The following is a 550,256-nucleotide window of genomic DNA, read 5'->3' on the forward strand; positions in this document are numbered from 1 at the left end:
GGGTGTCTCTATGGGTGGGACGCTGGGGGGTTAAATGTGCCCCTGGGGCTTCCCATGGTGATCTGGATTTGGGCACTGCCAATCTCCACCAGGACAACTGCCACCACCTCTCACCTCGGCCCTGCAGTGGGTTCTTCACTGAGCTCCAGTCCTCCCATATCCAGGCCCTTCTCCATTCTGCCACCAGACAGGAGTTCCCTAAAACACATGGAGTCAGGTCCCGCCCCAGCTCCTGGACAGGAGAAAGCCTGGCACTTTGGGGGAGCTGTAGAGCGGTGTGTCTAGACCTCATGCTCAGGCCCTGGCTACTCCTCACGCAAGGCTCCTCCTCTGTGAAGTGTTTCCCGATTTCACCCCTGCCTGTGGAGCAGGTGCTGTAGATCTTCTAATATTATAGCAATGCTCTCAGGGTCATGTCGTTATTTGATTACAGAACCATTTATCTGCACAAAACTGTGCGCGAGGGAACCTTCGGGGCAGGGGCTATGCCTTGTTCATTTCTGTATCCCTGGAGCACATGGTAGGATCTCTATAAACACCAGCTGAATGAACACATTGCATGCTGGCACCTTGAGCTATCACTGATGTGCATTTTAGATCAAGCAGGTCTCAGGAATAGATGCGTTTAGGGTGAGCTCTCCCTGCTCAAAGGCCTAATAGCCCAGCTAAATAGCTCTCTATTTACTACAAATTAAGAGGAGCCTCGGGCTAAAGAGATTGCTTAGGAACTGGAAGACTCTGCTTTGGGTCTGATACCACTTGTTCCATGACCACTTAATGTTTTCGAAATAATCTCATTTCAAACATTATTAATAATACTGCTTTGTATGTTAAAGGATGTCACGGTTTGCTAATGGACTTTAATTCATCCTCTACATCTCTGATGGGTAGGAAGGTCTCCCTCCCTTTTCCTGGCAGCAGGCCTGATGCGGCCAGGGTGCAGGCAGAGCTGGTGGCAAGGTGCCAGTGGAGAACTCTGGCACCCTGCTTTGTCAGCCAGCTCATTCCACTGCCAGACCCTCAGGAAAGGGCCTTGGCTCCTGGGTCCTGAAACACACAAAGATACTTAAGGATGAGGACAGAGGCCTTGGGCTGAGACACGCCAGGGGCTAGAGAGGTTACAGGTCACTTTGGAAATGCTCAGGATTTGAGGCCTGAGGTCTGAATTTAAATCCTGGTTTTCCTTGAGACTTTGAGAAAGTTATTCAATCTCTCTGAACCTTGATCCTTTCATTTGTTAATGGGTATAATACTTGTGTCTTCCTTACTGGGTTGTCTTGAGGATTCAATGGGCACAATTATGTCAGAGGGCTTAGCAGGTGGCTAAGTGCTACACACACGTGACTGGTATTACCCCTTAAGGCTGAGCCCTGGGGAACCCTCTTCGCTGCTGGGCAGAGGCTTTGGTGGAGAAGTAGAAGAGCCCAGCTCTGCTCCTAGGTCCATAACCTGGGTTCGTTTTACTTTGTGCATGGCACTCAGGCCTGCAGCCCAGATTGGTGGCTGGCCCTAAGAGTCTTTCTCTGGGGTTGAATAGGACATCCAACTTATGCCTGGCTCTGAATCTACCCTGGGGAGACCTGAGACCCTGCTGCTGTCACTGTTGCCATCCTGAGGGTGAGGGAGCTCAGAAAAGCCTAGCCAGGGCTGGTGGGAAGGAGCATTCACTCCAGGTTAGGGCCTGTGTGGCTCTGGGAGCCTTTTGTGATGTGTTAGTAGGTACTAAGTGGCTATTTGGATTAAAACAAAATAACATCTTTTTAAATCCAACAACTTGGTCAAGATTAAAAAGTATTAATTATTAGCCCCTTTTTGGCAAGGGAGTGGGGAAATGGCCACCAGTATACACTAGTAGAACCTCCCCAGAAGGTGATTTGGCAACATACACCAGTCTTAAAAATCAAGGGCTCAGCAATTCCACTTCAAGCATTTCCCCAAAGGAAATAATTATGGTTATGTGAAGAGATGTCAACTCGATGTTCACTGCAGCATTTTATATGAAGGGAAATCTGTAAGGAATCAAATTCCTTAACAACGGGGGAAGCTAAATACACTATGGCACATGTAGAATACCATGGAAAAATAATATTATCAAATATTGCTGAGCAAGCAGGCTACAAAACAGTATTAGTAAATGACACTCTTTAAATATGTTTCTGAAAGCAAAACAAATGTGTACATATAGCCTATTAAAAAGCCTGGAATAATGTATCCTAAAGTGCTAACCATTTTTTTAAGGGGTGGAATTATGGATTATTTCTCCATTGTGTTTTTCAGTGTTTTAAAGGTTTTGCCTCGAACTCATACATCATTTATACATTGTGAAGAGATCATTTTTATGACCCCCTCCCCACTCCCCCAAAACAAAAACAACAAACCAAAACCAAAGCTGGAGTGTGGGCTGGGCTGCTGGAGGCTCAGAATTCCCAGCTACACCCAAGAGAGCAGGCTACAGAACGAAAACCCAGGGAATGCCTTTTTGATCTCCGTCTTCATGTTCTCTCATTTTATCAAAGAAAACCTCAGTTGGAAGATGTGGGTGTACAGGAGATAATGTGCTTCAGAGACTTCCACTCACAGTTTAGAAATGCCTGTATTTATAGCTTGTGCAGTGACCTTTCTAGTCGACCACAATTTATGGTTTCTTAATTGGTTTTCTGGAAACAAGCAGTGGTAACTTATATACCAGGCAAGGGAGGAGCAAATCTAATCAGTTGCCAGGGTGAGGAATGGGGGGTGGGAGTTGTGGACCAGGGGAGGCTGGATGTGTTCTCTTCACAACAGCCTTCCTGACACACTGAATTACTGCGCCTTTAATTGATCTGGTGAATCACAGTGAGATGTTGGAGAAGCTGGGCTCTAAATGAATAATCTCTTGATGTTCTATATTTATTTGTCCTCCCACAGTGACGTCCATGGCCAAATTCTAAGGTTGGCCAGCTTTTCTTTGACATTTGGGACTACCTGCCAGGTAGCCAGGCAACAGAAGAGTCCAGTTTACCCAAGATAATTGAAGGGACAGAGATGAGGAGGATTAAAGTTACTTGTTAAGTCAGTGAAATAAAGTCATCACAAGGAAAGGAACTGGAAGGAATACTCCACACCCCCAGCATCTAGATTTTATACACTGCGACATGTCACAATTCTAGGCTATCTTCTACCTGAAAGAAACGAGTATGCTTTTTCTTTTCGGGGCATATAATAGGAATTCAGCAAATGTTAGTCTATTTTTCCTTCTGTGCTTCATGTGCGCAGGTTTTGTGCTTTCTCAAGATAAGCCCCTCAAGGGAAGATGCTATACTGTTTTCTCTGGGTCTGTTGTGTATGTATATAGGGCAATGCTGGACCAAGCAGGAAGGGACTATTGAAGGTTACATGGAGACATGCCTGCCATGTGCCAGGCACTGCGTTAACTGTGAATTTAGTTCACCCTCACAACAGATTCTGTAATGCAGAATTGTCTTTATTTTCAGAGGATACAACAGGTTCAGAGAGGTTAAATTAACTTGTCTAGTAAGTGACTTTTCTCCAACATCCAGTAAGTTACAGAGCTGGTATGTGGACTTACACAGCGTGGCTTTGCATCTTACACTCTTACCTCCTCCACCACTGCTCTCAAAGAGGAGGCAGGTTTGGCTCAAGGTCGGGGCATAGGCAAGTTGAGCTGTGGCCAGGTTATTCCTGGTGAAGGCAGGAGGTTCTGGAAGGCCCAAGATGATAGTGTGTGGAAAGCAGATTTGTTATCAATTACGCAACACCCTGAATTGCACCCTAGCCTTCCAGGAAGCCTCCACCTGGTCTGGTCACAACAGACCACAGCCAACCTATGCAGAAGGATCAGACTCTTGATGGCCTCAGAGGCAGCAGGAATCTCACCTGTATCTCTCTCCCTCGGGACTTCTATTCCAAATGTGCCCCTGGCCAGTGTTTGAACAAATTTCTGAGCCAGCTAGGTATAATCGGGAAAATGTTCCTTATAGCCAACTAGTGTATCCCATCAGGAAATATAATTTAATTTAGTTTTTTTTTACTAAATTATATAAACTTATAAAAATTATATAATTTATATATATAATTATGTAATATTTGGGCTCAATTATATAAAATTTGGGAAGTATAAAAAAGTGCCAAGTGTGTGGCAGTCCTACATAGTGGCTGATGGTTAATACAAACAGGATCAGATTCTGGATTTGCTACTTAATATCTATGTAGCCATGGGTCAACTTTTAAACATTTCCATACCTCACTTTTCTTATACACTAAGTAAGATTATCTTTTTCTATTCATTCTATTATTTCATCAGGATGTCATGGGGTAAGAAAAATAAAAAAAAGGTGTTGATCAGCTATTTTAAGTTAGAATACTTTTTAATGCACATTTAAAAAATAAACATTGTCAAACTGTTTTCCCAAACGGTTTTACAAAATTTCACTGCCACCTAGCAACACAGGAGTTGTACCACAATCTTATCAACATAAGGTCATTGTTAGGATGGGTCATTAAACCCAATAAACGTTAGTTATTAACAGTAATAACTCCCTTTCCAGAAGCAGCAACAGTTAAGTCTTTCCCCATGTTTCTACTCAGTCTTTTCCACATATTTTATTCTTCAGATAGTTGAGACTATGCTGTCTGTACAGTTTGGCATTCTGCATTTTGAATGAATGAATGAATGAATGAATGGCTTTTTCCTTTTTTTTTTTTTTTTAAGACGGAGTTTCACTCTTGTCGCCCAGGCTGGAATGCAATGGCACGATCTCGGCTCACTGCAACCTCTATCTCTGGGTTCAAGCAATTCTCATGCCTCAGCCTCCCAAGTAGCTGGGATTACAGGCATGCACCACCACACCGGGCTAATTTTGTATATGAATGAATGAATGGCTTTCAAACCATCCAAGTGGTTTGGGATACAAGTTGCTGGAAATGCACACAGGCTGAGGACAGAGGGACCAACTGTGACCACGGTTTGAACAAACAGCACCAGCTAGGGGTGGGAGGTCTGGATTGCAATGCTGACATTGTCTCTAAGAGTTGGATATTCTCAGACAAGATTTCTCAGCTTCTCTAGGAAACAGTTGCCTCCTCTGTAACATGAAAGCGTGGACTCAGGACATTTAATGATTGCTCTGGCTCTAATGTTCTTTATTCTCAAACCAAGAAGGTGCCTGGCAGGGTGGCTTAGAACTTTGGGTTCTAGAAAGGGAAGGAGAATGCAGCAGCTTCAGGGTGCCTGGAAAGGATGATGGGCACAAGAAACTGTCCAGAACCCTGGCCAACGGCCTCTGAGAATCCAGATTCTGCGAGCAAAGCCCACCAGGCCAGCCTTACCAGTACCAGAGGAGTCTCCATCCCGTCCTGCGTGCACAAGCTTTCCCGCCAAATGAGAAGATGCTCCTGTGCTGCCCGGACCACATCACCAGGCCTCACTGTGTCCCTGCCGACCGGCCCTTCTGGTCCCCTTCTCCCCTTCCCCGTCTCTGCCCCCACAGCCTTACATTAGTGTCCGTCTCATCCCCTCTACATTGGCTAATTCAATGAGTCCCAGGTCTGTTAAATTAAGCCCACTGCTGCCCCTGCCAGAATCCTCTAACAGCTCTAATTGGAAAAAACAGCCTCAGCCTCTGCCTATCAAAGCTGATTATATCCATGCGCACAGAGGCCTGGTCCTTGTCCGGCATGCTCACTCCACCCGGCCCGTGAGATCATTTCGCCTGTTCCCCAGGGCTGTCTGCCAGCTGCAAAGGAGTCAGCCTGGTAGAGGCGCCTTCTCCACGTCAAGGAGCAGCAGCTGGCCTCCCAAGCCGGCCCTGATAGCATAAACAAGTTTGTGCTCATCACAGGGAACTGGAAAACAACTTGTGCTCGAAGCAAGACGTCTGTTTTTTTGTTTTGTTTTGTTTTGTTTTTTTTGATACGGATTCTTGCTCTGTTGCCCAGGCTAGAGTGCAGCAGCACGATCTTGGCTCACTGTGACCTCCGCCTCCCGGGTTCAAGCGATTCTCCTGCCTCAGCCTCCCGAGTAGCTGGGATTACAGTCACCCGCCACCATGCCCGGCTAATTTTTGTATTTTTAGTAGAGACGGGGTTTCACCATGTTGGCCAGGCTGGTCTTGAACTCCTGAACTAGTGATCCTCCCGCCTGGGCCTCCCAAAGTGCTGGGATTACAGGCATGAGCCACCGCGCCTGGCCAAGACGTCATTTTTAACTAACCTGCACTTACCACCCTCATCCCTGCAATCCCAGCGGAGTCTCTCACACCGGAGGCAAGGATTTACTCCAAGTAAAGGTACACTTGCCCCAGGAAGCCATCCCAAGAGAGTATAGTCCAAGCATGTACTAATTCCCAGGTGCCTGCTCATTTGAGCCCCTTTCTCGGGGGTCAGAACAGTCAACCAACCGAGAACTCTGTGAGGATCTAATACGTGCCCCATGCTATACTGCAGCTAGATGTGGGAGAAGGGGAGATCGGAGAGAAGTGGAATCATGCCTCCACATAAACCAGTGGGTTTTAAAAATATTTTTTGAGGTAAAATTCATATAAGATTCACATTGTCACCATCTGAAAGTGTACAATTCAGTAGTTCTTAGGATAATCACCATATTGTTGAACCATCACCACTATCAGATTCCAGAATATTTTCATCACCCTAAAAAGAAACTCTGTTCCTAGTAGGTAGTCACGCCCCATGCTCCTCTCCCATCCAGGCCTGGGCAACCACGAATCTACTTTCACTCTCGGTTAAGCCCCTCATTTTAAAGCCATCGTGTATGCTTGCATTTCTCCCCTCGTCTTTACGGTTTTCATAACTGAGTACCACCAGACCTTTGCATGGAGCACATTAGATGCTTTTACTTCTGAGATCTCAAAACACTTAAACACTGCAGTTTCCTTGGTTCTTGCCACATATTATAATCAGCAAATGCCCTCTGTCCTGTCAACACCAAAATGATGAGAACACTCTGATTCTGTGATGAAAGTCTGGTAATACAGCTCTGGTCTAGCTGATGTAACTAGGTAGCATTAGAAGTTTAGCCAATGTCAAGAACCTTATTTTGTCATGAAGAATGAGACATTTTAGGCAAACATAAGAAAGCACAAAGACAGTTAATGCAAACTGTCTTGGGGCAGGTACCTGTGTAGGAATCACACAACCTTTAGCAAGTATCAAAATCACCTGGAGGACCTGTTAAAATGTGCATTGCCGGCCCCACCCAAGTTTCTGATTCAGCGGGTCTGGGGTGAGTCTTGAGAATGTGCATTTCTAACAAGTTCCCGGGTGATGCTGATGTTGCTCATCTGGGGACCACACTTCGAGAACCACTGGCATATTGACTAATGGTCACAGCAAGGAAGAACGATCACCGAGCTTATGTGTTTGGCTTTGTTTCAATTTCACTTCTTTAGGCTAACTGATAAGGTTGAAGTCTTGTCTTGATGGTCACTGGCAAATAACACTGCTTGTATTTCTACAAGTATGTTTTATGTTCAAAATTTTCCATTTCACACTTGGGAGCCAAGATCAGTAATCCTTAATGTGCTTGCAACAGGGCATAATCAAGTAATAAATAATTTCCTTTCTGAATAGAAGTGTGATTGTGGATTATTTTATCCTGTCAGTTATGGTCAATCTTTGAGATCTTTACCCATAACATAAATATACATTTGCATAGTCCTGTGCCTTTTGGCCCATTATCTAGAGGGCTCTCTCCCTTGAATATGTGTCATAGTATTCACATGAACCTGCCTGGCCACAAGTGCCCATGTCTTGTACTCCAGGGACAGAACCAAGAGTCAGACTTTGGGTCACAGCCAGGGCATTCTTCAGAGCATGCAATCTTTGTGAAAACAACCATTTATAGTTTTATAGTGTTTTCATATTGTCTAACATAAAGCTCAAAACAACCTTCTCACATAAACTGGGCTGGTATTTCAAATCTATTTAGCACATATATAAACTGTGGCTTGGTTTACTGTGGTGATTTGCCCAAGATGTTCCAGTTAGTGGTGAAGCCAGGCCTCTAACCAACATATCCTCCACTTTATCATTCACGTGGATTCCCAGAGTTAAAGCTCCACTGATCTTTATGAATGCCCTGAGAGTGCCACTTGAAAACAACATAAATCTGTTTATCTATAGTAAGATAGTAAAAAGCCCATATGAGCCGATAAACAGGAAATAGGAATGCACATTACCATTTGGTTTTTAGTCTCAAATGTCAAGAAAGCCAAGACCATGCTCCCTGGAACAACTGTCTATTCATTCAATGGAAACAGCATCTTGTCACTGCCTGAGCTCTTTCTCTGAGACCCATAAATGGGGTCCCACTGGGACTTTTAAGGCTTTTAGGAGGGAGCAGGTGTCTATGCTGGCCAAGAGTCACCCACAGTCCCAAATCCCACCAGCTCTCATTAAAGTATCAGGGGCCAGGGAGGCTCTCCAAGGCCTGCTTTAACCACAAACGGAAGGCATGATCCTGACTGCTGCAGCCTGCTTCATTCATATCCCCCTGACCCCTGGTCTAAGCCAACTCCCTCTTCAAAAAGGCTGAAATCCAACCTATTCCTTCTACTCCTGCTACCACAGACTACTGCCAGGATAAAATATTTTATTTTGATATGACTTTTGTTGATCCTTTTCTAATAATATAAATATTGGTAAAGATAAAAGTGTAAGGAAAAGAAAAACTACCCAGATTCTTAACACCCAAATTAATCACCATTAATATTTTCCATCATTTTTTGATATGAGTGTACACTGAGAGCATTTAGTTTTGTAGTAACTTTCTAAAACATAACTAGGTTTCTGTCCTGCCTAAACCTTTTGAAGGCTCCTCCAGCCTCTGAGATGACATCTAAATATTCCCTGCCTTGCTGCGTCAGCCTTCCGTCTCCTTATGAACCTCCCTCCCAAACCCTGTGAGTCTAGCTCGGAGCCTCTATTAGGTCTGTGTCTGTCTGTCTGGCTATGCTCCACAGTGTTTGAAGAAACATTGTTACTAGGTGGGTTGCACCCAGCCCCACTACAAGCCCCTTGGCACCTATTTCCTTATACTCTTCCCCCACCCCTCACGCCTTACACATATACGTTAACTGCACACCCCTGCAGGCCTTTGAGTTTGCGGCCTGAGTGTCTAGCTATACTGATCCATGTACCTTTCCCCACACCTGCCTATAAGCCTTTGCTCAAGAGATTGCCCTTGCCTGGAATGCTACTATCTTTCCCACTACTGCTTGTGAGGAAATCCAGATCCAATTCTCATTTTTTTCAGATCCCATGGTCCGTAAAACGTCTTCCTTCCCTCTGCTCCTGGGGCATGCGATGCTCTACTCCACTCCTTTGCATGAACTGCAGACTCACATAAGCACATGTTCCCTCACCCTCTGGAATTCCTAGTGGCTCGGGATCACCCCATTTGGCCTTTTATTCCATAAAATGCTGTTCACAAGTAGGTGCTTGGGGTCGGTGGAACTGAAACTGATCACAGCTGTGTAAGGCCTTGGGCTCACCCATTTTCACCTGATCAGCACCTGGGGTGCTGTCTCTTCCTTGGAGTCAGGGATATGGGGTGTGAGGAGGCTGCTCTGGCCTCCTCGTGATCTTACCTAGGCCAGCCCTGGGTTCTACGTTCAGAGTTCATGGCAGGAAGACATCTATATTCACAACTATTAAGATGGGAAAATGATTTGTTACATCTTACCCCAACCTAAAGAGGATTTTAGGTGCTTCAGAAATACAGGTGGTTCCCAACTTATAATTTTTTGACTTTATAATGGATTTGTCAAGGTATGACATGCATTTTCAACTGATGATAGGCTTATGGGAACATAACACCATCATAGTCCAGGAGCATCTGTACACTCAGTAGGATAAAAATGGAATGAAGATCGCAGGGAGGATAGCATAGCAACATGCAGCCAGTCATAAGGTTGGTCTGCAGAACTGCAGGACGTGAGCTGCAGATTTAACTCTGAGCTTCTTAGCAACCAACGTGAAAAGAGAAATACAGTCAGTTAAACCAAATCACAGTGTGGAGGAGCTTAGTTTTTCTCTCCACTAAGCCTTGAGAGGAATTTCTCCTGAGGATCCTCTTAAAGGGGAGGCTGAGAGCTATAGGGGAAAGTTGTTACTACACCATTACATATTTAAAAAGCAGCTTCTTACCGTATCTCCCAGGGGAGTCTGAGGACTAACACCCAGGTACAGCTCTTTGAAAGGAGTGTACCAGGAAGCAGCAGTGTTCAAACCTTCAGTTTTCTGGCAGGTGACCTTGATCTGGAGCTTGGGGCATCTGCAGCAGCACATCAGAACCGCTGCCCAGAGTCCAGGAGGTCTGAGTGGCTCTTCGGGTCTGTGGGGGGTGGCGCACGAAAATCTCACGGAGCTCCTGGCCTCCTTGTCTAACTCACCCACAGCATTTCTGCCTTTTTATGTTTTTACATGTTAGAATTTGGGGTCAGCTGTTTGACAAAGAGTTTTGCATCAAAAACTGAAGTTTAAAAACCTGTCTTGAGTAATATTTCTCTTCACTGAGCTTTTGACAAGCATTTGCTGACATAAATTCATGTTTAAAGTTTTTGGGCAAAAATTTAAGAAGATTTCCATTCTTAGGTGTATACCCAGAAGATAGGTACTCAAACAAATACAGGTACCTGCATGTTCAGAGCAGCACTATTCACAAGAGCAAAAAGGTGGAAACAGTGTTCATGGATGGAGGAATGGATCAAAAATTGTGAGAGGTTCATACAATGCGACGCTATTCAGTCATGAAAAGGAATGGCATTCTGATGCATGCTACAACATGGACAAACCTCCAAGACACGTTAAGTGAAAAGAGCCATTCACAAAAGTTCACATATTGCATAATTCCATTTGCATAAAATTTCCAGAATAGTCAAATGCATAGACAGGGTACAGCTTGGGGAGAACTGCTTAATAGGTAAATATAATAGGGTTTTATTTTGGAATGATGGCAATGTGACACTAAATAGAGGTAGTGGTTGTACAACACTGTGAATGTGCTGCCATTGAACTGTACACTTTGAAATGGTGCTTTTATGATATATGAATTTCACTTCAATACATTAAACAGATTTAAATTAAACAGATTAAACAGGGAAAATCATCCACATTGCCAATTAAAGACCATTTCGCAATTTGACAGTCGACCAGGCAGAGGGTAGGCCTGGCATCCTCATGGAAATGAAGGGGCTTTGTCAGGGCCGATACACACACACTTACCTCCTTATCAGGCAGGGCTGAGGGGATAAGTGGCCATAAGTGAATGCTACAGCAGTAAAGTTGTAGGTGGTTTCTCTCTCTCTCTCTTTTTTTTTTTTGAAATGGAGTCTTGCTCTTTCGTCCTGGCTGGAGTGCAGTGGTGTGATCTCGGCTCACTGCAACCTCCATCTTCCAGGTTTCAGCGATTCTCCTGCCTCAGCCTCCTGAGTAGCTGGTATTACAGGTGTGCACCACCATGCCCAGCTAATTTTTGTATTTTTAGTAGAGACGGGGTTTCCATGTTGGTCAGGTCTTGAACTCCTGGCCTCAAATGATCAGCTCACCTCGGCCACCCAACAAAGTGCCGGGATTACAGGTGTGAGCCACTGCACCTGGCCAGTAGGTGGTTTCTCTTTCATGTGATTCCTGGCCACGATTTACACTGCTCTTATCTCTTCAGCACCTGGCACAGAATAAGCTGTCCAAGAAATGCTGACTCGTTGACTAGACCAGCACCAAGTGTAGGCCTCTTATTTTGAATCTATGATGCACCTATTTCCCAAACCCTCATATGTAACAATTTCCCTAATGCCACCCAACCCCCACCCCATCTGATCAATTCATTCAGGCTTGTCTGCTGTTGAATTTATAGCAAAGAATTAATAGGAATAAATCTTTTCCGCCAACGACCCTGGGGAATATTCTGAGGGTAGTAAAATTCAGCCTCACCTCAATAGAGTTACTTCACAAGCTCACACTTATCTTTGTCCTGTTCTTTACTGCTAGAATAAAGGTCGGCCCCAGCTCTTTTCCTGAGGGTCCTCAAAGTATTCTCCGGGCATCTGTCCACACTCATAACACAACATATTCTTTTATTTTTTCATCCATCTATCCTACTGATATTTATTGAATACTGAATGTGAGTGTTGATCATATGCCAGGCACTGTGCCAGGCTATAACTGGGGCTAAAATTAGACAAAACAAGCAAGGCTCCCCTGAATAGGAATCTACAGACACTAGCCACAATTATAAGTGTGCTGGGCTTTGATAGGAGATATTGCGATTGAGGCAGGAGAATAGGGTCTGGAGGAAAGGAACCTAAGGCCATTTCACGCTGACTTCTTAGAACTAAATTGAAAGGAAAACCCTAACTTTCCATGCCTAAGTAACAAAAGGACCAGAGGCTACTCCCTTTGCAAATCCCCACCTTTTCTGCGTGGCAGATGGGAAACTGGCTGTCTGCAACCAATCAGACTGATTGTAGACTAAGTCTTCGTTTGCATAGAAGTGCAACTTTGTAACTTCACCTTAGCCTCTGATTGGTTGCTTTTTGCAACCAATTGGATGTTTGCACAGGAGTATGACCTTTGTAATTTCACTTCAGCCTCTGATTGGTTGCTTTCGGCAACCAATCAGACCGTTTGTAGGCCACGACTTCATTTACATGAGGTGAGAGCCAAGTGGCCAATGGGGAGCCTCTGCGGGTATTTGGACCCAAGAAAATTCTGCACCCAGGCCCTTGAGCTGCTGCTGGCTGCTTGGGCCAACTCCCACAATGTGGAGTGTACGTTCATTTTCAATAAATCGTTGCTTTCGTTCTTTTGTTGCTTCATTCTTTCCTTGCTTTGCTGTGCGTTTTGTCCAATTCTTTGTTCAAAACGTCAAGAACCTGGACAATTTGCAGTCAAGACCTGCTACCGGTAACACTATGGGAATGTTTTTCAGTGGAACAGACGGGCCTAGGGGCTCAGGGAAACTCTCCCTAGCTTGAGGGATTCACTCAGCCAGAACTAAAAATGAGGTCAGTGGGGACAGCATGGAGACGAGTTCGTCCAGGGTCTGCGGGTGGAAACAGGCTGTCCTGGCCGTGACTTCTGCCTGGACTGAAAGATGCTCACCCCACAGGGAACCAGGAGGATCAGTGTCGCTTCCATCAGCTCAGCCCACCAGTCAAAGCTCAGTGAATTCTCACCTGCTCTTCTGCTCTAGCTGCTTCCCTGCTGTACTCAGGCCTTACCTTCAACTCCCTCAGCACTCCTCCTCCAGTCTCCCACTCTCTGTATCACTGGGGATCATTCTCAGCTGCTAGGAGCTTGTGGATGCCTTTGAGAACCTGACGAAGGCTATGGACAGTCTTCCCGGAGAAAAAAGCACATAGGGAATTCTGCCTACGAGTTTAGAAAATTCATGAAACCCCTAAAGCTCATCCTTGGAGCCCCCCACTTCCCTGGGCATCCATGGGCTCAGGACTGGGAAGGCCGGACCTGTAACCCCAGAAGCCTCTCACACTCCATCAGGCCTGGCTGACTGCAGCACACCTCAGCTGGTAGCACCTGCCCTGCAATGTGCCTGTCCCTCCTCAGGGCAACCGAGAGTCTCAGAGAGCTGTTGTGGGAAAGCCTCAGGCAGAGTTCTGGCTGAGCAGAAGCTCCTGACAAGTGGTTTAATTCCTTCCCATGGGGGCACAGTGAGGTTCAGCAAGGCTGCCCAGGGGTGAGAGAGCAGCTGGTGCTGGCTGATGCCTTAAGGAAGAGAGCTCCAGAACATGGACAAAGATGACAGGATGGAGTACTTTAAAAACCACTTGGAAATATGCTTCAGTACTTTCTGCTCTCACTGCAGTCACTACAGCAACCTGCAGGTCTTAAAAGTCCCTCTTTGCTCACTGCCCTTTCAATTAGACAAAGTCATTTTCATTCTCTGTTCAGTGGGCAACATGCCTGCGAATACCGGTGCTTTCTCAGAACGGAGGCTTCTGAAGGTAAAAGATGTCCGTTTCATTGGCTCTCTTCAGGGCCATATAGGTGAAGAGGCAAGTGCTTCATAAATACCAGCCATAGCTTTGGGGCCTGCTCTCTAGAGGCCGATGCTTTAATGCAGACAGCACTAACCCGGCAAGGTATGGACTGCTTGGGAAGCACCTTACTGCTAGGTCATGAAGGCCTTAATTATGCTAAGAACCTTGGACTGCTTACAGCGGGGAATGGGTTAGGTTTACAGCAGAGACACTAGTTGCTTATGACACCTCCCCTTCATTATTTTTGCTTCTTCAATGTTTTATTTTGAGATAGTTGTAGATTTACATGCAGTTGTAAGAAATAATACAGATCCCATATCCTCACCCAGTTTCCCCCAATGGTAACATCTTGCAAAACTATAGTGAAATATCACACCAGGAAATTGACACTGATACAATCTAGTGACATTTGGATTTCTCCAGTTTTACATGAACATATGCATGTGTGCACGCATATGTGTGCATGTGTATATTTAGCTCTATGCAGTTCTATCATTTGTGTAGATTCGTGACCACCACCACAGTCAAGATACAAAACAGTTCTATCATAAGGATCCCTGGTGCTACCCTTTGGTAGCCACAGTCACTTCCTTCTCTCCCCACCCCCTGACAACTATCAATCTATTTTCCATTTCTATAATTTTGTTATTTCAAGAATGGTATATAAATTGGATCATACAGTGCTATATGTAAAATTTTGAAAGAACTTCAATTTTTAGCTGAGTATATTGCCACCCAGAACAAAAAACTACTTCTCAGCTTCCCTTGTATCTAGTATGGCTATGTGACCAAATTCTGACGAACTAGATTTAAGTGGAAGTGTTATTTGGGTCTCTTGGGAAGGCTGCTTAAACGGAGGGAGCTGACTCAGCTGGAAGAGTCCTCCTTTTGGCTCTTGTGCTTTTTCTCCTGGTCTGTATTAGGATATGATGGCTGGAGTTCTAGCAGCCATCTAGAGCCAAGAGGTAACTAACCTTAGTGGTAGAGCAAGCCATATTCTAGGAGTTGAAACAGAAAGCTAGGGCCCTGGGTTCCTAATGACACCATGGAGCTGTTAGATCAGCCCTGCACTGTCCATGGCCAAACTCCTTTTAAGTGAGAGAGAAGTAGATTTTTATTGTTAGCTGTTATAGCCAATTAAACCCTATCCTAACTACAACAAAGTGTCTTAGGTCTTTAAGCAGAGAAGAAACTTGCTCAGAGCAATGCTTCAGGGCAGTGGTTCTCAAACGTTAGTATGCATTGAATTACCAACAGATTGCTGGGCCCCACCTACAGAGTTTCTGAATCAGCAGATTTGGAGTGGGACCTGAGAATGTGCATTTCTGACAAGTCTCCCAGTGATGCTGATGCTGCTGGTCTACTTTAAGAACTTTAAATGGACTTGGCAGCAGAGTAGACAATGGTCTGGAGACATAAAGACTGAAAAAGATGATCTGGAGGACCGGGGAGGTAACAAAATGCCAGCACAGTAAGACCTAAACCAAGGGTGAGGGTTGGAGGAACTCAAAGGAGATGGATGTGAGAGCCTGTGGGACAGCAGGGACAGGACCTCTGGGCTGACCAGATGTGTGAGCAGAGGAAAGGAAGGTGGCAGAGGTGGCTATGGGTTTTTAAGCCTGGGGATCAGAGAATGCCAGGACTGTTAACAGAGAGTCTGGAGGAGTTGCTATTTAGAGGGCAGCAGCTTGACTTTGACCTTGATATTCAGTGAAATTGAAATGCAAAATAAGAGCAGGAGAGATGTTCAGGCTAGAGACTGTGACCTGGGAGCTGCCACCTGGAGGGGTCATTTGGAGCAGCTGAATAGATGGTGTGGCCAGAGAACAGAATCTCAAAAAGACTGACCTGCAGAGAGGTTAGGAAGATGGGGACATGCCAGCAGATGAGTCAAAGAGCAGATAATCAGAAGCCCAGGCAGGCTGAGGGGTGCCAGGGAGCCTGAGGAGAGCATCTGAGAGCAGAGGATGGCCATCGGCATCCAGGGCAGCAGAGAGGCCAAGCAGATGACTGAGGATTTGTGATTAGATGGGCATGGGGGGATTTGGCAAGACTGATGTCAGTAACAGCAGTGGAGCTGGGGGATGTGGAGCTGTGATGATGTGGAGGCGGTGAACCGTCTCTGGGGAGGAAAGGGAGCAGAGAGCCAGGATGTGAGCTATGAGGCTCATGGGGCAGGAAGGAGCTTTAGAAGAGACAGATATCCAAGCACAGGTGTAGACGGAAGCAAAGAGCCCAGGATGAGGGGACAGACCAAAGATACAAGAAAAAATGGGGCAGTGCTGGCACAAGGGCCTGAATGAGGAAAGAGAGGGTGAGGTAGACGCACAGGCCAGAGAGGCACTTCAGAGACAAAACAGGAAAAAGAGGGTAGGATGGAAACTCTGCAAAGGAGAGAACAAAAGTGACAGCAGCTCTCACAGGGCGCCTCAATGAGGCCCAGAGGTCAGACAGGTAAAGCTGATGGGCCTGGACCATCTGTGGGCGGGACAGACCCCAGTGCTGGGTGGGGCTCTGTGGGTGCAGAGCTGGTGGGGCTGCCAGTGGAGGGGATGCACAGGGGGAGCCGGCGCTCTGACTTGGAACCTCCACTGGGGGCTGAAGCTGTGGACAGCTGGGCAGCTCCCTTGACAATGGGGGAGTGTTCAGAAGGCACTGTCCTGGTCCTGCATGGGGTGGGGTGGTAGTGGCAGGGTTAGAAGATCTAACAGCAGAGTGTGCTTGAGATCATACCGGAAAAAGCAGGCCCTGTCAGCAGAGGGCAGCAGGATAGATTCTGCAGCAACTGGAAAACTTCCTTCAGTGATAATCAGACCAGGGAACATTTGTGGGATGACTTTGAAGGCACAGGGATATCTGCGGACTTGAGGATACTGTGACCTGCTTGTTGCAATACATATTTCTGTACTTTTTCCTTTCTTGCAAATCAAATATATTCAGTCAGTTCAAAAAGAAATTTACTGAACCCCTGTAATAAGGGGGCTAAGTCCTATGATGGGGGCGTTTCCAGGTGAGCACAGAGAAGGAACACCAACCTGACTGGGGGACAGGAGGTCAAGGGATGCTTCTTGGAGGAAGCGAGGTTCAGCTGAGGCCTGTGGGGTGCGCAAGTCATCCAGACCAAGGCAGGAGGGAGAGTGTTCCAGGCAGAGGGGGCAGCATGTTCAAAGGCCTGGAAATGAGAAAGAGCGTGGTGCTTTTGAGGAACTGAAAGAATTTCAGGGTGGCTGGGGCACAGGGATAGAGAAGGCTGGAGATGAAAAATGAGACTGGACAGGCAAAGAGAGGCCAGGTGCCCCCAAGACTCTGGCACTGCTAAAGTTCAGCCTTCATTCCAAGAGCAATGGGAAGGCTTTCTTGTTTTAAGTACCCAGGTAAGAGATGACAGCAGCTTGAACTAGGGTAGTGGCCATGGCCATGAATGAGCAAATATGAGGTATTTAGGAGGCAAATTCAATCACAGCATTGGTTGGATATAGAAAAAGGGAAGAATTAGGGATGAAAGAGGCCAGGTGTGGTGGCTCACACCTGTAATCCCAGCACTTTGAGAGGCCAAGGCAGGCAGATCACGAGGTCAGGAGATTGAGACAATCCTGGCTAACACGGTGAAACCCCGTGTCTACTAAAAATACAAAAAAGTAGCCAGGCATGGTGGCAGGCACCTGTAGTCCCAGCTACTCGGGAGGATGAGGCAGGAGAACGGTGTGAACCTGGGAGGCGGAGCTTGCAGTGAGCCGAGATCACGCCACTGCACTCCAGCCTGGGTGACAGAGCAAGACTCTGTCTCAAAAAAAAAAAAAAAAAAAAAAAAGAATTAGGGATGAAAGAGTAAATGAATACTTAAAACAAATGAACAAAACAACGTATTTACTTTGTGATGTGGCCAAACTGTTTATAAGTAAGAAAGCTGGTGACTGCCAACTGCCTCTGGTGGAGAAGCACCCTAGGTCCAGGTTCAGGATGGAAGGCCTGATCCCAGAGCACGGCCTGCTCCATGGACAAAGCTCAGCTCCTCATGCCACTGCCACCTCTGCCACGGGGCTACACATCTGCTGGTGCCATTCCCGCAGCCTGCAGGGATTTTTGTTTGTGTTTACATTGCCTGCCCAATGGCTGTGGTACTTTATTTTCCAGAGCTTACAATTGATAATAGTCAAAACTCCTCCTATTTCAGCAATAATCTGCTGAGTTCTTGGAGAGTGGAAGGCAGGTGTGACCTATCCAAATGTAAGATGGAAAGAGTTTTTTAAGATTCAAACATTTTTATTTTGGAAGACCTCTGTAATCCCAGAACTTTGGGAGGCCAAGGCAGGAGGACCATTTGAGCCCAGGAGTTCAAGACCAACCTGGACAGTGTAGTGAGATCCCATCTCCACAAAAAAAAAAAATTGAAAAAATTAGCCAGGCATGGTGGCATGCACCTGTGGTCTCAGCTATTCAGGAGGCTATGGTGGGAGAATCATTTAAGCCCAGGAGTTTGAGGCTGCAGTGAGTCATGATCACTCCACTGCACTCCAACCCAGGTGAGAGAGCGAGATCCTGTCTCAAAGTAAATAAGTAAATAAATAAATAAAAAATTTCAAACATATTCAAAAGTAGAGAGAATGGTATAATGAGCCCCCAGCCTAGTTTCATCCATACTTTCCAACAATGATTTTGAAGCATATCCTAGACATCATGTTTAATTTATAATCACTTCAGTATGCATCTCTAAAAGTCTTTTTAAAAAGCATATAACACAATACCATTAATGCACTGAAACAAATGAACAATAATTCCTTAGTATCTTTAAAAATCCAGTGTCCAGGCCAGGTGCAGCGGCTCATACCTGTAATCCCAGCACTTTGGGAGGCTGAGACGGGCGGATCATGAGGTCAGGAGATCGAGACCATCCTGGCCAACATGGTGAAACCCCGTCTCTACTAAAAATACAAAAATTAGCTGGGCATGGTGGCGTGCACTTGTAATCCCAGCTACTTGGGAGGCTGAGGCAGGAGAATCACTTGAACCCAGGAGGTTGAGGTTGCAGTGAGCCAAGATCATACCACTGTACTTCAGCCTGGCGACAGAGTGAGACTCCGTCTCAGAAAAAAAAAAAAAAAAAAAAAAAAAAAAAAAAAAATCCAGTGTCCATACACATAAGACACTTGACCACACCAAAGCCAAAGCTGGATGTTCTCACAGGTGTACAGTGATCAGGACTAGCCCAGCCACCATCACTTGCCCCTGCAGCCTCTAGTAATCTTGGAGAGCCTATTTTCACTAACGCCATGTTAGACCAGAGCCCCTAAATGCTGTTGCCAGAATCCAGGAGAGAATAATAAAAATCTGTACAAACAGACATCTTATTGGCTGTGTGGTCTTGAGCAATTATTGCCACACTTATTGGCTGTGTGGTCTTGGTCTTATTGACTGTGTGGTCTTTGTTTATGTGGGTGATGAGTTGCAAAATAAAGGGTTAAAAAAAACTTCTGAGGAAGTGACCCAAATGTCTATCAACAGATAAACGGTTAAAGAGATGTGGTATATCCATACAATGGAATATTATGCAGCCTTAAGTAGGAAATCCTGTCATATGCTACAGCACGGACAGACATTATGCTAAATGAAATAAGCCATTCACAAAAGAACAAATACCATATGATTCCACTCATATGACGTATCTAAAGTACTCAAAATCATACAAACAGAAAGTAGAAAATGTGGTGGCCAAGGACTGAGGGAAGGGGAGAGGGGAGATTAGTGTTTAATGGTTACAGAGTTTCAATTTTTCAAGATGAAAATTATCTAGAGATCTGTTGCCCAACTATATACTATACTTAACACTACTTAACACTTACGAATGGTTAAGAGGGGAAATTAATTGTTGTGTGCTTTTTTTAACCACAATAAATTTTTTAAAAAAACTTCTGAGGTCCCTTCTGGCTATAGGAATTAGAGGGCCATCGTAAAATTCTGGGATGCTGTTACATTGACCTGTGTTGGGAGGGCATTGGAGCACCAGGATTCTCCTTCTGTGGGGAGAGGGATGGGAGGGAAGCTGTACCTGGAGCAGCAGGCTGCAGGTAGGGGGTGCCAGGGCCTGGACAGGCTCTGTAAGGTAGGAGTGGGGGACGGGGGGTTTTTTCTCACCAAGAGAAACAAAAGAAAGTGGAAGCCTTTATCAAGGGCTGAGCTGTCCTCAGGGAACATTCCAGGGAAAAAAGGAGAAGGCTCCCAGTTGGCTGAGAGCAGCCATGCGGGGGGATCTGAAGTGACAGATACAAAGGTGTAGTATACCGGCAGCCGTGTGGGAGATTAAAAGTGCACAATTGAGAGCTGGCAGTGGAGGGGAGGGAGATGGGGAAGGCTGAGTCCCTGAACATCTTCCCAGGGCACCCGGTCTGCAGAGTGCTTTTAGCACTCATTATCATAAGGCCATTTTTCAAATTAGCACAAGCCTGGCCTAAGGGAAGCCAGGCAACAGTGAGCAGGATTGGACTCGAACATGTCCAGCCCCTTCTCTGTGACCTCTTCTGGGAAGGTTTCTCCGGAATCTGAGCATGCCAGAGAGTGGAAGGCAGATTCACTGTACTAGACGGTCATATTGTCTTGGTGCCTGATATCATCTCTGAGGGAAGACACTGGGAGAACGATGGCAGGGAGGACTCCCGTTTGTAGCTTCGAAAAAGGAGTAAAGGCCGGGGGCGGTGGTTCATGTCTGTAATCCTAGCAATTTGGGAGGCTGAGATGGGCAGATCACCTGAGGTCAGGAGCTCGAGACCAGCCTGGCCAACATGGTGAAACCCTGTCTCTACTAAAAAGATAACAATTAGCCAAGCGTGGTGGCATGCGCCTGTAATCCCAGCTACTCGGGAGGCTGAAGCAGAAGAATCGCTTGAACCCGGGAGGCAGAGGTTGCAGTGAGCCAAGATTGTGCCATTGCACTCCAGCCTGGGCGACAAGAGTAAAACTACGTCTCCAAACCAAAAAAAAAAAAAAGAAAGAAAAGTAAAAAGGAGTGAAGTGCATCTCAAATGTGAGGGGCCATTGGGTGTAAAGAGAAAGTTCTGTCTATGCTGTGGGGTGTAAGGAGAAAGTTCCCTTTGGTTCTCTGAAGTTTCACTGAAAAATCAACTCGAAAAAGGCAGATTAATTGGAGGAAAGGCATACAAATTTATTTAACATGTGTATCTGGGAGCCTTCAGAATGAAGACCCAAAGATATAAGGGGAAATTGTTCATTTTTATGCTTAGGTTCAACAAAGTATGGGCAGCTGTGTAGAAATATGATTGGACACAAAGGGTCTGATCTAATGTGAATAGACTGAGTGGGGAAACCCAGCCAGGCCTGTGGGTCTGGATTCTTCTTGGCCCCTCTGAGCATGAAGTCCTTCCTCTGGGTGTGGAGCAGGGCCCTCTCTGGAATGGGGGGTCTCATGACCTACAGTCAAACAAGGTGGGTCAGATAATTTCTTTATGGGAAAGCGGAGGGCAAGTTAGGGTAATATTTTTAGGTTTCATAGTTGGCTTTGGGGAAAAGGGGTTCTGGTTTCTATGACCTGCCTTGGGGGAGAGAGATTCTAGTTCCTATGGCTGGACTTGGGGCAAAATGGGACTGAGAGACAGGAACGCAGGGGAAAGTCAGAGAAAAACTTGTGCTTCTGAGGCCTTCATCTTGGGGTATTGTTTTCTGAGCCTGAACAAGGCTTATTTCTGGAACCCAGATTGTTTGGGACAGTTTTGTCCATTCATCCATCATGGAGCTGTAAGAGCCCTTCCAAGGTGGCTGAGAAAGTATCAGATCCCTCCTAGGCAAGGTCACTCTCTGTGAGGGGGTTTTTGGGTAGGGAGCCTGGAGGCCCAGCTTTGGGGACTTCTGTCATTTCAGGCCAGCCATTCTGAACCTCCTATAGTCACACTGACCATGTGTCATTCCCAGGCACTGGGGGGCACTACACCCTTTGTCCACCATTCAAGAGAGCAAAACCATGGATGTGAGAGAGAAAGACTATCTAAGCAATAGTCTCGAACCAGCTCTGATATTTAAAATCAGCAAAAAAAAAAAAAAATTCCCAAAGCTCAATTCCTTAACCAGTTGTTATTAACTTTACCTACAATACTCACCACAGATCTCAGCATCAGCCCCACAGACCTTTCATGCCCCGATGGCTTCACCACTCTCTAAGCTGCTCCCCTCAAACACTCTAAGCATATCTAAGCAACTCCCACCCTTGTCCCCAGCACTAATTCTATTTTAGGGTCCTCAGCTGGGCAAGAATATTACCGTCTTTTACTTAGACTCCCACAGGCTGACACATGATGTGGCCTGGCCACATGTTTGTGGCCCATGGAGTGGTCCCAAACCGGCAGTATCTTTGGGAGCTTATTAGAAATGCAAAATTGTGGGCCCCACCTCAGACCTGCTGAATCAGAGTCCACATTTAACAAAATTTAACAAGATGCCCAAGTGCTGTGTGTGCATGTTCAAGTCTGAGAGTACTGCACTTGGAGATCACATCCCACCCGCCTGCCATCCCTCAATCCTGCCAACAAGTGAAGTGGGGTGACATCCACTTTGACACAGAGCAAACCAGCCTCCACCAGCGGCAGCCATGGGGCGAGGAAGAAAGGGAAGAGGTGGACGAGGAAGGGGGTTGCTACAACGTGTGGAGTGCATTTAAATTGGGGGGCACTGAGATGAAATCTAAGGAGGCAGCCCATCAGTTCTGAGATCCCGCGATCTCTGTGATTCATCAACAAGCAGATGCTGTCAAAGTAATCATGGCTAACAATTACTGAGCTCTTCTTATAAGACAGGCACTATTTTAAGTAAAAGAGCATTTCACGTATGGATTTATATAATTCACACAGCAACCTCTTGAGGTACAGATTGTCACTATCCCCATTTTACAAATGAGGCAACTGAGGCACAGAGAGGTCAAGTGATTTGCCCCAGGTGACAGGGATGTGTTTCAGAGCTGGGACTTGTACCCTACCATGTGCCCAGAGCCCATGCTCTTAACGAACATGTGAGACCACCTCCAGAAATGCTCTCCCCCAACAGCCGTTTCTCTGAAGCAGTTACATACCTCCAGGGCGAACAACCATCCTGGTTTGCCGAGGACTGAGGTGATTCTCTGGATTTCAAACTTTTAGTCATAAAATGGGGAGAGTCCTTGACAAGTTGGTTACCCTATCAATACCTCATCTACCATGGAAGGGTAACAGAAGGAAAGTAAATTAAATTTAATAGGAAATCTTTGAGAGTACAGAATTTGAGCTGCTGGAGCACTGAATGAGAGGTTGCACAACTTGTTTCCATTTGAAGAACCCCAAAGTCTATCCACGAGACTTTGAACAACCTTCACTCCCCAATCATGGCTCAGTTTCTCTGCTCCTCAAAATGGGTATATTCTTATCTGCCTCGTCGTTCCCGCCCCTTCTGCCCAGATGTCATGAGAATAAACCAGAGCCTGTTGCTAGTGGATGCAACACCACCAACGTCCTGAGACAAAGTGGGCAGATAAAAATACTGGCTAGTGTTTCCCTTGTCAAGGTCACCCACACCCACACAGGTGTTCCCATCATCTATTTTCTGCAGTGCTGCCAGCCAGTTCTGTGACACTTGTTTCTTTTGAGCCCTGGGAAGAGTGCTTGATTGGTTCAGCTCTCTATTTCACCTGAGAGTCGTTATGATTCCCCAAATAAAATACAAAGAGCATGCACTCTCTCTCTCTGTCTCTCTTTGTGTGTGTGTAGTCTTTGAGAAATAATATTTAAAAGCAGTTCCCCATCCGAGTTGGATGGGACTGGCAAAGAAGCAGTGGAAGGAATTCAAGGGGAGGAATTCAGACTCCTCCACACACCCAGCTAAGTCCTCTAGGAGAGAAACTCTCCTCAGCCAAGGGAAGGCACTTGTCTTGTACCCATTGCAGAAGTCCAAGCATTAGGATTTCTCTGCCATTTTGGGGGGGAGGTCTGGCCTTCAGTTTCTGCATCTGTAAAATGGGACTTGCTATAACCTACCACCAGAAACCCTGTGTCTCCTCTCAGGCTGAGCTTATAGTCCTCCAAAGTCTCCTATGCCCTTTCTCGGAAATCAGCTAAATCTTCAGGTCTTTCCTGATTAACCTTATTAGACTTGTGATTAAAGAATTACACATCCTTAGAGCAGGAAAGTAGGAAAAAGCAGAGTGCATCCCAGCTGCCTTCATTTTTCAGAAGAAACTAGCCAGTCTGGTGTTTTTCAGCCCCTTTGCTCACAACAAGTTTTTTACAATTATTTCGATGGCACCGCTCTGTAATGCTACAGTCAGTGCATATTCTCTGTCCAAGGAAGCTGTTGTAGGAGACCAGAACGTGCCATGCCAAAATATGCCTCTTTGGCATAAGGATGATTTTGAGCTGATTATTTTGAGAAACAACAGATACAGGAGAAGCTCTGAAAAGAGAGTAGAAGTTACCCTTTTGTAAGGGAAATTTACATCTATAAAGGAAATCACCATTTGTAAGGGTGTCTGTAGCAGGAAGAGACGCATGGCTAAATCACGAGAAGGTCTTACTAATGGAGCAGGCTTACATCTGCATAACAGACTTTATTCTGATAATTTGCCTGGTCATCTCCCCATAACTGGCCTCCCCCACACCCTTCTTTCTTTTGCCTTTAGCTGAAGATGGTGTTTAAGCCTGAATTCTAAGCTGCCTCTTTGAGATTTACTTATTTTTTCCCTAAGTATCTCCCATGTAGAGATGAAGTATACATGTTGACAAATTTCTATTTGTTTTTCTCCCGTCGATTTGTCTTTTGTTACAGAGAGTCCCAGCTATGAACTCGGAAAAGCAGAAGGAAAATTATTTTTTCCTCCCCTACCCTGGGAACTCCTGGAAGATAAGGACCATCATCATGTCGCCTGAAGTATTTCTCTCCTAGGCCCCCACAGTGTGTGTTCACAATGGCCTCATTCCCCTTGCTGGCTAATGCAGAGCTGGAAGAAGGTATATTCAAGCCTTTTCTTGCACAGCAAGGAGGATGACTAAGGAGCTAAGAGATGTGAGCCGAAGCCTCCCTCAGTGTCTATTTGCTGACCCAATAACCCATCTTGAGCATTCCTGAAGTTGGTGAAAACCAGCTCTTCACTTGATATAATCTTGAATAAAAAAAGAAAGCATTTCCCTCAAATGTGCCCCAAGAAGCTGTGCCATCTGGGCCTCCTTCTCCTCTGTGTCCCTAGACCATGGGTGAGGCAGGCAAATTGCTAGGACAGGGAAGGACCTTGTAAGCAATCTGCAAATGAAAACGGCAGACATCTAGCCTTGTGCATAGGAGCACAACCAGGTGAACACCTTTCCTCTCCCAAACCGTGACAGGACTGACTGACCCACATACCCAGCATGATCCCAAATCTCTGCAGCCCTGGAAAAAAGACTCTCCTGATGTTTACTCCCATTACAGGCATCTACTTATAAATCTTGGGTAGGAAACAGAAAGAACCATTGAATTCTTGCCACATTCATTTGTAGCAGCTATCTATGAGATAGGTTTCTAACATGATTATCTCTCCCTGCCTTGATAGGATTATATGACCTTTTAAAATCATTCTTTCTTTTGTTCATTCATCCATCCATCCATTCAACAAGAGCATTTGGTATCTGCTTCCTGCCAAAATCAATGGGACATTTTCCAAGCTTTAAAATTCCTGGCCGTTAAGCAGCACCCTTTCAGTAGGGAAGTGGAGGAGTGGGGAGTGTTCAGTGCAGAAACGATGTTAAAACACAAGCTCTGTGATTCACCAGCAATTCCTTCTCTCTGAGTCTCCATTTCAACAGCTCTAAAATGGGAATAATTCCTCCCAGAACTGCTGTGAGGTAAAAGGGAAGAATGCGTTTAGAGCTATACTCAATAGCTGATGCAAAAAAAAGGCATTCAATCATTATTAGCTTAAAGGAAGTGACCCAAAAATCCAGTTTGCTGCTCAATACTCGATTATCCTAACACCTCACCGACCCCAGTCAACATTATCTCCCACATTCATTTTGCCTCTTAGGACAGTGTTCTTGGAGTTTCAATCCTTCGTTGAGCCGGCCCTGTCTTTATTCTGACTGATGGACTATACTATTTTGAGAATGTGATCTGTATCAAAGTCAGCTGGGAAGCTCTTGGAGCTTCTGGGAGGATGGATACATAAAGTCCAGTTAATAAATAAAGACACAGACATCAAGGCTACCGGCTGTCGTAGTAACAAGACTTTATGCTTTCCTGGCTCCTGTCATCTTCGGGACTGAAAGCACTTAATGAATTAGTCTCGCCTGCAGTCCTCCTGGAGAAAAAGACTGCTGTGTCTACAATGTGCAGTCACGGTCACCAGCCAGAGGTCAATCGCTCTTGTGAACATTGCCAACCAGATCCCTAGAGCAGCTTTGTTTGTTGTTTGCTTCTTATCATAAAAGTAATACTTGCGTATTAGAAAAATGTTAAATTACGTAAAAGATAAAAACTAAAATTTGCTATAACTCTGTCCACTTGGAGATAAGCATAGCTAACATTTTGCGATACCCTCATACACACAAAATGCACATACACTTACCAGGATTATACCATGTATGTGCTGTTTTATAATTAATATATCATGACTATTTTTTCATGTAAAATATGTTTCTACATCATTTAAATGGCTACTGGTTTGCTAAACAAATCCCCTATTATGAAACATTTCAGTTGATATGAAGTATGTTAATTGTGAGAACAATCTTGTGCTTTCTCCTTTTAGGAGTTAGGGAGCAGCATGAGTGTGGGCACATGGCGTAGAAGAGAGTGGCAGGTTTGCAAAAGTAAACGTCACTTGGTGTGCCAGGAGTGGGGTGGGAAGAAGACATTCCACAGCCAGATTGCGGGGGTCCTTGTGGGACATACAAGAAGAGATGAACCTTGAGAGGTCTTAAGCAGTTGTAGACTTTAGGAAAGTGCCCCTGGTAGCAAGGGTGGATGTATCGGAGAAGACCAGACAGTGCTGGAGGCCCCACACTTCCCCTCTGCTCCTGCCTTTGCCACTTCATCAGCTGTTCCTGGAGCCTCTGGCTGCATTTGCTGAAATGATCTGGTCCTTGTCACCTACTCCAGTCTCCTCTCTCACCTGTCTCTGGACTTGATGCTTCTGCCCTGCCATGCTGTTGGGATCCTCTGGATCTTTACTGGGTTGTGCTGGGCCTGGCATGCCCATTCTCCCCCACTTTACTTAGTTAGCTAATTAAAGAAAATCAGTTTAGGTGTCACCTTCTCAGTTTTCCTGGATCTCCCCTTCCCCTGAGTTAGATTAGCTTCCCTTCCACGACTTCAACACCTCATGCGTATAGAATCACGGCACCTCTATACTTGGTTATCATTTGTGTCTGTCTCTAATATTGATAGATTTTGGGCTCCCTGGGTCAGCCTTACACATTGGGCATACAATGGGCACTCAATAAATGCTACTGAATAAAGTAAAGGTGGTCCCAGAACTAGTACTTCCAACACCTGGGCATGACCAATATATGTGAGGCATCAGAAACAAGCAAGGCAAATTCCAAATCCATCCATAACTGTCCAACTCCTCTGGCATGCTCCAGGCTACCCTCAGACTCTCGCCTGGACCGCCATAACCATCTTCCAACTGGCTGCCACTCAGCAGACAGATGATCTTTATAAAACATGAATCTGCACCCATCATTTTCCTACTGAAAACTCTGCACGAACATTTGGATTACTCTTAGAATATCATGCTTTACAAAGACCTAAAAAATCAGGCAGGGCGTGGTGGCTCATGCCTGTAATGTCAGCACTTTGGGAGGCCAAGGCAGGTGGATCACCTGAGGTCAGGAGTTCAAGACCAGCCTGGCCAACGTGGTGAAACCCCATCTCTACTAAAAATACAAAAATTAGCTGGGTGTGGTGGCACGTGCCTGTAATTCCAGCTACTCAGGAGGCTGAGGCAGGAGAATCACTTGAACCTGGGATGCAGAGGTTGCAGTGAGACAAGATTGTGCCACCGCACTCCAGCCTGGGTGACAGAGTGAGAATCTGTCTCAAAAAAAAAAAGGGGATCTAGCTCCTGCCTACCTCCCCAGTCCCACCTTGCACCTCCCTTCCCTTTGGTCCCTATCTGCAGCCTATGAGCCCTCTTTCTGTTCTTCAAACAGCCAAAGCCCTTCCTGGTCTTGGGATGGTCTCTTGCCAGGAATGCTTGGTCCCTTGTCCCTCATGTGACTGGCTCCTTCTTGTCCCTTAGGCCTTGGATTAAGTGTCACTTCATCCACGTGACCTTGCTTCATAGTTGAACCCAAAGTCAGTCTCCCTTCATTCTCGCTCATGGTAGCCTGCTTGTTTTCTCCAGAGCATCTTTATATTGTTCAACAGTATTTTTATTTTTGTGATCATTTGTTTGATAATACTGTTTATCCTCTCAATGTGGTGGGGGTGGGGAGGTGATTTTGCCCCCATAAGGGCACAATTGGCAATGTCTGAACACATTTTTGGCTGTTAAAACTGGGAAGTAAACTATTAGTCTCTAGGGGCAGAGGCCAGGGATGCTCCTGAACATTCTACAATCCACAAGAAAACTCCTCGTGACAAAGAATTGTTGGCCCAAAATGTCAACGGTGACAAGATTGAGAAACCCTACTCTACACTATACATTCTGCAAAGGCAGGTGAACACTTGTTCACTAGTGTATCTCCAGCACCTGGCCCAACATCTGAGACACAGTAAGTGCTTAATATGCAGCTGAATGGAAAAATCGATGCATGGATGCAGGGGTGCTATTAAAACTATTTAACAACTAGTAGGGCATATCATGATCAATCAGAAATGCCAACCATAGTGCTGGAGCTGGGGTGAGGAGGCCATGCTGTGCTAGCCATTATCTCTTTGGTTGCTAGACTGTGGGGAAGTCTGGGGGTCCTAAGGAAGGGGCTGAGGCAACCCCAGGGGTGGAGGATTCAAGGAACTCCAGGAAGTAGTTATTTACCATCTGATGAGAAAGTATGTAAAAATTTTAACAATCTGCATGGCCCTACCAGTGCATACCTGCTAAAAGTCAGTCCTGGACGGAGGAACAGAGGGACAGGAACACTAATGAAGCAGCTAGGGAGTGGAGGAAGGAAATGGTCTAGAAAGGAGCTGCTTTTTGTGTCTGTGTGGACAAAGAAGCTCTGCGCCCTTCACCTCTACACAAATTTGCCAACTAAGAGAAGGTATGAAGTATGCTAGAAGTATGAGCAGACATAAAGCTGGGGCAGAGAGAAAGGTGATGGAGTGGGGTGGGGCGTTCACCCTTTTCTTCTTTCTGTTGTTTTTCTCAGCATGTTCTCTGAGCACGGCTTTGCTAATAGAGACAGAAAGAAAAAGAAAGGTACCAGAAGAGTTCTTGTCCAGCCTACTTACTTTACCCCATATGACCTTTTCAACTAACAAGGCATCAGGAATCCAATAATAATATCAACATTGATAAGTCTATATGACTTTGTGCTTAGAGATTCTCCCACAGCATGTTCCTGAACATCTCATTGGTTTTACCGCCTCCTCTGTGTGAGGAAGTCACCACCAGATTCTGCCTAGCAGCCAGCTACGCAGTTCTGTCAGCAGAATCTGGAAGCTGGAGAGGATGCTGGCTTTTAATATACCCTCGAGATATTCTCAACATGTGTAGGACTTGTTCCCATGGATTTTCTGCCACTGCCTGAACTTAACAGCTTCAGAAACATCCTTAGCATCTTCCCCCAAACAATTCCCATTTCTGTCAATGCAATCATCATTGTTCAGTTGCCTAGGCTCAAACACTTGAATCCTTTAGCTCAGAATACTTCCATTTCCCTTTGGGACTATTCTAAACCTTTGTTCTTTTCACACCTCCACCTGATCCCCATCCTCTTCACTGTTTTTTGTTTTGTTTTGTTTTGAGACAGTCTCGCTTTGTCGCTCAGGCTGGAGTGCAGTGGCGCAATCTCAGCTCACTGCAACCTCCACTTCCTGGGCTCAAGTGATTCTCCTGCCTCAGCCTCCTGAGTATCTGGGATTACAGGCATGTGCCACCACGCCTGGCTAATTTTTGTATGTTTAATAGAGATGGAGTTTCACCATGTTGGCCAGGCTGGTCTCGAACTCCTGGGCTCAAGAGATCCACCCACCTGGGCCTCCTAAAGTGCTGGGGTTACAGGCATGAGCCACTGCACCCAGACAATCCTCTTCACTCTTAGCAAACAACCTTGTCTACATCATGGAGGGCACTGATGCCATCAGGGGTAAATGATTTAAGCTTCCTACCCCCATCTCCAGCCTAATCTGAAATATCCAGGATTACCCCAACTCATTCTCTCCACTCCATGTCTAAAGGCCAAAAGATTCCTCCTGCTGCTCAATCCAGCCTCCCATTTGTAATCTAATCCTGCTTCCTCCTCCTTTCAGACCACGCTCCACTTAGTACTCCCTCTGCCTATGCTTTCCCCTTTCCCCGTCTCCACTTTACCTTTCGGTCCAAGGACATGGTCAAGCTTCTTCTACTCTTAAAAAACAACCCATTGCTTCTCCTCACATCCCACCCATAGCTACTATCCCAACTATCTCTCTTTTCCTTCCCAAGAAAGCTACTAGGAATAAAAGTCTATACGTGCTGTGTCCACACCTTCACAGCAATTATCCAGCTTTTGCTGCAGTTCTCTGTACCAATCACAGCAACATTTCTCTAATGTTTGCGTAAACTTGCTGTCTCTACTTCCTGGCAATTTGTTTATTCTGAATTCACAGAAATCTGGCCTCCAACTCCTACTCGCTATTCTGAAACTGCTTCAGAAAAAGGTCTTCAGTGACCCCCGTACTGCCCCTCCCAAACACTCTTCTGCTGACTAGACACTCCTACTGGAAACTTGTTATCCCTAACTTTTCTCCTCTTCAACCATTCATGACACTACTTCTCCTGGTTCAGGCCTTACTGCCTGTTCCCTCCCTGACTCCTGACTCCACACTTCCCCCACCATGAGCTTCCACACATTTCTGTCCCTGCCTCACCATGCCTGCCTTAGGCACTCACCTGCTTATGGATGATTCCCAAAGCTAGATCTCTGGATTCAACCTTCCTTGAATTTCAGACCTGCACTGCCAGTTGACTCCTAGACGTTGTATTCTTAGATATCCCAAAGGAACCTCCAATTCAAATGGTCTAAAACAGATCTTTGCATTTACCTGCTCTTTCCCCCAGAGTACTTTTCCTCCTGTATTTCTACTGTTTAATTAATGGCACCACCATCCATCCTGTCCTCAAGCCCCGTAACTTGTGAGTTACAAGTCCTAGACGTGTCCTCTTTCTCTCCCCTCACATCCAATCAATCTCCAGGTCCTGCACATTTTCTCTCTTAAGTGTTTCTAGAGCTTGTCTCTTCCTCTATAGACATTGTCTATATTTAGACAAAAATACCATTGTCTCCATTTGGCTCCTCATTACCTCTTGACTAGATAGTTACGATACATTTACCTTCTTTCCTGACTGTCTGTACTCAACCCTAACCCTTAAACTACACAAGGCATTACTGCCTTCTGCTGTTCCAGATGGACCAGTCTGGCTTTTCTGGTAAGACTTTGAGATCTTTGATGGCATGGATCACATCTAGTATTTTGCTGAATCCTCCAATGTGCTCAGCACAGTACTGGGCCTAGAGTAGATGCCCAAAAGGAAAATGAGGCAGCAATGAGACACATCTGCTAAGAGAAGGTTGGTGTTGAACTATCAGCACCTGGGGTAAAGGGTGTTGCTCACCTAATTCCTTTGCCACAGTGAGAGCCTATCCTCAGTGTCAGCAAGACTTCAGCAGAGAGGTGGGGAATGGTCCTCTGAGGGGCCTGGGAAAGGGACCCCACCAAAGACATTATCATGGATTGTGGGGTCACCATGAGGACTCAGCTAAGTTCAGAGACCTTGAATCCATGGGCACTCATCTGTAAGGTTGTATGTGGTCCTCAAGCAGTTCTCAGTGGCCTGGCATCTTGGAAATGGCCCTACCTGTTTTGTGGTGGTTGCTTCCCCCAGGAAATAAGAAGAAACAGTTCAAATCTTTCATGAATCAATTCTGTTTTCCCAAATTAGAGTGTTCTATTTCCATTATCTTGCAAAAATCCTCATTCCTTTGAGGCCTGTGCCATGTGATTATTCTTCACTCTAACCCCGATCCCACTGCCAACTCTTCTCCACTCACTGAGAACTTTAGCATTTGTTTCCCCTTCATCAAAAATTCTGCCATCATCCTCGAAAGTTTCAACACGCACAAAGATGGCCTCTGTGACATCCTAGCCACAACATTTAAAAATCTCTGTAATGCCAGTGGCTTTTCCTTTCATTTCACTCACCCACTACCATGGCCCCACCTTGGACCCTTATCACTGAAACTGTTTCTGGTCAACCCTCACCTGGACCACCCTCACAGTCTCCTGACCAATCATTCTGCCCCCAATCACAGTGAATCTTGGTTATAACCCCATCCTCCATCCCCATTCTACCCCACTTCTACACTCAAACTATTCTTCCACTGACCACTAGAGTGGGAGAATTCTTTAGAGTGACCTTTCTTTTTTTTTTCTTTTGAGACAGAGTCTTGCTCTGTAGCCCAGGCTAGAGTGCAGTGGCACGATCTCCACTCACTGCAACCTCCGCCTCCTGGGTTCAAGCAATTCTCGTGCCTCAGCCTCCCAAGCAGCTGGGATTACAGGTGTCTGCCACCACACCCAGCTAATTTTTGTATTTTTAGTAGAGATGGGGTTTCACCATGTTGGCCAGGCTGGTCTCAAACTCCTGGGCTCAAGTGATCTGCCCGCCTTGGCCTTCCAAAGAACTGGGATTACAGGCATGAGCCACAGCGCCCAGCCTAGAGTGATCTTTCTAACGTGTAAACCAGAAGGTGTTATGCCTCTGTTAAAAAGTCTACAGTGGTTCCACATCTACAAGGCCAAGTCAGGGTCCTTAGCCCAGCAGGCAGTACACCAGGCTACTGTTTAGCCTCTCATCGCCATAACCTGCCATTTTATGTTCTGACATCACTGAATACGGACAGCTCCCAGTTCCCCTTGCCATCTCTTGAAGCCTCTTGGCCCTCCCTCTGCCTGGAAAGGTCATTTTCCTGCTTCTCTGTAAAGATGTTCATTTCATCTTTACATCTTTCATCCAGCTCAAATACTAGCTTCTCTGAGGAGCCTTCCCTGCTTGGTCTGGGCAGTTATGTGCTTTCTCCTGCACTTCCAGCACTTTCTGATACAGCCATTGCAACATTTATCTTATCAGATTCATGAGGGCTGGAACCATTCCTCTTCATCTGTGTGTCTCAGTCCCGGGTGCAGGCCTGGTGCAAAGCTGGCTTCTGTAGACATTATGAAAGGATTGGAGGAATGAGTTCCAAAGTCTTCTGTATATAAGCAAGGTCAGAAGAGATTGAGCTCTTAAATTACTTAAACCTCTTCTCCCTTTTCCCTGGCTTAGTGCCCTGCCTGTATGATTAAATCCCCTAACAGAATCTACCCTGGCTTAGCACCACATACAAATCCTTCAGCACTGAGTCATGGAAAGGCTTCCAAGTGCTTAGAAAAAAAAAAGAGACTGGTGCTTCAGAGATGGGAAGTAAGACAAGTGATAGATACAGAGATGTCCTTCCGCTTCTGAGGTATCACCCGCCTGGGAGAATTGGTGAATATTTTATATTAACATCAATCATGTGGTCAGCACTCTGCTAGCCACCGACAGTGAAGATAAAAGTTAAAACAACAGCATACCTTTGTTAATAACCACTTTCTATGTACCATCTACAACTTTGTGGGGTAGGTATCATGGTTATTCCTATTTTTTAGGTAAGAAAATGGGCTCAATATCACACAGTTAATAAGTGCTCCAATATTATCATCTTTCTCTACTGTCCTCACCCTTTCTCTCTTCACCAAGTCTTTCTCCTAGTGCTCATCACACGCACTCTAAAATAAACTTCTTCCTCCATCCTGCCTCGCCTTCTATTTACATTTCAACTTCCTTCTTTTCATCAGATGGTAACATTCTTGCCTTCCCACCACCATATACACACCTATTGACATCTGCCCTTATCCTATCCTTCTCTCCAGTTACCCCAGGAGAGTGGTCCCTCTTTCTCCTAAGACCAGTCCCTCCACTGCAGTTTGATGCTGTCCACCCATTTTCTCAGGAAACTTACACTATGAATTAACCTTCCTTTCATCTATAATAACATTTCCATTAAACTGTGCCCTTTCCATTGGCTTTTCAAAAAATTATGGTAAGAATACTTAACATGAGACCTACCCTCTTAACAGATTTTGAAGTGCACAATACAGTATTATCCATAAACACAATGTTGTACAGCAGATCCCTCACATAACTGAAATTTTATACCCATTGATTACCAACTCCCCCTTCTCCCTAGCCCTGGGCAATCACCAGTCTACTCTCTGTTTCTGTGGTGACTATTTTAGATGCCTCATGTAAGTGGAATGATACAGTATTTGTCTTTCTGTGGCTGGCTTATTTTACTTAGTATAATGTCTTCAAGGTTCATCTGTGTTGCAAATAGCAGGAATTCCTTCTTTTTAAAGGCTGAATAATGTTCCTCTTTATGTATACACCACATTAAATCCATTATGCATGGATTTTTTTAAAATGTGGTGTATACATAGAGTGGATATGGTTGTTTCCATATCTTGGCTATTGTGGATAATGCTGCAAGAAATATGGGAGTACTAATATATTTTCAAGATTCTTATTTCAATTCTTTTGGATAAATACCCAGTTGTGAGATTGATGGATCATATGGTAGTTTTATTTTTAATTTTTTGAGAAACCTCCATATTGCTCTCCACAGTGGCTGCACCATTTTACATCGCCCCCACAAACAGTGCACAAGAGTTTCAGTTTCTCCACATCTTCACCAACTCTTATTGCTTTATACTTTGATAATTGCCATCCCAACAGGTGTAAGATAATATCTCATTGTGGTTTTGATTTACATTTCTCTGAAAATTAGTGATTTGGGGCATCTTTTCCTATGCTGTTGTCCATTTGTATATCTTCTTTGAAGAAATATCTATCAAAGTCTTTAGCCCATTTTAAGAATGGCTTATGTTTTGCTATTGAATTTTATGACTTCCTTATATATTTTGGAAATTAACCCCTGATCAGAGGTACAGTTTGCAAATATTTCCTCCCATCCCATAGGCTGCCTTTTCACTCTATTGATTTTTTTTTTTTTGGCTGTACAAAAGCTTTTATGGTTGTCGTAATCCCACATGTCCATTTTTGCTTTTGTGGCCTGTGATTTTCATATCCATGAAATCATTACCAAGACTAATGTCATGAAGCTTTCCCCTATGTTTTCTTCTGAAAGTTTTACAGTTTCAGTTCTTATGTTCAAGTTTTTAATCCATTTTGAATTGATTTTTTGTGTATGATGTAAGATTGGGGCCCAATTTTATTCTTTTGTATGGGGATATCCAGTTTTGCTAACACTATTTGTTGAAGAGACTATCCTTTCCACTTTGCGTATTCTTGGCACTCTTGTCAAACATCAGTTGACTGTATCATATGTGGATTTATTTGTGAACTCTCTATTCTGTTCCATTAATCTATATGTGTCTTTATACCAGTACCATACTGTTTTAATTACTGTAGTTTTATAATATAGTTTGAAATCAGGCAGTATGATGCCTCTAGCTTTTCCTTCTTTTTCAAGATTTTGGCTATTTGGGGTCTTTTGTGGTTCCATATGAATTTTAGGGCTTTTTATTTCTAGGAAAAATGCTATTGGGATTTTGATAGGGATTGCATTGTATCTGCCAATCACTTTGGATAGTATGGACATTATAAAAATACTAAATCTTCCAATCTATGAACACAGGATGTCTTTCCATTTGTTTATGTCTTCTTTAATTTCTTCCAGGCCTTGTTCTTGATCTTAGAGGAAAAGCTTTCAGTTTTTCATCATTGAGTATGATGTAGCTATGTTCTCTACACTGGCTTTTTTTTTCTTTTCCTTCTTTTTTGAGTCTGCTTGCTAGAGAATACACTGGCTTTTACAGGTCCTCAATTCTGTCGTTAAAACAGAACAAAATCACCCTCTTTCTCCCTGACTTTCACAGCAAACCTCTGGAAAGACTTATTTATACGTGCAGCCTCCTTTTCTCACCTTCCATTTTCTCCTCCACCAATTACATCTGGCTTTTGCCCTCCACATCACTGACCTCTTGCTTAAATCACCTACGATCTCTTTTCCTAAGGCCAATGGACCTTTTTAGGTCCTCATCCTAATTCACTCCTCAGCAGCAACTATGCTTTCTCTTTTCGTCTTCGGGAAATGCTCTGCCCTTGGCTTTCATGACATTTCTCCCTCTTGGTTTTTCTCTGATCTCTCTGGTTCATCCTTCTCTGTCTCCTTTTCAGGACCACCCTCTTCTACTTGAGGTTTAATTCCAAGCCTTCTCTTCTAAGCCAACCCTCTCTCCCTAGGCAGTCTCATCCATGCCATGGTTTCAATTACCCCTAGATGTTGATGACTAACAGAGGCATAGCTCCTACCTGGACCTCTCCTCTGAACTCCTGCCTGTATATCCACCTGTTCTCTTGACCCATCCACTCAGATGTTTCAAAGTCTCCTGGCTGAGACTCACTCACAATGTTTGCCCCAAAGCCTGGTTCTTTACCACTGTTTCCTGTTCTAGGAAATGGCATCACCATCCACTGGTACAAAGCTGGAAGTCTGGAACTCATCCTCCACGCCCTTCTCTCCCAACTCTCACATCCAAACCATCACTTCCTCTCCATTTTACCATCTCGAATTTCTCACATCTATGTCTCTCCACCACCACTACAAACTTTCCAGTCTAAACAACTGTCACTTTTTGCCTGGACTACATCAGGAGTCTGCTAACAGGTTTCCCTGGATCTTCTCATGACCACCTCAAATAAACTGTTCAATTATACAGCCAAAGTGACCTTTTTGAAATAGAAAATCTGTCATCCTACTGCTCAAGCACTTCAGTGACTACCCCCTGCTTTAGAATCAACCTCAAAATCCTTAATGTGGCTGATAAGATGAGGTATGTTTAACCCTTTCCTACCTCTTCCGCTCATGTTGTATGATTTCCCCTCTCATTCTCTGAACCCTAATTCTACTGGCCTCAAAATGCCATATTCTTTCTAGCCATGGTCTCTGCCCATTCCAGGAATATCCTCTCCCATCTCCCAAACTCACCTCACCTTAGCTCCTACTCATTCTTCAGGTTTTAGCTCAATCATCACTTCCTCAGGATGACTTCCAGCTCCTTCCTGAATGGCCCCAGGCCTTCTGATAAACACTCTTATAATACCATGCACCTCCGCTTTATAGCTTTTATCACAGTGTTACTTTATATTTGTTTTGTGACAAATTTGTTTCCCCTGAATGACTTCAAGCTTCATGAGGGTAGGGTTTTGACTGTCTCCTCCTATCCCCCTGCCTCCAACATTGTATCTCCAGTGACATTCAGTAAACACTTGCTGACATCTTGACAATGCAATCCTCACTTTTCAGCCCCAGCCCCCTCTAGCTTCTGGCCTCACTACTCTACTGATATTGTCCTTGATAAGTCATCAACAACCTTCTGACTGCCAAAACTGCGCTTCTGTGGAGCCCTGGTGTTCTACCAGCTGGATTGAGGGTTTCCTGCATTAAAACAGAATCCTGGTAGTCTTTCCCCAATTCACAGACAATAAATAAGCTGATAGAATATTCTCAATGTAAAGCTTTTGTTTCATAAAGTTTTCTTAACACTTGGCACCTGTGCTCTTCAATTTAACTCAAAATTATATTTTCAGTTATTTTTATTTATTTATTTTTGACAGAGTCTCACTCTGTTGCCCAGGCTGGAGCGCAGTGGCATGATCTCGGCTCACTGCAACCTCCACCTCCCAGGTTCAAGCGATAGCTCCTGCCTCAGCCTCCCAAGTAGCTGGGATTACAGGCACATGCCACCATGCCTGGCTAATTTTTTTGTATATTTAGTAGAGGTGGGGTTTCAGTTTCATCATGTTGGCCAGACTGGTCTCGAACTCTTGACCTCAAGCAATCCGCCTGCCTTGGCCTCCCAAAGTGCTGGGATTATAGGCGTAGACCACCGCGCCTGGCCTATTTTTAGTTATTTTAATATATGAATAATTCATGGTATTCTCCAAAGAGCCCCACAGTTTCCATGGGTTTTATGACATAAACAAGTTTTTGAGACCCACTGGCCAAATCCAGAGAAATATTTTTTAGTCCTCTGATTTGTCTTCTTGTTGGTGTCTGCTACTGCTTATCATGCTGTTTATTCATTATAGCCACCATTATTTATTGAGCACACACTAGGTTTTCCCACAGCCCCTTATCCCTGCTTTTATGATGGTTACCACCTTCTTCTGTGATCTCTTCCATGTACTGTGAGTCCCTGGAGGGTACAGAGACCATGCTTTTCCTTTTTTCTCTCTCTCCATCATCAGCCCTCCACTTGGTCCAGGCACAAAGATCATGTTTTTGGAATGCAAGAGTAGATGAATGAGAGAATAAACAAACAAATAAAATGCTGAGGCAGAACTCGAATCCTCATCACCAGCACTCTTACTCCAGTGTTCTGCTACCTTCCCACTGAAATAGTCATAGTGACACAGTAGCTGGATATTTAAATACAACAGAAATGTTGATTTCACATGCCTGTTGTCAATACCTGTTGATTTTACCACACACATGAAAAATCATAGTTGACTATTTTATGGGGATATAAACGTTTCATGTTACAAGTAATTAAAAATGACACGTATTATGTCTGTGGCAGAAGTTAGGTAAATGACGAATTACTAAGGCTTTTTAAAACACTCTGTATTCTACTGTAACCCTGTGTCATTGCCCAACCTGTTGTCTGAGTTCCACCCTTTCTCCTGAGCTTATGTATCAAAATCACTACTTTACCTTCAAGGCCCAGTTCAAAAATCACCTTCTCCAAGACGGACTTAATAATTTATCAGAGTTCCTTGGGCCAGTCTCTGCTTCACTTTAGCCCTGTGCACCTGACAGCATGTCACTTGCTCCTCTACTTAGTGTTTGCTTCTTTAGTCTGCAGAGTCCTGCTGGTGATGTGAATGTTCCTCTCCCGCACTGCCCACGGGCAACCTGAGCCTGGGGGCCATGCCTTGCTCATCCTTCTGTGTTCTCAGGGCTTTGATAACAGACATTTTCTGAATTCGATGTGGTTAAACTGGTCCTCCACTACTTGTATATTATGTAAACATCTTTATTTTTGGCCTAAGGTGATTTTTTTTAAAAAACTAATAGGGCTCCCTGACTTTACCTCTCCTTGTTGGGTTCTGGCAGCCCTACCTGAGAGCCCAACCCCGCTTCTTGCTTCCGCCACTGTGGGCAACAGCAGCACAAGAAAAAGCAGCTGCCTTGTGTGTTCCAGAATTTATTTGGGGAAAATTAGAGCTGTTTCCTTTTGAAGTGGAAACAGAGTCAGAGGTGAGCCCTGGCTAATGAGACGGAGGAGGTTTGCAATGAGAGAGGCTCTCAGGTCTCAGGCTGTTTTTTCCAAACAACAGACAGACTCCCAGCACAGACTTGGGGCTTAGTGGCCACCTTGCTGACCTTTCTCCTTGGGTGCAGACACAGGGCCTCACAAGCTCATCTTCACAGCCTTCCACACCACTGGTGTCTGGACCAAAGCAATGACAAGCTGCCCTCCTCCTAGTCCTCTTCCTCCTCCCCCTCCCCCTCCTCCCCCTTTCCCTAGGAACATCACATGCACAGTCTACTCAGCTCCAGCCCAAATGCACACACAGAAACAGAAATAAGAGAAATGGAAATCCAAACCCAGAACACTGACTGCTTTGTTTCTGAACTGTGCCTTGTACAAATCTATCCATACTGCAGAAATTTCAACTGATCCATCAAAGCATGCAATGCTCAGCCACATACTGTTATAACCCAAAACCAGGTCTGTAAGCACCCATGTGATGCAGTTGCGCCTGTGTTGCAGCTTACTGCGTAGAGAATGGAAAAGTCAGTGAAGGGAGAGCAGAAAGACATGCTGCTTGATACCAAAGAGCCTGGGCTCTCACATATACCCGAGATAAAGAGATTCAATGAAATAGTGTAGGCTTAACAGAGTGACTGAAACATAGAAAGCTCTCAATGAAGGCTTTCCACCTAATGGTGTTGGAGGACCCATCTTTTGTGGCTGGAAGCAAGTCCTTCTTCCATTGTTTCTGCTATTCAACAGCCTGTCCCATCACCCACCCCAAAAAGAAAGGCAGTACCTAATATCTCCCCCATCCCCTTTGTGTATCCATCGGCTTCCAGGCTGAGGGATCAGCAAAAATGGGTGCTTGGAAGTAGGGGGAACTGAGCCGGGCATCTGTGCTGATAAGAAATGCTCAAAGAGGCATGTAGGACACACTGATTGATGCAGTGACAACTGCGCCAATAATCTTCCTTCTTTCTCTGGGGCAATACAGCCCTAGACTCTAGGATAATGTCAAACCCTTTTTTTTTTTTTCAAGCATCTCTCTCTTCACCTTTTTGAGGTCCAAATGCAACACCAGAAATAGCCCTCCTACATATCTTTTGCCCTTTCTGATGTCCAGTCACAGTGTTCCTCTTGCTCCTTTACCCAATCCTATCCAGTCACTGACACTTTTTCCTGTACAAGGGAACATTAGGGCAATAGAGAAAGGGGTGGTTTCTATTTCTGCAGATTGTTTTCAAGGCTGGATGATCATAACTTGCCTACCCAGCTCAGAGAGCCTGCTGTCCAAAGACACCTCTCCCCAGCTTTCCAAGTACAACTCTGCATATTTCAAAGGAATACTGGATGGCCCAGATACTATGGGCACTGTGCAGTCTCACAGCCCTTTGGCTTTTAATCCAAAGGGAACCTCTCAAGCAACCAAAAGGGGGTGGGGTATGTCACCCCACACTGTTAAGCTGGAAAAGTGTTTGAGGGAACATATCAGGCACAGGACGGATAAAGAGAATTTTAAAATAGTTAACGTATTCCCATGGTTCAGAATTCAAAAGGTACAAAAGGGTTTACAGGCCACTTTTCCTGGAGGTAACAGGTATGATTAGGTTTTGTGTCTATAGTTATACACAGACAAGCAAATACCGTAAGACTCTCCTTCCTCTTGTATAACACGAGCAGCAGCATATTATAAACACTCCAGGCATGTTGTTTTTTCCACTTAGCCATATATCTTGGAAATCATTCCATATCAGTTATATAGTAAACTTACTAATTCTTTTTTCCATGAATGAATAGGACGCTATTTGACTCTCTGGAAGTACCATAAGACACTTAACAAGTCTCCCTTTGATAAGCATGTAAGTTGTTCTTTCACAGTTCGAACAGTGCTATAATGTACATATATCTTTGTGCCCATATGCAAGTTTAACAACAAATTCAATTCCTAAAAATGGAATCACTAGGTCAGATGGCATGGGCATTTATAATTTTGACAAGTGTTTCCAAAAATGCCCTCCAAAGTTGTACCAATTTACTCTCCCAGCAGCAATATATGAAAGTACCTGTTTTTCTACAACCTCATCAATGGTTTATCTCTTTGATGTTTGCTAGTTGAAAGATTTGTACTTAATAAGAAATTAGTCCTTTGTGTAGGAGTTAAACCCTTGAGTGACAGAGAGAAGGAGGTGCTGGCTGTTTACCAGGCCAGCACTTTCTGAAGTCTAGAGTCTAATGGGGTTATAAATATCTCTTGGATCTACAAGTAAGAGTCTTTATTCACGACAATTCTGGATTTCCAGCTACCACATGTGTGTCTGTTCTTAATTGGAAGAAAGTGGCCCCGAGGAAGGAGTAGTGACTTTGGAACCAAAGAGACCTGGGCTTCAAGCTCTGCTCTGCCATTAACTAGCTTTATGATCTTGGCAAATCGTTTGCCCTACTCCCAAACTCAGTTTCATCACACGAAAAATGGGGAAATAATAGTAATTTTGCAAAACCTTGTGTCTGGCACATAGCAGGTACTTAATAAATGTTAGCAACTTTCATTAATGTTAATAATCACCAGGCCAGATTCTAAACCCCAGGGCACTTTTCACAATGGACAGACCCTGGAATGGCCCTACCAGAGTCAAATGACTTTTTTGTTAAGTGGCCACCCAGAAGATTCCCAACTTCTCCTCTCATCCACCTCAGCCTTCTAAAGTTTGCAGATCAGGAAAATCCCAGCGTGGGCCTCTGGGTGAGGACTGGACTGTGCTGGGGCCAGGCTCCCCTGTTACCAGCTGATGTTTGCACTCAGGCTGAAGCACTCCCTGAACTAAGCCGGGGTCATTTCCAGTTACAGACGGCAAGCTAGAGAAAAAACAGAGATTCTTGGGCCAAACAGGGGGACCTGCTCTCATCTGCACGAGCCCATCTCACCTTGCCTTTCCAGAACAGTATGCCTGATGAGGTCACTGAATGCAGATCTCTAGCCCTGGCAGGGCCGCTGCCGACCTGCCTGATGCCCCAGCAGGACCCTCCGAGAGCCACACATTACTTCCCCTCTGGACGCCAGCATGACCCTGTGTGTACCTGCTGGTTTAGATGCTCTTAGGCATGGGAACTGAAACCTCCCTAGAGAAGGCTAAGAAAATCTGTTTTCAGAGCATGTACCTTTACTGTTCCTTCCCCGGGGTCCACCTCTTTCAGGGTCTGAACGTCTGTTACATGCAAGTATTTCATTAGGGCAGAAGGAAAGCTGCCTTTCCCCTCAGGACACAGACTCCAGCGAATCTTAGGCAAAGCGAACATGCGGGATTGAAGTCCGCAGTTATTGTTTGTCTCCCACACGACATAAAACATGTGTCTGGCTCAGCTGCTAGAGGACCAAGCAGGACACAGACGCAACTGCGCAGACGTCGGCCCTGCCAGCCACGCTGCGGCCCCCTCGGAATCTCAGGATGGGGCCCCCTGGGCGCCCTGGGGGAGGGCCCAGGTGGGCGAAATGACAGGAGAAAGTGCCTGCGGGCCTCCGCCTGCAGGTTGGATGACTGCGTCCCCGTCACGTCAAACTTGCCAGGACTAGCAAACTTCCAGGGCCCCACAGTTCCACTCAGAGGAAAGGAACCCCCAGTGTGACAGGAAAACACGGCTGGTGTGTGTCGGCCAAAGGGCGCTGACCGAGGGAACAGATCTGCACCCCTGCCTTCCCTCGCGGCCTTCGGAGCCGCAGAGAACCAGGATGCCACCCACCCAGGGCCCTGGCGCGCGGCTCTCGGCCTCTACCCGCCCCACCCAGGCCAGGCCGGGCGGCGGGGTCCCAGCAGCCCAATGCGGGCCTCGTCCCCACACTGCCTTCTGCTTGCCCGCTCTGCTCTCTGCTTGGCGAGGCCCTCCTCTGGGCCGCGGGGCGGAGGCTTCCGTGTGGCCGGCGCCTTGAGCGCGCAGGGCCCTCTGGAATCGGAGTGCGGTCGCCCGCTCTGGGGCCTCGGGAGCAAGGACACCGTGGCCCCACGGGCACGTCCGGCTTCTCCGTCCTACCCCCGCTGTCCTGGCCCCAGACTCGCTGGCCGAGACGCCGGCTCCCACAGGCCCTGCCGCCTGCATGCCCACGCCGCGCCGCGAAGGCACTTCGCCCTCTTTATTTTGTAAAACTTCGGAAAAATCACCAGCAAACCGAGCCCCGGTCTCAAGGTTGCCCACAGTTGCCGGCACGAATCCGGACTCACTGACCGACGGCGGCGCATTGGCCCAGCAGACCCCGCCGGTCGGCCCCCACCCTACCCGGGTCCCCTGCCCCGGCCTCATGCTCCCCGGGTGGCGGCGGGCGCGACGCGCAGCAGCAGCAGCGGCGTTCGCGTGAGGTCCGGCCCGGCTGAAAGCGCAGAGAAGCGGGTCGCTGCAGACACGCTGAGTAGAGCGCCTTCGGCACGGCCCGGGGGCAGGGACCCGGCAAGTCCGGCCCCGAGGCGCGAGCACCGCCACCCGCGGTCTGGCCACGAGGCCGGAGATGCCCCCGAGTCGCCGCGCCCCTCGGAGCGAGAGGCCCCTGGCGCGGAGAGGGAGAGCCAGGGCGCAGACCCAGACCCAGTGGGGAACTGCTACGCTGAAGGCGGCGCGGTGGGCAGAGGGAGGCAGCCGGGGCGCGCTTACCCGGGTGTTGAGGCGCCCTCGAAAGTACGCGGTGGCCAGACACATCCCCGCGCGGAGCCCGAGCCCCGCGGCTCCTCAGCCCGCCCGCGCTCCGCCCCGCCCCTCCGCTCGCTTCCCTGCACGATGAGGCCCCGACCCGTTACCGCGGCTGAGCAGCTCCGCTCGGGCAGCGACTCCCGCGTTCGGCTCCCACGGGGTCGCAGCGCGTCCTTCCGGGAGCCCGCGGCTGGGGCGGCACACGTGAGGCTCCGCGGCCTCCCCGGCGCTCCGAGGACTGCCCTGCTCCGGGCGTGGAGCCTCATCGCCCCTCCAGGTGGCCAGGGCTGGGGGCAGGTACCGCGCGACCTGATTGGCGCTGGCCGGAGTCCGGGGAGAATCCCCCGCCAGAGAGGCTGATGCACGCGGGCCAAGTGAAGCCACGCAGTGAAACAGCGCAACGGGCGCCTTCCAAACACCCCTGCTTAGCTCCGCTGCCTTTTTGCCTAAGAAATGTAAACTCGGGAGGCGGGCGCCCTGGGAACTCCTCAGTACAGGGGACTTTGCGCCCTACAGATCGGGTCCAGGACGGAAAATTCGGAGAGCATGAGAATCTTAGGGACCAGGGTGTGTCGCTATCCACTGGAAAGAGACTGCCTCGAGAGCCTCCCGAAGGGCTCCTCTGTGTTCCTATTTCCGGCCCGCACTGTGCCCTGGAAATCCAGGGACACCTGGATGTCCCCGCCGCTGAGGGGTACCCGGGCCTCGTGGCAGGGCGGGATCAGATCAGTCAGGGTGTGATTAGAGCTGTGACGGTGAAGTCTGGCAGGAAGAGGCAGGAAGAGAGAGAAGCAATGCCTCGACACGAGGAGAAACCTGAATGGTGCGCTAGATTTCTTGTCTGAAATCACCTTCTTTTAATGTCTTAAAACTCTACGAGTTGCTTATGTGCTGTAGCCCAGCCAATAAGTTCTGACATCAGTAATTCAGAGGGTCTGCTGAGAGAACATGACGGCCTGAGAGGGGATAAGCTGTCACTTCTCCGCACTTCCGAAGCATCTCTATATGGAACGTTTACCTGTTCCGGTCTGATCATCTTTCTCTTGATCCTGCTTTCCGATCTTGATTGGACTGAAGACAGCGAGGACAGAGAGGTGGGGTCAACCCGGTTAATGCTCGAGGAGGGAGCGTTCCCACTACATCAACAGTTTTCCTCTCTTCTTAGGCAGGTTAGTTCGGGGGATTCAAGGCAAAGGTGATCAGGGAATCAATTTGAAAAACAAAAACAGAAAACTCCAAAACATTTAAAAACTGTGGACCCTCAGCCTAGGTCCAACTTCTAAAGAAGGGCAGTAAGAAATTTAGCACCTGGAGCAACCTTATTATTCCTAATACACTATTAAAAAACAAAAATCCCAAGGCAAGCCACCACCTCATCATGCCAGCAAGTCTACTGTTGTTGCAGCACACTCCACTTCTTACTCTAACTCTACTCACAGGTTTTACATTTTGAGCTCAGATTTTCATGTGCCGTCTTTTCTTAGCACAGTTAAGGCTCGTGCCTACATTCTTCCTCATCTCAAAGGCAAAACAATGAAATATGAAGAGGACGTGTGATTTTGTTATAAACTGTAACACAGAAAAGTGAAAACAATGTACCTTCATAGCCTAATGAATCATAAACCAAACACCACCCAGGTCATTGCTACCACCCCAGAAGTTCCCCTGCTCCACCAATTCCCTTCCACAAGTCCTTCCCTTCCCCCTAAAGCAACTATCCTGACTTTATGGTAATTACTTCCTTATGTATCTTTATAGTTTCTACCAATTTGTAATGTATCCCTAACCACTACAGTTTAGTTTTGCTTGGTTTTGAACTTTCTATAAATTGAATAATATTGCATGCATATTTTTGTGTGTGTCTGGCCTCTTCTTCCATTTGGTTGTAAGAGTCATCTACTTTTGTGGCATGTAGTTGTAGTTCATTCATTTTCATTGCTATGTAATATTCCCTTGTATGGACATATCACAATTTCTTTGTCCATTCTGGTACTTTAGGCATTTGGGTTTTTCCCATTGGGGCTATTACAAATGCTATTGCTAATGACATTTTTGTGTATATCTCCTGGTATGCAAGTGCAATCTTTAGGATGTATACCTTGGGGTGAAATTACTGGACTATAGGGTATGCATATATTTAGTTTTATTAGATCATGCCAAATTGTTTTCCAAAGTGGCCACAAAATTTAGACTCCCATCAGAGATGTACGGTAATTGCCATTGCTCCGCATCCTTGCCAAAATATAATATTATTAGACTTCTTATTTTTTGCCAGTCTGGCGGAGATGTAATGGTGTCTCACTGTGATCTTCGTTTCATATCCCTAATTACCAATGAAATTGGGCACTTCTACATATGTTTATAGGCTACTTGAGTTTTCTGTTTTCTGAGTGCCTGTTCAAATGTTTGCCCGTTTTTTTGAGCTGACTTTTTCTTATTGATTCATAAAAGCTGTTTATAAAGTCTAGCTGCTACCATGCCTTGGTCAGTTAGAGACTGCAAGTATCTTCTACTCATTTAATGGTATCTTTTGATCAAGAGTCGCTTTTTAAATTAGAACTTTCATTTTGAGATAATTGTAGATTTGCAGGCAATTGTAAGAAATAATACAGAGAGATTGCAAGTACCCTTCACCCAGTTTCCCTCATTGGTAATATCTTGCAAAAACTATAGTAAAATATCATAATTAGGATATTGACATTGACACAGTCAAGATACACAACATTTCCACCACCGCAAGATCCCTCATATTGCCCTTTCGTAGCCACACCTGTTTCCCCTGTGCATCCTTCCCCATCTCTAATCTCTTGAAACCACTTACCTGTTTCCCATTTCCAAAATGTAAAATGGTACATTTTGTGATTTCAAGAATGTTATTTAAATGAAATCATTTGTATCCTTTTGTATCAATATATGTAACCTTTTGAATTTTTTCCCATGCAGCAACCTGAGTTGCAGGTTGTTGTATCAGTATTTTGTTCCTTTTTCTTAGTAGTATTTCATGGTATGCATGTACCACCAGCTTGTTTAACCATTCACTTAATGAAGGACATTTAGGGTTTTTTCCCCAGTTTTAGGGGTATTACAAATTAAGTTGGCTGAGGTGGGAGGATTGCTTGAGCCCAGTAGTTCCAGACTGGCTAGGCAACATAGTGAGACCCTGTCTCTACATAAAAAAATGAAAAATTAGCTGGGTGTGGCTGCACACACCTGAAGTCCCAGCTACACAAGAGGCTAAAGGGGGAGGATCCCTTGAACCCAGGAGTTGGAGGCTGCAGTAAGCTAGGATTGAACCACCGCACTTCAGCTTGGGAGAACAGAGCAAGATGTCTCAACAACAACTACAACAACAACAACAACAACAAAAACCAAATAAAGTTGCCACAAACGTTTCTATACAGGTTTACAAGTGACCATACATTTTCATATCTCTGGGATAAATGCCCAGGAGAACTATTTCTACTTTGTAAGGTAAATGCCCAGGGCAACTATTGCTAGATCGTATGGTAGTCACATGCTTAGTTGTTAAAGAGATTGCCAGCCTGTTTTCTAGAGCAATTGTACCATTTTACATCCCAACAAGGAACATATGAATGATCCAGCTTCTCCACATCCTTGGCAGGATTTGGTGTTGTCAATATTTTAAAACTTTCACCCATTCTTATACATGTATAATGATGTGTCATTGTGATTTTAAATTCCATTCCTCTAATGACTACTGATGTCAGACGTCTTCAGGTGCTCGTGCTTACTTGCCATCCTTATTTCCACCTATATGCAATCTTTGGTGAAATCTCTGTTTACGTCTTTTGGTCATTTGCTAATTGGATTGTTTTGTCTTTTTGATTGTTGAATTTTCAGAGTTCTCTATATAGTCTAGATAAGGGGTGTCCAGTCTTTTGGCTTCTCTGGGCCACATTGGAAGAAGAAGAATTGCCTTGGGCCACATATAAAATATGAAATAAAAAACACTAACAACAGCTGATGAGCTAAAAAAAAATCACAAAACAATTCTCATAATGTTTTAAGAAAGTTTAAAAATTTGTGTTGGGCCGCATTCAAAACCATCCTGGGAGGCTTGTGGCCAGTGGGCCATGAGTTGGACAACCTTGGTCTAGATCCTGGTCCTTTTTCAGATCTGTGGCTTGCAAATATTTTCCCCCAGTCTTTTCATCCTCTTTACATGCACTTTGTAGAGAAATTTTTAAATTTTGATAAGGTCTAATTTTACTATTTTTTCTATTATGGAGCATGTTGTTGGTGTCAAGACTAAGAACTTTCTGGCTAGCCCTAAACCCCAAAGGTTTTCTCCAATTTTTTTTTTCTGTTTCATGTTCTGTTGGTAATCCATCATAAGTTAATTTTTGTATAAGATGTGAGGGCTAGGTTGAGCAGCTCCTTCTCCTTCTCCTTCTTCTCCTTCTTCTTCTTGCCTAATAAGGTCCAGTTGCTCTGGCATCATTTGTTAACCATTTAATTGCTTTTGCACCTTTGTCAAGAATCAGCTGGGCATATTTGTGTGGGTCTATTTTTGGATTCTCTATTCCATTCCATTGATCTATGTGTCTATCCCTCCACCAATACCATACAGTCTTGATTACTGAAGCTATATAATAAATCTTGAAACTGGGTAGTCTGATTCTGCCCACTTTATTTCTTCTATTCAAAATTGTTTTAGCTCTTCTAGTTCCTTTGCCTTTCTGTTTAAATATTAGAATAATCTCCTCTATATCTATTAATACAAAAATTCTCATTGATATTTTGATATGAATTAGGGAGAAAGCATTCAGTCTTTCATGATTAATTATAGATTAGCTATAGCTATCTAATTTGCCTTCTATTTGTATTTTTCTGAGAATTTTGTCATAAATGGGTGTTGAATTTTGTCAAATGCTTTTACATTAGTTTGTATAGCCATGTGATTTTTTCTTTTTTTAGCCTTTTAATATGGTGGATTGCATTGATTTTTGAAAGTTGAACCAGCCTTGCATTCCTGAAAGCCTACTTGGTCAAAGTGTATAAATCTTTTCACATATTGCTAAATTCTTGGTTTTTAGATTTTTTAAACGCAGCTTTATTGAGGTATAATTGATATAAAAAACTACATATTTTATGATATTTTTGCTTTTATTATTATTTTAAATTGACATGTAATAATTGTACATATTCATGGAGTACAATGTGATACTTTGATACAAGTATATAATGTGCAATGATCAAATCAGGGTAATTAGCAAATACATCACCTCACACATTTATCATTTCTTTGTGTTGGGAACATTCAAAATCCACTCTTCTAGCTATTTGAAAATATACAATTAATTCTCACCCTAAAGTGCTACAGAGCACTAGAATTTATGCCTTCTATTTAGCTGTACTTTGGTATCTGTTAACCAGCCTTTGGTCATCCCCTCTCCCTATTCCCCTTCCCTTCCTCTCCACTTCTATGATACCAACTTTTATAGATTCCACATGTGCCAAGAACATGCAGATTTATCACTCTGTGCCTGGCTTATTTAACTTAACCTAATGTCCTCCAAGCTCATCCATGTAAACTGCACCTATTTAACGTATTCAATCTAATGAGTTTGGACATACTGCGAAACCATCACTACAAATCAAGGTGATACACATAGGCATCACCTCTAAAAGTTTCCTTGCATCTCTTCGCTTTTTTTTTTTTTTTTTGAGACAGAGTCTCACTCTGTTGCCCAGGCTGGAGTGTAGTGGTGCGATCTCCACTCACTGCAAGCTCTGCCTCCCAGGTTCATGCCATTCTCCTGCCTCAGCCTCCCGAGTAGCTGGGACTACAGGCACCTGCCACCACGCCCAGCTACTTTTTTGTATTTTTAGTAGAGACGGGGTTTCACTGTGTTAGCCACGATGGTCTTGATCTCCTGACCTTGTGATCTGCCCGCCTCGGCCTCCCAAAGTGCTGGGATTACAGGTGTGAGCCACCGCGCCCAGCCGCTTTTTGGTCTTTTTTGATGGGGCGTTCGTTGTTGTTGTAAGAACACTTAACATGAGATCTACCCTCTGAACAAACTTCTAAGTGCACAGTCCAGCATTGTTAACTATAGGCATTATGTTGTATGGCAGATCTCTGGAATTTATTCATCTTGTATAACTGAAACTGTATAGCCATTGAACAACAACTCTTCATTTCCTCCTTTCTCCCAGCTACTTGGAAACCACTATTTATTTTCTGCTTCTTTGAGTTACTATTTTAGATACCTTATGTAAGTGGAATTATGCAATATTTTTCCTCTTCTAACAGGCTTATTTTCACTTAGCATCATCTCCTTCAGGTTCATCCATGTTGTCACAAATAGCAGGATTTCCTTCTTTTATAAGGGTGATAGTATTTCCTTGTATTTATATACAATACATTTTTCTCCTTACATGTCAGTGGACATTTGGGTTGTTTTGATACCTTGGCTATTGTGATAATGCTGCAATGAACATGGGAGTGCAGGTATCTCTTTGAGATACTGATTTTTTAGATATATATCAGAAGTGGGATTACTGGATCATATGGTTTTCAATTTTAAATTTTTTGAGGAAAAAATTTAAAATTTGAGGAAATGTCATACTATTTACCGCAGCAGCTGTACCATTTTACATTCCAACCAACAGTGTACAAAGGTTCCAATTTCTCCACAGCAATGCCAATACTTGTTACCTTTTGACTTTTTTTTTCTTTTTTCTTTTTTTTTGAGACTGAGTCTTGCTTTGTCACCCAGGCTAGAGTGCAGTGGTGCAATCTCTGCTCACTGCAACCTCTGCCTCCTGGGTTCAAGTGATTCTTCTGCCTCAGCCTCCCAAGTAGCTGGGATTACAGGCTGCCACCGCGCCTGGCTAATTTTTTTTTTGTATTTTTAGTAGAGATGGGGTTTCACCATCTTGGCCAGGTTGGTCTCGAACTCCTGACTTCGTGATCCACCCGCCTTGGCCTTCCAAAGTGCTGGGATTACAGGAGTAAGCCACCATGCCTGGCCCACCTTTTGACTTTTTGAGAACAGCGCCACCCTAACAGGTTTGAGATGATATCTCAATATAGTTCTGATTTGCATTTCTCCGATGATTAGTGTGTTGAACACTTTTTTATATACCATTTGGCCATTTGTATGCCTTCTTTGGAGAAATGTTTATTCAGGTTCTTTGTCCATTTTTAGTTGGGTTATTTTTTTTTTGTCACTGAGTTGTATTAATTTCTTGTATAGTTCAGATATTAACCCTTATCAAATATATGGTTTGTAAATATTTTCTCTTTCCAAGGTTACCTTTTCATGCCACTGATTGTTTTCTTCGCTGTGTAGAAGCTTTTTCGTTTAATGTAGTCCTACTTGTCTGTTCTTGCTTTTGTGACCTTTGCTTTTGGTGTCACATCCAAGAAATCATTGCCAAAACCAGTATCAGGAAGATTTTTCCCTACGTTTTCTTCTAGGAGTTTTATAGTTTCAGGTCTTACACTTCAGCCTTTAATTCATTTTGAGTTAACATTTTGTGTATGGTGTAAGATAATGGGTTCAATTTCATTATTTTACATGTGGCTATCCACTTTTCCCAGCCCCATTTATTGAAGAGACTCTCCTTTTCCCATTGTATAGACTTGGTACTTTCGCTAAATATCAGTTGACAGCGAGTCACCAAATCCAGCCCACGCAAGTGCGAGTGCTGCTCCACTTCCCATCCACCCTGTCTTAGAATGTAGCTCTTTCGGCTGGGGGCGGTGGCTCACACCTGTTATCCCAGCACTTTGGGAGGCCGAGGTGGGCTGATCACGAGGTCAGGAGATGGAGATCATCCTGGCTAACACGGTGAAACCCCGTCTCTACTATAAATACAAAAAATTAGCCGGGCTTGGTGGCGGGCGCCTGTAGTCCCAGCTACTCAGGAGGCTGAGACAGGAGAATGGCGTGAACTCGGGAGGCAGAGCTTGCGGTGAGTGGAGATCACACCACTGCACTCCAGCCTGGGCGACACAACGAGACTCCGTCTCAAAAAAAAAAAAAAAAAAAAAAAAAAAGAATGTAACTCCTTTACGGTTCCAACTCAAAGCAGGAGGTGGTTTAGCAACATCCATACCTTTGGTGAGCCATGAACTCCAACTTTTGACCTCTAACCAGGATTGCCAAATAATCCCAGTGACACTGAATACAAGGCTCATTTCTTCTGATTTCTGCCTTTTCTTGGGGCTTAAAACTAGTAACTTCTTATTAACGTATTAGCTCTTTGATGCTTTTAAGAAGATTTTAAACATATTTTATCCAATCTTTTTAGTTATCTTTAGCTTGCCCTTCAGGAGTATGGGTCTGAATTATTTAATCTACCTTTTTCAGAAACAAAATCAGTTGCTTGTCTGTTATTGTTTAATCTGGGGGGACTTATTTTGAGTGAAAACTGCCTTTTTGCTAAAGATTTACAGAGCTACATCAAGGAAAAACGTAATTACCCACCCCTTGCTTTGTCAGGTGCACTCTAGCTCAGTAAGTTCTAATATAAACTTTTTTTGTTTTAACTTTTAATATAAACTCAAAGGACCATTCAGACAGAGGCCACATCACATAACAGGAATGGCCTAAAACTCAAATGTCAACCTAGTCTCCCTGGCCAATTGAAACAGCTCTTCCTCTCTTACCTAATGAGGCCAGTCCTTTCTTCCAATGTATTTTATGTTGGCAGTATAATTGGTGGGGGTGGGATTCTTTTTACTTGAAGACAGGTTCATCTGGTGGAAGCTTCCTGAAATACTGCAATGGACTGAATGTTTATGTTTATGTACCCCCTACCTAAATTCTATGTTGAAATTCTAACCCGCAAGGTGATGGTATTTGGAGGTGGGGCCTTTGGCAGGTGATTAGGTGAATGGGATTAGCACCCTTAAAATAGAGACCCCCGAGGAGCTCATTAGTCCCATCCAGCACGTGAGGACACAGCAAGAAGGAATCATCCATGAATCAGGAAGTGCGCCTCCACCAGAAACGGAGCCTGCTGCTACCTTGATTTAGGACTTCCCAGCTTATGGAACGGTGAGAAATAAATTTCTATGTTTTTATTGATTGGTATTATTATGGCAGCCTGAACAGACTAAGACAGATATAAAAAAAGGAGTATTCGTTTAATTTCTTCCATTTGGCCAAGTCTGCCATCTGGCATTCAAGTTTTTCTTTTTAAAGATGTCAAGTACTGTTTAGTCAATGATTAAGATGACAGCTTTCTCTAGTCAGGAGCCAGATTATTAAGCCTGGCTCAGTGGTGTTCTCCTATATAGGTCTACAGTCTCTTATTTACAACTTGAATTTCAAAAATTTCTGACAGTCAAAGTTTAAAAAAGATCTGTTGAGTGCAACATTTGAGCTGAGTTGATGTGATTTTGTGGTCAATTTGAAACTAAAGTGAGGCTATCTAAGCCTTTATTCACCTCACTTGGTGTCGATATTTATTCATTTTGCTGCAAAAACATTGATGCGTTTGCTGCTCCAGACACTATTGGGGTGTGTTGTGCTAATAAACAGGAACACACCAATTTACCTTTCTAAAATTAGGGGTAAATTGATTTTCAAAAAATCGTTCTCCATGAGGCAAGAGGAAAACTGTTATTCCTGGGATAGGAGGAACAAGGAGGAAGATAAGACGACAGTGGATACAGGGAAATGGGGAGAAGACTTTGAGCATCATCATGTCACCCCTTCCTGTGACCTTCTCCCAACCCTTCAGCAAAGTTTCTCTACTAACAGCATGCATTCTGGTGAGTGAATTCGTGGATGTGTGGGACCAGGTGGAGAGAGTTGTCTTTGTGCCTGTTTTGAGGTGGGTCAGAAGAGAGGTAGCACGTGTGGATACAGGAGCACAGAGACAGAAATTTGAGTGCTGAGTTCTGAGAACTCCCATAAATTATGGGGGATGAGGGGAGCATCACTGTCTCACAAGGCCTTGGAATTAGGATTCTGTTAAGGTATCATCAATTATATAAGGAACAGAGCATGCTACCTCTGTGAGGGTCTTAATTTTATCTTGTATTTATTTAGCTTTACGTGTTTTTCATAATTTCCTCCCTTTCCTGGTCTCCCTAATACAAGTGAAGCATCTATCCTCTCTTGAGACAAGATTTTGTGTTTTATAGTCATTTCTTGGGAACCAGGAATTATTTAATTTGCATTTCAAATAATCATACTGCAAAAACAGATAATATGGTCAATAGGCAAATGATTAAAATGATTAACAGCTTGAACCTTATAATCAGACAAACTGGGTTTGGATCCTTTCTCAGGGAAGTTAATCTTTCTAAGCCTTAGTACCTCAGTTGCAAAAAGGGAAATAAATACTCCCTATGTATTAAGGTTGTACATGTGGAGGATGCTAGGCCCCATGCCCTAAGCATAGTGAGAATGCAATACATGATAGCTTTAAAAAATATTGAGAGTTGTCCTGGTCCCTGCCTCCTCGGTATGTGCTTCATATTCACATTACCAGCCAAGAATCCCTTTTTACTTTTACTCTGTAGGTGGCCTTTCTGAGCAGGTCTCTGTCCACATCCTCTCTTATGGCTCCTGTCACCTGCCCTCATCTCCAGAACCGCTGATGCATGAGACTAACAATCATGTAAACAATCTTTTTTTTTTTTTTTTTTCTTTGAGGCAGAGCCTCACTCTGTTGCCCAGGCTGGAGTGTAGTGCTGCGATCTCAGCTCACTGCAACCTCCACCTCCCGGGTTCAAGCGATTCTCCTGCCTCAGCCTCCTGTGTAGCTGGGACTACAAGCACACACCACCACGCCTGGCTAATTTTTGTATTTTTAGTAGAGACAGGGTTTCGCCATCTTGCCCAGGTTGGTCTCCGCCCCTGAGCTCAAGTGATTCACCTGCCTCATCCTCCTAAAGTGCTGGAATTGCAGGTGTGAGCCACCGCATCCTGCCTAAACAATCATTTATAACCAGCACAGCTGCTCTCAAGATCCAATGTGGTCAGTCTCTTATCTTGGGAGGGTATGAATATTACTCATTAAAAAACAATGTGCTGGCCGGGCATGGTGTACTTTGTCATGACTGAGTTAAAGTAATTGGTACAGCAAACTGAGGGTCAAAAAACATGTGTGGTTCTGTGGGGACATAGTAACAGTGCCCACACTGAAAAAAGCTTTGCCCAGCACCAAAGAGCTTTAGCGCATCTACGTTTCCATATAAAACAAAGTTCACATCCAATTTCTGTTTTGGCATGGGTCACCAGAAGATATTTAAGGATGAATCTGTTCTTGAACAAAAAGTCACAAAACAGCTGTGGGGTAATTTAGTAAATGAGAAAGGAGCAATTTCTTATTCAGATTTGAAACCTCTGTAAGTGATTCCTGCAATTGCTGTAAAACCTTAAGTCGAAGAAGAATGATTTAACAAAATAGAATTTGTTGGCCTTTGGTCTGTTTTTAGCTACCGGAAATAGGCAAGCTTCCATATTTATCTTTCTCAGCACAATACCATATTCGACAATTAATTCACATGGTTGCGACCTTCTGTGGGTTTATGAGACCTGGGATTATTAGCCCATTTTACACATGGGGATAGAGTATATAGCTGGCTGACTCAAGATTATGCAAAAATATCTGAATAGACCTAGAACTTGGTTGTTGGCACTGTGGTCTCACTTTGCTTTCAAGGATGTAATATTTGCCCTCTACAATGATGTAATATTTGCCCTTTACAATGATGTAATATTTGCCTTTTGCAAATATGACTTTAGTGTGTTTATAAACAGGTAAATGGGCAGGAGGGAGAAAAATGGTATTCTAGTAATAAACAGGCTACATGAAGACACAAGGGAGTTATGAGGGGTTGTTCCAAACCCTGCAGTTTGGCAATGCTTAGTCTTGCTGGGACGGCCGCAGTCCCGAGCACTGTTTATTTAGCTCAAGGTGGGCATCACAAGTCAACATTTTCTTCCTATATTGGAAGTTATCGTTAAAAATCTATCACATAAATTTACTTGTTGATTCATATTTCATGCCTTATGGAGCAAACTGCTCTATTTCCTGTGGAAATTTCATTCCGGTTGCTTTCAATACTGTTATGATCGCTATCTAGAGAAGAACCCTAAATCCTTGTACTGAATTCAGTATTGCTCTCTGAGGCTCTCACATCAGAAATGGTTTGTTCGCTGTCATCTGGCCATTTACAGCTGCTTCACTTCTTCCTCTGCTACTCCACATCCAAACTCACATTTGTAGCTTTTCATGGTATATTACCTCATAAATCTATATACCTTCTCTCTTCCCAGGTCATCCTGTCTCAATTTGTTTTAACCCTCCAATATGAAATATATTTGTCCCCTGACTGTATACGCAATACTAGAAAAATCTTTGCTTAAACCTAACGAAGAAAGCACAATTAACCTTTTCAAAAAATGTATCAGGTTTGTATCACCAAAAACTAATTGTAGGTGCTGATATATAACTTTCTCTTTTGCAAATTCATTTTAATTCCAAATTAAATACAAATTATTAAATAAAAAATAAATAAAAATTCCAAAGTAAGTACCTGGCTCAGCAGAGAAACCTCTGTGTAAACCCTGGGCTTTCCTAAAAGAAAAAGCGTTTACTCTAACAATTAGCTGTGGGCACCAGATAGAATTGGCACTCATATTCTTTCCTGTTGTTTTCCCTACCAACACTGATTTTGAGCTTTGTATGCCATCTATTTATTGTTGTTGCTCATGTCGTTTTCAAGATTTGCTGAATGCAAATTAGTGTCTTTTTTCACAAAAAGAACCTTAAGAAAACTATTTTGTACATAAAAGAGTGCTTTTTTGCATATAAAAATAGTTTTAAGAAAAGAGCTTTAAGAGCTCACAAAAAATATATAGATTCTGGTTTTAGATCCAGCACAATAACTTGCATAGCTGAGCAGTTAGTATTTTCTACCAATGACAACAAAGGCGTTAATTTCAGCTATAGAGACATAAACACCTCCTTCTGAGTCTTCCCATGGCACTAGTTTCTACTTTATATCAAATGCAGAGAAAGGGGGTGTCACTTAGGGGGCCTTTACTTTCCAAGAAACTTACTGCCAGTCCTCTAAGGCAAGAGTCTAAGTGTTGCTTCTGACTCACCAAAGCTACAAAAGAGGCCAGATGTGAAGGCTGTAACATCTGTCACCCCATGATCACCAGGATTGGTCTGAGTAACTTTGCTTCCTTGGATGGGGATCGGGGGTTCTCCTCCTTCTGCACCGTCCTACGTTCCCAGAAAGAGGAAATCGTTTCTTAGCCTTCATCTTCTGCTGTTTTAAATCACTGTATGGATGCCAGCACGTGGCATTCGGATGGCTTCCCCTAATGGCACTCAGTGCTTGCAAGTGGGAGGATAAATGCCCCTGTGTGATGTGTAAGGTGACTGTGACATCAGGATAGTGAATTAGGATGGGGCTCTTTGTGATACCTAACCTGTCTTTCTTTTTGATTACCTATCTCAAACGCTGTCCTCATTTTGGCCAGGACTGATGGAAGGCCAGATCCCAAAGGTAGGAGGCTGATGCTCAAATCTCCTAATGGAGCTTGACAGCAGCAGGATTAAAAGCACAAGTGCAGCACCCAGAAAGCAGTGCAGGAAGGCATATGCATCCTCGCTATGCCCATTATCATGCTATCAGCTCTTTCTTTTAGAGAGCTGAACCATAAAGATAAATCTTTTCATAGAAACAGAAGTTTAAAAAAATACAAATGATGAAAGGGCTTTGGAGAGTGGGAAAAGAGGCAGAAGTAAACTTCGCTGTGGTATTTCTAGGGGCCAGGAGCTGGTCTTGTCTGTAGAATAAATCCCTTTGGGGAAGCAGAGATATCAGTATGCAAAGGACAAAATGACAATTGCAGTAATGCTACTCTGATAGCTAGATTCATTTGTAAAACCAGGCCAACTCTGAAAGCAGCTACTGACTTATTCTCTTAGAACAAGTAACAACTGTTACAGGCAACTAGGAGCCTTCTCAGAATGGCCCAGCTAGGTGACTTTCCTCTGACATCCTTAGCATTGTACCTCTTGGGTCTACATTTCCACATTTGGCACTGAATTATTGTTGCTTTGCTCTGTTATTGAACTGTTTCACCTGAGTATCCCTTGCTTCCCCAGTGAAACTCTGAGATCCTTGAGGGTAGAACAATGTATTAAAACTAATTTAAAAATATTTACAGAGTGTCTATATTATGTACCTAACTGGAGGGAATTCAAATAAGTGTAAGGGGCTCACAATTATAGTTGGCAAAATAAAACACATACATAGAACACCTATATGGCAATGCAAGGCAATGACTGTTGAAGTCACAAATACATAGGATATATTATCAATATACACCAAGTTTCTTTGGAAAGAGAGACTATTCTAAAGAAACAACAAGGGAAGACTTTGAGAGGCAAGAAGTCCAAGAAGAGAAGCCTCAGTATGCTCCCTTTCAGCTGGCAGGAAGAAAAACAAAAGGGTCCGTTCTGATCCTGTGTCCTTGAAGAGGAGAGAAATGTTGTCTTTCCAGACCAATAGCTAATCAACCAGCTACAAACAGATGCACGTACTGAGAAGCTGGGGTTAACTGACGCTTTAACAGGGCTTATATGCTGCACATATGCCCAGGTCTTGACACAAACATGTATCGATGCCTTGGGGAGTGAGCTGGCACTCTGAGGAAAGGCACTACAGTGACTTCAGGACAAAAACCATTTAGTCGTCTTTGCCTTCCGCTAGTTTACCTTGATTGTAGATTAAACCAATAGCTTTATTATTTTGCCACTGTGGCTAATCTTTGGTGGTTTAAGTGCTCCTAAATAGTGAAAACTGGGGAAATGTGTCTATTTGGCAGACACTGAGCAAACGAAAGACCAAAAACAAACAAATCACAAACCCACAAACATCAACCCTCCCAAATTATCACAGGGAGATATGGAGATGCCAGAAAACCCATCTGGAGACCACGAATTCACTGGGTGCTCTTACATCTGTGCTATAATCAAAATGAAGCTGCGACAGGAGCTGCAGAGAGAAAAAGGAGAAAGATCACTTACTGCCTGATGTTATGTGCCTGGCAGCACCCCCAAAGCACTCTTTCAGGCTGAAATGAGCTGTCATCTCACCGCATCCTGCCAGCACCAAATGCACTCTGACAGGCCACTTAAAACACAAAACCCTTCCATTTACAATTCCTGAAAAAGTAACTTTTGTCTGTAGTGGCCAAAGATACAGTCATTCATAACTGTGGATGACCCTCTGAGTCACCATGTACGTTCCCAGGACTCAAATAAGATAATCACAGTTTGAAAACATTTTTAGGAAAAAATGAACTTTGAATAGACATACAAGGGACTAAGGATAGGAAACATAATATTAAGAATAGGGATGTGCTTACTATGTGACAGGCACTGGGCTCAGCATGTCAGAGGGGCTACTTCATTTAACCTGTGCAACAATATTCCAGCTACTGTCTCCTTTTTCTGCCCACTCACAGCAAAATCTCTGGAGTTGTCTAACATCATCTCATTTCCCATTGATTATTCCACCCATTATAATCAAGCTCCTATCTTTACCCTCCATTCTTAAAGTCACCAACTTTCTTATGTTGGCAAATCTATTAATAGTAGACACATCCCTGCATCTTACTCCATCCTTAATATTTTGTCAGTGTTTGACACCACTCACTGTGTTTTTCTTGGGAGCTTCTCTTCTCTGTGCTTCCAAAACACCACACAGTTAGTTCAAGATTATGTCAGTGTTCTCATGGTGCTTCTAGAATAATATCCTAACTCCCCATTGTGACCTAGAAGCCTGATGTGATGTAGCTTCTGTCTGCTACCACAACCTTCTCGTCCCCGGCCACCATCTCTGTTGATCACTTCATGGTGGCCATGTAAGCCTCCTTTCTGTTCCTCAGACAATCCAATCTCAGGACCTTTGCAGCTGCTGTTCACGCTGCCTGGAAAGCTCTTCTTCCATGCCACCCTTATAGAGTGGGTTCTTCTTAATCTTCAGACTTCAAGTTAATGTCACTTCCCTAGAGTGGCCTTTCTTGACCACACCATCCAAAGTGTCCCCTTACCACCCCTACCTACAGTTATGCTCTCCACCCGCATGTTTCTTTCAGAGCACTTATTAACTTTAAATATCTGTGCCACCTGTTTGTTTGTTTGTCTGTCTCCCTTACTAGGCTGTAAGCTGCACAGCCATGGGAGTTTGTCTAGATTTATTGCATGTCTCCAGTGCCTAATAGTGAGTTAGCACATAGGAGGAGTTCAATAATTACCAGTTAAATTAACGCATGTTACTTTAACCCCATATTATGCTGAGAAAGCTGAGGTTCAGAGATTGCACATTTCTAAGTTTTTGAGCTAAGATTTAATCCCAAGTTTTCAGAGTCTACACTCTTAAAACCATTACCTAGTAGTATTCCAGGGCAGTCTTGCTACTAGGACTTAGTTACAGCTTCAGAGGAAAAAAAATCACATTTCTTTATTTTATAGGGTTTTATAAGGTTTAACAGAAGTGACTTTTAAGGTTTGTGATAGTATCTGTTTGATATCTGAATCTCCTTCATTCAGTCAACAAACGTGGCCCCTGTAGGCTCCATGAAAGTGAATACTGTGTCTGTACCCTAGACTCTGGGTGTGTTCCTGGCACATGATAACCCTTTTAATAATTATTTATTGAAGAAAACATTCACATTTATCAGGCATTCTGCTTAGCACAGGAGAGAAAAACCTGTTTGAGAATATTCCGCTGGCATCCAAGAGCTCATATTTGCTGTTTCTCAAAGAGTAGTCCCAGAACCACCAGCATCAGTGCCACTTGGTGTGCTTGCTGAAATTCAGATGTCCTGGATTCAACCTAAGGCCTAATAAAAATCAGCTTTCTGCCTGATGCTTATGCATTCTGAGCTTTGAGATCCACTCCTCTCTAGGGAGGCAGTCATTTAAACAGCCTTCTCCAATAAAGCATGATCAGTTTTCAAAAAGGGTAGCATGGAATCTGGTGGAACCAAAAAGAACACAAAATCCAGACAGATGAGGTAGAGTTGGTAGCAGTTTCCTGGAGATGATGCCCTAAGCTGAATTAGCCAGAGGAAGGGGAAGAGGAAAGCCACTTTAGGCAAAGGGAGCAGCTTATTCAAAAGCAAGGGGGGTTGTTCTCAGAGGATAGGTTGTGAGGGTGAGTGGAAAGAGAAGTAGAACAAATGGGACTTGGAGCTGGATTGTGAAGGGCCTTCCCTGTATATTTTGCAGAGGAACTTGGACTTACTCTTGAAAGCAATGGAATCATTAATTTGTAGTGGCACCAGTTTGCATAGAGTATGATTTTTCCCCAATAGTATGTGGTATCTTGCCTGTATGAATGGTGAAGGCAGATTCACATCAATCCAGGATTATGTTTTGACCCATGGGTAGAGAAAAAGACAAAAAGAATAAGGAATTCAGAGCTGACCAGAGTGGTTAGAATGGCTGGAGAGAAAATGAAGGGAAATGCAGGAAAAGCTGCTGAGAGAAGTCAGAAAGGTGAAAGGACCCATGTATGGATGGGTGAAGACGTGTGGTGGTGATAAGGGAGCTAAAGAGCCAGAAGAATGGGAAGTTGTTGTTAGAAAGCAGGATGCTTGAGTTTCATATTTCAGAAATTGAATAGCTCCTGATGACAATGAAAACCAGAATGTAGCCGGGGGCACAAGGGGATGGAGTGAAGATGAAAATCACTGGAATCAAGGTGAAGACACTGCAAAGCTAAGTCACTGGATGGGTCTTCAACATGAACAGTTTAGTCATCCAAGACAACAGTGTAAACTGGGTCAGAAAGAAAGACTACAAGTCAGGAGCAAAGTCTTTGCCAACTAATTTTTTACAAATTTCCCATTCCCGATGTTCCATTGCTCATGAATTTTTCTATTCTCATTTAACAAATATTTGAATGCATATTCTTTTTCTTTAACCACTTCTCCCTTGGCATGGTCAGGAACTTAGTCAGCGATTAAGATGGCATTATATAAATGGCATTGGGAATCTGGATACATAAAAAATATTAAGTTGGGGCTGGGTGCAGTGGCTCATGCCTGTGATCCCAGTACTTTGGGAGGCTGAGGTAGGTGGATCACCTGAGGTCAGGAGTTCAAGAGCAGCCTGGCCAACATGGTGAAACCCCGTCTGTACTAAAAATACAAAATTAGCCAGGTATGGCGATGCATACCTGTAATTCCAGCTACCCGGGAGGCTGAAGCAGGAGAATTGCTTGAACCTGGGAGATGGAGGCTGCAGTGAGCTGACATAGGGCCATTGCTCTCCAGCCTGGGCAACAAAAGTGAAACTGCATCTCAAAAAAAAAAAAAAAAAAAGGTTGGATTCCTAACTTATTTCTTAGTAAGAATAAATCTCACATAGATCAAAGATTTAGACTTAAAAATAAATATCTTTTTCTTATAATTTTAGAGTTCAGTAGGACTTTTAAGCATAACTCCAAACTCAGAAGCCATATAGGAAGAGGTCAATAGACTATGTGGACTCACATAATCGACTCCGAAAATATACAAACCACACAATAGACAACAAGACTACATATGCTGCATAAGTTTATAAAATTTGATACATGTAAAAGTACAAACACATGCAACAAATTTGGAAAATATTTACAATATATATAACAAAACTAAATTATTAATGTATAGAGCTTATACATATTAAAGAAAAAGACCAATAACAATAGAAAAATAGGCAGATGTACAGAAAGTACACAGAAAAGGAAACACGAATGAATTTTAAACATAAAATAATGCCAAACCTCATTTGTAACAAGATAAATGCAAATTAAGGCCCTGAGACACAATTTTTCACCTGTCAGACTGAGAAATATTAAAGTCTGCTTAACACTGAGTGGATGAGGCAGAAACAGGGACTCTAATATATGTTTGGGGTTATAAATTGGTATAAATTAGGAACAATTTGGTAATAGCTTTCAAAATTAAAAATGTTTATACTATTTGAGCTAACAAGTCCATTTCTAGTAATTTATTCTGCAGACACACTAGCATCTCTGTACAAAGATGTTCATTAAAGCATTGTTTGCAATAGAAAAACACTGGAAACAGACAATGTTTACTAGTAGAGGATTAGAAGTAAATTGTGGTGTAGCAATAAAAGACAACACTATACAGCAGTCAAAATGAGAAAGTCTGTAAATGTGTACTTAGACATACTGTTAAGTTTTTTTTTTAAACAAGATGCAAAACACTACATAGAGCATGTTGTTATTTGCTATATATATAAATACATAAATAGGGCCAGGTGCAGTGGCTCACGCCTGTAATCCCAGCACTTTGGGAAGCCAAGGTGGGCAGATCATGAGGTCAGGAGATCAAGACCATGCTGGCCAACATGGTGAAACCCCATCTCTACTAAAATACAAAAAAGTTAGCCAGGAGTGGTGGCGGGTGCCTGTAATCTCAGCTACTCGGGAGGCTGAGGCAGGGAAATCACTTGAACCCAGGAGGCGGAGGTTGCAGTGAGCTGAGATCATGCCACTGTGCTCCAGCCTGGTGGCAGAGTAAGACTCTGTCTCAAAAAAAAATCTCTCTCTATATATATATCTATATAGATAGCTATATAGATATATATATGCCAGATGTGGTGGCTCACGTCTGTAATCTCAGCACTTTGGGAGGCTGAGGCGGATGAATCGCCTGAGGTCAGGTATTCGAGACCAGCCTGGCCAACATGGTGAAACCCTGTCTCTACTAAAAATATAAAAATTAGCGAGCATTGTGGCACATGCCTGTAATCTCAGCTGCTCAGGAGGCTGAGGCAGGAGAATCACTTGTACCCAGGAGGTGGAGGTTGCAGCAAGATGAGATAGCGCCACTGCACTCCAGCCTGGGCGACAGAGCGAGACTCTGTCTCAAAAAAAAAAAAAAATTAAAAAAAGATGTATATATACCTATTCATATCTATATGTGTGTGTGTGCGTGTGTGTGTGTGTGTGTGTGTGTGTGTAGATCCTCTGAAAGGATGTTAAAATGGAAGGAGTATCCCTGCTTCTACCTAAGGCCAAGCCCTCCTCTTGTGCCCTGTTCCTATCCCCTCTTACCTTCTCAAGGACTTTATTTTTGAAATGATCTTCTTTCTTTCCTGAATTAATTTCTTTTTCTTTTAGATTATTTCATGTGCATATAAACATGCCTTAATATAATACATTTTAAGAAAAACTCCCCTTGATGCACATTTCCCATTACCTGGGCTCTGCTGCTTCTCTCACATATTTTTAAATCAATATTCCTCCAGCGGATTAGTTGTAATTTTTATATCCCCTCCTCAGCCCATTTCAATTGAGCTTTTGATTGTACCAGTTCACTGAAACAATTGGCAAGGTCACCAATCACCGTTACTTGGCGGGCCAATAGTCAACACTTTGTTGCTATCTCACTTGACCTTTCTACAGCATTTGACCTGGCTGACAACTCCCTCATTCTTGAAATCCTCATCTTTTCTAAGTTTTATGAAACCATACTCATCTGGTTTTTCTCCTACATCAAAGCTGCTCCTTCTCAGGCTATTTTATTTTTGTCATACCCAAAGCTATTTTGTTTCTCTTCACGCTAGAATGTAAGCTCATTGAGGACAGGGACTCTATTTTGTTCACGGCTTTATCCTCAGGACCTAGAACAGTGCCTGGCAACATTCCCCCTGGGATAAGAAATTTGATGACTAGGCCGGGCGCAGTGGCTCACATCTACAATCCCAGCACTTTAGGAGGCCAAGACGGGCAGATCACCTGAGGTTGGGAGTTCAAGACCAGCCTGACCAACATGGAGAAACCCTGTCTCTACTAAAAATACAAAATTAGCCAGTAGTGGTGGTGCATGCCTGTAATCCCAGCTACTTGGGAGGCTGAGGGAGGAGAATCGCTTGAACCTGTGAGGTGGAGGTTGCGGTGAGCTGAGATCACGCCATGGCATGCCAGCCTGGGCAACAAGAGTGAAACTCTGTGTCAAAAAAAAAAATTCGATGATTAAAGAAAATGGATGGATAGAGACTTTTTTCTATAGGACCCCTTTGAATCTTTTATGTTTTGTACAACTTGTACATGTTAGCTATAAAAATAATAATTACACACAATTCCTCAAACATTGAATTTTACAATATGGGAAGTTGAAGAATCTTGAGAGTCATTCAGTCCTCTTCTCTACCGTTTACAGGGCCATGCCAAAAAAGTCTCACTCTGTAACCCAGGCTGGAGTGCAGTGGCAGGGTTTTGGCTCACTGCAACCTCCACCTCCCAGTTCAAGCGATTATCCTGCCTCAGCCTTCCAAGTAGCTGGGACTACGGGTGTGTGCCACCAGGCCCAGCTAATTTTTTTTGTATTTTTAGTAGAGACAGCGTTTCACCACATTGCCCAGACCGGTCTTGGACTCCTGGCTTCAACTGATCTGCTCACCTCGGCCTCCCAAACTGCCAGGATTATAGGCATGAGCCACCACACCCAGCCAGGAAGTGATTTTTATAGGTCCCCTTTGGCTTTGGTTTTCTTCCCATCTCACCCAAACCCAGATGTATTATCAGTTGTTTCATTAGACATTGTCAGTAGCTATTCATGAGTCTAAGAAAATGTTTTACTTGTGAAAAATGGGATCTTTCATCAACCCTATAGTCATGCAGCGAGATTCCTTGATGTTGATTGTCCTTGGAAACTGGGAGACAGTTCAGGTTTTATAAAACCTGGCCTGGGTTCTTGGCCACAGATGCAAACTTATCTATAATTAAGCAGCTGATAACTTCGCAGGAAAGAAAGGTGATTTGTGAGCTCAATGTGATTCGTGAGCCCAAGACAGATTTAGGATGGTATATGCCTGTTTCTCTGCTAAAATATCAGACATGGCCTCTTGTAGGTCTGAACCAAATGGTGGGAGTCATTACTGAGGTAAGAAGATCATAAATCATGGAAACAGATTGAGGCACTCCTCAGGGTTCTTGTCACAAGTCATTCTTCTTTTTCTGGGACCTACTGTTCTTGGGACAACTCTGGAGAGTTCGTGTCCTAATACTTGCCAAGACTGAGGTTGTGAGCAAGAGAGTTATATAATGCTATTGAGTGATTAAGGAGATATCTGATTTTCACTAGAATTCACATTTCCTTTCAGATTACCCAATATTAATCCTTATTTAAATTCTTTTTATTTTTTACATATTCCATGGCTACCATTAGGGAAAACTAGTAATTTCTAAAGGCTTAGGGGTTCAGACATAAATTGATATAGTGACGGGAAAGTAAATAACGTTTATTGACTACCTCCTACATGCCTGACACATTTGAGATTTTGGCATGAGTTTGGGAAAAGAAGCATCAGTGACCAATATACTTTGTAAATATTCTCCATGAAATATGAGAGGTAGACAGCAATTATTCTTAGAATATGGCAGATCAATCTTGGTATAGAATCAAATGACTTACAATGAAAGGCATCTGGATTTTCTAATTCTGGTATCTAATGTTATATTCTAACAACTAGAAAGTCCTAAACATCTAAAGCAGAGATATATACCATTTTCATCACCACAGAAAGAAACTCCATACAAATTAGTAGCCTCTCCCTGTTCGCCTCTCCCACCAGCTGCTGAAAGTCACTAATTGACTTTCTGTCTGTATGCATTTACCCATTCTGTATATTTCATATGAATGCAATCATCCAATATGTAGCCTTTTGTGTCTGGCTTCTTTCACTTACCATAATTGCAAGGTTCATCCATGTTGTAGCATGAATCAGTACTTTATTCCTTTTTATGGATAAATAATATTCCATTGTATGGATATACCCCATTTTGTTTATCCATCGATCAGTTGTCATGAGTCAGTAATTTGGGTTGTTTCCACTTTTTGGCTATTACAAATAATGCTTTTATGAGCAATCATTTACAAGTTTTTGTAAGAAGATAACTTTTCATTTCTCTTGGTATATAGCTAGGAGTGAAATTTCTGGGTCATATGGTAATTCCATATTTAGTTAGACTGTTTTCCAAAGTGACTATATCATTTTACATTCTCACCAGCAGTGTATGAGGGTTCCAGTTTCTCCACATCCTCACCAACACTTATTAGCTGTCTATTACAGCCAGGCTAGTGAGTGTGGGGTAAAGTATTAGGTAGTGATTTTGTTTTGTATTTGCCTGATGACTAATAATGTTCAGCACCTTTTCATGTGTTTGTGGGACATTTGTTTATCTCTTTTGGAGAAATGTCTATTCATATTATTTGTCCATTTTAATGGAGCTATTTGCCTTTTTATTGAGTTATAAGAGTTCTTTATATATTTTATATGCAAGTTCCTTATCATATATATGACTTGCAAAAATTCTCTCCCATTCTGTGGGCTGTCTTTTCACTTTCTTGAAGGTGTCTTTTTGAAGCATGAAAGTTACTAATTTAGGTGAAGTCCAATTTATGTATTTTTTCTTTTGAAGTCCTAATTTTTCTTTTGTTGCCTGCGTTTTTGGTGTCATAACCAAGAAATAATTGTCAAATCCAAAATCACAAAGATTTATGCTCACTTTTTTCCCTAAGAGTTGTATAGTTTCAGCTCTTAAGTTATTGATCAATTTTTAGTTAATTTTACATATAGTGTGTGATAGGGTCCAATTTCCTTCTTTTGCATGTGTCTATCCATTTGTTTCAGAACCATTTGTTGAAAAGATGACCCTTTTCCCATGAATAATCTTGATACCCTTGTCAAAAATTAATTGTAAATGTATGGGTTTACTTCTAGACCATCAATTCTATTCCATTGTTTTATATGTCTATCTCTATACAAGTACCACACAGTCTTGATTACAGTAGATTTATAGAGAGTTTTGAAATCTGAAAGTATGAGTCCTCTAACTTTGTTCCTTTTTTGTTCTTTCCAAGATTGTTTTGGCTATTTAGTGTCCCTTGTATTTACATATGAAATTTAGGATCAGCTTGTCAATTTCCACAAAAAGCCAGCTGGGATTTTGATAAGGATTGCATTGAATGTGTAGATCAATTTGAAAAGTATTGGCATCTTAACATGCTACAAAGCTTGCTCTTCTTACCAGGTTTCAGCTATTTTTCTTGACTAAACATTCTTTGGATTGCTGCAAGTCTTTGGCTAAGTTTCAGAGTTCTGAAAAAGTTGATTCTGTCAATTTTGCTGCTGTTTTTATTGCCTTTATGGAGGAAAGGATTTTTGAAGATCTTTACTCTGCCAATTTCCCAGATGGCTTTAGGTCCTGGGCTGATCAGTTGTTTCCTTCTCAATCTTAAATAACCAGTTGTGACTGATGCTTCCTCAAGAGATCAACTGATTTGTCTTTCCACTGCATGCCAAGAAAATACCAACTTTAGCAAAGGAAAATGATGTATCTGTTAAGAAAAGGAGCTTCAATTCATTGTAAGTGATTAATTGGAATTGTGAAAATGGAAATCTTCTGTTTCCAAAAGGTCGAAAGGAGATAACTGTAGTTCAATATTTATCCCACATGAACAGCTTTCCTAGGAATGTAGGGAAATTTTCATGAACTCTGCACACTTTAATGTATGTACAGAATAAGATATAGCTGAAACATTGGGTACATATGGACGTAAAGATGGGAAAAATAGACACTGGACACTCCAAAAGGGGAGGGAAGAGGGAAAGCTTGAAAAACTACCTGTTGGTTACTATGTTCACTATCTGGGAGACAGGTTCAGTTGAAGTCCAGACTTTAGCATCACATAACATATTCATGTAACAAGCCTGTACATGTACCCCCCAATCTAAAATAGAAAAGGAAAGTAAGATATTGCTGGAGAGGCCAAATGCCAATGGATACTATTCTCTGAATAGACCCAAGATACACATATAAAATTGCTGTTTAGAATTTTAGTATTATTTATTTGTTTTCATACAAATATATTGTGGAGACAGGACATAGAAAAGAGTTGCATTTTCTGAGTGAGACCTTTGGACTCTTTCCTTTTCAAGGGGAGATACTCTGATTCTCTCTATCCCCTATGTCTTACTTTAGGCCTTCATTACTTCTGCATGGATTATGGACTATTGCAATAACCTCTTAACTAGTCTTCCTGTTTCCAATCTTGCCTCCTTCAAGTCTATACTTCATATTTGCTGTCAAAATACATCTTTATAAAGTGCATTTGAAATCCTTCAATGGCTCCCTATTAAACTCAAAAATCTCAACTCCTTTGTATGGCCTGCAAGGCCCATTTTCACTTGGCTTCTGCATGCTTGGGTAGCCTTATTTCTCTATCATCTTATTTGCATCCAATGATCCAATCATATTTACCTATTTGGAACATTGTGTTCCTGGTCCCCACATCTCTATGCCTCTGCACATGTGGGTCCTCTTTTCTTGGTACATATCCACTATCCATCTTGTTTAATCTATGCACCCGTCTGTCAATTTATGTGCAATGAATGAAGTGAAGAAGAAATGAACTCCTTTTAAATATCTATACACTAATTAAAAATTACTCAGTTTAAACACACATCAAAAATTTTGGATATTGTGGTGGTCAAATTCAGCAGAAAGTGCTGTAAGCACAGTGTTGCACTACTTCCAGCAGGATGGAAGATGATTCCCTGTCAGGTATAGCTAAAGCAATCTAGATAAAGAAGTGCAAAGCTGCAAGCATCACACTTTCTAAATTGTCACATGATGCTACATGGTTCTGGTGTTCTCAAATTAATCTTTGCAAATGTATATGCTTTCTGAGAGAATTTTTAAATCACAAAGAAAAACATAAACTAACACCACCATAAAGCCTCCAGATGAAGCAGAGAAAAACTATCCCAGTTAGTGTACACGGGTGGGGTGGCAGAACAATAGTTGAGATCACTGCCTAGAAGAGAGTGCTGAGTCTAGAACATAATTGCAAATCATTCTTTTTCTTACTATGGAAAAACAGAGCGTAATGTGGTTGAAGGGGGTTGGGTAATATCAGTAAATTAGTAACTTTTATTCACCAAAAAACTTTTAGAACTAATAAACAAATTCATTAAAGTCAAAAAATACAAAATCAACATAAAAATAATGAATTATCTGAAAAAGAAATAATGAAAACAATCCCGTTTATAATAGCATCAAAAAGAATAAGATAGGAACAAATTTAATCAGGAGGTAGAAGATCTGTATACTGAAAACTGTAAAACATTGATGAAAGGAATTGAAAACACAAATAAATGGAAAGATATCCCATGTTATGGATTGGAAGACTTAATACTGCAAAAATGTCCATACTACCCAAAGTGATCTACAGATTTAACATAATCTTCATCAAAATTCCAATGACATTTTTCACAAAAATAGAAAATAAATTCTAAAATGTATATGGAACCACAAAAGACCCCAAATAGCTAAAGAAATCTAGATAAAGAAGAGCAAAGCTGGAAGCATCACAGTTCCTGATTTTGAATTATGTTACAAAGCTACAGGAATCAAAACAGTATGGAATTGGCACAAAAACACATAGATCAGTGGAACAGAATAGACAGCTCAAAAATAAAGCCATACATATACAGTCAACTAATCTTTGACAAAGGTGCCAAGGATACACAATGAGAAAAGGATAGCCTTTTCAATAAATGGTGTTGGGAAAACTGAATAGCTACGTGCAAAAGAATAAAATTGGAGCCTTATCTTACACTATACACAAGAGTCAATACAAAATGGATTAAAGACTTAAATGTAAGACTTGAACCTGTAAAACTCCTAGAAGAAGACATAGGGAAAAATCTTGACACTGATCTTGGCAATGATTTATTGGATGTGACACCAAAAGCACAGGTCACAAAAGTAAAAATAGACAAGTGTGACTACATTAAACTAAAAAGCTTCTGCACATTAAAGGAAACAATCAGTGGCATGAAAAGGCAACTTTTGGAAAGAGAGAAAATATTTGCAAGCCATATATTTGATAGGGGCAATATCCAAAATATATAGGAATTAACATAATAGCAAAAAAATAAAAATAAAAATAAAAAATTTAAAAATGAGCAAAAGACCACAATAGACATTTTTCCTAAGAAGACATACAAATGGCCGACAATATATGAAAAGATGCTCAACATCACTAATCATCAAGCAAATGCAAAACAAAACCATTATCACCTTATACTTGTTAGGATGGCCATTATTTGTCAAAAAGACAAATATCAAATTATCAGAAAGACAAAAGACAAATGGTTAATGTTGATGAGGATATGGAGAAAAAGGGACCCTGGTACACTGTTGTAGAAATGTAAAATGGTGCAGTCAAATGTAAAATAGAAAACAATATGGAGATTCCTCAAAAAATTAAAAATAGAACTACCATATGATCCAGCAATCCCACTTCTGGATGTATATCCAAAGGAGATGAAATCAGTATCATGTAGAAATATGTGCATGCCCATATTTGCAGCATTATTCACAAGAGCCAAGATGTAGGAACAGGTTGGTGATGTTAGCAAGATGGTAGAATAGATCTCCTGGCATCACTTCCCCCACAACAATACAAAGAGAAACCATCTAAAGAAGAATACCACTATGAATTCACCAGAACTCAGGGGAGAAGTAGAGAAACCTCCTGGGCCCACAGAGTTAAGAGAAGCTGCAAGTGGTAAGAGAAATGGTCATTTCAGAATGAGCTAGCCACTCCCCAAGCTGGCATAATGCCACTCACAGAGAATTTCCCTAGACTTACAGTTTCTGAAGTGAGAGGAGGGAATTGGAGGTGGACAATGGATCTCCTCACCAGTCTGGGAATTTTCACAGGAAGTTGACTGTGGTCTCACCCTGCAGGAACCACTAGGGGTAATAGGAGAGTTGAACCACTGGGGTGAATTGGAGCCAAAGAAGAAGGCATTGATGACAATGACTGATCCATGGATCTTAGAGGTTATTCTGTGCTCTGGACAGCAGGGACACCACATTCAAGAGACTGGCTTGCCCCATAGCACTGCAAGGGGCACAATTCATGAGAAGGCCCAAATTCCTGGCTGAATTTTTTACAAAGCCCAAGTGCTTATGTGGAGCCTTTCTCTGGCTTGGAAACAACTAAAAGATCAGGATTAAGTTCCAGTGCCTATTTAAGTAAGCCTTCTCCAGACTAGGAAATAATAGGGTAGCAATATAGTTCCAGGGCAATGTTTGAGTTCTGATGTTTGCTGTTAGTATTCCCCAGATGAAGAAATAATGAAAGAGCAGTGAGTTAGTTCCATTGCAGTGTTTTCATTCTGGTGCTCACTTTAAGTCCTCCCCAGAACAGGAAGCAATGTTGACCAGTGCTTAAGTTCTGATACTAAGTAGTAAAACTCTAATACCACCTAAGAATACCTGCAAAACCTGAAAAAAGTGGCTATCTCTTCAAATGCACAGGTGTTGATATAAAGCTGCAAAGACTGTGAAAATTCAGGGAAATATGACACCACCAAGAGAAATGAACAAAGCTCCAGCAATAGACCCAGAAGAATTGTGGATCTGTGAAATGTCTCACAGAGAGTCAGAATAATCCTCTTTAAAAAGTTCAGGGAATCATAAGAAATACAAGAAAAGACAGAAAACTAAATGAAATTTGGAAAACAATCCAAGAACAAAATGAGAAATTTTACAGATAAATAGAAACAATTTTTAAATATCAAATGGAAATACTGGAAATAAATAATACAATAGCTAAACTGAAAAACTCATTAGAAAGCTTCAACAGCAGGCTTCATCCAACAGAGGAAAGAATTAGCAAGCATGAATACAGAACACATGAAATTATCTAATTAGAAGAGCAAAAAGAATTTTAAAAAAGAGTGAAGAAGGCCTAGGGGAATTATGGGACACTGTCAAGAGAACTAACCTTCACATAATAGAAATTCCCAAAGGAGATGAGAGAGGAAAAAGGCCTAGAAGGCATCTTTAGGGAAATAATGGCTGAAAATGTTCCAAATCTGGAGAAAGACAACAGCATCCAGGTATAGGAATCTCAGAGGTCACCAATCAAATTCAAAACAGGAATTCCTCAAGGCACATCATAATCAAATTAGTAAAAATCAAAGACAAAAAAAGAACACTCGAGACATTTAGAAAAAGGAAACATATCACATTCCATAGAGTCCCAATACAGCGTTCAGCAGATTTCTCCACAGAAACTCTGCAAGCCAGGAGACATGGGATACTATATTCAAAGTGCTGAAGGGAAAATACTGCCAACCAAGAATACTGTACCCAGTAAAGCTATCCTTCAAATAGGATGCAGAGAGACTTTTCCAGACAAACAAAAACTGAGGGAATTAATCTACATAGGACCTGCCTTACAAGAAATGCTAAAGGGAGTTGCTCAACCTGAAAGAAATAGATGCAAATGTGAAATGAGAAAACACCTAATGTAAATAACGAGTTAATGGGTACAGCACACTAACATGGCACATGTATACATATGTAACAAACCTGCACATTGTGCACATGTACCCTAGAACTTAAAGTATAATAATAATAAAATATACATATATATAAGAAAAGGGTGATAATAATGATGATAACACAAGCCACCATCAATAAAGTACCTTTTTATGAGATTAAAAAAAAAACCTGAAGGTATTAAACTCCTGGTAAAAGAAAGCAAACAGATAAATTCAGAATACTTTAATACTGTAATTGGGGTAAATAAACCACTTATATCTTAAGTATGAAGACTAAAAGACAAAAATATTAAGATATGGAGACAACCTAAGTGTCCATCAACAGATGAATAGGTAAAAAAATTGTGGCAGATAGCTAGCTGGCTATGTGTTTGTGTATGTATGTGTGTGGTTACTAATCTTTTGCAAGATCCAAATATTTTTCCCATTCTGTAGGTTGCCTTTTCATTTTATTGGTTGTGTCCTTTGATAGAGTTTCAAATTTGGGGGTAGTCCAATTTATCTGTTTACATTTGTTGCCTGTGCATTTGGTGTCATATCCAAAAACCATTATCAAACTGAATGTCATGAAGCTTTCCCACTACATTTTTTTCCTAACAGTTTTATAATTTTAGGTGTTACCTTTAGGCCTTTGATCTATTTTGAGGTGTATTTGTATATGGTGTAAGGCAAGGGACCAACTCCATATTTTTGCATGTGGATATTCAGTTTTCCCAGCACTATAAGTTGAAAAGACTGTCCTTTCCCCATTAGATGGTCTTGGCACCCTTGTTGAAGGTTCAATCACCATATAATTGGACGTTTATTTCTGCCATCTCTATTCTATTCATTGGTCTATATGTATTTCTTTACACTAGTCCCACACTATTTTGATTACTGTAGCTCTGTAGTGGGTTTAAAATTTGGAAATGAGACTTCCAACTTTGTCTTTCTTTTTCAAGTTATTTTTGGCTGTTCAGAGCCCCTCAAGTTTCCATGTGAATTTAAAAACCTAATCCTTATACAAAAAAATGGTGAGCTAATTTCAAAGTTTTATTTAACTCTTTAATGATGAACTCTTTAATGATGAAACCAGTAGGATGGCCAAGTAGGTTCCAAAAAGAGTTTGAGAAACTGAGATTTTTATAATGAGGGGGAAAAAAGGAATTCTGCAATAAATTTGCTAGTTACAAATTGTCCTATGGGAAAATTATACCCACCCACCCCCCCTTTTTCTTAACCAATGTAAAGAACCTTTTCTACCAACATAAAGAAGATGATCCATGGGTCTTCTTTACACTGGTAGAAACAAAAATCACCTTCTACATTTTATAGACTTGTAAAATGTTTGAGTCATGATCAGTTGTGTAAATAAAGTAGGCTCATTAGAAAATGTTGTTAGCATGACATAAAAAGTCACATAATCATCTTTTATCTACAAGTTTTAGGTAATTTTCCTTTAACTTATTTTATTTTATTTTATTTTTTAAGACAGAATCTCACTCTGTCACCAAGGCTGGAATGCAGTGGCAAGACTTTGGTTCACTTCAACCTCTGCCTCACAGGTTCAAGCGATTCTCATGCCTCAGCCACTGGAATAGCTGGGATTACAGGCATGCGCTACTACGCCCAGCTAATTTTTGTATTTTTAGTAGAGATGGGGTTTTACCATGTTGGCCAGGCTGGTCTCGAACTCCTGACCTCAAGTGATCTGCCTGCCTCAGCCTCCCAATATGTTGGGATTACAGGCATGAGCCACTGCGCCTGGCCCCTTTAACTTATTTTTTACTTTTTTCCCCAACCAACGGGAATAATATCTCCCACATTTCCTTTTTTTCTTTTGTGCTTTTGAAATACCATTTATGTGCTTTGGAAATACCTTCCATACACTAAAACTAGAGACAGGTATATGACCTTTAAAATCCAGCACAGGTTTTTTTTGAGAAATCTTCCTCCAATATACCCTTCTCTCCAACCCTAGAGTGAGTGAAGTGTTCTGTGCTCCCAATGTTCCCTGTACGTGCTCCATAATGGCACTTATCACAGCCCGTCGTAGTTGCTTATTTTAAGTTTCTTCTGCCCTGTCCCACCAAACTGTGAGATCCCTGAAGACAGGAACAGTCTTTCATGTTCAGCATCGAGCCTGATGCCTGGCACACGGTAAGTCCTCAACAAGTATTTGTTAATTAAATGAAGAAGTTGAGCTTTAGCCATCCAGAATCAATTGTCTAGATGTCTGTTCACATTTGGTTCTAGTGTCTCTTCTTACAGCCTCTTCATAAGTTTAAAATGGATCCTTTAAATTTGTGAGGAGCTAGAGACTTATCTTGGAAGAACTTTAACAACCATCTTTCATTTTATATGTGATTAAATTATACATTGTTAAAGTGATGAAATTTAACATCTTTTCATAGTTTAAAAATGCTATGTCCTATTGCCATATATGAGGAGTTAGAAATGAGGGACCTACTGACTGGTATTTGTCTGGAAAAGGGAGGATTAAGAAGTGCAGTTGTCTCATTTACTAGAAGGGTCAATGTAATGTTTTGTCCTTGGCAAAAATCTCAAGATTTTAGTTAATTCTCATATTACTTTGAGAAATAGAATAGAATCTAAGAAGGTTCTATTTGGTTCTGGTCATTCGGAGCCTCATTTTCTTATTTATTGCCTCTCCAAAAGGCAAGCACTCCAGGAAGTTATCTAAACTATTATAGTCACTAGTTTATTCCTTTTCAATTGGTTTTGTCACATTCCCTTGCTAGATAGCAATATTTTTTGGGTATTTGTTTTGTTTTTTGAGATGGAGTCTCACTCGCTTACAGCTGGGATAATAATGTTTACTGCACTGCACTCCAGGCTGGAGTGCAGTGGCGTGATCTCAGCTCACTGCAACCTCCGCCTCCTGAGTTCAAGTGGTTCTCCTGCCTCAGCCTCCTGAGTAGCTGGGACTACAGGCACGCGCCACGACACCCAGCTAATTTTTGTGTTTTTTAGTAGAGACACAGTTTCACCATATTGGCTAGGCTGGTTTCGAACTCCCGACCTCGTGATCCGCCTGCCTTAGCCTCCCAAAGTGCTGGGAAGACTGAGGAATAATTTCAGACTCTAAAATGTGGAATGGGTCAGTATCACCTAGCAAGGTCCTTGGGTGGGTTGTGATAGGGGAGGGCAGGGCAGGGGGACTTTGTGGCCACTCATGGGGCAGAACCAAATAATGGTCAGAGGGAAAAGAGCTGAAAATGAAAATTGGAGAATGTTGAGGATCAGTATGGCTCACTTCCCAGTTTTGCCAGGCCAGCTCTGCCTGACGAGATCTGCCAGGTCTATCTATGATTTTCCTCTAGAATGTTGGGTGTCATCCAAGGTGTCCTGAGTTCTAGCATCTGGTCATTTTTTACAAGAAGAAAGAACAAGCTCTTGCTGTAGGCATTTAGTTAATGCCAGGGCCGACTTTTTACCCTCTATGCCTGGTCACAGTTGCACTAGGGAGCTACCCTCTTTAGTAAAGGATGAGCTCTTTTAGTCAATTTAATACCCTGGAGAGAGGAGGTGACACAGCCTGTGTCAAACAGGCCCCCAGTAAATTTTCATTGAATTAGAAAATGACAGCTCTGTAATTTGGTGACTAGGGACATGCTGGAGGCCCACCTGGAATGAAAGGGGAAAGGGAGAAAAGGGCATTGCAAACCATGCTCCCCTCAAGGTACTTCTTTCTCCATTTTCTATTGTGTGTGTTTTAGCCATGTTAATACTACACCTCTGTAACCTGCCCTAGACTTTTCCAGCTAGCCATTGCATATTAAGATGCTATTAGGCTGGTGCAAAAGTAATTGAGGTTTTTGTCATTGAAAGTAATAGCAAAAACCGCAATTACTTTTGCACCAACATAATAATATCTTTAATCCGTAATTCCAGACCCTAATAGTGCAGAAATAAGGTGGGTCAAAAATTTACACAAGGCTGTTGAGTAAACATTATTATCCCAGCTGTAATGTTTTTTTTTTTCCTCCTGGGCTTTCCAGGGGAAATGATTTTCAGCAGCAAATCTGCTTCTCTGCTCCACCTTCCTGTTGGCGTCAATGGAGACTGACGCCAACAAGCTTCCTGCGCTTTAATTCATCTCTGCTGAGCTACTGCATTGGGGTCATAGAGAGGTTACAGCAGATGTTGTTCTCACTGCTCCTGCTTAACATTCACTTTGGTTTTCTCTTGGGGGTTACCAAAGTAGGAAATAACCTGGGGGGAGACGATAGGATATAAGGGCTTGTGGCCCTTGCGGTGATTCTGGCCAGTCAGTCCCAGTTCTTTTTCATTTTACCAATCAGGCAAGAACCTCAGGCTCATTGCCTGGTCCTCCTAGGTAGCATTATCTTGTTTATCCTTGTATTCTTGGAGGTCAGCACAGGACCTGGCACATAGAAAATACACACTTTCTTGTTGTTAAATAGAGGGCAATACTGAGGGTGTGGGGAATGTGGCAATTGCCTGGGCAGAGAGCTGTGGACAGTTCTGTGCCTTGAACCAGACTGTCCCACAACAAAAGGACCACTCCAGCTGAGGTGTGAGCACATTCTCCACCTCTGCCCGTAATCTCCTCTCCAGGCTGTGCACTCTCAGTTTTTCTCCAGGCTGTGCACTCTCAGATATTTATCATAAGTTGAAACAGAGGGAATATATAATGCAATGGAAAGGAGCAAAAGCCTTTGAAATCATTCATTCACAATAAACAAACAATTATTGTGTACAGAGGTGCTATTGTTCTAGCCTCTTGGGATATGATAATGCATGAAATGGACAAAAATACCTGCCTGGTGGAGTTTAGATTCTGGTTGGTGGAGACCTACAGTTCACAATAAAAAGAATGAGTCATGTTAGAAGTCAGGTGCTATGGAAAAAAGTGGAGCAGGATTAGTGGCATTGGGAGCACAGCGTTGAGAAGTCATTTTAGAAATTACCTCTTTGAGAAGATGCAGATCCTGGAGGAAGAACAGCCAAGGCAAGAGCCCAAAGTGAGGAGCTATGCACTGGAAGAAAGTGAGGAGGCCAGTGTGGGGGAGTGCAGTGAATAAGGGGGAGATCATGGGAGATGAGGTCAAGGAGGTAACGGGGGGCATATGTAGAGCTGGTGGATATGCCTGGCAGATTTAGCAGATAAAAATTTGCAATCTCAGCTAAATTTGAATTTCAGATAATAATTTTAAAAATACAAATATGCCTCAAATATTGCATGAAACCATACTTAAACTAGAAAGTTATTAGCTGTTTACCTGAAATCCATATTTAACTGGGCATCCTGCATTGTCTTTGGCAACACCGCTGTGGACCATTGTAAGGACTCTGAGTAAGACTGGGAGCCCTCAGGGGGCCTTGGGCAGAGGAGGGATGCCAGCTGCCTTGGAGCTTGAAAGGGCCCCTCTGGCTGCTTTGTGGAGAGCAGAGTGAGAGAGCATTCTGGACAGCAGGGAAGCCAGACAAGGCTGCGAAGTGGTCCAGGCTCAGTACAGTAACTCTGACCTGGTGGTGGAGTTAGGGTTGGTGAGAAGCCGGCAGATTCCAGACACATTTTGGAAGCATAGCCAACAGGATTTCCTATAGATGTAGATGGTAGTTAAAGCCAGGAGACTGGGGGAATACCCAAGAGAATGAGGCCTGGTGCCCTGCAGCATTAAGAGGTCAGGAAAAAGAGGAGGAGGCACAAAAGATGCTAAGGCTTTGACCAATGAGTACGAGGAAACCCTAGAGAATGAGATGTGCTGGGAGGACAGAAAGTGTCAGGGAGGAGGATTGTCAAGTGTATCAAATGCTACTGATAAGTCAGATGGGATGACTGAGGGCTGACTAGTGGATTCAGCATGGAGTTGCTGGAGACCTTGACAGGAGCAGTTTTGGTGGAGTGGTGTAGGTGGAACTGGAATTGGTTTAATAGGTAATCGGAGAAGTATAAGAAGATAATATGGGCAAGTCTTTGGTGAAATCTGACTTATTTAAGGTCCTACCACTTACTAGCGTGATTCTTGGTAAATAATTTTCTGATCCTCAAGTTTTTCCTCTTGTAAAAAAAGAATAGTAACAAGGATGCTGTAAATATTAAATATGTAAAAGTTTTGGCATATAATGAGCATTTAGTAACTGGATATTAAGATTATTGTAATACAATATTAATTTCTGACATGATGTTGGCAAAATACATTTCTGTGCCTCAATTTCCTTATCTGTAAAATGGGAGTAATAACACCACCTACCCCATGGTGGTGTTGCAAGGATTACATGATGTAATCTATATAAAAGCACACAGAATAAACAGCTTGTGGCACATATGAACTCCATAAAACTCTTATTATCCGATCAGTTCTCTTGTGAATGCTGGTCTATCTTCTTTGTAAACATTTTGCTTCCTAGAAGCCAACAGAGGTGTAGAACTTATCAAATTACTCTCTTGTCTTGTATACTATCCTTGTGTTAATGTGATTTAAACTTTAGTTGGCAGCAGCCTCTGCTGTTTTGCAATTTGTAAAGTCCTCTGTAAGTGATGGTTATTAGAGCTGACTCCTGATGTGAGTTAAAACCAGGCTCTGACCACAGAATTTGCTTGTCTTCATTTGAGAGTGAAGTCACAAGGGTTAATCAGTTTTCCATCTCACCGAGAATCTGGTGAGCAAATAGTCATATTACAGGATGCAGAATTCCTGCAGGCATTCTTGTTTTTGTTTTCTGAGATGGAGTTTCACTCTTGTTGCCCATGCTGGAGTGCAATGGCGCGATCTCGGCTCACCGCAACCTCTGTCTCCCAGGTTGAAGTGGTTCTCCTGCCTCAGCCTCCCGAGTACCTGGGATTACAGGCATGCACCCCCACACCTGGCTAATTTTGTATTTTTAGTAGAGATGGGGTTTCTCCAGGTTGGTCAGGCTGGTCTTGAACTCCCAACCTTAGGTGATCTGCCCGCCTCGGCCTCCCAGAATGCTGGGATTACAGGCATGAGCCACTGCGCCCGGCCTCCTGCAGGCATTCTTAATCATTTTTGAGAATCTGAGCAAGCCAAGAACCTTCCCCCAGAAAGGCAGACAAACACAAAACTTAATGCCCTGGAATTTAAAAAATCATTTTAAAGACTAAAAAATGTGCCTAAATTGTAATAATTTTGTATTTTTTCCTATAGCAGTAATTTATAAAGGAGGTGAAAACACATCTGCATGGAAAGGCCAAAATAAAGATGGCAAAGTGATTTTTTTTTCTTAAAACTTTTTCAGTGGAGCAAGATAGAATCAGTACTTGTAGCTTCTGAAAGAGATTAGGGGTTGTTGGTGTTTCCCCACCACCTTCAAAGAATAGATAACTATACAGTATTAAAGTTTAAGTTCTGTAAAAAGGGAGTGCTCTGTGGCCATTTCCTGGAGGGTAAAATTAGAAAGGGAAATTTTAATCTGTGGGAAGATCACACATTAAGAACCTATTTCCAATGAATTCATGTTCTAGGTCACTTAACTTGTTTTTTTTTTTCTTCCAAGTAAAAAGAGGGGTTGGATGAAGTTAGCTCCTAGCTCCATTTTTAACTCTAAAACCTGCGATGAAACACACAAGGGAAGGATTTTTAGCAGCTGGCCTGGCAACAGAACTCCTGTCCTAGAGCGCCACCTAGCAGCAAGGAAAAAGCAAAACCCTCTAAAGAATAATTAATTTGACTTTAGAACAAAACAATTTTTAAAAAATCCAGCTTTGGTGAAGTAGTCCCCTCACCAAGTCTACTCTGAGGAGTAATTCAGGTAGAGAAATCCTGGGCTTATCATCTCCAAGTTGAAAACTCGAATGAGGTTTTCACACACTACTTTCCCCTGGCTCTCCGTTTTAGCAGCTGCTGCTGAAAGCTCAGCTATCCGGGCAGTATTACCAACTAACCCTCGGCCAATGCCCTTATGACACCAAACACTCCTTATGACACCCTGACACTCCTAAAGACTCATTTCAAAGACAACAGCAAATTCAATTTTGTTAAGATTTCACAAAGGTTCCAATGATATCAGTTTATCTTGCCCAATCAATGTCATGGCATGAACAAACAAAAGAAGAGTTGCCACCGGCTTCACTGTTGGGAAGGTTGTTTCGACTCTCCCCACATTGCCATCCGTTTGGCCAGTATTGTGAGAGGGGAAAAAAGCCATCACAATTCAAGTATTGTTCATGATATGGCCCACATTACATTTTTTACAATATTTGGTAGGAAAATACCACTATGGGAGATAAAAGAATATAGAACTTAGATAGTGGATAATCAAATTCAGATGAGTTACAGTAACCTATTGCTACTCTATTTCACTTATTAAAAATAAAATTACTTTCTAACATAGGAGTTCTCAGCTTCTTATGCCCATGCTCGCATGTCTGAGGGATAAAACCCTTGGATATGTCACAGTGGCTGTCACTTTCATTTGGGAAGAAAGAATTGCAATTCATGGCATACAGGGCGGTCTTTGGTATGTCTGAAGAACAAAGAGAACGTTGGGGGTTTTATAAAAAAGAGAAATGTAGCCAGGTGCAGTGGCTCACGCCTGTAATCCCAGCACTTTGGGAGGCCGAGGCGGGCGGATCAAGAGATCGAGACCATCCTGGTCAACATGGTGAAACCCCATCTCTACTAAAAATACAAAAATTAGCTGGGCATGGTGGCGGGCGCCTGTAATCCCAGCTACTCGGGAGGCTGAGGCAGGAGAATCGCTTGAACCCGGGAGGCGGAGGTTGCAGTGAGCCGAGATTGCGCCACTGCACTCCAGCCTGGTGACAGAGCTAGACTCCGTCTCAAAAATAAATAAATAAACAAATATAAATAAATAAATAAGAGAAACGTTACATACTGCTCTTTGAGAAAGTTCTTTGGCACTAATAAGGTTCTAGGGAGCTGCAAGTTTTGATTAGTGAGTGATGGCAGTAGATAAAATTAGTCATAAAATTGCAGCAAATCATTTTAGCAACTATTTGATGAAATGGGTTTCAGATTACAGCACGCAGTTTCAGCAGCCAGGTGTGCAGAGAATTACATTTTTGGAGCAACGTTTTGGGTCCTGAGTTCTTTTCCCTCATGGCTTCTCAACTGTTTGATGTGGGTGTGACAAGAATGGCCCAATTCATATGATCAGCTTTCACAGAAGGACTGAAGAAATGGGGCGGGGAGGAGGGGCAGTGTGAATAGACTGATGAAGTTCTCTCTTCATCCAGGCAGTGTGCTCCTCCAACTCCTTCCCTTGAGAATCACCACTTTAAAGTTTTAGTAAGAAAGGTCAGGACATATGTGTTTGTGTTTGTTTCTTGTATGTAGTTGGTGTTACCCTCCCTCATGGTAGTTCTCAGCTCTTGTTGCTCATTAGAATCAATCACGAGGAGCCACTAAATCAGTCTTTGGGAGATATGTTCCAAGCAGAGGAAGTTTTTGAAAGCTCCTCCAGGGGATGAAAGTGCAAGGCCAAGCTTGCAAACTGCTGCTGTGCCTGCTGCATTGGCAATGCTTATTTTAATGCATTTTATTCTTCAGTGTGAATCCATGATTTAATCTTTGTTATCTAATAGAAACAAAGTTGGTGGTACTTTCCTTGCTCATTTCTTTAGTTGTAATATTATTTTTTAAAATCACATTTTCTCACACTATGCCACATTCCAAACAAAACAAAAATCTCACGATTTTAATATTCAAAGTCAATATATACTTAAAAAGGATTAATGGAAGAAAAGCCACCACAAAATACAAAGACATTTCTTGGTAAGTAGAGCAAATTCTTTGGTTTCTTTCATTTTTCTTTTGTCCCTGGAGTTCATTATTTGGCACAACACATAGCCAGTGCTCACACCAGCACACACACACTCTCTCTCTCTGACACACACACACGTCCCTTGATTTAGCTACAAACTTTAAGACCACCAGAAGGTCCACAGAATGAAGTTAAAGTTCAAGATAAATATTAACTCTAAAGGGCAGCTTTAAATGAATTTCTTTTGACTTGTGTTTACCTGTTGCACTGGGGTTTGTGGTGTTAGAAAAATTTTCTGGAAAATAAACCATGAAGTCAGAGGTAAGCCTCAGAGAATGAGGAACAATAAATTAAAAGGAGCCAATTTGGTAAATCAGTGTTTTCTGGGGAGAGTAAGAGGCTGTTGCTGAAAAGCAGAAAATGTCAAATTGCTTTTCTGGGGGGACAGTTTCCTTCACAAACCCAACCAGAAAAATGATCAAATATGGTTTCTGCAGAAGAGTAACCTTAACAAAATACTTCCTGCCTTTCTACTCAGAACTCTTATCTGGAGGATGTGCTTTTCATCCAATTCTAAATGCAAAGTTTAAATGGGATGTTTGCTCATGTTTGATTAGGCTCTTCCCAATAAGTCTTCTGTTTTATAGATATTCAGAACACAGCATTGCAGAAAAAAGATCAAGATTTCAATGGCCTTAATTTATATCCTAATCCCTGTCCTATCTACTCATTCTATCACTCAGTAAAGTTTACCGAGCATCTACCACGTGCCAGGAAAGACATGGAAGTGGCTTAGCCTAGGGTGGCAGCAGGTCTACAGAGAAAGAAGGACTAATGAGATAATGAGGAGGTAGAATTTGACAGGCCTTGAATGTGAGGCATGTCATCCAAAACCACCAGGATGGCTAAATAGTAAAAAGGAGAGCTTTATTGGTGGTATCAGTTTGCAAACAGGGAAGAGATAGTCTCCAGCATGGATGAAGGTTCTCCCTCTTCTAAGAGGGGAAGAGAGGTTGAGTTTGATAGCTCACTGGGCTGTAACACATAATAGTCATACACATTCAGCAGGACTGGCAGAAAAGCTATACATATTTATGAAGGGGAGGGGCCGAGCACATGCCCAGTGGATAGACATATGTGTAACACACATCTCATGTTCACTCTAGAGTGGGCTTTTAACATTAAAATGCGGTAGAACTTGGCTCTTTACATTAAAAGGTGAACTACAGAACACAGAGTTTGTGTACAGCCTCTATCAGCTGGCTGAAACTGGCTTAGAGTCTGCAGGTGTGCTTATCAGAAAAGAATGTTTGTAGGGCTGGAAATCAGTTAGGAGGAGTCTGATAGCTCCTACTGTTAGAGGGTTTAGCAAGAGTGTAGTTTTCCTTGTCACCTAGGCATTCAGGAAGGTATCATGTCAACTGAGCCCTGAACCCTTGACCCGTAGGTAACTTTTGTTTTTTTAACCTTAGTGTCTGTCTTAGTTGATAAAGGGGCATTTTTATTTTTATTATTTATTATTTTTTTATTTTTTATTTTTGTCTCTCAGATCACAGGATGAAGGGCTGGGAGTAGCCAGAAGGAGTCTATTCCTAGTTCATATCTAGGCGAGGAACACAGGGCAGAGGTGGGGCTTGAGCAAGAGGGAGATTTTTCTGAACTTCTATTCAAGAAAGTCTGGGCCAGCCACGGTGGCTCATGCCTGTAATCCCAGGAATTTGGGAGGCTGAGGTGGGAGGATTGCTTGAGGTCAGAAGTTCAAGACCAGCCTGGGCAACATAGCTAGACCCTGTTCCTAATAAAAATTAAAAAAACAGAAAATTAGCCAGGCATGGTAGCATGCACCTGAAGTCCCAGCTACTCTAAGGCTGAGGTGGGAGGATTATTTGAGCCCAGGAGTTTGAGGCTGCAGTGAGCTATGAGTGCACCACTGCACTCCAGCCTGGGTAACAGACCAAGACCCTGTCTCTAAAAAGAAAGTTAATGACTCCATAAAAGTTGGAGATCACTTGTCCCTAGCATATAGAAACTTGAAAAGTCTTAGACATTATACTCATGTCAAACAGGGTATCATGAAGAGGAAATACATGGGGATATTCTTTGTCTAACAGTCAGTATCCTAAGTGGTACATACCATCTTATTTAACTGAAAGGTGTTTTCATATATATGGTATCAGAAGAGATTCTCTATCAGAGTAACAACACTGCAGTAATGCATGCTTTTGTCAGGGAACCATTTGCTCTAGTAAGTAATGAATTGAACTTGTTTACAGCTTCTACTTATGGTCCAGTGGAATGACAGATGAAGGAAAAGTTTGGAATTTCAGAACCATCTGGAAATGTTCTGCTCTAGGCAGAAGAGCTGGACTGCAGCAAAGGCTCTGAATGTGGAATCAATAAATCAAGGAGGCAGCTGAATGAGCACTGAGTTATAGTTGCAAGACAGAATTAGGTTTGGTATTTGGTGTGTGGAACAGATTCAAAAGAGAATTTAAGAACCTAGATGATGACTTAGGGTTTGACACGTTGCTATACAAAAGATAAATAATTCTTTGAAATGTAGCTGTCAGGTACTTAAGAAGTGGCTCCAACATTAATGAATTTCCAATTTCATGGAATTATCTAAAATATAAGAAAGGCTGACTAGGCCAGTACTTTGAAAATAAAGAGGTCATGCCAAAAATGAAGACAAATGGTTTAGTCAAGAATCAAATCTGTTTTCTAACTACATAAATTTTGCATTTTACTCAAGTGCTTTACATATTTAAATGAAATGTTCATTCCTATAGAATCAACAACACTAATTTACAAACACCGAGACATTTTTGAAAAAACAAATTCCAACTTCATAAGTATTTAAATCAAACAAAATGCTGTTACATACGTAAGTATTTAAATCAAACCAAATGGTAATCTTTAACCAAAGATTAAAGATTAAGCTAATCATTTCTTGATTCCAACAACTTCCCATTAGTTCTGTAACAAAAGTTTAGAGGGCAGAGATGGAGTTATACATTTGGCTTCATCATCAGATTATTTATTTAAATTGTACCAAGAAGTTAAAATCAAGTAAATATTATTTATTATATCTTTTCCATAAATTAAAAAATTTTAAAGGAAACATACAACAAAGTTTAGGCCAAATAGAAAGCTAAAAGCATTTCCTGAAAATGAAGCTTAAAAAACCAAGAAAATTTAGTTGTGAATAAATTCTCTATTCAGTTTTGAGGTACAGTCACTCAATTTCACATGGAAAGTGGCACACAAGTCAATTATGATACTAAATATTAAAGAATTCCCTGAGTAGTTACAACATCTTCTGTCCACAGTTAAAACAAGTATCTAAGGGATTCTGGTTTCAAGAGGCCAGTGGGACCTAAAACTTGCTAGAATGACTGGTGACTGTCCAAATGAAACAAACGCCACTTGTTAGGAATGGGGCTAAATTCAAAGTACATAGATTTAGTTCATACAGCTATGCTCCTTGATTGGAATCTTGGAAAAGGTCAAGCTTTGAATGGGCTTCAGGAAATGAAATATATTCAACATCTTAGTGACAGCTCCTGCAGAATTATAAATAAGGCATATAGTGAATGCTATCCATTGGACTGTATATGAGATTATGAAAAGATATCAAAAATGTTAGAAATGCCTATTAGTATAAATGTTAATAGAAAGCTTCAGAAAGATTTCTCTGTAAGAAGTTGGTTTCTCATTCCTTATGCTAGCCTATCCCTTTTTCAGATTCTTCAGCTGTAGAACTGGCCCACTATTTAAGTATCCACATTCAAGGATATGACCAAGCCTGCCAATTAGTCCCTTGCCCCACCACCACCACCAAGCACCTTTCTTATGGACTGATCTATCAAAGCTGTGTCTTCTGGCATCAAATCATTTCAAGTACACAAGATGGAGCTGCAATATTTCCTGTGGAAAGGGCACTGAGCTAGGAATCAGCAGATATGATAATTCAAACTGTGTGACCATAGGCAAGTTGATCTTTTTTTTTTTTTTAATTTAAGTTCTGGGATACATGTGCAGAATGTGCAGGCTTGTTACATAGGTGTACATGTGCCATGGTGGTTTGCTGCACCCATCAACCCGTCATCTACATTAGGTATATCTCCTGATGCTATCCCTCCCCTAACCCCCCACCCCTCGACAGGCCCCCGTGTGTGATGTTCCCCTCCCTGTGTCCATGTGTTCTCATTGTTCAACTCCCACTTTTGAGTGAGAACATGTGGTGTTTGGTTTTCTGTTCCTGTGTTAGTTTGCTGAGAACGATGGTTTCCAGCTTCATCCATGTCCCTGCAAAGGACCTAACTCATCATTTTTTATGGCTGCATAGTATTCCATGGTGTATATGTGCCACATTTTCTTTATCCAGCCTATCATTGATGGGCATTTGGGTTGGTTCCAAGTCTTTGCTATTGTGAATAGTGCTGCAATAAACATACATGTGCATGTGTCTTCATAGTAGAATGATTTATAATCCTTTGGTTATATACCCAGTAATGAGATTGCTGGGTCAAATGGTATTTCTGGTTCTAGATCCTCGAGGAATCACCACACTGTCTTCCACAATGTTGAACTAATTTACACTGCCACCAACAGTGTAAAAGCATTACTGTTTCTCCACACCCTCTCCAGCATCCATTGTTCCCTTTTTAATGATCACCATTCTAACTGGTGTGAGATGGTATCTCATTGTGGTTTTTATCTGCATTTCTGTAATGACCAGTGATGATGAGCTTTTGTACATATGTTTGTTGGCTGCATAAATGTCTTCTTTTGAGAAGTGTCTGCTCATATCCTTCACCCACTTTTTGATGGGGTTCTTTCTTGTAAATTTGTTTAAGTTCCTTGTAGATTCTGGATATTAGCCCTTTGTCAGGTGGATAGATTGCAAAATTTTTCTCCCATCTGTAGGTTGCCTGTTCACTCTGATGATAGTTTCTTTTGCTGTGCAGAAGCTCTTTAATTAGATCCCATTTGTCAATTTTGGCTTTTGTTGCCATTGCTTTTGGTGTCTTAGTCATGAAGTCTTTGCCCATGCCTATGTCCTGAATGGTATTGCCTAGGTTTTCTTCTAGGATTTTTATGGTTTTAGGTCTCACATCTAAGTCTTTAATCCATCTCGAGTTAATTTTTGTATAAGATATAAGGAAGGGGTCCAGTTTCAGTTTTCTGCATATGGCTAGCCAGTTTTCCCAACACCATTTATTAAATACTGAATCCTTTCTCCATTGCTTTTGTCAGGTTTGTCAAAGATCAGATGGTTGTAGCTGTGTGGCATTATTTCTGAGGCCTCTGTTCTGTTCCATTGGTCTATATATCTGTTTTGGTAGCAGTACCATGCTGTTTTGGTTACTGTAGCCTTGTAGTATAGTTTGAAGTCAGGTAGTGTGATGCCTCCAGCTTTGTTCTTTTGGCTCAGGATTGTCTTGGCTATAAGGGCTCTTTTTTGGTTCTATATAAAATTTAAAGTAGTTTTTTATAATTCTGTGAAGAAAGTCAATGGTAGCTTGATGGGGATAGCATTGAATCTATAAATTACTTCGGGCAGTATGGCCATTTTCACAACATTGATTCTTCCTATCCACGAGCATGGAATATTTTTCCATTTGTGTCCTCTCCTATTTCCTTGAGCAGTGGTTTGTAGCTCTCCTTGAAGAGGTCTTTCACATCCCTTCTAAGTTGTATTCCTAGGTATTTTATTTTCTTTGTAGCAATTATGAATGGGGGTTCACTCATGATTTGACTATTATTGGTGTATAGGAATGTGTGATTTTTGCACATTGATTTTGTATCCTGAGACTTTGCTGAAGTTGCTGATCAGCTTAAGGAGATTTTGGGCTGAGATGATGGAGTTTTCTAAATGTACAATCATGTCATCTGCAAACAGACAATTTGACTTGCCCTCTTCCTATCTGAATACCCTTTCTTTCTTTCTCTTGCCTGATTGCCCTGGCCAGAACTTCCAATACTATGTTGAATAGGAGTGGTGAGAGAGGGCACCCTTGTCTTGTGCCAGTTTTCAAAGGGAATGCTTCCAGCTTTTGCCCATTGAGTGTGATATTGGCTATGGGTTTGTCATAAATAGCTCTTATTATTTTGAGGTATATTCCCTCAATACCTAGTTATTATGAAAATACCTAGTGTTTTAACATGAAGGGATGTTGAATTTATCAAAGGCCTTTTCTGCATCTATTGAGATAATCATGCAGTTTTTATCATTGGTTCTGTTTATGTGATGGATTATGTTTATTGATTTGCATATGTTGAACCAGCCTTGCATCCCAGGGATGAAGCCAACTTGATCTTGGTGGATAAGCTTTTTGATGTGCTGCTGGATTTGGTTTGCCAGTATTTTATTGAGGATTTTTGCATTGATGTTTGTCAGAGATATTGGCCTGAAATTTTCTTTTTTGGGTTTTGGTATCAGGATGATGCTGGCCTCATAAAATGAGTTAGGAAGGAGTCCCTCTTTTTCTATTGTTTGGAATAATTTCAGAAGGAATGTACCAGTTCCTCTTTGTACCTCTGGTAGAATTTGGCTGTGAATCCATCTGGTCCTGGGCTATTTTTGGTTGGTAAGCTATTACTATTACTGCCTCAATTTCAGAACCTGTTATTGGTCTATTCAGGGATTCAACTTCTTCCTGGTTTAGTCTTGGGAGGGTGTATGTGTCCAGGAATTTATCCATTTCCTCTAGATTTTCTAGTTTATCTGCATAGAGGTGTTTATATTATTCTCTGATGGTAGTTTGTATTTCTGTGGGATCAGTGGTGATATCCCCTTTATCATTTTTGCATCTATTTGATTCTTCTCTCTTATTATGGCTAGTGGTCTTCTATTTTGTTGATCTTTTCAGAAAACCAGCTCCTGGATTCATTGATTTTTTTGAAGGGTTTTTTGTGTCTCTATCTCCTTCAGTTCTGCTCTGATCTTAATTATTTCTTGTCTTCTGCTAGCTTTTGAATTTATTTGCTCTTGCTTCTCTAGTTCTTTTAATTGTGATGTTAGGGTGTCAATTTTAGATGTTTCCCACTTTCTCCTGTGGGCATTTAGTGCTATAAATTTCCTTCTAAACACTGCTTTAGCTGTGTCCCAGAGATTCTGGTATGTTGTGTCTTTGTTCTCATTGGTTTCATAGAACTTATTTATTTCTGCCTTCATTTCATTATTTACCCAGTTGTCATTCAGGAACAGGTTGTTCAGTTTCCACAGTTGTGTGGTTCAGAGTGAGTTTCTTAATCCTGAGTTCTAATTTGATTGCCCTGTGGTCTGAGAGACTGTTATGATTTCCGTTCTTTTGCATTTGCTGAGGAGTGTTTTACTTCCAATTATGTGGTCAATTTTGGAATAAGTGTGATGTGGTGCTGAGAAGAATGTATATTCTGTTGATTTGGGGTGGAGAGTTCTGTGGATGTCTATTAGGTCCACTTGGTCCAGAGCTGAGTTCAAGTCCTGAATATCTTTGTTAATTTTCTGTCTCGTTGATCAAATATTGACAGTGGGGTGTTCAAGTCTCCCACTATTATTGTGTGGGAGTCTAAGTGTCTCTGTAGGTCTCTAAGAACTTGCTCTATGAATCTGGGTGCCCCTGTATTGTGTGCATATATATTGAGGATAGTTAGCTCTTCTTGTTGCATTGATCCCTTTACTATTATGTAATGCCCTTCTTTTTTTTTTTGATCTTTGTTGGTTTAGAGTCTGTTTTATCAGAGACTAGGATTGCAACCCCTGCTTTTTTTTTTTTTGCTCTCCATTTGCTTGGTAAATATTCCTCTATCCCTTTATTTTGAGCTTATGTGTGTCTTTGCACATTAGATGGGTCTCATGAATACAGCACACTGATGGGTCTTGACTCTTTATCCAATTTGCCAGTCTGTGTCTTTTAATTGGGGCATTTAGCCCATTTACATTTAAGGTTAATATTGTTATGTGTGAATTTGATCCGTCATTATGATGCTAGCTGATTATTTTGCCCATTAGTTGATGCAGTTTCTTCATAGTGTCGATGGTTTTTACAATTTGGTATGTTTTTGCAGTGGCTGGTACCAGTTTTTCCTTTCCATATTTAGTATTTCCCTCAGGAGCTCTTGTAAGGCAGGCCTGGTGGTGACAAAATCTCTCAACATTTGCTTGTCTGTAAAGGATTTTATTTCTCCTTCGCTTATGAAGCTTACTTTGGCTGGATATGAAATTCTGGGTTGAAAGTCCTTTTCTTTAAGAATGTTGAATATTGGCTCCCACTCTCTTCTGGCTTGTAGGGTTTCTGCAGAGAGATCCGCTTATAGTCTGATGGGTTTCCCTTTGTGGGTAACCCGGCCTTTCTCCCTGGCTGCCTTTATTTCCTTCATTTCAACTTTGGTGAATACGACAATTATGTGTCTTGGGGTTGCTTTTCTCAAGGAGTATCTTTGTTGTGTTCTCTGTATTTCCTGAATTTGAATGTTTGCCTGTCTTGCTTAGGTGGGGGAAGTTCTCCTGGATAATATCCTGCAGAGTGTTTTCCAACTTGGTTCCATTCTCCCTGTCACTGTCCGGTATACCAATCAAACATAGGTTTGGTCTTTTCACATAGTCCCATATTTCTCGGAGGCTTTGTTCATTCCTTTTCATTTTTCTCTAATCTTGTCTTCTTTATTTCATTAAGTTGATCTTCAATCTCTGATATCCTTTCTTCTGCTTGATCGATTTGGCTACTGATACTTGCATATGCTTCACAAAGTTCTCGTGCTGTGTTTTTCAGCTCCATCAGGTCATTTATGTTCTTCTCTAAACTGGTTATTCTAGTTAGCAATTCGTCTAACCTTTTTTCAAGGTTCTTTGCTTCCTTGCATGGGATTACAACATGCTCCTTTAGTTCAGAGGAGTTTGTTACTACCCACCTTCTGAAGCCTACTTCTGTCAATTCATCAAACTCATTCTCCATCCAGTTTTGTTCCCTTGCTGGAGAGGAGTTGAGATCTTTTGGAGGAGAAGAGGCATTCTGGTGTTTGGAATTTTCAGCCTTTTCAAGCTGGTTTTTCCTCATCTTTGTGGATTTATCTACCTTTGATCTTTGATGCCGGTCACCTTCAGATGGGGTTTTTGTGTGGATATCCTTTTTGTTGATGTTGATGCTATTCCTTTCTGTTTGTTAGTTTTCCTTCTAACAGTCAGGACCCTGTGCTGCAGATCTGCTGGAGGTCTACTCCAGACCCTTTTTGCCTGGATATCACCAGTGTAGGCTGCAGAACAGCAAAGATTGCTGCCTGTTCCTTCCTCTGGAAGCTTCATCCCAGAGGGGCACCCACCAGATGCCAGCCAGAGTTCTCCCACATGGGGTGTCTGTCGACCCCTGCTGGGAGGTGTTTCCCAGTCAGGAGGCATGGGGGTTAGGGACCCACCTGAGGCGGCAGTCTGTCCCTTAGCAGGGCTCGAGTGCTGTGCTGGGAGATCCACTGCTCTCTTCAGAGCCAGCAGGCAGGAACGTTTAAGCCTGCTGAAGTTGCGCCCACAGCTCCCCCTTCCTCCAGGTGCTCTCTCCCAGGGAGATGGGAGTTTTCTCTATAAGCCCCTGACTGGGGCTGCTGCCTTTCTTTCAGAGATGCCCTGCCCAGTGAGGAGGAATCTAGAGAGGCAGTCTGGCTACAGCAGCTTTGCTGAGTTGCAGTGGGCTCCAACAAGTTCTAACTTCCTGGTGGCTTTGTTTACACTGTGAGCAGAAAACCGCCTACTCGAGCCTCAGTAATGGCAGACACCCCTCCCCCTACCAAGCTTGAGTGTCCCAGGTCGAGCTCAGACTGCTGTGCTGGCAGCGATAATTTCAAGCCAGTGGATCTTAGCCTGCTGGGCTCCGTGGGGGTGGGATCTGCTGAGCTAGGCCACTGGGCTCCCTGGCTTCAGCCCCCTTTCCAGGGACGTGAACGGTTCTGTCTTGCTGGCATTCCAGGCACCACTGGGGTATGAAAAAAAACTCCTGCAGCTAGCTGTCTGCCCAAATGGCTGCCCAGTTTTGTGCTTGAAACCCAGGACCCTGGTGGTATAAGCACCCAAGGGAATCTCCTGGTCTGTGGGCTGTGAAGACCATGGGCAAAGTGTAGTACCTGGGCTAGAATGCACCATTCCTCATGGCACAGTCCCTCACGGCTTCCCTTGGCTAGGGGAGGGATCCCCAACCCCTTGCATTTCTTGGGTGAGGCAATGCCCTCCCCTGCTTCGGCTCACCCTCAGTGGGCTGCATCCACTGTCTAACCAGTCTCAATGAGATGATCCTGGTACCTCAGTTGGAAATGCAGAAATCACCCACCTTCTGTGTTGATGTTGCTGGGAGCTGCAGACCGGAGCTGCTCCTATTCAGCCATCTTGCCAGCCACCCCGGCTGCTGTCAAGTTGATCTTTCTAGACTTCAAATTTCCTCATGTTAAGTTCCCTTCTAGATCAAAATTCTGTAATTCTAAGTCTCTAGGTTAGACATAGGCTGATTGTGGGCAGAAGCCTCTAGTTACTCCCCATGCCTTGAAATGGGCAACTGACATCTCAAACCTGAAGTTTAGAGGGGAAAGGCTGCTTGCTGCTGGAATGGCTCCTCTTTTGGTATCTCATGGGTTGTTTTTTTTTTTTTTTTTTGAGACGGAGTTTTGCTGTGTTGCCTAGGCTGGAATGCAGTGGTGCGATCTCGGCTCACTGCAACCTCAGCCTCCTGGGTTCAAATGATTCTCATGCCTCAGCCTCCTAAGTAGTTGGGACTAACAGGTACATGCCACCAAGTCCAGCTAATTTTTGTATTTTTAGTAGAGACAGGGTTTCACCATGTTGGCCAGGCTGGTCTCGAACTCCTGGCCTTAAGCGATCCACCCACCTAAGCCTCCCAAAGTACTAGGATTACAGGCATGAGCCACTCCCCACCCCAGGCTTTTGGGGTATTTTTGGATGGGAGATGGGTAGTATTGGCTACAAGCCACTGGAGGTAAAACCAGAGTCGCTTTTAGTAAAGCCAGTCCCTCTTCCATCCCTAAGGAGTTTAGCACCAGGATTTTCCTTTATGTTCTCACTCATTTCCTTTCACATACCTCAGGCTCCCATTTCCCATTCAACATTCACTGGGGACCTCCATTACTGCAAACAGGTCTTGAATACCAAAAATGTTGGGGGTGGGGCAGGGAACTGTTCAAAGTATAGATGTCAGCCCATCTTTTGACAATAAAATAAAATTAACTCTAAAACACATAGCATCTACATATCTTTTGTACATTTCTTTCTTATCACTGTTCCTACCCATATACAGAAATCTACTCATTTTCAAATGATGTATCTACTTTGATTCTTTGCTGACAGTTTAGTTTAGTTTACTAGACAAAGCCCACCTTTTTGGGAGACAGTATAATAAGTAAACAGATTGACAGGGTGGCTATCCTAGTCAAAGCCAAGCAGTCAACATTACAAGCCTCTGAAAGGCTCTTTCTTCACACCAACTGAAATAAGGTATTAATCATTAATTACTAAATAGGCTTCTTTCAAAGTGTGTTGACACTCATTTGAAAGAAGTTTGAGATAGTTTTGTCTAAATGATTCTCTATCCAGCCACAGGCAAATGAGATTCTGAAACAGCCTTAGCACAGTTATTTCATAATCCCCATCCAGTTTGCAAGGTGTAAAATTAGTCCCTATCAGATTATGAAACCAACTATCAAACTTGCAAAAAGGCTACCCAGCTTTGGCAGACTTCCTTCTGGTATCTGGGTGCTATTATAGAGGGGGTTAGAGTTTGGCTTACTAAATGTGTATTTCCATCAACCCTTACGACATACTGCTTCTACCAGAGTCATCTTGCCCCAAACCCAGTTTAGTGTTCACCTGGAAAAGTAAAATATAATATCAGATTTGGCTTCTTCTTTAAAGGAAGAATCAAAAGTGCCATCACTTCACAATGAATTTTCTTCTTTTGAAACACATTTTGTCTAATTATCTAAAATTATATGAAAAACTGCTCCACCGGTTCATACCAATTAAGCATCATATATATATATATAATATTTAACCATCACATTATATTTAACTGTCCACTGACCCTCCATATAACTCTCCACCTGCCTTCTCCAATAAAGATGTCTGATACAAAATCACAAAAGCCCAAAACTCTTTCATCAGTTGGATTAACTATCAGTGATGTTTCCAGATTACTTTTGTCTTTTTTTGTCAATTAGTGTATCCTTATATTATTCTTATAGATATATTGGAATTATAGGTGAATCTGAGCTTTTAAATTGTACGACATTTAAACATGTTTTCTCTAAGGCTTTTAAACAGAAAATGATCAGTAAAGACTTTTGGTTTACCTTTGTCTCATGATAATACTCTGAATGTATTTCTGTATTTACCCCCCTCCTACTCCCTTCCTTAGTGGATATTTTGCTAATTAAGTAGTTGGGAAGGAAAGAGGAGAAATTCCTTATTGTAGAAAAAGAGAGAGGAACCAGGAGACCAGCTCTGTCATTTAATGCCAAAAAAAGGAGGCCTTAGAAGAGCAGCTATGTGGGTGAGAACCTTCTTGTTACATGAAGCATGCTATTTACATCTCTTTCTCAGATTTTACTTCTAAGAAATGATTCTGTTTTTTCTCAGATTTTACTTCTAAGAAATGATTCTGTTTTGGGGGTTAATTCTGTGAGTAAAATATTTTTAAAATCTGGGTATAAGTCAAGTCTGGTAAAAAAAATTAACTAGCATTACTCACATTTTAAAATTTCACCTTCAGTCTTTTTTGATGATCTATACTATGAGCTCAACAGACTACCATTATCACATTTCACAGAATCTGACCTCAGAGAACGTCATGTTATATAAATGCTTAAACAATGCCACTGTTGAACGATTGCTACATTAAGGCTCTTGGGAACTGTGATAATTATAGAGATGACTCAGCTACATTTCAGAAATTGCCTTTACTGCAAACAGCTTAATTTTTCTGAAATGTAAAAGTATTCGTATGACCAAAGCTTCAGGGTGTAGATTTTCTTATTGATCCCAATATTTCAAAGACATAATGGTGCTCTATGATATAGAAGACTTCAAGTTAGAAAGCAGCCTTAAGAGTCAGACATCTTTTTTTTCTGGAGATAGGAATGTGAGACTATTTTGTCTTGCCAAATATAGATCACAAACATTAGTTTTTCAATTTTCATTTATCAGTCATGATAATGTACAAGAAAAACAGAAACACAAAAAAACATTCCTTTAAACTACATTAAAAACAAAGGTGAACAAAATGACACAGAATAAAATAAAATCAAGAAAAATCAAGATTAACAGTAAATATCAATACTTACTTACACATCAAAGTAGACTGTTAGCATAATAAAGCTAACATATAGTCACAGAAAGACAAAAGTATCAATGATCAAGATACTATTTTGCTTCAATAACTCCTCATTTTGGCCTGGGAGTTCATCAAGGCCTAAGCGGCTGGATTCTGTTTTTCTCCTCCCTCCCTCCCTCCCTCCCTCATGCTTCCATCCTTTTCACACTGGGGTACCAGTGTAGGAGGCTCCTGGATGTAGCTAACCGTGCGGCAGCACCTAAGGCAGCAGTGGCTGTACTTCGAGGAATGTAGAGCTTCTGAGAAATCTGGCACTCATAAGACAAAATCAAAGACAGCTGGTCCACAGATTCTTGACGCTTGTCTTTGTACAATGTAATAGCACGGCTGCTAGAAAAATCTTCATTCTTTAGGATCTCTGGTGAGCTTTCCACTGGAAAAGAAAGAGTACACAAACATCTTTTCAAGGGGTACTCATACTCACTGCCTTCTCTCCCCCATTCTAGTTCTATACTAATATGTGTTACAATCATTTTCTGTTAGGTAGCGACAATTACCAATGGCTAATCAGAGAAGATGAGACTTAGAAACCAGTCAACAAATGGAAAGGAAATGGGGAATCATGAATTGAGATAAAATAAATCTTGTCAGGATGAAGGTAAGTGAGAGAGGGAAAATATACCTATGAACAACGAAGGGATGCCTTATTTCTAGGAATGTCATAAAAATAAATTGGATATAATGGAAATCCCAGAGAAGAGCCCATAAGTGCTTCTATTTCCTTCCAGCACTAAGCTAAATGGTGTCCCACAGGCATTCTATTGCCAGAGTTGTTCCAATTCCAAGTCTGTGCCAGGGTAAAAATAAAACCATCCTAGACTGTGGTTGCTAAGAAGTCCCCCAAACCAGTTATCAGCCATAAAATAAACGCCGAGAGGTTCTAAGATGGCTGAATAGGAACAGCTCCAGTCTACAGCTCCCAGTGTGAGCGACGCAGAAGATGGGTGATTTCTGCATTTCCAACTGAGGTGCTGGGTTCATCTCACTGGGGCTTGTTGGACAGTGGGTGCAGGACAGTGGGGGCAGCCCACAGAGCATGAGCCGAAGCAGGGTGAGGCATCGCCTCACCGGGGAAGCGCAAGGGGTCGGGGAATTCCCTTTCCTAGCCAAGGGAAGCCGTGACAGGTGGCACCTGGAAAATCGGGTCACTCCTACCCTAATACTGCACTTTTCCAACACTCGTAGCAAATGGCACACCAGGAGGTTTCTATCCCATGCCTGGCTTGGAGGGTCCCACGCCCACGGAGCCTCACTCACTGCTAGCACAGCAGTCTGAGATTGAACTGCAAGGTGGCAGTGAGGCTGGGGGAGGGGCGCCCGCCATTGCTGAGGTTTGAGTAGGTAACCAAAGTAGCCAGGAAGCTCGAATTGGGTGGAGCCCACCACAGCTCAAGGAGGCCTGCCTGCCTCTGTAGACTCCACCTCTGGGAGCAGGGCATAGCTGAACAAAAGGCAGCAGAAACTTCTGCGGACTTAAACGTCCCTGGCTGACAGCTTTGAAGAGAGTAGTGGTTCTCCCAGTGTGGAGTTTGAAATCTGAGAACGGACAGACTGCCTCCTGAAGTGGGTCCCTGACCCCTGAATAGCCTAACTGGGAGTCACCTCCCAGTAGGGGCCAACTGACACCTCATACGGCCAGGTGCCCTTCTGAGATGAAGCTTTCAGAGGAAGGATCAGGCAGCAACATTTGCCGTTCTGCAATATTTGCTGTTCTGCAGCCTCTGCTGGTGATACCCAGGCAAACAGGGTCTGGAGTGGACCTCCAGCAAACTCCAACAGACCTGCAGCTGAGGGTTCTGACTGTTAGAAGGAAAACTAACAAACAGAAAGGACATCCACACCAAAACCCCATCTGTACATCACCATCATCAAAGACCAAAGGTAGATAAAACCACAAAGATGGGGAGAAACCAGAGCAGAAAAGCTGAAAATTCTAAAAAATCAGAGCTCCTCTTCTCCTCCAAAGGAACGCATCTCCTCACCAGCAATGGAACAAAGCTGGATGGAGAATGACTTTGACGAGTTGAGAGAAGACGGCTTCAGATGATCGGTAATAACAAACTTCTCTGAGCTAAAGGAGGATGTTCAAACCCATTGCAAAGAAGCTAAAAACCTTGAAAAAAGATTAGATGAATGGCTAACTAGAATAAACATCATAGAGAAGACCTTAAATGACTTGATGGAGCTGAAAACCATGGTATGAGAACTGCGTGATGCATGCACAAGCTTCAGTAGCTGATTCGATCAACTGGAAGAAAGGGTATCAGTGACTGAAGATCAAATGAATGAAATGAAGCAAGAAGAGAAGTTTAGAGAAAAAAGAGTAAAAAGAAATGAACAAAGCCTCCAAGAAATATAGGACTATGTGAAAAGACCAAATCTACGTCTGATTGGTGTACCTGAAAGTGATGGGGAGAACGGAACCAAGTTGGAAAACACTCTGCAGGATATTATCCAGGAGGACTTCCCCAACCTAGCAAGGCAGGCCAACATTCAAATTCAGGAAACACAGAGAACACCACAAAGATACTCCTTGAGAAGAGCAACTCCAAGAAACATAATTGTCAGATTCACCAAAGTTGAAATTAAGGAAAAAATGTTAAGCGCAGCCAGAGAGAAAGGTCAGGTTACCCACAAAGGGAAGGCCATCAGACTAACAGCGTATCTCTCTGCACAAACTCTACAAACCAGAAGAGAGTGGGGGATAATATTCAACATTCTTAAAGAAAAGAATTTTCAACCCAGAATTTCATATCCAGCCAAACTAAGCTTCATAAATGAAGGAGAAATAAAATCCTTTATAGACAAGCAAATGCTGAGAGATTTTGTCACCACCAGGCCTGCTTTACAACAGCTCCTGAAGGAAGCACTAAACATGGAAAGGAAAAACTGGTACCAGCCACTGCAAAAACGTGCCAAATTGTAAAGACCATCAATGCTAGGAAGAAACTGCATCAACTAACGGGCAAAATAACCAGCTAACATCATAATGACAGGATCAAATTCACACATAACAATATTAAACTTAAATGTAAATGGGCTAAATGCTCCAATTAAAAGACACAGACTAGCAAATTGGATAAAGAATAAAGACTCATCAGTGTGCTGTATTCAGGAGACCCATCTCATGTGCAGAGACACACATAGGCTCAAAATAAAGGGATGGAGGAAGAACTACCAAGCAAATGGAAAAAAAAAAAAAAGCAGGGGTTGCAATCCTAGTCTCTGATAAAACAGACTTTAAACCAACAAAGATCAAAAAAGACAAAGGCCATTACATAATGGTAAAGGGATCAATTCAACAAGAAGAGCTAACTATCCTAAATATATATGCACCCAATACAGGAGCACCCAGATTCATAAAGCAAGTCCTTAGAGACCTACAAAGAGACTTAGACTCCCACACAATAATAATGGGAGACTTTAACACCCCACTGTCAACATTAGACAGATCAATGAGACAGAAAGTTAACAAGGATATCCAGGAACTGAACTCAGCTCTGCAACAAGCAGACCTAATAGACATCTACAGAACTCTCCACCCCAAATCAACAGAATGTATGTTCTTCTCAGCACCACATCACACTTATTCCAAAATTGATCACACAGTTGGAAGTAAAGCACTCCTCAGCAAAGGTAAAAGAACAGAAATTATAACAAACTGTGCCTCAGACCACAGTGCAATCAAATTAGAACTCAGGATTAAGAAACTCACTCAAAACCGCTCAACTACATGGAAACTGAACAACTTGCTCCTGAATGACTACTGGGTACATAACAAAATGAAGGCAGAAATAAAGATGTTCTTTGAAACCAATGAGAACAAAGACACAACATACCAGAATCTCTGGGACACATTTAAAGCAGTGTGTAGAGGGAAATTTATAGCACTAAATGCCCACAAGAGAAACCAGGAAAGATCTAAAATTGACACCCTAACATCACAATTAAAAGAACTAGAGAAGCAAGAGCAAACACATTCAAAACCTAGCAGGAGACAAGAAATAACTAAGATCAGAGCAGAACTGAAGGAGATAGAGACACAAAAAACCCTTCAAAAAATCAATGAATCCAGGAGCTGGTTTTCTGAAAAGATTAACAAAGGAGATAGAACACTAGCAAGACTAATAAAGAAGAAAAGAGAGAAGAATGAAATAGATGCAATAAAAAATGATAAAGGGGCTATCACCACTGATCCCACAGAAATACAAACTACCATCAGAGAATACTATAAATACCTCTGTGCATATAAACTAGAAAATCTAGAAGAAATGGATAAATTCCTGGACACATACACCCTCCCAAGACTAAGCCAGGAAGAAGTTGAATCCCTGTATAGACCAATAACAGGCTCTGAAACTGAGGCAATAATTAATAGCCTACCAACTAAAAAAAGTCCAGGACCAGTCAGATTCACAGCCGAATTCTACCAGAGGTACAAAGAGGAGCTGGTACCATTCCTTCTGAAACTATTTCAATCAATAGAAAAAGAGGGAATCCTCCCCAACTCATTTTATGAAGCCAGCATCATCCTGATACCAAAGCCTGGCAGAGACACAACAAAAAAAGAGAATTTTAGACCAATATCCCTGATGAACATGGATGCAAAATCCTCAATAAAATACTGGCAAACCAAATCCAGCAGCACATCAAAAAGCTTATCCACCATGATCAAGTGGGCTTCATCCCTGGAATGCAAGGCTGGTTCAACATATGCGAATCAATAAACGTAATTCATCATATACACAGAACCAAAGACAAAAACCAAGTGATTATCTCAATAGATGCAGAAAAGGCCTTTGACAAAATTCAACAGCCCTTCATGCTAAAAACTCTCAATAAATTAAGTATTGATGGGATGTATCTCAAAATAATAAGAGCTATTTATGATAAACCCACAGCCAATATCATACTGAATGGGCAAAAACTGGAAGCATTCCCTTTGAAAACTGCCACAAGACAGGGATGCCCTCTCTCACCACTCCTATTCAACATAGTATTGGAAGTTCTGGCCAGGGCAATCAGGCAGGAGAAAGAAAGAAAGGGTATTCAGTTAGGAAAAGAGGAAGTCAAATTGTCCCTGTCTGCAGATGACAAGATTGGATATTTAGAAAACCCCATCATCTTAGCTCAAAGTCTCCTTAAGTTGATAAGCAACTTCAGCAAAGTCTCAGGATACAAAAATCAATGTGCAAAAATCACAAGCATTACTATACACCAATAACAGACAAACAGAGAGCCAAATCATGAGTGAATTCCCATTCACAATTGCTTCAAAGAGAATAAAATACCTAGGAATCCAACTTACAAGGGATGTGAAGGACCTCTTCAAGGAGAACTACAAACCACTGCTCAACAAAATAAAAGAAGATACAAGCAAATGGAAGAACAATCCATGCTCATGGATAGGAAGAATCAATATCATGAAAACGGCCATTCTGCCCAAGGTAATTTATAGAGTCAATGCCATCCCCATCAAACTACCAATGACCTTCTTCACAGAATTGGAAAACACTACTTTAAAGTTCATATGGAACCAAAACAGAGCCCACATTGCCAAGACAATCCTAAGCCAAAAGAACAAAGCTGGAGGCTTCACGCTACCTGACTTCAAACTATACCAAGGCTACAATAACCAAAACAGCGTGGTACTGGTACCAAAACAGAGATATAGACCAATGGAACAGAACAGAGGCCTCAGAAATAATACCACACATCTATAACCATCTGATCTTAGACAAACCTGACACAAACAAGAAATGGGGAAAGGATTCCCTATTTAATAAATGGTGCTGGGAAAACTGGCTAGCCATATGTAGAAAGCTGAAACTGGATCCCTTCCTTACACCTTATACAAAAACTAATTCAAGATGGATTAAAGACTTAAATATTAGACCTAAAACCATAAAAACCCTAGAAGAAAACCTAGGCAATACCATTCAGGGCATAGGCATGGGCAAGGACTTCATGTCTAAAACACCAAAGCAACGGCAACAAAAGCCAAAATTGACAAATGGGATCTAACTAAACTAAAGAGCTTCTGCACAGCAAAAGAGACTACCATTAGAGTGAACAGGCAACCTACAGAATGGGAGAAAATTTTTGCAATCTACCCATCTGACAAAGGGCTAATATCCAGAGTCTACAAAGAACTTAAATAAATTTACAAGAAAAAATCAACCCCATCAAAAAGTGGGCAAAGCATATGAATAGACACTTCTCAAAAGAAGACATCTATGCAGCCAACAGACACATGAAAAAATGTTCATCATCACTGGCCGTCAGAGAAATGCAAATCAAAACCACAATGAGATAATATCTCATACCAGTTAGAATGGCGATCATTCAAAAGTCAGGAAACAGCAGCTGCTGGAGAGGATTTGGAGAAATAGGAACACTTTTTCACTGCTGGTGGGACTGTAAACTAGTTCAACCATTGTGGAAGACAGTGTGGCGATTCCTCAAGGATCTAGAACTAGAAATACCATTTGACCCAGTCATCCCATCACTGGGTATATACCCAAAGGATTATAAATCATGCTGCTATAAAGACACATGCACATGTATGTTTGTTGCAGCACTATTCACAATAGCAAAGACTTGGAACCAACCCAAATGTCCATCAATGATAGACTGGATTAAGAAAATGTGGCACATATACACCATGGAATACTATGCAGCCATAAAAAAGGATGAGTTCATGTCCTTTGTAGGGACATGGATGAAGCTGGAAACCATCATTCTGAGCAAACTATCGCAAGGATAGAAAACCAAACACCACATGTTCTCACTCATAGGTGGGAATTGAACAATGAGAACATTTGGACACAGGATGGGGAACATCACACACCGGGGCCTGTTGTGGGGTGCGGGGAGCGGGGAGGGATAGCATTAGGAGATATACCTAATGTAAATGACGAGTTAATGGGTGAAGCACAACAACATGGCACATGTATACATATGTAACAAACCTGCACGCTGTGCACATGTACCCTAAAACTTAAAGTATAATAAAAAAAAAAAGCTGAAGTAATTAGTTTTAATTCAGAAGAAATAAGAATTTAAACAAAATGGCTGGAAATGCGATGCTTGAAATTTCCTAATAGCCAAGGAAGGGGATGCTAAGCACTCTGAGATGTGTACTCGTAGCTGGTCTATAAACGGCTTATTACCTGCCTACAATGAAAGAAGGCCCTTTTTCTGGCATCTAAACCAACACATTGCTTCCTTCAAGAAAGTCCTGCTTAAAAAAAAAATTCAGGTGAGCTAAGCAACGTGTTCAGCAACGTAGCTGCTTGAATACTCTGGAACAAACTCCTTACAGTATAGTCCACTGCTGCAAACCCTTCAAATTGGCACCAGTATGTAGACCACATTTTGAATAGCACTGTTCTAGATCTTAAAAACATAGATTTCAAAAAATTCAGAGAAAAAGGAGGCATAATCCATTATTTTATTCATCTTTGCATTTTTAGCATCTAGCAGAGTAACATGTAGTATATGTTCTACACTTTTGTGATGAGTTATGTTCGAGGAGGATTTGACAGCGTATTCTAAAAAGTGAAATTCTGATCATAAAACTATCGTGTCTATTAGAGAGGAAAAAGAATAATTTTTAATTAAATAATGTGATTTTACAGGAAGTCTTAGGTGAGCTCGGATATCAAAAGGTATGAAAAGCAGGAACACGTGACCAAGGATTTGAGAGTAGCAAAATTTCTGCTTTCAGTCATGGTGTTTTTCAACGAGAATATTTACTCTCTTGCCTTACACAACTGGAAAACTGGACAAAATGTATGAAACAACAGCTTTCAGACATTGAACAAGCATCCCAGGACAGTGACCCCTGAGAGAAGGCAAACTGTATGTGCTTTAGCTCACTGCCCGAAAAGAATTTTCAGGCTGTAGTATGAGAAGGAGGAATCCAGACTGAACCAGGTAGTCTTACTGAGTTGAGAAAACAGACTTCAGAACTCAGAAAGGCCAGTCATCTAAAATTTGTGGATATAAAGTACCAGAGAGGAGGCAGCTGCAGAGAGAGACAGAGAAGAAACTGAGGATCTGCTGACAGGTCTCCTTGAGTCTTGGAATGAGTAGTCATCTGACTCCTGTGTGTGTCAGCAAACTACCAAGGCCAGGGAAAAACTACCAGAAAGCAGCAGGCAGAATAATCATTAGATCTTACGTTGGGACAAAACAGTTTGTGTTCTCACCAGCCATAATGGAAAGACATCCTAACACATGCAACATCAAGTCCATCAATAATCTCAGAAGGTATTAGGTATTGCCTAAATAGCAGAGCCAAACCAGACCTAGACCACAGGCTTTTCCAGACCAGCCTAATAAACCTAAAAGGAACACTGAAAGAAAAAAAAAAAAGGGAAATTGAACTGCATCTCCCCACCCCCCAAAAAAAGACAGGAAGAAAAGGAGAAAGGGAAGAAATTAAGCCAACACACATATACACCATGGAATACTATGCAGCCATAAAAAAGAATGAGTTCATGTTCTTTGCAGGGACATGGATGAAGCTGGAAACCATCATTCTCAGCTAACACAGGAACAGAAAGCCAAACACCGCATGTTCTCACTAAGAAGTGGGAGTTAAACAATAAGAACATGGGCACAGAGAGGGGAACATCACACATTGGGGCCTGTTAGTGGGTGGGGGGCAAGGGAAGGGATAGCATTAAGACAAATACCTAATGTAGATGACAGGTTGATGGGTGCAGTAAACCACCATGGCACGTGTATACCTATGTAACAAACCTGCACATTCTGCTCATGTATCCCAGAACTTAAGTATAGTAATAATAAAAAAAAGAAATTAAGCCAACAATGGAAGTGTACCAGTCTTGTTCAGTTTCTAATTCAGTGTGTTTTTCTTTTTTTTTAAGACAGAGTCTCGCTCTGTTGCCCAAGCTGGAGTGCAGTGGTGCAATTTCGGCTCACTGCAACCTCCGCCTCCCAAGTTGAAGCGATTCTCCCAAATCGGTAAAGAGGAAGTCAAACTGTCACTGTTTGCTGATATGATTGTATACCTAGAAAACCCTAAAGACTCATCCAAAAAGCTCCTAGAACTGGTAAATGAATTCAGCAAAGTTTCAGGATACAAAATTAATGTACACAATCAGTAGCTCTGCTATACATCAACAGTGACCAAGCTGAGAATCAAATCAAGAACTTGTGAAAGGAAAATATCTTGCGCCCGCAAAATCACTAAGGAAAACTCAAGCTGGAAACTGCTTAGGGCAAACCTGCCTCCCATTCTACTCAAAGTCACTCCTCTGCCCACTGAGATAGATGCATATCTGATTTGCCTCCTTTGGAAAGGCTAATCAGAAACTCAAAAGAATGTAACCGTTTGTGAATCACCCATCTGTGACCTGGAAGCTCCCTCCCTGCTTCTTGCCTTTGCTTCAAGTTGTTCCAACTTCCAGACCAAACCAATGCACTTCTTACATATATTGATTGATGTCTCATGTCTCCCTAAATGTATGAAACCAAGCTGTGCCCTGACCACCTTGGGCACATGTCATCAGGACTTCTTGAGGCTCTGTCACAGGCACATCCTCAACCTTGGCAAAATAAATTTTCTAAATTAACTGAGACCTGTCTCAGATTTTCTGAGTTCACAAACTCAACCCCTTTCACAATAGCTGCAATAAAAATAGAATACTTAGGAATATAGCTAACCAAGACGTGAAAGACTTCTATATGGAGAAAAACAAAACACTGCTGAAAGAAATCATAGATGACACAAACAAATGGAAACACATCTCATGCTCATGGATGGGTAGAATCAATATTGTGAAAATGATCATACTGCCAAAAGCAATCCACAAATTCAGATCAATTCCCATCAAAATACTACCATCATTCATCACAGAACTAGAAAAAACAATCTTAAAATTCATATGGAACCAAAAAAGAGCCCACATAGCCAAAACAAGACTAAGCAAAAAGAACAAATCTGGAGGCATCACATTACCTGACTTCAAACTATACTATAAGGCCATAGTTACCAAAACAGCATGGTACCGGCATAAAGATAGGCACATAGACCAATGGAACAGAATAGGGAACCCAAAAACAAAGCCAAATACTTACAGCCAACTGATTTTTGACAAAGCAAACAAAAACATAAAGTGGGGAAAGGACACCCTATTCAACAAATGGTGCTAGGATAATTGGCAAGCCACATGTAGAAAAATGAAATTAGATCCTCATCTCTCACCCTATATAAAAATCAACTCAAGATGGATCAAAGACTTAAATCTAAGACCTGAAACCTTAAAAATTCTAGAGTATAACATTGGAAAAACCCTTCTAGACATTGGCTTAGGCAAATAATTCATGATCAAGAACCCAGAAGCAAATTCAACAAAAACAAACATAAATAAATGGGACTTAATTAAACTAAAAAGCTTCTGTACAGCAAAAGAAATAATCAGCAGAGTTAACAAGACAACCCACAGAATGGGAGAAAATCTTCACAATTGATACATCCAACAAAGGACTAATATCCAAAAATCTACAAAGAACTCAGCAAGAAAAAATGAAACAATCCCATTAAAAGTGGGCTAAGGACTTGAATAGACAATTCCCAAAAGAAGATATACAAATGGTCAACAAGCATATGGAAAAATGCTCAACATCACTAATTATCAGGGAAATGCAAATTAAAACCACAATGTGATACCACCTCACGTCTGCAAGAATACCCATAATCAAAAAAATCAAAAAATAATAGATGTTGGCATGCATGCGGTGGAAAGGGAATGCTTTTATGCTATTGGTGAGAATATAAACTATTACAACCACTATGGAAAACAGTGTGGAGATTCCTTAAAGAGCTAAGATCTACCATTTGATCCAGCAATCCCACTACTAGGTATCTACCTAGAGGAAAAGAAGTCATTATACGAAAAAGATACTTGCACACACATTTATAGCAGCACAATTTGTAACGGTAAAAACATGGAACCAGCTCAAATGCCCATCAATCAATGAGTGGATAAAGAAAATGTGATACACACACACACACACACACACACACACACACACACACACACACACCATGGAATATTTCTCAGCCATAAAAAGGAACGAAATAATGGCATATGCAGCAACCTGGATGGAATTCGAGACTATTATTCTAAGTGAAGTAATTCAGGAATGGAAAACCAAATATCGTATGTTCTCAGTCATAGGTGGGAGCTAAGCTATGAGGACGCAAAGGCATAAAAATGATACATTGGACTTTGGGGACTCAAGAGAAAGGGTGGGGGGTTTCGAGGGATAAAAAACTACACATTGGGTACAGTGTATACACTCAGGTGATGAGTGCACCGAAATCTCAGAAATCATCACTAAAGAACTTTCAAGTAACCAAACAGCACCTGTTCCCCAAAAACCTATTGAAGTAAAAAAAATTTTTAAATTTTAAAAATCATATAATTTGTCCTAGGTTTTTACAAAATATTTTATGAAAATTATACATAAGAAGTACAGTATAACTGAACAACTTACATTCTAATGAAAACTTTGTTGCAAAACAAAAAATGTAGTATGTGGATAGACTTAATATTGTTAAGACGAGAATTCTCCTCAAATTGATCTACAAACTTAAATTTAAAAAATCAGATCAAAATCTTAGCAGGCTTTGTGTAGATACTGACAAGCTAATTCTAAAATTTATGTGAAAATCAAAGGACCTATAATAGCAAAACAACTTGAGAAAAAGAAAGTTGGAGGACTAACATTATGTGATTTCAAGACTTATTATAAAGCCATGGTAATTAAGATAGTAGTACAAAAACAGACATATAGACCAAGAGGACAAAATGGAAATTTTAGAAACAGATCCTCACAAATACAGCCTATTGACTTTTGGCAAAGGTGTCAAGGCAATTTACTGGAGATAGTCTTTTCAACAAATGGTGCTGGAACAAATGGACATTCAGATGCAAACAAAATAAACATTGATCCTCACATCATACCCTATACAAATATTAACTTGAATTGGATCTCAGACTTAAAACTACAAAAATTTTATAAGAAAATGTAGGAGAAAATCTTAGTTATTTGAGTTAAAGATTTCTAAACAAGATACACAAAGCTCAAATTGTAAAGAGAAAAAAATCAATAAACTGGACTTGAAAACTTTTGCTCTTCCAAAGATACTAAAAGGCAAGCCACAGACTGGAGGAATATTTATACCTGACAAAGAATGTGTATACAGAACAAAGAACTTCTACAGGTAGGTAAGAAGATAACCCAATTTAAAAAGTAAATAAATACTTGAACAGGCACTTAGCTAAAGAAGATATATGAATGGCAAATAAGCACACAAAAAAGATGGTGAACATCGTGGTAAACAGGAAAATGCAAATTAAAACTACAATAATATACCACTACATACCCAACAGACTGGCAAAATTTAAAAAGATCGACAATAACATCTACTGGCAAGGATGTGGAGTGCTTGGAACTTTTATTCCTTGCTGGTGGGACTGCAAATTGGTGCAATCACTTTAGAAAACATTTTGGCAGTTTCTAAAAAGTTAAACATGCAGTTACTGTATGACCTAGCAAATCGACTCCTATGTGTGTGTACATATATAATTTTTTTTTTTTTTGAGACAGAGTCTCACTCTGTCACCCAGGCTGGAGTGTAGTGGCACGATCTCGGCTCACTGCAACCTCTGCCGCCTGGGTTCAAGCAATTCTCCTGCCTCAGCCTCCCCCAAGTAGCTGGGATTACAGGCTCCTGACACTGTGTCTGCCTAATTTTTGTATTTTTAGTACAGATGGGGTTTCATCATCTTGGCCAGGCTGGTCTTGAACTCCTGACCTCGTGATCCACCCGCCTCAGCCTCCCAAAGTGCTGGGATTACAGGCGTGAGCCATCATGCCCAGCCTCTTATGTATACCTTTAATAGAAATAAAAACATACGTCTACAGAAAGAGCTATGTGCAAATGTTCATAGCAGCTTTATTCATAATGGTCAAATTCTGGAAACAACATAGGTGTCCATTAACTGGTAAACAGGTAAATTGTGGTATATCCATGTAACTGAATACTATTCAGCAAATAAATAGGAGCAACTTTTTGATACTGGCACAACATAAACGAAACTCTAAAATATTACCGTAAGTGAAAGAAGCCAGCCAGACATAAAAACTACATATAATTCCATTTATATGAAATTCTAGAAAAGGGAAAGTGACATGCCAGAGGCAAGTAGGCAATGGGACTGACTGCAAAGGGGCACAAGGAAACTTTTCAGGCTGATGGAAATGTTATCATGATTATGGCTGTGATGGCGAGACTATCAATTTGTCGAAACTCAAAGAACTATACACTTGACAACCAGCAAATTTTACTCTATATAAATGGGACGCCCCACCCCTCCGGCAAGAAAACAAAAGTGCAGAAAAAAAGAAGAGTGGCAAAGTTAAAGGAACAATTGAGCCCAAACATAAAACAAGGACTTAACACAAATGCTAAGGTCAGTAATGTTTCAAGGTATATTTTGCAAGGGATAAATGAAGGTTTTTTTAGCAACATGGCAAACCATCATGTTTGTCAACTGTGAGCATGCACAAGTACACACAAACATACCAGAACCAGAGGGCTTTTCTGCGGAATCATCCACTGCAGTTGTTGAACAGGGTGCTGCTGTGGAAAGCTGAATTTGCTTTGGCTGAGTCTGACTGTTGTTGGGTTCAGACTGGCTCCCATCTGCTGACTGCTCTGACTGGGTAAGAGAGGTACAGAATTCTTCCAATTTGGGCAGTGTGGAAGAATCTGAAGAACCATTTATGTCTAGTTGCTGCAGAATGGGAAAAATGGGGCAAAAACATGAAAAGTGTTAGTATAAGAATAATTAAGCCCTATTTCCTTACTTATAAGCAAAATACAAATATTTCCATATTATAATAAATAAATAAAACTACTCACTTTCAAGAACCTAGATACTCTCAGCCGGGCGCGGTGACTCACGCCTGTAATCCTAGCACTTTGGGAGGCCGAGGCGGGCGGATCACGAGGTCAGGAGATCGAGACCATCCTGGCCAACATGGTGAAACCCCGTCTCTACTAAAAACACAAAAAAAATTAGCTGGGCGTGGTGGCAGGCGCCTGTAGTCCCAGCTACTCAGGAAGCTGAGGCAGGAGAATGGCGTGAACCTGGGAGGCGCAGGTTGCAGTGAGCCGAGGTTGCACCACCGCACTCCAGCCTGGGCGACAGAGTGAGACTCCATCACACACACACACAAAAAAGAACCTAGATACTCTCTAGAAAAAGCAAGTCCTTCTCTATCCTAATGAACATAAATTCAATTCAAGAAACATTTATGGAACACATCCCATAAGCAAACAGGGCACTGAGTGCTAACATACACAGGCTGGAAAAGAGGGGCAGGGCACGAGAGAAGTGATGTTCACTGAGCACCCCGTGTCGGGCACAGTGCTAGGTTATCTGCATGTGTTTCTTCATTTGAACATCAGAACAGGTGTCCTAGGTAGGTGATACTACGTCTTCTTTCACTTAGCATAATGCTTTTACAGAGTGGTTAAGTTATCCAACGTCCATCAGTAAATGGCAGGGTGCAGATTTGAACTTAAGCCAGTCTATGTTCTCTGTGCTCTACCACACCACCTCCCAGTCAGACAGGATCCCTGTCCCTAAGGGGCACTCAGTCCTCAGTCAGGGAAACTGTGTGTGCGCAGCTAGCCATGAAAGGAGGCAAGAGCTGCATGCTCCTCAGAAGGGACAAAAAGGCCAGGGTTTGAGAGAAAAAGATGAACTTCCAAACTGAGATTGAACTTGAGCTTAAATGAAGGGAGTGCCAAATTTTAACCATTATGAATTAGACCCCATTTCCTACCATATAGTCATTGCTGAAGTAAGTGTACTCTATGGTCATTTAATAGCATTGATCTTTGGTGATGTCAACTGGCATTAACATGAGTAAAGAGGACCCCATCAGACCAAGCTGTAACAAGCTGAACTAAGTGGTTTATCGTCTGGGATCTGCCTAGAGCAAACTGAAACAATAATTGTACAAACAGATGTAGGCTTGTTTTTCTGGCTCATATGAATCACACATTTAATATCAGCAAATGTTCCTTCTGTGGCAAAAATCTATAGCTGCTCACTTTCAAAGATGGCTGGCATGAATGTGGCTTATATAATTATATAATATATAAATGCCTGTGTGTATAACCTTTCTTGGTTGCAAAAAAGAAATTCTAAAACTCCAGATAGCTATACTGGGCCATACAAGATGTTATTTCAGGAAACCAAAGACCTGGACTCAAATTTTTGCATAGTTTATGCAATTCACATGTATACTTGAGCTACCTTTTAAGTTTATCTTCATTTAAAATGAGGCTGAGAATGAGTGAATTCTTTCAATAAGCTGCAATAATAAGTAAATCAATATTTATTAATATCATAAATTTTTTAAGCTGGGGAGATTACTAGTTCAAATCAGTCTTCACAGGTGGACAAGCTCAGGGCACAAAAGGTAACTTGTTTAAACTTGCTAATCAGTGGTAAAGACTAGGCCCTAGATTATAGCACTCACAGACCAGTGCTTTTTACATTATGCCCTACTGCCTATGTTTAGCTGTTTAATAGATAATATACAGAAACATTTTTAAAAAGCTATATCTTCTTTCTTGACAAATATGATTTAAGAAAGATGCACTGTTGACACATATTTAAATGCATCCTGATAGCTTTCACTCTGAATTTCACTTTAAATTTGTATGACATCTGAAAGCAAGTATGTGTAGTAAATTTAAGCAATTAGTTGAAAATAAGTCTTCCCCTTCTAACAGTAACCTAGAGCCTTACTACTCAAAAGTGGTGTTCACTCATCAGCAGCATCAGCATTAGTTGGAAGCTTGCTAGACATGAAGAGCTTTGGTCCCTACCCCAGATATGCTGGATAAGAATCTGCATTTTAACAAGATTCCCAGGTGACCTGTATACACATTATAGTTTGAGAAGCACTGCTCTACCAGATTTATTCTTCTGTAGTTATAAATGACTGACTCCCTCACAGTTGTTTGGAAATACACCAAGATGGAACTACAGGTTAGTCTCAACAAACATGTTCATGATTTATGAAACATGAACAAATGCCCCAAATCACTTCACATCCACTAGAATGGCTATAATAAAAAAGACATGATTACAATTGTTGGCAAGAACAGCAAATGTTGACATGGACAAACTGGAGTACTCTTAAATTGTTGGTAGGAATGTAAAATAGCACCACTGCTCTGGAAAATATCCTGGTAGTTCCTCAAAATGTTAAACATAGGGTTGCCATGTGCTTATCTAGTTACATACTAAGATAAATGAAAACATGGGAAGGAGTAAGAAAACGGCATAGGGCAGAACTCTGGGAGACACCACAGGGAGCAAGCCTACAAATTACATCGGGAGGTAGGAGGAAAAAAGATCATGGCATCACAAAACCCAAAGGAAGATTATGTTTCAAGAAGGAACGCAAGATTACTTTCAAATATTGCTGAGCAATCAGGTACTGTAAGGTTAAAACATGCCAACCTAATTTAGCAACATGGGAATAGATGGTGACTTGAAGGATAATCACTGTAGTATTGTTTAAAGTCACATGAAATCTTAAAAATAGATATTCATCAGAACTATTTAAATCAGTGTGGCATATCCATACTCTGCAGGAGTTTAAAGCAATGAGGTAGGTTTGTAAGTACTGAAATGGAAAGGTGCTGAACAGTATGTGTATTATGTTCTCATGTATGTGTTTAGTTTCTAGGAAGGATACACAAGAAACTGCTTATGATGGGAGTTGGATTAGAAGAGGCAAGGATATCTTATTTCTGTAACTTTCAGAACTACTTGAATTTTAAAATCCTGCATATGTAGTACTTTCATAATTTTCAAAGGCAAAACATGTTTGTCTACATAGGGGATGAAAAACAAGTGTGGTAGCTAGAGAGGACTTTGGGATTTAAAAAATTTGGAATGTTTAAATTTTGTTTAGACGGAAGGTACACTAACATGTTTAAATGCTTATGAGAACACTCCAGTAGAAAGAGGTTGAAGATACAGACAGCAGGAGAGGACTGTATCCTAAGCATACTTCCAGTCCCAAGCCTTTTGAATAAGGGATATTCAACCTGCATGGTAAGTACAGGTTGCTTTAGAATAGGAATAGAAAAAGGGGTAGAAAAAGAAAACTTTCTTAAGAAATATACCTTAAGAAGTTCATTATGATACAGTAAAGATTTTACCTTTGTAACTTCTCTTCGTGGGGTATAAATTAATAGTATAAAACTACATGACAGAAAAAGTTTGAGGACTCAGATTTCCTGACTTCAAAACTTATTAAATAGCTAGAGTAATCAAGACAATGTGATGCTGGTATAGGAACAGACACATAGAGAATAGGATTAAGAATCCAGAAATAGCCTTTCCTTTCGGCCAGAACCGCCATCTTCCAGTAATTCGCCAAAATGACGAACACAAACGGAAAGAGGAGAGGCACCCGATATATGTTCTCTAGGCCTTTTAGAAAACATGGAGTTGTTCCTTTGGCCACATATATGCGAATCTATAAGAAAGGTGATATTGTAGACATCAAGGGAATGGGTACTGTTCAAAAAGGAATGCCCCACAAGTGTTACCATGGCAAAACTGGAAGAGTCTACAATGTTACCCAGCATGCTGTTGGCATCGTTGTAAACAAACAAGTTAAGGGCAAGATTCTTGCCAAGAGAATTAATGTGCGTATTGAGCACATTAAGCACTCTAAGAGCCGAGATAGCTTCCTGAAACGTGTGAAGGAAAATGATCAGAAAAAGAAAGAAGCCAAAGAGAAAGGTACCTGGGTTCAACTAAAGCGCCAGCCTGCTCCACCCAGAGAAGCACACTTTGTGAGAACCAATGGGAAGGAGCCTGAGCTGCTGGAACCTATCCCCTATGAATTCATGGCATAATAGGTGTTAAAAAAAAAAAATAAAGGACCTCTGGGCTACAAAAAAAAAAAAAAAAAAGAATCCAGAAATAAACCCTATCTTTATGTCAGCTGATTTTCAATAAGGATGCCAAGACAATTCATGGGGAAAGAATCATCGTTTCAACAACTAGTGCTGGTACAGCTGAATGTCCACATGCAAAAGAATAAAGATGGACTCTATCTCACACCATAACAAATTAACTCAAAATGGATCAAAGGCCTAAATGTAAGAGCTAAAATTATAAAATGCTTAGGTGAAAACACAAGTGTAAATCTTTGTAACTTTTGGTCAGACAATGGCTTATTAGGGGAGACCAAGAGCTCAAGCAACCAAATAAAAAAATCGATTGGATTTTATTAAAAAAAACCTTTTGTGCTGCAATGGACACCATTAAGTGAAAAAGAAAAACAGAAGAGTAGAAAATTTGAAAATAATATATCTCATAAGGGACTTGTAATATGATATTTTCTTATATCTGAATAACAAAAGACAACCTACTTTAAAAATGGGCAAAGGATCTGAATATCTTGTCAGAGAAGATAAATCACCAATAAGCACATGAAAAGACACCCAACATCATTAGCCATCAGGGATATGGAAAGAAAAACCTTCATATCCACTAGCATGGCCATAATCAAAAGAACAGGCAATAAGTGTTGGTGAAGATATGGAGAACTGGAACCCTCATACACTGCTGGGGGGTACATAAAATGTTGCAGCCACTTTGAATGACAGTATGCCAATTCCATAAAATGTTAAAAGCAGAATTACCATACGATCCAGAAACTCCACTCCTAGTTATATATCTAAGAAAAACTAAAACATGTTCACACAAAACCTTGTACTTGAACATTCTTAGCAGCATAATAGCCAAAATGTGAAAGCAGCCCAAATTCCCACCAACTGATGAATGGATAAATAAGATGTGGTATATCATAGAAGGGAATATTATTCAGCCATAGAAAGGAATGAAGTACTGGTTCATACTACAACAAGGATGAATTTTGAAGACATTATTAATGCTAGGTGAAAGAAGACAATCACAGAAAACCACATACTGTGTGCCATTTAACAGACAAATCTGTGGAGACAGAAAGCAGATTAGTAAGTAGCTGCCTAAGGCTGTGAGAGGACAGGGAAGGAGTATGACTGCTAATGGTCATGGGTGGTTTTTTTTGAGAGCGTGATGAAAATATTCTAAAATAGACTGTAGTGATAGCTGCACAGCTGTGTACCCTAAAAACATTGAATTGTGCATTTTAAATAGTGAATTATAATGGTATAACAATTATATTCCAATAAAGCTGTATTTAAAAAAAAAGACAAGAGAAACAAAATATAAAAGCCTACTTTATCCTGAAACTAAATTCATGCATTAAGTAAGCTACATTTCTGGAAGAGACCATTCTATGAAATACAGAATGACTTTATCATTCTCATACAAAAGTAACCACAGTCTGAAGGAAATGTGTCACTTAGAAGGTTCATCTTCCCTAGATCTGCTTTTGAACAAGTCTTCTAGACTTAAGCTCTTTATTTTCAATGTAACACACCAAAGTAAAGAGGCCTGGCAGCCAAATTTCATGATTCACAGAAATTGTCCTGCTGCTTTCAGGATGCTCGTAATATATTCAGGAAACCTGAAACAAATAGATTCTATGCCAGGATTACTGCTTTCTGCCAAAGCAATGTGAATGAAGAAACTAGTCTAGACTATGCGACAAATATAGAGCTTAAAATTATGACTAAGTTACAGGAAAATCCCAATTTTCTGTATCTCTAAGAGAGGTTTAATCATTTTTAAAATTCTAGGCTCAGGATTCTCTTCTGAAGCGATAAGTAATTATGTTTTCATTTTAAAATCAACATATATTTTATGTATATGTATTCTACAACTGCTGAGAGAGGTCATTAACCACAAGTATTCTGGGGTGCAAATCCACTCGTAACTCAAGTACAAAGCCCAAAAAGTCAAATTTATCATCAACAGTAACAGCTACAGCAAGCTGTTAAGAGATAGGCAATATCAAAATATGTAAATTGAGACAATTTTGCTTTCTAAAAATGAAAGGACTTCCTTATGCAAACCTGTCCCAATAACCTGCATTAGACATTTACCTTTTGAGTCCTGTTTGTGCCAGTATTTTTTTCCTGAGCACCGAGTACTTCTGGCTTATGAACTTCTACTTTCGTTCCATTTACAAGGCCTGAAGGCTGCCAAGAATCATCCCATGTATCTTTAGGGGTAGAAAAACACCAGTCCTATAATGAAAAAATGGCAACAACAGACTGAGATAAAGTGCAACATGACCCAAAAAGAGGATAACTTGGGCAAGATAAATGCAAGAAAGCAATACATATTTTTAAAAAAGGTATTTATTAACTTTCTATATCAGTGTGACTTTCCTCCTTGCTTTATTGGTCCATACCCAGTATCTTGAACTCTGAACACATGGATCTCAAAAATAAATACAACTCTGTTTGTAGTCTTTTCTTTAATATCTTTTTCATGGCTAGATGATTTTTTTCATGATCACCTAGTACTTAAATAGCACAAACATGAAGGAGCAACATAATTTCAGATACTTATTCTTATAGCCAGTGGAAAATAAATTTCAAATATATATAGTTAGGCCTAATATTAGCAAATATGCTGACTCCAGAAATCCAGGGGTTATATTACAACGCTAAAGCAACAAAAGTAGAATTAGAGAAAATGGTTTCTTTCATTTATTTATAGATCCTAAGGGCCTTGACTAGGGGCCAATGATAAAACAAAAATCACAATGATTAAAAGGGCAGATATGCAAAAATTGGCCTATGGTTTATTGTCCCATGATGAATCCTCTGTCCCACTACATGTCACTGCCATTTTTCAAAATCATGTATTCTTTGAATTATGGCCTGATAAATACTTTTGAATTCCAGAATATATAGCTTTCTTGGACCTAGACAATTAAATTTAAATTTCCTTTTCTCAGTACTGATTTGCTTTCTTTTCCTATTTTTTTTTTAGATAGGGTCTTAATCTGTCACCCAAGCTGGTGGAATGTAGTGGCATGATCTTGGCTCACTGCAACCTCCAGCTCCCAGGCTCAAGCACTGATCCTCCTACCTCAACCTCCCAAGTAGCTGGGAGAGCAAGTGCACACCACCACAACTGGCTATTTTTAGTAGAGACAGGGTCTCACCATGTTGCCCAGGCTGGTCATGAACTCCTGAGCTCAACTGATCCACCCACCTTGGCCTCCCAAACTGCTAGGATTACAGGCTTGAGCCGCAGTGCCTGGCCTGATTTGCTTTCTATTTTTCCAAGGATCTAACCTTCTGTGGCATTTCTTTACATGATGAATACTGATTCTTTCCACCAAGGCTTGCAGTAAATAGATGGGAGGCAGCATCACCTCCTTTTCCCATCTTAGCCTGTAGAGGTAACCAGTTCTCATCCCAAATATCATCACCTATGGTCACTGACTCCAGGCATGGCATTCCAGTGGGGATCTCATCCTAAAATGTAACAGAAGACAAAGAAAAACTATCATTTATAGTTCCTATATGAGCACATAAAATTTAGGTTTTATAGTTTTTTCCTGACTCCAGGTAAAGATGACAGTTTGAATTCACAATTTATTAATTTCCCTTCTGAAATGCCACCAAAATAATAAAGAGATTTAGGATATAATCTTTATAGTCAAAGAGAACAGAAGAGGAGAAAGCACCATCTACTTTCTGGGTACAGGAAAGCAGACAAGTGACAACCGATTAAGCAGTCCTGAGAAAGTGGAATCCTGAGCTTGTAGTGAAAAAATTGAGAAGCAACCCAAATCTATACAATATATACCTCAAAAACTCAGAAATTTGTACTAAAAGGTTTTTGGAATTGAGGGGGTAAAATGGGAATGAAAACAAGCACACTGGCTGAAAGTCTGTGTAAGCAGGACTTAGATCTCCAGATACTCTCCCCTATTCCAAGGACTCAGGCAACTACATCTCCTCTATCTGTCAGAAGACCAGAAATATTCTGGAGGGTAAAACTGAGGATGGAGCAATCATAATAAAAAATTATTAAGGAATCAAATGAAAGTTTTTATAATGAATATTGAGATCCCTGGCTGTCTTTTCAATAGCAGAACAGAAATGAAAGAATGCATGAACTTGAAGACAGATCCCTAGAAATGATCAAATCTAAACAAAAGAGAAAAAAAGATTGGGGGGGAAAAAACAAAAAAAACAACCAAACAAAAAACCCAAAACAGAGCCTCAGGGACTGTGGAACAATACCAAAAGATATAACATTTGTGTCATCAGAGTCTCACAAGGAGAACAGAAAGAATATAATGCAGAAAAATAATTTGAAGAAATATGGCTGAAAACACCCAAAATTTGGTGAAAGACATAAATCTACAGATTCAAGAAGTTCACCAAAACCCAAACTGGATAAACCTAAAGAAATCCATGCCTAGACAGGTTCTACTCAAGTTGCTGAAAACTAAAGACAAAGAACTATCTTGAATGTAGCCAAAGAAAAATAACACATTACTTATAAAGGAAGAACAATTTCAATTACTGTGGATTTTGCATCAGAAACCATGAAGGGCAGAAAGGAGAAGAATGAAACTGTTAAAGTGCTAAAAGAGAAGAAATGGGAACCCAGGTTTCTATATACAGCCAAAATAGCCTTCAAGAATGAAGTAATAAATATATTCTCAATAAAGAAAACAGAATTCATGGTCAGCATACCTACTCAAAAATAATTGTTAAAGGAAGTTCTTTGGACAGAAAGGAGATATCAGAAGGAAACTTGGAATATCAGAAAAAGAAAGACCAACAGAAATGATAAATATCTGGGTATATATAACAACTATTCTCTTGAACTTTTAAAGAATATTCTTGAAGATGGAAAGCAAAAACTAACATCATAAATTGTATGTAGGTGTAATATATAAGACAAGGATGGCATAAAGGAAAAAGGAAGGGGTAAAAAGATCTAAATAGTAGGGTAAGACACTGACATTCCAAAGTGGTAAAATGCTGATTAAGTACATTGTAAAAGTCAAGAATGACAACTGTAATTCCTAAAGCAACCACTAAAAACACTATACAAATAGATATGATAAAAACACAGTACTTTGGGAAGCCAAGGTGGGCAGATCATGAGGTCAGGAGATTGAGACCATCCTGGATAACACGGTGAAACCCCGTCTCTACTGAAAATAAAAAAAAATTAGCCAGGTGTGCTGGTGGGTGCCTGTAGTCCCAGCTACTCGGGAGGCTGAGGCAGGAGAATGGCGTGAACCTGAGAGGCGGAGCTTGCAGTGAGCCGAGATTGTGCCACTGCACTCCAGCCTGGGCAACAGAGCAAGACTCTGTCTCAAAAAAAAAAAAAAAAAAAAACACCATAGTAGATAAAATGGAATACTAAAAAATGTTCAAATAACCTAAGAGAAGGCAAGAAAGAGGAGGCAGATGAATGAAAATCAGGGGAACAAACAGAAAAATAAAATGGCAGATCTAAAATAAAAACATATATATAATCACATTAAACATAAATGGTCCAAACCATACTAATTAAAATTCAGATTGTCAGAGTGGATTAAAAAATAATCAAACAAGGCCGAGCACAGTGGCTCATGCCTGTAATCCCAGCACTTTGGGAGGCCAAGGTGGGCAGATCATCTGAGGTCAGGAGTTCAAGACCAGCCTGACCAACATGGAGAAATCCCATCTCTATTAAAAATACAAAATTAGCCGGGCATGGGGCGCACACCTGTAATCCCAGCTACTCAGGAGGCTGAGGCAGGAGAATTGCTTGAACCCAAGAGGTGGAGGTTGTGGTGAGCTGAGATCATGCCATTGCACTCCAGCCTGGGAAACAAGAGCAAAACTCTGTCTCAAAAAAATAAATTAAATAAATAAATAATCAAACTATATGCTGTCTCAAGAAACTTACTTCAAATATAATGACACAGGTAGGTTAGAAGGATGGAAAAAAATATACCAGGCAAGCGCGCGCACACACACACACACACACATGAAAACTGGAATGGCTATACTGATATCAGTGCATTATGTACACTTCAGTGCAAAAAAAGTAATTGTGAATAAAGACATTTCATAATGATAAAAGGGTTAATTCACCAAGACATGTAAGAATCCTAAATGGATAACACCTAACAATAGAGCTTCAAAATGCACAACAGAAAAACTGACAGAATGAAAGGAGAAATAGACAAAATCCAAGATTACAGTTACAGACTTCAGTGTTCTTCTCAGTAATCAACAAAATCGGTAGATAGCAAGGATCAGAAGAACTGAACAATACCACCAATCAATTGGATCTGACATTTATAGAAACTCTACCAAACAACAGAATACATGTTTTTTTCAAAGACACATGGACATTTACCAAGCTAGACCACATCCTGTGTTGACAAAACAAACCTTAACAAATTTAAAGAACTGAAATCATACTGTGTTCTAAGACCATACTATACTGGAAAGAAGTAACAGGAAGTTAACATGAAAATTTCCAAACACTTGGAAATTAAACAACACACTTCCAAATAATTCATGGGTGAAAGATAATATCTCAAAATAAACTATAAAATATTTGAACTGAATGAAAATGAAAATACAATATGTTCAAATTTGTGAAATGCAGCTAAAGTGATATGTAGAGACTCATAGCATCAATGCTTATATTAGAAAAGAAAGGTCTCAAATCAATAAAGTAAACTTCCATCTTAAAGAAATAGAAAAAGAAAGCAAAAATAAACCCAAAGAAAATAAAAGAAAGAAATCAACGAACTTGAAAACAGAAAGACAAGAGATAAAACCAGTGACACCAAAAGCTTATTCTCTAGGAATGGGAAGTTCAATAAAATGGATAAATCTCTAGTAAGACTAATGAAAAGGGGAGAAGACAAACTGCCAATATCAGAAATGTAATAGGAGATTATCATTGCAGACCCTGCAGATAACAAAAGGATAATAAGGGAATACTATAAACAATGTTATACATATAGTTGACAACTTAGATGAAGTGAACCAATTCCTCATTTGATAACTTAAATGAGTCACTTCCTCAAAAACCACGAAATACCAAGACTAAGATAAAATAGCTGATTTGAATAGTCCTATATCTACTAAAGCAATTGATTTTATAATTTAAATTCTTCTGGAAAAAAGTCTCCAGGCCCAGATAGTTTTATAAGGTAATATCAAACATTTTAAAAATTAACTTCTCTCCCTGAAAAATAACCTGATTTTATGTAACCTTTTCCAGAAAATAGATGAGCGAATACTTCCAACTCATTTTATTAGGACAGTATCACCCTGTACAAAGTGTACATCAATAAACAAATAAAGAAAACGTGGTATATATACACAATGTAACAATATTCAACCTTTAAAAAGAAGGAAATCTTGTAATTTGTGACAAAATGGATGAACCAGGAGGACATTATGTTACATGAAAGAAGCCAGATACAGAAAGAGGAATAACACATGATCTCACTTACATGTGGAATCTAAAAAAGCAGAGTGAAATAGTAGTTACCAGAGGCTAGGAGGTGGAGGGATTGGGCAGATGTTGGTCAAAGGACACAAAATTTCAGTAGACAGGAGGAGTAAGTTCAAGAGATCTGCTATACATCTTGGTAACTACAGTTAATAGTGACATATTGTATACTTAAAAATTGCCAGGAGAGTAGATTTTAAGTGTTTTCACCACAAAAAAATAACAAATATGTGAGGTAATGCATATGCTAAATAGCTTGACTTATACATGCTACAGTGTATACATATATTGAAACATGTTGTACACCATATATGCAATTTTACTTAATTAAAAAAACTAAGAAAATAAAGATCCACACAAACAACAAAAATAAATAAAAAGGAAATACAATTCTACATAATCTTTCCCAGAAAACAGCAAAGCGGGCAATATATTCAGATTTATTTTATGAGGCCAGGATTATCCAGTATAAAAACCAAAGACAATACAAGAAAACTACAGACCAATATCTCATGAAAACAGATATCCATTTGCATGTACTAATGCAGACAACATTACTGATACAGAAAATCACAAAAGAAACCAACAAAACACCCCCTAGAATGGATAAGTGAAGTTAGGTAGTTCAAAAAAACACCAATTTCTATATACTAGCAATTAAAATACAAAAACTGGGGAAAACATTTATAATAGCTCTCAAAATAAGTGAAATACTTAGGTATAAAATTAACAGAACATGTACAGATCCTGTATACTGAAAATTATAACACTGTTGAAGAAATAAAAGAAAACCTAAATAAATGGGGAGATACACCATGTTCATGGACTAAAGCATCAACTTTCCTCAAAATTATCTATATATATAACACAACTCCAATAAAAATCTCAGGTATAGATAAGCTGATTCTAAAATTTACAAGGAAAGAAAAAGGAACCAAAATATTAAAAACAATTTTGAAAAAGTATAAAATAGGAGGAATCATACTACCTGATTTTTTCTTTTTCTTGAGACAGAGTTTCGCTCTTGTCGTCCAGGCTGGAGTGCAATGGTGTGATCCCAGCTCACTGCAACCTCCCTCTGCCTTCCGGGTTCAAGCAATTCTCCTGTCTCAGTCTCCTAAGTAGCTGGGATTACAGGTGCCCACCACCACACTCGGCTAGTTTTTGTATTGTTTAGTAGAGACAGGGTTTTGCCATGTTGGCCAGGCTGGTCCTGAACTCCAGACCTCAGGTAATCCACCCACCTCGGCCTCCCAAAGTGCTAGGATTATAGGCATGAGCCACTGCGCCCAGCCCATACTACCTGATTTTAAGAGGTACTATGTAAGGCTACAGTAATCAAGACAATGTGGTAGTGATGAAGAGACAAACATATAGGTCACTGGAGAAGAATATAGAGTCTAGAAATAGACTTACAGAAATATAGACAATTGATTTTTGATAAGGCTTCAAAGACAATTCAATGGAGATAGGATAGTCTTGTCAACAAAGGATGCTGGATCAGTTGGACATCCACATGTAACAAAATGAAACCTAACCTAAATTTCATGCCTTATACTAAAATTAACTCAAGATGTCTTGATACTGGAAACACTGTCCATAATAGAAAACAAGTTGATACGTTAGGTTTTTTCAAAATTAAAAACTTCTGTATGAAAGACACTATCAAGAGAATGAAAAGACAAGCTACAAGTGAGAGAATATTTTTGAAAATCACATTATTTGACAAAGAACTAGTATCCTGAATATATAAAGAACTCTCAAAACTCAAGAGTAAGAAAACAACCCAATCAAAAAAATGGGAAAAAGACTTCAACAGAAATTTCACCAAGAATTGTGTATAGATGACAACTAAGCACATGAAAAGATGTTCAACATCATTAATCACTGGAATTTAAAATCATGCTGTGATACTACTACACACCTATTAAAATGGCTAAAGCAAAATTACTGACAATGTCAAGTGCTGACAAGAAAATGGAGCAACTGGAACTCATATATTATTGCTGGTGAAAATTCAAAATGGTACAGCCACTCTGGAAAAAAGTTTGACATACACTTATCACATGACCCAGCAATCTTACTCCTGGGTATTTACCGTAGATAAATGAAGCTTATGTTCACACAAAAACCTGTACATGAATATTTATAGCAGCTCTATTCATAAATACCCCAAACTAGAAACAACCCAAATGTCCTTCAATGGGTGAATGGGTATACAAACTGTGGTGTATTTATCCTATAAAATACTATTCAGCAATCGAAAAGAACATATTATTGATACATGCAAGAGCATGGATGAATCTCAAAGGTACAGAACTATACTGAATGAAAGAAGCCAGTCTCCAAAGGTTACATACTATATGATTCTACTTACATGACAGTCCTGAAAAGGTAAAACTAGAGTGACAGAAAACAGACCCCAGACCAGTTGCTAGGGGTTAGGGATGTGGGGAGACTGTGATTACAAAGCAGTAGCACAAGGGAGTTATTTTAGATGATGGAGCTGTTCTGCATCCCAATTGCAGTGTTGGTTACACAAATCTACACATTTATTAAAGTTGATAGAATAGTACACCAAAACAGTCAATTTTACTATGTGTTAATTTATAAAAGGAAAGAAATATTAACATGAAAAAAAGTTATACAAGGGAAAAAAAGGTGTAATAGTGTACTATAATACTTGGCCAAGCCGTGAAGAGCATTTACATAGTCACAGTAATGTAAATATTGAATGGTGATCTGATGGAAAGTTTGATGTACTATATCAGTAACATGGTAGGGGGAAGGGACAAAAAGGTTATGTTTGTGTGTGGTGGTGGTAAGGCGATGAAAGAGAACTAAGCCCTCATCTTTCACGGTGGGAAATCCACAGATACTTAAAACTGAAAAATCAGGAAATAACAAATAACAACATGAGGATGTTATTTAATGAAAGAAACAGAAGTAAATTCCAAAAGCAGCTAAAAGAGATAAACGTGGTTGCTCTGGGAAACAGGAAATATAGGGGAAGGAGTCATGGGGGATCTTAAGTTTTGTGTACATAAACATTTGATTAAAATAAAAATACCTCCTCCAAAAAAGTTGTAAACATTTTTCCCAATGGGTTTTTTGTAATATAATTTCTCAATACTAGTTTCTAGCTACTGTATAATTCTTGAAGACCACCCCAAGTCACAGGATATTAACTAACACATCAAAGCCAGATACCTTTTTTTATGATCAAGGTTATATTGCTACAACTTTAGTCTTGGTTACTATGAACAATTTTTTAAATTTATTTTACTTTATTTTTTTGAGACAGAGTCTCACTCTATCACCCAGGCTGGAGTACAGTGGCACGATCTCAGTTCACTGCCACCTCCACCTCCTGGGATCAGGCATTCTCAAGCCCCAGCCTCCTGAGTAGCTGGGATTACAGGCACATGCCACCATGGCTGGCTAATTTTTTTTGGTACATTTTGTAGAGACAAGGTTTCATCATGTTGACCACGCTGGTCTTGAACTCCTGACCTCAAGTGATCCGCCCACCTCAGCCTCCCAAAGTGCTGGGATTACAGGTGTGAACCATTGCACTTGGCCTAAGAATTTGTAATACTAAAAGCAGTGGGGTTTAAACAGTTTATTCCAGTCCTCTTCACTTATGAATTCAGTGTATTATATTAATTACATATTCAAAGACTATCTTTCCTTCTCCTACCTCATTTTCTTCCTTCAGATCGTTTGGTTCTGGGTTGGACCACTTTGGATCTTCTTCAAAGCTCTTATTACAGGTTTTCAAAGACTCAAATTCAGAATCCTTTAATGGCTCCTTTGACTCAGATTTAAGATGACTTAAAGACTTTTCATCATTAATATCTTGCTAGTAGATATGAAAGAGAATTCCTTTATTTTAAATATTAATGCTGTTTCCAAAATCTACATGCCTATACATTTTGGGGGGAAGTTTTTGCTATGGTTCACACAAATGCTACATTATTTTATAGCTTTATCCATGATCCTAGGTCTTCCCATCCTGCTACCCTAGTTCCGGCCAATGAACATTTATTGAACCCTTATTGAACATTTATTGAACCCTTAAATGTCTACAAGACAGCTCTGTGAATACAAAGATGAATGCAACAGATTCCGGCTCCAAAGGAACTAAAAAATGTTGTGGAAAGACCTAGAATCAGTCTTCCAAGTACAACCATCACAAAGATATGACAAAAATATGATTGATAGAAGAGGACATCTGAGAAGATGCAATGAAGAAGATAACACTTGAAAGATGAGTAGGAATTCACAAGGAACTGGGTGTAGAGGTGTAGGTGTGTGTGTAGCATATGGGAGTCTTAATATGTCAAAGTACAGACTAGGGTGGAATAGTAGAGTTTTAAGCCCTTTCTCTTTTGCAGAAAAGATGGTTCTTATTTCATTTCCAGAATAAAACTATGATTATTTGAAGACACCAACAGAGTGATAGGATATTCTAAAAATATTAAAGGTTGAATTCAATTTACTATTTAAGAATGAAGAAATAGAATTCTCCTAGTCCAGTAATAATGACTAAGAAAAATTCAGGCTTTGGAAAGTGTTATGGGCATACAAGCTTCATTAATTTTAACATTAACTAGAAATCTAAAAATCTTTATATTGTTTTGAACATGCAGTAGGAAACATCGGTACATATTTTTCATAATAGGTAATCTCCCAGTAGTCAAAATGGCCTTTATCTTTTCTAATAATTAGTAAATGTCTACTTAAAAAATCATCTCTATAATTTTATTTTAAAAGTCAGATATACAAAACACACTAAACAAAACAATATTTTTACATTTTATTCAAAGAAAATAAAAAGACATTGTATCAATAAAACAAAACATTTTTGGCCCTCAAATTAAACACATCCTGTATTCTTAGCCCAGTATCTGTTATCGTGAGGAATATAAGACTTGGAGGACATGGTTTATTTGTTCAAGAAATATTAAGTCCTCACTATATGCTTCACTTGCCTTTTACACATTGAGTATCCCTTATCCAAAATGCTTGGGACCAAAAGTGTTTCAGATTTTGGATAATTTTGGATTTTGAAACATTTGCATATACATGAGATATCCTGGGGATAAGACCCAAGTCTAACATGGAATTCATTTATGTTGCATATATACATTATATGCATAGCTTGAAGGTAATTTTATATAATATTTTAAATAATTTTGTGCATGAAACAAAGTTTGGACTGCATTTTGACTGCAACCTGTCATATGAGGTTAGGTGTGGAACTTTCCACTTGTGATATCATGTCAGGACTCAAAAATTTTGAGATTTTGGAGCATTTCAGGTTTTGGATTTGTGCATTAGAGATGTACAACCTGTCTTTATAATGAAGATATGAAAGTATAAACCTGGTAATTTGCTGTAAAGATTAAATTAGTTAACACATGTGAATGCTTTTAACAGTGCCTGCCATGTGGTACAAGTTCGATAAATAATGCTGTTGTTCTTATTACTGTGGGCTGGAAAAAATACATAATAACATTACAATATTATTATTACTGGGAAGGGAGGAGTTGCTGAAAGTTTACAGGGAAAGTAAGAAACGAGACTACCTGAAGAACCTGTGTACTGCAGAGGGAAGAAGAATAGCATTCAGAAGCAGTGTAGTGAAGTCACAACTGCACAAAGGCAGCAATGGAATTTACTATATGAGAGCAATTGTTCAGGAAGAGGCATGACTGAAGCAAACATTTAAGCCAGCAAATAAAGAGACAAATTGTTAAGATCACTGTGCAAAATTTCCAAACTTTCCAAAATTTGGAAAGCCTTGGTTTCTTCATCTAAAAAAATGAGGATTACAGTAATAAAAAGAATTATAATAGTATTTGCAAAAATCTCTTACCAGGATATGTAACTCACTCTCTTTTGACTGTGGACTTATCTTTCGGTCTTCATTAAAATAGTGCTGCTGGGAAGGATAACCCAGTTCTGTCAAGACAATGTCCTCTGGCCCTCCACTGGATGTCGTGTATAAAGCTAAAGGGTTGAGCTCACTGAAACCCTAAGATTAAAAAAAGAAAAGGGATGGTTTAATTTAAATGACCAACAGAAAAAGGGCGAGAAAGCACTTAATAACTTTCAAATGCTATGGAAGTATATTATCTTCCAAATTTTATTTATTTATTTCGAGATGGAGTCTCGCTCTGTTGCCCAGGCTGGAGTGCAGTGGTCCAATCTCGGCTCACTGCAACCTCTGCCTCCCAGATTCGAGCAATTCTCCTGCCTCAGCCTCCTGAGTAGCTGGGACTACAGGCACGTGCCATCACGCCTGACTAATTTTTTGTATTTTTAATGGAGACGAGGTTTCACTGTGTTAGCCAGGATGGTCTCGATCTCCTGACCTCGTGATCCACCCACCTTGGCCTCCCAAAGTACTGGGATTACAGGCGTGAGCCACTGCGCCCAGCCTATCTTCCAAATTTTAGCAGTTAAAAATGTGTCCATTATTGACAGTTTTTGCTGGTTACAAAAATTATCAACATAACAGTGAAACAGATACTATCAATAATTGCAAAATAGGAGTGTTATTCTTCTCTAGGACAGTTTCAGATAACTACTTTTTATTTTATTATTATTATTATTATTATTTGAGACAGAGTCTTCGCCCTGTTGCCCAGGCTGGAGTGCAGTAGCACCATCTCGGCTCACTGCAATCTCCACCTCCCAGGTTCAAGCAATTCTCTGCCTCAGCCTCCCAAGTAGCTGGGATTACAGGTGACAGCCACCGTGCCTGGCCAGATAACTACTTTTTAAATTAATTATTTAAAATAGAAGTATTCACATTTCAAAGGACAATTAGTCAAATGCAGTTTTTCTGTGGTCATCTGAAAATTAAGAGTGCTCTGCATTAAAAAGCCAGGAATCTCGTGGATGTCTCTAATTGGTTAAAGAATAAACCAAATAAACTTCTTTATTAAATTATCTTATACCTTGACGTGGTGAAATTAAACAAAATATATTACAAAATACATCCAGACTGCTCCACCTTAGAAGAGATATTTTCTCGGCATACAATAGCATGGCCCTCTGTTCTCAAGACATGATGGAAATAGACATCTTCGTTTGAGGATGTGTCACACAAAAAAATGTTAAGGATTCCATCTACATATTCATCCACTACCCCCACTAATGGCTTCAAACCGCACAACTTCTGGAACTGCAAAATAGCTTTCGATGTCCAGTGTTCCTGAAATATGATCAAGATATTGGATTCAGGTGATAGATCTAAACATGAATTATAATAACCATATACAACAATGAATTCTGATGAACTAGAGATTTAAGTGGAAATAAAACCATAAAAGTACTAGAATAACACATAGGAGGATATATATGATTTGGGGATGAGAAAAGTCAGAATAAAGGAAAAATGATAAAAAATGTAATTACTGAAAAAATTTAAATAGTTATGTGATGTGCAACTTCCATTTTCAGAAATTGTGAGTTAGATTATTAGACTAACCCTCCTACAGAAAACAACTAAAAATTCTAGGTAAAAGAATTATGAAATATATCCAAAAGGCATCAAAGAACTGACAAGCTTGAACAAATTATCAGGCCAAAATTGAAGGGAAAATGGGAACTACTTCTTTTGTCTTAAGGGTATCTGCTAATCCAGGCAATTTGAACTTTTTTTTTTTTTTTTTTTTTTTTTGAGACAGAGTCTTGCTCTGTTGCCCAGGCTGCAGTGCAATGGCGTGATCTCGGCTCACTGTGACCTCCACCTCTCAGGTTCAAGCGATTCTCCTGCCTCAGCCTCCTGAGTAGCTGGGATTACAGGTGCGTGCCACTACACCCAGCTGATTTCTGTATTTTTAGTAGAGACGGGGTTTCACCATGTTGGCCAGGCTGGTCTTGAGCTCCTGACCTCAGGTGATCCACCTGCCTTGGCCTCCCAAGGTTCTAGGATTACAGGCGTGAGCCACCAGACGGTCTAACAGGACAAACAAGACAGACATCAAAGCCAGGGTGCACCCATGGTGGGGAGTTTACAGGAGAACTTTCCTTCATTAAACTGAGTCCCTAAGGAGATACACTCTCAGGGTAAGGGAGGAAGAAAATAAATTATCCTTCACATAGATTTGCAGCTCAGTTTTCATATTACCAGGGTGGTCTACACATCCTCAAGTTGTTAATTTAAATTAATATGGTCCCAGACTGGTAATATTTCCAGATATCTGGCAGAAGCCCATGTAAATCCTCTCTGGAGGTAGACAACCTCAGCCTTTATTATTCAACCATTCTTACAGTTAATTTTTCAAAGACAACGAGCAGTACATAGGCAAAGATAAAAAATATACAAAGAAACAATGAATCAAAAAAGAACAGAAACAATATAACTAATCCTCAATTTTAGATATTTTAATTTCTAGACAAATTATAAAACAACTAAACTTACTATGCTTAAAGCCAAAAAACCCAAACAAAAACCAGTTTAGCAGAAATTAGCAATCTATAAAAATTGATCTAGCAGAACTAAGAAGTTTTAGAAGGTAAAAACATAATAACCCAAATTAAAAACCTCATAGGTTAATTCAGTAACAGATCAGATATAATTAAAGAGTAAATTGGTAAAGTGTGAGGTATTTTGGAAAAAATTTCCCAGAATGCAGCATGGAAAGACAGACAGATGTAAAATACGATAGAAAGGTTAAGAGAAATGGAAGAAAAACTGAGAAGTTTTAACACTTTTAATAATGGTCCCAGAAAAAAAGCAGCAGAAATAAGAATACAAATATAAATATGGGAAATAGGCAATAATTGAAGAGATAATGGTTGGGAATTTGCAAGATTAAAAAAAAGTAACAAACACAAAAGAAGTCTGATGAACCATAAAGTAGCATAAATAATAAATTCACACATAAACACATCACACCAATACTGAAGAACATGAGCGACTAATAGAAAATTTTAAAAACACCTAGAGACAGAAAGGACACTACCTTCAAAGGAACATCTATTAAACTGACAGCTGACTTCTCAGAAAACGATAAGGGAAACCAGAAGCCAGTAATGATATCTTCAATGTGCTAAAGATACTAACTGCTAACCTAGAATTCTATACTTAGTAAATACATGTTTCTACAATAAGTGAAAAATAAATGATATTTTCAGATAAACACAACTTTGCTACCAGCTGACCCTCATTAAATAAAATCCTAAGGATACACAGTTCAAATGAAGGAAAACGGGTCCTGACGAAGGGTTTGACTGAAGAATGAAGAGCAGAGAAACATGTAATCTAAATTGACATTTTTTTAAATTTTTTTTTTAGTATTTAATACTCTTTTAATCTTGGTCCACGTCTCATTTAGATAGATAAAATGACTTACTGCATATTTAAGTTCAACAGTAGGAAGTTTGACTAAAAAACTCCAGAAGATTTTGATTTCTAAGTTTAAAATATTTCTTTGTTTTTTTTTCCCTCAGGGTGGTTTGTTTCTTTTTTTTTATTATTATACTTTAAGTTTTAGGGTACATGTGCACAATGTGCAGGTTAGTTACATATGTATACATGTGCCATGCTGGTGCGCCGCACCCACTAACTCGTCATCTAGCATTAGGTATATCTCCCAATGCTATCCCTCCCCCCTCCCCCCACCCCACAACAGTCCCCAGAGTGTGATGTTCCCCTTCCTGTGTCCATGTGTTCTCATTGTTCAATTCCCACCTATGAGTGAGAATATGCGGTGTTTGGTTTTCTGTTCTTGCGATAGTTTACTGAGAATGATGATTTCCAATTTTATCCATGTCCCTACAAAGGACATGAACTCATCATTTTTTATGGCTGCATAGTATTCCATGGTGTATATGTGCCACATTTTCTTAATCCAGTCTATCGTTGTTGGACATTTGGGTTGGTTCCAAGTCTTTGCTATTGTGAATAATGCCGCAATAAACATACGTGTGCATGTGTCTTTATAGCAGCATGATTTATAGACCTTTGGATATATACCCAGTAATGGGATGGCTGTGTCAAATGGTATTTCTAGTTCTAGATCCCTGAGGAATCGCCACACTGACTTCCACAATGGTTGAACTAGTTAACAGTCCCACCAACAGTGTAAAAGTGTACCTATTTCTCCACATCCTCTCCAGCACCTGTTGTTTCCTGACTTTTTAATGATTGCCATTCTATCTGGTGTGAGATGGTATCTCATTGTGGTTTTGATTTGCATTTCTCTGATGGCCAGTGATGATGAGCATTTTTTCATGTGTTTTTTGGCTGCATAAATGTCTTCTTTTGAGAAGTGTCTGTTCATGTCCTTTGCCCACTTTTTGATGGGGTTGTTTTTTTCTTGTAAATTTGTTTGAGTTCATTGTAGATTCTGGATATTAGCCCTTTGTCAGATGAGTAGGTTGCGAAAATTTTCTCCCATTTTGTAGGTTGCCTGTTCACTCTGATGGTAGTTTCTTTTGCTGTGCAGAAGCTCTTTAATTAGATCCCATTTGTCAATTTTGGCTTTTGTTGCCACTGCTTTTGGTGTTTTAGACATGAAGTCCTTGCCCATGCCTATGTCCTGAATGGTAATGCCTAGGTTTTCTTGTAGGGTTTTTATGGTTTTAGGTCTAACATTTAAGTCTTTAATCCACCCTGAATTGATTTTTGTTTAAGGTGTAAGGAAGGGATCCAGTTTCAGCTTTCTACATATGGCTAGCCAGTTTTCCCAGCACCATTTATTAAATAGGGAATCCTTTCCCCATTGCTTGTTTTTCTCAGGTTTGTCAAAGATCAGATAGTTGTAGATATGCGGCGTTATTTCTGAGGGCTCTGTTCTGTTCCATTGATCTATATCTCTGTTTTGGTACCAGTACCATGCTGTTTTGGTTACTGTAGCCTTGTAGTATAGTTTGAAGTCAGGTAGTGTGATGCCTCCAGCTTTGTTCTTTTGGCTCAGGATTGACTTGGCGATGCGGGCTCTTTTTTGGTTCCATACGAACTTTAAAGTAGTTTTTTCCAATTCTGTGAAGAAAGTCATTGGTAGCTTGATGGAGATGGCATTGAATCTGTAAATTACTTTGGGCAGTATGGCCATTTTCATGATATTGATTCTTCCTACCCATGAGCATGGAATGCTCTTCCATTTGTTTGTATCCTCTTTTATTTCCTTGAGCAGTGGTTTGTAGTTCTCCTTGAAGAGGTCCTTCACATCCCTTGTAAGTTGGATTCCTAGGTATTTTATTCTCTTTGAAGCAATTGTGAATGGGAGTTCACTCATGATTTGGCTCTCTGTCTGTTGTTGGTGTATAAGAATGCTTGTGATTTTTGTACATTGATTTTGTATCCTGAGACTTTGCTGAAGTTGCTTATCAGCTTAAGATTTTGGGCTGAGACAGTGGGGTTTTCTAGATATACTATCATGTCATCTGCAGACAGGGACGATTTGACTTCCTCTTTTCCTAATTGAATACCCTTTATTTCCTTCTCCTGCCTAATTGCCCTGGCTGGAACTTCCAACACTATGTTGAATAGGAGTGGTGAGACAGGGCATCCCTGTCTTGTGCCAGTTTTCAAAGGGAATGCTTCCAGTTTTTGCCCATTCAGTATGATATTGGCTGTGGGTTTGTCATAGATAGCTCTTATTATTTTGAGATACATCCCATCAATACCTAATTTATTGAGAGTTTTTAGCATGAAGGTTGTTGAATTTTGTCAAAGGCCTTTTCTGCATCTACTGAGATAATCATGTGGTTTTTGTAAATTGACATTATTTTATGCAATTTCTTGAGGGGTTAAAAATAACATTACACAGCAAAAACAGGTTAGAAGAGGAGGGTAAAGGAGTTAAAGTGCTCTAATGTCCTTGCATTGTTATGCATGTTGTATTTCCTAGAGTAATCATTAAAATAATAGTGTATTTCTTAGTGAATTATTTTAAAGATCTCTTCAAAATAAGGCATGCATGGTGAGAAAAAGAATAGGTAGACCATATAGTATACACAAAATAAAGTGTAAGAGTTAAACCCAGATAATTCAATTATTACAATAAGTGTAATCAGCCTAAACATTCTGGGTGAAAGACAAAAGGTCTTAGCCTGGATTAAAAAAATACAACTATATAGTTCATAAAAGACATATCTAAATATAAAGATAGAGAAGGGTTCAAAGTAGAATGACAGTTTAAAAACACACCAGGATATTAAATAGAAAATGATAGTTATATTAACATCAGACAAAAGAAGTTTTTTTTTTGCATTAGTAGAAATAAAGAGGTTAACTTCATAATGATAAAACATTCAGTCTGCCAGGAAGATATAACAATTTTGGTATTGTATATGTACCTAATAATATAGCCTCAATTGTATACAAAATAAAAACTGACTGAACTATAGGAAGAAATACACAAAAGAATAATCATAGACAAAAGCCACACTTCTTTCAATAATTACAGAAAAGCAATACAGAAAAATCAGAACGAATAAGAGTTTCACACAATAAAGTTGACCTTATGGACATATATAAAATATTACACACAAGAACTGCAGAATATACACTTTTTAAGAAGACACCACCATTTACAAAAAGTGACACTATACTGGACCATCTATCAGCCTCTGCATATTTAAAGGGCTGACGGATACTATCTAGAGGATGATCTCTGACCACAGTGTATTTAAACTAGAAATCAACTACAAAAGGACAAATTAGAAAAATGTTTATAAACTGAGAAACTTCTAAATAATCCATGAATCAAACAAGAAAGCAAAATATAAATTACAAAATATTTTTAACTGAACAATAATAAAACTACTACACAGTAAAACTTATGAGATCCACCTAAAGGTCAGAAATAACCTAAGCTTGCACATCAAGAAGTTAGGGAAAGAACAGCAAAATAAACCCAAAGAAAGTAGAATTAAGGAAATAGTAAAAATAAGACAGAAATAAACAAAATAGAAAAAAAATGTTTATAATAGAAACAAGAAAGCCAAACTTGGTTCTTTGAAAAAACTATTCAAAATGGCAAATACCTGTCTCTTTAGATCCTTAAAAAAGATACAAATACATATTTGGAATGTAAAAGGACATATCACTACAGATGTCAACATCAAAAGGACAAAAAAAATTATGGGCAATTTACGCCAAAAACAAAATTTTAAATGACATCAAAAATGTCAAGAAGGAACAAAAAGTGAAGATTCTACTATAAATACTACATTTTAATTTTTTGTTGGGGTGGTAAAAGTTGAAACAAAATATTAAGATTAAAAAATTAGTCAAAATTTACAAAATGAGTATTACATATAAACAAGTATATATTAGGTTAAAAATTAAACTTTTGAATAATTTCATGATTTGTAGCCTTTATACTCCTGTAGTTATTACAGCTTAAACTGCACTAAGACTTTAGGATAAATATATATTACATCAACATATGCTATAAACTCCAATATACAGTATTACCAATTTAGTTTTGAAAGTTCTATGTCTTTTAAAGGAATTCAGAGAATAAAATTAAAAATAATAGTCTTTCATATTTGCCCACATATTAACCATTTTCCATAATCATCATTCTTTCCTGTAGATCTGCATTACCATTTGGTTTCACTTCAGAATTGGAAGAACTTCCTTCAGTATTTGTTGTTCAAGATTGCTAGTGACAAGCTCAGTTTTTACATTTTGAAAATGTCTCCATTTCTTCATTTTGATAGATATTTTCACTAGATATAGAATTCCAGCTTGACTTCTTTTTCTCTTTCAGACTTCAATGTTGTTCCTTTCAATGGGCAGTTAGTTATTATTTATATTATTGTTTCCTGTATTTTCCCCCTTCTTGTTGCTTTCAGGATTTTCTCCTTTTGCTTTAGATTTCAGCAGTTTGATTATCATGTGCCTAGGTATGGTTTTCTTTGTATTTGTTCTGCTTGGAGTTTGTTGATATTCTTGACTCTGAATATTGACCTCTTTCACCACACTGGAAATTTTTGGCCTTCCTTTTTTCCATCCTTTTCTCTCTCTCAACTCTCTTTCTGGGACTCCAATTACATACCTGTTGGGGTACCCGATATTGAGCCATAGACTTCCTTAAGTCTCTGTCCATTTTCACTTTAATTATTTTTTATGCTCTTCTTCACATTGGATAATTTCTTTTGATCTGTTTTTAAAGTTCATAGACTCCTCCACTGTCTCCAAATCTGCTATTAAGCCTATGCTGAAACTTTTCGTTTATTTCACTTTACAACTCTAGAATTTCCATTTATTTTAAATAGTTTCTTTCTGCAGAAATTCCTTCTCTGTTCCTTATGATGAGTAAATCTCTCAGTCCTTGAACATATTCACAATAGCTGCTTTAAAGTCTTTGTCTGCTAACTCCAATGTCTGGGACATCTCAATGTCAGTTTCTACCAACTACGTTTTTCCTTGAGTATATGTCACATTTTCCTGTTTTTTTTTTTCCCCCATGTCTAGCGATTTTTAGTTGAATAGTAAACATTATCAATGTTTTAGAACTTCTGGATTCTGTTATGCTCTTCTCAAGAGTGATTTGTTTTAACTGGCAGTTAAAACTGTCTGGATCCAAACTCTAAACTGTCTCTTCTGCAGTCTGTAGCAACAGAAATCTCTGTTCAGTTACCTCAAATGCCAACTGTTGATTTTTTCACTAGGGCTACTGAGTTCCCTAACACTTAAGAAAGTTCAGTAGTCACCCAAGGATTTGGGCAGATCATATATAATGATTTGGGAACTCATCCATTCTGTGGTTCCCTACCTTCAAGTATTTCCACCCTAACTTCTAGCTGTTCTGCCATTTCCAAACAATGTCTTATAATTCTTTAAGACAGCAAGACTGCAGATTCTCAGAAAAGAAGCTTGAAAAGTCCCATTGCCATTTAACTTCTGCTTTTTTGCCTGCGTCTGATTTTGCTAATGGGCATAATAGTCTGTTGCTATTATGCTATTACCAAATGTGTTATTTTTGAAATCAGAAAAAAAGACACAGAAATAAAGTGAGAGATTCATTTAGTTAAAAACCTAGTTATTGAGCATTTACCATGCACAAAGCCATTACTCTGGGCACTGGAGATTCAGTGGTGAACAAGATAATTTCCCTGATTTCAGGGGCTCACACTGTCATGCACAAACAAGACAATATCAGATAGTGATAAAGCATTATGAAGATAAAACAAGGTGACAATGAATGACTGAAGGGTGCATTTTTAATTGTCAGGTCAAAGAAGTCCTTTTTGAGGAAATAACATTTGGACTTAAATTTGAATGACAAGAAGGACAATCGTGAGATTACTGTGAATAAGCTATTCCAGTTATTAGAATGTGCAAAAGCCCTAAGGCCAGAAGTAGTTTAGAAAGGAAGAAAGGAGGGCTGGGCGTGGTGGCTCACACCTGTAATCCCAGCACTTTGGGAGGCCGAGGCGGGCGGATCACTTGAGGCCAAGAGACAGAGACCAGCCTGGCCAACATGGTGAAACCCCACCTCTACGAAAATAAAAAAATTAGCCGGGCATGGTGGCACATGCCTATAATCCCAGCTACTCAGGAGGCTGAGGCAGGAGAATTGCTTGAACCAGGGAGGCGGAGGTTGGAGTGAGCCGAGATTGCACCACTGCACTGCAGCCTGGGCAATGAAGGAAGACTCCGTCTCCAAAAAAAAAAAAAGAAAAGAAAAAAAGAAAGGAAGAAGGGAAAAGAAAAAGAAGAGAACAAAAAATGGAAGCTATCTGGCTGATATGAAAGTAATGAACACTGGCTACAACTGAGTCACAAATTTAGTCCTGTGCTTCCTGATGGCAAAATAGTAAAAAGAAACTTATCGGAAATAAAATGCCCCCAAGAAAACAACCTTGAATACAGGCTTCCACCAAAAAACATATTTTGCATACATTGTTTCTAACAGTCAAAAATCAGAATCAGTTTGAATGTCAAACAATAAAGAAACGGTTAAGCAGGCGATGATGCACATTTACCTAACAGATTACACTATGAATCCATTAAAATTGAGAACTTAATAACATATAAAAGTACTTATGCTATAATGCTAAGCAAAAGAGCAGAATACAAAATATTACGATTACTATTTTAAGTAATGCTGAAAACCACACCAAAAAACCCTCGCTCCCAACATCCAATAAAATAAACTGGAAGAAACATACACCAAATTTCTAAACTGTATATGTTTGAGTGGTGGAATTATAGGTAATTTTTTTTCTTTTTCTTTCTTCTTTTTTTTTTCTGAGACGGAGTTTCGCTCTTTGTTGTCCTGGCTGGAGTGCAGCGGCGCAATCTTAGCTCACTGCAACCTCCGCCTCCCGGGTTCAAGCAATTATCCTGTCTCAGCCTCCTGAGTAGCTAAGATTACAGGCGCCCACCACCACGCCTGGCTATTTTTTGTATTTTTAGTAGATATGGGGTTTCACCATGTTGGCCAGGCTGGTCTTGAATTCCTGACCTCAGGTGATCCACCCGCCTTGGCTTCCCAAAGTGCTGGGATTACAGGCGTTAGTTTTTCTTTCTTCTTTACAAAATTTTTCAGATAAAAAATATTTTTAAAATAATCCATTTATATGTGAGCAACTGATAAGTTATTTAGATTAAGCAGACAAATATGGCATAATAAATGTGTAGGTATGAGCTAGTAAGAGTTCTGAAGGAAAAATAAAAAGTTAGGTACATAAAATAATTATAATTATATAAATGCACCTACATACATGAAAATGCCTCCTGCTCCATTCCACCTCAAAGCTCTGCCACAATGTTGCTAGAGAATTATCTTGAAAACATGTTATCTGTCAGTGGCAGTTTCCTATTTACACCCTTTAATTGCTCCCCAGCCTCTAAAGGACGACAATGTTCGGTCTTCTGAACATGGGTCTTCACATTAGGCTCCTATTTCTTTGACATTTTCTACCATGCACCCGCTGTAGCTCATCCTATATTCTGTAGCCAAACAGAAGTACTTAAAATTTCTCCCCTTTGAGATGTTTCATGCTACCCTCCCTTTGCTTGGAATGCCTTTCTTTTTTCATCATCTTCCTAATCTTCCTTCAAAGTGCCACTCAAATGCCTCCCTGATTACCCTGGGCAGAAACAAGCAATCTTCCTTTTGCACCTCTACCATTCATTCTTGAAACCTCTCCTATAGCAAATTTTATATGGCATAACAATTTTTGTCTACATGTCTATTTTCCATACTCTATACACTGACTTCTTTGAAGGCTGGTTCTACGTTTTATCTTCATATCCTGAGCATGTGAAACTGTTATTGGCACATAATAGGCACTCAAGTGTTTGCTGATTAAATGGGAGACAAGCAAACATACCTCTACTGGTCTCACCCAAGCCAAAGAACAAGGGATAGCCTGAGCTGGAAGCTTTGTGTAGCAGCACCTGCAATAGATAATCAAATATGTAAGTTCAATCTTCCTGCTATATATAAATGCACCTCTTAGCATGACCCAAAAAATCACTTTCTTAATAAGAGACTAAAACGTAATCTCATCGTCCATTCAAAATTCAGTGTCATGTAAAAGACAACACAAGAGTTACAATCCATCTGTGAAATGAAATGACCCAGTTGTCAAATATGCACTAAGAAGAAAGAAGGAAGGAAGGATTGGAGGGAGGAAGGCAAGAGAAAAGAGAGATCCCAACCCCACAGAGCTTCAACACTGTGATTCAAAATTTAATTCATCCATTGTTCTAATTCAATTCAACTCACTTGAGGAACCTCAGGGAGGACTTCTGAACAATTCCAATATTTCCAAAGTCTGGGTAGAACACTTCAACTTCTTGTTTCTCAAGGACTCGATGGATAATGACCCGATACCACCACTTATCCTCAGAAATCCTTACACAACAGAGATGTCCCGGCTGAATAAAACATTCTGGCATGACATATCGATCAGAAACCAGCTGATTAGAATAACAGCGCCTGTGGAATTCCATAATACAGAGAAATCCATAGGGGAAGAAAAAATTAAAGATAATTTTTATCAATGTATCAAGCCAGAAAGTCTTGGCAAAAAGCAAAGAAAAGAAAATTGACTTTGTCAAATTGTTAATGCTCATTAATACCAATTAATTGTTTTCTCTTATCTGAATCCCATCTCTTCATCAACAAACTTCTTCAAAGAGAAACACACACTCATTTTCTGATCTCACATTCTCTGCTGGATAGAATGTACCCCATCTTCATTCCCCAGTACTGCCTAGGATAAATTAGTTTTAAGACATCAATGACCTGATAGCTCCCAAATCCAGCAGCCTCTCTCCTCAGCCTTCAATACACATTATCTTGCTGCAGCGTTACCCTATCCTGTTTCAAACTCTTTCCTAGTTTCTAAAACACAATTCTCTACTTCTTTGTCAATAGTTATTTTTTTTATTGGCTCTGTATTGCCTTAAATGTTGAGATTCACTTATCTTTAGGAAGTATAACATAATATAAGCTTAGGAACCAATAACCTGGGTCTAAATCCTGACTCCATCATTTACCAGCTCTGTGACAATCTTTCTGTGCTTCAGTTTCCTTGTTTAGGATGGGGATGATAAAAACAAAACATTTGTTAAAACATCTGAAAGTTTAGGACAGTGTACACATATACTAAGCACTCAAATATTAGCTATTGTTCTTGCTATACACTGTCTCACCCATTTTCATGTCTTATACCATACTACTGATCAATTGTTAATTCTCAATCTATCTCTAGAAGACCCTGCATCCTTTCTGCACTTCAAAACTCGAATATTTCCAACTATATGGAAGACATGCTAGTTGTTCCTCAATGCCCATTCTCCTCTTTCCCTTTTCTCTAGCAATAGAGTCCCCCAAATTTTAACTGGGTAAATGGTCATTCAGGTTTCCCAAGCTCTCCTGCATCTAGGTGTGGCTATGTGAATACTAAGTTTTGGCCAGTGGGATACAAGAAAAAGTGTACATAGTTAAAATGAATATATTTAATGTGTATTTTACCCACAGTTTTAAGAGTGAAAATTCTGGGTTGTGTCTTTCAATAAAACAGGTTTATCTCCCATCCCCCACTTCTTTTTCCCCTTCCCAGTAGCTGGCAGGATGACTGGGTGGTGGTAGTGGTCTGCCACACCCAAGACCACGTGAACAGGGACAACACACTATTCTGGAGCAGCAAGATTCTATACCTGTGTCCCCCTCCCACCACGGAACTATCATATCAGAATGTATTGTGTATATTTGGACTATTCTGGGAAGAAGAAATAAACTTTTATCTTCTTTAAGCTACTATGATAAAGTTATATCTAACAGTGGCTAAACCTAATCCTAACTCATACCATCTATTCAACATTGCCAGTGACTCTCATGGTCAACTCAGAGACACTACAGGTGAACTTCTACTAATAAGTTTTCACCCCAGCTCAAACCTGCCCAGTCTCTAAAGCAAACAGTTTTCATCATCTCCTTCTCTTTCTTATTCTTCTCAACACCCTTCTTGTCACCTGGCAATTTTCATTTTCCAAATTTATCTCTTCCTTTCTAGTCTCACTCTCATCAAGACTAGTCCACTAAGAGATCTTCATCCCTTCATTCCAATGGCTTTCTTAAAACCATCAGTGCTTCCCCAGAATAAGATAAAACATCTTCCCATGGTATTCAGCATCTAGCCTTTTCTTAGTCTTCCAGCATCACATCAGTCACTCTCTCCCCCTTCCTGACTCTTGCAACCTCACCTGGTGCTAATGTCACTTCCTTATTGTTGTTTCCAGCGCACGCCACTTACTCCTTTGTTAATGTTGGCCTTGGTTCCAGTGACTGGACCTGATTATACCCACTCATAACCTCCTTGACTCGCAAATTCTTGTCTTTGAGGCCTAGCTCAATTATCTCTTTTGTGAAGCTTTCCTCAACCTTGCCCAGGCAGAACGACTCCCTTTTATAATATCCCATGTATCTCCTATCTTCTTAAGCTAATCACAGTATTTGCAAAGGCAAAGGACCATGTCTTACTTATCCTTGTAGCACAAGTGCCTCAACATTCTGACACCAAGCACACAGTAGTTACAGTATTTTTTTTTCCCCCCAGACAGGGCCTCACTCTGTTGCCCAGGCTGGAGTGCAGTAGCACAATCATGACTCACTGCAGCCTCAACCTCCTGGGGAGCTGGGACTACAGGCATGCACCATCATGCCCAGCTAATTTTTAATTTTTTTGTAGATACAGGGTCTCACTATGTTGCCCAGATGAATCTTGAACTTCTGGGCTCAAGCGATCCTCCCACCTTGGCTTCCCAAAGTGCTAAGTTTACAGGCATGAACCACACTGTACCCAGTCTATAGTATTAATAATAACAGCAGCTAACATTTGGGCTATGCTCCAAGTACTTTAATTTTTAGAACTCTGTGAAGTAGGTATTATTATTATCTCATTTTGGAGATAAGACAACTAGGCCCAGAGAAGTAAAGTAACTTCAAGGTCACAGAGCCAGTGAGTGTGCTTTTAAAACACGTACAAATGTCCCATGGGCATACTGGAATGGAATATGTATTTTTACCAAGTGATTATGTGACTTACATTATGCCAGGTGTCCTGGAGTAGAAGCATACATACTATTGTCAAATTAAAAACATGGAATGTTTTTTGAGAGACAAAATAAAATGAAATAAATTATTTTTCTATGACAACAATTTATAAATCAGACATTGTTGTTCATGAATAAATCTAAAGTGGTTGAAAATGTCCATATTTTACATGGTGTTTGCTAACAAAGGACAGTTTTTAGTAGAGAAAAGAGATAATATAAGTTAGTAGTTCTCAAAGTATAGTCCACAAACATGATTTTTACCTGGAAGACGAACTAGCCATTTCTTTCATATCATTTTTGCTTGAAAGAACCACTAGCAAGCTGACTTGGGTATTTGACATTTTTCAAAAATGAAGCAAGCTTGTCACTTCAAGGAAAACAACTCACAGTACATGTTGTCAATGACAAAAATCAAACTTTCGAGTAAAAGGATATTGGAAATGTTGCATTCACCACTGTAAGCTTGACAGCTTCCCAATACTAAATACTTTTCTGAGATCAGTGATGATATTAATGTGATATTTTTATACTGCATAATGAAATGTGTCAACATTTGGAAGATCTGCATAATTCAGCAAACTAGTTATTTTCCAAATGACCAACACATGATGTTATAAAGTTGTATGATCCATTCAGGGATAGGTTGAATCCATGCTTAGAAGCAGCTTTGTGCTTGCTTTAATATTCTGCTATTGCCATCTTGAAATTAGTAATTTTTAAACAGGGAGCACTGCATTTTAATTTTGCACCAGGGCCAGCAATTACACTGCCAGTCTTAGATCCATTCAAATTGTAGAGGCAGACCAGTGGATTTTAACATAATAGAGTATAAAAAGTTCAAATTCCAAATAACATTTGAGAAACTACCATTTCTCAAGTTTTAGCATACTATCAAAAAAGAATATTCACAATTTTCTGAAAAAGCTGTTAAAATACTTTTTCCCAGACTACACATTGGTATGAGGCCAGATGTCTTCAGATACTTCAACCAAAACAACATATCTCAACAGATTAAATGCAGAAGCAAATATGAAAAATCAACTTTCTTCTATTAAGCCAGATATTAAAGAGATCTACAAAAAGATAAAACAATGCCACCCTTCTAAATTTTTAAACAAAAAGTTATTTTCATAAAAATGTTACTTATATTAACACGAGAATTATTTTAATATTAAAATTTTACAGTTTTAATTTCTATACAATAAATACTGATTTAAAAAGCTCTCTTGGGTCTTTAATTTTTAAGAGTCCTGAAACCGAAATGTTTGAGAACTGTTGATTTAAGAGATATGTGAAAAACACATTGAAAACAACAGACTCCTACCGCATTTCAATCATCATATCTTCGAGTAACTCTGACGAATCCCTGCTATAGATCCGGATGTAGAATTGACTAGGAGAGATGATATACTCCACAAAGACCCCTATGAGGGAACTGGTGTCTAATGGTGGGAGTCTGCATAATTTCTTGTCCGGCACAGCATCTGGTGGGATGTCATGATTTGCCATTGCCAGGTTGAGCTCTGATTTGTTTGTTTCTACTTGCTATAAGTTAGAAAAAAAAAATTAAAAATCTCTTGGTGACATTTCAAACCCCATGGCATGTTTCTCAAAGTATATTTCATGAATCACCTTTATCAGAATCACTTGGGCAATTATAAAAATACAGATTCTTGAACTCTAGCCCAGACTTACTGATTCAGAATGCCTGGGAATAGGGCCCACAATTATGCATTTAAATAAATTCCCTGGGTGATTCTTACCTATGTTAAAATATGAAAACTACTACCTTATGACATTCGGTATAGAGTTTAAAAGCGTTACACAATTGCCCTATACAAAATTGAAAATATGATACTTCAAACATCCAGGCTGAACCAAGGTGGATTCTTATGCTACTCATATCAGCAGTCAAAGGTAACTTTAATAGGTTAAATTTCAGACTAGTATTCCAATCAAAAGCAGGATTTCTCAAATACTCTCATTCTGAAACATACTGTTTTCCTCTAGGCCTTCTATTTTCCTCCAGAAAATACAGACAGCTCTCCAAACAAAACTTTTTCCTTCCATGAAAGAAGCCAGGTAGAAAGGGTAGAAGGGAAAAAGAGCAAGCAATGATTCCTTAATAACAACAAAATAAGTAATGGGAGATAAGAACACAAAAAGGGTGAACTGTGTGTGGAGATGCAAGAAAAGAAAAAAAATAAAAGCACCCTATAATTGAGAATGAGTGTAGAGGCAATTTGCAGCAGTGTTGAGGCACACAGCCAAAACGAAGCCTCTCAAGTTTTCCCTCTAAAGCCCCTCTGGGTTTTCAAGACATCATGAGAGATCTGTCAACTCTCAAAACCATTCAAAAACTTTAAAATGAGCCTTGAGGAAAAGCTAGTTATATAAAAGACGAAAACCAGAAAGAATGCTATATGACATAACTTCAATACAAAGATGATTTCTTCTAATAAATGATATATCCAGAAATAAGACTTTTCTAAAAAGAATTTTGGTTTAAAGAAACACACATTCATTTACTTCCCATAATGCTGAATCTCCAGTGCACAGTCTTTAAACCTCACTCACCAGCTGTAAAGGCTTTACCACCAGATTAGGCTTCTTGCAAATCTTCTGTTGTGGCTCTTTTTGTTTTTTTGAAGGGCAATTCCATACAGTCTCTTTGACAGCAGCAGTAGACAATGAATTTCTAGGTGGACTGGAGACACAAGCTTTGGCTTCTATTTTCTTACCTGACTGAACTAAACACAAATTTCTGACTGATGAAACAACTCCATCTCAAATGGCCAATAGAGCAGCCTATGCATATTTGTTAAAATAGCTGTACAACCATTACTAAGCACCTTCAATGCACCAGGTGCTAGAAAGACAATGATAAATGAGAGATACAAACCTGTCCTTGCAGACCTTTCAGTGTGGCAAAATATAAGGGAAGTTCTAGGTGGGAACAAATCTTAAATTATTTGTGCTAGGGGGAGGGAGGCTTGTGATCTGATAAGGTTTCTTTTCTTTTTTTTTTTTTTTTTTTTTTTGAGACGGAGTCTTGCTCTGTTGCCCAGACTGGAGTGCAGTGGTGCGATCTCGGCTCACTGCAAGTTCCGCCTCCTGGGTTCACACCATTCTCCTGCCTCAGCCTCCCGAGTAGCTGGGACTACAGGCACCCGCCACCATGCCGGGCTAATTTTTTGTATTTTTAGTAGAGACAGGGTTTCACCATGTTAGCCAGGATGGTCTCTATCTCCTGACCTCGTGATCTGCCCGCCTCGGCCTCCCAAAGTGCTGGGATTACAGGTGTGAGCCACCGCGCCCAGCCAAGGTTTCTTAAACTTTAGTTAAAGACTTAATTTTTTTCAGCATCTTGATTTCAATTTACTTTTTGTTCAAATTAAACAGGGAATATTCTTCGTTGCTTAACGTAGACTGTATGTAACTACTTAATATTCCATAATACAATTCCTTAATTCTTAGGAAATTTTCAAGTTAATCATGTATTTTGTTCAAATTTACATGTGTATGATAACTACAAGAGGTTGGCACATTAAAACAGACTCCAGGCTGGGTTCAGTGGCTCACACCTGTAATCCCAGGACTTTGGGAGGCCGAGGCGGGTGGATCACAAGGTCAGGAGTTCAAGACCAGCCTAGCCAATATGATGAAACCCCGTCTCTACTAAAAATACAAAAATTAGCCAGGCAGGGTGGCGGGCACCTGTAGTCCCAGCTACTTGGGAGGCCGAGGCAGGAGAATCGCTTGAACCTGGGAGGCGGAGGTTGCAGTGAGCCGAGATCACACCATTGCACTCCAGCCTGGGTGACAGAGCGAGACTCCATCTCAAAAAAAAAAAAAAAAAAAAGACTCCAGACAGACCTATAAGCATGGTGGCTCCTAAAAAATGAAGTCATAAGTACACAGAGATGTAGGTACAAGAATATTTGTCACTGCATTTTTTTGTGATGGTGAAAAAATGGGAACAATCCTAATGTCCATCAGTAGGAGACTGGTTAAGTACATTATAATTATATATAACTTCAAATGATGAAATGAGCTTGTTTGTACTAATATGAAAAAACACCCACAGTATATGAAGTGTTAAGAAATGAGGATTTGCATAATACAGATGTCCACAGTGGTTTGACTTTCTTATGGTATGAAAGTGATACACATTCATTAGAAACCATACTTCAAGTACCCATACAACACTGTTTTTCACTTTCAGTATAGTATTCAATAAATTGCAGGTGATATTCAACACTTTAGTATAAAATAGGCTTTGTATTAGATGATTTTGCCCAACTGTAGGCTAATGTAAGTGTTCTGAGCATGTCTAAGGTAGGCTAGGCCAAGGTATGATGTTCAGTAGGCTAGGTATATTAAATGTATTGTCTACTTATGATGGGTTTATTGGGATAGAACCCCATCATAAGTTGGGGAAAATCTGTATTTATATACTACTGTTTTGTGTAGGAAAAATTATACATGTGATAATTAGCTATATCATATAGAAGAGGTCCAAAAATAAACACACTAAAACTATTAATGCTAGTTACCTCTGTATTGTTGGAATTGTTTAAACAAGCATGTGCAGCTTTTGTGATTAAAAAAAAAAGATCTATCTATGTCTTACATATTCATTGGAAAAAGTCTTGGAGGCTATATAAACATTCTAACAGCATTATTTTGGGGGGGTGGATAAAATAATAGAAAATGTTCTCTCTCTACTCATCTGTGCTGTTTATATATATTCAGAATGAACATGAGTTACTTTAATAATCAGAAAAATCAATAAAGGTAGTTACATTTTGAAAAAAAAAAACCTGTCCATCATAACCACTCATTCAAGCTTATAAAAATACAAGTACCATACTGCAATCTAGTTTTGTGAGGTGTTGCCATTGGAGAAACTAGGTAAAAGGTACATGGTATCATACTGTATTATTTCTTACAACTCCATGTGAATCTAAAATTATCTTAATAAAAACTTCAAAAGAAAAAGAAGGTCATGGCCGGGAGTGGTGTCTCACGCCTGTAATCCCAGCACTTTGGGAGGCTGAGGCGGGTGGATCACGAGGTTAGGAGATTGAGACCATCCAGGCTAACATGGTGAAACCCCGTCTCTACTAAAAATACAAAAAATTAGCTGGGTGTGGTGGCAGGTGCCTGTAATCCCAGCTACTCAGGAGGCTGAGGCAGGAGAATGGCATGAACCCGTGAGGCGGAGGTGGCAGTGAGCCAAGATCGCGCCACTGCACTCCAGCCTGGGGGACAGCGTAAGAATCTATCTCAAAAAAAAAAAGAAAAAAGAAAAGAAAAAGAAGGTCCCTCACCACCCCCCCCCCCCAAAAAAAAACCAAAAATCAAGTGCCCTAAATGCAATGTGATATTATCCTGGAGTGGATACACAAACAGAAAAAAGACATTCTTGGAAAAACTGGTAAAATCAGAATAAAGCCTGGAGTTTAGTTACTAGCAATGTACTAATGTTAATTTCTTAGTTTTGATAAATGTATCATGGTAAATAAGGCATTAATATTGGAAGAAACTGGGTGAAAGGTGTATGGGAACTCTGTACTACCTTTATGATTTTTCTGTAACACTAACATTATCCTAAAATTAAAAGTTTATTTTAAAAAATACAAGTGCTGGGTCCCAACGCACACCCATTTATTCTGCATCTCCATATATTTCTAAAAAGCTTTTGATGCACGGCCTGAGTTAAGAACCACTGCACTATCAGACCACCATTTTAGGAACTTTATTTCCTTCAGAATTATCAAAAAATCTAGACAATGAAGAGAGCAAGAAAAATTTTTATTTTGAGACAGAGTCTCGCTCTGTCATCCAGGCTGGAGTGCAGTGGCTTGATCTCGGCTCCCTGCAAGCTCCGCCTCCCGGGTTCATGCCATTCTCCTGCCTCAGCCTCCTGAGTAGCTGGGACTACAGGCGCCGACCACCACGCCTGGCTAGTTTTTTTGTATTTTTAGTAGAGACGGGGTTTCACTGTGTTAGCCAGGATGGTCTCAATCTCCTGACCTCGTGATCCACCCGCCTCGGCCTCCCAAAGTGCTGGGATTATAGGCGTGAGCCACTGCACCCGGCCCAAGAAAGCAAAATTTTTAAATTCAGATTATTTTTATTAATAATACAGATTAACCTTATTACAACAAATACCACCAGAAAGGAGGTCATTTCATAAAACATTTCATGGCTAGGCATTATTTCATGTTTTCTCTTTGTCCTCATAAGGACAATAAAAATGAGGTTTGCATCATACTGTGGTTCCACTCACCAGGTGGTAGAGGCTTCTTGTCCGCATCAAACACTAGTAAGTCTTGCTGTCCTTCCCTGAACTCAACATGGAGAATGTCACTAAGAGCTCCAACAAGTTCTGTCACATTTAAGAAGCCTAATTTTTTTGGTGATAGTTGCTCTTTAAAAATTACCTGTCACAAGAAAATAGAAATTACATGAAACAGCATTAGATAACAGATACATAACATATATAGTTGTCCTTGGACAACCAAACTAAATCTTAAAGGGTCAATGAACTCAAGTATTACAGAGTAAAGGCTGACTTCCATACCAGTATAAAACAAACCAAGTGACCAATAATCCCTTACCATAAAACTTCTAGGTCAATGTCAAGTTCCTTTTAAAGCATGTGGTAAACTAAAGTAAAAGTTAGGGTGGGCACTTTTCACTTCTCATTTTTAACAATGTCTGAATATAAAGCAAAAGTGTTTAAAAAAACAAGAGGAGAATGCACAAATTACAACAGTTGTAATAAAACTATTGGTATTTCTCTATTTTCCAATAAAGATAATATTCAATATCACTTCCGACATGTACAGAAATTGTTTAAAAATATTTCCTTAAATTTTGTTTATTATTTCACCTTAGAAGTTGGAATAAAGGCCAGGCACGGTGGCTCACGCCTGTAATCCCAGCACTTTGGGAGGCCGAGGGAGGTGGATCACGAGGTCAGGAGATCGAAACCATCCTGGCTAACACGGTGAAACCCCATCTCTACTAACAATACAAAAAATTAGCCAGGCGTGGTGATGGGCACCTGTAGTCCCAGCTACTCGTGAGGCTGAGGCCGGAGAATGGCATGAACCCGGAGAATGGCATGAACCCAGGAGGTGGAGCTTGCAGTGAGCCAAGATCGCACCACTGCATTCCAGCCTGGGTGACAGAGCAAGACTCCGTCTCAAAAAAAAAAAAAAAAAAGTTGGAATAAATGAGCAGCTATCTATCGGTGTACTTCCCATAGCATACAGTTTGATTTTCTTGCCTTAGAAAAGAAGAAAAGTCATACCAAATGAAGACAGAAGATAATATATATGGGATAGACACATAAAATACATTCCTTAAACAGAAAACATTTCGTATGTCTTAAAAGGACTGTCTATCATCAGTTATTTATTCCATAGTCAAAAGCATCACCAACATTATTTTAGTTTCACTCATTTATATTAACTGTATCTTACATAAATTCTTAAAACATTGAAAAAAAACTACTCCAAAGGGTTAAAAGTGAAATGTTCTCCCAAAGCTGCCTTCAGTCTTCATATTTTGCATCTATTGTAGGTATTATTCTAAGAAAGACAATAAATATGTTGCATTTATTGTATGTATTATCCTAGGATGATAAATTTGCTTATTTCTGAGCCTAAAAAACAAAACCTGCTACATCTAAAGAGACTTTTTTGTTGTTGAGTGACTTCTATCTTCATTCTTTACATGCATTTTATACTGAAAAACTCAATTAGTGTATTTTTCCCTTTTTAATCTATCGTGCAAATTATTTTTAATACTAATGTTAATGCTTTCAGTGGAAGACCTTCTAATATGTATTCTCATCTTGGCTCTTCAGGTAGTCTCCCATTTGAATTTTAATACATTATTCTCAATCCTTTTGGTTTTTAAAGTGAATAAGCTTCAGTTTCCTCAATTTATGTTGTGAATTTATTTTTGAGTTTTACATTGGGTTGTTATCTGCTAAATTGGTTATGAAAATGTAAGCTGCCATCTTCCAGCTTTCTCCTCCGCACCAAGAGAAACAAGCAGATGAGAACATAGTGCTCATCTGGATTTCTCAATCACTTTGACTTGACAGCTCTTATTCAGAAATGACATTTTCCTTTAGAATTTATCTGTATTTTGGTAAACTGTAATGATGCTGAGTGATCTGATTATTAAAAGACAGGATGTGAGTTTAATCAGGAACTATTTTAAAAATAAACACTTCAGTTAAATTGGCAACAACAACAACAACAACAAAAAATTCCTCAGTCACCTAGCAATCACTTCCCTGGAAGTAACCATTATTGCCAGTTCCTTGTTAAAATGTTCCAGAGATTATCAAAACTCAAATATGATTCAACATAATAGATTACATATACTAGGTACATCTTGCTTTTTTCAATTATTATCTCAGTACACGAAACACAGTTGAGTTTTGCTAGCTGATCCTGAGACTCAGTTTCTTTTAAAAGGTTAGTCAATTTACTAATATGTCAGATATATTTTATCCTAATTCCTTTGTTATGCTTTCTGCTTTATTGGCTCCCAACTATGAACAATGAAGAAACTGATGGGCTGGGAAAAGTGGCTCATGTCTGTTATCCCAGCACTTTGGGAGGCTGAGGCAGGAGGGACTGCTTGAGGCCAGGAGTTAGAGACCAGCCTGGGCAATATAATGAGACTCTGCCTCTACAACTTAAAAAAAAAAAAAACTTAGCTGGACATGGTAGCATGTGCCTGTAATCCCAGCTACTCGGGAGGCTGAGGCTGCAGTGAGCTATGATTGTACCACTGCACTCCAGCTTGGGCAACAGCAAGACCCCATCTTAAAAAAAAAAAAAAAGAAAAGAAAAGAAAAGAAATAAATAAATTGATATATTTCTACTCCCACCCTCCTTACTTTCCTTCCACCTTCAACGAAATTTTAATTATCCTTTTCTTAGAGTTTAGATTTATGCCTTAAAATATGTGTATATATCCTGTTTACATGATTTTGTTTTCTCAAAGTCTGACAATCTTGCAGTACAAACACTTTATTTCCTGCAAATTAGCATAATGAATATCCCCACAGGCTTGATCAGATTTGTGTTTGATCTCTTTGACAATACTATAAGTTATGCTATGTTCTAAAGAGGGGCACGTAATATCTGGTTGTCTCTTTTTTGGTGTTGTTAAGAGCCATTATTAGTCAATTCCTAGATCCATTACTTTGAGGGTTTTAACAGCAGCATTCTGTCAATTCCTTTTCATTATTTAGTTGGAACACTCTATAGATGTATGCTTTCCCTCCTGCTCTTTGCTTATCCAGCTGTATCAATTCATTTAGGAATGCCAAGATAAGTGATTGGCTCTCTTTATTTACCATTTTTAAAGAAAGTGAACTAGTTCCATCATCCTCTATGTTGAGTCATCAGTTTTTTTAGTATCGTATAAACTCACAGAATTAAATATATTTGATAGGCTTCAAAATATTGCAATTATTATCCTTATTGTAGCCTGAAATAATTCTTCAAGTGAATTCCTAAGCTCTAATGTGAACCTAGTTTTTAATAGCTTCCTTGCTGGTCTGGTATGACAAGATGTTCCAAACTCAATTTATGTAACTAGGATATCCTTGTATACACAATTTGAATTATCTAATTATTCATTTGCTTTATATCAAATTACACAACAATGGTCTCAGAATACTACCACCAATATAATCAAAACAAAATAATTTTGCATATGCTCACCCTTTCTTCTTCCACTATTTTGTGTAACTGTACTTTGTCTACATTAGCAGAGTACATTGCCACGAAACACTATATTCTCTCCCCCCAACCCTCATTTGATCTTAGTTGTATAAATGGTATTCACTTTCAGTCCTTTTATCAATGTCTCTCTAGTGTGATTTTGGTTTTCTGATGTTCATTCTCCAGTAGATTCCTCAGGAAGGGCTCATGGGAACAAGAGTTCTTGAATTCTTGCATGGTGATAATAGCTTGTCTGGCTCTCTGCAACTGAAAGTCAGTTTTGCTAGCTAAAGAATCTTTGGCTCATGTTTTGAGTATATAAGTCACTCCCTTTTCATCTAGCTTAAAACATTGCTGTGAAAATGTCTAATAATTTAACTTTTGTTTCCTTTATAAGTCACTTGCTGTTTTTGTTTAAATGCCCAGAAAAATTTTTTTTCTTTTAAGTCCAGAAATTTGATATTGGTCATTCTGAGTTGATATTGTCAGATATGCAGTGTGCTCTTCAAAACACATAGCCTCAAATCTTCCATTTCAGTAAGGTTTACTTGAATTCTAGTTTTTAGGCTTCATTCTGTTTCCTTCTTTGGCTTTATTATTCATGTTGGCTCTTCTTTGCCTGTTTAATACCTGTCATTTTCTCTTGAATCATCTTTATCTTTCCTTTTTTTCCCTAAGATTTTCTTATGTAAAATTTCAAACAGAAAAAGTTGAAAGAATTGGATACTGAACTCTACCACTATAGAGTTGCTATGTCATCTGTGTATCCAACCATCTACCAACCCATCTTATCTTTTATATACATTTCAAAGTGACCTGTAGACATCAGTAGCCTTTACCCCAAAATAGGCCAGCACGTACAGCATTAACTAGAAATCAGTATCTGTTCACTTTTAGGTAAAATTTACACGCAGTGAAATGCACACAACTTAAGTTTACCAGTCAGTTAGCCCTGATAAATGCAGAACTGTGTAACCCAAACCCCTACTCAAGATACAGAACACTTCCATTACCTCAGAAAGCTCTCCCTTTCCCAGTCACCCCTAGAGACAAACTTTTTTTCCACCATAGATTATCTTTGGCTATTGTATTATTTAATATAAAAGACATTCTACAGTATGCTGCTGTATGAGACTTACTTCCACAGCAACTATTTTTCAGATTCATCCACACTGGTTCATGTATCAGCTGTTTACTTCTTTTTCTTTTTTTTTTATTATTATTATACTTTAAGTTTTAGGGTACATGTGCACATTGTGCAGGTTAGTTACATATGTATACATGTGCCATGCTGGTGCGCTGCACCCACTAACTCATCATCTAGCATTAGGTATATCTCCCAATGCTATCCCTCCCCCCTCCCCCACCCCACAACAGTCCCCAGAGTGTGATATTCCCCTTCCTGTGTCCATGTGATCTCATTGTTCAATTCCCACCTATGAGTGAGAATATGCGGTGTTTGGTTTTTTGTTCTTGCGATAGTTTACTGAGAATGATGATTTCCAATTTCATCCATGTCCCTACAAAGGACATGAACTCATCATTTTTTATGGCTGCATAGTATTCCATGGTGTATATGTGCCACATTTTCTTAATCCAGTCTATCATTGTTGGACATATGTGGAATAGTATTTTGTTGTACAAACGTACCACAATCTCTTCATTAATTCCCTTATTGATGAATAGTAGGCTTATTTCCAGTTTTGGGAGGCTATAATGTATAAAGCTGTTATGAATACTGTCATATAAGTCTTTGAGGACACAGACTTTGAATAAATATCTGGGAGTATAATTCTGGGTCAAAGGATAAATACACACTTATAAGAAATTGTAAGAACATTTTCCACAGTAGTTGTACCATTTTATACTTGCACCAAAAATGTGAGTTTATCATATGTTTATCAGTCACTCATATCTGCATTTGTGAAGTTAGGCCATTTACAAAAAGAATTGTTTGGCTTTCTATTATGGAGCTATAGACTCGTCTTTATGTATTCTGAATATAAGTCCTTTGTTAGATGTATGATTGTAAATATTTCTTCCCAGTCTGTGGTCTGCCTATTCAATTTTAAATGGGGTCTCCTAAATAGAAGCTAATTTTGATGAAGTCTCATTATCAGTTTTCTTTTAACTGATTACTGCTTCTGTGTCCTAAGAAAGCTTTGCCTGTCCAGGTCATTAATGTATTTTAATTCACCTGGAAGTTTTAGACCTTTAATTTTTTCATTTAGGTCTATGATACATCTTGAAATAATTTTTGTACATGGTGTCGGGTTGGGATTCTTTTTTTTTTTTTTTTTTTGTATTCAGTTGTATCTTGCATTCAGTTGTTCCAGCATCATTTGTTGAAAATATTTTTTCAAACTCCTGGCTTTAAGTAATCTTTCCATATCAGCCTGCCAAAGTGCTGAGGTTACAGGCATGAGCCACCATGCCCAGAGCTGAAAATACTGTCTTATCCCTTTTGAATTCCTTTGGCACCTCTCTCAAAAATCACTTCAGTGTATATGGGTGGATCTCCTATGCATGCACTGTAAGGCCAAATTCATGGATTTGTTAGTATCTACGAATAGTCTGCAAGAATTATGATGGGGACTATATTGAATCTATACATTAATGTTGTCATGTTCATATAATGTTATCAGTAATGAGTCTTCTCACCCATGAGTATCTTATACCTCTCCATTTATTAGTCTTCAACTTCTCAACAATGTTTATTAGTTTTCAGTGTACATGATTTATGTTTCTTTTGTTAAATTTATTTCCAAGTAATTTGACGATATAATAAACAGAATTTAATTTCATTTTCCAATAGTTTGCTACTTACATATGAAAATACAATTGATTTCCGTATACTAACCTTGTATTTTGAGCTAATAAGTTAGTTCTAGTAGCTTTTTCATGGATTCCTTAGTATATTCTATATGAACAATCATGTTTTCTACAAATAAAGTTTTACTTTTTTTCTTTTAGGTTTTCATGCCTTTTATTTCCTTATTGCACTGGTTAGAACTTGCAATACAATGTTGAATAGAAGCAGTATGACTGGATATACTTACCTTGTTCCAGATTTTAAGGGGGAATTGTTCAGTGTTTCACCATTGAGTATGACAAGCATATTAATAGGTTTTCACAAATGCACTTTATCAAAATGAGGAATTTCTTTTCTATTCCTAGTTTTCTGAGAGTTTTAATTGTGGATGGGTATTAAATTTTGGTAATTCTTTTTCTGCATCTACCAAAATAATCACATGGCTTTTCTTCCTTGTTATTCTATTAAAATGGTGAATTACCTTAATTCCTTTTGAAATGTTACTCCAACCTTGCATTCTTAGGATAAACCCCTCTTGTTCAGGGATTGCTTAATTCAATTTACTACTGTTTTGTAATAGACTTTTGTGTCCACGTTACGAGAAACATGTTCTAATTGTTTTTTTGTAATGTCTATGTCAAGCTTTAGTAGCAGGACAATGTATTTATAGAATGAGTTGGGGAGGCCAGGTGTGGTGGCTCATGCCTGTAATCTCAGCACTTTGGGAGGCTGAGATAGAAGGACTGCTTTAGGACAGGAGTTAAACACCTGCCTGGGTAACATGGTGAGACCCTGTCTCTAAAAAAAATTTTTTTTTAATTGGCTGGGCATGGCACCACATGTCTGTAGTCCCAGCTACTCAGGAGGCTGAGGCAGGAGGATTACTTGAGCCCAGGAGTTCAAGGCTGCAGTAACCCAAGATCATGCCACTGTACTCCAGCCTGGATGACAGTGAGACTCTCTCTTAAAAGGAAAAAAAAAAAAAGAATGAGTTGGAGAATATTCTCTGCTATTTTAAGAAACAATCTGTATATGATTAATATAATTTCTTCCTTAAATGTTTTACAGAATTCACCAGCAAAACCAATATACATCCTTTTCAGTCTTACTGTACCACTTCAAATAAAATATAAGAATCTTGCAACCCTATAGTTCCAGGTACTGCCCCTCCACTCATTATGCAGTAGTTTTCATATGCATTACATTTTCATGTTATAAACCCAATTATTTAATGCTGTAATTTTTGCTTTAAACAGTCATATATTTTAACTGATCAAAAAAGGCAGTCTTTCATATATGCCCAGATATTTACTACATCCTTTATTCAATCCTTCCTGAAGATTAAAGTTCCAATCTGGCATTATTTCCTTCAGCCTGAAGAACATTATTTAGCATTCTTATAGTACCAGTCTGCTTCCAATTCTGATTACCTGAAAATGTCTATCTCATCATCTTCATTCTTGATATTATCACTGGATATAAAATATTGGGTTAACAGTACTTTTCTTTTGAGTATATTAAAGATGTCATTCCATTGTCTTCTAGCATTGCTTCAAGAGGTCAGCCATCATTTGTATCACTGTTCTCCTGTATGAAGTGTGTTATTTTTAGTCTGGCTGCTTTCAGAATTTTCTACTTATATTTGGTTTTCTGCATTTTTACTATGATGTGCCTATGTGAGGTTTTCTCTGTATTACTTGTTTGGGGTTTTCTGGGCTTCTTAGATTTATAAACTTCTTTCACAAGATTTGGGAAATTTGGGCCATTATTTTTTCAGATATATTTCTGCTGTGCCTTCTTAGGCTCCAATTATATTAATAGATACATTAGGCCATTTGGTTTTATTCCACAGGTCTCAGGTCACTCAAGTTCTATTTTGTTTCTCTGTTCTTCAAATTGGATAATTTCTATTGATCTGTCTTGAAGTTTACTAAAGCTTTCTTCTGCCATTTCCAATTTGTTATTAGTGAATTTTTTACTTCAGATATTTTAAGTTATGAAAATCACTTGGTTTTTATAGTTTCTTTTTCTGCACTGAAATATCTTATCTCCTCATTTACTCTGAATACATATTCCTTTATATCCTTTAACATGGTTGTAAGAGTTACTTTAAAACCTTTTTTGCTAACTTCAATATCTGCATGATCTCAGAATTTCCATTGATCACCTTTTCTTTGTCAAGGGGTCACATTTTCTTGTTTCTTACTGTATCTAGTAATTTTGGTTTGTGTTCCAGGCATCATGATAGATGTATTGTAGAGAATCTGGAATCTTTTATGCTCTTTTGGAGATTATTGTTTGATTCATTTTAAATTTGGCTGAACATAAACCCAAAATCTGCCACCCTTTGATGGGCAACAGCTGAAATATCTTCAGTTCTTTTAGCCTTAAAAGAACAGAGGCTGCTCTATGTCTGCCCCAAGCATGTGCAGTTAAGGGTCAGGCAGAGATCTGAGCAAAGCTTATGTGCCAGGCACTGTTCTAAGTGCCTTATTTTTAAGTCATTTAAACTTCACAAAACTCTATAAAGTAGGTATTATCTTGACCTAACATATTGTCTATAAGATAGCACACAGAATTATATATCTTAACAATTATGCTATACTATCTCACAATATCTATGTTTTTACCTATAAATATACTATAGTTTTCATGGCACAGTAGTTAAGAGTTAGGATTCTGAAGCCAGACTGCCCAGGTTAAAATCTTGGCTCCACCTATTACTGGAAGTTGATGCTTAGGCAAGTTACTTCTCTGTGCCTCTATTTGTTGTGAAAACAAAATGAACATATGCCAATATGAAAGATGCTCTGGATAGAGGCTGGCACACAGTTAACATATGTATAGGACTTATCTTTTAAAAACTGGACATATGGCATTATCTGAATTATTCTGCAACTTGATTTTTTTCACTCAACATTATGGTTTTAAAAATGATCCATGTTGCAGAGCAGATTTATTTTATACTACTACATACAATTCCATTGTATAAATGTCAATCTCTATCCATTATCCTACTGATGTCCATTTGTTTCTCATTTGTTCCTATGTTGTGCTGTGCACTTCTTTACAGGTCTTCATGCGTACATGTGCAAGAGTTTCTCTAGAGTGCAAATGTAAAAGTGGAACTACTGGATCCCTGAGGGTGCATACCTTCAACTTTACTTGATAATGCCAAAATGCTCCCTAAGAGCATTTTGTCCCACAAGCAGTGTATGAGGTATTCTGCTTCTCTGCATTCCCACTGACACTTGGTATAACACTGTCAGACATTAATGGGATAATCTTTATTATAATAATATTATAACAATAAGTGGTAAAAATATCCTTCCTATGCATAATCAAGTATTTGTTAAAGATCATATTCTCAAGTCTTATAATATACTAAAATGCAAAACAAAATGTTTCCGTTTTAGAGCACAGACCTGGAGAATCCAAGGAGTAGCCACAAAATTCCATCTATCACAAGAAATATAAGCCATAAAAAATTAGGGTTGGGGAAAAGCAAAACACTTACCTCATACTCTCCAAGCAGTTTAGAAATAAACAAACCCTCTGGGAACTTAGATACAACCTAACAAATAGAAAGTGAAATACAATATAGACACACTGAAATGCTGAGTGACACAATATTAAAATAATATAAACAAATAACAACAAAGGCAAAAGTAACATTATTAAATGAATTTTAGTCATATTACATTGTTTTTTTTTTAAATGAGTTTCCAGTTTTAAAAAACATTAGAACAAAAAGAGACTGTGATTTCCAACATTTCCAGAGTTGAGAAATGATTATTACATGATACTGCAATACCACAACTCTCCAGAAATTCCTGCACTTCTTTAAGCTCAGCTAACACATTTAGCTTCAGCTCACATAAAACATCCTATAGCACAGTTTCAAGCATTTTAATTGTTAGAAAAGAAATGCAATAAACACTAGAAAACATTTTGGAAAATACAGTTAAGCAAAAATAAAAGATCTGTTAAGAGCATTATTGTCCATACGTACATCAAAATATCTATTTAATATTAAAACAAGATCAATATTTCTATAGCCAGCTTTTAAATATCATACCAAAGACATCTTTCCATGTCAGTAAAAACAGATAAACATTTTCACTGGCCACAGATTTTTCAAAATATTAAAGACATCTAAATGTATTTGATCTTCTATTTTGTTTCTTATTTTTCATCCCAAATATTGTAATGATTATCCTCATGCTTGAGTTCTGCACACTAGTTCAATGATTTTTAGAATAATTTCCTAAAAGTAGACTTACTCTATCCCAATAAAGTACAAAAATCTTTGTTTTCTAAATTTTTCCAGATATATTTTATACAAAATTCTAATCAAGCTTCAGAAAAATCTAAAGTAAAAATTATTTCAAAATCCTGTGACCCAGAGACAGCCATTGCTACATTTAGAGAAACACCCTTTCAGAAATCCCCTTATGTGTGCACATGTTATTCATGGTTTTATATGAAAGAACAATTCTAACACACTATTCTATAAAACCTGTTTTTAAAGTCCAACAATAAGTCAAGGGAGAAACTTCAATGTAAACTAAGAGAGACATACATAAACTTTCTCATAAGCTACATGACATCCCTAGTTTGGAGAATATCCAATATTGATACATAACCAATCCTTTAAAATTAATGCCTAATTTTTCTCCAATTTTTGGTACCACAAAAAAATCATATTCACTCTTGTAATCCCAGCCTTTGGGAGGCTGAAGTGGGGGAATGCCTAAGGCCAGGAGTTCAAGACAGGCCTGGGCAACAGAGCAAGACCCTGTCTCTACAATTTTTTTTTTAATTAGCTGGGTGTGGTGGCATGCACCTCTAGTCCCAGCTACTTGGGAGGCTGATGTGAGAGGATTGCTTGAGCCCAAGAGTTGATGGTTGCAGTGAGCTATGATTGCACCATGGCATTCCAGCCTGGGTGACAGAGCAAGACCTTGTCTCTTAAAAAAAAAAAAAAGTCATATTGAATGTCCTTTAACAAGTAATTATTGGACACTTGCTCAAGTGTCTAAACAAAAAAACAGGGCCTGAATGCATCAAGGTTTTTGCATCTCTCCTAGTAAAATCATGACAGTTGAAATGGAATAATATAAGGCAGTACAAGCTGTAATAGCACCCTGATTACTCAAAGCAGGATTAACAGCTCCCACAAAAAATTTAAGTGTACATAACTCTTTGGCTCAATACATAACACCAAAGAGTTTTCACTTATTAGTAAGGTAAAACAAATAAGACTAATGACATAAACAGGCAATTCACATAAAAAATATATGTGACTACTAAGCACATGAAAAGATGCTTAATGTAAAAATCAAAGGATAAACTAAAACAACGTGATGGGATAGTAACACCTGTCAGTGGGAGTATAAATCTGTTCAAGCATTTTAGAGGGCAATTTAGTAATATTTATAATCAAAACATAAGATGCCTCTGACTAGCAATTCCACTTCTAGAAAAATGTCCATGGACATTAACTGGAGAACTTTTTCCATAGCCAAAGATAAAAACACCAAAACTTTAATCAATCACGGATCTCTACATGAAACAGGGTACATCGATGTAATGGGATAACACACATTGGAACAATATTTAATGTACATTTATAAAATTGGTATTTGGAAAGATCTTGAACTGTTTGTCAACAGTGATCTAGTGGGATGAGGGGAAGAAGGAAAGGAAGAGAGAACTTATGGAAGAACTTATTTGCTAAACAGTTTTATGTTAAAAATTTTTAGGAGTACGTATTTTGTTTCTTTTTCTTAGTCTAAAAGAATTGTTGCTTAGTTTGAAGTATATTAAAGATTAGATGTAAATTAATACTTGCAGACAAACTCAACCACAAATGATATATAAATTTATAAATCAATTATTATTGTCTCCCAGAAACAGAAATTACTTACAAATTTTATCTTATGTTTTAGTTCTGAACTGATAGTTCCTCCAGGTCCAATCTGTGCAATAACTGATTTGAATGTGTTCTCCAGCTATGAAAAAAGAAAAAAAAAGTCAAGTCACAGTCCCCCTGACCAAAGAAAGTCAAAGGTAGATCTAAACAATATGTAAAGAAAAAATCTATAAAAGGAGATATATTGCAATTAAATAGACAAAATACTGTTCTTAAGAGGAACTGTAACATTTCATACCATACGAAATACACTTAGAGTAGATAGAATCATTATGAAACTAAATGCTGAGGAATTTTCTAGGCTAAATAACATTCTCTAACAATTATTCTAGAGTCTATTACTCAATCCCATACTCTTACCCAGAAAGAATTTTTGTTACTAATTTTCTCCTATTTATAAAAGTATTCCATGTTTATTGGAAACATACTTAATGCCTAATGCAGGGAAGAGATGGGATGGTGGAACGTCCCTGGACGGTGGGACAACTGGCCCTAAAGGACAGGAAGGAAAAGTTTTTCTGTTGTAATAGAAGCAAAGAGAGTGGGGGAAAAGGTAAGGGTACAAAGAAAGGCTCTGTGAATGTGGAGTCAGAAGGTACAGAGAGTTAAAATCTGATAGCTCCTGCATTCTCTGAGTTCAGAAGCAAGGCCCACTCCTGAAAGTAAAAGGAAAGAGGAGGGAGGTCAGACATTTGAGAAAGTAGAAAAAGTGGGAAAATAAAGTTAAGGAAATATTGGATGATAATCTAAACTTAGCAGGTAGGAAGTCAGGACAGGAGGAATCTGAGTTAAGACAGTAGAGTCTGAGGATTTTAGTAGAGAGAAGTCAATGGCATACAGAGGCCCCACTAAAATAAAATGATCATGCATGGGAATAATTGAGAAGTAAGCTGGAAGGACAGGAGGATGTGATCAGAAAGTAGCAGGGAGAATATCCATTTAGCCAAGGTCCAGTGAACAGCCACAGCAGGAGAACTAAAGCGGAGTGAAAGATTGTAGAGTTATGTTCAATCGACATTAAAGTTGATAACTGAATGTAAAAAAAAAAAAACAGTTAAGTCACAAAGATATAAAGAAAAATACCAATTACCTAAAATCCTACCACCCAGACACAATCACTATTAATACTTTTTCCTTCTAAACTGTTTCTTTTGGTCTTTCTTCTTACTCTTACTTGGCCTGACATTACTTACAAACTGTGTAACCTTTTAGGTCTCAGTTTCTTCACCTGAAAAATGAAGATAATCTCCATCTCTCACAAGGCTGACAAGAAAACTAAATGTGATGAGGCACGAAGAGTGCATAACATAATGCCTGGCACATGGTGTGAGCATGACCCTTGCCTGCTCCTCTGGCAAGCAGCGCTTACCCTGGCAGGATTCTCCCTCTGGAACTGACTACCCTTCTTTTCATCCAATACCATTGGCACAGCATTCAGCAGGAGCCCCTCCAAGTTTTGGCAAGTACATGGCTCCCTATCAAGTTTCTGAGGGTTTTCCCCTATTTTCACATTTTCTTGGGCATTTCCATGGGTCTGGGAAGGAGAGGATTAGATACCTATGATTATATCGTTAGCTTTAACAAAAGGTACCTAGCCCTTAGTCTTAGATTCTTTACATTTCTTCTGTAGTTGCCATGAGATAATTTCCTAAAGCTCTCCCAGGGAACAGTAAGATAATCTTTCTAAAGATAACTGATCTTTCCATCCGAAGGTTCCTCCCATTTGCAGATTCAATAACAATAACGTATTAAATTATCACTGTGCTAGGTGTTTCAGGGACAAAAAAAGATTATCTTTGATGGTGTAATTCCTCTCAGGGCACTTAAAATTAAGTAGGGAAGTGAGATCAACGCATAAACATCTATAACCTAAGGCTGTAAGTGCCAGAAGGCTTCCTTTTATAAGGACCTTGTAGGATGGAGAGAATTCTGCAGACAGACATGGTAGAGAGAACATTGAAGGTAGAAGGAACTTCATAAAGAAAATTGAATAAAATAGTTTGCCTAAGGCATTAGGGAAATAGTGAAAGAAAAACTAGAAAGGTGGATTAATGTCCTATTACAGAATACCTTAAATGCCAAGCTAAGGAGTTTTTCTTGGTTATACGGCCAAAAACAGAGATACTGATACTAGAGATTTTTAGCAAGGGAGACAGATTATCAGAACTGTAATCTGGCAACAGAAAATTAGATTGGATGGGTGGACAACCAGTTAGGAAACCACTGCAACTCTCTAGGCAAGAGTTTTAACTGGGGTGCTGGGAGAGAATAGAAAAAGAAGGGATATGACAAAGGTGGAATCCAGAGAAATTAGGAAAGACAACGGAGAGGAAGGAATCGCTGATTCTACAGGGATGAATGATGAGACCAGAGAAACAGCCTCAAGGACCTCAAGTTCTACGTAGGAAACAAAAGTACCGTGGAACAGAGGTAGGCTTTTGTTGTTTTTTAATCAATTATAAAAGCTTGGAAAACTGGGAGGTAAATGGCAGGATGGTGATTACAGACTTGATGTGTCTCTCTGGATCATGGCTTATGACAAAGGTCGGCAAATTATGGCCTCTTTTTGTGCTTCCCATAAGCTAAGAATGGTTATATTTTTAAATGGCTGTGGGAAAAGGTATTATTTGTGACATGTGAAAATTATATGAAATTCAAATTTCAGTGTCCATAGTTTTATTAGAACACAGCCATATTCACTCATTCATATATTGCCTATGGCTGCCCTTGTGCTATAAGGACAATGTTTAGTAGATGCAGAGAACATTTAGCCTGCAAAGCCTCAAATATTTACTATGTAATCTGTTAGAGAACATATTTGCCAATCTCAGGTTTAAGATAGCAAAATGATGAGCTTTTAGCTAGGAATAGAATGCTTCTGAAAAAAGTAAAAAAAAAAAAAAAAAAAAAAAAAGTTTACCTCAAGCAAAATGTCTAAATTAAGGTGACTTTAAACTGAATGCAGTGGAGATTTTTTAAAGCCCAGGAAAAGTTGGAGATATCTATAATTATAGAGGGCAGAAGTTATAATGTGGAATGGAAAAGTAAGATTGGGAGGTAATCAGTGATTTCAACAACGCTTTTAGTGTCAGATGCTATACATCAAACATGAAGAATGGGGAATAAATCAAGCGAATGAGATAGAACTAGAAAATGAAGATGGAAAGTGATAAAATATGCTATATTCAGATAGGAGCTTATAGGACCACAGAAGAGAAAGAGCTTTCAATCAAAAAGATATACTCTTCAGAAAAATGAATCAAAACATGAATAGGCAATAAAATAGAAGACTAAGTAGCAAATTAAAGCATAAAGTTCAACCTCAAATACATACACGTTAACAGAGACAGTTATTTGCCCATCAAATTATAAAATTTTAAAAATACCCACTTATTCATTCAACAAATAGGTAATGAGATCATACTATGTGCTGTACACCGTATTAAGTGCTGGATATACAGAGGTAAATAAGCTAGATATGGTCCCTGTCCTCATGGAACTTGCAGAGATAGACCTGAATCGATCATATATATATGTAATTACAATTATTATAATGAAAAAACCCAGAGTCCACATGATCTTACTTATATGGGAAGTGCATAAAAGTCAAACTTGTAGACACAGAGTAAAATTGTGGTTACCAGACACTAAGGGGTAGGAGGATTGAGAAGACATTGGCCAAAGGACACAAACTTTGAGTTAGGAGGAGTAAGTTCAAAAGATCTATTGTGTATCATGTTGACTACACTTAACAATATATTGTGTATTTGAAAATTAAGAGTAAATTTTAAGTGTTCTCATCACAAAAAATGACAAGTATGTGAGGTAATACATGTCAAACAGCTTGATTTAGCCATTCCACAATGTATACATCCATCAAAACATCAAGTTGTGCACCATATATAAAATTTTTACTCATCAATTAAAAATATTTTTAAACCCCCCCTCCCCCGAGTGTCACAAAAGGATAATATACCTGAAGGTATCAGAAAGGAAATGCAGGTGGGTGGGGAGGGATCTCTGAATGAAACTCCATTTGTACTGAGTACCAGCAAAGGTACAAGGAAAGGAGCACACACACAATCTATGTGAGTGTCAACGGAAACAATTCTTATGGATGACAACCTAGCCACATACAAGATAAGCCATAAAAGTAAACATTCCTTTCAATCAATGATGGCTCTTCTAGAAATTTATCCTGTGGAGTAACAGAGATGTGTGCATACTTGAGCAAGATTTTCATCATAAGGTTATTTTTAATAGCAAAAACTGAAAATAGAGCAAATGCCCAACTTAGGCTACAAGTTAAATTATGGCACATTCATACCATCATTTAAAATTATGGCACATTCATACCATCATTTAAAATCGTGGCACATTGATACCATCATTTAAAATTATGTTGCATTAGAATATTTAGTAATGCGGCACATTTGCAATGCATAAGAGGAAAAAAAGCAGGTCACAAACTAAGAACCAGAATGATTTTAATTTTTAAGTCAAATTTTCATGTGATAAGAGTACACAGGTGATCTTTATTTTCTTTTGTGCTTTTCTGTATTTCAAGTTTTCTGTAATCAATCTATATTACTTTTGTAATAAAAAAATTTAAAAACAGACACCTGGATAATTTAGAAACATTATCTAATGATGAAAGCATTTTGGAAAGAGGATGCACGTGGCTAAAAGCAGAAAGAAACAGAAGTTACATCTCAGATGAATATACTTCAGACCTTTTGGCCATATGGGAAAACATTAATACATTTCTTACAAAGATCACAAAACTGGCACAGAAACATACAGCACCAATGCTTTCAGCTGCTTAAATATTTGTTAGGTATATGCTATAGTATAGATGTATTCCTCTCTACTCCCCACTCCCCAAATCCCTAAGTTGAAATCCTAACCCCCAAGGTGATAGTATTAGGAGGTGGAGCCTTTGGGAGCTGATTAGATCATGAGGGAAAGGCCCCCATGAATGGGATTAGTGCCCCTATTAGAGAGGCCTTGGCGAGATCCCTTGCCCCTTTTGCATTGTGGGGACACAATGAAAGACCTCTATCTATGAATGAGGAAGAAGGCTCTCACTGGACACCTTATATGCCAGAGCCATGATCTTTGACTTCAAGATGTTGAAAAATCCAAGCCTCCAAGAATGTTGAAAAATAAATATTTGTTGTTTACAAGCCACCCAGTTTGCGGTAGCTTGTTATAGCAGCCAGAACTAAGACCCTATAAATAGGATTATGTAGGGTCTGACTTATTTGACTAAAGCCAGGCAGTATGGAATTTGATTTGCCATACTAAATACTTCATCTGAACTTGTGGGAAAACAGCTACAGAAAAGCTACTCTAAGTTGGCCAGAGAATATAACCCCCAGAGAACTGCATTAATTAACCCACTGAATAGCTCCTTCTGATAATTGTTAATATATCCAATTATTTATGAAGGATACTCTTGAACTACAGTTGAGTCAGGTTATCAGGTGAAATAAAATGTTTCACCTCTTATATGCAATGCCAAGCAAAGCATCTAATTCATGTAAAAACTATCAATTGTTTAGGTGCAAATTAAAAGTTAGGTGCAAACTAAGACCACCCTGATTTCATTTAGATGAGAAGATATTTATTTATAAGTCCAAGTTTATCTACCTTAATCTCATGGTGAATGTCACAATAAGTTCTTGAATCTGTAAGACAGAGGGGGCAGGGAACAGGTAGAATGGGGTACTCTTTTTTTTTTTTTGAGACAAAGTCTCACTCTGTCACCCAGGCTGCAGTGCAGTGGCACAGTCTCGGCTCACTGCAACCTCTGCCTCCTGGGTTCAAGAGATTCTCCTACCTCAGCCTCCTGAGTAGCTGGGACTACAGGCATGTGCCACCACACCCCAGCTAATTCTTGTATTTTTAGTAGACATGGGGTTTCACCATGTTGGCCAGGCTGGTCTTGAACTCCTGACCTCAAGTGATCCACCCACCTCCGCCTCCCAAAGTGCTAGGATTACAGGCATGAGCCACTGCACCTGGCAGGTTGATGTACTCTTAAATGGTATTAAGGCTAGAGATCCTAGAAATGCCAGATCTCTGTTCCTTGACAAATTGTTACTCTTAAAGGTAAATACCTATTAATAGAAAGCAACGTAATCTGTGGTCTAGAACTACACACAATGCAGAAAATTCTGATGACCTGGGCTGGACACAGCATCTGAGGCTTCACCTACTAGAAAATATAGCTAAATTCATATGCTATTCACCCATTAAAATGTTCATTTCTCCTCTAAATTCCCTCTCAAGAAGTCAAAATAAAGAAAATTGAACGCCTTTCAAAAAGAGGCTTTAAACTGTTCTAACAAATTGCTTTGTGAAATAAAGCAATGGGCAGGGGTGGGATACAAAAGGCCAAGCCAGCCTGTTTCTCTTGCAAGAGGAAAGTGAAGACATTCTGATCCTCATTTTATAAAGGAAAAACTTTTTTTTCATTTTAATAATATTTTCTTGTGACAAAAATGATGCATGTTCACTTTGGAAGAACAAAAGATACAGATGATCAAAAAGAAAAAAGTTTACACTTTAATTTTGTAATATATTTTTCTATGCACATAAAAACACAAACTTGTAGAGTTTTGAGGGAACACCTAACAAACTAATAGATCTACAGTTTTGAAGAAATGGAAAGTTGCACTTTTTGTAAATAGGATTCTGTGAGGTCTGATAATTTTGTAGTGTTTGTCCTACCATAAATTAAAATACATAGTTTAGGAATTAGAACCCACACCCCCTCTCAGAAGAAGATTTAAATTGTTCTGGTGGCAAAAAACTTCAACTGGAAGTGAAATGTGGTTATTAGGCTGCATCTATGAGGAATTATTAGAGCTGCAAAACTCAGGATGAAACTCAAAGAAAAGACAGAAGAAAGTGTATCTGCATCTCTCTCACTCCTCAACTTGGAGCCATGCCATGAGCAAATGTCCTCAACTCTGCATTCGTTATTGCCTGGCTCTCACAGTTAAAAGGTAGAGTCTTCCTGCTAAATTCTATAGAGTGGGAAGTTTCTGAAAAAAGAAATATACATTATAATTAATTTTTTTTGGAACTTTTAGTCAGCACAATAAATTTAGAAAATGGAAATAAGAACTTTAAATACTGAAAAGGGCACAGCAAATCTACTGTTCATAAATGGTAGGGTAGTCTACTTGGAAAACCTATGGGAAAACTATTGAAACAACCAAGTTTGCTAAGGTAGTTTCAAAATAATATTTAATAGTCAATTTCTTTCTTTCTGAACCATGAACACTTAGAGTTCCAGTCTTAATGGCAAAAACAGTATCACAACTAGCCAGGCATGATGGCTCATACCTATAATCCCAGCACTTTGGGAGGCCGAGGCAGACATTCAAGGTCAGGAATTCGAGATCAACCTGGCCAACATGATGAAACCCCATCTCTACCAAAAAATACCAAAATTAGCCAAGTATGGTGGCAACCCCTGTAATTCCAGCTACTTGGGTGGCTGAGGCGGCAGAATCGCTTGAACCCAGGAGGTTGCAGTGAGCTGAGATCACACCACTGCATTCCAGTCTGGGTGACAGAGCAAGGCTCCATTAAAAAAAAAAAAAAAAAAAAAGTATCACAACATACAATATCTAAGAATACAATTTCGAGAAATGTGCCAAACTCTAATAAAGAAAACTACATATCTGCAATGAAAGGCATAAGATTAATACTTGAATAAATAGAGAACTACAACATGTTAATGAATGAATACACTTAATGAAATGCATGAAGTCTCTTCAAAAATTTTAAGCTTAATTCTAAGAAATCTCATTGAAATTGTGGAACTTACAAAAACAATTCTAAACTTTCAGGAAAAAAAATAGAAAAAAAGTCTGAAAGGAGACTAACCAGGGGAGACCCGTCTTAAGAAACATTAAAATGAATTTAAAAGTAACTTAAAAGTAATAAAAATGGCTGATTAAAAAAAATCAACTTTGTCAGTAACCAAAAATGGATGTGAAACAATCAGACTCTATGTTTAGCTTTTTGATGAGAAAAAATTTTTGTACTTAACCATCTTTCAAGGATTGACATTTGAGTTAATAACCACACAGAATCCTAAGAGTTATATAATTAGAAAGTATGGGAAAAAAAAAGACACTACCACACTCTGAGTTGAAACATATATTGATACTTTTCTGGAGGTCAATTTAACAAAAGCCATTTTAAAAAATGAAGACTTTCTTTGATGAAATGAATGAGAAATAACTGAACAATTCATGATAATCTTTCTGAATTTCAAAGAAAAAGAATTTGACAAGCATGCAGTTAGCCAGCTTACCTACAAAGGAAGAAAAACAGGCTGGTTTCAGGCTTCTTTGGCACAGGAAATGACAAAAGAAATCAAAATAATCTAAAAATAAGAAAATTACTAAGAAAGCAACATAAATGAACACTCTTTCTTGGTAGTAAGACTATAACTCTTTTTAGGCTGAGTTTTCTGTATTAAGAATTACTTTCACCATTTAAAATAAAAGTTATGGCTCCCACTCTCCTGCCATAAATAACTAGAAAATTGGGAAAATGTATGAAACAACAATTTAGAGCTGTTGAATAACAATGCAGAACTGAGAGGTGAGCCTTGAACCCACCCCTCCTACACCCTGCCCACCTTACAGTCTGGAGAGCTTTCAGGATATGGTGTAGGAAGAAGTAACAGAAACAGAGCCTGGCAGTCTAGATGAATTGAGGAGACAGATTTTGAGATGATGAGGATGCTAAAATTTGCAGGATTGAGTATGGAAAAGGAGGAGTGACACAGAAATAGCTCTAGAGATCTGCAGAGGAACTCCCTTAAGTTTCTAGATGAGTACTGATCTGCGCAAGTGGAGAGAAGTTCTTTGAGGCTGGAGAAACAAACAAGAAGCAACAGGCTGAACAATACTCCAAGCTCACATAGGGCTAGGAACAGTAGGAGTACTTCGTAATACTTTGAGTCAAACCTTAGAAAGGTAATGCTTCAGTGGTGGGGCTAAATTAGCCCTAGATTGAAGGCTGTTCTGGACCTGCAGGTCTTGGTCTGCTCAGGCTGCCATAACAAAATACCATAGACTGGGTGGCTTAAATGACAGAATTTTTCTTACAGTTCTGGAGGCTGGGAAGTCCAAGATTAAGGCATAGGTTGAACATCACAAATCCAAAAATCTGAAATTTGAAATGCTCCCAAATCCCAATCTTTCAATGCCAATACGATGCCACAAGTGGAAAATCCCATACCCGACTTTATGTGATGAGTCACAGTCAAAACACAGTCAAGACTTTGTTTCATGCACAAAATTATCTAAAATATTGTATAAAATTGCCTTCAGCTTATGTGTATAAGGTATATATGAAACATACATGAATTTCATATTTAGACTGGGATCCCATCTCCAAGATATCTCATTATGTACATGCAAATATTCAGATAAGGGATACTCAACCAAGCATTTCAGATAAGGGATATTTGACCTGTACTACCCAATTTGGTTCCTGGTGAGCACTCTCTTTGATGGCCACCTTCTTGCTGTGTACTTATATGGCCTTTTCTCAGGGTGTTCCCGTGGAGAGAACAAACTCTCTAGTGTCTCTTCTTATAAGCTATTCATCCCATCATAAGACCCCACCTTCATAACCTAATCTAACCTTAATTACTTCCTAAAGACCCCATCTCCTAATATCATCATATTGGAGGCTGGGGCTTAAATATATAAATATGGGGAGAACATAATTAAGTCTATAATACCCACTCTAATACAGCTTAAAAGAAAAACTCAAAATGATCAAATTGAGTCAAAGTAATTTATATGTAAAGCCCAACAATGAAATATTCACAATGGTCTAGCATCCAGTCAAAAGTTACCAACCATGTGAAGTGGTAGAATATGATCATGTCAGGGAAAAAAATCAATAGGAAAAAAAAAAACAGAAATGGCACAGATAATAAAACTAGACAAGCCCTCTAAAACAGTTATTACAAACCTTATACATATGCTTATGTCCATAAAGAAATTATTAACATAATGAATAGAAGAAATGAGGATATTAAAAATACCCACGTGGAATACCTGAAGATTAAAAATGCAACATCTGAATGAAAAATAATCTGGATGGAATTAGGTTACATTCTGGAGAAAAGATTAACCAGTTTGAAGACAGCAATTGAAACTATATAAAATGAAGCACACAGTGGGGAAAAAAGAGAATTGTAATGAAAGAAAAAGAGTGTCAGTGACCTGCAAGAAAATAACAAGCAGTCTAAAATAGATGTGATTGTACTCCAAAAGAGGAGAGAAAAATATTTGAAGACAAAATTTCTAGATTTCATGAAAATTATAAACCCATATACAAGAAGCTCAATGAATCTCACGCAGAAAAAAATAAAGAAAAGTACAACAAGGGATACTACAATCAAACTGTGCAAAACCAAACAAAGAGAAAATCCTGAAAGCATCAGAGGGAAAAAACACATTATGTACAGAACAAAGATAAGAATTATTACAGACATTGTCAGAAACTACGAAGACAAAAAAATGGAATAACATCTCTGAAGCACTAAAAGGGGGCAAAAACTATCAAACCAGATAGAATTCTATACCTGGAAAAATAATATATCAAAATGAAAATGACAAATAGACTTTTTCAGATGAATAAAAGCTAAGAATATACACCACTAGCAGATTTATCTTAGAGGATATGTTAAAATTTTCCAAGCAGAAAGAAAATTATACTGGAGAGAAATTTAAACAGAAAGAATTGGAGAGCATCAGAAATAAGTGTAAGTAAACAAGTTTTTTTCATTTTTAATCTCTTAAAATTTGACTTTTATGTTTTTAATATTTTAGTATTAAAATAAATATTTCTATTTACCTTAAACATTTTCTAAGCAAAAATAACAATGTATTAAGAGGTACATAACATGAGAACTAAAATGTATCACAATAAGAGCACAAAGGATGGAAGAGGGGAAATGTAAATTTACTGTCCCGAGGTGCTTACATTTTATATGAAATGTTATAATATTATATGCAGGTCAATTGTGATAAGTTAAAAATATAGGTTGAAAACCCTAAGGCATCCACTAAAAATATAAAACAGAAAAATATAGATAATAAAAAAGATAAAGTGGAATCCTAAAAAAAACACTTAACCAGGTACAAGGCAAAGAGTGTTCCCTCCCACTGCTTTGCAACATCTTGCTGGAGTCCTAGCAAATGCAATAAGTCAAGAAAAGGAAATGAAACAAACAGACTGGGAAGGAAGAAATAAAACTGTCCTGTATTCACAGATCACATCATCTATGTAGAAAATAGGACAGAATTTTTTAAAAACTCCTGGAACTAATTAGCAATTATAGCAAGGTTGCAGGATGCAAGGTTAATGTACAAAAGTCAATCATTTTCCTATATTCCAGTAATAAGTGAAATTTGAAATTTAAAAAATACTATTTACATTAGCACTCCCCCAAATATAATACTTAAGTATAAATCTAAAAAAATATGTACAAGATCTGTATGAGGAATACTACAAAACTCTGATGAAAGATATCAAAGAAGAAATAAACAGATAACTATTCCATGTTCATGGACAGAAAAACTCAATATTGTCCAGATGTTAGCTCTTCCCAACTTGATTTATAGATTCAATTCAATCCCAAACAAAATCTCAGCAAGTAATTTTGTGAATATCAACAAATTGATTCTGAAGTTTATATAGGAGGCAAAAGATCCAGAATAGCCAACAAAATATTGAAGAATAAAGCCAGAGGATTGACACTACCCAACTTCAAGACTTACTGAAAAAGCTACAGTAACCAAAATAGTGTGGTACTGGTGAAAGAACAAATAGACCAGTGGAACAGACTAGAGAACCTAGACATAGACTCACATAAATACAGTGAACTGATCTTTGATAAAGGAGCAAAAGCAACCAATGAATCAAACAGTCTTTTCACAAATGGTACTAGAATTGAACATCCACTTGCAAAAATACCCACAAAAACGACCCCCCACACACATATCTAGACCTTACACCCTTCACAAACATTAACTTAAAATGGATCATAGACCTAAATGTGAAATTCAAAACTATAAAACTCTTTGAAGATAACATAAGATAACACTAGCTGACTTTGGATAAGGTGATGAATTTCTAGAAACAACACCAAAGGCACAATACGTGAAAGAAATAATTGATTGCCTGGTCTTAAGATTAAAAACTACTTCTCTGTAAGACAATGTCAAAAGACTGAGAAATAAGCCACAGATTAGAAGAAAATATTTGCAAGACACATCTGATAAAAGACTATTATTCAAAACAAAACAAAACAAAGAACTCTTAAAACTCAGCAATAAGAAACAATCCAATTTTTTAAAAATGGGCAAAATACCTGAACAGACCTCTCACTAAAGAAGATATACCAGATGGCAAGTAAGCATATGAAAAGATGTTCAATATCATGTCATTAGGGGATTTCAAATTAAAACAGCAATAAAATATCACTATACAGCTATTAGAATGGCCAAAATCTAAAACACTAGCAACACCAAATGCTGACCAGCAATGGGGAACAACAGAAACATTCACTCATTACTGGTGAGAATGCAAAATGGTACCACCACTTTGGAAGGCAGTTTAGCAGTTTCCTATAAAAACAAACATATCTTTATCTGACAGTTTAGCAACTGTACTCCTTAGTATTTACCCAAATGAATTGAAAACTGCTATCCACACAAAAAACCCACACACGTTTATAGCAACTTTATGAGGAAACAAGCAAGACGTCCTTCAGTACAAGTGGATAAACTGTGGTACCAGACAATGGAATATTACTCAGTGCCAAAAAGAAATGCATTATAAAGCCATGAAAAGACATAAAGGAACCTTAAATGCATATTACTAAGTGAAAGAACCCAATCTGAAAGGCTACATGCTGTATAAGTCCAACTATATGACTCTCTGGAAAAAGCAAAACTATAGTGACAGTAAAAAGATCAGTGGTTACCATGGGATTAAGAGATGAGACAGATGAATAGGCGCGAGCACAGAGGACTTTTAGGGGAATGCAACTATTCAGTATGACACTACAATAGTGGATACATGTCATTACACATTTGTCAAAACCTGCAGAATGTACAACACCAAGAGCAAACCCTCCTACCCCCCACCTCCTCCTGAACAGGTGCTGGTATTCACGGCTGAGAGACCTCATTGTTGCAAGATGAATGCAACAAATAGCAGGATTAATGCAATAGTACCTCACATCTCAAAACTAACATCGAATGCAAATGGCCTAAATGCTCCACTTAAAAGATACAGAACTGCAGAATGGATAAGAATTCCACAACCAACTATCTGCTGCCTTCAGGAGACTCACCTAACACATAAGGACTCACATAACTTAAAGTAAAGGGGTGGAAAAGGCATTTCACGCAAATGGACACCAAAAGCAAGCAAGGGTAAGTATTCTTATATCAGACAAAACAAACTTTAAAGCAACAGCAATTAAAAGAGACAAAGAGGGACATTATATAATGGTAAAGGGCCTTGTCCAACAGGAAAATATCACAATCCTAAACATATATGCACCTAATACTGGAGCTCCCAAATTTATAAAACAATTACTAATAGACCTAAGAAATGAGATAGACAGCAACACAATAATAGTGGAGGACCTCAATACTCCACTGACAGCAGTAGACAGGTCATCAAGACAGAAAGTTAAAGACACAATGGATTTAAACTATACCTAGGAACAAATGGACTTAACAGATATATACAGAACATTTCATCCAACAACTGCAGAATACACATTTTATTTAACAGGGCATGGAACTTTCTCCAAGATAGACCATATAATAGGCCATAAAACGAGCCTCAATACATTTAAGAAAATTGAAATTATATCAAGCACTCTTTCAGACAACAGAGGAATAAAACTGGAAATCAACTCCAAAAGGAACCTTAAAAACCATGCAAATACATGGAAAATTACCTGCTCCTGAATGATCATTGGGTCAAAAATGAAATCAAGATGGAAATTAAAAAATTCTTCAAACTCAATGACAATAATGACACGGTCTATCAAAAATTCTGGGATACAGCAAAGGTGGTGCTAAGAGGAAACTTCATAGCCCTAAATGCCTACATCAAAAAGGCTGAAAGAGCACAAACTGACATTCTAAGGTCATACCTCAAGGAACTAGAGAAACAAAAACAAACCAAACCCAAACCCAGCAGAAGAAAGGAAATAACCAAGATCAGAGCAGAACTAAATGAAATTAACAACAACAAAAAAATACAAAAGATACATGAAGCAAAAAGCTGGTTCTTTGAAAAGATAAATAAAATTAATAGACCATTAGAAAAATAAACCAAGAAGAGAAGAGAGAAAATCCAAATAACCTCATCAAGAAATGAAACAGGAGATATTATAACTGACACCACTGAGATACAAAAGATCATTCAAGGCTACTACGAACACCTTTATGCACATAAACTAGAAAACCTAGAAGACATGGATAAATTCCTGGAAAAATACAACCTTCCTAGCTTAAGTCAGGAAGAATTGGATACCCTGAACAGCCAATAATAAACAGTGAAATTTAAATGGTAATTTAAAAATTACCAACAAAAAAAAGTCCAGGAGAAGACAGATTCACAGCAGAATTCTAACAGACATTCAAAGAAGAATTGGTACCAATCCTTTTGACACTATTCCACAAGCTAGAGAAAGAGGGAAGCCTCCCTAATTCATTCTATAAAACCAGCATCACCCTAATAGCAAAATCATGAAAGGACATAACAAAAAAAGAAAACTACAGATCGATATCCCTGATAAACATAGATGCTAAAATCCTTAACAAAAATACTAGCTAACCAAATCCAACAACATATCAAAAAGATAATCCACCATGATCAAGTGAGTTTCATACCAGGGATGCAGGGATGGTTTAACATATGCAAGTCAATAAATGTGATACACCACATAAACAGAATTAAAAACAAAAATCACATGATCAACTCAATAGATGCAGAAAAAGCATTCAACAAAATCCAGCATTGCTTTATGATTAAAACTCTCAGCAAAATCGGTACACAAGGGACATACCTCAATGTAATAAAAGCCATCTATGACAAACCCACAGCCAACATAATACTGGATGGGTAAAGTTGAAAGCATTCCCTCTGAGAGCTGGAAGATGACAAAGATGCCCACTCTCACCACTCCTCTTCAACATAGTACTGAAAGTCCTAGCCAGAGCAATCAGACAAGAAAAATAAATAAAGGACATCCAAATCAGTAAAGAGAAAGTCAAATTGTCATTGTTTGCTGACAATATGATCATTTACCTTGAAAACCCTAAAGACTCCTCCAGAAAGCTCCTAGAGCTGATAAAAGAGTTAAGCAAAGTTTCCAGATAGAAGATTAATGTACACAAATCAGTAGCCCTTCTATACACCAAAAGTGACCAAGCGGAGCGTCAAATCAAGAACTCAACCCCTTTACAATAGTTGCAAAAATAACAAAATACTTAGGAATATACCTAACCAAGGAGGCAAAAGACCTCTACAAGGAAAACTACAAAACACTGCTGAAAGAAATTATAGATGAAACAAACAAATGGAAACACATCCCATGCTCATGGATGGATAGAATCAATATTGTGAAAATGACCATACTGCCAAAAGCAACCTACAAATTCAACGGAATCCCCATCAAAATATCACTATCATTCTTCACAGAATTAGAAAAAACAATTCTAAAATTCATATGGAACCAAAAAAGAGCCCGCATAGCCAAAGCAAGACTAAGCAAAAAGAACAAATCTGGAAGCATAACACTACCTTATTTCAAACTATACTATAAGGCTATAGTCAACAAAAAAGCATGCTACTGGTATAAAAATAAGCACATAGACCAATGGAACAGAATAGAGAACCCAGAAATAAACCCAAATACTTACAGCCAACTGATCTTTGACAAAACAAACAAAAACATAAAGTGGGGAAAGGACACCCTTTTAAACAAATGGTGCTGGGATAATTGGCTAGCCGCATGTAGGAGAATGAAACTGGATCCTCATCTCTCACCTTACACAAAAATCAACTCAAGATGGATTAAGGACTTAAACCTAAGACCTGAAACTATAAAAATTCTAGAAGATAACATTGGAAAAACCCTTCTAGACATTGGCTTAGGCAAGGATTTCATGACCAAAAACCCATCAGTAAGAAAAAAAACAAGCAATCCCATCAAGAAGTGGGCCAAGGACATGAATTGACAATTCTCAAAAGAAGATATACAAATGGCCAACAAACATATGAAGAAATGCTCAACATCACTAATGATCAGGGAAATGCAAATCAAAACCACAATGAGATACTACCTTACTCCTGCAAGAATGGCCATCATCAAAAAATCAAAAAACAGATGTTGGCATGGATGCGGTTAACAGGGAACACTTCTATGCTGCTGGTGGGAATGTAAACTAGTATAGCCGCTAAGGAAAACACTGTAGAGATTCCTTAAAGAACTAAAAGTAGGCCAGGTGCGGTGGCTTATGCCTGTAATCCCAGCACTTTGGGAGGCCGAGGTGGGTGGACTGCCTGAGCTCAGGAGTTCACAACCAGCCTGGACAACATGGTGAAACCCCATATCTACTAAAATACAAAAAATTACCTGGGCGTGATGGCGTGTGCCTGTAGTCCCAGCTACTCGGGAGGCTGAGACAGGAGAAGTGCTTGAACCCAGGAGGTGGAGGCTGCAGTGAGCCAAGATTGTGCCACTGCACTCCAGCCTGGGCGACAGAGCAAGACTCCGTCTCAAAAGGAACTGAAAGTAGAACTACCAGTTGATCCAGCAATCCCACTACTGGGTATCTACCCAGAGGAATCATTACACGAAAAAGATACTTGCAGATGCACGTTTATAGCAGCACAAATTGCAATTGCAAAATCATGGAACCAACCCAAATGCCCATCAATCAACAAGTGAATAAAGAAACTATGGTATATATATACAATGGAATACTACTCAGCCATAAAAAAGGAATGAATCAGTGGCATTTGCTGTGACCTTGATGAGACTGGAGACTATTATTCTGAGTGAAGTAACTCAGGAATGGAAAACTAAACATCATGTTTTCACTGATATGTGGGAACTAAGCTATGAGGACGCCTAGGCATAAGAATGATACAAAGACTTTGGGGACATGAGGGGAAGGGTAGGAAGGGGGTGAGGGATAAAAGACTACAAATAGGGTGCAGTATATACTGCTTGGGTGATGGGGGCACCAAAATATCACAAATTACCACTAAAGAATTTACTCATGTAACCAAATACCACCTGTACCTCAACCACCTGTGGAAAATAATAAAACAAACAAACAAAAACCCGAAAAACAAAATAGCCAAACCATAAACCAACTGAACTAAAAGGTAAAATAGACAAATCTATAATTATGTTTGAAAATTTCAATACTCCTCCCTCAGTAGTTCATTAAAAAACAGTTAAAAAGAAATCAATGACATAACTGACTTAATTGACATTTATAGAATATTATACTCAAATATAGCAAAATACATATTCTTTTGAAGTGAATTATGAAACATTTACCTAGATAAACATATTCTGAGCCATATGAGTCTCAATAAATATATAAGGAATGAAATCTATGTTGTTGGACCACAATGAAATTCGAACAGAAACATCTCTGAAAAAAATCCCCAAATATTTGGATATTAAACAACACACTTCTAAATAATCCATGATACAAAGAAAAAGCCAAAAGGGAGATTAGTAAATTTTGACCTGAAAATGAGTTTTCCTATCAAATTTGAATTTCATATCAAAGTTTGGGAGATGTAGCTATAGCAATACTTAGAAGAAATTTATAACCTTAAATGTTTACATTAAAAAGGGAGCAAAATCAATGACCAAACTTCTACCTTAAGAGCAAAGAGGAAATTAACCCAAAGTAAACAGAAGTTACAAAACAATTAGAACAGAAATCAATGAAATAAAAAGTGGAAAAATAAAAAAAATTATCAAAACTAAAAACTTGTTCTTTGAAAAATACAGCCATGCATCTTTTAACAATGGGGATACATTCTGAGAAATGATTAGGTGATTTCATTGTTGTACAAACATAGAATGTACGTAACACAGACCTAGATGGTATAACCTTACTACACACCTAGGATATATGGTACAGCTTATTGCTCCTAGGCTACAAACCTGTACAGCATGTTACTGTACTGAATACTATAGGTAACTGTAACACAGTAGCATTTGTGTATCTAAACACAGAAGAGGCACAGTAAAAATACAGTATAAAAGATAAAATGGCACATCTGTATAAAGTACTTACCATAAATGGAGCTTGCAGGGTTGTACGTTGCTCTGGGTGAGTGGGTGGTGAATGTGTAGGCCTAGGACATTATTGTACACTACTGTAGACTTTATAAACATCATACACTTAGGCTATACTAAATTTATCTTGTCATGTGGTAAGGTGTTCAGGGACAATAATATGCATGGAGCTGTCATCACCTATGATAACAATGCCTTCCTTCTGGAATACTTCCTGAAGGAAATGCCTGAAGCTGTTTTACAATTAATTTTTTTAGTAAGGAGTGCACTCTAAAATAATGGTACAAAGTACAGTAAAAACACAAACCCATAACATGGTTGTTCATTGTCATTATCAACTATTATGTATTGTACATAATTGTGCTATATATATGACTGTCACCACAAATATAAGGGTTGCATTGCACTATGTTGTTACAACAGCTACATCACCACCAGGTGGCAGGAATTTTCCAGTTCTGTTATAATTTTGTGGAACTACTGTTGCACATGCAGTCTTGTTGACACAAGTGTCATTATGTGGTGCATGACTGTGTATAAGTGAATAAATCTTTAGTGAGACTGATATGTGTGTGAGAGAGACAGAGACAGATAAAGAGCAAGCATCACAGACCCTAAAGACCTTAAAATGTTACTGGGAGAACATTATGAACAACTTTATTTCAATAAATTTGACAACCTAGATGAAATGGACAGCACCTCGAAAGACAAGGTACCAAGGCTCATTTAAAAAAAAAAAAAGAAAGCATAAAATACAAAATAGCCCTATATCTGTTAAAGAAACTGAATTTGTTGTTTAAAACCCTTCTGCAAAGAAAGCTCCAGGCCCAATTTGGTTCACTGATAAATCCTATGAAATATTTAAGAAAAACAAATACCAATGCTACACAAACTCTTTCAGAATAAAGAAGTGGAAAAAAACTTCCCAACTCCTTTCACCTGAGGCCTGTATTAAAATGATTCCAAAACCAGATAAAAGCATTACAAGAAAACTACAGAATATATCTTATAAACATAAATGCAAAACCCTTAAAATATTAGCAAACTGAAGGTAGCAACATATAAAAAGGATACTATATGATGACCAAGCAGGATTCATCCAGAAATATAAGGTTGGCTGAATATAAAACCAAGAAAAGAAATTTTTAAAAAAGAAAAGTCCTATAATAATTTCAATGTATGGAGAAAGAACATGACAAAATTCAACATACATTCATGAAAAAAATTCTGAGAAACTAGGAATAGGAGGGAATTTTCTCAACCTGATAAAAGGCATCTAAAAAGCTACAGTTAATATCATAATTACGAAACACCGAATATTTTCCCCATATAGTTAGGAACAAGTCAAGATTTTCCACTCTCACATTTATATAATATTATATAATACTAGAGAGGCTACACTGTGTGGTAAGGGTTGGAGGAAAGGCAGATAGATTGAAAAGGAGGAAGTAAAACTGTCTTTACTCTCAGACGGCATGACGGTCTATGCAGAAAATCCAAACTCTACAAAATAGCTGCTAGAATGATTTGAATTACAGAACTGAGTTTATCAAGTACCATGACTCAAGGTCACAGGATACAAGGTCAACATACCCCCCCCAAAAAAACCAATTGATTTTCTATTAGCAATGATTAGAAATTTTAAATACCATTTATAATAGCTAAAAAATATGAAAGGTGTAAAGGATAAGTTTAACAAAATATGCGCAAGCTTTATGCATTGAAAACTATAAAACATTGCTGAGAGAATGTAAAGACCTAAATAAATGAAGATATACCATGCTTTTGAATCAGCAGACTTGATACTGTTAAGATGTCATTTTCCCCCCAGATGTATCTATAGATCCAATGTGATTCTAATGAAGATCACAATCCTATTTATTTCTGGCAGAAACTGACAAGTTGATTTGTATCAAATTAAATGTATCTGCAAATGCAAACCTAGAATATCCAAAGCACTTTTGAAAAATAACAAAGTTGCAAGACTTAACTAGTCATGGGCTGCATTATGACTTATGGTCAACAATAGACCACCTGTATGATGGTGGTCCCACAAGATTATAATACTGTATTTTTTCTGTACCTTTTCTATGTTTAGATACACAAATACCCCGTTGTGTTACAACTGCCTACAGCATTCAGTCCAATAACACGCTATAATGGTTTGTAGCCTATGAGCAATAGGCTATACCATATAGCCTAGGTGTGTAGTAGGCTATATACCACCTAGGTTTGTGTAACTGCATTCTATGATGATCATACAATGATAAAATCACCTAACAACACACTTCTCAGATCATATCCCTGTCATTGACACAGGACTATATATGACTAAGATATTATAAAGCTACAGGAATAAAGATAGTACAGTATTGGCAAAAACAGAAATGTAGATAAATGGACCTGAACAGAGTCTCAAAATAGAACTACACATGTGTGAGGTCAATAGATTTGATAGAGGTGCCAAATTAATAAGGAATAACTGTCTATATGCAGAAAACTTTGATCCATGCCTGGTACCTTGGGCAAATCTGGCTTGAAATGGATAATATACCTAAATATAAGAACTGAAAACATAAAACTTAAAGAAAAACGTAGGAGAAAAACTTTGTAACTTCGATTAAAATCCATTAGATAGGCAAGAATAAAAGAAAAATATGGGCCAGGCGTGGTGGCTCACATCTGCAATCGCAGCACTTTGGGAAGCTGAGGCAGGCGGATCCTGAGGTAAGGAGTTCAAGACCAGCCTGACCAACATGGTGAAACCCTGTCTCTAATAAAAATACAAAAATTAGCCAGGTGTGGTGGCTGACGCCTGTAATCCCAGCTACTCAGGAGGCTGAGGCAGGAGAATCACTTGAGCCCGGGAGACGGAAGTTGCAGTGAGCCGAGATCGCACCATTGCACTCCAGCCTGGGTGACAAGGTGAGACTCCCTATCAAAAAAAAAAAAAAAGAAAGAAAGAAAAGAAAGAAAAATATGAATAAATTAGACTGTATCAAAATTAAAGACTTTTCCACAACAGACAGGATTAAGGAAATGAAGAAGCAAACATAGGCCAGGAGAAAATATTTACAAAACACGCCTCTGATAAGGACTTACATCTAGAATATGTAAATTTTTCCAATTCAATGCAATGACAACACAGTTTTATAAAATGGGCAAAATATTTGAATAGACACTTCAAAAAGGAAATACAAATGGCAAACACGCATGTGAAAAGATGCTCAACATTATCATTAGATTATGATGATCCAACTTAAAACCATGAGATAGCACTACACACCCACTCAAATGGCTAATATTTTTAAAACTGACAATCCCAAATGTTAACAAAGATGTGTAACAACTACAACTCTCATACATATCTAATGGGAAAGGAAAGTCATACAGCCACTTTGGAAAACAATGGTAATTTCTTATCAACATACACTTACTATATGATGCAGTAATCCAACCCCCAGGTATTTACACAAGAGAAATGAACTATGGCCATACAAGATGTATGCAAATAATGACAGTGGCTTTATAAGTAAAGGACCAAAGAGGAAATAACCCAAATGTCATCTAATGGGGAAGGTATAACAAATTTACGTGTATCTGTATAATGGACTAACACTAAACAAGAAAAAGGAACAAATTACTGATATATACATCTCGGATAAACCTCAGAAGTATTCTACTAAGTTAAAGAAGCCAAACACAAAAGATTAGATATTGTTTGATTCCATTTATATGAAATTCCTGGAAAGCCAAAATCATAGAAAGCAGTGGTTGTCTGTGGCTGCAGTTGGGGAAAGAAACTACAAAGTGGCATGAAGGAGATTTTTTGGGGATGATGGAAATGTTCTGTTTTTTATTTTGATGGTGATTGTATAATTATATATTAATCAAAACTCAAACTGTGCACTTAAAATGAGTAAATTTTACTACATGTAAATTATGTTACTAAAGCTAATTTTAGTAGAAATCAGGCATTTTCATGTTTTGAACTTAATTTCCACGTGCTCATTCTGAGCTCTAACTTAAGTTGTTAACATGATGATTTAGTCAGGCATTTATTGGTTATATTCTAATAGTTTTTATTCAAAGTCCTTCAGCATTACAGTCACAGAAAAATACCAGGATTATTATGCTCAGGGACAGCCATTCAGAAGATATTCGTGAGGTAAATTGCAAATATGCTTCTGTAACTTTGGTGAGGAACTGGAACTAGAGATACAGATTTGGGAGTTGGGAGTCATTTGCAGAAAATAGTGGAAACTGTGGAGTTGATAAAATTGTACTCTTCTTTCACTCCACTTCTCACTAATCTACAGAACCATAGGAAATGCTTAGTCAAATTTGAAATAAGTGAATGACTTCAGTTTTTAAAAGGTCAACTTTTCCATCAGATCAAAGTGTTAACGCCACTGAATTTAAAAACATCGTATATTTATATCTCCAAATTCTTATCTCTCACCTGGTTTAATTTTTCAGTGTGATTCAGTCTTGAAGTCTCCACTACATTTAACTTGGAAGTCTTTTCCATGCTCATTATTTGCTTCGGTGGTTTCATGTTTGAAGTGGGTTGTGAAAAGCATGGCTTTGCTACCGGAAAGCCTGTGGAGTATGACCCTTGTTTCATTCTAAATGGCTGGGTAAAAATTTTACCTTTTGTGAGTAATAGAAGAAGAAAGAAAAATTGTCACTAGCAACTTCTATTTCATTTTCCGGTGGCTACATACAGAGGCTACTGTGAGCTAACTGCCTTCAACTTAGAAGCAAAAATTAAGAAAAGAAAGCTGACATTTTTACATCAAGCCAAAACTTACATATAGTGTAAGTTATTAGTCATCCATAGAGGAAGACAGAGATCATTAAGTGTTACCAAAAGCTTGGGGCTATCTAAAAGTCCACTTAAGGTCACCTGAATATAATTATAGAGAGGTGGGATTCAATATGTAAAAAGCTGTATCCCATTTAGGAGACAAAAAAGTCTCCAAGGAGCCTGCTTAGCACTATGCTTTTCAAACTGGATAACCACTAGTAGTACCATAGTTCTGGGAGGATGAAAAGCTACAGAATAAAATATAAAATATAAATTCTTCAAGATTCGTAGGAAGGGGGAATACCACTGGAGAGGTGTATTCTGTTGCATGACATGAAAGATACATCACCAGACTTCACCACAGCCTAGCTCTTTCTTTACCCTAAGGTCAAGTTCACCAAAAAAACCAAAAAACAAAAAACAAAAAAACACCAGTTGACTTCAAGATATCCTGATGATAGAAGTAGGAACCATGGATGGAGAACATGAACAAAATCACTGGAAAGGAATATTCACCCCCCACTATTCAATAAATTGGTAAAGTGCTTTCTACAACTCAATCTCTTGCAAGTGTAATAGTATGAGTTAGTCTTCCCAAGTTTTAGGACTTCAAGAATACTGATAAAGTTGAGGGCTAGACTTGAAACACTTAGTGGCCTCCAGAGCCTTCCCTATCCAAGTATATCCTCATATCCTCAAACTACATCACCTACCACAGTGTAAATATTGGTTTATAAACTTGTGACACATCCTCTTGGTTCACCTATGTTAATCTAAATGCAGATGTTGGAGAAAAAGAAAATCACTGAAATAAGCATAGAATTCTCCCAAGTAGGCTCCGCCTATGCTCAGTGTGTAAACTGTACATTGTCAAGGGAGATACTATCCAGATGGTCACACTGGTCTCTTGAGCCTTTAATAGACACAGCATTTGGGCAGAAATTCACTGGATGGGCAGCAATAAGAGCTGGGTATCTAACTCTAGCTGTACCACTTTTCCAGCCATGTGACTTTAGAAAAGCCATTTAATTTTCCTTAGCTTTGATCTCCCTATCTATAAGACACAGTTACTTACCCTACCTAGTATGGTAATGAGAATGCAAGGTAAAATGCTATACAGATAAGGTGGTTATTATTACACCACAAAAGTTACCAAAGTGTCTCCTAGGATAAGCCCCAGTGATGGCAAAGATTAGAAGGGTTAAGGCTAATAATTTAAGTATTTTAACTTTTCATTTTCCATATAGCTTATTTATATGAACACATTCATGTAAAGTTCATTTACAGTGTTCTAGAGAGAGCTGATCTTGTAGTTTTTAAAATAATAATAGCTACCACTTATTATCAGCTTACTAAATGCCAGAGACTTTACAGAACTCACCTCATGTAAGGTCCTCAACACAACCCTGAGAGGCAAATACTGTTATTTCTATTTTAAAGATGAGGAACCTAAGGCTTAAGTAGATTGAACAGTTCGCCTGAGACCACTCAGCTGGCAAGTAGTAGAGCCAGGCTTCAACTCTAACGAACTCATGGACCTTAGCGATTACACACCCCTCTATGTGCCACGACTGCTCCAACATTTGCTCACATGCATACCTGCTGGACGTCCTCTCGGCTTTTCCTCTGTTACACTCTTCTTTAGCATCAACAAAGAACCTGCTCTGGTCTGCTCTACAGAAATGACATCTGAAGCCGCATTAAGCACTTCAAACATAGAGAGAAATCCATATTGCATGTATTGGAATGATCGTCCAAATCTTTTGGCAAATGCCTTTTCAAAATCAGAAAGAAGAACAGGAGATAACGCCAACAGGTCCTTCAACTCACTCTTCACAACAGCTGGAAGAATAGGGGCAACCCTTCCTCGGTAAGGTACTCGCCGATGAGATCTTGGTCCAGAATAAATACTAGGTCTTCCCTTATGCATGGAGTTTCGAACCTTATGGCTGCTCCTCTGTTTTGCAACTAAGCTTGCTATTCCTTTGGTAGATTCATCTGGAATGGCTGAGACGTGAAAAAAAGAAATCATATTTAGGAGGAAAACTTACTCCCTTCTTTATCCTTAGTATCTGTGTTTATACAGTTTTTAACTCTCCAAGGAGCTGTTTACCCAGGCAGCACGATAAACAGTAACTCTTGGTTCCTCGATTTCTTGCATTTTGCAACAGCTTGCTAGCTCTTCTGCCAGCTGAAGAAAAGTTAACTCAATGTATTATCATTACAACTAATTGACCCCTGACAGATTTTTTGAAACTCTTGGGATGAACTGCAAACTTCCCTACAATAGTTTTTTCTTGTGCTTCACGAAATTTAAAACATGTTTTTATAATTAAGAAGTCCTTTTTTTCTTTCTCCCGACTTAAGGTGCAAGAACCTGAAATCATATGTAAAAATGTAGCTTTTGTGAGTGCACGATTGTTTGGGGGAATGGTTTGTTAATTTTGCAGAAGTTCTAATTTTGCCCACAACCTCAAAAGCACCTATGAGTCTCCCTCCCCCACCAAATTAAAATCCACTGGCTGGGATGCATAACAACTGCAGAACTAGAATAATTATTTACTAAGCAATTGTTTTTATTACAAAGTTTATAGACCTTCAAAAATCTTAAACCTACCTTTCAGTATTACAGTACCACCTGCACCGGGGCAGACACTAACAACATCAGGCATGTCCAATACCAGCTCCATAGTGGACCGATACCCAAGGATTCGGAGTGGTAGATGCTTGCCAACCATCAAAAGGTACTCCTTCTCCAACTCCTGTGGGCTCAAACCATCTTTGGTGGAAATGAGAAGTGACCTTATTTCCTTCCGCAGACATTCCTGTATACGCTCTTGTTCAGACATTGTGCCCTACAGGACTGAAGACAGAAACGCAGCTGAGGAAAAGGGGGCAAACCCACGAAAAAAGATTTAAAAAAAACCAATAGTGGGATACAAATAACTGAGACGCCAGTTTTAAGGGTAATAAGGCAGAAGCAGTAGTATGAGGGTGCCCTGCGGCTTGCGCGTGGCCGGGCGATTCAAGCCCTGAATCTCCACCTGCGTTGATTAAGCTACAGGTGTCAAGAACTCTGCCCCTGGCCATGCGGAGGCGTTAACTGGGGTTCCTGTCGGGTGTTGGACTCCAACGCAAACTTCCCAGCCGAAGCCTTCAGGGGCTCCTCGGGAACCAGGACTAGGAACTGAGGCCAACGCAATGCCGCCTCCGCCCTGCAGGGCGAGGGCCCCACGAAAAAAGGCGCTCCCGCCGCACACCTCTGGCACCCCAAGCCGAGGGGGCGCTCCCCGCTCCCTCTTACCTGAAGGTACCACCAATCTTCGCCCGCCCCCTACCTGGTCTAGGGTTGGGGTCCCTGCCCCACCCCCAACGTCTCTCGGTGACCCTCGCGGGAGCGGGGCGTGGCCCTTCCACCTGCCCCGGCGGCTCTCTGCAACCTGAGGCGGAAAGGAAGGCAGGAGGCGCCAGGTGAGGCGCCCTTCTCGGCCCGGCACCGCCCTGCTGCCAGTCACCCTTCTTGCCCCCACCGCGCCCTGACGCCAGCACTGCTGTTGCGGGCCGAGTAGAGATCGGGGGCCCTCTCCGAAGCGGCGCAGGAAGGTAGCTGCGACGGCGGCCCCGCGCGCCTGCGCACCAGCGCCCCCTGACCAGCAGGCCTCTCCCGGGGCGCCGCGTTCCAGCCCCGAGGGCACGTGGCGGGTGGGACGGTTGGGCAGGATTAGCCGCTCCGGGGTCAGGTGTGAGGTCCGCCCCAGTCTCAGGAGCCGCTGGGCCCGGCTGCAGAGGCTGGCCGCCTTCCAGGATCCCAGGCGCCTACGTCCTCCGACGCGGTGCGAAGACGCGAGGTGGGGCTGCGGCCCTTGAACCAATCCAACCACCTCCAGAGCTAGGGCCGGGCCTGACGCAGGGAGGGAAGCGGGCCGCGTGGGCCTCAGAATCACCTGTGGGGCTATGTAAGAGGCGAAAAGGGTGCACAGGTCTGATAAGCAGAGATTCTCATTCAATAGGTCTGGGTTTATTTGAGGAAAATCACAGACAATTCTGATTCTTGGCTGAGAATCCCTGCAGAGCTAAAGGCAACTCTGGCTCCCTGATGAAGGAATGGGTGGGGCTAGGAGACCTTTTCAAATGAGCGGACAACATTCTAGGTGCCACTAGAGATTTATTTGGATGTATAGTTGGTTTGGTAGAATGAGCCAGATTTATAAAGTCCTTGAAAACCAGATAACAGTAGTTTAAGAGATATAGAATAGGGAGGCATTGTATAATATAAAGACTTGTACCTTAAAATGTACAGTCTAATTAAAGAAACAAAGACAAACCAAAATAACCAAAGAATTTGAATCAACGAAGAGGCTTGAGCACACACAACGACCTTATCTTCCTTCTTTTTTTTTTCTTATAAAATGTAAGTTTTAATATATGACAGCAAGGAACACCCCGGAGGCTGCCAGCGCATGTGACTTCGTGTTTCTGTGCTACATGAGACTAGTGTCCTCGTCTTCCATCGTGACAACCCTTCTCTCTCCCCCAACCCTCTCCCCCCCCCACAGTGCCAACGGGCTCTGGGCAAAGCTGCCCCGTTTTCTTTTAACCTAAGGGATGCCATGGTTTGGCTGACTATGTTTGACTACCACCACTGAAGGCAGCTGATGTCTCAAGCAGCTGGATACTGTGGCGATGGGAATCAGAGGAGGTACTAGCATGGAGGGCGGGGGTGCAGGGTCAAGGTCGTCTGGGTTATCAGGAGCCAGTCTGTGCCACAGAACCATCGGCAGCTGCCTTCGTAAGGCACCTCGGTCTGGCATTCGGAAAACCACCCTGTCTTGCCAGAGCCCCTTGGTCTTGGTTAGCAAAAACTGTATCTGATCTAAATCATGCTTTCAATCAGAAGAAATCACATTCCTTCTTTTCCCTTTCTAATATATTCCAATGTGTCTTTTTTTCTCAATTTTGATAAGCAAATTGTACCACCATCTTATTCTGAGATGCTCCTTTTTAAAAGCTGTAGATCACATTAATGGAAGTGTTTACTGCTGGGAATATTTTCCATGTACAATGATTTGTAACCCTCTTATCTCAACTAGTTGCACATTATTAGTTCACATCCAGTTCAATTTATAAATTAAGAGAGGTGCCTTTTGTCTGTACAAAAATCAATGCATATTTATGAACTTCTTTTATTCAAATATATTTTCACACATCTTATCTAAATACATAAAATGCAGAAGTCCATGTGAGTTTGGCAGTGTGGCCCAGGAGGGCCTGAGACTAACACATCCACCTTGGCAAAAGGACAGACAATGTCTCTTACGGTTGGAAAAAATAGCCTTTTGTGTGTTTATTTGGTTTACAAAATATACTCAAAATGCTATTATTAGCTGAATTTGTGATTTCCTTTTGAATTTCTGAGTTATTCTTATTTATTTTTCCCATTTTGTTTTTGCACCAAGGAGACCGCAGTCAAAAAGAAAGTTACTCAGCAACTGATTTCCTCTCTTTGGACTGAAAAATTAAACAGATACTAAATTATGACAGTGAATTTAGAAAGGAGAGCTCCAAGGGCTTGAAAGAACATATCTGGGATGATATGATGCTTCTAAGAGTATTGCAATCACATTGTGGCGATCACCGGAGCATGCCGCATAACTACCTCCTTGGCTAATCTGCTGTCTTCTTGGTGATGACTAATCATCTTCTATTAAACAGCAGTACTGCTGGAAGAACTCAACTATACAAGCGTAATGAAGCCAGTATTCTCCCTGGACAGATTAGCTACAACTGACTTGACACATACCATCATAAGGGCTTCAAACCTGACAAACTCTGTGCTTGCTTCTGATTTATGCCATCAAGCTCCTCAGAGAAGAGATGGAATCCAAGTGTTCCGCTTGGTAGTACTGATGTGCTTAACTGCCAGTTAAGGAAAGTTGCCCCTCCCCCTCACATCCCCGCCCCTTGTGCCACCAGAACAAGGGTCCTGCGCCGTGTGCTATCATCAAAGAGCCGAGGCCTGTCGCTCTCTCCTGCTTGTGGTTTAGGGGAGTTTGTGCAAAGGAACTGCTTCTACAGTCTCCCAGCCACCTCTTCACCCCTTGAGGATGTCCAGGTTTTGTGATTTTGTGTGGGGTGGGAGTAGGTGGGTGGGAGGGAGGCGACCACCAGGAAGAGTGAGGGGATGTGACGGGACTCACGTGCTGCGACTTCCAAGTGAGTATGCTGCGAGGCTGCTGCGTCCCAGGTGTGGCTGGCGGGCAGGCAGGCACGGCTGTTCCTCAGATGATGGTGGGCACCCTCCTGCTGCTGCTTTTCCGGTTATTGTTTCTCCTGGACAGGTTAGGGATGGCCATGAGCACTCAGTGCTCATTGGGGCAGCCATACTCCAGGGCACATTGATGCATTCCTGCCTCGAGGCCTGCCAGGTGTAGGCCAGCACTGTGTTCCCATGGGCATCTTGGGCCATGACGTCCACCCGGTACCAGATCAGGAGCTGCACCAGGACCACATTTCCCTTGTGGCAGGCCAGATGCAGTGCAGTGCGGCCATCTCTGTCTCCCTCCCCAAAGGTTTCTTCCACCTTGTCCCAGGAGCTGTGCACCAGCAGCAGGACGGCCATCTGCAGGTCTTCGTCTGCGGTGGCCCGAAGCGGGTGCTGGCCCAGGGACAGCTCTGTGCAGGGTAGCGGGGCCAGGAAGAGCTTCTGCTCGTACTTGGCATGGATCCATTGTTCCTTCTCTTTCCTTGTGGAGTCTACTAAGGGTTTCATCCGCCCCTGGCTGCTCTCTTCCCAGACGCTGTTGAATATCTCGTTCCCAATGGATGACATCATCTTGATAAGCTCAACTGGCCAGTCATCCAGGTCCAGAGATCAGACTCGGGAAAGGTGGGTGCCAAGATTCCAGTGGATCCCTAAGCACTTGATGCACATGAGCACTCCCAAGTTCAAACGGGCCCAGTTAGGATTCTGCGTCTCGCAGTTCACACAGTGGGAGTTCCCGTGCATGTGTCAGATTGACTGCAGGGCCATGGCCTCACTCTGGTTCATCAGCTGGGACTTGTTCTTGCTGCTCTTGCACGACTGCAGGCTGGCCAGGATGGCCAGGATCTGGCTCTCGATGGCTTGGACCCAGGTGTCCTGCTCCTCATTCGTCGTGGCTTCAAAGTGCCACGTTTGGCCAGTGAGGGACACAATGATAAAGTTTTCTTGTTCTTCAGCAGTGTCATACAGGCCATCAGCTTTGAAGTTGCTGGTGGTTTTCTGCCTATAGTGCTTCTTTCTGTTGGTGTGAGGGGAGGTGGGCTGGTGGTGCTGGAGTTACTGGGACTGGAGCATACAGAGTCACCCACCCCGTGTCACTGCTAATGGCCGAGTTTGCAATGACTGTAGCCTGACTCCACTGGTTGGCTCTGGAGACTGAGTAGGAGTGCTGGTGCATACCATCTGGTTGGCTGTTGAAGAAGACCAGGCTGATGCCACTTGCCAACTGAGACCCAGATGCACTAGTGACATTCCCTGAATTGGGTGAGATGTGTAAACTCCTCATGTGCTTGGATAGGCCATTGGTTTTAGGTCTGGAGATGGGCACGCAGGCCGACGTGGCTCAGGGTAGCCTCTTCCCTGGGACTTTCATAGTGGTTCTCAGAAGGTCAGTCTCCTTACCATGAACATTCTGCATGTAATCATGTAAACTTGGATGATAGGTCTGCATACCATTGTCACACAGGGTGACATATTTCTTTTTCCACTCTTTATTCAACGATTTGCCACTCTGCTTCAACATCATGCCCTGTATAATTGGCATGGCTTGGCTGCTCCCAATGCCATATGCATGACTCTCTAGGCCTTTCTACTCTTTGGGTTGCTCCCTTTCTGAGAGGTGAACAGGTTCGACCCCACTTGGACTGTTTGTGAACTGCTTGTGAATGGGTGTGGGCGTGTTGGCAGTGGGAGGAACATCCATCTGAAGTTCCTTCTGGCTGATGCTGGGAGTCGATGGAACGGAGGAGGAATAGTTGCTTAAACTCCTACCTCCATTACTTGTCTAGTTGATGTGCATGGTGGACACCTGTGCAGAACAGATGGTGGAATGGCTTGGAGAACTGGGCAGCGACTTGCAGGGTCCTATGGGCAGCTGCTGCTTCTTCCTTGTGGCAACAATCTTCTGGGCAACCTCCTGGAAGTCCCTCTCCACATTCAGCCCACACATAGCACACGTCTACATAGTACGTGCACCACTTCAGGTCGTTGGAGCACTTCCTTACCCTGGCATCATCAATGACCCTTGGGTTAGTGGAACTTATGGCATCCTGGGTTCCCACCAGAACCAGAGGAATCTCGCTCATGTTCCGATAGTTGGCCATTCCACTGTAGTAAACAGTCTGGAAACTTATTTCATCCTCCAAGCTGAAAACAAATATAACTGCATCCACCGACATGGCAAACTGCACCTCCGGGGGGGGGGGGGGAGTCCCCTTCATATTTAATCAGCAGCAGATAGCTCTGTCCATCAACAACAATCTCTTTCTTGAACCTGCCACCACTTTGAGCTCCGGGACAGATCGACTCAGCGTCCATTCCTAGCTGTTCACAAAGGCATCTTCGATGGCGATGACATGCTCCCGGATCTGGTTCTGCAGCACCGGCTCCTCCACGCGCTCCAGCAGCTTGTAGATGGAGTAGACGTTGGGGTGGACCGACTCGAAGTGCTGGATCTCGGCCGGGATGGCAGCCAAGTTGGCCAGCTGCTGCTGGTAGTTCATGTTGCAGGCACCAGGCCGGCAGCCGCCTGCCCCCGCCGCCCCTGCCCCCGCCCCAGAAGCCTGGCCTCCCGCGGCGGGTGGAGGAGGCTCGAGAAAGGCGGGTGGAGTAGGCGCGGGGCTGGCCCGCGGTCTCAATTCATGGCAGGGACAAGCGGCTGGCCAGCCAGCAGCCAGCGAGCAGGCCGGCGTCTCAACACGCCACCCCGAGAAAGCGCGCCCCCACCTGGAGCGCGCCCCTACCTGCAGCGCCCCACGGCGGGCGTGACGGGCCCAGGAGGAGGCTCGCTAGAGCGCCTTCCTGCGAGGCAGCCTCTTTCCAGCCCTAGGCCCCGCTCCGCCGAGCAGCCATTAAAAGCCCTGGCAGCCGCTGAGCGCTTAGCTCCGAGCTCCGAGCTCCGAGCGCCGGGGCCGGGGGCGAGGGCCGATTCCCGGGCAGTGTGGCTGCTCCGCTCCGGGCGCCCGGCCGCGGCCTTCTTTCTTAAAACTGATGACATAATGCTTTTTTTTTTTTTTTTTTTTAAGCCAAGGGAACAAAATGTTGTTCCATCAATGAGCCAGGAATATTGAGGAATCCCTGAAAGATTGAAAATAAGACTTATGGGCTGGTTTATAGCAGAATGGGCAGGGCTGAATAGCAGATTAACAAGAAGGAAAAGAAAATGGATCTAAACATTGCAACATTTGAATGACAAAAGCTGTATAAACAAAAACCAGCAAGAATGATGGTGAGGGTTGGGGAGTTAAAAAGAAAAAAATGTCCCAAATTTGCACCAAAACACATCTTATTAAAAGGGCCCACTTAGAGTTCTTAAAATAATTAATGAAAAAATATCCTGTCCTAGATAAACTCTAGGAGAAAGAGAATCAAGAGATTTTTATATGGAAATGTTATCTATAAAACAATGGAAATTAGTTTGCCCTTGAATTTCTCAGTGGCAATATCTTCAGGGCTAACTCTGGAATCCTTTAGGCTAACCAACAGTAAAGTGAGAGGAAAATAAAAACGTTCTCAGACATGAAAGTATTCAGAAAGTTTACCATCTCATTGAATGACTTGAAAATGACTCCTGCAAAATGAACAACGAATTACAAAAAAGATGTCCCAGATTCTCATCCCCAACAGATGAGGCAACAGACATTGAGTACATACTACGTGCGCTCTACACAGATTATCTCATTTTCTTCCCAATAACTCTGAAAAGGGTACAATTATGATGCCCATTTTAAAGTGAAGAAACTGATATACAGATGTGAACCAGAATATATGAAAGAATGATAGGCAATAAAACATAAAATATATTATTGAATCAAAAAGTTATTGGTGCATAATATAAAAAAGAGAGAGTTTTTACAAAGATATTCTGGAGCTAAATCCCAGATCGATAACTGCAAAGCAAGTGTCAGAGGCTGTGTGAAGTTGCTTCATTAGAAAGACTCCATCGGGGAACAGTAGCTACCCTTAGAGTCCCCACTTGATTGGATTTGCAGTAACCTAAGACCTATCAGTCATCTGTGGCAGCTGATCTGTGAAGTGAATGGGAATGAGGTGGGAACCATCACAGTAGCATCTTTCTCTCCTTTGATGGTAACACTTATCTCTGCAATTCTCCAGGAATGTAGCATTGCTTTTGATGTACTGTTTTGGCACCCCACTTGGTACTTCCTACCGGAATAGCCTTTACACCATGGGTGAGTGTACCAATGTAGGAATTGTGCCAGTTGCTAAGATTACCTATTCCAGCTATTCACTTGGCAACTAGGGCCCTTGACCACAGGATGAATTCACAGTCCCACTAGCCCTGCCCAAAGGTGAACCTGGGCCAGAATTCAGTTCATTTGTCACCCAACCTCTATAAGCTCAAAATGTTGATGGCAAACAGCAACATTTTGGGTCCCAGAAATTAGTGTTAGTTTGGGATTTGCATATGATAGTCACTAAAAAGTTTGGGTATTTCCTTTTCTCCAGAGCAATTATCTATAAGGGAGCACAAACTCTTTGGGGAGATGAAAGTTTGCATGCAGTCTTAGGTACAATATTTCCACAGCGTCCTTATTCAAGAATATTTGGGCTATGCTCAAAAGGCTGTGGATCTGGGATCTGATTTAGTACTGGTAATGGGGTGACAAGTTGTATCTCTCTTGCTCAGGAGAGGTCTCTGTTCCCCAGACATAAAGCTGTGTTTTGTGGGTTGTTTTTTGTTTTTTTTTTTAGAGACAGGATCTCACTCTGTTGCCCAGGATGGAATGCAGTGGCATAATCATAGCTCACTGAAGACCTGAACACCTGGGCTCAAGCAGTCCTCCCTTCTCAGCCTCTTGAGTAGCTAGTCATGCATGCTCCACCATACTTAGCTAATTTTTTTTTTTTTTTTTTTACTTTTTTTTGGAGGGGGAGGTAGGGGTCTTGCTATGTTGCTGATGCTAGTCTCAAACTCCTGGACTGAAGAATGCTCCCACCTTGGCCTCCCAAAACACTGGGATTATAGGCGTGAGTCACTGCCCGGCCTGGATTTGTTTTTGTTATACAAACCAAAAAGACTTAATGGGTTATTTGTTGAGTTCATTCCTTGGGTTCCTAAAATTACTTAACCACATCCAGAGAGCTCCTGGGTCAGACCAATGTGTTTTCCACCCTGCTGCCTATTATGATGACTGGAGCCCACTGTTCTTCTGGTAATTAACGCCCTCCACATGACTGCCTCCCATCCTTGCTTGCCTGTGGGAGTATATTTTAATTTGCAGCTGCTCCTTCCAGCATTCCTGCCCTAGAAAACAGCTGAGATAGAGAGAGAGAGAGAGAGAGAGAGACCCAATTTGGGCCCATCGGATGCCATTGTTCAAGTCTATTTCCTGCAGCAATGACTCCAGGCCTTTGCCATTGCTCTTACATTTCTTACCCTACTCCTGCTCTACCACTAGATGACTTTGCTCCAAACCACCCAGAGCAAATGGAGGCTCTCATACATGAACCCCCTCAACTTTGAGCCCAGTCCTCTAAACTAGTCCCCATCATGTCTTTCCTTCTGGTCTCGGTCGGTGAGGGGGTCATCCATCCTACTTTTGATTTTATCCCCCCAAGCTCCTCTAGGATCATGACCTTACCCTTTGGTTACTGTTACACATATTCAATACCTCTTCACAGACTACTTTCCTATAGCATAAAATTATGCTCTGATCTTACATACACATAACACAGACAGAGGAGAAAGACAGCAGGAAGGAGAAATAAACACTTTCTCTTGAACTACCTCCCACTCCAGCCTTTCCTTTGTGGCCAAATCCTTAAACAGTCTACACTCAGTTTTTTCCCCACCTTTTCATCCACCATTCACTACTCAGTCCATAGCAATCAGCCTGCTACTCAGGACATCTTTCTTTTACCAAAATTATCAATGGCAAACTTACTAATTGACAAGTTTTACAGACTTTTCATCTTACGCGATCTCTGCTGTTTACTGTTGGTGTCTCCTCCCTTTCTGAAAATCTCTCCTCTGTGGGTTTCTATGATGCTGTTGCACTGGGCTTGACTCCTAGCATTCTGCTATATTTCCTCCTTTTGTTGTTCTGTTAATGCCCATGAACATTTAATACAGGGTCTGTCCTTGGCTCTTTGCTTTTTTTTTTTTTTTTTTTTTTTTTGAGAGCAAGTCTCGCTCTTGTCCCCCAGGCTGGAGTGCAATGGCGCAATCTTGGCTCACTGCAACCTCTGCCTCCCAGGTTCAAGTGATTCTCTTGCCTCAGCCTCCTGAGTAGCTGAGATTACAGGAGCCTGCCACCATGCCCAGCTAATTTTTGTATTTTTAGTAGAGACGGGGTTTCACCATGTTGGCCAGGCTGGTCTCGAACTCCTGACCTCAGGTGATCCGCCCGCCTCAGCCCCCCAAAGTGCTGGGATTACAGGCATGAGCCACCACGCCCAGCTGGCTCTTCACCTTTTTATCCATCCCCCTCTTCCTAGGTCAGCTTTCTCATTCTCACAGTTTCAGCTTTGGCTAATGCCTTCCAAACAGCATGTTCATTCGAGCAACAAATATCTTTTAGCTCCTACTGTGTGCCAAGTACTGTCCTAAGAGATGGGACTATAACAGTAAGCAAAACAAAGTTTCTGTTTTTCTGGACATTACCAAAGACAAGCATTAAGCAGATAAAATATAGATGTCAAGTAATGATAAAGGATCTTGCAAAAAATAAACCAGGATAAGACAGTGAGAATGGGGCTGCTGTAAATGGAGTATTTAGAAAACACTTTTGTTTAACTTGTATCATACTGGCTCTCAAAGTGTGGTTCCAAACCAACAGCATCACCTGGGAACTGGCTAGAAATGCACATTATCAGGCCTCACTCGACCTGCTGAATCGGAAAGTAGGGGTGGGGGGATGAGTCCAGCAATCTATGCCTTAACAGGCCCTCCAAGTGATTCTGATGCATGCTGTAGAGGAGTTTCCCATCTCTGTTGCCCCAAATAGATTACAGGTGTGCAGTCTAATACTAATTTTCTTAGCCCATAGGGATAGCTTTAGAGTTGGGGGTTAGAGAGATGCCAAGAACCTCTGGACCAAAGTAGCGTACACCCAGACTTTTCAGAAGGCAACCAAGTGGGATCGGCTGGCATGCCACAGGCCTCCAGGTGGCATGGTAAAAGCCATCCATTGATCTGCTGCAAGAAGCTAAGCGCTGTCAAGGACCTGCTTCCGCCCTCACTTCCAGGTGAAGTTTGTGGTCCCTTGCACATGGAGACTGCACAGCACAGAGCGAGACAGGTGTAGAAGCTACTCTAGCTGCACCACGACAGCTCTTCATAATGCATGTGTTGGGCTCCCTAGAGCTTCTTTCCTTTCCTTTCTTTTCCTTTCCTTTCCCTTTCCCATTCATTCGCATCCATTCTTTCACTCACTCGTTCATTCAATTCATTCATTTATAAATAGAGACAGAGGTCTGTCTAGGTTGCCCAGGCTGGTCTCAAACTCCCGGGCTCAAGAGATCCTCTTGCCTTGGTTTCCCAAAGTGCTGGGATTACAGGCATGAACCACTGTGCCCAGCCTCATTATTATTTGAAATACATTTATTTTTATAAATTTATTTATTTATTTTTGAGACGGATTCTCGCTCTGTCACCCAGGCTGGAGTGCAGTGGCGCAATCGCGGCTCACTGCAACCTCCACCTCCTGGGTTCAAGCCATTCTCCTGCTTCAGCCTCCCAAGTAGCTGAGACTACAGGTGCGTGCCACCATGCCCAGCTAATTTTTTTGTATTTTTAGTAGAGACAGGGTTTCACCATGTTAGCCAGGATGATCTCGATCTCCTGACCTCCTGATCCACCCACCTCGGCCTCCCAAAGTGCTAGGATTACGGGTGTGAGCCACCGCACCTGGCCATTTTGAAATAAGTTTAAAGAAAAAGTTGATTAGATTTGAAACCCATTCACATTATCACAAGAAATATCAAAATTACATTTGTTGATGACAGAAATTAGATTCTTTAAGTTCAACTGTTGTAAATTTTTAAGCGATTGTAAAAATGATTTTTAAAGCTTTTAAAATTGTGTGAACACATTTCTCATTCATGGTAACAAAAATTTAGAGTTCATCATTTAAAAAATTTTGATTAGGAATTTTATGTAGTCATTTCAAACATGAAATTTATATCTGTGGAAGCAAACTCAAGATTCTATTTTAAAAATTTAAAATATTTGTATACAAATTTAGTTTACTGATATTGAATCCCTAACACTTTTTAAAACAATGATTATATATCAAAAATTAATTTTTTCACCAAGCCCTATACAGATACCCTCAAATTCCCTCAAGTTCCCCAGTATGCTATTCAAATAGTATCATTTTCTGTCCTTTAATGGGAAAAGACTGGATGCACTGCACTAGGATCACCTTCTCTCTCTCCCTGTCTGTCCCCTCTTCCCTCTCCACCCCTTCCCTCCCCGCCATACCTCTTCCATAACACTGAACTATAAAGGGACAAAATAGAGTCCTCAGGGTCACACAAGCCACCAGAAATAGGAAATGTATCTTTTTTTTTTTTTTTTTTGAGACAGAGTCTCGCTCTGTTGCCCAGGCTGGAGTGCAGTGGTGCAATCTCGGCTCACTGCAACCTTTGCCTCCCGGGTTCAAGAAATTCTCTGCCTCAGCCTGCTGAGTAGCTGGGATTACAGGCACCTGCCACCATGCCTGGCTAATTTTTTGTATTTTTAGTAGAGACGGGTTTCACCATCTTGGCCAGGCTGGTCTTGAACTCCTGACCTCGTGATCCACCCACTTCAGCCTCCCAAAGTGCTGGGATTACAGGCGTGAGCCACTGCGCCCAGCCCAGAAATGTATCTTTAGTGGAAAAAACCCAGAAAGATGATAAAGTATATTGAAACCATCGCTGGCCAGGATCACTTCGCCATGTGCTGTTTCCTCTTCCGTGTTTTTCTTTTGAAAATCCAGCACAGGATGCTGGAGCCAGAGTCAGCAGCTAGTGAAAGAGTCAGGATCTTGGTTTCAGAAACATAATCCCTCCCGAACTTTAAACCTAAATATTTCATTGTCCACTGTACATTTCTAGACAGATAACCTGCAGACACTTCTAGCTCAATACCTCTGAAGCTGAACTTGGCCCACCCACCTTTACACAAAATCTGTTTCCTTTTTTGTATTCCCTCAGTTGGATGTTAGCCCCATTCACCAGTCACTTTGATTAGAGTCCTGGGAGTCATCACTTTTCCCTGTAAACATAACTCATATCCTCCGTCTCACCTGGACTGTTGCAAGAGTCTCCCCACTGGTCTCTCTGCCTCCATCCTCTTCCCATTTCTTTCTCTTTTTTTTTTTTTTTTTGAGACAGAGTCTCGCTCTGTGGCCCAGGCTGGAGTGCAGTGGCGTGATCTCAGCTCACTGCAAGCTCCACCTCCCAGATTCAAGCCATTCTCCTGCCTCAGCCTCCCGAGTAGCTGGAACTACAGGCGCCCGCTACCACGCCCGGCTAATTATTTATTTTTTTATTTTTAGTAGAGACGGGGTTTCACCGTGTTAGCCAGGATGGTCTCGATCTCCTGATCTCATGATCTGCCCACCTCGGCCTCCCAAAGTGCTGGAATTACAGGCGTGAGCCACCGCGCCAGGCCCATCCTCTTCCCATTTCAATTCACCTTCCACCTTGTCCATAAAGTGACTCTTCTCAATTGCAAATCTTACCATTTTCCTTCCTCACAATGTTTCAATAGCTTCTTTTGTCAATAAGATAAAATATAAGTTTTCTTATATGGTATAAAAGGCTTTTCATTTCTTGGGCTGCCTACCTCTCCGGCCTCATCTTTTGACAGTTTGTCAAACCACTGATTGACCTGCTATCTTTTGTACTGTTTCCTCTGGCTGGAAGGCCCAGCTCTCAAAGTCCGCCTGAGGATCACCTACTCATCCCAGCATGGCCCAAACTGGATCCCCTCTGACTCCACTCAGGTAATGTTACTCACTCCCTTCTTTGTGTTCTCACAGTACCATATAGATCAGTGATTCTCAACCAGGAGCAATTTTGTTTGATGCCATGGGGAAAACACTTGGCAATATCTGAAGATAATTTTGGTCACCACAACTAGGGATGAAGTGCTACAGGCATCTGGTAGAGGCCAGGGATTTTGCTAATGATGCTGCGATGCTAATGATGCTGTTACAATGTACAAGACAGCCCTCCACAGCAAAGAATCATCCAGTCCAAAATGTCAGCAGTGCTAAGGTTGAAAAACCTAGATGTACAACACTTTATCACACTTGTCTGTTTACACATCTGTCTCTCCCTGTTATACTATACGCTCCTCAAGGGCATGCACCATGTCTTACCTTTAAATCCTCAGTGGTGAGCAGTGCAATACATGTAGTAGGTGCTCACTAAGTTTCTATGGAGTGAATTAATGAGACAGAAGTTAAGTAAGTCTCATCTTGTCCCTGCACCTAACAGGCCAACACCTGCATTTCAAAGCAAAGAGGGTAGGAACATAAGATGCTTGGGGTCAAAACAGTTAGGGGATGTGGATCAACCAAAGCAGCTGCAACTTCCGATCAGCTGCTAAGCCTACTAAGGTTGAACTCTCCATCTTTCTCAAGTCCTCTATCCCTTCATGGTCCCCACTCCATAATCCCATGGGACTACCACATTATTTTGATTTTCTCCCTCGGAAATATTTCCTGAATCCAAGCCATCCCCACTGCCAAAGCTGCAGATCAGGCTCTCAGTTGCATCACTTTCCTAGACCACTATTGTGCCCTCCTATTTAGTCTCTCTGCCACCTACAAATTGAGAAAGTCAAATTTAGTAAGTCCTTATAGTTTCCAGCTCTAAAACAACAGGTTTTGTAACATGATGTAGTGCCAATCAATTCCAGCCTTTCCATTAAATAATCCAAATGAATCAGTATTCATGCATTCACTTATTCATATGGATATAATACTTCAAAACACTAACTGGGAATAAGTGTAATACTTTAGAAAGCCTTGCACTCTTTCATAATCTTTCATCTTGGAAACATAAACTCAAAAGTAAACAGCTTTAATTGATCCTCCCTTTCTTCTAGTAACCCAGTTCCCACAGATGTCAGTTTCTTCACAAATCCAAACAAGGAGTAAAGTATTGAGAGTTTCAGAATGTATGCATATCATATTTTCAGCAAAGGGATGAGCAACACTTTCAATTAAAAAGGAATCTAAAAGAAAACAGCAGCATCCTTGTAAAAGTAGATGAGGACAGCCAGCTGGACTTAGCTGCTAACTCAGCACTCCCTTCCCCAACTCCTCCACCTTCCAGCCATGCTGCATTGACCTTTTTATCATGGAATGGTATGCAGCTTCTCTGATTTTGTCATTGTCACTCATAATCCCAGCAGACTTGTGTTATAAGCAGCTGCTTATATTGCTGTTATGTATAGATATAGAAATGTAACTTGTCAGTGGTCAAAGAAGCCAAGGAAACTGAGCAAAGGTGACTGAGAACAAGTGCTCAACATGGGCTCCAACACCCAGTAGGGCCTTTTCTCATTGATTTTTCTCCTACAAGGAATTTCTCTCTTATTGAAAGACAGTACAGTTTGGGGAATATCATTTGACCAGATATCCTGCTCCATTCTTGGAATGAAAAACAGGTGCAATTTTAGTATAAGAGTCTAGCTAGGGATGCGGATGAAATTAATTTATAACAGGATCAGGCTGAGGAAAAACATCAATAAATGCTACAAATAGTTGGTCACTTTTTCTAACAGGGAAATCTCTAAAGGATGATAAAGATGCTAGCTGTGTTTAATAGCAAATGTTAATTCGGGGGAATATGAAATAATCATGATATCTTTCTCTCTTTGAGCCAAACGCAGCTTTGGAATTTTTCTCACTGTAGTGTTGTAGGTAGAAACTATCAACTGAGGCAGGCCCTTGCGAGGAAATATTTATCCTCCTTAGCCCATGCAATGATCAGGTTTAGACAGTAAAAAATCTATTTAAATGACTGGATTGCTCATCTTTTATTTACTTTACTCCCAGTGGCCTAACCTGGAACATACAGAAGAAAGTAGTGGAATTGGTTTTTCCAGACGCACTTCACTTACTTCAGGTGCTCAGTGTTTAATAAGGTTTTGGGAGAGAAAAAAAGCTATTGCTGTGTGAATTCAATAAATATTTTAAAAATTTAAAAAATCAGTGAGCATTATTTCTGCCATCATGTGATCTGAACTATCTGAGTAGTATCATAAGTCTTGGGTGATGGGTTACCTTGACCCACCTCCCTTTCAGTAAGAAACAAATTATTAACAGAAAGTGAAAGAGAAATAAACCTATTCAATGTTTCAAGTCCCTCAGAAGAGGGTGAGGCAGCTCCCCAGTTCGTTGCTAGATCCAGCCTGGCCAATGAACCCTGAAAAAGCCCAACTCCTGCTTTCATCATGGAAGCACGGGACAAAGTGTCTCTTCCTAAAAACAGAAGTTAGACCAGACCCCTTCCTGCCTATGATTCTTCAAGAAGCATTGCATCATCAACATCAGGCGTAAGCATTAATAAAGACCCTAAATAATAACAGAGATGAAACACATCGCAAAGAGAGTTTTCTTTTATCCCCTTTAAAATGTAAATATTCCCAGGAGGAATCAGCCAACATCATTAGGGGTTAATGCATATGTAGAATAACTAGGGCCAGGATATAAAATAAGAAATACGTAGGGAGGAGAGAAAGGCATCCTTGAGACGGCTCCAAGAAGGAAAGTTGGGGATTGAGGCGAAATTTCTGATTTTACCTTAAAGTCACCCTAATTCGATGACCTTTTGTGGTTTTTTTCTTTTTTCTTTTTTACTTGGCCCTGCCCAAGCAGGACCTAAAAACAAACAAACAAAAAAGGTTACTAACAACTGTTCCTCTCCACGAAAATCTGCAGTAAAAGGCAAAAGATGTATTCGTTTTGAAGAGAAACCAGAGCTTGCGATGAGCTTCTGTATCTCCGTCAGCCCTCTAGCATGACATTAGGAACCCTCCAGGAGATGAGTCTTCACAGCCCGGGTTGGCACCTGCAGACACGCACTTTTCAACGCCCGCACCCTGCCCGGGGCCGGCTCTCCCACCCAGGCCTCTCTCTGCTTCAGCGCCGCCCCGGCCGTGGGAGTCGGCGGGCGCAGTCCACAGCTCCACCGAGACACAGCCGTCGGGGTTCCGGGTGCGCCCCGCCCACGGCCCCGGGGTCCCGCCCCTCGCCCTCAGCCCCCACCCGACGGTCTTTAGGGTCCCCCGGGCACGCCACGCGGACCCGCAGCGACTCCACAGGGACTGCGCTCCCGTGCCCCTAGCGCTCCCGCGCTGCTGCTCCAGCCGCCCGGCAGCTCTGAGGATGGAGAGGAGGGCGCGGAGCTCCTCCAGGGAGTCCCGCGGGCGAGGCGGCAGGACTCCGCACAAGGAGAACAAGAGGGCAAAGGCCGAGAGGAGCGGCGGGGGCCGCGGGCGCCAGGAGGCTGGGCCAGAGCCGTCGGGCTCCGGACGGGCAGGGACCCCGGGGGAGCCCCGAGCGCCCGCCGCCACGGTGGTGGACGTGGATGAGGTCCGAGGCTCCGGCGAGGAGGGCACCGAGGTGGTGGCGCTGTTGGAGAGCGAGCGGCCCGAGGAAGGTACGGATTCAGCACCACTATCTGCCACCTTTCCAGGTGGTAACTAAGGGGCGTCAGATAAGGTGGAAAGGGTCATCCCCACGAGACCCACTGAAGCCAGAGCAGATTGCTGGATGCTCAGGTTCCCAGGAACGGAAAGGCGTAAGTTAGGAACCCAGCAACCTGCTATGGTGAGCAAAGAACATCAGAAGAAATACAAATATCACTATATACTGGTCTCGGGGCCAGCCTTGGATGGGAGTGGGGAGCGAGTGTGGTACATGTTGGGGACGAAGCAACTTGGCAAAGGAGCCATGAACTTGGTTTTTGTGGCCATGGAGGGGCATACGGGCACCTAATTTAAGTAAAGACATGCACGAGCTGGTGGCTGTAGGCTGTAGGCTTATTCTTCTTCCCGCGTCCCCACCCCTCGGTCTTACCTAAAAGCATTTTAAACTTCTGGGAAGATGATCATTCTTTCTGAAAAGCAGTCGCAGCAGAGCCAAGTGAGGAAGAGCCACACCTGAGTTTCAATCACAGCTCAACCCACTTGCTAGCCATGTGATCATAGGAAGGACCTTAACCATCTCTCATATAACAGTACCTGCCTCAGAGGGTAGTGGTGAGGATACAATGAGAAAAGGCATCCAAAGCACTTTGCACAAAGTCTGGAACAAAAACTTACTCGATTCCAGCTGCAAGCTAAGAGAGAGGAAAATTAGATCAAAGGAGGGAATGCAAAGAAAGGTGTCTCTTTTGCTTCTGCAGGAGAAACAACTCTTGGGAAAATTTTATCTACCTCCAGTCTTTTTTATAATGAGTGGAAGAAAAAAATGATTACCACTTTAGTGGGATGACAGATGTTAAAAGAAATTAAATAAGGAATAGTGTGTTATATTGCTTCCTGCTGGCTCTGAAGTTTTAACATTTCCTAATTACCAGCAAAGCAGTACATGCTGGATCACTGAAAGCTACCATTTAAGGAAGATTTCTGCAGTTGGGGTATAATTTAAATGGGTCATGTTAATACTGTTTTGCCCAGTTGATGATACCCTTTCATCAGTCAGAAACCTCTGTTCAGTAAATGGTTGCTGGGTTCAATGCTGAGGTTAGAGGGCTTGTAACTGTGAGGCAGCAGATCACACTGGTAGGGTAGACAAGTAAGGGAGCCACCATTTATGAAACCCCTACTATATGCCAGGCACACACTGGGTGTTTTACTGAGTTATTTAATCCCTCACCATCCTCTTATCACAGATGAGGAAACATGCTCTGAGAAATTAAGTAACATGCCCAAGTCGTGTAGCTGGGAAGTAGAGAAGCCAAAATCCCAGAGTAAGACAGTCTGATTGAAATGCTCACCCTTGCTTGGTGCTGCCCCTCATTTCTGGTCATGGTCCTACAGCTGTGGCCTTGGGCACCTTTTTGGGCCTCAGTCCCTACAGCTACAGAGTAACGAAAGCAGGAGACCTCAAGCAATGGGCGGGCAGTCCCACTAAGGATGAAGTGACCTTTGCTGAGCCCTTGTGTGGGAGGTTTCTGAAGCTCACGGGGAACAGAGAGTAACATCCCCTCCTCTTTTTCACTTAGCACCACACTCCCAAAGGCAGGCTACTTAAGACGGGAGAAATGAAAAGGCGCTTCACCTCACCAAAATGTTGGGGACTCTCAGACAATGTTTAAAGGTTTTCCTGCTTGAATAATTAATGTTTCACTATTCACTTAAACCAAACAAGTTGGATATTCAAGCAACTTATTCTAACAGAATAATATTTTGGGGGTAAATCTTCACGTTAGGTTTGAGGATATAAATTAGTTTTCTATTCATATCTCTCGCTACTGTATGAAGGAATTTTTGAGGCCTTTCTTCATTTATAAAATGTAATTTTGTATATGCATTTATTTATTTTTACTTGCCATGGCTACCACTGGCAACTGAAACATATTTATAAACTAATTAAAACTGGCAATGATACTGTTAGTCATTGCCCTTGAAAAATAATATTATAAAAATTAATATGTTGGTAGAGCAGCATTTCCCAGAGTAGGTTCCATGAGAAATAAGTTCCATAGAATATCAATTAGTGTTCCTTAGAGAAAATATTACCTGGTCAAATGTGTGTAAACAAAGCTAAGAATGCTTTGCGAGATTCTCATAGCTTCAATGTCCTGAAGAGCACTGGGAACTCCAGGAATGGGATGTAGTGCCTAGTATTCTCTAAGGTCATTTGCCCAGGAAATTCTTCTTTGATGGAGCACCCTGTGGGATTAGTATTTCGTAGGATGGCCTTTAGAAACTGCCATACTATGGTATTCAGTGCTGATTTTGTTTTTGTGCCGGTGCAGCTTGCATCTCTGTCCTCTTCTTCAAGTGATCTGCACATCAATTTGGTGGTGACCTTTCTGGGGCATGAAAATCAAATTTTCAGGCCTACTAATTAGTTATCCCCTTTGTCCCCATCTTTTAAAAATAAGATTTTAGGCCAGGTGCCATAGCTCATACCTATAATCCCAGCACTTAGGGAGGCTGAGGTGAGAGGATCACTTGAGGCTTGGAGTTTGAGACCAGCCTGGGCAAAATAGCGAGACCCCATCTCTGCAAAAAAAAAATTAGCCAGGTAAGGTGGCATGCACCTGTAGTCCCAGCTACTTGAGAGGCTAAGGTGGGGGGATGCTTGAGCCCAGGAGGCCGAGGATGCAGAAAGCCATGATTGCATCACTGCGCTCCAGCCTGGAGAGAGCAAGACCCAGTCTCAAAAGAGAGAAAAAAAGAAGGAAAGATAGAAAGAAAGAAAGAAAGAAAGAAAGAAAGAAAGAAAGAAAGAAAGGAAGGAACGAGGGAGAGAAGGAGGGAGGAAGGGAAGGAAGGAAGGAAGGAAAGAAGGAAGGAAGAAAGGAAGGAAAGTAGACTACCATTTCCTAATTTTTAGTCACCTTCTAGTCCTCTACGATCTTTTTAAACTGGCAAATAATATTCCTTTAGTAAGTTTTCTAGTACCTGGAGGTTAAAATTCTTGAAATTTTCATAACTCTTACATTTAAATCATTTTCATTTCTCCTTTCTTCTCACACTCAACTAATATTTATTGAGCACATGTATGGTGCCAGGCACTATTCTAAGCCCTGGGGGCATAGTGTAAATAAGACAAGACCCCAAGAAGCTTGTGTTCTTGAGACTGACTCTCCTTGATATTGTTTCATTTATCACCCAAGCATCTTGGATGTTCTGAACCCCAGTTCCTTATCACTTTTTTATACATATTAGTAGGTGAATATTACCCCATAAAGTTAATTTTCAAAGACTATTGAGATCAACACCTTAATGGAGGTGTTAAAATGATGGAACTTCAGACATTAAGGCTTGTAATGAATGAGGAAGTTATTTCATGGAAGATAAGCCTCTGGACATGTGCTTGGAATCACTTAAAACAAACTGGACAGAAGATGGCCAAATAGGAACAGCTCCGGTCTACAGCGCCCAGCATGATCGACACAGAAGACAGGTGATTTCTGCATTTCCAACTGAGGTAACTGGTTCATCTCACCAGGACTGGTCGGAAAGTGAGTGCAGCCCATGGAGGGTGAGCTGAAGCAGGGCGGGGCGTTGCCTCACCCAGGAAGCACAAGGGGTCGGGGGATTTCCCTTTCCTAGCTAAGGGATGCCATGACAGACTACCTGGAAAAACAGGACACTCACACCCAAATACTGTGCTTTTCCCAAGGTCTTAGCAACCTGCAGACAAGGTGATCCTCTCCCGTGCCTGGCTCGGTGGGTCCCACGCCCAAGGAGCCTTGCTCACTGCTAGCGCAGCAGTCTGAGATTGATCTGCAAGGCCGCAGACTGGCTGAGGGTGGGGTGTCCGCCATTGCTGAGGCTTGAGTAGGTAAACAAAGTAGCCAGGAAGCTCTAACTGGGCGGAGCCCACCATAGCTCAGCAAGGCCTACTGCCTCTAGACTCCACCTCTGTGAGTAGGGCATAGGTGAACAAAAGGTAGCAAACAACTTCTGCAGACTTAAACATCCCTGTCTGACAGCTCTGAAGAGAGCAGTGGTTCTCCCAGCACAGCGTTTGAGCTCTGAGAATGGACAGACTGCCCCCTCAAGTGGGTCCCTGACCCCCATGTAGTGTAACTGGGAGACACCTCCCAGTAGGGGCCAACGGACACCTCATATAGGCGGCTGCCCCTCTGGGATGAAGCTTTCAGAGGAAGGATCAGGCAGCAATATTTGCTGTTCTGCAGCCTCCGCTGGTGATACCCAGGCAAACAGGGTCTGGAGTGGAACTCTAGCAAACTCCAACAGATCTGCAGCTGAGGGACCTGACTGTTAGATGGAAAACTAACAAACAGAAAGGAATAGCATCAACATCAACAAAAAGTTCATCTACGCCAAAACCACATCTGTAGGTCACCAACATCAAGACCAAAGGTAGATAAAACCACAAAGATGGGGAGAAACCAGAGCAGAAAGCTGAAAATTCTAAAAATCAGAGTGCCTCTTCTAAACCAAAAGGTTGCAGCTCCTCGCCAGCAATGAAACAAAGCTGGATGGAGAATGACTTTGACGAGTTGACAGAAGTAGGCTTCAGAAAGTCAGTAATAACAAACTCCTCCAAGCTAAAGGAGGATGTTCGAACCCATCACAAGGAAGCTTAAAACCTTGAAAAAAGATTAGACGAATGGCTAACTAGAATAAACAGTATAGAGAAGACCTTAAATGACCTGATGGAGCTGAAAACCATGGCACAAGAACTTCATGACGCATGTGCAAGCTTCAATAGCCAATTCAATCAAGTGGAAGAAAGGGTATCAGTGACTGAAGATCAAATTAATGAAATAAAGTGAGAAGACAAGGTTAGAGAAAAAAGAGTAAAAAGAAACGAACAAAGCCTCCAAGAAATATGGGACTATGTGAAAAGACCAAATCTATGTTTGATTGGTGTTGGGAGCAGGCCCCTCAAAATCTGGCCATAAACTGGCCCCAAAACTGGCCATAAACAAAATCTCTGCAGCACTGTAACATGTTCATAATGGCCCTAACGCCCAAGCTGGAAGGTTGTGTGTTTACGGGAATGAAGGCAAGGAACACCTGGCCTGCCCAGGGTGGAAAACCGCTTAAAGGCATTATTAAGCCACAAACAATAGCATGAGTGATCTGTGCCTTAAGGACATTCTCCTGCTGCAGTTAACTAGCCCAACCTATTCCTTTCATTCGGCCCATCCCTTTGTTTCCCATAAGGGATACTTTTAGTTAATTTAATATCTATAGAAACAATGCTAATGACTGGCTTGCTGTTAATAAATACATGGGTAAATCTCTGTTCCGGGATCTCAGCTCTGAAAGCTGTGAGACCCCTGATTTCCCACTTCAAACCTCTATATTTCTGTGTGTGTGTCTTTAAATTCCTTTAGTGCCACTGGGTAAGGGTCTCCCTGACCTAGCTGGTCTTGGCAGATTTGTGTACCTGAAAGTGATGGGGAGAATGGAACCAAGTTGCAAAACAGTCTTCAGGATATTATCCAGGAGAACTTCCCCAATCTAGCAAGGCAGGCCAATATTCAAATTCAGGAAATACAGAGAACACCACAAGGATACTCCTTGAGAAAAGCAACCCCAAGACACATAATTGTCAGATTCACCAAGGTTGAAATGAAGGAAAAAGTGTTAAGGGCAGCCAGAGAGAAAGGTCGAGTTACCCACAAAAGGAAGCCCATTAGACTAACAGTGGATCTCTTGGCAGAAATCCTATAAGCTAGAAGAGAGTGGGGGCCTACATTCAACATTCTTAAAGAAAAGAATTTTCAACCCAGAATTTCATATCCAGCCAAACTATGCTTTGTAAGTGAAGGAGAAATAAAATCCTTTACAGACAAGCAAAATGCTGAGAGATTTTATCACCACCAGGCCTGCCTTACAAGGGCTCCTGAAGGAAGCACTAAACATGGAAAGAAACAACCAGTACCAGCCACTGCAAAAACCTGCCAAATTGTAAAGACCATTGATGCTATGAAGAAACTGCATCAATTAATGGGCAAAATAACCAGCAAACATCATAATGACAGGATCAAATTCACATATAACAAAATATTAACCTTAAATGTAAGTGGGCTAAATGCTCCAATTAAAAGACACAGACTGGCAAATTGGATAAAGAGTCAAGACCCATCGGTGTGCTATATTCAGAGACCCATCTGATGTGCAAAGATTCACATAGGCTTAAAATAAAGGAATGGAGAAAGATCTACCAAGGAAATGGAAAGCAAAAAAAAGCAGGGGTTGCAATCCTAGTCTCTGATAAAACAGACTTTAAGCCAACAAAGATCAGAAGGGACAAAGAAGGCCATTACATAATGGTAAAGGGATCAATTCAACAAGAAGAGCTAACTATCCTAAATATATATGCACCCAATACAGGAGCACCCAGATTCAGAAAGCAAGTTCTTAGATACCTACAAAGAGACTTAGATTCCCACGCAATAATAATGGGAAAATTTAACACCCTACTCTCAGCATTAGACAGATCAATGAGACAGAAAGTTAACAAGGATATCCAGGACCAGAACTCAGCTCTGCAACAAGCAGACCTAATAGGCATCTACAGAACTCTCCACCCCAAATCAACAGAATATATATTCTTCTCAGCACCATATCATATTTATTCTAAAATTGACCACATAATTGGAAGTAAAGCACTCCTCAGCAAATGTAAAAGAACAGAAATCACAACAAACTGCCTCTCAGACCACAGTGCAATCAAATTAGAACTCAGGATTAAGAAACTCACTCAAAACCACACAACTACATGGAAACTGAACAACTTGCTCCTGAATGACTACTGGGTAAATAACGAAATGAAGGCAGAAATACAGATGTTCTTTGAAACCAATGAGAACGAAGACACAACATACCAGAATCTCTGGGACACATTTAAAGCAGTATGTAGAGGAAAATTTATAGCACTAAATGCCCACAAGAGAAACCAGGAAAGATCTAAAATCGACACCCTAACATCACAATTAAAAGAACTAGAGAAGCAAGAGCAAACAAATTCAAAAGCTAGCGGAAGACAAGAAATAACTAAGATCAGAGCAGAACTGAAAGAGATAGAGACAGAAAAAAACCCTTTAAAAAAATCAATGAATCCAGGAGCTGGTTTTTTGAAAAGATTAACAAAATAGACCGCTAGCAAGACTAATAAAGAAGAAAAGAGAGTAGATTCAAATAGATGCAATAAAAAATGATAAAGAGGATATCACCACCTATCTCACAGAAATACAAACTACCATCAGAGAATACTATAAGCACCTCTACACAAATAAAGTAGAAAATCTAGAAGAAATGGATAAATTCCTGGACACATACACCCTCCCAAGACTAAACCAGGAAGAAGTCAAATCTCTGAATAGACCAATAACAGGCTCTGAAATTGAGGCAATAAATGATAGCCTACCAACCAAAAAAAGTCCAGGACCAGTCAGATTCACAGCCGAATTCTATGAGAGGTACAAAGAGGAGCTGGTACCATTCCTTCTGAAACTCTTCCAATCAATAGAAAAAGAGGGAATCCTCCCTAACTCATTTTATGAGGACAACATAATCCTGATACCAAAGCCTGGCAGAGACACAACAAAAAAAGAGAATTTTAGACCAATATCCCTGATGAACATTGATGCAAAAATCCTCAATAAAATACTGGCAAATGAATCCAGCAGCACATCCACCTCGATCAAGTGGGCTTCATCCCTGGGATGCAAGGCTGGTTCAACATATGCAAATCAATAAATGTAACCCATCACATAAACAGAACCAACAACAAAAACCACATGATTATCTCAATAGATGCAGAGAAGGCCTTTGACAAAATTCAACAGCCCTTCATGCTAAAAACTCTCAATAAACTAGGTATTGATGGAACATATCTCAAAATAATAAGAGCTATTTAGGACAAACCCACAGCCAATATCCTACTGAATGAGCAAAAACTGGAAGCATTCCCGTTGAAAACCAGCACAAGACAAGGAAGCCCTCTCTCACCACCCTATTCGACATAGTGTTGGAAGTTCTGGCCAGGGCAGTCAGGCAAGAGAAAGAAATAAAGGGTATTCAGTTAGGAAAAGAGGAAGTCAAATTGTCCCTGTTTGCAGATGACAAGATTGTATATTTAGAAAACCCCATCATCTCAGCCCAAAATCTCCTTAAGCTGATAAGCAACTTGAGCAAAGTCTCAGGATACAAAATTAATGTGCAAAAATCACAAGCATTCCTATACACCATTATCAGAAAAACAGAGAGCCAAATCATGAGTGAACTCCCATTCACAATTGCTTCAAAGAGAATAAAATATCTAGGAATCCAACTTACAAGGGACGTGAAGGACCTCCTCAAGGAGAACTATAAGCCACTGCTCAACTAAATAAAAGAGGATAGAAACAAATGGGAGAACATTCCATGCTCACAGATAGGAAGAATCAATATCATGAAAATGGCCATACTGCCCAAAGTAATTTATAGATTCAATGCCATCCCCATCAAGCTACCAACGACTTTCTTCACAGAACTTGAAAAAACTACTTTAAAGTTCATATGGAACCAAAAAAAGAGCCCACATTGCCAAGACAATCCTAAGCAAAAGGAACAAAGCTGGAGGCATCACACTACCTGACTTCAAACTATACTACAAGGCTACAGTAACCAAAACAGCATGGTATCGCTACCAAAACAGAGGTATAGACCAATGGAACAGAACAGAGGCCTCAGAAATAACACAACACATCTACAACCATCTGATCTTTGACAAACCCAACAAAAACAAGAAATGGGGAAAGGATTCCCTATTTAATAAATGGTGCTGGGAAAACTGGCTACCCAAACGTAGAAAGCTGAAACTGGATCCCTTCCTTACACCTTACACAAAAATTAACTCAAGATGGTTTAAAGACTTAAATGTTAGACCTAAAACCATAAAAACCCTAGAAGAAAACCTAGGCAATACCGTTCAGGACATAGGCATGGACAAGGACTTCATGACTCAAACACCAAAAGCAATGGCAACAAAAGCCAAAATAGACAAATGGGATCTAATTAAACTAAAGAGCTTCTGCACAGCAAAAGAAACTATCAGCAGAGTGAACAGGCAACCTACAGAATGGGAGAAGATTTTTGCAATCCACCCATCTGACAAAGGGCTAATATCCAGAATCTACAAGAACTCAAACAAATTTACAAGAAAAAAACAACCCCATCAAAAAGTGGGTGAAGGATATGAACAGACACTTCTCAAAAGAAGACATTTATGCAGCCAACAGACACATGAAAAAATACTCATCATCACTGGTCATCAGAGAAATGCAAATCAAAACCACAATGAGATACCATCTAATGCCAGTTAGAATGGCAATCATTAAAAAGTCAGGAAACAACAGATGCTAGAGAGGATGTGGAGAAATAGGAACGCTTTTACACTGTTGGTGGGAGTGTAAATTAGTTCAACCATTGTGGAAGACAGTGTGGCAATTCCTCAAGGATCTAGAACTAGAATTACCATTTGACCCAGCAATCCCATTACTGGGTATATACCCAAAGGATTATAAATCATGCTACTATAAAGACACATGCACACGTATGTTTATTGCGGCACTATTCAGAAGAGCAAAGACTTGGAACTAACCCAAATGTCCATCAATGATAGACTGGATTAAGAAAATGTAGCACATACACACCATGGAATACTATGCAGCCATAAAAAAGGATGAGTTCATGTCCTTTGTAGGGACATGGATGAAGCTGGAAACCATCATTCTCAGCAAACTATCACAAGGACACAAAAGCAAGCACTGTATGTTTTCACTCATAGATGGGAAATGAACAATGAGATCACTTGGACACAGGGCGGTGAACATCACACACTGGGGCCTGTCAGGGGGTGGGGAGCTGGGGGAGGGATAGCATTAGGAGAAATACCTAATATAAATGATGAATTGATGGGTGCAGCAAACCAACATGGCACATGTATACCTATGTAACAAACCTGCACGTTGTGCACATGTACCCTAGAACTTAAAGTATAAAAACAAAAAACAACAAAAACAAACAGACACATGTAAAGTAAAGCTCAGTGCTTTTTATGTGTATGTGTTATTTTATCCTTATGCCAGAGATAGGTGATATAGCTCATGAACTAGTTATTATGGGATAGTCATGAGATGTTAGCATCCTCATAATATAGTGAAGAAACTGAGGCGTGAAAAGGTCATACGCCTTGCCTAAGGTCATCTGGATATGAAACAGTAGAGCCAGAACTGGAATCCAGACCTTCTTCACAAATTTTGTGCCTGTTCCAGTATACCCCCACTCCCTTTCTTTTTTATTTTATTTTTGAGACAAGATCTAGCTCTGTCACCCAGGCTGGAGTACAGTGGTGCAGTCATAGCTCACTGCAGCGTCAACCTCCCAGGCTCAACCTTTCTTCCCACCTCAGCCTCCTGCATAGCTGGAACTACAGGCACGCACCACCATACCCAGCTAGTTTTTAATTTTTTATTTGTACAGACAGGATCTCACTATGTTGCCCAGGCTGATCTTGAACTCCTGGACTCAAGCGATCCTCTCACCTCAGCCTCCTAGAGTGCTGGGATGACAGGCGTGAGCCACTGTGCCTGGTCCCCACTACCTTTCCAGGAGCCTGCTCCTCCCCAGGCCCTGTGAACTCTGACTACTCTGATTTGACTTATTCTAATATTTCCAGCAAAGTCTCCAAGTTGTGCCGACTCCAATACCAAGAATTGGACCAACAGATGCTAGTCAGTGAATACAGTGAAGTTTCAATATAATTATTCTTTTGCTTTAATTTTTTTAAGGTACCAAATCCTCCGGCTTAGGGGCCTGTGAGTGGCTTCTTGTCCTCATTTCCCTGCTCTTCATCATCATGACCTTCCCTTTTTCCATCTGGTTCTGCGTAAAGGTGAGATTCCATAAGGACCCAATAGGTAATTTCCTGAGGCCTCTCACTGGCCACACCATGCCCATTCTCACTTCTGTTTTCTGGTACATGTTATTGCTCCATGTGGAATGCCCTCACCCCAGACTCACCTTCCAGGATAGCTTACTCCTCCAAGACCTTGCTCAAATGTGAACAGGAAGCCTTCCTTGACTCCCCCAGACTGTCATTCCCTTCCTGGTGCTCCCATGTCACTCTGCTTTCACTTTGTTCTAACACTTACCATGTGTATTATATTGGCTATGTCTCATTCATCTGCATTCTGTGACCAGAATGGATCATGACATCCACTCCACACACTTCCACGAAACTTCTCAGGCAGCTTCTATAGACCATGAGTCATGATTATGTTTGGCCCACAGGTGGTTACAGATGCCTGTCCCTGAAGTAAATGAAGACCTGTGTCCATTCTGGAAGCACATGCCAAGATGGAATTAGAGGAGCAAGAGATTTATTGGGAGACATTGCCTGTGAAAGATTAACGGGAAAGAAAACAAGAGTAGTCAGGAGAAGCCTTCAGACAGTTATGCAGGCCTGACACTTGTGATATGAGAAGGGGAAGAAAGGATTGGGCAGAAAGAGCCTCTGACTGTGGTGCAGCTCTGAGAAAGCATTGGCCAGCCCAAAAGGGAACTCCAGAGCAAGGTTTGCTTCATAGGAGTCCCACAGTGGGCAGAAATGGCACAGCCCTAGTACTCCTGCCATCTCAGTCATTGGCTGTAGCTGCAGAGAAGACTGTGTCCTTGGCTGAAACAGTACACCTGCTGCTGGGGCTGTTGTTGGTTTTACTCCTCACAGCAGGCAGCAGCTCTTTCCTCTTCCCCTTCACCTTTCCCTCCCCATTTTCCTCCCCAAGATACATTTTGGTATCTTGTGTTTTTGTTTTCATTTATCTCAAAGTATTTTCTCATTTTCCTTGTGATTTCTTCTTTAACCCATTGGTTAGTGTATGTTGTTTAATTTCCACATATTTGTCAATTTCTCAAATTTCCTTCTGTTATTGATTTCTAATTTAACTTCATTGTAATGAGAGAATATACTTTATGTTATTTCAATCCTTTTAAGTTTGTTTAAGTTAGTTTTATGGCCTAGCATATTATCTATCCTGGAGATGATGTTTCACGTATGCTGGAAAAGAATGTATTATCCTGTTGTTGTTAGGTGGAGATGTTCTGTGTAGATGTCTGTTAGGTCTATTTGTTGACAGTGCTATTCAAGTCTTCCATGTTTTTCTAGTTCCATCCATTGTTTAAAGTGGGGTATTGAAGTCTCCAACTGTCACTACTGAATTGTCTATTTCTACTTTGAATTATTTTTGTCTTTTTCCTCATGTATTTTGGAACTCTGTTTTTAGGTGCATCTATGCTTATCATTGACATACTTCCCTAATGCATTGATCCTTTTATCATTATACAATGTCCCACTTTATTGCTAGTAACATGTTTGCTTCTTTTGAAGTCCATTTTCTCTGATGTTAGGATAGCCCGCTCTCCTTTAGTTACTGTTCATATGGTATCTCTTTTCCATCTTTTACTTTCAGTCTGTTCATATCTTTGAATATAAAGTGTGTCTTCTATAGACAGTGTATAGTTGGCAGCAGGCTCTTCTCGAAGGGTGACCTGAGCACCTGCATGATTGCCACAAGATACAACACTGACTCAGCCATGGTTTTTGGGAAAGGCTCTCAGGTCTGGTCACTTAAGATGGTAAGCCCTAAGAAGCCAATTAGGGAGAGGAAACAAAAGCAGAACCAGGCAGTTATATTTGAGCAAGGTCTTGAAGAAGTAAGACTCCCCTTCATCTCTGGGGAGAATTTGTTTTTTCCAATAAAAGCAGGTAAGAAACAAGTAATGCTAGGAAACCAAGCAATTGGGAATTGCTTGGCATGCTCTAAGAACCACATACAGTCATTCATTCTGATTGTTTCAAGCAAGGCAGTGTTCTGGCCTCATAAAATTGTAAACCTCATGAAGACAAACAAAACATGGTTCCCAGCCTCAAAGGACTTACAGTGGGTTAGTAGATCCTGTTACTTTAAGAAGCACATTTCAAAATGTGTTTTGTTGGGCCTCTTTATCACATTTTTATATTTGGCTAGTTATTATTCATTGGAGCTTTTTAAAGTGGAGGGAGGATAAGGAAGGAAAATAAATTTGTCTATAGTCACAAATCATTCTTTCATTTATTCAATAAATATTTATTGAATACTTACAATGTATCAGGCATTTTTTAAGCACTGAGAAAAAAAAAGATTAATTCCGTATCATCAAGGAGTGCCTCATCTGGTGGGGCATATCTTAACATGTAAATAAGCAGACCAAGTTAAATCAGTGATAAACACGCAATTGAACTCAGATTCTGATACTGGGTCAGAAAGTGAAGTTTATTTTTAAAGTAGTGTGCAGTAACTTCTCTATTTCTCTTCTAATAGACATTCTCCAGAATCTTTTTGTCATTTAAAAGTATCTCTGCACATTTTCAGGGTAAACACAAATCTTCTAGATCTATCACCAGTGAAAATTGGCAAATTAAAATCCAATTGAGGCTGGCCACGGTGGCTCACGCCTGTAATCCCAGCACTTTGGGAGGCCAAAGCAGGTGAATCACCTGAGGTCAGGAGTTCAAGACCAGCCTGACCAATATGGCGAAACCCTGTCTCTACTAAAAATACAAAAAATTAGCCGGGCATGGTGGCTTACACCTGTAATCCCAGCTACTTGGGAGGCTGAGGCAGGAGAATCGCTTGAACCCGGGAGGCAGAGGTTGCAGTGAGCCGAGATCATGCCACTGCACTCGAGTCTGGGTAACAAGAGCGAAACTTCGTCTAGAAAAAAAAAATCCAATTGAATCATTTTGAAGCAGCCTCAGAAGAAATTGCACTCTGAAACAAAACATCACAAGTGGTATTAAAATATACTCCCTCTTTCTGTTAAGTAGCTAATGAGCAATACATATAAAAGCTAGTGCAGAACTCACAGTAAAATACAAGATTTAATATGCCTTGATAAGATTAATTTAGGGAAAACTGGCCATGGATTTTAGATAATCGTAAGTCTTTAATCAAAATTCTGTCTATGGGTTCAAAAATTAACATGGTTAATATACTTTTTCATTTCTGAAATTTTACACTTACTAAATATAGATTTTGGAAACTTAAGTATTAATAGAAATTTTTTCCTGGTTCTCAAAACAAAAAATTTCTGATATCTATGATCATTCTTATGCCAAGGCCTTTTGAAGACTTTTTCTTTCTGGGAGTGATTTGAAAGGATTAAATTTCTCTTTAGGTTGTACAAGAGTATGAAAGAGTAATTATATTCCGACTGGGACATCTGCTTCCTGGAAGAGCCAAAGGCCCTGGTAAAAAACACTCTTTTTTTTCTAAACACCTCTCTCCTGACTTGCCAATTTCTTCAACCCATGCAGATTTGTAATATGGACCTCAGATTAAATGAAGTAACTTGATTCATGATATCTGAATTTTCCAATCTGTTACTTATAGGTTATTCAAATATTCTTCAGAGACTATTACTACTAGGTCATAGGTAGCCAAGAGAGAGAATTGGTACAGAGAGCCCACATGCCAGGGCAAGGCTTGCTGGAATAGCAAGTTAGCTTAGGACCAATGGCTGGGGACTGATTTGAGTACAATGTGTATATGGTCAGAGTCCTGTGAATTCTCAGAGAAAAGCTGAGCTATTTCCCAATCCAGGTGCTCAGATCCAATCATGAGAAACAGGCAAAGTTCAGCATTCAAATAACAAATTGGTCTTCAGTTATAGGGATTTAAAAAACATAGATTAAGCATTTCTTGTGGCTCAGACTCTGTGCTAACCATAAGACATGGTCTCTGATCTCAGGACCTTAAGATCTAGTGGAGTTGATGTCCAGAGGTCCAAGCTCATTATGGGAGACAGATAGAAGTATGGTCAGTCTGAAAGGTGTAGTAGTGGGGGTTTGGAGATCTAAGTCAGCCAGGAAGGTATGAGGAGCAAAGTCCCATGTGTATATTATATTGGAGAGGGTCTGAGTTCCAGGACACGCCCACAGAGACCAGACTAGGGACAAATATCAGAGTTTGAAGATTCAGAATGAATATATGAGTCCACACAAAAGTAGAACCAGACTCTGTAGTTCCAGGACAAAGAACATCTTGTTCTGGGCCTGGTTTTCAGGAACCTTCTCAACTGGCACTGAGGAGGACTAGTAGCTGACTAGTATCCTGGACTCTGTGAGGTGCTGCTTGTTTCAACAAAGCTTTGGCTTTTGCAGGAGCCCACAGAATCCAATGGGCTCTCAGAAAATCTCAATAAATCAATCTACAAATGTTTATTGCACATTGATCCTATATATTATATTGGGTGGGTGAGGACTAACTAGCCAACCAGAAAGCTGGTATCATGATAATTGCTATTCTGATTACTTCTGGGGCTCACATTCTAACGAATATGACATGGAGGTTGCTGGCTCTAAAGTTTGACACCTGGGTACACTCATGGATTCAAAAACAATTTCAGAGAGCACCTAAAAGGCACTAAGTCAGACACTAAGGCTAACAATAGTGCATAGGACACTACTTAGGGAGTTCAATTCTAGTGAAAGGACAGACATGCAATTGAGATCTGGGGAGGCCAGCACCATGACTAAAAGGACCACACAGCCCAGTTTGCTGGGAATAATCCCTGTTTATACCTATTGTCCCGGATTATATATTATAATATATAATAGTGCTCTCCTTTTACCCTCAGGTAGAGGTGGGATGGGCCAATGGTCTGTAATTAGAGGCTAAGAAAAGTAATGTAGTGTGCAACCTGACCCCAGAAAGGTGAAACCCAAACAGCCTTCATGCTAGCTATTTATCTGTCACTTCCTCCTCCTCTCTTTTAGGTCTTTTCTTTTTTTTGCCCTGCCTGGATACCTACCACAAGGTTGACCTTCGTCTCCAAACTCTGGAGATACCTTTTCATGAGGTAAGCCAAATGATGGCTTTTGCTTTCTCTATACATTTTCCATGGTCTACCTACCATGGACAAAATGATTATTTATACTCAAAAATAGGAAAGAAAAATAATGATATGGACTACATCAGAACTTAAAACTTTTGTGCATCAAAGGACACAATTAACAGAGTGCAAAGGCAATCTAGGGAATGGGGGAAAATATTTGCAAATCATATATCTCATAAAGGGTTAATATTCAATATATATAAAGAACTCATACATCTCAACAACAAAAAAAGTAAACAACCTGATTTAAAAAATGGGCAAAGAACTTTGTGATAGTTAACCTTATGTGTCAGCCTGGCTAGGCCATGATCATTTGACCTATATTTGGCCAAACACATCTGGATGTTACTGTGAAGGTACTTTTTTAGATGGGATTAACATTTAAATCAGCAGACGTTGAGTAAAGCAGATTACCCTCCCTAATGTGGGGTGGGCCTCATCCAATTAATTGAAGGGCTCAAGAAAAAGACTGACCTCCCTTTGAGGAGGAAGGAATTCTTTCAGTAGAAAAGATAAACTCTTCCCTGGGTCTTCAGCCTGAAGATTTTAGACATGCTAGCTTCCATAAGCACATGAGCCAATTCTTTAAATCAGTATTTTTTTCTCTCCCCACCCCAGCATACCTATTATGTGTACGTGTGTGTGTGCATATATATGTATGATGAAACCCCAACACACACATACACATTCTATAGTTTCTCTAGAGAACCCTAATACAAACTTAAACAGACATTTCTCAAAGGATGACAAAGAAGATGAAGATATATAAATGGGCAACAAGCATATGAAAAGATGCTCAGCATCACTACATTAGGAAAATACAAATCAATATCACAAAATATCACTTTACACTCATTAACATGGCTACCGTTTTTTTAAAAACCTGGAAAATAACAAGTGTTGAAGAGGATGTAGACAAATTGGAACCCTCGTGCACTGTTGGTAGGAAAATGTAAAATGGTGCAGCCACTGTAGAAAACAGTAGAGCAGCTCCTCAAAAAATTAAGAATAGAATTACTGTATGACCCAGCAATTCCACTTCTGCATATATACCTAAAAGAATTGAAAGTAGGGTCTTAAAGAATAGTTGTACACCTGTGTTCATAACAGCATTATTCACAATAACCAAAAGGAAGAAGCAACCCAAGTGTCTACTGATGACTGAAGAGATAAATAAAATGTGATATATAACCCACAATGGAACATTATTCAGCCTTAAAAAGAAAGGAAATTCTGATATTCTACAAGATAGATGAACCTTGAGGACATTATGCTGACTGAAATAAGCCAATCACACACACAAAAAAAATACTGTATGATCCTACTCATATGAAGCACCTAGAGTAGTCAAATTCATAGAGACTGAAAGTAGTATGGTGGTTGCAGGGGTTGAGGAGAAGGAGAAATTGGAGAGTTATTATTTCATGGGTACAGAGTTTCAGTTTTACAAGATGAAAGAGTTATGGAGATGGATGGTGGTGATAGTTGCACAATATTATGAGTGTATTCAGTATCACTGGACTGTATACTTAAAAATGGTTAAGATGATAAGTTTTATGGTATATGTATTTTAACACAATAAACAAAATTGGGAAAAAAAACTCACCCCAATCCTGTTACCCATAGTTAACTGTTGATATTTTGGAGTATATCCTTTCAGATTTTTCAATGTATGTGGTTATATTTACAGATGGGCATATATATATACACATATATCATACCATATATACTGTTTTGTAATGTGTCTTTCTTAACCCAACAATATATTGTGATCATCTTTTCATAAATTAGCTAAATGCTTCTATCCCTTTATTTTAAATGGACATACAGCATTTCATTTAGTGGCTGTATCACAATTTACTCAACCAATTCCCTATTGTTGATGTTAAATTCTTTCCAATTTGTATTCCAATTAGCAATACTGTGAGTAACATCCTTATAGCTAAATCCTTAAAATATGTCCTTACGATCAATATAAAAAGGGAAATGTTAAGACATCTTTCTAGGGCTTGTGATGTATATCATCAAAGCATCCCCTAACGTACACTCTAGCAAGCAACACATTAGAGTGCTTGTTTCCCAGAACATGCTTCTCTTGTAGCAGATGCTTTATTTTGGTATCAGTTTAGAAAGACCTGGTTTGGAATCAACTGAATGACTTCTTATGAGAAAATTATTTCTGATTTTTTTTACAAAAGGATTTACCACAGGATTAAGTTGTGCATTCTTTCGTGTATTTAATAAAAATTTCATAATTTTCAAAAACATGTCTATTTTAAATAAAGGGTAGGCCAACTCCATTTTTCTCTTGTGGAGAAAATTCACTTTGAACACATTTAGTTCCTCTAACCCCACATAGGAAAGGAGCCCAAGAATCAAGCCTGTCATCCAAACTTTTTTCTGCCTAGATCGTGACCAAAGACATGTTTATAATGGAGATAGATGCCATTTGCTACTACCGAATGGAAAATGCCTCTCTTCTCCTAAGCAGTCTTGCTCATGTATCTAAAGCTGTGCAATTCCTTGTGCAAACCACTATGAAGCGTCTCCTAGCACATCGATCCCTCACTGAAATTCTTCTAGAGAGGAAGAGCATCGCCCAAGATGCAAAGGTACTTAGATAAACATAATGGCCCATATGCTGAAATATTTATCTTTTATTCATTTGTTCATTGGCCATTTATTAAATCTTCTATGGCCGGTTTCATCCCTTAGGGACCATCCCTTTGGGAGCTCATAGCTAGTTAGGAGGTTGCCAAATTGACTCTGAGTCAATTACAGTTATCAGTATGGTGCTTGTTAATCAGTCATTGCCGCAGTTTTTGCTCTCAAACCTACTCCAGTGACTTTAAATTCATCTCCAAGTACTCACCTAGTATTAAGTATTCAGAATGATTGCTGGCAGGAACAGTGGGGTTGGTGGGGATGGACAGGAGGGGTTGGTACACAAAGATGATAAAGCATGGTTCCCAGGAGCTTACTGTCTACCTGGGGAAACAAGCATAATGAGTGCCAAGTTAAATAATAAGTTCAAATAAGACTTTCAGATAACAAAAGCTAAGATGTCATAGACCTTTACATGATGAATTACCCAATCCATTGTCTAGATTTAATCAATTTGGAATTAGAGGGGAAAGAGCAAGAACTGCTTCACAAGCAGCTCCCTCTAGTCCACAGACAGCAAGCTCAGCAAGCTCATTCACGGCCAGGGTCGGTGGCTTTGATTCTTACCAAGGCAGGTAGGCAACAGGTATTCAGAGGAGAAGTGAGAAGACAGCAGGATTCCAGGCAGCTGGCCAATGGAGTGGCAATTACCACCAGCAATGGAGCCTGTCACTGAAGCAGTGGGGACACCCAGGCCCAGAACTGGGTTAGGAGGTTGTGAATCATGGTAGTTGGAAGGAGGACCTCAAATAGAGGGACCCCAAGAATCAAAGGCACTGGTGGCAATTATGCTTTATGGGATGTCCCCCTTCACCCTCCTTTCCTTATTCATCCTTCTCCTTTAAAGGATAAAGTCCAGACACTTGACATTCAAGCTTGCCCTTGTTACACTGATTATAATATATATACAAGTGTTCTTTGACTTATAAACCATCATAAAGCAAAAAATATCGTAAGTCAAAAATGCATGTATCCTAATAAACCCATGATAAAAGTTGAAAATTGTCAAACCATTGCAAGTTGGGGACCATCTATCTAAGACATTAGTTTTCCCAGACTACAACCTCCATAGCAGCAGGGGCTATGTTTTATCCATCTCTTGGTCCTCAGCACGGGCTTGTCACACAGCAGGTAGATAATGTTTTTTGGATAAATAAATAAATGACCCAACTATTGTAGTCTCACCTCTTGCCACCCTTCTCCCACTGAATCTAATACTCCAACCTACTTTAGCTTTTGTCCAGCATTCAGCACTTTTATGCTCCCATTGCCTCCTCTTGGGCTGTATCTTCTGCATCGAATACTTCCCTTTTCTCCACAGGCAAGATTTTATTTGTCCTTTAAGATGCCACCTATTCTGCGACGTCTTTATCAACATTCCTTACTCTCACCCACACCCCCAAATTAGTCTTCTCAAGGTTCTCAATGCACTATGCTTACTGTTTGTCTAACCACTAAAAAATAATGAGAAAATAAGTGTAAAAAGAAGAGTTTGGGTCAACATGGAGAGCTCCATGCCCTGCCCCTCCTTTCCAGAATCCACAGTCGATTTTCTTCCCTCTCCTGTTTCCAACTTCAATCAAGGGGGTGGACAGGACTGGGAAGCAGGAGGAAACTGGAGCCACCAGCATCAGTTGTAGAAGTGAAAACATCCTATAAATGAAAGACATCTGGAAGAGAGACTAGAGACTGGTTCTCAACTCAGTGCATTTTAAAACAGATTTTTAAAATATATCTGTATTAGTTCCTATTACTTCTGTAACAAACTACCACAAACATGGTGGCTTAAAAACAAACAAAAATTATTTTCTTAGTTTCGAAGACCACAGAGTCCAAAATCAGTTTCAATGGGCTAGAGTCCAGGTGTCAGCTGGACCAATTTCTTCTGGAGGTTCTGAGAGGAGAATCCGTTTCCTTGCCTTTTCCAGCATCTGGTGGCTGCCTGCATTTCTCAGCTCGTGGCACCTTCCTCCATCTTTAGAGTGCATCATTCCATTTCCTGCTTCTATCATCATGTCACCTTCTCTTCTGTAGTCAAATCACCATTTGCCTCCCTCTTATAAGGACACCTATAATTACATTTAGGGCCACCTGGATAATCCAGGATAATATCCCCATCTCAAGAGCCTTTAACCTAATCACACCAGCAAAATCCCTCTTGGGGTAACATTCACAGATTCCAGGGATTAGGACATGGGATATCTTTGGGGACCATTATTCAGCATACCACACCATCTTCAATTGCACAGATATTTATTGGGTGGCACCATGCAAGTTAAACAACTCTTTGCAAGGCACTGTGAAGTTAAATACAACAGGCAAATAATGTCCTTTCAAAGGGAATGTTGTTCCTTAGTACAGAACAATGGCCACCAGGGTTTAGGCATGCTCTCCTCCCACCTGGAGGCTCCCACTGACATCTGAATTCTTCTTTCCACAGGTTGCCTTGGATTCAGTGACCTGTATTTGGGGAATCAAAGTGGAGAGAATAGAAATGTGGGTAGGAAATTAACTAGGAAGAACTGTATGATAAAGGAAAATATTCTGGTTTCATTTAAAATTTTTCATTTGAAAAATTATTTTCATTGAGTACTATAGCCATATCAGCATAAATTTATAAAAAAGAGAAACAAATCACCTAATATCTTACAGCCATAACACAATCACTATAACATTTGGACAAATTACTCTGATTATTTTTTTCTCTATGAATCTAAAAATTGTTTTAGATAAAATTTACATGAAATTTCCCATTTTAGGCCAGGCGCAGTGGCTCACACCTGTAATCCCAGTACTTTGGGATGCCAAGGTGGGTGGATTGCTTGAGGTCAGGAGTTTGAGACCAGCCTGGCCAACATGGTGTAACTCTGTCTCTACTAAAAATGCAAAAATTAGCTGGGCGTGGTAGCACATGCCTGTAATCCCAGCTACTAGGGAGGCTGAGGCAGAAGAATCGCTTGAACCCGAGAGGCAGAGGTTTCAGTGAGCCAAGATCATGCCACTGTGCTCCAGCCATGACCACAGAGCGAGACTCAATCTCAAAAAAAAAAAAAAAAAATTAGCCGGGGGTGTTGGCAAATGCCTGTAATCCCAGCTACTCAGGAGGCTGAGGCAGGAGAATCACTTGAACCCGGGAGGCGGAGGCTGCAGTGAGTCGAGATTGCGCATTGCACTCCAGCCCGGGTGACAGAGTGAGACTCTGTCTCAAAGAAAGAAAAAAAGAAATGTCACATTTTTGCTATTTTAAACTGTGGTTTTAGTATAATATATTTACTAAGGGGTACATCCATCACTACTATCTAACTTCAGAACATTTTCATCATCCCCAAAGGAAGCCTGTACTCATTAAGTGGGAATCCCCCATGTACTCCTTAATCCCTGGCAACCACTAATTTAGTTTCTGTCTCAATGGATTTGCCTCTTCTGGACATTTCACATAAATGGAATCATACAATGTATGGCTTTTTGTGTCTGGCTTCTTTTCACTTAGCATAATGTTTTCAAGGTTCAACCATGCTTGAGCATGAATCAGTACTTCATTACTTTTTATGATCAAATAATATTTCATTGTGAGGCTATACCACATTTTATTGGTTCATCAGCTGATGGACATTTAGGTTGTTTCTGCTCTTTGGCTAGTATGAATAATGCTACAGCAAGCATTAATTTGCAAGTTTTTGAGTGAACACGTTTTCAATTATCTTGGGTCTGTATCTAGAAGTAGAATTACTAGGTCACATGGTAACTCCATATTTAACTTTTTGAGGGGCAGCTAACCTGTTTTCCATATATGCATTTTTATAGTTATAATCAGGGTCAAAAGACAATTTTGTACCTTTTATGCAATACATTAAGCGTTGTTCTTATTTGGTCAGTTGTACCCTTTTCAAAATCAATTCTTCTCTTTTATAAACTTGGATGAATTCCCCTTATCTTTATTATCAGTAGTGTGGCTCTTCAAGCCATTGTTCAAATTTATTAGTTGGGGCTTAGATTATATCCTAAGCGGAAAAACTGAGCACAGCTCATCAATACAAAACCTGCTGTGCTGATAATGAGAAACTACAGCTCTACTGTAGCATCAGCAATAATACAAAACTGCATTTGAGGCATCGACCTTGGAGATCTGCCTACTTTTGACCTCAGAAGTCTAGGAATGGCACACTCTGGTCACTCCAAATTTGCTACTCATCATGAGACAGCAGTAGAGAGGCTTGCAAGTCTGTGTGAAAGCTTTGGCCCCTAAATCATGGCTGCACACCTACATGCCTGCATTCTTTCTTTTTCAGTAAAGATGTGAGGTTGCCAGCTGGGCTTCAGCACTCACTGGCTGTGGAGGCTGAAGCGCAAAGACAAGCCAAAGTGCGGGTGAGCACTCCGTCCTCCCACCCAGACTGCTCTTTAGGAAGGCCTGCTCGTGGAGAACATTTCCCCTTTGCTTCCTTACTGTCCATTCATTAGGCACTGGGCAGAAGCTGTCTTGGGCCCTTACAACTCTATTAAAATTGCTCTCTTAAAGTGTGTTAATAGTCCCCTGACTAATGCAACTCCTCTCCCTCTCTGAAGCTACTGATAATAGTGACCACTCACTGCTTGAGTCTCACCTTCCCTCTCTCTCCTTAAAGGCATCTCCTCCACACACATCAATCCCTCTTCTCTAGTGCTGGCATCTTTTCCTGGGTAATCGTAGTCACCCTAACTTCTAGGTATCCCCTAGAACTGTATCCCAAGCTTGGCACAAGTTTTGGAGGGACAACCACGATCAGGGCCCAGTTCCCTCAATGCTAGAGCCAAGAGAAGGCTGTGCTACTCGGCTCCACTCAGGCATGACAGCAAGAAGCAAAGATGTGGCAGCTAGCAGCTTCTGGTAACTGAGGTGTGGGTGAGGGGGCCTTGGGAAGAGGAAAGTGAAGAATGAAGGGAGGCAGATTTCTCTGAAAGAACAGAGAGCAGGTGAAGATAAAAACCTGAACCAGTAAGAGGATCATTGCCTGTGGACCACTGAGGGGAGGCGGGGATGAGGAAGGGGAGGAGGATAGTCCCCAGGGCAGTTGCTTCTAGATCTCTGAGTGAAGTCCTCTTCACCCACTTTCAGGTAGCACTTGTGTAGTGAGCTCAGCACTTTCTCTTCAGAAATGTTTACCCATTCACTTTCCCTGAGTTGGGGGTCACCCTTTCATAACGTCATGCCTTTGCATGGAGTGCTGGCTAATCTTTTCTCTATGTTGGCAAAATCCTAATCTTTCAAGGCCCACCAGATGCTAATAACTCCCCTAATACTTCATTTATACTTGTGATGGCTCCTAACAAATTCCACCTTAAATTGTGATTAGTAGTTTAATCTGTCTCCCCAGCTCAAGACCCTTGAGAAAGAAGAATAAACATGTTCTATGCTTAACCGTGCTTGCCACATAGTAGATGCTCAGGGCTTGTCTGCTGAGTCACACTGCATAGTGGTGAAGCCTTCAGGGAATGAAGAACAATCACTTTGCTTTCATCACATGTTTTCTAGATGATTGCTGCAGAAGGAGAAAAGGCTGCTTCTGAGTCCCTGAGGATGGCAGCTGAGATTCTGTCAGGCACCCCTGCTGCTGTTCAGCTTCGATACCTCCACACCCTTCAGTCTCTGTCCACAGAGAAGCCTTCCACTGTGGTTTTACCTTTGCCATTTGACCTACTGAATTGCCTGTCTTCTCCCAGCAACAGAACTCAGGGAAGCCTCCCCTTCCCAAGTCCTTCCAAACCTGTTGAGCCACTAAATCCTAAAAAGAAAGACTCTCCCATGTTATAGGAAGGATGGGGCGTAATGTGACTGTAAAGGGGCCTGCCATAGAAAAGCCACATCCCTGAGGGAGGCACTCTGTCCTCATTCCCTGCCCTTCCTTTGGTTGCCATATAGAATGGCCACGGAATGCACGAAGTCACAATGCACCATCCATGAGAAGACAGTGAAATGATGTAATGACAGAGAAGGCAGACAACACGTTTCCGTGACTCATCTAGTCAGAGCAATTATGGGAAACAGCTTTGGTCAACATTCTACTTTGGAAAGAATTTTGAGTCTAGATGTGGTTAAATTTTGACTTCTGGGAACTTGGTTCAGATGTCCCTTTCACTGTATGTCCTCTGACCCCTTTGGCAAGGTTGCCACAGCTCCCACAGCCCTTCCTACAAGCACCTATCATTGGGCTTGTCACACTCTATTGCTCTTCTGTCCCGAAGATGCAGTCTTCTCTCCAATGATACTACCAAGTCTTAGTTTTCCTCAACCACACTCAATCTTTTTGCTCCACCCTGAATTCCTCACACCTAACCCTGAGAGTTACCTAAAGTGACACTTAAATGTTTCAGAGTGAATGCAAAAAAGAGAGATGTACTTGGAGTCGGATATACAATTTATCCCTAATTAAAGCATTTAAAAGGAATTCTTTTTGTGGAGATTCCTTTTTTAAATAAAGAAATAAATAAAAGGACAAAAACATCTGACACATGTGGCTTAAAATCTGAGGGAGAATCACTATAAATAGTGGGCCGGAGAGTAATCTATTTTCAGTATAGAACTTACCAGCTTGTTTATTTCTTCAAACAGTAATAATATTAGGTAACCTATACATGCCCTGACATATTGTTTTCTTATACAGATATTTCTTAATATAGATACATTTCTCTAAGTCTTATTTTCCATTAATTTGCATTATACAATTAGAAATGCATATCTGCAGAAAAAATAAGCCAATAAGAAAGCATATCTATACTTACAGCAAATTCTCTATAAACTTAAAAAAGTCACTAACATTATAAAACATTACTAAAATAATGTTAGTAAATTCTGAAGCCAAAGGAACAGGCAAAACTCTAAACTATGCAGGGATGCCAAAATATAAATGTGGAATCCAAAAGGCTCTCATATCCAAATAAGTCAAAGGCAGGTAACAAAATCTACCAGACCCAGGAGTATGGTGTCAGAAACAAGAAAGCAAACACTGATGAAGCAGCAACAGGACAAGGGTTGGGGAACTCCTAGGTGATTTCCTAGAATGTCTCATCATCTAGGATGTGGAGCTTGCTTTCATGGACCAGCCGGGGCATGATCATAGGTGGTTTAGCCCATTTAAAGGGTCAATGGCAATCAGAGCACTCCTGAAGTGGGAAATATTTCTCATTATCACTGTGTTGGCCCACACCCATTCCAGTGTATTGGTTATTGGAATTAAGATGGCACCAAGGGTTGTTGGTCACTTTTCACACCATATATGACGGTTCCTGATCTCAGGATAGCAAATTTTGGCATGTGTAATGAAGAAGAAGGTAGAGTCATGCTGGGTCAGGCATAACAGAAGCCAAAAGCAGAACAAGCAGAAGTGAACACCAGGGTAAAAATGGCTTTTATGACTCTTCATACTTCCTTATAACACTGGTTTTTTGTCAAAGGCAGATTTTGCTTGCACATCTGGGGAGTGCCTATGGTATCTCCTATTGTTTGGTTTCCTCTGATGTCTGGCACAGGTCAATATTTAAATTTCTCATTGGCATGCCAGAGGGCTTTCAGGTCTGCTTGATGGCATGTGTTGTCTTTCAAATTAACCAACTGTTGCAGTTGGTGGGCTTGATGAGAAGGAAATAATAGCGATAAGTTGCTATAAAACTGTGTTTAGGTGAAAGAGTATAGTGGATAGTCAAAGGTAAAATTCTTCAGAAACTGGCTAGGTGAGCTGACCCAGGTGCTGCATTCCAACTGGTTACTAATTGTGAAATGATGGCTGGAGGACAAGCTGGAGAGTACAATCAAAAACCATGATATGTTCTAGGAATAGTTTTTTTTTCCTGATAATTTAATATTAATAGAGTGGCAATAAGCTGATAAACAGGGATAAGATGTTCCAGTTTGGCATTGGAGCCTGCCATGACCAAAATGACATGCCCCTGAGAGTGGGAGAAGTCTATGGCACACTCTATGACAATGGTGTTCCAGGGCATTTGGAGCTGACAGTGATGTGGCATTGGTGTATTCAGACTTGAATTTATTATGCAAGCAGCTAGCTTAAGGGCTGGTATACTGCAGATTGTTGGGCTCAAAATCATCAGAAATGTGGAGGCTTTGAAGGCCTTCCTTAGAAATTCGAGGGCCACCATGGCTCACCAGTAGTGTTATGGTGCAATGGGGGCTCTGCAGTTTGGACTCTCCTATCTAGAAGGCTCAGCAGGTCATTCTGCCAATACGCCTGCAGTCCACATCCTTGGGGACCATGTCTGGATGGCTCTGAGTAAGTATGCATCTCCTTGATGGACTGTTCCTGGCCACTACAATGTTCTTTGGCAGAGTCTATTGGAATTATGAGGTTCCAATAATTCTGGCTTTTGCACAGTAGCTGAGCTGAGCATTAAGTAAAGGATATGGAAGCCAAATCCTTTAAAAGAGAGGTCAACACACTTCCAACGGCTTCTTCTGGGCTTGGAAAGATATTACAGCACTATAGCTGGGAGCTTGGGGTCTGCTCTCAGACATATTAGATTTGATTCAGGCTCTACCATTTACTAACTGTTTAACCTTGGACATATTACTAATCCTGTGTATAAATGGGGATAAAAGTAGGATCCACCTCACAGAGTTGTGATTAAATAAGATAATGCATATGATATGCTTAGCACAATGCTTGCACAAGGTAAATTCTTAATAAATAATGGTGATTACTATTATTCTGGTTTTACCTCAGTAGCAATAAATGACAGCCATGAGGCTGCATCCAAATAAGAGCCTGCTGGCCCCTCCACATGTTGCCTCCATGTGTGAAAGGCAGCCCCGATGGCCAGTAGTGCCTGCTCCCAGGGTGGTTGTTCTAGGACAGAACCAGCTTTAGAACTTGCACATATGGTCTCCTGTTTTTGATTCCCACCATGATATAACAAGCATTTGTTTCAAAGTGCACAGCTGTTCGGGATCATAGTAGAGCAAAAACAGGACAGAAAAGTTTTTCCTCTTGGTGGGCAATAGTTACAGCCCAAACTCAGACAATCCCCCTTTCTTTCTTTCTTGCCTGGGTTTGACTGTTTGGATGGCCAGAGTGGGAAATGAGAGATGAATTACCAGTAGTACCTTGTGAACTCCAGGATCTGTCAGACTTCTGGGTAGGGGATAGGGATGGGGACATTTTGCCTTCTAAAAATCAGTTTGCCTTGGCAAGACAGATCATGGAAACTCTTAATCTTCAGACTTTCAAAAGTGTTTCTCAAGCTGGCCTAGAGGTAGCCTAAAGTATAACTCTGCCAGGTCAGGTGCTCGTGGGACCCAAACCTTGCAAATACCAGAGGATGCCCTCCAAACCGATAGAAGCCACTGCAGTCTTGCAGGTGCCCTTTCATTGGACATTTAAGAATAGAAGCATTGTCCTGGCAGAATGGCACATTGCTGTATAATGGGACTGCTTAGGGAACTTCTGGAAGGCTGCCTTACACGTTCTTTGTTGCACCATTTTAGACAAGCTGCACTTCTCAAAAACCTGCACTCTGCATAGTTCATCTTTGAGGTCAGAGGGATTCGTAGGCTTGCTTAGCAATCCTGAATGGGAGATTGCCTTGAGGCTATGGCAGACCTGGCTAGAATAAGCTCTCCATTTTTCTGAGGCAGTGATGGAAATCCTGATGAACCCTAGACACAGCTTCATATCAATATAGCTACAGAATGCCTCAGCCTCAGGCTCACCTAGCAAGCACTGCAGTTTTGCAGGTATGCAGGGCCTACGCAGCAGGGCTACAGCAGTTTTATTCCTAATTTTAGAGAAACTCCTCTGCTTCCTGTGGGGAAATACTTGCTGGTAGATGGATACTTATTTGATTCCAGGAATACCCAGACAGTGATCTAGAGCTTTGGGGCCTGCAAGCAGAATTTCCAGCAGGCTTTAAAAGTGAAATGCAAGATATGTTTCCCAAGTAGTATCTGGGTCATTGACCTCCAGCTAGGAAAGGCCAAGGACAAGAGGAAAGTGCAGTCACTGAATGCTACAAGGTAGCACACAAGTGACCTGACCATAGTCAAGTCAGTGAGACCAATTGTGTGAGTGGGACCAGATCTCTCAGGGGAGAATCTCCTGGAGCCCACGCACACTGAGTTGCTGTAGGTATGTGGTGAAGAGCCAGGCCTGGTGGTTGAGGGGGACTGTCCACTAAGCTTTCTAAGATCCTTAAGTACACCATGGTATGCACTCCCAAAACAGTACCAACTCGGCACTACAGGACATGGAACCTGTCGCCACTGAGATTGGGGGCTGGGACACAGAGGAGTATGATGAGGCTAACCAGTTTCCTCTCTCTGAAGGGCCAGAGCAGCTTTCTAGAAAAATGGACAGCATGGCTCGGTCTGGACATCTAAGCACAGAATGGCTAGTCTCCCATATGCAAGCACAACAGCCTCACTCGGCAGCCTGACTGCCAGTGATGAGCAGCAGAAGTTCCTCCCTCCACTCTGCTTGGGAGACCACTTCAGGGATACCCTGAGAAGGTGTGGCAGGGTCTCAAGGACTATTTAAACCTTCCCACAAAGCAGTTACTTGGGAGAGTGGAACTGGCCAGGCTAACTTGCAGAGAGCAGCAGTGCAGGTGCCCTCCCTGGGGCATACTTTTTTTTTTTTTAACCACCTAACACTCATTATTGTCTTCCTAACCCCACCCTGATTTCCTTTCCCCATAGTGTGTCCCATCTTAGTGGAACAGCACCGCAAGGCGTCCTTCCTTCGCTTTAAGGAAGCCAGAGAGACCTGTGAAGTCTTCTCAACATCCCTGGTTCATCCATGGGGAGGTTTGTGACCACAGGGTAGCTTTTTTCTCTCTTGGGACTTTGAGACTTTGGCAGAATAATGTAAGGATGAAATAAATGATTGGTGTTTGTTTGGTGGTAGCACTGGAACAGATGGTGAGGAACTATTGTGCCTGATCTAAAGCTAGCTGGTTCCTGTCTGTTCCCAGCCTAGTTCTTCAAAACTTTCCTTCAAATCCTTGAACCCCCCAGCATCCTTTCAATACATTATCTTTTTTCATGGGCTTGCAAGAGTAGGTGCTTGTAACAAAACCACCTCAGCTAATGTGGGTCCATGATGCCAATCACCTCATTCTAATTGTAGTGGCAGCAGATATAACTGGAATTTAGAGACTAAGCCTTCTACACAATGGAGCTGACATGGTATTTGGCACATTCTAAGGGACAAGGCTCATGTTCAGGGATGGGGCCTACTGATTTGTATGGAAATGACAACTCATGCCTGCAAAGTGGAAAATCAATAAAAATTATTCTGCAACCCCACAAAAAGTCCCCAAATTTTCTAGAGCTATCCAGGAATTTCTCTGGGAAGGAGCAAAGATAAGGCTGGCTCTGTTCCATCAGGCAGCAGCTGTAATTATGAGCCAACAGCTTCAGCTCGTCTGTCATTTGGGCCAGGAGCACTGCCAAGTTTCTGAAGAATTTCATGTTTTCTTTTCCCAGAGGTAAAGAGTGGAACTGACCAGACTCCATCTAGTAGTCTTAGGTATATACTAAGGAATGTTGAAACCCATCCCTCACACAGTTTAATGATGGCCAATGACAGGCCTGGCCAGGGTTGGCTTAAATAAAGATGGGGACTCTAGAGTTGGGATTTCTGAGGCTAGAAGAACAGGTAAAGGTCTAAAATTCTAGGAGATAAACCCAAAGAAACACCAAATATGTGGAGTCAATGCAGGTGTAGAAATCTTGCCACAGGTGTTCAGAGATAAGAGCAAAGGCAAGTGAGCCAGGAGCAGTGAGGCAGCAGGGAGCCCTTGCTGAGTGACTGCCCAGAACATCCAGTTGTCACTTGCAACTGATTTTTGCAGGTTAGTCCATCTCTTGTGCCTAGATGGATTCAGGGTCATGAACAGAGCAGACAAATGAGACAGTAAAAGCAAGAAATAGAGATTCTGGGTGAATCTTCAGCAACACAGGCCCCTATGAAGGAAACCATCTGAACAATGGCCTGGTGGCCCTTCACTATTGTGAAACAGTCTAGACATGAGTCCAGTGAGCTGGGGGCTCTGACACCAATCAGCTCTGTGACCATGTCTTATAATCACTGGGCCTCAGTTTTATCTTCTGAGAATATCTCCTCCACCTACTTTGCAGGGTTATTGCAAAGATCAGATAAATTATAAAAATGTCAGAAATCATAAGAAATCTGAAAATGCTGCAGAAACCTAACAGCATTGTCAAGATTTTCTCTCTTCTCTCTTTTTTTTTTTTTTTTTTTTTTGAGATGGAGTCTTGCTCTGTTGCCCAGGTTGGAGTGCAGTGGCGCGATCTCAGCTCACTGCAACCTCCACCTCCTGGGTTCAAACGATTCTCATGCCTCAGCCTCCTGAGTAAGGTGGGACTACAAGTGTGCACCACCATGCCTGGCTAATTTTTGTGTTTTAGTAGAGACGGGGTTTTGCCACGTTGGCGAGTCTGGTCTCGAATTCTTCACCTCAAGTGATCCTCCCACCTTGGCCTCCCAAAGTGCTGGGATTACAGGCGTGAACCACCGTGCCCAGCCTAGATCTTCTCTTTTAAATTGAAAAACTAATGTTTTTTTATTTGCCAGTCTTGTCTGCAGAGTTCAAAGTTTTCAAAAAGCATTATTTTCTTGAGAGAAACTGACATTTCACAGACCTCTGTTACGAAATCAATTGAAGAGGCTAGCAAACTTGCACAAGCTATTTTTAATGCGGGAAGTGAGCTAATGCACCTGACTCCCTACAGCCATAGCTGTGACTTAAAGAGAAAATGCTCTTGGGTTGTAGGTTATGGCTTTTCTAGTGGCTGTTACAAAGGGAGTCCCTCCAACTGAGCCACATCAGCTCTATAACGCAGTGATATCTGGGGTGTATTCAGTGGATAGAGCCATTGTGAACCCCAGAGCTCTGTGGACAGACACTACTTGGGTTTTGTTTTGTCATTGGATTTAGTCTGGATTCCAGATTTAATGTTGAGAGCACCGTCCTTGCATGGTACCTCTAAAAAGACAAAAACAGCTAGAATATTGTAGTAATAATATCTTATATTTACTAAGGGTTTTTAATTTTACAAAGCAGTTTTACATTTTTTCTGCCTGGGTAACCCTCAAGCTACAAATAAGCTATGTGCCACAAATTTGACTCTAAATTGGTTATTGGCATTCAGAATGCATTTCCCAAGTTCAAGTGTGGTCATTTAACTGTTTGAGTTCTGGGTCCTGGGGCAGGACAGAATGTGGTCAAGGAGTGAAGAAGAGAAAGAAGAACATCTCCTCCTTCCCTCTTGTACACAACCGAAGCTTGGTGAAAAAAAATTCAAATGGAAACAGTCTTCAGAATCTTCCCTTAACCATTCCTGAGCCCTTCTGTTGTCTCCCCAACCCTTTCTTTCCAGGCTCCTGTGCACAGACCTTGATGGCCTCTGGCCATCAAGCCTGCTCCCCCCAACATGCACGTGAAAAACAGCCCCGTGACGCTGCTTCCCAATTTGATTCCTTCAGACTGGCTGCTGCCATCTCCATCTTACATGTGGTTGCCTTTGTATTACTATTTGCACTTTATATTACTGTTAGTGTAACTTCTCCACACCCAACTGTAGACCCCACTGAGATCCAGGACTAAGCCATATTCATCTTTGCAAACTTCCCTCTTGATTCCTTTTTCAGTCACAGCTCAGAGCACAGTGATTTGCTAATTATTAAAAATACTGACATAAAAATAAAAATAAATACATCCCCTACTCTGTCCAGGTCTTCTCTTTACTCAGCATTCACAAGGCTCCTGCCGTTACCACAATATAATTTTCTATTCCTTCACTGCACAACCCTCAGGAAAAAAGTGATTTTATTGCACTAATATATATAAATATAGCAGTGCCAGATTGCTCCAGAGGTATCTGCATTTTTTTCAAGGGGCTACCTGCTAACTCTAAGGATGGATTTAACCTATGGATTTTCTGGAGACTCTGTTTAGGTCCCTTGCAGGGCACAGGGACTGCTGTGAGTAGGAGGCAACTCTCCTCAGCTTTGCAAGGCATCTCATCTTCCACTTCAGAGCCCCCTGGCAATGATTTTGCTGGTGGTTTTTGGAAGGAGGGGGAAGGGTGGCTGGGTGTCTGTGTAAATTACTGTTTGCAGGCTGGGGACTAACTTTATGTAGCTATTCTCTACCTTAAATAATTAAAACTTCTCAGTTCTGGATTTAACCGAATCCTCAAGACTTTCGTGGGAATGGACAAAACTAAAGTCCCACATTCCATATTGAGGTAACCTCTCTAGTTTAACAAGTAGGCTTTTTGGATGGTTTGCTTATTTATCTTCCTAAATCTAGAAAAGGTCCAGTTTTCAAATTATCAGGATAAAAGTACATTCAGAATATAAGAAGATGAAATTTTAAAAATTCATGAAAACTCTCTCACATACATTCAAACCTAAAACTAAGGACTGATTGTCAGACTTGTAATAAATGACATTTTCGCCAGTTCAGAGTTGAAAGGAGTAGAAAAAATGAATTCACACTCTATAGGGTTAATGTCCCTGTACCTAGGGCCAGGGGCTGCAAGCAGTTGGCTAACTTCACTGCTTTTGCTGAGGGGCAGGTGGAGATAGGACTGACAGAGAAAAACGGAAAGTAGATGTCTTTCCAGTACTATCCTTTGCACCAGGAACTGTCCTGGGAACAGATCACAGGTTGGAGATGAAAGCAAAAATAAAAAAATAGCCTCTAATATTAGAAATATTGAGAACTGCTTGTGGGCATATTGCGCACTAATTAGAAATAAGAAAATGAACAATTAAATTCCTCTCCCTATAACATAAAGTATCTGTAAAAATCATATGAAGTCAAACACGTACCAAAAAATAAAGATAACACTTCCTACAAACCTCTATTACCCAGAGACAATGTCTGTCAATATTTGGGCATATTTCTTTCTGGTCTTTTTTCTGCCTTTAAAAAATGATGTCATACCCTGTTTCTTGCATTTGATAGTTAACATAAAATTTCCCATGTCACTAAAAACTCCTTTAAACACCATTTTAATAGTTGTGTAATATTTATGTATATTAATACAGCATGATTTATTTAATCTTTCATGATTGAACACGTAGGTTGTTTCTATTTTTTCTATTATACACAATGATACACTGAGCATCTTTGTATATTAATTTTGTGTATTTAGGATTATTAAGATTCTCACGTCTGAAATTATTATGCATATATTATCATGCATATTATCACGCAATATTATTATGCATATTATCATGCATATATTATGCATATATTAACATGCATATATTATAAATATATGCATGTTTTAAAGGGATAGCCATACATACTATCAAATTATTTTCTAAAATGGTTGTATGTGTTTGTCTACTCACAAGTATTACCTGTATAACTATTATATGCTGCCACTTCTAATCAGCATTGTGTTCTTTTATTAAAAAAAAAAAAAACAAAAACGGATTTTCCGGCAAGATGGCCAAATAGGAACAGCTCCAGTCTGCAGCTCCCAGTAAGATCAATGCAGAAGACGGGTGATTTCTGCATTTCCAACTGAGGTACCTGCTTCATCTCATTAGGCCTGGCTGGACAGTGTGTGCAGGCCATGGAGGGAGAGCCAAAGCAGGGCAGGGCGTCGCCTCATCCAGGAAGTACAAGGAGTCAGGGTATTTCCCTTTCCTAGCCAAGGAAAGCCATGAGAGACTGTACCAGGTGCGACGGTACACTCTTGCCAAAATACTATGCTTTTCCCATGGTCTTCGCAACCCACAGACCAGGAGATTCCCTCTGGTGCCTGGCTCAGCGGGTCCCCCACCCACAGAGCCCAGCAAGCTAAGATCCACTGGCTTGAAATTCTTGCTGCTAGGGCAGCAGTCTGAGATAGACCTGGGATGCTGGAGCTTGGTCGGGGGAAGAGCATTCGCTATTGCTGAGGCTTGAGCAGGTGGTTTTATGCTCACAGTGTAAACAAACCCATTGAGAAGCTCAAACCAGGTGGAGCCTACCGCAGCAGTGAGGCCAACTGCCTCTCTAGATTCCACCTCTGTGGGCAGGGCATATCTAAACAAAAGGCAGCAGCCCAAGTCAGGGACTTATAGAAAAAAGCCTCATCTCCCTGGGACAGAGCACCTGAGGGAAGGGCAGCGGTGGGCACAGCTTCAGCAGACTTAAATGTCCCTGCCTGACAGCTCTGAAGAGAGCAGTGGTTCTCCCAGCATGGCGATCAAGCTCTGATAACAGACAGACTGCCTCCTCAAGTGGGCCCCTGACCCCCGTGTAGCCTGAATGGGAGATACCTCCCAGTTGGGGCCGACAGACACCTCATACAGGAGAGCACTGGCTGGCATCTGGCAGGTGCCCCTCTGGGACAAAGCTTCCAGAGGAAGGATTGGGCAGCAATATTTGCCGCTCTGCAGCATCTGCTGATGATACCCAGGCAAACAGGGTCTGGAGTGGACCCCCAGCAAACTCCAACAGACTTGCAGCTGAAGGACCTGTTAGAAGGAAAACTAACAAACAGAAAGGAATAGCATCAACATCAAAAAAAAGGACATCGACACCAAAACCCCATCCATAGGTCACCAACATCAAAGACAAAATGTAGATAAAACCACAAAGATGGGGAGAAACCAGCACAGAAAGGCTGAAAATTCCAAAAACCAGAACACCTCTTATCCTCCAAAGGATCACAACTCCTCACCAGCAAGGGAACAAAACTGGATGGAGAATGAGTTTGATGAGTTAACAGAAGTAGGCTTCAGAAGGTGGGTAATAACAAACATCTCCGAGCTAAAGGAGCATGTTCTAACCCATCTCAAGGAAGCTAAAAAAGATTAGACGAAAATGATTGAAAAAAGATTAGACGAAATGGCTAACTAGAACAACCAGGGTAGAGAAGAACATAAATGACCTGACGGAGCTGAAAAACACAGCATGAGAACTTCGTGACGCATACACAATCTTCAATAGCCAATTAGATCAAGCAGAAGAAAGGATTATCAGTGATTGAAGATCAAATTAATAAAATAAAGAGAGAAGAAAAGATCAGAGAAAAAAGAGTGAAAAGAAATGAACAAAGCCTCCAAGAAATATGGGACTATGTGAAAAGACCGAATCTACGTTTGATTGGCATACCCGAAAGTGACGGGGAGAATGGAATCAAGTTAGAAAACACTCTTCAGGATATTATCCAGGAGAACTTCCCCATCCTAGCAAGGCAGGCCAATATTCAAATTCAGGAAATACAGAGAACACCACAAAGATATTCCTTGAGAAGAGCAACCCCAAGACACATATTTTCAGATTCACCAAGATTGAAATGAAGGAAAAAATATTAAGGGCAGCCAGAGAGAAAGGTTGGGTTACCCACAAAGGGAAGCGCATCAGACTAACAGCAGATCTCTCAGCAGAAACCCTACAAGCCAGAAGAGAGTGGAGGCCAATATTCAACATTCTTAAAGAAAAGAATTTTCAACCCAGAATTTCATATCCAGCCAAACTAAGCTTCATAAGTGAAGGAGAAATAAAATCCTTTACAGACAAGCAAATGCTGAGAGATTTTGTTTCCACCAGGTCTGCCTTACAAGAGCTCCTGAAGGAAGCACTAAACATGGAAAGAAACAATCGGTACCAGTCACTGCAAAAACATGCCAAATTGGAAAGACCATCGACACTATGAAGAAACTGCATCAACTAATGGGCAAAATAACCAGCTAGCATCATAATGACAGGCTCAAATTCACATATAACAATATTTACCTTAAATGTAAATGGGCTAAATGCCCCAATTAAAAGATACAGACTGGCAAATTGGATAAAGAGTCAAGACCCATCGGTGTGCTGTATTCAGGAGACCCATCTCCTGTGCAAAGACACACATAGGCTCAAAATAAAGGGATGAAGGAAGATCTACCAAGCAAATGGAAAACAAAAAAAGGGGTTGAAATCCCAGTATCTGATAAAACTGACTTTAAACCAACAAAGATTAAAAGAGACAAAGAAGGCCATTACATAATGGTAAAGGGATCAATGCAACAACAAGAGCTAACTCTCCTAAATATATATGCACCCAATACAGGAGCACCCAGATTCAGAAAGCAAGTTTTTAGAGACCTACAAAGAGACTTAGACTCCCACACAATAATAGTGGGAGACTTTAACACCCCACTGTTAATATGAGACAGATCAATGAGACAGTAAATTAACAAGGATATCCAGGACTTGAACTCAGCTCTGGACCAAGCAGACCTAATAGACACCTACAGAATTCTCCATCCCAAATCAATAGAATATACATTCTTCTCAGCACCACATCACACTTATTCTAAAATTGACCACATAATTGGAAGTAAAACACTCCTCAGCAAATATAAAAGAGCAGAAATCACAACAAACTGTCTCTCAGACCACAGTGCAATCAAATTAGAACTCAGGATTAAGAAACCCACTCAAAACTGCACAACAACATGGAAACTGAACAACCTGCTCCTGAATGACTACTGGGTAAACAACAAAATGAAGGCAGAAATAAAGATATTCTTTGAAGCCAATGAGAATGAAGACACAACATACCAGAATCTCTGGGACACATTTAAAGCAGTGTGTAGAGGGAAATTTATATCACTAAATGCTCACAAGAGAAAGCAGGAAAGATCTAACATTGACACCCTAACATCACAATTAAAAGAACTAGAGAAGCAAGAGCAAACACATTCAAAAGCTAGCAGAAGACAGAAATAACTAAGATCAGAGCAGAACTGAAGGAGATAGAGACACAAAAATCCCTTCAAAAAATCAATGAATCCAGGAGCTGGTTTCATGAAAAGATTAACAAAATAGATAGACTGCTAGCAAGACTAATAAAGAAGAAAAGAGAGAAGATTCAAATAGATGCAGTAAAAAATGATAAAGGGGATATCACCGCTGATCCCACAGAAATACAAACTACCATCAGAGAATACTATAAACATCTCTATGCAAATAAACTAGAAAATCTGGAAGAAATGGATAAATTCCTGGACACATACACCCTCCCAAGACTAAACCAGGAAGACGTCAAATCTCTGAATAGACCAATAACAGGTGGTGAAATTGAGCCAATAATTAATAGCCTACCAACCAAAAAAAGTCCAGGACCAGATGGATTCACAGCCAAATTCTACCAGAGGTACAAAGAGGAGCAGGTACCATTCCTTCTGAAACTATTCCGAATAATAAAAAAAAGGGAATCCTGCCTAACTTATTTTATGAGGCCAGCATCATCCTGATACCAAAATCTGGCAGAGACACAACAAAAAAAGAGAATTTTTGACCAATATCCCTGATGAACATTGATGAAAAAATCCTCAATAAAATACTGGCAAACCAAATCCAGCAGCACATCAGAAAGCTTATCTACCACGATCAAGTCAGCTTCATCCCTGGGATGCAAGGCTGGTTCAGCATATGCAAATCAATAAACATAATCCATCAAATAAACAGAACCAATGACAAAAACCACATGATTATCTCAATAGATGCAGAAAAGGCCTTCAACAACAGCCCTTCATGCTAAAAACTCTCAATAAACTAGGTGATGATGGAACGTATCTCAAGATAATAAGAGCTATTTATGACAAACCCACAGCCAATATCATACTGGATGGGCAAAAACTGGATCCCAGCACAAGACAAGGATGCCCTTTCTCACCACTCCTATTCGACATAGTGTTGGAAGTTCTGGCCAGGGCAATCAGGCAAGAGAAAGAAATAAAGGGTATTCATTGGAAAAGAGGAAGTCAAATTGTCTCTGTTTGCAGATGACATGATTGTATATTTAGAAAACCTCATCATCTCAGCCCAAAATCTCCTTAAGCTGATAAGCAACTTCAGCGAAGTCTCAGGATCAAAATCAATGTGTAAAAATCACAAGCATTCCATGCTATACACCAATAACAGACAAACAGCCAAATCATGAATGAACTCCCATTTATAATTGCTACAAAGAGAATAAAATACCTAGGAAAACAACTTACAAGGGATGTGAAGAACCTCCTCAAGGAGAACTACAAACCACTGCTCAATGAAATAAAAGAGGACACAAACAAATGGAAGAACATTCCATGCTCATGGATAGGAAGAATCAATATCGTGAAAATGGCCACACTACCCAAGGTAATTTGTAGATTCAATGCTATCCCCACCAAGTTGCCACTCACTTTCTTCACAGAATTGGAAAAATCTATTTTAAATTTCATATGGAACCAAAAAAGAGCGCACAGAGCCAAGACAAGCCTAAGCAAAAAGAACAAAGCTGGAGGCATCACGCTACCTGACTTCAAACTATACTACAAGGCTACAGTAACCAAAACAGCATGGTACTGGTACCAAAACAGATATATAGACCAACGGAACAGAACAGAGGCCTCTGAAATAACACCACACATTTACAACCATCTGATCTTTGACAAACCTGACAAAAACAAGCAATGGAGAAAGGATTCCCTATTTAATAAATGGTGTTGGGAAAACTAGCCAGCCATATGCAGAAAGCTGAAACTGGATCTCTTCCTTACACCTTATACAAAAATTAACTCAAGATGGATTAAAGACTTAAATGTAAGACCTAAAACCATAAAAACCCTAGAATAAAACCTAGGCAATACCACTCAGGACATAGGCATGGGCAAAGACTTCATGACTAAAACACCAAAAGCAATAGCAACAAAAGCCAAAATAGACAAATGGGATCTAATTAAACTAAAGAGCTTCTGCACAGCAAAAGAAACTATCAGCAGACTAAACAGACAACCTGAAGATTGGGAGAAAATTTTTGCAATCTATCCATCTGACAAAGGGCTAATATCCAGAATCTACAAAGAACTTCAACAAATTTACAAGAAAAAAGCAAACAACACCATCAAAAAGTGGGCAAAGGATATGAACAGACACTTCTCAAAAGAAGACATTTATGCAGCCAACAGACACATGAAAAATGCTCATTATCAATGGTCATCAAAGAATGCAAATCAAAACCACAATGAGAGGCCATCTCACACCAGTTAGAATGGCGATCATTAAAAAGTCAGGAAACAACAGATGCTAGAGAGGATGTGGAGAAATAGGAACACTTTTACACTGTTGGTGGGAGTGTAAATTAGTTCAACCATTGTGGAAGACAGTGTGGCGATTCCTCAAGGATCTAGAACTAGAATTACCATTTGACCCAGCAATCCCATTACTGGGTATATACCCAAAGGATTATAAATCATGCTACTATAAAGACACATGTACATGTATGTTTATTGCAGCACTATTCACAATAGCAAAAACTTGGAACCAACTCAAATGTCCATCAATGATAGACTGGATAAAGAAAATGTGGCACATATACACCATGGAATACTATGCAGCCATAAAAAAGGATGAGTTCATGTCCTTTGTAGGGACATGGATGAAGCTGGAAACCATCATTATCAGCAAACTATCACAAGGACAGAAAACCAAACACCGCATGTTCTCACTCATAAGTGGGAGTTGAACAATGAGAACACATGGACACAGGGAGGGGAACATCACACACTGGGGCCTGTCAGGGGGTCGGGGGCTGAGGGAGGGATAGCATTAGGAGAAATACCTGATGTAAATGATGAGTTGATGGGTGCAGCACACCAACATGGCACATGTATACCTATGTACCAAACCTGCACGTTGTACACATGTTTCCCAGAACTTAAAGTATAATAAAAAAAAGAAAAAAAAAAAAACCTTTGCCAGTTTTGTAAATAAAAATTGTATCTGAGCTACTTTATTCATTCACAATTGTTATTCATTTGGTTTTCCTTTTTGTGAGTTGTCCGAATAAGATGGTTATGTGATTAAAATATGCACATTCCTATGAGAAGTATAAACTAGTAGATTAGCACCAAATATATTAATGTTCTTCTACAATATTTGTGGCCCAGTCAAATTTTCTTTCATAAATACAACCTGAATAAAGCAAAATACGAAGCAATCCTTACCCTTCTTTGGAGATTTTGAGGAATTTTCTGCTGACCTGACTTCTTCTTCTTCTTGTTTTTCTTCTTCTTCTTTTACTTCTCTTTCATCTTGATTTTCTTTCTCTTCTTTAGACTCCTTTCTTGATGTCATGACTAATTCCTCTAGATCTTTATTTTTTATAAGGGTATGATGAAGTTTCTCATATGCATCTTCAAACTTCTCCTCTGCCTGTCTGGCTCTATTTTCAACCTCCCTGATATGGAAGAGAAGAAACACAACAAAATAGAAAGGGTTGAAAAAGTATTTTTGATTTCGAAACTCATTTTCTAAAAGGCAGTGAGATTAGATGAATGTGTCTGAAGGGTAGAAATAAGGGAAGCAACAGCATCAATGATTAACTGAGAACTGGGGGCCCAGGAGCGACTCTGAATGCTAATGTCAGAGTAGAAATCATGCTGCTATTTAAGAATATATTTATCACTTCTTAGTAAAATCTGATTTGGGGTATCTGGAATTCTCCATCAATGGCCAGGGAACTCCCTTTCAAGAGTTAATTTTGGCTTCTCTTAATTGACGTGATCCAACAAACTAAATTCAACAGAGTCACTTCTTTTCTAGCACCTCTAAAACCAAATTTTTACAATCAAAGAAACCAGCTTGAGATGTGCTTCTTAGCTACTACAGCACGTTATATGTCTACATGGCTACGCTCTTCTCCTGGCATCCCCAGCCATCTTAACTATACCACCCTTTCTACTCTGAGTTATGTAACATTCTTTCCCAAGCACAATAGTTTCTCCTAGTTTCATCTATTTCCCTAAGTTATCTCTTAGAAACAAACATTGAATTGGATCACTCTAACAACCCCCTCCAACACACACAAATAGTTTGACTTCCTCTATCTTTCCACTGTAGTTAAGAGTGGATGTTTCCACCAGGGCACTGTAGTTTACTGCCTCTAGCAGAACATGTGGAGATACACATCCCCCTAATGTGGATAAAGAAAGCAGGAGAGCCAAAGGGAAGCCAAAAAGTGTGAATTTCTCAGTCAAACCTTCTGGCCAGCCATTTTCATCCTCTTACCATTGTGTTGACTCATACTTACAGTAACTTCTCCTGCATATGTTCAATTACAGCCATTGCTTCAAGATATTTTTGGGCCAATGTACCTTGCTTAGCTGACTCTCTCTGACAGAGGAAATATGAGATATGAATGAACTGACAGTCTCAACAATTAGTATTCTACTTTTTTAGGATGTTCTGGATCAAACCTTCTAGAATATTCTTTGTCTACTACCCATATCTATCTAATAGATGGTTAAGCACACCCTTAATACCAAAAAAAAAAAAAAAAGGGATTGTCTCTGGTCAAATAGCATAGAAGCTTCCAAATTACTCGTGCTTCAGGTGAATAAGAATTTGATTTGAATTGTAAAGAAGAAGCAGGGGAAACAGTAACAACAAAAAGAAACAGAGAAATAAAAAAAGATTTAAAAAATAAGGAGAAGGATCAACATGTTTCTTTATAAGTCAAGTTAAAGATCAAGGAAGCTAACTTGTATATCTGTCTTACTAATAATTTACTTCACTAAGAATGTAACATTGCAAAATCCAATGAAGTCTTTAAATTCCTTAGGGGACTTCATAAATATCAGTTAAAGATGTAGATCTTGCCAGGCAAAGAAAATATAGAAAAAAGATAACCTCTTTAATTTATTTTGACTCTATATAAGAGGAAGGTGAGAGAGGAAATTTAGAGGACAAAAACTATAAGCATATTTTTAATTGAATATTAACATTTTCCCAGAACAATATACTTTTAAAGTCTCATTTATCCATGTCTCTCAAGCAGTGTCAAGTACAAGGTAAAGTCTACATTATAGATGGAAGGAGAGATAGAAGAGGGTGGACAGCCTGCCATAATCACAGCATGATCCGGTGGGCTAAAGCAAGCCTGCATCTAAGCCTCTCATCCTCAATCACACATCCCATCATACCACTATACCCTTTTCTAAAAGAGAAAAGAACCTGTGTTAGTCTCTTCACTATTTATTTATTTATTTATTTATTCTTTTTCTTTTATAGAGACTGGATCTTGCTCTGTCACCCAGGCTACAGTGCAGTGGCACAATCATAGCTCACTGCAGCCTTGACCTCACAGGCTCAAGCAATCCTCCCACCTCAGCCTCCCAAGTGGCTGGGACTACAGGTGCACACCACCATGCCCAGCCAATTTTTAATTTTTTAGGTAGAGATTGGGTCTTGCTATGTTGCCCAGGCTGGTCTTGAACTCTTGGCCTCAAGTGATCCTCCTGCCTCAGCCTCCCAAGTGCTGAGATTATAGGCACTGGCCACCACACTTGGCCAACTTCTTCCCTTTTATGCTAGATATTAGACTCTTATTTTCTCTGTCACATATTTTTCTCTTTCTGTTTTGTTGCTTCTTTTGGGTAACTTGTTTGGAAAGTACACACTATCATTTTTCACCCTGAACCTAAGGTATGTGATGTGGCTGTGCCTGCCTGGCACACACTACTAACTTATTTGTTCTTTTAAAAGAAAGGGTTTCAGAGCAGAGGCTTCTAGAACTGGAATTCCACACATGGTTTACAGCCCTATGAAACAACTAAAACTATCAGTAGAATCCAAGGTAAACCAGGATTGTCCACTACTACCTGCGTGCATCTGAGCCTTCTGACTCTCTCCTCATTCTGTCAATAGATATAAATTTAGTTACAATATGCTAGGAAAACATCCCTTTCTTTTGATACTGGCAAGTACAGATTAATGTTTTGTGGTCCATTTCAAGTCCTTCAATAGGAGAGCTTCAGACTGTGGTCTGAAATGACATTTTGGACATTCCCATGGTCTGAAATGCTGGTTGTGGGACTGCTAGCATCCTCCATGTGTGCCAGATGGCAATCCCCCATGCATCAACCATATACTGATGCAGATGCCTCAAGGCTAATTACAGTTACTGCCACAAGCCTTCTTCTCAGACTCCAAACCTTCCTCTGGCTTTTATGATATTTTACTCACTATATGACAGAGACAAACATGGACCATGCGGCTCTTGTAATCAATTGCATTGGACCCTCCTTGCTTGTGCCTATGTGCTGTAGCTTCCAGTTAGTCTCCGTCTGACATCAATTCTGCCTTTAGGTTTTTTAGCTTGGTCCTCCTGGGGTTTGACTCTACTAACGGGCTTTGGGTTGCATCTCTATGGCTTGGGCATGCCTCAGGGAAGATCCCACTCCAGGCTCAGCTCCTTGGGATTCAGTTCTGGACCCCTAGTTGGACTGGGTGCTCCTAGCAGCTTTGGACTATTCTCTGAGTACCAATATCCCCAAATATCAATCAACCTCGTCCCCTACTAGAATAGCACAATTAGGCCCCTTCTGTTTGAGCACCTGGTGATTGAAGCCACTTTTGCAAAATTATGATGTTAAGATAAATCTGATGGGGCTGACTCCATCTTGCTTGAGTCTCACAGGCTGGCTGACTTGGCTCATTCCTGGGCATGGGCAAAGTTTAAATGATAATAGCTCTTCCCCAAAATGAAACTACTAAACTACCCTTGTAAAACTAATGAAAGGCCACCAAGTTAGGAGTATGAGAGGGACCTGAATTCAGCCATTATTCCAGAGGTCACAAGATTTGCAACTTCCCTAATTATGCCTATAAATAACATCATTATTGTAGAACCTAAGGTTGGTATTTTGAGATGTCTTTTCAAGCTTCTGACAACAGGATGGTGCCACTCTGACTCATAACTCAGGTAGTCCTGTGGCCCCCACAGGACTGTTACACCAAAACTCCAGCATCAAATCTTAGAATATGGACTCAGTGCATGAGGACCATTTTCCATACCCCATGATTGCATCCCCAACCAATAAGCAACACCCATACCCTGGCCCCCTGCCTACCAAACTATCTTGGAAAAAGCCTAACCTTTGAGCCTTCAAGAAGATCAATTTGAGTAGTAACTCCATCTCCTACGTGATGTGGCCAGCTTCATGTCAATTAAACTCTTTCTTTACTGCAATGCTGTGGTCCCAGCTAATTGATTGTGTCTGTGCAATGGGTAGGAAGGACCCACTGGGAAGTTACATGATCCCATTCTACTTGTGCAGTACTCCAGCCACCATTCCACAGGAAGAATGTGATTCTTCTTGGCTTCCAGGAACTTGCAAGTAATTGTACATCCAGATGGCATTTTAGTTCTTTCTCCAGACTTTTTGGTTAATCAGAACCTAGACAGTTTGGTCTTTAGTGATTTGTAGTAGCAGCAGCAACTTTTCAAAAGCTTAGAGATGGACTTACTGGTCCATGTTCTCTTTACCTGGGCTATCCACATGGCACTGCCAGTGTCACACAGAATGGCAGTATCTGGGAGCAGTGGACCTCACACTATCAAAGACATGTGATACTCCTCAGTTTTGTCCCAGGCTGCAGGCTCCTAGTTTCCTGACTGCTTCCTGCCTGGCTCCAGGGCCTAGCCTGGACGGCATACCAGAGTTCTAACTTTAGAGAAGCAAGTCTGAGGCAGGAGGGCTTGTAGCTGGGACTGGTGGGGGTTAGCAGATAAAAAGCTGCTACCTGTTGTCTTTGTCTCCTTTTTAAAAAATTTTGGCCGGGCATGGTGGCTCACGCCTGTAATCCCAGCACTTTGGGAGGCCGAAGCAGGCGGATCATGAGGTCAGGAGTTCAAGACCAGCCTGACCAACATAATGAAACCCCATCTCTATTAAAAGTACAAAAAATTAGCCAGGCATGGTGGTGGGCACCTGTAATCCCAGGTACTTGGGAGGCTGAGGCAGAAGAAACGCTTGAACTTGGGAGGCAGAGGTTGCAGTGAGCCGAGATTGCACCATTGCACTCCAGCCCAGGTGACAGTGCGAAGACTCTGTCTCTAAATAAATAAATCTCACGACATTGTATTCCATTCCCACTGCTCCCTCTTACATATTTGCCTCACAGTCTTAGTGACCAACATAGTGACGCATTATTTTTAAAACTTGTTGAAAGTTCTCTGATGTCTCCCAAGGCACCACTTTGGGAGAATGTGCCGAAGGAAATTAAAATATATTACCCCCCAAATATATTTATTTGACATATTTTGAAATAGCCGCTGCCTGGCCAGGAAACAAAAGTGGCCTTGCAAAGCTGTCTTTTGTGGGAAAAATTTGCATCTGTAGAGAATCTCCATTAAAGCAGTCACCACCGCTTCCCCTTTCTATGCCTTTCCAGGACCCAGGAGAGATTGAGAGTCTGATGCCTTTCAAAGTCTGAAAAGAAACATCTTTATCTATTCTCTCTGAGGGAGACTTCATCTACATAACAAGGCCACCTTTGCCAGCCAAGCTTCTTCCTTTTCTCTCTCTCTCAACCAGTCTTTTCACTAACCTGATTCACCAAGGTAACCTGTTTCTAGCCATACTCAGTCTGTATTCTTTACTATGGCCTCAGGATGGTATATGAGCTTCTGGATCTTCATTCTGAAGGCTCTTATGTACACATGTTAAACAAATTTGTATGCCTTTTCTCCTATTAATCAATTTGCCTCACATCAGTGATTTTTCAACAAATTTGTAGGGGGCCAAGAGCCTATGGCTCCCACACCCCTAATAATGAAATGGTTCTTAACTTTAGGATGGAGAAATTTGACAAAATCTATTGATCCCCCAATCCAAGAAAATGCACAATATGAACATACACACAAAATATTACCACCACTTCAGGGAATTAGTGGGATAAAGCCCATCCATAAACTCTTAAAGTCACAGTGTTCTGTAGAGAGTAAGATACTGATCTAGAGCTAACTGAAGTCTACCATAGTCCTACAACCAAACTTCTGTGGAGACATTTTAAATCTGCTTTCTTGCTGAGTGTCCACAGCTACTGTCTCTAAGTTTCCAGTTTCCCGACAGTTATTGTTCTTAGGGGTATGTGCTTATTATCATAGCTCTCAATAAAGTCTACTAAATGAATGTTTAACAATTAGTCAAATACTGACCAAGAGATAGTTAAACTAAGGAAAGAGATGAAATACTGATGTTAAAATGGGGTTTAGGCCGGGCGCAATAGCTCGCGTCTGCAGTCCCAGATCTTTGGGAGGTTGAGGTGGGTGGATCACCTGAGGTCGGGAGATCGAGACCAGCCTAGCCAACATGGTGAAACCCTGTCCCTGCTAAAAGTACAAAAATTAGCCGGGCATGGTAGCAGGAACCTGTAATCCCAGCTACTCCAGAAACTGAGGCAGGAGAATCGCTTGAACCCGGGAGGCAGAGCAAAACTCTGTCAAAAAAAAAAAAAAAAAAAAAAGAGGTTTAAAGATGAGAATGAGAAGCTTTTGTAAAGTTAAGGTGAAAAAAGGAGTTTTCCAGGAATTATGTTGGAAGAAAAATATCTGTAAAATACATGACTTAGGAATCCCTGGTCCCCTTAGAGTAGCTAAAAGTTATGTTAGCACCATATCATTTTTATGCAATGTTAAATAGTGTTGAATTCCCTAGCTGGGTTTCAGATACATACCCAGGAAGACAACACATCTGTTTCAAATAGAGGTTTGGAATGAACATTTTCATCTTCTCCAATGAATCGAATGAGTTTTTCCTTCTCTGTAGATGTTGAAGGTTGCTAGAACACAGAAACATGCGGACCTGTTAGCAAGCTGGTGTAGCACCCCAGCAAGTTTCCTGGCACGGTAGCAAGTTTCCTGGCACCATGTTGGAAGCTTACATTTTCCATTTCCTTTAATCATACAACAAGAATTTTTGAAGACTTTCACATAGCAAACGCTGTGAAAAACTGGTAGGATGGGGAGTGTGGACAAGGGGATATAACTATGGGAAAAACAAAGAGGATTTCTTCCAGCTTCCAGGAACTGACAGTACTATAGGAGAGATAGATAATAAAATGAATAATTATGGTATAACATGATTACTGTTAGCATAAAAGTGTGCTCCAAGGGCTGTGCACACCCAGAAAAGGGTCATGCCTTCTTCCTAGGTACTTCAGGAATTATTAACAGAGAAAGTGATATTTAAAGCCTGAACAGGTGCTTGTAAAATAGAGAGGAAAGGGGCTCAACTAAGTCTACAGGTGGTAGTAGTAATAGCAGTAGTAGTAGTAGTAATGGTTTTGTTACCAGAAAAGGAGTCTTATCCCAGACCGCAAGAGCAGGTTCTTTGATCTCACACAGGATAAAATTCAGGGTGAGTCTCAGAGTATAGTAAAGTAAAAGCAGTTTACTAGAAATTACTCTATTACAGAGTTGGGTATCCTCAGAAAGCAAGAGGAGAAATGCCCTTAACATAAACATAATGCTTGCTTATATAGGATATTAACACTAAGAATAGTGTACTTTATTATAAAGGCTGGTGATCAGCTTGTGACAGGCTATTAGTATTATTATTCTCTAGTGTAACTGTTGACTTCAGCAATAATTTATGAGTATACTGTCAGAGACGTATGAACCAGAAAAACTCCATCTTAAAGAGTAGCTGGGTACAATGAGGCTAAAACCCACTGGGCTGCCTCCTCAGATGGTTAAGGCATTCTAAGTCATAGGATGAGACAAAAGGTCAGCACAAAATACAGGTCATAAAGACCTTGCTGATAAAACAGGTTGCAGTAAAGAAGCCAGTCAAAACCCACCAAAACCACAATGGCCACAAGAGTGACCTCTGGTTGTCCTCACTGCTATACTCCCATCAGCGCCATGACAGTTTACAAATGCCATGGCAATGTCAGGAAGTTACCCTATATGGTCTAAAAAGGGGAGGCATGAATAATACACCCCTTGTTCAGCATATCATCAAGAAAATGGGCAACCAGCAGCCCTTAAGGCTACTCTGTCTATGGAGTAGCTGTTCTTTTATTCTTTTACTTTCTTAATAAACTTGCTTTCACTTTGGACTGCAAACTCGCTCTGAATTCTTTCTTGTGCAAGATCCAAGAATCCTCTCCTGGGCTCTGAATCATGACCCCTTTCCTGTAACAGTACCATTATCTTTAAAGTGAAACCCATTTTTAAACTGAGAATGCCTTTTTCCATTAACTCGTTTCCTCAACCATAAACATCTTGTGACTAAGAGTGTCCAATTTCCTGGGAAAGTAACCCAGTAGGTTTTGCTTTATCTGGACTTTATTCAAGATGGAGTCACTCTGGTTAAGACACCTCTGACAATTTCCATTTATTCTGTGCCTTCTACATACCAAGCACTTTACCAGAAATAAAACAGAAAATGCTGATTGAAATAGGCTTGGGTGTTATATAATATTTTTGTTCTGTTGTCCTGCCTGTGCAGTGAGTAGAAGACCTATTTCAGAGTCTGGAGTCATGCCAACACTTAAACTATATACAGAGAAGAAATATATCAAAGAAGTAAATCAAGACATTGTAGAGAGTGTTAGGCAATCATGAGTTCTAGGAAGCCAAAGGCAGTAGTAGTCAATCTAAGAATTAGCAAGGGGTCTTGTGCCAGACTTAACTGGGTTTGAATATTGGTTCTGCCACTTACAGCTATATGATTTTGAGTAAATCAGTCAACCTCTCTGAGCTTCAGTTTTCTTATCTGTAAAATGGGGGCAATAATATAAACCTTGAAGTTGTGTTGCATAGATAAGAGATAATATGTGCAAAGTATATCACTCATGATAGGCACTCAATTTTTGGTAATCATCGTATTATTATTATTACAAATGTCCCGGGAAGGGTTTTTATTACTACAAATGCCCCTGCGGGGGTTGAGACGGGGTAAAGAGAGGAGAGGTCTGGTGATGGGCCTGGGAGGAGGGCAAAAGGCAGCTCAGAATGGGAGCTGAAGAAGTAGAAATATGGAGTTTTAAAGTGTTATCTGAAAAAATGTGGCAATGAAGGGCTAAAAAAATAGCACCAGAGTGAGAGGTAGATTTTGTAGTTAATAGGAATATAAGTATAAATGAGGCTAATGGGAAATGGCTGGATTTAGAAGGGAAAAGGAACATTCCCTTCCTCTGAAAATAAAGTGACAAAGATAAATATTTCTGCAGGTTTGGCTAAATCTATATGAGGAAAAGAAGGAAACTGGAGTTCACTCCAGACCACCTACTTCTATTCTCCACTGTCTGTGTGTGTCTATAATTTTCCCCCCACTATATATGTCTGTGTATATATATATACACATACATACATATATATATATATATATATATATATATACACACACACACACATATACACAGACATATATATATATGGTCCAAGCATGGTGGCTCATATCTGTAATCCCAGCACTTTAGGAGGCTGAGGTAAGAGGATCGCTTGAGACCAGTTCAAGTCCAGCCTGGGCATAGCAAGATCCCATCTCTATAAAAAAATTTTTTTAAATTAGCTAGGCATGGTGGTGCATGCCTGTAGTCCTAGCTACTCAAGAGGCTGAGGCAGGAGGATCATTTGAGCCCCAGAGTTCGAGGTTACAGTGAGCTATGATGATACCACAGCACTCCAACCTGGGTGACAGAGCAGGACCCTGTCTCTAAAATATATGTATGTATGTATGTATGTATGTATGTATGTAGGAGGAAAAACAAATACCAAATAATCTTACTTCTTCTGCTCTCTCTTTATTTTCCTCCTGAAGTTTCCTATCCTCCTTACTTTCTTCTTCATCTTCTTTAAAAGACTCGTCTATTTCAGGCTCAATGAATTCTTTTACAGCCTCCTGTGAGATGAACCAATATTATGATTAAAGGGTGTATATAAATATTAGCAATTATTTGTTCAAAATATTTAATGAGCACTAATCCTGCAGCTGGGTACTGTGCTAGTGACAAGGATACAAAGGTTGATAACAATAGTCCCTGTCCTTAAGAAACTTATAATTTCACGGACAAGAAAATACAATGAATGCATACATTCACATAGTAGGAGCACCTAATTTAGACCAGGTAGTGGACTGGGTAAAAGAGGGAGTTGGTTAGGAAGGTTTCCTGAAGGAGATAATGTTTGAGTTTTTTTCTTGAAGGATGGGGAAGGAAAAGAAGCAGCTCTGGGCAGAGGATGTTCCATGCACATGATTGGATCTGAGAGAGCATAGTTCAATAGGACAAAAACTGGGAGACAAATGAATAGGAGTGCAATCAGAGAGAAAGGGCTAGACTGTCAAGCCAGGGAGATGATTGGATCTTATCCTGAAGGCAATGAGGCTCTAATAAATTGGTTGGTTTGCTTTGCATTTCAAAACAATCATTCTAGCAACAGGAGAATAGCTTTAAAGAAGAGGAAGAAAGGGAAGCAGAGGAAGAGAAAAGGAGTATGAACAAAACAGTGGTTGCGGGAATGAAGAGAAGGAAAAGGAGGATTCAAGAGATATTTAAGAGGCAAGTCCTAGTGATTGACTGGATGGACATGGGATGGTTAGAGAAAATGTGCATCTTGAATGACACTTGGTTTACAGTTTAGACCACTAGAGAGATGACAATGCCATTCACAGAGACAATGAACAAAATTGGATAAATAGGTTTGGAGAGAGAGATGAGTTCAGATTAGGCTGTGAGAGTTGGAGGTACCACTGAGATACCCAAGTGAAAATACCCAGCAAGAAGGTGAATATATGGATCTGGAGTTTAAGATGGAAGAATTTGGGCTAAAAATAGAGATCTGACAGTCATCTGCCTTTAATTAAAGCCAAGAAAGTAAATTATATCCTAAAGGCAAACTTGTGAAGTAGCCAGAGAATTAGACAGTAACCCAGTTACATAAAATGCTAGGGATCTATGGAAAACAGTGTAGCGATTCCTTAAAGAACTAAAAGTAGATCTACCATTTGATCCAGCAATCCCACTCCTGGGTATCTACCCAGAGAAAAAGCAGTCATTATATGAAAAAGATAATTTTACATGCATGTTTATAGCAGCACAATTCACAATTGCAAAAATATGGAACCAGCCCAAATGCCCATCAATCAATGAGTGAATAAAGAAAATGTGGTATATATACACCATGGAATACCACTCAGCCATAAAAAGGAATGAAATAATGGCATTTGGAGACCGTTATTCTAAGTAAAGTAACTCAGGAATGGAAAACCAAATATTGTATGTTCTCACTCATAAGTGGGAGCTAAGCTATGAGGATGCAAAGCCATAAGAGTGATACAATGGACTTCGGGGATTCAGGGGAAAAGGTGGGAGGTGAGGAGGGATAAAAGACTACACATTGCGTACAGTGTACACTGCTTGGGTAATGGGTGCACCAAAATCTGAGAAATTATCACTAAAGAACTTACTCATGTAACCAACTATGACCTGTTCCCCAAAAACCTATTGGGGAAAAAAAAGGAATGATGTTCTGATGCAGGCAACAATGTGGCTGACCTCCGAAAACACTATGCTAAGGGAAATAAGCACAAAAGGCCACATATTATATAATTCCATTTACATGACATGTCCAGAATAGGCAAATCCATAGAGCCAGAAACTGTGTAGTGTTTCCAGGGCCTGAGAAGAAAGGGGAAATTTGAGTGACTGCTAATCAGTATGGATTTTCTTTTTGGGAATGATTAAAATGTTCTGGAATTCAATAGTGATTATCACTGTACAACTTTGTGAATATACCACAAACTATTACTGAATTGTACATATTACATGAATTGTGTCTCAATAAAGCTGTTATTTTTAGAAAAATAATTTGGCCACTCCACATTGTACACATACTTCAAAACATCATGTTGTACACAATAAATATATACAATTTTTATTTGTCAATTAAAATAAATAAATAGGAAATTGCTGCCTCAAAAAAAAAAAAAATCAGATGAAATCAAAAGCCTATACTCAAGGAAAACAATAATAGATTTTCAAACCTCTGAAAAAAATAAAATGCTAGGGAAGAAAGAGGAGCCTGAAAAGGCAGCCAGAAGTAGCCTCTGAAGTATGAGAGGCCACGAGGAAAGCCAAAAGAGAAGAAAGAAGGAGTCATCAGTATTGAACACCTCAAAGGAGTCTACTCATATAGATTTAAAAACATCCTCTGGGTGTTTACAGCAGCAATATTTATAAAAGCAAAAGCTAGCAATAAGCTCAATGCCCACAATAGGAAAATGCACAAATAAATTATGGTGTAAGCCATATAACAAAATACTTTATAGCAATGTTAAATTATGCTATAGAAATATGTGTATAGTATAGAAAAATAGTCACAATGTGACTAAAAAATTAGGATATTTTTACAAAATGAAAATACTTTTTTTCTTGATAACATTCTTGCTATAAAATATTTGAACACTACAGAGGAATTAAGAATCTTAACTCTCAGAGTTAACAATTTTTATCATTTGCTGAATATTCTGCTAGACTGCTTTTTGCATCTATAAACATTTTAATATAAATGAGATAATATATCTTATATTCTATAATCTGCTTTTCTCAATAATATATCATGGATTATATTTATTTAACTACTTAAACATCTACTTTATCTGCACAGAATTCCATTATTTCAATGTACCATGTTGTATTTAACTAATCTCCTACTGATCAACATTCATATTGTTTCTAGTATTTTGCTATTATACTATGCTGTAATAAACATTCTTATACAGATATATCATATATTAGAATTATCAAACAGACTACAAAAGTTATACTTAACCTATTTAAAGAAATAAGAGATTGAAAATATGAGCAAAGACAGAAAGATTACAAAAATGAGGAGACTTGAAAAAGAATCAAATAGGACCTCAGCAATTTAATTTAAAAACTCAACAGAAAGGTTTAATGGCAGATGAAATTCAATTGGAGGGCAAATTAGTGAACTGGATAGTAAGCCAGAAAAATTATTCAGGATGCAATGCAGAGAAATAGAGAGAGAATATGAAAGAAGGTTAAGAGACATGGGGGATTGATTCCAACACACATTCATTTAGAGTTCTAGAAGGAAAGAAGAGAGCAAATGCAGTAGAGGCAATATTTGAATAGATGACTGAGAATTTTCCAGATCTAACAAAAGATACCAAATTAAAGATTCAGGAAATCAAGAGAATCCCAAGCAAAATTTAAAAGAAAAGAAAATCCATCTCCACATTAATCAGAGCAAAGACAAAAAGACGACCTTAAAAATAGAGAGAAGAGATGAATTCACTTCAAAGGAACTGACAGCTGGATTCTCAATGGTCAGTTCAATAACAACAAAATCCAGAAAACAGTAAAAATAATAACGATGTGCTGAGAGAAAAGAATACCATCCCAGAATCAATAGCAAACCCGGCAAAAAAAAAAAAAAAAAAAAAAATGTAAGAATGAGGGTGAAATAAAGGCATTTTCAGACAAACAAAAACTGAGTTTGCCACCAGGAGATCTTCACTAAAGAAAATTCTACAGGTTAAGGTAGAAGAAAAATGACCCAAGGTGGATATCTGAGACTTTTGAAGAAAGAACAAATAAATTAAATTATAAATCAGCTCCAATGCCAGCATATTTCTTAAAGGTAAATCACTAAAGGCATTCCTGCTAAAGTCAGAAACAAGAAAAGGATGCTTGTTATCTCCACTACTATTTAATATTGAATTAGAAGAATTATTCAATATAATTAAACAAGAAAAAGCAACTAGAAGTATCAGAATTGAAAAGAAAGAGGTAAAACTATCCCTATTTGTAGGTGATTTGATTAAGTATCTAGAAAACCCCAAAGAATCCACTGAAAAACTACTAAAAACAGTAAGAGGAAGAGCAGCAGGAGGAGGAGAGAGAAATACAGTAAGAGAATTTAGTAAAGTCACAGCATATAAAATTAAAATAGGAATGGTGGTGAACATCTGTAAGCCCAGCACTTTGGGAGGCTGAGGCAGGAGGATCACTTGAGCCCAGGAATTCAAGCCAGCCTAGGCAACATAGCAAGACCCTGTCTCTGCGAAATTAAAAATTAGCCAGGCATGGTGCCACGCACCTATAATCCCACATACTCCAGAGGCTGAGGTGGGAGGACTTCTTGAGCACAGGAAGTCAAGGCTGCAGTGAACCATAACTGGACCGCTGAACTCCAGCCTGGGTAACAGAGTATGATCCAATCTCAAAAAATAAAACAAAATTAAATTAAATTATAATACAGAAATTGATTATATATATATAGTCTGTATATATATAATATATATAAATATGCTGTATATATATATAACTGTATATATATATACAGTTACTAGTTAGAAGATATAATGGAAAAGAATGTCTCATTTAAAATAGCAAAAAATAAAATATTCAGGCATAAACCTAATAAGAAACGTACAAAATAAGCAAACAAATAAGATATGATTTAAAGGCATAAAAGTAGACATCCTATATTCCATATTATTGGATAATACAATTCAGCATCATAAACATGTCTACTCTAAGTTAATATATAAATTTAATATTATGCTAGTTTTAAAAAATCTTATTTTTAAGAACTAGCTTATAAAGTTATATAGAAAAATAGCCAGGTGCAGTGGTGCATGCCATAGTCCCAGCTATTCTGGAGGCTGAGGCAGGAGGATCACTTAAGCCCAGGAGTTTGAGACCAGCCGAGGCAACATCAAGACCCTGTCTCTAAAAAATAAATAAATAAATAAAAAGAAGAATAAGTAAGCAAGAATAGCAATGAAATGCCTGAAAAAGATCAGTGATGAGGGCTGGTCCTACCAGATATGAAAATGTATCATAAGAAAGTCAAACTATCCCTGTTTGCAGATGACATGATCCTATATCTAGAAAACCCCATTGTCTCAGCCCAAAAGCTTCTTAAGCTGATAAACAACTTCAGCAAAGTCTCAGTATACAAAATCAGCATGCAAAAATCACTAGCATCCCTACACATTAACAATAGTCAAGCCGAGAGCCAAATCACAAATGAACTCCCATTCACAATTGCCAGAAAAAGAATAAAATACCTTAGGAATACAGCTAACTAGGAAGGTGAAAGATCTCTAAAAGGAGAACTACAAACCACTGCTCAAATAAATCACAGATGACACAAATGGAAAAACATTCCATACTCATAAAAAGGAGGAATCAATATCGTTAAAATGGCCATACTGGCAAGGGCAATTTATAGATTCAATGCTATTCCTATCAAACTACCATTGACATTCTTCACAGAACTAGAAAAAAAGCTATTTTAAAATTCATAAGGAATCAAGAAGAAGCCTGAATAGCGAGGCAATCCTAAGAAAAAGAACAAAGCCGAAAGCATCACACTACCCAACTTCAAAGTATAGCACAGGGCTACAGTAACCAAAACAGCATGGTATAATACAAGAACAGACACATACACCAATGGAACAAAATGGAGAACCCAGAAATAAGACTTCACACTGACAAACCATCTGATCTTCAACAAAGCTGACAAAAACAAGCAATAGGGAAAGAATTCCCTATTCAATAAATGGTGCTGGGATAACTGGATAGCCATATGGAGAAAACTGAAACTGGAACCCTTCCTTATGCCATATACAAAAATTAACTGAAGATGGGATTAAAGGCTTAAATGTAAAACCCAAAACTATAAAAACCCTGGAAGACAACCTTGGCAATACCATTCTGGACATAGAAACGGGAAAAGATTTCACAATGAAGACGCCAAAAACAATTGCAACAGAAGCAAAAATTGACAAATGGCATATCTAATTAAACTAAAGAGCTTCTGGACAGTAAAAGAAACTATCCATAGAGTAAACAGACAACCTACAGAATGGGAGAAAATTTTTGCAAACTATGTATCCGACAAAGGTCTAATATCCAACATCTATGAGGAACTTAAACAAATTTACAAGCAAAAAACAACCCCATAAAAAAGTGGGCAAAGGACATGAACAGACAGTTTTGAAAAGACATAAATGTGGCCAATAATCATATGAGAAAAAGCTCAACATCACTGATCATTAGAGAAATACAAATCAAAACCATAATGAGCTACCATCTAACACCAGTCAGAATGGCAACTATTATAAAGTCAAAAAATAACAGATGCTGGCAAGGTTGTGGAGAGAAAGGATCACTTATACACTGTGGTGGGAGTGTAAATTAGTTCAGCCATGGTGGAAGACAGCGTGGTGATTCTTCAAAGATCTAAAGACAGAAATACCATTTGACCCAGCAATCCCATTACTAAGTATATACCTGAAGGAATATAAATCATTCTATGATAAAGACACATGCATGCATATGTTCATTGCAGCACTATACACAATAGCAATGACATGGAACTAACCTAAATATCCATCAATGATAGACTAGATAAAGAAAATGCAGTACATATACACCGTGGAATACTATGCAGCCATAAAAAAGAACGAGATCATATCATTTGCAGGGACATGGATGGAGCTAGAGGCCATTATTCTTAGCAAACTAACACAGGAAGAGAAAACCAAATACTATGTTTTCCCTGTTAAGTGGGACCTAAATGATGAGACCACATGGACACACAAAGGGGAACAATACATACTGGGGCCTTTCGGATGGTGGAGGATGGACAGAGGGAGAGGATCAAGAAAAACAACTAATGGGTACTAGGCTCAATACCTAGGTGATGAAATAATCTGTACGACAAACCTCCATGACACAAGTTTACCTTTGTGACAAACCTGCACATGTACCCCGAACTTAAAAGTCAAAAAAAAAAAAGAAAAAAGAAAATGTATCATAAAGCCTCAATAATTAAAATATTGTGGTAATGACCCACTAATAGACAGATCAATAGAAAAGAATAGAAAATCAAAAAATAGACTTAGGTTGAATACAGTTGTTTTTAAATGTTGGAAATATTATAATATGGAAGACAAATCAGCCCTGTTCATATTAACCACAAAAGACTGAACTAGGACCAGTTCGCAGAAAAAGCTAAAGCTATGAGGAGACATATTACATTTAGTTCAATAGAAAGAATTAATGTTCTAATACTCAGTGCTCACCAAAAATGAATGGAGTCTTTCTGAAAGTAGTTCTCTGTCACTTCAGATATTCAAACTTAAGCATAATGATCAAGTATGGATGTTATATTAAGACTCATCATCAGATAAAAGAGAAGATCATCCTGGTGGATGGGAAGTAGGACTAGATTGTAGCTCCAACTCAGATGGACAGAGCAGTGTGTGGAGGCTCACGTGAGAAATTTTAGCTCCAGAATGACTGCAAGAACAAAGCAGGAATCCCGAGAGGACCCAAAGACCCTCTGAAGGCAGTGGACTGCTCCTGCAGGACCTGGGAGACACCCAAAATACTGTGAGTGCCCAAACTGCGAAAGTGGGAAAGGGAGACCCTCCACTCCCAAACACACCCCCACTGGGGAAACTGAAGGTCTGGTTTGCAGGAGAAGTTTCCAACCTTACCTGGAGCTGAGTCAATTTAGAGAGCCGAGCAAAATACAGGGGTAGAGGAAGCAGCAGGAAAGGCTCTGGGAGTTTGCAGGGTCCCCAAGCAGGCCATTCCTGCCTGGCACCACAGGGATCCTTCGGGAGGGCAGCCAGAGGCACAAGGGAAAACGCCACAGGGAGAAGGAAGTCTCCAGCTGAACTTTGTAACAATTTGAATCGGGCGAGGTGCCTCCTGCTAGAACTCAGGGGAGGGCATGAATCCAATGTACAGACTCCACAGGGGGAAGAACAACCAAAACTCTTTTCTTTTGCAGCTGGGAGGCAGGTAGCATGGGACAAGTTCTCAAGTCCTGCTTGCCCACTGCCTGGAAACAGCCTTAGGGCTGTTAGTAGGGGCATGGTGGGAGTAAGACCAGCCCTTCAGATTGTGTGGAGACCAGGTGAGGTCTGTGACTGCCTGCTTTCCCCCACTTCCCTGACAACCCGCATGACTCAGCAGAGGCAGCCATAATCCTCCTAGGTACATAACTCCACTGACCTGGGAAACTCACCCCCATTCCCCACAGCAGCCACAGCAAGACCTGCCCAAGAAGAATCTGAGTTCAGACACGCCTAGCCCTGCCCCGACCTGGTAGCTGAAGACAAAGGGTGGGTAGGGTATATGAAGAAATATACTCTTGGGAGTTCTGGGGCTCTGCCCACCACCAGTTCCTCTCCATACTATCACAGCTGATGCTCTTTGGAAAGTGCCACCTCCCGGCAGGAGACCAAGCAGCACAAAAACAGAACATTAAACCACCAAAGCTAAGAACCCTCACGAACTGTTTCACCCCCGCTGCCACCTCCACTAGAACAGGTGCTGGTATCCACGGCTGAGGGAGCCATAGACGGTTCACATCACAGGACTCTGTGCAGATAACCCCCAGCACCAGCCCAGAACCAGGTAGGCTTGCTGGGTGGCTAGACCAAGAAGAGAGATAACAATTACTACAGTTCAGCTCATAGGAAGCCACGTCCATAGGAAAAGGGGGAGAGTATTACATCAAGGGAAAACCCCATGGGACAAAAGAATCTGAACAAAAGACTTCAGCCCTATACCTTCCCTCTGACAGAGCCTACCCAAATAAGAAGGAACTAGAAAACCAACTCTGGTACTATGACAAAACAAGGCTCTTTAACACCCCCAGAAAATCACACTAGCTCACCAGCAATGGTTCCAAACCAAGAAGAAATCCCTGATTTACATGAAAAAGAATTCAGGATGTTAGTTATTAAGCTAATCAGGGAGGCACCAGAGAAAGGCGAAGCCCAATGCAAGGAAATCCAAAAAAATGATACAAGAAGCAAAGGGAGAAATATTCAAGGAAATAGATGGCATAAAGAAAAAGCAATCAAAACATCAGGGAAATTGGGCACACTTACAGAACTGCAAAATGCTCTGGAAAGTCTCAGCAATAGAATTGAACAAGTAGAAGAAAGAAATTCAGAGCTCGAAGACCAGGTCTTCGAATTAACCCAATCCAACAAAGACAAAGAAAAAAGAAAAAGAAAATATGAACAGAGCCTCCAAGAAGTCTGGGATTATGTTAAATGACCAAACCTAAGAATAATTGATGTTCCTCATAGTGTACTTACACAAATGGAGGGTATAGCCCACCACACACACCTTGGCTATATGATATAACCTTTTGCTCCCAGGCTATAAACCTGTACAGCATGTACTACACTGAATACTGTAGGCAACTGTAACACAATGGTTTGTATCTGTGTATCTTAACATAGAAAAGGTATAGTAAAAATACAGTCTTATAATCTTATGGGACTGCTATCTTATCTGCAGTCTGTTGTTAACTAAAACATCCTTATGCAGTGCATGACTGCATCTTGCAATTTCTTAACTTTTGCCAATATGATGAGTAAAAAAAATGAACCCTCATTTGTACTTTAACTTACATTATAATTTTTTGTGGATTAAAAAAAAGAATAATTGATGTTCCTGAGGAAGAAGAGAAATCTAAAAGTTTGGAAAACATATTTGGGGGAATAATTGAGGAAAACTTCCCTGGCCTCGCTAGAGATCTAGACATCCAAATACAAGAAGCACAAAGAACACCTGGGAAATTCATCGCAAAAAGATCATCACCTAGGCACGTTGTCATCAGGTTATCTAAAGTTAAGACGAAGAAAAGAATCTTAACATCTGTGAGACAAAAGCATCAGGTACCCTATAAAGGAAAACCTATCAGATTAACAGCAGTTTTCTCAGCAGACACCCTACAAGCTGGAAGGGATTGGGGCCCTATCTTCAGCCTCCTCAAACAAAACAATTATCAGCCAAGAATTTTGTATCCAGCGAAACTAAGCATCATATATGAAGGAAAGATATAGTCTTTTCCAGACAAACAAATGCTGAGAGAATTCGCCACTACCAAGCCACCACTACCAAGAACTGCTAAAAAGAGCTCTAATCCTGGAAACACATCAAAACAGAAGCTCTTTAAAGCATAAATCACACAGGACTTATAAAACAAAAAAAATGAAAATTTAAAAAGCAAAAATAAAAAACAAAAAACCAAGGTACAAAGTCAACAAATAGCACGATGAATGGAATGGTATCTCACATCTCAATAGTAACATTGAATGTAAATGGCTTAAATGCTCTACCTAAAAGATACAAAACTGCAGAATGGATAAGAACTCACCAACCATCTGCTCCCTTCAGGATACTCACCTAACACATAAGGACTACATAAACTGAAATAAAAAGGTTGGAAAAAGCATTTCATGCAAACGGACACCAAAAGCGAGCAGGGGTAGCTATTCTTATATCAGACAAAACAAACTTTAAAGCAACAGCAGTTAAAGAGACAAAGAGGGACATTATATAATGGTAAAGGCCTTGTCCAACAAGAAAATATCACAATCCTAAACATATATGCACCTAACACTGGTGCTCCCAAATTTGTAAAACAATTACTAACAGACCTAAGAAATGAGATAGACAGCAATACATAACAGTGGGGGACTTCAATACTCCACTGACAGCACTAGACAGGACATCAACACAAAAAGTCAAGAAACAATGGATTTAAACTATACCTTGGAACAAATGGACTTAGCAGATATATACAAAACATTTTCTCCAACAACCACAGAATACACATTCTATTCAACAGTGCACAGAACCTTCTCCAAGATAGACCATGTGATAGGCCACTAGATGAGCCTCAATAAATTTAAGAAAATTGAAATTATATCAAGCACTCTCTCAGAGTGGAATAAAATTGGAAATCAACTCCAAAAGGAACCTTCAAGACCATGCAAATACATGGACGTTAAATAACCTGCTCCTGAATGATCATTTGGTCAAAAACAAAACTCAGATGGAAATTAAAAATTCTTTGAACTGAACAACAATAATGACACTACCTATCAAAACCTCTGGGATACAGCAAAGGCTGTGCTAAGAGGAGAGTTCATAGCATTAAATGCCTGTATCAAAAAGACGGAAAGAATACAAACCGACATTCTAAGGTCACACCTCAAGGAACTAGAGAAACAAGAACAAACCAAACCCAAACCCAAACCCAGCAGAAGAAAGGAAATAACCAAGATCAGAGCAGAATTAAATGAAATTGAAATAAACAAAAAAAAAAATACAAAAGATAAATGAAACAAAAAGCTAGTTCTTGGAAAAGATAAATAAATTTGATAGACTATTAGCAAGATTAACCAAGAAAAGAACAGAAAAAATCCAAATAACCTAATTAAGACACAAAACTGGATATATTACAACTGACACCGCTGAAATACAAAAGATCATTCAAGGCTACTAAGAACATCTTTATGCACATAAACTAGAAAACCTAGAAGAGATGGATAAATTCCTGGAAAAATACAACACTCCTAGCTTAACTCAGAAAGAATTAGATACCCTGAACAGACCAATAGCAAGCACCAAGATTTAAATGGTAATTAAAAAATTACCAACAAAAAAAAAGTCCAGGACCAGAAGGATTCACAGCAGAATTCTACCAGACATTCAAAGAATTGATACCAATCCTTTTGACACTATTCCACAAGATAGAGAAAAAAGGGAACCTTCCCTAATTCATTCTATGAAGGCAGAATCACCCTAATACCAAAACCAGGAAAGGACATATCCAAAAAAGAAAACCACAGACTGACATCCCTGATAAACACAGACACTAAAATCTTTAACAAAATACTCGCTAACTGAATCCAACAACATATCAAAAAGATAATCCACCATGATCACGTGGGTTACATAGCAGGGATGCAGGGATGGTTTAACATACACAAGTCAATAAATGTGATACACCACATAAACAGAATTAAAAACAAAAATCACATGATCATCTCAATAGATGCAGAAAAAGCATTCAACAAAATCCAGCATCCCTTTATGATTAAAACTCTCAGCAAAATCAGCATACAATGGACATAACTCAATGTATTAAAAGTCATCTATGGCAAATCCACAGCAAACATAATATTGGATGGGGAAAGCTGAAAGCATTCTCTCTGAGAACTGGAATGAGACAAGGATACCTACCCACTCTCACCACTCCTCTTCAACATAGAACTGGAAGTCCCAGCCAGAGCAATCAGACAAGAGAAGGAAATAAAGGACACCCAAATTGGTAAAGAGGAAGTCAAACTGTTATTGTTTCCTGACAATATGATCATTTACCTTGAAAACCCTAAAGACTCTCCAGAAAGCTCCTAGAAATGATAAAAGAATTCAGCAAAGTTTCCGGATACAAGACTAATGTACACAAATCAGTAGCTCTTCTCTACACCAACAGCTACCAAGCGGAGAGTCAAATCAAGAACTCAACCCCTTTACAACAGCTGCAAAAATAATAAAATACTTAGAGATATACCTAACCAAGGAGGCAAAAGACCTCTATAAGGAAAACTACAAACACTGCTGAAAGAAATCATAGACAACATAAACAAATGGAAACACACCCCAAGCTCATGGATGAGTAGAATCAATACTGTGAAAATAGCCATACTGCTAAAAGCAATCTACAAATTCAATGCAATCCCCATCAGAACACCACTATCATTCTTCACATAATTAGAAAAAAAAATTCTAAAATTCATATGAAACCAAAATAGAGCCCACATAGCCAAAGCAAGACTAAGCATGAAGAACAAATCTGAAGGCATCGCACTACCTGATTTCAAACTATACTATAAGGCCATGGTAACCAAAACAGCATGGTACTGGTATAAAAACAGGCATATAGACCAATGGAACAGAATAGAGAACCCAGAAATAAATCCAAATACTTATAGCCAACTGATCTTCAACAAAGCAAACAGAAACATAAAGTGGGGAAAGGACACCCTTTTAAACAAATGGTGCTGGGATAATTGGCTAGCCACATGTAGGAGAATGAAACTGGATCCTCATCTCTCACCTTATACAAAAATCAACTCAAGATGGATTAAGGACTTAAATCTAAGACCTGAAACTATAAAAATTCTAGACATAACATTGGAAAAACCCTTCTAGACATTGGCTTAGGCAAAGATTTCATGACCAAGAACCCAAAAGCAAATGCAATAAAACAAAGATAAATAGCTGGGGCTTAATTAAACTAAAGAGCTTTTGCACAGCAAAAGGAACAGTCAGCAGAGTAAACAGACAACGCACATAGTGGGAGAAAATCTTCACAATCTTTACATCTGACAAAGGACTAATATCCAGAATCTAAAACAAACTCCAACAAATCAGCAAGAAATGAAACAAACAATCACATCAAAAAGTGGGCTAAGGACATGAATAGACAATTATCAAAAGAAGATACACAAATGGCCAACAAATATATGAAAAAAAGCTCAGCCTCACTAATGATCAGGGAAATGCAAATCAAAACGACAATGCAATACCACCTTACTCCTGCAGGAATGGCCATAATCAAAAAATCAAGAAACGGTAGATGTTGCCATGAATGCGGTCATCAAGGAACACTTCTACACTTCAGGAGGGAATGTAAACTAGTAGAGCCACTATGGAAAACAGTGTGGAGATTCCTTAAAGAACTAAAAGTAGAATTACCATTTGATCCAGCAATCTCATTACTGGGTATCTACCCAGAGGAAAAGAAGTCATTATAGGAAAAAGATGCTTGCACACGCATGTTTATAGCAGCACAATTCACAATTGCAAAATCATGGAACCAACCCAAATGCCCATCAATCAACAAGTGGATAAAAATCTGTGGTGTATATATATATACACACACACACACACACACACACACCATATACCATATACTATGTATATATTATACCATATATATGTGGTAGTGTGTGTATATATATATAAAATCATATTATGTATATGATTGGAATATATATATATACACACACACACTACCACATTATATATGTATATATATGATGGAATGCTACTCAGCCATGAAAAGGAATGAATTAACAGCATTTTCAGTGACCTGGATGAGACTGGAGAAACTTTTTTTTTTTGTGGGGGACAGAGTCTCACTCTGTCGCCCAGGCTGGAGTGCAGTGACGTGATCTCGGCTCACTGCAGCCTCCACCTCCTGGGTTCAAGCGATTCTCCTGCCTCAGCCTCCTGAGTAGCTGGGACTATAGGAGACTCTTACTGTAAGTGAAGTAGCTCAAGAATGGAAAACGAAACACCATATGTTCTCACTGATGTGTGGGAGCTAAGCTATGAGGATGCAAAGGCATAAGAATGATACAATGGACTTTGGGGATTTGGGGGGAAGGGTGGGAGGGGGGCAAGGGATAAAAGACTACAAATAGGGTGCAGTGTGTACTACTCGAGTGATGGGTGCACCAAAATCTCAGAAATCACCACTAAAGAACTTACTCATGTAACCAAACACCACCTGTACCCCAGTAACCTATGGAAAAATAAAAAATAAAAGACTTGTCAGATTCATGCAAGGTTAAATTCAATTGCCTTTAAATTCCCTTCTGCTCTCACGTCTCTGATTCTGTATAGTTCCTTGATTTTTTCCTAGATCTGATACACCGAGATCATGTCTGTGGTATTTCATTAAGTTTCTCAAAGTATACTATAATTTACAATTTATAATGTTGATAAAATCATTCGGTGGTTATTTCACAATAATTCTTGCCAAGATCTAGACAGCACAGTAAAATGAACATTTGTTAAAGGTGAATAATTTAGAAAGATGATATTTCTTCAGTGTTTAAATGTAAAAAAAAAAGTTTCATAAATGTGTAGATAGAACCTTCCCCTTCTTTCTCAGACCCAAGACACTGACATATAGGCCATCAGATCATACCTGTATAGTATGACTCTGATAACAATGGGAGCTTCTTCAGAATTTACTGGAGAAGAACACCTTCAAAGAGGCTGAAATACAAACAAGAGTTGAGTTTGTGGATGGCACATGATATTCACTGATTTGAGATTCTCGGTAAGCAGGTGGCAATTAAAACCATAGGAAACACAGTAATAGGTAGTGTGTACAAATGAGAAGTGAAAGCAAGCCAAGGACAGAATATCAACATTTAAGAGGCAGAAAAGGGTGAAACTCTAAAACAAGGGTGAAATAAAGAAGTAGGAGAAAAACCAGGACATTGCAAAAGGAATGAATGGTTAAGAGAGCCAAATGCTACACAGAAGCCAGGTTAAATACAGAATTGAAGATACTTGGATTTGGCAATAAGGAATCACTGGTGACCTTAGAGTAGTTCTAGAGTTTTAAACAAATTGATTATGATGGAATGGAAAGAGAGAAAGAAGTAGCAGAGAGACAAGGTCAAGGGACATCCTTTTTAGGATGGGAGAAATGACCATGTTTTAGATTGCTTTTAGATTGATAAAATGGAACAATTAGAGAAGACATTAAAGAGGCAAAACAGAGAAGACATTGGACATGGGATTAAGTGCTCGATGGAAGAAATAACCTTGAATGGAAAGACTGAGACTGGAGGGGAGGGAAAAGGGTGAGCACAGAAGCAGATGAACCTGAGGATATGCCTCAGGAAGTGGCAGGGAGCTTCTACCTGAAACCCATTCTTTCCTTTATAAAATCACCTGCTAAAAACATGACGCAAAATGCTGAGTGGATGATTCTATTCCTTAGCGGGAAGAAGAGCTGTCAAAGATCTTGATCAGAACCAAAATTCTCATATGTTAGGGTAAATGAACAAGGATTCAGAACATTGATTGGAAGAAGCTGTGAACCTTCTCTACTGAAAAACAGGAATAATCTGAATAATGACCAACGCTAACATGTGGCAAATACCTCTTCAAGTAGTTGCTCTATTTCTTCATATGTCAATAATGTAATTTTTCTGCCTTTGATATTAGAAAGGAGGCAAGAGCATGTGTTGATCCATTCATAACATTCTTTCTGAGAAGAGATAAAAGATTACAAGCAGAAAAACCAGCTCATTTATTCACTCACCGCTATTGAGGAACTGATAAATACAAATCCTCTAAACATAACTATATTCAATTAACTTTATATCAGTTCAGTTCAAAGATTTGTGCAGTGGTGACTGGCTGGCTATTAACATACACCTAAATCATATTATCTCTTATTGACACGGTGTGGGATCTGGGTTGTAATGGGACAGGGAGTAGTGAAGTGCCGTAAAAACAGATACAAAAAGATTGTTTTATTTACTGATGTCTAAATGGCCTCCTAATAAATTTTATGCAACTGACCAGGTCAACTGTGATTGCATAATAACAACAGAAGTAGCAAACACCTACCTTGTACTTAATTATATGCCAGACTCTGTTCTAAGCATTATGCATATATTAACTCATTTGATCCTCAGTATGAGACATTAACTATTATTATCCTCATTTTTTAAGATGAGGAAACTGAGAAATTGAGTAGTTAAATGTCTTGCTCAAGGTCACAAAAATAGTTAAGTATGATGCTTGGATTCTAATCTATGTGGTCTGTGCTTAACCACTAAAAAAAAAAAAAAAATCCCTCTACTGCTAATAAAGTGAGTGGATCAAGATTTGAGACACTTTTGGAAAAGGTGCTCACCTTTTATCTATTGAGATATGGGAAAGGTCTATAGCAGGTTTTAATCACCTAAGGTAAATAGTTAAACTGTATTTACCAAGATCTCCTAACAGTTAAGAGCTGGTTTCAACGTTTAAAAGGTACATTATTCCTTATTAGTAATAAAAGCCCTGAGAACTAGGAAACGTTGTCCTCTCTGGGAACAGAGATCTGGTCACTCTAGCCAAAAAACGGCAGCATGTGGTGAAATGACCCACTGTAGGCTCCTGAAATCAACCACAATGAGCAGTAATATACCTTATATTTCTTTCATTATTAGCCTTTTTTTTTTTTTTGAGACAGGGTCTTGCTCTGTTGCCCAGGCTAGAGTGCAGTGGCATCATCATAGCTCACTGCAGCTTCGACCCACTAAGCTCAAGTGATCCTCCCACCTCAGCCTCCCAAGTAGCTGGGACCACAGGTGTGCACCACCATACCTGGCTAATTTTTTTACTTTTTCTTGCCCAGGCTGGGCTTGTACTCCTGGACTTAAGCAATTCAGCCTCCCAAAATGCTGGGATTACAGGCATGAGCCACTGTACCTGGCCCAGATTTCTTTTAAATTGTGTAATTATTATGAAACATCAGAGCCAAAAAATTTTAGAAATCAAATCTAAATCCATATGTTGTAGATAAAGAAACTGAAGCCTATAGTGGTAAAGTAAGTTTACTACAGCTTTGTTAATGTCACTGATGGTTAAATTCTGGATTCAGAGGGTTAGAATGGTATCTTATTGCATATCAGGAAGAAGAGTGGACAAGGCAGATGAAGGTGTTGGGTTTTAGTCCTAACTTCACCTAATTAGTTGAGAGTTCTTGAGTAAATGCCTAATAGTCCTTATCTTTTTTTTTTTAATGAAGCTGTTTGTTTACTCTAAGTGATCCATATGCAGTGGTGACCTGGTAAATGTTTAACAACCATTTCTGAGGGAGTTGGGGGAAGCCCTGATTTGTAGCAATTTCTGATTTCCATGGTATAAATACTCTCACCAGGCAATTTCAGTGATATTCATCAATTCAGTATGTTATCACGGAATGTGGACTTGAGAAGGCTTGTATATAATTGGTTCTTGTGAGCCAGTGTGAGTTTCTATCACACCACTGCCCCTAAGTATCCTTCCAGAGATAAAGCTTGACTAATACATTTTTTAACCTTTTTTTATTGCACCTAGAACAAAAAAATTTCAAAACTAGTCTGTAGTTGAATTTACACGCTATGAAACAGATCCTGGTCATTTTCTTATAAATGTCTGAGACATTGGAGATACTGTCATAAGACTTCTGATGAGGAAAAAAATTATTAGGAGTCTTTTACAGTTTTACTGTAAAAGTTTTACAATAATCTATAGAGTTCAGCAAGTTTTCCTTCAAAACCTTCAATAATACCTTTTTATCAGCTATAGACCAGGATAGCTTGGTTGCTAATTAATACCCATGAATCTCTTTCCATGAATATTCTTAATTGATTCTAATAAAGACTTCTGGTGTGAAGTAAAAGGACTAAAATTCATGTTTGGAGTGAAGGAGTATTTAAGAAGCAAGTGATAGTCCTAAATGTTAAGCCTATTGTAGCAGAAGAAAGAGAAGGCCATAGGAGAGTCTTTTATAGGGTACCAGCAGTAAGACACTGGCTATAAATGGAGCTATTAAGAATCCATGATCCACAGATCCCCCCATAAGGAAGGAAAGCTGGGGCTTCCTTGAGTTTACCTGCTAAAACATCTTGAGAGTAAGATTCCTACTACCACCATCTTCAGTCATAGTCCTTTTGGAGGACCAAATCCTGGAACTGGCAGTGCTATCTCTGGTGACATAAAGAAAGCCTATTGTGGTCCAAGGTGGATGGCAGACTACACAGGGCAGAGATGAGACCAAATGGCATAGAGGAAGTTTTGTTTTGTTTTTTTTGACACAGAGTCTTACTCTGTCGCCCAGGCTAGAGTGCAGTGGTGCAATCTCGGCTCACTGCAACCTCCGCCTCCTAGGCTCAAATGATCCTCCTACCTTAGCCTCCTGAGCAGCTGAGACTACAGGCATGCCACCATGCCCGGCTAATTTTTGAATTTTCAGTAGAAACGGGGTTTCACTATGTTGGCCAGGCTGGTCTCGAACTGCTGACCTCAAGTGATCCACTTGCCTCAGCCTCCCAAAGTCTGGGATTACAGGTGTGAGCTACTGTGCACAGCCGGCATAAAGGAAGTTAATTGTAGCTGGAAGTCAAGTTTGAAGAGCGCCAGCTAGAGGTCCTCATTTCCATTATGGTAGGTATTTATTTGGCATATTTCCCTCCCATATATTCTCAGCACTGTCAGGTGCTGGTCAATGTGTGTCTTTTTTGTCAGTCTTGGCCTGCTGAAGGATATCTCAGAGGCCCTTCCCAGTAATCTGCCATTTGCTCAGATTATGACTATTCTTCAGTGTATCAGTGACTCTAATTCTAGGTCCTTGGAACAGTAGAGATAGTCAACCTAAAGCACTTGAAAAAAAAAAAAATCCATCTAGCTTATCTGGCCTGGCTAAGTTTCCAGGCTTTCAGTAGCTGTTCTAGGCTGCAGTAGTTCTTGTATACTCTTACTGGATGCCAGGACTCTGATATAGTGCCTCCAAGTCTCACATGAAGCCTTATATCAAGCAATTCTCATCTCCAAGTGGAGTGGTTGCTATACAATGACATCAGTTTCTGTCTGAAATAGGCACAGGAGCAAGGATTCTCAGAACTGAGTCCTCCTAAAAAATGGCCTCCCGCTGTATGAGGTCAGACTGGATCAAGCTATGCCAGGATCAGGTGGACGGTAAATAATTAGCCCCTGGACTGCCTTAGTACTCTTGGGGAACTAGATAATCCCTATCTGTTTCTGAAGAAGCAATTTACCTAGACTGTTATGGAAAGTGGAGTAAGAATTTATATCAGTAGGGGTGATCAAACTCCAAAAGATGGTTACCTAGGAGATCTTCAATTTTTTTGTTTTTCTTTTTTTCTTTTTTTTTTTTTTTTTGAGATGGAGTTTCGCTCTGTTGCCCAGGCTGGAATGCAGTGGAGCAATCTCGGCTCGGCACAACCTCTACCTCCCGGGTTCAAGGGATTCTCCTGCCTCAACCTCCTGAGTAGCTTGGAGGCACCCACTACCACACCTGGCTAATTTTTGTATTTTTAGTAGAGACACAGTTTCACCATGTTGGCCAGGCTGGTCTCAAACTCCCAACCTCAGGTGATCTGCTTGCCTCAGCCTCCCAAAATGCTGGGATTACAGGCATGAACCACCGCACCTGGCCGAGATCCTCAGTTCTGAACCCTGTCCAGCATCATGCAAATCTCCTTGGCTGGAAAGAAGCCCAAGAAACATTAGCTTGTGGGAAACTCTCACTAATGTCATCCAAATATCAGTCTAGTAGGTCAAATGCTAGAATGTGGCACAAGCCACACAGCATTACCATAGAGCCGCATTAGACAAGGCTTCTCTGGAAAACCATCTTCTTTTCACCTTGTGGGATGTGGATGAGGCCATAGAAATCCCAAAGTCTGATGTCATAAAGATTCATGTACCATACAGGTTTGTCTAGATCAGGAGAAGATGGTAGCAGTCCAGGATGGTGATGAATTTGAAATAAAAATAACCTTCATGAAGATGGAACTAACCATTTTTTTAAAGAGTACCTCAGTATGGTCTGCTAAGTCCCTTACCATAAACTCGCTTGATATACCCTTGAGAGGCCTCAGGCTTAGAGAAGAGGCATATGCGTTTTCTTAGCAGAAGAAGGCCTTTGCATAGGCTCAGTTACAGCCTTACCTCTGGTGTGAGAGCAGATTCTCAGCCTCCTCTGATAAGACTCCCCCAGTTTATTTATCTGAAATCACTAGAGAACAGTTAGTGAGTGAGAAAGAGCTTAACAGAGGACCAAAGTAGCACTAGTGGAAAGTGTAGGTCCTCAAAGAGATGGTCAGGTTATGGGCATCCAGTCAGGGGATGGGGTGGCGCAGGGCAATGAATGGCCATAGCACAAGGCTTCCACAAAATCTCCTCATCTGGATAATTTTATAAGTCCCTGAACCCTGAAGTTCCCTCAGGAAGGGCTCCTCATGATAGTGTCCTCCATATGGCTATAGCCTTAACTTTTATAGGGAGATACACCTCAAAACATCTTGAAATCCTCATTCCAGATTACCTTTATCTGAAAACCTGGTCTCGCCACACAGAGCTCTACCCACTTTTAGGTAAATGAGGACTAAGTGTGTCACAGAGTTGGCCAGTGGGTCTCCACCACCATCTGTGGCAGGTCCAGCCTGCCAAAATCAGGATCCCCACCACATCCTGGGGTGGACAGAAGAAGGGGCTATTCACAGCAGGCCTGAGAAGGCTTGAACACATTTCTAGAGGTATAGTGTGGGTTCCAAGAGTCTGCTTGTTTCAGAAGTATAACAGCCTGTTGTGAAGAACCCTTCTGAAGCCTTCCCAGAACCAAAATGAGAACTCAGACATTCCATTCAACTCTTAGATGAGAAGTGATATATACCTATAGTAGCATATTTTCAAATAGTAAAATATTATTGCTTCCCTGACATACACATCCTAAATGTTCATGGTGTTTTAGTCTTGTAATTTTCTACCACATTAAATTTGCTATTTTAAATTTGGATTTAGCACCTATATATTAATACATAAGATTTATTTTCTCTATACTCATCTGGACTTTTTTAAGGACATTAGTAGCTATGTGAAATAAAATGGGAATACTTTCAGTCGTTATCTATGCTCTTACACTGTTTATATAGCATGGGGATTACCCTACTCCTTGAAAGTCTGCATAATTCTCAGCAAACTATCACAAGGACAAAAAAGCAAACACCGCATGTTCTCAATCATAGGTGGGAATTGAACAATGAGAACACATGGACACAGGAAGGGGAACATCACACTCTGGGGACTGTTGTGGGGTGAGGGCAAGGGGGAGGGATAGCATTAGGAAATATACCTAATGCTAAATGACAAGTTACTGGGTGCAGCACACCAACATGGCACATGTGTACATATGTAACAAACCTGCACATTGTGCACATGTACCCTAAAACTTAAAGTATAATAATAATAAAATAAAATTAAAAATTAAAATTAAAAAAAAAGTCTGAAAAAACCTGTCTGAGGAATCCAGGCAAAATTTTTAGCATTTCTAAAAATTAGTGCATCCAATTTTTCACTGAAAATTGGCCAATTTTCTCCTTCAAGGATTAATGATACTATTTTCCTAGAAAAGTCTCCATCTCCTAGAGATTTAAAATGTATTAGCAAGATGTTGTACATAAAGTTTTTTATAACATAAAAGTTTTTAAACAGTTTCATAATAGTTATAACTATTAAAAACTGTGAGATCTGTCATACATACAGAGAGACATAAAATAAACATATGCAGTTTAAAGAGAGAATTGCTCCCTACATGCCAGTCCTCATATACCATAATATTCATAATATTTATTCTACTATTTATGGACATTTGAGTTGTTTCCAGTTTGAGGATACTTCTAGAAATAATCTTGGAATATCCTTTTTTTTTTTTTTTTACACAGAGTTTTGCTCTTGTTGCCCAGGCTAGAATGCAATGGCACAATCTCACCTCACCACAACCTCCACCTCCCGGGTTCAAGTGATTCTCCTGCCTCAGCCTCCTGAGTAGCTGGGATTACAGGCATGCGCCACCACGCCTGGCTAATTTTGTATTTTCAGTAGAGACAGGGTCTCTCCATGTTGGTCAGGCTGGTCTTCATCTCCCAACCTCAGGTGATCCACCCGTCTCAGCCTCCCAAAGTGCTGGGATTACAGGTGTGAGCCACCACGCCTGGCCAGAATGTTCTTATGTATGTCTCTTAGTCTAGAGCACTTGTGTAAGAGCTTATCTAGTATACTGACAGATGAATAGAATTGTTTGTTGCAAAGTGTGTTGCAACTTTAACAGATAATGTCAACTGATTTCCAAAGTGGATGTACAAATTTATATTCTTACCAGCAGTATAGAAGTACCTGTTGCTCCCCCATTCTTGTTAACACTTGTATTGCCAGACTTTGCAATTTCTTTTTTTTTTTTTTTAGACAGAGTTTTGCTCTTTTGCCCAGGCTGAAGTGCAGTGGTGCAATCTCAGCTCACCACAAACTTTGCCTCCCGGGTTCAAGCGATTCTCCTGCCTCAGCCTCCCCAGTAGCTGGGACTGCCGGTGCGTGCCACCATGCCGGGCTAATTTTGTATTTTTAGCAGAGACAGAGGTTCACCATGCTGGCCAGGCTGATCTTGAACTCCTGACCTCAGGAGATCCGCCCACCTCGGCCTCCCAAATTGCTGAGATTACACGCGTAAGCCACCGCACTCGGCCTAGACTTTGTAATTTTTCCCAGCTTGTTATGTAAGTAGTGATATTAGTTTGTATTTCCCTGATCACTTATGAAATTGAGCAGCTTTTCATAAGTATGTCAACCATTGGGATTTTCTCTTTTGTGAGGTATACATTCAAGCTTTTTGCCCATTTTTCTATTGGGTTGTGTATTTTTATAATATTGATTCCTAGAAGGTCATTTTCTATTCTGGATACTGGTCCTTTGTCAGTTATAAGTGTTGCAAATACATTCTCCCATTTTGTGGATTGTTTTTGTTTTAATGGCATTTTCTTGATAAAAATAATTCTTAAATTTAAGGTAATCAAAATTATGAACCTTTTCCCTTTGAGTTAGTGCTTCTTATCTCTTACTTAAAAAAATATTTTCCTACCCCCAAGATCTTAGATATTATCTTCTAAAAGCTTTATAATTTTGACTTTCACATGTAGGTTTCTAGTCCATTTGGAATTGATTTTTGTGTGAAGTAAAAGTCTCATTTCATCTCTCCTATATAGATAGCCAATATTCCTAGTTTTTGAGTTTTTTTGTTGTTGTTTTGTTTTGTTTTGTTTTAAGACACAGTCTCACTCTGTCGCCCAGGCTGGAATGCAGTGGCGTGATTGGCTCACTGTGACCTCCGCCTTCCCGGTTCAAGCGATTCTCCTGCCTCACCCTCCCCAGTAGCTGGAACTACAGGGGTGCGCCACCACACCTGGCTAATTTTTTTGTATTTTTAGTAGAGATGGGGTTTCACTGTATTAGTCAGGATGGTCTCAATCTCCTGACCTCATGATCCACCCACCTCAGCCTCCCAAAGTGCTGGGATTACAGGCGTGAGCCACCGCGCCCAGCCCCCTAGTATTTTTAATTGGAAAGTTCATCATTTCCTCATTAATTCTATATGCCATGCTTATATAAAAGGCCATAAATTTTTGGTTCTGTTTTTTGATTCCATTGACATAGTTGTCCATCTTTCAACTAACACCATGCTGTTTCAGTTTAGCTTTACAAGAAGTTTAAAATATGGGAGGATGAGTCCTCTCACCTTATTTTCAAAAGTGTGTTAGCTATTCTTGGTTCTCTGAATATCCAAAACAGGTTTTAGAGACAGTTTGTCAAGTTGAAAAAAAAAAACTGTTGGAAACTTGATTGTGACACCTAGATTAGTGCTGTTTAATAGAACTTTCCATAATAATAGAAATGTTCTATATATGTGTGGTCCAATATGATCCCTGGTAGCAACATGTACTATTAAGCACTTAAAATATGGCTAATATGACTGGAGAGGTGAATTTTTAAATTTAAATTAATTCAGCCGGGCATGGTGGCTCACACCTGTAATCCCAGTACTTTGGGAGGCTGAGATGGGTGGATCACTTGAGACCAGGAGTTCAAGACCAGCCTGGCCAACATGGCAAAACCCTGTCTCTACTAAAAATACAAAAATTAGCCAGGTATGGTGGCCTGTGCCTGTAATCCTGGCTACTCAGGAAGCTGAGGCACTAGAATCTCTTGAACCCGAGAGGCAGAGTTCAAGAGAGCTGACATCGTGCCACTGCACTCCGGCCTGGGCAACAGAGCCAGATTCTGTCTCAAAAAATAAAAATAAAAATAAATTAATTCAAATGTGAATAGCAATATGTGGCTAGTGGCTACTGTACTGGACAGGATCACTACATAGCATTCTGAGGAGAATTGACATCTTTACAATATACAGTCTTTCAGTTCATGAACATGGTGTATCTTCCACTTAGGTCTTTTAATGTTTCTCAAATAAAGTTTGAAATATACTCCAGAAAGAAACTGATCAATCTTTATTAGATTTATTCCTAAGTACTTTATAATTTTGAAATTATTATAAATATTACCTTTTTCATGTTTCATTTTAGAACTACTTAATGCTGGCAGGCAATACACACGCGCGCGCACACACACACACACACACACACACACACAATGTACCCTGCAATTAATGGCTATATATATATGTGTGTGTGTGTGTGTGTGTGTGTGTGTGTGTGTGTGTTACCCCTCTCATTTACTGCTGGATTTGATTTGCCTGTATTTTGTTTAGGACTTTTGTATTCCATGTGAGACTGGTCTATAATTTCCCTTTCTTGAACAATCCCTTTTGGGTTTTTGTATAAAAAGTATTCCCTCTTCTTTAGACCCTGAAAGAGTCTGTATAAGAACAGAATTATTTATTTCTTAAATGTTTGATAGGGCTTTCTGTTGAAGCTGTCTATACTTAGAGCATCTTTTGGGGGAAGATTTTTGACGAATTCCTTTAATGATTATAGGACTACTTGGGTTTTTAATTTATTCTCAAGTCTTCTGGGTTATATTTATTTGTCCATTTCATCTAAATTTTCAAATGTTTGTGATAATGTCCTTCATAATCTCTTCCTACCATCTTTCTAATGTCTGAATCATCTGAGTTACTCATTCCTGAAATAATTTTTTGCATCTTTTTGTCTTAATTAATCTTGCCAAAAGCTTCCCAATTTTAGTCTTTTAGCAGACCAATTTTGGGCTCTCTTTATCATCTCCTTTTAGTCAGGTATTCAAAAACATATGATACACCCATTTAAAGTGTATAATTCAATGGTTTTTAGTTATTCACAAAGTTGTGCAACATCGCTGCAATCTATTCCTAGAATATTTTCATCAGGCCCAAGAAAGCCTGTACCTGTTAGCAGTTGTTCATTTCCCATTCCTCCCCCTCCTTTACAAGCTCCAGGCAGCCACTAATCTTTCTGTCTCCATAGATTTGCCTATTCTGGGCATTTTACGTGAATAAAATAATACAATATGAGGTCTTTTGAAATATTTTATGTGAATAAAATAATATGTGGTCTTTTGAAACATCACAATATATTACTGACTTCTTTCACTCAGCATGTTTTCAAGGTTCTTCCATGTCGTTGCATGTATCAGTACTTCTTTTTTTACTGCCAAATAATGTTCTATTATATAAATATACTGCATTTTGTTTATCTAGTCAGCAATTGATGGACATTTAGGTTGTTTCCAGTTTGGGTCTATTATTGTTTGCTCTTGTGAATAGCACAGCAGTGAACATGTGAATGCGTATGTCTTTTTGGTAGAATGATTTATTTTCTTTTGGTGTGTACACACTAATGGGATTGCTGTGTTGAACTGTAGCTCTGTTTTAAGTTCTTTGAGAAATCTCCAGACTGCTTTCCACGATGGCTAGACTAATTTACATTCCCAACAACAGTGAATAACAGTTTTCCTTTTTCTCTGCAGCCTCACTAGCATCTGTTGTTTTTTTTGACTTTTTATAAGCTATTCTGACTGGTGTAAGATGGTATCTCATTGTGGTTTTGATTTGTATTTACTTGATGATTAGTGATGCTGAGAATTTTTTCATATGTTTGTTGGCCACTGTGTATCTTCTTTTGCGAAATATCTGTTCATATCCTTTGCCCATTTTTAAGTGGGTTATTTGGTTTTTGCTTGTTGATTTGTTTGAGTTCCCTATAGATTCTAGATATTAGGCCTTTGTCAGACACATAGTTTACAAATATCTTCCCCCATTTTGGAGGTTTTCCATTTTTCCAATGACAGTTTCCTTTCTGTGCAGATGTTCTTTAATTAGGACCCACTTGTCTATTTTTGTTTTTGTTGCTACTGCCTTTGGAGATTTAGCCAAAAATTATTTGCCAAGGTCAATGTCAAGAAGAATATTTTCTAGTCTTGTTTTCCAGGATTTTTATAGTTTGATGTCTTACATTTAAATCTTTAATCCAGTTATCCCAGCACCATTTAATGAATAGGGAGTCTTTTCCCCCTTGCTAGTTTTTGTCAGCGTTGTTGAAGATCAGATGGTTGGTAGGTGTGAGGCTATATTTCTAAGTTTTCTATTATGTTCCATTAGTCTACATGTCTGTTTTTGTACCAGTACCATGCTGTTTTGTTTACTTTATTATATAATTTGAAGTAAGGTAGTGTGATGCCTCCAGCTTTGTTCCTTTTGCTCAGGACTGCTTTGGCTATTTGGGCTCTCTTTCAGTTCCATATGAACTTTTAATATTTTTTTCAAATTCTGTGAAGAATGACATTGATAGTTTGATAGGAATAGAACCGAATTTATAAACTGCTTTGGGCAGTATGGCCATTTTTATGATATTGATTCTTCTTATCCATGAGCATGAAATGTTTTTCCATTAATTTGTGTCATCTCTGATTTCTTTCAGCAGTGTTTTGTAGTTCTCCTTGTAGACGCCTTTCACCTCCTTGGCTAGATGTATTCCTAGGTATTTGATTTTCTTGTGGCTATTGTAAGTGGAATTGTATTCTCGACTTCACTCTCAGCCTGGACATTATTGGTGTATAGAAATGCTATTGCTTTTTGTATATTGACTTAGTATCCTAAACTTTACTAAAGTCGTTTATCAATTCTAGGAGCCTTTTGGCAGAGTCTTTAAGACTTTCTAGGTATAGAATCCTATCATCAGCAAAGAGAGATAGCTTGACTTCTTCTTTTCCTATTTGGAGGCCTTTTATTTCTTTCTCTTGCCTAACTGCTCTGGCTAGGACTTCCAGAGCTATGTTCAATAGGAATAGTAAGACTGGGCATCCTTGTCTTGTTCCAGTTCTCAAGGGGAATGGTTCAAGCTTTTGCCCTGAATTCAGTACGATGTTGGCTATCGGTTTGTCATAGATGGCTCTTATTATTTTGAGGTATATTCCTTCAATGTCTAGTCTGTTGAGGGTTTTTATCATGAAAGGATATTGGATTTTATTGAAAGCTTTTTCTGGGTCTATTGAGATGCAGTGTTAAGAGAATAATTTCATAATGATAGAGTCAGTTCACTCTAAATGTATTTGCACCTAATAACATAGCTTCAAAATACATGAAGCAAAAACTGATAGAACTCCAAGAAAATAAACAAAACATAATTATAGTCAAGGTTTCAATACTCCTCTCTGAATAATTGATGGATCAAGTAGACAGAAAATCAACAAGGATATAGGACACTTAAATAAGACTATCAACCAATTTGATTTGAACTCCATCAATAACAGAATATTCTTCTCAATTGTACATGGAACAGTTACCAAGACAGATAATGTTCTAGGTTCTCAAACAAGTCTCAATACATTGGAAAGGATGTAAGTGGTATAAAATATGTTCTCTGACTACAATGAAATCATATTACAAATCAATAGCAGAAGAGCTCTGGAAAATACTCAAATATTTGGGAACTAAATATACTTCTAAATAACCCATGGATGAACGAAGAATGCAAAATGGATATTAAAATGTATTTTAAATGGAATTAAAATGAAAACACAACATATCAAAATCTGTGAGATGCAGCTAAAACAGAAAGTTTGTACTACTAAATGCCTACGGGGGTATGGGGGAGGAGGTAAAAAGGTCTCAAATCAATAATCTCAGCTACACTTTAAGAAACCAGAAAATGAAGAGCAAATTAAACCCAGAATAAGTAAGAAAATATAAACAATAAAGACTAGACTGGAAATTAAGGACGTAGAAAACAGAAAACTTGTGGAGAAAAATCAATGAAAGCAAAATCTGGTTCTTTGAGATCAAGAAAATTGGACAATCTTTGTGTAGATTCATGAAAACAAAAAGAGAGAGGCTTCAAAATTTCCATAACAGAATGAGACAGTGGACATCCTAAAATTATTAAAAGAATAATAAGGGAATATTGTGAGCAATTGCATGACAATAAACTAGACAACTTAGATGAAATCACAAATTCCTTACAAGTCCAAAGCTCACTCAAGAAAAGGAAATAATAGCTCTATATGTGATAAATGTATTTAAACTTGTTAAAGAAATTAGATAGCTCTATATTTGTTAGTTAAAAACTTTCCCACAATGCCCAGATGCTTCACTGGTGAATTCTACCAAACATTTATGGAAGAAATAAACAATTCTACACATATTATTTCTAAAACAGAAGAGTAAGAAACACTTCTTAACTCATTTTAAAAGGCCAGCATTACCCTGATATCAAAACCAAACAAAGATATTACAAAACAAAACTATTTAATAAATATCCCTTATGAACATCAGTGCAAAAATTCTAAACAATCAATCAATTGAATTTGCAACATATAAGAAGGACAATACATCATGATCAAGTGGAGTTTATTCCAGGAATACAAGACTGGTTTAACATTCAATTTAAAAATCAATAAATGTAATTCACCATATTAACGCACTAAAAAAGACAACTCATGAGCATCTCAATAGATGCAGCGAAAGGATTTGATAACATCCAACATCCATTACTGACTAAAAAAAAAAAAAAAAAAAATTTTCAGCAAACATGAAATAAAGAAGAATTTCCTCAATCTAATAAAGGGTATCTATAAAAAAAACCTATAGCTAGCATTATACTTAAAGATGACCAATTAATACTTTTTCCCTAAGATGGACCAAGGCAAGGATATCTGCTCTCATTACTTTTTCAACCTAGTATTATACAGTCTTATTAGTGCAATAAGGCAAGAAAAAGAAAAAATATATACAGATTGGAAAGGAAGAAATAAAACTGTCCCTATCTGCAGATAACATGACTGCATGACTGTGTATTAAAAATCCCAAAGAATCTGAAAAAAAACAAAATAAAAAAAATTCTTAGAAGGAATAAGTGAATTCAGCAAGGTCACAGGATATGAGATTAATGTACTAAAACCCCATTGTAATTCTATATATTAGCAATGAATAATCAGAAATTGTAATTATAAAATAATACCATTTATAGTAGCACCAAAATATGAAATACTTAGGGATAAATCTCACAAACTATATGTAAGATCTATACACTGAAAACTATAAAACTTTGCTTAAAGAAATAAAGACAAACAAATGAAGAGATAGACCATGTTCACAGATTTAAAGACTCCATATTGTTAAGATATCAATTCTCCACAAACTGATCAATAGATATAATATCAATTAAAATCCCAGCAAGGTTTCTTGAGGAAATTGATAGGCTAATTATAAAATATGGAAAGCAAAGGACCTAGAATAGCCTGATCTTGAAAAAAAACAAATTTGGAGGATTTATATTACCTGATTTTAAAACTTATTACAAAACAATAGTAATGAAGGCAGTTTGGAGACGGTGACAATGTTGACAAATGGATCAACAGAACACAACAGAATGTCCAGAATAATACCAAGACATATATGGTTAAAAGGTTTTCAATCAAGATACAAAGGCATCTCAATAGAGAAAGTACAGCCTTTTCAGCAAATGGTGCTAAAACAATGGATATCCAAATGCCACAAAATGAACTTGAATCCAACCCCAGCACCATATTTTTAAAAGTTAACTCAAAGTGGGTCATAGACTTGAATATAATGCCTAAAACTCTAAAACTTCTAGAAGAAAACATAGGAGAAAATCTTTATGATGTTGTTATGCAAAAATTTCTTTAGATAGAATACCAAAAGCAAGGTCTATAAAAGAAAAAAAATCAGAGATTGAACTTCATCAAAATTAAGAACTTCTCTCTTTGAAAGACACTATAACTGGGCATGAGGTTCATGTCTGTAATCCTGGCTACTCTGGAGACTGAGGTGGGAAGATCACTTAAGCTCAGGAGTTCAAGTCCAGCCTACGCAACATAGTAAAATACTATCTTAGGAAAAAAAAAAGACAAATCACAGACTGAGAGAAGATATTTTAAAATCATGTATCTGATAAAAGACTTGGTATCGAGAAAAAAACAGCTGTCTAAACTCAATAATAAGGAAACAAACAAATCAATACTAAACAGGTCAAAGATTTGAACAGACATTACACCACAGAAAATACATGGATTACAAATACACACATGAAAAGAAGTTCAACATCATTGGTCATTAAGAAAATGCAAATTAAAACCACAATAACATCCCACTACTCACTTATTAGAATGTATAATTTTAAAAGACTGACTATATCAGCCAGGCGCAGTGGCTCACACCTGTAATCCCAGCACTTTGGGAGGCTGAGGAGGGCGGATCACTTGAGGTCAGGAGTTTGAGACCAGCCTGGTCAACACGGTGAAACCCCATCTCCACTAAAAATACAAAAATTAGCCCGGCATAGTGGTGCACGCCTGTAGTCCCAGGTATTCAGGAGGCTTAGGAAGCAGAATTGCTTGAACCCAGGAAGCGGAGGTTGCAGTGAGCCAAGATCATGCCACTGCACTCCAGCCTGGGCAACAGAGCGAGACTCCATCTCAAAAAAAATTTTAAAAAGACTGACTATATCAAGTGTCAGTGAGTATGTAAAGCAACTGGAACTCTCAGATACCGCTGGCAAGAGTGTAAAAATGGTTTAAACACCTTTTAAGAAATTGATATATCATATTTGTACATATTTTGGAGTACATGTGATATCTTGATGCATGTGTACAATGTGTAAAGATCAAAGCAGGGTAACAGGGGTATCCATCACCTCAAACATTTATCTTTTCTTTGTGTTGGAGATAGCCAATTCTTCTCTTCTAGCTATTTTGAAATATACAGTGAATTATTGTTAACTATAATTTCCCTAATGTACTATTGAATACTAGAGCTTATTCCTTCTACCTAACTGCACTTTTGTACCCATTAGCCACTTTGGAAGGCAGTTTGACCATTTCTTTAAAAGTTAAACACACACATTCCATGTGACTCAGCCATTCCATTCCTAGATATCAACCCAAGAGAAGTGAAAGTATACATCCATTCAAAGACTTACATATGAATATGCACTGAAGTTATCTAGTAATAATTTAAAACTGGAAACAATTCAAATGCATATCAACAGAGACTAAATAAATTGTGTCTATCCATACAATGAAATATTACTCAGCACTAAAAAGCATAAGTGGTTGATAAAAGCAACAATATGTGTGAATCTCTAAGTAATCATGCTTAGTGAAATAAGTCAGAGAAAAAAAGTATATTCTTTATAATTCCATTTTTATGAATTCTAGAAAATAAAAAAAATCTTTGGTGTTAGATAGTAGATCAGACATTGGTGACAAGATGAGGCTGGAAGGATAAATAAAAGAGGAGTACAAGGAAACTCTGGGTGTGTTTGATATGTTCCCTATTTTTCATCTTTATTAATTGTTTTTATGAGTATGTGCATATTTTAGAACTTATAAGATTGTATTCTTTAAATATGTGAGCTTGTTGTACATCAATTGAACCTCAAAAATCTGATAAAAACAAACAAAACAAAAACAAAACTAAGGGGAAGACAGAGTTATTACCTTCAACTTATCCACCTCATAAAGGTCTTCAGTAGCATTTTTGTGTGAGTTAGTGGATTTACTCACAGCCATTGCTGTTACCATCCCTTTGCAACAACTGCAAAAAGGGGGAAAAAAAGAAAAAGAAAAAGAGCACATACACACTCAGCATAACCTATTTATTGCTGGTTCTTCTTCTAAGTGTTTAAAATTTTAAAAATCCAGACAAAGTGGAAGTTCACCATAATAATTCAGCTACTGACTCACCAAGGAGAATAATTTGTCTCCTCAATTTCTTACCCTTGTCCTCCTTCTCCCTTCCATCCCTCTTATTCTTGACCCTTAGTAATACTGAATTGAAATGAAGGGAAAATTTGCTTAGAATGCAAAAGCTACTTCCTGAATTTAAAGTAATGATAGCATCAAGCTTGCATCTTAGTTAATAGATTACAATTTTCCAGACTTCATCTTTATTCAGTGGAAATCTTCTAGCTTTTCAGATATAAGGGTTTGTGGGTTGTTTTTTTTTTCTTCTTCCATTTTGTAAAAAGAAGTTTTGGTTGGCATTTAGTGAAGCACATAAAAGTATACATTCAGGGCTGGGCATGGTGGCTCATGGCTGTAATTCCAGGACTTTGGGAGGCCAAGGTGGGCAGATCACTTGAGATCAGGAGTTCGAGACCAGCCTGGCCAACATGGCAAAACTCTACCTCTACTAAAAATACGAAAATTACCCAGGCATCGTGGTGCATGCCTGTAAATCCCAGCTACTCAGGAGGCTGAGGCACAAGAATCTCTTGAGCCTGGGAGGTGGAGGCTGCAGTGAGCCGAGATCACGCTACTACATTCTAGCCTCGGTGACAGAAGAAAACTCTGTCTAAAAAAATACATGACAGTACACAAGAAACTACAATATTCTTCTTAAATCCACTCCCTCACCAGTATGTGCAAAAGTGTAAGATGTGTCTTATTTATGCAAGAAAGTGAGTCCTTTTTTCCTAATTCTTACTCCCACATACACACACTTCTCATCCTGCCCGTGCCAACAGTTTTCAAAAGAAAAACCAAAATCTCATATTATAACTGCTCACAGTGTTAAAGCTAGTTGAAAAACTGAACTAGTATTTCTTTCAAGGTTTTAAAATAACTCCTATTGCTACTACTTCACTGTCTCTTCTCTGTTATATGCGACATTCAATTCTTCAAAAGGGCAACAATAAAATAACCGCTTCACCTGCTCAAATAGCTGGAGTATTGGTACAACTTCCTTGTCAGTTCAATCGCATCTAGCTCCAATCGCGCAACTCCTATATCATGTTTCTCAGCACTTTCCTCCTCCAACTTCAGGAGACAGTCTTGGTCAGTAAAGTTGGGTATCATTAAAATCAGCAAGTTTACCATCCACTGGATCATAGATATATGTAACTCATCCATCTGTTAAAAAATGAGTATAATACAAATGACCCACTTTAAATAAATCAAACAGTAAAAATCACACCAAATTTTAAAATAGAAATGATCGTGCCTGTGTCCAACTTTCAACATTATAATTCTTAATGAAATCAAGTCATCAGCTAGCATGACCCTATTTTCCTTTGCTCACTACATGACATTAAGCTACTCTCTTCTTTTTATTGATATTTATTTATTTAATTTTTTTGAAACAGGGTGTCACTCTGTTGCCCAGGCTGGAGTGCAGAGGCATAATCATAGCTCTCTGCAACCTTGACCTCCCCAGGCTCAGGTGATCCATCCATCTTAACCTCCTGAGTAGCTGGGACTACAGGCACACGCACCACCATGCCTGGCTAAGTTTTGTGTTTTTTGTAGAAATGGGCTTTCACCATGTTGCCCAGGCCGAACTTGAACTGCTGGGATGAAGCAATCTGCCCACCTCAGCCTCCCAAAGTGCTAGGATTACAGGCGTGAACCACACGCCCAGCCACTGATCTCTTCTTTAGCCTGGCCATAGATAATAACCTGTGAGAACCTACAATTCTCAAATTGCACATCAAGGCATTCCAGGGCTCCACAGCAAACTCACAAGGATGCCATAGGATTTTAAATTGAGGGAAATAACAGTAATATGTAACATCTACCAGACACAGCATGAACTTAACACAATTCACAGTTTTCAACTTTAGATGCCCTATATTAATTTTGATGACATCATATCTTTTTGAAACTGGTTTGATTGGTGGTTGTGTGATTAAAAAAAAAAAAAAACAAGTACTGTGTGAAAATTAACATGGAACAGGAAATGAAGGTGGTAACGTCCAATCTGATTCCAAGGTCAGAGAAGCTGTACCATGCCAAAAGTACATGCCTTACATTGGTAAGTGGTATTGATTAAATGAGAATAAAATAAAAGGTTTTTTCTTTCAATGTATGTGTAGTACTTTTCCAAATGGTTAATAAATTGTTAGGACATTAAATATTTAGTAAGCGGTTTGAACCTACCTACTTAATAAACTTAACTGTGAGGTATTTCTTTTGGCTTAGGAGTGTGAAAATATTGAAACCCAAAGGGCACTGTGAATAGAGAAAGTTTGAGAACCTCTGCATGACAGTATTTGCTGAGGCTAGGTCCCAGAAATAAAATGCAGAAAACCTGTATGCAAAATTCAGACACAGCATACTTTTCAAATACCCTACTCCCTTTCTCTGTTTGGTTAGTTCTGGAGTATTTCTCTAGGCTTAAACATGATCTACTCTGAGAAGACTTACCAGTTTCCACTGGCTCTAATTTGCTCCCTTTCCCATGTTTTTACAGTACTTTGTATATATCTCTGTTATAGTCATTTGCACATCTATCTCCTCAATTAACCTGTCTGTAAGACATGAGCCATCAACTTATCCCTGCATACCACACAGTACTTATCAGGGAGTAAGTTCTTAGTAAATGTTTCTTGAATGAATGAATAAAAATAAAATGTAGTAGCCTAGGCCGGGCGCGGTGGCTCACGCCTGTAATCTCAGCACTTTGGGAGACCGAGGCAGGCGGATCACGAGGTCAGGAAATCGAGACCATCCTGCCTAACATAGTGAAACCCAGTCTCTACTAAAAATACAAAAAATTAGTCGGGCGTGGTGGTGGGCGCCTATAGTCCCAGCTACTCGGAGGCTGAGGCAGGAGAATGGCTTGAACCCGGGAGGCGGAGCTTGCAGTGAGCCGAGACGGTGCCACTGCACTCCAGCCTGGGCGACAGAGCGAGACTCCGTCTCAAAAAAAGAAAAGTAGTAGCCTATCCAATAAAAACCCAAACTTCCTGCTTCTTGATTCAGACGGGAAGGTTGTTAATGACCTAAAGCAACGCTGATTAATGTATTTGACACCTGAATTTATGTATCAGGAAAAGGGGCAACCTTTCCTGAGAAAGAGTTAAAAAGGCAAGTCTTTTTCACAAGAAAAAGATACTACTTCCTTACATATTCTACTAGCTATGTCCCTGCTGCTTCTCTGTGAAAATACATAAATTCCTAACTATTCTTTCATATACCAATGGCCTAGATTATACTATCATTGAAATAACTCATTTTTGCTTACATAAAATATTAATCAATCCTTAGACCATCCTTAGGAAATAAGCACAAATAGATGTTATTATCTTAATTTAAAAGTTGTATTAGAGAGATTAAATGGTAGAATCAAGGTCAAACAATAAATCATAGGTGAATTTAAAATTAAAATAAATTAAAAACAAAGAATATCTTTTACTTTCCTAAAGATATGCAATTCTTTTTAATGAGATGGAAAGTGAATATAATTTTTGTACTAAAATATAGATTTACTGTGATTCTTATATAAAATTCTTAAAAGACATTTTAAGATGAATTGACTGCTTTTCTTTTGTGAAAAGACTTCTTCCAAATTTACTAATCTTTTCAGGGATAACAAGTGAGTAATTAGCCACTTCTTAGCTGATATTAAGAAATAAATGAGCCGGGTGTGGTAGCTCACACCTGTAATCCCAGCACTTTGGGAGGCCGAGACAGGTGGATCATGAGGTCAGGAGTTCAAGACCAGCCTGGCCAAGATGGTGAAACCCTGTCTCTACTAAAAATACAAAAATTAGCCTGGTGTGGTGGCACGCGCCTGTAATTCCAGCTACTTGGGAGGCTGAGGCAGGAGAATCATTTGAACCCAGGAGGCAGAGGTTGCAGTGAGCTGAGAACGTGCCACTGCAGTCCAGCCTGGGTGACAGAGCGAGACTCCATTTCAAAAAAAAAAGAAAGAGAGAGAGAGAAAGAAAGAAAGAGAGAGACAGAGAGAGGAAAGAAAGAAAGAAAGAAAGAAAGAAAGAAAGAAAGAAAGAAAGAAAGAAAGAAAGAAAAAAAGAAAGAAAGAAAGAAAGAGAGAGAGAGAGAAAGAAAGAAAAAGAAAGAAAGAAAGAGAGAGAGAGAGAAAGAAAGATAGATCAGGCCAGGTATGGTGGCTCATGCCTGTAATCCCAGCACTTTGGGAGGCCAAGGTGGGAGGATTGCCTGAGCTCAAGAGTTCAAGACCAGCCTGGGCAATTTGGTGAAACCCCATCTCTACAAAAACCAACCAAACAAACAAACAAAAAAACCCACACACATACTTAATTTGTCCCTTTCAAATATATGTGAAATTTAACAATGAGCAAAAGAAACTTATACTATGGAGAAGTTGTTTTGAAAATGAATAGAAGGAAATATTTCCATCTTGGTGTGAGTTTGTTGCTAAAAATGAAACACAGCTCATCTTTTAAAAGTCTAAAATCTACATATATATAACATCTGGAAGTATGTTTCTAATCTTTTTAAAAATCTTAGAAATAAAGCATTTCAATTGGCTGGGAACACTTTGTTAAAATATAGGAATGCTACACTGTCTAATGTTTTAGACAACTGTAAGAACAACTGATTGACATTATGATAGATGGAAAAAATTACTAGTTAATTTAAAAAAAAACCTTTGCATAACTGATTGACGGAATTGAAATTTCTTTCTCTTTTTTTTTTTTTTTTTTTTTTGAGACATGGTCTCACTCTGTTTCACAGGCTGGAGTGCAGTGGCACAATCATAGTTTAGTGCATCCTTGACCTCCCAGGCACAAGCGATCCTCTCACCTCAGCCTCCCAAGTAGTTGGGACTATAGGTGTGTGCCACCATGCCCGGCTAATTGTTTTATTTTTTGTAGAGATGAGTTCTCACTGTGTTGACCAGGTTGGTCTTAAATTCCTGGGCTTAAAGCAATCCTCCCACCTTGGCCTTACAAAGTGCCGAGTTACAGGCATGAGCCATCACGCCTGGCCTGACTGATGGAAATGAAAAGTGAATATTATCATTCCAATGATGTATTTCTTCAATTTGGATTCATGTTTCTTTCTGAGCTATCATTTTAGCAGTGACTGCCATTAAAAATTAGTATTGAAGGAAACTGAATTTAGAAGCAGACCTTCAAATAGCTTTATAATCACAAGTTTAATCTGCAATTTAAACCTGCAATTATAAAAAATCATGAAGCTTGTTCAATCAGTTTTTTGAACCATTACCAAAAATCATTTTTAAATATTGTTAATTTCATACCATTTGGCTTTCTGTATATGTTTTATAATGTACCAAACATGTCAATTGAGTAATTTTTGCATGCAAATCAGAAATAGTAAGTTAGAAAGGCTTGCTCAAAGACTTTTTGCTAATAGAGGTACATAATAAAAAACGTTTAGTGACCAGTGTTTTAGACAGCCAAGCAGCACAGGTAAAATGAAGTAAGGAGGCAAAGGAAAAACAATGACAAAAAAACTGGAGATAAGAACATGGATCAGGAGGGAAAATGAATGTCTGTTTTTTCTGAAATTAGAATAGCAACTCTTGTTTTTACAGTTTTCCATTTGCTTGGTAGATTTTTCTCCATCCTTTTACTTGGAGACTTTGGATGTCACTGCATGTGAGACAGGTCTCTTGAAGACAGCAAACTATTAGGTTTTGTTTCTTTATCCAACTTGCCACTCTGTGCCTTTTAATTGGGGCATTTAGCCCATTTATGTTCAAGGTTAGTATTGATATGTGTGGATTTGATCCTGTCATCATGTTGTTAGCTGGCTACTATGCAGACTTGTTTGGTTGCTTTATAGTAGTCTAAATACCCAAGTGTGTATTTGTCGTGGCTGGTAATGGTCTTTCTTTTCCATATTTAGCACTCTCTTCAGGACCTCCTGTAAGGCACATCTGGTCACAAAAAATTCCCTCAGCATTTGTTTGTCTAAAAAGGATCTCATTTCTCCTTTGCTTATGAAGCTCAGTTTGGCTAGATATGAAGTTCTTGTTTGGAATTTCTTTTCTAAGAATGCTGAACGTAAGCCCACAATTTCTTTTGGCTTGTAGGATTTCTGCTGACATGTCTGCTGTTAGCCTTATGGAGTTTGCTTTGCAGGTGACCTGCCCCTTCTCTCTACCTGCCTTTAACATTTTTTCTTTCATTTCAACCTTGGAGAATCTGATGACTATGTGTCTCATGGATGGTCTTATTTTGTTGTATTTTTCAGGGGCTCTCTGCATTTCCTGAATTTGAATGTTGGCCCCTTTAGTGAGGTTGTGAAGATTTTCATGGATGATACCCTGAAATATGCTTTCCAAATTGCTTGGTTTCACTCTCTCTCTTTCAGGAATGCCAATGAGTTGTATATTTGATATTTTTACATAATTTCATATTTCTCAGAGGTTTTGTTCATTCATCTTTACTGTTTTTTCTTTATTTTTGTCTGACTGAATTATTTCAGAGAACCAGTCTTCAAACTCTGAGATTTTTTTCCTCAGCTTGGTTGATTCTGCTGTTAATACTTGCAATTGCATTATGAAATTCTTGTAGTGTGTTTTTCATTTCTATCAGGTTAGTTTGGTTTTTTTTTTTTTTTTTGAGACAGAGTTTTGCTCCTGTTGCCCAGGCTGGAGTGCAATGGCACGATCTTGGCTCACTGCAACCTCCGCCTCCCGAGTTCAAGTGATTCTCCTGCGTCAGCCTCCTGAGTAGCTGGAATTACAGGTGCCCACCACCATGCCTGGCTAATTTTCTGTATTTTTAGTAGAGATGGGGTTTCACTATGTTGGCCAGGCTGGTCTCGAACTCCTGACCTCAGTCGATCCACCCACCTCAGCCTCCCAAAGTGCTGGGATTACAGGCATAAGCCACCGCGCCTGGTGGTTCTTTCTTATAATGGCATTTCATCTATCAGCTCCTGTATCATTTTATTGTAATCCTTAGATTCTTTGGATTGAGTTTCAACTTTCTCTTGTATGTTGATGATCTTTGTTCCTATACATATTCTGAATTCTATTTCTGTCATGTCAGCCTGGTTAAGAAATATTGCTGGGGAACAGTGTGGTCGTTTGGAGGTGAGAAGACACTCTGGCTTCTTGAGTTGCCAGAGTTCTTGTGCTGGCTCTTTCTAATCTTTGTGAGCTGATGTTCCTTCAGTCTTTGAAGTTGCTGTCCTTAGAATGCATTTTCTTTTGTCTTTCCTCCTCTTTGACATCCTTGGAGGTTTGATTCAGGTATAAGTTGGGTTCAGTCAACCTGCTTCATTTCTGGAAGATTTTAGGGGTCCAAGGCTCAGCTTAGGCCTTCTGGACTGCATGCTCTAACTCTAGGGTCTGGTATCAGGTCCCCAGCTTTGTTATCTGGCCCCTCAAGGTTAGGAACCTACTGTATTGGAAGAGCCAAGGTGTTCCCAGACCACTGGTCACAACACTCCAATGGGTGATGCCAGCCAAAGCAATTCATTAGGTGGTGACAGCAGGATCCGTGCTTGTTTACACATGCCAGGAGCAGCAGCAGTGCAGCAGGGTGCGTGCTCATCAGCTGTGGTGGGGCACTAATGAGGGCAGGGATGTGGACATTTGCAGTGGTGGCAGTGCAGCATGTTGCAGGGGGTAGCCCACCAATGTCCCTGTGCATGTTCACACATGGGGGCAGAGTGCTGGCAGGTGCAGGACTGGTAACCTCTGTGCACATACTCGCACAGGCAGCAGTGGCTGCACAAGGTGGGAGGCAGGTCTGCTGGCATCCATGTGTAGTTTCATGCCAGCAGCACTGTTGGCACAGTGGCAGGGCACTGGCAGGCACAAGGTTAGCAGTCTCTGTACCCATGAACACTCCAATGGCAATGGCAGTGCAGGACAGAGTGTGGGGCCACTGGTCTCCTTGCATACCTTTGCATTGGTTATGGGGTGGGGAGTGTGATGCACTCACAGTGGCAGCAGTTGGCATGGTAGGGTGCATGTGCACATGTGCGCTGGTGGGGAAGGAGGGGCAAGGTCTGAATACATGCAACCACACTAGCAAAGCAATGTAGGGGGTGGTCATGGGTGAGTGCACACTGGCAAATGGCATGGGGGAGGCTGTGATGGGTAGAGTACATGGGCGGGCTGGTGCTCATTAGTTGGGGGTGCTCTGCTGGAGCTCTCCAATGGTCAGGCATGGTCTGCCAGTACAGGAGCTATGATGCAGGCCCCTGGGAGGCACCTCAGCTGGGCATCCAAGGCTGCACTGCAAACAGCCATGGTCAGGCTGGAGTCCTGGGAGAGTCCACAAGACAGGGGGGTGCTCAGGTGAAACTGGCCCTGTCTTAGGGGCAAGATCACCCTGTATTGTTCAGGTCTGATAGTTCCCCTAAGACTAATGTCTCCTAAAGGAGCAAGGCAGGCCTTGGGGGATAGGCACCCATGACTGTGCTCCACTATAGATGCTCCCGCACCAAACCCTCCGGGCTCCACACTAGCTGGGAGTACCACCCCTACCACCTCTCTAAGCAGCTCTCTCTGCCAGCTCAAGTGACTGTGGGGGTCCTGGGATCTCCTGCTGTCTGAATTCCAGATGCCTACGGCAAGAGTAGGTCACTTCTCGCCTGCTTAGCTCACTTTTTCCCCAAGAGTCATTGGGGACCAGGAAGGAGTCCCAGTGTGTGGTATCCCTGTGCAGGGTTTCCAGCTTCCTCCCCCTTTAGCCCAGCATCTCTATCTTCCCTCTGTCCACCCTCAATGCCTTCCCTCTAAAGATATGCTTGGAGTGCACCAGTCTTTCCAATCTTCTAGTCCCTCAGTGGCAGATGTTTCTCCTGGCTGAATTTAGTCAAGCATCTTGTCTCCTATATCCAACTTTTCTGTTTCTAAATATTAATAAGAGTTAATATGGATACACAGGATACACATAATTCCTCATGGAGTTTACAATCTTGCAAATTTTCTACACAGATTAATTTTAATAATGCAGTGTTAAAATTGAGGTATATAAAGGCACTTTCTAAGTAATCCCACACTATAAAAATTAAATTCTAGAAAATAACAAATTGAGCATATGATTTCATGGAGATAAATCCCTAATGGTAAATCAAGCATTTTTGCCAAAGAAGGGATTAATGTAGCAGCACCATTAGATACCAACAGTGCTGGAATATTCTTCCTAAATTCATTCAACAAACATTTACTGAGTCCCACCATGTGACAAGCACTCTGTTACCCTTTTTCTTATTCATTTTGGTTGTCAGAGGAATTTCTCCCAAGCCTAGGGATTGCCTGAATCCGTACTACCAGCTTTAACATATTTGCTCATTGACTCTTCAATTGCAAAACTTCATTCCAGAGGCAGAAACATTCTGCTTTAAAAAATCCATTGAAAATTATTTGAGAAATTATTATATAAGCTTCTATTTTGCCCTCTCAACCTCCTGCTTCATTTAAATAGGGAGAGCATTATTTTTCCTTGAAGAAATTTGCCAGCCGAGGCAAAATATAACGTCAAAAACCCTTACAAGTACATACGTGGTGCTGAAGTTCAATGTTACCGTTGTTAATTTCATTGCCTATCTTCAAAAGCCATTGTTGAATCATGTTAAATATATACGCTTGGAGTACCCTGAAGGAAAAATCAAGTAAAATAAAAGTGACTGGCTGATTTAAAGGATAAATGTAACTATCAGCTATGAGAAAGAGTTTTATTTGGCTGGTTATTGTAAACTTAGATGTTGACAACTGCTTGAGAACTGAGGAAAGGGGAATCAAAGCCCTGAATTATCTAGTATGATAGTTTACTCACTGACAAAGCTTTCCTAACCCCCAAGTAGGTAGCAAGATGCACTTTGGACAAAGCAGATCTTATGTTCAATATTAGCTCTCTACTGTAAAAACTTACACCCTTTACATTTACTTCCAGGCCAGTACTATGTGAGAAGAATGAATTTTAAAATCCTCTCAATGAATGACTTCCAGCATGATAGTGTGAGGAGAAAGGCTGCCCTTTCCACCGCCCACCACCCCCGAAACTGGTAACAATTATTTTTTTAAATACACCACTTAAAGCCTCTAAAAATGGTGCTATGGAGAAGTTCCAAAAACATCTATTCGAGAAAATCTATGAAGATTCAGTAAGAAAGGCAATAATCTATGGTATTTGAACCATGACTGCTCCTTCCTCTCCTTAGCTCAGTGAGGCAGCAACTCCATTTCAGAATGCTGTAGCCAAGAACACAGAGCTCCCTAACCCTCTAGCTCCCAATCAGATGGCTTTCTTCCATGGATTTTTATACTGCCTCCAGCTATCTGGTGTTGAGTCTAGGTACTGGGTAAATGCAGGTAACAAGTAGGGGTTGTCTTTTTCCACCTAGCCCCTATATATATAATAAATACTCTACCCTATGCATAGCATGCTGAGAATCATGGGTCCCTGATTGTCTGGGCTTGTAAGGCAGTGGTTCTACTCCATGAGAGGCAATCCAAGAAGACCTCAGGCTGCTACTTTCCCCTCTAAGGAGTGCTCAGGTCTGACAGTGTGAGTGTCACTCAGAGAGAAGCTTTCCATTGTCCCTACCCCCAGCTCTAGAGCCCTAGCTCAGAGATTTTGCCTGGAGATAGAAGAAGGCAAAAAAAAAAAAAAAAAAAAAAAAAAATTAAAAAGCTCCTAATCTTGTCCCAAATAAACTAACTTCATTTGCAACGTAGCCTGAAGATGTTCAAACCTAAGGGTGCTTTAAAGAACAGTGGAGGTTTGGTGAAATGCAATTCAGTGGAGATTCAAGATATAGGTTAAACTGTAGGCTAACTAGTTTGCAGGAAACAACCAGGCACTAAGACAACTAGAAGAAGGCCACTTGAGTTCAGAACAAGATCAAACACTGATCTCAGGAATTATTCTTTCCAAGGAGCCAAAATTACATGAAAGTAGTTTTAGCACAATATATGCCCCAGAGAATTATTGAAAACAATAGATCATTTATGCAGCCAACAGACACATGAAAAAATGCTCATCATCACTGGCCATCAGAGAAATGCAAATTAAAACCACAATGAGATACCACCTCACACCAGTTAGAATGGCGATCATTAAAAAGTCAGCAAACAACAGGTGCTGGAGAGGATGTGGGGAAATAGGAACACTTTTACACTGTTGGTGGGACTGTAAACTGGTTCAACCATTGTGGAAAAGAGTGTGGTGATTCCTCAGGGATCCAGAACTAGAAATACCATTTGACCCAGCCATCCCATTACTGGGTATATACCCAAAGGATTATTAAATCATGCTGCTATAAAGACATATGCACACGTATGTTCACTGCGGCACTATTCACAATAGCAAAGACTTGGAACCAACCCAAATGTCCAACAATGATAGACTGGATTAAGAAAATGTGGCATATATACACCATGGAATACTATGCAGCCATAAAAAATGATGAGTTCATGTCCTTTGTAGGGACATGGATGAAGCTGGAAACCATCATTCTCAGCAAACTATCGCAAGGACAAAAAACCAAACATCGCATGTTCTCACTCATAGGTGGGAATTGAACAATGAGAACGCTTGGACACAGGAAGGGGAACATCACACACCAGGGCCTGTTGTGGGGTGGGGAAAGTGGGGAGGGACAGCATTAGGAGATATACCTAATGTAAATGATGAGTTAATGGGTGCAGCACACCAACATGGCACATGTATACATATGTAACAAACCTGCACGTTGTGCACATGTACCCTAGAACTTAAAGTATAATAAAAAAAAATAAAATAAAAAAATGAATACATTTTATTTTAAATAAAAATAAATAAATAAATAAAAGCAAAAACAAACAAACAAAAAAGAAAACAATAGACCAATCAACTAGAAATTAGTGAAGTTTAACAGCTTGGTGTGGTCAAAGAAAAAGAAGCAAGCCTTGACAAAACACCACTGTCACTGCAGGGTGACAGTGGGCATACCCAAAAACTGCACCTTCTTGAGAGCAAGATCAGAGACTTAATACAAGGAAGAGGGGGGTAGCAACCAAAGTTGCTACAGTACATTATCTAGTATGTCCAGTATCCAAAAACCAAAAACAACAACAACAAAAAGAAACCTTACAAGGCATGATAAGAAACAAGAAAGTGTGACATATACACCAGGTAGGCAACAGAAACTGCCTGTGAGAGTGACCAGAACTCTGGTTTTTCAAAAACTTCAAAGTAGCTGATAAGGTTTGGCTATGTCCCCACCCAAATCTCATCTTGAATTGTAGCTCCCATAATTCTCTCATGTTGTGGGAGGGACCCAGTGGGAGATAACTGAATCATGGGGGCGGTCTCCCCCATACTGTTCTCATGGTAGTGAATAAGTCTAATGAGATCTGATGATTTTATAAGGGGAACCCCTTTCACTTGGCTCTCATTCTCTTCTCTTGTCTGCTGCCATGTGAGATGTGCCTTTCACCTTCCACCAGGATTGTGAGGCCTCCCCAGCCATGTGGAACTGTGAGTCAATTAAACCCCTTTTCCTTTGTAAATTACCCAGTCTCAGGTATGTCTTTATCAGCAGCATGAGAATGGACTAACACAGTAAATCGGTACCTGGAGTGGGGAGCTACTGTAAATATACCCAAAAATGTGGGAGCGACCTTGGAACTGGGTAACAGGCAGAGGTTGGAACAGTTTGAAGGGCTCAGAAGAAGACAGGAAAATGTGGAACAATTTAAAACTTCCTAGACACTTGTTGAATGGCTTTGACCAAAATGCTGATAATGATATGGACAATGGAATCCAGGCTGAGGTGGTTACAGATGGAGATGAGGAACTTCTTGGGAACCGGAGCAAAGAAGACTCTTGTTATATTTAAGCAAAGAGACTGGCAGCATTTTGCCCCTGTCTTAGAGATTTGTGGAACTATGAGCTTCAGAGAGATTATTTAGAATATCTGGTAGAAGAAATTTCTTTCTTTCTTTCTTTCTTTTTTGAGATGCAGTCTCACTCCGTCGCCCAGGCTAAAGTGCAGTGGTGCGATCTCGGCTCACCGCAAGCACTGCCTCCCAGGTTCATGCCATTCTCCTGCCTCAGCCTCCCAAGTAGCTGGGATTACAGGCACCCACCACCATGCCCAGCTAATTTTTTGTATTTTTAGTGGAGACAGGGTTTCACCATGTTAGAGAGGATGGTCTCAATCTCCTGACCTCCTGATCCACCCGCCTCAGCCTCCCAAAGTGCTAGGATTACAGGCATGAGCCACCACACCCAGCCTTTTTCCTTTTTTTTTTTTTTTTTTTTGAGACAGAGTTTCGCTCTTGTTGCTCAGACTGGAGTGCAATGGCATAGTCTCAGCTCACCACAATCTCTGCCTCCTGAGTTCAAGAGATTCTCCTGCCTCAGCCTCCCAAGTAGCTGGGATTACAGGCATGTGCCACCATGCCCAGCTAATTTTGTATTTTAGTAGAGACAGGGCTTCTCCATGTTGGTCAGGCTGGCCTCGAACTCCTGACTTCAAGTGATCCACCCGCCTTGGCCTCCCAAAGTGCTGGGATTACAGGCATGAGCCACTGCACCCGGCCAGTGGAAGAAATTTCTAAGAATCACAGCATTCAAGGGGTGACTTGGGTGCTGTTAAAGGTATTCAGTTTTATTTATTTTATTATTATTTTTTTGAGACAGAGTCTCTCTCTGTCTCACCCAGGCTGCAGTGCAGTGGTTTGATCTTGGCTCACTGCAGCCTCTACCTCCCAGGTTCAAGCGATTCTCCTGTCTTGGCCTCCTGAGTAGCTGGGACTACAGGCATGTGCCACCACACCCAGCTAATTTTGCATTTTTAGTAGAGATTGAGTTTCACCATGTTGGCCAGAGCTGGTCTCGAGCTCCTGTCCTCAAGTGATCCACCTGCCTCAGCCTCCCAACATGCTGGGATTACAGGCATGAGCCACCATACCCGGCCAGGTATTCAGTTTTAAAAGGGAAACAGAGCATAAAAGTTCAGAAAATTTGCAGCCTGACAATGCAATAGAGACAAATATCCCATTTTTTAAGAGAAATTGAAGACAGCTGCAGAAATCTGCATAAGTAATGAGGAGCCAAATGTTAATGCCCAAGACAATGGGGAAAATGTCTCCAGGTCATGTCAGAGACGTTTGGGGCAGCCTCTCCTATCACAGGCCTGAAGGCTTAGGAGGAAAAAATGGCTTCATGGGCCAGGCCCAGGGTCCCTCTGCTGTGCCCTGCATCCCAGCTGCTCCAGCCATGACTAAAAGGGTCCAAGATACAGCTGGGGCCATGGCTTCAGAAAGTGCAAGCCACAAGCCATGGCAGCATCCACATGGTATTGAGCCTGCAGATGCACAGAAGCCAAAAATCAAGGTTTGGGAACCTTTGCCTAGATTTCAAGGACGTATGGAAATGACTGGATGTCCAGGCAGAAGTTTGCTGCAGGAGTGGGGTGCTAATGGAGAATGTCTGCTAGGGCAGTGCAGAAGGGAAATGTGAGGTGGGCACCCCCACACAGAGTCCCCACTGGTGTGCTGCCTAGTGGAGCTGTGAGAAAACAGCCACTGTCCTCCAGACCCCAGAATGGTAGATCCACCAACAGCATGCACCGTGTGCCTGGAAAACACGTAGACACTCAATCCCAGCCCATGAAAGCAGCTGGGAGGGAGCCTGTGCCCCACAAAGCCACAGAGGCAGAACTGCCCAAGACCATGAGAACCCACCTCTTGAATCAGCATGACCCAGATGTGAGACATGGAGTCAAAGGAGATCATTATGAAGCTGTAAGATTTGTCTGCCCTGCCGGATTTTGAATTTGCATGGAGCCAGTAGCCCTTTTGTTTTGGCCAATTTCTCCCATTTGGAATGCCTGTACCTACCCAATGTCTGTACCCCCTTTGTATCTAAGAAGTAACTAACTTGCTTTTGATTTTACAGGCTTATAGGTGGAAGAAACTTGCCTTGTCTTGGATGAGACTTTGGACTGTGGACTTTTGAGTTAATGCTGAAGTGAGTTAAGACTTTTGGGGACTGTTTGGAAGGCATGATTGGTTTTGAAATGTGAGGACATGAGATTTGGGAGGGGCCAGGGGCAAAATGATATGGTTTGGCTGTGTCCCCACCCAAATCTTATCTTAAATTGTAGCTCCCATAATTCCCTCATGTTGTGGCAGGAACCCAGTGGGAGATAATTGAATCATGGGGGTGGTTTCCCCCACACTGTTCTCATGGTAGTGAATAAGTCTCATGAGATCTGATGGTTTCATAAGGGGAAATCCCTTTCACTTGGCTCTCATTCTCTTCTCTTGTCTGCTGCCATATGAGATGTGCCTCTCACCTTCCACCACGATTTTTTGTGAGGCCTCCCCAGCCACGTGGAACTGTGAGACCATTGAAACTCTTCCTTTTGTAAATTGCCCAGTCTTGGGTATGTCTTTATCAACAGTGTGAAAATGAACTAACACATGTTAGTTCATGTTCACAGAACTAAAGAAATCCATGACTAGATAAGCAAAGGAAGGTATTATAACAATGTTGCAGCAAATAAGAGAATAGAAATTAAAAATATAAATTGGAAAAAAGAAATAAATGAAAATTTTAGAGTGAAAAAGAACAATAACTGAAAAAAAATTTTAAATCACTATTAGGGCTCAACAGTAAATTTGAACTGGCAGAAGAGAGAAGAATTGAACTTGAAGATAAATATATGGAAGTAATTCAAGCCAAAAAATAAAGAGGAAAAAGAATGAAGCGACATGAAAACAGCCTTGAAGAAATATGGGACACCCTTACATATAAAGGGAGTATTGGAAGTAGAGAAAAGAAAAAGGTACATAAAGATATTCAAAGAAACAGGATCTGAAACTTTCCAAATTTATTGAAAAACAGTAACACATTCAAGAAGCTTAACAATCTCCATGTAAGATAAACACAAAGAGGTCTACAAACTTATATATGAGAGTTAAAATGCTAGAAGTCAAAATAAGGAGAAAATCTTGAAAGTGGCAAGAGAAAAACAACACATCACTTACAAGGGAGTCCCAATAAGATTAACAGCTGACTTCTCAAAATAAACAACAGGTGCCAAAAAGCAGTGGGATAACATATTCATAGTGCCTAAAGAAGAAAAAAATGTCAACCAGGAATCCTATATCCAACAAACATGTGTTCCAAAAATGAAGGTGGAATAAAGACTGCCCCAGATTTTAAAAAAAACTGAAGAATTTGTTGCTAGTAGACTTTCCTTACAATAAATCCTAGAGCAAATTTTTCAGGCTGAAAGCAATGACCACAGATGGTAATTAGAATCTACACAAAAAACAAGGCATTATAAACAAAATATGCAATTTTAAAAGACAGAATGAATGCATATTTTCTATTTCTTAACTGATTAAAGGAGAAATTGTATAAAATAACATATGACATATTGTTGGACCTATAACATAAAAATGTAATATATGTGTAATATATATGCCAAAACAGCACACAAGAGGTGGATGGGAGCAAACTCTAATGGGTGATAGAAATGATGACAGATGGTAAATTTATAATTATAACAATGTATTTTTGTGTTTGTAATATTGTATTACACCAATTCTACAATGCTATAAAGAAATACCCAAGACTGGGTAATTTTTAAACAAAAGAGGTTTAATCAACTCACAGTTCCACATGGCTGGGGAAGCCTCAAGCAGCTTATAATCATGGCATAAGGGGAAGGAAAAGCAAGTACCTCTTCACAAGGCAGCAGGAAAAAGAGAAGTGCAAGCAGGGGAAATGCCAAATGCTTATAAAACCATCATATTGCATAAGAACTCACTATCATGAGAACAGCAGAGTGAAACAGCCCCCATGATCCAATCACCTCCTTCCCTTGACATGTGAGAATTACAAGTCCCTCCCTTAACACATGAGGATTACAATTCAAGATGAGATTTGGGTAGGGAAACAGAGCCAAAGCATATTATTCTGCCCCTGGCCCTTTCCAAATCTCATATAATTTCACATGTCAAAACCAATTATGCCTTCCCAACAGTCCCCCAAAGTCTAAACTCATTTCAGCATTTATTCAAAAGTCCACAGTGCAACATCTCATCTGAGCAAGGCAAGTCCCTTCTGTCTATGAGCCTGTAAAATAAAAAAAACAGTTAATTCCTTCCAAGATACAATGCAGGTAGAGGCATTGGATAAATGCTCTCATTTCAAATGGGAGAAATTGACCAAAACCAAGGGGCTACAGGCCCCATGCAAGTCTGAAATCCAGTAGGCCAGTCATTAAATCTTAAAGCTTCTAAATAATCTCTTTTGATTCCACATCTCACATCCAGGTCATGCTAATGCAAGAGGTGCATTCCCACAGGCCTGGGCAGTTCCAATCCTGTGGCTTTGCAGGGTGCAGCTCCCACCTGGCTGCTTTCATGGTCTGGTGTTGAATGTCTGTGGCTTTTCCAAGTGCACAGTGCAAGGTGTTGATGCATCTACCATTCTGAGGTCTGGAGGACAGTGGCCCTCTTCTCACAGCTCCACTAGGCAGTGCTCCAGTGGGGACTCTGTGTGGGGGCTCCAAATACATTTCCCTTTCGTACTGCCCTAGCAGAGGTTCTCCATGAGGGCTATACCTCTGCAGCAGACCTCTGCCTGGACATCCAAGCACTTCCATACATCCTCTGAAATCTAGGTGAAGGTTCCCAAACCTCAATTCTTGACTTCTGTGCACCCGCAGGCCCAAGACCACCTTTTGAAGCAATGGCCCAAGCTGTACCTTGGCCCTTTTTAGCCACAGCTGGAGCTGAAGTGGCTGGGACACAGGACACCATGTCCCAAGGCTTCACAGAGCAGTGGGGGCCCTGGGCCTGACCCAAGAAACCATTTTTACCTCCTAGGCCTCCAGGCCTGTGATAAGAGGGGTTGCTCTGAGGATCGCTGACATGCTCTGGAGATATTTTCCCCATTGACTTGGCTATGAACATTCAGTTTCTCATTACTTACACAAATTTCTGCAGCTGTCTTTATTTCCTCCCCAGAAAACGGGTTTTTCTTTTCTACCTCATGGTCAGGCTGCAAATTTTCCAAACTTTTATGCTCTGCTTCCTCTTGAATGCTTTGCCACTTAGAAATTTCTTCCACCAGATACCCTAAATCATCTCTCTCTAGTTCAAAGTTCCTCAGATTTCTAGGGCAGAGGCAAAATGCCACCAGTCTCTTTACTAAAGCATAGCAAGAGTGACTTTTATTCCAGTTCCCAGTAAGTTCCTCATCTCCATCAGAGACTACCTCAGCCTGGACTTCATTGTCCACATCACTATCAGCATTTTGGTCAAAACCATTCAACAAGTCTCTAGGAAGTTCCAAACTTTCCCACATCTTTCTGTCTTCCTCTGAGCCCTCCAAACTATTCCAACCTCTGCCCATTATCCAGTTCCAATGTGGCTTACATATTTTCAGGCTAACTTTATAGCAGTACCCCAATTCCAGTACCAATTTCCTATATTACTCCATTCTCACACTGCTATAAAGAAACTACCCAAGACTAGGTAAGTTTTTTTTTTTTTTTTTTGAGGTGGAGTCTTGCTCTGTCACCCAGGCTGGAGTGTGAACTCGGCTCATTGCAACCACTACCTTCCAGGTTCAAGCAATTCTCCTGCCTCAGCCTCCCAAGTAGCTGGGATTACAGGCACCCGCCACCATGCCCGGCTAATTTTTGTATTTTTAGTAGAGATGGGGGTTTCACCATGTTGGCCAGGGTGGTGTCAAACTCCTGACCTCAGGTGATCCACCCACGTTGGCCTCCCAAAATGCTGGGATTACAGGTGTGAGCCACCACACCCAGCCAAGACTAGGTAACTTATAAACAAATGAGGTTTAATTTGATTCACAGCTCCACATGGCTGAGGAGGCCTCAGGAAACTTACAAAACTTACAATCATGGCAGAAGGGGAGAAAGAAGCAAGTTCGTTCTTCACAAGGTGGCAGGAAAGATAGAGGTGCAGGCAGGGGAAATGCCAGATGCTTATAAAACCATCAGATCTCATGAGAACAGCGTGGGGGTAACTGCTCTCATGATCTAATCACCTTCCTCCATTGACATGTGGGGATTACAATTCAAGATGAGATTTGGGTGGGGACACAGAGCCAAACTATATCAAATATTAAGAGATGTAATGTGCATAAAATTATACCACAAAAGGTGGGAAAAGGAATCAAACTAGATAGAAGTATATCTATATGTCACTGGAATTAAGCCAGTATAAATCTGAAGCTAATTCTTTTTTTCTGAGACAGAGTTTCACTGCTGTTGCTCAGGCTGGAGTGCAATGGCGCGATCTCGGCTCACTGCAAACTCCACCTCTTGGATTCAAGCAATTCTCCTGCCTCAGCCTCCCAAGTAGCTGGGATTACAGGCACCCGCCACCACACCCAGCTAATTTTTGTATTTTTAGTAGAGACAGGGTTTCACCATGTTGGCCAGGCTGGTCTTGAACTCCTGACCTCAGGTGATCCACCCCCCACTTGGCCTCCCAAAGTGCTGGGATTACAGGCGTGACCTGAAGCTAATTCTGTTAAATTAAGGGGGTTATGGTAAACTCTAGAGAAGTCATTTAAAAAACTTTTTAAATGTAGAGAAAAGTCAGTACAGAAATGAATTCTACATTAGAAAGTATTCATTCATTACAAAAAAAAAAAATAAAAGAAAAACAGAGAAACAAAAAAGTCATGAAACAAAACAAGCAGTAAGATGGCAGAGGTAAATCCAACCATGTCAATAATATCTTTAAAGGTAAATGGATTTAACAATCCAATTAAAAGCCAGAGATTGTCAGACTGGATTAAAAACATGAATCAACTATATGGTCTCTATAGAAGACATACTTGAGATTCAAAGATACAAATACATTAAAAGCAAAAGGTATATAACAGTATAAAAGGAAAAGATATGTAACAGTAACCACAATAAAGCTGGTGTGGCTGTACTGATAGCAGATAAAATAGATTTTAAAATTTAAAAAGTTACTAAAAATAAGGAAGGATATTTTATAATTATAAAAGGATCACTCCATCAGGAAGATATAACAATTATAAACGTGTGCACCTAATAACAAAGTACCAAAAATACGTGAAGCAAACATCAAGAGAAAGGAAGGGAAAAACAGACAATTTAAGAATAACAGTTGGAGACTTCAACATCCCACTATCAATAATGGTTAGAACCACTACACAGATGATAAATAAGGAAACAGAAGATTTTAACAATACTATAAACCAACTAGACCAGACATCTCTAGAACACTTTCTCCAATAACAATGAAATATACATTCTTCTCAAGTGTACATGGAAAATTCTCCAGGATAGACAAGATGCTAGGCTGTAAAACAAACCTCTATAATTTTAATGCTAGAATAATATAAAATATATACTCACACCACAATGGAATGAAATTACAAATCTGAAACTGGAAAAAAATGGGAAACTCACAAATATGTGGACATTAAATAACATACTCCTAAATAACAATGGGTCAATGCATAAATCACAAGAGAAATCATAAAAATACTTTGAGATTAATGAAAATGAAGACACAGTCCGGGCGCAGTGGCTCACGCCTGTAATCCCAACACTTTGGGAGGTCAAGGTGGGTGGATCACAAGGTCAGGAATTCGAGACTAGCCTGGCCAAAATGGTGAAACCCTGTCTCTACTAAAAATACAAAAAAATTAGCCAGGCGTGGTGGCACATGCTGGTAATCCCAGCTACTCTGGAGGCTGAGGCAGGAGAATTGCTTGAATCTGGGAGGCGGAGGTTGCAGTGAGCTGAGGTCATGCCACTGCACCCCAGTCTGGGTGGCAGAGCGAGACTCCATCTCAAAAAAAAAAAGAAAAAAAAAAGAAAATGAAGACACAACATATTGAGCCGTCCTTAGAGGGAAATTTATAGCTGTAAAACCTGTGTTAAGAAAGAAGAAAAATCTCAAATCAATAAACTAACAGCTCAACTTAAGACTATGGAAAAGGTAGAGTAAACTAAATGTAAAGAAAGTGAAAGGAAGGAAATAATAATGACTACAGCAGAAATTAATACAATAGAGAATAGAAAAACACTAAAGGAAATCAATGAAATCAAAAGATGGTTATTTGAAAAGATCAACAATATTAACAAACATTTAGCTAAGTTGACCAGGAGAAATAGAGAAGGCTCAAATTATTAGAATTGGAAACGAGAGAAGGGATGATCTTCTTTCAGAAATAAAAAGGATTATAAGGGAATACAATGAACAATTTTGCCAACAAATCAGATAACTTGGATGAAATTGTCAAATTTCTAGAAAGACACACACAAAAAACTGATTCAATAAGAAATAGACAATATAAATAGACTTTTAACAAGTGAAGAGATTGAATCAGTTCTCAAAAACCTACCCACAGATGGCTGCACCACTGAATCCTCCCAAAGAGCCAAAGATGAATCAACACCAATTCTTCACAATATCTTCCAAAAGATAAAGATGTAGGGATACTTCTAACTCATTTCATGAAGCCAGTATTACATTGATATAACACCAGGCAAAGACATCACAGGAAAATAAAATAGACCAATGTCTCTTATGAATATCAATGCAAAGACTAGCAAACAGAATGCTGAACTGATCAAAAGTATTTTACACAATTACCATGTGGGATTTATCCTATGCAAGCAAAGTTAATTTAATATCCAAAAAGACAATGAATGTAATACATCATATGAACATGAAAAAAATAATCACATGATCATCTCACTAGATACAGAAAAAGCATTTGTCAAAATCCAACAACTTTTTTATGTAAAAGCATGCAACAAATTAGGAATAGAAGAAAACTTCCTAAATCCAATAAAAGGCATCTAGGAAAAACCCACAAATAACATTATACTTAATAGTGAAAGACTGGATGCATTTCCCGTAAGAATAGGAACAACATCTTCCATTCAACATTGTATTGAGGTTCTAGCCAAAGCAATTAGGCAAGAGAAGGAAATCAAAGGCATCTAGATTAAAAAGAAACTACTTCTATTTATAGGTATGATCTTTTGTATAGAAAATACTAAGAAATCCTTTAAAAAATTATTGCAACTAATAAATGAATTCAGCAAGGTTTTGGGATGTAAGATCAATATTTTAAAAATCAGTTGTGTTCCTATACATATGCAATAAACAATCTGAAATAAAGTTTTAAAAATCTTATTTGCAATAACATTTAAAAAGTACTTAGGAGTAAATATAACAAAAGAAGTGTACAGCTTATACTCAGAAGAAATTAAAGAAGATCCAAATAATTGGAAAAACATCCCATGTTCATGTAGAAGACTTAACATGTTTAAGATAGCAATATTCCCATTCTGATGTACAGATCCAACAAATTCTTTTTCAGAATCCTAGTTAATGTCTTTGTAAAAATTGACAAGCTTATTCTAAAATTTATACGGAATTGCAAGGTACCCAGAAAAGCCAAAATAATCCTGTAAAAGAAGAGTCAAGTAGAAAGACTCACATTTCCCATTCCTTTTCAAAACATTCTACAAAGCAAGAATAAGCAAGACAGTGTGTTACTGACACAAGGGTGGACATATAGATCAATGTGATAGAACTAATCATTCAGAAATAAATCCATGACTGATTTTCATCAAAATTGTCAATACCATTAAGTGGAGAAAGAATAGTCTTCAACAAATGGTGCTGGTACAACTAAACATCCACCTGCAAAAGAATGAAATTGGACCCTTACCACATACCATATACAAAAATTAACTAAAATGGATCAGAGACCTTAATGTAAGAGAGCAAATGCTACAAAACTCTTACAAGAAAACATAGGGGTAAATTTTCATGACCTTGGATTTGGCAAAGAATTCTTAGCTATGACACCAGCACAAGCAACAACAACAGCACAGAAAAAATTTCCCTCAAAGAAAATACACAAATAGCCAATAAGCATGTGAAACAATTCTTCACATCATTTGTCATTAGGGAAATGTGAATCAAAACCACAATAAAATAACACTTCAGTCCCTCTATTATAGCTAGAATCAAAAGTCAGATAATAAGTATTGGCAAGTATGTGGAGAAATCAGAACCCACATGCACTTCTGATGTGAATGTAAAATTGTGTAGGTTTTCCAAAAACACCTTGGAAAACAGTCTGGCAGTTCCTCAAATTATTAAAAATAGAATTGCCATATGATCCAGCAATTCCACTCCTTAGGTGATACATACCCAAGAGAAATGAAAACAAATGTTTGTCCACAAAAAGCATGCACATGAATGTTTATTGAAACACTACTCATTAAGGCCAAAAGATGGAAACAATCCAAGTGTCTATCAATGGACAAATGAATAAATAAAATGTGGTATATCCATAAATAGAATATGATTCAGTCATAAAAATGAACTACTGAAATATGCCACAACATGGATGAACCTTGAAAAAATTATGCTAAGTCAAAGAAGTTAGACACAAAGACCACACAGTACAATGATTCCTTTCAAATAAAATGTCCACAACAGGCCAGGTGTGGTGGCTCACACCTGTAATCTAAGCACTTTGGAAGGCCAAGGTGGGCGTATCACCTGAGGTCAGGAGTTCGAGACCAGCCTAGCCAACATGGTGAAACCCCGTCTCTACTAAAAATACAAAAATTAGCTGGGCATGGTGGCAGGCGCCTGTAGTCCCAGCTACTCAGGAGGCTAAGGTAAGAGAATCACTTGAACCCGGGAGGTAGAGGTTGCAGTGAGCCAAGATCTCGCCATTGCACTCCAGCCTAGGAAATAAGAGCAAGACTTCGCCTCAAAAAAAAAAAATTGTTCATAACAATACAATCAACAAAGACAAAGTAGATTTGTGGTTGCTTAGGGCTGGGGGTAGGACGGTAGGAGAGGATGAAGGATTGCAGAATGATAGCTAAAGTGCATAAGGCTTCTTTTTGAGGTGATGAAATATTCTAAAATTGACCGGTAATGGTTACTTATATCTATAAATATACTGAACACCACAGAATTGTACACTTTGAAAAAGTGAATTATATATGAAGTGTATTGCAATAAACCTTTAGGAAAATTATCTCAGAACAAAAGAAACCTATGGGAACTTACGAAACAGAATCTACATCTATGTGCTGTGGAACAATACCAGTAAGGTTTAACAATATATCCAAGTGTGATTTCATTTCATTAATTTTTTCATCTATTTCCTGCCATTCTTCAAGAGGCGTATCAGGAAACTCCAGGTTTTCCAACTTGAAAGAACAGAAGTCAAGAGAACTAATCAAACTTGGAAGAATTTTGGAGTAACCTAGAAAAGTAAGAAAAGCATTAACTTTTAGAAATATTTGTAAGACTACTATTTTAATACCAAATTATAAAATCCTACTGAGCAAGGGCTTATCTTTTAAAAATCTTTTATTATCCTACAGCTTGATTAGCAGAGAACCTTACAAAAAGCAGTTCCTAAATAAATGTTTAATGAATAAGCACTGTGTAATTGGTGCTTTAATGACTAACAAATTATTTTTTCAATGACAGTTTATATCCTACATTTCTTGTCTTTTCAGCTGAGAATCAAATGCATTAAACCCAGAAACTATCAACTATAGTTTTCTGTAAAAGACCTTAATTCACTACATCATTCTTTTAAGAGGACAATGATAATAATCAGCTTCTTCATGATTATGGGATAGTGAATAACAAATTAAAATAGATTATCATAGTTCTTGAGTCATTTTTTAGGTTATTGATCAGGGTTTCATAAAGTTTATAGCTTTTAGTCTGAACAAAACTTGAGTGTGGATCCTAATGTGGGTCCAGTGGACTGATTCACTATGAGATTATGGCAAAATACCCTCTTTTTCTTATTTATTTGCAAAATACAAAATGAAAACATTCCCATCTCAAAGTTATATAAAGACAAGTAATTTAAAAGGAAACTTTTTCTTGTCTTGGATGAAAATATTTTCACTGCCTTCCTTCATCAGTAAATTTTGATCTTTTAGGAATATTCAAAATGATCTGCTAATTTCACCACCATTCATAATTTTGACTTCTTCTTTTATTTTAAACCATTTGCTACCTCATTTTTCTCTGCCCACTGTACACAGTCATCCCTCAGTATCTACAGAGGATTGGTTTCAGGACCCCCATGGATACCAAAATCCGTGGATTCTCAAGTCCCTTACAGAAAATGATGTGGTATTTGCATATAACCTATGCACATCCTCTTGTATACATTAAATCATCTCTAGATTACTTATATAACCTAATACAATGCAGATGTTATGTGATATTTATTATACTATATTGTGTTTTTATTTGTACTTTTTAATTTTTTTTAAGTATTTTTGATCCACGGTTGCTTGAATCTGATGATGCAGAACCTGCAGATCCAGAGGGCTGACATGGATAAGTATTGCCATTTTATCAATAACTATATTATTGCTGCCATAGAAAATTAAATTGTGTTTTCCCATGTAGCTTTCATAGTGCAGTTTTAAATTGAACAATTGTGCCAGTCAATGGTTCAGGGTTGCCTCAGACACTTTGCTGAGAAGGATTCTTAAGAAACACATGATGCACTGAGCAAAAATGCTTTAATGAATTTTTAATATCTTTCATGGATTTTGGAGGATGGAACTTCAATATCTTTCATGGAAATTTGGGATATTAAGTCACTCTACTCAGGGGTCGGGTGGTGGACAAAATTGAAGTACAGAATTTGCTAAGGAGTAGAGGTCCTGGTAACACCAGGATACTATTGGGACCCCTAATTCTCTGAAGCATTACATCTTAAGAATAACGGTGGAACAGAAATAGAACAGCCCTCAGAAAGCCCAAGGCCAGACTTCATTTCAGCTCAGTCCCTGCTTGGATTAAGGTGATCCGTGCCTGCACTAAATGACCTGCCAGAATAAAAAGTAAAATCCTTCTTATGTAATATAGTATCATCCAGAGTCTCAAATTATCTCTAAAACTTTTCACACACAATGTCCAACATTCAATCAGAAACAGAAATATGAAAAGAATGGACTCAAAACCAAGACAAAAATACAGAAAATAAAATAGAACTATAGGAGAACCAAATATTATCCAATCACCAGACATGGATTTTAAAATTAACTGTGACTACAACTTTCAAGTTATAAAATGATAAGATGGAAAATTTCAGCAGAGAACTAGTAACTCTAAAAGTTAATAAATTCTAGGACTGAAAAATATAATAATTAAAATTTTAAAATCAGTGGATGTTTAACAGAAAGTTAAACTAACACACTAAAAGAAAAACACTGCCAAATTATAATTCTTAGAAAATAACCATTAAGGCCCAGCGCAGTGGCTCATGCTTATAATCCCAGCACTTTGCGAGGTCAAGGGGGAGGACTGCTTGAGCTTAGGAGTTCAAGACCAAGAGCAGCCTAGGCAACATAATTAGACCCCATCTCAAAAAAAAAAAAAAAAAGAAGAAGAAGAAGAAAGAAAGAAAAGAAAAGAGGAGGTTCCAAGATGGCCGAATAGGAACAGCTCCAATCTACAGCTCCCAGTGTGAGCAATGCAGAACTCGGGTGATTTCTGCATTTCCAACTGAGGTACTGGGTTCATCTCACTGGGGCTTGTCTGACAGTGGGTGCAGCCCATGGAGTGTGAGCTGAAGCAGGGCGGGGCATTGCCTCACCTGGGAAGTGCAAGGGGTCAGGGACTTCCCTCTCCTAGCCAAGGGAAGCCATGACAGACGGTACCTGGAAAATTGGGACACTCCCACCCTAATACTGCGCTTTTCCAATGGTCTTAGCAAACGGCACACCAGGAGATTATATCCCGCGCCTGGCTCAGAGGGTCCGACACCCACAGAGACTCACTCACTGCTAGCACAACAGTCTGAGATCAAACTGCAAGGTGGCAGCGAGGCTGGGGGAGGGGCGTCCGCCATTGCTAAGGCTTGAGTAGGTAAACAAAGCGGCCAGGAAGGTCGAATTGGGTGGAGCCCACCACAGCTCAAGGAGGCCCACCTGCCTCTGCAGACTCCACCTCTGGGGGCAGGGCATAGCTGAACAAAAGGCAGCAGAAACTTCTGCAGACTTAAACGTCCCTGGCTGACAGCTTTGAAGCAAGTAGTTGTTCTCCCAGCACAGAGTTTGAGATCTGAGAACAGACAGACTGTCTCCTCAAGTGGGTCCCTGACCCCCGAGTAGCCTAACTGGGAGACACCTCCCAGTAGGGGCCAACTGACACCTCATACGGCCAGGTGCCCCTCTGAGACGAAGCTTCCAGAGGAAGGATCAGGCAGAAACATTTGCCATTCTGCAATATTTGCTGTTCTGCAGCCTCCGCTGGTGATACCCAGGCAAACAGGGTCTGGAGTGGACCTCCAGCAAACTCCAACAGACCTGCAGCTGAGGGTCCTGACTGTTAGAAGGAAAACTAACAAACAGAAAGGACATCCACAACAAAACCACATCTGTACGTCACCATCAACAAAGATCAAAGGTAGATAAAACCACAAAGGGGGAGAAACCAGAGTAGAGAAGCTGAAAATTCTAAAAATCAGAGCGCCTCTTCTCCTCCAAAGGCACGCAGCTCCTCGACAGCAACGGAACAAACCTGGATGGAGAATGACTTTGATGAGTTGAGAGAAGAAGGCTTCAGATGATCAGTAATAACAAACTTCTCTGAGCTAAAGGAGGATGTTCAAACCCATTGCAAAGAAGCTAAAAACCTTGAAAAAAGATTAGATGAATGGCTAACTAAAATAAACAGTGTACAGAAGACCTTAAGTGACCTGATGGAGCTGAAAACCATGGCATAAGAACTACGTGATGCATGCAGAAGCTTCAGTAGCTGATTTGATCAAGTGGAAGAAAGAGTATCAGTGATTGAAGATCAAATGAATGAAATGAAGCGAAAAGAGAAGTTTAGAGAAAAAAGAGTAAAAAGAAACAAACAAAGCCTCCAAGAAATATGGGACTATGTGAAAAGACCAAATCTACGTCTATTGGTGTATCTGAAAGTGACAGGGAGAATGGAACCCAGTTGGAAAACACTCTTCAGGATATTATCCAGGAGAACTTCCCCAACCTAGCAAGGCAGGCCAACATTCAAATTCAGGAAATACAGAGAATGCCACAAAGATACTCCTCGAGAAGAGCAACTCCAAGACACATAATTGTCAGATTCACCAAAGTTGAAATGAAGGAAAAAATGTTAAGGGCAGCCACAGAGAAAAGTCGGGTTACTCACAAAGGGAAGTCCATCAGATTAAAAGCGGATCTCTTGGCAGAAGCTCTACAAGCCAGAAGAGAGTGGGGGCCAATATTCAACATTCTTAAAGAAAAGAATTTTCAACCCAGAATTTCATATCCAGTAAAACTAAGCTTCATAAGTGAAGGAGAAATAAAATCCTTTACAGACAAGCAAATGCTGAGAGATTTTATCACCACCAGGCCTGCCTTACAAGGGCTCCTGAAGGAAGCACTGAACATGGAAAGGAACAACTGGCACCAGCCACTGCAAAAACATGCCAAATTGTAACGACCATCGATGCTAGGAAGAAACTGCATCAACTAACGAGCAAAATAACCAGCTAACATCATAATGACAGGATCAAATTCACACATAATATTAACCTTAAATGTAAATGGGCTAAATGCCCCAATTAAAAGACACAGACTGGCAAATTGGATACAGAGTCAAGAGCCATCAGTGTGCTGTATTCAGGAGACCCATCTCATGTTCAGAGACACACATAGGCTCAAAATAAAGGGATGGAGGAAGCACTACCAAGCAAATGGGAAAAAAAACAGCAGAGGTTGCAATCCTAGTCTCTGATAAAACAGACTTTAAACCAACAAAGATCAAAAGAGACAAAGAAGGCCATTACATAATGGTAAAGGGATCAATTCAACAAGAAGAGCTAACTCTCCTAAATATATATGCACCCAATACAGGAGCACCCAGATTCATAAAGCAAGTCCTTAGAGACCTACAAAGAGACTTAGACTCCCACACAATAATAATGGGAGACTTTAACACCCCACTGTCAACATTAGACAGATCAACGAGACAGAAAGTTAACAAGGATATCCAGAAATTGAACTCAGCTCTGCAACAAGCAGACCTAACTGACATCTACAGAACTCTCCACCCCAAATCAACAGAATATACATTCTTCTTAGCATCACGTCGCACTTATTCCAAAATTGACCACATAGTTGGAAGTAAAGCTCTCCTCAGCAAATGTAAAAGAATAGAAATTATAACAAACTGTCTCTCAGACCACAGTGCAATCAAACTAAAACTCAGGATTAAGAAACTCACTCAAAACTGCTCAACCACATGGAAACTGAACAACCTGCTCCTGAATGACTACTGGGTACATAATGAAATGAAAGCAGAAATAAAGATGCTCTTCGAAACCAATGAGAACAAAGACACAACATACCAGAATCTCTGGAACACATTTAAAGCAGCGTGTAGAGGGAAATTTATAGCACTAAATGCCCACAACAGAAAGCAGGAAAGATATAAAATTGACACTCTAACATCACAATTAAAAGAACTAGAGAAGCAAGAGCAAACACATTCGAAAGCTAGCAGAAGGCAAGAAATAACTAAGATCAGAGCAGAACTGAGGAGATAGAGACACAAAAAACCCTTCAGAAAATAAATGAATCCAGGAACTGGTTTTTTGAAAAGATTAACAAAATTAATAGACTGCTAGCAAGACTAATAAAGAAAAGAGAGAAGAATCAAATAGATGCAATAAAAAATGATAAAGGGGATATCACCACTGATCCCACAGAAATACAAACTACCATCAGAGAATACTATAAACACCTCTATGCAATAAACTAGAAAATCTAGAAGAAATGGATAAATTCCTGGACACATACACCCTCCCAAGAGTAAACCAGGAAGAATTTGAATCCCTGACTAGACCAATAACGGGTTCTGAAATTGAGGCAATAATTAATAGCCTACCAGCCGAAAAAAACAGGAAGAAGTTGAATCCCTGAATAGACCAATAAATAACAGGTTCTGAAATTGAGGCAATAATTAATAGCTTACCAACCAGGACCAGACAGATTCACAGCCAAATTCTACCAGAGGTACAAAGAGGAGCTGGTACCATTCCTTCTGAAACTATTCCAATCAATAGAAAAAGAGGGAATCCGCCCTAACTCATTTTTTGAGGCCAGAATCATCCTGATACCAAAGCCTGGCAGAGACACAACAAAAAAAAGAGAATTTTAGACCAATATCCCTGATGAACATCAATGCAAAAATCCTCAATAAAATACTGGCAAACCGAATCCAGCAGCACATCAAAAAGCTTATCCACCACGATGAAGCTGGCTTCATCCCTGGGATTCAAGGCTGGCTCAACATATGAAAATCGATAAATGTAATCCAGCATATAAACAGAACCAAAGACAAAAACCATATGATTATCTCAATAGATGCAGAAAAGGCCTTCGACAAAATTCAGCAGCCCTTCATGCTAAAAACTCTCAGTAAACTAGGTATTGATAGGATGTATCTCAAAATAATAAGAGCTATTTATGACAAACCCACAGCCAATATCATACTGAATGGGCAAAAACAGGAAGCATTCCCTTTGAAAACTGGCACAAGACAGGGATGCCCTCTCTCACCACTCCTATTCAACATAATGTTGGAAATTATGACCAGGGCAATCAGGCAGGAGAAAGAAATAAAGGGTATTCAATTAGGAAAAGAGGAAGTCAAATTGTCCCTGTTTGCAGATGACATGATTGTATATTTAGAAAACCTCATCGTCTCAGCCCAAAATCTCCTTAAGCTGATCAGCAACTTCAGCAAAGTCTCAGGATACAAAATCAACGTGCAAAAATCACAAGCATTACTATACACCAATAACAAACAGAGCCAAATCATGAGTGAACTCCCATTCACAATTGCTTCAAAGAGAATAAAGTACCTAGGAATCCAACTTACAAGGGGTGTGAAGGACCTCTTCAAGGAAAACTACAAACCTCTGCTCAACAAAATAAAAGAGGACACAGACAAACGGCAGAACACTCCATGTTCATGGATAGGAAGAATCAATATCGTGAAAATGGCCATACTGCCGAAGGTAATTTATAGATTCAATGCCATCCCCATCAAGCTACCAATGACTTTCTTCACAGAATTGGAAAAAACTACTTTAAAGTTCATATGGAACCAAAAAATAGCCCACATTGCCAAGACAATCCTAAGCAAAAAGAACAAAGCTGGAGGCATCATGCTACCTGACTTCAAACTATACTACAAGGCTACAGTAACCAAAACAGCATGGTATTGCTACCAAAACAGAGATATAGACCAATGGAACAGGACAGAGCCCTCAGAAATAATACCACACATCTACAACCATCTGATCTTTAAGAAACCTGACAAAAACAAGAAATGGGGAAAGGATTCCCTATTTAATAAATGGTGCTGGGAAAACTGACTAGCCATATGTAGAAACCTGAAACTGGATCCCTTCCTTACACCTTATACAAAATTAATTCAAGATGGATTAAAGACTTAAATGTTAGACCTAAAACCATAAAAACCCTAGAAGAAAACCTAGGCAATACCATTCAGGACATAGGCATGGGCAAGAACTTCATGACTAAAACACCAAAAGCAATGGCAACAAAAGCCAAAATTGACAAATGAGATCTAATTAAACTAAAGAGCTTCTGCACAGCAAAAGAAACTACCATCAGAGTGAACAAGCAACCTACAGAATGGGAGAAAATTTTTAGAACCTACCCATCTGACAAAGGGCTAATATTCAGAGTCCACAAAGAACTTAAACAAATTTACAAGAAAAAAACAACCCCATCAACAAGTGGGCGAAGGATATGAACAGACACTTGTCAAAAGAATACATTTATGCAGCCAACAGACATATGAAAAAATGCTCATCATCAGTGGTCATCAGAGAAATGCAAATCAAAACCACAATGAGATACCATCTCACACCAGTTAGAATGGTGATCATTAAAAAGTCAGGAAAACAACAGGTGCTGGAGAGGATGTGGAGAAATAGGAACACTTTTACACTGTTGTTGGGACTGTAAACTAGTTCAACTGTTGTGGAAGACAGTGTGGCGATTCCTCAAGGATCTAGAACTAGAAATACCATTTGATCCAGCCATTCCATTACTGGGTATATACCCAAAGGATTATAAATCATGCTGCTATAAAGACACATGCACACCTATGTTTATTGTGGCACTATTCACAATAGCAAAGACTTGGAACTAACCCAAATGTCCATCAGTGATAGACTGGGGATTAAGAAAATGTGGCATATATACACCATGGAATACTATGCAGCCCAGCCATAAAAAAGGATGAGTTCATGTCCTTTGTAGGGACATGGATGAAGCTGGAAACCATCATTCCCAGCAAACTGTCACAAGGACAGAAAACCAAACACCGCATCTTCTCACTCATATGTGAGAATTGAACAATAAGGACACTTGGACACAGGGTGGGGAACATCCCACACTGAGGCCTGTCATGGGGTTGGGGGAGGTGGGAGCGATAGCATTAGGAGATACACCTAATGTAAATGATGAGTTAATGGGTGCAGCACACCAACATGGCACATGTATACATATGTAACAAACCTGCACGTTGTGCACATGTACCCTAGAACTTAAAGGATAAGAATAATAATAAAGAAAATAAAAGAAATGAAAGAAGAAGGAAGGAAGGAAGGTGAGGAAGGAAGGAAGGAAGGAAAGAAAGAAAGAAAAAGAAAGAAAGAAAGAAGGAAGAAAAGAAAAGAGAGAAGGAAGGAAAGAGAGAAAGAAAAGGAATGAAAGAAAGAAAAGAAAAGAGAAAAGAAAAGAAAGGAAGGAAAGAAAGGAAGGAAGGGAAAGAAAAGAAAATAAAAGAAAGAGAGAGAAGGAAGGAAGGAAAGAAAGAGAGAAAGAAAGAAAAGAAAGAAAAAGAAAAGAGAAAAGAAAAGAAAGGAAGGAAGGAAAAAAGGAAGGAAGGAAAGAAAGAAAAAGAAAGAAAGAAAAGGAAAGAAAGAAAAGAAAAGAAGAGAAAAGAAAGCAAGCCTTTAAACAAAAAATAATCAGCAGACCCACCACTATAGAAAATACCAAAGACATTTCTTCAAGGAAAAAGAAAATTATTCCAGAAAGCAAATGCAAACGTAGGAAGGGAGCAATATGAGAATAAAAAGATCTTACTCTACAAATTCACAAAAGGGAAAGATCAGTTATTCTTTGGCCATAGACTCAAGCCTTAAACAAGTAATCACAAAATCAATTTTAAACTTTTTCATGAGCATTTATTTTGATTATATAAACATTATCTTATCCTATGTATTAATTTTAGAAGAATTATATTATGAAAATGTATTATATTACATACATAATTTTCTTCCTATAGAACCTATGTCTTTTAAACAACTAAATGTATTCTAGCCAGGCATAGTGGCATGCACCTGTAGTCCCAGCTACTCAGGAGGCTGAGGCAGGAGGATTGTTTGAACCCAGGAGTTCAAGGCCATTATTCGGCCTGGACATTATAGGTAAGTACTTCCTTTAAAGAATGTATTCTTGAGGTGATAAAAACGAATGGCTTGGAAGTATTTTTCCCATTCTCATTTTTAGGTCCTTTATTGCTTAAGTAGAGAAAAACAATTTACTTTTATTTATTTAATTCTGATTCAGTCTCCTCACCAAACTGTCTTACTGATTTTAATCTTTTTTTCCTATAGTTCCAGATTTTCTAAGTATATAACTATAATATCAGCACAAAGAAATATTTTATCTTCTCTTTTTCAATATTCATATCTGTTATTTTACTTTATTCTATTATTTTATTTTCTAGAACCACCAAAAAAATAAATAAAAATGTTGATATCAAGCATCCTCATCTATTTTGTTAGGTTAATTATAAAGTTTAAGTGTTTTTCCATTCATGGTATTACTATTGTTTTTTTATTTGTTTTAGTATTATATTTATGTAGTTTTTTTCTAGGGATATTTAATTTAGACTTTTTCTTGAGAATATGCTGTATTTTAACAAAACAATTGCAGCATCTCTTATATGATCACACAGTTTTTTCTCTTAATAATTTTATGAAATGTATTATGCTGATCAATTTCCTAATGTTGAATCGTTCATGCATTCCTGGAATATATTCTACTTGGTTAAAATGTTTTGCTTTTAATCTTTGCTAAGCTATAATAATAATTATTTTATTTAGAATGTTTGCACCTACTGTCATAAATAACAGAAAATTGATGGGTTTATTTGTACTATATTTATTGTGTTTTGACATTATGGTTTTCTGGGTTCATAAACAATTTGGAGGATTTTCCATATTGTTCTAAGGCTTCGAATTGTTTAAGAATCTTAAAATTATATGTTCTTTAAAGTTTAAATAAAACTGAGCTATGAAGCTAGGAATAAAAAAGAAAATCGGCCTGGTGTGGTGGCTCACTCCTGTAATCTCAGCACTTTGGGAGGCCAAGGTGGGTGAATGACTTGAGCCCAAGAGTTTGAGACCAGCCTGGACAATATGATGAAACCCAATCTCTACAAAAAAATTAGCCAGGAGTCACAGCATGCACCTGTAGTCCCAGCTACCTGAGAGGCTGAGGTGGGAGGATCACTTGAGCATGGCAGTTTGAGGCTGCTGTGAGCTATGATCATACCACTACACTCAGGCCTCAGCAACAGAAGACTGTCTCAAAAAAAGAAAAAAAAAAGAGAAGAAAAGAAAAGAAAAGAAAAAAGAGAAAATCAGCCCATGATATTTCCTCACTTCAGAATGTCAGCCAGTTAGCAACAATCCTATTCTAGTTACCACATGCCTGAAAGTCAATCAAGTAACAACAGCCTCACTCCAAATACAAGGTATCCATGGCTGAAAGTAAAACGATCTCTAAATACTCTTTTTTCTTAAAGTTTTTCAGTCTTGGAATTCCATGCTTCTGTGTGAATATCTCTTGCTTTGTTCAGAGAGGTTGTACATTGTATTACAGGGCTCCCCTCCTTAACAAGCAAAAATTCAGCTTTTTTATGGTTACTGTATTTGAATACTTGTATCTTTCTTAGACGAACTGAAAATATGAATATGTGGATAAATCTAAATGAATACTGGCTATATGAAATACGAATAATAATGTCTTGTGAGATTTAAGTATGTAAAAAGAACTGAAACACAAACAAAAATAACACGAAGTATGGGGGAAGCTAAACTAAGAACAAAATAAATTTTGAAATGTTTGGAAAGTAAATACTACATCTTCTAAATAATCCTGAGTCAAAAGACAAACCACAATGGAAATTTAAAACTGTCTTGCCTTTCTGCCCCTGGACGCCGCCGAAGAAGCATCATTAAAGTCTCTCTTCTCCCGGCCGTCTTGTCTAACTCAGAGTCTCCTAAAGAGCCCAAACAGTTGAGGAAGCTCTTCCTTGGACGGTTGAGCTTAGAAACAAGCGACGAGAGCCTGAGAAGTCATTTTGAGCAATGAGGAATGCTCATGGACTGTGTGGTAATGAGATCCAAATACCAAGCACTCCAGGGGCTTTGGGTTTGTCTCATATGCCACTGCGGAGAAGGTGGATGCAGCCATGAATGCAAGGCCACAAAAGGTGGATGGAACCAAAGAGAGCTGTCTCAAGAGAAGATTCTCAAAGACAGGTGCCCACTTAACTGTGAAAAAGATATTTGTTGGTGGCATTAAAGAAGACACTGAAGAACATCACCTAAGAGATTATTTTGAACAGTATGGAAAAAATGAAGTGATTGAAATCATGACTGAGGCAGTGGCAAGAAAAGGGGCTTTGCCTTTGTAACCTTTGACAATCATAACTCCATGGATAAAACCGTCATTCAGAAATAGCATACTGTGAATGGCCACAACTGTGAAGTTAGGAAAGCCCTGTCAGACCAAGAGATGGCTAGGGCTTCATCCAGCCAAAGAGGTCAAAGTAGTTCTGGAAACTTTGGTGGTGGTCATGGAGGTGGTTTCAGTGGGAATGACAACTTTGGTCACGGAGGAAACTTCAGTGGTCATGATGGCTTTGGTGGCAGCTGTGGTGGTGATGGATATGGTGGCAGTGGGGATGGCTATAATGGGTTTGGTAATGATGGTGGTTATGGAGGAGGTGGCCCTGGTTACTCCGGAGGAAGCAGAGGCTATGGAAGTATTGGACAGGGTTATGGAAGCCAGGGCAGTGGCTATGGTGGGAGTGGCAGCTATAACAGCTATAACAACGGAGGTGGAGGCAGCTTTGGTGGTGGTAGTGGAAGCAGTTTTGGAGGTAGTGGAAGCTACAATGATTTTGGCAATTACAACAACCAGTCTTCAAATTTTGGACCCACGAAGGGAGGAAACTTTGGAGGCAGAAGTTCTGGCCCCTATGGTGGTGGAGGCCAATACTTCGTCAAACCACAAAACCAAGGTGGCTATGGAGGTTCCAGTAGCAGCAGTAGCTATGACAGTGGCAGAAGATTTTAATTAGGAAACAAAGCTTAGCAGGAGAGGAGATCCAGAGAAGTGACAGGGAAGCTACAGGTTACAACAGATTTGTGAACTCAGCCAAGCACAGTGGTAGCAGGGCCTAGGTGCTACAAAGAAGACATGTTTTAGACAAATACTGATGAGTATGGGCAAAAAACTCAAGGACTGTTCTTTGTGACTAACTCTATAACAGGTTATTTTAGTTTGTGTTCTGTGAAAAGTGTAAAGCATTCCAACAAAGGGTTTTAATGTTGTTTTTTTCTTTTGCATCCATGCTGTTGATTGCTAAATGTAATAGTCTGATTGTGATGCTGAATAAATGTCTTTAAACACAAAACAAAACAAAAAAACCTATGTCTTAAACTAAATAATAAAAATTATGCAAAACATGGGATGCAGCCAAAGCTGGCTTCTTATGACTCAATTCTATTGGGTTTCCTCCTACTTCTATTGTCCTACTATCTCTCGTTACCCTTTAAAATGTTGGGGATCCATTCTTAGTCCTTAGTTATTCCCATTGTATATTTCCTCCACAAGGTGATCTCATCAAAATTCATGGCTTTAACTAACACATATACTAGTATCTTCCAAAAATTTTTTTTTAATTTTTTTTTTTTTTGAGACGGAGTCTCACTCTGTCGCCCAGGCTGGAGTACAGTGGCACAATCTCAGCTCACTGCAAGCTCTGCGTCCCGGGTTCACGCCATTCTCCTGTCTCAGCCTCCAGAGTAGCTGGGACTACAGGCGCCCACCACCACGCCCGGCTAATTTTTTTTGTATTTGTAGTAGAGACGGAATTTCACGGTGTTAGCCAGGATGGTCTTGATCTCCTGACCTCGTGATCCGCCCACCTCTGCCTCTCAAAGTGCTGGGATTACAGGCGTGAGCCACCGCGCCCAGCCTCTTTTTTTTTTTTTTTACTTTTTTTTTTTTTTTTTTTTGAAACAGAGTCTCGCTCTCTCCCCTAGGCTGGGGTGCAAGGGTGCAATCTCGGCTCACTGCAACCTCCGCCTTCCGGGTTCAAGCGATTCTCCCGCCTCAGCCTCCTGAATAGTGGGGATTACAGGCATGTGCCACCATGACTGGCTAACTATTTTTTTTTTTTTTTTTTTTTTGAGACGGAGTCTCACTCTGTCGCCCAGGCTGGAGTGCAGTGGCACGATCTCCGCTCACTGCAAGCTCCACCTCCTGGATTCACGCCATTTAGCTGGGACTACAGGCGTCCGCCACCACACCCGGCTAATTTTTTTGTATATTTGGTAGAGATGGGATTTCACCATGTTAGCCAAGATGGTCTCAAACTACTGACCTCAGGTGACCCACCTGCCTCAGCCTCCCAAAGTGCTAGGATTACAGGTTTGAGCCACCGTGCCTGGCGTCTTCCAAAATTTCATCCAAGATTTTTCTCCCACATTCCTGACATGCCTGTTGAACAAGTCCACTTAATTGTGCCATAGCTACTTGAAAGTCAGTATGTCTAATACTAAATACACAATCTCCCTTCCCCATACTTTTCCTTCTCCTGTATTCTCTAATCTTAATAAATTGGATGACCCATTTACAGTCCAATCAGGAACACAGCCATCCCACAATACTCTCTCTCACACACATAATTGTGTAGCCTACATTTTTTAAATCTCTCTTATTTTTCTTTCCTCTTCTCCATTCCCATGTCTTAGGATAGGTCCTCATCATTTCTCAACTTATTCCTGTAGTAGATTCCTGTATTAGTCCATTTTCATGCTGCTAATAAAGACATACCCGAGACTGGGCAATTCACAGAAGAAAGAGGTTTAATGGACTTACAGTTCCACGTGGCTGTGGAGGCCTCACAATCATAGCAGAAGGTGAAAGGCATGTCTCACATGGAGGTAGACAAGAGAAGAAAGCTTGTGTAGGGAAACACCCCATTATAAAACCATCAGATCTCATGAGACTTATTCCCTACCATGAGAACAGCATGGGAAAGACCTGCTCCCATGATTCAATTACCTCCCACTGGGTCCCTCCCACAACACATGGGAATTCAAGATGAGATTTGGGTGGGGACACAGCCAAACCATAACATTCTGTCCCTGGCCCCTCCCAAATCTCCACATTTCATAACCAACCATGCCTTCCCAACAGTCCCCCCAAAGTCTTAATTCATTTCAGCATTAACTTAAAAGTCCACATTCCAAAGTCTCATCTGAAACAAGACCAGTCCCTTCTGCCTATGAGCCTGTAAAATCAAAAGCAAGTTAGTCACTTCCTAGACACGAAGGGGGTACAGGCATTGGGTAAATACAGGCATTCTAAATGGGAGAAATTGGCCAGAACAAAGGGCCTACAAGCCCCATGCAAGTCCAGAATCTAGCAGGAGAGTCAATTTTTTTTTTTTTTTGAGACAGAGATTTGCTCTTCTTGCCCAGGCTGGAGTGCAACGGTGCAATCTTGGCTCACTGCAACCTCTGCCTCCCAGGTTCAAGTGACTCTCCTGCCTCGGCCTCCTGAGTAGCTGAAACTACAGGTGCATGCCACCACGACTGGCTAATTTTGTACTTTTAGTAGAGATAGAGTTTCACCATGTTGGCCAGGCTGGTCTCAAACTCCTGACCTCAGGTGATCCGCCTGCCTCAGCCTCCCAAAGTGCTGGGATTACAGGCATGAGCCACTGTGCCTGGACAGCAGTCAAATCTTAAAGGTCCAAAATGACCTTCTTTGACTCCACGTGTCACATCCAGGTCACGCTGATGCAAGAGATGGGCTCCCATGGTCTTGGGCAGCTCCACCCCTGTGGTTTTGTGGGGTACAGCCTCCCAGCTGCTTTCATGGGCTGGCAATGAGTGTCTGTGGCTTTTCCAGGTGCATGGTGAAAACTGTTGGTGGATCTACCATTCTGGGGTCTGGAGGACAGTGGCCCTCTTCTCATAACTCCACTAGGCTGTGCCCCAGTAGAGACTCTGTGTGGGGTCTCTGACCCCACATTTCCCTTCTGCACTTCCCTAGCAGAGGTTTTCCATGAGGGCCCTGCCCCTGCAGCAAACTTCTGCCTGGGCATCCAGGCATTTCCATACATCCTCTGAAATCTGGGTGGAGGTTCCCAAACCCCAGTTCTTGACTTCTGTACACCCGCAGGTTCAATACCACATGGAAGCTGCCAAGGCTTGAGGCTTGCACCCTCTGAAGCCACAGCCTGAGCTCTATGTTGGCCCCTTTCAGCCACAGCTAGAGCAGCTGGGACACAGGGCACCAAATCCCTAGGCTACACACAGCATGGGGACCCTGGGCCCAGCCCACGAAACCATTTTTACCTCCTAGGCCTCCAGGCTTATGATGGGAAGGGCTGCCATGAAGACCTATGACATGCCCTGAAGACATTTTCCCCATGGTCTCGGGGGATTAACAGTTGGCTCCCCATTACTTAAGTAAATTTCTGCAGCCAGCTTGAATTTCTCCTCAGAAAATGGGATTTTCTTTTCTATCGCATTGTCAGGCTGCAAATTTTACAAACTTTTATGCTCTGTTTCCCTTTTAAAACTGAATGCCTTTAACAGCACTCAAGTCACCTCTTGAATGCTTTGTTGCTTAGAAATTTATTCTGCCAGAAACCCTAAATCATCTCTCTCAAGTTCAAAGTTCCACAAATCTCTAGGATAGGGCAAAATGCTGCCAGTCTCTTTGCTAAAATATAACAAGAGTCACCTTTGCTCCAGTTCCCAAGAAGTTCCTCATCTCCATCTGAGACCACCTCAGCCTGGATTTCATTGTCCATATCATTATTAGCATCTTGTTCAAAGCCATTCAACAAGTCTCTAGGGAGTTTCAAACTTTCCCACATTTTCCTTTCTTCTTCTAAGCCCTCCAAACCATTTCAACCTCTGCCTGTTACCCAGTTCCAAAGTCCCTTCCACATTTTCAGGTATCTTTTCAGCAGCACCCTACTCTACTGGTACCAATTTACTGTATTAGTCCATTTTCATTCTGCTGATAAAGACATACTCAAGACTGAATAATTTATATGGGAAAAGGGGTTTATTGGACTTATAGTTCCATGCGGCTGGGGAAGCCTCATAATCATGGTGGAAGGCAAGGAGGAGCAAGTCACATCTTAAGTGTATGGCAGCAGGCAAAGAGAGAGCTTGTGCAGGGAAACTCTACCTTATAAAGCCATCGGATCTTGTGAGACTTATTCACTATCATGAGAACGGCATGGGAAAGACCTGGCCTCATGATTCCATTATCTCCCAGTGGGTCCCTCCCACAACATGTGGAAATTCAAGATGAGATTTGGGTGGGGGCACAGCCAAGCCACATCAGTGAAAATTAATAGAGAATAGAAAAACAATATAGAAAATCAAGAAAACCAAAAGCTGGTTCTTTGAAAAGATCCACAAAATTGATAAACCTTTAGCTAGTTTGACCAAGAAAAAATTAAGACTCAAATTATTAGAATCAGAAACTTAAAAGTTTTAGGGCATTACTAACAACTGTGGAGAAATAAAAAGGATTATAAAGTGGACGATTTTTTTTTTAAATATACGGACAACCAAAACTGAACCAAAACAAACCAAGAAAAAAAAGACAATATAGATAGACCTCTTAAAGAGCAGGTTAAGTCTGTAATCAAAAACCCACCTATGAAACTAAGCCCAGGCCCAGATGGCTTTACCACTAAATATTATCAAGCATTCAAAAAGAATTAGCACCAGTTCTTTACAAACTCTTCCAAAATAACAGAAAAGGAGGAAAATCTTCCCAGCCCATTTCATGAATGCAGTATTATGCTGACACCAAAACGAGATAAAGATATCACAAGAAAGAAAAGCTACAGATAAATATATCTTATAACTATAGATGCAAACTCCTTAACCAAATACCTCCAAACCAAACCTAGAAACATATAAAAAGAATTATATACCATGATCAAGTAGGTTACGTTTTTTTTGAGACAGTGTCTCTCTCTGTCACCCAGGCTGGAGTAAAGTGGTGTGACTATACCTCACTGCAGCCTCTAACTCCTGGGCTCAAGGCATCCTCCTGCCTCAGCCTTCTGAGTAGCTATGTAGCTATGTGTACAGGATCTCACTATGTTGCCCAGGCTGGTCTTGAATTCCTGGCTTCAAGTAATCCTCCTGCCTTGGCCTCCCAAAGCATTGAGATTACAGGCATGACCCATCACTCCCAGCCTGAAGTAGGATTGATCCTAGGCAAGGAAGATTGGATTAATATCCAAAAATCAATGTAATATATCCTATTGATAGAATAAAAGACAAAAGCCACACAATTATCTCAATGAATACAGAGAAAGCATTTTTTAAAAAAATCCCACACATTTTCATGTAAAAGAATTCAATAGGAATAGAACAGAATTTCCTAAACCTGATAAAAAGCATCTATGAAAAACCCACAGCTAACATCACACTTAATGGGGAAAGACTCAAGCTTTCCCGCTAAGGACAAGAATAAGACAAGAATATCTACTCCCACCATTTCTGTTCAACATTGTACTGGAGGTTCTTGCCAGGGCTATTACGCCAGAAAAATAAATACAAGAATCCAGGCCACCGTGGCTCACGCCTATAATCCCAGCACTTTGGGAGGCTGAGATGGGTGGATCACAAGGTCAGGAGTTCGAGACCAGCCTGGCCAACATGGTGAAACCCCATCTCTACTAAAAATACAAAAATTAGCCTGGCATGTGGCAGATGCCTGTAATCCCAGCTACTGGCAGATGCCTGTAATCAAGCTGGGACAGGAGAATCGCTTGAACCCAGGCAGCAGAGGTTGCAGTGAGCTGAGATCGCGCCACTGCACTCTAGCCTGGGCAATAGAGCAACACTCTGTCTCAAAAAAAAAAGAATCCAGATTGGCAAGAAACTAGTAAAACCCTCTCTTCACTATAACATGATCTCATAAACAGAAAATCCTAAGTCGTCCACTAAAAAACCGGAAGCTATTAGAACTAATAAATGAGTTCAGCAACATGGCAGTATATAAGATCAATATACAAAATCAATTCTATTTCTATACACTTTAAGTGAAAAATCTGAAAATAGAACTGAGAAAAAAATCTCCATTCACATCATCTAGAAGAATAACATACTCAAAAAAATATTTAACAAAAGAAATATAAAACTCCTCAGAAAACTATAAAACATTGTTAAGAGAAATTGAAAAATATCTAAATAATTGAAAAAAAATCCATGTTTATGGATTGGAAGACTTAACATTGTTAAGATGGCAATACTCCCCAAACAAATCTACAGATCCAACATAATCCCTATCAGAAGCTGATTTCTTCATAGAAATTGATAAGCTGATTATAAAATTCATATCGAATTTCAAGAGATGCAGAATAGCCAAAACAATCATGAAAAAGAATAAAGTAGGAGGACTCACACTTCTCGATTTTGAAACTTACTATAAAGCAAGAGTAATCAAGACAATGTGGCACAAGGACAAACATACACATGAGTAGAATAGGCTTAAGACTACAAAATAAGCCCAGAGATCTCTGGTTAACCGATTTTTGACAAGGATGCCAAGACTATTAAATGGAGGAAGAATGTTATTTTCAATAAATGGTGCTAGGACAACTGAACATCCACATGCAAAAGAATGAAATTAGAGCCTTACCTCACACACTATATAAAAATTAACCCAAGGCCAGGTGCGGTGGATTATGCCTCTAATTCCAGCACTTTGGGGGGCTGAAGTGGGATGATCGCTTGAACCCAGAAGTTTGAGACCAGCCTGTGCAACATGGTGAGATCCTGTCTCTACAAAAAATAAAAAAATTAGTCGACAGTGGTGGCACACACCTGTAGTCCTAGCTACTCAGAGGTTGAGGTGGGAGGATTGCTTGAACCCAGGAGGCTGACACTGCAATGAGACAAGATCGTGCCACTGCACTCCACCCTACATGACAAAGCACAACTCTGTCTCAAAAAAAAATAAAATAAAATAACTCAAAATGGATCAAATACCATTATATAAGAGCAAAACTATAAAACTCTTAGAAGAACTAAACGTAAATCTTCATGACTTTAAATTTAGGAAAGGATTCTTAGATATGACACCAAAAGTACAAACAAAAAAGAAAATAAAATTAGTAAGTTGGATGGACTTCATTGAAATTAAAAACTTTTGTACTTAAAAGGACACTATCAGGATGTCCTGGCGAGTCCCAAGCTGAAGGAGGCGGCTCCGGGCAGTGCGGAGCGCTGGCGGCGGGCCCAGGCTGCAGCGTGTGCGTGCCCAGGAGACACAATCTTGTAGAAAATTTCAGCTGTAGCCCTTGGAGTAGAAGCTGAAATAACAGAAGCTGTACGATGCATTATGGTATTGAAGAAAATTAACTTTTATATTAAATATTTGGAATATAAGGAAATAAGGAAAGGTGGCTGAAAATGGTGCAGAAGAAAATACAAATCACATGCATAATGGATGAAAGGAACTGACAGGCCACTTTTACAAAGAGAGAGTTTGGATTAATGAAGAAAGCCTATGAACTTAGTGTGCTCTGTGACTGCATTTTCAACAGCTCTAACAAACTCTTTCAATATGCTAGCACTGATATGGACAAAGTTCTTCTCAAGTATACAGAATATAATTAATCTTATGAAAGCACAACCAACTCAGATATTGTTGAGGCTCTGAACAAGAAGGAACACAGAGGGTGCAACAGCTCAGACCCTGAAACTTCATGTGTGCTAACTCCATATACAGAAGAAAAATTTAAAAAAATTAATGAGGAATTTGATAATATGAGGCAGAATCATAACATTGTACCTGGTTTGCCACCTCAGAATTTTTCAATGTCTGTCACAGTTCCAGTGAAAATCCCCAATGCTTTGCCCTACACGAACCCAGGGAGTTCACTGGTGTCCCCATCTTTGGCAGCCAGCTCAACGTTAACAGATTTAAACACGCTCTCTCCACCTCAAACCATATTACATAGAAATGTGTCCCCTGGAGCTCCTCAGAGACCACCAAGTACTGGCAATGCAGGTGGGATGTTGGGCACTACAGACCTCACTGTAAGCAGCCCAGTGGGGAATGAATTTGTAAACTCAAGAGCTTCTCCAAATTTGACTGGAGCTACTGGTGCAAATAGTTTAGGTAAAGTCATGCCTACAAAGTCTCCCCCCCCACCAGGTGGCAGTAATCTTGGAATGAACAGTGGAAAACCAGATCTTCGAGTTGTCCTCCCCGCTTCAAGCAAGGGCATGACACCTCCACTAGTAAGTTGAACCTTTCTTCAACTTCATTCTTTAAAACATGTATTTTATACATAGCCTGTAGCTTCCTTTGGAATTTTCTGCGCCACTGTAGAATCTATATTCCTAATGAATATTTCCATTCAAAATTAGTATTTGAAGGGACAACACTATTTTAAATACACAAAAATCAGATTATGGAAATTTGCTTAATGGTTATTTAAAATTAAAGCTAAATATGAACATGGATGGAACTGGAGGTTATTGTGTTAAATGAAATAAGCCAGGCATGGAAAGATAGATACTGCATGTTCTCACCCGTGTGTGGAACCTAAAAAATTTGATCTTGTGGAGATAGAGAATAGAATGATAGCAGATGCTGGGAAGGGTGTGTGGGTGGGAGAGGGGATAAAGAGAGGTTGAAGTGTAGTGGGTAAAACCATACACTTAGATAGAACAAATATACCCCTGTATTCAATAGGAGAGAAGGGTGACTATAGTTAGCAACATTGTAGATGAAGTATATTTCAAAGTAGCTAGAAGAGAGGACTTGAAATGTTCCCAACACATAGAAGAGATAAATACTCAGGATAATAGATACCTCAAATACCCTGACCTTGATCATTACACATTCTATGAATGTAACAAATACTCACATGTACCCCATTAATATGTAACACACTTCCAATCAATTTTTAAAAAGTAAAATATAGAGAGATTATTATGTTTAATTTTTAATTTTACCAGGCTAGAAGCATTAAACATGACTTATTTATTCTGTTTAAAAAAAAAAAGGACACTATCAAGAAAATGGAAGAGCCACCCACAGAAAAAGATAAAGTGTTTAGAATTCACATATCTGAAAAAGGACTTGTATTCAGAACATATTAAGCAGTCTTATAACTCAATAATAAAAAGACAACCTAAATAAAATATGGGCAAAGAACGCTCATGGACTGTGTCCTTTATTGGGACACATATGTAGACCACTGGCATCAGAATCACCTGGGATGCTTGCTAAAATTGCCAGTTTATGGGTATCTCTGTAGACACAGTGTACCAAGGAGACTGGAGGCAGGGCTCAGGAATCTGCATTCTTCACCAAATCCCTAATCACACTAAAGTTTGAGAACCACTTATATAGAATGTTACTTCACAGACTAATATCTCAGATAGGTCTCATTCTATTTGATATTTTCAAAGAGTTACACTGTCAGCTGGTGGACATTTGTCTAGAATTCTAACACAAGTGATAATAGTGCACAATAACACACAATATTCATTAATGTTGAACAATGGTATCTGTTCTCTGGTAGTATGAAACCTTAGAAAATGGCTTTTCTTTCTATACATGTTATAAATCAATAGCATAAATCTCAATTTTTGTCTTAGAAAAAAAACATAGGCAAAGTACCTGAGCAGACATTTCTCCAAAGAAGATATATAAGTGGTTAATAAACCTTTTAAAAATGCTTGACATCAGTAGTCATCAGGAAAACACAAATCAAAACCACAGTGAGATTTTATTTTACACCCACTAGTATGGCCAGAATTTAAAAGTGAGACAAGTACTAGCAAGTATGCAGAGAAAGTGGAACCTTCATACACTGCTGGTGGGAATATAAAATGATGCAGCCTCCTTGAAAACAGTGTGGCAGGCTTCAAAAAGTTAAAGATATAGTTATCAAATGACCAAGAATTTCACTCCTGTGCATGTATCCAAGGAAAATGAAAACATATTTCTACCAGGAAATGTGTAATAAATGTCTATGTCAGCAATATTCATAATAGTCAAAAAGTGGAAACAACCCAAATGCCTACCAACAGATGAAATGATAAAATGTGATTTATACATACAATATTATTAGGCCATAAAAATGGGTGAAGTACTGATAATTGCTAAAACATGGATGAACATTGAAAACATTATCCCAAGTGAAAGAACCCAGTCAAAAGATCAAACAGAACATGAATTCATTCACATGAAAGTCCAGAACAGGGAAATCTATAGAGACAGAAAGCAAACTTAGGACTGAAGTGACGATGTTGGGGGTAAGAGGGTGAGAGCTGAAGAGTATGGGGTTTCTTTTGAGGTTCATTTTGATGAAAATAATCTAAAATTGACTGTGGTAATAGATGTACACATCTGTGAATATAATAAAAATCACTGAATTATACACTTTATATAGGTGAATTGTAATGTATATAAATTATATCTCAAAGTGATGCTCAATGCTGTGCTTATTTTGCTTGGTTTTTAAAACTATATGGATTTATTACTTTTATTTTAAATATTCATTGTATTGAAAATAATTATTGTGGAAACATTTTATACCAAGAAATCTAATTATTATGAGTATTTTCTTACCATTCTCCCCATTTATTCTTATTTCATATTCTTTGTAGAGTTTTTGTATGTTTTTGATAATTTCCTCCATGTACTGTTGCTCTGATGGCATCTCCCCCTCCAAACTTTTATGCCGATTAAATATCCCAAGCCCAATATCTGCCCAGTTTTCCTGTAAATGTTTAATAATCTTGAGAGTATCATATTTTGACAGTAGAACATCCCCAGTAAACTCTTCTTTTTTCTCATTCAGGATCTAAAGAGTGAAAGGAAGAGGGAGAGTAGCATATTATCCACTAATGAGTTTATCAAAGTCTACCAGATGCTTATTCCCCAGTGACTCCCAATTATTTTGGAGTTGCATATCCTATTATTATTATGCTCCAAAGAGATGGTATATGACATATATCTTATTTTTAAATTAAAATGAATTTAAACTAATTTTGGTACTCTATGAGATAACCCATAGTTTACCAGGATGAAAATCATTATATTAAATCCTATGTGGTTAAAAAAAAAAAAAGTAGTGATAAGCAATTAAGTCCTACAAAGCTAAGCATGTTTAATTACTATTGGCTTTAGTAAGGTTGTAATATATCTGTTTACATGATCCCCACTAGACTGGGAAAGTTCCTAGAATATACAAGTTGTATTTTATTCATGTTTTGTTTATCTGTGTAAACCCAAGTCCAAGTCCTCAACATGACATATCAATAAATATTTGTGGAAAAATAAGGTACAATTTATATATATAATTTGGCATTATTTGTGCTCAGATAATAGAAACATTACCCAGCCTTCAATAAGAGTAATTAGCGTGGGGAGACAGTGTAGAAGAGCAATTAGGAGTAAGAATTTTGAAACTGGAGAGATCTGGACTCAAATTCTGACTCTGCCACTTACCTTTTATAGATAACTTAGGTAAGTTACTTAACATCCTAGGCTTCGATTTCCACATCTGGGACATGGAGATTATAAGACTTGCATCATAGGACAGCCATGAAGAGTAAGTAAGATAATATATGGAAAACACATTTTCAGCTCCTCACACAGAGTAAGTGCTTAATAAATGAGAGCTATTACTATTCCTAAATTGAAGAAGTATGACTTTTTTCTATTTTTTCTATGCATGTCAAAACCTCCAGATAAAAAGTAAAAAAAAAAAGTCACTAAACTAGACATGTTGTATATAGAACAGGAAATATCTTCAATTCTGAGAATATACTGTTCAAGTTATTCCTAAAGAAAAGAAAATGGTTTGTTGGGATCTTATGAAATTTTATTAGGGAATGATTTTGATATTCACTTTGGAAGTATTTCAATGTCACATATATTTTCCTTTGTCAGACTACTATAACATGATAGTAATTTGATCAATGAAATCTATTTTCCAAGCTCCGACCCCTTAAAGATTATGTTATTAATGTATAAACAAAATGTGGTATATAAATACAATGGGATATTATTCAACCTTGAAAAGAAAGAAAATTCTGACACTTGCTGCAAAATGGATGAACCCTGAGGACATTATGCTGAGGGAAATAAGCCACTCACAAAAGTAAAACACTGTAAGATTCCACTTACATGAGATGCCTAGAGTAGTCACATTCATAAACAGAAAGTAGAATGAGATTGCCCAGGGGGTTGGGGGAGGCAGAAATAGGGACTTACAGTTTAATGGGTACAGAATGTCAGTTTGGGGAAAAGAAAAAGTCCTGGAAATGAATGGTGGTGATGGTTGTATATGTATACAATATAAATATATTTAGGGCAACTGAACTGTATGCTTAAAAATGATTAAAATGGTAAATTTTGTGTTGTATATATTTTACCGCAATAAAAAAAGATGTTATTATTTTAAAAGTCCAATTTGTCCTTAAAAGCCAGATATAGGATAGGCACAAACATTACTTATGTCTGACAATTAGATAATAGCATTGAACTACCCTCACTTATAGGGAGCCGAAGACCCGTGGGACGTGACCAACTCAGCGCTCCACTCAAGGCTATATGATCAAACAGCAAACTGTTTATCATGAATACAAGATGTGAACAAACTCACACTGCGCCTGCCACCAAAAGGTTTGCTGAGGGACATCACTCCTTGGCGCTGGGCTCCTTGAAGTTATCTATTGAGAAATCTAGCACCTATTGTTCAAAGGATGCAGTCTCACAAGCCTGCTGTGAACCAAATGGCCCACTGACAATTACCCGACAATCACCGCCCCCCTTTCTCGCTATCTCTTTTACCTAATACATAGGGAGGGCTGTGTAAAGCTCAGGGCCCTTGTGCACCAGAGGCAAGGTGCCCCCTGACCCCTTCTTCCAAATATACTCTTTTGTCTCTTGTCTTTTATTCCCACGTTTGCCCCACTTTGTTCAGTCCCCCTAGTTCCGTGCGGGTTGCATAGTGGCATCTGAACACAGGACTTCAAGGATGTGAACAAAGAAGGTCTGCTGGAACAGAGGAACTAAAATTGACAAGGCAAACAGTGACCCCGGGATGAGTCTCCCCGCAGCAGATGTAAGGTCAGTGCCCTAAAGAGGTACCGAGAGCAGTGCTTTAAAGAAGTACTGGGAATGGGAAGTTTTCTGAATCAGGGTAACATGGAGCAGAATTTGTCTGCTGAAGAAAAACATTATGTACAGTTGCTTAAAATTCTGTTGAAACGAAATGGTCCTCAGGTTTGCTCTCAGACATTGACTAAGCTGCTGCAGGAGGTTATTACGCATAACCCATGGTTTCCACAGGCAGGCACTCTTGATGTGGAAAATTGGGAGAGAGCAGGAGGATTAAAACAGTCTCATCAAAAAGGTCTTAAAGTTGATTCTTCAGTTTTCTCCACGTGGAGTTTAGTTCATACTGTACTTCTGCCATTATCTCCTTATTATTCTGCAGGACAGCAGGCTGAATCTAAAAATCTGAAAGAATCTGTCATCCCACCCACAGCTCCAGTTGAAAATAAAAACAGGAGAGGGAGGATAAAAAGTGGCCTATACCGCCTCTTCCAGTTGCAGAAACATCTGTACGGACTCGTTTGGTAGCAGAAATAGAAACCCCAATACAAAGAATTTTACGCTGTGCTGCCATAGCTGGAGAGCCCTTAGGACCTTGTGCTTTTCCTATTTCCGTAGGGCCTGATCCAAATAATCCACAGCAGGTTATTCATGAACACACTCCACTAGAGTTTAAGTTGTTAAAGGAATTAAAAGCAAGTGTGATAAATAATAGCGTACAGAGCCCATTCACCTTAAGATTGCTAGAATCTGTGTTTGGTGCTATGCGTCTTTTACCCGTTGATGAGAAACACTTGGCGCGAACTTGCTTGTCTGCTAGCGCATATCTGATACGGAATTTAAATTGGCAAGAAATGTGTGCAGACCAGGCTAGACAGAACCATGCTGCTGGAAATGGAGACATTACAGAGGATATGCTGTTAGGTAATAGCCCTTATTCAGACCTAGAATGTTAAATGGCACTCCCAGATGCTGCTTATCAGCAGTGTGTACAGGCCGCTAAACGTGCCTGGGCCACAATTCCTGAAGAGGGAGTCCCAGTACAATCTTTTTTACATACATGTAAGTGTCACAGGAACCCTATGTGCAAGTTCTTGCAAGATTACAAGAGGCAGTGAAGCGTCAGATTCCTCATACCACGGCCGCAGAAATGCTAACCTTAACTCTAGCTTTTGAGAATGCAAATGCGGATTGGAAATGTGCACTGGCACTGGTGAGGTGTACAAAAAACTTGGGAAATTTTCTCAGAGCTTGTCAGGATGTAGGAACTGAGCTTCATTGCTCTGCAATGTTAGCACAAGCAATGGCTAATTTAGCAGTTGACAAATCTAAAAGGAGCCAAGGGTCAAGCCCTAAAATGGGAAAATGTTATAATTGTGGAAAAACTGGACATTTTGAAAACGAATGCCACCATATGTTAGGATAGAAAGGACCTTACAATGCTGTGCCCCACCCAACGGAAAAAACGCAGGACTTTGTCCTTGCTGTAACAAAGGAAATCAATGGGCCAATCAGTGCTGCTCAAAATTCATCAGAATGGCACTCTCCTGCCGGGTAACGAGACAAGGGCCTAGACCCGGGCCCCACACACAATGAGAGTATTCCTAGTCCAGACCTCAACCCCGTTTCAGGGATGGGTTCCCGGAGGCACATTGATTCCCTCACCCTACTCCAGGTGGACAAACTTATTTTACTGATGGCCCTTCCAAAGGTTGTGCCACTATCTGTGGACCAAAACATACTCAAACAATAATGACCTCTGGGGTTTCAGCTCAACACTCAGAGCTAATTACAGTCATTCAGGTTTTAGAGCTCACAGCTTCAGATCCTATCAAGTTTTGTCTGTGATTCAGCTTATGCTGTAAATGTAGCCGGTCGCATAGAAACTGCTATAATTAAAAGTATACTAGACCCAGAACTGCTGAATTTATTTTTAAGACTTCAACAAGTTATTCGCTCTCGTGCAGCTTCTTTTCACATTTCTCTTATTTGCTCTCACACACAACTTTCTGGGCCACTATCTCTAGGTAATGAGAAGCAGACAAATTGATTGGTTCTGTGTTTCAGCAAGCTCAAGTGTCTCACACGCTGCTGCACCAAAATACTTCTGCCCTTACTCGCCTGTTCCATTTATGTCACAGCCAAGCTAGTGCTATAATACAAGCCAGTCCTACTTGGCCAGCATGTCTCCCTGGAGTCACACCTGTAGAATGCTGTAACCTACGAGGTTTGGCTCCAAATGAAATTTGGCAAATGGATGTTACACACATAGCAACCTTTGCTAAGCTCAGCTATGTTCATGTGACTATAGACACTTATTCTCATATGCTGCATGCTACATGCCAAACAGGTGAGACAGCTGGTCATGTACGGTGACATTGTCTGTCATCAATTGCTCATATGGGATACCTAAACAATTAAAACTGACCATGGATCTGCTTATACTAGTATGCTTTTCAAAATTTCTTACAGCTTTGGGCTATAACCCACAAAATAGGAATTCCTTATAATCCTAGAGGACAAGGCATTATAGAGTGGGCACATCAAACATTACAATGCATGTTGAAAAGACAAAAAGGGGGTATAGGAGGCCAACTGCCACCTCAATCAAAACTATATTTAGCTTTATTTACTTTAAATTTTTTGACTCCTGGTACAAATGATAAGACTCCAGCAGAAAGACACTGGCAAGTGTTAGAGGAAAAGAGGAAAATTTATCGGAAAATGTTACGGAAATCTGCAGAAGGACAATGAAAAGGTCCAGTGGATTTACTGACATAGGGACAAGGGTATGCTTGTGTTTTTACAGGAGATGGAGAAACCATGTGGGTGCCCTCAAGGTGTGTGCGGCCATGGAATGGGAGACTGGAGGAACCCAGGGTGGCCAACCATGGGCCCGGTCCCTCCGGTACGAGCCATGAGCCAGCTGAGCCTGAGTGCAAAGATGGAGAGAAGGCTGACAAGGGTCACGATGACATCAACCCTCATAACCTGGGGACAACTCAAGAAAACCATGCAGGAAGCTGAGAAACTACTGGAGCATCAGGGAGAGGCAAAAACCCCTGATTCCATATTCTTGGCCATGTTAGCCATAATGTCCTGTGCAGTATGTTTTCCCTGTGCAGAGGCAAAAACATACTGGGCATATGTTCCCAATCCCCCAGCAGTACGACCTAAACTTTGGAGTGAAACTCCTCCTGAGATTTGTCATGATCAGGGAGAGTGGGCTCCAGGACCCCTAACTCCCCCTGACATAGAACAGTTAGATTCTCAGAATAATGTCATTAATTATACCTTCCACTGGAAGGACTTCCTTTGTGTATCACTACAAAGACATCGCTCAGCCATAGCTGTCTTACAATTCAAGCTCAAACATGGTTGAGTCACTATGGAAAAATTATGTACTTATTAGGTCTTGGTTCTATTAATGTAACTGGTGTGCTCACCAACCATTCCTGGCCCAGTCGCCCTAATTGTGCTGATTATACAGAATAGATTCCATTCAATAGCTCCTATCCCCTTCTGTGGGCCCAGTGTCTTGGTCCACTGGCTAGAAAACAATCTATGGTAACTGGAGACATTGTGGATTGGGGACCTAAAGGTCAATTAGATGGAAAAGATGAAAATCAGAAATCATAGCACAAACTTCGCTGGCATTGGTAGCAAGCTTTTAATGCTTCTTCTTTATACAACACCGAGATCCAATCCCAGTCTGCCGCCCACATTGCTTGGCATGGAGCAGGCTTTAGCCCACCTTTTCCTCTGGCATTATCCAGGGAGGAAAGGACCAATTCAAGAGACGATATAGAAGGCAGCACTCCCATTTATGAATGGCAACATCTGGGTTGGAATATTATCCAATAATAGCAATGGTAAGCGACACAGTCGCTTTTTTTGGCAGCTAGGAAGGACCAGCTCCAGGTAAACAATACCCAATTGACCTGCAAATCTTGCCAGTTATATCACTGCATTAATCATAGCACACTGCAAACACATAATATCCCTACTTTCAGGTTTTTGGTTTTTAGGTCGCATCCCTGGGCTATGGATTCCTGTTAATCTGTCTGAGCCTTGGGCTGCCACACCTGCTTTGCATTTTGTGAAACTTCTAACTCAGCTTACTCATCGTGTCCGTAGAGCCTTAAGCATAAGTTTTGCTATTGTTTCCTTGGTCACACTAATAACTTCTGTTGTGATGTCCTCTGTAGCTTTGCATGATTCTATTCAAAGAGCTCAGCACCTGAAGAACTGGATGCACACAGCCGACCAAGCGTGGCCACTTCAGAATAAAATTAACACTGAGTTACACATTGAAGTGGTAATGTTAAAATCCACGGTCCTATGGTTAGGGGAACAAGTACAAAGCTTGCAGTTACAGCAGCAAATGCATTGTCATTTTAATCACACTCATATTTGTGTAACCAACTTAGAATATAACCAAAGTATCTGTGGGACCTTGTGAAAGCCGATTTGCCGGTAGCTTTCACATCCAACGTCACCTTTGTTTTATTTTTATGTATTTATTTATGTATTTATTTATTTATTTTTGAGATGGAGTCTCACTCTGTGGCCCAGGCTGGAGTGCAGTGGCACGATCTTGGCTCACTGCAACCTCTGCCTCTCAGGTTCAAGCAATTCTCCAGCCTCAGCATCCCGAGTAGCTGGGATTATAGTCACCTGCCACCACGCCTGGCTAATTTTTGTATTTTTAGTAGAGACAGGGTTTCACCATACTGGTCAGGCTGGTCTTGAACTCCTGACCTGAGGTGATCCACCCACCTCAGCCTCCCAAAGTGCTGGGATTACAGGCATGAGCCACAATGCCCGGCCATTACCTTTAATATTGGTGAATTGCAAAACAAAATTCTTGATTTAAATAGGTAAACTCAAGAATTTCAGCCTTCTTTTGAAGACTGGACTGAATTCCAGCAAGGCCTGGAGAGCCTCAACCCTTGGACCTATCTGAAGCACCACCTTAACATCTTATATGTAGTTCTTGGAATAATGTTGTTTTGTCTCTGTCTTCTGTTCATAGTCTGTAAAATTGGATGGACTGCCAATTGGAAAATGAGAGCTGCCCAGCCTGGCCTTACATTCTTTCAATTAATACATAAAAAGAAAGGGGGATATGTAGGGAGCCAAAGGCCTGTGGGACGTGACCAACTCAGCATTCCACTGGCGGCTATATGATCAAACAGCAAACTTTATCATGAATGCAGGATGTGAGCAAACTCACACTGCGCCTGCCACCAAAAGGTTTGCTGAAGGACATCACTCCCTGCCACCAGGCTCCTTGAAGTTACCTACTGAGAAATCTAGCACCTACTGTTCAAAGGATGCAGTCTCGCAAGCCTGCTGTGAACCAAATGGCCCACTGACAATTACCCGACAATCACCCGCCCCCTTTCTCGCTATCTCTTTTGCCTAATAAATACAGAGGGCTTTGTAAAGCTCAGGGTCCTTGTCCACTAGAGGCAAGGTGCCCCTGACCCCTTCTTCCAAATATACTCTTTTGTCTCTTGTCTTTTATTCCCGCATTTGCCCCCCTTTGTTCAGTCCCCCTAGGTCTGTGCGCGTTACACTCACTGCCACCCAAGGAGACTTTCCTAATTTCTTTCCTTTTTTTTTTTTCAGTGAGTGTCTATTTTATAGATGAAGAAGACATATGTTGGGAGAAACAAAGCTTTACAATGTAATATACAGTAGAGCTGTCATTTTAAGCTACACATGAAAGCAAAAGTTACTAATCCTTACCCTGCATAAGCAAATATGTATTCAAAGAAGAAAAAAGTGTAAAGCTGATATCTACCAAGCTTTTTGTGTTCAACGTAGACATTTTTTTTTTTTACTCTAAGTTTGGGGATACATGTGCAGAATGTGCAGGTTTGTTACACAGGTATACGTGTGCCGTGGTGGTTTGCTGCACCTATCAGCTTATCATCTAAGTTTTAAGCCAAGCATGCATTAGCTAATTGTCCTAATGCCCTCCTTCCCCTTGCCCCTGCACCCTCCAACAGGCTCCAGTGTGTGGTTTTTCCCCTTCCTGTGTCCATGTGTGCTCATTGTTCAACTCCCAGTTATGAGTGAGAACAAGCAGTGTTTTGTTTTCTGTTCCTGTGTTAGTTTGCTGAGGATGATGGCTTCCAGCTTCATCCATGTCCCTGCAAAGGACATGATCTCATTCCTTTCTATGGCTGCATGGTATTCCATGGTGTATATGTACCACATTTTCTTTATCCAGTCTACCATTGATGGGCATTGGGTTGGTTCCATGTCTTTGTTGTTGTAAATAGTGCTGCAATAAACATACATGTGCATGTGTCTTTACAGTAGAATGATTTATCTTCCTTTGGGTATATATCCAGTAATGGGATTGCTGTCAAATGGTATTTCTAGTTCTAGATCCTTGAGGCATCACTACATTGTCTTCCACACGGTTGAACCAATTTACATTCCCACCAACAATGTAAAGGCATTCCCATTTCTCCACAGCCTCACCAGCATCTATTGGTTCTTGACTTTTTAATAATCACCATTCTGACTGGCATGAGATGTATCTCATTGTGGTTTTGATTTGCATTTCTCTAATTATCAGTGATGTTGAGCTTTTTTTTTCTTCATGTTTGTTGGCCACATAAATGTCTTCTTTTGAGAAATGTCTGTTCATATCCTTTGCCCACTTTTTGAGGGGGTTGTTCATTTTTTTTCTTGTAAATTTGTTTAAGTTCCTTATAGATTCTGGATATTAGACCTCTGTCAGATGGATAGATTGCAAAACTTTTCTCCCATTCTGTAGGCTGCCTGTTCACTCTGATGATAGTTTCTTTTGCTATGCAAAAGGTCTTTAGTCTAATTAGATCCCATTTGTCAATTTTGGTTTTTGTTGCAATTGCTTTTGGCATTTTCATCATAAAATCTTTGCCCATGCCTATGTCCTGAATGGTATTGCCTAGATTTTCTTCTAGGGTTTTTATTGTTTGGGATTTTAAAGTCTTTAATCCATCTTGAGTAAATTTTTATATAAGATGTAAGGAAGGGGTCAAGTTTCAGTTTTCTGCATATGACTAGCCAGTTTTCCTAGCACCATTTATTAAACAGAACCTTTTCCCCATTGCATGTTTTTGTCAGGTTGGTCAAATATCAGACGGTTGTAGATGTGTGGTGTTATTTCTCAGGTCTCTGTTTGTTTTATTCCATTGGTCTATATGTCTGTTTTGGTACCAGTACCATGCCGTTTTGGTTACTGTCATCTTGTAGCATAGTTAGAGTCAGGTAGCATGATGCCTCCAGCTTTGTTCTTTTTCTTAGGATTGTCTTAGCAATATGGGCTCTTTTTTGGTTCCATATGAAATTTAAAGTAGTCTTTTCTAATTCTGTGAAGAATGTCAATGCTAATTTGATGGGAAAAGCATTGAATCTATAAATTACTTAGGGCAGTATGGCCATTTTCGCAATATTGATTTTTCCTATCCATGAGGATGGAATGTTTTTCCATTTGTTTCAGTTCTCTCTTATTTCCTTGAGCAGTGTTTTGTAGTTCTCCTTGAAGAGGTCCTTCGCATCCCTTATTGGCTGTATTCCTAGGTATTTTATTCTCTTTTTAGCAGTTATGAATGGGAGTTAATCCATGATTTGGCTCTCTGCTTGTATATTGTTGGTGCATAGAAATGCTTGTGATTTTTGCACATTGATTTTGTTTCCTGTGATTTTGCTGAAGTTGCTTATCAGCTTAAGGAGTTTTGGGGCTGAGACGATGGGGTTTTCTAAACATAGAATCATGTCATCTGCAAACAGAGATAATTTGACCTCTACCCTTCCTATTTGAATACTCTTTATTTCTTTATCTTGCCTGATTGCCCTGGCCAGAACTTCCAATACTATGTTGAATAGGAGAGGTGAGAGGGTACCCTTGTCTTTTCAAAGGGAATGCTTCCAGATTTTGCCCATTCAGTATGATATTGGCTGTGGGTTTGACATAAATAGCTCTTATTATTTTGAGATATGTTCTATCAATACCTGGTTTATTGAGAGTTTTTAACATAAAGGGATGTTGAATTTTGTGAAAGGCCTTTTCTGCAACTACTGAGATAATCATGTGGGTTTTGTCATTGGTTCTGTTTATGTGATAGATTACATTTATTGATTTGTGTATGTTGAATCACCCTTGCATCCCAGGGATAAAGCCGACTTGATCATGGTGGATAAGATTTTTGATGTGCTGCTGGATTCGGTTTGCCAGTATTTTATTGAGGATTTTCGCATCAGTGTTCATCAGGGATACTGGCCTGAAGTTTTCTTTTTTTTGTTGTGTCTCTGCCAGGTTTTGGTATCAGGATGATGCTGGCCTCATAAATGAGTTAAGAAGGAGTCCCTCCTTTTCAATTGTTTGGAATAGTTTCAGAAGAAATGGTAACAGCTCCTCTTTGTACCTCTGGTAGAATTTGGCTGTGAATCTGTGTGGTCCTTGGCTTTTTTGGTTGGTAGGTTATTAATTACCAAGCAAATGGAAAGCAAAAAAAGCAAGGGTTGCAACACTAGTCTCTGACAAAATAGACCTTAAACCAACAAAGATCAAAAAAGACAAAGAAGGGCATTACATAATGGTAAAGGGATCAATTCAATGAAAGAGCTAACTATCCTAAATATGTATGCACCCAACACAAAAGCACCCAGATTCATATAACAAGTTCTTAGAGACCTACAAAGAGACTTAGACTCCCACAATAGTAGTGGGAGACTTTAACACCCCACTGTCAATATTAGACAGATTGATGAGACAGAAAATTAACAAGGATATTTTGGACTTGAACTCAGCTCTGGATCAAGTAGATCTAATAGACATCTACAGAACTCTCAACCCCAAATCAACAAATCTTCTCAGTGCCACATGGCACTTATTCTAAAATCATCCACATAATTGGAAGTAAAACACTCCTCAGAAAATGCAAAAGAACTGAAATCATAACAAACAATCTCCCAGACCACAGTGCAATCAAATTAGAACTCAGGATTAAGAAACTCACTCAAAACCATACAACAGCATGGAAATTGAACAACCTGCTCCTGAATGACTCCTGGGTAATAATGAAATTAAGGCACAAATCAAGAAGTTCTTTGAAACCAATGAGAACAAAGAGACAACATACCAGAATGTCTGGGACACAGCTAAAGCAGCATTAAGATGGAAATTTATAGCACTAAATGCCCACATCAGAAAACTAGAAGGATCTCAAATCAACACCCTAACATCACAATTAGAATAACTGGAGAAGCAAAAGCAAACAAATCCAAAAGCTAGCAGAAGGCAAGAAACAACTAAGATCAGAGCAGAACTGAGGGAAATAGAGACGTGAAAAACCCTTCAAAGAATCAATGAATCCAGGAGCTATTTTTTTTGAAAAAATTAACAAAATAGACCACTGGCTAGACTAATAAAGAAGAGAGAAGAATCGAATAGACACAATAAAAAATGATAAAGGAGAAATCACTACTGACCCCACAGAAATACAAACTACCATCAGAGAATACTATAAACACCTCTATGCAAATAAACTAGAAAATCTAGAAGAAACGGATAAATTCCTGGACACATCACCCTCCCAAGACGAAACCAGGAAGAAGTTGAATCCCTGAACAGACCAATAACAAATTCCTGATTTCTTTTCTAGCAGCCTAACTTAATTTGACCCAAAAATCTGAAATAGAACTGAGAATATTTAAGCATATTTTTTAAAGTCCCTGAGCACTTCCTTTTTTCCTTGTTGTTCATAAAACTTAACATTGCATTTTTTTTTTTTTTTTGAGATGGAGTCTTGCTGTGTCGCCCAGGCTGGAGTGCAGTGGTGCAATCTCGGCTCACTGCAACTTGTGACTCCCTGGTTCAAGTGATTCTCCTGCCTCAGCCTCTAAGTAGCTGGAATTACAGGTGTGAGCCACCGTGCCCGGCCCCTAATATGGCATTTTTAAAGAATGAGATGTGGTTGGGCATGGTGACTCACACCTGTAATCCCAACACTTTGGGAGGCCAAGGTGGGTGGATCACTTCAGGTCAAGAGTTCAAGACCATCCTGGCCAACATGGTGAAACCTTGTATCTACTACAAATACAAAAATTAGCCAGGCGTGGTGGCACATGCCTGTAATCCTAGCTACTTGGGAGGCTGAGGCAGGAGAATCACTTGAACTCAGGAGGTGGAAGTTGTAGTGAACCAAGATCACACTACTGCGCTCCAGCCTGGGCGACAGTGAGTGAGACAACGTCCCAAAAAAAAAAGGATGAGATGTGACTCAGTTGTAGGTCCAGAATGCCAAGTTTACAATCAGCACTTTGATTGCCAGGCTCTTTATTAAAAAGTCTTACCTTCTGCCACTGTTTGAAGTCTAAAAGAACTGAATTAAATATATTTCCCTTATTAGGGGATAAAATGTCTTTTTCACTGAAAAGAAGAAAAAAGAAAAAGAGAAACATCTCAGAACAAGACATAAACAAAATCATCAGTTCACACACTAAAGACTAAACAACTAACATATTTCTCCTCAATAATTTTGAAGCATGCCTTCCAGGTCCAGCCCCTCTCCCCATAGGTATTTATCATTAAATTTGTAAACATAAATTCAGATTCTATTCAGACCTGAGCAATCAAGTTACAGGGCCATGGGCCACAAGAGTATTTTTTTTAAAGGGTGGTCTCTTGAGTCTTGAGAATTAAAAACCAGATCACTATCAGAAGATCTGTTGAATGCAGCTGTCAAAGCAATATATAAATAGAAAGCCTTTACAGTGATTAAGACTCAACATTTAAGCCAGAAATCCCAACTTCTGGTAGAAAACAATTTCCTTTAATGGCTCTGAAGTCTCACAAGGTGAAAGCTATTGATAAATAAGCTTCTGAAGCTAAAGAGACAAGAACTATGGCCACCCGTGCACGCCTCGCAGCTAAGAATCAACAAACAATAGAAATGGGTACACGGCAGGAGCAGCCAGCTTGGAGACATACCAGCTTCAGCTTCCAGAACTTCCAAATCTACTAATGGGGAAACCTTTAAGGGGGTATGAAAAACTGAAACCATTATTCTCAATTTGAAATGGAAATGGTACCTAACAGACAAAGCACCTTAAAATTTAAAAAAAAAAAAAAAACCTTAGAAATCATCTAGTCCAGGCCTCAACAGACAAAGCATCTTAAAGTTAAAAAACAACAACACAACAACAACAAACAAACAAACAAAAACCTTAGAAATCATCTAGTCCAGGCTGGGCATGGTGGCTCATGCCTGTAATCTCAGCACTTTGGGAGGCCTAGGTGGGTGGATCTACTAAGGCCAGGAGTTCGAGATCAGCCTGGCTAACATGGTAAAACTCTGTCTGTACTAAAAATACAAATATTAGCCGGGTGTGGTGGCGCATGCCTGTAATTCCAGCTACTTGGGAGGCTGAGGTGGGAGAATCGCTTGAACCCAGGAGATGGAGGCAGCAGTGAGCCGAGATTGCGCCACTGCACTCCAGCTTGGGTGACAGAATGAGACCCAGTCTAAAAAAAAATAAAATTAAATTAAAAAAAAGAAATCTAGTCCAGACTGCATCCAAAGCATAGATTCCCACTAACCTTGGCTGTGATTTAGCCATCTGACCTCAACTTAACTACTTTATTAGCAGCTTCTTTCATTGTCAGATTTCTCTAATCATTGCAAAGTATAATATCCAATCAAAACCATCTCCCTCTAACTGTCACCCATTGGTTTTACATCTCTGCATATGATTTGCAGATGGATCCAAATTCTCAAGTTTGCCAAAGTAATGAAGTAAGTTGACTTTATTTCAAAAAGAGAGAAAAGAAAAAGAACTGGACTCAAATGGGGACAGCAGCAGTTGAGCAGGGGGATCGGGATGGACTAGAGAGATACTTAGCACTAGAAACCACAGGACTATTCAAGGTTGTTAGCAGGATTGTGCCTTCATAGGGACTGCTCCCCAAAATCAATGTTAGAGTGATTACAAGGTAAAAGACAGAAGGAGGAACACAGAGAATTTGACTGAGTTATCAGACATAAGTATAATCAGAAAAACAAGATTCTTGGTGACTCACTTGAAGAACTCCTGCCATTTGATAAGCCCATCCTTAACAATTTTCAGTGTCTCGCTTGTAGACTCTTCCATTTGTTCTACCTCTTGTTTAAGTTTATTCACTAAGTTTCTCCATTTTTGTGTCAACTTCTGCAACAGTGCAAGGTCTTCAGTGTCCTATATAAAATGCATAGAATCAAATAATATATTCATTTATGTATATAACAAATAGTCATTAACATATACCAGGCCATTATTAATATTGTAATACTAGAGAAATTCATAGAAAATTGATTAAAAATTGAAAAGTTACACTACTACACCGTTCATTTGGTGATGAATTTTCCATGGCATTTCTTATAAAGTATTAAGAGACAAGATTTTTTTTTCCTTTGCAACATGAACCCAGTGTTTCCATAGGACTTTCACAGGGGCAGTATGGTGTGCTAGACAGAACAGGAACCAATAAGCTAAACCAAACCAAATGTGAATTGTAGCTACTACTGGCTGTGTAACCTTGGGCAATGTTATCTAATCTATTTGGGATTAATTTTTATTATCCATAAAGACCCTAATATCTATCTCACAGAATTGTCTTAAGAGTTAAATGAAATGACTAGTGTAAATGCTTTGACTCGGTAGAAACATGCTAAATGCCCTCCTTTTCTATCTAGTGTGCTCACTGAATTTTCCCATAAAATTGATAATGCAACTATTTCAAAAAACACAGCTATTTACTTTTTTTACTTTAACCATGAATCAATAGGATCATAATTGTATGAGTAACCTTGTAGTGTTATTAAACTTAAATAAATTGCGTTAATTAGAAGACAAATATAGAGAAATAAGAGCCTTTATTCACCTTCCCATAGATTTTTCATTCTGTACACAATAAGCACTAATATAAAATGATATTTTTAAAATCGATAAATTTAACAAAGGCATCTTACAGTCTCAACCCTCACCACTTGGCATCTTTTTTTCCCATAACTGAAGATAATTGACCTTTACCTTGTTTGACAGCAGTATGATGAAATGCTTAGTGTATTTATTCCAGCCTTTTTCATTAAGGTAAAGTCTTCTAGCCAATATGACTCTATTTCTTTCAATCACCTATAAAAATAATGTACTATAATCAGGAACCTAAAACTTTAGCAAACCACTATAATTTATTACAGTGATTTCATATATCGATTTTTCATCGAATCATTAACTCAACTAAAATTTCTTGTTTAAATCATTAACACGAATTACAAATTCACATTTTCCACTGAACTGGAACCAAACTGAAGTATAGTGTATAGCAAAACTTCTCCAAAAATTTGATCTAAAGACCCCTTTATACAAAAAATGTTATCTCAAGACCCCTTTATACTCTCAAGTGCTTTTATTTATATGGAATGCATCTGTTGATATTTACTGTATTGGAAATTAAACTAGATTTTTTTTTTTTTCTGAGACAGTGTCTTGCTCTGTCACCCAGGTTGGAGTGCAGTGGCGCGATCTCGGCTCACTGCAAGCTCCAACTCCCGGGTTCACACCATTCTCCTGCCTCAGCCTCCTGAGTAGCTGGGACTACAGGCACCCACCACGATGCCTGGCTAATGTTTTGTATTTTTAGTAGAGATGAGGTTTCACCTGTTAGCCAGGACGGTCTTGATCTCTTGACCTCGTGATCCGCCTGCCTCGGCCTCCCAAAGTGCTGGGATTACAGGCGTGAGCCACCGCGCCCGGCAGAAAGTAAACTAGATTTAACACGTGTATTTGTTAATCACTTAAACATTAACAAACCCATTACATATTAACATAAATAGCATATTTATTTTTAAAAATTTTGTTAAATTAGTAAAAAGAGTGCTATTGTTTTACATTTTTACAAATCTAATGTTTGCCTTAGAAGAATAGAGCTGGATTCTCATTTGCTTCTGTATTCAATCTGTTAGACTATATCACGTCATGTAGCTGCTAGAAAAATCCACTGCATACTCTTAATAAAAGAATGAGAATGAAAAAGGCAAACAACATTTTAGTATTATAATGAAACTAATTTTGATTTCTTGAAGCTCTTAAAAGGGTCTCATAGAGGCCCCCCGCCCCCCACAAGGGGTCCCTGGGCCATACTTTGAGAACCACTAATATAAGACATCAACTGCTAGTCATTTCATGAAATACTGTTCTAGACACTGTGGACATAGACATGGACAAAAGAGATAAAAGTTCTTATTTTCAAGGAATTGACATTCTAGCTGTCACTTCAGTTAGAAGGGACTCTAGGGATGATCTAACACAAAGCTCATCAATGCAAGGAATTCTACAGAAACCTCTACCAGGGGCCAGCTCTCTACTATTGAAATACTTCTAGTGTGAGGGATCTCACTTTTCTTCTTTTTTCTCCACTGAACATGTCTAGCTCAAATCTGTTTCTTACATCATGTATTTACTGTCATGATTGTTTCCTCTGAAAATGTCAATGTGCCCTTAAAAATTCTGCATCAGAATGGAACACTGTATTCTAGATGAGGTCTGACCATTTCAGAGAAAAATGAGACAATGATCTCCTTCTATTCTCTTTACTTCTAATCTTGTAAAAGTCCAGCATTGTTTTGAGAATCATTTCATGCAGTTGCCTTAGCAAATCCACAGTTACTTCAATGTCACAAATCTTTTTTTTTTTTTTTTTTTTTACATGGATTGCTCTTACATTGGGTCTCCTCCTTTAGGTGGCTGCCCTGAGTTTTGTTTGTCTTTTGTCTCTGAAGATGGTATATAATGGAAATTGGGAGTTCAGGCTCTGGGATCAGACTTGCTAGGTTCACCATTTATTAGCTATGTGAACTTAGGCAAATTACCTCTCTGAGTCCTCATATGAAAAATGTGGGTAATGATAGTACTATTTCAAGGGATTACTGTAAGAACTATGCTAATTATTCCCTTAGCAAAATATGTGACACATAGTAATAACTGAATAAATAATTGCTGCTTCTTTTTTAAAAATAATATCATGGTAATTATTAATGTTATTCATATTAGTAAGATTAATCTATACATTTATCCCTACTAACATTTCATTTGTCTGGAAAGGCTCATCATTCTCAATTGTTGAGATATTTGACTCTCATGAAGTTTTATGGGCAGGAACTTTGTCTCAATTATTTTTATTTTACCAACCAGTACATGCCATAATGTCTGACACATAACACATGCTCAAAGTTTATTTTTAAAAATTAGTAGAACCTCAAAAATTACCATTCACAGTCAAAAAATTAATATATATTTGTTAAAACAAAGTCAAACAATATAGAAGTATAAAGTAAATTTCAAAATTCCCACCAGCTCACCCAACCCTAACATTCAACTAACCAAAGGTAATCTGTCTTATTAGTTTGCTGTTCTCTTAGTGAAGATTTTGTGTGTGTGCATATATAAACTATATATAGTTTTTTTTTTGTTTGTTTTTGTTTTTGTTTTTTTTGAGACTGATCCTCACTCTATGGCCCAGGCTGGAGTGCAGTGGCATGATTTCGGCTTACTGCAACCTCTGCCTCCCAGGTTCAAGTGTTTCTCCTGCCTCAGCCTCCCGAGTAGCTGGGATTACAGGCATGGGCCACCATGCTGCCTAATTTTTGTAATTTTTTTAGTAGAGATGGGTTTTCACCACGTTGGCCAGGCTGGTCTCAAACTCCTGACATCAGGCCATCCACCCGCCTCAGCCTCCCAAAGTGCTGGGATTACAGGCTTGAGCCACTACACTTGGCCACATAGTTATTTATATACTTGTGATAGTTTTTATTAAATGTTCTCCTATCCTTTTATATTATTCTAAAACTTGCTATTTCTTTTACTTATCATAGCCATCTTTGCACATACATATATATCTACAACATTCTTTTAAACAGCTCCTTAGTATTCTACTGTTTGAATAACTATAATTTCCCTTCTGGTGGATATTTAGATTATTTCAATATTTTTGTAATCACAATGTTGAAATGAACATCCATATTCTTATTCACTTGTATTAGTATTTCTTAGGAATGGAATGACTTTTTGCCTGTGTGATTGGTTAATCAAACAGGTACAAATTTAAAATACTGTTAGCCTCTATAAAAATTTCTAAAATGGTTATATCAATATACATGCCCATCAATAGTACATGCAAATGTTCATGTTTATCATCTGTCTATGTTTGCCAATATGCTAAGCTAAAAAGTTACCTAATTATTCTGTATGTTCCATCTTATTGATGATTGGTGAGGTTGAACATATTTTCATATATTTATTGGCTATTTGAATTTCTTACTCTGAATTATCTGTTTATAGTCTGTGCCCACTGTTTTGTTGGATTATTTTACCTTTAAAATTTATTTATTCTACCACTTTAGTAATATTAACTGTATAAACATTTTCTCCCAGTTTGTTATTTATTTCTAGTGATTGTCACTGAATGGAAGTTTTAAATTTTAAGATTTCCTGTCATACTTAGAAAGAGCTTTGGCCAGGCGCAGTGGCTCAGTCCTATAATCCCAGCACTTTGGGAGGTCGAGACAGGCAGATGACAAGGTTGGGAGTTTGAGACCAGCCTGACCAACATGGTAAAACCCCGTCTCTACCAAAAATACAAAAATTATCTGGGTGTGGTGGCATGTGCCTGTAGTCCCAGCTACTTGAGAGGCTGTGGCAGGAGAATCGCTTGAACCCGGGAGGCAGAGGTTGCAGTGAGCCGAGATTGTGCCACTGCATTCCAGCCTGGGCGACAGAGTGAGACTCCGTCTCAAAAAAAAAAAAAAAAAAAAAAAAGAGCTTCCACATTTCTCTCTTTACACACACACACATATATTTGAGACAGGGTCTAACTCTGTCACCCACACTGGAGTGCAGTGGTGCGATCTCAGCTCACTGAAGCCTCAATCTCCCTCCCTGCTTCTGCCCAGCACAAAGCACATGGAAAATTTTCCCCAAACTCATGGTTTTTACACTGGAAAAAGTGAGATCAAGATGGACAACAAGCTTCCTCATCATGTTGATTCCTTGGCAGGAGACCCCATCATGTTGATTCCTTGGCAGGAGACCCCATCATGTTGATTCCTTGGCAGGAGACCCCATCATGTTGATTTCTTGGCAGGAAACCATCACAAGTGCCTGAAGAGATAAATATGCCTGAGGACAGGCAGAGACAAAGCGTAGAAGAAGGACTACCATCCCCAGGCCTGGAAACTTTGCTCTGCAACTCAGCCAAAGGAGACTCCATGTGAGAGAGGGTTATCAACAGCACCATGCTGTGCAAGGTTCATTCCACAGATTCCCTGGGCACTAGCCCCTAGCCATCCTTCTCACACTGCAGAGATATTGCCTTTGGAAACTCCCCTACATGGGAAGGGTAGCACTTCAATCCTTTACTAGAGTTGAGGTGAACCTGGGTTTAAAGCACCATGTAGTGCTGAAAAGGAGGCAGCAACCTTAAGATTTGCTAAGCAAAAATAGCCAATCAAACATAAAACAAGCCAGACAGAGAAGACTAGAATAAATAACTAACCCTTCAATGCAAAGTAATAGACATACATTCATAAGAAACAACAGCAAACAGGGAACCATGATCTCCCCAAATGGACAAAGCAAGGAACAAGTGAGTGACTCTAACACGTGAGCTCTCTGATGAAGAATTCAAAACTACAGTTTTAAGAAAACTCAGTGATCTCCAAGATAACCCAGAAAAGCAATTCAGAAATTTATCAGAGAAATGTAACAAAGAGACTGAAATAATAAAAAAATAAAACTACTGGAATTGAGAAATACATTTGCTGAACTGAAAAATTCATCAGAGGTTCTCAAGAGCAGAATGCATCAAGAAGAGGAAAGAATCGGTGAGCCCAAATACAGGCTACTTGTACACAATCAGAGGAGAAAAAAGGATAGAAAGAAATAAGAATCAGCCGGGCATGGTGGCTCACGCCTGCAATCCCAGCACTTTGGGAGGCCGGGGCAGGTGGATCACCTGAGATCAGGAGTTTGAGACCAGTCCGGCTAACATGGCGAAACCCCGTTTCTACTAAAAATACAAAAAAATTAGCCAGGCATGGTGGCACATGCCTGTAATCCCAGCTACTCAGGAGACTGAGGCAGGAGAATCGCTTGAACCCGGGAGGCAGAGGTTGCAGTGAGCAGAGATCATGCCACTGCACTCCAGCCTGGGTGACAGAGCCAGACTCTGTCTCAAAAAAAAAAAAAAAAAAAAACAGATAATAGAAAACTTTCAAAAACTTAAAGATATGAATGTCCAGTTATAGGAAGGTCTGAGAGCACCAAACAGATGTGACCCAAACAAGACCACCCAAGGTATACAACAATCAAACTCTCAAAGGCCAAGAACAAAAAGATGACCCTAAAAGCAGCAAGAGTAAAGAAGCAAATAACATGTTAAGGAGCTCCAACTTACCTAGCAACAGACTTCTCAGTGGAAACCATACAGGGCAGGAAGGAGAAAAATGACATTTTCAAAGTGCTGTAAGAAAACAAACAAACAAACGAACAAAACCCTGCTATCCAAGAATACTATATCCAGCAAAGTTGTTCTTTAAATATGAAGGAGAGATAGTCTTTCCCAAACACAAGCTGAGAGAATTTACCACCACCAGACCTCTCTTACAAGAAATGCTAATGGGGAGTTCTTCAATCTAAAAGAAAAAAACACCAACATGTAAAAAAAAACTTTGAAGGTATAAAACCCACTGGTAAAATGATCTAAACAGACAAATATAGAATATGCTAATACTGTAACTGTAGTGTGCAATCCACTCATAACTCTAGTATGAAGCCTAAAAGACAAATCTATCAAAAACAATAATAGCTACAGCAACTTGTTAAGAGATGGGTAATATACAAATATGTAAATGCAAATAACTAAAAGTCAAAATGTTGAGGAGAATAGAGTTAAAGTGTATTTTTTTCATTTTTTATTTGCTTCTATTCTTTTTTTGTAATCTAAGATAAATTGTCATCTCTTTTTTAAAAAAAAACCTGTTATACAATGTTTTTTTAAGCTTCATGGTAACCACAATGCAAAAACCTATAATAGATTCACTTAAAAAAAGGCAACAAATTAAAACATAATATCAGAGATAATCACTTAATCACAAAGGAAAACAGTGAGAAAGGAAAAGAGGAGTTATAAAACAAGATAAAAAGCAACAAAATGGAAGTAGTAAATCCTTACTTATCAACAATAACACTGAATGTAAATGAACTCAATTATCCAATTAAAAGGTACAGAATGGCTGAAAGGATAAAGAAACAAGACCCAACAATATCTGTCTACACAAAATCCACTCAACTATAATAACACATACATACTGAAAGTTTTTGGGTAGAAAAATATATTCCATGCAATTGGAAACCAAAAGAGAGCAGGAGTAGCTATATTTATATCAGATAAAATAGGTTACACATCAAAGACTGTAAAAAAAAAGGTTACTATATAATTATAAAGGATTCAATTCAGCAAAAAGATATAACAATTATAAAGAAGGTGTAACATTATACACCCAACACTGGAGCTCCAAACTATACAAAGCAAACATTAACAGATATAAAGGGAGAGATGGCCAGGCACAGTGGCTCACACCTGTAATCCCAGCACTTTGGGAGACTAAGGTGGGCGGATCACTTGAGGTCAGGAGTTCAAGACCAGCCTGGCCAACATGGTGAAACCCCGTCTCTACTAAAAATACAAAAATTAGCCAGTCATGGTGGCAGGTACCTGTAATCCCAGCTACTTGGGAGATGGAGGCAGGAGAATTATTTGAACCCAGGAGGCGGAGGTTGCAATGAGCCGAGACTGCACCACTGCACTCCAGCCTGGGCAACAGAGTGAGACTTCATCTCAAAGAAAAATAAAGGGGGAGAGACAAAATGTAATATAATAATAGTAGGGGATTTTAACACCCTTTTCAGTAATGGACAGACAAGAAATCAACAACAACAAAAAACGGAGTTAAACTACACACTGGACCTAATAGGCCTAACTGACATTTACAGAACATTTCACCCATTTGTTAAGAAATACACATTCTTTTTGTCAGCAGATGAAACATTCTCTAGAATATACCATATCTTAGGCCACAAAACAAGTCTGAAGAAATTCAAAAAAGTAGAAATCATATAGAGTATTTTTTCTGACCACAATGATGGAATAAAACTTGAAATCAATAACAGGAGGAATCTTGGATACTTCATAAACACACAGAAATTAAATAACATTTTACGGAATGACCAATGGTCAATGTAGGAATCAAGAACAAAATGAAAAATCATCTTGAAATAAATGAAAATGTAAAAGGAGCGTACAAAAATCTATGGGATACAGTAAAAGCAGTATGAACAGATAAGTTTATAACAATAAATTCCTATATCAAAATGATAGAAAGATGGGAAATAACCTAACAATGCACCTCAAGGAACTAGAAAAGCAAGAACAAACCAAACCTAAAATTAGTAGAAGGAAAGAAATAATACAGATAACAGCAGAAATAAATAAAATTGAGACAATAAATACAAGGAATCAATGAAAGGAAAAGCTGGTGGGTTTTTTTTTTTCTTTTCTTTTGAGATGGAGTTTCGTTCTTGTTGCCCAGGCTGGAGTGCAATGGCACAATCTTGGCTCACTGCAACCTCTGCCTCCCGGATTCAAGGATTCTCCTGCCTCAGCCTCCCAAGTAGCCGGGATTACAGGCGCCTGCCACCATGCCTGGCTAATTTTTTGTATTTTTAGTAGAGACAGAGTTTTACCATGTTGGCCAGGCTGGTCTCAAACTCCTGACCTCAGGTGACCCACCCACTCTGACCTCCCAAAGTGCTACAATAACAGGTGTGAGCCACTGCGCCCAGTGGAAAAGTTGGTTTTTTGAAAAGATAAGCAAAATCAATAAAGCTTTAGCTAGACTAAATAAGAAAAAAGATAAAGGTCCAGGCATGGTGGCTCACACCTGTAATCCCAACTTTTGCAGGCCGAGGTAGGTGGATCACTTTAGGCCAGGAGTTTAAGACCAGCCTGGCCAACATGGTAAAATCCCATCTCTACTAAAAATACAAAAAATAGCCAGGCATGGTGGTGCACACCTGTATTCCCAGCTACTTAGGAGGCTGAGGCACAAGAATCACTTGAACCCAGGAGGCAGAGGTTGCAGTGAGCTGAGATCATGCCACCCCACTACACTACAGCCTGGGTGAAAGAGCAAGACTCTGTCTCAAAAAAATAAAAAAAAAAAAGGAAAAGAAAAAGAAAAGGAAGGAATGGAGGAAGAAAGGAAGGAAGGAAACCATAGAGAACCACAAAAGACCCCAGATAACCAAAGCAATCTTGTGCAAAGAGAACAAAGCAGGAGGCATCACACTACCTGACTTTGAAATTTACTACAAAGCCATAGTAAACAAACCAGCATGGTAATGGCATAAAAGCAGACATATAGACCAATGCAATAAAATATAGAACCTGGATATAAATTCATGCATATATAGCCAACCATCTTTGACAAAGAAGGAAGGAAGGAAGGAAGGAAGGAAGGAAGGGATACACAAATAAAATAAGAAATGAAAAAGAAGATGTAACAACTGAGACCACAGGAATACAAAGAAGCATTGGAGACTTATAAACAACTATGCATGAACAAATTGGAAAACCTAAGTCTGGACATGGTAGCTCATGCCTGTAATCCCAGTACCTTGGGAGGGTGGGGCAGGCAGATCACTTGAGGTCAGGAGTTCAAGACCAGCCTGGCCAACATGGTGAAACCGTCTCTACTAAAAATACAAAAATTCATCAGGTGTGCTGGCGGGCACCTGTAATCCCAGCAACTCAGGAGGCTGAGACACGAGAATTGCTTGAACCTGGGAAACGGAGGTTGCAGTGAGCCAAGACTGTGCCACTGCACTCCAGCCAGGGGGAAAATGGAAAAAAAAAAAAAAAAAGGAAAACCTCAATAAACCAATAACAAGTAATGAGATCAAAGCCATAACACAAAGTCTACCATCAAAGAAAATCCCAGCACCTAATGGCTTCATAGTTGAATTCTACCAAGTATTTGAAGAAGAACTAATATCAATTCAACATAAACTCTTCAAAAAATCTGAATAGGAAGGAATACTTCCAAACTCATAAGGCATTACCCTGATATCAAAACCAGACAAGAACACAACAAAAAAAAGAAAACTACAGGCCAATATCATGGATGAACATAGATGTAAAAATCCTCACAAAATATAAGCAAACCAAATTCAACAACATGTTAAAAAAGATCATTCACCATGATCAAGTGGGATTCATCTCAGGGATATGAGGATGGTTCAACATGTGCACATCAATAAATGTGATACATCACATTAACAGAACCAAGAACAAGAAGCATAGCATCATTTTAATAGAAGCTGAAAAAGCACTTGATAACATTCAACATCCCTTTATGATAAAAACCCTCATCAAATTTAGTATAGAAGAAACATACCTCAAAATAAAAGAAAGCCATATATGGCAAACCCACAGTTAACATTGTACTGAATGGGGAAAAATTAAAGGCCTTTCCTCTAAGATCTAGAACAAGACAAGGATGCCCATTTTCACCACTTTTATTCCTGGAAGTCCTGGACAGAGCAATTAGGCAAGAGAAAGAAATAACAGGCATCCAAATTGAAAATAAAGAAATCAAATTAGCCTCATTCACAAAAGACATAATCTTATACTTTAAAAAACCTAAAGACTCCACCAAAAACCTGTTAGAACTGAAAAACAAATTCAATATATTTCAAGTATACAAAATCAACATACAAAAATCAGTAGGATTTATATATACCAATTGCAAACAATCTGAAGATGAAATCAAGAAAGCAGTTCTATTTAAAATAGCAATAAATAATATAAAATACCTAAATTTGGAAAAGAAGTAAAAGATCTATACAAGGAACACTATAAAACTCTGATGAAAAAAAAAGACATAAAAAATGGAAATATATTCCATGCTTATGGACTGGAAGAACTAATATTGTTAAATGGCAATACTATGCAAAGAAATTTGCAGATTCAATGCCAGCCCTCTTAAAATACCAATGGCATTCTTCACAGAATTTTTTTTTTAAATCCTAAAATCTACATGGAACCGCAAAAGGCCCCAAATAACCAAAGCAATCCTGTGCAAAAAGAACAAAGCAGGAGGCATCACACTACCTGACTTCAAAATTTAGTACAAAGCCATAGTAAACAAATCGGCATGGTAATGGCATAAAAGCAGACACATAGACCAATGCAACAATAAAACTAGACCCGCTATTTCTCACCATATACAAAAATCAAATCAAAATGGATTAAAGACTTAAATCTAAGACCTGAAACTAAAACAACTCCTTGAAGAAAACATTGGGGAAACACTCTAGGACATTGGTTTGGGCAAAGATTTTCCGTGTAAGACCTCAAAAGCACAGGCAACCAAAGCAAAAAGAAAGAAAAAGCAATTACATCAAGCTACAAACCTTCTGTATGGTAAAGGAAACAATCAACAAAGTGAAGAGAAAACCTACAGAGATAGAGAAAATATTTGCAAACTATCTATCTGACAAGGGAGTTACAACCAGAATTTATAAGGAGCTCAAACAACTCAATAGCAAAAAAAAAGAGGAGATAGTCTGATTTTAAAATGGACAAAAGATCTGAATAGATATTTCTCCAAAGAAGACATACAAATGGCGAACAGGTATGTGAAAAAATGCTCAACATCAGTAATCATCAAAGAAATGCAAATCAAAACTACAATGAGATATCATCTCACCCCAGTTAAAATGGATTGTATCAAAAAACAGGCAATACAGATGCTTGCAAAGATGTGGAGAAAGGAGAACTGTTCTATAAAAGGGCCATATATGCAAGGAAGTTTCCAAATGCCGAAGGAGCTAAGAAACCAAAAACCAAGGCAGACAAATCCAGTTTATGGGTAAAGGGTGTTTTGTTGGGGAAACTAACAGAAGCATTGTCTAGGGTAGCCACAAGACAGGTAGATCTCTGCACTGTTACTCCCCAGGCTCAAGGCTTATATACCATAAAGAAAGGGTATGCTTGTTTTGTGCAACACAAAAGCAACCCTCCAGAACAGGCAAGAATGCTGTAAGCATCATAGCCTTATAATTTATGTGATAACATCAAGGTTGCTTTGTTCTTACACTGAGAAAAGTAAATAGAAATCAGGAGGCATTCACTTGACTGGGGCTAATCAGAAGTCAACATGGCACATTAGCATTCAACATGGAGTCACTTTTGTCTCCACTTGTATGCTGTTGGTGGGAATGTAAATTAGTATAGCCACTGTGAGGAACATGATGGAGGTTCCTCAAAAAACTAAAACCAGAACTACCATATAATCCAGCAATTAATTCCACTGCTGGGTACATGTCCTAAAGAAAGAAAATCAATATATCAAAAGATACCAGCACTATTCACAATAGCCAATATATGGAATCAACCTAAGTGCCCACCAACGAATGAATAATGAAAACACAGTATATAAACCCAATGGAATATTATTCAGCCACTGAAAAATAATAAAATCCTATCATTTGCAGCAACATGGATGAAACTGGAGGTCATTTTGTTAAGTGAAATAAGCCAAGTCACAGAAAGACAAAGATTGCAAGTATCCACATGTGGGAGCTAGAAGAGTGGATCACATGAAGATAGAGAGTAGATTCATGGTTACCAGAGGCCAGGAAGGGTAGGAGAGAGAGAAGATAAAGAGAGGTTGATTAATGGGTACAAGTATATGATTTAACAGAAGAAATAAGTCCTAGTGTTAGATAGATAGGTAGACTGACTATAGTTTACAACAATCTATTGCACATTCTAAAATAGCTAGAAAAGAGTAAATCAAATGTATCTACCACAAAGAAAAGACAAATATTTTAGATGATGTCTATCCTAAGTACACATATTTGATCTTTACAAACTACATGAATGCATTAAATTATAAGATGTACCCTGCTACTCGGGAGGCTGAGGCAGGAGAATGGCATGAACCCGGGAGGTGGAGGTTGCAGCGAGCAGAGATCGCGCCACTGCACTCCAGCCTGGGCAACAGAGTGAGACTCCATCTCAGAAAAAAAAAAAAAAGATGTACCCTGGAGAGAAAAGAAAGTTCATTAATGATTACCTAAGTTGAATGGGTTGGAGGTAATGAGAAGCGACTGCTAAAATGTATGGAGTTTCTTTTGAGGGTAACAAAGAAGTTTTCAGATTGGTTGTGGTGATGGTTTCACAGTTCTACGACCATGCTAAAAAACATATAATTGTACACTTTAATTGGGTGAATTATATGTCACAAAAGCTACTATTTTTTTGAAAATTCTCACGTAATTTCTTCTAATATGTTTATAATTACATTGTTTTTAACATTTAATTATTCCCTCCTGGGATTTACTTTTTAGGTATCTTTTTAATGAGGTAGGGATCTAAATTTGTTTTGTTTTGTTTTGTTTTGTTTTTTGAGACGCAGTCTCGCTCTGTTGCCCAGGCTGGAGTGCAGTGGTGCGATCTCGGCTCACTGCAACCTCCACCTCCCGGGTTCAAGCAATTCTCGTGCCTCAGCCTCCTCAGTAGCTGGGACTACAGGCACCCGCCAATATGCCCAGTGAATTTTTGTATTTTTAGTAGAGATGGGATTTCACCATGTTGGCCAGGCTGGTCTTGAGCTCCTAACCTCAGGTGATCCACTTGCCTCGGCCTCCCAAAGTGCTGGGATTACAGGCATTGGCCATCACGCCCAGCCAAAATCTAAATTTTTTAACAATTGAATAATCAATTGTGCCAACCCAATTTGAATATCCCATATATAGGTGAGTCTATTTCTGACCTTTCTATTCTATTCTGTTGTATTTATCTATTCTAACCAAGTAACACATTTTCTCAGTTACTTTGAATTTATAATACATTTTGATGTCTAAAAGTACAAGTTATTTTTATTAATCTTCTTTTAAAATGTTTTATTATTCTCATATTCAGATTCTTCCAGATGGGTTTTATAAACAACTTGCCAAATTCTTAAAAATAAAATTGTTACTGAGATTTTTAGTGGAATTATATCAAATTTAAAGATTAATTTGGCCGGGCACGGTGGCTCACGCTTGTAATCCCAGCACTTTGGCAGGCCGAGGTGGGCGGATCACGAGGTCAGGAGATCGAGACCATCCTGGCTAACATGGTGAAACCCCCCTCTACTAAAAATACAAAAAATTAGCCGGGCGAGGTGGCGGGCGCCTGTAGTCCCAGCTACACAGGAGGCTGAGGCAGGAGAATGGCGTGAACCCCAGGGGGCGGAGCCTGCAGTGAGCCGAGATCGCGCCACTGCACTCCAGCTTGGGTGAAAGAGCGAGACTCCGTCTCAAATAAATAAATAAATAAATAAATAAATAAAGATTAATTTGGAGAGAACTGACATCTATACAATATTGATTATTGTTCTCAACCAGTGATATGCTATACAGCTCTCCTTTTAGTTTTCTTTTAAGTTCTTTACTATGGTTTTAGTGTTTTCAAGATATAGGTCTTATCCCTTCTTATTAAATTTATTCCCTCTTTGCATTTCTAATGTTTATTATTGTATATAGGTAATACGTTGGGGTTTTTTTTGTATTTATCTTGTATTCATCAACCTTTATTAAAGGCTAAATAATTCAAATAATGTTTAAATGTATTTTTTTCTGGGTAGAAAATTGCATTATTTGCCCAATGTTTGTTAAAAAATTGTATATTTATCTTATATTCAGCAACATTATTAAAGGCTAATTAATTCAAATAATATTTAAATTTATCTTTGCTAGGTAGATAATTGCATTATCAGGAAATAATAGTGACTTTGACCATAATGAGATACCATCTCACACCAGTCAGAACGGCTATTATTAAAAAGTAAAAAAAAAAACAGATGTTGATGAGGATGCAGAGAAAAGGGAACACTTATATACTGTGGTGGGAATGTAAATTAGTTCAACCCCTGTGGAAAACAGTATGGAGATTTCTCAAAAAACTAAAAATGGAACTACCATTTGACCCAGCAATCCCACTAGTGGTTATATACCCAAAGGAAAAGAAATCATTTAATCAAAAAGACACCTGCACTCATATGTTTATTCCAGCACTATTTACAATAGCAAAGTCATGGAATCAACCAAAGTGTCCATCAATGATTAATTGGATAAAGAAAATGTGGTATATACCATGGAATATTATGCAGCCATAAAAGAGAATGAAATTATGTGCTTTGAAGCAACATGGATGGAGCTGAAGGCAATTATCTTAAGTGAAAAAACTCAGAAACAGAAAATCAAATACTGCATGTTCTCACTTGTAAGTGGGAACTAAACAATGGGTATACATGGACACAAGGACGAAAATAATAGACACTGGTGACTCCAAAAGTGGGGAGGGTGGGAAAGGACCAACAGTTGAGAATTCACCTATTGGATACAATGTTCACTATTTGGGTGATGGGCTCACTGGAAGCCCAAACTTTATGATTTACACAATATATCCATGTAGCTATACTGCACATGTACCCCTGAATCTAAAATAAAATTTAAAATTAATTAATAAAATAAATATAAACAGTTAATGTGGATATGTTTATTACCTTGATTGTCATGAGGGTATCACGAGTGTATGTAAATGTTCAATGTCAAATTGAATATATTAAACATGTGTGGATTTTTTTTGTATATCAATTGTACTTCAATAAAGGTGTTAAAAACAATGTAATATGTCAATAAAGTAAAAGGAAATCAAGATGTAGTAATCTCAATTGACACAGAAAATATATTTGACTAAATACAGCACCTATTTATGATTAAACTCTAAACAAATGAAAAATTTAAGGGAACTTCCACAACCCAATAAAGGGTATATATGAAAGCCTACAGTAAATATTGTACTTAATGGTGAAAGCAGAATGTCTTCCCCACAAGACTGAGAACAGGAATATTCACTTTTACCACTTCTATTCAACAATATACTGGGGATTTTTGCTAAAGAAATCAGTGGGAAAAAAAATTTTAAAGAGATTTTGCTGCTTCCTATAAGTAGTTATATCTCTTGATCTTATTTGCATGTTATTACTGAATTAGGATCTCCGGTGATAGCAGAAATCCTTTCTCCTCTCTTGAATGGAAATGCCTCTAGCATGTCCCCAGTAATGATCTAGATTTCTAATAATTACCTCTAGTAAGTAAATGAACTTTCCTAAATAACAAGCCTTGATTCCACCATCTAGTATATTAGCTTTCTCTCTAGCTTTAGGACACTTGACAGGGATGCCTTCTACATTTTCTTCCAAATAACTGACAAACTACTACATGTGGCAGGGTTAATACAGAGCTCTAATGCAGATGTATTAATACATTAATGCAGTATATCTCCATGGAGAACGCTGTGACCTGCCACCAGTAGACCAGTGAACCAATTTAACTGAACTCGTTTTTTAATCTTTTGAGGATCAAAATTCACTGTACCTAGAAGTCCCAGTTGTCAGAACAGGCAACAAACAAGTAAATATTTTAGAAATATAGAATATTGTGTGACTTTGCTATTTCCCTAAAGTATTACTATAATGGTCCACAGTGTACCATATTTCAATTCATTTGTCATCTTGTGTACCAAGGTAAACAGAATCAGAGAGTGGGTCAGCCACAGTGGCTCATGCGTGTAATCCCAGCACTTTGAGAGGTTGAGGCAGGAGGATGATTTAAGCCTAGGAGTTCAAGACTATCCAGGGCAACATAGAGAAATCCCATCTCTACAAAAAATTAAAAATTAGCCAGGAGTGGTGGTGCACACCTGTAATCCCAGCTACTCAAGAGGCTGAGGTGGGAGAATTGCTTGAGCCCAGGAGGTCAAGGCTACAGTAAGCTGTGATTGCACCACTCACCACTATACTCCAGCCTGGGCAACAGAGTGAGACCCTGTTTTTTTTTAAAAAAAGAGAATCAGAGTGTGATATCCAGTGATCCAAATATGGTCACCTTGTATGAAGAGATAAGAACCACCTTTCCTACTTCATTATTAGTATAAATTAAAGTTGAAAATTTTAACATGTTCCCAAACAACAGAAAAAGAACACTTGTTCATATTTCATAGATTCTGCCCTTAAAAAAAAAGACCCCTTAATTGTGTAATAGCTACGTGCCCAACAAATGCAAGAATAAAAAGAAGAAATTCAACTTTTCCTTTTCAAAGCCCACAAAAGTTACATTATACATCAATAAATATACATCCTCATTTTTTTGAGTCTTTGTCTAGATTATTGAAAACTGCAAAACGGGCCGGGTGTGGCAGCTCATGCCTGTAATCCCAGCTACTCAAGAGGCTGAGGTGGGAGAATTGCTTGAACCCAAGAGTCAGAGGTTGCAGTGAGCCGAGATCACATCACTGAATTCCAGCCTAAGCAACAGAGTGAGTAAGACTCTTTCAAAACAAAACAAAACAAAAAAACAAATTTTAAAACTGGAGAATGAATCTTTAGCCAAAAAAGAAGTGTGAGTTGTGAATCCAGATGAACTAACCTTCAGGGCCAATTCATATGTGGCTGAGCTCCAGATATCTCTTTCTGCCACTAACTGTTTCATATCATTCTCCATCCTTTCTCTTTGTAATGTATATAAGTCATGATATTCTTCTACCATTCTATAAAAACAATTAAGAAACAGCTTCATTTAATTTATACTAACAATATAGACACATATTTTTTAAAAAAGAAATTTGTTTTAAAATAGGTAATGTGTTCCTTTAGAACTCATCATAAGGTAATTATGGTATAATTGCTGAATATATTGATAACACATATACAGTGAAATAGAAGAAAAATACTCCCATTTAATTTATAAATCTTATAAAAGTCAATGAAAGTAAAAATCTCATATATTGTTCCTTGCTCTAAACATTTTTCATCTTATTCTTTATTTTTTCACTAGAATTCTGACACGATATTCCAATGGTATAATAACACCATATCTAATGAAAAATTCAGCATACAAGTAACCATAACCTAACAGTTTTATTGTCAAAGTTTGCTCACAGACCTAAGATTCTTTATGAAAGGTACAAAGCCCAATAATTGTGAGCCACTAAAATTTTTAATTATACATAATTAGTACAAGATTAAAGAAAATTGTCCCTTAACCCTTTAAAACCTTAAATAAAGCAGCTTTTTCTTAACTATTGTTTATTTGTGTCTACCAGAACATACCTTTTTCCTTCTAATTTACACTGAAGCTTCACTTAAAATTAACAGACTTCCTGGCTGGGCGCAGTGGCTTACGCCAGTAATCCCAACACTTTGGGAGGCCGAGGCAGGTAGATCACCTGATGTCAGGAATTTGAGACCAGCCTGGCCAACATGGTGAAACCTCGTCTCTACAAATACAAAAATTAGCCAGGTGTGGTGGCGCGTGCCTGTAGTTCCAGCTATTTGGGAGGCTGAGGCAGGAGAATTGCTTGAACCTGGGGGGCAGAGGTTGCAGTGAGCCGAGATCACGCCACTGCACTCCAGATTGGGCGACAGAAAAATTAAAAGACCTCCTGAAGTAAATACAAACATAGAAGTTATAACGTTAACAAGTAGCATTTCACAAATCTTTCGAAACACTTCCTCCCAAGGACTTTGTAATAAGAATTAGGCCACTGAAGTAGAATTCTTCTAGTCTTAGAGGCTTTCATTTGTTCAAAATAATAAAAAAAACTTATACAGGTGAATACACATGTACAAATTCACTGAGCTATACTCTTAAGATTTGTGCACTTTATTGCCTAAAAATTAGATCTCAATTATCAAAAGAGAATTAATGACCCTAATTTAACAGTAAAAGCAAAAAATCCAGAAACAATCTCAGTGTCCAACAACAAAAGAGTAGACAGATAAAAATATAATGTAGTTCTATGATTTAAAAAAAAAAAACACTGTAGATAATTAAACATCATCATATTATTTTTGTTTTGTTTTGTTTTTTGTTGTTTTGAAACAGAGTTTCGCTCTTGTCCCCCATGCTGGAGTGCAATGGCGCAATCTCGGCTCACTGCAACCTCCACGCCTGGCTAATTTATGTATTTTTAGTAGAGACAGGGTTTCACCATGTTGGCCAGGATGGTCTCAAACTCCTGACCTCAAGCGATCCGTCCACCTCAGCCTCCCAGGGGTGCTGGGATTACAGGCATGAGCCACCGTACCTGGCTAAACATCATATTCTTAATACTTTGGTACATGGGAAATTTCTTCATGTTATAATACAAAATGAAAAAACCAAAATGCTAAAATTATAAAATGTTTGATCTCATTTCTATTAAAAAAATACATAAAGTTCTAGCTAATTTGGCAAGTGAAAGAAATAAAGGGCATCCAAATTAGAAAGATAGAAGTCAAATTGTTCCTGTTTGCAGACAGCAAGATCTTATATATATTTTTAAAAACCCCTAAAAGTGGCACCAAAAAACTCTTAGAATTGATATACAAATTCAGTAAAGTTGCAGGATACAAAATCAACATACAAAAATCAGTAGTGTTTCTATACACCAACAATGAACCAGTAGAAATCAAGAAAGCCATCCCATTCATAATAGCTACCAAAAAAGAACATCTAGGAATAAATGTAATCAAGGAAGTGAAAAATATGTACAAGAAAAACTACAAAACACTGATGAAAGAAATTGAAGACGACACAAATAAACTGAAAGCCATACCATACTAGTGAATCGAAGAATTCATATCATTAAAATGAATATACTGCCCAAGCAATCTACAAATTCAATGCAACCCCTATCAAAATACCAATGTCATTTTTGGCAAAAAAAAAAAAAAGAAAAGAAAAAAAGAAAACACACTTTCAGAGTCAAGGCAGGAGGATTACTTGAACCTAGGAGTTTGAGACCAGCCTTGGCAACATAGTAAGACCACATTTAGGGGAAAAAAATTTTTACCCAGGCACAAGGCACTCTAGTGCGTACCTATAGTCTAGCTACTCAGTAGGCTGATGTGTAAGGATTGCTTGAGCATTGAGGTCAAGGCTGCAGTGAGCCATGATCATGCAACTGCACTCTAGCCTGGAGGATACAGTGAACCCCATCTCTATAAAGAATTTTTCATAAAATTATCCAGGTTTGGTGGCTCATGCCTGTAATCTCAGCACTTTGGGAGGCCGAGGTGGGATCACTTAAGGTCAGGAGTTCAAGACCAGCCTGGCCAACATGGCAAAAACCCATCTCTACTAAAAGTACAAAAATTCACCAGGTGTGATGGCACGTGCCTGTAGTCCCAGCTACTTGGGAGGCTGAGGCAGAAGAATAGCTTGAACCCAGAAGGCAGTGGTTGTAGTGAGCCGAAATCACACCAGTACACTCCAGCCTGGCAACAGAGCGAGATTTTGTCTCAAAAAAAAAAAAGAATTTTTCATAAAATTGGAAAAAAATGATGATTAAATCAGATGCACAGATGGCAAAGTAAGAACACAGGAAACATGAAAAAATAATTATCTAGTAACCAATCTCAACAGAAATGAAATTTATAAAATGTCTGAAAAAGATTTCAAAATAATGATATTAAAGAAACCCAGTGAGATACAAGACACACAGATAAAGAACACAAATAAATCAGGAAAACAATCCATGATCTGGATGAGAAACTCAACAGAGACAGGTATCATAAAAAGGAATGAAACAAAAACCCTGGAACTGAAGAATTCAATAAATGTAATAAAAAATACATTTGATAGCTTCAACAATAGACTATATCAAGTAAAAGAAGGAATTTCTTCTGACCTTGAAGACAGGTCTTTTGAAAAAACCTAGTCAGACTTTAAAAAGGAGAGAGAGAAATGAATTGAAAACAATGAAGAAAGCTTATGTGGATATATGGGACACCATAAAGTGACCAAATTTTTTTTAATCTGGGGAGTTTCAGAAAGAGAAGAGATGGACAAAGACATAGAAAACCTATTTAATAAATTAATAGCTTGAAAATTCCCAAATCTTGCAAGAGATAAAGACATCCAGATACAAGAAGCTCAAAGATCCCCAAGACAGTCAACCCACAAAGATATTTTCTAAGGCATATTATAGTCAAACTGTCAGAAGTCAGAGACAAAGGGAGAATTCTAAAAACAGTAAGAGAAAAACATCAAGTTACACATAAGGGAATCCACATTAGACTAATGGGTTTCTCAGCAGAAACCTTAAGCCAGGAAAGAATTGAATGATATATTCAAAATGCTGAAAGGAAAAAAAGAGGCCAGGCACAGTGTTTCACGCCTATAATCCCAACACTTTGGGAGGCCAGTGCAGGCAGATCACGAGGTCAGGAGATCGAGACCATCCTGGCCAACATGGTGAAACCTCGTCTCTACTAAAATACAAAAATTAGCTGGTCATGGTGGCACGCGCCTGTAGTCTCAGCCACTCGGGAGGCTGAGGCAGGGGAATTGCTTGAACCAGGGAAACGGAGGTTGTAGTGAGCTGAGATCACACCACTACACTCCAGTCTGGTGACAGAGCAAGACTCCATCTCAAAAAAAAAAAAAAAAGAAAGAAAAAAAACCTGCTAGCCAAGAATTCTGTACCTAGCAAAGTCATCCTTCAAAAGTAAAGGACAAAAGAAGTCTTTCTCAGATAAGCAAAAACTGAGGAAATTCATCACCACTAGACCAGCCTGAAGGGAGTCCTATATTTAGAAACAAAGTGACAGTATCTACCATCATGCAAACACATCAATGTAAAAAATCTCACTGGTAGAGCAGAAACAAAAAAGAGAAAGGATTCAACTGTTACCACTACAGAAAACCACTAAACAGCAATGATAAACAATAAAATAAGAGGAAAGGAGAAAAAGCTATACAAAATAATCAGAATATAATTAACAAAATGACAGGAATAAGTCCTCACCTATCAATAATAACCTTGAATATAAAAGAATTAAATTCCTCCATGTAAAAGATATAGATTGGCTGAATGGATATAAAAATGCAACCTAAACATATGCTGCCTCCAAAAAACTCACTTCACTTGCAAAAACATATATAGCCTAAAAGTGAAGAGATGGAAAAAGACACTCTATGCAGACAGAAACCAAAGCAAGCAGGAGTACTTATACTTACATCAGATAAATCAGAATTTAAGTCAAAATCTATAAAAAGAGACAAGTTCATTATATGAAGACAAAGGGATCAATTCAGGAAAAGGATATAACAACTCTAAATATATATGCACCCAACCCTGGAGCACCCAGATGTATAAAGCAAACATTAGATCTAAAGAGACAGATGGAAGCTAATACAATAATAGTTGGGGCCTTCAAAACCCTACACTCAGCATTCAAAAGATCATCTAGACAGAAAGTTAACAAAGAAACATTGGATTTAAGCAATACTTTAGAACAAATGGACATTACAGGAATTTACAGAACATTTTATCCAACATCTGCAGAATACACATTCTTCTCATCAGCACATGGAACATTCTCCACAAGTGACCATATATTAGGCCACAAAATAAAGTCTCAATACATATTTAAAAATTGGAAACATATCAAGTATCTTCTTGGACCACAATGAAGTAAAACTAGAAATTAATAACAAGAGAAACTTTGGAAACTGTACAAATATGTGGAAGTTAAACAACATGCTCCTGAATGATCACTGGGTCAGTAAATACATTAAAAAGAAAATTTTTAAATGTCTTGAAACAAATGAAGCACAAGGCCTATGGGATAATGCAAAAGTAGTGCTAAGAGGGAAGTTCATATTAATAAACACCTATATCAAAAGAGCAGAAAGATTTCAAATAAACAACCTAATGATTGTTTATTATTCCAGGAACTAGAAAAGAGAGAAAAAACAAAACCCAAAATTAGTAGAAAGAAAGAAATAATAAATGTCAGAGCAGAAATAAATGAGAGAAACTAAAAAACCACAAAAATCAACAAAATAAAAAGTTAACTTTTTGAAAAAATAAACAAAATAAATAAACTTCTAGCTAGACTACCCAAGAAAAAAAGAGAGATGACTCAAGCAAATAAAATCAGAAACAAACAAACAAACAGAGATATAACTGATACCACTGAAATATAATCATGAACAACAATCCACTAACAAATTGGAATACCTAGAAGAAACTAGATATACTCCTGAACACATAAAACCTACAAAATTGAAACAGAAAACCTGAACAGACCAATAATGAGTAACAAGATTGAATCAGTAATTAAAAGTCTCCCAAAGAGTGTAAATTAGTTCAACCATTATGGAAGACGATGTGGCGTTTCCTCAAGGATCTGGAACCAGAAATACCTTTGACCCAGTAATCCCATTACTGGGTAGATACCAAAAGGATTATAAATCATTCCGCTATGAAAACACATGCACACGTATGTTTACTGCAGCATTATTTACAATAGCAAAGATTTGGAACCAACCCAAATGTCCATCAATGATAGACTGGATTAAGAAAATGTGGCACATATACACCATGGAATACTATGCAGCCATAAAAAGGATGAGTTCACATCCTTTGCAGGGACATGGATGAAGCTAGAAACCATCATTCTCAGCAAACTAACACAAGAACAGAAAACCAAACACCGCATGTTCTCATTCATAAGTGGGAGTTCAACAATGAAAACACATGGACACAGGAAGGGGAACATCACACATCAGGCCTGTTGGGGGTTGGGGGGCAAGGGGAGGGAGAGCATTAGGACAAATACCTAATGCATGTGGGACTTAAAACCTAGATGATGGGTTGATGGGTGCAGCAAACCACCATGGCACATATATACCTATGTAACAAACCTTCACATTCTGCACATGTATCCCAGAACTTAAAGTATAATTTAAAAAAAAAAGTCTCCCAGCAAAGCAAAGCCCAAGACCAAATGGCTTTACTGCTGAGTTGTACACAACTTAGAAAGAATAAACACCAATTCTTCTCAAATGATTCCAAAAAATTGAAGAGGAGGGAATTCTTCTTAACTGATTCTGCAAAGCCAACATTATTTTGATATCAAAACCAGACAAAGACACAACAACAAAAAAGAAAACTACAGACCAATATCATGGATGAACTTAGATGCAAAAATCCCAACAAAATACTAGCAAAGCAAATCCAACAACATATCAAAAAGATAATACACCATGATTAAGTGGGATTTATCCTGGGGATGCAAGGAGTTTGTTCAATAAACATATTTGAACATTTTTTGGAGATTTGTGACAACTTGAAAAAGCTCAGCCAGGTGTGGTGGCTCACACCTGTAATCCCAGCACTTTGGGAGGGCGAGGCAGAGGGATCACCTGAGGTCAGGAGTTCGAGACCAGCCTGGCCAACACAGTGAAACCTCATCTCTACTAAAAATACAAAAATTAACTGTGTGTGGTGGCGGATGCCTGTACTCCCAGCTACTCAGGAGGCTGAGGCAGGAGAACTGCTTGAACCCAGGAGGCAGAGGTTGCAGTGAGCCAAGATTGCGCCACTGCACTCCAGCTTGGGCAACAGAGTGAGACTCCATCTCAAAAAAAAAAAAAAAAAGACAAAGAAAAAGCTCACAGATGAACACAGCCTAGAAATATCAAAAAATGAAGAAAAGTTAGCAATGTCATGAATAGATAAAATACATGTAGATACTGGTCTATTTTGTCATTTACTACCATAAAATGTATACTAATCTATTATAAAAAGCTAAAATTTATCAAAACTTACACAAACACTTACAAACCATACATGGCACATTCATAGTCAAGAGAAATGTAAACAAATGTACAGGTACAGTATTAAATCATAGTTGAATAAAATTAACTATAGTACATACTGTATTACTGTAATACTTTTGTAGCCACCTTCTGCTGCTATTGCAGTGAGCTCAAATATCCACTTAAAACACGATGTAGGCCGGGGGCAGTGGCTCATGCCTGTAATCTCAGCACTTTGGGATGCTGAGGCAGCAGGACCACATGAGGTCAGGAGTAGTTCCAGACCAGCCTGGCCAACATGGCAATACCCTGTCTCTACTAAAAATACAAAAATTAGCCGGGTGTGGTGGCACATGCCTGTAATCCCAGCTATTCAGGAGGCTGAGGCAGGAGAATCACTTGAATTCAGGAGGCGGAGGCTGCAGTGAGCCAAGATTACACCACTGCACTCCAGCCTGGGCGACAGAGCAAGACTCTGTCTCAAAAAATAAAGTACCATATAATGTAATCATCACTGCATGAGTAGTTTGTCTCTCCAGTCAATTGTGTATTGCAGTAAAAAGTGATCTCTCCCAGTTTTCACGTAATTTTCATCACATTTAGTACAGTAACATAAACCTTGAATAACACCATGGTACCTATACGAAGTGTCAGTAGTGATGCTGAAAGTACCACCAAGAAGCAGAGAAGAGTCATGATGTCAAAAGAAAAATTAAATGCTTGATATGTACTGTAGATTCAGGTCTGCAGTTATGGTTACCCACCATTTCTGACAGACAAATTCATCTTATAAACAGATGATGTAAATGTACAATATCAATGAATACAGTACAGTACTATAAATGTATTTTCTCTTCCTTATGATTTTCTTAGTATTTTCTTTTCTCTAGCTTACTTTGTTGTAAGAATACATTATATAATATATATATAACACGCAAAATATGTGTTAATTGACTGTTTATCAGTAAGGTTTCCAGCCAACCATAGAATATTAGTGATTAAGTTCTGGGGACATCAAAAGTTATATGTAGGTTTTTGACTATGTGGGTTTCAGTGTCTCTAACCCCTACATTGTTCAACAGTTGACTGTATACTGAAAGACACTGTTTCAAGTAAGATTAACTGATCCATTGTGACAAATGCTGCTAGTAAGGCAAGTGAAATGAGAATTGATCATTGGATTTAGCAATATGAAGATCATAGGTGACTTTGTCAAGTGCCATTTAGTGGCATGGTAAGGATGAGACACAAGTGATAATGGCAAGAGAAGAAACAATAAAGACAATGAGTATGACAACTTTCTGTAGAGATTTCCTGTAAGGAGAGCAGAGAAAAGGGACCATAGCAGGAAGGGAATGTGTAGTTCTAAGAGACCTGGGACATTTTTGTTTGTGTTTTTTGTTTTTAAGATGGGAGTAATTATAGCATATTTGCATACTGATGGGATTAATCAGCTAGAGGGGAAAAATTAATGATGCAAAAAAGAGAAGGAACGTTTGCTGAAAGTTTCTCAAGTAAGTAACAGGGGATATGCAAGTATACAAACAAGAGATTGGCCTTAGAAAGGAGCAGACTATAGTTAACAAAAGGGAAAACAGAATATATAAGCACAGATGCAGGTGGGTGGATAGATGTGGGGGTGACAGCTTAAGTTCTCTTCTGTTTGCTTCTACTTCTTAGAAAGCAAGATCATCAGCTTATAAAGAGGGTGGAAAGGTAGGATTGAAGGTATAAGGATAGAAGACTATAGAAGTCACCTTGAAAAACAACAAAGTTATACTACAGAAAAAAGTAGTATATAGAGTAGGCAAAAATTGAATAAAGTATCTCATGTTACATATTAGTCCATTTTCATGCTGCTGATAGACATACTCAAGACAGGGTGATTTTTTCTTTTTTTTTTTTGAGACGGAGTCTCGCTCTGTTGCCAGGCTGGAGTGCATGATGTCGGCTCACTGCAACCTCCGCCTCCCAGGTTCAAGCAATTCTCCTGCCTCAGCCTCTTGAGTAGCTGGGACTGCAGGCGCATGCCACCACGCTCAGTTAATTTTTGTATTTTTAGTAGAGATGGGGTTTCACCACGTTGGCCAGGATGGTCTCTATCTCTTAACCTCGTGATCCGCCTGCTTCAGCCTCCCAAAGTGCTGGGATTACAGGCGTGAGCCACCTTGCCCGGCCCCGAGACTGAATAATTTATAAAGGAAAAGAGGTTTAATGTACTCACAGTTCCACGTGGCTGGGGAGGCCTCACAATCATGGTGGAAGGTGAAAGGCCCCTCTTACATAGCGGCAGGCAAAGAGAGAATGAAAGCCAAGCAAAAGGGGTTTCCCCTTATAAAACAATCAGGTCTCGTGAGACTTACTACCATGAGAACAGTACAGGGAAACCACCCCCACGATTCAATTATTTCCCCCCAAGTCCCTCCCACAACACGTGGGAATTATGGTAGCTAAAATTTAAGACAATATTTGGGTGGGGACACAGCCAAACCATATTATGCTAGTAAAGAATAAAATAGAATAAAAGTAAAAATACATTTCTGAATTTAGATTTTAGGTACATTTGGTTTTTCTTGACATTTAAAAAATTCAATCACTCTTCAATCAGTTTTTTAGAAAGTACAGGAATAGGCTGTATTAAAAGAGATATAAAACAAGATGTAATGTGTGTTCTTAGATTGGATACTGGTTTGGCTAACCCAACTGTGAAATATATTTTGGAAAAACTTGGGAAAATTTTAATATCTAGCTAATCTATGAAGTAAAAATTTACTGAAATAGGCAGACATTCTTTTTTTTTTTTTTTTTTTTGAGATGGAGTTTTGTTCTTGTTGCCCAGGCTGAAGCACAATGGCACAACCTCAGCTCACTGCAATCTCTGCCTCCCAGGTTCAAGCGATTCTCCTGCCTCAGCCTCCCAAGTAGCTGGGATTACAGGCATGTGGCACCACAACTGGCTAATTTTGTATTTTTAGTAGAGAAAGGGTTTCTCCATGTTGGTCAGGCTGGTCTCGAACTCCCAACCTCAGCTGATCCACCCGCTTTGACCTCCCAAAGTGCTGGGATTACAGGTGTGAGCCACCGCGCCTGGCCGTAGACATTCTTTTTATCATTTGTTTGTTTCTGTGTCCTTTTTTTTTTCTTTTTTTTTTTTTTTTGAGATGGAGTCTCGCTCTATTGCCCAGGCTGGAGTGCAGTGGCATGATCTCGGCTCACTGCAAGCTCTGCCTCCCGGGTTCACGCCATTCTCCTGCCTCAGCCTCCCAAGTAGCTGGGACTACAGGCGCCCACCACCACGCCCGGCTAATGTTTTTTGTATTTTCAGTAGAAACGGGGTTTCACTGTGTTAGCCAGGATGGTCTTGATCTCCTGACCTCGTGATCCACCCACCTCGGCCTCCCAGAGTGCTGGGATTACAGGTGTTAGCCACCACACCTGGCCATCTTCTCTTTTTTTTTTTATTTTTTATTTCTTTCCTAATTTTTAAATTTTATTTTTCCATAAGTTATTGGGGTACAGGTGGTATCTGGTTACATGAGTAAGTTCTTTAGTGGTGATTTGTGAGATTTTGGAGCACCCATCACCCAAGCAGTATACACTGCACCATATTTGTGGTATTTTATCCCTCATCCCCCTCCCACTCTTTCCCCCAAGTCCCCAAAGTGTATTATTCTTATGCCTTTGCATCCTCATAGCTTAACTCCCACGTATCAGTGAGAACATACAATGTTTGGTTTTCCACTCCTGAGTTACTTCACTTAGAATAATGGTCTCCAATCTCATCCAGATCACTGCAAATGCCATTAATTCATTCCTTTTTATGGCTGAGTGGTATTCCATCATATATATATATATATATACACCACAGTTTTTTTATCCACTTGTTGATTGATGGGCATTTGGGTTGGTTCTACGATTTTGCAATTGTGAATTGTGCCGCTATGAACATGCCCATGCAAGTATCTTTTTCATATAATGACTTCTTTTCCTCTGGGTAGATACCCGGTAGTGAGATTGCTGGATCAAATGGTAGTTCTACTTTTAGTTCTTTAAGGAATCTCTACACTGTTTTCCACAGTGGGTGTATTAGTTTACATTCCCACCAGCAGTGTAGAAGTGTTCCCTAATCACCGCATCCATGGCAACATCTGATTTTGATTTTTTGATTATAGCCATCCTTGCAGGAGTAAGGTGGTACTGCATTGTGGTTTTGATTTGCATTTCCCTTATCATTAGTGATGTTGAGCATTTTTTCATATGTTTGCTGCCCATTTGTATATCTTCTTTTGAGAATTGTCTATTCATGTCCTTTGCCCACTTTTTGATGTGATTGTTTGTTTTTTTCTTACCGATTTGTTTGAGTTCATTGTAGATTCTGGATATTAGTCCTTTGTCAGATGTATAGATTGTGAAGATTTTCTCCCACTCTGTGGGCTGTCTGTTTACTCTGCTGACTGTTCCTTTTGCTGTGCAAACACTCTTTAGTTTAATTAGGTCCCAGATATATATCTTTGTTTTTATTGCTTTTGCTTTTGGGTTCTTGGTCATGAAATCCTTGCCTAAGCCAATGTCTAGAAGGGTTTTCCAATGTTATGTCTAGAATTTTTATAGTTTCAGGTCTTAGATTTAAGTCCTTAATTCATCTTGAGTTGATTTTTGTATAAGGTGAGAGATGAGGATCCAGTATCATTCTCCTACATGCGGTTAGCCAATTATCCCAGCACCATTTATTGAAAAGGGTGTCCTTTCCCCACTTTATGTTTCTGTTTGCTTTGTTGAAGATCAATTGGCTGTAAGTATTTGGGTTTATTTCGGGATTCTCTATTCTGTTCCATTGGTCTACGTGCCTATTTTTATACCAGTACCACACTGTTTTGGTGACTATAGCCTGAAATAGGTAGACATTCTTAACTGAAAAAATGTTGATTGTAGAATAGTGCATACAATACAATTTTGGTTTTAACTATACATATACATGTGAGTACATGTACACAGAAACAAGACCCATAGCACCAGCCTGCCTGCTTCCTCCCAATACTGCAGCTTCCCCCAGGCCCACAGCAGCACCCCACATCACTTTGCTGGCCCATGTGTGTGCAGGCATGTTTTGCTTTCCTTGCCTCACCAGCATGCATGTGTGCATGCACCCTGCCCTGCCACTGATATGGCAGTAGTACATTCTGCCCTTCCACACCCTCCCCCCAACCCCTGCCACAAGGCTTTGATCCATTACAGTGACAGCCTTGGTGGGCAGACACCCAGCCAGTCCCACCCCCACCAGCACCCTGCCCTTAGTGGCAACACTCCTCCAAGAGTAAAACTAAGCTCAGAGAACAGTGGACTCTCCCCCGCCCTGAGTGACCCCCCCTGCCTGCAGCTCACAGAGAATGCACATAGACCTGCACCTGCCAGAGCCTTGCCCCCATGCTAAGACCACCACCAGCACAACTGTGCACACAGTTGCCAGCAGGGGCCCCCCAACCCTCTTCCAGCTGTGCTGCCTCCACTCTGTGGTGACACCCACATGGAAGCAGGCACCCCAGCACCTGTTGCAGCCAACGAGAATGCACCCCCACAACATTGCCACTACCGCTGCTGCTGACACATGAAAACAAGGGCAGATCCCACTGCCACAGCACTATGAAAGGCTTTGGCTGACACCACCCAACAGAGTGTAGTGACCAGTGGTCCAGGAGCACCTCAGCTCCCCCAGTGCAGTGGATTCCTAACCTCAAGGAGCAGAGAACAAAGCTGGTCCCAATACAAGTCCCCCAGAGTTGGAGTACACGGTCCAGGAGTTGGAAGCTGAGCGTTGGTCCCCTAGAATCTTCCAGAAATAAAGCCAGTTGGTTGAATCCATTTTATACCACAATCAAACTCTCGATGTCATCATATAGGATAAAAGAGAAAAAAAACACCCAAACATCAGCAACTTCAAAGATGAAACAAACATCAGCCCACAAATATGGGAAAAAAACAACACAAGGACTCTGACAACTCAAAAAGTCAGAGTGCCTTCTTTCCTCCAAATGATCGCACCACCTCTCCAGCAAGGGTTCTGAACTGGGCTGAGATGGCAGAAATGACACAAACAGAATTCATGCTATGGATAGGAATGAAGATCATTAAGATGCAGGAGTATGCTGAAACCCAATTCAAGGAAGCTATGAATCACAATAAAATGATAAAGGAGCTGACAGACAAAATAGCCAATATAGAAAAGACTGTAACTGGCCTGATAGAGCTGAAAAAATGTTCTACAATAACTTCATAATGCAATTACAAGTATTAATAGCAGAATAAACCAAGTTGAAGAAAGAATCTCAGAACTTGAAGACTGGTTTTCTGAAATAACAGAGTCAGACAAGAATAGAGAAAAAAGAATAAAAAGGAATGAACAAAACCTTGGAGAAATGTGGGATTATGTAAAGATACCAAATCTATGACTCATTGATGTCCCTGAAAGAGATAGGGTGAGTGTAAGCAACTTGGAAAACATATTTTAGGGTATCATCCATGAGGATTTCCCCAACGTAGCTAGAGAGATCAACATTCAAATTCAGAAAATGCAGAAAACCCCAGTACAATACTTCACAAGAAGATCATCCTCAAGGCACATAATCATCAGATTCTCAAAAGTCAAAATAAAAGAAAAAAGGTTAAAGGCATCTAGAAAGAAAAGTCAGGTCACCTACAAAAGGAAGCCCATCAGACTAACAGTGGACCTCTCAGCAGAAACCCTACAAGCCAGAAGAGATTGGAAGCCAATATTCAACATTCTTTAAAAAAAGAAATTCCAACCCAGAATTTTATATATGTCCAAACTAAGCTTCATAAGTGAAGGAGAAATAAGATCCTTTATAGACAAGCAAGTGCTGAGAAAATTCATTACCACCAGATCTGCCTTAAAAGAGCTCCTGAAGGAAGCACTAAATATGGAAAGGAAAGACCATTACCAGCTGCTATTAAAAAACACATAAGTACACAGACCAGTGACACTATGAAGCAACCACACAAACAAGTCTGCATTATAACCAGCTAACATGATGACAGGATCAAATCTATATATATATTTACTGGTTTACCTTAAACGTAAATGGGCTAAATGTCCTGATTAAAAGGCACAGAGTTGCAGGCTGGATAAAGAAACAAGACCCATTGGTATGCTATCTTCAAGAGACTCATCTCACATGCAATGACACCCATATGCTCAAAATAAAGGGATGGAGAAAAATCTACCAAGCAAATGGAAAAATCCATTCTGAGTGATTGATACATAAATTATACATTAATACATAATTATAATTTAGTCATATGGTTAATATTATAGTGCAGAAAAATTTGTTCTATATGCATCATAATGAGAAGATCTCAAAAGAATAGTATTTAGTTGGTAAAAGCAAGTTTTTTTTTTTTGAGATGCAGTCTTGCTCTGTCGCCCAGGCTGGAGTGCTGGAGTGCAGTGGCGCAATCTCGGCTCACTGCAACCTCCGCCTCCTGGGTTCAAGCAATTCTCCTGCCTCAGCCTCCCAAGTAGCTGGGACTACAGGTACGTGCCACCACGTCAGCTAATTTTTTGTATTTTTAGTAGAGACAGGGTTTCACCGTGTTGGCCAGGATGGTCTTGATCTCCTGACCTCATGATCCACCCACCTCGGCCTCCCAAAGTGCTGAGATTACAGGCGTGAGCCACTGTGCCCAGCCGCAAATTTTTTATATGTAACTATGTATTATAGTAAAATATAAAAACATGGATAGGAAAGTTACATACAAACTATTGATTATTGATTAACTCTGGGGAGGGAAGAAGCAGAATGGAGATATATAGAGATACAGACATAGATATAGATGTATTTTTTTTAAATCTCCAAATATTTTTCTTTTTTTTTTTTCTTTTTTTGGGACAGAATCTCACTCTGTCACCCAGGCTGGAGTGCAGTGGCACAAACTCAGCTCACTGCAACCTCTGCCTCCTGGGTTCAAGCAATTCTCATGCCTCAGCCTTCCACGTAGCTAGGATTACAGGCAAGCACCTCCACCTCCAGCTAATTTTTGTATTTTTAGTAGAGATGGGGTTTTGCCATGTTGGCCAGGCTAGTCTCAAACTCTCAACCTCAGGTGATCCACCTGCCTCAGCCTCCCAAAGTGCTGGGATTACAGGCGTGAACCACCATGCCTGGCCTAAATCTCCAAATATTTCTATATAATTTTGTTTCCTAAAAATGGGGTGTGAAACAAGTATGACATAATGGCTGACATTTGGTAATTCATGAAAGGTAAATGAGTACTCACTATAATGCTTTCTTTTTCTGAATGTCTGAAATATTTCATGACATAAAATTTCATTAAAAGCAACCACCCTCTCCCTCTTCCTCTCCCTCTCCCCCTCCCCATGGTCTCCCTCTCCCTCTCTTTCCACGGTCTCCTTCTGATGCCGAGCCAACGCTGGACTGTACTGCTGCCATCTCGGCTCACTGCAACCTCCCTGCCTGATTCTCCTGCCTCAGCCTGCCGAGTGCCTGCGATTGCAGGCGTGCGCCGCCACGCCTGACTGGTTTTCGTACTTTTTTGGTGGAGACGGGGTTTCGCTGTGTTGGCCGGGCTGGTCTCCAGCTCCTAACCGCGAGTGATCCGCCAGCCTCGGCCTCCCGAGGTGCCGGGATTGCAGACGGAGTCTGGTTCACTCAGTGCTCAATGGTGCCCAGACTGGAGTGCAGTAGCGTGATCTCGGCTCGCTACAACCTCCACCTCCCAGCCGCCTGCCTTGGCCTCCCAAAGTGCCGAGATTGCAGCCTCTGCCCAGCCGCCACCCCGTCTGTGAAGTGAGGAGCGTCTCTGCCTGGCCACCCATCATCTGGGACGTGAGGAGCCCCTCTGCCTGGCTGCCCAGTCTGGAAAGTGAAGAGCGTCTCTGCCTGGCCGCCATCCCATCTAGGAAGTGAGAAGCGCCTCTTCCCGGCCGCCATCCCATCTGGGAAGTGAGGAGCGTCTCTGTCCGGCCACCCATCGTCTGAGATGTGGGGGGCGCCTCTGCCCCGTCGCCCCGTCTGAGATGTGAGGAGCGCCTCTGCCCGGCCGTGACCCCGTCTGGGAGGTGAGGAGCGTCTCTGCCCGGCCGCCCCGTCTGAGAAGTGAGGAGCCCCTCCGCCTGGCAGCCGCCCCATCTGAGAAGTGAGGAGCCCCTCTGCCCGGCAGCCACCCCGTCTGGGAAGTGAGGAGCGTCTCCGCCCGGCAGCCACCCCGTCCGGGAGGGATGTGGGGGTCAGGCCCCGCCAGGCCAGCCGCCCCATCCGGAAGGGAGGTGGGGGGGTCAGCCCCCCGCCCGGCCAGCCGCCCCGTCCGGGAGGGAGGTCGGGGGGTCAGCCCCCCTGCCCGGCCAGCCGCCCCGTCCGGGAGGGAGGTGGGGGGGTCAGCCCCCTGCCCGGCTAGCCGCCCCATCCGGGAGGTGAGGGGCGCCTCTGCCCGGCCGCCCCTACTGGGAAGTGAGGAGCCCCTCTGCCCGGCCAGCTGCCCCATCCAGGAGGGAGGTGGGGGGGTCAGCCCCCTGCCCGGCCAGCCGCCCCGTCCGGGAGGTGAGGGGCGCCTCTGCCCAGCCGCCCCTACTGGGAAGTGAGGAGCCCCTCTGCCCGGCCAGCCGCCCCGTCCGGGAGGTGAGGGGCGCCTCTGCCCGGCCGCCCCTACTGGGAAGTGAGGAGCTCCTCTGCCCGGCCACCACCCCATCTGGGAGGTGTACCCAACAGCTCATTGAGAACGGGCCGGGATGACAATGGCGGTTTTGTGGAATAGAAAGGGGGGAAAGGTGGGGAAAAGATTGAGAAATCGGATGGTTGCCGTGTCTGTGTAGAAAGAAGTAGACATGGGAGACTTTTCATTTTGTTCTGTACTAAGATAAATTCTTCTGCCTTGGGATCCTGTTGATCTGTGACCTTACCCCCAACCCTGTGCTCTCTGAAACATGTGCTGTGTCCACTCAGGGTTAAATGGACGAAGGGCGGTGCAAGATGTGCTTTGTTAAACAGATGCTTGAAGGCAGCATGCTCGTTAAGAGTCATCACCACTCCCTAATCTCAAGTACCCAGGGACACAAACACTGCAGAAGGCCGCAGGGTCCTCTGCGTAGGAAAACCAGAGACCTTTGTTCACTTGTTTATCTGCTGACCTTCCCTCCACTATTGTCCTATGACCCTGCCAAATCCCCCTCTGTGAGAAACACCCAAAAATGATCAATAAAAAAAAAAAAGAAAAAAAAAAAGCCACAGCATAGATGAACCTTGAAAATGTTTTGCAAAATGAAATAAAACAAATACAGAAGAACAAAAAAAAAAAAGCAACCATTATAAGAATATTTCATATTGTCATAGCACTGACTATATGCCAAGCACCATTCTAAGTGCTTTACTTATATTACTTCCTTTAATACTCGTAATAACCCTATGAGGTAGGTAATATTATTATCCCAATTTTACATATGGGCAAACTTAGGCCCAGAAAAGTTAAGTGACTTCCCCAAGGTCACACAGCAAACAGTATGGTTCCAGAATCTATGCTATCTATGCTCACTGTTTCTTTACCCTTTCTTGTAGAAAACCAGAAAGTAATAGCCTGCAATCCTCACTCAACGAAAATGATTAATGCAGAAAGCAACAGTCTATCTCCAAGAGAAAAAGTCATGTTTTACCTTCTTTGCACCCAGAATGAGAAATCAACTAAATTCAGATAAAGTAAGCTATCTATATGTGATTTTAGAATTCAAGAAGTTATAGTATCATATATATTATTTCAGAAGCTATATAAGCTTCTTCCCTTTCCCCTATGTAAGCTAAACAAACTTTAAGCAACTCACTTGGCATTCTTTTCCGCATTTAAAATAGCTTGTGCCAAATCCTTGTGGGCTTTTTCTGTTTCCTTTGTTAATTTCACATCATGTGCCCGAACTAGACACAGTTCCCTGAAATAAAGCAAAGAAATTTTTAATTCATATTTGGAGATTTCCAAAAAGTTTCTACCAAGAAAATCAGATTTATATTCAGGAATCTTCTCAGTTATCATGCGTACCTCCCTTCCCAGTTTTTCCACCTTATAAACCAAATCAAGAAATTGAGTGTACATTCTAGATGGAATCTTGCCAGGTTTGGAAATGAAATCAGGCTGGCAGGAATCAGACAGAAAGAAGATGTAGGGGAGATCCTTTAGAATGGAGGGAGGCAGATGCTGACATGCAAGGCCTCCATGCTGGTCTACCCCGCTTTCTGATATGACTATCCTATCTTCTTTATTCTCACCACTAACCATCTTGCTTCAAGGTTAAAAGTTAGATGATCACTAACTTTGATGGCTATATGATACTTATTTTCTTTGAGATGTTAACATCCATAATGTTAACATCCATAATTATGGCACTGTTCTATAAACCTGATTAAGGTAAACATCTGTATTTTATTTTATTTTATTTTATTTTATTTTATTTTATTTTATTTTATTTTTCTGAGACAGGGTCTCGCTCTGTCACCCAGGCTAGAGTGCAGTGGCATGATCTCGGCTCACTGCAACCTCCACCTCCCGGGTTCAAGTGATTCTCCTGCCTCAACCTCCCCAGTAGTTGGGATTATAGGCATGTGCCACCACGCCTGGCTAATTATTTGTATTTTTGGTAGAGACGGGGTTTCACCATGTTGGCCAGGCTGGTCTCAAACTCCTGACCTCAAGTGTTCCTCCCGCCTCAGCCTCCCGAAGTGCTGGGATTACAGGTGTGAGCCACCATGCCCAGCAACATCTATATTTTAGAAGAAAGAGTAAGTCTTTTCCATGTCAAATATACACAGAGTCTTCGTTTTTATGTGAACTTGCATAACCCATTTATCTATATCTATATCTACAATGACATCTAGTTCTTTTTGTTCTCTTGCTAAACATGAAAAGGAAACAGAAGAACCTTGGCCTTTAACCATTCCACTTTCCCTAAATATTTTTCACTCCCTTTAGAGACATGACATTGACTTTTGTTTTGTGTTTAAGATAATCACAGTTTTTACCTGGTCAGTTCTTCAATAACATGCTTGAAATTATACAATTCTTCTAAAATGCGCTGGTCCATCACTCGCTGAGTTACCAAGTCTTTGTAGAAATCAATCATCTGCCGAGCAATCTGGTCAAGCATTTGCACATACCTCTCTCTGCATGACAAACAACCAAAAAGCTCCTAGATCTGATAAATGAATTTAGTAAATTCTCAGGTTACAAAATCAATGTACACAAATCAGTAGCACTGCTATACACCAAGAAAACCAAGCTGAGAATCAAATCAAGAAATCAATCCCTTTTACAACAGCTGCAAAAAAAAAAAAAAGAAAAAGAAAAGAAAATACTTAGGAATATACTTCACCAAGGAGACGAAAGATCTCTACAAGAAAAACTACAAAACACTATTGAAAAAACATTGCATATGACACAAACAAATGGAAACACATCCCATGTTCATGGATGGGTAGAATCAATATTGTGAAAATGACCATATTGCCAAACTCAATCTACAGATTCCATGCAATTCCCATCAAAAATACCATCATCATTCTTCACAGAACTGGAAAAAAAAATCCTAAAACTCATATGGAACCAAAAAAGAGCCCACGTAGCCAAAGAAATACTAAACAAAAAGAATAAATCTGGAAACATCACATTACCTGACTTCAAACTATACTACAAGGCTATAGTTACCAAAACAGCATGGTACGGGTATAAAAACAGGCACATAGACCAATGGAACAGACTAGAGAATCCAGAAATAAACTCAGATACTTACAGCCAACTGATCTGCAACAAAGCATACAAAAACATAATGTGGGGAAAGGACACCCTTTTCAACAAATGGTGCTGGGATAATTGGCAAGCCATATGTAGAAGAATGAAACTGGATCCTCATCTCACACCTTATACAAAAGTCAACTCAAGATGGATCAAAGACTTAAAGACCTGAAACCATAAAAATTCTAGAAGATAACATCAGAAAAACTCTTCTAGACATTGGCTTAGGCAAAGAATTCATGACCAAGAACCCAAAAGCAAATGCAACAAAAACAAAAATAAATAGATGGGACCTAATTAAACTAAAGAACTTCTGCACAACAAAAGAAATAATCAGCAGGTTAAACAGACAACCCACAGAGAGGGAGAAAATATTCATAAACTATGCACCTGGCAAAGGACTAGTACCCAGAATCTACGATGAACTCCAACAAATCAGCAAGAAAAAAACAAATAATTTCACCAAAAAGTGGGCAAAGGACATGAATAGACAATCCTCAAAAGAAGATATACAAACAGCCAACAAACATGAAAAAATACTCAACATCACTAATTATCAGGAAAATGCAATTTAAAACTACAATGAAATATCACCCTACTACTGCAAGAATGGCCATAATTTAAAAAATCAAAAATAAATGTCAGCTTGGATGTGGTGAAAAGAGAACATTTTTACACTGCTGGTGGGAATGTAAACTAGTACAACCACTATGGAAAACAGTATGGAGATTCTTCAAAGAACTAAAAGTAGAACTACCATTCAATCTAACAATCCCACTACTGGGTATCTACCCACAGGAAAATAAGTCATAAGTCATTATATGAAAAAGACACATGCACATGCATGTTTACAGTAGCACAATTTGCAACTGCAAAAATATGGAACCAACCTAAATGTCCATCAAGCAATGAGTGGATAAAGAAAATGTGGTATATACACACTATGGAATACTACTTAGCTATAAGATGAAATGAAATAATGGCATTTGCAGCAACTTGGTTGGAGTTTGAGACCATTATTCTAAATGAAGTAACTCAGGAATGGAAAACCAAATATTGTATGTTCTCACTTATAAATAGGAGCTAAGCTAATGAGGATGCGAAGGCATAAGAATGATATAATGGACTCTGGGGTCTGAGGGGGAAGATTAGGAGGGGGGTGAGGAATAAAGACTACATATTTGGTACAGTGTACACTGCTCAGCGGGTGATGGGTTATATTAGTCCATTCTCACACTGCTATAAGGATATACCCAAGACAGGGTAATTTATAAAGGAAAGAGATTTAATTGACTCTCAGTTCCACAGAGCTGGGGAGGCCTCAGGAAACTTACAATCATGGCAGAAGGGAAAGCAAACATGTCCTTCTTCACATGGCAGCAGGAAGGAGAAGAATGAAAGCCCAGAAAAGGAAGAAGCCCTTTATAAAACTATCAGATCTCTGGCCAGGCACAGTGACTCATGCCTGTAATCCCAGCACTTTGGGAGGCTGAGACAGGTGAATCACCTGAGGTCAGGAGCTTGAGACTAGCCTGGCCAACACGGTGAAACCCTGTCTCTACTAAAAATACAAAAAATTAGCTGGGCATGGTAATGCATACCTGTAATCCCAGCTACTTGGGAGGCTGAGGCAGGAGAATCACCTGAACCCAGGAGCTGGAGGTGGCAGTGAGCTGAGATTGCGCCACTGCACTCCAGCCTGGGCAACAGAGTAAGACTCCATCTCAAAAATAAATAAATAAATAAATAAAATCATCAGATCTCATGAGAACTAATTCACTATCACAAGAACAGAATGAGGGAAACGGCCCTCATGACTCAACCATCTCTACCTGGTCCCTCCCACAACATGTGGGGATTATGGCAACAACAATTCAAGATGAGATTTGGATGGGGACACAGCCAAACCATACCACGAGTACACCAAAAATCTCAGAAATCACCACTCAAGAACTTATCTGTGTAACCAAAAACCACCTGTTCTCCAAAAACTATTGAAATAAAATAAGAGAAACAAGATATCACGCAGAAGGAAAGGAAAAAAAGATAGAAAATATGCAAGAGAGAAAGTAATGTTAGGCAATAAAATAGTAAACAGACATTCCAAAAGATATGTGAGATGAACAATATAGAAAAGAAAAAAAAGAAAAGAAGTCTGGCCGCAGTGGCTCACGCCTGTAATCCCAGCACTTTGGGGGCCCGAGGTGGGTGGATCACCTGATGTCGGGAGTTTGAGACCAGCCTGACCAACATGGATAAACCCTATCTCTACTAAAAATACAAAATTAGCCAGGTGTCATGGTGCATGCCTATAATCCCAGCTACTCAGTAGGCTGAGACAGGAGAATCACTTGAACCTGGGAGGCAGAGGTTGCAGGGAGCCAAGATGGCGCCATTGCGCTCCAGCCTGGGCAACAAGATCGAAACTCCATCTCAAAAAAATAAATACATAAAAAATAAAAAGCACAGAAGCAGAATGCTGTGGCTTCATTAGAAAAAAAAAAAAGGAATCTAGGCTATGTTTTCCTGCCATGCCATACAAGTGAGTGAACAATTGTACAGAATTGTAACCAGAGCCCTAATTATTTGGAATATCATACGTTAGATGTAAAACAAAAATAAAAACTTGTTTTATTCCTTCTTCTAGATATAAATTCTTTGAGACTAGAAACCATGTCTTACATATTTGTATTTTTACATCTAACAGCATGACTTAACGTATAGTGAGATTCTTATAAATAGTTAAATTCATGAATAAAGCCACTTTTTTCAAATTGACAACATGTAAAACGACATCAACTATTTAAACACAAACAAAAATCTTTAATACAAAGAAGTCATTTCTTTTGCTTCTGAATAAAACCAAACAAAATATTTGGAAGTGATCACAGATGATAAATTATAAATACCATAACTAAATAGTATTCATTTATATTAACAGTGATCTAGGCCAGGCATGATGGCTCATACCTGTAACCTCAGCACTCTGGGAGACCGAGGCAGGTAGATCACTTGAAGCCAGGAGTTCAAGACCAGCCTAGCCAACATGGCAAAACCTTGTATCTACTAAAAATACAAAAATTAGTGTGGCATGGTGGCACATGCCTATAATCCCAGCTACTTGGGTGGCTGAGACACAAGAATCACTTGAGCCTGGGAGGCAGAGGTTGTAGTGAGCAGAGATCTCACCATTGCACTCCAGCCTGGGTGACAGAGCAAGACTGTCTTAAAAAAAAAAAAAAAAAAAAAACTGATCTAGGTGTTACACCCTAAGCCTGAGGTCCTAGATTTGTAATATGTCTGAGTTGACTGGTCGTTTAATCTTTCATCCATTGACAGAAAGAGTTATCCAGCCCTTGCTTTAAGGCTGAAAGTGGCAGGGAGTTTATCACCTCAAGATGCAGCTCATATACTGGAAATATTAATTTAAAAAACATCATCTTTAGGATTTCCCCCTCCTGACAATATAGGAACTAAATACTCTGAAGGACCTTCCCATTACAATCCAACTAGATCCATAAGAGAACACACTTTTCAAAGCATTACTGAGTTTGCAGGAAGAAACAGAAGACTCTAGGGATGAAAAACAATAAGAACAAACAAAAAATAGTAAGTTAGAAATAAAGTGGGAGTTGTAAGCAGTAAGCAAACCCAAGGTCAGGATGGTCCCCAGGAAAATACCAACACTGAGAACCAGAGACTAAGCCTTGGGCTGACTTCAAAGTGGGAGACATGGGCAAGTGTAGGACTACTGCATGAATCCCAGATTCCAGAAGGGAGCACATGCAAATCTTCTTTTTCCAGAAAGCATCCTGGATTCATGCCCTGAGGATCCCATGGCCAAGGTCAGTGAAATATTAGCTCCACAAGCAAAGGCTGCAAAATACTAATGTAAATAAACCACCATGAATGAGACTCAGAAGAAATAACCAATAGCGGATTTTATAAGACTATGCATGAAATGTTTGAGAAATAAAAGATAGAATCTAAAAATGGGCTGGGCATGGTGGCTCACACCTGTAGTCCCAGCACTTTGCGGGGCTGAAGTGGGCAGACCACCTGAAATTAGGAGTTCGAGACCAGCCTGGCCAACATGGTGAAACCCCGTCTCTACTAAAAATGCAAAATTAGCCAGGCATGGTGGCGCATGCCTGTAATCCCAGCTACTCAGGAGGCTGAGGCGGGAGAATCACTTGAATGCGGAGGTGGAGGTTGCAGTGAGCTGAGATCGTGCCATTGCACTCTACCCTGGGTGACAAGAGTGAAACTCCATCTCAAAAAAAAAAAAAAAAAAGAATCTAAAAATGAATAAGCAATAAAATTATTATATTTGATGAGACAAACGTGGAAACAAACCAACAGAACTCTTAAGGGAGGCCAGGCACAGTGGCTCACACCTGTAATCCCAGCACTCTGGGAGGCTGAGGTGGGCGGATCGCTTGAGGCCAGGAGTTCAAGACTAGCCGGGCCAATATGGCGAACCCTGTCTCTACTAAAAATACAAAAAAAAAAAAAAAATAGCCAGGCATGGTGGTGTGTGCCTGTAGTCCCAGCTACTTGGGAGGCTAAGGCACAAGAATCACTTGAACCCGAGAGTCAGAGGTTGCAGTAAGCCAAGATCGTGCCACTGCACTGCAGCCTGGGCCACAGCGAGATCCTGTCTCAAAAAAAAAAAAACTCTTAGGGGAAAAATATAATTGTTGAGTTAATAATAGATGGGTTATAGCATAATAGACACACCTAGAGAAGACAGTAATGTCCTAGAACAAATTACCCAAAATGTAGGACAGAGACAAGAGGGAAACTATGAAAAAGAGATTAAGAGACAAAGAAGACAGAATGAGAATATCTAACATATATCTAATCAAAGCTCCAGAAACAGAAGACAGAATGCAGTACAGACATGAGTCAAAGATCATCACTGATAATTTCCCAAAACTTCTGAAAGACATTAATCTATATAGTGAATTATGGTATAGATATAGGTACAGGAAATATAAAAAGAAATCCAGAGGAACTAAATTTACTTTCCTACCTGAAGTGACAACAACAAAACAAGGACAAAGAATATGAAACCATTTTTAAGACACTGGATATCAGGCAATGAAAGAGAGTGATCCCTGAGAGACCAGGAATAAATAAAGCAAACCCTACAATTGTGCCAGCCTAATGCCTTGGGAGAGTTTTCCAGGCCATAGCACACTGAGAGGGAATCCAGGAAGACCCCAGTTGACTCTCTGAGTTAAGGAGACAGAGTTAACAGTCTAGAGAGATGAAAGCAGCTAGAGTTCAGAGGACAGAGTAGCAGAGAGAAAAGAGTTATACAAGATATGCAGAAGATCTCCCTCAAGTGTTCAGCTAAGTACTGATCAGGGCATAAATGTGAGAAAACTACCCAAGACCAGGGAAAGAACTACCCAAAAGGATCAGAGGTAAGACTGCCAGAACTCGCATAGAAGTAGTACCAGTACCAACCAACCAGACTGTAAAAACTCATGATTCATGGGACATTGGATATGGTACACAGAAAAGTTTTGTCTTGGTATTCAGAAATAATTAGCCCTAAATTGGGCACTGCTCTTGTCCCACCTAAAGACCTAACAGGATCAGATTTTTTTTAAATAACTTAATTGTGTCCCAAAACAAAGCTAACGAATATTTGTATGAAAACAAAAATATACAGCATCCAAATAAGGCATAATTCATGTCTGCCATCCAATCAAAATTACTGCTAGGTTTAAATGTTTCTCCCCTCATAACTAGTGTTGAAATTTAATTGTTATTATAACAGTATTAGGAGGTGGACCTTTCAAGAGGTGTTTAAGTCATGAGGGCTCTGCCCTGATAAATGGACTAATGCCATTATTGCAGGAATGGGGTCATTATCACACAAGTGGACCCACTCCCTCTTTCTCTCTCTCTCACCCTCTCACTTTCTGTCATGTTATGATTACCACAAGAAGGTTCTCACCAGATGATGGCAGCTTCGTACATTGCACTTCCCAGCTTCCCAAACTGTGAGCCAATAAATCTCTGCTCATTATAAATTACCCCCCGTCTGTGATATTCTGTTATAGCAGCACAAGGCAGAGTAAGACAATTACTAAACATGTAAAGAAGCAGGAAAACACGCCTATGAGGAGAAAAATCAATGAATCAAAACTGACCCAGAACCAAAATAGATGGTAGAATTAACAGACAAAACCACTAAAAGTTATCTAACTACATTCTGTATGTTCAAAAAGTTAAGTAGAGACATGGAAGATATTTAAAAGACCCAAACTGACCTTCTAGAGATGAAAGCAAAAATGTCTGAGATGAAAATATATACTAGATAGGATTAAAGTGAGATCCTGTCTCTACAAAAAAAAATACAAAAAAATTAGCTGGGTGTGGTGGCACACACTTGTAGCCCCAGCTACTTAGGAGGCTGAGGTAGGTGGATCACTTGAGCCCAGGAGTTCAAGGCTGCAATGAGCCAAGATCATGCCACTGCACTCCAGCCTGGGTAACAGAGCAAGACTCTATGTCAAAAATAATAATAATAGTACTAATAATTAGATAGGATTAAAAGCAGATTAGATATTATGGGAAAAAAGATTAATGAACTTGAAGGTATAGCAATAGAAACTATCCAAAATGAACACAAATAGAAAAGAGCAAAAATGTGTATAACATTAGTGATCTGTGGGACAACTTCAGTACTAGTGGCCTAATACATGTGTAAACAAATTCCCTCAAAAGAGGTGGAGGGACAGAAAAACACTTAAAGAAATAGCCAAAAATGTTCCATATTTGATGAAAACTATAAAGCCACAGACCAAAATGCTTAATAAGCACCAAGTACAAGAAACGTGAAAAAAACTACACCAAGTCATAGCATAGTGAAACTGCTCAAAAGCAATAGTAAAGAAAAAATCTTAAGGCTGGGCTCGGTGGCTCACACCTGTAATCCCAGCACTTTGGAAGGCCAAGGCGGGCAGATCACGAGGTCAGGAGCTCGAGACCAGCCTGACCAACATGGTGAAACCCCGTCTCTACTAAAATACAAAATTAGCCGGGCATGGTGGCAGGCGCCTGTAATCCCAGCTACTCGGGAGGCTGAGGCAGGAGAATTGCTTGAACCTTGGAGGCAGAGGTTGCAGTGAGCCGAGATGGCGCCATTGCACTCCAGCCTGGGCGACAGAGCGAGACTGTCTCAAAAAAAAAAAAGGAAAAAATCCTAAAATCAGCTCCAGGAAAAACACACATTACGTTTGGGGGAATAAAGACAAGGATGGCAGCAGATTTCTCATTGGAAACAATGCAAATGAGAGTAGGGCAACAACATATTTAAAGTACTAAATTTAAAAATTGTCTATATCCAGCAAAAATATCTTTCAAAAATTCTCTTATTGCCCCAAGGCCAGGTACCAAACAACCAGGGACAACCCCTATTATGGAATGCCCAGTGAAATTATCCAAACAATCCAATCCTAAGCCTACTTAACCTGCCTCACCTATTCCTTCCCAAGGAAACCACAATAGAGGTGCCTCCCCACAGGTTCCCTCCCTCTCATTACCTCATGACTGACTTGGTGTCTCCCCACAATGGCCCTGTATGGCGTGCTGCTTCTCCCCAGGGAGCTGTGAGTATAACAAAACTATAAAACTCTTTCTGGGTTCTTTCTCTTGATCTGCATCAGGTCTCACTGTATCTCACCCAAGATAATATGGCTAAAATAAAATGAAAGCTATAGACCCTTTCCATATATTAACAAAAAAGAAAAAAAAATGCAGTTAGATTACTTACGATCAGTAGAATAGAGAAGTGCACTTTTGTGGCATTCTCAAAAGTAGATATAAAGACAAATCTAATATAAAAATCAAAAGGAAACTGGACCATTCCAATAACAGCACTAACCTGACTTTAGACAGAAGTTCTCCTCTGTCTGCACAGTCCACACTGACTTGTCGAATAAGTTCATGAAATATCATGTTGTAAATGGTCTGTTCCTTCTTCAATATATGTAGTAGTTTGTGCATCTGTCAGAAGGTAAGTAACATAATCAGTACTTATTACAGTCTTAGTAAAAAACATTTTAGGAGGTTAACACCTTGAATGTAAATAAGTTTTAGAAACACGTTGATTAATTTATTTCACTTACATTTTCATTTATATATATACAAAAGTGATATTTGATTTTTAAATGTTGGTCTGCCCAGGTGCAGTGGCTCACACCTGTAATCCCAACACTTTGGGAGGCCGAGGTGGGCAGATTGCTTGAGGCAAGGAGCTTGAGACCAGCCTGGGCAATATGGTGAGACCCTGTCTGTACAAAAAATATAAAAATTAGCCAGCCATGGTGGCACACGCCTGTAGTCCCAGATACTCGGGAGGCTGAGGTGGGAGGATCCCCTGAGCCCAGGGAGGTTGCAGCTGCAGTGAGCCATAATCACAGTGTACTCCAGCCTGGGTGACAGAGTGAGACTTTGTCTCAAAAAAAAAAAAAAAATTGGTTTAATCATGTGCCTCTTTATCTGATGCACTGAAAAGGTCACAATATCACTTCTATGTTATAGCTGCCAAAAATAAAAAACCCCAATCTAAAATCATGACTATACATCTGACAAACCAAAATTGAAGAACATTCTACAGAGTAACTGGCTTGTGTTCTTCAAAACAACAAGGTCAAGAAAAACAAAGAAAGGCTGAGAAACTGTTTCAGATTAAAATTGTCTAAAGAAACATGACAACTAAAAGAACTATGTGATCTCTTAGATTCTGGACTAGGAAGAAAAAATAGCTATTTTTAAAAGCCATTACAGAGACAATTGATAAAATATAAAATTTAAATGTGGTCTGTGTCAGATAATACTATCATATCAACATTAAATTTCCTGATAACTATATTATGGATATATAAGAGAATGTCCTTGTTTGTAGGAAATATATCCTGAATATCTGGGTATTAAAGAGGCATGATGTCTCCAACTCACTCTAAATGGTTCAGAACAAAGTGATGCATATGTAGACAGAGAAGGAGAGAGAATGAGAAAGCAAATAGGGCACAATGTAAATAACCAGATGGAGAATCTGGGTAAAGGTTACATAGCAGTGTCTTGTATTCAACTTTTTCTGTAAGTTTCCAATTCCAAACAAATAAAATACATAAAACAAAAAAGAAATAGCCCTGATAAAGAAAAAGGTCTCTATCTATGTAAGACTAAAAGAGTTCTTTCTTAAGTAGAAAATAAAAATTACAAGTGGTGGCCTGGTGCGGTGGTTCATGCCTGTAATCCCAGCACTTTGGGAGGGGGAGGTGGGCAGATCACTTGAGGTCAGGAGTTTGAGAACAGCCTGGCCAACATGTTGAAACCCCATCTCTACTAAAAATATACCTGGCAGTGTTTTTTAGTGTTACATAAAATAATAAGGGTCTTACAATCAATGATACCTTATATTTGGTGAAATAATAATACTAACAATTAATTATACAGTGTCTACCACATGCCAAGAACTGTTCTAAGCACTTTACATTTATTATGTCATTTCATCTCCACAAAAACCCTATGAGGTAGGTGATATTATTATCTCCAATGTCCAGATGAGGAAACTGAGGTACAAATACATTAAGTGACTTGTCCAAGGCCATCAGTAAATATATGGCAGGGTCAGAATTCTAACCTAGGCAATCTGCCTCCTGAGTGCATGCTCTTAGCCACCAGGTTGCATTCGGCTTTGCAGTTACCTTCGTTGGTCCTGTATATCCCTGATTTTCCACACCAGCCCTCTCTAGCATAGTATCCATCACATCATTCAGCTGGGCCACTTCTACTCTTTTATTAGGTTTCCTAAAAAATTAAGGTGGCAGACTTATGCAATTAACATTGCAACAGGGAATTCTCAAATGGCAAAAAGAATATAATATGTGTAAAGAGAATATATATGCTCTCTGGGATATTAATGGCATTTTAAGCATTAGACCTGTGTCTATTAATCTATTGGGAGATCAATAATATAGTAGAAAAAAGCAAGAAAAATGCAAACAGTATGATTCTCTTTTTCATAAAAGAAAATAATGCTTCCCCCCAAAAAAATTATATATACCTATCATATAGGAGTGTAAGAACATAGAAAAAGAAAAAATATAGGGAGATAAACATCAAACTTTTAACATTGGTTACCTCACAATGTGAGAGAAGAAAAGGGACAAAGAAAAGGAAAAAAAAAGACTATAGCAAAATGGAGAAATACTAATGGTTAAACATAGAATATAAAAGTACTTTATCATATTTAAATATTATGCTATATATGTAAATATGTAAAATTTAATATGCAATTAGACAAATGAAATATATAAACACTGAATATACAATTGTAAAAACGAAAACACTGATTAGATGATGAACTTGTAGGCAATTATTGCCTTGGGTTGCTGCTATAATTTTAATAATTTTGTTTAATAAAGTACCAAGAAATGTGTATGTATATAGGTATTCTTTCTGAGAAAGATTTTAGAAAATAAACTGTACTTACATGGATGGGAAGAGCAATAGCCTGTTTTCACTATCTGTGAGGAGAGTAGTGTATTTGCTACAATAAATAAGATAGGTAAATGTTATTTTAAGAAAATTTTCTGGCCTGTTTATCAATTAGCACAACTAACCCCCAGAATCTTGGTTTCTAAGTACCATTCTCCACTAAAAGGAATGAGTACTGCTTGGAGAAGTGACTCACCACCCATTCCAGGGCTGGAGTTGGAAAATGCAAGATGAACCTGGAAGTCTTATCAAGCCAGAAAATAAGTGTTCAAATAATCATGGGGACATGGCCAAAGAACACAAGAGAAAGCTCAAAGGAGCAGCCTTTGGCCATTGGCCAAATCTGGAAAAATTTGAGCATCAAAATAATGGGCCGGGCATGGTGGCTCACACCTGTAATCCTAACACTTTGGGAGGCTGAGGCGGGCAGATCACTTGAGGTCAGGAGTTCGAAACCAGCCTGGCCAACATGATGAAGCCCCGTCTCTACTAAAAATACAAAAAAATTAGCCGGGCATGGTGGCGGCGCCCGTAATCCCAGCTACTCAGGAGGCTGAGGCAGGAGAATTGCTTGAACCTGGGAGGCGGGGGTTGCAGTGAGCAGGGATCGTGCCACTGCACTCCACCCATGACAGAGGGAGACTCTGTCTCAAAAAAATAAAAAATAAAAATAAAGGGCTGGGCGGGGTGGCTCACGCCTATAATCCCAGCACTTTCGGAGGCCAAGGCAGGAGTTCAAGACCAGCCTGGCCAACATGGTGAAACCCCGTCACTACTAAAAATACAAAAAAAAAAAAAAAAAATTAGTCAGGTGTGGTGGTGCCTGTAATCCCAGCTACTCAGGAGGCTGAGGCAGAAGAATCGCTTAAACCCAGGAGGTGGAGGTTGCAGTGAGCCATGATCACGCCACTGCACTCCAGCTTGGGCAACAACAGCAAAACTCCATCTCCAAAAAATAAAATAAAATAATGATAGTAAAGAATTAAAATCCATCAAATAAAATAGAAATCCATTATTCCATATGGTAAAATGCCAAATAACAAATTGGCAGAAGAAATAATGATCATACAGAAGAAATGATGAAATTTTAAAAAATTCATCAAGGCCAGGTGCAGTGGCTCACACCTGTAATCCCAGCACTTTGGGAGGCCGAGGTAGGTGGGTTACCTGAGGTCCGGAGTTCGAGACCAGCCTGGCCAATATGGCGAAACCCCATCTCTACTAAAAATACAAAAATTAGCTGGGCGTGGTGGCAGGCACCTGTAGTCACAGCTACTCGGGAGGCTGAGGCATGAGAATTGCTTGAACCCAAGGGGCAGAGGTTGCAGTGAGCCGAGATTGCACCACTTCCCTCCAGCCCAGGTGACAAAGCAAGACTTTGTCTCAAAAAAAAAAAAAAAAAAAAATCAGCCATGTGCTGTGGCTCATGCCTGTAATCCCAGCACTTTGAGAGGCCAAAGCGGGCAGATCACCTGAGGTCAGGAGTTCGAGACCAGCTTGGCTAACATGGTGAAACCCTGTTTCTACCAAAAATACAAAAAATTAGCCAGGCACCGTGGTGCCTGCCTGTAATCCCAGCTACTCAGGAGGCTGAGGCAGGAGAATCGCTTGAACCTGGGAGGCGGAGGTTGCAGTGAGCCGAGATCATGCCATTGCACTCCAGCTTGGGCAATAAGAGCGAAACTCCGTCTCAAAAAAAAAAAAAAAAAAGTCACCAAAAGATCTATAACTAATGGGTTGTTAGGAAATACACACTAAAGTATTTGGTGGTAGAAGTATTTGATTACTTACTCTTAAATAGTTTGAAAATATGTGCATGTGTATGCATGCTTGTGTATGTTTAAGAGCAAATGAGACAAAGTGTAAACAACCAGTGACTCAAGGTAGAGGGTATATAGGCATTCCTTTTCCCATTTTTGCAACTTTTTTATGTCTGAAATTACATTAAAATAAAAGGTTACCCAAAAAATGAATTTCATTTGGTTCTCTTGGGCAAAATATTGTTCTGAAACATACCATCACAATGAAATGCAATATATTATAACATACATATTGGAAAGACAATATCAAAAGAGTGACAGCCTCTGGATATTTTATTATAAAACCTGAGTCCAAAGTTCTCATTTTCTAAACTATAAAACATTCAAGTGTTGTTTCAGAAAATAAAAGCAAGATCCTATTTTCAATCCCATAAACAGGAATCAAAGATGACAAGATAATGAGTCTGCAATGTGGAGCCAAGCCCTGGAGCATGGATTATGAGATGCTGGCTCAGAGGGCTACTTTCCTTTGTCTCCATAATCATTGCTCAAAATCATTCCTAAAGGGCATAGTCACACATTCAAAACAAAGTTCCATTTTTTAAAAAATTCAAAATTAAATGGCAGGAAAAAATATGAATAATTTAATCACTAACATCCCAAACTCTTTTAAGTACTTTTAGTTTTTATTTTTTTCAATTTGTATCTTTTTCTTTCATTTATGTCATTTTTTTTTTTGAGACGGAGTCTCACTCTGTCGCCCAGGCTGGAGTGCAGTGACGTGATCTCGGCTCACTGCAAGCTCTGCCTCCTGGGTTCATGCCATTCTCCTGCCTCAGCCTCCCAAGCAGCTGGGACTACAGGCGCCCGCCACCACGCCCGGCTATTTTTTTGTATTTTTAGTAGAGACGGAGTTTCACCGTGTTAGCCAGGATGGTCTTGATCTCCCGACCTCGTGATCTGCTCGCCTCGGCCTCCCAAAGTGCTGGGATTACAGGCATGAGCCACCGCGCCCTGCCAATTTGTATCTTTCTTAATTGTATTAGGATGGCTGGCTCAAATGTTTCCTCATTTCAGTTTATATATTGCTCAGGAATATGAGTGTACTATTCTCAGGTTCTTCTATGTATGGGAAGGAGGAAACAGTTCAACTTGTCAGGTATTCTTTCTTTCTTTTTTTTTTTTTTGAGATGGAGTTTCACTCTTGTTGCCCAGGCTGGAGTGTAATGGTGCAATCTTGGCTCACTGCAACCTCCGCCTCCCAGGTTCAAGTGATTCTCCTGCCTCAGCCTCCCCAGTAGCTGGGATTACAGGCACCCGCCACCACACCCAGCTAATATTTTTGTATTTTCTGTAGAGACGGGCTTTCACCATGTTGACCAGGCTGGTCTTGAACTCCTGACCTCAGATGATCCACCCGCCTTGGCCTCACAAAGTGCTGGGATTACAGGCATGGACCACCGAGCTGGGACAGGTATTTTTTACATATCATAGTACTCACTCATCATAACACTCCAAACCTGAAACTCCTGTACTTGACACAATATGAAATTCTTCAGGAATCAAAGTATCTGTTAGTGTCTTTGGCTTAAAAGAAAAGAAAAGCAAAATAAAAGAATGAATATATTAATAGAGAAAAAATTCACTTGCACAAATCCTAATTCCTAACCTAAAGAGATACTATTTTTTAAGTTGAAAAATTTTGATTGGAGAAATAACAATATTAGCAATGTGGGTCATAGCAAATGACAAAAACTAACCAGAGCACACATCTCTAAAATAACCATAAATTAAAGAATAACCTTGGTGCTAGTATTAGTTACATGTATCCCATATATTCAGAAGTTTATTGATTCCTTTCCTTTAAATTCAGCAGGGAATTTAAAATTCAACTTAGCAAGATATCAAAGATAAGAATCCTACAACTTTATATGTGGATTTCTAAGGGAAAAACAATATAATCTCCCACGCTGTGTTTTTTAGATTAAAACAGATTAACTGTGGTTTGCAAAATGGCTTAAAATAAGACATTTTGATCTTTTCCTGCTAAATACCCTTTTCCCATTTTAAGAAGTAATTTGAAAATGCTATGAAGATTGGTGAGCAATGCAGGTTGTTATAGTATGACGTTGTTTTATATTTTAAATTTATATTAAAAATCATTTTAAAATGATTTTTAAAAGTAGACAGAGGGAGAGAAGATTATTTGTCAAATACTTTATTTACCTTATGGGGCACAATGACACCATCATGTGACTGTAATGAACGGGCCAAATGTGGGGGACAAACTGCCTTCTCCCTAGTCTGTCCTTTGGCATATGTAACATCATACAGAAAAGAAATATCCCTAAAAAGTAAGAAAAATATATTTACAAAACAAATTTTCTATCTGGATACCACATAACAGCAGGTGAGATCCACACATATCCTTCTAATGGGTAAGATGGTCCTCTGTGTCAGCAAAACTGATCTCCTTACATAACACTTTACTAAGACTGAGGCATTAAACATGAGTTCCCCCACATTCTTTCTCTTCTCCACCTGAAACTTCTCATTCATATCACAAACTCTTTCCTTTCCTTCAGTATCAGGTTAAAATATATTCTCTTTCCTATGGCTATTCCCTCCACTTAGGTGCTTGATTCCGTCTTTGCCCATATCCTCAGGAGTCTCATTCCATCAGTCCTAACTTCTGTGTATCTCCAACTCTACATACCCTTTGACCTATAATAAACTTTTTCCCCTTCTAAAAATCTTTCCTTGAACATGCATTGCTGTCATGTTGTGATTGTTATTATCATTATTATTATTTTGACACAGAGTCTCACTCTGTCGCCCAGGCTGGAGTGCAATGGCGCAAAATCTCAGCTCACTACAACCTCCGCCTCCCGGATTCAAGCAATTCTCCTGCCTCAGCCTCCCAAGTAGCTGGGATTACAAGCACGTGCCATCATGCCTGGCTAATTTTTTGTATTTTTAGTAGAGATGGGGTTTTGCCATGTTGGCCACGCTGGTCTCAAACTCCTGGCCTCAGGTGACCTGCCTCGGCCTTCCAAAGTGCTGGGATTACAGGCATGAGCCACCATGCCCGGCCGCTGTCATGTTATTATGATCTATCAATGGATCAATCGATTGATCTATCATCGATCACTTGTGTTAAATATCAAACTTCCTGAAATTGTCCTGCAATTTGATTTCCACCCATACCTCTCTTCTGAAACTATTTTCTAGAAAGCTGATGATGATTACCACTGCCAAGTTAAACAATCTCTTAGCAGTTATCTTCTACCACGCTTCCCTGGAATGTTTTCCAGGGTTGATCACATTTGCAACTTTTCTGTGAGTCTTTAAATTATTTCAAAATAAGAAGTTCAATAAAACAAAATAAAGAAAAGTGGAGAAAAAAATCCTCTGATAACCAAGATGTGGGCCAGTGGTCTAAGCTAGGCCAAATATACTCTCCCAGGAGACGGAATCTTGAGTCATTGACTCTTTTAAGATTTCCATGACAGAAAACAATAGGCATTAATTCATCACTACAATGGTACCCTGAAATGATTGTCCATTACATCCTTCTATAAACTCCAAATGTATTTACTGGTTTACATAGTAAAGACTAATTCAGCATCTACTGCATACCTGGCACTGCAAGCTAAGAACACTAATAGTGAAAAAAGCAAATAAAAAGTTCCTACCCTCATGGAACTGATTCTAGTGGTGAAGAATGACAATACAGAAATATTACAATTTCAAGGCCAGTTGCAGTGGCTCATGCCTGTAATACCAGCAATTTGGGAGGCTGAGGCGGGCAGATCACTTGAGGTCAGGAGTTTGTGACCAACCCGACCAATATGGCGAAACCCCATCTCTACTAGAAATACAAAAATTAGCTGGGCGTGGTGGTGTGTGCCTATAGTCCCAGCTGCTTGGGAGGCTGAGGCAGGAGAATCACTTGAACCTGGGAAGCAAAGGTTGCAGTGAGCTGAGATCGTGCCACTGCACTCCAGCCTGGGTGACAGAGTGAGACTCCATCTCAAAAAAAATAAAAAACTACATTATTAAATTTGGGTGCCCTGGGTTCTAGGATTGTACATTAACGTGCCCAAAATTCATTAATTTGCTCAGCAGTTATTTATTAACCATATTATAAGTGACAGAAAATATGCTAGATGAAAGGAATATAGAACTATTTCTTAAAATAGACACAGTCCCTACCATTGGGGGGCCTTCAATATAGAGGGGAAGATTCGCAAACCAAAGAAAAGTATAATATAAAGACATTGTAACAGAGAATAGAATGTTACTGGAACAACTAATAACAACAACACCCAAATACAGTTTAGACCAAGTCAGGGAAAACCTCGGGAGGCAGTAACAATTAGTGAGAACAAAAAACTGATTTGGATTTAGGTAAGCAACCAAAAAGTGTAGAGAACAGCATATGCATAGGTCCTGAGACACAACAGCACATGGTGACTTCGGCGAACTGAAAACGTAGTATAGTTGGCCCTTGAACAACACAGCCTTGAACTGCATGGGTCTGCTTATACATGAATTTTTTCAACCAAACACTGACTGAAAATACAGTATTCAGTGGATATGAAACCCTCATATACAGAGGGCCAACTTTCCATATATATACATGAGTTTCTGACGCATCTACGGCTGACTGCAGAAATTGAGTGGACACAGATTCTGGTATCTGCAGGTGTCTGGGAACCAATCCCCCACATATCCCTCAGTATGAGGGATGACTGAATATACAGTTGAAGTATGAAGAATAAAATTATTGAAATTAGAGAACTAAACACAGAAAGCCTTGCAAATCATGCTTAACATGTTGGGCTTTAGTCTAAGAGAAGCTAGAAAGGTTTTATGGATGAATGAAATTTTAAATTATTTTAGAATGACTATAACAGTTGCAATATTGTGAAATGGTGGGAGAGGGTGTGCTTTGAGGGCAGTGTCATTTGGCAGCTGATGTGGCATGTGAGGTTGGTGGAAACAGGCCAGTTCTAGTGTCCCAGGAAGATCCTGAAATATACAACATGGACCAACTATTTTTAAACGTATATATTGGTAGTAAAAGACATCAAGCTATTGATGTCCTGCGCTGTGATATTCTGGTTCTCTTGGATATGTACAGGGGAAAAATGTTAGAGCTGTATTTCCCAATCCTCCGGATTCTTTCTCTGTTCCACCCTCTTACAGGTTTTACATAGTCACAAAGATCTGAATGAGCTGCTCTCAGGATGATGGAACAGCAGTTCTTCTCACACCAATAAATGCTGGAGAAGTTGGCCATTACAATTGTTTTGTTAGCTAAAAATGATGAATGCTTCATGTACATATATGTGTGTGTAGATACACACATATGTGCGTATGTATATTATATACATATATGTACATATATTTATGTACATATATGTGTACAGTATATACCTGTATATACATATATAATGCATATGTATACATTATACATTATATGTTATACATTATATATATTTTATATAATTATACATATATTATACACACAATATTTTATGCACATATACACAAACATAGAGTTAAAGAATATGTTGGGGCCGGGCACGGTGGCTCGCGCCTATAATCCTAGTATTTTAGGGGGCCAAGATGGGCGGATCACCTGAGGTCAAGTGTTCAAAACCAGCCTAGCCAATATAGTGAAACACCATCACTATTAAAAATAAAATTAAAAAACTAGCCAGGTGTGGTGGCAGGCACCTGTCATCCCAGCTACTCGGGAGGCTGAGGCAGGAGAATCGCTTGAACTTGGGAGGCAGAGGTTGCAGTGAGCCGAGATCACACCACTACACTCCAGCCTGGATGACAGAACAAGATTCCATCTCAAAAAAAACATTTTTTTAATAAATAAAGAATATTTTGATTTAGTAATCATCACTCAAATTTTCTCAAGAAGCTACTTTAGGAGCCTTTTGTATTTTTTTATTTTTTTAAATAATTTATTTTATTTATTTTTTAAATTATACTTTAAGTTCTAGGGTACATGTGCACAATGTGCAGGTTTGTTACATATGTATACATGTGCCATGTTGGTGTGCTGCACCCCCCATTAACTCATCATTTACATTAGGTATTCCTCCTAATGTTATCCCTCCCCCTCCCCCCATCCCACGACAGGCCCCGGTGTGTGATGTTCCCCACCCTGTGTCCAGGTGTTCTCATTGTTCAATTCCCACCTATGAGTGAGAACATGCAGTATTTGGTTTTCTGTCCTTGTGATAGTTTGCTCAGAATGATGGTTTCCAGCTTCATCCATGTCCCTACAAAGGACATGAACTCATCCTTTTTTATGGCTACAAAGTATTCCATGGTTTATATGTGCCACATTTTCTTAATCCAGTCTATCACTGATGGACATTTGGGTTGGTTCCAAGTCTTTGCTATTGTGAATAGTGCCACAATAAACATATGTGTGCCTGTGTCTTTATAGTAGCATGATGTATAATCCTTTGGGTATATACCCAGTAATGGGATTGCTGGGTCAAATGGTGTTTCTAGTTCTAGATCCTTGAGGAATCACCACACTGTCTTCCACAATGGTCGAACTAGTTTATCCTCCCACCAACAGTGTAAAAGCATTCCTATTTCTCCACATCCTCTCCAGCACCTGTTGTTTCCTAACTTTTGAATGATCGCCATTCTAACTGGTGTGAGATGGTATCTCATTGTGGTTTTGATTGCATTTCTCTGATGGCCAACGATGATGAGCATTTTTTCATGTGTCTGTTGGCTGCATGAATATCTTCTTTTGAGAAGTGTGTTTGTATCCTTTGCCCACTTTTTGAAGGGGTTGTTTTTTTCTTGTAAATTTGTTTGAGTTCTTTGTAGATTCTGGATATTAGCCCTTTGTCAGATGGGTAGATTGCAAAAATTTTCTCCCATTCTGTAGGTTGCCTGTTCACTCTGATGGTAGTTTTTTTTTTGCTGTGCAGAAGCTCTTTAGTTTAATTAGATCCCATTTGTCAATTTTGGCTTTTGTTACCATTGCTTTTGGTGTTTTAGACATGAAGTCCTTGCCCATGCCTATGCCCTGAATGGTATTGCCTCGGTTTTCTTCTAGGGTTTTTATGGTTTTAGGTCTAACATTTAAGTCTTTAATGCATCTTGAATTAATTTTTGTATAAGGTGTAAGGAAGGGATCCAGTTTCGGCTTTCTACATATGGCTAGTCAGTTTTCCCAGCACCATTTATTAAATAGGGAATCCTTTCCCCATTGCTTGTTTTTGTTGGGTTTGTCAAAGATCAGATGGTTGTAGATGTGTGGTATTATATCCGAGGGCTCTGTTCTGTTCCATTGGTCTATATCTCTGTTTTGGTACCAGTACCATGCTGTTTTGGTTACTGTAGCCTTGTAGTATAGTTTGAAGTCAGGTAGCATGATGCTTCCAGCTTTGTTCTTTTTGCTTAGGATTGTCTTGGCAATGCAGGCTCTTTTTTGGTTTCATATGAACTTTAAAGTAGTTTTTTCCAATTCTGTGAAGAAAGTCATTGGTAGCTTGATGGGGATGGCATTGAATCTATAAATTACCTTGGGCAGTATGGCCATTTTCACGATATTGATTCTTCCTATCCATGAGCATGGAATATTCTTCCATTTGTTTGTGTTCTCTTTTATTTCGTTGAGCAGTGGTTTGTAGTTCTCCTTGAAGAGGTCCTTCACATTCCTTGTAAGTTGGATTCCTAGGTATTTTATTCTCTTTGAAACAATTGTGAATGGGAGTTCACTCATGATTTGGAGGAGCCTTTTGTATTTCTATACATTATTAAAGTACTGGGTATTGCTATGGTTTGAATGTGTCCCTTAGAAATTCATGTGTTGGAAATGTAATTGCCATTTTAATAGTATCATTATGAAGTGGAAACTTTAAGAGGTGATTGTGTTATTTATTTTTAGAAGAAGCCTGTTTTATTTACTTGTTGAAATATAATTTTTTATTAAAAATAATTAGAGGGCCAGGCGTGGTAGCTCACGCCTATAATCCCAGCACTTTGAGAGGCTGAGGCGGGTGGATCACCTGAGGTCAGGAGTTTGAGACCAGCCTGACCAACATGGAGAAACCCCGTCTCTACTAAAAATACAAAATTAGCTGGGCATGGTGGTGCATGCCTGTAGTCCCAGCTACTTCAGAGGCTGAGGCAGGAGAATCACTTGAACCCGGGAGGCGGAGGTTGTGGTGAGCCGAGACTGTGCCATTGCACTCCAGCCTGGGCAACAGGAGCAAAACTCCATCTCTCAAAAATAATAATAATAATAATTAGAGATATGTTTTGTTTCTTCATAAAATTCTATGGTAAAACACCAGCTTCCACTCTTCTGGAAAATCTATTTTTATTTAAAAAAACAAAAAACAAAACAAAACAACTTTGATTTTTAATCATAACATAATAACTGGATTTTATTTGTCTTTAAGAAATCCTCCAACTCGTTCTTCAGCCCCCAGGTTATTAACGGAGTTCATAATTCAAGCTTTTCTTCAAATCATCATTGGTTGAGTTATGTCTATCTATAAACATGTCTTTTATCTGAAGATGTCAATGTCACCCTGTTCTGGGAGTTATTTGCACAGGTACTTCCTCATACCAGCTCCTTTAGCCCTTCCAACAATTTTGTAAATACCCAATGTTCTGCATTTGATTCTTTCCTGCTTAAAATATCTAAACTGATTTATTTTCTGCCTGAACTCTGCTGAAAGAGTCGAAAAATATTACTCAGAGAATATTTGCTTTGCTGTTTTATATTTTACTGCTGGGTTCTGGGTGATTGAGGTTGCTGGACAAGTTATCTCGTTATGAATACTATTAGCTGTGCATTTGTGCATTAGTTTTCTATTGGTGCCATAACAAATTACCACAAATTTAGCATCTTAAACAACACAAATTTATTATCTTACTGCTCTGTAGGTCAGAAGTCCAACAGGGTCTCAAAGGGCTAAAATCAAGGCGTTGGCAGGACTGTGTTTCTTTCTGGATGCTCTAGAGGAAGATCCATTTCTATGCTCATTTGGGTTGTTAACAGAATTCAGTTCCTTAAAGTTGTAAGACTGCAATCCCTGTTCCCTTGACAGTTGGCGGCTGAGCTGTCATTAGAATTCCTAGCTTCTAGTAGCCAAATTCATTTCTTGGCTGCTTTTCCCCTTCCTCCATCTTCAAAGCCAGCAATGTCAGGCTGAACTCCTCTCACAAGTCAAATCTGTCCTCTTCCTTTCTCATCTCTCTGACCCACTTGACTGCCTTCCTTTTCCACTTTTAAAGATTCAGGTGATTAGGCTGGGCCCACCCTGACAATCTAGGATAATCTATCCTTTCAATGTCCTTTACTTTCATCATATCTGTAAAGTCCCTTTTGCCAGGTGAGGTATGTATTCACAGGTTCTGAGACTACAGTGAAAATGTTTTCGTGGGGTTGAGGGGGCATTAACCTGTCAACCTGACTTCACACTTAAAAAATTCCAACTCAGAGTCATTTGACATTAAAACTTTATTTTTTGTTTTGTTTTGTTTTGAGAGGGAGTCTCGCTGGGTCGCCCAGGCTGGAGTGCAATGGCACAATCTCAGCTCACTGCAACCTCTACCTCCCGGGTTCAAGCAATTCTCCTGCGTCAGCCTCCCAAGTAGCTGGGATTACAGGTGTGCGCCACCACGCCTGGCTAATTTTTGTATTTTTTGTAGTGACAGGGTTTCACCATGTTGCCCAGACTAGTCTCGAACTCCTGACCTCAAATGATCTGCCCACCTCGGCCTCCCAAAGTGCTGGGATTACAGGAATGAGCCACTGCACCTGGCCGACATTAAAACTGTAATGTCAGCTTAGTGCCACATTCAGATATAGCTAATTAATTTTCAAAGTACTTCAAACAACTCATAATACTAATTATTGCTACCAATAATTATAACCATGATCCAGAGGCATAGAATAAAATATAAAGCCTCAGGACATGCAAGTCAATAAGACAAGTTTCTACCACTTTTCCTTGCACTGAAGCAGAGCTGAGTAATAGCACCTATACTTAAATAGCACATTATAGTTTTACAAGTGCTCTTGCATCTATTATCTTATTTGTGCTTTACAATATCCCTGGGAGGCACACAAAACTGGCCCAGCCTATTATTCCCTTTTTACATATGAGAAAATGGGGCTTCAGAAAGACTAAATAACCTACTCAAGTATGTTAAGTGTAAACATTTCTTTCAGAAGAAGTGACATTTAAGTGAGGGCGCATGCATGGAGTAAATTGATAAGTGGACAATACATAGAAAACTAGCAGGTCTCAATCTTCACAGGGAAAATGGTGACCCACTTGACCGCCTTAGAATGACTTAGAATGTTTGTAGGAATGAGACAAAAACAAATAGTATTTTCTGACTTGATCTGAAACAGTATAAAGATTAAGGGCTCCCTTTGGAGAGATCCAGAAATTAAGCTTTTGTTTTTCAAGGTTTTCCACATCATGAAGCTATGTTACCTAGTTCTTTCTTCTAAAGATGTCCACAAAGAAGACATACACACAGATAAAAGGAGCACTAAAGGCATTCTGCCTGTTGGATCTTGTCCCTTTTACTAGGGTACAACAGGGAATAGGAGAGTATAGGGACAAGTATACAAAGGCATGCAAAAAGCAAATTTAAACCAAAAATATGTAAAGCCAGCACCTATTTCCGTCCTACTGATAATAATCACACACAAAAAGATGGTCTTTGGCCCTTCTGGATTGTATTCTGATTCAAAGATACTGTAAATTTTATCATCTATGATTCAGTGACTTTTCTAATTCTGCCCCTCCCAAGGTAATCATTCAAAATGAGAAAACAACTCTATTTATCAGCATCTACCCTACTATCTTCCTTCTTTACCTTCCAGCTCCCGTGAGGGAGACGGGATGGTCAATCAGGTATTTGAATTTATTCCTTCGAACAGGGTGATGCCAGACATGGTCTACAAGGCGTGGAAGAGTGCCCTGGGAAAAAGCAAATACACATGAATATCCAGCAGAGGGCGATCTAATCAAATAAAATGTATTAATAGTTTTGAGTAAGTACTGTATTTACATTAAGGGCACTTGGGTACTCTAAGGAAAAAGAGAGCAGAATTCTTATTAAATGACATAAAGACTAAAACTAGAATAATTCTATAGTGAGTGAAAAACATTAAGGGTAGCAATTATCATTTTAATAAATCCACATAAAAACAGGTCAATGGAAATACTCAAGCCTTGGAAACAATTTATACAAAGGACTGGAGTTTTCAATCTAAGAAATTATTTAAAAAAATTTTTTTTGAGACAGAGTCTTGCTCTGTCGTCCAGGCTGGAGGGCAATGGCGCAATCTCGGCTCACTGCAACCTCTGCCTCCCGGGTTCAAGTGATTCTCCTGCCTCAGCCTCCCGAGTAGCTGGGACTATAGGCGCATGCCACTATGCCCAGCTAATTTTTGTATTTTTAGTAGAGACAGGGTTTCATGATGTTGGCCAGGATGGTTGATCTCCTGACCTCGTGATCTGCCCGCCTCAGCCTCCCAAAGTGCTGGGATTACAGCCTAAAAAAATTTTTTAAGGCCAGGCATGTTGGCTCACACTTGAAATTCCAACACTTTGGGAGGCTGAGGCGGGTGGATTGCTTGAGCCCAGGAATTTGAGACCAGCATAGGCAACATGGCAAAACTCCGTCTCTACGAAAAATACAAAAATTAGCCAGGCGTGGTGGCACAGACCTGTAGTCCCAGCTACTCAGGAAGCTGAGGTGGGAGGATCACCTGAGCCAGGGTAGTCGAGGCTGCAGTGAGCAATGATCAGGCCGCTACTCTCCAGCCTGGGCCACAGTAGTAAGACCCTGTCTCAATCAATCTTAAAATTTTTAAGGCTATCTGGAATATATAATATGTGCATAATAAATACTTAAAGAATAATCAGATTCCCAAAAAATAATGTTCCCCATTACTCTACATATGTACATACAAACCTTTGGGGTTTTAATTTTCTTAGGAGGTAGTAAGTTTTCAGGACAAGGACCAGCACTGACCGCATAGGTCAGAGAAAGAAGAACTTCTTTGGGAATGAACTCATTCTGAAGGGAAGTAGGAAGGAGTTTTGAACGATCCACCATATTTTTTTTCTCCTTTAGCTCAGGAAGTCCTAAGTAAGTAGTGGAAAAGAAAAACTCTTACTATATATTTTTTTAAGTTAGATGCAGCTTCTCAGACTGCCTCATCAATCCCATCTGTTTCTAACAGAGAGAAACATTGCTTCTATTTGACAAAGATAGTAACAAATAATATTTAAAACAGTGAACATCATCTAGTCAAGGAAAATAACATTCATCTTGCCTACCCTACTCACATTACATCAGACACAGTTTCAAAAACTCAGGTACCAAGATGAACCTGCATGATTCTCAATTCAAAGTTGAAAACTAAACTCATTTCACTTGCTCAGGTAACTGGGAGAGCCTTAAGAAGACAGGAATGAATGTCTATTTTCCCTTTCATATGAAAATCACAAATCTCTCCCCCCAAGCTGTCAAATTATTTAGTAATTTTTTTCTTACATGAATTCAAAGGTGAGAATAATTGCATTAAATCGAGGCATTTATAGAGTGGAAAGGCTCTGGGTTGGGCTTAAAAGTAAAGATGGAACTGGGATTGTTGCAAATGAGAGTGGAACAATCTGAGCTGACAAATCTGTGGAATGGGAACTGTAAAAAGAGTGTTCTACCCTGCTTGACTAGGGCAGGGGAGTAATAAAGACAGGTAGTTGGGATAATGTAGGAAAAGCCCTCCTATGAAGTCAGTCAGGTAGGGTTGAGTTGTTATTCTTCTTAATCTATGCCTGTAACATGGTATGGTTTATGTTTATTTCTATAAGGAGGTATTATGCTTTGATTACTATCAAAAGTTGTTAGGGTTTACATTACCAAATCTCCTGAGAGCTTGAGATCAAAAGAAACAGAAAAAAAAAAAAAGTTGGATGGGGCTTGGGGTTTTAGTACAAGGTGCAGGTGAGATGGGAAAAGCTTTAACAGAACCGGGTAAGGATAACACTAGCTGACTCTAGTACAGATCCGCATATGAATGAAAATCTTAAGGAATTGCTCTCATTTAGAAAAATTACTAAAAGCTAATACAAAGTGGCACGTTGTACTAAATTGAGATTCTCTTATCTCTGCTATTACTTTTTGTTTCTTTATTTACTTATTTGAGACCAAGTCTACCTCTGTTGCCCAGGCTAGAGTACAGTGGCAAGATCTTGGCTCACTGCAACCTCTGCCTCCCGGGTTCAAGTGATTCTCCTGCCTCAGCCTGCCGAGTAGCTGGGATTACAGGCGAGTGCCACCACACCAGGCTAAATTTTGTATTTTTAGTAGAGACGGGGTTTCACCACGTTGGTCAGGCTGGTCTCAAACTCCTGACTTCGTGATTTGAGACGGAGTCTCGTTCTGTTGCCAGGCTGGAGTGCAGTGGCGCAATCTCGGCTCACTGCAACCTCCACCTCCCGGGTTCAAGCGATTCTCCTGCCTCAGCCTCCTGAGTAGCTGGGACTACAGGCACGAGCCACCACGCCCCCGCTAATTTTTGTATTTTTAGTAGACAGAGTTTCTCCATGTTGGCCAGAATGGTCTCAATCTCTTGACCTCGTGATCCACCAGCCTCAGCCTCCCAAATGGGATTACAGGTGTGAGCCACTGTGCCCGGCCTATTTATTTATTTATTTTGAGATGGGGTCTTGCTCTTGTCTCCCAGACTGGAATGCAATGGCTCGATCCTGGCTCACTGCAACCTCACCTCCTGGGTTCAAGCGATTCTCTTGCCTCAGCCTCCAGAGTAAGCTGGGACTACAGGCGCGAGCCACCATGCCCGGCTAATTTTTGTATTTCTAGTAGAGACGGGATTTCATCATATTTGGCCAGGCTGGTCTCGAACTCCTGACCTCAAGTGATCCGCCCACCTCGGCCTCCCAAAGTGCTGGGATTACAGGCTTGAGCCACCGCGCCCTGCCTCACTATTACTTTTTCCAAAGTTCCTTAAAGCCAAAGACCAGGAACCAAAAAATACATAACTATTGATATTTAAAATAGGTTGAATTTAAAACCATATATAAATCAACATTTGAAAAAAATTATAAACTGTATTTAGATGGAGTAGTGAAACAGTACTCTGACTCAAAATACTGTAAAAGGAATGACTTCTTGCTTTATTTAAGCAAGTGTGTTAGAAAAATGTAGCCAATCAAGGTATTCTGAATATCAGATTTAAAAAACCGGTGAATGGAAGGTGATTTCTGTCTTACGGCCATGACTGTTTATGACTTCAGAATCAACGAAGTTTACCTCTTGTCCCTTCCTTGGCTACAGACACTTTTAACTTTTTGCTCTCAGATGTTGATGTAGAGTTTAGCGGGGTGGAGGGCGTTTTCGGGAGAGACATAATAAACAATGCCTCCTATCTCTTTAGTAATTTGAAATAGTCCTCCGGAAAACTAATTTAGACACAAATCAGCGCCGCACTGGGACTTGCAGGCTGCCACATAGTCCTGCAGGCAGAGGAAAAAAGATTAAAAAAAAAAAAAAAGATGACAACTATTGAGTACTTAGGTTCAGATCGCAATTTAGAATTCATCTAGCATGGTTTTCCTTTTTTGGGGCGACCTCTATGTTCTGGGGTTATCTGTCGCTACTAAGAAGCCTTAGTGGACCGTCAGGTCAGGGTCAAGGAGCAGGGCAGGAAGGACCCGCTCGGCGGACCCCGCAGACCGCCGGCACACCTGGTGGGGGACACTCGCTGCAGGCGGCTCGGCTGGGGACCCCGACCTTCCCCACAGGCAGCGCTCTCGCGCGCCAGTTCCACAAACTCGCGAGTTGGGCAGGCCTCGCACTGCTTCTTGGTTTAAAATGACGGGAAAGGGACACCCGCGATCCTACCCACACATTGCGTACCCGCCCAGCATCCGCTCACTTCCTCCTTTGCTGGAACGCCTGTTTGTCGTCATAGAAACCCAGGGCCCCGAGGTTTAGCGCCCTCGATAGGGGCTGCCTTCAGCGGTGCCGGCGGAGGAGGGAGACAGCTAAGACAATCCCTACAGCCTCTCGGAGTTTCTTGTGTTCTAAGTCACAGCATAGGTTCAGTAGCAAAGGAGAAGAAAAACGTTTAATCCGGCCGTTGTCACGGAATCCGAAAGTGTCTCACGCCGGGGCTTCCTGCCGCGGGCCAGGCCAGTGCGCAGGCGCCGGTGGGGGTTAGCTCGAGGGGCCGACCCCTGTAGCCCGTGACGCACGCGGGTTAAGCAAGGATCTTCTGAGTTGTTTCCATCTTTCTAGCTCTCTTTTTTGTTGCTTTGCATATTTTTCTTTCTCTTTCTTTCTCTTTTTCTTTCTTTCTTTTTTTTTTCCCCCTGAGACGGAATTTCCCTCTTCTCGCCCAGGCTGGAGTTTAGTGGTGCGATCTCGGCTCACTGCAACTTCCACCTCCTGGGTTCAAGCAATTCTCCTGCCTCAGCCTCCCAAGCAGCTGGGACTACAGGCAGACGCCACCATGCCCGGCTAATTTTATATTTTGTTTTGTTTTGTTTGAGACGGAGTCTCGTTCTGTCGCGCTGGCTGGAGTGCAGTGGTGCGATCTCAGCTCACTGCCACCTCCGCCTCCCAGGTTCAAGCGATTCTCCTGCCTCAGCCTCCCGAGGGACTACAGGCGGGGGCCACCATGCCCGGCTAATTTTTGTATTTTTAGTAGAGACGGGGTTTCACCATATTGGCCAGGCTGGTCTCAAACTCCTGACCGCGCCCGCCTCGGCCTTCCAAAGTGCTGGGATCATAGGCGTGAGCCACTGCGCCCGGACGCTTTGCATATTTTTCTAAAAGCCAGACTCAGGGGGATGTTGGGTAATAAGAAACGCTGGGTCCCTTATTGGGTAAGCCGTCCAGTGCTTTACATTTCGGTCACGTCTTCCTTGGACCCTTAAATGCCTCCCCCCAGAGCACAAGGAAGGCCTCCTGGGCCCAGATTTTTCAGCCCCTGGGGGCAGGGAAGGAGGATTGAGCTTAGGTGGAACCAGCTCAGGTATAATTGTCGGGGCTTCTGGCGTGAAAACCTGCCCTCAGGAAAGAATACCATCAGCGGCTGGTGGCTCACGCCTGTAATCACAGCACTTTCTTAGGCCGAGGCCGGTGGATCACGAGGTCAGGAGTTCGAGACCAGACTGACCAACATGGTGAAACCCCGTCTCTACTAAAAACACAAAAATTAGCCAAGAGAGGTGGCGCGCGCCTGTAATCCCAGCTACTCAGGAGGTTGAAGCAGGAGATTCGCTTGAACCGGGGAGGCAAGGGTTGCGGTGAGCCGAGATGGCGCCACCGCACTCCAGCCTGGGCAACAGAACGAGACTCCGTCTCAAAAAAAAAAAAAAAAAAAAAAAAAAAAAGAGTATCATCAGAGCCTTCGCACTGCACTGAGGCTCGGTTCGGTGAGGGATCATTTCTTTTCTTTTCTTTTCTTTTTTGAGACGGAGTTTCACTCTTGTTGCCCAGGCTGGAGTGCAATGGCGCAATCTCGGCTCACCGCAACCTCCGCCTCCCAGGTTCAAGCGATTCTCCTGCCTCAGCCTCCCTAGTAGCTGGGATTACAGGCATGCGCCACCACGCCCAGCTAAATTTGTATTTTTAGTAGAGACGGGGTTTCTCCATGTTGGTCAGGCTGGTCTCGAACTCCCGACCTCAGGTGATCCACCCGCCGCGGACTCCCAAAGTGCTGGGATTACAGGCATGAGCCGGATCGTTTCATATTAAGGCAGAGATTTAGTGCCAAATAATGAACCGCTGGGAGAAGCCCAGCGTCTAGTTGCTTCCAGACAGGGAGGAAACTTTATCTTATTCAATCACCATATTCCTTAGCACCAAGTACAGTGCCTGGACAAACATGAAAATCTGTTGGACAGTTCTCTTCTGTGTTGACAGAATTACGGCTATTTTCTGGTTTTGAGAGTAATAGCTGTGAGAAATTGGAGCAAAGGGTTCAAAACAAGTCTACGTGGTCCCTTTGAACTCTTCCGATCAAACATGTTGGGTGTGTTAGCATTTTAGCCTTTAGCCTTATCTCCCGTTACCCTAATTTTTCAAAGAATTAAAATACACACAATAGCATTATAGAGCACACAAAGTTATCCATCTTTTGTATTCTTAACCTAGTTCAAAAAAATCCAAGTACAGTATTAAGAAAGCAGATAGAAATAAGTGAACACATTCTAGAAAAACACATAAAGTATAATCTAAAGGATTTAGGAAGTGATTAGATCTGTGAGACATCAAAGGTCTCTTTTCTGTCTTGTGCTGTGGTATGGTGATCATACATAATGTCAGAGGAGTTTGAACCATAGCAACTCCATCTTGAATAGGCACTGGGTAAAATAAGGCTGAAACCTACTCGGCTGCGTTCCCAGATGGTTAAGGCATTCTAAGTCACAGGATGAGATAGCAGGTCATAAAGACCCTGCTGATAAAACAGGTCGCAGTAAAGAAGCCGGCTAAAACCCACCAAAACCTAGATGGCCACAAGAGTGACCTCTGGTCGTCCTCACTGCTATACTCCCACCAGCGCCATGACAGTTTACAAATACCATGGGAATGTCGGGAAGTTACCCTTTATGGTCTGAAAAGGGGAAGAATGAACAATCCACCCCTTGTTTAGCATATCATCAAGAAATAACCATAAAAATGGGTAACCAGCAACCCTCAGGGCTGCTCTATGGAGTAGCCATTCTTTTTTTATTTTCCTAATAAACTTGCTTTGCACTGTGGACTCGCCCTGAATTCTTTCTTGTGCAAGATCTAAGAACTCTCTCTTGGGGTCTGAATCTGAACCCCATTTCCTGTAACAATACCATTTACTAAGACTGGAAACAAAGGAGGAAGACCAGATTTGGAGGAGGGCTTTGGAGAAGGATACGTTTAGGACTGTGGATATATTAAGTTTGCAGTAAGATTGAGATATCTGGATGGGAATGAGAAGTAACTATTTGATTATACATTAATATATGGGTCTGAAGCTCTCGGCAAAGGCCTACGTTAAAGTTGAACGGATGAGGCAGGGCGTGGTGGCTCATGCCTGTAATCCCAGCACTTTGGGAGGCTGAGGTGGGCAGATCATTTGAGGTCAGATAGAGACCAGCCTGATCAACATGGTGAAACCCTGTCCCTACCAAATACAAATACCAAATACAAAAATTAGCCTGGCATGGTGGCACATGCCTGTAGTCCCAGCTACTCAGGAGGCTGAGGCAGGAGAATCGCTTGAACCCGGGAGGTGGAGGTTGCAGCACCATCGCACTCCATTCTGGGCGACAAGAGTGAAACTCCCTCTCAAAAAAAAAGTTGGATGAATGGCTGGGTGTGGTGGCTCAAGCCGGAGTCATCCCAGCACTTTGAGAGGCTTATGCTAGAGGATGGCTTGAGGCCAGGAATTCGAGACCAGCTTGGACAACGTGGCAAGACCCCATCTCTACAAAACAAAACGAAAAAAGTTAATAGATGAGGCATAAACAAAAACAGTACAATAAGACTATAACTATCAAAAAATACAATTGCTACTTATAGGGTAACTCCTCTCCTAATTTTTAATTATACCAAGAGAATCCTAAAATGGAATAAAGTAAAATACTATTAAGGTCTTTGATGGAAAATACCATAGCAAAATGTAAGCTGAGTAGGTAAGAATCTTCCTAAACAGAAAACCTCAAGATGTGTAAAAGTGATGGTCAGAGTCGATTTTTTTTTTTTCTCTTGAGATGGAGTCTGGCTCTGTCACCCAGGCTGGAGTACAGTGGCGTGATTTTGGCTCACTGCAACCTCTGCCTCCTGGGTTCAAATGATTCTCTGGAGCCTCGGCCTCCTGAGTAGCTGGGATTACAGGCACCCGCCACCATGCCCAGCTAATTTTTATATTTTTAGTAGAGAGGGGATTTCACCATGTTGGCCAGGCTAGTCTTGAACTCCTGACCTCAGGTGATCTGCCCGCCTTGGCCTCCCAAAGTGGTGGGAATACAGGCATGAGCCACCATGCCTGGCCTATCAACTCATTTTCTAACTGCGTGGTCAGGGATTTATAAACACATCTGCAGGCACTTAGAGCATGCAAAGCTCCCTAAAGGAATCTGCAGGGGAAGTGGGCCAGTGTTTGTATTTAATGCAGCTAAAAAAAGAAGGTACCAATTAGAAACTTCCATTTTTTTTCTTCCTATTATTTTTAACAGAGTCTCACTCTGTCACTCAGGCTGGAGTGCAGCGGTGCGATCTAGGCTCACCACCTCTCAGGTTCAAGCAATTCTCCTGCCTCAGCCTCCTGAATAGCTGGGATTACAGGCACGTGCCACAATGCCCTGCTAATTTTTGTATTTTTAGTAGAGTTGGGGTTTCACCATGTTGGCCAGGCTGGTCTCAAACTCCTGACCTCAAGTGATAAGCCCACCTCAGCCTCCCAAAGTGCTGGGATCACAGGTGTGAGCCACCACATGGGGCCTCCAGTTAGCAACTTTTAAAAGCAGACACTGAGAAGGAAATCTAGGCACTACTCAGCCAAACACTTTCCAAGGGAAAGAGTAGCTTCTAGTATTGCTTCCACCCAAGAAGGGCATCCCTAAAACTGAATGATGTCTGACTTTATCATTCAGTTCACACACAGGCATGCCTACAGGAAGAAATATGCTTTTGTATTGTTCATGTGTCTTCAGTGCATGGCATAGTATCTGACAAATGATTATGCAGTCTGTGAGAATAAATTCATCTTTCTCATTGTACACTAAGTTGGGCTTCTACAGAGCAAATTCAATGATCATGCCAACCTTGAGGATGCTACTGAGTGATTTCTCATAGTAAATTTACCAAGTTATATGTTTTATAAATCAGATGCATGAATTTGGTTGAGTCCAAATGATAGCTATCCAAGCCTAAAGTGACACAACTCTATGCTTTCATAAATTCATCAGAAAAATTCCAACACTATGGCTTTCCCCCTAGCAGCAATGAACAACAGCCACTGGGTCCAAGAAACAGGGGCAGAGTTAACTTCTGAAAGGATTTCCCCTTTCCCACTCCTTTGGCACTGCAGAGCCAGGTGGGTATAGCTAGATCATCAAGAGTAACTAGAGAGTATTCCTTGACTGTTGCTATCATATGTGCTTCCACCAACAAAGTGTTGCAATGTCAAGTAGTCCTCATAATAGGCTCCTATTACGAGTAGATTCTTTGGAGAAAGGGCATCTTCATCTGAGCTGCCATAACAGAATACCTGGGACTGGGTAATTTATAAAGAAGAGAAATTTGGCTGAGTGCAGTGTCTCATGCCTGTAATCCCAGCACTTTGGTAGGCCGAGGCGGGTTGATCACTTGAGGTCAGGAGTTCAAGACCATACTGGCCAACATGGTGAAACCCCGTCTCTACTAAAAATACAAAAATTAGCTGGGCATGGTGGCCGGCGCCTGTAATCCCAGCTACTCAGGAGGCTGAGGCAGGAGAATCTTGTAAAGCTGGGAGGTGGAGGCTGCAGTGAGCCCACATCACACCACACACTCCAGCCTGGGCGACAGAACGAGACACTGTCTCCAAAAAATAGGCTCTGCCTCAGTAACAGCACATTGGCAATACCTGAATTTTGGAGGAGACACATTCAAACGATAGCAGGAGGAAGCAACCCTATCTTGCTCCAAAACTGGTTTCCCTTAGTCTTAAGAGGCATACCTCCTAGCCAACCGCTTTTCACCTTTCATTAAAAACCTAAAGTCCATTTCTACCCATCGGAGGTAGAGCAATGCTTTCTTAGATACCTTCACAGGTTTTTGTTTTGTTTTTGAGACGGAGTCTCACTCTGCCGCCCAGGCTGAAGTGCAGAAGCATGATCTTGGCTCACTGTAACCTCCACCTCCCAGATTCAAGCGATTCTCATGCCTCTGCCACCCAAGTAGCTGGGATTACAGGTGTGCGCCACCAAGCCCAGCTGATTTTTGTATTTTTAATAGAGACAGGGTTTTATCATGTTGGCCAGGCTGGTCTCGAACACCCAAGCTCAAGTGATCCACCTGCCTCAGCCTCCCAAAGTGCTGGGATTACAGGCGTAAGCCACCACACCAGGCCCCTTCACAGGTTTTAAAAGGCCAAGAGCAAAAGGAATTAAGCAACAAATAACGGACTCAAGAGAGAGTGAGGCGGCAGAAGAGTCACTGTCACTGCATTTCTTGATGCAAATACAAAGTCACAATTGGGCCCCACAATTTATTTGTAACCTTTAACACAGTTCTCCTTCATTAGACTGGACAAGAAAGTCCTGGTCAGTTGTTTGCCTTCTCTTTTGGCTATATTCAGTATATAAAGTTGCCTGGTATCAAGATGAACAGCATTTATGAACATGAACCATAGAGTTAATACTGAACACACTTGAAGTTACTTTTAAAAGAGACTTGGTTTCTGGCCGGGTGCAGTGGCTCATGCCTGTATTCCAGCACTTTGGGAGGCCGAGGCGGGTGAATGACCTGAGGTCAGGAGTTCAAGACCAGCCTGGGCAATATGGTGAAACTCCATCTCTACTAAAAAATACAAAAATTAGCCAGACATGTGATGTGTGCCTGTAATCCCAGCTACTGGGGAGGCTGAGGCAGGAGAATCGCTTGAACCTAGGAGGGGGAGGTTGCAGTAAGCTGAGATCACACCGCTGTACTCTGGCCTGGGCAACAGAATGAGACTGTCTCAAAGACATAAAAAAATAAAAAATAGACTAGGTTTTTCCAAATATATTTATCACATTTACATGTGCAGTATTTTGCCTTTTTTGTATTTTTTAAGTTAAAAAAAAATTTTTTTTGAGACAGAATCTCGCTCTGTTACCCAGGCTGGAGTGCAGTGGCGCGATCTCGGCTCACTGCAACCTCTGCCTCCCGGATTCAAGCAATTCTCCTGCCTCAGCCTCCCAAGTAGCTGGGATTACAGATATATGCCACCATGCCTGGCTAATTTTTTTGTATTTTTAGTAAAGACGAGGTTTCACCATATTGGCCAGGCTGGTCTCGAACTCCTGACCTTGTGATCCACCCACCTCAACCTCCCAACGTGCTGGGATTACAGGCGAGAGCTACCGCGCCCGGCCTAAAAATTTTTAAGTTAATGCTAATACAATTCATACTAAACAAAGTATTGGTACCAGTGATCAGACAAGGACTTGCAGGGGGCAGAGGGAATAGCAATTCAGGAAAGTAACATACAAGAATGAATCAGAAAAGACATCTTTCACTATAGAAAAACCTTTAATAACAACTTCAGATTTACATGACCCTTCTGGTGCTCAGAACACTATGGATTAACACACACACTGGAAAGATACAGACACAGGAATCTGCTGCATTACCCCAAATGGCAAAGTCTTGACTGGGGCTTCAGCTCCTTTCCCAATCCAAAATTGGCACCTTTTTCCATGGAAATTCAAACTTCATCTCTAAATGATGGGGTACATGAACTGTCTGTTTCAAAAGTATTTAAAAACAAACAGGAAGTACAGCTTCCATTTCATTAAGAAAACACCACCACAAGACATGGTGCAGTATCTACTAGCTTAAAGTTTATCACTCCATTAGGGCTTATTGACAGCAGAAATGTGAATGTAGTAATGTAGAAATAAGGAAGAGAGCACTTAAGAAAAAAACAGTACAGAAGAAGTTTTAGAGTTTTTTAAACTTTAATAATATGCTTGACTAATATAGTCAAAAGTGATATGCACTCGTGAAATTAACCCATTTTCTGAAGTCCAAATTAGCTATTAAAGTCTTTTTTTTTTTTTTTTACCAAAAACATATAAGGATTTAGTACACTATATAGATTACATAGCTTTCCTACCAACCTAAAGCTTATCAACTTTATTACTGTCTACTGATTTTCAAACTAGGCATTAAATTTAGGGTGGGAAAGAAGTGATACACTCTGTTTCAACTAGGGTGGTTGCGTATTATCCTCTCTTTAAACCGGGCTTATATGTAATTTTTTTTTTTGAGACAGGGTCTCGCTCTGTTGCCCATGGCTCTGAAATGGAGGGAACTGGGACATAAATGTTTTGAGGAATTAAGTGGTGTGATCACAGGTCACAGGTCATTGAAGCCTCCATCTCCCAGCTTGAAGCCGTCTTCCCACCTCAGCCCACTGAGTAGCTGAGACTACAGGCGTGCACCACCACGCCTGGCTAATTTTTGTATTTTTTGTAGTGACAGGGTTTTGCTATGTTGCCCAGGCTGGTCTCAAACTTCTGAGCTCAAGCAATCCTCCTGCCTTGGCCTCCCAAAGTACTGGGATTAAAGGCATGAGCCACTACACCCAGCTATATGTAACATTTTATTTCAACAGAGGGCCAACACTGTATTACCTGACAGAAACTTTAATAATGATACAAAAGTCAAATCCTTATATAAACTTCACCCAAAACATTCACTTTGGCCGGGAGCGTGGCTCATGCCTATAATCCCAGCACTTTGGGAGGCTGAGGCTGGCAGATCATGAGGTCAGGAGTTCGAGACCAGCCTGACCATCATGGTGAAACCCCATCTCTACTAAAAACACAAACATTAGCTGGGCATGGTGGCAGGCACCTGTAATGCCAGCTACTCGGGAGGCTGAGGCAGGAGAATCGCTTGAACCCAGGAGGCAGAGGTTGCAGTGAGCTGAGATCACACCACTGCACTCCAGCCTGGTGACTGAGACTCCGTCTCAAAACAAACAAACAAACAAAAAACATTCACTTTATTCCTCAAAACATTTATGTCCAGTTCCCTCCATTTCAGAGCCATAAAGCCTAGAGATAAGATACATAAAATACCCAGAACAGACCTTTGTGTGTATACAGTGTATGTGTACATACCATATGTAGCATTGTCATGTAGTATTACATAAATTACATGAAATTTTGCATAAGATTAGTAAGCAAGTCACTGAAACTTTATTAACAATAAGTATGGGCTTGGCATGGTGGCTCATGCCTGTAATCCCAAAGCTTTCAGCAGTGGGAGGTTTGCTTGAGGTGAAGAGTTTGAGACCAGCCTGGGCAACATAGTGAGACCCCCATCTCTAAAAAAAAAAAAAACAAATAAATTAGCTGGGTATGGTGGTAGGCACTTGTAGTTCTAGGTATTCCAGAGCACTATTTGAGTCCAGGAGTTTGAGACTGCAGTGAGCTATGATCACGCTACTACCAGCCTGGGCAACAGAGTGAGACCCTGTCTCTTTAAAAACAAAAACAAAGTATGAGCTATCTTCCATTAAAAAACTGATTCTGGAGCAAGGAGCCAGGAGCCGTGGCTCACACCTGTAATCCCAGCACTTTGAGAGGCTGAGGCAAATAGATCCCTTGACTCCAGGAGTTTGAGACCAGCCTGAGCAACATGGTAAAACCCCATCTGTACAAGAAAAAAAAAACTGGCCTGGGCGACAGAACAAGACTCTGTCTTAAAAAAAAAAAAAAAAAAAGGCAGCCATAGTTTTCTAATTAAATTCTAACATGAGGCAAGCAACTTTACCTGCAAAGTTTTAGTATGTGAATCTACCAACAAACAAAACAAAATTGCATTTTGCATCATTATCCAAGATTGAGAATAAAAGGATCTAACAAATTTATCCTCACACATAAAGGTACTAGAAGGTCAGTTAGAGATCTAATGAGAAAGTGATATACATACTACATAATTGTTCTGTTGGTTAATATGCCCAAAATAATAGTTACTATCATTACATCTTACAGAAACAAAAACTTTAAGCTTATTACTTTTCAGAAGGAAAAAAGTATCCTATAACTGAAAATAATTTTCGCCACAATAGCAAAATAGAAAAAATAAATCTTCCTGAAACATTAGCAAGAGATTTTAGTTTTTATTTGTTTAAAGAGTATAGGTGGTGGTTTCAAGAAAAGACTTTTGCTAAAAGCAGCTAGCAATAAGATTATGGCTATCAAACCAGTTTCTTTCATAGAAAGTGACCATTCCTTGAAGTGCTACTGTTTTTGAAAGTTTCTTAGAACAGTCTCAGCATTCTAAACAGTCTGTAGTTCTACATATTTGTTGTTGCAATCTTGGGCAGGAAAATCACTAATAACAGGAAACAGAGGCCGGGCACGGTGGCTAACGCCTGTCTTCCCAGCACTTTGGGAGGCTGAGGTGGGCAGATCACAAGGTCAGGAGTTTGAGACCAGCCTGACCAACATGGTGAAACCCCATCTCTACTAAAAATACAAAAATTAGCCAGGCGTGGCCCTGTAATACCAGCTACTCAGGAGGCTGAGGCAGGAGAATAGCTTGAACCAGGGAGGCAGAGGTTGCAGTGAGCTGAGTTCACGCCATTGCACTCCAGCCTGGGCGACAGAGCAAGACTCTGTCTCAAAAACAAACAAACAAACAAACAAACAGGAAGCAGAGAGCTTTTTGAAAAATAGCCTTGATCAATCCAACAAATACAGTATTCAGAAACACTACAGAGCAACAAAGTCTTCTCATAAGAGTCATATTTATAGTATTTCTTAACAGAAATATAAACCTAAGAATTCCATTCTCTAGATTCAAAAGATTGGCTTGCTCATAACCAGGTCTCAGCACAATCTGTCCCCAATATATTTAAAATGCAGTTATAAATTCAAGAGACTGATTTGTTTTAATTTTAAGAAAAATGTCAAGAATTACAAGCCATATTAAAGCAAACTAGTTAGGAGGTTATGATTCCATTACAATTACAATACTGTTGTGCAGAACATTACTGCGGGAACATGCAGAGTACCTTTTTAAAAATAACTTCCCTTGAGTGTATTTGTTTCCGTTGAAGTTGGATTTAATGTTTGAAAATTACCTAAACTCATCTGGACCAGTGGTATCGTGAGTAAGATACGTGATTAAGCTGGATACTTGTGGTTCAAATTAAGTTGTGACTATTAAGAAACTCTACTTACCTTCTTGTGAGACTCAAACTGACTTTAAAACAATTCCAAACAATACCAAGAGAGCCTCTCAAGTGGCTGTTCCAAGTAACAACTATCATTTAAATAACTCATAAATCTTACTTTGAGTGGAAAGTTGAACTACATGGTCTCTGATACCCCTTCCAATGCTCAATCTTTACAATCATACCTCATACATACAAATAATTCGTACACACATTGTATTAGAAATGGGCATCTTATAAAATGGAAGTATTACATAATAGAGTACATTTCCTTGAAACTAATCACATATTAATTTATTCCACCTAAAAACATACTACCATTAAAAGTATAACTGAGCAAATGCAGAAGCCAGCTTCTGGATTCTTAATGATCACTTTAATATGAGTGGAGGTGATTAATACTTATGTTACTAATATAATTAGTCTGCAAAATAATTCAAGAGAAGTCAATATTTATTAGACAATAAAATAATTGTTCCAAAGGATATTTCTAAATAACTTCAAAGAAGTTACCATAAAGTTAAAAAGGAATATCTTCCATGTTAAGTTTGTGATAAAATAATTTAAACACATGATTGACTCTACAAATCTTTTTTACAAATTACTTCAGAAGTTATAAGAGGAAATGTTTTTCTTTTTCCTCTGCTATCTCTTATTTTTTCCTTCCTACTTCTGATCCCCTTAATATACAATATTATTGATGTAAACTCAAGAATTCATGGTAAAAGGCATCTTTTTGCTTCACAGAAATCATGACCTATAGAGAAAACAAGGTAAAAACTAAGGAAAACTGAACATTGAACTTTTTTCAAAAAAATTACAAAATAGGATGTATAACATTATCTTTGGAAAACAGACATTTTCTTTCTACTAGAAATAGCAAAAATCATTCTACATTTTTTCTTCCCCAATTGCATGTTCAATTAGCATACATTCCAACAGTGTGCATGAAAAAATTTCTAAGCCAGAGGTATTTAAGTGATTTCTTCCTAAGTGTTTTGGCTAATTCAGTGGCCAAGAAACTATGATGTTTATTCTCTGATTGGACGGAGTCAAGAAACAAAACAGATATAATTACCAAGGGATAAAGCTGATATGACCCAGCAACAATCTGTCATTACTTCAGCTGTTAGTCGGCCTTCTCCCCCCACCCAGCCCCACAAAAAAAGTTCTGCTCTGCTTAAGTGTACAAGACTCCAGTGAACTTCCAACAGTTTGGCTTCAAGTGACCTAGGAATGGAGTGAGTCATCTGTAAAGCCTGGAGTGGTCCAAATAACACAGATAACTTCAGTAACAACTGGAAACAGCTGGCTCCAAATCAGGGAGCTACCCAATCTTCAGTGACAAGGAGGAAACAAAGTCCAAGCTTCTAAAACACGTAACGACAAGTCCAGGAACGTGGCCGGACATAATCCAAAAATGTGGGCTGCAGTGGGGAAAAATAAGAATGGAAAAATAATTTGTGTACAGAGTAGAGGAGGTGTGGAGATAGGCAGGGATGTTAATATGATACATTGTACATCTCTAAAATGCCTCCCACCATTTCAACAACCCTCAAGGTATAAGCAGCTCACTAATTCAAAAGATGTTCAGTACTTTTATCTATAACACAGATTTATTCAATTAGGTGCTTCACATAAAGCTTTTAAAGTCCAGTAAACTATACACAATTGTGTGGAGTTTGACCAGTTTCTAAATAGGCACTATTTCTTTCTGTATCTTTATTTTAGCACAGCCCTACTTTTAGTACCTTAAAATCTAAATGGTGGTTAAGGACGACAAATATATATATATATATATATATATATATATATATATATAACCACCATTTAGATTTTAAGGTACTAAATATTAGTATATATTAGTAAATGTATAAATATAAATATATATTATATATACACATATAAATGACTAATATATACATAAATGACATATATATAAAAATGACTGATACAAGGTTTAAAATTACTGAACTATCAAAGGAGGAGCAAATGAAGCACTACAAAAGTTCAGAAATAGGAAAGAGAGGGAAGCAAGCATTCGAAAAATCATCATGGAAGATGTGGCATCCAAACTGGATTTTGATAGGAGAATAAAATCTGACATGTGGAATCCAGGTGACCAGGGACAGTCAAGAGCAATTACTTCAGATGAACAAAGGAGATTAATATGAAATAAAGAGGGAGAGTTGAGGCAGCCTAACAGACATAGGGTACACAGAAAGAGGGGAAGCTTTGGAGAGGAAACTGATTAATTTCATTATGGACATCTTCAGTTACAGATGCCTATGAGAAATACCCAGGATATAAATCAAGAAGGCATCCCCTCCAAACCTGGAAGGTTGTAGGGATTGAATGAATTATTAGTAGGGCCACCAAATTTAGCAAATACAAGTACAGGATGCTGAGATGAACTTGAGACAAATAGCTCTATCTGCCATATTTTTTGTAATTTACTGAAAAAAGCAGAATATAGGACATTTGGGGTGTTCTAAGAAACCCAATACAGGAGGCAGGACAAAAATGTTAAATACAGGACATACCCTATATGCACAAAAAACCTGGCAATCCTACTTCTTAGGGTGTTTCCATCATGAAATTCTATCCATAACTATAAGCAGTACTTTCAGCTAGTGCTAGTAGATCTAATTAACCAGATCACATCAATTAAATTAACCAGAGTGTTTGCTGGGAAATTTCTATGTCCTATACTGTGTTACTTGAAAATAAAATTCTTAAAAAAAAAAAAAAAGCCATCCTCCTAAAATCTGTACCCATGTATAGCTAAAAACTAAAGTCCTAAGAATAAATGAAACCTGAATTACCAAAAACAAAAATAGAATCAAGAGAAATGGAAGGATCTCAGTGTTGCCCAATATTTTTACAAGAGTTTATTTAGAAGAAAGAGGTTTAAAAAAAAAAAAAAAGGTATGTTTTAGGTGGTGGTAGTAGGGACATACATGGCATTAGGAAAACCCTGGAGAATACTTAGAAGGGGCTGGCTGAGCACGGTGGCTCCAGCACTCTGGGAGGCCGAGGTGGGCAGATCATGAGGTCAGGAGATCAAGACCATCCTGGCTAACATGGTGAAACCCCATCTCTACTAAAAATACAAAAATTTAGCGGGCATGGTGGCATGCTCCTGCAATCCCAGCTACTCGGGAGGCTGAGGAAGGAGAATCACTTGAATCCGGGAGGCAGAGGTTGCAGTGGAGCTGAGATTGCACCACTACACTCCAGCCTGGGCGACAGAGTGAGACTCTGTCAAAAAAAAAAAAAAAAAAAAAAAAAAAAAAATTAGAAGGGGCTGAAGAAAAGGCAGTAAAAGAAGAAAACCAAAAGCTAGAAGAGTTAAATGTGAAGAAAACTAAACAAAAGGAAAAACTTCAAGTACAATAAGATCAGATAATAAACTAATGCTTTTACTCCTCATTTCCCTCTCTTTAACACTAATTCATCATAATCTCCACTACTGTGCTCCTCAACATTGCCCACCAACTCTCACAATCAGAGAATAAACAGGTTCTTTTGCACTCCAACCAGGTTGGTGACTCACATTTTTCAGAGGACAGTGCTGACGTGCATACCATTCTTGAGAATAAAAGCAGAGTAAGACTCCATTGCCCAAGAAAAGAGAAGTCCACATCAGAACATTCCAAATCGGCTTTTTCCGACTATCATTGACAATGAAGTTGAAAGCCACTAAAAATAGGAAGGCAACAAAGAAATATACAGTTATCAGAGGTCAGAAGTTCGAGACCAGCCTGGCCAACATGGTGAAACCCCATCTCTATTAAAAATACAAAAACTAGCCAGGCGTGGTGGTGTGTGCCTGTAATCCCAGCCACTCGGGAGGCTGAGGCAGGAGAATCACTTGAAGCAGGGAGGCAGAGGTTGCAGTGAGCTGAGATCATACCACTGCTCTCCAGCCTGGGTCACAAGAGTGAAACTCTGTCTCAAAAAAAAAAAAAAAGAAAGGAAGAAAGAAAGAAATATACAGGTATCAAAACATAATTTATCAGAAGATGAGGGACCTCAGGTATCTGCTGTTATTTAATAATCACAGTGAGCAACAACTGTTTATATATTTTTTTATTCTGGTCACTGTTTCTATAAAGAAAAATAAAGCTTCAGTGTTAAAATCAGTAACTGACAAGAAATCAGTGTTTTCAGAACATGTGTATATATATTTCATGGAATTAGAATATTCATATTCCAACTTTTCCCTCTCTACTCACTCAAAAACTTGTCAGTTTTCTAGGGGGTGCATACCGACAATGTTTACGAATGGGAAAGCTGTTTATATAGATAACTTTTATGACCTACCAAATCAGTGTTATCAATGGTCTTCATGAGGTTACCTAGTTCATTTCCCTACTTCAAAGTGTAAATATCTTGAGACAGAGCTGTGTATAATTATTCAAAGTCAATATTCTGACCATCTGATGAAGAAGTACTACCTTAAAATGTTACTACTACTATCTAGTTCTCCTACATTGATTTTATAGTTTCCTTTCTATCTGGTTTTCTTTTTTAGCATAGTACCCAGTACTCACAGCATGCCAAGATACTTACTTCCAAAGAACATGAAGAGCACGAAGAGCACGGGATAGAAAAAGCTCAAGCAAACAGCCAAGGCATATTCGTGTACTACAGCAGATACAGCAAAGACAGCTAACATGGCAGCAGATTTGAATCTCTTGGAGAAAAACTAAAGAAAAAGGAAAACACTACAAAGTAATTTTTAAAAATTTAAAGCAAGCATGGATTATATAGGATGTAAAATTATATGCCAAAGGCACCTATTGTATTTGTACTTAATTTTCTAAGTCTACTCCTTGGATTAATCCAAGTCTATTAAAATAACTACAAATCATATACACTTACAAACTCTTATTATTGTTCAAATATCTGAGTCTATTTTCAAAAATATCAGTAACTTATGTTTGTAAGTTATTACAACTGACAAAACATAGTTCTCCTATATAAATGAAACATATTGAATTTCAGTCTTTAGAGTAACACTGTATGGTAGATGGGGCAAGTGTCCTCTCCATTTTTACACATAACAAAACTAAGATTTCAGAAGGAGAAGAGGGACTTGCCTTATCCGTATGTGAAACTACACTTGAATGACAGAATTAGCACTCAAATATTAATACAATGCTATTTCCACCATAAGATGCTGTCACTAAGCCAAATGGTGCCCTCACTTAATAAAAACTGTAATCTAGATACCTGTTTATCAACCAGGAGATTCAAGATTACATCTCATCAGTCTAAGTATATTCTGCTCTAAAGACTGTCTCAAAGCCAGGTGTCACTGATTGGAGAGATACAAATCCACACAAAAGTGTTTCTCACAGAAAAGTGTTTCTCAGCCAGGCACGGTGGCTCATGCTTGTAATCCCAGCACTTTGGGAGGCTGAGGCGGGCGGATCACCTAAGGTCGGGAGTTCAAGATGAGCCTGACCAACATGGAGAAACACCATCTCTACTAAAAATACAAAATTAGCTGGGCGTGGTGGTACATGCCTGTAATCCCAGCTACTTGGGAGGCTGAGGCAGGAGAATCGCTTGAACCCGGGAGGAGGAGGTTGCAGTGAGCCGACAACATGCCACTGCACTCCAGCCTGGGCAACAAGAGCGAAACTCTCTCTCAAAAAAAAAAAAAGTGTTTCTCTACCTTTAACCATGAAAAACGAATGAAAAAGACCAAAGGGAGATTATTTGTTGGCAACAAGATTCATAAGAAACTATCCATTATTGGTGGATCATTTCAACTCCAACAACCTCCATGCATTCTTACTTTGCTATGTAAGATAAAATTCAGAGCAAAAGACACAGTATTAGACCTACTAGTGTACACACAGTGGTTTCTAAGCAGTACCATTCAAAGCAGGTTTCTAGATGTAAATTTCTCAAAAGAAAACTGAAAAGATACTATCACCCTTTCCTCATGAGCAATTAAATATAACTTCTTCCAGCTGTATAATACTCATACTTTCTGAAAAAGAATCTCCATTTCATAAATAATATCAACTTAAACCTTGCTACTTACCCAGAGAAAGTCCTTGTAAGCATAGTAATATAGCCAGTCATGGACCACCACATTCCAGGTTCTATAATAGTTGGAGTATGACGTGGAGTTCCACCAATCCTGAGGGAAAAAGGAAAGGTATAAAACTACACACACACACACACACATCCCACCCGAAAGCAAACCCCCCTGACTTCCCAAAGAACATATGTAACAGAAAAATCAAATTATACTGTGATAAACTGTTGGTTCATACACTGATGACAGAAAAATCTTCAAAGGCATTTTGGTTATTAGTGTTGAATATGACATGAATTCTCATACTATATATGATTTAGTTCCTAGGTTCATACGGAACACATAGAATCATTTAAATCTAATGTTCATCTAAACAGCAATCAGTAAGCCCCACCCCCCTTACCCTGCTAGAATGTCATGAGAAAATTCTATGGTCATGAAGACCAGAGAGAGTGCTAACACTAGAGAGCTGTTTGGTGGTTACCATAAATGGCAAAATTATCCAGGGTGAGATGGTGGCTACCTCAAAGTCCTGGTATCCCTATATATGCTTCTTGCTCCCAATATTAAGATCAGATGAATGAAATCAGGTATCTAAAATCTGCAATCCACACTTAAAGTTTCTTTGAGAAAAAAGGTGGTAGACTTGGAGTGTTGCCAAAAACAACTCAAAGAGAGCTTTAGGTAGGGTTAAAGAATGCTATGAGCCATTCTGACTCTAATTCTATAGCTTAATTCCAACTTTAGAAGCATAAGGATACTATCTGAAGCAAAATTAACACCTTTCAAAACTAAAGAGGGAAAAGTTATTTCCCTCATGAACTGCTCAATTGTCTTAAATGGAATAATTTGCTGAGGTCATTCCTACAGAACTAGACAGTCCATTTCAAACGAATGAACACTCAGGGAAGTCTCATGGTGTGCTCTGAACAAACAGTTTCCTACTGGAATCACCAATATATCCTTGCAGGATCCAGCAGAAACCATGTGCTTATGTTAAGGGAGCAGATACTAGAGACAGAAGAAAACACAAGGTTATGCTAGTTATATCTGTAACCGAATTTCAGAAAATACTGGCAAAACTTGTAGAAAAGAAAATTATTTCACAATGTTTGTGTGAAAGGCTGGTGACATTAGCCAACAATGTCAAAATACTAATAATGAAGAAGTTAATAAAATGTAAAAAGAAAGCTAAGTCTAAGTATATACTACCTTATAGAACATCCTGTCACCAAAGCGTAACATCTCAGCAAAGGCATTGAGCCAGCAGTGCAAAAAGGCAAAAAAAGTAAGGAAGAGAATCAGCACACCTAAAAATAAGATTAACAATATTAACAGTCTTTCCAAATAGCTCACATACCAAGCAACTAATTATATCACATCATTTTATTTAGCTGGGATTATTTTGTAAAATATAAGTTATTATTCCAGTTTACCCATTCCAGAGATGATATACTTTTGGAGTTAATTATCTTAATTTTAAAACAGTAACTTCCTTCAAAGTGGGTTCAACAAATGACATTACCCAGTCTGGTTTTTTTTTTTTTTTTTTTTGAGACAGAGTCCCGCTCTGTCGCCCAGGCTGGAGTGTAGTGGCGCGATCTCGGCTCACTGCAACCTCTGCCTCCAGGGTTCAAGCAATTCTGCCTCAGCCTCCCAAGTAGCTGGAACTACAGGCATGTACCACCACATCTGGCTATTTTGTATTTTTAGTAGAGACGGGGTTTCACCATGTTGGCCAGGCAGGTCTCAATCTCCTGACCTCGTGATCTGCCCACCTCAGCCTCCCAAAGTGCTAGGATTATAGGCGTGAGCCATCACGCCCAGCCTACCCAGTCTGTTTTTAAGAAATGCCTAAATATATGGCTTAACTTAGTACCCAAGGTCCTTTAAAAATCTGGCCCCCATACCCCCCTCTTAAACAATTGTTTAAAACTGGGAGAGACTTTGCCCCCTCTCCCCCACAGGACATTTGAAATTCTAGAGACTTTTTGTTTTTAAAAGACAGGGTTTCACTATGTTGCCCAGGCTGAACTTCAACTCCTGGGGCTCAAGTGATCCTCCCACCTCAGCCTCCAGAGTAGCTGGGACTACCGGTGCAAGCTACTGCACCAGTGCTGTGACAATTGGAGGAGAGGGAGTTGTGCCACTGGTATCTAGTTGTTAGAGGCCAGGATGCTGCTGAACAGTTTATGCTACAATGCAGAAGAATGCCACTCCAAACAAAGAATTAACCAGTCCAAAATGTTAATAGTGACATGGTTAACATAGTGACATGGATAACATTCTAAACATATCTCCAATGATTCTACCCTCTAAGTGATGTAAACATCATCCACAACTGGGTTTATGCCATTCCAGAATGCTCCATGCCCTTGCATCCATCCCACTACCTAGAATGATCTTTCCACCAATTCTCTGCCAGGCAAATACCTACCTATTTTTCAATACCCAATATTAAATGTTATCTCTAATATGAAACAAAGGCCATAAGCATTTTGTTTATCCTACTTATGTAGTACATATTACAATATATTGTAAAATATCCATTTATATGTCCACCTCTTTCACTCATTTATTGAAAAATATATATTTATAGAGCATCAACTATGTACCAGACAATATGAGAGAGACTGTGATTGGCTATAAAACACAATCCTTGAACTCAATAACTTTGCAGCTAGTGAGGAAGACACTCAAGTATGTAACACATATTCTATTTTAGGGACAGATACAGAGTTCATTCAAATAAGTCCTGGGGCTGGTGAGGGAGGGTTACTGGAAGAGGAATGCAAGAGAAGAAAAGAAAGGGAAGGTGATGACAGAAAACATTACCAACATTCAATGAGTAAAGAAAAGAGGAAAAGTAAGGGAAACTATAAAAGCTCCCAGACTGTAAAGATAATACATCTCTTGTTCACTTCTGAGTCCTCTGCACCTGGCATAGTACTAGGTACTCATGTATCTCTATAATAGACAAAAAAATGCAATAAATATATTTAAGAAATCAAGGTATGGTCGGAAAGACAGGAGGAAAATAAGAAATAGTGGCAAAAGGCCAAGCATGGTGGCTCAAGCCTGTAACCCCAGCACTTTGAGAGGCTGAGACAGGAGGATAACTTGAGCCCAGGAGTTTGAGAATGGCCTGGGCAACATAGGGAGACCCCATCTCTCCAAAAAATAAAAACTTAGCCAGGCATGGTGGCATGCACCTGTAGTCCCAGCTACTGAGGCAAGAGGATCACTCGAGCCCCAGAGGTCGAGGCTAGTAAGCCATGATGACACCACTGCATTCAGACTGGGTGACAAAGAGAGATCCGATTTCAAAAAAAAAAAAAAGGCAAGAAAACAGTGACAAGAGAGATTTAAAAATGTGGTCAGCAGCACCCAATGCTTCATGGAGGTCAACTTGGATAAGGGGTAAAGTACGTCTTAATCCATCCACTGGATTAGAATATGGATTACTAGTAATTTCTACAAGTAATTTCTACAAGTTACTAGTAATTTCAACAAGGGGCATTTAAGTGGCTTGGTGAAATCAGGAGCAAGATTACAATGAACTTAATAGCGAACAGGAAGACACAGCATGAATGTGGACTGTCCACTGTCAGAGAAAGGCACAACTTGAGTGAAAGCCATAAGATGAAAGACTGACCTGAGACTGGATGAAGGATACTTCATTTATAAAGTAGATGCAAAAGAGGTCAAGATGGGCATAGATGTATAGAAGTTTAGATGAAAAAGTAGGCAAAGCAAAGGTGCTCATAGGCAATAGCTTTCTATTTACCTCGTGAATTTATGCATGACCAAATTAACAAGTACCCATGTTACCTGGCAAGATGGAGTTAAATACACATAGGACCAGAACACGAGCGCTGAAGGGCTCCTGTTTGATATTCCGAAACAAGGGGGCACAAAGCCTTTCAAAGATGTAGTACACATAGAAAAAGCAACCAAAGACCTGGAACATAACAGAGACAGAATTATAATAACGATGGCTTAATAAGATGGAAGGCGATTTTTTTCTCTCCAAAAGAAAGTACAGATGTGACCCTTACAGTAATGTTCACATATGTATTCCATTTAACACTAGTATAGAAGACTGCTATAATCCTTCAGGGAGATTACTCAAGCCTAGTTTCTACCATCACTTTTCCTAACCCTTTACCAAATGATATTTTTAGAAGAGCTTACTCTTGGAACCTGTTTTCCTGCTGCTTAAAACCCGTAACATGGCCGGGCACAGTGGCTCACGCTTGTAATCCCAGCACTTTGGGAGGCTGAGGCGGGTGGATGACTTGAGGTCAGAGTTCGAGACCAGCCTGGCCAACATGGTGAAACCCCATCTGTACTAAAAATACAAAAATTAGCCAGGCGCAGTGGTGGGCACCTGTAATCCCAGCTACTCAGGAGGCTGATGCAGGAGAATCGTTTGAACACAGGAGGTAGAGGTTGTAGTGAGCCAAGACTGCATCACTGCACTCCAGCATCGGTAACAGAGCAGGATTCCTTCTCAAAAAACAAAACAAAACAAAAAAACCCATAATGAAAGAACTTACTTCATAAATGGGCATTTGATTGAGACAATAATTTAAAATGGGATCTTCCAGGATTAATGATTCTGATGGAGGTGGGAGGAGGAATGGGGAAGAGTCAGACTATACCCACATACATATATACCTCCCCCAAAAACAGGAAGGAAGGGGGAAATTAATGCTTACTGAAATAACCAATTAGAATTACTTTATAAATAATACATTCTTTTTTTTTTTAGATGGAGTCTTGCTCTGTCGCCCAGGCTGGAGTGCAGAGGAGTGATCTCAGCTCACTGTAACCTCCATATCCCAGGTTCAAGCAATTCTCCTGCGTCAGCCTCCTGAGTAGCTGAGATTACAGGTACGTGCCTCCACGCCAGGCTAATTTTTGTATTTTTAGTAGAGATGGGGTTTCACCATGTTGGCCAGGCTGGTCTTGAACTCCTGACCTCGCGATCTGCCCACCTAGGCCTCCCAAAGTGCTGGGATTACAGGCGCAAGCCACTGCACCCAGCCTAATATATTCTTTTATTAAAGAAAATTACTTTTGATGTTGGCAAAACAAACACCATTTACCGTACTGGAAATAGTTTAAAAGACTGCATAATGTCAACAGAAAGCATTCTTAGCTCCCAATTAGATTTAACTAGATTATATTATTATCATAAATATGAATCCCCATCCCCTAATCAACATACCTTAGGCAGTTACAAAAACTCACCTGTGCAAACTTCATAGCGACATAACCCCATCTTACAGTGGGATTCCTGAAAAAGAAAGAAACAAAAATAAGGTTTCTAAATAAAGTAATTGAACTTGAATAAAGACCCTCACAATTAATGTTTTTTGATCAGGCGCGGTGGCTCACACCTGTAATCCAAGCACTTTGGAAGGCAGTGACCAGGAGTTCGAGACCAGCCTGGCCAATATGGTGAAACCCCGTCTCTAATAAAAATACAAAAAAACTAACCGGGCGTGGTGGCACACACCTGTAATGCCAGCTACTTGGGATGCTGAGGTAGGAGAATCACTTGAACCCAGGAGGCAGAGGTTGCAGGGAGCCGACATAGCACCACTGCACTCCTGGGTGACAGAGCAAGACTCCCATCTCAGAAAAAACTAAAATTAATTAATTAATTAAAAATAAATTAAAAATAATAAAAATAAAAATTAATTAATTAATTAATGGTTTTACACACAGAACATCATTTATGACCATATGAAATACTTTATAATTCTGTCAAGAATTACTATAATCAAATTAGACTTCTCTACTCACCATTTGAGGCTTCCCAGGTCAGACAGAAAATGAAAACTCATTCTATATTTTCTATGTCCCTACATGAACTGGCCCCTGTTTACCTATCCCACCTCACTCATGCCACACTTTTGGTGTTTACCACATTTCTGCTTCACAGTACCATTACCTGGGATAGCTGTCACGGTAGATAAGGGTAGGAGCAAATAAGAAGTACAAATACTGGTTGACTGTAGGTATTGGAACAGTGCCTAGAAAAGGAAAACTATAGTTAGAGCAAAGGCTCTTTGATTTTTCACAGCAAAAATAAAGGGGGGAATATAAGGAAGCACAGGACAGGGAAGAATAAAATGACTTATCAGCTCATGTTCTTTTTTCCTGATCTCCGGAATGACTTCTTATTCTTGCACGAATTGAATATTACCAATCTCTTTAAACCAAGTAATTCCTGTGACTGAGATAACTTCTAGAGTGTGAAGCAACAATTTGCAAAGAATAGGCAGGCACAGGTGTAATGAGGCTATTAACATTCCATAAAAATAATGCAAAGTTGCAAAAGATAATCAATTTTTAAAAATTGTAGGTTCAAGGGCAAAGCCGGAATAGTCAGGAAACAATGAAGTGGTCCTCAAAATCAATATGGATCATATATATTTGAAATAAAACACAATCTCTACATTATATAATGTGACATCCCAGAAAACAACAAAGGGTGACATATCCAGCCAATAATCCTTTAAACTAATGAAATTTCACAAAGAAAAGAAAAAGAGAGAGAGAGAGAGAAAGAGAGAGAGAGAGAAAGAGAGAGGGAGGAAGGGAAGGAAAGAAGGAAAGAAGGGAAGGGAAGGGAACGGGGTAGGGGGAGAGGAGAGGAGGGGAGGAAGAAATAATGAACAAAAGAAATTACATACTTGATTTCTCCTTAGCTGAATTTAGTACCCGAGGCACGTTCTCTCTGACAAATGAGTGGGCCTTCATTACAAAACGAATCTACAAAAGCAGGAGGAAAAAGATGTCTCTTCAAAGAAAGTCTCCTGCAAGTGTCCTTTCCATTAGTCAAATGCATTATAGATAGCCAATAGTCAGAAAATTCTGATAAGTGTATAAACAAATTAAAATAAAACCTTTATTATATAGTTACATGACAAAACAATGAATGTGACATTTCAAAAGTGAAGTTTTTAATTATGAAAATATTTTATAATTTAAATGACTTTTACAAAAAGTATTCAGAAACAAAATCTTGATGCATCAAAAATAATTCAATGTGGCCGGGCGCGGTGGCTTACGCCTGTAATCTCAGCACTTTGGGAAGCCGAGGCAGGCGGATCGTAAGGTCAGGAGTTTGAGACCAGTCTAGCCAATATGGTGAAACCCCATCTCTACTAAAAATACAAAAATTAGCCGGGTGTGGTGGCAGGCGCCTGCAGTCCCAGCCACTTGGGAGGCTGAGGCAGAAGAATCACTTGAATCTGGGAGGCAGGGGTTGCAGTGAGCCGAGATGGTGCCACTGCACTCCAGCCTAGGTGACAGAGCGAGACTCTGTCTCAAAAAAAAAAAAAAAAAGTTCAACGTAATTTATTTATCAAAATTCAGAGAACATGGAAGCTACAATGAAACTTAAGAGGTGAGATGATTCTAGTTTAACAATTTTACAGATAATGGCAAAAGGAACAATATATGAAAATTTATCCAAGTTAATACAGCTAAAAATAATAGTATCAGTATGTCATCATCATTATTATTATTTTAGCCGAGGACAGCATCGCCTTGGGTAACACTTAAAACCTTACCTGCTCGAATATAATGATGAACCGGGAAGCTGGTGGCAGTGTATATGCTAACACAACATATGTTGGTCCAAAACCTAGAACTCCAATCTGGAAGATCATGAAAAGAAAGCCATGGAAGAGAGAACGGATCAGCGGATGAGAACTCTTGCTATAGCCAGTGGCCCAATGTTGAAACAGAAAATAGGGAACTGAAAATGTAGACAGGAACATGATCCACCAGGTCCAAACAACGGTAGGAAATTTGCCAAAAGCATAAGACAGGAGGCTGAACTCAAGCACCAGCCTGGGGAGAAAAGGTACAGAAAAAGAACATAGAGGTGAATTTTTAATATACACTGAGTTCACAGAATTTAAAAGTTTCAAACACCAAACTTTCAACCTTAGGAAACACCACAACGTTAATACGCTGAAGTCATGGATGTAATAGTTCTGCTAGTTAGAGATCTGCTTCTAACCATCTGCTTTACAATATATATATATATCAACAATATATGTTCTTTAGAAACAAGTTTTCTAAAAGCCCTAAGATAAATACAGTCTTCAAACTTAAGATATCTAAGATAATTGGACTTTGAACTTCTGAAAGATTAGATTCTCACATTAATTTTCTAACTGTAAAATATTCTATGGAAAATATTCAAACAGCAATCGTTCTTATGTACAAAAGATGATTTTTCAGAAGAAATAGGTACAATTTAAAAATATGTTAATATACTATACCATTATCTCCAAATTTAATTTTCAAAAAAAGTACATAATTCAATCCATGATTACCACGCTGTCATTTTTTAAGCTACAATTTGAGTTTTAAAATTTTATTTTGAGATCGGGTCTCCTTTGCATCCAGGCTGGAGTGCAGTGGCACAAACACAGCTCCACTGCAGCCTCAACCTCCCTGGCTCAAGCGATCCTCCTATCTCAGCCTCCTGAGTAGCTGGAACTACAAGTGTCTGCCACCACGCCCAGCTAATTTTTAAATTTTTTGTAGAGATGTTGCCCAGGCTGGTCTCCAACTCCTAAGCTCAAGTGATCCTCCCGCCTCGGCCTCCCAAAGTGCTGAGATTACAGGCACAAGCAACCATGCCTGGCCTATAATTTGACTTTCACATTAAAAAGAAATATCAACTTTTTCAACCTTCAATTCCAATAAGCTACTTGTTTTAAGTAACCATCTTAAATAAAGACAATCAAAAAGTTAATAAGTCATATACAGTTATCCCTCCCTATACATGGGGGGTTGGTTCCAGGAAAGTGTGCAGACACCAAAACTTATGCAAATTCGAGGCCCACAGTTGGCCCCGTGGAACCCACAGATATGAAAAATCTGCCATTCTTATATGTGTGTTTTGCATCCTGGAATACTCTAGATCCCAATCAGCCTTTGCTTGCAGATGTAGAACCCATGGATACAGAGTGCTAAACACATTGATTGAAAAAATTCTGCGTATAAATAGACATGCACAGTTCAAACCCGTGCTGTTCGTAGGTCAACTGTGTATAAAGTTCTCCCATTTGGGAAAATTACCTAGAAACTACTGATTATGGTCTATTCAAATAAACCATTTTAAAAATAAAAGTAATGAAACTTCTAATTTTCTCCATCAGTTAAACTTTTCAGGGCAAAGGAATATCACCCTCAAATCTGCTGCTTTAGGATTTCCTGAAGCAATTTAATCAATTTACCCTTTACCAAAATTTAGTGAAAACCTCTAACTTCTCATGCATCAACTAGCCAGCCATCTTTTTTGTTGTCTTACCTTCCTTCATCAATGTAATCTACTACAAGTGTGCTGAGGATAAAGAGAATGAGGAGGGCAATAAACATGTGATATATTGTTCTGATGTGGTCCACTTCAAGCAGTTCACTGTAAATGTAGTTCAAACAAAACAAGTTAATAATGTATATTTAAATTTAAAACACCATAAAATCTTTTCTTAAAGCAGTTAACTTAAAGCAGTTGAGAAGATGCTTAATCCACTCTCCAAAAACATCTCAAAAAAGAATGGTCTACATTCTTTAAAACCTACCAGAAATGGATGTTTTCTAAGTAAACAAAGGCCAGTCACTAAAAACAGGAAACTATTTCAAATGTTAAGAATTTTTTTAATCCTATTCATATTCTACTCCCTAAATTTAATATATATTAAGTACTACCTATTTCCAAAATGTTAAAATTGACATGAGTTTCTATAATGTTGATCATGATGATGATGATAACCAATTACTACCCTACACGTCTATAAAACTCAACCATTTACAAAGATTTTACCTTCTCATTGACTTTTGTATTTAAGACTGGTCTAATTTTCTTTTAGAATATAACAATAATATAGATGACTTTTCCTAAATAATCTTTTATATCTGACTAAAACAGGTTTTTAAACTTGTTTTAACTTGTTTTTGGAAAGATAATGCTAATCTTTTAAATGATTTTGAGTAATCTAATATACTACTACTCAATCTCTGGACCAAGGATCTTCACAGTCTAATAAAAACTCATCTAAGCCATAGAAAACATGTTTTGTTTCCTTGGTTAAAAATTTTTTTAATATGTAATTTTGTTTATTTTTCATGTATAAATTCTATCATTAAAATCCTAATTATAATGTTTAAAATAAATTTTCTTTTCCCTTTTATGTGAAAAGCCTGCGTTTTCCCCCAGATGTAAATTTTAAAAGATTAATTCCTTCAAACTACAGTGTAACAGAACACTTAACACTATACATTACATGCTTAGAAAACCGGCCTTCTTATCTAGGGGAAGTAGTAAACATCAACTTGACTCACAGAAAGTAACTTTTGATAAGCATAAGATGTCTTTTTAAAGAAAAGTACACTTTTTTTTTTATTGAGACAGTCTTGCTCTGTCACCCAGGCTGGAGTTGCTGGGTGTTGCACCTGGTGCTCAGGCTGGAGTGCAGGGGCACAATCTCAGCCCATGGCAACCTCCACCCTCCCGGGCTCAAGCGATCCTCCTGTCTCAGACTCTTGAGTAGCTGGGATTACAGGCATGCACCACCAAGCCTGGCTAATTTTTTGTATTTTTTGTAGAGAGAGACTTGCCATGTTGCCCAAACTGGTCTTGAACTCCTGGACTCAAGCGATCTGCCTGTCTCAGCCTCCCAAAGTGCTAGGATTACAGGTGTGAGTCACAGTGCCAAGCCCAGATAACCATTCTTATCCCTAACTCCTCTTTTGAAACTAGATACAGAACCAAAAGATCAGAAAGGAGCAAGAGAGAGCATACAAGAAAAAAACCCACTAATGATTTATACAGATACAGAACTCATTACATGTCCATATACTAAGCAATGATTCTATCAGAATAGTTTTTTAAAAATCAAACATATTTAAAAACAACTAAAAATACTCACTCTAAGAGAGAGCGCCTTGCAATAAAAATCTTTCCTTGTTCTGGAGGTGCTCTCAAATCCCTGAGAAGAGGAAAAATTAAAACAAGATATAAGTACTTCAAGTATTATAAGAAATCTAATCCCACAGACAAGAGAATATACCAATAACACCATCTAACATTAATTGACCAATGACCTTTTCACTACTAGGATTACAGATGCCCGCCACCATGCCCAGCTAAAACAGATCCAAATATTGTGTTACAGTTTTATGTATGTTACTTCATTTACCCTCTCTGTGAGGCAGGTACATACACAACTCTTAAGAAGGGAAAGCTTGCCACACCCAGCCCCTATGGACTTTGGCAATCACTTTTCCTTCTTGTAGAGAATGGCAAGGTCGCCACACTCAGCCCCTATGGACTTTGGCAATCACTTTTCCTTCTTGTAGAGAATGGAAAGGTCGCCACACTCAGCCCCTATGGACTTTGGCAATCACTTTTCCTTCTTGTAGAGATCCCCTAAGGTCATAGACAGGCCTCTAAGCACACTCTACTCCAGGTCATATATACTGTTACTGATCTGTCCTCTGAAACTGCACTGATGTTTACCATACCCTTCCTGATATCAAGGGACTTCCAGCAACTCCCAACAGCCTCCTGATCTTAAAGGTTGCTGCAAGTTACTAAAAACTCCCATTTTAACATCTTGCTTATCTTCTTTAGGGCTTTTCGTACTACTACCAGCACTTAACTATAATTGGTCAAAACTATTCTCCAGAACATCAGTCTATGCCTCCAAACAGGGGCATAAAACTGAGAAGAGCATGGAATGGCAAGTTAACACATATTAGCCTTTGATAGCCTTCACTCGATTATTCTGGATGAACCATCAATTAGAAAAGTATATACTAATCGCATTGTACTTTATTACAACAATTGTATAGCAAATAGAGAGGCACGTAATGATATGATTTTTTTTTTTTGAGTCAGTCTCACTCTGTTGCCCAGGCTGAAGTGCAGTGGCGTGATCTCAGCTCACTGCAACCTCCTTCCCCTGGGTTTGAGTGATTCTCCTGCCTCAGCCTCCCGAGTAGCTGGGATTATAGGCACTTGCCACGGCACCCGGCTAATTTTTGTATTTTTAGTAGAGACGGGGTTTCACCATCTTGGCCAGGCTGGTCTTGAACTCCTGACCTCGTGATCCACCTGCCTTGGCCTCCCAAAGTGCTGGGATTACAGGCGTGAACCACCATGCCCAGCCATTATATGATTAAGAGCAAGGACTCTAGAGCTAGACTCTAGGTTCAAATCCCTGCTATGTATTAATTAAGTACTCTGTGCTTTAGTTTCCTAATCTGTAACATGCGGATAGTTACAGTTATCTGTCTCATAGGATCACTGTTTGGTTTAAATGAATTCATCATGTAGAGCACTCAGCAAGTGTTGGCTATGTTGTTTTATTAGTCAGTATTTTTTTTTTTTTTTTTTTTTTTTGGAGACAGGGTCTCTGTTGCCCAGGCTGGAGTGCAGTGGCATGATCTTGGCTCACTACAACCTCTGCCTCCCAGGTTCAAGTGATTCTCATGCCTCAGTCTCCTGAGCAGCTGGGACGACAGGCGGACGACAGGCGTGCACGACCACGTCCAGCTAATTGTTGTATTTTTGATAGAGATGGGGTTTCACCCTGTTGGCCAGGCTGGTCTCAAACAACTGACCTCAAGTGATCCACCCGCCTCGCCCTCCCAAAGTGCTGAGATTACAGGTATGAGCCACCACACCTGACCTTATTAGTCAGTCTTTTTTTTTTTTTTGGAGACAGAGTCTCTCTCTGGAGTGCAGTGGCATGATCTCTGCTCACTGCAACCCCCGCCTCCTAGGTTCAAGCGATCCTCATGCCTCAGCCTCCTGAGTAGCAGCGATTACAGACGCCCGCCACCACGCCCGGCTAAATTTTGTATTTTTAGTAGAGACAAATGGTTAAATAACCATGTTGGCCAGGCTAATCTTGAACTCATGACCTCAGGTGTTCCACCTGCCTCAGCTTTCCAAAGTGCTGGGATTACAGGCGTGAGCCACTGTGCCCGGCATTAGTGTTAAAAGAGGTATGCATGTATGTTATAATTTATACGTAAAGACAAAGAAATCCCCATCCTCCTTCAAATGGTTAAGTAACTTTCCCAATGTAACACACAGCCAATAGAAAGTGGCACCAGGGTGTGAACTCAAGCATATTTGCCGCAGTCCATTTTCACCATTGAACTATACTGAGTAGATGTTTGCATTAAAAGAAAATAGCACATACTTACTTCGCTCTATGGTTGTTTTTCTCTCCTTCAAGAACAGAAAAGGTTGTGAGAGCGCACCCACCATTATCTAATGATGCTGACTTTTCAATGAGATTGGTCACAAAATCATCAAAGTGACTGCCAACTTCCTTCATAAAAAATGGCTTCAATTCCTAGAATTTTAAAACAAAGAAAAAGATGGGGAACTAATACATGCTTGTGAGTCATTAGCATTTCTCTAAAGGGCTCCCTTAAACAGAGCTGGATCAAAAGAAAGACATAGTGAGTTCGCAGGAGTAAAAGCAAAAAATCAATTCCTGTATCTGACTTGAAGTTTCAGAAACAGCTACCTAAAAGGCAACATAGTGATTTATACCCTTTTAAAATGTATACCCCTTGTAAGCATAAAACAAAATACCTCAGCCTCCCAAGTAGCTAGGATCACAGGTGTGCGCCACCACTGCCGGCAAATATTTTATTTTTTGTAGAGATAGGGTCTCCCTATGTTGCCCAAGCTGAACTCTAGGGCTCAAGCAATCCTCCCGCCTCAGCTTCCCAAAATGTTAGAATTACAGGCAGGCGGCACTGTGCCTTATCCACACGTTATAATTACCATGATTCTAAGTTCTCTTTTTTTCTTTCTTTTTTTTTTTTTTTGAGATGGAGTTTTCCTCTTGTTGCCTAGGCTGGAGTGCAATGGCACGATCTCGGCTCACCGCAACCTCCGCCTCCTGGGTTCAAGTGATTCTCCTGCCTCAGATTCCCGAGTAGCTGGGATTACAGGCATGCACCACCACACCTGGCTAATTTTGTATTTTTCGTAGAGACGGGGTTTCTCCATGTTGGTCAGGTTGGTCTCCAACTCCCAACCTCAGGTGATCCGCCCACCTCGGCCTCCCAAAGTGCTGGGATTACAGGCACGAGCCACCGCACCTGGCCCAGTATTGTAAATTTCTTTCACAATCTCCCTCATCTATGACCCCAACCTCTGACACCTCAGACGGTACAGAATGTTACTTATAAGGTAACTATTTTAATATGATCAATTCATGTATTTTCTTTTCTTGAAGTAACATTCATATGTGAGTAGTTTAGGTATCCATATGCGAGACAAAATAACAAACCACAAAAAAAGCCATATTTACTCATTTCTGCTTGCCAACACAATTTCACAAAGTTCTTGACTCTATGATGATACACAGCTTTCCAAATACTTTTAAGACAAAATAAAACACACACTCCCCCCACATATCTTGCCTAAGTCACTATATTCCTTGAAGATAATAACCTTGCCTTTTCCTATAAATGACAGTTAGTAATTACACTTCTATAATCTATAACCAAATATACTCTTACACCAAACCTTAACATATTCTACTCTAATATAACTTCTAACTTCTAAACAAACGTAACATAATTTTACATATGCGAAACCCCCACCACCTATACATAAACAGTAGACTAAAATACAGTGCCAGAAAAGGCTAACAAAACCTCTCTAAAAGACTACTCCCAGACAGCAGGCTCTGTCTACAATTCTCAATAAGACTTCTAAATACAATAACTTTAATTCTTAAAAAGCTTTTCTTTAGTTGACAATCACAGCGACTATGAAGGGGCTCAAGAATAGACTGCCCAGGGTCATCTGGAGCATTGCAAGGAACTGCAGCCTTGGTATAGCACAGGCCCCTTGAGCCCCTCTGGCTCCGCCATGGTTGCAGCCGACTGGGTGAGCTTCTGACCTCCCATTTGGTTGACAGTCCTGAATATTATTCAGCTAGCTGCTTTCACCACTTGACAAAAAATGAGTTCTTCCTTGAAACTTTTTTTTTTTTTTTTTGAGACGGAGTTTCACTCTTATTGCCCAGGCTAGAGGGCAACGGCATGATATTAGCTCACCGCAACCTCCACCTCCCAGGTTCAAGCAATTCTCTTGCCTTAGCCTCCCAAGTAGCTAGGATTATAGGTATGCACCACCACACCCAGCCCATTTTGTACTTTTAGTAGAGATGAGGTTTCTCCATGGTGGTCAGGCTGGTCTCAAACCTCAGGTGATTCGCCCGCCTCGGCCTCCCAAAGTGCTGGGATTACAGATGTGAGCCACCGTGCACCGCCTGAAACTTTTACCTTTTTAGAGATGTGGTCTCACTATGTTGGCCAGACTGGTCTTGAACTCCTGGCCTCAAGTGATCCGCCCACCTCAGCCTCCCAAAGTGCTGGGATTACAGGTGTGAGCCACTGTGCCCAGCCAAGACTTTTTTTTTTTTTTTTTAGAAGAGGAATATCCTAGTTAAAAGATACTATGAAGAAAAAGATATGTGAGGCTGTCTGATTGGCCAGGTTGTACAGGTGTTTTCCCTTTCAATTTGATTCTATAAATGAAGCTCGGCAGGATAGAAACTATTACACATGGATAACGGTCTGGAACTGAAAACACACAGGATAGCACCTGACACAGTTGTCACTCTCCAGGTATTCATTGTTCCAACCTCTCCCCCTCAGTCTGAGCTAACCTATGAGGAACAATAAAACAATGTACAATAAAAATTGTAATTTAAGCAAATCCTATCATTTAGTCCTTTTATTGTTAAAAGGTAACTAAACCTACCACATTCCTTTACATGGCATTATAATTACATGCCTAATGTTCATTTCCTAATGCCCTTCTCCTCTTTCTCTGAGGAATTAAAGTTGATAGAAGGTGCTGCCACTGGGGCACAAGGAAGAAAGAACTCTGCTCTGTGGACGCTTACATTTCCTGAATCTCCTCCTTTCACAGATCCTAGCAGTGATGACAATAACGAGTAACTGCTTATTATTGTTACTCCCTTTGTAAGAGGGAATATTAAGAAATACAGTACAAGAAACAGTCCACTTCTGCCTTCTGACTTCTATCACATGAAACTTGTTAATTAGAACTCAGTATGTGATCACTAATAAATCTGAATAATGTCTGGTATCAGTAACCTGAAAATAATGTTGAGGTTATAGTCTTTCTAATTTGCTTATCTTTTCAATCTCGTATCTACTGATATTAATTTCATGCAGCCAGTGGACTCTGACAGCCCTAGCACCATGACAGATGGATGGAGAGAAGGAAGGAAGGGAGAAGCGGCAGAAGGGAGGAGGCAGTTAAGTAGAAACTAAAAAAGGTGCTTTTTTAGGTAATCTAGTAAACTACATTTTTAGAGCTTAAGGAAACCTTTTGTATTAAATAAGCAGCTGAATTAGATAACCTCTAAGATTCCAAGAACAGGGATCAACCATGATACAAAGACCCTATGGTTGGAACACATAGTTAAAGGAACAAATGATAATGATCAGAGATAAGGCTGGAAAAGCAAGTAGGGACTAGATCATGGACCTTTAAGCCATTTTAAGAATTTTTTATCCTAAAGACATCTGGAAGCCAATGACATTTTAAGCACAAGATTTGTAAACATGTTCAGATTTGCATCTTAGAAAGATAACTCTTCTACCTAAAAAGGCTTCCAGGCAGAGATTACTTTGGACTGAGTATTACAATGAAAAAAGGTCAGGGTCATTTATGGGTAAATAACTCTTTCAAAGGTACAGAGACATAAAACAATCTTAAAGTATGCTGAAAGAAAAAAACAAAGTAAACCAATCAGTAAATAATAATATTTTCAGTGTCTCAAAAAAAAAGTAGGTCCCTTGATCACAATTTCTTCATAAATGGTTTTAAAGAACATTAACTCCACAAGGTCATATATTGCTAGTCTAAAAATTATTTCTTCCTCTGATTTGCTGCCTGTCTTTGCACAGAGAATCTTTTAATCTTGGTGGCATGGTACCAGAAACCTGACCTTTCTGAGCAAAACAAGTAACACAATGGAACAGGTAATACAGTGCTTAGGACTTACACTAAATTGACTCCTCAGAAAGGTCTCCTGATAATTCACTCTAAAGTTCTTTCTATTCTCTCTTACTGAATCTCATTCTTTTCCTTCATTGCATTTACTTGAAATTCTATATATTCAAGTGTATATGCTTTTTGGCATCTCACTGTCTGCCCCCCACCCAACTGATTTTAAACGATGTATCTTTTTGTTAACTGATAATTTTGTATTTTTAGTAGAGACGGGGTTTCACAGTGTTGCCCAGGCTGGTCTCGAACTCCTGGCCTCAAATGATCTGCCTGCCTTGGCCTCCCAAAGTGCTGGGTTTACAGGCGTGAGCCACTGTGCCTGGCCAAAGAACATTTTTAAGGTATCTAATTAAGTCACTGTTCCCCTTGCTCATGCATTTTGCATATAGTGTTCTCAGTTAGCATGAGAACAGAAAACACAACTTCTTTAAAATCCCAGCACTTAATGTAGTACCTGATAGACAAAGAAACCAAGTAGGCATTCATTAAATTGAACTGCTAAACATTCGAGGGCAACAGGACAGGTACCTGTCTACCTTTTGTAAGTGATGAAATCATAAAGCACAATAAACTGACTTTCGCAAAATTATTCAAAATAGACTAGAGATTCTTACACTTGTGCATTTAAATGAGAAAAGGCAGAAAGGAAAATATCAGAAAAATGTATAGTCACACTTGCATAGCAAAAAGGTGAAATTTGACCAGTAGATTGGGACAGCAAAGAAAAATGGACAGCCATAGTAGAAACTGTTATTTGTCAACCCTATCAGTGCTACCCCCTTTCTTAGTACTAGAATCCCTGATTTCTATCTGGGCACATGACTGCTTAGAGTAAATAAGTTTCCCAGTCTCTCTTTGCACCTAGGTAGCCAATGAGATACAGGTGGAAATGGTTTGTCAAAGTCCACAGAAAATTTCCTTAACAGACACAGATACCTGTTCCTTACCCCCACTCCTTTCCTTCCCTCAATTTGGCCACTTGGAACTCAGACGAAATGACTAGAGCCATTTGGGCAACGAGAAGGACCACAGCCTATGAATGTGAAACTGCCTTTGCAAAGACTACGACAGTGAGAAACGTCTACCATGTCTGACTCCATCATGCTTCTAGCCTCACAGGCTGGCCATCCTTGCTCATTCCTGAGCAGAGGCCAATCTAACTCTGGGAGAAATTCATAGTTCAACTTTGATGTAAATAGTCCCTCCCCAAAATTGACCCCCTTCCTTGTTGGGAACTGAAACCACCTTTGTAAGACTAAAGAAAGGCCACAAGATTAGGATTATGGGAGGGACCTGAATTCTGCTAAAACGTAGGCACAGCTTGCCTTTCTATAATAGTTTACTGTACCTAAAGTCACAAGATTTGTGACTTCCCCAACCGCTCCTATGGAGAACATCACTATTATAGAACCTAAGATTGGTCTTCTGAGATGTTTTTCTGATCTTTGAATTCTGGCGACTGACCAGCTTGCCCCCTAAACCCATGACTGGTCCTGTGACCCCCACCCAGAGGCTGACTCTGCGCATGAGAACTGTCTTCCACACCCTTATGATTTCAACCCCAACTAATCAGCAGCATCCACTCCCTAGGTCCCCTGCCTGCCAACTTACCATAAAAACCCTAGCCTCTGAGTTCTCAGCAGCTGGTGTGTATAATAAACTCCTGTCCTTCCACTTGGCTAGCTTTGCATTAAACTCCTTCTCTACTGCTTTACCACTGTCTCAGTCCATTGGTTTTGTCTGTGCAGAGGGTAAGAAGAACCCAACAGGCAATTACAAATGGTGAGGCAGGGAACTGGAAGGAACCAAACCAGGGTCCTTAAGGACCATGGAGCCAGTATCAGCTATGGACCTGCTAACTCTGAACTGTTGACATGAGAAAAAGAAATTACTAATCTTGTATAAGCCCCTATTATTTTGTTCACTATTACAGCAAAACCCAATCTTAACTTACACAATAATCACAGGATTTCTGGGCAGAAAATACTTAAGACTTGTCTCTCCAGCAGTCGGCCAGTAAATCAATAGATAAACACTATCCAAAAACTTCTTTTTTTTTTTTTTTTTGAGATGAAGTCTTGCTCTGTTACCCAGGCTGGAGTGCAGTGGTGTGATCTCAGCTCACTGCAACCTCCACCTCCTGGGTTCAAATGATTCTCCTGCTTCCAGAGTACTTGGGACTACAGGTGTATACCACCAGACCCGCCTAATTTTTTTTGTATTTTTAGTAAAGATGGGGTTTCACCATGTTGGTCAGGCTGTTCTCGAACTCATGTGATCCGCCAGCCTCAACCTCTCAAAGTGCTGGGATTACAGGAGTGAGCTACCATGACTGGACCAAAAACTTATTTAGAAGGCGTTACTTGAATGACTGAAAAAACATGGTGAGAAACTCTTATTTTCAGACATGACACTTGAGTCTTTTTTTTAATTTATTTTTTTGAGACAGAGTTTCATTCTTGTCTTCCAGGCTGGAGCGCAATGCCATGATCTCGGCTCACTGCAACCTCTGCCTCCTGGGTTCAAGCGATTCTCCTGCCTCAGCCTCCCTAGTAGCTAGGATTATAGGCATGTGTCACCACACCCAGCTAATTTTTGTATCCTGACTCTTACTCATCAGTTTGATCATTTAATGGCTGGACAATAGCATAAGGTACTGATGTGAAAAAACAATATTTGAAATGCTATATAAGAAGCAAACAGAATATGTTGCAACAATTTTTTTTTTTTTTTTTTGAAGACAAAGTCTGGCTCTATCACCCAGGCTGGAGTGCAGTGGCGCCATCTCAGCTCATTGCAACCTCCACCTGCTGGGCTCAAATGATCTTCCCACCTCAGCCTCCCGAGTAGCAGTACTACTCGGGCACGCACAATCATGCCCAGCAAATTTTTTGTATTTTTTGTAGACACAGGGTTTTGCCATGTTGTCCAGGCTGGTCTCGAATTCATGAACTCAACTGATCTGCCTACCTTGGCCTCCCAAAGTGCTGCGATTACAGGTATGAGCCAATGCGCCTGGCCCAAAAATGTATTTTTAAGAAGGAGAAATAGAAAGTAATTTTTTTCATCCTTTTAATATTCACATGAGACCTAACATTCCCTCTATAAAGTTGTGTACATTAATAAAAGTTTGACAAATACCAATTAGTAAAGACATTCCCTTTGCCCTTCTTAACATATTCATTTTTCTCTGAAAACTATTCTCAGAGCCAAGGACAGGCATGTAATGTCCAGGCCAGGGCTGTACTATATGACCTTGTCCTTCTGGCCAAAATTCAATTCTCTGTCTTATAATAAATCTGAGGTTCTGAGCTTTGAAAGAAAGTGAGTGGGAACTTTATTATATTGAAATATCTAAAGTATCTAAACTCTTCCTACTAAAATCCTTACTCTTTCCAGAGCTTGAATGTTCATCTTCTCCTAAGATTCTGTGAGATATATTAATATCATTTGAATATATTTTCTTTTATGTCTAAATAAACCAAAGTAGGCTTCTGTTATTTGCAACCAAAAGAAATAGCTTAACATAATGTTAAAGCAAAGCTAGGCCAGGGATGGTGGATCCCTCCTGTAATCCCAGCACTTTGGGAGGCCAAGGCGGGAGGATTATTACTTGAGCTGAGGAGTTTGAGACCAGACTGGGCAACATAGTGAGACCTTGTTTCTATTAAAAACAACAACAACAAAAGCAAAGGTAATTTAATTGTTAATGTAAGTTGGTTGGGACTTAATCATATGAATCTCCCTTGGACTGTTCTAGATCTTTTAAGTCTTGTTACAACACAATTCTAAGGATTTCAAAAGGTCATAACTCAGAGTTACACAAGTTTGTATGACCCCACTGGCATTAGATAAAAAATACATACTGAAAACCTTTTTTAACAAGCATGTTAGACCTCGAGGCGACCTTAAGAGATTCAGTCAGTTCAAACCACTAATTTCAACACACTCATGTTATCACTTCCCTCACTCCTCTTCCCTTTAGACTAAAAGGTTTGCTCAATGCTTGACGAACTTCTTCACACTTTTCCTTACTTAATAAGAGCTCCTCTATCTACACATCAAACTTTTCACAGAGTTCTTTGTTGGTTGCCCAATTTGGCAAATAAAAAATATAGGACACTATATTTAAATTTAAATTTCAGATAAATAACGTTTTAGTCTGTCTCAAATATTGCATGATTACTAAAAAAGTATTCATTGTTTATCAGAAATTCAAATTTGACTGGACGTACTGTATTTTACCTGACAACTCTAGTTCTGTGGAGCTGAAACAGCTGCCGGATGAGATTTATCTACTACCTATACAATAACAAGCAGTGAATTCTGAAAAAGTTTTCGTCAGCTACACAATTATGACGTAAACCTTTAGAGCTAAAAGGGACCTTGGAGACAACTAGTGCAATGCTCTCACTTTAAAGATCAAGGAAAGATGAAGTGACGACTGGGAGGAACATGACACAAATTATAAATGACCGGAAAGATTCCTAACTTGCATTTAAAAAAAATTATTTGTAAAAACCCACAAGAGGAATTAGTATGTGAAAAAACAAGCCAAGTTCATGGCTCTGAACAATGTTCACATACCTATCATCTCAAGTCCTTCCATGTTAGTAAATGTCAACCAATAAAGCTAAGCAACAACTAAAAAAAGTGACCAATTAGAGATCTCTTATAAATGGGATGATTTAAGTAAGTAAGATTGTGTATATAAAGCACCTAGTATAAAAGCTTAGCCTGTAAGAGGACTTCTAAATGTAGTTCCCTTCTCCTACTGGCTCATCTGTTTCCTCGGTCTAGAATACTAAAATATTACAATAGCTCCCTGTCTATTCTCACTGTCTCCAAACTCTATATGCCATCCTGAACTTTCAGATCAGAACAGTAGTCCTACTATATCTTGTTCAAAAACATTGCAATTGGCTGGGTGCGGTGGCTCATGCCTGTAATCCCTGCACTTTGGGAGGCCGAGGTGGGGGGGATCATTTGAGGCCAGGAGTTCCAAAACCAGTCTGGCCAACATGGTGAAACCCCACCTCTACTAAAAATACAAAAATTAGCCGGGCATGGTGGCACATGCCTGTAATCCCAGCTGCTGGGGAGGGTTAGGCAGGAGAATCACTTGAACCCGGGAGGCAGAGGTTGCAGTGATCAGAGATCGTGCCACTGCACTCCAGCCTGGGCGACACAGTGAAACTCTGTCTCAAAAAAAAAAAAAAAGAAAGAAAAGAAATTACAATTAATAAACAATGGTAAAATATTCAATCTCATTAGACAGCAAATAATTGACAATTTTAAAACTTCTAAGTCAAATCACCTAAAGTTCACCAAATGGCATGTGATGACTCATTCAGAACAATGCACAGTCTAATACATATAGAGTATATAGTAGGGGTATAAACTAAGTAGTTAGGAATATAGAGTAGCGAGGACATCATTTCAACTGCAATGTTCAGAAAACTGTAGAAGCAGCAAGATTTGACCTAGAATTTGAAGGATATACATTATTTTGATTTGTGAATGGAGAAAGAGGAAATTTCAGATAGAAAGAGCTACATGAAGGAGGGCATAAAAGTCAAGAAAAAATGCTTTATAATCTAGCCTCAATTTTTCAACTTTTTCTTGCCATTGTGCCCCAATAGAGACACAGATGTCCATCAAGTGCCCTAAAATATGTACGGTGTAAGTTTTCTAACACCATTACCTTTGTTCAGGCCAATACTTCCCTTAACATCAGGGAACAAGTCTTGCACAACTCTGCAACCCTTATGTCACCTGCACAATACACATATTAATACGAGCTAAACCAGGGTCCACCATTCTTTCAGCTTTTCCCTTATTTCATTCATTACTTTCTCCTTCTAATCCTCCTAAGTGACCAAGCTAAAAGATTTCATAATTTTATTAATATATAAAGCAGACAAGTACAATATTCTTTAAAAAGTTTTAACTTAAATCCTTGGAACATCCCCCCTTCATCCTGCCACCACTTTCTACCCCTTTCCCCCAAAACCTCTACTTTCCACCCCAAACTCCCTTTCGCCTTTGGGTTTGTGATTCTGTATGGGAAAGGTTCTCCTCCCACTTTAGGTTTTCAAATAGAGGAATGATAGCAGAGACAGACTTACTTTTCACCTATTTCAAACTTGCCCTCACAAATAGAACATAATATGTTTTTGTGTTCTTGATAAGAAGGGGAGGAGCAAAAGAGGACAAAAGAAGAATTGAAAAACGAATAACAAAAATGTAGGTATCCTGCCTGACTAGAGAAATAAAAAGGGTCAGAAACACTCTAGTAAACCACAAAAACAAAACTTATTTTAGGCCGAGCGTGGTAGCTCACGCCTGTAATCCCAGAACTTTGGGAGGCCGAGGCGGGCAGCTCATGAGGTCAGGAGATTGAGACCATCCTGGCTAACACGGTGAAACCCTGTCTCTACCAAAAAATACAAAAAAAATTAGCCGGGCATGGTGGTGGGCACCTGTAGTCCCAAATACTCGGGAGGCTGATGCAGGAGAATGGTGTGAACCCGGGAGGCGGAGCTTGCAGTGAGCCGAGATCGCGCCACTGCACTCCAGCCTGGGCAACAGAGCGAGACTGTCTCAAAAAAAAAAAAAAAAAAAAGTTAGTCACTAAACTTGCAAGAATAGATGTTTAAAACTAGCACGTGCCAGCCAGGCGTGGTGGCTCACGCCTGTAATCCCAGCACTTTGGGAGGCCAAGGCAGGAGGATCACGAGGTCAGGAGATTGAGACCATCCTGGCTAATGCAGTGAAACCCCATGTCTACTAAAAATTACAAAAAATTAGCCAGGCGTGGTGGCATGTGCCTGTAGTCTCAGCTACTCAGGAGGCTGAGGCAGGAGAATTCCTTGAACCCAGGAGGCGGAGGTTGCAGTGAGCTGAGATCGTGGCACTGCACTCTAGCCTGGGCAACAGACTCTGTCTCAAAAACAAACAAACAAAAAAACTAGCATGTGTCTATACGTTAAATATTGTTATTTTCTTAGCCAAAATTATAAATTAGTCATCAGATAAAAAGTTGCATAACAAATCCTTAAACAAGCTCTTATGATGGAGAAACAAAGCACTAATTGGAAAAGACATTCATCAGAAATGATCTTCATCACTGTAGTGCTGGAGGCTTACAAAGGTAACTTAATGGAATCAGGAAAAATAAAGTTTAACACCCTATTAACTAGGAGTCTATACCCACAATTTCAAGTGCAGTAAATACATCTTTTGAGTACCACTTTATAAAGCAGTACCATAAGGAATTACATTGTAGTCATCACAAATATGCCTACAGGATGATGGAAGGAGAACAGGGTAGATCTCTTAATGTTAAGCAAATATGTTCTTTAATAAATTTTCTGTGACAGCATCATCCTTGGACTCAAACAGTACTGATTTCCAACACATTAGATGAAAGTACAAATACTATGCCCCTGGCCTTGGATGATAACTGAAAAACTAGGTCTGATAATAACAAAGACATTGACATCAAAGTGAGTATAAATAATCTGGCATACATTTCATGAAATATGATTACAAAAATATTTCTAAATCTAGATTATTCTATAAATGCATATGTACATACATACATGCATGTAACTAAACAAATAAAACAGGGCTACTTCATCTTCATCACCGGATGTTTATATAGTCAAACTGGCCAACAAATTTTGGAAGTGATCTTCTCCTTGGGAAAACAGGAGTTTGCTTTGGATTTTAAGTCAACTTACACCCAGGTATTGGATTATAATGTTTTTTTAAAAAAGTGTTCTTCGCCCTCCACAATTTCCTGAGGGTACTGAAGAATTCTGGTTTGTAGAACTATTTATCCCCACTTGAAATGATTTCATGATTTTTTTTTTTTGAGTTGTTATTTCTACTTCCTTGACAGGGAATCTACTTCTAGATTCAGATTCAACATTTATTGGAGAGCTATTTACTATGAATCATGACAGATACTTTCACAAAGCACTCATACAGACATTCAACGCTATCAACTGTTAACGTGGGTCACTAAAACCAAGATTTGCTGGTAAGAGACAGAAAATGCCAGTGATAGATGAGATGGGAGAGAAAAAGGCAATCTGGATCCTTATGCAGGATGACAAGTCAGCAGATCTTATTTTCTTGTTCCACAGGATAACAGCAACTGATGAATGGCTTAAATAATTATCTGAGCAATTTAGCATTAAAAATGTTACCAAACAAAACTCTATCTAAAACTCTACATTTTTGTTTCTAGAAGAGGGAGTTACTTGCCTCTGCTTCTGCTGTCAACTTTATCTTCTTTGCTATCAACTGTTTTATGTCAATTCGACCTACGGGAAGAAAAAAACATGACTTTTAAGTTGATGGATACAGCTACCTAGTAGCACTGTCTAAATCATAAAGTTGAAAACAAACAAATACAAAGGTAACTGCGTAAACTGTGGTGCAACCATAAAACATGACAGTATGGTCAAAATAACTAGAAGGAAATTTATACATAAAAATACCAAGAACAAAACTAGTAAATGTACACACAGTAATTACAACGATGTTAATTATGCAATGCTATAGATCTGATTCTGACAGCATGGGAAATTAGATTCCCTGAACAGATTCTACAGTTGAGACCACTAAGATGCTGGGTAAAATATTAAATAACGAAAACCTTTTAAAACTTATTGCCAAGCTAGTACAAATTCAGAGGCAAAAAAAAAAAAAAAGAAAGAAAAGAAAAGAAAATGAAACTAGAATCCTAGGGGACATATAAGAAACGTAAGGATTCTCAACAAATCCTAGAAACCTTGAAGCAACACAGGGTACAGTATTTTTGCAGAATAGTACACAGAGGACAATACTTTACAGAATGGCAAAGTCTAGGGCCTGCCCAAAATGGGAAGTCTAACAGGATACTGCCACGTAAAACTAGGGACCACACATAAGGCTACATCCTCAGTGTATAAGAAAGAAACCAAAACAGAAGGAAATGTGTCTGTCTCTACTTGATGCTGTGCAGAGAGGGAAAATTTGCCCCAAGAAATCATAACCCCCTCACTAGTGTTTGCAATCTAAATTCACACTATCTATGTGGTCTGAAAAATCTGAGATAAATATGTTCTAAAGCTAACCCAAGTCAGGTCTCCAGGCTACTGGCAGACATAAGTGCAATTCCTCCCTGGAAGATTACAATATCAATCAAGGCCGTACAGAATTCCAACAGATAAAGTTACCATAAAAAGAAGAAGCTTGTTCCAGCTATTCAGGAGGCTGAGGCAGGAGAATCGCTTGAACCTGGGAGGCGGAGGTTGCAGTGAGCCGAGATTGCGCCACTGCACGCCAGCCTGGATGACAGAGTGAGACTCTGTCTCAAAAAAAAGAAAAAAAGAAAAAAAAGGAGAGTAGTCAAACTTCATAAAACACACTAGGAAACTAGGCAGAATAAATGGTAAACAGCAGAAACAAAAGCCAAGAGATGCAGATCTGAAAAACTAAAGATAATGGAATTGTTACTTTTAGGACAAAAAAATCAGAATGATCAATATGTTAAGGGAAATAAAAGTGAAACTTGAAAACATAGAAAAGGAAGGCTGGGCATGGGGGTGCACACTTGTAATCCTAGCACTTTAGGAGGCTGGTGGGGAGGATTATTTGTTGCCAGGAGTTCAAGACCAGCCTGGACAACATAGCAAGACCCCATCTCAACAAAAAAAAGTTTTAAGATTAGCCAGGCATGGTGGTGCACGCCTGAAGTCCCAGCTACCTGGGAGGCTGAGGTGAGAGGATCACCTGAACCCAAGAATTTGAGCCTGCAGTGAGCGTGATCGCACCACTGCACTCCAGCCTGGGCAACACAGTGAGACCCTGTCTCAAAAAAAAAAAAATGGAAAGAAAAAAAGAAGGAAAACATAAGCAAGTAACAAGAAACCATTTAACCAAACAGATTTGAAAACAAACAACAAGATTTCTCAAAAAAAAATTGAAGTTTCAAATTCAATGGATAAATTAAACAGTAGATTAAACATGTCTGAAGAGAGTACTAGTAAATGGGAATATAGATCAAAGGAAATTATACAGAGGATAGCCCAGAGAAATAGTGACAGAGAATAATAGAGGTTAAAAGACATAGAAGAGGTCCAACCAAACAGGCAATTGGAGATGGGAGCCAACCACAGCTGCGCTAGAGATGGAGGATAGTTCCACAACAAATACTTCTGACTTGGAATTTCTGCAGACTATAATGGAGGAAATCATTATGTTATACAGTCTTAAGGTGAACATGAATGATAAAGATATAATGGTTCAGGCTATGCATGGTGCCTCATGCCTGTAATCCCCACACTTTGGGAGGCCAAGTGGCGAGGATCAGTTGAGCCTAGGGGTTTGAAACCATCATGGGCAATGTAGCAAGACCCTATCTCTACAATAAATGTTTTTAAAAATACAATGGTTCAAAAGAAAGTCTCAGAGGATATATGCCAATGTGCCAAGAATAAAAAAAAATGCCATACCTCAACCAGAAATGATTGCAAAGGATGACAAAGATTATGTCCAAGAATGTGAGTTCATGGCTGGGCGTGGTGGCTCATGTGTGTAATCCCAGCACTTTGGGAGGCCGAGGCAGGCGGATCACCTGAGTCAGGAATTCGAGACCAGCCTGGCCAACATGGCAAAACCCCACCTCTACTAAAACTATAAAAATTGTCCAGGCATGGTGGCAGACACCTATAATCCCAGCTACTTGGGAGGCCAAGGCAGGGACAATTGCTTGAACCCAGGAGGCAGAGGTTGCAGTAACACAAGATCGCGCCACTGCATTCCAGCCTGGGAGACAGAATGAGACTCCATCTCAAAAAAATATATATATAAAAATTTGACAGGCCGTGGTGGCATGCGCCTGTAGTCCCTGACACTTGGGAAGATGGCAGGACAATCACTTGAACCTGGGAGGTGGAAGCTGCAGTGAGCTGAGATTATGCCACTGCACTCCAGCTTAAGCAACAGAGCGAGACTCCGTCTCAAAAAAATAAATAAGTAAAATAAAATAAAAGAATGTGAATTCATCAACTTTATAATATCTGATGCAAATAAAAGGTGCCATGAAGAAAATGGAATAAAAATTGAACTAAATAAGTCTAAAGACATCCCATATTCATTGACTAGAAGATTTAATATTGTTAATATGGCAGTGCTCCCCAATTTTTCTATAGATTTAAAGCAATACTCACTAAAATTTCACCTGGCTTCTTTGCAAAAATTGACAAGCCGATCCTAAAATTCATATAGAAATTCAAGAACACAGAATAGCCATACAAATCATGAAAAAAAAAATAACAAAGATGGAAAACTCACACTTCCCAATTTTAGAGATAGACACATAGATGATCAATGTAAAAGAACTGAGAGTCCAGAAATAAACATTCACCTTTATGATTATTAATAATTGATTTTCGAAAAGGGTGCCAAGAAAAATGCAGAAAGATTCTTCTTTTCAACAAATGGAGCTGGGACAACTGAATAGCCACATGAAAAAGCATGAAGATGGACCTGGAACTCACACCATATGTAGAAACTAACTCAAAAAGGATTAAATACCTAAAAATATAGAAGATAACAGGCCTTGGACTAGACAATGACTTCTTAAACACCAAAATAACAATCAAGATTAGAAAATATAGAAAAACTATATTGATAGATTCTATCAAAATTTAAGTCACTTTTGTGCTACAAAGAACACCATCAAGAAAGTAAAACGACCACCCATAGAATGGGAAAAAAAAAAAATTTGCAAATCTGATTAGGGACTTGTATCCAGAATACATAAAGAACTCTTACAACTCAACATTAAAAAGACAAATAGGCCAGGCATGGTGGCTTACATCTGTAACCATAGCACTTTGGGAGGCCAAGGTGGGAGGATCACTTAAGCCCAGGAGTTTGAGACCAGCCTGGACAATATGGCAAAACCCCTTCTCTACTGAAAATACAAAAGTTAGCTGGGCGTGGGATGCGCACTTGTAGTCTCAGCTACTTGGGAGGCTAAGGTGAGAGAATCGCTTGAACTTATGAAGCAGAAGTTGCAGTAAGCCAAGAATGTGCCACTGCGCTCCAACCTGGGCTACAGAGCAAGACTGTCTCAAAAATAAAGTAAAATAAAATAAAAAAATAAAAAGACAAATAGTACAATTAAAACATAGGCAAAGTAGGCCAGGTGCGGTGGCTCATGCCTGTAATCCCAGCATTTTGGGAGGCCAAGGCGGGCGGATCACCTGAGGTCGGGAGTTCGAGACCAGCCTGACCGATAGGGAGAAACCCCGTCTCTACTAAAAATACAAAATTAGCCAGGCATGGGTGGCACATGCCTATAATCCCAGCTACTTGGGAGGCTGAGGCAGGTGAATCGCTTGAACCCAGGAGGCGGAGGTTGCAGTGAGCCGAGATCGCGCCATTGCTCTCCAGCCTGGGTGACACAGCGAGACTCTGTCTTTAAAAAAAAAAAAAAAAAAAGACAAAGTAACTGAACAGATATTTCTCTTTAAAACAAAATGCCCAATAACCACACAAAAAGACACTCAACATCCCTGGCCATCAGGAAAATTCAAATCAAAAGTACAATGAGATATCATTTCACACCCACTAGGATGGCTATAATCAAAAACACAAACAACAACAAGTGTTGGCTTGAAAGTGAAGAAAGAAACTTCAACTATCCAGGATATTGCTGGTGGGAATGTTAAATGGTGTAGTGCTTTGAAAAACAGTCTGGAAGTTCCTCGACAGATTAAACACAGAGCCAACATAAGACCTAGGACTAGGTATATACACAAGAGAAATAAAAACATGCCCTCTCAAAAACTTGTATATGAATATTCATGGGCAGCATTAGTCATAATAATAGAAAGTGGAAACAAATACCCATAAACTGAAAAACAGATTAATAAAATGTAGTATATCCATAAAATGGATTAACAATAAACCAAAAGAAATATTAATACATGCTATAATATAGGTGAAACGTAAACATTTTGCCAAGTGAAAATAGGAAGTCACAAAAGACTACATATCGTATGATCCTATTTACATGCCAATGTCCAGAACAGATAACTACTGAGACAGGCAAAACGCTGGTGGTTGCCTAGAGAGCGAGGCACGGGGTTATGGCAAAAAGGGAATAACTGCTAATGGGTACAGGGTTTTGGGGAGGTGATGCTAAAAATATTCTAAAATTCATTTCATTCTAATTTCTCTGTTCTGAAATATTCCTTTCTGTATATTAAGTTACAGTAATGTAATTTCCTGGTGTTTAACTTGACTAACTGCAGTATTCTGACTGAGAATCTTTTTCGTAATTTTATAACAAAAATTGGATTTGAAAGGTATGACAGTATTTTTTATGAGAATGTGCTGCTCTGTATAACTCCTGTGTATGTATGGTGCATACTGAGCTTTATTATTGTCACAGATTTAGAGACAGTTTCTTATTTTCACACTGAATCATGGTACCATTATAATTTTAAAAGCAGTGGGATTAATTGATCTCTGCCCTTTTAATAAAATATGGGTAGAGTTTTGGGGGCTTTTTTTGAGACAGGATCTCACTCTGTCATCTAGGTTGGACTGCAGTGGCACAATCACAGCTCACTGCAGCCTCTAACACCTTATCTCAAGTGATCCTCCTGCATCAGCCACCCCGCTAGCTGGGACCATAGATGTGTGCCACCACACCCAGCTAATTTTTTTTTAAGTGTTTTGTAGAGACAAGGTCTCACTACATTGCCCTGGCTGGGCTTGACTTAACTCCTGGCCTCAAGCAATCCTCCTGCCTCAGCCTCCCAAAATGCTGAGATTATAGGCATGTGTCACCATGCCTACCCCAGGGTAGAGTTAATTTTGAATGCCATCTGCCATTATTCACAAATGAGTTTGTGAATAATGAGATACGAAATATCTTTATTCTATCTTTTTATAAAGTGTCAAGTCATCTGTTATATTATGGGAACCGAGAAACATCAGACGTCATTATGTGCACAGACCTACACAGATAAGTGAATGAAACAGAATGGAATGAATACTGAAAAGTGTGAAACAGAAAACTACAACGTCTAGTTTGCTATTTTCGTTAAAAAAAAAAAAAAACCTATGATGATGAACTATCATTTTGGCAGATGAATTTTTAAAATTGAGAATTTGTATTTTCTCATTTACTCTACATGGTAATAGTTTAAGTTTTTTGTTTTGTTTTTTTTTTGAGACGGAGTCTCGCTCTGTCACCCAGGCTGGAGGGTAGTGGCGCAATCTCGGCTCACTGCAAGCTCCGCCTCCTGGGTTCACACCATTCTCCTGCCTCAGCATCCCAAGTAGCTGGGACTACAGGCGCCCACCACCACGCCCGGCTAATTTTTTGTATTTTTACTAGAGACAGGGTTTCACCGTGTTAGCCAGGATGGTCTCGATCTCCTGACCTCGTGATCCGCCCACCTCGGCCTTCCAAAGTGCTAGGATTACAGGCGTGAGCCACCGCGCCAGGCCAGCTTAAGTATTTTTATTTCAGCATTGACAATTGCTATTGTATATTTTGCCTAAAAAGGAAGATTAAAAGCCATTCAAATTTATAAAAGTAATTTCCCAGAAAAAATACACTGAACAGAAATATTTACTTTGCCAAAATGAACTTTGGAGGCATATTTGGGGTAATTTAAGCTTAATAACCCCTTCCCTTAAAAGCAAACCATAAAAACATAAAAACAAACTCATAAACATACTGCTTTATAATCTGTTTTTTCACTTAATATATTGTAAACATTTTTCCCTGTCATTACATATTCTTGTATATTATTTTCACTGCCCTATTACTGTTTTTATGGTAGAAATATAATTTAATCTTCTATTGGACATTTCTTTTCACAGTATGTCGCTTGGAAAAAAGACATGAAGAATGAGAAGGTACAAAATGCATCTAATCAGAGCTCTATACGGAGAGATAATATTTGAGGTGATTATAGCTGAGAATTGGCCAGAACTGTTGAGAGACACAAATTCTAGGATAAAGTCAAAGAATTCCAAGCAGGATAAATAATCTACTTAGTGCTAGGCGTGGTGGCTCACGCCTGTAATCCCAGCACTGTGGGAAGCCAAGGCAGGTGGATCACCTGAGGTCGGCAGTTTGAGACCAGCCTGACCAACATGGAGAAGCCCTGTCTACTAAAAATACAAAATTAGCTGGCGTGGTGGCACATGCCTGTAATCCCAGCTACTCAAGAGGCTAAGGCAGGAGTATCGCTTGAACCCAGGAGGCGGAGGTTGCGGTGAGCCGAGATCATACCATTGCACTCCAGCCTGGGCAACAAGAGTGAAACTCCATCTTAAAAGAAAAAATAATAATAATAATCGACTTAGATATATCACAGTGAAACTGTCTGACGCAGGGGTTAAAAAAAAAAACTAAAAGCACCCAGAAAGAATATCAACTACGCAAGTACTGCAATTACAACGCATACCTGACTTAACATCAATGGAAGCCAGGAGACAGTGGAATGTCTTCAATTATCAATAATGGCAGAGTTGATGACTGGGAAGAAGGCTAGGTCATATAATAACAAGGGCTTTGAGGAAACAAAGAATTTTATGCAGGAAAATACTGAGCTGATATTGGAAGATGGAAAGGACCATATAACAGAGAAATGCAATAAATCCGGACAAAAAGTGATGTTGTAAATGGCAAGGAGAATGGAGAGCAGAGGATTAATTTAAGATATTTACAAATTGGTAACTGATTAAGAAATATAAGGGTAAGACAAATGTCCATTTGATTTTTCAATAAGTTAAAGAATATATTTTTAATTTAGTTCTATGACCAGACCATGGTTTCATAAATGAACTATTTCATAAAAAAATGAAGACAAAAGCTTCTTTCCTTCAACTAATTCAGCTACCATGGGGGAGGAGGATTGGTAAGGAGACTGTAAAAGATTAATTCTCACTACTTGTGCGTCCCTTCCCAAAAGAATCTGTCTATCCATAAATAACACGACAGGCATCATTACAAACAGGCTTTGAGATGCAGCCACTGGAAAGTTAGAAAAAAGATTTGTTCACAGAGTCTCTGAAGACCCCACTGAAAATGACAAAGTTAAGTAAGTGGAAGAAAAATATATTTTAAAATGCTAATTCATTTTCCTTTACCTTCAAAATACCTCTTCATATAATATTCCAAAGAAATTCTTAACTTTCTACAATTTAAAATTTAAAAATTAGATGTCAAAGTCAAAAGAATGCCTAAAAGCTAATATCCACTGCTTTTTTTTTTTTAAAGACAGGTTCTCATTCTGTTGCTCAGGCTAGGGGGCAGTGGCTATGGCATGATCATAGCTCACTGTGGCCTGGAACTCCCAGGCTCAAGGGATCCTCCCGCCTCAGCCTCCCAAGTAGCTAGGACTACAGGCACATGCCACCACACTCACATGCCACCACACCCACCTAATTTAAAAAAAAATTTTTTTGTAAAGGCAGAGCCTTGCTATGTTGCCCAGGCTGGTCTTGAACTCCTGGCCTCCAGCAATCCTCATGCCTTGGCCTCTGAAACTGTTGGGATTACAAGGATGAGCCACCATCCCCACCCACATCCAATGATTTGAAGAACTATTTACAAGCACTCAACTCAAGGCTTCTCAATTTCTAAAACACTGACCCTGAAACGATAAGCCAGGACTGAGGGTGATGTAATTTCGGAATCATTTGCCTACCTCTAGTAACACACTAACTGCTAACACTAGGAGTCAGTTATTTGCTATCTGAAACTTAATAGAACCCCTCATAAGTCCATAAGGAAAACTATTCAACATTTTTTCCCTTAAATTTCTGATTTCTAAAAAAATCAGGCTTGCAATACTTATCTTCATGAATAAATGCTATCTCTTTTAAAACCTGCTATACTTAATGGGAATGTTTAAAATTTAGTCCTTGACATGTCAAAAATCTTATTTTAACCAGTTTTGATGAAAATTTTTGTAAAATTATGACATGCTTTGCCACCCTAAAAAAAACCCAGACTCCAGGCATGCTGGCTCACACCTATTATCATCGCAGCACTTTGTGAGGCTGAGACAGGAGGATCACTTGAAGCCAGGAGTTTGAGACCAGCCTGAGCAACAAAGCGAGACCCCCCCCCATTCTCTACAAAAAAATAAAACAAAAATGTACTTTACCCTACATAATCTTCGGGACAAGTAAGAGAGATCCATTGTTGTACTATACTATTATAGTGATATCTTTAGCAAAAACGGAAATGTGGAGTGCAATCAGGCCCCACTCAGCAGTCCTGGGGAGCTGTGCCTTTCTACCTAGGCTGCTTCCACAGGGTTCTCCCTAACAAGCCTACACTTCTATTACTATAGTCAATCTACCGCCAAAGCTACACAGAAGAAAAGACACAAATAACCAGGCTTGTTAAATTGGTAACTAATTTACTCAATTTATATACTCATGCATTAAGTAAAAGCCCACTGAGGACCCAATACATGCAGGGCAAACCCTCCCTTCAGGATCTCAGGAGAAAACTACAAATAGGGAAAAGGACAATACAGAGGAGCGCTGTGGGAGAATGAGGGGTGTAGGAGGCTTTTGCAGAGGAGTCAATATTTGAACTGAGTCTCAAATAATAAAGAAAAATTATGGTGAACAAATGCTAGAAACATTATTCCAGGCAAAGGAATGAAGCATGAAGACTTGTTGGATTTTTCTGAGGCCTGAAGCTCAGTCAGATGCCTCTTAATGCCATGCTCTCTTTTCTTGACAATATTGTATTTAATAGGCTTTGGCCTAAGGGAAGCTTATCTACTTACTTTCTAGGCCACCAGTTACATTCCCGATCAGTGTCGTCCTATAAACATACAATGTGTGGCCAGGCGCAGTGGCTCACACCTGTAATCCCAGTACTTGGGAGGCCGAGGCAGGCAGATCACCGGAGGTCAGGAGTTCGAGACCAGCCTGACCAACATGGGGAAACCCCGTCTCTACTAAAAATACAAAATTAGCCAGGCGTGGTGCCGCATGCCTATAATCCCAGCTACCTGGGAGGGTGAGGCAAGAGAATCGCTTGGACCTGGGAGGCGGAGGTTGCGGTGAGCAGAGATCGCACCATTGCACTCCAGCCTGGGCAACAAAAGCAAAATTCTGTCTAAAAAAAAAAAAATATATATATATATATATATATACACACATATATACACATACATACACATAAAATGTGAATCACCATGTGTAATTTTAAAATTTTTAGGAGCCACATTAAAAAGTAAAAAGAAATGGGTGCCAGTAAGTCTCTGAAATCTGACATATCATAACTATAGTGTTTCTCAATCCAGACTAGCCACATTTCAAGTGCTCAACCAGACTATATTAAACAGTGTACTTCCAGTGGCGACCATATTGAACAACGTAATTCTAGATCAAGAGTCAGAAAGCTTTTTCCGTAATGGGCAGTATAGTCTGCAACTATGTAACAACTACTCAACTCTACTGTGATAACATGAGAAAGCACTACAAACACAAAAGAATGAACATGGCCACGTTTGCCAACTTTGTTCTAGATGGCCAAGTTTACTGTGTAAATCTGGTTGGCAAATAAAACAGACAAGTACACACACATTTTTTTATAATGTAACACAGCCATGGTGAACACTGCCGGTTGCTTCCCAAATAAGGACATGCATGTCACTGCCTTTGCGAGAAACTGATTTAAAAATGGGCCTGGGTATCAGGCAGCAAAGAGATGACCCACTCAAGCTTATTGACTGGGAAAAATTTAAAGAGGTCCTTTTTGTAAGCGTGTGGTCAGAGTTGAAGAAAAGCAACAAAGGATGGTAATAAGGATGATATGGAATTCTAGGGCTAGTAATAAACATCAGGAAAGCTGTTACCATCCTGAGGCCAGAAAGGGCAAGGCGGGTAAAGGGTTAGTGGAACCCAGAGAGAGCTCTTTAGAGAGAAATATTAGAAAGGAGCAATGGTTACCTACCAGGGAGAGAACCTTAGTTATAAACACACCCACCTTACTCTCTGCTCTTAGATCTCCTGAAGTTCTCCCACTGGCCAAGCCTACCAGAAACACACAGGGCACTGGAGACTATTGTTGCAGTTCTTAAGGTCAGTCTCCCAGGAAACAAAGTAGCGTAGAAAAGACTGGAGAGGCAAAAGGTAGATAGCCAGCATAACTTGTAATCTAACTGTGGCCAATGAGACACGAGAAGTCTGTAGGGGAATTTCTAGGGAAGGTTTCATCACTGAAGAGAAAGACAGGGAAAGAGACAGTTTCTCTTCTGATAGAAGTCATCGTTTTGGTTTTCCAGTTTTCTTAACCAGCACGGACTTACTAACCCTCTGTCATTATTTCTATCTGTCCCTTATCACCACCACCAATTTCCTGGACCCACCATGCCACATGCCGACTCCAGAAATTACCCGCTATCTGCCTTCTGATTCCAAATTGCCATGCGCTACAGAAAAAGTTAGGAAAATGGGCCCATTCTAAACTGCTGCAGTCAAGCCTTAGGCAGGCCTGCAATGAAAATATGCAATCTTTGTCTCTGCCTCTTGATGAATTTCTGTGACATTCCTCACAAAAGTAGTTGGAAACCTTTTCCACTTTCAAGTCCCAGCCCCACCAAGTAACTTTCAGTTGTTCAGTTTTGGTACCAAATCCTTAAATGTCTTCTATGTTTCTTAATTTTTGCTGTCTTTCAACCTCTTCTCCAACATTTCTGTGTCAGAGGAAAGAGTAGCCCATCTCTTTTTCAAGACTAACCCTTCAAACTATTATTGTCTTAATCATTCCCTATTCAAAAAGTTCAACCCACTGAGTCAATTATATTGTCCACATTTAAATTCAGAGACAATTTGTTCTTTAAAAACCATGTTTCAGAAATTATGATATGGATGTCATCAGTGATACTGAAAATAAAATCTGTAGTTCTACTAACACTTATCAAGTTATTACATATTTTATTTGTTTTTTAAAAATAAGTAATTGAACATCAAACCTATGATTTAACAATTTATTACTTAGGTTGAGAATAAATTTTCAAGTGAATTTTTTAAAGTTACATAGTAATAGTAATATAACGGCAAAATAACTGAAATTTGAGAAACGATTTTTTTTTTTAAAAACAGTCCTTTTGAAGATCACTTAACCCTCATGACATGCTGTACTTTTCCTTCTAATATAAAATGTTCTGAGAAAGAATTTTACACTTCTTATCTTTGTTTTCTTGCTAGCCAATAGTTTCCACCCATTTCTGCAACTCTTCTTTTCCCTGAAGACATTATGGCCTCCAAATTTCTAAATCCGCATCCTTGTTAAACTTGTTACAAATTTTAACATATAGTCTTGCTCTGTCACCCAGGTTGGAGTGCAGTGGTGCAATCCTAGCTCACTGCGACCTCTAACTCCTGGGCTCAAGCAATCCTCCCACCTCAGCCTCCTGAGTAGCTTCGGCTACAGGCACATGTTACCATGCCCACCTAATTTTTTTTATTTTTGTAAAGATGGGGTCTTGATATGTTGCCCAGACTGGTCTTGAATTCCCGGTCTCAAGCAATCCTTCCACCTCAGCTACTCAAAGTGCATGGATTATAAGCGTGAGCCACCACATCTGGCCTCATTTCTATTTTTAAAATAAAGAAACTGAGATTCAAAGAAATTGAACATCTTGTACACTGTCACATGGCCAATAAGTAACTGAGCCTGAAGAAATCCTTGTCTCCTGACCCCTAGTCATGCAGCATTGAAGAAAAAAAAAGGACAGCCAACCTATGTGATTACACTCATAAAGATGACTAAGGAATACTAAGCAGTAACTAATAACCAATTTTCAAGTTGCAGTTCTTTTAATAAATGTTTTCTTCATCTACTTGTGGCAAGAACAGAATTAGCTAACGTGTAGGCACTGACTAGTTTATTGCCTAGAAATTCAAACTCATTTTTAAATCCTGATTGTTTTCTAAAAAACTCTCATTGACCGTGTCTTATAATACCTACATTTCAGCTTCACTTTGTTCTCCACAAAGCGATACAAAAGTCACTTGAAAAGTCACCTTTATGTCCATAGTATGGTTAGGTTTAGGAGTATTTCTTGAAAGAGTCAATCACTTTTCAATCTTAATAATAAAAGGGAAGATAAGATAGTAAAATCCATCTGTAATCGTCTATTGCTCCACTGACCACAAAAACTTTACAAAGTTCTCAACTACTCACAAGTCTGCACTACTTCAGAAAAATGGAATCTGAGCCAGAAACGTGGATTACTGCATGTTCATACAGAAACAGAGACTTAATAGATAATGTTGAAACAACTAACTAGCCATTTTGGAAAACTAAAAAATTAGATCCCCAATGATGAATGCATCACTCAAAAATAAATTTCATATGGATCAAATATTTCAATATAAAACACCACAAAAGTAAAAAAAAAAAAAAAGTCATGTTTTCTTTTTGTCATAATCTTGGATGATTTCTAAGCATGACAAAAAACAAACCTATAAGCAGCCAGGCGTGGTGTCTCATGCCTGTAATCCCAGCACTTTGGGAGGCTGAGGTGGGTGGATCACTTGAGGTCAGCAGTTCGAGACCAGCCTGGCTGACATGGTGAAACCCTGTCTCTACTAAAAATACAAAAATTAGCAGGACATGGTGGTACATGCCTGTAATCCCAGCTACTCAGGAGGCTGAGGCAGGAGAATTGCTTGAACCCAGGAGGCAGAGGCTGCAGTGAGCCAAGATCACGCCATTGCACTCCACTCCAGCCTGGGCAACAGAGCGAGACTCCATCTCAAAAAACAAAACCAAAAACAAACAAACAAAAAATTATAACAATTAAAAGAATATTTGATATATAAAAACAAAACATGGCAAAGCATACATACATAAGCAAAGTCAAAAGACAAATCACTAGTTTGATTAAGAAAATATTCAAAGTACATAATCAAAGGATTAATTTATTTAATATAGAAAAAGCTCTTAAAAATAATAACCACCAGATAAGGAATAAAAGTGAGCAAAGGATATGAACAGGGCTTTTAAAGAAAAAAAAATACATGGTCAATAAATATGAAACAATTTCCCCACCTCACTTAAAATTCATGAGAACAAATTTATGCTATATGTATACTGTTTTTCACCCATCAAATCAGGAATTTTAAAAGACTGGTAAGATTATTGCCAAGAGTTGGTGAAACAGTATAGTTAGGAATATAAATTGGCATAACATTTTTTAAAGGAAATTTGATAATGTCTAAATTTTAAATGCAAAAGCCCTTTGACCTAGCAATTTCACTTTTAAGAATGTATCCTGGCCAGGTGCAGTGGCTCACGCCTGTAATCCCAGCACTTTGGGAGGCTGAGGCAGGCGGCGCACTAGGTCAGGAGTTCGAGACCAGCCTGACCAACATGGTGAAACCCCATCTCTACTAAAAATACAAAAATTAGCAAGGCATGGTGGCGCACACCTGTAATCCTAGCTACTCAGGAAGCAGAGACAGAAGAATCGCTTGAACCAGGGAGGCGGAGGTTGTAGTGAGCCAAGATCGCGCCACTGCACTCCAACTTGGGCGACAGAGTGAGACTCCGTCTCAAAAAAAGAATGTATCCTATAGGTATACCAGTACAAGTAAGCAATGATGCTGTTTCAATGATGCTCTCTGTAGCACTGCTTGTAATACTGCAACTTTGGAAACAGCCTAAGTTTCCATCAATAAGGAGCAAGTTAAATAAACCGCCAAGCATCCGTACAGCAGAAATACTACACAGGTATTTAAAAGAATTACATATACTAAATGAAAAGATATCTGAGACTTACAAAGTATAGAAGAAACAAATTGCAGAAGAGATCTCAAATATGATCCCACATGTAAAAAAAAATGTTACTTGAGGGAGGAAGTATTACTTAATAACTTTCTATAGTGTTTGAATTTTTTCAATGAGTATATATTACTTTAAATGTAAAAAAATTTATACGCATATTTGAGCAATTTGTTTAATAAAACCAAATCTTTTTTTTTTTTTTTTTTTTGGACAGAGTCTTACTCTGTCACCCAGGCTAGAGTGCAGTGGCGCGGTCTCGGCTCACTGAAACCTCCGTCTCCCGGGTTCAAGCGATTCTACTGCCTCAGCCTCCTGAGTAGCTTAGATTACAGGCACCCACCACCACGCCCAGCTGATTTTTGTATTTTTAGTAGAGACAGGGTTTTATCATGTTGGTCAGGCTAGTCTCAAACTCCTGACCTCAAGCAATCTGCCTGCCTCGGCCTCCCAAAGTGCTGGGATTACAGGAGTGAGCCACCGTGCCCGGCCATCTGGGAACTATATTACTCAACTAGAGTAACTTTGGCTTCTTTTTCTTTTATCACCACATCTGTATCAACTGTGTAGGCTGCCTGTATATGCAAGAAGATAATCTGCCTTATTACCACTAAATTGTTACATCATATTATCTTGTTTTAAATCAAGAGATAATTTCTGGTAGGAATATTAGAGGATTTCATGTAGATTATAATTCTCAGTTGATATACAACAGGAGATTATAAAAGCTACCTCAGGAACTGGGACAGAAGAGTGGACAGCACTGCCAATAAGATAATACCTTAATGAGGCCAGGCGCAGTGGCTCACGCCTGTAATATCAGCACTTTGGGAGGCCAAGGTGGGTGGATCACCTGAGGTCGGGAGTTCGAGACCAGCCTGACCAACATGGAGAAACCTCGTTTCTACTAAAAACACAAAATAAGCCAGGCGGGTGGCGCATGCCTGTAATCTCAGCTACTTGGGAGGCTGAGGGAGGAGAATCGCTTGAACCTGGGAGGTGGAGGTTGTGGTGAGCCGAGCTTGTGCCATTGCACTCCAGCCTGGGCAACAAGAGCAAAACTCCATCTCAAAAAAAAAAAAAAAAGATAATACCTTGATGAACACAGTGCTACATACGCAGAAAGTGCTTTCATATTTGCTATCCTTGGCTTTGCATAAAAGGTAACCTAAGCACTGACAAGCTGTAAGATTTGTCCAAAATCATTCACACAGGTAGGTCATCAGTCAATGACAATACATACAGTAAGACTTCAAGTCCTATTTTTTTTTGAAGTCTGCAAATCTTCCAGTAGTTAAGACCATTTTTTTTTAAGAGATGGGGTCTCACTATGTTGCCCAGGCTGGATTCCAACTCCTAGGCTCAAATGATCCTCCCAAGCAGCTCAGACTATAGATGCAAGCCACCACATAGAAGATGTTGATACAGTATTTCTGAGAACGGACATCACCTTTACAACAAAACCAGAGCCCCTATTAAGCATCCAGAATGCTACAGTAATCAAACACTGACCATTTCTTCTTGCATGTGTTTTGCTCTCCTCTTCTAGAAGCTGTAGATGTCTATTTAGTTTACCATCTTGATGAAGTTGCATCTACAACAGTCATGTCATCTGACATTCCTTCAACTACTGTAACTGTATCTATGTTTGAAATGCCTTACCCAACATTGTCATGATGAGGATTACAAGTGGCAGCAGCAGATATCCCACACAACCTAGGTATACAATCATTTCTGACCAGCCATCTGTTTTGGCAAACAGTGTTTTCACTCACAACTGCCAACTGCACAGATGTCTTCGTTTTGAGGTATTAAAGGTGGTCTTTCTAAATCCAGAAAACATAGTCGTCTTTCATTTAACATTAAGTATGCAAGGCACTATTTTTAGCGCCAGAATTTTAAAGGGAGCTGACTGAAAAAGGTTGAGATGTGCTGGTTTTGAAAAGGAAATGTCTTTATTATTTCCTACTACAACAATCCTCTCTGCCTTGTCACACTAGCATTTGTGACAGCATATGGTGGTGCTGCTTTTTTTTTTTTTTTTTTTTTTTTGAGAAGGAGTCTCACACTGTTGCCCAGGCTGGAGAGCAGTGGCATGATCTCGGCTCACTGCAAGCTTTGCCTCCTGGGTTCACACCATTCTCCTGCCTCAGCCTCCCAGTAGCTGGGACTACTGGTGCCCACCACCGCACCCGGCTAATTTTTTGTATTTTTAGTAGAGACGGGGTTTCACCGTGTTAGCCAGGATGGTCTTGATCTCCTGACCTCGTGATCTGCCCACCTCGGCCTCCCAAAATGCTGCGATTACAGGCGTGAGCCACCACACCTGGCTTTTGGTGGTGCTACTTTTAACGCTTCTGGAACCCTCATTAACAAATACCTTCAGTGTGTGCCATTTCACAATGAATTTAACTAATTTCCACCACCTTAGCAGCAGTAAAAGAAGGAAATACTGCCCAATCACCAAATGTATACCAATTACTGCTTGCTATTTGGCACTATCTGCTTCTATGCTTCATATCAAGTCCTTTGACTTGCTTCAATGTGCATGTGTCAAATTTAGAGCCACTTTTGTCCTCCTGGGCCCACTGGAGGGTCCCCAGCAAGGGCCACTACCCACTAGCTGCCAGGGCAGTTGGCTGGGCACTGAGAGGCTGTTGGAGCCTTATCTTCTTACTTACTTCTGGCCTTTCCAATTTGCTCTATACTCCTATCCATGAAAACCAACCACAAATCCATCTGTACTACCTACCCCTCATCCTCTCTAAAAGCAAACAAAACACCACACACACAACACTATACTGTCTTAAAAAGTCTTTGCAAATGCATACCTCTGTGGATTGAAAGCCCTCTCCCAGTCTTATCTCAAAGGCCAAACTCAAAATCTACTTCAGTGAGACTTTCCTCCACTCTAAAGCAAGGGCTCCCCCAACCCCATCGGTCTCTATTTGGTTACTATAACTCACTTAGCTCCTATTTATAACAAAGGATTTTTTCTATTTGGGTATCTTATGCACACCAACTTCAAGCTCCCTATTAACAAACCTGGTACCCTATCTTACATTTAGATCAAAGGTGCTTAACTGACACCAGATTATTAATCTGTTGGCTGGAAGGCTATCATCAAAAGACAGATAATAAGTCTTGGTGAGGATATGGAGAAATTGGAACCCTCATACATTGCTGGTGGGAACATAAGAAGGAGTAGCTATTTTGGAAAAGTACAGCAGCTCCTCAAAAAGTTAAACATACATTTACCATGACTCAGCAACTCAACTCTTACGTATATACCCAAGAGAACTGAAAACATATATTCCATAAGCTTCTACACAAATGTTCATAGCAGCATCATTCATAATAGCCAATCATTGTAAATAACCCCCCCAAAATAAATATCAACTGACAGATAAGCAAACTGTATCATACCTATACAATGAAATATTATTCAGCCACAAAAAAAAATGAAGTACTGATACATATTAAAACATACTGCTCAGGAGGCTGAGGCAGGAAGATCACTTGAGGCCAGGAGATCGAGGCTGCATGTGCTATAATCATGCCTGTGAATAGCCCCTGCACTCCAGCCTGGACAGCAGAGCAAGAGTCCACCTCAAATCAAAAAACCAAACAAACATGGAAAACATTATGCTAAGTGCAAGCAGCCACACACAAAGGCCACATGTTCTACGAATCCCCTTATAAGAAATGCCCAGATCAAGCAAATCCAAAGTGACAGGAAGTATATTAGCGGTTGCTAGAGGCTAAGAGAAGAGAGGAATGGGACTTCTTTCCAGGGTGATAAAAATGTTTTGAAATTAAACAGCAGTGATGGTTCCACAACCTTGTAAATATATTAGCAACCACTGAATTGTAAACTTTAAAATGGTGACTTTAATGGTATGCAAATATATTACTAAAAAATTAAAAGGAATGGAGGCCTGACATGGTGGCTCATACCTATAAAACCAGCACTTTGGGAGGTCGGGGCAACCAAATCACTTGCCAAGTTCGAGACCAGCCTGGCCAACATGTTGAAGCCCCAACTCTATTAAAATACAAAAATTAGCCAGGCGTGGTAGCACATGCCTGTAATCCCAGCTACTTGGGAGAGTGAGGCAGGAGGATCACTTGAGCCTGGGAGGTGGAGGTTGCAGTAAGCCAAGATTGCACCACTCCAGCCTAGGTGACAAAGCGAGACTATCTCCAATTAGGAGGAATGGAAGGAAAAAGGAAGAGAAGGGGATGGGGGAAAAGGGAAGAAACGAAGAAGGAGGAAGAGGGGAAGAAAAAGGAGAAAAAGGGCTGGGCATGGTGGCTCACACCTGTAATCCCAGCACTTTGGGAGGCTAAGGTTGGTGGATTACCTGAGGTCAAAAGTTCGAGACCAGCCTGACCAACATAGTAAAATCCCGTCTCTACTAAAAATAACAAAATTATCTGCACGTGGTGACGCATGCTTGTAATCCTAGCTACTTGGGAGGCTGAAGCAGGAGAATGGCTTGAACCCAGGAGGCAGAGGTTGCAGTAAGCCAATATCGCACCATTGCACTCCACTCTAGGCAACAAAAGCAAACCTGTCTCAAAAAAAAAAAAAAAAAAGGAGAGAAAGAAAGGGCACCTAGACCAGGCTGGGCGCGGTGGCTCACGCCCGTAATCCCAGAACTTTGGGATTATTCCCAAAGCACTTACTCCCCAAGGTGAATAAATGTTACAATATGTGAAGAAACATTTTCAAATTAGCATTATTTACATTAAACCAAAGAGGTTGTTACACTTCTTGATTTAAGCTAACCAATTCAATTTTTAACACCTGCACTAAAACCTGGATTGATTAAAACTTAATGAACTAGGACAATAAAGAACACTGAAAATACACAGAAATCAGAAGAATTTAGAATCTTTTTAAAAACTTGGGACATAAAGAGAATGATCATATACAGTGACAGAAAGTTTCAATTAAAATAAGTTTTCTGTCCCAAGAACTGGAAGGAACAAACAAGCATGAAGTTTCTAATGCGTGAGAATGCAGGCAAGGGAAACAAACTGGGTTACCACTAAGTCCCTAAATCACGGAAGGAGAATTCTCCCCAGTATTGGCTCATCCTCCTTTGCATAAATTTCACATTTTATATCACACTAAAACTAGCCCATATGCCATATAAATATGTCATATATAGCTAACTAAGAGCCTATCAATAAACCTCATTATGCCAACTCAAGCAGCAATATTTACATTCCTGGTAGGATCCAGCTGTTGATATTTAAGTTTAATTATATTTAGGTAGGAAAAACAAAACTGTTTCTTTATGAAAAGAGATGAAATGCCAAAGACAAGTCTCAGAAGGTTCCGCACCTATTTGTTAACTAAACAATCCTCAATTTTCAAATCCTTGTTGAAATCAAACCTTTACAAATGTCACTGCAAAAATAAATACCCTGATGCAATAGATGACATCAATTAGAGTTGTGTTTACAAGTCTATCATTCATAATCATAAACCTTGACCTTAACAACAAAGGACTATCGTATTCCTCTTTGTAGTCAGGCATTAAGCAAACGTGGATACAAGAACTAATAAAACTCCCTAACTACTCCCCTCCCAAGATTTATAGCTCAGTATTGAACGGGCTTAGGCATCCCGCTAATTACTCACATTTTACTCATTACATCTATTATGAGAGTAGTTAATTACAAGAATATTACACTGTGATAAATCTAATTATGTGTATGATTTTGGAGGTTTTGTCATTCACTTAACTTGGAGCTCCATAATGGCAAACAAATCCGTACTGATCACTGCTATAGCCCCAGCATCCAGCGGGGGAGCTCAGCAATTATTGGTAGGTTACGTGACTGAATGAATGGTCTCTAAAACACAGCAGATACCAATAGATGTCCACCAAATTAATTAACGAGAAAGGACTTATTGTCTAATTGCTTTGTTACTAGACATATAAAACTCTATCAATACCCATTTACAATAAAGAATTAAAGAGATGGCAATACTTATTCTATAACACTGTATTTGTTCTCTATTTCACTAATTCACCTTAAAAAAAAAATTAAGCCTCACCATTACTAGGTGTCTCTAGGGACTCCTTTGCAGGGTTTCTCTGGTCTTCATCTTCCTCAGGATTTTCCCTGGACTTTGACAGCCGGTTTCTTAGAGACATCTTCTCTTCACCCACCATTGTATTGTCTAGGAAAGAAGGTGTAAAAAGCTTTCGTATTAGTCCGTTTTCACACTGCTATATACTACCTGAGACTGGGTAATTTATAAAGGAAAGAGGTTTAACTGTCTCACAGTTCCGCATGGCTGGAAAGGCCTCAGGAAACTTACAATCATGGCAGAAGACCAAGGGGAGGCAAGGCATGTCTTACGTGGCGGCAGGAGAGACAGAGCAAGGAAGTGCCACATTTAAAACCATCAGCTCTCATGAGAACTCCCTCACTATCACGAGAACAGCATGGGGGAAACTGCCCCCATGACCCAATCACCTCCCACCAGGTCCCTCCCTCGACACGTGGTGATTACAGTTAGAGATGAGATTTGTGTGGGGACACAGAAGCAAACCAATATATCAGCTTTGAACTAAGCATCTGGCTTACGTGAATTTCACAATACCACTATATTTAGGAGAGGTGAAATGTGATGATATATTCTCTTCCTTTTGCATTAAGCGTTTCAAAGCATTTTCTGGGTACAAGATACTCAAGATAACAAATCTGAAGAAATCAGGTCCTATAAAATAATTTGAATGGTTTCGAAGCCCCTTTTTAAACATAGACCCCACTCTTAAAGAACAATTTAGTTGAACAAAGCATTATGTAAAAAAAAAAAAAAAAAAAAAGGATTAAATAGTAACAGGTAACTACAAAGATGCCACAGGGTAGAGTATGATTTAATAACAAAGTCAATGGTAAAAACAATACCTTAAGTTCAGAGACATCAGAGACAGCAGAGATTAGCAGAAGATGTAAAGGTTTCACAGAAAAGAAGGTATTTTAGACACAGTCTTGAAGGATGAGAACTGTGCATTCCATGTGCAAGAAAGGATTAAAACAAGGACCTTATAAGCCCCGTTCAGGGAACCATGACGGAATTGAACTACGACAAAAACAAGTTTTTGTTAAGTATCTACTAAGCGCAAGGACCCTGCCAGATGCTTTAAGTTTTCTCATTTAATCTTCATAACAATTCTGAAAAAAATTACCCTCAGTTTTCACACGAGAAAACAATGATTTAAAGTAGTTACTATCAGTGTCCTCCACCCCTGTACCAGGAATACACCTGCAGTTGAACAAGCTGAATTTACAGGAATGCACACCACAGCCCCAGGTACTAGAGTCTGCTTTTCTTCTCATTACAGTAACTTGCCCAAGACCACACAGTTAACAACAGAGCCCGATTGGAACTGGCATTAGTTGGATCCAAACTACAAAGACCACTAACTACTGGGGGAAAATAGTTGGTAATGGAGAAATGTGATGAGGGAAAAGACTAGAAAGGAGGACAGGAGTCAAACTATAAAGGCCTAAGAAATTAGAAGTTTTTCAGGAAGGCAGTGGTGAGACACTTTAACCACTAAAAAACATGATCAAAGATCAATATCAAGATAGTACAAGGTTTACTCTAAAGCCATGTGTTTCACTAGTTGGGCATGGTGGCACACAGCTGTAGTCCCAGCTACTTGGGAGGCTCAGGCAGATGACTTGAACCCAGGAGTTTGAGTCTGGCGTGGGCAACATAGCAAGACCACATCTCAAAATTATTTATTTATTGAGAAGGAGTATCGCTTTGCCCAGGTGGGAGTGCAATGGCGCAATCTCGGCTCACTGCAACCTCCGCCTCCTGGGTTCAGGCAATTCTCCTGCCTCAGCCTCCCGAGTAGCTGAGATTACAGGTGCCTGCCACCACACGTGGCTAATTTTTGTATTTTAGTAGAGACAGGGTTTCACCATGTTGGTCATGCTGGTCTCGAACTTCTGACCTCAAATTATCCGCCCACCTCGGCCTCCCAAAGTGCTGGGATTACAGGCATGAGCCACCGCACCCGGCCAAAAAAAACAATTTTAAATAAAAAGTAAAGCAGTGTTTCACTATGTGATAAAGTTTTCAAGAGTCTAAAGCAAGAAGAAAACAACTGTGAAATACTCATTACATTATTTTAAAGCTACATATATTTAAATTCTGAGACTACAGTTTTTCTTAATTTTTGTATTAAAATATCCTTTTCTGTATAAAAGGATGAAATATAGTACATGGTGGGTTTGGTTGTTTTTCAACTATCACAGCTTGGCAAAGTAAAAATCTGACAAATCTAGATCGGCTTTCTTCTAATTATTTCTGAAATCAAACAAATGAAACAATTGTGGAACAGCAGATGAATATATCAAGTAGAAATGTTATGATATCATAAGATCTAATTAAGAGGAACTTAAGGGAAAAGTCAGGGCTAATAAATCACAAGACGATGCCCAACTTACAATGTCCAATTCTGTGTAAAAGTGACAGAGGAAGCCACAAGAGCACCTATCTCTTCATCAGAAATGATGAGAGAAGTGAGAACTGAAAACTAAACTTTGAGGGACAGCCTCAAAGTAGAAGAAATCAGGGAAGAAAAAGAAAGACGCAAAAGGAACCAAGATGTTTCAGTAAAAGAGGAATTTTACAAGGAATAATGGGAATTTTTTTTTTTTTTTCTGGAAGAGGAACAGAGAGTTTTTTTTTCTGGTCAGATGATGGGGAATTTAAAGTAGATACTCTTTTAAAGAGCATATAGCAAAAGTTTAAAGCATAAAAGACCGCAAAATGAAGCCAGGTGCGGTGGCTCATGCCTGTAATCCCAGCACTTTGGGAGGCTGAGGTGGGCAGATCATGAAGTCAGGAGATCAAGACCATCCTGGCTAATACAGTGAAACCCCATCTCTACCAAAAATACAAAAAAAAAAAAAAAAAAAAATTAGCTGGGCATGGGGGCAGGCGCCTGTAGTCCCAGCTACTCGGGAGGCTGAGGCACGATAATGGCATGAACCCAGGAGGCGGAGCTTGCAGTGAGCTGAGATCACACCACTGCACTCCAGCCTGGGCGACAGAGCAAGACTCCGTCTCAAAAAAAAAAAAAAAAAAAAAAAAGGATAGCAAAATGATTAAAAAATAAATGCCAGATTAAAGTTTATTACCCAAGCCCTATGAAACAGTATAGCACAATGCAATATTTCTCAAAGTAGAATAATAACAGCTGATTTTTTTTTAGTGCTTATGTGTTTTACATGTATTATTTTCATCTCAACAGAATCAAGACAGATACTATTGTTATTTTCCAAATATTCTTTGGCCACCATAGTGTCCCATATACTCTTCCCTGTCTATAGAAAGCTATTTCTCCTCTGCCCTTTTTTTATGTAGCTAACTCCTACTCAAGCCTTCAAAGAATCACAGCTGCAGCAGTAATAGAATTAATACCAACAGTTCTGATTTAATGAGCACCTATTATGTACCTCTAGGCACTGTGCTGCTAAACTTTTTACATTACATTTAATCTTTACAACCTTAGATAAGTATTATCCTCATTTTACAGATGAGTTTAGGGAAGTGATTTAACTTGTCCCAAATCAAATAATTCTCCAACAGCAGAACTAGAATTCAAAACAAAGACTATCAGATTCTACAACCTGCCCTCTAATTGCTAAACTGCCTCCAACTCACACCCTCTGAAGTTTCCTTTACCACCACCTCTCATCTCATCCTCTCTGCGGTCCCACTACACTAAGCATCCTGTCACATGTTACATTGTCCTATAATCAGAGAGCAATACTCTCTGTCTCTTACATTAGGCTTAAGTTCTCAAAGATAGGGATTACATAGTATTTTCTGTAAGACTCCCCCAAATCTAGTGTGGAGTACCTGGAGTACAACAGGCAGGCATTAAGAAAGAAAGCAAATGTATCAGTTAATATGTAACCAATTATTCTAAGCACAAGACAGTCCCCAACTTATGATGGTTCAATTTAAAATTTTTCAACTTTATGATGGTGCAAAAGCAACATGCATTCTGTGGAAATCATATTTTGAGTACTCATACAACTATTCTGTTTTTCACTTTCAGTACAGTATTCAATAAATTACATGAGATAATGAACACTTTATTGTAAAATAGTCTGTGTTCAATAATTTTGCCCAACTGTAGGCTAATATTAAGTGTTTGGAGCATATTTAAGGTACACTAGGCTAAAAATACCCAAAAAACATTTAGCCCGGCGTGGTGGCAAGCACCTGTAATCCCATCTACTCAGGAGGCTGAGGCAGGAAAATCACTTGAACCCAGGAGGCGAAGGTCGCAGCGAGCACAGGTCGCACCTCTGCACTCCAGCCCAGACAACAGAGTGAGACCCTGTCTCCAAAAGAAGAAATATAAAAAAGGAGTCCTTGGTAATAAGATGGTTCCTCAACCATCGAGCTACTCTAGAGGAAACCTTACATCAAAAGCTAAAACAGGGCCGGGCATGGTGGAATACACCTGTAATCCCAGCACTTTGGGAGGCCGAGGTGGGCAGATCACGAGGTCAGGAGATTGAGACCATCCTGGCTAGCCTAGCATGGTGAAACCTCGTCTCTACTAAAAATACAAAAAATTAGCCAGGTGTGGTGGCAGGTACCTGTAGTCCCAGCTACTCGGGAGGCTGAGGCAGAAGAATCGCTTGAACCCGGAGGTGGAGGTTGCAGTGAACCTCAATCACACCATTGCACTCAAGATAAGTTAGATCAAGTCACTTCACAACTTAAACCCCTTCAAACATCCTAAGTCCTTACCATGATCTAGTAACTTCTGCATTGCCTGCCACTCACCACCACCCCCTTAAACACCATCAATTTTTTGTTTTTTTGTTTTTTTGAGACAGAGTTTCACTCTTGTTGGTCACTGGAGTGCAATGGCACCATCTCAGCTCACCGCAACCTCCGCCTCCTGGATTCAAGCGATTCTCCTGCCTCAGCCTCCGGAGCAGCTGGGGTTACAGGCCACCACACCCAGCTAATTTTGTATTTTTAGTAGAGATGGGGTCTCGAACTCCCAACCTCAGGTGATCCGCCTGCCTCGGCCTCCCAAAGTGCTGGGATTACAGGTGTGAGCCACCGCGCCCGGCATTTTTTTTTTTTTTTTTTTTGAGATGGAGTCATGCCATGTCGCCCAGGCTGAAGTGCAGTGGCATGATCTTGGCTGTCTCATTTTCTCTACTCATTACTTTGGCCTTCCACTGTTTCTTAAACAAGCGCACCGGCTCACGCCTGTAATCCCAGCACTTTGGGAGGCCGAGGCGGGTGGATCACAAGGTCAGGAGTTCTAGACTGGCCTGGCCAAGATGATGAAACCCTGTCTCTACTAAAAATACAAAAAATTAGCCAGGGGTGGTGGCAGGTGCCTGTAATCCCAGCTACTCGGGAGGCCGAAGCAGAGAATTGCTTGAACCCAGGAGGCGGAGGTTGCAGTGAGCCGAGATCGTGCCACTGCACTCCAGCCTGGGTGACAGAGCTGGACTCCGTCTCAAAAAAGAAAAGGACAGGACATGGGATATTTCACAATTGGGGGACATTAATAGCTATGATTTGATTACATGCACAGTTTTAGGAGGAAGGACAAATAAATATATTGGAGTACGCCGCCAGTAAGTTGAGGAAGTGAAAACAGTGATCATAAGACTAGTCTCTCAAGAGGTCTAGCAGTGAAGGAATCTCTAGCGTTTAGGAAGCAGGTAACAAAGTGCTGAATGCAGTAGGTGTAGCACATATCTCATTTAACATGTCCATTTTTAAAGATGCAGGAGATTCAGAAATGCTAACAAACTTGTTCAAAGTCACAGGTAACATAAAGCTATTCCCCCCCAGGTAACAAAGCTAAGTAGACAGCTATTTATACAACACACTGATTGAAAAAGAATTTCTTAAGAATCTAATCTGTGCACGCAATTACATAATGTTCAGTGTGATAAGCATCTAACTTATCTTAAGAAAGCAAAACAAAGAGAAATGATTTGAGAAACAAATGAACTTGGAAAGACATGTCAACTTTAGCCTGCCTCCGTGTTCCCATTAATATAGCTTTCAAAAGAGCCCATAAATCTGTATCACAAATACTGAGTGCCTACTCCAGGTAAAGAACTTTGCCACATCACCCTTAGATTCAGTGGTGGAAAGGGGACACAACTGTGGATAGAATTTACAATCCAGAGCAAAAAAAATTTCCCTCTGGCATCCAAAGGTTGGCCCTAACACAACACTACAACTTTTACATATCACAGAACTAGGTCTTTAAGTAATTAGCAAAACTAAAGAACAAGAACAAATTCTCATTTACATCTGTATGGTTAGTATAATCTCTTATTAACCAATGTGGCAAAAAAATGCAAAACAAAGCCATCCTCTTAGAAAAATGGAACTTGGCTGGTCTTTGTTAAAAACTTTTTCCCATAGGAAAAAGGGACTCTTCCCTGGTTAATACAGTAGTTCTCCCATATCCATGGGGGATACGGTCCAAGACTCCCAGTGGATGCCTAGAACTGTGAATAACAGTGAACCCAATACACGTTGTTTTTTTCCTATACATACCTATTATAAAGTTTCATTTACAGGCTGGGCACAGTGGCTCACGCCTGTAATCCCACCTCTTTGGGAGGCCGAGGCAGACGGATCATCTGAGATCAGGAGTTTGAGACCAGTCTGGCCAACATAGTGAAACCCTCCCTGTCTCTACTAAAAATACAAAAATTAGCCGGGCGAGCTGGGCGCGGTGGCTCACGCCTGTAATCCCAGCACTTTGGGAGGCTGAGGCGGGCGGATCACCTGAGGTTGGAAGTTCGAGACCAGCCTGACCAGTAAGATCTGATCAGTCTTTACTAAAAAAAAAAAAAAAAAAAAAATTAGCCGGGCGTGGTAGCACATGCCCGTAATCCCAGCTACTTGGGAGGCTGAGGCAGGAGAATCGCTTGAACCCGGGAGGTGGAGGTTGCGGTGAGCCGAGATCGTGCCATTCTAGCCTGGGCAACAAGCGCCAAACTCCATCTCAAAAAAAAAAAAAAAATTAGCCGGGCGTACTGGGACACGCCTGTAATCCCAGATACTTGGGAGGCTGGGGCATGAATATCCCTTGAACCTGGGAGGCAAAGTTTCAAAAAGTTAGGCACAGTAAGAGATTAACAATATATTGTAGTAAAATTCACTTGAACATGGTATCTCTCGAAATGTCTTATTGTACTGTTTCGCACCTCAGGTAGCTGAAACTACAGAAAGCAGTTAAGTGGGGATCACTGTATTTCTCATTCAAAAGTTCCTTCCTCTGTCCACCAACTTATTCATTCTTTCTCTGGGCCAAGTGCTGGACCAGACCCTGAAAATTAAGAGGTAAGATAGGCTATACCAGCCTTCATGAAATGCACTAGCAGAGGAAACAAAGCAACTAATTCATTACAATTAATGATCAACTTCTGCTAAGGAGAATAAAGAGTTCATGGAGGGCTTAATGGGGATGGGGTGATTTCCAGAGGAAGTGATATGTGGGCTGATATCTGAGGCAGGTATAAGAGTTGGAGGGAGGGAGAGAATACAGCATTAGAGGTGGAGGAAACTCCTAAAAGCCAAGAGATAGGAAAGAAAATAAAGCTTTCCAGTAACAAAAATAAAGCCAGTGTGGCATGAACCTGGAAAGCCAGAAGGAAAGTGGGCCAAATGAACCAGAGATAGAGTGTGCTCACTCAGTAGGTCTTTATCCTAAAAGACTGCGAAACCTCAGATGCATTCTAAGCATGTGATTCACTAAAACACGTGCATTTCTAAACGATAATTCAGTGCCACAGAGCTCCTTCCAAAACCCATTCTCACACCCAGACAACGCACAGACTTCCTTAACAAGTCATTCACTGACACCGCCCAACTTTTAAAAAGAAAAAAAAAAAAAGCTTCAAATTGAATTCTACTTCAAGGAAGAGGAAACCAAGCAGGCTGAAAAAAAGAAAAAAGTGGTTTAAACAGGTGGCAGCCACTTAAATATTAAAAAGTGACCAACAGGCCAGGCGCGGTGGCTCACGCCTGTAATCCCAGCACTTTGGGAGGCCGAAGCGGGCGGATCACTTGAGGTCAGGAGTTTGAGACCAACCTGGTCCAACATGGTGAAACCCCGTCTCTACTAAAACTACAAAAATTACCTGGGCGTGGTGGCGCACGCCTGTAATCCCAGCTACTCGGGAGGCTGAGGCACGAGAATCGCTTGAACCCGGGAGGCAGAGGTTGCAGTGAGCCGAGATTGCGCCACTGCACTCCAGCCTTGCGACACAGCGAGACTCCGTCTCAAACAAACAAAGTGACCGACGAACTTAACCTAAATATATATACGGAGAATAAAGTTTATATAGTTGTTTCTCACTTAGAAATAACCTTTCAATATACATATTATTTAAATTACATGACCATTAACACTTAGGGAAAACAGAAACTTACCTACATCCTAATATTTTACAATAAAACATGAGCTTGATTAAAGGTTCTGGTGCCCCTACAGATTTTCATGTCTTGCTAATACCATCCTTCCCTTCACACATTTTCTCTAAATCATTAAAAAGCTGACTTCCTGAGTGCATTTTTGGTTTCGCTTTTTAAAGAATAAAACGTCTTCTAATTCCTAACTTTCTTTACTACTGACTTGAGAGATGCCACGAGATTTGCGGAACACCAAACCAGCCTGCAGGGTTTAAAAGGCTGCCCGTGACCCGGGCGCCTGACGGTAACTTTCCCGCCCTCCCCTCCCCAACTCCCCTGCAGTCGCCGAGCCTCGCCTTCTCCGCAGCACAGCCCAGGACAAGGCCGGGCCGGAGCTGCTGCCGCCACCGCTTCTCCCTTCCCCGCGGGCTGAGGCCGGTGGACCCAAGCGGGAAGCGAGGAGAGGCGCGGGAGCACCACCGTTACCTGAGGCCCGCGCCCGGCAGCGGGCACTTCGGCCAAGAGGGCAGAGCCGGGAAGCGGTCACAGAGCAGCCAGCAGGAAGGTCGACTCCGGGAAGCTCTCCTGGCGCCCAGGGCCCGCAACGTCGCCTGCTAAGCTAAAGCGCCGGACAGCCCGGCCCCTACGCCCCCTGCCTCCGAGCACCGCTGCGTCACGCGCAGGGCCACCTCCGGCTGAGCATCCTATTGGTGGTCCCCAGGTTGCCAGGCTCCGCCCACCTCCCCGCCCCTTCCCGGGCGCGCGGGTCCCCGGCGCCAGTGCTCGCAGGCTGGCCCTGGCAACCTGCCAAGGAAGCTTCTCACCCGGACATCATGATACCGGCGACAACATCTTGCTTGACACTTCCACCCCAGCAGTAGAATGTGCAGCCAAAACGGGACTGCGACAACTCCCTGCAAGCCCGAAACGGCACCCTGCGTGGTAGCATGGAGCTGCAGGGGCGTTTGGCTCCTAGGCCGACTGGAAGAAGCCGCTTCTGGAGCTGTGGATCATTGCAGTTTGAACTGACCATCCAGGAACAACGTAGAACTAGCCAGAAGCAAGAATCGCTGGCTTATCTGCACACCAAGATTCGTGCCTTTATCAGGAGATTCCTTACCGTTTGAAAACCAGCGTCCTTCAGCAACATTCAAACTAGATAAGGGGAAAAAACCTGCACCAAATAATAAAACACACAAAATAATGGAACAACTAAGTAATATTTAAGGGCCCTTGAGGCCAGGTGCGGTGGCTCACGCCTGTAATCCCACCACTTTGGGAGACCGAGGTGGCTGGGTCACCTGAGGTTAGGATCGAGACCAGCCTGACCAACATGGTGAAACCCCGTCTCTACTAAATACAAAAAATTAGCCGGGCGTGGTGGCGCGCGCCTGTAATCCCAGCTATTCGGGAGGCTGAGGCAGGAGGATTGCTTGAACCCGGAAGCCAGAGGTTGCAGTGAGCCTAGATTGTGCCATTGCACTCCAGCCTGGGCAATAAGAGCTAAACTCCTTTTCAAAAAAAGTTTTAAAAATAAAATAAACAAAGGGCCCTCGTGACTTCATAATCAAAAGAAGAATGATGCAGAGAGATTTGGGACAGAGATTAAATACAACAGTTAATCGCTTGGAATTTGTGAAGGCAGAGGTGTATGTGAATTTAGGGTAAAAGTAGGTGAAAAGGCAATGATGAGAGGAGCAGAGACTGAAGAGTCGCACTCACAGCCTGCAAACTAATACCAGCTAGCCTGGCCTGACTAATCGCTTCTTCCCCACTCCTCCCCAGGACAAAAATGCCTGAACAAATAGATGAGGTTTAGCAGAACTGACTACTCTCTGTGGTCCTTTAAACAAAGTGGATTTGTACACGTTCCCTTGGCCACCCAGCAGGCTGCACTGTTCACTCAAAGCAGAAATGGCCCTCAGCATCCAGTCGAGTTTAGTACTGGCTGTCATTGGCAGATCTGCTCCGTTTGGCCTCTTCTACAACTGTGATTGCCACGTGTGCTGACTAGTTGGTGACAGGGTCTGGTAGACCCCCAGCTGCTTCCCCTCCCCACTCCCACTAGTTATAGAGCAGTAGGAACATAGGCACTCATTTCTATTGGGTCTCTGTTGGCTACCTTCTATATACACCAAGATGACTGGCCTTTTCACTGTTCGATTCATTCATTCAAAAAATATTGATAGTATTCTTGGTGCTAGAAATACAGTGGTGAATAAACAGAAGAAGCCCCTGCACTTAGAGGTTTATGTTCTGCAGGACTAGGTATGAAAGGAAACAAACAGGTGGCTCAAGCCTATAATCCCAGCACTTTGGGAGGCTGAGGCAGGAGGATCACTTTGAGGCCAGGAGTCCAAGACCAGCCTGAGCAACATAGTGAGACTCCCTCTCTACAGAATTTAAAAACAACAACAACAACAACAACAATGACAACAAAATTTGCTGGGAATTGTGGCAGGCCCCTATGGTCCCAGCTACTCGGGAGGCTGAGATGAGAGGATTGCTTGTGGTGGGGGATGGGGGGTGAGGGACGGAGGATGCAGTGAGCCAAAAAATCATGCCACTGCACTGCAGCCTGATCGACACAGTGGGACTCTGTCTCAAACAACAAAAGCTTATGTTTCTAATGGAGAATATAAATAATAAAACGAATAGATGAGATAATCACTGGCAGTGATAAGTACTGAGCAGAAAACAAAACAGAATGGTCAGGCAAGGATTTTCTGAGGAGATAATTCAGGAGCTAAGACCTAAATGACAAGAAGGAGCCAGCCAAGCCAACCATGGGGAGGAAGAACATTCTAGACAGAGGATAATGGGTGTGAAGGCCCCGATGCTGAACTGTGGCTGATGCTGAAGCGTGGCTGTTTGAGGAACAGGCCAGGAGGCTTGAGCATGTCAAATAGGGGTTTGAAGTTGAGTTTGGAGCATTAAGCAGGAACCTAATCACGTTGTTTGGATTTATCTGTTAAGTGCAAAGGCAAGATAATGAAGGGTTTGGGTTTTTGTTGTTTTGAGATGGGGTCTCACTCTGTCGCCCAGGCTGGAGTGCAGTGGTGCAATCAGGGCTCACTGCATCCTCTACCTCCCCAGGCTCGCTAAGTCATCTTCCCACCTCAGCCTCCCAAGTAGCTGGGACTACAGGCGGTCGTCACCACACCAGACTAATTTTTGTATTTTTTGTAGAGACAGGGTTTCGCTGTGTTGCCCAGGCTGGTCCTGAACTCCTGGGCTCAAGTGATCCTCCCGCCTCAGCCTCCCAAACTGCTGGGATTACAGGCATGAGCCACGTGCCCGGCCATTGGTTTATTTTTTTTTTAAATCAACCTATTTTATAGAGAATGACTTGAAGGGAGCAGCAATGGAACAAAAAGGAGCCGAAGAACAATACAAAGTTATTGGGCAAGTTCAGGGGGTAGATGGTGGTACCTGGATTAGGCTGGTTGGTGTGGAAATAGAAATTGAAAGATTTCAGGATATTTTCCCGAGGTGCAGGTGTGAAGAAAGGTAGTAAACGAGATGACTCCCAGGTTGTTTCCTTAAGCAATTGAGAGGATGGGGATACCATTTAGTGCAAGGGCAAAGATGATATATGATTGGAGGGACTCCAAAGCCTGTGCTCAGACTCCAAGCCTCTCCCACCACTGCACTGAAAATCTCACATTACTCAATCCTTGGAAATCAAGGTTTGGTTAAATGCAAGTGTTGACTTCATCATATTGAAAAAAAAAACAGGTGTACAGAACTTGTATAGTTGCTAGTGCTAAGAATATGAATAAGACTGTCTATTGGAGACACTAATAGGTATAAGCCATTTCAAAACAATGAGATAAGTGTTACAATAAAAGGATGTTAAAGGCCAGGCGTGGTCGCTCACACCTGTAATCTCAGCACTTTGGGAGGCCAAGGTGGGCGGATCACCTGAGGTCAGGAGTTCGAGACCAGCTTGGCCAACATGGTGAAAACCTGTCTCTACTAAAAATACAAAAAATTAGCCGGGTGTGGTGGCAGGCGCCTATAATCCTAGCTACTTGGGAGGCTGAGGCAGGAGAATCTCTTGAACCCGGGAAGTAGAGGTTGCAGTGAGCCAAGATCGCGCCACTGCACTCCATCCTGGGCAACAGAGCAAGACTCCCTCTCAAAAAGAAAAAAAGAAAAAGATGTTAAAAAAAATTCTTTACAGTGGCTCATGCCTGTAATCCCAGCACTTTGGGAGGCCGAGGTGGGCAGATCACTTGAGGCCATGAGTTCAAGACCAGCCTGGCCAACATGGTGAAACCCCATCTCTACTAAAAATACAAAAAATTAGCTGGGTGTGGTGGCAGGCACCTATAATCCCAGCTACTTGGGAGGCTGAGGCAGGAGAATCGCTTGAACCCGGGAAGTAGAGGTTGCAGTGAGCCGAGATTGCGCCACTGCACTCCAGCCTGGGTGACAGAGCGAAACTCTGTCTCGAAAAAAAGGCTGGGCGCAGTGGCTCACCCCTGTAATCCCAGCACTTTGGGAGGCTGAGGGGGGGGCAGATCACCAGGTCAGGAGTTTGAGACCAGCCTGACCAACTTGCTGAAATCCCATCTCTACTAAAAATACAAAAAAAAAAAAATTAGCCAGGCGCCACGCGCACACCTGTAATCCCAGCTACTCAGGCAGCTGATGCAGGAGAATCGCTTGAACCCGGGACGTGGAGGTTGCAGTGAGCAGAGATCGCGCCACCGCACTCCAGCCTGGGTGACAGAGGGAGACTCTGTCTCAAAAAAAAAAAAAAAAAAATGTGTTTACCCAACAGGGTCATTGTGTGGATTAAATTGGTTAATGCCTTCAAAGCTTCACATATAGACACTGGTATATAGAAGTGCTCAACCAATATTAATGGTTTTTGTTATTTTATTTTTATTCTTATTTTTGGAGACAGGTTTCTTGCTGTCACACAGGCTGGAGTGCAATGGCATGATCGTAGCTCACTGCAGCCTCAAACTTCTGGACTCAAACTGTTCTCCTGCCGCAGCCTCCTGAGTAGCTGTGATTAAAGGTGTGAGCCACCAGGCCTGGCTAACCGCGATTATTATTGTTTATGTTATTATCTTCTGAATACAGTGGGAGCAGGTTAATGATGATCACAGCTGGCGGTTGGAGGAGAGGGAAGGGAGAATGGAAGAAGGCTAACTGAGCCCAGTTTTCTGAACCAGTAGGAGGAGTTTTGTCATCAGGGTAGGGAGGAGGAACATTCCAAACAAAGGAAAAAAAAAAAAAAATCAAGGTCAAAGGCCACAAGGCAATAAGGAGCCAGAACCATCCAGGAGACATGAAGGAAGTCGTGAGTATTGTTAAAGGGGCCAGAGGTAAAGCCGGTGTCAGGACTTAAAAAGTTTGTAGACCATGTTGAGACATTCTGAGCCATACTCTTTTTGTTTTTGATGGGAGTGGGGTGTAGACAGGGCCTCACTCTGTCACCCAGGCGAGGATGCAAATCTTGACTCACTGCAACCTCTGCCTCCCAGGCTCAAGCAATCCTCCCATTTCAGCCTCTGAAGTGGCTGGGACCACAATCACCCGCCATCATGCCTGGCTAATTTTATTTATTTATTTATTTATTTATTTTTGAGATGGAGTTTCGCTCTTGTTGTCCAGGCTGGAGTGCGATGGCACGATCTTGGCTCACTGCAACCTCTGCCTCCCGGGTTCAAGTAATCCTCCTGCCTCAGCCTCCCAAGTAGGCTGGAATTACAAGCATGTGTCACCACACCCTGCTAATTTTGTATTTTTAGTAGAGACAGGGTTTCTCCCTGTTGGTCAGGCTAGTTTCAAACTCCTGATCTAAGGTGATCCACCCGCCTCGGCCTCCCAAGATGCTGGGATTGCAGGCGTGAGCCACGGCACCCGGCCAAATTTTTTTTTTTTTTTTGTAGAGACAGGGTCTCACTACATTGCCTAGACTGATTCATATGTTTATAGACAGTGAGGAGCCAGTGAAGGATGTTAAGTAGAGGGGAGTTATGATTTAGGAGACTGTGCTGGAGGCGATGCAACTGAAGGTGGAGAGATCAATTAGAAGGGTGATGTGGCAATACAGGTGAGAGATGATAGAGGCCTAAACTAAGGCAGTAGCAAATTAGAAAGAAAGAAAGGGACATATTTGAAAGATAGTTAAAGTGACAATTGACAGAATTAGATAGTGTTTGGATGGTGGCGGGGAGGTATTAAGGATGTATCCAGGATTTATGACTTAGCAGTCCAGGTGGTTAGAGTTAATGCTGACCGAGATAAGAAAATACATCCTGGAGAAGGAGCCAGAATAAACTTTACCTGGGTTAATATTTAAACTGCGTTAGTCCACCTTCTACTAAGACCTGAAGGAACTGAACAAGAAGCAATGAACTTTCGTTCTGTTTTGACAATAAAGTAGCTTTCACGTGTTTTCTGTTTATATCAACAATGCATACTATTGGCAGAAAATAAAATCAAATACAGAAAAATACAAAGATAAAAGCCATCTAATATTCTATCCAGAGATGCAGCTAAATGTTGCCAGGGAGAAGAAAAGAAACAATGGCTAAGGCCTGCTGCCAGAAGGCACTGGGTTCTACAGGGGAGACAAAAAGGGAAACTGAACAAAAATCAAACCAGGTTTTTAAAACACAAACAAAACATCTCAGTTCTTCAAAGAACCACAACTCCCTTAGTGATACCAAACAGGCAATAAATCTTTACCCCATCCCAAGTATGTATACTTTTGCCACTGGCATTCGCTCAAGCATAGGGAAAGCAGATTAATCTGGAGTTAAGGTTTTGTGATTGAGTAAGACAATGAGGCAAGGGTGTAAACCAGGACATAGACCTTCATTGAAATGTTTCTGAAAACTCTTGATGGGCTGGAATCCTGTCTTGTTTATATCCCAAAGCACCTAACGCAATACCTATAGGTTACCCAATAAAGGGATTGAATGAATTAAGAAAGCAACTGAAAGCATGAGGTCCTAGAGTGTGGGTCAACCTCAAAGACAACAGGGGTCAGACACATTCCTCCTCTCAGTGATCCATTCATCCATCTTTCTTTCTTTCTTTCTTTCTTTCTTGCTTTCTTTCTTTCTTTCTTTCTTTCTAGACAGAGTTTTGCTCTTTTTGCTCAGGCTGGAGTGCAATGGCGTGATCTTGGCTCACTGCAACCTCCGCCTCCCAGGTTCAAGTGATTCTCCTGCCTCAACCTCCTGAGTAGCTGGGATTACAGGCATGTGCCACCATGCCTGGCTAATTTTTTAGACTTTTAGTGGAGACAGGGTTTCACCATGTTGGCCAGGCTGGTCTCGAACTCCTGACCTCAGGTGATCAACCTGCCTTGGCCTCAAAAAGTGCTGGGATTACAGGTGTGAGCTATGGCTCCCAGCCGATCCAGTCATCATCTTTCAAGTTATATCATCACTTGTTTTTCTGCAAGCAGAAGTCTTTATATACAAGGGAGAGAGTAATCTATGCTGGTTAAGAGAATCCATCTTGCCTACATGGATTTTCTCTAGCTCTAAATAGCAAAGTACATTCTAGGCACCACCAGAAGTGTAATGATAGTTCAAAGATGTACACATATAAGGAAACAGCATCAAGAGTTTCTCAAGCACCACTGGTGAATGGATACTACCATCTGACTGTCCCATGTAGGAATGGAATAACTGCCACACAGCTGTGCTTGCCAATGACGCAGTTCATCTTTTCTGACATTACTACCAGAATTTATTCGTTTCTCCAAAGGAAGGGGCTAATTTTCTTTATTAGCCTAATATGTATTGTTTTTATTTCCATGAGGAAGACAGATTTATTCCTTATTAGATAAATAACACAAGCTTGGCCAGACACGGTGGCTCACGCCTGTAATCTCAGTGCTTTGGGAGGCTAGGTTGGGTGGTTCACTTGAGGCCAGGAGTTTGATACCAGCCTGGCCAACATGGCAAAATCCCATCTCTACTAAAAATACAAAAATTAGCCGGGCGTGGTGGTGCACGCCTGTAATCCCAGCTACTTGGGAGGCTGAGGCATGAGAATCACTTGAACCCGGGAGGCAGAGGTTTCAATGAGTCAACATTATGCCACTGCACTTAAGCCTGGGCAACAGAGCAAGACTCTGTCTCAGAAAACAAACAAACAAATAAACGAAACCACAAGCTTGCTGAAAAATTCAAAAAACATATACGATTATTAAGGAAGAAAATAAAAATCACTCAAAATTGAAATAATCACCTTTAACACTTTAACATGTTGGTGTCCACCCTTTCATAGAATTCTTTATGAATATAAACACATTCAAATATTGAATTTTTTCACTGAAGCTTTTGCATTTGTGAATTTTTCTTAATACACTGTTTTTAGACGGATTCACACTCTGTCGCCCAGGCTGGAATGCAGTGGCATGATCTTGGCTTACTGCAACACCTCTGCCTCCCGGGTTCAAGCAATTCTCCTGCCTCAGCCTCCTGAATAGCTGGGATTACAGGCGTCTGCCACCTCACCCGGCCAATTTTTGTATTTTTAGTAGAGACAGGGTTTCACTACGTTGGCCAGACTGGTCTCAAACTCCTGACCTCAGGTAATCTGCCCGCCTTGGACTCCCAAAGTGCTGGGGTTACAGGCATGAGCCACCACGCATGCCAGGCCTACATACTTTATTTTTTAAAGCACGTTTGTTTTTATTTTGTTTTTTGAGACGGAGTGTTGCTCTGTCGCCCAGGCTGGAGTGCAGTGGCGCGATCTTGGCTCACTGCAAGCTCCGCCTCCTGGGTTCACACCATTCTCCTGCCTCAGCCTCCTGAGTAGCTGGGACTACAGGCGCCTGCCACCACGCCCGACTGATTTTTTTTGTATTTTTAGTAGAGACGGGGTCTCACTGTGTTAGCCAGGATGGTCTCGATCTCCTGACCTCTCAATCTCAAGTGAACCTCCCAACCTAGCCTCCCAAAGCGCTGGGATTACAGGCATGAGCCACCGCGCCCGGCCCAGGTTTGTGTGTGTGTGTGTGTGTGTGTGTGTGTGTGTGTGTGTGAAGGAGTCTGGCTCTGTTGCCCAGACTGGAGTGCAGTGGCACGATCTTGGGTCACTGCAACCACTCCCTCCCGGGTTCAAGTGATTCTCCTGCCTCAGTCTCCCAAGTAGCTGGGATTACAGGTGTGTGCCACCACACACGGCTAATTTTTTGTATTTTTAGCAGAGACAGGGTTTCACCATGTTGGCCAAGCTGGTCTCGAACTCCTGAACTCAAGTGATCTCCCCACCTCAGCCTCCCAAAGTGTTGAGATTACAGGATTGAGTCACCCCCCACGGCTTAGAGCAGTTTTAGGTTCATGGGAAAGTTAAGCAGAATGTATACATACCACCTACCCCCATAAGTGTACATATAGCCTCCCCCATTGTCAAAATCCCCCACCTGACTGGTACATTTGTTCCAATTGGTGAACCTGTGTGGACACAGCATTATCACCCAATGTTCATAGTTTACATTACAGTTCACTCTTGGTATTGATATTATTTTTTAAGGGCTTTATTGGTGACCTATAGCTCATCTAGAAGTAATTAATTTATTACCCGGTAACAAAATAGAACTTGATTTTGTTTAGCCCAAGTGTATTCCACTTTCTGAGTTCACAAAATATGCCTGAGTCAATTTTCTGTGTTTAGTAAACTTTTGTTATAATTTTATGTACTTTAATTACATTCCTTTTAAACCTTCACTCTTTGAATATTGAAAATTCCCAGTCTTTCTGGACTATCATACTATAGCTTCTCTTTTAGCCTCCGCGACTAATACCTTGCTTGAACATCTTCATATCTTTAGGCAATTATGTTTTCCTTAAGGTTTAGATGATTTGATGCACCAGGGTATAGTATAATGGTAGGATCAAATTTTTTTCTGTCTGTTTCGTTGTGCCTCTCCAATATTGCTTAACCTTGGGATCCTTTGAGGGCACAGGAAAATATTGAGCTTGTTGACAGTGACTCTAAGACATGTTTCTAGGATTATAAATTATATCTCAGAGCCCAACTACACTGTAAGTACAATTTTCCCCTCAGTCTAACTCACGCTTCTCTATGTTGAAGCTCAGTTTTACTCACTGAGCCAGGCTCTTGAGCTTTTTCCCTTTTTTTCTTAAAGAAGTTGCTCTCTTAAAAAAAAAAAAGAAAAACAGTAATTATCAACATCATGGGGCCAGGCTTACTGGCTCATGCCTGTAATTTCAGCACTTTGGAAAGCCAAGGCGGGTGGATCACTTGAGGTTGGGAGTTCAAAACCAGCCTGGCCAACATGGCAAAATCTGTCTTTACTAAAAATACAAAAATTAGCTGGGTGTAGTGGTACATGTCTGTAATCCCAGCTACTTGGGAAGCTGAGGCAGGAGAATTGCTTGAACCTGGGAGGCAGAAGTTACAGTGAGCTGAGATCGCACCACTGTATTCCAGCCTGGGCAACACAGCGAGACCCTGTCTCAAAAACGACAAAAAAAAAAAAAAACCCCTAGTGAGACAAGGTCTCACTATGTTGCCCAGGCTGGACTCAAACTCCTGGGCTCAAGCCATCCTCCTGCCTCAGCCTCCAGAGTAGCTGAGATTACAGGTGTACACTACTGCAATCAGCTCTTTTTTTTTCCCCATCAGATTGGTATTTCTCTACAAAGTGATGTGTAAACCCAATGTTTTTCCTGTGTATTTCTATGTTCACATTATATGTTAAAATGTTGGATGAAACGCAGGCCCAGGGAAACTTACCTTTGTTTTCTATTTCTGACATTTTTTCTTACCTAGGGAAAAGTGATTTTAATAGGCTTTTCCTACAGAAGTCTTGCAAGGACTTTTCGAAAACAAATTTTTATCTGTGATCCTCCCTTTCCCAGACTTTTTCATTTTAGGATATCCTTTCCATCTTACCTGTCACTGTCCTAGTTAAGGTCATTTTTGCTTCTCACCTGTAATTTCAGTCACAATTGCACCCTTACAAGTATCCACACCTTTATTATTTCCTCAGCAACCAGACCAGTCTTCCTAGAATGATGCTAGAATTGTGTTATTACCCTACTCAAAAAGCTTCTATAGCTCCCTATATCAGATACTGCTAGCTGCTTACTCAATATCCATTTTCCCTTTTTCTTTAGTAACAGAATTCTGATTTTATTCTGGACAGTAGCGAGTGTGCCTGGTTAGAAGGCCAGAGTGGGCTGGGCATGGTGGCTCACGCCTGTAATCCCAGCACTTTGGGAGGCCGAAGTGGACGGATCACCTGAGATCAGGAGTTCAAGACCAGCGTGGCCAACATGGTGAAACCCCGTCTCTACTAAAAATACAAAAAATGAGCTGGGCGTGGTGGCGGACACATGTAATCCCAGCTACTTGGGAGGCTGAGGCAGGAAAATTGCTTGAACCCAGGAGGCGGATGTTGTAGTGAACTGAGATTGCGCCACTGCACTCCAGCCTGGGCAACACAGCAAGACTCCGTCTCAAGAAAAAAGAAAAAAAAAGGGCCCGGCGCAGTAGCTCACATCTGTAATCCCAGCACTTTGGGAGGCCAAGGCAGGCGGATCATGAGGTCAAGAGATCGAGACCATCCTGGCCAACATGGTGAAACCCCGTCTCTACTAAAAATACTAAAACAATTAGCCAGGCATGGTGGCATGCCCCTGTAACCACAGCTACTGAGGAGGCTGAGGCAGGCGAGTCGCTTGAACCCGGGAGGCAGAGGTTGCAGTGAGCCAAGATCACGCCACCACACTCCAGCCTGGCGACAGAGTGAGACTCCGTCTCAAAAAAAAAGCCATAATGTCTAGCTTTCCCTATAGCGTGAGGTATCCACTGAAATGTAAATAGAATTTATTGGATGGGTTTTCAGGAAAACTCCTGTAAAGGGGTGATAACTTATCTGAGAATTGCATATTTTTGTGTCTCTACCCCTTTTTCTTTGTCTAGGAAATAAATATAATATTTGGATCCCCAGTCACCATTTCAGACCACAAGGAAACTATGAGGATGAAATTCATGACTAAGAAGAGTTGAACAGAAAGAGAGAATGAGTGAGTGACTGTGGAGTCTTGATGGGAGTCCTGAGTTGTCTATCTACAGAGTGCTTTATGTGACACAGAAATAAATTCTAATTTTATTTACCCATTTATATGGATCTCCTTTTTTTTTCATGTTTTGAGACAGAGTCTTACTCTGTCGCCCAGACTGGAGTGCAATGATACAGTCTCGGCTCATTGCACCCTCCGCCTCCCAGGTTCAAGCGATTCTCCTGCCTCAGCTTCCCGAGTAGCTGGGAGTACAGGTTTGCACCATCACGTCTGGCTAATTTTTGTACTTTTAGTAGAGACGGGGTTTCACCATGTTGGCCAGTCTGGTCTCAAACTCCTGACCTCAGGTAGTCCACCCGCCTTGGCCCCCCAAAGTGCTGGGATTACAGGCATGAGCCACCATGCATGCCAGACCTATACACTTTATGTTTTAGAGCAGTGTTTTTTTTTTGTTTTTTTTTTTTGCTTGTTTCTTTTTTTTTTTTTTTTTTTTTTTGAGATGGAGTCTGGCTCTGTTGCCCAGGCTGGAGTGCAGTGTTGCGATCTCGGGTCATTGCAACCTCCGCCTCCTGGGTTCAAGTGATTCTCAGGCCTCAGCCTCCTGAGTAGCTGGAATTACAGGTGCGCGTCAGGACACCTGGCTAATTTTTGTATTTTTAGTAGACACGGGGTTTCTCCATGCTGACTCTGCTGATCTCGAACTCCTGACCTCAGGAGATCTGCCCTCCTCGGCCTCCCAAAGTGCTGGGATTACAGGCGTGAGCCACCGCGCCCAGCCTCATATGGCTCTCCTTTTAATGCAACTAGAGCTAACTCTAATGAACACACTAGCTACTACCTACTGAATCAGGCACAAATTTTTTAGAGTAGCATTCAAGACCTTACATAGTATGGCTCTAAAGTCCAAAGATTAAAATACTAAGCAAATATTTTTTGACTTGTGTCTTCCACTATACTCACACTCATATACAGTCATAATGAGAATACCATGATTCCTTGGCTCTGTGTCTTTGATAATTCTCTTTTTTATCTTGAATGCCCATGATTTAAGTCTTGGATAATTCTCTTACCTGCTTTGCAGTTTACCTTTACTCTTACATCTCTGCCTGCTGAAATCCAATTCACTTTTAAAGATGTAGTTCAAATGCCAACTCCTTCTCAAAACTCTTATATTTCCACAAGATTCTTCATTAGCTACCACAACAAAGAGCTCACCTGAGGTCAAAACAAACCCAAAAGAATGGCTTCAAAATCTACTCCTGCCTGAATTTAATTAAATCTGCTTATGGAACAATTTATGTCCCCGAGAATTGTTGAAAACAATAGAGCAATTAGTGGAAAACAGCAGGCAATTAGTGTAGCCTAATAGCTGGATGTGATAACCAATGAAGCATCTAGCTTAAAAGAAAAATCAAGAAAGAGTTAAGCTGAGAGCTTTGCTGAAATCACTGCATCCCAGGACAGTCCTCCAAGGAGTGACACAAAAAGCTTCACATTGCAGGGGAAATAGACTTCACTAAAACAGCTATGTCCCTAAAATAAATAAATAAATTAATTAATTAATAATGACAATAACAGTAATAAAAACAAGCTCTGGAGAAGGGTAAAGGGAGTCAGTATCCAGAGTTGCTATGGACTAAATGTCCAGTTTTCAACAACGACAACAAAATTATGATACATGAAAAGAAACAGAAAAGTGTGACTGTTATATAAGGAAAACAAACACAAAAACAGGCGACAGAAATACCTGTGTGAGGGCCCAGATGTCAGATTTAACAAACAATTCAAAGAACAAAAGGAAACTGTGCTTTAAAAAGTAAAGAGGCTGGGCGCAGTGGCTCACACCTTAATCCCAGCACTTTGGGAGGTCAAAGCAGGCAGATTGCCTGAGGTCAGGAGTTTGAGACCAGCCTGGCCAACATGGCAAAACCCCGTCTCTACTAAAAATACAAAAAATAGCCAGGTATGGTGGTGGGTGCCTGTAATTCCAGCTACTCGGGAGACTGAGGCAGGAGAATCGCTTGAACCCAGGAGGCGGAGGTTGCAGTGAGTCAAGATCGCGCCATTGTACTCCAGCCTGGGCGACAGAGCAAAACTCCATTTCAAAAAAAAAAAAGTAGCCAGCATGGTGGCTCACGCCTGTGATCCCAGCACCTTGGGAGGCTGAAGCAGGTAGACCACGAGGTCAGGAGTTCAAGAGCATCCTAACTAATACAGTGAAACCCTGTCTCTACTAAAAATACAAAAAATTAGCTGGGCGTGGTGGCAGGCGCCTATAGTCCTAACTACTCAGGAGGCTGAGGCAGGAGAATCACTTGAACCCAGGAGGTGAAGGTTGCAGTGAGCCGAGATTGCGCCACTGCACTCCAGCCTGGGCAACAAGTGAGACTCTGTCTCAAAAAAGAAAAAAAAAAGTAAATGAAGCTATGAGGTCAATGTCTCATCAATAGAGAATATCAATAAAACCATATAAAATATTTTTAAGGAGCCAAATGTAAAGACAAGAATTGAAGGTACAATTGAAATGAAAATTTTTCTGGAGGACCTCAACAGTAGATTTTAAGTGACAGAACAAGTCAAACTTGAAGATATGTCAATAGAGATAATGCAATTCAAAGAACACAGAGGAAGAAAAGAATGAAGGAAAGGAAACAGGGCCTCAGAGAAATGTGAGACACCATTAAGTGCATCAACATGTATGTAACGACCAGAAGGAGAGGATAGAGAAAGGAATAGGAAAAAAAATACTTATTCCAAGAAGTAGTGGCTGAAAACTTCCCAGATTTAATGAGAAACATTCATCTAAACATCCAGGAAGCTCAACAAATTCCAGATAGGACAAACTCAGTCAGGTGCGGTGACTCACACCTATAATGTCAGCACTTTGGGAGGCTGAGGGGGGCATATCGCATGAGATCAGGAGTTTGAGACAAGCCTGGCCAACATGGTGAAACCCCACCTCTACTAATATTACAAAAATAAGCCATGCACGGTGGTGCACGCCTGTAATCCCAGGTGCTCATGTGGCTGAGGCATAAGAATCACTTGAACCTGGGAGGCGGAGGTTGCAGTGAGCCGAGATCATGCCACTGCACTCCAGCCTGGTCGACAAAGCAAGACTCAGCCTCAAAAAAACAAAACCAAGTAGTACAAACTCAAAGAAATCTACACTTAGACACATCGTAATAAAAATGTTGAAAGCCTAAGGAGAAAATCTTGAAAGTAGTAACTTATTGGGAAACCCAGTAAGATTAACAACTAACTTCTCATCAGAATCAATGGGGGCCAGAAAGCAATGGGATGATGTGTTTCAAGAGCTGAAGGAAAGGGAAAAAAAAGACCTGACAACCAAAAATCTGAGAGCCAGAAAAGCTATCTTTCAAATATAAGGGCAAAATAAAGACATTCACTGATAAACAAAATGAGATTTCTTTTTTTTTTTTTTTTTTTTTTTTGTGGCTAGCAGACCCACCTTACAAGAACTAATAAAGGAAGTTCTTCAGGCTGAAAGCAAGTGGCTCCAGTAATTTGAATTTATGTGAAAAAAACAAAGAGCACTGGTAAAGGTAATTATGTAATTACAAAAAAATAGTATATTTCTTCTTCTTTCCTCTGTTACTTGATTTAAAAAGCAATTATATAAACCAGTATATATGTTCCAAATTGTTAGATAAATGTAACATATTTAGCAATAACCACACAAATGAGATACATAGGAGCAAAGCTATAGCAAGATGGTAACTCTGGAATCCACAGGAACTAATGAGGAGAACAAGAAATGGTAAATAGGAAGGTTAATGTAACAACTCTATAAATATATACTTGCTCTCTTTTCTTTTCACAGCTTCTTTTTTCTCTCTTGTGTGTGTGTTTTTTTTTTTTTTTTGAGATGGAGTCTTGCTCTGTTGCCCAGGCTGGAGTGCAGTGGCACGATCTCGGCTCACTGCAACCTCTGCCTCCCGGGTTCATGCCATTCTCCTGCCTCAGCCTCCTGAGTAGCTGGGACTACAGGCACCCGCCACCATGCCCGGCTAATATTTTTTGTATTTTTAGTAGAGACGGGGTTTCACTGTGTTAGCCAGGATGGTCTCGATCTCCTGACCTCGTGATCCACCCGCCTCGGCCTCCCAAAGTGCTGAGATTACTGGTGTGAGCCGCCATGCCCAGCCACATCTTCTTTAATAAAGATACAATTATATAAAGTAATAAGTATAACAAAGTATTTATAGGTATAAATATATAGCCATATATAGATATCATTGGTATAACAATATTAATACAAAAGGAGAAAGAGGGAATAGTGCTATATAAGAATAGTATTTCTTTTCTCTTTTTTCTTTTTATTTTTTTTGAGATGGAGTCTTGCTCTGTCACCCAGGCTGGAGAGCAGTGTCATGATCTCGGCTCACTGCAATCTCCGCCTCCCGGGTTCATGCCATTCTCCTGCCTCAGCCTCCCGAGTAGCTGGGACTACAGGCGCCTGCCACCACGCCTGGCTAATTTTTTGTATTTTTTAGTAGAGATGGGGTTTCTCTGTGTTAGCCAGGATGGTCTGAATCTCCTGACCTCGTGATCCACCCACCTCAGCCTCCCAAAGTGCTGGGATTACAGGCACGAGCCACCACGCCCGGCCAGGAATAATATATCTTTACCTCACAGGAATTAACTTGGAATAAATCTGAACAAGACTCTGCTCAGTTAAGATGATATGGTAAGCCCTACAGTGAGCACTAAGAAAATACAAATATAGGGCTGGGTGTGGTGGCTCACACCTGTAATCCTAGCACCTTGGGAGGCTGAGGCATGAGGACCACTTGAGGTCAGGAGTTCCAGACTAGCCTGGCCAACATGGCTACCAAAAATACAAAAATTAGCCATGCGTGGTGGTGCACACCTGTAATCCCAGCTACTCTGGAGGCTGAGGCACAAGAATTGCTTGAACCCATAAGGTGGAGGGTGAAGTGAGCTGAGATTGTGCCACTGCACTCCAGCCTGGGTGACACAGTGAGATTCTGTCAAGGGAAGGAAAGGGGAAGGGAGGGGAGGGAAGGGGCCACACAAAAACTTGTACAAGAATGTTCACAGCAACATTATTCATAATAGCCAAAAAGTGGAGACAACCCAACTGTTCATCCACTAATGAATGGATTGTTAAAATGTAGTATATCTATGCAATGGGACATTATTCAGCCATTAAAAAAAAAATGAAGTGCTGACATGTGCTACAACATGGATGAACCTTGAAAATGTACTAGGTGAAAAGAAGCTCTTGCAAAGGGAAGGGGAGGGGAGGGGAGAGGAGGGAAATGTAGTAAAAAAAATCAGTAAAGGATTTAAATTTTACACTAAGAAATATTCATACAAAAAAAGTAAAGGAGGAAGAGAAGAATAAAAAGACATGAGAGATAGAAACAAAAAAAAATTTTTTTGAGACGGAGTTTCACTCTTGTTGCCTAGGCTAGGGTACAATGGCACGATCTCAGCTCACTGCAACCTCTGCCTCCCGGGTTCAAGGAATTCTCCTGCCTCAGCCTTCTGAGTAGCTGGGATTACAGGCACCCGCCACCATGCCCGGCTAATTTTTTAAATTTTTAGTAGAGATAGGGTTTCACCATGTTGGCCAGGCTGGTCTGGAACTCCTGACCTCAGGTGATCCACCCTCCTCAGCCTCCCAAAGTGCTGGGATTACAGGCGTGAGCCACTGGGCCTGGCCTACAAAAATTTTAATGTCAGGCATAAATCCAACTATATCAATAATAATAATAAATGTCAATTAACTGAGCAATCCAATCAAAAGGTAGAGATTGTCAGACTACATTTATAAAAAAGACCCAACTGTACACTGGCTACAGAAGACAGTTTACATTCAAAGATACACATACAGCCAGGCACGGTGGCTCATACCTGTAATCCCAGCACTTTGGGAGGCAGAGGCAGGTGGATCACCTGAAGTCAGGAGTTTGAGACCAGCGTGACCAACATGGTGAAACCCCATCTCTACTAAAAATACAAAATTAGCCAGGCGCGGTGCGCGTGCCTGTAATCCAGCTACGAGAGAGGCTGAGGCACGAGAATCACTTGAACCTGGGAGACGGAGGTTGCAGTGAGCCAAGATTGCACCAATGCACTCCAGCCTGGGCAACAAGAGTGAAATGCCATCTCAAAAAAAAAAAAAAGATACACATAGACTGAAAGTAAAAGAATGGAAAAATATATACAAAGAGCAACCATAAGAAAGCTGGAGTGATTGTACTTATATCAAACAAAACAGACTTTAAGTGAAAAGATGTAAAAATGGTACAACTACTTTACAAAAGAGTTTGGCAATTAAACATACAGTTACCATATCACCTAGCAATTCTACTCTTAGGTACATACTCAAGAGAAATAGAAACATTAAGGCCACACAAGAATGTTCACAGCAGCATTATTCATAATAGCCAAAAAGTGAAGACAACTCAAATGTTCATCCACTAATGAATGGATTGTTAAAATGTGACATATCTATACAATGGGACATTATTCAGCCATTAAAAAAAAAAAAACAAAGTGCTGACATGTGCTACAACATGGATGAACCTTGAAAATGTGCTAAGTGAAAAAAAGCTCTTGCAAAGGATGACAAATTGTATGATTCCATTCATATGAAATGTCCAGAATAGGTAAATCCATACAGACAGAAAGTAGATTGGCAGTTGCCTACAGCTGGGAAAATGGGTGGGAAAGGGGGAGTGTTTGGAGATAGAGTTTCTTTTTGGGGGTGATGAAAATGTTCTAAAATTGTGTTGATGTTTGCACAACTCTGTTTATATACTAAAAAAAGCGTTGAATTGTACACTTGAAATGGGTGAACTGTATATTTTGTGAATTATATCTCAATAATGTTTAAAAAACAGGCAAAACTCTTATCTGGTGATAGAGATCTGATTGATGGTTACCTTTTGCAGGGTTATCAGTGTGGAGAACTGGCATGAGGGAGCTTGCTAATGTCTTAGAGATATTCAGTGTCTGATCTGGGTGATGAATACATGGATGTACACAAGTATAAAAGTTCTTCAAATTATATACTTAAGATTTGTGTACTTTACTATATGCAATACCTTAGGTGAAAAAAAAACACTTTTATTTATTTATTTATTTTGAGATGGAGTCTCACTCTGTTGCCCAGGCTGGAATGCAGTGGTTCAATCTCGGCTCTCTGCCTCCTAGGTTCAAGTAATTTTCCTGCCTTGGCCTCCCTAGTAGCTGGGATTACAGGCATGCACCACTACACCCAGCTAATTTTTGTATTTTTAGTAGAGATAGGGTTTCACTATGTCTGCAAGGCTGGGCTCGAACTCCTGACCTCAGGTAATCCAGCCAGCTTGGCCTCCCAAAGTGCTGAGATGATATGCACGAGCCACCACACCTGGCCAAAACATTTCTAAATGTCAGATTTATAATTTTGACTTAAAATATTGATATTAATTAGTTATAATTTTATTTTCTACTCAAATTTAATAGCTAAAATATTTTATAAGTAAAATAACTTAAAACATAAAATAAATCTTTTTGAGACAGGGTCTTGCTCTGTTACCCAGGCTGGGGTGCAGTGGCACGCTGTCAGCTCACTGCAGCCTCAACCTCCTGGGCTCAAGTGATTCAAGTGATCCTCCCGCCTCAGCCTCCTGAGTAGCTGTGACTACAGGCACGTACCACCAGGCCCAGATAATTTTTGTATTTTTTGTAGAGATGGGGTTTTGGCATGTTGCCCAGGCTGATCTCAAACTCCTGGACTCAAGCAATTAGCCTGCCCCAGCCTCCCCAAGTTCTGGGACTACAGACATGAGCCACCGTGCCTGGCCAAATGTAAAAATTTTACATTTTTACATTGAGATTCTTTTTTTTTTTTTTTAATTTTTTGAGACAGAGTCTTGCTCTGTCACCCAGGCTAGAGTGCAGTGGCGCAATCTCGGCTCACTGCAACCTCCACCTCCCAGGTTCAAGCGATTCTCCTATCTCAACCTCCTGAGTAGCTGGGATTACAGGTGCCTGCCACCACGCCCGGCCAATTTTTGTATTTTTTTTTAGTAGAGACGGGGTTTTGCCATGTTAGCCAGGCTGGTCTGGAACCCCTGACCTCAGATAATCTGCCTGCCTCGGCCTCCTAAAGTGCTGGGATTACAGACATGAGCCACGGCACCCAGCCTACATTGACATTCTTAATGAAAATATATTCAACATATACAATTTTTGTATCCTTTATTTATTTATTTATTTACTTACTTTTTGAGATGGAGTCCTGCTCTGTCACCCAGGCTGGAGTGCAGTGGCGCCATCTCGGCTCACTGCAACCTCCGCATCCAGGGCTCAAGCGACTCTCCTGCCTCCGCCTCCCAAGTAGCTGGGATTACGGGCCCCTGCCTCCACACCTGGCTAATTTTTGTATTTTTAGTGGAGACAAGTTTTCGTCATATTAGCCAGGCTGGTCTCGAACTTCTGACCTCAAGTGATCCATCTGCCTCGGCCTCCCAAAGTGCTGTGATTACATGCATGAGCCACTGTGCCTGGCCTGTACCCTTTAATTTTTACTACATCTAGGTAATTGCTGTAGATAGAATACAGATAAAAACTTGAATGATAATAACATAATTTGCAATTTTTTTGAAAAGATGGCAAGATAAAAATTACAGAATAAATATAATGATATATAAATTACACTTTAAAAATTTTATTTCTCATCCACACATCACTGGATTATCAGTGGAACATCTGGACACATGCGATAATATTTAAATTCTGTCATTTTTGACATTTCACTTTCAATCATATAAAAACTATAGCTTTACACACATATTTTTCTATTTGGTTGCTATGAAAATTTACTTGTTGAGGTATGAGGCTATATTTTATTTGGTAGTCTATGTTAACTTGATTTACAACTTTAACAGATTTAAGTATATGGCATGTGGGCCTCAATTTGTTCTTTTGTTATTAATCCCAGAAATGTTATTGGCGGGCCTACACATAGCATGTGTGTTCTGCCTTATGTTACAGTTTTCTATGTACTTTTTAACTCCCACTTCATTCTCCCACATACACACAAACAAACACACACACACGACTATAAAGCTCCTGAAGAACAGAGATGGTCTTACCCATTCTTGATTCCCCTGGGTAGTGTGTATCACAGCGATTGTAGGCACTCAATAAATAGGTTTTGAATATCACGGAATCACGCAGGTAGGAAGTGGGATGTACACCTTAAGAAATTTCTCCTAAATAGGATGGATTTAAGAAATCCAACAGGCAGAAATGATGGATGTTGAAACTCAAGTCTTTTGTCCTCAGGACATATAAAGCCCCATAAGCAATAGAGAACAAGGTTAGCCAACCTGCCTCACTGAAGTGCCTCCTTTGACACAGTGGATGATTTCTGTAGGTGAGAGGGTCACTGACTCAGAACTGAGCTCTCCAATGTGTGATAATGAGACATATGTCTTCTTGGCATATCTTTTAGAATGAGAAATAGGAAGACATTAAACTTCATACTTGGAGATAAAAAAGTAGCTCTGTAGAACTATATAAATTCCTCTTTGCAATATTCTAACAGTCCACCTATTAGTTCCAGTGGAATGGAATCTAATTGTTCAGATTAGATTGTCCAGTAAAAATTCAAGTAACAATTGTGGTAATTTTAGCAATATAATCAATTGCCATCTATTGGGAAGTTGACTAAGATTCCCTCATAGGTGGGTTGGGCTGAATAAATTCTGAATAACAAAAAATATACATATATATATATAAAGCAACAATTAATTTCACCAAATAGCTATGATCCAGGTCTTCAAATTTCAGGTCAGGCAGACTTGCACAAACCTAAGATCATCTTCGTTCTGTGCAAAAACAGAATGTAGGTCAAAGTTGTGCTGGTGCCAGGCAAGAACAAGTTGGCTTCTCACCTACTTCCATCTTACCAAGTAAATTTTGTGACTTGAAAGGTTTGTATTGGAGATAATAGCAGGCGCAAAAGCATGGAAGTCAGAAGAAACAGAATGTCTTCAGGAAATAATCAGTAATTAACTTGGCCAGGAGACCCACTGATTTTCAAACTTTTCTGTCCAAATACCCTCTACAGAGAAAGGATAAATTTGAATGCCCCACCTGCCAGGGAATGTAGGCATTTGGCCCCATGTCCCCACTTAGTCTGTTTTATCTTTTTTTTTTTTTTTTTTTTGGAGACAGGATCTTACTCTGTTGCCTGGTCTGGAGTGGCATTATCATGGCTCACTGCAGCCCCAACCTCCTAGGTTCAAGCAATCCTCCCACCTCAGTCTCTCAAGTAATGAGGACTAAAGGTGCGCACCACCAGGTTCAGCTAATTTTTAAAAAATTTTTTGTAGTGATGGAGTCTTGCTATGTTGCCCAGGCTGGTCTTGAACCCCTGGGCTCAAGCAATCATCCTGCCTCAGCCTCCCCAAGTGCTGGGATTACAGGCATGAGCTACTGCATCCTGCTTGTTCTATCTTTGAAATGGATGTAAATTTTGCATTCTACTCTATCATATCGATGGTACTCTAAAAAATGTTTAAAGGTCTATCATTAGAGAAGAATACAAGTTTCCTATCTGTATTCTTGGTTAATAGACTTTCTAGGGGAAAACAGATTCCTGTTGGTTTTACTGGCTTATACATATGACCAACCCTTTTATTTATTTATTTATTTATTTAGAGACAGAGTCTTGCTCTGTTGCCCAGGCTGGAGTGCAGTGGTGCGATCTTGGCTCACTGCAGCCTCTGCCTCCTGGGTTCAAGCGATTCTCCTGCCTCAGCCTCCCAAGTAGCTAAGATTATAGGTGCCTGCCACCACACCTGGCTAATTTTTTGTATTTTTTAGTAGAGACAGGTTTTCCCCATGTTGGCCAGGCTGGTCTTGAACTCCTGACCTCAGGTGATCCACCCACCTTGGCCTCCCAAAGCGCTGGGATTACAGGCATGAGCCACCACGCCTGGCCCACCTTTTATATAAATGTATTTTTTTCAAATTTTACGAAAATTATAAATATAAGAATGTATGCAACATAAACGTATGTTTTAAAGATTAATAATAGGACTAAGTTTCTCACCATGTCTTCTCACAAGACTTTCAGGATCACGTAATTCCTGGCCAAGAAACAAAAGCAAAACTGTCTCATTCCCCCAGTGGATTTGGATGAAAACTGGTAATCAGGTACAACACCAAGAGGAGACATTGGAGAAGAACGAAGCTGGGTCTATAAGGATTTGCACATGGGATGGCACACATATCTATTCTGTATCAAGGTCACTATCATCTGACCATATCAAGCTGGAAACATCACCACTATCTGGACAGTTGGACATGTTTAATTGCAAAAATTCGTATGTACGAATATGGCCTGCACTACCAGGCTGGTTCAGTAATAAATATGTAAAATCTTTTGTTTGAAAAAAAAAAAGAGATTAGCAATAAACTGAACACTAAATAACTACCACTCAACTTAAGAAACAGAACATTCCAGGCCAGGCGCAGTGGCTCACACCTGTAATTCCAGCATTTTGGGAGGCTGAGGTGGGTGGATCACCTGAGGTCAGAAGTTCAAGAACAGCCTGGCCAACACGGTGAAACCCTGTCTCTACAGAAATACGAAAATTAGCTGGGCATGTTGGTGGGTGTCTGTAATCCCAGCTACTCGGGAGGCTGTGGCAGGAGAATCACTGGAACCCAGGAGGCAGAGGTTTCAGTGAGCCAATATCGTACCATTGCACTCCAGCCTGGGTGACAGACCGAAACAGAAAGAGAAGAAACAGAACATTCCAGAACCTTAACCCTCCGAGTATGCCTCTTCCTGATTGTTTCTCCTGCCTGTTCTCCCTTCCTCAAACCACTGTCTCAAATTTAGGGTTAATAATTCCTTTGTTTTTCTCTATTGTTTACTAGTTTACCACAAATATAGATATTCCTAAACAATATAAGATAAAGTTGCATAAATAGGTTTGTTCGTATTTTTAAATTTATCCAGTGTTACTGGACGATGTTTCAGTTTTTTGTAATTAAAAAATGTTTCTGTGTTATTCTAGTGTTGCTAGACATCTTGGTGGTTTTCCTTTTTTTTTATAATACAGAGAGTTTTGTCTCCAGGCACATATGGGAAAGAATTTCCTTAGGGCAAATACCCAGGTGCGAAATTATAAGTCATAGAGTATATAAATCTTCAGCTTTAGTAAATAGTGCCAGTAGCAGATTGTATTTTTGAAAGCTGCTTAGCCATGCATGGTGGCACATAGCTAATCATGTAGTCCCACTTACTCAGGAGGCTGAGGTAGGAGGATCAACTGAGCCCAGAAGTTCCAGGTTGTAGTGAGCCATCATCATGACACCACACTCCAGCCTGGGCAACAGTGAGACCCTGTCTCCAAAAAAGAAAGAAAGAAAGATGGCCACAAAAGTAACTTTAATCTCACGTGGACTTTTTACAATGTGACTTTGACACACCTCCCATTAAGACATGGAATCTATATCCCTTTCCTTTGATGGGGGTGGACAACTGTTTCAACCCTTAGAATATAGCTGAAGTTATACCATGTGGCTTTCAAGGCTAGTTCATAAAAGGCCATGCAGCTTCTACTTTGTTACATCAAATACTTGCTCTGAAAAGATCTTAGCTCCCTTGTAAGCACTGTAGAAGCCTTGTAAGCACTCTGAGGCCCCCATGTTTTGAGCTCAACCTAGTCCATGTTGAGAGGTCACCTGCAGGGATCCTGAGACAACATGAAGACAGATCCTAGTTAGCCGGGCATAGTGGCTCACATATGTAATCCCAAAAACTTTGGGAGGCCGAGGTGGGAGGATCACTTGATCCCAGGAGTTTGAGACCAGCCTGAGAACATAGGGAGACCTCGTCTCAAAAAAAAAAAAAAAAAAAAAAGACAGATGCTAGCCAACCCCTAGCTGCTCCAAGTCCCAGATGTCCTATTGTAACTAAAGGAGATTACAGAATTGCCCAGCCAAGTCCTTTCCAATTTGCTGACCCACAGAAAATGTGGTGTGTTATTTTGAGTCTCTAAGTTTGAGGTGGTTTGTACACATCTACGGAACTATAGAACAATACAAAATTGTCTTCCACGGGGGCTGTACCAACTTTCAGTAGCAGTGAAGGGAGCACCTGTTATTCCACATCTTCACCTCTGGCTAGTTTTGGCCTGTCTGGTATATGTGACAGGAAATATGATTCTGGTTTTACTTTGAATTTCCCTGATATCCAGTGACTTTGAGCACTTTCGTGTATTTAGTTGACCCTTTGTGTTTTTTCTTTCACACGGTTATATATATATTACAAATACTTCTTTTAGATTGCCACTTGCCTTTTTCACTCTTTTTATAATGTATTTTGATAAACAGCAGGTAGTGATATTTTCCTTTATGGTTTGAGTTTTTCTGTCTTAAGAAATCCTTTCACCCTGAGATCACAGAGAAGATCTCCCATAACTTATTTAAGAAGTTTTAAAGTTTTACTTTCACATTTGAATCTTGAATCATCCATTTAAAATTTACTTTTGTTTGATATGAGTTAAAAAAAATCTTAATGGATCCAACTGAGTATCTTTTCCTAAACTGATGGTTCTATTTTATGTCAAGTTCCCATAGTGTGGTCGGTTTCTGTGCTTTCTTGTCTGTTCTATTGATTTATTTGTTCATTGTTTTGTCAATACCTCATGTTTTCAATTAGTACAACTGAACAATAAGATCTGAAAACCTAGTAGAACATGACTCTCTTCCTGATAGTTCTTATTCACAGATAGGCTATGTCTTTCTATTTAGTCTCCCTTAATGTCTTTCAATAAACGTTGATAGGCTGGGCACGGTGGCTCACGCTTGTAAGGGAGCATTTTGGGAGGCTGAGGAGGGTGGATCACAAGGTCAGGAGTCCAAGACTAGCCTGGCCAAGATGGTGAAACCCCATCTCTACTAAAAATACAAAAGAAAAATTACTGGGCATTCTGGCATCTGCCTGTAATCTCAGCTACTTGGGAGGCTGAGGCAGGAGAATCATTTGAACCTGAGGGGGTGGAGGTTGCAGTGAGCTGAGATCACGTAACCGCACTCCAGCCTGGGCGACAGAGTGAGACTCCATCTCAAAAATAAATAAATAAATAAACTTTGATAAATGTCTCCATCAAGATCTTACACATTTTTGTCAGATTTATTCCTGAATATTTAAAATTTTTGTTGTTATAATAAGACTATCACTTAAAAAGAAAGTTTTAATGTGTTTTGGTATAATCTTATATCCAGAAACCTTCCTAATTGCTCTTATTAACCGGTTCATAGATCCTTTTTCAGTTTTTCATGTAGAAAATCATTATCTCTCAAGAATTAGAGTCATATCTTCCTTTCAACTTCTTATATCTCTTACTCATTGCCTTGCCTTATTATACTGGCTAATACCTACAGTACAACGGTGAGTAACAGTGGGGATAGTGGGCATTTTTGTCTGCTTCCTAGTTTTAACAGGAATGCTTCATTTCATCATTAAACACGATGTTTGGAGTATGTATTTTGAAACTTGCTTTTATCAGATTTAGAAGTTCTCTTTTTTACTAAGTTACTAAGAACATATTTTTTTCTGTCTAAAAAGGGGTAATCGTATGGTTATTGCTATGTGGCACCTAGCCTCCAAGATAGCCCCCAGTGATTCCTGCCTTCTGCTTTTTTTTTTTTTTTTTTTTGAGACAGAGTCTCACTCTGTCACCCAGGCTGGAGTGCAGTGGCACAATCTCGGCTCACTGCAAGCTCCTCCTCCCAGGTTCACACCATTCTCCTGCCTCAGCCTCCCGAGTAGCTGGGAATACAGGTGCCTGCCACCATGCCTGGCTAATTTTTTTATTTTTAGTAGAGATGGGGTTTCACCGTGGTAGCCAGGATGGTCTCGATCTCCTGACCTCATGATCCATCTGCCTCGGCCTCCCAAAGTGCTGGAATTACAGGCATGAGCCACCGTGCCCGGCCGCCTTCTGGTATTAACATCCTCATGTAGTGTCTCCCACATTGTACCAGAATGGGTCTGTGTAATCAATAGAATATGGGAGAAGTGACGATATATAATTAGATTAGATTTTAAAAGACTTTGTGACATAATAGAGATAGGAATCAATGGAATTGAGTTAGGAATCCAGATATAAACCCTACATTCATAGTCAATTGGTTTCGAAAAGGATGCCAAGATATTTTAATGGGTAAAGAATAGTTTTCTCAACGAATGATTCCGAGACAACTCAACATCCACATTCAAAAGAGTGAAGGTGAACTCCTACCTCACACCATATACAAAAATAATGCAAAATGGATCAAAAACCTAACTGTAAGAGCTAAAACTATAAAATTTAGGAAAAAAACATAGGCCTAAATCTTTGTGACCTTGCATTTGGTGATAGTTTCTTAAATATGACACAAAAAGCAAAAGTAACAATAGGAAACATGGATAAATTGTACCTCATCAGAAGGTACCAGTGGCTGGGCACAGTGGCTCACACCATTAATCCCAGCACTTAGGGTGGCCGAGGCAGGGGGATCACCTGAAGTCAGGAGTTCAAGACCAGCCTGGCTAACATGGTGAAACCCCATCTCTGCTAAAAATACAAAATATTAGCCAGGTGTAGTGGCAGGCGCCTGTAATCTTAGCTACTTGGGAGGCAGAGGCAGGAGAATCGCTTGAACCTGGGAGGCAGAGGTGGGAGAATCGCTTGAACCTGGGAGGCAGAGGTTGCAGAGAGCCGAGATCACACCACTGCACTCCATCCTGGGCAACAAGAATGAGACTCTATCTCAAAACTAAAATAAAATAAGGTACTAGTATCTAGGACAGGTGCGGTGGCTCACACCTATAATCCCAGCACTTTGGGGGGCCAAGGTGGGCAGATCACCTGAAGTCAGGTGTTTGAGAAGAGCCTGGCCAACATGGCAAAACCAGTCCCTACTAAAAATACAAAAATTAGCCGGGTGTGGTGGTAGGTGCTTATAATCCTAGCTACTCGGGAGGCTGAGGCAGGAGAATCGCTTGAACCCAGGAGGCAGAGATTGCAGTGAGCTGAGATCGCACCACTGCACTCCAGTCTGGGCAGCAGAGCAACACTCTGTCTCAAAAGAGAAAAAAAAAGAAGGTAGTAGTATCCAGAATATATAAAGAACTCTTATTCAACAATAAAAAGACAACCCACTTTTATTTTATTTTATTTTTATTTTTATTTATTTATTTATTTATTTATTTTTGAGATGGAGTTTCACTCTTGTTGGCCAGGCTGGAGTGCAATGGCTCAGTCTCAGCTCACTGCAACCTCTTCCTCCTGGGTTCATGCGATTCTTCTGCCTCAGCCTCCCAAGTAGTTGAGATTACAGTCGTGTGTCACCATGCCCAGCTAATTTTGTATTTTTAGTAGAGATGGGGTTTCACCATGTTGGCCAGGCTGGTCTGGAACTCCTGACCTCAGGTGATCTGCCCACCTTGGCTTCCCAAAGTACTGGGATTATAGGCATGAGTTACCGCACCCAGCCCCAGTTTTAAAATGGGCTAAGGATTGGAATAGACATTTCTCCAAAGAAGATATGCAAATTACTGAAAAGCACATGAAAAGATGTCCAACATCATTAGTCATTAGGGAAATACAAATAAAAACCATAAAATACCATTTCACAACCACTAAAATGTCTATAATAAAAAGACAATAACAAGTGTTGGTGAAGATGTAGAGAAATTGGAACCTTCTTACATTGTTTGTGGGAATGTAATATAATATAGCCCCTTTGGAGAATAATTTGGCAGTTGTTCAAAAAGTTAAACATAGAGTTACCAATATACATTCATATTCCTTGGGATTTCTCTGAGGTTCAAGTTTAAAGCGCCTTCTTCCAGAGAGTATTTGAATTTGCTCTCCCAGGTAATTCTGCCAGGTGGAGCAGTACCAATCTAAGGCCACTTTAAATTTGTATCTAGGGATTTTAGGGATTTGTTTTTTGTTGTTGTTGTTGTTGTTGTTTTGCATGGTTAGGAACTTTCATAAAGACATATTTTTCCTCTGACAAAACTTAAGTTGAGACAGACAAGCATCCCTGACAAATCCTGCCATTTTTTTTTTAAATTTACCTGCTGAAGTGATGTATCTTTGTGGGGGGCGGGGGGCAGTTCCCAAATCCATGCAGGGGCTTCCATCCAATCTTGCACCATAAAGGGCTAAGTCTTAGTTTTCTCCCCTGCTCACTAAATCTACTAGAACCCAAGCATTAGGCCACCCATGTAGACAAATGCCCCCAGAGCAAATATTAACATTTGCGTGCACTGTTGATTTCAAGTCTTCCTACCAACTGAGCCATATATATTAAAGCTTTTTGAGTGTGCATGTGTGTGTGTGTGTGTGTATAAACACACACACGTATGGTTTAATTGGGAGGCCATTAGGCTGAGATGGCTTCAGCACCTTGGGTTCTTACCCAAGCAAACCAAAGTTCAATGTAAATGGCAAAAGAAAACTTAAGCCTAACCAATCAGAAGCCATCAATTAACTTCTAACTAGGGATTTCCATGTTAACCAATCAAATATATTTTATTTGTCTTGCTTCCGCAAACACGTCATAAAAGTTTGTCTCTCATTCCCCTTGGATCACTTCACTGCTTGCAGGCTGGTGCTGCCCCACTCATGCACTGCTGAATGCTCAAGTAAACTCATTAAAATATTAATGTGGTCAAGTTTATCTTTTAACCATTTGTATGTGTGTGACGTGTGTGTGTGTCATGTGTGTGTGTGTGCGTGTATTCCATCATTTTTAGGGGTTGCATGCCAGGAGGATTTTTCTGGACACCTAATCTTCCATACTGCCCCAAATGAAAAATCTGACAAAACATATTAATTGTGCAGACATTCACACACCCCCACTAAAAAAATAAAATCTTTAAGTAAACACTACTCTCTGGGAAAATGCTTATCTTTTGATTTCTTTTACCCCCTGGATATTCTTGCATTAATCATGTTCAAGGAACACAGTGGAGGAGTGAAAGGTTGGATTGAAGCCACATTTAAAATAGTCCTAAATGCAAAAGTAGGAATATAAGACTATTTGGATTTCCAAACTGTCACTTTTGTGATTCAATAGATTGAAACTCCATGGCAGGCATAGTTCCAACTGGCAATAGTTATTTTTTTCAAGTAGATTCCTTCATTCAAACTGTTGAGTGACTCCTACAAATCTAACACTGGATTAATGCTGCATGGAACAAAGGAAATGATGAAAGACGCAGTTCTACCCTGAAGTAATTTGTAAGCAAATCTCAGAAACATTTCTTGTACGCAAATGATTATGATGTAAAGCAAAATATGACAGGTGCTAAATAAATGGTGAGAGTTCAGAGAGCTAAAGAAGTTAAAAGTCAGAAGCAGTATTTCTAGCTGGGAGTGCAGGTGGGGTGACCAATCATCCTGGTTTGCTGGAGACTGAGGGATCTCCTGGGATGCAGAACCTCCAGTGAGAAAACCAGGATAGTCCTAAGATAACCAGGACAGTTGATCACCTAATAAAGGCGGATGTATAGAAAGAAGCAGAAAAGGCTTCATACAAGATAGGAGATGGAAGTTGAAAAAGACCTTGTGGAATTAATTGGATTGGATTGGCTACCTTCATTAATACATTTAACATAAACACAACATTAACTTCCTCCTCTACTTCTCAATAGCAGTCCTAGCAACTGTGTAGTGATTCCATTCTTGCTTCAAAAGACAAAGTTACCAAAAAAAAATTAGTTTAAATATCTAATTGACTTTCATTTGCAATTCTAGAAACAGGTAACATCTCATCCAACATAAAAGAATGGCGTTTCACGGAGCTGATAAGAGGGGATTGGCTTTATAGGCAAAAAAGCACTGAAGAAAGTAAAAAGATAACAAAAGGGAGATTGGTCTTTCAGCTACTTTTCTTATAGGGTTAAAACAGAGGGAACTTTCTAACATGCTTGGTCAGGTAAACTGGGCCCCTTCTGATTGGTTGCTGTGAATCTCCTGGTTGGTTGGTTTTAACTGACAGTTTCAAAGTTCAGTTGATTATATGGCACTTAGTTTCAGTGACTCCATTTTGGTTTGGCGTGGTCTGTTGGGCCAGTGCAGAAGCTCAGTCCAAAACAATGGCCTCGCATAAATTTTATTTAACAGTTGTATTTGCTTTAGATTGTCATACAGGTTGAAATCTTTTATTCAGCCATTGATTTCTGGTTTCACTACTGTACTTGTGTATCCTAGACAGTTTTCTAATTTTCAGTTGCTGTACATCCCTTCAACACTGAGTTAAAAAAGCTTTTTGGAATGCTTCTTCCCCCCAAATGTATTAAATTATAATAGAGTATTTGTGGCAATTATGCCCTTGGGTCAACAATTGGAAGGCTGCTTAGAAACATCAAATTGGTCTTCACTGACTACAGATCCTCACAAGCAACAGCTGACCCCCCTTTAAATTAAAGAGGAGAAAAGGTGTTTGCCTACTTGGAATACTATAAACCAGTGCTTCTCAAACTTTAACATATGTACAAACAATCCCGAGTTTCCCCTATCTTGTTAAAATGCAAATTTTGACACGTGGAACTGAGGTTCTTATTTCTAACAAGCTCCCAGCTGATTTCATTGCTATTGGTCCTAGGACCACACTTTAAGCAGCAAGGCTATAAAGCAGACAGGCCCTTTAAGTGACTTGTACCTTCCTAAATTTCCCTGCACCCCCTAAAATTTTTTTACGTTGCTATTAAGTCTGAAATTCCACCAATTACATTTCTGTAAAATGAGCTGTAGATTTATTCACAACTTAATATTAATTCTTTTAATCTAATAGTTTTCCTCATCATATCCACTGAGTTGGGAACTTTTAAGAATGAACATTGGTTTTTATAAATAAGAAGGAATTTTAATAATGAGGCACTGTGTACGAAAGAGTGAACAAAACAGTGGGCAGAAGGGGGTTAGAAAGAGGTGGGTGTTTGGCAGCTTGCAAAGTATGATGAAAGCAGAGACACCTGGGGTCAGGGCAAAGGCTTTATGAGGAAGTAGGAGGAGGTGAAGAAAGAGAGGTGTGAGGCTACCTGTACAAACCTCAAAGTTTTAGAAGCCTTGCCTTGGGCCAGGCTGAGGAAATCTAACGATATCAATAAAAACAGCAAGCCTATACCTAACTTTTTATAGAATGGTAGTAAGATCCATGTATATATCAGTAAGGATTATTATTTTTTCTTAATTTGCTTATGCAGTTGTGAAATGCACAGTCATTTTGCTAAATGCACAAGCCAGTTGAGACTGCAGGAAATGTCCTTTAATAAAAATTAAAGATGTCAAGAGAGGATTTAGAGCTCAAGGTAAGACCAATGAATGGCATCACAGAATGATAATGATAAATGGTAAATGAGTTAGAGATCTTTGAACAAGCAGATTTAATTGGATTGCTCAGTGTCATTCAGGTAGTTAATGAAATAGCCTGAACTTGAATACCAAGACTCTTGACTCTTCATCAAGTGCTTTCTTTTTTTCCTTCTAACATCAAGTGCTTTTTAAAATACTACACACTAGTTCAAAAGTCTAGGTTAACATTTCCCAAAAGGCTTCATATTTTGGTTTCACTAAGTTCTTTCTAAAAATGTGTGGAAGCAGGCTGGGCGTGGTGGCTCATGCCTGTAATCCCAGCACTTGGGGAAGCTGAGGCAGGTGGATCACCTGAGGTCTGGACTTCAAGACTAGCCTGACCAACATGGAGAAACCCCGTCTCTACTAAATATACAAAAGTTTGCCGGGCATGGCGGCACATGCCTGTAATCCCAGCTACTCAGGAGGCCGAGGCAGGAGAATTGTTTGAACCCAGGAGGCGGAGGTTGCAGTGAGCCAAGATCATGCCATTGCACTCCAGCCTGGGCAATAAGAGCAAAACTCCGTCTCAAAAAATAATAATAAAATAAAACTATAAAATAAAAATGTATGGAAGCATTTTGTGCTTAGTGATCTTATACTTTAATGGTTCAACTAATTTCCTTGTTGCTGTGTTTCATTTTTGTTTTTGCTTTTTATGGACCTCATCTGACTGGCACGATATATTTTTTAAGGGATTTGTTTTCATTTCTAGGAGACCCATACAATTTATTGCACATAAAGTCCGAACTGAAATAAATCAATTTATTTTCAGAACATAATCCAGGTGACATCAGGAGCATTTGTTTTGAGAAACAATAAACCCTATTCTCCTGTCTCAAAAATAAGCCCTGTTTTCTTTTGAAATTCCTCCACCTACCATGTGCATACTCCATGTCTGGATTTGGACAGCAAAGGCAGATGTGAAATAGACAATGGAGCCAATTGAGATAGACCTGTGAGTCCTGACCTGGGACATTACCCCACCTGCCAGCTTTACCTACTTGGCTAGGACACACCTTGAAGCACCTGGAAAGTAAATGTGGAACAAATGAAAGATAATACCATGCCATCATGCAGGTCATCAAGCAGTGATATTTATTACCAGAAATGACACAAACTAGTATGTTTCCTTCCCAGGCTCTATCTTACCCTTTATCAAGAATGCATTATGATGTTATACTTTTACACTCCAGTGTGAATTTAACTCAATTTATTGCACTTTCTAAAACAGTTCGGATATTATACCTCAGTGCTACTCTAAGTAACAGTGATGGAAAGACGAGGTCTCTAGTCTTACCCGTTATTGTAGAGGGCAAGAAAGCATTGTTTTTGTAGAGAGGAGTTTTCTAGAACCCCTGAAATCACAATGGGTAGAGAACAGAATATTCTGAAATCCCAATTATAGTGTCATAGAACTCTTAGGCAGATTTGTTACTTCATGGGTGCTATTCTTAAGGAGTTATTAAGAGAATCAGAATCCCATAATTAGGATCTCATAATCTTGCAGTTGAATTTACAAAAGAAAACTGCTCACAAAACATTCTTTTCTTTTTTTTTTGAGACGGAGTCTTTGCTTTGTCACCCAGGCTGGAGTGCAGTGGCATGATCTCGGCTCACTGCAGGCTCTGCCTCCCAGATTCACGCCATTCTCTTGCCTCAGCCTCCCGAGTAGCTGGGACTACAGGCGCTCACCACCACGCCCGGCTAATTTTTTGTATTTTTTAGTAGAGGCGGGGTTTCACCGTGTTAGCCAGGATGGTCTCGATCTCCTGACCTCGTGATCCGCCCGCCTCGGCCTCCCAAAGTGCTGAGATTACAGGCGTGAGCCACCGCGCCTGGCTGACAAAACATTCTTTAGTGTCAGTATTAGACTCAACACTTGCATGGATGAATCACAAACATTTCCCATAATAGCAAATAAAATCATAAAATCAAAGAGATTACCTAATACAAACTTGCATTTGACAGATGAAACAAATTTTTATGTTCTTGTATACTTGATGTCCTGCCATTAATGAAATAAGTAGGATAAAAAAAAACAAAATATACAGAAACCATAAGAAAGAAAAAGAAGTATGAGCCCAGGCAAATAGCCCAGTTTTGCATTTCATGTTTATTATATCCCTATAATTGTTACCATCCTATAAATTTTCAGATAATTTTGTAACCATTTAATGCAAAGACTTCTTTTTTTTTTTTTTTTTTTTTTTTGAGACTAAGTCTCACTCTGTCACCCAGCCCCAAGACTTTTCTTTTTTTCTGGAATTTAGCTTCAGCTGAGCTGAAACTTAAAGCTAAATTTGCTACCCAGAACTCAATAGTGACTCACTGTAGTTAAGGAGAGTATAAATAAAGAAAATAATCATAGGCACCTGCAGGTGCTAAGACAATTAAGAGAAACTATAAATATTATTCATATTGAAATTCATCAGCAACTCAATACAGATGCATGTATTGTTTCTTAAGAAATCACAGAGTAGGCGGGGCATGATGGCCCACGCCTGTAATCCCAGCACTTTGGGAGGCCGAGGCAGGTAGATCACCTGAGGTCAGGAGTTCGAGACCAGCCTGGCCAATAGTGAAACCCCCATCTCTACTAAAAATACAAAAATTAGCCAGGCACGGTGGCGCATGCCTGTAATCCCAGCTACTTGGGAGGCTGAGAGGGGAGAATCGCTTAAAGCCGGGAGGCGGAGATTGCAGTGAGCCAAGGTTGCCCCACTGCACCTCAGCCTGGGCAACAAAAGTGAAACTCTGTCGGAAAGAAAGAAGGAAGGAAGGAAGGAAGGGTGGGCATGAAGTATATAGAATGAGCCAATGTTCAATAAACAGTAGAAAAGAACAGATCTAAGGGAAATTTGCTGTGTTTAAAATTTATACTTTCTTTTTTGCCTCATAAAGGATGAAAATCACTTCTTTTTTCTCTTTTATATCCCTTTAATTAGTGTTCAGATAGTGTGTATAGTGCTGAGAGTCCTACACTTCAGACACAGAATTCAAATGGAGAAGAAAAATGCAAAGTTCTTGCCAATTTCTAGATGAAGTTTCAGCAGTTTTACTTTTTAGGTACAGTGAAAATGGTTGAAGTTGGCTCAGGGATATATGTTATGCTGATTAAAGACTTACTAGATTTATGATAAAGAATTTCCTTGAATAATTTAAAAGAAAAAGATGCTAATTTCTAGAGATTATTTTATATTTAGTTGATCAAAGCTCTATGTAGCAAAATAATTTGCACTCTCCAACTGTGGCAGATTGTTATAATAATGACTCCTAAAGTATTATGAGTCTCATGAGTCCTCATTTTCATGGTCCATGACATTGCCTCTCCTTCCATCAAAAGGTAGACTCTATTACTCTATGGCCTAGAATCTGAACAGGCCTTGTGATTTGCTTTGACCAATAGGATGTGGCAGAATGGTGTCGTGTGAGCACTGGAGCCTGAGCCTGAAGATTCTTGGCAGCTTCTGCCTTTGCTGTTTTGGAACAAAGCTGCCATGTAAAGAAGTTTAAACTGGCTGCTGCTTGCTGAATGATGAGAACCCACATGGAAAGAAAAATCTCAGCCTTGCAATTATCCCCATCAAAGTCAAGGAACAATGAGCCATGATCATGATCTTTAGATTGCATTTTTTTGCTAAATGTGAAATAAATATATTGTATAATACACGTGTAAATAGAATAGGTTTTCCCCCGAGATCTTAGAAGAGAATGCCTATAGTATGTTAATAAGCCTTGGTATCATACTATAAAAAGAGCAGGAGGTAAAGGCTAACCATGTTGCATCATTATTGAAAATCCTGACCCGGCACACAATGGCTCACATTGGTAACAGCACTTAGGAGGACTGAGGTGGGAAGAATACTTTGAGCCCAGGAGTTCAAGATCAAGCTGGGCAACAAAGCGAGACCCCTGTCTCTACAAAAACAAAAACAAAAATTAGCCAGGCGTGGTTGCGTGCAACTATAGTTCTAACTACTCAGGATGCTAAGGTGGGAGGATCGTGATACACAATGAAGTTTGAGAACCACTTAGCTAAGAAAACAGCTATTGTTAGCTAATAAAATACTCAAGTGGGCAGCCCCAAAAGTTGATCAGTCCACTCTTGCTATTTTTTATTTACTATTTACTTTTGAGACAGAGTTTTGCTCTTCTTGCCCAAGCTGGAGTGCAATGGTGCAATCTTGGCTGACTGCAGTCTCCACCTCCTGGGTCAAATGATTCTCCTGCCTCAACCTCCTGAGTAGCTGGGATGACAGGCGCGTACCACCATGCCCAGCTAATTTTTTTGTATTTTTAGTAGAAACGGGGTTTCACCATGTTAGCCAGGCTGGTCTTGAACTCCTGACCTCAGGTGATCTGCCCACCTCGGCCTCCCAAAGTGCTGGGATTACTATTCTGGCTGGATATCGAGATAGTGGGCAGTTTCCTTGCCCCCTAGGGAAGGCTTGCCTAGCATGAGGCTACCCTGTGCAACCTCACAACAATTATAGAAACTCTATCCTATAAGACTGTGATGCTCTTACTTGCCTCAAAGTCTTCCCAGACTCATTAGCCAATACTGTGCTTGACAATCACTTGGCTTTTGATTACCTCTTGGCAGAACAAGGTGGGATATGTGTAGTCACTAACTCTTCCTGTTGTGCTTTGGTAAATAATTCAACATTAATAGAAAAAGACATTAAATTTATCTATGACCAGGTCAAGTGGTTGCACCAATTTAACGAAAAGGGCACAAATGCTCAGGGAATAAGGGAGATCATAAAATAGGCCATCCCTAATCTCACCTGGTTTTTACCCTTCCTGGGCTCTTTAGCTGCCATCCTACTTCTCTTGATTCTGGGCCCTGTCTCTCAAACTGTCTGGTCTCTTTTGTGTCTAAGTAAATTGAAGACGGTAGGGCGTGGTGGCTCACGCCTATAATCCCACCACTTTGGAAGGCTGAGGCAGGTGAATCACTTGAGGTCAGGAGTTTGAGACCAGCCTGGGCAACATGGTGAAACCCCGTCTCTACTAAAAGTACAAAAATTAGCTGGGCATGGTGGCACACACCTGTAATCCCAGCAACTGGGGAGGCTGAGGCAGGAGAATCACTTGAACCCAGGAGGCGGAGGTTGCAGTGAGCTGAGATCGCTCCACTGCACTCCAGTCTGGGCAACAGAGTGAGACTCTGTCTCAAAAATAAATAAATAAATAAATAAATAAATAAATAAATACAGTGAATTGAAGCCATACAGGGATATAAACAGCTAGATTTGCACCCGGGAGATAACCAGACCTATCTAAGACTAGTTAGGAAAAAATTTCACTAATCTAATAGGCCCCATGTAAACACCCAAACTCAGCTTGAAGAAGCTGTAGAAGACAGATCTTCATTCCACAGCACTCCTCAAGAATGAGGACTGAGGCCAGACACAATGGCTCACACCTGTAATCCCAGCATTTTGGGAGGCTGAGGCAGGCAGATCACTTGAGCTCCGGGTTCGAGACCAGCCTGGGGAACATGGTGAGACCCCCCCCGCCAACCCCATCTCTACAAAAAAATTACAAAAATTAGCTGGGTGTAGTGACATGTACCTGTGGTCCCAGCTATCCTGCAGGATGAGGTGGGAGGATCGCTTGAGCCCAGGAGGTTGAGGCTGCAGTGAGCTATGATCATGCCATTGCACTCCAGCCTGGGTGACAGAGCAAGACCCTGTTTCAAAAGAAAAAGAAAAAGAATGAGGAGTGAATGTAGAGAAAAAGGGAGATTTGTGTTTTTTGTTTTTTTTGTTTTTGTTTTTGGGAGAAGAGGCCAATGCAATGGCTAGTCTTTATTGGAAAGAAAAGACTTTATAGCACATTTGAGTAACTTAACACAGAGGCTCCATGGGCCCCCTGATGGGGCAGATTCCACAGTTAGGATATTACTGGCTCTTGCCTTTGTGTAGCCAAAACTAGATTATGGCACTGTTGTCCTCTACATAGATATAGCCCACTATTCACTTATTGGTGATGGTGGGGACCAAATTAGGGTGTTCCCTGTGACTGAAGCTGCCTTTGGGGGTATTATACTGTATGGGTCCAGTCCCTTCCATGCAGCCATCATGAGCTCCCTCTCCAACCCAGCCGCCTTCTTGTCGTCAGTAAGAACACCACCTCCAGATGCCATGGAGTACACCATGGCCACCCCATTGGAATTGCAGGCCCTCGGGGCCTGTGTGGCCAGCGCTCTGGTCTGCAAAGCATCTTGAAGCCATCACACCCGTGACAAGCAGTAGCACTGGGAGATTTGTCACCTGGTATAACGTGTAGGTGACATAGCTGAATTCCTACCGTATCCAAACTCTTGTTTATCTTTAAGAAACAGGATGCCTGCAATTAAAAGTTCCCTTTGTAACCAGACTAACTGAGACTGGTTAGAACCAAGATAGCCAACGAAATGACTTCAAGAAGACCTCAGGCTTCATTATAATCTCACTTCCATGCTAAATGACACTCCCACTAGTGCCATGACAGTTGACAATTGCCAAGACAATGACCAGAAGAAGCCATAAAAGAACAAAAAAGAAGGCAGCACTATGGTTCTGGGAAGCCCACCACCCATTTCCAGAAAAAATGTGAATATTTCTCCCCTTGCTTTTAAAGTCCAACCCCTTTATTAGAGAAGCCCTAAATTTTAGTCCCCTCACCTTTCACTTATTGAGACATTGATTAGTGAGCCAGGCTCCCACTTCTGGATTCCACGGCCATTGAATAAAGCCTGCACTGTTTGACACTCACTTTTAGTTTTGTATATTGACTTCATGACACCAAATAGTAAAGTACCACATCTTTATAGGGACCAGCTTTATTGTTAATAAAACTGGCAACCCAGATGGGACACTGGACTAGATTAGGGAAGGCCTATTTGGGAAGGCCCTTTGCCTCACCGCAGACCTGGCAACGGGCACCTGACAGCTGGAACCAGCTTTGTCAGTAACATTGTGAAGATTAAATGTAGACATAAACTCTTAGGACAGTACATGGCACAGGATAGGAATAGTCTGATTTTTAAATTTATTTATTTATTTTTTGAGATGGAGTCTCACTCTGTCACCAAGGCTGGAGTGCAATAGCGTGATCTCGGCTGGGACAGGCTCAAGTGATTTTCGTGCCTCAGCCTCCCGAGTAGCTGAGATTACAGATGTGCACTGCCACGCCTGGCTAATTTTTGTATTTTTAGTAGAGATGGGGTTTCACCATGTTGGCCAGGCTGGTCTCGAACTCCTGACCTCAGGCAATCCGCCCACCTCGGCCTCCCAAAGTGCTGGGATTGTAGGTGTGAGCCACCATGCCCAGCTGAATAGTCTGAATTTTAGCCATTATTAGACATCTGGGAAACTCTTTTTTCCTCTATGTGTAGAGGAGTTGGCCTACTGAGGAACTCTACCACCAATCAGTCTGTGCTATGACTGAGTTTCTGGAGTCAGTCTACCTCTAAATGTGTTCATGGACATAGAGTAGCAAGCATGGCTTCATGTATCCCTATACAAAGTGTTTTCATTTCATTTCCTATTGCTGCTGCAATGAATTCTGGAGGCTCTAGGGGAGTGCCTGTTTTCTTGCCTTTTCCATCTTCTGTAGGCGGCCTGCATTCCTTGGCTTGTAACCCTGCTTTATTCCAGACCTCCGTTTCCATCGTCATACCTCCTCTTCTTATTCTCAATATCCTGTCTCTCCCCTTATAAGATTCATGTGATTGCCGGGCACGGTGAATCATGCCTGTAATCCTAGCACTTTGGGAGGCCAAGGCGGGCAGACTGAGCTCAGGAGTTCGAGACCAGCCTGGACAACATGGTGAAACCCCATCTCTACTAAAATACAAAAAAAATTAGCCAGGAGTGGTGGCGTGCGCCTGTAGTCCCAGCTACTCGGGAGGGTGAGACAGGAGAATTGCTTGAACCTGGGAGGCAGAGGTTGCAGTGAGCTGAGATTGCACCACCGCACTCCAGTCTGGGTGACAGAATGAGACACCGTTTCAAAAAAAAAAAAAAGATTCATGTGATTACTTTGGGCCCACTGGCTAATGCAGGATTATCGCCCCATCTCAAGATCCTTAATTTAGTCACATCTACAAAATCCATTTGACCATGTAAGATAACATATTCTCAGGTTCTAGAGATTAGAAGGTGGGCATCTTCGATGAGGAAGTGTCAGTTTATGCTTACCACACTGGACAAGGAGTTTATCTCAGTTGTGGTGGACACATTTCTCTGAATCATACAGAGGTCATGTTAGCCACTTTCTCACTGATGCTCTTTTCCCAAAGAATAACAGTGGGAAAGAAAAATGCCAGCCTTTGAAAAGACAGAGAGACAGAGGAGTATACCATTTTTCTTATGTGAGTGAAGAAATGGTGATAGGAATGGCTACTTTCTGAAAATATGCAAGGACTATCTAAAACCCTGGAAAGTTAAGGGCTTGATGACATAGAAGTCATAGCAGCAACTCCAGCCTCAGCTGGAAGTAGGCTGAAGTAGGCTGCATGGCCTCTTTACACTTTCGCATATGCTTCCAGATCCCACATGTCAGTGACAAATGATCGTGTTATATAGCAAAACACATAAGAACACAAGCTCTGGAGTCAGCCAAGACCCACATCCTCGCTCTGCTAGCTCTGCTATTTACTAATTGGGTGACCTTGGATGACCTGCTTAACTTCTCTAGACTAAGTTTTCTTGACTGTAAAATGGGGATAATAAGAGTTCACAGGTTTGTTATTAGGATTACATGAGATAATATATGCAAAGTGCTTAGCATAGTGTCTGACACAGTAATTACTATTCAGTAAATTATTATTATTATTATAACTGGAATAAATATGAGGAAAGATAAAGTAGAACTGCACCATCTAACACAACAACATACTCTATAATCGCCTATAAATCTCCCCCCAAAGTCCCACTCATCATAGAAACTACTCTCCTAAATTGCTCTTCTTTGTCTCTTTGGAAACTCCTATCCTTTCTGGGTCTCTTCTTCTCACTTTTGGAATAATTTCTGTCAGGCATCTTCTGTATGGCTTCTCATTTAGGCTCATTACATTCTGTTTCTCTGCCCATTTAACTAATGAGTATAACAAAGGCACACTATTGAGTCATATAGATATCCCTTTAAAAGGAGCTGAAAGTGGCAGAAACAAGTCTGTGAATACTTACCCTGGTCTCTTTTTGTCCTATCAACTTCTGTTTTTTTGTTTTGTTTTGTTTTGTTTTTGAGACACAGTTTCACTCTGTCGCCCAGGCTAGAGTGCAGTGGCACGATCTATCTCGGCTCACTGCAACCTCTGCTTCCCGGGCTCCAGTGATTTTCCTGCCTCAGCCTCCGAGTAGCTGGGATTACAGGCTCCCGCCACTGTGCCCGGCTAATTTTTGTATTTTTAGTACAGATGGGGTTTCACCATGTTGGCCAGGCTGGGCTCGAACTCCTGACCTCAGGTGATCTGCCCGCCTTGGCCTCCCAAAGTGTTGGGATTACAGGTGTGAGCCACCATGCCTGGCCATTTCTTTCTGTGTTGTTGTTGTTGTTGTTGTTGCTGTTTTGTTTTGTTTTTTCCGAGATGGAGGCTCACTTTGTCACCCAGGCTGGAGTGCAGTTGGTGCAATCTCGGCTTACTGCAACCTCTGCCTCCTGGGTTCAAGTGATTGTAGTGCCTCAGCCTCCCAAGTAGCTGGGGTTACAGGCATGCGCCACCACGCCCAGTTAATTTTTGTATTTTTAGTAGAGACATGGTTTCACCACATTGGCCAGGCTGATCTCGAGCCCCAGTTCTCAAGTGATCTGCCCACCTCGGCCTCCCAAAATGCTGGGATTACAAGACAGTCAACTTCATTTTTTATCCTCATGCTCTTCCAGCTTACAACCTTGTTCAGGTGTGCCAAATGTTTGGAGAATCATATAAATTGAGCTTATTTATATTCAGTTTGGAATTCTGAAGCATTTATCAAACTCTTTCATCTATGTCGACTGGGGAACAATGCATCTGCTCAATAGTGACTGCTCTGGAAAAGTCCTTGTTAAGCTACTAGCTGCAGGTTTCTTCTATCCAAGGAGGACATCTAGAGGCTAATTGTGATGTGTAGCCTTTCCAGGAATGCTTTCCAAATTGTTTTCTTCACAGATCCAATCATAAATCATAAATCACATACCCAGTAAGTCTAACTAGAATAAATATTAAAGTATAGCTTATCTTAAGGGAAGAAACAGACTTAACGATGTTACATTTATTTTCCAGGCACAGTAGAAGTACATTAAGGGTACAGAAGAACTTTTAAATGTGATGAGTTGGGAGAAGAGCTATAAAGACAATTTGGGGGCTGGACGCACTAGTTTACGCCTGTAATCCCAATACTTTGGGAGGCGGAGGCAGGTGGATCACTTGAGATCAGGAGTTCGAGACCAGCCCGGCCAACATGGTGAAACCCCCCTCTCTACTAAAAATACAATAATTAGCTGGGCCTGGTGGTGGGCGCCTGTAATCCTGGCTATGTGGGAGGCTGAAGCAGATGAATGGCTTGAATCCAGGAGGTGGAGGTTGCAGTGAGCTGAGATGGAGCCACTGCACTTCAGCCTGGTCAACAAGAGCAAAACTCCATCTCAAAAAAAAAAAAAAAAAAAGGATTTGGGACAGGTGAAGAAATTTGAACATGTTGGTTGATGTGACTGAGTTAATGTTGATTTTCTTAAGTGTGTTAGGACACTGTGCTTCTGCAGGACAGTATTCCTGTTCTTGGGAGATTCAAGCTGGGATATTTAAGAATAATGTAGGAGGACATCTGCAACCTACTTTCAAATGTTTTAACAAAAGGGAGATGTGTGTATACATATGTAGAGAGACAAAGCAGGTGTGGCAAGAGGTCAACAGTTGGTAAATCTAAGTGGGGAGAAATGTGAGTATTCATTACACTTTTCTACAACTTTACGTTTTTTCCAAATGAAAAAAGTTAGAACAGGCCGGGAATGATGGCTCATGCCTATAATCCCAGCACTTTGGGAGGCCGAGGCCCGTGGGTCACCTGAGGTCAGGAATTCAAGACCAGCCTGGCCAACATGGTGAAACCCTGTCTCTACTAAAAATACAAAAATTAGCCGAGTATGGTGGTGGGCACCTGTAATCCCAGCTATGTGGGAGGCTGAGGCAGGAGAATGGCTTGAACCCCAGAGGCGGAGGTTGCAGTGAGCCGATATCATGCCACTGCACTCCAGCCTGGGCGACTGAGTGAGACTCCGTCTAAAAAAAAAAATCAGAACATAAAAGCAATGAGCAAAGTCACTTAAAATATTACCTGAATTTGCATCTCCACTGTTGTGACATCTCTTATGCTGTGTTTTGTTCCTGTGTTGAAATTGGGCTTTTTTTTTTTTTTTTTCTTTTTTTGTGATGGAGTCTCACTATGTCACCCAGGCTGGAGTGCAGTGGCATGATCTCAGCTCACTGCAACCTCCACCTCCCAAGTTCAAGCGATTCTCTTTCCTCAGCCTCCTGAGTAGCTGGGATTACAGACGCGTGCCACCACACCCAATTGATTGATTGACTGATTAATTTTATTTATTTATTTATTTTTGAGATGGAGTTTTGCTCTTGTTGCCCAGGCTGGAGTGCAATGGCATGATCTCGGCTGACTGAAACCTCTGCCTCCTGGGTTCAAGTGATTCTCCTGCCTCAGCCTCCCGAGTAGCTGAGATTACAGGTGTGCACCACTATGCCTGGTTAATTTTGTATTTTTAGTAGGGACAAGGTTTCTCCATGTTGGTCAGGCTGGTCTGGAACTCCCAACCTCAGGTAATTCGCTCGCCTCAGCCTCCCAATATTTTTTTATTTTTAAAGATGGAGTCTAGGCCGGGCGCGGTGGCTCGTGCCTGTAATCCCAGCACTTTGGGAGGCTGAGGTGGGCGGATCACCTGAGGTCGGGAGTTCGTGACCAGCCTGATCAACATGCAGAAACCCCATCTCTACTAAAAATACAAAATTAGCCAGGTGTGGTGGCACATGCCTGTAATCCCAGCTACTCGGGAGGCTGAGGCAGGAGAATTGCTTGAACCCAGGAGGCGGAAGTTGCTGTGAGCTGAGATCACGCCATTGCACTCCAGCCTGGTCAACAAGAGTGAAACTCTGTCTCAAAAAAAAAAAAAAAAAAAGATGGAGTCTTGCTCTGTGGCCCAAGCTAGAGTGCAGTGGTGTGATCTCAGTTCACTGCAACCTCTGCCTACATGGTTCAAGCGATCCTCCTGCCTCAGCCTCTCGAGTAGCTGGGATTATAGGCACCTGCCACCACGCCTGAATAATTTTTGTATTTTTAGTAGAGGCAGGGTTTCATCACATTGACCAGGCTGGTCTCAAACTCCTGATCTTGTGATCCGCCTGCCTCGGCCTCCCGAATTGCTGGGATTACAGGCATGAGCCACCGCGCCCAGCTGAAATTGGAGTTCTTATGTCTTCCAATCCCACTGTATTGTAATCACTCACATAGTTATTCTGTGCTCCTTGTATCACTCAGCATACAGCAAACACTCACAAATATTTGCTAATGCTAGAAAAAAAAAGTGATAGAAAACTTCACAGCTCCCCACTGTGCCATGCTCCCTCTGGTCTTCCTTAGGGCGGGGAGAATGCTTCCTTCCTCTGTTTCCCCTTCCTCCAGATTCCCACGTTGGGGGAAGCCTTCCTGGCCCTGCTTCTGTGCTCTTAGGTCATTTCCCCTTCTTTAGCACTCATTGCACAGTATATTCTAATTGTCAATTTTCTTTACTGGATTCTCCAACCACACTACAGTTTCCTTGAGGAGAAGGGAATTTTGTCTGCCTTTTTTACAGCTGTTCCCTTAGTCCCTGATACAGCAGCTGGCACACAGTAAGAGCTTAATACTTAGTGAATGAATGGCCAATGCTAGGGTGACCAATGTTTTAAAGAGCCAAACTGGCTGGGCACGGTGGCTCATGCCTGTAATCCCAGCACTTTGGGAGGCTGAGGCAGGTGGATCACCTGAGGTTGGGAGTTCGAGACAAGCCTGACCAACATGGAGAAACCCCGTCTCTACTAAAAATACAAAATTAGCCGGGCGTGGTGGCGCATGCCTATAATCCCAACTACTCAGGAGGCTGAGGCAGGAGAATCGCTTTAACCCGGGAGGTGGAGGTTGCGGTGAGCTGAGATCACGCCATTGCCTGGGCGGAGCAAAACTCTGTCTCAAAAAAAAAAAAAAAGAGACAAACTGGAATACAGCCATACTAGAAACTCCCCCAAATACATGTATAGCTATACACATATATGTTGTTAATTTAGCATAAAATATGAACACAGTGTTTATTTGATATCAAAGGCGTTTTGATTATTATGGTAAAACAATTTCTTAGAAAGAAGTTCAAAGTCCTCCTTTTCAGGAGGGACTCTTTATTGAGTTAATCTTTATATTATTATTATTTTTTTGAGACAGGGTCTCACTCTGTTGCTCTGGCTGGAGTGCAGTGGCACAATCATAGCTCACTGCAGCCTTGACCTGCTGGGCTTAAGCAATCCTCCCACCTCAGCCTCCCAAGCAGGGAGTATAAGCATGAGCCACCACACTCAGCTAATTTAAAAACATTTTTTGTAGAGATGGAGTCTCAATATGTTGGCCAGGCTGGACTTGAACTCCTGAGATCAAGTGTTCCTCCCGCCTCGGCCTCCCAAAGTGCTGGGATTACAGGTGTGAGCCACCGTGCCCAGCCAATCTTTGTATTCTTTATTACAGTTTTATACTCACTTCCCATTTAATACTCTTTTCTTTTCCTTCCTTCCTTCCTTCCCTTCTCTCTCTTCCTTCCTTCTTTCCTCCCTTCTCTCTCTCTCTTCCTTTCTTCCCTCTCTTTCTTTCCTTCCTTCCTTCCTTCCTACCTTCCTTCCTTCCTCCCTCTCTCTCTTTCCTTTTTCTTTCTTTCTTTCTTTGACAGGGTCTCATTCTGTCACCCAGGATGGAGTACGGTGGCGCGATCTCGGCCCACTGCAACAATCTCGGCCTGCTGCAGCCTCAACTTCCCGAGCTCAGGCCATCCTCCTGCCTCAACACTCCCCACCCGACTACCCCTCTGTCCCCGAGTAGCTGGGATTACAAGCGAGCATCACCACGCCTGGCTAATTTTTATATTTTTTTGTAGAGACGGGTTTTTGCCATGTTGCCCAGGCTGTAATACTTTTTTCTGATCAACTTATTACATATACATATACATATAAACATTATATATATATGTATTGTATATAGATATACTTTGTTTATTTTTACTTTTTCAAATTCTATTTCTAACCCATTGCTCCGATTAAGGGAACCTACTAAGTTTATGGATCTTTACTTATAGCTAGCCATTCTAACTTGTTGTATTAATTCTAAAACTCTTTAGTTGAGCATCCCAGATTTTCTATATACATAGTCATAGCGGCTGGGCATGGTGGCTCACGTCTGTAATCCCAGCACTTTGAGAGGCCGAGGTGGGCGGATCGCCTGAGGCCTGGAGTTTGAGACCAGCCTGATCAACAGGGAGAAACACTGATTCTACTAAAAATACAAAATTAGCTGGGCGTGGTGGCACATGCCTGTAATCCCAGCTACTCAGGAGGCTGAGACAGGAGAATCGCTTGAATCCGGGAGGCAGAGGTTGCTGTGAGCCGAGATCACACCACTGCACTCCAGCCTGGGGAACAAAAGCAAAACTCTGTCTCAGAAAAAAATGAATAATGGCCTTCAAATTAATGCATGCATACCTTTGGGTTACACAAAGACTTTGCCAATGCTATATCAACAGGAAAGCTTTAACAGTCTCCAGATACTTAGGTTGTGTGTGTTCTTTCTCCTAAAGCTGGTGACCACGTGTCTCTCTTCCTCATACTTGAAAGGCACTTTTTGGTAATGATACTCAGGATTGTAATTAAATTTTCCAATAGTATTCTAGTTATCTAACCAAACTATCATTTTACAGTGCAAGAAACTCAGTCCCAGTGAGATTTTCTGATGCTTCAAGGGTCATACAGTTCCACGTTACCTTCCTCTAATTTAGTAGAAAAATTTATGCCAGGCTGGCACGGTGGCTCACGCCTGTAATCCCAGCACTTTGGGAGGCTGAGGTGGGCGGATCATCTGAGGTCAGAAGTTTGATACCAGACTGGCCAACATGGAAAAACCCCGTTTCTACTAAAAATACAAAAATTAGCCAGGCATGGTGGCACATGCCTGTAATCCCAGCTACTCAGGAGACTGAGGCAGGAGAGCACTTGAACCCAGGAGATGGAGGTTGCAGTGAGCCAAGATTGTGCCACTGCACTCCAGCCTGGGCAACAGAGCGAGACTCTGACCCCCCCCCCCAAAAAAAAGAAAAGAAAAAAGAAAAATTTATACCAATTATGGGTTCAGCAATTATTTTAATGACTCTAATTTTTAAATGGTGATTGTATCAAGAAACTAAAGTTTATTATTAGCATTCAGTAGGCCCTTTTTTCCTGCTGCCTAACTTGCCTAACATCTTAGGATTACTTATTTCTCCATCAGTTTCTTCCATTTCTGTCATATAGCCCTATATAAGAGATTCCTATATATTAACTTAGGTTATTATACCTATTAATTCAGGAAATAATTGTGAAACTGATGGTCAATACTCTCATCTTAAATTTTACAGGCAAATCTTGTTTTGAACCTTTCAGCTGTATTTCAAGCGGGAGTCTTACAGGTGTAGAAGATAGAAGATGAAAGGTGTTTTATGACGTAGGCTCCAAAATCAGAGTCAATTCTGCCATATTCATTGGTCAAAGCAAACCACAGTACCAGCCCAGATTCAAGGAAAAGAGAAACAGACTATACACTCTGAAGCACATTGGATATCATCATAAGTTAAACCTCTCTTTCTCAGGGGAAATGATTTTAAAGCACAGAGGTAATTTGAACCCGTGAAATTGAAGTTGAATTGCAAATAAATTACAGTTTTATTTTATTTTATTTTATTTTATTTTATTTTATTTTATGAGACAGGGTCTTACTCTGTCCCCAGGCTGGAGTGCAGTAGTCCAATCGCAGCTCACTGCAGCCCCAACCTCCTGGGCTCAGATGATCCTCTCACCTCAGCCTCCCAGGTAGCTGGGATTACAGGCACACACCACCATACCCGGCTAACTTTTTGGATTTTTTATGGAGATAGGGTTTCACCATGTTGCCCAGGCTGGTCTTGAACTCCTGAGCTCAAGTGATCTGCCTGCCTCAGCCTCTCAAAGTGCTGAGATTACAGGTGTGAGCCACTGCACACAGCCCAAGTTACAGTTTTAGTACTGAAATTGAAAGTCTTGTTTAACTTGGCTATCCTTTCCTGGTGACACTTTTTTCTTTTCTTTTTTTTTTGAGACGGAGTTTCACTCTGTCACCCAGGCTGGAGTGCAGTGGCACAATCTTGGCTCACTGCAACCTCTGCCTCCTGGGTTCAAGTGATTCTCCTGAGTCAGCCTCTCAAGTAGCTGAGATTACAGGTGCTCAACACCACATCTGGCTAATTTTTTGTATTTTTAGTAGAGATGGGGTTTCACCATGTTGGTCAGGCTGGTCTCGAACTCCTGACCTCAATTGATCCACCTGCCTCAGCCTCCCAAAGTGCTGGGATTACAGGTGTGAGCCACTGTGCCTGACCTCTTTTTTTTTTTTTTTTTTAAGTTCTGAAGGAGGCTTATTTCTAAAAAAATGAGTCTTTTTTTTCCATTGTGATTTTTTGTTGCAACCTACATGTAACAGTGAGCAACTTGGGGTGTTCCGTTCATACCCTTCCCCGCTTTAAGGCTACTTAGGCCTCTTTAAAGATCATCAAATAGTTTTGGAGAAATGGCACATAAATTTCTGTTTTACTGTAATCCTTTTCTCCATTCTCATCTTCAGAATAATTTGCAAATTAGAAATGAACATTCTTCTCATCCTATACTTTGAAAATATGATGTTATGGCAAGTCAATATTTTCTATGGCAGGCATCAATGATAGTCATCTTATAGGCACATGTCTAAATAGGCTACCTTCTTCCATTTCTGTCAAAAGTCTCATTGAGTGTTTCTGCATGTCTTAAGAAAATTGAAAACTCACCAAAAACTTTTATTATTGTCTTAGCCTGTTTGAGCTGCTATAAAAAGATGCTTTAGACTGGGGTAATTTATAAACAACATGGGCCGGGCGCGGTGGCTCATGCCTGTAATCCCAGCACTTTGGGAGGCCGAGGCGGGCGGATCACGAGGTCAGGAGATCGAGACCATCCTGACTAACACGGTGAAACCCCGTCTCTACTAAAAAATATACAAAAAAGTAGCTGGGCGTGGTGCCAGGCGCCTGTAGTCCCAGCTACTCCGGAGGCTGAGGCAGGAGAATGGCATGAACCTGGGAGGCGGAGCTTGCAGCAAGCCGAGATTGCACCACTGCACTCCAGCCTGGGTGACAGAGCGAGACTCTGTCTTAAAAATAAAAAATAAAATAAAATAAAATAAAATAAAGAACAGGGCCAGGCGTGGTGGCTTACGCCTGTGATCCTAGCACTTTGGGAGGCCAAGGTGGGCGGATCACCTGAGGTCAGGGATTTGAGACCAGTGTGGCCAACACGGTGAAACCCCATTTCTACTAAAAATACAAAAATTAGTCAGGTGTAGTGACGGGCGCCTGTAGTCTCAGCTACTTGGGAGGTTGAGGCAGGAGAATCACTTGAACCTAGGAGGCGGAAGTAGCAGTGAGCCGAGATTGCGCCGCTGCACTCCAGCCTGGGCAACAGAGTGAAACTTTGTCTCAAAAAAATAAAAATAAATAAATAAATAAACAGCAGGTATTTACTGCTCACAGCTCTGGAGGCTAGGAAGTCCAAGATCGTGGGGCCAGTAGATTTAGTGTCTGATGAGGGCTCACTCTTGGCTTCATAGATGGCATCTTCTTGTTGTGTCCTCACGTCGCAGAAGAATCCAGCAGCTTACTCAGGCCCTTTATAAGGTGTTAATCGCATTAATGAGGGCTAGTCTTCATGACCTAATCATCCCCTAAAAGCACCACCTCTTAATACTATTGCACTGGGGATTAGGTTTCAACGTAGGAATTTTGGAGGACACAAACATTCAGGGCACAAGTAAACAAATCATACATTGTCTTCGTCCATTTTGTACTGCTGTAACAGAATACCACAGACTGGGTAATTTATAATAAACAGAAACTTATAGACTCACAGTTCTAGAGCCTGGGAAGTTCAAGATCAAGCAGCCAGCATGTTGCGAGGGCCTTCTTGCTGCTTTGTCTCATGGCAGAAGGTGGAAGGGCAAGGAGTGAGAGTGAGAGAGCAAGAGGGTGTCGAACTTGGTTTTATAACAAACCCACTCGATAACTAACCCACTCTCACAATAATGACATTAATTACCTCCTATTAGGCCCTATCTCTCAACACTGTAGCACTGGGGATTAAGTTTACAACACATAAGCTTTAGGGGACACATTCAAATCATAGCATTCTGCCCCTGGCCCCCCAAATTCATATTTTTCTCACAATACAAAATACATTCATTCCATCCCAATAGTCCCCAATGTCTAACTTTTTCCAGCATCAACTCAAAAATCCAAAGTCCAGAGTCTCACCTAAATCACATGTGAGTGGGACTCAAGGCAAGATTCATCCTGAGGTAAATTCCTCTCCCACTGTGAGCCTGTAAAATTAAAAAACTAAGTGTTTTCAAAATACAATGATGGGACAGGCATAGAATAGACATTCCCATTCCAAATTGGAGAAATGGGCAAGAAGAAAGGGCTAACTGGTCCCAAGTAAGTCCAGAATCCAACAGGGAAAACAACATTAATTATGAAAGCTAGGGAATAATCTCCTTTGACTCCATGTCCTGCATCCAGGGCACATGGAGACAGGGGTTGGGCTCCCAAGGCCTTGGGCAGTAACTCTCATGTACTGGAGTCTTGTACCTGCAGAATTTATTGTTGTTGTTGTTTCTGTGACTCAAGGCGTCACTTGATAGACTGTAGAAAGTGTGACTGTGACTGTTGGTGGCTGGTCGCAGTGGCTTATGCTTGTAATCCCAGCACTTTGGGAGGCTGAGATAGGCGGCTCACTTGAGGTCAGGAGTTCAAGACCAGCCTGGCCAACGTGGTGAAACCCCGTCTCTATAAAAATACAAAAATTAGCTGGGTGTGGTGGCGCGTGCCTTGTAATCCCAGCTACTCGGGAGGCTGAGGCACGAGAATCACTTGAACCCGGGAGGTGGAGGTTGCAGTGAGCCAAGATCACGCCACTGCACTTCAGCCAGAGCAACAGAGCAAGACTCCATCTCAAAAAAAAAAAAAAAAAAAAGAAAGTGTGACTGTTGGTAGGACCTGTCAGAATCAGCTCTCTATTATGAGGGGCCAACCCATCTGTCATCAAATTTCCCCTTTTGTTTGCCAACAAGACATTTAGTTGTAACCTCAGAATCAGGAAATATAACTTTATTCAGTTTCATAGAGCAATCAAGGAATGCATGCGAATCCGTGTTAGTTTTTGTGATATGCCCAAATCAATTCAATAGCAACTGTTTTAGACTGAGCATTGGTGTCTTTTGAGGAGATGCAAAAATTTTTCATTGATGCAGAAGTACTTACCTTTCTTATTCTGGACTTGTGAGATTTAGTCTTAAAGTTAGTACTTTCACTGTCCAACTCCAAATTATTTCCTGCAAATTGTGTGGTACGTTGTTTTGGTTATTTGCCTCTTTAATCCTGTTATATGGGTCCTTCTATCTATATTGCATTAAAACAACACAGTAGCTTAGTCTTGTTTTGCAATGATGTCAAGGTAATGCTGGCATAGGTATTGTAATTGTTCTTTTTCATTATGTGAACTTTTAGAAAACATGGTCACAATATTAAAAGTTAAATAGTACTATCTGCATACAAAACACAATCGTTAATCCACAGGCAAAGTCAAAGACAGAATATTACAAAACACATAAATAACCCACTTCAACTGCATCCCTTGGAGTAAGGCAACAATGGAAGATCTGTTCTTGTGAACTGCTAACCAGAGTGACCAACATCAGCCTGGAGAACTGAGACGGGAGCAGTAACCAGCGACTACAGAAGGCAGATAATTTATGTTGAATCTATTTGACACTAACAGTAGTGTTGCTTTCAGCCTCTATTTTGGGGGACATCACAAGGCTTTTGCACTGGGACTTTTCCTGTTGCTGGCAAGGGGCTTCCCAGGACCTGGGATTTTCATGCTGGGCCACTCCTTTCACATAATTGCCTTTCTCACTCTATTCAGATGCTCACACAAGATTGTTGCTCTGTGGGGACGCTCTATTCAGCCTACTTGGACTCTAACATTTCTTCCTCCTGGCTGACTGTCCTCCCAACATGGATTCTCCTTTACCCTGCCTGGGCTGTCCCTCGATAAGTATAGTGCTTAACACACAAAAAGATATAGACTAGAAGAGAACAGAAAATAGCGGTATATCGCAGTAAAAGTAAGGATTATAGCCAGGCACAGTGTCTCATGCCTGTAACCCCAACACTTTGGGAGGTAAGGTGGGAGGATCCCAGGAATTTGAGACCAGCCTGGGCAACATAGGGAGACCCTGTCTCTAAAAAAATTTAAAAATTGACCGGGCACGGTGGCTCATGCCTGTATTCCCAGCACTTTGGGAGGCCGAGGTGGGCAGATCACCCTGAGGTCAGGAGTTTGAGACCAGCCTGCCCAACATGGAGAAACCACGTCTTTACTAAAAATACAAAAATTAGCCAGGCGCGGTGGCTCACGCCTGTAATCCCAGCACTTTGGGAGGCCGAGGCAGGCGGATCACCCGAGGTCAGGAGTTTGAGACCAGCCTCAGTAACATGGTGAAACCCTGTCTCTACTAAAAATACAAAAACAGCTGGGTGTGGTGGCACATGCCAATAGTCCCAGCTACTCGGGAGGCTGAGGCAGGAGAATCGCTTGAACCCAGGAGGCGGAGGTTGCGGTGAGCCAAGATGGCGCCATTGCACTCCAGGTTAGGCAACAAGAGTGAAACTCTGTCTCCAAAAAAACAAAAAAAACAAAAATTAGCTGGGCGTGGTGATGCGCACCTGTAATCCCAGCTACTTGGGACTCGGGAAGCTGAGGCAGGAGAATCTCTTGAACACAAGAGGCAGAGGTTGCTGTGAGCTGAGATCCCGCCACTCCACTCCAGCCTAGGTGACAGAGCGAGACTCCATCTCAAAAAAAAAAAAAAAAAAAAAAGAGTTTAAAAATTATCTGGCCATGGTGGTGCACACCTGTAGTCCCAGCTAGTTGGGAGGCTAAGGCAGGAGGAATTGCTTGAGCCTTGGAGGTCAAGGCTGCAGTGAGCTATGATCACACCATTGCAATCCAGTCTGGGTGACAGAGTAAGACTCTGTCTTAAAAAAAAAAAAAAAATAGGGGATTGTTTCCTGAAATCCTTTTTTTTTTTTTTTTTTTTTGAGACAGGGTCTTGTTATTTCTCCCAGGCCAGAGTGCGGTGGCACAATCATAGCTCACTGCAGTCTTGATCTCCTGGGCTCGGGGTATACTCTTACATTAGCCTCCCTAGTAGCTGGGACCACAGGCACACACCACCATGCCCAGCTAATTTTTCATTTTTTTGTAGAGACGAGATCTCACTATGTTGCCCAGGGTGGTCTCGCACTCCTGGGATCAAGCAATCCTCCCATCTCAGCCTCCCAAAGTGCTAGGATTATAGGTGTGAGCCAACATGGCCAGCCTCTAAAATTCTTAAAATTTGTTGTGTGTGTGTATATGTGTGTGTTAATAACTGCATTAACTATATTGCAATGTAAAATGTATTTCTTACTGTTGATAAAGGTAAAATAACATTTGAAAACCAGTATTTATAGTATGATCCCAATTTTGCTTTAAAAAAAGTGAGCCAACTCTTAACAGGGTAGTGAGGAAAGAATAAAGAAAAACTTTTACCTTTCTAATCTATGTTCTGTATTACTTTAATTCTTATAACTAAGATACGTATTATTTACTTTAAAAAATTAACAAAAATGGGGGCCGGGTGCAGTGTCTTACGCCTGTAATCCCAGCACTTTGGGAGGCCCAAGCAGGCGGATCACCTGAGGTCAGGAGTTCAAGACCAGCCTAACCAACATGGTGAAACCCCATCTCTACTAAAAATAAAAAATTAGCTGAGTGTGGCGGTGCATGCCTGTAATCCCAGCTATTTGGGAGGCTGAGGCAGAAGAATCGATTGAAACTGGGAGGTGGAGGTTGCAGTGAGCCAAGATTGCTTCATTGCACTCCAGCCTGGGCAAAAAAGTGAAACTCTGTCTCAAAAAAAATTAACAAAAATGGGCTGGGCACGGTGGCTCACACTTGTAGTTTTAGCACTTTGGGAGGCTGAGGCAGGTGGATCACCTGAGGTCAGGAGTTTGAGACCAGTCTGGCCAACATGTTGAAACCCCGTCTCTACTAAAAATACAAAAATTAGCCAGGTGTGATGGCACACATCTTCCACACCTTTAATTCCAGCTACTGGAAAAGCTGAGACAGGAGAATCACTTGAACCTGGGAGTTGCAGTGAGCGAGTTCTTGCCACTGCACTCCAGCCTGGGCAATAGTGAGACCCTGTCTCAAAAACAAACAAACAAACAAACAAACAAACCAAAAACCACAAAGGCCAGGCACGGTGGCTCATGCCTGTAATCCCAACACTTTGGGAGGCCAAGGCAGGCGGATCACCTGAGGTCAGGAGTTTGAGATCAGCCTGGCCAACATGGTGAAACCCTGTCTCTACTAAAAATACAAAAAATTAGCCGGGCCTAGTGGCACACGCCTGTAATCCCAGCTACTCGGGAGGCTGAGGCAGGAGAATCGCTTGAACCTGGGGGGCAGAGGTCTTAGTGAGCCGAGATCACGCCACTACTCTCCCGTCTGGGTGACAGAGCAAAACTCACTCTCAAAAAAAAAAAACAAAAACCCCAAAAAATGTAAATATGTGTATATATGCACAAACAAAAGAAAATAACGCTTAAAGGAAAAAAAAGAAAAACACCAAAAATACTTATATCTGAGTGGTGAGAGTATGGATAGCTTTTTCCTTCTTCTTTATACTTTTCTGCTTTTGCAAATTTCCTAAAATGAGAATTTATTACCTGATCATTTTCAATTTAAATTTCCAAAAGAAATATTAGAGTGGCATGTACCTGTAGTCTGGCTATTTGGAAGGCTGAGGCAGGAAGATCACTTGAGCCTAAGAGTCCAGGCTGCAATGAACTATAACTGTGTCACTAAACTCCAGCCTAGGTGACAGAATGAAACACCATCCCTCAAAAAAAAAAATAAAATAAAGAGAAATATGAGGGGGTCCACCTCAGTGACCTCATTTTAACTTGATTACTTCCGTAAGAACTCTATTTCCAAATATGGTCACATTGTGAAGTATTAGGGGTTAGGACTTCAACACATGAATTTCGTGGGAGGCACAATTCAGCCCACCCACAACACCAAGTTTGCTCATAGCATGGTGGTCCCAGTGCTAAGAGAGCAAGAGGAAACGCTGCAAAGACTCCTGAGTCCTCAGCTACAAAACTCTTACAACCTTCCTTCCACCATATTCTATTAGTCAAAGCAAGTCACAAGGCCAGTACTGATTCAAAGTGTTTAAAGGGTGGGGAAATAGATTTACCTCTTGATAAAAAGACCAGCAAGGCTGGGCGTGGGTGACAGTGCAAGACTCCATCTCAAAAAAAAAAAAAAAGACTAGCAAAGTATTATGGCCATGTTTTCAACCTATCACAGGTCTTTAATTTTTGTGTGTGTGTTTTTTTTGAGACAGAGTTTCACTCTTGTTGCCCAGGCTGGGGTGCAATGGTGCGATCTCAGCTTACTGCAACCTCCGCTTCCCAGGTTCAAGCGATTCTCCTGCCTCAGCCTCCCAAGGAGCTGGGATTACGGGCATGCACCACCACACCTGGCTAATTTTGTATTTTTTTTAGTTAAGACGGGGTTTCACCATGTTGGTCAGGCTGGTCTCGAACTACTGACCTCAAGTGATCCACCTGCTTCAGCCTCCCAAAGTGTTAGGATTACAGTCGGGAGCCACCATGCCCAGCCTTTTTTTTTTTTTTTTTTTATAATTAACTAGCTATATGGCCTTGGAGTATGACAAAAGCATAGATTCTTAGAAACAGAAGGGACCCAGGCCAATTTTAAGTCCCACTACTTAATACATTTCTTCTGCCCTCTGCCACCCCCAGCTCCTCTTCTTTTCCCATTTGATGAGATGTTCCTGGATAAGCTCATCAAGCCCCTGTGTCCCTGCTTAGGTTGTTTCCTCTCACTTGAAAGCCAGTATCTCCACCCCCACCCCGTCTTTTTATTGAAGTATAGTGTTCATACAGAAAAGTGCATATGCTTACCCACTAAGTATGTACAACAATTATGTTCTGATTAAAAATAATGTAAACAGAAAAGTATTTATGTGTGTACATTTGACCCCTGAACAATACGGGTTTGAACTACAAGGGTGTAGTTATATGCAGAGTTTTTAAATCAAAGGCGGATGACTTGAAGGGATGTGAAATATGCACATACGTAAGTTAACTTTTTGTATAGGAGGGTTCTGCAGGGCACACTGGGCAACTTGAGTATGCACGAATTTTGGTATACATGGGGGGGTCCTAGAACCAATCCCTCATGTATAGAAGGACATGTATAGAAGGACAACTGTATATATATATATACACACACATATGTATACATATATGCATGCATACACACACATATAGAAATCACATAAAATATATATCTCTCTCATAAGTTTACTGCTTGACAAATTTTGCAAGGTAAACACTCCATTAGCATCTGAAAGCAGAACATTACCAGTACCTCAGAAGCCCTATTCATGTCTGTGTCCAAATTTCTTCATTTTAAAAGAGCACCAGTTATACTGGATGACTTCACTTTAACTTGATTACTTCTGTAAAGACCCTATTTCCAAAGAAGTTCACTTTCTGTGGTACTAGGAGTTAGGGCTTCAACACATCTTTTTGGGGGACACAATTCAACCCATTTAATGGGTCATATTAGAATTCAAGACATCTGAGATTTGATGAAATCATGGTTATAATCCATTTTTTGCTTAAGCTAGCTTGAGTTGATTATCTGGTATAATCACAATGTAACCAATACAATCAATACAAACGCTCTGGTGCAACCATGTTTGCTTAATGTGAATTACTTACACATAATTAGTAAACTGGAGAATGGTGTCAGTAGAACAAGTAAGTTGTGTTACTTCATTTGGACTTTTCTCAGCATGTTAATGTTTTGAAGTGATATGTAATAAACATCCTCACAATTAGAGAAAGCTTTTAGCAATTTATGAAGAAGACTTAAAAAAAAACATAATTGAACCATGCAGAAGTGCCATTGTATTTATTGTAAATACAAGTGCCTTCCTTCAGTGAATAAGCAACTAGTTCAGTGGCTTCAGGAACCACCAAAGTTTCTACTAAGCTATCTAGAAAGCTGCCAAGAGCAGATGAAGAAGCCGCAAAGACAATGTCCTGTGTTCTCCTTTTAGAGGGTTTTCCAGACCTTCCTCAGGATCCTTGTTTCCTCTCCACTTCATAGGTGCATCTCTTGTGACTCTGCTTTCTGCCAAAAAGGGCAAGCTAAATTTGTTTCTCAATGTTCCCTAAAATGCAGTGCTCTTCCCATTTTGCTAAGCTAACTCCTACTTATCTCTTACCTCTTTCCCTTTGCCTGCTCCTGGGAGAAGTTCCACATCTCCTCAACTACCTAACCTTCAAATGGTTATACGTTTCCACAGTAACCCCTTATCCCCCTATCAACACTTATTACACGTTATTGTAATTACTTGTTTATGGATGTCTTCCTCAGTAGAGTATAAGCGGGTAGGTCTTATTCACTACTGTATCTCCAGTAATTAGTACAGCGCCTGGAATACAGAAAGTGCTCATTAAATATGAATTAAATATGCTGGGCACGGTGGCTCATGCCTGTAATCCCAGCATTTTGGGAGGCAGAGGTGAGCGGATTACTTGAGGCCAGGAGTTCAAGATCAGCCTGGCCAACATGGTGAAACCCCATCTCTACTAAAAATACAAAAAAATTAGCTGGTCGTGTTGGTGGGAGCCTGTAATCCCAGCTACTCAAGAGGCTGAGGCAGGAGAATTATTTGAACCCGCAAGGCGGAGGTTTCAGTGAGCCGATATGGTGTCACTGTGCTCTACCCTGGGCCACAGAGCAAGACTCCATCTCAAATAATGATAATAATTCAGTAAAATAGAACATTAGAAATCTTAATTTTCTATCTTTTGATAATTTTGTTGTAGTAATTTGCTAGGGCTGCCATAACAAAGTACCACAGACTGGGTGGCTTAAACAACAGAAATTTATTTTATTACAGTTCTGGAAGCTGGAAGTCCAAGATCAAGGTTGGTTTCTCCTGAGACATCTCCTTGGTCTGTAGATGGCCACCTTCTCCCTGTATTTTCGCAAGGTCTTCCCTCTGTGTGTGTCTGTGTCTAAATTTCCTCTTCTTATAAGGACACCAGTCCTATTGGGTTAGGGAACACCCTAATGGACTCATTTTAACTTAGTCACTTCTTCAAAGACCCTATCTCCAAAGACAGTCACATTCTGAGGTACTACAGGTTAGGACTTCAATATTTGAATTTTGTGGTGGTGGGGGACCCAATTCAGATCATAAGGGCCTTATGGAGGAGAGCTGAGGCATTCCAACCGGCAGCAGCACCAATGGTCAGACATGCATATTCAGTCATCATGTACCTTCTAGCCCAGCCAGTGCTGTTACATGAACCAAGGTAAGATCGGCAGAACTGTCCAGCCAATCCATAGAAATGCAGGAAGTAATAAATCACTGCTGTTTTAAGCCACTAGGTTTTGTGGGATGTTTTGTTATGCAGCAGTAGAGAACTGAAACAACCCATTTCACATCAATAATAAACTAGGCCCAGGCCCACTACACTACAGTTAGTGATAGGCTACATGTTAAATGGATTGTTTAGTCAGCTATTTCATTACCTTTGAAAGGGAAATGAGTAATAATTTATTAATTTTAAATGAATAGATATTATTGCTACTGGTAACATTTATACAGCACTTGGCCAGTTGTTCGAAATAGTCTCCTAATAATTTATAAGGTTTTTTAAATCAAAGAAATGTTGAATCATACACTCTTGGGGCTAAAAGGAACAAGAGGTCATTTAATCTGTCTCCCTACTTTCAAAGAGAATGACGAATTCTGTGCCAGCCAGATAAGAATCTTCTAATTTCTCCTCCTCCTCGTTATTTCATCCAAAAAGACTTTTAAAGTGTCAATCTGTAAATGGAACTGTATTTGGCACTCTATAGGTCTTTAAAGATTTAATACAACAATGCAGAGACAAATCACATAAACAAAGTCCAAAGAACTGTGTACATAAACAGTTTAAGAAAAATGCTGGCCAGGCTCTGGTGGCTCACACCTGTAATCCCAGCACTGTGGGAGGCCGAGGCAGGTGGATTACGAGGTGAGGAGTTCAAGACCAGCCTGGCCAAGATGGTGAAACCTCATCTCTACTAAAAATACAAAAATTAGCCAAGTGTGGTGGTACAGGCCTGTAATCTCAGCTACTCAGGAGGCTGAGGCAGAAGAATCGCTTGAACCTGGGAGGCGGAGGCTGCAGTGAGCCGAGATCATGCCACTGCACTAAAGCCTGGGCAACAGAGTGAGATTCTGTCTCCAAAAAAAAAAAAAGAAAGAAAGAAAAGAAAAAGGAAAATGCTATACGTAAAATTACAACAAAATTTTTTTCTCTCAATTTATCTACATAAACATTTTCAGCCCACGTAGATAAATATAGACAGATAAACATAACTATATAAACATATGCATATATGCAAGAAAATAAAAGATTTGGGGAAACATGATAGCTTTCAAATATGTGAAAGATTTCATGTAGAATAAAGATTATATTTGTTCTGTGTAGCTACATGGTAGAAATAGAACTGGGGTGAAACAGGTGGAAGTTTCGGGGGAACATTTTTCAGTTTATCTTTAGGAAGAACTTTTTTTTTTTTTTTTTTTTTTGAGACTGAGTCTGGCTCTGTCACCCAGGCTGGAGTGCAATGGTGTGATCTCAGCTCACTGTAAGCTCCGCCTCCCGGGTTCATGCCATTCTCCTGAATCAGCCTCCTGAGTAGCTGGGATTACAGGTGCCCGCCACCACGCCCGGCTAATTTTTTGTATTTTTGGTAGAGATGGAGTTTCACCATGTTAGCCAGGATGGTCTCGATCTCCTGACCTTGTCATCCGCCCACCTTGGCCTCCCAAAGTGCTGGGATTACAGGCATGAGCCACTGCGCCTGGCCCAGGAAGAACGTTTTAATAATTAGAACCTTTTGAAAGAAATGGATACCCTCACTGGAATTACTGCAGAGAGGATTCCAGATTAGCCTACATGACCTCTAAGTTTCTTTCCAACTCTATGACACTTGAGTCATGTGTCAAAACAAAACAGCCGGGCGCGGTGGCTCACGCCTGTAATCCCAGCACTTTGGGAGGCCAAGGCAGGTGGATCACAAGGTCAGGAGATCGAGACTATCCTGGCTAACACGGTGAAACCCCATCTCTTCTAAAAAACAAAAAATTAGCCGGGTGTGGTGGTGGTCGCCTGTAGTCCCAGCTACTCGGGAGGCTGAGGCAGGAGAATGGCATAAACCCGGGAGGCGGAGCTTGTGGTGAGCCGAGATCCCGCCACTGCACTCCAGCCTGGGGGACAGAGCGAGACTCCATATCAAAAACAAAAAACAAAAAACCATATTTGAGGGATGTAGAGGAAGGTAAGCGAATTTTATAACGAAAGAATTATTACCAGTTGTGGTTAAGGCCTGTACTGAATAGAGTCCGAGGAAACTGTTAGGTCTGTATTGATAAATCTAAGGTTCTCTTATTAAGGAGGCAGGATCTGAATAGAATACTGAAGAGGACAGTAGAATCCTGTAAGGGATTCACTCGAGACTTACATTAGGGAGAATATAATTATTGCAAAAGTCATAGCTAAAAGGGATACATCTCAGAAATAGGCTAATTGGATAAAGTATGTATGCCTGCCATAGGAAAGGTGGAGGTTGGAGGAACAGGAGATGGAAGAACATTAGGCAATTATAATCCAGGTTATCCTGGAAAATAACTTCGAAACACTAGGTGAAACGTTCATTTTATTTATTTATTTATTTATTTATTTATTTATTTTTGAGACAGAGACTCCCTCTGTCACCTAGGCTGGGGTGCAGTGGCGCAATCTCCTGTCACTGCAACTTCCGCCTCCTGGGCTCAAGCAATTCTCCTGCCTCAGGTTCCCCAGTAGCTGGGATTACAGGCGCACGCCCCCACGATCGGCTAGTTTTTGCATTTTTAGTAGAGACGGGGTTTCACCATGTTGGCCTGACTGGTCTCAAACTCCTGACCTCAAGTGATCTGCCCACCTTGGCCTCCCAAAGTGCTGGGATTACAAACATGAGCCACTGTGCCCGGCCCATTAGGTGAAAATTTTAGACTTAGACTTTGTACATAATGAAGGAGAGGGAGAGTGTGGTCAAAGCAATGAGAGAAGTAGTTTCTTTGAGTGAGTTGCTTGGTGCTAAAGGTGAGGAATCTCTACGAAGAAAGGGCTAGTAGCGGAAGAAACCAGCGCAGAGATGCCTAAGCTAACACTGTGTCTTACATAACGCTGTTTATATAGATGAAGGGAAGAGGTAGATATGAGAGATACTGTAAAACTGTAAAAGGTATGGCAATAGCCTAGAAATGCAGACTGGTGAAGTCAGGGATTAGTGAGGCATTACTCACAAGCTCCTTCCTTCTGGAGAGAGTGGTGTTGCTCCTGTGATAAGGATGATGAGGATGAAGAGTATCTGTGTCTTCAGCACACCTTACTGTTGTTGGTGATGTGTCTGATCTTTTATGCCGGCCTCTGGCCATTGCTCACGTAAGGCTGTCCTTGTGCTATGTGCACCATCCCTGCTACTTTCTTTCCCTGATTTCTGCCCCTGCCTGGAGCTCTCAGCTCCCTCAATTCAGAACTATTTGGGATTATTTTAGATGTTGAGTTGTTGTGGCAGTAACCGCTGCTTATGGTAATGAGCCTTAGGTAATTCTCAGGCAAGTCACTTTGGCTTGGTTATATTGAGGTGAAATAGTTTCTTGTATCTAATTAACTAAATCTCTCTAGTCTATTTCCCTACTCTCCCTATTCTGAAAGTTCTCTTTTCACTTTAAAAATGAAAGAGTAGAAAACATTGGCAAGATAATGGATGTCAACTAAGTCTCCACTTACATGATATTTGCTTTAGTCTATATAGGATCTTAAGAATCAATGGTAGAGGAGATCTTCATATGTAAAACAAAGATATTATGTAATACTTCACGTACACTTTGCTGGTGTTAACCAGGTAGGTATGATGAATAAAGGGATTATATGATTCTACATATTTTTATTGGTTGGCTGGTGTTTTTGTTTTTAGTTATATACAGGGTGGCAGGTAGAGGGGGCTCACCTGAATAAATACTTAATAATTTGTCCCATGATCTAAGTGTATATATATATAAAATTTGAAAAAGTTAGGCTTGTAAAACCTAAAACCATTATGTTTTTTGTATTAATAGTATATGCATATATGACACCAGTTATATGCCAAATACTGTTTTAAGTACTATACATATATATTGACTAATTTAATTTTCACAATATTCCTATAAGGTAGATACTATTTGTTATCATCATCAGTTTACAGATAATGTACTGAGACACAAAAAGGTTATGTACTTTGCGCAGATCAAATAGTCCATAAGTATCGGGGCCAAGTTATGAACCCCAGCAGTCTGGCTTCAGAGCCCCTGCCCTTAGCCACCGCACTCTACTGCAGGCTGAGCAGCCCTTATCAGAAATGTTCGGACCACAAGTGTTTCAGATTTGGGAATATTTACATACACATAATGAGATATCTTGGGGATGCGACCCAAGTCTAAACACAAAATTCATTTATGTTTCATATACACCTTTATACACATAGCTTGAATGCAATTTAATACAATATTTTAAAAATTTTGTGCATGAAACAAAGTTTATGTTAAGTACTTACGTGAAATGTTCCACCTCTGGCATCATATTGGTGCTCAAAAAATTTCGAATTTTGCAGCATTTTGGATTTTCAGATTTGAGATGTTCAACCCATATATTCATCTATCTTTATATAGTATGCATGAATTAGCAGAGAAACCAAACCATTATCCCCAAATTAAAATTTTCTCCCATAATAAAAATCAAACAGTAAACCAAATTCTGGCTCTGTGACATCTTTATCCCTTTCGAATGAATTTTTTTCAGTAGTTGCAAACACTGGGAATTAGAAGAAAAGACAGGTATTTTAAACACAGGGAAACTTTAATCCAAATGGAAAATTCATATTTTATCCAGTGTTTACACATAGTGTTTCCGTTCCCATTTTGGAGTTAATTTCAGTTATTTCTGGCCACACCCTGGATGGCAATGGAATAATTTCATAGTGCTTTTACAACAGACAATATCTACGTCAGTGGACGGTTCATCTAAGGTCAACCTGGTTCAGGAAAGATATGCAAAGGAGAGCTTCATCCACCTCTTCTCCCAACCCTACATTTCCAGTGGTTGTTTTGTTCCTTCTTTGCAGTGGCTCCCGTCCTGTCTAATTTAAGCAAAATTTCAGTGTAGTACCTCCATTAACTGATACTTTTTATAAAGCAAATTGGGAAGCCAAAAGAATAACAGGAGAATGATCAAGCTTTTTGAGAATTAAAAAAAATTGAATTAACATTAAGATGCAAGTAAACACAGTGGGAGAGGGGGATGGCGAGTCAATTGTATATAGTATATGTGTATGTATAAAACGCTTCTTTTCTGCCTCATTCACTCTCTTTAGACAGCATAAGCTAACATGAGTAAGTTCTGACTCAGAAACAGAGTCAAAGATATATATTTTTTCTCCTTTGTCATCAAAAGAAGACCTGACCACGTGCACAGTGTATAAAGGATGCCAGTGGGAAGATTAACTTTACTGTCAGGCATTGTAAGGAAACAGAAACTCACATATGGTGAGATGGTAAAGGAGTTCAAGAGGAATTCATGGTAATATAGTATGAGGAATGGGGCTACAATTGCGTCCCCAATGAGACTATAGAAGGCACACAATCCAGGCCAGTGCGATTTAACATCATGAAATAATCTCCAAAAATTAAAATCAAATAAGGTAGCATTTTACTCTCTTCTTGTAAATTTTATACCATTTTAATTTTTACTGGAGGCCTGCTGCTGACAAGGGTGTTTAAAAGAGATCCCCCTGGGTATTTTAGAGCTCCTCAACTGGATGGCAAGGACCAAATAAATGCCTTGTGCTTTTCTGCCCCACCTGTGCCTGCACCTGAGCTGCGCACGCGGGGGCACTCAGCCCTCGACTCACTCATTTGACAGGTGGAGGTGGGATGGGGAAGGCCGGAGACCGACCAACCCCAAAGGCGGTAGCGTGTGGAGCCG

At 40.3% G+C, this 550,256-nt stretch overlaps 5 protein-coding genes, 1 non-coding gene and 4 pseudogenes across 16 annotated transcripts; 5 read left to right on the top strand and 5 right to left on the bottom strand.

Moving 5' to 3' along the window:
• Positions 1-96,475: 96,475 nt before the first annotated feature.
• TDRD5 (tudor domain containing 5) lies at positions 96,476-188,415 on the bottom strand. Of its 6 annotated transcripts, none has more exons than XM_003824709.6 (18): positions 187,846-188,334; positions 187,125-187,370; positions 186,107-186,514; positions 184,160-184,350; positions 161,287-161,370; positions 158,874-158,930; positions 149,076-149,229; positions 145,358-145,530; positions 144,105-144,325; positions 139,944-140,156; positions 139,546-139,612; positions 129,254-129,454; positions 128,111-128,269; positions 125,930-126,091; positions 118,035-118,217; positions 116,829-116,972; positions 110,316-110,526; positions 96,476-97,061 (listed from the first exon to the last, which is right to left on the bottom strand). In XM_003824709.6, exons 2-18 carry the CDS (start codon positions 187,354-187,356, stop codon positions 96,814-96,816), a joined length of 3,108 nt encoding a protein of 1,035 aa, XP_003824757.1. In that variant the 5' UTR covers positions 187,357-187,370; positions 187,846-188,334; the 3' UTR covers positions 96,476-96,813. The 6 variants fall into 6 exon arrangements, with proteins under 6 accessions (XP_003824757.1, XP_057157981.1, XP_054967014.1 ...); XM_055111037.2 differs by having other exon boundaries at positions 96,478-97,061; positions 187,948-188,415; XM_008978372.4 differs by having other exon boundaries at positions 96,478-97,061; positions 187,812-188,200.
• LOC134730253 (large ribosomal subunit protein eL21-like) lies at positions 114,180-114,704 on the top strand. The gene has a single exon (XM_063603720.1). The coding sequence runs from the start codon at positions 114,207-114,209 to the stop codon at positions 114,687-114,689; it is 483 nt and encodes a 160-aa protein (XP_063459790.1). The 5' UTR covers positions 114,180-114,206; the 3' UTR covers positions 114,690-114,704.
• Positions 188,416-188,898: 483 nt separating the features above from the next.
• Positions 188,899-193,270, bottom strand: LOC100992349 (arf-GAP with GTPase, ANK repeat and PH domain-containing protein 1-like; annotated as a pseudogene).
• A 10,336-nt stretch (positions 193,271-203,606) lies between these two features.
• LOC112438256 (U5 spliceosomal RNA) lies at positions 203,607-203,718 on the bottom strand. The gene has a single exon (XR_003026709.1). It is a non-coding gene; the product is annotated as a U5 spliceosomal RNA (small nuclear RNA).
• Positions 203,719-204,027: 309 nt separating this feature from the next.
• Positions 204,028-229,454, top strand: NPHS2 (NPHS2 stomatin family member, podocin). Its single transcript, XM_034941525.4, has 8 exons — positions 204,028-204,395; positions 215,232-215,335; positions 218,659-218,731; positions 220,259-220,341; positions 222,786-222,989; positions 225,482-225,537; positions 227,331-227,409; positions 228,554-229,454. The coding sequence occupies exons 1-8, from the start codon at positions 204,122-204,124 to the stop codon at positions 228,830-228,832; spliced, it is 1,152 nt and encodes a 383-aa protein (XP_034797416.1). The 5' UTR covers positions 204,028-204,121; the 3' UTR covers positions 228,833-229,454.
• Positions 225,278-415,079, bottom strand: AXDND1 (axonemal dynein light chain domain containing 1). 5 transcript variants are annotated; one of them, XM_055111042.2, is made up of 26 exons: positions 413,725-415,079; positions 413,100-413,302; positions 410,736-410,908; positions 409,632-409,735; positions 400,962-401,082; positions 400,237-400,322; positions 396,971-397,027; positions 396,183-396,285; positions 394,355-394,476; positions 385,683-385,823; positions 384,494-384,598; positions 366,487-366,607; positions 349,924-350,025; positions 348,935-349,089; positions 347,209-347,284; positions 334,354-334,588; positions 311,381-311,579; positions 296,813-296,906; positions 288,263-288,462; positions 287,050-287,146; positions 270,653-270,760; positions 254,613-254,726; positions 251,554-251,658; positions 246,125-246,207; positions 245,040-245,272; positions 225,278-225,501 (listed from the first exon to the last, which is right to left on the bottom strand). In XM_055111042.2, exons 2-26 carry the CDS (start codon positions 413,194-413,196, stop codon positions 225,494-225,496), a joined length of 3,039 nt encoding a protein of 1,012 aa, XP_054967017.2. In that variant the 5' UTR covers positions 413,197-413,302; positions 413,725-415,079; the 3' UTR covers positions 225,278-225,493. The 5 variants fall into 5 exon arrangements, with proteins under 5 accessions (XP_054967017.2, XP_054967015.2, XP_054967018.2 ...); XM_055111040.2 differs by having other exon boundaries at positions 413,706-415,079; XM_055111043.2 differs by having other exon boundaries at positions 413,691-415,079.
• Positions 322,125-327,342, top strand: LOC129394301 (heterogeneous nuclear ribonucleoprotein A1-like; annotated as a pseudogene).
• On the top strand, positions 330,414-332,018 carry LOC103787130 (myocyte-specific enhancer factor 2A-like; annotated as a pseudogene).
• Positions 415,080-425,145: 10,066 nt separating the features above from the next.
• SOAT1 (sterol O-acyltransferase 1) lies at positions 425,146-485,962 on the bottom strand. Of its 2 annotated transcripts, none has more exons than XM_003824706.5 (16): positions 485,690-485,962; positions 476,810-476,935; positions 456,162-456,220; positions 444,020-444,171; positions 441,733-441,792; positions 440,115-440,222; positions 438,358-438,640; positions 437,476-437,554; positions 436,731-436,812; positions 436,025-436,070; positions 434,600-434,729; positions 431,981-432,078; positions 430,772-430,870; positions 429,286-429,421; positions 428,267-428,412; positions 425,146-426,137 (listed from the first exon to the last, which is right to left on the bottom strand). In XM_003824706.5, the coding sequence occupies exons 2-16, from the start codon at positions 476,925-476,927 to the stop codon at positions 426,081-426,083; spliced, it is 1,653 nt and encodes a 550-aa protein (XP_003824754.1). In that variant the 5' UTR covers positions 476,928-476,935; positions 485,690-485,962; the 3' UTR covers positions 425,146-426,080. The 2 variants fall into 2 exon arrangements, with proteins under 2 accessions (XP_003824754.1, XP_054967026.1); XM_055111051.2 differs by lacking the exon at positions 485,690-485,962 and adding an exon at positions 457,118-457,248 and having other exon boundaries at positions 476,810-476,937.
• A 22,384-nt stretch (positions 485,963-508,346) lies between these two features.
• On the top strand, positions 508,347-508,498 carry LOC112438018 (large ribosomal subunit protein eL39-like; annotated as a pseudogene).
• The last annotated feature ends 41,758 nt before the right edge of the window (positions 508,499-550,256 follow it).

The sequence above is a fragment of the Pan paniscus genome, chromosome 1 (genome assembly GCF_029289425.2).
Source record: "Pan paniscus chromosome 1, NHGRI_mPanPan1-v2.0_pri, whole genome shotgun sequence".
NCBI lineage: Eukaryota > Metazoa > Chordata > Mammalia > Primates > Hominidae > Pan > Pan paniscus.

Bases quoted from the DNA above. Each gene is read 5' to 3' on its own strand.
- LOC134730253 (XM_063603720.1), top strand. From the start codon at position 114,207: ATGACGAACACAAACGGAAAGAGGAGAGGCACCCGATATATGTTCTCT.
- TDRD5 (XM_003824709.6), bottom strand. From the start codon at position 187,356: ATGTCTGAACAAGAGCGTATACAGGAATGTCTGCGGAAGGAAATAAGG. The intron at 186,515-187,124 runs GTAGGTTTAAGA...TTCACGTCTCAG, and splicing joins TGGTACTGTAATACTGAAAG to CCATTCCAGATGAATCTACC. The intron at 97,062-110,315 runs GTATGTTTGTGT...TTTCTTTTCCAG, and splicing joins AGAAAAGCCCTCTGGTTCTG to TGGAAAGCTCACCAGAGATC.
- NPHS2 (XM_034941525.4), top strand. From the start codon at position 204,122: ATGGAGAGGAGGGCGCGGAGCTCCTCCAGGGAGTCCCGCGGGCGAGGC. The intron at 204,396-215,231 runs GTACGGATTCAG...AATTTTTTTAAG, and splicing joins GAGCGAGCGGCCCGAGGAAG to GTACCAAATCCTCCGGCTTA. The intron at 225,538-227,330 runs GTGGGTAGGAAA...TTTCTTTTTCAG, and splicing joins AAAGTGGAGAGAATAGAAAT to TAAAGATGTGAGGTTGCCAG.
- AXDND1 (XM_055111042.2), bottom strand. From the start codon at position 413,196: ATGTCTCTCCCGAAAACGCCCTCCACCCCGCTAAACTCTACATCAACA. The intron at 410,909-413,099 runs GTAAACTTCGTT...CTACTTACTTAG, and splicing joins AGCCAAGGAAGGGACAAGAG to GACTTCCTGAGCTAAAGGAG. The intron at 254,727-270,652 runs GTATTTGCCACA...TTCATCTCACAG, and splicing joins TAGAGCAACTACTTGAAGAG to GAGGCTGTAAAAGAATTCAT.
- SOAT1 (XM_003824706.5), bottom strand. From the start codon at position 476,927: ATGGTGGGTGAAGAGAAGATGTCTCTAAGAAACCGGCTGTCAAAGTCC. The intron at 438,641-440,114 runs GTAAGACAACAA...TTTTCTCCCCAG, and splicing joins GATTACATTGATGAAGGAAG to GCTGGTGCTTGAGTTCAGCC. The intron at 436,071-436,730 runs GTAATGGTACTG...TTTCTTTTTCAG, and splicing joins TACCGTGACAGCTATCCCAG to GAATCCCACTGTAAGATGGG.